Here is a 538021-nt window from a genome sequence, read left to right on the forward strand (position 1 = left end):
CCTCAAGGCTTTAAAACGCGTCGGCCTTCTCAGAGTCAGACACCGGACGATGTGCCAGCCTTCTCACTGTTCCCCGAAGGGGGGTAGACACGAGGCGGTGTGCCAGTAAGGACGTTGGGCCCCAAAGGGAGGTGGATTTGGGGGTGGTCTCACATCGATTGGAGGAAGGAAAGAGTGTCAGCGAGAACACTAGGCCCTAAAAGGGGGTGGATTGTGATGTTCCACATTGGTTGAGGAAGAGAACAAAACACCCTTTATAAGGGAGTGAAAACCTTCCCTTAGCAAACGCGTTTTAAAACCTTGAGAGAAAACCCAAATAGGATAGTATCTGGTAGCAGTGGATCTGGGCCGTTACACAATCCAACCTAACGTGTACGGATTGAGTTGGATTATCAATTTATTTGGGTTTGGTCAAGAGATTACAATATGTCTAAAAATATCTAAACTCGATCAACTCATCACATATAAATACCCTTTAACTCAAGAAATACCATGTATGACAAGTATAAATACGACAAATCACATTAAATAACGTATAGGAACAAAATGAAACTTAAAATTATAATAAAAATAGAAATGGGTTTGGAGTAAGGACAAGACAAGGAGCGATTAGAAGAGATGATATATGGAATGGGCGAAGGAATGTCCATGAACCAATGACGTCGCAACCAAATTGCCTGTCTTCTCAGGGCATTCACTATTACCTTACAAATCTCTCATACACTCCAAAGGACACTCCTCGTCACCTTTTCTTTTGATTTGGGTGGAATTTTAGGTGTCACTTTGGCATCCAAACATATTAACTTAAAACCAATAACCCATTTTTCCTTTCTAACCCAATGCCTTTCAAAGCCTTTTTTTTTCTTCATTTGCATTCAACGTTGTTTGCTCTTTAACTTTTTTCAATGCCACCATCATTACTCGTACAATCATAATAGGATTTAGTTCAATTATTTTGAATTATTCTCGACTTAAAATTTATCTACTTTCTTTTCTAGTTGGAATATTCTCCGACAATTGTATGTCATTATCTTACCTAATTTGTAATTTGTAATATGTTCATGTTATTTATTTTTTAGACTAAAAATTGTTCTTACATATTAAAACGGGTCCTATTAACATATTTTATCCTTGTTCACGGGTTTGTTAAAAAAGATTTAAAATTTTTATGATTAAGTCAATTTTAATATAAAAAGAATAATAAAATTGGGGTGGAGCTTGTCGTTGACGCTGAGTAGTGGAAATCAAACAATAATCGCACCAACCTTAACTGGAAATCTGCCAGCACAGCCTTAATAGTACCCAGGTCAACCTTTCATGAGAGGCGACACGTGGCTGATCGAGAACTGAAAACGACATGTCGTTGTGGAGCTTTCTTTTCATTTAGTATCGTCGTACGGTAGGAGACCTGTCGAATTCGCACTCGCAGCCTTGTGGTCACACGTATCCCACACGTGGCTTAATTTTTAAAATTATGTGACCAGAAGGACAGGACATCTTAAATCAATAAATCCATTCTCGTCCCCATTAAAATTAATGGATATTTGTTGGACGTATTAATGGGCCAAACAGGGTGCAGAGGTCTATGGGCCCAACATTCGGCCCATCATTTTTGGACCGACCTCTAAAATTAAATATTAAAGAAAGAATAAACGTGATATTTGGTTTATTAAAAATCAAAATTTTAATTATAAAAGGGGATTCCATGGATAATAATAAGAATAATAAAAAAAAAGGCCATTAAACTTATATTCGTTTATACAAAATAAATTCAATAAAATAAGTGAAAAATATTCCACTTGCAGATTATAAAATCTCCTTGTCCCCTCTCGATTTTCCTATTTAATAAAAAAATATAATCCGGCCGGATTCAGAACCCTGATTCTGATCAGCCGTCGGTTTCTGCCGCACGTTTCCCAATACCACCGCCTCAACTACCGCCTACTGTCCCCACCTATAAGACACCCACTTCTCCCAATTCGTCTTCTTTCTCACTCTCACTCTGATTGACCGTTACCCACAAAAACCATGGCGGCTATGTCACCTCACCCTTGTTCTGTCGAGAACAACATCGCTGGAGCTCAAGAGGAGGCGGAGATGGAGATGGAGACGGAGGCAGCGGCGGTGGGCCCAGATGTGACGAGGCATATTATGGTGAAGTCTTCCCGCTCCACCCAAGTCAGTTTGGAGAAAGCGGTGGTGCTGCGGCGGATCCGGCATCGGAAGCGTGTTAATAAGTTCCAGGCGGTGGTTGGAGCTCTGTTCAGCTCACCGTTCGCCGACAAAACCGACGAGACACGTCAGAGAAAATGGGTGGACGAACCCTTCACTTCACTCTAGACCAACTCCTTCTTCCCTTGCATTGTAATTGAGTCATCATTAAAATATATATATATATATATTGTTTAGATTAGAGTGTTTCTCGTGTGAAAGAATAATTATAAATTTATCTATTTTGTTCATAAATTTTTTAAATGATACATTTCGACACAAAATTAAAATTTTAGATATTTAATGGAATTTTTTTTAAAATTAAATTTAGTTTAATCCAATTATTTTTTAAAACTATAGGCCCAAAGTTGGAAATTAAGGAAGGTAGGTGGAGTGGCCCAGAACCACATAATTACATAACTGCCCATGACATGACAAAGAAATAAAAATAACACAGACAGCCCCTGAATTTACGCGAAATTATTAACAATGTGAAAAGGACAATAAAAAAAATTAAAAAAGGGCTTTACTTTTTACTTTTTACTTTTCTTTGATTTTTCTCTTAAGAAAAAAAAAAACAAGACAGATTTTCAAGTTCAATTCGGTAGTCAATGTCAAACACGATGGGCCCCACTACCAGACATTTATTGATTGATTAATTGATTAATTAATTAATTAATTAAAATCACGGGCGACCAGTGGGACCCATCAAGTACACGTGTAAAATACAAATTGACTTTTTGACTTCTTGTTGTTTCTGTTGTGGATAGCGTGCACCGGAATATTTGTTTTTATCTCATTCTTTTTATAAAAAAGGATTAAATTATATATTTCATACCAACCCTATCTAATAATTGGTTGCTACATTTCAATTTTAAAGATAAATAGAAAAAATAGGACGTTATTGTTTGTTAAATTAATATGTTGTTGCAATAGGTTATATCATGATTAATCTAAATTATTATTAAAAAACTAATGTTTAGCATAAAATATATGGATTCTTTTTTACTATTTATCAAATCATTTTGATGAAGAATTGAAAATGATGTATCGACCATCGAGGGATAAAATAGACATTTCAGATCAAACAAGAAATCAATGGGGAGCCCACCGAGCATTTTGATCATTTTTATCAATAATGCATTATTGATGTGAGTGTTTGAGTGTCCATTCAAGCTAGGTTATCGAATTTTTAGATTGGAATTTATGACTTGTCTATATTTCATAGTTTTCTCAATTATTGATAGAACTATGGATGATTCAAGATTATGCATCGAGATCTCTTACCAATTTTAGCTTGGATATTAGAAATAATTTACTAAGTAGAAAGAAAAAAAAAAAAAAAAAAAACTATAAGTGTGGATGTTGTGCTTTTAAATTCTTCGTTTTTAAACGTCTTCTCATGTGAACACTCTTGTCAATATTTTAATAAAGAATATAGTAGGTGAATGGCTAAGTCTAAGGGACCTTCATTTTATTTATTTATTATAATACATGTTAGTGAAGATTTACTAAAAGACTCGGTGTCAATAGTTGTGAGATCCCACCTCGATTAAAGAGTGGAACCAAACATTTCTTAGAAAGGTTGTCCTCACCCCCAAGGAGGGGCATGAACGTCCTCAAGAGGAGGTGTGAATTGTTAGATCACATATCGATTAGAGAGATAACAGTGATTAAATCCCTCCCAAATAGTTAGAACCAAACATTTCTAAAAGAAAAAAAAAACAGCTTATTTATTAGTTAATCAAATATTGAAGCTTGATTGACAAATCTGTTGTCCAAATTTCAGTCATTGAATTAAAAAAAATATATAGGATTAGGATGAACAGCCAATGGTTGATACCCTTTCCCTCTTCCACCTTCCTCTTGCTTTAGCTCCACACTTAGCATCCATTTTCCATCAAGCACATTCTCAAATGCCAAGAAAATTCATCAATTTCCCAGAAAATTCAATCCAAACACCAATATTTTTACTTCTTCTAGCGTTAATACTCAAAGCAGCGGCTGAATGTTCAAAATCATGCAGTCCCAACCACACCCCATACGATTTTCCCTACCCATTCGGCTTCTCCGCCGGCTGCGCAATCCGCTTGGACTGCAATCACGACGGCGCCGCCACGATCGGGGAATTCCCTGTCCAATTAATCAACTCCGACCACATCAAAGTCGTCATCAAAGCCAAATGCAACCGCCGTTTGCAAACAATCCGCCAATTCTTCAGCCCCCACTACGCCCCAACGGCCAACAACGCCATTCTTTTACAAAACTGTTCGTCTCCGATTTCGACTTGCCTTTTACCCACCACGATGGTTCAGACCAAATTCGAATCCCCCGATTGCTCTGTTAATCGCACTAGCATAAGCTGCTACACCCAAAACAACACCGCTTCCGTCGCTTTCTTGGACTTCAAAAACCTCACCGGAACCAACTGCGATTACCTTCTCTCCTCCATTTCCGCGGAGGCGCTCAACAGCAACACCTCTGCTGGAATTTCTCTGGAGATTCAAACGGTGGATCTGGGTTGGTGGCTGCAGGGGCCCTGCCGCCGGTCCTGCCATAAAGATGCTAACTGTACGGAGCTTATATCGCCGAGTGACGGGAAGCTGTCTCATCGGTGCCGCTGCCGGGAAGGGTTGGTCGGCGATGGGTATTTGACCGGCACTGGCTGCCGGAAAGGTTGGTTTTTTTTCCCCCACTTGCGATTATTATTATTATTATTATTTGTTTGTTTTATTGCGCGTGATGATTTTAAAGTCAAAAAATCATGATGAATTTCGGGGTATGGTTTCTTCATATGGTGGGATTAATTTGGTTGACTATTAATTAGTTGTTTAATTTTATAATTTAAAGTAATTAATCCAACTAATTTGTTGGAATTTAATATTATAAATTATCCAAATTTCATTAATCTGTTCATCTTCTTCCCCAAACAGCTTCAAATTGCCATGCCACTAAGTACACTCTCGCCCAATGCGGAACATCAACAACTGCCACAAGAACCGCCGTCCTCGTCGGAACTATAGTCTCCGGAGCCTTCCTCCTCGTTACTCTCCTTCTATTCTGCTGCTTCATTCGCCGTCGTTCCAATCTCAAATCTATTCACCTCAACAAAATCACCAAACGCCGCCTCGCAGAAGCCACAACCGGCGCCGGCGTATCCACCATCCACCTCTACACCTACAAAGAGATTCTAAAAGCCACCCATAACTTCTCTGAGGACTACCGCCTCGGTACCGGCGCATACGCCTCCGTCTACGTCGGGAAATTACGCGGCGAATGGGTCGCAATTAAACGCCTAAAAAATCGAGACCCCGACACAATCCAACAAGTTTTAAACGAAATCAACCTCATCTCCTCTGTCAGCCACCCTAACCTCGTCCGCCTCCTTGGCTGCTCCATGGAATCAGGCGACCAAATCCTCGTTTACGAATTCATGCCCAACGGCACTCTGTTCCAACATTTACAAAAACAGAGGGGCACCGGCCTCCCCTGGCTTGTCCGCCTCAATATCGCCGTCGAAACCGCTAATGCAATCGCTCATCTCCATTCTGCAATTAACCATCCGATCTTCCACAGAGACATTAAATCCAGTAACATATTACTTGATCATAATCTCAAATCGAAAGTGGCGGATTTCGGGCTTTCGAGATTGGGGATGGCCGAAATTTCCCACATTTCCACGGCGCCTCAGGGGACACCGGGATATCTCGATCCACAGTACCATCAGGATTTTCATCTCTCCGACAAGAGCGACGTGTACAGCTTTGGCGTAGTCCTTGTCGAATTGATCACCGCCATGAAAGTGGTGGATTTCTGCCGGCCGAAAGACGAGGTCAATTTGGCCGGTCTGGCAGTCGATCGGATCGGAAATGGGCGGCTGAGAGAAATTGTTGACCCGTTAATGGAGATGGAGTTAGACGAATGGGGAAGTTCGTCGGTGGAGAAGGTGGGGGAGGTGGCGTTCAGATGCCTGGCGTTTAATCGGGATGTAAGACCGTCGATGGTAGAGGTGGCGGCGGAGCTGGAGGAGATACGGCGGAGCCGGTGGGATGAAGGGGGAGTGAAATGTAAGGAGATAGTTGAAAGTGGAAGCTGGAAGTCTAGCCATGGAGGTGGGGATTACTTTTCAAGAGGCTCGGTCGAAGATTCATGGCTCAGTGAACAGAGCTCACCGTGTTCGAGTAGTTTGTTAAATAATATCCCTCTATGATCCCAGTTTTTCCCTTTTTATTTGCAATTTCATATAGTTTAGGTTCATATCCAAAATTATTAAAGATTGATTCGAATCTCAAACGAGTATTTTTGGCATAGATATTTGATTAACAAAATAATATGAATCTTATTTTCTCTCGTATAGATTCCTTATCACTAAAACTTGTCATTTTGATTTATTGCGAAAATTGAATGATTTAGAACACAAAACGAAAGATTGCAAGTCCATGACTATGATTCAGTGAGCTTGAATTTATTAGCTCGTAGTTGAAATCAACGTCCTTATCATACCACAACTCTACAAAGCTAATAAAATGATGTTTCATCCACAATTAACATGTTAAAGACACACCAAACACAATAATGGTACGTTTTCATCACTTCCAACCTATCATCTTTTTGCCTAAATTTGACATTTTCTAGTGTCAATGTACAGTTGAATTTGTTTTGATTTATAAAAGATAAAAAAAAAAAAAAACAGTTTGGTAAGTTATTAAAATTAATTATTACCTTGAATTTTCCAACCATTCCTAACATTTTAAATTGAAAATTAAATAAATATTATTGTCAATATTTGACCATTGAGTGGGTCAATTTTTAGGATTAAATTGAACCGCCCTAATGGAACAAAACGACGCGACCCTCAGGCTTTGGACCGGCTTGTTTGGCGAACCGAAATAAATTCTCCGCCAACCTGTCTTCATCTCTCAATTATCTTTATTATAAATAATTATTGACATTTCTATTAAAAAAGCATTTAATTTTTTTTTTTTTTTTTGTCGACAGTATTCATAATTTAAATGAAAAAGTATGGCTATCATTCAAACCATGTTTATTTTGCATGCCAGTATTATATGTCTCAATTTGCTAATATTCAATAGATTTATAACAAAAATTTAAAAAGTTATTATTTATTTCTTTGAGGAGGACCCCACTTTTGAAAAAAGTAAACTTTGGACAAAAAGAACAAGCATTCAATTCACCACCAAACTCAACCTCATTTTGGGTCTAGATTAAAAATATCATTTGAATTTCTCTCGTTTTTTTTTTTTTGTTTTTTTTTATTTATTAAAAATATGCCTAAAGTAAAAACTCTACTATTATTTCTTTTTGAAAAAAATATTTTTGTAATTATTAAACGAAAGGACTCTAAAATTCTCATTTAAAAAATTATGATATTTTTCATCTCTTTTTGGCAACGAATATCTTACTCCCACCATCGCCTCTTTTTAAATTATATATTTCATTTACTTATGTATTTACTTTTCTTTAAATTCGAGAGCTATAAATATAAGGATACATTAAAATTCAATTTTTATAAAAATATTAATCCAAGTTTAATATTTATCGACATGCATACGTTTGATTTTTTTTTAAAAAAAATACCGAAATAAAACTAAATTATATATTTTAATTGGAATTTTATAAATAATAAAAATGTTAAATGACGAAGTAAATAATAATAATAAAATAAATGATCGCATGGAAAGAAATATAAAAAGAAAAGATTTAATCACATTGGAACAGATTTATTGGTAGATATTGATAACTTGACAATCTACATCTTGAAAATGACACCCACTTTTGGGGCCCACGTGGATCTCCTTTCATTGGGTCTTATAAAGTGGTGGGGCCCACACTCCTCTTATCTTTCTAATCCCATTACTTTCTATACTAACTATACAGTTCTTTCTCTCTCCTCTAAAAAGAATTAACCCGCGTAATTTTTTTTAACCCGACGGTTATTTTTTTTCTTTCCTCCTAGAAACTTGCTTTTTTCAGGGAAGTTACAGTGATGGCGGCGCCCAACGGAGAGTTTGCGACTTCGATGTCGAAGGAGTCGTATCGGAGGAAGAATTCGACGACGAGGAGGCGAGAGATGAACACGATGAAGTCTTTACCCGCGCACTGCTTGTTCTGAACCGTCGGCGATTGAGTCTCCGGTCCGTTTGACCATAGCACGTGTTTCAGCAACCTCTCACCGTCGCCGGTGAACCGATCAGGCACGAACTCGTCGGCTCTGTCGAAGATTTTCGGGTCTCTGGTTGCGAATGGTTGGAACCCACAAATCATTTCCCCTTCTTTGATCTCGAAAGCCGCGTCGTGGCTTTCGACCACTAGGTCCTTCTTCGCCCGACCGTATTGAACCGGAACCGGCGGCTCGATTCTGAATGCTTCGTACACTACGGATTTCATTAGCGGCATCTGTTCCATGGCCCCCATCGTGATTCTCCCGCCGTTGGCTTGCACGGCGGTACGAATCTCCCTTGCTAATTGGGTGTGGAGATTCGCTCCGGCACGTCCGATCCATTTAATCATATTGGGGAAGAAAATCTTCATCCCTCCGAATGAATTGAAACACGTGGTGAAGAGCAAGTTGTGGCAAGCTTCTTCCCTCGAAATCCCCAATCTATCCGCCTCCTCAAACACCGCCTCCGACGATTGGTAAAAGAAGTCGTACAGCCGCCGGTAATCGGCTTTAATCAGCGACGGTGGAAGCCGGACCGTGCGGAGGAGGAGCTCCTCGACAACCTTAGGGAGGCCGAGTCTGAGAACAGGGCCGAGCTGGAACAGAACCCATTTCGCAATCAATTTCGGAGCGTCTCGACCCAATTTGGTATCGACTGGATTAGCGCCGAAGAGGGACCGAGCCAAGAAATTAAACGCCGCTTGTTCACCGGGAGCATTGTACTCTGCTCTGCCGACGGCAGCCAAATCCTTCTCCAGAGTCTGGAATAGCTCGGAAAAAGTAGAGTGAAATTCAGGGAGAATTTTATCACGGCGGTGCTTGAGGAGGAAGAAGATGAGCTGTTTAAGCTTCTCGTGATCGGGCTCAGATGGGTCAATATAAGAGAGAACTCTGTAGCCGCCGGTGAGTTCTGTGTAAGGCATGTAAGTTCCGGTGAAGAGATCCTTCTTCTCAACTTTAGCATTGTCGAAGAGAACAGGGAAGCTCTTGCCGTCAAGTAAAACCACAACTCGAGAATCGTTGGTGATAAATGGACCCGGCGGCATATTGGTTCTGTAAACAGTGGATTCGTAGCGAAGCATCCGAGATTTGAGATACTCTTCTCTCCCCTGATTGTAGAAATAGTCATGTCGGTCCTTCAACGCTCCGAACACCGGCGGGCCATAGTCGCCTGGAATCTTCCTCAAGGGAAGCTTCGTCGGTTCCGGAGTCGGAGCAATCCGCTGCGGCAATTGAACAGAGGATGGGGGCGAGGAAGAAGAGGAGGAGGAGACTCCGTCGGCGGCGTAGATCAGGCGTCGGGAAGGAAACCCAAGGTTAGAACGAGATCTGAGAGGCTTTTTCTGCGACGGGAATCGGGAGTGGGGTTGAGGACAAGGGAGGGTTATGGATGTTACCGACATTGTCTCTCAATTTCTCGGAAACTGTTGGAGAAATGGCGCTGTGTTTTGTTTGTGAGCAATGAAGGAAAGGGGGTTTGCCTCTATTTATATGTAATTCGTCAAGGGAAAAGGTCAGCTACACATGGAGTCGTGAAATGTATGTTGAATTGAATTTTTTGTTCACACGCATTTCGTTCTTTGACTAACCCGCCAGCTCAAATTAAAAATTAAGCTTAACATTTACCCACCACCACCTTCCTCATTCTAAACAAAACATACTTATTCACCACCACCACCACCGTCCAATGTTTTGTTCTCCTCTCCTGTCAAATTTCACAATCTAACTTCTTCAAATCTTAAAGTACTTGCTGACACATTGTTCGATGTCTAGCTTTGATATCATTTTGATTTAATTTAAAAAGAATGCACTTTTGGTCCTCGTTAGATTTTGTCCCCGGAATGGTAGAAAATCCAAAAACGGGTAATAATGAAATTACTTAGGATTCAAGAAAGGTTGTGGTTAGGTGACATGGTAGACCAAAGAACGGCAAGGACGAAATTGAGTGGCATTTTCGTGGTACAAGAATATATTCTCCTCAAAGGATGGACTATGGACCTTTTTAAAATTCTAATTAATTTTAAGTTAAAATATGTTTTTAAAATCATAGGTTAGTTTAATTTCAAACATTCCTGCTCGGTCTTCCTATAATACCTTTCTCATTCTTCCATTTTCACCTTATTTTTCAATATCATTGATTTTTATTATTCCCTAAACAACAAAAATACCCCAAACAAATTAATTCCCAATTAAACTAATTATGTTTTTTTTTATTTTTCTTTTAGAATCTAAATATATTACTGAATTTAATTTATATCCAATATTTTTTTAATAGACAAAAAAAAAAAAATGAATAGGAACACGACGTGGAACTAAAATTGGGCGGCAAAATACCACGAAAAATTTAAGGGAAAAAAAGGGGCAGACGTGGCAAGTTAGGCTGGTTCGTTCTGGGGGTGTATGGGTGGGACCCAGCCGTGTTTTGACCAACATTTATTTTTCACGTGTTTTAATTTATTATTAATAAACAAATCCTCCAAAAAATCCCTCTCTAATTCCATTCTATTCCAAATTTATTTAAGAACATTTTGTCACAATTAAATAATTTAATTTACTTAATTATTTTATTTATTTCACGAGATTTCGTAATTTTCATTTGATTAAGATTCCCCGTGTAAAATTAGTGAAAAATTAACCATTGAAGTAAAAATAACCTTTAAATATAATTGGTTTATATATATATAATATAAAAATAAAAATATGATTCATATGAAATGTAACTATTTTTTTTTTTTTTTTTTTTTTTTTTTTTTTTTTGAAGAATGAAGAATAAAATGAATTAAATCTAAAAGATAAAGACGAAATCAATAATTTGTTTAACAAAAAAAGGGAAAAAAAAAATCTAAAAACTTTGGATATGGATCACGTGGAAGATTTTCGAAAATGGTAATATTCTTATTTAAAAATATATATTATGTGTATGGTTGGATTCGCATATGAGATTTGTAACAGGCTGTTTATATTATTATATTATTTTGCTTAGAATATGATAATTGTAAATTAAATACTTGTAGCATGGATAATTTAAAACTAAATATTTTCCATTTTACTAATTTTGTTTGAGTGAGTTTGCAATCAAATATTCCACTAAATTTAAAATGAAGTGAAAAAAATTAAATACTATTTTATTTTAATATTGTTAAATTCCAAATAAACTTCTTTTTTTTTTTTTTTTTAAATTTTAAAATTGATTTAAAAATTTTAGTGATTTAAATTGTGATAAATGATTTTCCTGAAAAAGTTATATTTACAATTTATTTTTTTGGAAAAACAAAATACCATATTTTTAAATACCTTTTTTTTTTAAATGTATTATTTTAAGGCAATAAAGCGCACGTCCAAATTTCCGACGGATCTATTTGGGCCCTTATGAAAGCAACTGGATTGGGCTCCGTCCATAAAATGGGCCCTATCACCGTTTTCTTTTCTGTCAAAATTTAGTCCGCCGTTTGGATGGATAATTCACCGTCCATTCTGCCACGTGCGTATTCGTTATCCCGGCGCCGACCATCATACTCCCGAACTTCCCGGTAGTCCCCAAATCGATTCTGACCTCCACAGAAGGTTGAATTCCACTGTGCCACCTCATCATCACGGCCGGCCAAATTCCGACCAAAATATGGTTTGAATCTTCCGGCTTGTTTGGTTGGTATTAAAAAAGCACACCAAATGACGGCCTCTTCTTCATCTCCATGAGTTCTTGGGAGGGTTAAACATATTGGAGGGAGGGGCAATTAGAGGTGCAGGTGCTGACCAACTCTCCTTTCTGGTTACCAAAATGGTAGAAACCAAAGTTGGTGAGAATATGCTTAGGCTATTCCAATTAGATCATGAGTCGTTGAAAGTTCGTAATAGCCTAAGCCCATCGCTAGTAGATATTGTTTGTTTTGGCTTATTACGTATAGCTGTTAGATTCACAGTTGTAAAATGCATCTATGGGTGAGAAGTGACGCAATATCTACCACTCAAAAGTGTGCATAGATATGAAAATATTATTACTCAACGAAAGAATACAGATTTAAGAATAAGAAAAAGAATTGGGATCAAAATAGTTCAATCTTCATTGATATTCACGATCTTTAAATAGGATACAAGATACTAAATAATATCTACCAAGAAAATATAAACTAACTAAATCCTGTAATAAAATAAAATATACTACTATTCAAATTCAACTGATTACGATATCTAACATATATTTCCTAACTCATATATATTCTGGAAGATTACGAATATCATATATTCCATAACTAATTCAAACTAAAATAAGTTGCACTAAATTATGACAGCCTCCCTTAGTGCAAGCTTATTTCTCAATAACTCCGAGAGCCTTTACGAAAAACTTCAAATTTCACTTTGGTAAGTGTCTTAGTTAATATGTCTGCAACTTGCTCATTAGTATGTATTTCCTGCAATTCAACATCCTGCGTTAACACTTTCTCTCGAACAAAATAATCTACGAAGAATTTCTTCCAGCTAGGCTTGCTTATGGACTTCTTAGGCATGCCACCACCTGAATAAGACATTGACAGATCATGTTGAATGATTTCCTTCTTAATAAGTTCCACATCACAGCGATTCAATCGGGTAATCTTCTGAAAAGATCTCATTTTGAGAGCATTTGACAGTTCCGGTCTCAAAACAGTCTTCTCTCCAATGGTCTTAAACTTTGAGGCTTCAACAACTATAAAAGCTCCTTCACCATTTGAGTCCACGTAAAGTTCACCCAAAATATTTGCAGGAGCTTTATATCCTTGGTCAAGGTCCAAGGCATCCTTACTATGATCACCAAGGGCATGCTTTAGCTTCTGAGCAAGGGACTCATCTTCTTCAACTACCCAACCATCATGCTCATCATAAGCACTGTCACCGTTGTCACTATATGCATAGTCCTGACTTAAGAGGGTATCAAATCGATCATCTAAAAGCTGTCGAGTTCGTGGCTTATCAACATCATCCTCCACATGGTCAACATCTGCATCCTCAAAAATGTCGTCGCCAAAAGATTTGTTATTAACAATATTCTGGCTTCCTGTCGCCTTCTCAAAATCCTTAGCCACACTGAACTTATTATCCATTGAACCATCCTCCCCTTCTTCACATAAATTTACCTGAACTACGAAATCCTCCTCCAAGTCCTCAACATCAGACCCAAATCGTGATAAATCATCATCATCATCAAGCAGTGCAGCTATTTCTGGGTCAGACTGGGGCGGAGCATCAGTAGCCGAATCCTGCGAATTGGTAGTTTGATCCAAATGCTCCAAGATGAGAAAATCGTCAGCCTCAGAGGGGAGGTAATGACCGTCAAGATCGTCAAACGTTAGCTCGACAACTTCATTTTCGTCGAATCTCAAATCCAAGGCCGTTGAGTAAACAGAAGGGTCATCAGGGGCAATAGTATTGAAATCGGAGAAAAAGAGAGAGTCCAGATGCGAAATTTGGAGAGAATCAAACTCAGAAGCGTAAGTAGTGGAATTAGAATTTTGATCACCTGTAGAGACGTCATCTTGGTATACGGCTGAAGTCACGTTTGTTGGCTGGTCAAGAACCTCAGTGGTTAAGCAATATTCCCAAATTGGATCTGGAGAACTTTTATTTTCATGTACCGTATTTGCTTCTGATTCCTGCATCTTGACTCGGCAATTTGGTTTAATATGGCCTGGCTTTCCGCAATGATCACACACCACTTTCGCCTGACAATCTTGTTTAAAGTGGCCTGGTTTTCCACACCTGTAACAAGCTTTAAATGGCTTCTTTGACCACTCCTCACTTCTTAATTGATTCCGATTGCTAGATGAAGGCTTTGAATGAAAATTCTGTCTCCTTTGATCTTTGACATACAACACATCTTCTGACTTTTGGGAAAATTCGTTGCTGCTAGTCATTTGCTTAATCAATGCTTCCTGATTGGAAAGAAGATTCTCCAGTTCAATAACTGTAGGCTGATTTGCCCACCCTTGTATTGAGGAAACAAATGGCATAAACTCTTTTCGTAATCCACGAATAAGATAACGCCGTAATCGAGCCTCACTCACTGGCTCCTCAGCATCTAATTCTGAAATTTCAGAACACAGATTTTCCACTTTCAAAAAATATTCTTCAACAGAAAAATTACCTTGAGTTACCATAGCTAGTTCATTCTCTAGAAATTGCAGTCGAGCGGTATTTTTCTTAGTGAACAACTTTTGAAGTGTATCCCATACTTGCTTTGGTGACTTTAAACCACGAACATGATCAATATACTCCTTGCTAATCAAAGTCCGCAAAGTAAACAAGGCTTTTCCGCATTTGATCTTCCATTGTTGGCGTAATTTTGCATTCTGTGGAGTATCGGCTGGAATTTCTGTGTCATCACCTTCAATTAAATCCCACAGATCTTGCCCTTGTAGATAAGCTTCCATGCATAACTTCCAATAACTATAGTTATTGCCAACGAGCTTCTCCATAGCTACACCCATAGAAGCACTCCCACTATTCATCTCGTTGAGTAATAATATCAAACCGTACCAACTTGGCTCTGATACCAACTGACGCAATATCTACCACTCAAAAGTGTGCATAGATATGAAAATATTATTACTCAACGAAAGAATACAGATTTAAGAATAAGAAAAAGAATTGGGATCAAAATGGTTCAATCTTCATTGATATTCACGATCTTTAAATAGGATACAAGATACTAAATAATATCTACCAAGAAAATATAAACTAACTAAATCCTGTAATAAAATAAAATATACTACTATTCAAATTCAACTGATTACGATATCTAACATATATTTCCTAACTCATATATATTCTGGAAATATCATATATTCCATAACTAATTCAAACTAAAATAAGTTGCACTAAATTATGACAAGAAGTTTCAACAAAATACTTCGTTATTCTCTTCAACCGATGTAGGATCTTACAGGGTTGGTTTTGTTTTCTGCTTCCATCATGTATGCGCCCATGGTTTTGCTTTCCGCTTTCATCATGTAAGTACCTAAGTTTATTAGGCTTCCCCTCAGGATTTTTAAAACGTATCTATTAGTGAGATGGTTTCACACCCTTATAAGGAATGATTCGTTCCTCTATCAAACTGAGGTGGGATTTCACAGTTCACCCCCGAGTATCTAGCTCTGATACTATTTGTAATTGTCCAAGTCCACCGTTTGCAGATATTGTCATTTTTTGGCTTTCCATAAAAATATTAAAACGTGTCGAGTTAGAGAAATTCTCTATATCTTTATAAGAAATGCTTTGTTCCCTCTACAACCGATATGAGACCTCGCACATCGGGATGCCCACGTAACAACCGTAACCGTCTGATCACGAGATAACAAGAGCTACATTCAACTGATGTGGCTGTCCCTCTAACACCTTGTATTCAGCTTGTCGCAAAAACATGAAACAATTTTGAAATTTGGCTAATAATTCTAATGCAAAAAATAAATAAAAGAAAATAAGCATGAAAAACAAATTATTTAAGGTGTGAAAACAAGTCCGGAAAGCCATGAAGTCAGGATTTTAAAATAATTTTTACTTCAGCCGTCACTATTGACAATTAAAAATCAATTGCCACGCGTCAAATAACATGGTTTAAAAATTAGTAAAAATAATATTTTAAATTGACCGTTTAATTTATGGTCAACTCAATCCTCAAATATAGTAAATTAAAGGAATCTTTAAGGTATATATTTTTCATGCGTTTTATAAATTTTGTCCATTCTTTTTCAAATCTCTCCTAAATCTTTCAAACCAAATTTTTTTATTTAAATTATTCCCATAACATCCTTTCATTAAATTGCTCGAGCCTCGCAACGATTTAATACAAATGACGAAAATCATAAATTTTTATACGTGTATGATAATCATCATTAACTCTACTTTTTCTCAATAAAAACTATTTTGAGAATTCACTCGTATCCTCGTGAAAAGATTTCTCTCATTTGAGACTTGATTTGATAGTCTGTCTATACTGCAAGACATAAGTAAAAGGTAGTCAATATAAAAAATATTTATCGAGCTCAAGTACAAGTGGCTCGCTCACACATGTACAATTGAATATACAGCCGTGGAACTTCAAAATCCCTCACGAGACTCGGTAGGCATTATCAATAATATGTAGAAAAAATTTATCTTTTTCTTTATCTTTGGAAATTGTGGTTACTCTTCCCCTCCACAAAGGAGTAAAAAGAAAAAGTTACAGAGAGCTTGAAATAGTCAAACAGTTGGCAACACAAAAGTCAAAGAACCCGACAGCGCCATGATTTTGCCTAATTTCCAAGTTTCTTAATCATTAATTAATATCCTTCGACTTGGAATCGAACTCTGTTGTTCGTAGTAGCCACTGGGCTTCGAATCCTTCATGAATTCCACCGTTTTTTTTGAAGAATCTCTCAACTTTTTCCACTTTTTTACTTCAATCTTTCTGGAAATTGTTATGATCTCTCCTAATTGTTGAAGAAATGAATCCATCTTTTGGGATCATCCGCCGACTTTCCCACCTTTTCTTCCCCCTTTTTTTTCTCGTAATTGTAAGCGTAGGCGACATTATAGGAAGAAATTATCCATTATTTCCTTTGTTTTCCCCTTTCTTTACGCTTTCTTCTCTTAGAACCCTTTTGGGGTTTATTGTGGTTGGGGCCCCCACGTTGTATATATGTCTTCTAAGCATTAAACTCTTTGATTTTTCCCAACTGGGTTTGATGTTCCTTCGTCATTCCCTATTGGGTTTAGGTTAATACGCCTAAATCCCATTCTTTGACTTTGAATTTCTCAACCCATCTTTGCGTGTCTGCTTCGCCGTATTCCTTTTGCTGATGTATGAATGTTAGAATAGCCTTCAACTCTTCTTTCTCTCTGTTTTATTTACAAAATTACCTGATTTCAACAATTATATCGCTCTCCTTTTTCCTACCTCAATACTTTCTTCGCTTACCAGACGGATTGGATTCTCTGATTACTGCGTAATTCTGGGTTTCTTTTAGCGATTTGGGATCGTTTTCTTATCTGGGTCTCTCCTGCTTCCGCCATTCTTGCAGCTTCTTCGTTGATTTCTGGAGGTGAGTTACATTCATCTCAAACAACCAATTCAATTTCAACCATATTTTAGGGATGTTGATGGATTTGGTATTTTCTTTTGTGGAGATTTGTTCTTGTTTGAATTTCGTATTGGTTTAAATGGTTGTATTGATTTGATGATTGTTGTATAGCTGAAACTTACGATTAGAGGGATATACTGAAGGATCCATGCCTATATTTATGTGCTTTTCTTTCATCGTTTTATTGGCTGCGGTTTTCCCAGGTAAAGTTTTTGATTGATCATGGGCAGATAAGAGGCAGATAAGAGTAAACGCCATGGGTTGGCTAAGCAAAATTTTGAAAGTTGGATCTGGAGATAAAATAACTGGAAGGAATTACCAAACCGAGCTCGAGGAGGATCCAAATTCTCGTCTGCCCTCGACTTCGGAGGTGATGGGAACACTACTTACAATCATCTCTTTTTGAACCAACAACATCGGTTGGAGAGGGGAACGAAGCATTCCTCGTAAGGGTGTGGAAACCTCTTCCTATAGTCCAAAGAGGACAATATCTATTAGCAGTGGACTTATTTTTAATGTTGGAACTCCTGAGTTTCGTTGAATCTTCTATCTCATTACCTCGCCATTCTAACGTACTGTGGTGGGAATTTGATAACAGGGATTATGGTCCGAAAACGAGAACGAAGACATCGATCGTGCAATAGCACTTTCTCTTGTAGAAGAGAGTCAGAAGGCAAATAATGTGATTGGTGAGTGCAGTGTGTTCATGTTCCTATGTCTAATTTACACAAGAATATAGGATTTGGCACATGGGAGTCCGATACTTTAGCGGTACACATACACATCTTAGGTTGTTTCGAAGACGATTTGTATATTGTGATACACTATAATGTGTTAGTTCTTGAAACTCTTGATAGATCGTGATTATCAATTGGAAGAAGATGAACTGCTAGCCAAAGCAGTACAAGAAAGCCTCAACTTTGAGCCTCCTCCACAATATACAAGCGGAAATGCATATCAACCTTATCTACCTCAATATCAATTTGGTTCCAGGTACCTCAATATCAACTTCTTCTGCTTTTGAATCTATTTAATTGCTAAGAACACAAAATTTCGAGACCTTCGTGCTTGTGAACCTTTTCGTTTCTTTATTGAAGTCTTGATTCTTGTTAGGATATGTGCTGGCTGCTATAATGAGATTCGCTATGGACGTTACTTGAGCTGCCTGAATTCATTTTGGCATCCAGAATGTTTCCGTTGTCGTGCTTGCAACGTCCCGATATCAGACTATGAGGTGAACAATGTTATCTGCATCATTCCAGAGTTAAACGTATTTTTCGTGGCTCTAGCTGACAAGACGTTACCGTTCCTTCTTATAGTTTTCTACTTCTGGGAATTTTCCTTATCATAAATCTTGCTACAAGGAGAGTTATCACCCAAAATGTGATGTTTGCAAGCACTTTGTAAGTACTTTCTAACTTTTAACTCAGCTGCTTTCATGAGCTTGTCTGGTAAAAGAGTGAGCATTCTATGTTTTTCATCAAATATGTACTCATAGTCAATTGGTGTTGGGATTTGGGATATGTGTCTCATGAACAGATTCCAACAAATCCTACTGGTCTTATTGAATATAGGGCGCACCCTTTCTGGATACAGAAATACTGCCCGTCTCACGAATATGATGCCACTCCTCGATGTTGCAGTTGTGAACGAATGGAGGTCAGTGGTCGAAATACTGTCTGTCTCTAAGTTCTTCAAGAAAATCTTGATTTCCATAAATTCTTGACCGAAGTGTTGGATGTTTTGTATTTACCAGCCACGAGACGTTAAGTATATTTCACTTCATGATGGTCGAAAGCTTTGCCTCGAGTGTCTCGACTCTACGATCATGGACACAAACGAATGTCAACCTCTGTATTGCGAGATACAAGCATTTTATGATAGTTTGAATATGAAAGTAGAGCAGGATGTTCCGTTGCTTTTGGTCGAAAGGCAAGCACTAAACGAAGCGAGAGAAGGCGAAAAACATGTAACTAAACAACCCCTTTAGCTGTAATGTTTGGTTCTTAAGTAAGTATTGGGAATCTGTGTTGATTTTTGTTGTCCTTGTTAGGGTCATTATCATATCCCCGAGACAAGAGGACTGTGTCTTTCAGAGGAACAAACCATCAGCACTGTAAGAATTTGTCCTCCTTTTTTTGGGTTATGAACCAAGTTGTTCATTGATCAAAGCACAAAAAACTAGAGACTTAACTCAACTCATCTAAAAACTCGCAGGTTCTTAGGCGGCCTAGATATGAAAGGGGAAATCGAGCAACGAGCACGATGTCAGAGCCCTACAAATTAACACGCCATTGTGAGGTCACTGCAATTCTGATCCTGTTTGGTCTTCCTAGGTATGTAATAATCTGCATTTTGAGATCCCACGCTGGTTGGAGAGGAGAACGAAGCATTCCTTATAAGGGTGTGGAAACTTCTCTCCAGCACACATGTTTTATAAACCTTGAGGGGAAGTCCGAAAAGGGAAAGCCTAATAAGAAAAATATCTACTAGCGGTGGGCTCGAGCTGTTACAAATAGTATCAGAACCATCGATTGCTTATTTATTGTATGGAGCATTTAGCAGCTACGTTATGTGCAATTTTTAAGCAACAAATTTAGAGCAGGATCCAAAATACTGACATAATGGTAATATTAGTTCTTGTGTGTCTTACCCATCTGGGATTCTTGACGTTCACAGGTTGCTTACCGGGTCGATTTTAGCTCACGAGATGATGCACGCATGGCTACGTCTTAAAGGTGCGTTTTATTTCATTTGGATTAGACAAAAAAATAATCCTCAACACTCTATATCCATGTTCTGTTGTTTGATATTCTGATACAATGGTTTTCAAAGGTTTTCGAACTCTAAGTCAAGACGTGGAAGAAGGTATCTGTCAAGTTCTAGCACACATGTGGCTGAGTGCCGAGCTCACGTCTAGCCAAGCTTACAACAATGTCGCGTCGACCTCGTACTCGGGTGCTGGAAAAAGAATGTCTAAATTTGAGAGAAAACTTGGGGAGTTGTTTAAACATCAGATAGAGTCAGACATGTCCCCAGTGTATGGAGATGGATTCAGGGCTGGGCAGATGGCTGTGAACAAATACGGTCTTCGGAGTACTCTGGATCATATTCAAATGACTGGAACCTTTCCTCATTGAAACTGGACATCTGTTCCCTTCCTTAAACCATTTCGATTCTTTTCATTTCTTCATTTCTTTTCTTGGCCTTCCATATTTACAGCTAAGGCCAAATGAGTAAGTTAATTAGATTCATTTATTTTAATGCTTATAGTTTCACATTTGTCTCTCCCTCTCTTCTACCATTGTATTGATCACGCTCGCCATACGACAATAGTCACCGTTGTTGCTTCTGAACGACACGAGCAATGTCATACCAGGGTGGAGATCCAATTCTTCAAACCCATTTGCAAATTTTAGATCCTCGCATGTTACGGAACCTGGGTACTCGTCGGCGTGGCTTTAAAGGATCCTAAATTTTCCTTTTTTGCATAGCTACGATGAACATAATACCAAAAGTAAAATTAGAAAAATATAAAGAGAGAAAAAAAAAAGAAAAAAAGAAAAAAAGAAAAAGAAAATTGTTTGTAAGAACCAGAAGCCCAGCCCAATATACTAAAATATCAAGCTGAGCATAATATGTAGAAGCCCAGCCCAATATAATGGTAAAGAGAAGCCCATGGATCTTAAAACTGAGACAGAAAAGCCCATGAAATCGCCACCCAAGCCCAAAAGGAGCCCAAAAGAAGCCCAAAAGGTTCTTTCTTTCATAGCTTAGACGAAAAGTATTGTTTGGATGCGGTAGTTAAGAGTGCGTAATCCGGGATAATAGATATGATTTAGCCTGCAGCCAAACAGTGTCTCTCACCACCCAACTCTGAGAGTTACCACTTACCACATTCTTATTTATTTACTGACTAATCCCATTCCTATGGTTCTAAATATATATATTTTAATTATTTGATGACTAAAAATAAAAAATAAAAAAAATGTGGGAGGCAATTAATTAGAATTAATGGTGGAAAAGTATTTATTATTGGGAAATTAGAGGGGGCAATACAGTGGCATTATGACCAATTTTCTTTTTTATTTAAAAATGTTTATAAGAAAATGAAAAACGTGAACTATACAAGCTTTTGAATACAATTATACAGATAATTCATACGGATTCTGTGTATCTTCTCAAATATTAAGTCTCCTGTTATCCTTTATTATTATTATTATTATTTTTATTTTTTATTTTTACCTCAAAATTAAGCTCAACATTTCCGGACAGCCGGACAATCGTACCTTCTCCGGACAGCCGTCGCCTTCCTCTGTAATCCTAAAAACGAGGCCGTTTCGAGGAGCTTCAACTAATCAAGACTCCAATGAAAATGGAGTTTGCAACAGATCATAAGGGACCCACAAAGCATCCAATGGACACGGCCGGTTCGCATCGAGCCGGGCCCATGGCTTCCCCTTTCCGCTCCAATGCAGTAGGCTCACTGGACCGGGGTGTAGATCTCGACAGAGTCCCCGGAAATTGTCACCGCCGAGACCGTGTTGGTTCCAGCGGTGGTCCACGGGGGCAATGTTTCCGGCGAAAACGAGCATGAATGGCGGCAGAGATCCCAGCTCGTAGATCCTTATCCGCTTCTGAAGCTCCATCCATTCCTCGATTTTGGCGGTGAAATCGCCGAGGCGCCACCGGGCGAGGTCGATGACCATGACGCCGGTGTTGAAATAACAGGGGTTGCGATTGGCGAAGGTGAGAGACAGAGAGGGATTGGACCAGAATGTGGGAGTGAAATAGTAGGTGAAATTGGCGTTGCAGTACTCCGGGGCGGCTAAAACGGCATCGTTTAGAGGGGTATTAGCGAGATTCGCGATGTCGTCGACGAGGATTAGATCGGAATCGAGATAGACGACACGACGGACACAGAGAGGAAGGAGGTCGGCCAAGTAACTACGCGCGTAATTCAAAGGGCAATCCAGAGCCGATCGGATGGAGGTGGAGATCAGACGAGACACGGCGTCGTCGTCGAACGGGTAGATTTGGAATTTCAGGTATGGAAAGGAGGAGGAAATGGTGGCGCGTAGATCCGACGCGTTTGCAGAGGCAGAGGAAACGAAATGGAATATTACATTTTGGGGGCAAGTGGAATGTTGCAGAACGGAGAGGACGGCCGCCATGGACCCTCGGATGTATGCGGTGTCCAATGTCATCGCCACGTGGATGCCGTCGTATGAGCAAAGTCGGTTACCGTTTTCCTCGCCAGTGACGACCAAGGGGCAGTCCGGGGAGTTATAGAATTGGGGGGCCTCCTTGAATACAGCAATGGCATCGGCGGCGGTTATGGACGAAATGAAGAAGAAGAAGAAGAAAAGGAAGAGAAGGGAGGGCGGCGGCGGAGGTGGTGGTGGTTCGAACATCGCGGCGGGCGGCGAGAATGATTGAGGAAAGTAGGAAATGTAAAAGATGGGTTTTATGAGTAAGGTGAGAATGAGAGAGATAGGGACGGGCCGGTGGTGAGTTGCTTTAGCTTTCAAATATGGTTTCACAAAATATTCCACAAAAATTAAAAATTAAAAATTAAAAATTAAAAATTAAAACAATTCTCGTTGAGTTTTGTATATAAATAAATAACTTCTAAAATTATTTATATTATATTTAAATTTAAATTGAAAATAAATAACAATTTAACTTGCGTTTTAATGTCAAATATTTCATCTCTCTCCTTCCTAATTTGGGACTTTAATAAATTTGAAATAGTCAATATTTACTAATCTATTTGTGATAAGAAAAATGTTAAAAATATTAATATCAATTTAAAGGCTTCTATAAAATTATTAAATATCATAACATTTAGTTAATTATAATTTAGAGTGGAAAAAAAAAAAGAGAGAATATTTTGAAGGCTTAAAAAAACAAACACAGAAGGGAAAAGGGTAAGTAAAAGTAGGTGGGGGTAAAAGGCGGAGGTAATATTTGTGCTTTTTTTACATGCACGTAACATTCGTCCAGAAAGGTGACAATCGACATGTCGTATTCACATGGTGTTGAGTAGTGGGTACCTTTTTTTAAAAAATTATTTAATATTCTAAATTTATAAGCATGTGATGACGTTGTTTGTGATGTAATTTTACCACTAAATCAAAATCACAAAATAATAAAATTGGTTAGTCAAGGAAGGATAAATATAAAATTATTCCTAATACTTTAATCAATTTAGATGTCCTATGTTTTAGAACATATTATACTTTGCTCCTCAAATAAAAATAATTTTATTCAGGGTCTAAGTTGATACTGGTTTCTTTAATCTATTGTTAGAAATCATATTGTTCACTAATTTTCTTTGTTTCCAATATAAATTGAAGAAAGTTTCGAAAATAATAGTCAATCATTCAACTAAAGAAGAAGATTTTTAAAAGTGGTTCTAAAAGCGTAGTGAACAGAAAATGAAAAGAATAAAATGATATTAAAAGAGACCTGAGAATTTAGGTAATTACAGCTTAGCCACCCTAGTTTTCAAGCCTATAATAATATACTTTTTGCCACAAACTATAAATTAATGGCCAACCTATATACTTTTTTAGTTTTACTTTTAATAAATGTTAAATTTAGTCAATTTAATAATAATAATCACATAAGAAAAGATACAATGAATATATATTCCCAATGTATCAAGTGAACGTTATCAGAGACTAAACAAATAAGACAAATAATTATGAGATTTAAAAAAAAAAAAAAAAAAGAAAAAGAAAACTCTTTACATCTATGGCAGGGATGTCAACCAGTGACGGCCCAAGAATCTCCATTTTGGGCAGGGGGAAGGCAAGCTTTCATGTTCTAATCCCCACAAAATTTGGTAACCGGATTGACTAGGGAGCACGGCCGGAGGCCTTCCTTTGTCCCCAACTTACCCCGTTGACTCCTCTAGAAAAAATCTAAGAAACAGACATCCTGAATAATTTCCATATGCTCTGGCCAACAAAAGATGAGCAATAACAAAAGTAACAGCATAAACCATGAGTAAGAAAATCCACCATAGATCTAAATGCTAACCTTGAGTAAAAAAAAAAAAAAAAACTTCAGACAATTGAGCGTATCATACAAGTCTAACAATGGCAAGTACTTTGTAACAACTCAAGTCTACCGTGGGTAGATATTATCAACTTTGGTCTGTTACGTATTGTCATCAATCTCACAGTTGTAAAACCTTCTACTAGGGAGATGTTTCCACACTCTTACAAATGCTTTGTTCTCCTCTCCAACTAATGTAAGATCTCACAATCTACCCCCTCTAGAAGTCCAGCGTTCTCGCTGGCACACCGTCCGGAGCCTGGCTCTGATTTGTAACAGTCCAAGCCCACCGCTAGTAGATATTGTCCATTTTGGCCCGTTACATATCGCAATCAGCCTCACAATTTTAAAATGCGTCTACTAGAGAGAGATTTCCATACCCTTATAAGGAATGCTTTATTCTCCTCTCCAACTAAAATGGGTTCTCTCTCCAACCAATATGGAATCTCTACTCTCCACTATTCAGATAAACATGGTCAAGCATCATCCAGCTCAAAGATCTCTCTTCCCGGTAGTTAGTTCCCTATAAATTAAACCAAAAGGATCTTGAACTACTGGTTCCCAGCACGGTAACAGGGAATGATCCTGATCCTGCTTCTTGCTTTAGTATGCTGTCAATGTTGCATGAAGCTAGTGCAAGACTAAAATTCAAACATTAACAGCTGGAATTGAAGAATTGGAGAATTATAAGAACAATAGACATGGATACAACAACAACTAAATAACCAAGTTTCAGGTAATATTTATACCATGTGCAGCTGCAACCCCATTTGCCCCTTAACTTCATCAAAACTCAGGATATGCTATATTGACCAAAAATAAAAAAGGAAACACATAAAACGAACACCTGAGAAACCACTTACAAACAAGTCATCTTAGGGAGATTGAGCAACCAGAGCATGTCTTGTTCATCTGCATGTAACTGCATTTGTTGGTCAGCAAGTAAATGTGTATATATGTGCGTAAATGAAAACCTTCAAATACAATTGCATAAGCATGTCAGCTGATGTTCATCATGCCGAACTCAAAAAGCCGATGTCCATTTCAACAAACAGTATGACTAATCAGGACGAATAATGAGATATCAAGGCAATGTAATAGCAGATCTTTTTGAATTATTACATTAGAGACTGAATTCACTAAACACCACGAAGTAATATAAGCCCTTAAGGACCCTCCTTTCATCTATTGCCAGATTAGGGCAAGAAGAACACAGAAACCAATAAACAAAAGCAGCCGCTTCAGGTAATAATCTTGCTGACCTTGACGGAGATGGTGATAGTAGCCATGGGCGTGACCATGGCTACCATGAAACATGTTAGGAAAACCATATGGAACGTTAGCACCTGCACCATACATGCTTGGATCTGCATATCCATGCATCTGAAAGTTGAATAAAGATGGGACAAGACCACCAAAAGCCGCAGACAAAGTGAAATTGCCAAACCTCGTCGATGCCATTGGGGCAAACCCGCCAAGACCTCCCATGAATCCAAACCCATTGTGGGGAAAAGGATTCGGTTCTGGGGGAGGGCCTGCTGCTTCAGGTCTCTGTCCAGCAGGACGATTAGGAATATTGATTCCAGGAATACTTTTCGATCTCGGGTCGGTCGATGTCTTTCCCCTACCATATAAGGGAACCAATTTTTGTTCTTCTATGAGAGCCTTGCAAACTGGACATTCCTGGGGATGGGAATGAATGTGCAGCCACTTGTAAAGGCATGGCCAACAGAAAAGATGACCGCATAGGGTTACAATAGGATCCTGAGCTAAATCCAGGCAAATATTGCATTCAAAATTACTAGCATCACCATTGTTATCGGAATAAGAAGGGCCTTGGGGTTGCCTACTTGTCGATTCCCCAAACCCGCTCGCCATATCTGCACACCCTACCTATTTAATCACATTACACCACGAAATTGAGATGAACAAAATCCACAAACTCAATCGGAACAAATCCTTCTACCAACAGAAACCAATTGGAAAATCTAAAGAGAATCAACCATCATAACAATGATCCACCAGCACAACAATACAAGTAGGACAAATATACAAGATAATCTCGAATCCTAGGAAGAAGTCCCCAAACGGAGACCAAGCGAATCAAATTCAACGGAAGGAATCCAACTTAAAAATAAACTCAGAAATTAAGATACAATTACAAAAAGAATCGGAAAAATGAAACGAACCTACTGATTAACAAGAACAAACCACTCGATACCTGCGTTCCGATATCGATCAAAGAACAAATCTGAACCCGAAGACGAACGCATTTGACGGAAACCAAAAAATATACGTTCGAAATTGGAAGCTTCTCGCGGCCGTACCATAAACAATATTCACTGCGTGACTTACACTTTCACCCTGCTCGTCCACTTGTTCCCACGTGTCATAAGATTACTGATTATATCTTCAAACTATTAACGGCTGCAAAAGAGAGTATAGTTGTCCTATACTCGCAGTGGGATAAATATGCGGATAAAACCAATTTTATCCTATAAAACTAGATAAATTACCTATTCTCAACATTTTGTAATTAATATATTCCGTCACGTTACCAAATAAAAATTATAAAATTAATATATTTAATTTATTTGAAAATAGTTTAAAAAAATGTGTCCAATTAACCAAAGGTTAAAATAAATATTAGTAATACAGACAAAAAAAAAAAAAAAAAAAAAAAAAAACTCTTATTTAAATTGTTGTTTAATATTATATTTGTAAGGTGTATAAAGATACGAAAATTTGAACTCCTGACCTTAAAAAATAGCATAGGTCGGTGATGAATAAATTGAGTATCGTCACCAAAATAATGACAAAAATGCCCTTGTGGGTTGGTATTAGTTGACGTGAAAAAGATAAAACAAAATTATTTTATTTTTTTATTTTCAAAAGACAATAATATGGTGATAAATTTGATCCCACCAAACCAACCGTCTTTGCCTCCTCAAATCACCCAATTTAGAAGTCGGTGTCGTTTATTTAAAATTAATTTTAATATTCATATTTGTCCATTTTGGAAATAAATGATTTTTTCTTTTTTTTTTTAATTTTCCTTTTCAGTTGTTATTAATATAACTACGTACTCAAATTGGGTTTATTGCGAAACGCCCAAAATTCCAATGCCGACGGTTCCCATGCTGCGATATTGGCTATCCGAGCACCCTTCCATTGTCAACTTCCGTTGGAGCCACTCCCAATCATGGGGCTCCACGTGGCCCTTCCTCGTCGCCGCCGTCACCTTCTACGTCGTTGCCGCTGTCATCCTCCATCTTCTAATGATCCTCCTACGCCGCGTTCGCCAGGTCCCACTCGGCCCCATTCCGGCCATCCATAGTCTCTCCATGGCCGTAATCTCGGCAGTCGTCTTCACCGGAATCCTCCTCTCCGCCGCGGCGGAAATTCGTGACACCCGCTGGCTCTGGCGGCGGAGCAGAACCAAAACCACTCCGTTTCAGTGGCTGCTCTGTTTCCCGATCGGCACACGCTCCTCTGGGCGCGTGTTCTTCTGGTCGTACATTTTTTACCTCTCCCGATTCCTCCACCTAATCCGCACCTTTTTGACCGTTCTCCGCCGCCGCCGTCTCCCATTCTTTCACCTCTTCAACCAGTCGATCCTCATCCTCACTTCCTTCCTTTGGCTGGAATTTTCACAGTCTTTTCAAATCCTCGCGATTCTCTCTACCACCCTCCTCCATTTCCTCGTCTACGGCTACCGGTTCTTGACGTCCGTCGGGCTCCTGGCCACGTGCTTCCGGTTCGTACTCAATTGCCAGGCGGCTCTGCTTTCCTGCAACTTGCTCTGCCATTTTGGGGTGTTTTTGTTTCACGTTCTGAAAGGCGGGTGCAATGGCATTGGCGCTTGGATCTGCAACTCTGTGCTTAATTCCGCCATTCTTTTGCTGTTCGTGAAGTTCTACAAGGAAAATCGTTGCGATGGGATTCATAAGAACCCACCCAGATTCTGAAATGGGTTTGTTCTGTTAAATCAAAGACAACTTATTGGGGTATGATTGTGAAGTTTTTTTATTTATAATCTTGTAGTGTGAGTGTCTAGAAAATAACTTCGTCATCATGGCACTAACAGTTCCAAAGTTTAGTCGAGCTTAGTTCAGGACTCTACTGCTCGTCTTAGAAACGTTAACACAATCTTTATCAATGTATAGACGAAAACTTTGGAACCCAATTCAATAGCGGCATAAAAAATGCTTATACGAACCCAATTAATTACTTCGGGAAAGAAATGTAGAATCAAAGGAAAGCCGTCTTTGTTTGAGATGAAAAAAAAAACAATGGAAGATTTTTTTTTTTTTACTTTGACCTTTGCCGTGAATGAAAAGATTCCAAAATAATATGATTCAACCTCAAACCCTTTTGAGTGTAGCAGATAACAACGGAGCCCGAGAATTGATGTGTATTCGAATCATAGGGGCTAGTAATCGACGATATGCTCATGTTGGTGACGTTATTGTTGCTGTAATCAACAAAGCCGTTCCAAATACACCTATCTACAATTTATGAATATTCTCGTTATTGAAAATATTTTGAAATAAAAAAAAATTAAAGGTGTTTTTGGAGTTTTATTAATAAAAAATTTGAAAACTCAAAGTATTTTTGGAACCATTTTGAAAGTCAAAAAGAATTTTTTAAAATTGAAAGTCTAAATATATATATATTTTTTTAACAAAAGGTTGACTATTCCATCGTTTATTTCTTAAATCGTTAAAACTTTTAAAATTAAAAATTTTAAGGATGTTTTTATTAATTTAGTCTTATCCACAATTTTCTATATCTCACATTTTAATTACCAATGAACATTATTTAAACAAAAAAAAAATAATAAATAAATAAATAGAATGCTATTATGGAAATAAATTTAAAATTTAAAATTTAGGGATGTATTTAAAATCTAATTTGTGGCCTAAAATTAGAGATGTTACCTAACCAGAGTTAAAGCTGGGTTAAAAATCTGGTTAATAGTTTGGGGGTAAAATTTGTTCGAGAAGCAGCCTTTCCACTTCCCCATACCCCCGCCTTTCGTTAAACCCAAAGCCGCCTGAGACCAATACCGTTAAATCTGATATTTTCTACCCTCTCTCTCCTCCGCTAATCCTCTTTCTGGTCTCTTCTCAATCTTCCATTTTTCCCGGTTCCCTGTTCCATTACTTTGGATAAGAACTCGTCCAGTTTCAGTTTCGCAAGCAATTTGAGAGCCGACCGACTTTCGTTCTCACCGATAAATCTCGATTTCCATCTCCTGAGGTAATTCGGCTCTTTTTCTCAGTTTTAGATCTGTATTTGTTGAATTCAACAACACTCTGAAATTTGTTCTTGTTTCTAAAATTAATATCTTCTTTTCGTGATTGCTTTTTTGTGTTTTCTTTACAATAGAATCCTTTATGTCTACTAGAGTCTTGAATTTCTTTAGATTTGATGAAGAAACTGCGAATCTATCAACGGATATAAACGTGTGTTTGTTTGCAGCCGTTCTAGGAGGGAAATTCTTGGAAGAATGGATGCTTCTACGTCTCTGCAATCTGATAAGACACAAAAATTTAAATCTCTTAGTCCTTTTAGGCTGATGAGAGGGGTGATTTGTTTAGCGGTGTTTTTGTCCACTGCCTTCATGTTCTTAGTGTATTTTGCGCCTATAGTCACTCTCTCTTTAAGACTTATCAGTCTGCATTACTGTAGGAAGGCAACTTCCATTGTTTTTGGTTTCTGGTTGGCTCTGTGGCCCTTTCTGTTTGAAGTGATAAATGGGACTAAAGTTTTCTTCTATGGGGATGATGTTCCTGCAAATGAACGTGTTTTGTTAATTGCTAACCACAGAACTGAAGTTGATTGGATGTATTTGTGGGATTTTGCATTGCGAAAGGGGTCCTTAGGCTGCATCAAATACATCCTTAAAAGCAGCTTAATGAAGCTGCCTCTCTTTGGTTGGGGATTCCACAGTTTGGAGTTCATTCCTGTTGAGAGGAAATGGGAAGTCGATGAACCGGTTATATACCGACGACTTTCGACGTTTAAAAATCCTCGAGATCCCTTGTGGCTTGCTGTTTTTCCTGAGGGAACCGATTTTACGTATACCTTCCATTCCTTTTCTACCGTATTCAATTTTTTTCGGGTTTAAATGCATGCTTCTACTAACGAAGAAAGGATAGTATTGGTCAAAATCATCCATTACCACTTCAATCTTGATGGTATGGTTGCCAATTACACCTTATCTAGAAGCTAGATTTGAACTTTGAAATCTTGTCTTTTGTTCTTTATGATCTGTCTGCACATAACGAATTGACGACACATACGAAAGTTACTTGCAGGGAGGCAAAATGCAAGAAGAGTCAAGCATATGCTGCTGAAGTAGGACTTCCGGTGCTGAAAAACGTTCTACTTCCAAAAGCAAGAGGTTTTTGTGCTTGCTTACGAACCCTACGAGGTTCCCTCGATGCAGGTTCATTTCTTCTATGCATTGTGGAAGCGATATTCTTGTTTGTGTTGGTTGAGAGTATGGTAGCTCTTCAATGGTTACTATGACTCATGATTATGGTCCTGGCTTTGCATCTTTTTCCCTAATTAAGTCTATTTATGCAGTTTATGATGTGACTATTGCCTACAAGCCTCAGTGTCCTACCTTTACGGATAATGTCTTTGGCCTCGGTCCTTCAGAAGTTCACATTCATGTTCAATGGATCCCCGTTGGCGAGGTCCCTGCATCAGATGAAGGTGCTTCTGCTTGGTTAATGGATAAATTCAAGCTCAAGGATCACTTGCTCTCATATTTCACGGCCAATGGCTGTTTCCCTGAGTCAAGAATTGAAGAAGAACTTTCTGCCTTCAAGTGCTCAATGAACTTCATACTGGTCGTTTCCTTGACTGCCATATTTTCTTACCTTACTTTCTATTCATTTTGGTTCAAAGTTTATGTAGCTTTATCTTGTATATATCTTGCTTCCGTTACATATCTCAGAGTACAACCAGAGCAAGGTTTAAGCTTTTTGGTGTCAATGCTCATTAGCAAGAAACAAAGCACTGAATAACATTCATTTTACAGGATGCGACATGATTCTTTTGGTGCAGGGCTTTTGCAAATGTCTCTACTATTTTGCTTAGATTGGAATGGAGTTTTCGTGTAGAATAAGTTGATGAAATCTTTGCTTCTCTAGATTCTACTGTCTCTTGGCCTATAAATGGACAGGCAGAAACTGAGCACAAAAGGGTACCTGTAGCTTTATTACCTTCTAATATCTTTCTCATTTGCTTAGCCTTTTTCTTCCATATTTCATCACTTGATGATCTATGGCTATAGCCTTTTACTTTCAAAAATCACTTGCGTGTAGGATTCGAAATCCTAACTCTGAAAGGAGACCCTAAGTGAGATCTATTTCTTATAAGGGTGTGGAAACCTGTTTTTAGTATAGGCGTTTTAAGACCGTGAGGCTGATGGTGATACGTAACGGGCCAAAACGAACAACATTTGCTAGCGGTGGGCTTGGGCGGTTATAAATGGTATCATAGCCAGACATCGGGCGATGTGCCAGATACTGGTCCCCAAGGGGGTGGATTGTGAGATCCTACCGTCGGAGAGGGGAACAAAACATTGCTCATTAGGGTGTGGAAACCTCCTCTTAGCAGAAGCGTTCTAAAACCATGAAGCCGTTTGCTAGTGGTAAGCTTGAGATGTTGCACCCTAGTTGAGAATTTCTACCTGCTCTACTCTCATCTTACGATGATGATTTTTCAAGTTCATTACTTGAATGGGAATGGGAGCAAAAAGAACCCAAAAGAAGGAGATTACTGTATTTTGCAAATGGGTGGCCCCCCAGAGGGAATGATCAATCTCAGAAGGTGAAACTAAAACGCGCATTATGCATCAGAACAGAGACAAAGATATGGGAACAGAAAGTGTGATGATAAGTTACGATATTTACCACACATGCACACGCACACCAACTGTTTGTTAAAAGTTCCAAACCAGCAATGGATATTAGGTTAGGTGACCGAACAAACATCCAGCTGCGGTAGACCCAATGCCATGGCCTACCTTGATTGCTTGTCTATGCCTGCAACACGGCCATGGAAGAATATTCAGATGGAAGCCCATTTCTGAAAAACCCCACCAACTTTCTTCTCTTGGGGGGTGGGTGAAAGTTGGAAAGAGGCACAGCACATGCCTTTGTTAACCGCTTCTGTGCTCGTGGGCTGATTGTTCGGATAAACTGGGGATGTCGGCATTCACGATTACCTCAGTTCTTCTTTATTTCTGCCTCGCAATGTCGTCTCTCGACAGCACCATTTTCAACCTCCCTCTGCCCTCACCCCTATTTTTTTGCCATTTCGGTTAATTGGGCTGAAACTGACGCTAAAACTGATACCCCATTCTTTTATTTTCAGTATGTACTGTCCACGTGGCTTCTTCTTTGTTCCTATTATCTCTACTCTTCACGAAAAGATTGGTTGAAATATCTTTTTCCATCACTAACCAATATAAATACAGAGCTCTCTTCTGCGTTTCTCTTGCACCCAATTCCCTGACATTCTTGTTTTTCTCTCTGCGGCTTCCTTGGATTGTTGTAAAATGGCTTCCCCATTATGTGTTTTTCTTCTATTGGTCGTGTTTTCACTTGGTAATGCTGGTGGTTAATCGTAATCCGTCTGGGTTGTTGTTCTCTGTTCTTGTTTTCAGCTTTGATCAAATGGGTGTAGTTTAAAATCGGTTCTTTTTTTTGTGTTCATGATGGATTTTGGTTAATTCGATGATGATTTGGATTCTTTTTTGCAATTGGGTTGTGTAATGCTGCAGGAAATGTCGCTTTTGCGACTGTTTTTACGCTTCAGAATCATTGCAGCTACACGCTATGGCCGGGAACGCTCTCCGGCAATGGTGCGGCGGTTCTTGGCGACGGCGGTTTCCCTCTGGCCCCCGGTGCTTCTGTACAACTGACGGCTCCGCAGGGATGGTCCGGTCGGTTCTGGGCACGAACTGGCTGCGACTTCGACAGCTCCGGCAATGGGAAATGCCAGACGGGTAACTGCGGCGGCGCACTTAAATGCATCGGCGGTGGCGAGCCGCCAGTCACACTGGCGGAATTCACCATTGGCTCAACCAGCGGCGAAATGGATTTTTACGACATTAGCCTCGTCGACGGCTACAATGTGGGCATCGGCGTCCGGGCAAGCGGCGGTACCGGCAACTGCCAGTACGCCGGCTGCGTCACGGACTTGAACAGAATCTGCCCATCGGAATTGCAAGTGACTGATTTGGGCTCCGTCGTAGCCTGCAGGAGCGCCTGCGCCGCCTTCATGAAGCCAGAATTCTGCTGCACCGATGACCACTCGACACCGCAGACATGCCCACCAACACCTTACTCACAAATGTTCAAGAACGCATGTCCGGCAGCGTACAGCTACGCATACGACGACGCTTCGAGCACTTGCACATGTAAGGGATCGGACTACGTCATTAGCTTTTGCCCGTCCGGTTGATCCCATATGTTCTTAATTATATGAATCTCTTTCAAGTCATTGTAGTATTAAACAGTAACACTACCTTGGTTTGATTTCTTGAAGAAATATTATTCAAATTCGTATCTGAAAAACGCTCGGAGTTACCCTGCCACTTATCACGGTCCATAGCCATTTAGTAGATGTCCACGAATTGGGTCAGGGACGAGGAAGCTTTCTCATAGTGAATTTTTCTCCGTCTATTATTCTTTAGTCATTTCGGGTATTTCGAGTATGTAGAAATTCAAATGCTTAAAAGAAAGAGATTTTTTTTTCTCTTCTTTGTACTCTTTGAAGGGCCTTCGGCCAATTTATGTTATACATGAACAAAGCTTTTTCCACCTTCACTCTTTGTTTTTTTTTTTTGTCTCATTTTTTGTCTCTCATGGGTTTCATACACTTTGGAAATTCTCTCTACAAAAAGCTTTCATCTTTGAAAGCCCTACAACTTAGCCACTTACTTCTCAACCCAATTCTTTTCTCAAATCATTTTGGGCTGATCACAACTGAAAATCTAAATCTAAGGGGCATTTGCTTCCCCAACTCTACCCTAAGTTAAGACATCACCCTACTACAAGTAACTATTTTACTTTACAGACCTTCCTTTCGACGAGCTGTTACTTACGAATAAGTTACTGCGTAGTCGATTAAACCACGACAGTTTGATTTCACCGGACCCTGTGCACTGCCCTTCGCCTTCCTCCTCACTGTTGAAAAGGGTCTGGTCGGAGCAGTCGAGTGATGCCCCACATGCTAGATTGTATGACTGACAAGCCGAATGGCATACTCGGAGTCTGTTGTCGCCGTCTTCGTCACACTTTTGTATCGAAATCTGCATACAAAAAGAATAGATGAACTCCAAATATCAGGTGAAGGAAGAAATGTAGAGATAGCGCGTGGTTTGAAGACGGAGACCACGTACCCAGCAAGCCAACTGTTTTGCAGCTGCGTCGCAGTAGCTACCACCGAAGATGTTAAAAAGTTTCCGGGCACCACCGGGAAACAAACGGTGGTAATTCGGCATGACAACAACTTCCTCGAGCTGCTGTAGTATACTCAGTTCACTGGGTGCACAATGTTGGCCAGTCATATCCCTTTGCAATACACTTTTACAAACAGAGAGACTCGAAAGAAGCCTGGAGCTGTTCTGGCACGAATAGCCAGCATAATCCGAACAACGAAACTCGCAAACGCCATTATCACAGACACCTCCATGGAGGCTACATTGCTCATCGCAAATAGCTGAGAACATGCCAAAGTTGACTTAGTGAACCAAGTAAAGAATATTACATCCTTGATCTCATTATTAAGTAAAATTAATGTTGAAGACGTTCAAGAAACGCCCGAAGAGAATTACCGGTGGAGCAGTCGATGCCGGTGTAACCATTTCCACATTCACAAAGTCCATTAGAAAGACACCTCCCATGACCACTACAGTTGTTAGGACAAGATCCTGCAAATCAATTTACAAGTATAACTAAGCAAGCATATCAAAAGACAAGATGAAGTTATACAAGAAATAGATACTCACGTTTGCTACAATCATGTCCATGATAGCCAAGAAAACAAAAACACTTCCCATCCACACAATCTCCATTGAAACTGCAAGTATTCGGGCACTTTCCCGGCACCGAAACCGAGTCTTTGCTACAAAGTTCATGATATGCAGGGCAGAGTAATTCACCTAGAGTAACGAAGTAAAATAGATCGTTATATTCATTAGACCGAAAACAGATGAGTAATAAGGGTAGGGCACTTACCATTAAAGCCAGGGAACTGAACCAGTCCACCAGCTTCAGGACATACTTTCCACATACCATCAACAGCCACCTACAAGAACGTGGTCGAATCAGATTGTTTAAACCAAGTTAACTAGGAACTGATCGCGTTTGCCTGTGACATTTTAAATAACATCATGTGTCCTATACGACGCCAAAACTCCCGAAGTACCTCTAATGAATTGTTAATGCACCGATGCTGATAACAGCCGTTTCCTTGGGTCATAGACCCTCTTACAAACCCAGTCCTGACTAGGGATGAGGCCATACACCTGCATATCCATTAGAAGAGCCATTGTTAACAACAGATTATATACACTTACATACCCGAAGTGCGCATTAACCATAAGCAATCTTACCTTGAATTACTTCCTCGTACTTCACCTAACATTCTGTCTGGTGCCCGTGCACTGTTGGTGTCCGTGCACGACCCATCCGAGTAAGCCACAAAGTAAGTACAATAATCGGCCAATGACGATTGTCCACCTACATTAGAGAAATTACCATGTTGATGGAATTTCAGTTTCACAAAATCTTCATTCAGCAGATGTGATATAGTTGATTAACACTAAAACTCACCCTTGTTCGGTTGGGGAAAATATCGAGCCCAGTGAGGGAGGTCGCCATTATAGCTAACAATCGGGCAGTAACCCTCTGCCTCCCTATTATATGTACATCCTGACATCTGTGTCGTGTTGCAATGGTATGCCCCCTTCCATAGATTGCAGGGGGACATGACAAAATCATTTCCCTGGTTGCGGCCCCAATCGAGACGATCAGCCATACTATAGTTGGCCTGGTACCATCCACTGTCTTCCAATAAAGCCAGAGTCATTTTTGAGACTACAGATCTTGTATCAACTGAACCCGTCATAATTTCATTCATCAGAAGCCTTTTCTCCCAGTGAGATCCTGAAATAGAACATTAATTATATGTTTGTTTCGAGAAAAAGGCTACAACGGGTTGACGAGAATGAGCAGGGTCATAAAGAACTCAGTGGGGGAAGGTAGAAGAAAAGTAGCAGAAAAAATCGAGTAAAACCTGAGGTGCCACGCCCTCCTCCGTCTTCAAGCTCTAAACCCGTGAAATTCTTTGAAAAAGCCTGCCAAGGTTATTAAGCGTTCTTGGTTATTTAGTTTTCGAGAATTATAAATTCTCAACGACATTCCAAATAGTTTCAGAACTCGTCACGCACGCACACCAGAAAGAACAGAAGAAGCACTCACTCCATAATGATATCTTGAATGCATAACTACACGTGGAAGCACCACACGAGTCACGGTGCGCCCAAGTCTTTCGTCCAAGACCTGTTCTGTTACCTGATGTATTACATCAATTCAGAGGTCAATTCCATGTCGTACGTAACCGTTTAAACGTTCTCAGAGAGGGGAAAGCGTTAGATAACACTAGCTATATTTTACCTTACTACGCCTTCTTTTCCTCTCGTCTCTAAAATGGGCAAAGGCATGTGGATCAAAACCAAGGACGTGCATAACCTGTGATGGATGAAACATGGCGATGAATAAAATATAATAACACTTTTTAAACCAAACTATGCATGAAACCAAACCTCGTGTATAAGAGTAGCTGAAAGTAAGGTTTCCGCTTTGGCAGTCAAATGCCGAGGTGCAACGTTCACATGTCCTGCAATTGCACGGCCCCATTGATCGCGTTCGCATGCAACAGCCCAAGCAAGTGTGTTCCCAGTGGTAGGCCTTGTGGTCACTAACAGAACCAAGTCTGCATTGGGAATACCCTCTGGAGGAGACATACAAAATGGTTACAGCCTAAATGTAGAGAGATATTCCCTTCAAGGGGCATCTTAAAAAACTGATTAAAATACCTTCGACGTATTCACGTGGAAGTTGCACGCCTCCATCCTGTCCACAAGCCGAGTATCCACTTAGACGCAAGCTCCCTTTCACAGGCTCAACGGCTAATGCTCTTCTAAACCAATCTGCTGTCTGACCTAGAGCCTGCATTGGCAAGCCTTCTAAATCATTTTCCTCATCAGAGCTTATGCTCCAAGAAAAATTAATGAACAATGTACACATAAACAATGCCAATGAATTGTAGATAAATAGATATGAAGTGCATAATACCTTGTACAGGCGATGCCTTTTGTCCTCCCCAGAGATATCGTCTAAAGTGCAATTATACCAGCAGTCGCCCGTAATCGGAGGGTTGCTGTCAGGATTGCAAGAAGGCGAGCCCAGAAAGGAACTAGTGGCAGGAGGTTCTCCAAGCTAAATACAACACAGACACAGAAAACCGATGGTTAATATCGAAACTCGGTGTTGGGCGGAGAAATTAGTCGAGAAGTTTCAAGGTTCTGTTTCACCTTCACAATGTCACCAACTTTTTGACAATCTCTATCAGGAGAGTGACCAACAGCATCATAATTCAGATATATTCTGATAGGTTGTTTTACATTTTTTTGCTGATCTGATAATTCTGAAGCTCCAAGCAATGCTCTACCTCTTCTATGAAGGGGTTTTGCCGTGCCAGAGACATCGTAAACTTGAGGGGAAACCGAGTACACTTTAAGCCCGGGTCGCCTTTTTTGCTCGAGTATCTGATCATGGATGCAGGAGTGTGAAACAATGCTTTCAGCTCCCCTTTCCAGCTGATGATCTTCAGATTTAGCATATGTAACATCCAAAGCCAGAAGAAGCAAAATCTGAAAGAGAACAACAAATGAACTGAAAATTATGAATCCCAGAAAAATCTAAACAAAAACACTAAGCTTAAACTCCAGATTTCTCTGAAGATTGATGAACACAGCTCTGTTTATGTCCTGTCTCGAAAATGAGATCTTACAGAAATCAGATCAAACAAGAAAAATCCTTCAAACCCAATTGAACTTAGAGGAAACCATCGATTCTTTCTCCTAACTTGTGGGAGAAAGATCCTTCAACCTCAAACAGCAGTTTCAAGCATTAATTTTCAATCCCCTCGACTTAAAAAGTAAAATAAATGAACTCCTGGAAGAGAGAGAGAAGAGAGAGAAGAAGATAAGAGATGGGCAAATTACGAATCATTACTAAAATCCAAACTTCCCAGAAAACAAGCAAAGGAACAACAAATTAACAGCTGTTCGGTTTTCTTGAATTGCCAAGAACAAAACGTACGGTGAAGACAGCTTTAAAGGTGCGCTGGCAATGGTTTTCAAACCAAGAACAGCTCGAGGAATTTTTGCCATTTACAGAAGATGAACTCCACAGAAACCCTAAACCTAAAAATCCCCAACATACCCAAAACAACTCCCCACCAAACATAACTAAAAAAAACAAACATCAGTCACCACAAGAGCTCACCTCAAAAAGAACAACGGCGAAGCGGATCTTAGCATCAAATTTACGAGCAGTACATAGACAACAACACCGTATCGTCTCCTCCATTAAGGGTCGAAGAAGACTCAAACACTAACAGAATCAATCCCATCAAATCGCCGGCGATTCTCCGATCTGCTCCAAAACCCAGTAAACCCAGAAGCTATTCTGCATTTCAAGTAGCCAGAAATGTACCGAACCACGAAGAAATGGGCAGGAAAGAGCAAGCCTCTTGGAGTAAAAGATGAAATGATTCAAAACTCAAGTGGTGAAGAAATGGGAAGGTGGGTGTCCTCGATTTCTCCGACCCAGTTGAATTTGTTAGACTTAATCAAATTTGGAGCTCGTCAAGGTACGAATAAACGACCCAGAACACGAATTTGGTCCGAAGAACAAGCACCTTAAAGCTCTCTGAGAAAAAAAAAAAATGAAGAAAGAGAAGAAGGACAACAGTGACTGGGAAAGCGCATGAGAATACAAAAAAATATCGAAGGGATTAAGTGGAGGTGGGTGGGGAAGATCAATTTTTTACACTTAAAAAAACAATTTTTTCGACTTAAAAAAATTTAAAGCCATAAGAAATTATAAAAATATCTGGCAATTTTACCTTACCGTCACGTCTCTCTCTCTCTTCATTTCATCTCTCACTTTCTCTCTCTTACCGTACAATATTATAAATCATTATTTATGTTATTTAATAATTTATTACATATAAAGTATAGGTTCTTTTTATTTAAATAAATAAAGGTTTGGCCTTTCTGAACCAAACATAATTGAATGTTTAAGAAAAACCATGAAAATAAAACATCTTATCCATTTTAATTTTATATTCTCATGTTATAGCTCGGAGTAAATAAATTTAGATAAAATTAATAATATTTATAATTCAAAATATTATATTTTAATTATGAATAAATTTAACTTAATGTTATATTAACTTTTTAGGTATAAAAAAAAATTCATGAACTTTTCTACCAATTTAATTAATGTCTCTAATAAGTAATAATTTATAATTTGTAACAATTTAATATTTATAGGGAAAATTATCATCGAAATTAAATTAATTACTTCGTCTTTATAATTATAAATAATTAAATGATATGACTAAATCGTTTTATAAATTATTTAAAAAATGATTAGGATTATATCCTATTTAATAATCAAGTAACTAATTGACAATATATTGTCTTTAGCCACATGCAACGATCTTTAAAACAAATTTATCAGTCAATTAAAGAAAATAAACAAAAAAAAAAAATTAATGAATTTTTTATTTTATTTCAACGGTAAAATGGGCAATATATATATTTATGTATAATAAACTAAGGATTAAGATAGAAGAGGTTTGATGAATTACTTGGTTGACTTGACACGGTCGCCGAGGAGGAGGAGGAGAAGAAGGGGGGAGGGAAGGAATCGAAGCGAGCTTTTTCATTTTGTTGGATGAATCGAAGTTTTTTTCCAAGAAAAAGAAGGCCGCCGTAAAAGGTAACCTTTTCTTTTCGTTAGGTTGAAGCATTGAATTAGCATAAATCGAATTCTAAGCTTAGGGATAGGCATTACGTGAATTAGCTTTCTTGGTTTCGAACAATTCTCAAAAGCCATTAAACAATTGCTTAATTTGGGTTTGGTAGTTTCTTCAAACCCACATTCACAAGCTTTCCATTTCTCAGTAATTTCTTACCATTTCATTCAAATTTGATTCTATTTGATATCTATTTCTCTCTGATTCTTTCCTCAGAAGATCCAAATAGTCGATTGTTTATGGTAAACCATAGGAATTGTTGGGACTTAGAGGAGGATGGTTTAAGGGAAAGGAAACTTTTGGCAGAAAATTCTACGCACGGAAGGTGTTTGTGAAAATGTCTGAGAGAGGAAAAACAAGTTTTCTAGGATGTGGACAGTGGCTCTGTTTTATACAATTTGATTTCTGGGCATAGTTTAATAGTGGAACTGGAAAGGGACTTTCGAGATCCAACCCACTTTGCTTTAATCGCACAATTTGGTGAGTGGAGGGATTTGACTGCAACTCATGCACACTAATAATGGTTTATTATTATTAGCCTGCCTGTCTATTCTAATGTCAATTATTAGAAACTTCCTTCCCCCCCCCCAGTTTGGTATTTACCCACAGGGCTGAATCTTTCAGATCTGAATCCGCCTGGATTCATTGATACCCTCCATATTCGTATTCAAATCATCCCAACAGTTCATCCCCATTAAGAACAAACTGTTCTTTCTTCTTTGGGTTTCATTTAGTTGTCAGTCAACACCTCTTCAACCTCAGTTGTTCTTGAAATTGTTGAACCACTTCTGTGAAACTGAATCCTCAAGCTCATTACTGACTCTCACGTTCTATATGCTTTCCAGCTCCCACTTCCCCACCATTTTTTTCCTGAGAAAGTGAAATGGCCAAGAAAAGTTAGGTCGGAGTGATGATAAAGTTTTTGAATGTAAAAATTGGTGGGTGGAAAATCTGGTTTGATGTGGGAAAAGCAAAGAGATCAGAATCAGAATCATTCACCATTGGAGCAGACCAAACAACTTCTAACTAATCTACTTTCCCAATGGTCTAAACAATAATGCTTTCATTCAGTTTCCCAGCTTAATTTGGTGAGAGTAGTTGTGTAACCAGTAAGAAAGACTAAAAATGACAATATAGGTTTTGAGCTGTTACAAATGATATCAAAATCAAACATGGGGTGATGTGCGAGCGAGGACACTCGCCAAGGAGGTGGATCGTGAGATCTCACGTCGGTTAGAGAACAAAACATTCCTTACAAGAGTGCAAAAATCTCTTTTAGACACATTTTAAAAACTTTGAGAAAAATTCTAAAAGAGAATGTCTAGAAATGACAATATCTAATAGGGATGGATTTGGGTCTTTACAAGTCGGGTGCTTAGTGACATCATTCTACCAAACGAGCCATTAGCTTTAGCTAGCTCCCATTAGGTTGCCTCCTTTGTTTATTGTAGTTCCTTTTCAGCTTCAACCAAAACATTGATATTTGGATATACAGAATCATCACATCTTTCTTTTTCTTTTTTCTTTTTCTTTTTCCTTTACTTTAATAAGACCAGATTCTTCCCATAAGTAGGGTTTGTTCTTTTTTTTTTTCTTCTCATGGTTTGTTTTTATTACATGACATAATTGTTGTTTTTATTTAATAAAAGTATTGTAATATAAATAAATTATAGAGTATGATTATTGGGGGTAGGCTAAGATTTTTAAATAGGATAAAAAAAAAAATCTCAATTATCTCACCTTTTAATATACTATTAAGTAAATTATAGAGTATGATTATTGTTGTTTAGATTATGGGTTTGTTATTAATTAATATATATACTTTTAAAAAATATATTTTATTTTATTTATATAAATAAATAAATAAATATAAAAAATAAAAAAAAAATCCATGAATTATTATCAGAATAAGAGTGAAGCAAAAATAATAATGGTGTGTTGGGGGTATGGTGGCATAGAATTCTCCTCGGTTGCTTTCAATTTCTTCCTCCATTGACAAAAGAGAACATAGTGGGCCTCAGCCATTGGGCCCAATTTCCTCTCTCACGACATGACCCTTCAACCAACCCAATGGCCCATCCCTATTTCTCAATTTTATTATTATTATTATTATTTGTCTTCCATACCTAATAGCCAACCATACTATATACAGAAATTTATAGACTTATTATTTATTGATTTTGTAGCTATGACTTTCAAATATTGGTCCTTTTTTATTATTATATTATATAATGTAATGTGATTATCCAAATTAGATTAATATAATCTAAGCCTCTTTCATGTTAATTCTTATTATATTACTTGAATTCATTTAATTTAATAAATATAAAAACATAAAACAAAATTCAAATCCCATACTAAAATTCATTTATTTTTATTTTATTTGTTTCTTTAGTTTTTCATCTCCTTAGGGATCTACCTGTGTAAATTTTAGATTATGAAGTTTTTTTTTTTTTTTTTTGTATATTCACATATATATCCAACCACTAAATTCTGGATAATATTTGAATTATACTTTGAGACTTTCACACTTTAAATGGAAATTTTTATGATATTTTAAAAATAAAGGAAAAATAATAAAAAATAATAAAAAGATGTTGACTTTACGAAAATGAAGAAGACATATATTACCAGAATGATGTGATTGATTGCAATAAAAAAAATTTCGATGATTTATATTTATATTCATTTGGAGTGCATTTAGGGCAACCGAGACCTATTTTTATTTTACCACAATTTTATTTTCATTAAAAAAAAAACTTTTTATTTTTTTGGCTCAAATAATTGAAGATACCATGATGACTAACTTTGTATACATCATATCTCTAATTTTGAAAATAAAAATAAATAAAAACGGGTCTGGATAAGACCAAATCTTAAGAAATTAAAAATGGAAAAAAAAAAAAAAAAATGGAATAAGGACAACAAAATTTGTGGGAAAACAGTCATATTAATTAATGACTATAAATAATGATCTAGAAAAAAAAAAAAAAAAAACTAATTTATATTATGTTAATCGTTCTTCCCCAACCAGGGAAGATCATGCACTTAAAAAAAATTAATTTAATTCAAACTTTGTTAATAATTAACTTACAAGTCAATAATAAGAACATGGTCCTGGATTGAAGGCTAGGAAATATTCAAACATATATATATATAATATATATATATGTATATATATGTATATATATATTTTTATTGAAGGCTGAAAAAAAGGGAGTTTTTGTTACAAAATATAAAATCCCAAGTTTTGTGGGTTAATAATAATAGAAAAGAAGTTGGTGGAAAGTGGGGTCCAAAGCCATAATGATTTCTTTTATCTGAATTCATTTGGAATGCGAATGACATGGCCAAGGTCAAGCTGGAAATACCTTTTTTATTTTTTATTTTTTTTTATAATTTTCATGTATATAATAAAATAATATATTGCAATCTAAAAATATTCCTTTTGAAACAAGCACATGACTAGGCTTATCCATTTGCAATTAATGCATTTTATCAAAATAATATATTTTTTTTATTAAACAAAATACATTTTTAATAAATAGAAAGTGGGTGTCCATCTGAAATGCCTTTATTTATACCCCTTCCCCTTTCAAATATTTCTCTTTACAATTACCATTTTTGGTGATATATTTTCCATTTCACGTGTAAATTTATGTATTTTTTAATATTTATATCTTTTTTATTCAATTCATTTTCTAAATAAATCATATTCGTATTTCATATTTTTATCCATTTATTCACTCTAAATGGGACCATTCTACAATTTGCACCATTTGAAAGCACCCATAGGGACAATATTATTTTAATAAATAAATAATAATAATAATAATAATAATTTTATTATTATTGATATTTATGAGTTTTGAAATATATTTTCTCTGGTATTATGTTTTCGGATTCATTGATATGCATTTTTAGGAGAGGTCACGGAGAATCAAATGGGCCCTATAGCAGCCCAATGAATCTTTAAAAACGTGGGCCTAATGAGCCCAAGCGTCTAGCCCATTCGAAGGCCCAGCCCACAGTAGAGTTCCCACTTGTATTTTGGGCCGGGCCTTCTGGTCAATGACTCGAGGAACTTCTCAATGCCTCCACACCCTAATTTGTTAGGAATAGTAATAACAACAAATATAATAAAATAATAAAATAAAATAAAAGTCAATTTTGAACCTCCTAATATTTTTTTCATCCAAAAGTTCTAATAAATTATAAATATTAATACTATTTTTGAAATTTATAAATATTTTTTAAATGTGAAATAAAGTTTATATTTATATATAATGATAAACGGATTTTTAAAACAAAAGTAGTCATCATAAGACTTATGTATTACATTATTAAATGGCTTGAATTAAAAAGTTCATTATGTGTTACATTATTAAAGGGCTTGAATTAAAAAAGTTCCTCTTATTGAGAGCATCTCTCTCTCCAATTAGCTTATCTTCTCTGACGTGGTTTATCTTCCGTTCCGTACAGTCTTCATATTACGCCGTTGGCTGCGATGGAGGTGGCGGAGAGGGGAAGAGAAACGCCGCCGGGGGTGGAGATTTAAAGAAGCTCCGCGCAGGAGGTGGCGGAGAGGGGAAGAGAAACGCTGCCGGGGGTGGCGGAGAGGGGAAGAGAAATGCCGCTGGAGGTGGAGATTTTAAGAAGCTTCGCGCAGGAGGTGGTGGAGAGGGAAAGAGAAACGCCGCTGGAGGGGGAGATTTTAAGAAGCTTCGCGCAGGAGGTGGCGGAGAGGGAAAGAGAAACGCCGCCGGCGGAAGAGATTTAAAGAAGCTTCGCGCAGGAGGTGGCGGGGAGGGGAAGAGGAACGCCGCTGGAGGCGGTGGAGAAGTGAAGAGGAAGGCAAATAGAGATCTAGGGGAATAACTGAGGTTTGGCGATGAGTCAAGCAATGGCAAGAAATGGATGAGAGAAAAGTGGGAAAATGAATAGCAGAAAGAACCCTAAAACATTCATTTTTTGTTCTTTCTTTACGACGTTTGAAGATTATGAAGATGTTGTGAAGATCCAGACCAAATTAAAAAAATTTATAGGAATAATACACTTTTGAAATAGTAAATACTAAATTTGTCTTTTAAAAAATAGTAAAAAAAACAAAGAAATTTATATATTCTTACCAAAATTTATAAAATATTATAAATTATTGTTATTTGAGTAATAAAAATTAAGTTTAGACAATTTTGAATTATAAAAACCATTCCATTAATAAAAATACTCTCAAGTTTAAATAATATAATTAATTTTTTAATAGAGCTAAAAATAACTTTAAATTTTTTAAAAATTTAAAAAAATATTCTTATAATCAGTAAGGAATAGAAAATGTTAATATTTTGTTTAAAAATTACCTTTAAATTTAAGTATGGTATTTTAAATAATAATAATAATAAAACTTTATTATTTCATTAATATAAATTTGATGAATTAAATTTAAAATAATTTCAGAAACTTAGAAATAAGATATGGAAACCCCAAAACTCAGCCAGCATATTACATTAAACAAAAGCTTAGAAAGTAAGTCTTATGGGGCATTTTTGTCATAAGGTCTCTAATATTTGCACTTTACATATATATACATTACATTACATTACAAGTAACATCCTCACTAAAACAAGATATTACTCTATTAACTACTACCACAGAATCGTACCAACCCCGACCCGTAACACAAAAACCATTAGCACCCGATCGATACATACAATGTTACAGAGACAATCGAAACGCTTTCGAGTCAGCTGAATTATCTGTTAGCATGACATGACGATCAACTCAATGGATTCCCCAGCTTCTCTCCTCCTCTTATTTGCACTGTCTTCAGCCTCTTTGCAGCCTTCACAAAACCCCTTATCACCTGCAACTCATCCAGTTGCTTCGACAAAGGAACGACATAACTCACATAAGGTTTTGTCATACAATATAAACCGAACGGAGAACGGTATGGTTGTGAGTTAAGTACCTGTGACATGAAATGCCTCTGAACAAGGTCTATCAGTTGCTCTTTCGACGGGTTCGGAATAGCGTCTACCTGCACAAATCCATCAATCTCTATGTAAGGAAAGAAACTTACTAAGGTCAACCTTCTTCAAGTCCACCATTAGCTCTCAAAGTTTTTAAAACGCGTCTGCTAGAGAGAGGTTTCCACACCCTTATAAAGAATGCTTCATTCTCCTCCCCAACCGATGTGGGATCTCACAATCCACCCTTTCGAAGACCAGCATCCTCACTGACACTCGCTCCCCTCTCCAATCGTGAGAAACTTACCAGATTGAAGTGTTGCCAGTATCTCCACAGTGCAGCCATCTCCAACTTACTAAGGTCAACCTTCTACATAGGAGGCGGCAATGCAACAGGAAATTAGTTCAAATTGGCAAGTATGAACTCATTTTGCAATACAGAACATTAAAAAAGAGCATACCGTGGATCCTTGAGGTGCAGAAACAGAACTCTTCGACTGTGAGTCACAGGAAAGGGATCTGCTCATAGTCTTGTGAGATGATGACCCAGATGATTTGTGTAATCTATGCCTTGATTTGTGGGGTTTTTGGGCGTCATCGGATGCTGGGAATCAAGAATAATTGAAAGCATTATCATGAATGAGTGACAAAGGCCAGAAAAAGAATAAAGAAAACCAACAAAAGTGAGTTCACAAAGGATCCTATGCTGCCATCAACCCTATCTAGAACCAACAAACAGTCGGTCAAGAGCATCAAGTTGCTCCTACCGCTGCTGCTAGCTACACCACACCATCCTCTTCCCACCACCACTGCTCGTTGTTTCTAGAAGTACAGCGAAGATGCTAGTAAAAGTTATAGTTATAGAGCACTTGAAATCACTGTAGACTCGAGACTAAAATATGGTTCAAAGACGCATAAATCTTTGCCTTTTGATTTGGCTGTGATTTGGGTGGGTGGGGGTGAAAAGTGATCATCACTTCAAATGATCAAATCAATAACAGACAGGGACATCAATCCAAAAACAGAGGCACAGACAGCGAACAATTATGGGATGAACTCAATTCTATTCTAAGACAGCTAATAAAAATAGAAAAAGAAGAATGATTGAACAGAGACATTGAATCGCCAGCTGCAAAACTCACCCATATCAATTCCATTCCACTGCAAATTCTCAAATTCGAGATCGTCATCTTCCTCGTTACTGGTAGGAGCCTCGATCACACTAAGCGCATTCCGCTGTAGTTTCACCTCTATGCCATTCGTTAGAACCTGCAAGTTTTCCCCATTCCAAGAAAATTGAAGCAAAGCAAAGATTATTTTACAGTTAATCAACCAAAAGGGAAATATCCACTTCAAATGATAAAAAACCCATCATAATTTAATCCTACATGTTGAAATCAGGACAAGAAAAAGTGAATAAATAAAGCAATCCTAGCCAGAAAACGACCGAAGTATTAAAAAATGGATACCAAATTCATTTTAGATTATGAAAAAAAAAACTAATAAATTATGAAATCCACGGAATAAATGAACATGCAATAAAAGAGGGCAAGGATAGAAATGAAGAAACCCCAGAATTCTCAGTTAATAACAACGAGAAAAGCAAAAAAATCGAATTCAGAATTTAACAAGACACGATCTAAAAACAAAGAAAAATTAACAAATGAAGAGTGTTATACAAAAAATTGAAGGGAAAAAAATGGGGAAATTGGCCGGACATTGATCAGAAAACATGAAATTAATCCTCACATTATCACCAAGAATAAGAATCCAAAGGAATTGAAAGTGTGCACAAAACCCGATTTGTAAAAGAAGCGAAATGGAGTGAAAAAGAGTTAAATACCAGCCAATGCCAGCCGCCAAGGCCCACGGCTTTCTTGACAACGCCTTGCAGTCCAACGAGTACGGATTTGGTTCGATTATTTCCAGTAACGACGACTTTGGTATGGCGAGGAAGGACGGAGAGCTCCTCCTCGCTACTATCCCCGCAGCTCTGCAAGTGCGAGAAACCGCCGCCATTGATAGAACTCTCCACAGCGTCAATCATTTCGGAGTGTATCAAATGAAATGAAGAGGAAAGGCCATGCAATGGTGTGGGAAGTTTGAAGGAAGAAGAAGAAAAAAACACAGAGAAAGCAAGGAGAGAAGGAGGAGAGGAAGAGGAAAAGGAGGGATATTATTATTTGAGTGGGTGGTGGTGTTGCTATGAATCCCGACGACCCGTCAACGACAAATAATAAATTGACACGTAAGAGAGAGAAAGAAGTTTCCATAATCACGCATTTGCCACTTGGTGGGGGAGCGGGTTTGCGGCATGATGCTCCCAATACCACTGGTGGTTTCAGTTTCTACTTCCGGAACAACGCCTTCCTTTTCCGGAGTTGACTTGTTGACCTTCGCTGTAACCCACTACATTCTCCTCAATTGCCAAATTACCAAACTACCCCTACTCCCCCTATTTTTTTTTTTTAATTTAAAAAAGAATTACTCGAAAGGACAGTTTCTTTCAAATTTGGTTGAATTGGGTGTGAGTTTGAATTATTGTGTGTATATGGAACAGTTATTCACATCATTGTTGTTCAATATTCAATACGAACAAAAAGTAAACTTCTGTTTGGAAATTAAATTTAATTTTAATTTAAAATTGTGAGACTAACGATGATATTAGAAAGATAGCTAATATAAAATTTTAATAAATAATAAATAATAGGGTTAGCTATTATTATTATTATTATTTTTTAAATAACATGTTTTTAAAGGAATAATAAAGGTAAAGCGTGGAGCTTTGAAAGATGGGGTGTTTTGTAATTTCAATGTAAATAAACATGGAAATAAAAATCCAGCGAAAGAAAATTAATTATTTTTAAAAAAACTAAGAAGAAGAAAAAGGAGGGAAAAAAGAAAACACTGCCAACGTAGACTGAAACGTAACGGCAAAATCCGATTTTTCTTTTTTCTTTTTTACTTTTTTTTTTTTTTTTTTAAATTCAAACGCGGGCCCCACATCTCTACCTGCCGTCGGTTTGTCGTATATCTCCGTCCCACTCACACGTCTATCTCCGCCATACCCGAAAATCATTCCTCTTTTCTTTTTTTAAGTGTAAATTAATAAAAATATTTCTAAAAATTTCAATAATTTTTTTAAACATTTAAAAAAAAAAATTAATGTCTTTTATTATTGATTTTTATTAGTTAAAAAAATATCCATTAAGTTAATACTTCTACGTTTATAAAACATTAATATATGAATAAAAATTATTTATCAATATTCTATAAAATATATATATTATTTATTTATTTATTATTGGTATTTTTTAAGTTTTAAAAAAAAGTTAAAGGTAGAGATCCAAACTTTAAAAAATTTAAGGATATTTCTAGAATTTTTTTTTAAAGTTAAAACGTATTTTTGAAATCTTTTAAAAAGTAAAAAATAAATAGATAATTTTGATTTTTTTTTTTAATTAAAAGATATTATTGAGTTGTAAAAAATTAGAATTTTTTTAAATAAATCATAAAATTAAAAGTTTTTTTTTTATTATTAATTATGTGTGTAAATAGCTTTGACAACTTAAAATGTAAAACTGAAAATTTTAATTTATGCAAACTTTTAAAATTAACAAAAAAAAAAATCAAATAGATTAACTAATAAATACAATAGTGAGGTCTTTTAAAGAGTGAAAACGTTTAATTGATCTTAATTGGTTTAAAATATATAAAAATACAAAATAAATAAATAAATAAATAAATAAATATATTAAATTCCCGCCATTACAGAGAAAGGTGAGGCGTAGGATGGAATTTTCCCGCGCAAAAGATCCAATGGTGAGAAGCGGATAAAGGCAAGCATGTCTCACAAAGCATGTGTAATGATGATAAAGTGTAAAAGAAGGGAATAAGGTTTTCAAAAACGTCGTCGTAACAGCGACCTAAAGGAAAGTAACGTTACTTACTCTCACTCCAAAATATAAAATACTAAATAACGAAGATATATTAGTTTCTTAATTCATTAAATATTTATATCCCCTTTTTCCGTACATCGAAGTTTCCATGCTTGTGATGTGAACCCAAAATAATACCAAAAAAGATATATATATATATTTTATTTTGTCTCAAACTTCATATTTAAATTAAGATTTAAAAATTTGATTCAACCCTAGTACACTTCTGTTATCTACTTAATTATTTTATAGTGCTTTTTAATATTTTTAATTTTTTTAACAAATTATTTGTAGGTAGGTACTTCAATAAATATGAATGTCAATGTGTTAATATGCATTTAAAGTGGCTTTCTCCATCTTTAATGAATTGAGACCAAAATAATTACTTACCCAGAAAGGGAGAGATTGACAGCGCAACTATTTTTGTAATTTAGCCTTATTTTTGTGGGCTTCTAGGGTACAATCCGATTTCGAGGTGGGCATAAAAACAGAAATAAAAAGTTTTTTTTTTAAATTTTTTATTTTTCTTTTCCTCTAAAACTTCAATTTAAATTTTAATTTTAGATAAGAAGATCAACGAATATTATTGTATGATTTTAATGAATTATATAACATAATTGATCAAATTTTAAAATTTAATAAGCTTAATAGGGATGTAAACTAATTTGAAAATAGAAAATAAATAAATAATTTGTGAAGAAGGAGCTGTAAGTGGACCCAGCCCCAACGGTCACACACACTTCACGAGACAAAATTGACCCTATAAATTTAAATTATATAATTTTAAAGAAAAATAAAAATAAATAAAGTTAGAGAGAGAAATAAAATGATTGGCTGGGCTCTCCAATTGCCCACCTGTCACTGTACGCTGTAGGGCAGTAGCGATATATAATTGCCCTGACCCTGACCCTGCCCCTGACCATGCCCCTGCCCCTAACAAATAACAACGCCCATTTCCTTAATTATCTAAGCATTTCCCTTTCCCCACCCCCAAAAAACCATACCCTTTTGCCCAAACAACAACCAATTGTCTGTTTTATTTTAATTTTTTATTTCCCAAAAAAGATAAATACTGTGACAATTTTGAGATTATTTTAAATTTTATACTATAGTTTTGGACTTTCATTTAATCACTGTTGAATTATAATCAATTTTAGTGATTAAAGTTTTATATTATATGCTTTTGGACAAAAAATTGAGCCATCACTGTAATGGGCCTCCGCATGTTTGGGTCGGCCCAAATGAGCCATCACTGTGATGGGCCTCCGCATATTTGGGTCGGCCCAACCCACTGCATGTTATGAACTATTAAATATGATTTAAAAAATACATTAAAAAAAAAAAAAAAAAAAAAAAAAAAAAAAAAAAAAGGAAACTACCCGACAAGAAAACAACAATTAAATGAAAACATTTACTGAAACTCAAGAAACATGAACTAGTTACAATGGTGGGGCTGGTTACTCCTCAAAAGACGAGTGGGGCCCTCTACAATTACATTGACTTCAGCAAGCTATGAATGAAGTCAAGTCAACTCATTTGAATTACAATTACAATTACAGAACATCATCTCTAGAAACGCAGTTCGAACTGAACTGAACTGAACTTAATCAAACAGGATAATTTTTAAGGTATGATGTTGCAGACTTGAAAGGAAAGGTTTCAGTAGTCTGCTCAAAACCATTGTTAATCTTGTCTAATCTCATCACTAACTTACTTACTAACTTACTCTAACTGGATGCTGAGGAAGATCTAAAGAGGAAAGAAGCAAAAGTACTTCTTCTTTGGACTCTTCTCCCTTCTGCCAACCCTCTTCTTTCCTCCATCCACACCTGTTTCTTCACCATTTGAGACCACCTTGTTGTGACAACTTGATGATGCACCTTTCATTCTGTACCCTTCTTTCTTACTTTGGCTTGGGAGTTTCATGTTCGCCGACGAATCGGTCTTGGGAGTCTCTTTGGCCGGTGGGTGGCTTCTTATGATGGTGACAAGAGAATCTGTGTACAAGAAGAATAGTTATTATGAGTAAGCGATGTAGTTTTCCTGCTGCATTTTCGAGAGGGAAAACGAGAAGTCGTGTGTTTAGATCTAAAGTGAATATGCATTTTGTAACTGTGAATCTATGGTTGAAACCACGATGACAATTTTACATTTTTGTCTAAATAACTCTACTCGAGCATGCAGATGAGAGACTGTAACAACCAAAACCTACAGTTAGCGAATATGGTTCTTTTTGTGCAAACATTACCTCAAGGTTTTTAGAACGCGTCTACAAGGGAGAGATTTTCACACCCTTATAAGGAATGTTTCATTCTTTTATCCAACTGATGTGGGATCTTACAATCCACCCCCTTGGAGGCCCAACGTCCTCGCTAGTACGCTGCCCGATGTATGGCTCTGATACCATTTGTAACTTCTCAAGTCCACTGCTAACAAATATTGTCTCTGTAGGCTTCCCCTTAGAGTTTTTAAAATCCGTCTACTAGACAGAGGTTTCCACACCATTATAAAGGAGGTTTCATTCTCCTCTCCAATTCTCCTCTCCAACCAACCAATGAGAGACTATTATTGACAAACAAAAGGCAGGGATACATATAAAAGAGAAATATTAGCAGCTTGGGCATAAAATCAGAATAGTTCTCTCTATGGTGATTGGTTTCTTTGGAGAACATACGAAAGAATAGCACAACCCATATGGTTCCATTCAATAACCACGTAGCAGAATGTTCTGTTCTGCATAAAATGAAAGTTAAACAACAGGAGGATGCAAAAAATAGGTGGACAAACCTGAAGCCACTTGATGCACCACCTCCTTCTTGAGTTTGAAGGGTGCAGAGGAATGGATGCAGGCAGCATCTCTTCGTCCCCTGTCATGGTTAATTTCACGTTCTATATCACATAGAACATCCATTGTATCAAAATCTTCATTCGACGACATGGACAAGCAACTAGAATTTTCAGAACTCGATGACGAAGATGTTGGGTTATCTAAATCCAGCAATTCCAAGTAGTCGTCACCTAAATAATAATCCATCTCAGGATGGATATCTTCTAAATGATTATCCAAACGTTTTCCTGCATCTGCCAATTCTATCATCTTGTCATCTTCATTCATCTACAAAACATCATTTGTCATTAACTGAAAACAAAGACACCATTTGCGACTCTGAACCCAGCAGAGAAGGAAATGGAGAGAAGATGGGAGCAATCAGTTTCCGATGACAGTAAGAACAGTTAAAAGAGAGAACACCAAATGGATATACAAAACCGGTCTCATATCAACTTTAAGAAAGAAATGCATGGACATCGGGGGGGGGGGGGGGGGGGGGATAATGATTACAACCTTAGACTTGCTTGTCGATCCACTCGCCATGTTATTCGAAGTCGAACCATCAGTAACAACCAACTGATGATTTAGGATTGGTTCTGAATTGAGAATACTAGAAAATTCGGTTTTCTGAATCATTTCATTGTTTTGAAATTGTTCATCTCCAAGAAAGACTTTGCAAAGTGAGCTGGTCTCCTGCATATTGCCCAACCAAACAAGCAATTGACTACTAATAGGTTGGGTAGGAAAAGAAAAAAGGGCAATGTCAGCCAATGAACCTTTTGGCAATTAGATTTTGCAGGACATACCTTTTGCTCGATGGTGGCACGCAGGTCCATCTGATTCATCCAGTACTTTTGCATAACCCAGGCTGTTTTACTCTCATAAGGTGCTTGACCTTCATAATATTCATAACTTGCTCTCCCTCCAGTGAAGGAAGAGTTTGAATACAGTTTACAATCTCCATCTTTCAGCTTCCAGCGACCGAAACTTGAGCCAGCATCCACATTGCCCTCAACGTAATACCAAACTCCATCTGGACATAAAAAGTACCTTAAGCTTCATTGAAACTAAACAAGCATGTCTCAGCTGTAAATTTGTAATTCGTAACTTTGACACTGTTTTGAAAATTGAAGCAAGGAATCAACATTGAAATTGTTTTATGATATAAACTGAAAATACAGTGTTCGACATGCAGCAATTCAAGAGGCCTGAGCCTTGAAGAACATCATCATATCATGAACATTTGCTGGAAAACTTGGGAAATTAACAACATGAATTCTTGTGAAAAAAGTACCTGGTAAATTTTCAGGTTTACACTGGTAAGGATTTATATCATGAACATTTGCAGGAAAAGATCCTCCACTCCTTATTCTCCTTAATGCTAAAAAAGTCTCATTGTCAGTAGAAAATAAATCAAGTATAGTTGAAGAGGTGACCGTTGAAGGAGTCATGGTAACAAGGAGAAGACAGAACTCTTGTCTAATTTTGTCTAGAGCTGTTCCAAAAGAAATCACAAAACGAAACTCAATTAAGCTTCAAATCAAATCAATCCAATCTCGACTACGAATTGATCACCTAAAAGCAATGGAATCTCTCTTACATGAACAAATAATTCAAATGATGAGGCAAAAATGATCAAGCCACACAGCGCGTACATATCGATTCATCAGTAAAGAAAGAAATAAGAGAATAAAAAAAAGGTCCAAAAATCACTCTGTTAATTGAAAAAATAGCTGCAACGAGCTGTAATATAAGCGACACAGAAGATCAGATATAAATGTTCCCACCCAACAATTGCAGGCCACATCTCCAAATAGCTGGTTTGGGGTTCATAAAACCCAAATCACGTATCGTTCAAAATCAACAACAAGTTAGCCGATCATTACATTACATTACATAATTTCAATCATAAAGACAGAGAGGAAACAAACACACCGATCAACTACAAGAAATAAACCCTAAACCCTAAACCCACCACTCGATCCTTCAATCATCACCATCCAAACATGATTTTCAGCGAAGAATCAAACAGAACGGAAAAATAAAGTAAAGATTGAGAGAATAGTAGATACGAGTACAAATATTCACAAAATGGGGGCGGATCAGAGAATCCCAACCTGGAAGATCGTCGATCAGAGAGCTGGAAAGACGATTCGCTGAAGTCTCCTCGTTTGTCATGAGAGAGAGCGGGTGGATACATATATAGGGTTTGGGAACGGCGGAATGGCCGTCAAAACCCAACCATGGTTACCGTTAACTCCCGCACACAGTTAACAGTTCTAAATAAACCGAACGTGGTGGTCAAAATGACATTGCCCTCAGCTCAGTCGTTGCGGAGTTGCGAGTGGATGTGTCCCGGTGGGTGGACCCTCTTCCCCTGCTGCCCGTTCTTGCCGGGCATTGCCCGTTTCTGCCCACTATTGTAATTTCCACGTCATTAATCTGACGTGGATGGCTCTGACACGACACTGAATCTATGATCCTGTTCTGACCTCTTCCTTAATGGATAGAATGGTCACTTCATTCGTTGATTTTCTGACACTTCCCCTGAAGAAACGTAAACGAATCTAAAATAAATAATATAATTATTAAAACACAATACATAAATAGCTCCTAATCTTTATAGTTTTCCTCAAACTGTCCCTAATCTCTTAAAATTATCCATTTTCATGCACATATATAAATATTGATATTTAAATTAATTTGATTTTGATTTGATCAGTATATTAAAATTTTATTTTATTTTTATTTTTATACGGTTGAACTAAAAAAAATATTTGAATTTATATAGTTTTTAATTTTTTTAATACATTATTCCTTATACCGTTAATATTCTAGTAATACCTCCAAATTTATCAATAAATTGAATTAAAGAAAATAAAAAGGCAAAAAGATAAATAAAAATTCCGTCGTGGACTTTTGCGTCACGCAGAAACCACGCGGATTCCGAGACAACGCAAAGCCAAACCGAAGTTCCCAAAATAACCATTGAGTGGACCCAACAATTTACTGACCGGAAACCGACTGTATCCGCTCTTTATAAAAAAAAATTAAAAAGATAATTAAAAGATAAAACGACGACGTGTCATCCAGAAGTCGGGAATGTCCTGGAATCATTCTAGGTCATTCCAGGACCTTCTTCGTTTCCGTTCCGAAGCTGCGACGGGGTGTGGTCTGGACCGTGAAGCGGTCGGCTTACTGTTCGGCCGGTTCACATTTTCCAGTTCGGTCCGTCGTCGGGCGTTGATAGGAAGGATCTGTGAAACAGTGAGAGTTCTGAAAATGGAGGATCGCTTAGCGAGGTATGAACTCTGTTATGTATTTTTGGTTTCGGGAATTGATCTGTTCGTGGATTCGATTTTCATATTCGTAGACGCAGTTCGTGTTTTGAATCGTTCGTACTCACGGTTTAAGGTTTCTCCTGCTGGTTTCTCCCCACGATTCTTAGGGATTAGAGAACAAGGATTGTTGGATTGTACTTTTTGGTAGAACATAATTTCATTTCGTAAAGCTTGAATGAAAATATAAAATTCCCTGTGAGTTAGAATTGATAAGTTCATCTTAATGTTCTTCATTTGTATTTGGTTCTTGATTTGTGATTTTTATGTGTTGGAAAGCCTGGAGCTCCAATAGTGATCTGGTAATCTTCGTTTCACACACACACTCATACGATTTGGTTAAGTTCCTGCGTTGTGTGAATGTGATATTTTTTGAAGTATGTGCTAACGTTATGCTTGTTGGGTGGGTGTGGAGCCAAAAGTTTCCATAAGGGGACAAATAGCTTTTGACAAACTAATCTTCCATTGTTTTTGGCTTCATCTACTTCCTTCTTTACTGGTGTTTGTAAATTCCTGGCAATTTATGTACTCCTCTTCTGCTTCAGGATCCTCTCAATGAGACATCCGTGGATGTGGAAGCTGAATTTCTTGATCATTAATATATAAGGTGCTTCTACATGGTATGGTAGCGACCTGGTCAACATTTTACTATCCCACATCGGTTGGATAGGGAAACAAAACATTTCTTACAAGGGTGTGTGAACCTCTCCCTAGTAGACGCCTTTTAAAATCTTGAGGGGAAGTCTGAAAGGGAAAGTCCAAAGAGGACAATATCTACTAGTGGTGGGTTTGAGCTCTTGCAAATGATATCGGAGCTAGATATCGGGCGGTGTGCCAGCGAGGACGCTGGGAGATTATGATGGAGAGGGGAACGAAACATTTCTTATAAGGGTGTGGAAATCTCTCTCTAGTAGACGTGTTTTAAAACTTTGAGGGGAACCCCGTAATGAGAAGTCATACCCATTTATTAATCAACCTAAGGATTTTCATTTGCCTTTTGGTGTTCTTGAGAAGTGTTATTTGTCATTCAAACAAGATTAGTAATTGCTGTTGATCTGACGACCCTACTCTTCCAACCAAACTAATGGTTGTTTTTCATAAAGAACCTCCGGATGTTTTCAGATGTCAAAAAACCAATGTTTTGTGTTGTTTTGTGTTGGATGATGGAAGTCCCACCTCGGCTAATTTAGAGAATGATCATGGGTTTATAAGTGAGGAATACTAACTCCATTGGTATGAGGCCTTTTGGGGAAGCCCAAAGCAAAGCCATGAGAGCTTATGCTCAAAGTGGACAATATCATACCATTTGGTGAGTCGTGTTCCTCTGACATTTTGTACTTCTATCATTTGGGATATTTTCAGATGCCTTCATTTCTAAAATTTGTTAGGTTTACTTCTAAGTTTATCTTACTCAGAAACTGTTTTCATTGTTTCCATGTCCAAGTCTGATTTGAGGCAGGTTCACAACCTTGGTCCAGGTTATAAGGTCCGCATGTCTTCATATTTTAGACTAACCTCTTTCTTCTCGTCGGACAGGCGGTCCTCTCCCGCTTCTCTTCCTATCGGTCGAGTAGCTTCGTTCCTTTCCAATCCCATTTTTTGATCGACAGGTAGGGTTTATTCTAAAGTTCCTTACCCCTGACCTGTCTTATCTTATAAAAGAGATGATAAAAGAAAAGACACACAAAAGAAATTGAAAAGGAAAGAAGAATCCGTATTCGCAAGATACAGAGTTTTAAAAATGTAAAGATGCTCGTAGTGTTCTAATCGTAGTTGGTTCCGTAGAAGGATGTTATCTATATGGTATTTGGAGTTTCGGTGGTTGTTTGTTTAATGTGGAGCATCTGCAGGAGTAGTTCTATGCTTGCTCGAGAGATGAATCCCGGATGCCATTTTTAGGAGTAGTTCGATGCTTGCTCGAGAGATGAATCCTGGATGCCATTTTTAGGAGTAGTTCGATGCTTGCTCGAGAGATGAATCCCGGATGCCAATTTTAGGAATCACGACGCATCACAATCACACCAGCCATGGTATGCCGTCCCTGTAAGCTGTAACTCTCCCTCCTAAGGCCGAGATTCATGCATCTATCTTCATGCAGAGGGTGGGGCTATGGCCTTGAATTCGAGTAATGGGTCCTTTTCCAAAGCCATATGGGGGGCGGCCACGTGCTTTGATCTTATGCCTAGCATGGGCATCTACGTGTGCCCCCAATCCCTCGAAGGAAAGCTGTCGTGTCAGCCACGTCCCCACCCTGCTGCTAATTATTTGCATCATAACGAACTCATTTATGCTTCTTCTAATTATTAGAAAACATCTGTATACAATAATAAAATAAACAATGTAATATCCTTAAATTAAATTTATTTACTTTCTACCCTTATTTAAATAAAAAGAAATATAATAATTTTATATAATAAATCGGACTAAAAAATGAGTCCCAAATTTTAGTCGAATTTCAATTGGTTTGGGAAAAAGAAACATATTTTTAATCATTAACTAATTTTATGGTATATATGTATATATATTATTATTTTGGTTGAAAATAGCTCATCACGCGTGTCAGTGGTGGTCTGACGTGGACTCTTAGTCACCGTCAGATGAGGAGGCCCCGCCGTTTCAACCATGTGGGGCCCAAAGTCAAAGGACAAGGAAATCAAACCGCAGTCGTCGTGGTCGTCGTCTTCTTCTACTTCTTTGTCTTCTTTTCCTACTGTAAAATTCTCCATTTCTTCCGTGTACTTTAATACCCCACCCTCCCTCACCACTTCTTCTTCCAATAATCCAAATCCCACAGCCGTTTTCCATTTCCTGCGGGATTATCGCTGCGGCAAACCGGAAGATGACCTCCGACGGCGCCACTTCTGCCACCACTAGCCGGCGGAAGCCGTCCTGGAGGGAGCGGGAGAATAATCGGACCAGAGAACGACGAAGGAGAGCCATCGCGGCTAAGATCTACGCTGGCCTTAGGGCTCAAGGCAACTTCAATTTGCCTAAACATTGTGACAATAACGAGGTTCTTAAAGCCCTCTGTGCTGATGCTGGTTGGACCGTCGAAGACGACGGAACCACTTATCGGAAGGTCGGTTGATTTTCCTCTTCTTTTCTTGCTCTCGATCGGTAATCGGAAGTAGCGATTTGTATACTTGTTCTTGTCTCTGTTGGATTTGAATTTTGATCTGTTCGAATCGCCACCGCGATCGATCTGGAAAGTCGATCGGGGGTTTCGTTCTTGTAATTGATTTGAATTTGGTTGAAAATTTGTGAATTAAGTTCCGTTGTGCCCTAGAAATGAAATGATAGATGGTTTTGTGTTTGTTCTTGGTACAGGGATGCAGGCCGCCCCCAATCGATATCGTCGGCAGTTCCACCAGAGCCACCCCCTACACATCCCAAAATCCAAGCCCATTGTCTTCTTCATTTCCTAGTCCAATGGCATCCTATCAAGTCAGTCCCTCCTCCTCCTCCTTCCCGAGCCCGTCCCGTTTGGACGCCAACCATCCATCAAACCTCATTCCATATCTTCGCCAAGCGATTCCCAAATCACTTCCTGGTCTTAGAATCTCAAACAGTGCTCCCGTGACGCCTCCTCTTTCATCCCCTGCCTCAAATTGGGAGGTCACAGCTAAAGAATCCTTGTCCTTGTTGAATTACCCTTTCTTTGCAGTATCCGCCCCAGCTAGCCCGACACGCCCTCAGCTGCTGCATACTCCCGCCACGATCCACGAATGCGATGAGTCTGAATCATCCACCAATGACTCCAATCAATGGGCACTTCTCCGTGCCTGTGCGCCAACTTCTCCCACCTTCAACCTTATGAAACCTGCTGATCAGCATGCTCTGCACGGTGGTTTCATCAAAGAAAATGGAAGAGGAAACGAATTTGAGTTCTTGGGCTGTAAGGTTAAGCCCTGGGAAGGGGAGAAGATCCATGAAGTTGGATTGGAGGATTTAGAGCTCACACTCGGTAGCGGTAAGGCTCAAAACGATAACAATAGTAAGAAACCTTGTTTTGATTGATTCATAATCTATCTGGGAATTTTGATATATGCCATATTAAAAACACTGAAATGAAGAACACATATTGCTCTGTTTTTCCTCATTCAAACTCTGTTTCAATTCAATTCAACCATTTGCTTGAATTTTGCATTGGATGGAACTGAAAATGGATCGGGATTGGGATTGGGATTGTAGTGGGGTGGGGGCCATGAGAGCTGGTTGGATGTGCTTATGGCAGAGCCCGACAAGCTCCATGTTCGACCACACACTTTTAATGAATACATTTGACAACGTAATAAAAGACAAGAAAGTTCTGTCCTCGCATATCTTAGACTACAGATTCAAGCTGACTGCCATGGGTTGTCTTCTTCGACAGTTTCAACATGATTATGTTTAGATTAAATCGTTCAAATGTTGGGTTATATTTGTGAGATGAACACGACTCTCTACAATGGTATGATATTGTCTACTTTGAGCATAATTTCTCATGTTTTACACTTCCTAAAAAGTCTCATCACAACGAAGAGAGTATTCTTTGATTATAAACTTATGATAAGGAAATTAGTGATCTGATACTTTTATCATCAAACAATATTCACCCGATAAATATTAGTTGATTTAACATAAAAATGAAAAGTATTTTTTTAAAATGTATTTTGAGAGAGTTAAAAAAACAAAAATTAAAATAAATAAATAAACAAAAAAAAAAAAAAACACAAAAGTCCAAGCACTCTCCTCCAAGCTTATGGTCTCCGTCTCCTGCAAATTCTCTCGTTTTTTTTCTTTTTTCTTTTATTATTTTCTCTGACTTAGCGAATGTCATGGCACGGATAAATAGACGAAAATCAGAATCCCCAAAACGACGTCGTTGGATTCTCCTCTCTCAAATTAATCTCCAGTCTCCGGTCAATTTGGGGGAAACAGAAACTTCCCGCCGCTAGCACCGCCATGGCTTCCAAAGCTCCCCCCTCCTCTACCGAGAAACAAAGAGACTTCTTCAATCACCTCGAAGCTTACCTCGCAAAGAGAGACGGCGTCGACAAGCTCTTGAAAATCTCCAGGTACGCCACCAAGATCATCCTCTCCTCCTCCGCTCTTCCCGAATCCCTTCCTCTTACGCACCGTCTCAAGAGCTTCGAATCCAGCGTCGGCGTCAGTCGCAAAGCCTTCCGTCTCGGCAAGTTCATCCAAGACCTAAACGCCTTGAGAAATTCGCATTTCGAATCTCGCCAACAACTTCTGCTCGCTCTCGTTGCCTATGGCGGAGAGGGATTTTATTACTTTATCGAACAGTTCATTTGGTTGGCTAAATCTGGTTTAATTGACAAACGGTACTCGAATCACTTGCAGAAGATCAGCGCGTGGGCGGAATTAATCGGCTATATCGGCAGTATTTCGTTGAAAATTAGGGATTTGAAACGGATTCTTGAAGACGAGGCGTGTTTGAAAGCGAGTATTGAGATTGCAGTTACCAGAGGAGATAAACATCGGGAAGAGGAAGAGAGGATGAAGAAATTGCAAACGAAAAAGCTGATGAAGAAGCTTTCGATTGTTCAAGATTTTGCCGATGGATTCATGGCGGCGGCGGACATTCGCGATGGGAATGGCCGGCTTTCAGGTCCTCTTCCAATTTCTTGGGCTGGGCTTATCTCGGCATTGATTAGCACTCATAAGAACTGGATATCATGCTGAAATTCCTCTCCGTCTCGATCTTACTGGGCTCAATTTTCTGTCCATTTTAGATTTATTCACAGTTCATTTCAAAACATTCATAGCACACAGCCACACATTATACGCTTTAATAGTATTTTTTAAACATTTCTATTCAAAATCATGATTATTATATTTTTTAACATTTTCAAAATTTGAGGGTAATATTTAAACTTTTAAAAATTTATAAATATATTTTTTTATATTAGAGATTAATTTAGCCAACTGAAAAATTTTATTATACCAATTAAATCTCTTACAGTTATTTTATGTACCTAAACTTTAAATTTACATTATTGTCTAATTACACATTTTGATCGTAACTATTTATTTTATAATAATTTAGTTATATACTTTTAATAATAGTTGTTATAAAATTCATTCATTTTTACTAGATAATAACAAAATACATGTAATAAAGTCTTTACGGAAATAAAAAAATAAATATGATTTTAATGTTACGAGAATTAAATTATCAAACAATTATGAGCGCATAATTTTAATGTTATGAGAATTAAATTATCAAATAATTATGAGCGCATAATTGAAAATCTAAAGAATTTTAGAATTATATAATTATAAGAGGTACACTCGTCTATTATTTATCAAAAAAATTATTGGATCTATTTAGAAATAAAATGAAATTTTATATCCAATTTTAAACTTCGGTATATACTAATTTTTAAAATTTTTAAAAATAAAAGAGAAAATGAAAACTAAATTTATAATTTAAAAAATTAAGAAAGCTAAATTAGAAATGAAAGAGATAGGAGCAAAAAGAAAACGGTCGTGACAACGCGATCTTAGTCTGGAAGCTCCTGAGGAGCTTGGCGAAGCATAGAAATCTTGATCGGATCGGAATCGCGTCTGTATAGGGAAATGGCGTCTGAGCTCCACCAATTGAGATTCGACCCGCCCCAATCCAACGCGTCCGATGAGTCTTCTGCCCAGGACGACCGTCCACTGTTGAATCCAGACTCTGACGCCGTTGCCGACGACGATTCCGACGATCTCCACCAGAAATATGCTCCGTTTGTCCGACGAGATGTTTTCGGCACCATGGGCCGAGGGGAGCTGCCATGGATGGAGAAGGTGCTGCTCGCAATAGCGCTCGTTACAATCGTTCCTATACGGGTGGTTATTGGGACGAGTTTGCTGTTCCTCTATTACATGATTTGCAGAGTTTGTACGTTATTTCACGATCCGAATAGGGAGACGGATGAGCAGGAGGACTACGCGCATATGGTGGGATGGAGGAGGTCCGTAATTGTTTGCACCGGAAGATTTCTGTCCAGAGCCATGTTATTCGTTTTAGGGTTTTATTGGATTTCGGAAGTTTATCGAATCCTGCCAAATGAGGACAAGTCAACTAACGAGGTGCGCTTTAATTTCTGCTATCTTTTCCAAGTTGAGATTCGGTCATTGTTCTGTTCTGCTTTCTTGTACATTTCAGTTCATAGTTATCTTAAACTCTGCATCTTTGAGATTGTTCTCGTGTTGACTGTTATTTGCTCTTTCCTCTTGTTTGATGTCTAGAACGAGGGGCAAGAGAAGTCTCAAGAATCTGAAAGACCAGGGGCCATTATCAGCAACCATGTATCATATTTGGATATCTTGTATCATATGTCTTCTTCCTTTCCAAGTTTTGTTGCTAAGGTTTTGTTCAAACATAATTTTTCTAATTTTACTACAATGAGTGACAAATTCTGGTTTTCTGATCATCGATTTTTCTTCTTTTCCTTTGTTTGGCTGAAGAGATCAGTGGCTAACATTCCTCTAGTTGGTATTATCAGGTTAGCCTTGTTCTTTCTGGTACATCTTGACTCCTCTACTGTATTGCATCATATGCATTCGGTTCCCAAACATTGGTTTCAATGAATTATTTTACAAAAACCCAATTTTCTATCGAAAGGTTAATCTTCAAAATTTAGGGGAAAATCCAAAAATTACCCCTGAACCTGTTTGACGTTTTATGTTGCTCAAGTTTAGCTGTTGTTGTTTGTGACAGCAAGTGCCTTGGCTGTGTTTATGTTCAACGGGAGTCAAAGACATCTGACTCCAAGGGTGTTTCAGGTAGATTGTTGTTGCTTTTTGAAACTTTTTTAGAGATACTCATTCCATTGGCTTTATAGTCATAGATTTGAGTTCGTTAGTTTTTTTAAGACAACATAGGAAAGAAACCATCATTGTTTGCACATTATTATTGTAAATCCCCATTACCGCACGATTCTTGCATTAGAGTTCATTCGAGGACATTAGTCCCACGAAATAGCTCTTAACTGATGTTCATCTGTAATTCCGCATCTGGTCTTCAGATATTAATCATCCTGTTGCTTGTAGGTGTTGTGAGTGAAAGAATTCGAGAAGCTGTGAAGAATAGCTCTGCTCCCATGATGATGCTTTTTCCAGGTTTCTTAATGTGGTCTTAACCACATTCTCTTTTATTTTGTTTCTTCCTGATTTATGCGTGCCCCTTTAACTTAAGAGAATCACAATGCTTCAACTTATCTCATTTTGATAGTTGGGGACTTTTGGCTTTGTTATTTAAGCAAGGTATACATTTACCTAACTCACGGTGCTTGAAATTATCTGACTCCTTTCTCCATAGTTCCTAAAACAGCTTTTGGCTTTGTTTCTTCCAGAACTTTTTTTTTTTTTTTTTTTTTTTTAAATTCTTAACATGATCATCAGTAAGCTCATTAGCCACCAAACAAGAGTCATTAGTTTCTCTGTCTTCCATGAAAGAAAATTGGGAAGAAGAAACGGAGGGAGAGCTTTCTTGAGCGTTTCAGCTAAAACTTCGGCTGTAATTGTTAAAAATGTTGGGGGCAAAAAGCCTCATTCTTTTGGCTTCTGATTCTTAGATAGCAATAAAAATAGTATGAATATCGGCAAATTTATTTGTGAGAATGGCTATTGTGATAATCTAAGGACTAGTTAAGAATTTGTGCTTGTGGTTTTTTCATCGTCCAAGTTGTTTAATGTGTTATTATTACTTCTACAGAAGGAACAACTACGAATGGGGAGTTTCTCCTGCCATTCAAAACGGGTGCATTTTTGTCAAGAGCTCCTGTTCTTCCATTGATTTTAAGATATCCGTATCAGAGATTTAGTTTGGCCTGGGAATCAATAACAGGAGTGAGGCATTCTATTTTATTCTACTTTGCCCTTTCAACATGTCTTCTTAAACTTTTCTTAAACTTTTGAAGGAGAATTAGCTGCAGACATGGTTTGAACCCACAGCGCCTTATATGAGTTTGTTGCTTTTACCTCAAATTGTTGAACCCCAACTCGTTTGTGGCAACCCTTTTGATATTGTAAAGGTTTCAGGACCCAGTTTAAGAGAGATTTGAATTCTTATTGGCAGGGCCGTCATTTTTTACTTCTTCTCTGTCAATTTGTAAATCACATGGAGGTAATAAGACTGCCGGTCTACGTCCCATCACCAGAAGAAAAGAATGATCCGAAGCTTTATGCTAATAATGTTAGAAGGTTGATGGCCAAAGAGGTATGCTCTCTCCTTCGTTGCACTATTCTATATTCATTTAGGAGACAACGAGAACAACTTTGAGACCTTTCTGATTAATTTTCTTTAGAGCTCGAGCTAAAGTTATGGCGACTGTTTTTATCTGCAGGGAAATATGATGCTTTCGGATATTGGACTCGCGGAGAAGCGTGTTTATCTTGCTGCTCTGAATGGTAATAATAACACCCGTATTGTTTTGCATCAGAAAGACGACTGAATTCACTAGTTCGTGTGTAGTTTTAGTTTGTCCAGGAATGAACTGTTATGACGGGGGGAAGTTACGCACCCATCCATCTATGTAGGTACTACTAGAGTGCGTTTCTTGGCCTGTATAATATATATATCTAACAAACATAATATTTGAGTAGAGTTTAGTTTTTACCTAGTATGGCGTGAGTTTGTACGTGACATCCCACATTTGTTGGAGAAGGGAATAAAACATTCCTTATAAGGGTGTGGAAACCTCTCCCTAGAAGACACGTTTTAAAACTATAAGGATGAGGGTCAAAGCAGATAATATCTACTAACGGTGGGTTTGAACTGTTACAAATGGTATTAGAGCCAGTCATCAGGCAGCGTGCCAACGAGGACATTGGCTCCCAATGGGGGTAGATTGTAAGATCCCACATCGGTTGACGAAGCATTCATTATAAGGGTGTGAAAACCTCACACCTCTCCTCTAAAAGACGCGTTTTAAAACCATGAGGTGAAAACGCGTTTTAAAACCGTGAGGTTGAGGGTCAGTATGATGTAATAGGTTGATTCCTGAACTAAAATTTTTTGTTTTGGGAATGGAATTGAAAGGGTTGACAATATTTGAACGTGTCAGAAATTGCCTTTGAGAAAGCAAGCTTAAGCAGCCTATTAATCTGAATTCTGAGGTGTTGTCTCTTTGGTGTTCCTGCAGGTACACCACGGCAATGCTAATTTGGGATGTCATCATCTGTAAATTCTTGTAGATGATAAATATATGGAAAACAAAATACCCTCACCATCATGTGCAAGTATTCATTAATCAATATCATCCCGAATAAACTTGTTCGTATGATTCTTCTTGAGATTTTTCTATTGTGCTGTGTAGCTTGTGTACGTTCTTGTGAGTCTCATCAAATTTAGGATTTTCAATTCGGCTGAGGATTCAGTTCACATGTGAATCTCACGATAATTTGTTTGAGAATCATGAAGTCCTGCAGGCTGAGCTTGACATAGATTCGTTTTCGAATCTCATTGCTCGTCCGCTGCCGGAGCTTCCAAGGCAACTTGTGGCCGCGTCGATGAAGCTGAAGGTTCTGTCTCGTTTGAATCCTTTGTTGCAGATCTCGCACAGGAATCGGTTTGTTGCTAGAAGCGATTTCGGCGACAGAACGATCACCAACGCCGCCGGATCTGGTATCCCCGGGAGATTCCGCTTCTTCTTCGCTACAGCTACGGCGTCGATTATCTCGATTTCAACTCCCGGCGAGCAAGATGCCGCAACCGCCGCCGTCGGAGGATTATTCTCTACCGATACCATTGGAAAATCGGACTACTTAGAGAATTTCAGAGGATTATCTTCTTTGAGTTTTACGTAAATGTCAAAATTAAACCGGTCGTCGGATTTTTCGCCGGGAATGCGTGATCCTTCGAGGCGGCGGTCACTTCGCAGTTCACACTTGAGAGGAACAAGAGAGGCAGAAGTTGAAGAAAGAGCCAGAAATTTAAAATTTCGGTTATCTTCTCATTAAAGCGGCGCGCCAACCATGGTTAAGTTTCCAACTACGTTTTGGTGGATTACCCTGGGCCCCACGGACGCCACGTGTCCGGATCTGCGAGTTTATTAACTTTTGTAGGCCAAGTCGGACTACTTCAGCCGGTGCATGACGTATAGTCGAATTATTTATTCCATTTTTTTAAAACCAGAGCCACGAAAAGACGATTATACCCCTAAACAAATTATCAGATTAAAAGAACTCGTGACAGAATAATTTCTCCGACCAACAGTGTACAGGGAGAATCTCGCCACGTGTAAGACGATGACGAGGGATTTGATTTTTAAAAAAGAAAATGTTGTAGATCCGAGATTGTAGGTTTGGTTGCATATTATAAAATCTCCTAACCCTTAATCTGGATATGGGAGTTTAGGACAGCTATGGAAAACAAGCCTCGTCTTAACCCAAACTTTTGAAGCTGAAGGAAAAGCAAAGAAACTCCACAACCATTCAACCAAGGTGTAGAACAATGCATGATCTGGGGAATTTGCAGTAATGCTATTCATATAGGCTGTTGATCGACCAAACCGAATCGGTTTGGTCCGTGTCGCTGTCTGAAATGGTACAAACTTTACACCAAGCAAGAAGAACATTATACAGATCGCAGTTGGTAAGCAAGGCGATTCAAACGTAAGAACTAAGCTTACCCAGACAAGCATGAACCCCAGAGGACTCGTGTTTCAGGACGAGTTGTTTATAATATTCGTGAACTCGTGATTCTTCGTATTTCTACTTGATAGTATAATTTTACATGATACATCTCATGAAGAACTTGAATTTAAGTTAAGACTGTTAAAACATTGTGCAGGCATGATGGAATCAGCAGAAGTATGCAAAAGGGGAACAACAATTTCAAGAAGAAAATTGCATTATTTCACTATTCTTTTTTTTTTTTTTTTCTTTTCCTTCTCCTTTGCATGCAACTAGAAACACAGAGATATAGAAATATAGCGAGATCAAACACGTTCGTACCGACCAGCAAACGCAAACGAGCAATTGGGAAAAAGAGAACGTAATCAGGATTCAAGAACTTGAAACTCTTTGAAGCAAAGATTTCTAGCTGATACCTACTTTTCCTTTAACTGCTTTCATCCACCACCTGATTCACCACCTGGTTGTTTGCAAATAGAGGCTCCCTTCGTTTTGGAAATCCTGGAGGTTCTAATGGCGATCCCCTAAATTTGAGCTCAGAAGCTGCTCTATAATTTGGATCAACTGCAGCCTGTCTCGAGCTATGGTCACTTGTCGTAGCTGGCCTAAAAGAACTCGTTACCCCGCCAGGATACCCTGTAGGAGAACCATAACGCCGTGGTGGTCCTCTTAGGCCGCTGCCTCCTCTGAGATCCATCATATCAGTACTTCTCGAAGGAGTGTCTATGAAAGACGTTCGCATATCAGTACTTCTCGAAGGAGTGTCTATGAAAGACGTTCGCTCGGTCGATCCAGTTCCCAGTGGAGCTCCGGTAGTTGGTGAAGTGGCAGTAAAAGGGTCATCAGGTCCCCATGAAGTGAGTGCCTCCTTTTTCTTGGCAAAGAATTGCCAAGCTCCAAAGAGAAATAGTATGAAAAACAGAACAGGGCTTGTCCAGAGCATTGTGTTGAACTCTCCTTTATAAATTGGAAGATTAGAGCGATACATTCCTATATATCCACCTCCTAGTCCAAGAACCACAAGCTTTTCACGATCACTAGATATTAAGGGTATAAATTTTCCTTGAGACTCTAAATCCGAATTCTGGTTGTTCAGGAAAGATGACCTGATCTCGTCTAAACGAGCCGAAAATAGAAGCCTCGGTGCACCAACTCTAACATAATGCTGCGACGACACATTGAAAACATGAACCTTCTCGCTGCCAATCACAAGCAAATAACCCTTAACTGCCTGAAAGAGAAGTGGTTCGTCAAGCTCAAACTTCTTCTTTGATCTAACCCTGCATTTAAAGTTCATTATATCTCCCAACAACATAACATGAATTAAATCGCCATCTGATGTAAAACCATAGGCTTTAGATCGCTCTGTGGCATCAAACACGTAGTTTCGAGCTAGAGAATAATTCAATCCCTCGCATTCGGACTCCCTAAGTTTCATGCTCCTCAAATCCAATGAGCCAGCACCAGTTTCTGTCAAGAACAAAAGCCTCTGCTTCAAGAATGCTATCGGCCTACTCGTCGGCATGACAGAACCATAAACTGTACCATCTTCTCTGAAAACCTTGATCTTTCCCTTGACATCTGAAGACAGAATGTACCTGGTCCTCCCAACATGATGAACTTCCAATATGGAAATTGGCGACTTCTCCTCTCGACCATCAGTGACCACAAATTCCAAAACATGTTCCATGAAAATCGAATTCGACTCCTCCCCATTTGATCCCTCCCAAATCCGATGCATCGAGATCGCCCCGCTCTCGTGCCCCGTAACCAGAAGGGTCTCGTTCTTATAAATAGACATATACGAAAGCATTGCAGTAATGGGCGATCCAGACATCGTACGAAGCTCAACTGCAACATCTCCATTTCTCACAAAGACATAAATTCTCCCTGTCTCATCTCCAACAGCTACATACTTGCTATGCCCCTCAAAATCCCTGAGCGGCAAGACATTGATAGAAGTAGCATCAGACTCCAATTTTACAGCCGACATAAAGTGGAACCTCTCAGACCAAAATGGACTGTATTTGGTCACTGAAACAGCTCTCCCTCTACCCCCATCTTGAATTCTAGTGTCCAAATCGCCATCTCCACCATCATTCAAACCATCTTGTTTACCCCCGCCTAAACTAACCACCTCAGGCACTACCCGCCTCGAAGCATCAGTATTCAACTTCACATCTCTATGCACCGCCGTGGGAATATTAGATAACCTCAGCTCCAACTTACTAACTACATCGCTAAGGTTTCTCACTAACTCTTCGAGATTTTTCAGTACATCATACTGTCTAGTTTCAAAAGGGACTTCAGTTTCAGATTGGTTCAGCTCCAAGGAGCTGGAACAACATACAAAATCCCTAGAAACATAGGGAATACCAAAAACGAATAGAAAATATATGAAAAGAAGCTTGCCTTTCCGCGGATTCGCCATTCAATAAGCTAGGAGAAGCTATTCAATACCTCGCCATACAGAGTGAACTTAAATTTCGGATCTCTGATTCTGTTCGGATCTGGGAACAGGAGCGTTTCGTCGAAAACTTACCTGGATTTCTTTTGTTTGTTTCGCTTTTTTTACGAATCCGTGAGAAGTTATTACAGATCAAGAAAAAAAAAAAAAAAAAAAAAAAAAAAGGAGCTGACGGTATTAAAAAAATCAGAGACGGAGACTGTACCAGGATCTAGGGCTTTCGAAAAGGTCGCGATCTCAGGCGAAATAGTGTCAACATGCTTCGATCAATTTCTTCCTTCCGACCATTTCGTTGGGGGAAATGCGAAGGGGAAGCGGTTTTAATTTGGTCAAGTTGCTGTCTCCTCTCCTCTCTCCCAACGTTTTTCTTCCCAAAATCTTCCGTCTTTTGTCATTTTGCGTTATGTTTGAAGCTCCTTCTCCCATTGGATAAAACACCAATATTTTCATCCTTTAACTATTCTTTTATTTTATTTTCTTTTAATCTTTTTAAATTATCTTTATATTTTTAACCTTCATTTAAAAAAAAAAAAAAAAAAAATCTCGTACTTTATATAAATATCATTTACATCTCGAGGAGAGATAACTGTTTGAATGATTACATCCATGTACAGTTATGTGAGAAGAGCCGTGGATAGAAATGGTCTTATTGTACCTCACTCTCTTATCTTAATGAGATGCGAGTTTTGCATACGAGATTCGTGGGGGGTCTACGTCCTTACGTTTTTGTGCAATAAACTCCTCCAACCGAAGACTATTGATAAATGGTTTGAGCTGTTGTAGAAGAGTAGCCTAGTATATTAATTACAGTAATGAACAACAATTAAGACAGTATCTCTTATTTATATATCCATATTATTCGTTTAATTAATTAAGGTGAGAATTCAATATATATATATATTAAGATTTTGAGTGTTTTAATATTAACGTTTAAAACATTTATGTTATTATAATTTATAACAAATAGTATGGAATCGATTCGTAAAACAGCGTACGATTACCTTTTTTCTTTTTTTTTTTTTTCTTTTTCCTCCATGTTAGCTGTCTTAATGTTCCAGGACATGTGTGGCATTGTCTTGTGGTGCCACGTGGCATGTGCATGCAGGCACAACCTAATGTCTGAGCCACTTTCGTGTCGAATTATTAATGAGGATGAGGATTGCCAAATAGTTTCCAATTTTGCTGTTCCATCAGACATTGTAGCTTGTAACTTGTCCGTCGGAGATCGTTACACCAACATCACATTAATTAGTTAATTAATGCCTAAATCATATAACTTTATATCTTTTTATATCAACGTATATATTGATGTACCCTAATATCGTAGTTAAAATGTTCTGATATTAATTATTATAATGTACATGGAAACAAGATCGATCGTGTTCATACGCCCGCAAACATAAATTAAATAAAGAAACACAAAGATTTATGTACTTTGGAAATAAAAAATTCTCGTACATCTATGGATGACAGTAAATCACTGCAACTAAAGTGTTTACAAGTGTGTCTCGCGCACTTTCACATCACAAAATCTCTCTTACTAAGTTTCTTCTAATTGTCTATGAGTAAATACAAGATAACAACGACTTCACATCTCAAAACAATGCTAGACAAATTTTTAGATAAACATAACAATATTAATATTATACATGAATCAAGATAATTCGTGTATCAATATGGGATGAACCAAATAAATTCCAGTAAAAGGATGCATCGAAGAGGGGAATATAACAAAGGTTTTTCACGACAATTCACAACGTATATATTAAAAAAAAACATTATGTTTAAATACTTTTATTTTTTTAAATCAATTTATAATTTAACAATATTTCTAAAAGCTGAAATTTCAATTGTACATATATGGGGTAGGATTGGGTGTGACACGACCCAAAAGTTAATTGGAGAAATCTTCTCCAACACTCAGCAAAGACCTGAAGTCAACGAGTCAACAAAATCAACGGCCGGATTTGAAGTAACTGATTTAAGAGAAGCGGCCACATCTACCGCACGCTATATAATGGTTTATAAAATCATTTTCGCTCTAATTTAGTCTCTCGATTTCCCGCCAGACGAATTGGCGCGAATCTGAATCTCGTCTCTTCTAATATTTCTTCTGTTGGGAGAACTAGCCCTAGATCTCTCTCCCGCCTTTTTCTGTCACTGGATTGCCCTGTTTCGCCTTCTGCTCGTTGATCTCCTTCCTCCTCCGTCGTCTGCCAGCCTCGACGCCAGCGATTGAAAGAGTCCTATCACTGGTTAGTCAGTACTTGCTTTTGCTTTTCTGGTACTATTGTTCGAATCGGAGGCGGTCGATTCATTGATCGGATTTGCAAATATTCCCTTTTATTTCGTCAGCCGAATTAGTTTGATGCATTTTTTATTTTGATAATGAGATCTAGACATTTGGACGAAACATTGGACATTAGCTCCGGAAGTTTAATTAGCTGAGTTGTTTAGCATGTTCATTAATTCTTATATTTCAGGCTTTTTGGTTGATCGGAATAGCTTTCTCTAACGTCCACGGATTAATAGGTACAACGTCCTACGGATTGATAGAATGTTCATTCATAACGTCCACTAGATTTAGTTCTCTAATGTCCATGGTTAAGTCGACGTGTTTATTTTAGTGAAAATGAGCTGTCTCCTTTCCGAAAGGAGAACCGTTCAATTGGCCGAGTAGTGTTAATGTCGAGATCTGGATTTAACAATTTAATATATGAGTATAAAGTAAATTATGAATGTGTATTGTGGAGGATTTACTTGGCGATGACTGGTATTTTTCACGCCTTGCTAGTTTCCTGGCTACTGACCTTTGTTTCTGCATAAACGTGTCAATCCTTTTGTTCACCCATAATTTGGGCGACGAGTCACGAGGTCACAAGGTTTTCAACTATATCGGACTTCATTGTACCAATGTTCCTCAATTTCCCATTTTGGAGCAGTCTTATTGAAATTTTCCTTGAAATTGAAGATGAATAAGTTTTTTTGGGCGGTGGACCTACACTATTTTGATCCTCAATTTTCACTTTGTTGTTTAGGGTCATGCTGTCCTGATGAATTTATTGCCACCATTACTTAATAACTATTTTTCACGGCAGGAGAAGCATTATCTCTGTTCAGCGAGGGGAAGAATTATACTTATCGAATGGAATTAAGAAGTTTCAGTCATTTGCATTATATCAATGTCACTAAAGGTGGTGCGATGTCAAAAGTTCTAAACGTCAACTCCCATGGAAAGCCTGCAGTCGTATTTAAGAAGCTTACTGACATATATGAATCTATAGATGACAAGACTCAAGAATCACTTCCAAGACGATGGTCGAGAGAAGGTTTGGAAGAAAATATTCCTGATGAATGTGAGTTTAAGGTGGAAACCCAAGTTCTTTACGCAGAAAGAAAACTATTCAATGATCAGCCCGAAGTTTCTGATTCTGACAATAAAAGTGATACCGATGGGGAACAGAGTGATGTAGAAGTTGATAACATGACTTTAAAGCAGATAATGGAAGGCTGCAAGAAAAGAAAGTTGAGGCAGTCGAGATCCGTTGACTCAAGTAAGGAAAAACTGGGGACATGTTCCAGACGAGAACCAGATCATGCATGCTTGTTATCTGATGAGGATGATAGTGATCTTAATGTAGCTCTTAGCATCTGGAAATCCAAACTTTCTAAATGTAGAAAATTGAAAACCAAATGTGACGAAGGTAGAATATCTACTAGTTCACATTGCGGCCAAACAATTGGAAATTCTGACCCGATCAACAGTGATCAAGATCTCCATCCATCTGGTTCAGATCTACCCGTTCCAGTAGACATTAAAGTTGAAACTCCCGAACCCGATGTGACAGAAATCCAAAGCACAAACTACAAAATTGATGAGTGGTCTCTATTTTGTGATGAAAATATAAACTCGTGTCTGAAACACGGGCCTAATGGAGCTGATGAATCAAGTTTGTATCCCAAGTTGACAACATCTGAGAAAGAAGCTGAATATTGTGTTCTAAACAGTGCATGTCATGAATATTTGGAAGATGATGAACCCAAAACTCTTCAGATGGTAGGGGAATCTAGCAACGAGTGGATGTATGAAGATAACCTGGAGGTACATAAACCCCATTATTCAGATTTTCCTGCATCAGAGAGCCTGGAGGGGCAATGTACCCCAGGTTATATATCCAATTACAGCATGTCAGAAGCTATTTCCTCGACTAAGGAACAGCTCTCTGGCACTTATATTACAAACGAGGTCATATTTCAGAATAATAGTGAAGATATGTCTGAAGCAATTGCCCCGACCGAGGAACAGTGCTGTGACACTTATATTTCACAATGTATACCCTTTACACACGAGGTCATAAGTCTCAATAATCTGAATAGCCTCAAAGTCCAAGAGACGAGTCCTGAAGGTGAAGTATGTTTAACTGAGATCAGTTATAAAGACAAGTTGGCATTTGTTCATGAAAAAGGTATTCCAACAGAATCTAACAGTAATTGTAACTTGCGCCCTGATCATGGAAAAAGTATTTCAACAAATTCTATCAGTGATGGTAACTTTAATCCTGATCAGCATTTGATATCTACTGGCGAATGTCCAGCTACGGAGAGACAACCACAAATGTCTAATTATTATGATTCAGAAAGAAATACTCCACCAGATTTTCATCTTGATGGTTCTTTGGACACGTTTAATCAAACTGAAGAACCCAAACGTCATCCAATAAGGCTGCTGTTAAAGAGAACAGTAAGTTGAATCTAATTTATGTAATATTTGGTTTTAAATTATGCGGAGGTTGTTTATATTATTGTGCTTTCACTTTCAGTCCATTTCTCCAACATCTCAGAAAAGATTGTCGAAGGGTATGAGGTCTATGCAGTTACATGACAAAGAATACAAAAGTAAGTTCCTGAAGTTAAACATCGGTTTAGTAAGTTCCTTAGCACTAATACGTGGGAGGTGGGTTCATTTAATAATATATATATATATATATATATATATATTTTACTTAATTATTTTATTTTAGAATTTATTTTTATAAGCATATGTGAAATCCTAGCGAAATCCTAAAAGTATATTTATGACTTGTCCTATAGTTTGGGAGTAGTTTGTTCACTTTTCGTTTTCATTTTCCTAATTTTTCTCTTTTCATTTTAGCATGTAGTGGCAAACCATATTCCAACCAAATCAAGTACAGGGATGTCTCAGCTGAAGAGCGTGACCAGATGAAGAGAGTGTATTCGGATACGTATCATAAGCAAAAGATAAGGAAATCAAAGAAGAGAAGTCTTCACTCAGCGAGCACCACTGTAGTTCCTCAAGCTAGCATTAGAAGCACTGCTGTCCAAAATTGTTCAGACAGTGCAATTGCATTCACACAAAGGCAGATGCAGGACATAGAATGTCTTGCTCTGAAACTTACCAATCAGTTAACGTCAATGAAAGCAATTGTTGACGACAGACTTCATGTTGAAGGAAACCAAGCTACAAGTTTCAAGTTTAACACGGATGAGGTAACTAAACATATATGGGAACACAACTTAATTGACAGCATGAGTTCTATTACTTTATTGAGAAATTGAATTTTCCATGTTCCCTTACAATATTCATGTTTAACATGCCGATTTCAGATAATTATTGGACGTGATCTTCGGAGAGCTTTCATTATTAATATCCTTTGGCATTAATTAGCATATAGGAACGTGTTTGTAAAGCCTTTAATCATTTACCCCACTTTCCCTTAGTATTTATTACCTAGGATGTACTAAGCTGTAAGTTTCAATCCTGCACGCCAAGTGTTTAACCAAGTCATGCAAGGGCTTTGGCAATTATTTCGGGGAGATTTATTTTTTCACTTCTCGAGGTTTTTGCTGGTGGGGAATCATGTCCAATAAAATTCTTCCTTTAACCTATTGCCAGCTTCTTTTGGGGGATAACTAGGCGAAAGATAAATGGATTAAAGGGTTAATTGGGTGCTGCTTATGTCAATTGAGGACATTGCTCCTTCCTGTAACTTCTTGTTGAACTTTAGACATTTAGCACAGATTGTTGCTTAGATTTTGGTATACCGGCAATTAGCACCTGAACTTCCATGCAACTATTATGTTGTCCCCTCATGTATTATTCTGCACTTTGGCAGGTGCGAACGGCCATTGCAGACGCCACGAAAGCGCAAGCGCAAGCAAGAAAATGGCTTTCCATAATGTCGAGGGATTGCAACCGCTTTTGTAAAATAATGGTTAGTACCTCAGCGTTATCCGATTTTTCTTACAGAAGGAAAGTACTGAATTTTCTTCCCTTAACTGCAGAAAACAACCGAGCATGGTTCAAATGTTTCTTCTCTAACTGCAATTCAGAAGGTGAAGAGGAAGATTACATTTGCTGATGAAGCTGGTGGAAAGCTTTGTGAAGTTAGGTTGATCGAGGACGGCATCAAGTAACTTCGTAAAGCCTATCTACTTGGTTATTTACTTATACTGGATCATTGTTCTCTTGAGATTTTATTTTTTTTTGTAAATTCCCATGTCTCATATAAAATAAAGTGCAGCCAATGGATTCTATTGAGGAAATTAAATCATTTTCATCGTTCCTTTTTCCACATTAAACCAAAATGAGTTTGACCATATTAAAGATAAAAGATCCCAGGTTGAGTTGGAGGGTAAACTTCTTTATTCTTTATAATGGTGTAGAAATATTTTTCTAACAGACTCGTATAATATCTGTTAGTGGTAGGTTTGGACGGTTAAAAATGGTATTGGAGTCAAACATCGAGCTGGTGCGAACGAGGATGATGGACCAAAAGGAGGTAAATTGTGAGATGCTTATTGAAGTGGTAGACAGGTTTTAAAACTTATAGGATTATTATAAAATGGTAGGTAGATTGATAGGCCATCACTTGTTTGAGTGGGAATCGTAGAACAGAAACTCCCAAACCTCGGAAAAAGCTCCAACTATAATCCCATGATACTCCGGCGAGTTCAACGCCAAATAACACTGCAAAAGGTCCTCCAATCCCTTCGCCTCAAAAATCTCCTTCTCCAATATCATCTGTACCATTGACCTCTTGAAATCTTCTTGGGGTTCCTTCGATTTCTTGACCTGCACTAAGCTCTCCCCCATTTTCCATTCCACTTGACTTGGACATGACCCGATTTCGCTTCTCTTCGCCGGCGATCCATCGGAGGAGAAACTAATGGAAGAGTTCAACAATGCCTCTGTTCCTTCGCCTTCCCCTCCCTCGTACCCATACGACTTGTGCTTTGCCAGGAATGCCTTGCTTTGAAGCCCCGTTTTCTTTGATTTCTTCTTCTTCTTCCACTTCTTTCTGGTTATCCAAGAAAAGGGGGAACGCCGATTCTCCTCGCCTGAAATTTCATGCTCTGTTTCGGCTCTGTTTTCTTTCACTTGCATTAGTCCGTTTGCCCGAGCGTATGATTTCAATTTGCAGCTGATGCAGACTGATGTGGACTCTTCTGTTGAAAAATCGGCGAAGAAACCCACTGGCGTTGATGGCGGTGGCGATGGTGGATTGTGGTAACAGCTGTAGCAGGATTTGGGGTTGGCCGGCAATTGCTTCTCGTAGTGGAAATTTTCCGGCGAAGGGGTTATGGGGAAAGTTAAAGGGTGTGGGTGTTTAGGGCGGCAGAATCGGAAAGAGGAGATGAAGAGACGGACTTTGAGCTTGAAGCTTCTGGCCATGGAGAGAAGGGAGGAGGATGGCCGGCGAATTGCTCTGTTTCTCTGTGTATAAATAATTGTGACAAGAGACAGTGGCCGGCCGGCAGCTAAGTTGAGCCAATAGGGTTGTGGTTTGGACCAAATCCCAACTGATGACGAGAGGTTTATTGGTACTTAATTGTGTAGAACTTTTCATATGAAGTGCAGTATAATCGGTCGTAATGGAAACCTCTCTTAGATGAATTTAAAAAACTCTCAGGGGGAATCTAAAAAAGAAAAGCTCAAAGAGAACAATATCGATGAATTTGCGTTGTTATAAATGATATCAAAGTCAACACCGAGTAGTGTGTCAGTGAGGACACTTGGTCACATTACAAATGGTATTAGAACCCGACATCAATGTGTGAGTAAGGACACTAGACTTTTGTTATAAATAGTATCAGAGCAAGATATGATATGCCTGTTATGACTTGGACTCTGATTACTACTGGTAGCAGAGCTAAACTCCAAACTATGACACAGAAGATGTGACACGGAAGAGGGTGACGTGAACAAAATAACCCTAAAGTTTGAATTCTCCCGAGTGTTGCTCTCTTTTAGCAAGTTATATTCCAATAGGTTATAATATTCCAACCAAGTGGGTCCCCTCCTCTAGTCTCCACTCCCTTTTGTGCGCAGGCAAATTGCAGAAGAAGCTCTGTCCATGGCCTTGGCCCCATTCGCACACAGTCACCATTCATGATCCCAATAAAAGCTTGCATTTACATTACGACAAAACCCTCCATTAATTTCTCATCACTCTCCTCTCTTTCTCACTCTCTACTGTTGAAGAAACACGCCCAAAACAACCCCACTTTCTCCCCCAAAAATGAAACCCGACCTTTCACCTACAATGGCCGCACTGAAGAAGGACTCTCCATCAGAAACTGGGGTCTCCTTTTTCCTCTCAAGAAAAGCTCGCTACAAGTTCTGGGTATTGGCCGCCATTCTACTCCTCGCTTTCTGGTCCATGTTCACCGGCTCCGTCTCCCTCAAATGGTCCGCCGGAACTTTCGCCAGATTCTACGACGGCCCCCGCAAGCCGATCTTCGACGATCTTGACATTCTGGTGATCCTTTTAGCTATTTCCACGGTGGGTTCTTGTTTTTACTGTTGTTTTTTTTTTTACTGTTTTAGTGTATTGTTTTGCTGAAAATTAGGAAGTTGAAGAGCGGGAGAGGGATGTCCGGCACATGTGGAATCTGTACTCCCATGGAGGCGGCGGCCGGTTGCCGCGATTCTGGTTGGAGGCTTTTGAAGCGGCGTACGAGGATTTGATCGGCGATGTTCCCGCCGTTCGAGATGCTGCCCTTTTGGAGATCGCTAGGATGTCTCTGCAATCTGTTCATGTCGACCCAATCCCGATCAAATCCAAGGTTAGCCGTCGAGATCAAACATTTTCTTGAACCCTGTCTTGTTTGTGCGACTGTTTCTGATTGAAATTGGTTTCTGAAACCAATGGGTTGGATTCTCTTGGCGATGAAAAGGTTCCTTTCTCTATTTTATTTTATTTTATTTGATTTCAAATGTCATATCAACATTAAAAATACTTTTAAATAATTACTCTATTAATTAGGAAATGGAAAAAGAAATGTAGGACTTCTCGGCAAAACTCGGGATCTTTAAGACTATTCCTATAAACAAGGATAATTAAGTATATTTTAAAATTTTAGGGATAAATTAATCTATTTCTCAAACTTATTTTAAAATTTTTAGGGATCAAATGAATCCATTTCTGAAATTTTATGGATCAAAGATTCTTTTTCTTTTTCTTCCTATGTAATGTGCATTTAATTGTTATAAAAGTGGCACCAACTTTTTTCTCTTTTTTTTTTTTGGCCACATGCAGCCGTAACAACTATACTTATCAAAAGTGGATGTCTCGATCATGCTTGTTCCAAACTCGTTCTTACTTGTTTTTAAGTTAGGTATGCACTTACTAATATTATTGTGTTAATCATGCTTGTTCCAAACTCTTTCTTACTTGTTTTTAAGTTAGGTATGCACTTACTAATATTGTTGTGTTAAAGGTGTATGATTGGGACGGTGTATGATTGGAAAGGTGTATGATCAATAACCAAAATCATATCTAACGGTGCTTCAATCCGAGTTATATGCTATCAAAACAGTTGTTCAACATATTTCATCGCTCTTACTCTCAAACGTGCCTGAGGCTCAAACCTATTGTTCGTGAAGACCAAATTTTACACGGCCAACTCTAAAGTAGAACAAGTATTGTACAATCGTTATTACTGATAGAATGAAATGTAAAACAGTGGTTGTATCCAACACCCAACTCTCAAACCACGGCCTCCGAACACCTCCCTAGTAAGCATGGCACTTTACACAACCCATCACAAGCAGCAGCATTATGCATCGAGTTCCAGGCTCCTACACATCATACATTATCAAATACAGCCTTTTGCTAACACTCAATAGACTAGGCCAGGCTATGAAAATGGAGCAGAACCAGCCCAGCTCACAAATTAAACTATACACTAAAAGAAGTCAAAGAATTGAAGTTGCATGCCTAAGCATCGGAACATTCCATGACCACAGCTGCGCTATGCATAAAAAGAAGACCAACAAAGGAAGCGAAACACAAAGAAGAATAAATTACCTCGGTTAGGTTAAATCCAATCCAGCTCAAAAATGTTTGTGACAGACAGACCCAATAAAACAACAAACCTAAGAAGACAAGACAGACAGTTAATTGTCAAAATCGACGAGCAACAGACAAAAATAGTCACTGCTGCTGCATCTCTATGATGTTTTGGTGGTGGTAATTGAGGTACAAAAAAAAATCCATTTACACAAAGTTGGATGCATTTATTTACATTTGCCTCCAAAGCTGCTCTCTTTCTTTCCTACTAATCTTCAACCGTCTGAATCTCACCCATCATGATTCGGTTACTAACTACATTAAACCCCAAAACTGATGGATTGATCTTCTTTCCTTTCTTTCCTTTCTTCTTTCCTCCTCCACTTTTCGCCGACCCATCTCGGCCAGCAGACACGTCCGGGTCCAGATCCCCCCCACCAGCATTGCCGGAATTCACATCTCGGGAAGCCATTGCAGATACCTTCCTCTCGTTCCGACTTTGGAATGCAATTTCAATAACATCTGCTGGGAGCAACTCCTTGTAATTGAGGAATTGATCGATGAACTCGTGGTCGGGATCATATGATCCAAGATTCTCTATCAAAAGCAGCTCTGCCTCAGATCTTGACTGCTTCAAGCAGAATTCCAGGAAACTCGTGTCTAGAACAGGCAAATAGAGTTCATACTCCATTAATAATAAAAGATAGACATAAAGCATGACAAATAATTTTCAGAAAGAATGACACGTTCAAGTATTTATATGCTTAAAAGGTTGCATTTTTAATCGTGATAGATGCGTTTAATATATAATAAAAGAAAACTGTAACGGATGTTTCTAGTGAAACTCTGGAAAAGCAAGTTAGATGTTTCTAGTGATGCAAACATTAACTACAAAGTTGAAAAGAAAACTGTAAATTAGTTTCGCAATGATCTAGAAGTCTCACAAAATGATACGTAACGGATGTTTATCATCTAAAATAAAAAGGCCTTAGTTCTCTCAAATATTTTGTCATGTCCATGTGCCACTCTGTGAGTGATCTAATACTCCAGTGTGACGAAATCTCATAAATGTCAAATATCAAAAATATCGTGCAAACCATAAGCATCCAATCCTCGTAGGACATTTTTTTTCAAGATAAGAAACGATAATGCATTCACATCCATGCCTCATCGGACATGAATTCATAAGCAAAATGTCTATGTCTATCTTCAACCAGGCAAGAAAAGATACCTTTTGTCCCAATGAGCCTTACACATTCATTCTCACACCAATCACGGAAGCCCATAGCTTCTACAAGGTGAGGAAAAAACTTTATCATTATACATGCCAAAGAAGATTTTGGCAAGAAAAAGGGTAAGAAAAAAGAAAAAAAAAAACCCAAACCCTTCCTAGATACCTTTAGGGGAAAAAAAACCATAAAACACTAACCTGAATGTTTGGTAATTGGATCTTGCTTGCCTTTCTGAGATGATTGTGCAGGCGAGGACGAAAGATGGTCAGCTTTGCCACCAGATGATTTTTGTCGGCTTAACAACCCAGTTGAAGCTACTGCTTTTACAGGGGTGTTCCTATTTCCCCAGTTTCCGTGGCTCCCAGGACGTACATCAACCCTGAAAACAAAAACATTGCTTTATTTCCCTTGAAAACCAGAATCATATAGCAGCAATGGTGGCTACAATGGAAAAAAAAAAAGCTACATTGTTACAAAGTATACACAGATCCCAGAATAGGGGGGTAAAACCATACCGCTGATTCTCTTGCTTTGACTCAATGGGGCCCCAAAATAGGTCATCATCACCTCCATGTTTTGACTGAGTAGGAATATTCTGAAGGGGGGATGATGCAGCCTTCGATGGGGAAGATGCAGAGAGAGACCAGGAAGGAGTAGTAGTGCGGCTGCTACGACCAACCTGAGTAGGCTGAGCCTTTTGGGGAGTAGAGATTTGTTGAGAATGCTGAGCAGCAGAGATTTTTCTTTCCTGCTCCATCTGAATATCCCTCAAAGATGTGGGTTTGGCGACCTTCCCAGAGTCACTGGACCATGCTGGAGCAGGGGCCACATTAGCAACTTCTCCCTTCCACAGAACAAAATCACCAAAAGAAGGCCCAGAAGGAATGGCGGGCATTGCTTCCTTCTCTTGCTGCGTCTGGCGGGAGATTTTCCCCTTCTCAACGGGACTTAAACCAACAGGCACATCAGCAGAAGGGACTGCAGAGGAGGCCTTGGTACCAATACCCTTAGCCTTAGCAGACTTCTTGCGGCTCTTTTTTGTGTCTTTTGCCTCAATAAAATTTTCATCCATAGGTTCTGCTCGCACGGCCATGACCTGAGGAGAAGAAGCAATCTGAACAGTGTCAGAAACACGAACATCACCTGCACCAGACTTTTCCATATCATCTTCAGCCAGCAGATCATGCAATTGGCTCTTTCTACTTCTTGAAGTCAATAAATTTTCATGTTTCTCACTTGATTCTGAATTCACAGAATCTTTATGAATTTCTCTGGAAGCTTTTGGGTCTGAACTGCTGACGATTCCAGCCCAAGGAGTTGATAAACTCATTGTGTTGATAGAAGTTGAAATGTCTGATACAACAGTTTCGGTATGTGCCATTTTCTGCTCTTCCTCCTGAATCTCCAATAAAGACTTTGGCTTGAAATTCGAAGCAATTTTCCAAGCTCTTTGACTAGATTGAGTTTGTGAATTAAGCACAGAATCAAACCCACTTAGTCTGGACTCATCCCTCACTTGAACAGTTTCACCATCGTTCCAGGAATTTACAGCAGAGGCAGAGCTTTGATCTAGCTGACTATCCACAATGGCAATTTTGCCATCCCCATCTCTGATCTTCCGAGGAGAGCAAGCCGTGTCACTTGATTTTCCCACAATATTATCTGACTTCAATTTCAAATCATTTTCTGATTTCCCACTTTTTGATTGCTTTGACTGCTGAATACCAGAATTCTTAGAGTCCTTGGCCTGGTCAGAGGACAGCAACTTTGAAGATTTTTGCTTCTTGGTCTTTTTATCAGAAGATTTTCTAGGTTCTTGTACCTCAACATTTTTCACTTCTGCCTCCAAGGAGGTTTCATCTCTGCTTGCATCCCTTGCCAGCTTTTCCATAGGCATACTAGCTTCTTGAACCTTCACAGCAGGTACACTGTCGGGAACGGAAATTTCAATATTATGAACTGCTGCTGGTGGTATAGCAACTGAGATTTCAGCGTTCTTGAGAGGAAGAGGTTCCACAGTAGCATCAACAGATGCAAAAGATGTGACAGTTGCATCCAGCCTTGGTACATCCTCCGATATTTTTTCCGAAGTTTTAATAATAGTGTGGCTATCAGATGACTTCGGTACAAGATTCACATCCTCGTTTGATTTGCTAGACATCCCAGGCAAAAGTGAGCCCTCGACAACATTAGATCCAGGTATAACATCTTTCGGACGAGTATCATTAAGCTGCTCGGGGATAGCAGCAGTCCAACTCTTCTGCTGCTGAACAACATTTCCAAACATTTGAGGTGGAAGAACAAGGGACGGATCTTCTGAATTAACATTGTAACTGGCTCCTTGGGTAGCTTGCAGAGCCATATTTCCGTAGGTAGTCGCATGATCAGTTAGTACATTTAAGGGCTTTTGTGAACCAATCTGAAACTTCTCTCGTGATAGCTGGACTTGTGATGGATCATTAGATGCATTTCCAATAGGTATAGGAGCGCCGTGCAACTGTCCAAAAGATGGATCGACAAAATGCTGACGTGACTGATGGTCTGATAGAACCTGGGAGAGCAACTGCTGCTGCTGCTGTAATAACTGTTGTTGCTCCTCTTGTTTTTGCTGCTGCTTAAGTAATAAAATTTTGTCCAACAATGACATCTGTTGTGCAGAGAAAGGCACTTGCGAATGCAACTGCAACAGGTGCTGTTGTTGCAATTTACTTATCAGTTGTGGATCTTGAGATAAGCTGGAAGGAAGAAACTTATCTGGAGTTAAGGTAGAATTATCAGTAGCTTGAGCAAGCAAATTTGTCAACGGCGGCTGTGGTTGTAATCTCTGTTGTTGGAAACCAAAAGGTGCCTGCGAAGACAAGTTAAGATCATGGTGCAAGTCAAGTTTACTTTGGAGAGGATCGGGAGCACACTGTGAAGCAAATTTTGACCAGCCAGCAACGTCATTAATGCCAGGAGGTGCTTTGTCAGACAAGCCTTGCAGAATGGCCGACATATCAGCACTTTGAGGATGAGAAGTTTGGCGAGAATGGTCTATTATTGAAGATAAAAGTTTGGCTTGCTGAATTGGATCATCTAGGCCAATATCTGGCTTAGATACCTTGGATGAAGCATCTATACCAGGCCAAAATGCATAAGGATTGGACAAAGACCTTTGCCGCTCAAGTTCCATTCTTTTGGCCAACAGGAAAAGGTTGTTTCCATTGTCTATTCCCAACGAAGGCAAATTATTAGAATTATTTCCAAAATATCCCGGCAAGCCTACACAATAAGCATCACTATCAATTTATATCTCACTACAATATTATAACAAGAATTATAACAACGATGCAAAAGAACTTCAAAGGAAAGCGATATAACAATCTTCTTTATTCACATACAAAAACAGACCTTCAGAAAAGGCACTCTTCTCGAGAGGTGAAGAACCTATATTACCAGACATAAGTGACTCCAGAAATCTGTTTTCAGCTTCAACCGTTGAGCCATGTTTATGCCTTGTCTCATTCCTCAAAGGATCAATCTCATTCAAACCAGTATGAAGCTTTCCCAAGCTACCAATACTAGCGTTACCTAATGTATCTGCGAATTCATTCTGCTTTGGTCCACAAAATCCTGGTGGTGGCTTGGCTTTAGATCGTAAATGAGGCATGGCATCACCAAGTGCTGAAAATGGCAAGTCATTTGGTGCATTTGCCAGACGGACAGGTAAATCTAAGCCAAAATACCCACCCTCAAACCATTGAATAATGTCAGCCCCACTAAATGGGCCCTGAATTGCACCAGAAGGATCAATGTAATGGAATTGCAAATCCTCTGGAGCAGATTGAACAGTTTTCCTTGCTAGTTGTTCCTTGTCCAAAATCCCTGAAAGCTGCCTTCTAAGGATGGATTCATCCCCGGTATGCCATTTGGGATTCTCCTTCGGATAAGATGGAGTGGCTGAGTTACTTCCCCACCCATCATTAAGATTCTTTGAAGACTGTAGACCCTTGTCAGGAGTTCCTGAGTTGATATTATTAGGATTGTCTCTCCAATCAGGTAAGGATGTATTCAGGAGTTGCTCAAGTGATGAGGCATCCCATGTACGGCCGTGTTGAACATTGGTACCCCCCTTAACACTAGATTCCCTACAGACAGGCCCCTCATCTGCTTTTCTCATAGCATTGTCATCTTCTCTGAAAGCTGCACAATACGACCATTGTACAAACATCTTCAGAGATAAATGAGAAAACAGTCCATGCAGAAAATTGAATTTTGACAAACAAGGGTAGCTTTCCATAACTGGAAAAGATATACCCGCAAAAACCAACAAAATTTAAAAACCAGAAGCAACACAGCTTTTCATTAATTTCTAAGAAAGAACAAAAAAGGTAGGTCCCAAAAAGAGTTAAGAAAATCCTCTCCAACTAAGATCTTTGTGGTAAAATAGAGCCTTAACTAAGATAAATTAAAATAACACTAAAAACATTTCTACCCACATCAATCAGACAACAGGTAGCAACAGTAACATTCCAAACCTTTTATACCCTCCAGGTAAGGTGTTACTTACCTTCAGATTTGAAGGTGCTACTAGCATGTGCCAGGGGCCTATGATATGGCAACTGCCTCTCGGTAGTGACCTCTGAATAGTTTGTGTGACCAGGTTTAGTGGTGCTATCATCCTTATCATCATTGCAATCATCAAAGCCATGAGGTAAATCCTCTCTACTGCCTGCTCAAACAAACAGGGTCCAAGGTAGTGAATTCCCCACTACTTATTCAAATTCGATCAAAAAACCAAGCACCAAAATAAATAAAAAATAAGGGGAAGCATTTTGAACCTAGGGAAGGTGAAACACCAAGTTTTGTTCGTCTAGTCTGCATAAATTCTGATGAGTTTCGACCATCCTTTGACACCTGAGGTGCACCACTACTGACAATTTCCCCTTTATCAATCCCCTTCAAGAAAGTCTAAAAAAGAAAGAAAAAAAAGTTGTCATTCGAACAGCTAGAATGAATACTTAACATGACAGTAGATAGCAGTATTTTACCATTTCTTCAGTAGTTGGCACACAAAGAGCAAGAGGCTCCAACGGTTCATCCAGTGTAAGAGTAGGCACGGGCACAAATCCATCTTTTAAAGTTTGCTGTGATGTCAGACTGGTAGTCCTGAAAACATCAAGCAACTTTGTCCTGCTATATTTGTAGTAGTAAGGCTCTCTTCCAGATTTCTCAGAGGAAGCTCCGAGAGAATGTGGAGATGAATAAATACTATTGGGAGGATTTACACCAGAACTGATGATTCCACGACCTAAAGAGAAGGTAGGAGGTGTGTTGTCTGCACGTCCACGATGGGAAAATGCAGGAACTTGTTTGATTGGAGTTTGGGTTTGGTGATGAGGGGGTTCTCCCTTACCTCGACCCTGAGAGGAACTAGACCTCCATGGGCGATAATGATCTCCATCCCTGTCATTTTTCCCATAATTGGACACATGAGAGAAATTTTTGTCAAGGTGCAAATCACCATCTCTTCCAGAGTCCACCCGCTTCTCACGAAAGCCTTCAGTTTCCTTATCATCAGGGCCCCAACGTGTGTTCCATTTGCTCTCACGTCGTTGATCATAATGAACATTATCCCGATTGCTTGAATCAGACCAGCGTTCCGATGGGCCTCGGCGAGATTCTCTAAAGACTCTTGTGGATGAGTCTTCATTCCAACGATCCATCTTACGACCATCACCTATCTCTTTCTCACCATCCCTCCAACGATCCTTACGCACTGAAGAACTATTTTCTCTTTCCTCGTCATGCCAACGGTCACGCCTACCAATTTCAGAATCAGTCAAGGATGGCCTAAAAATTTCTTTTTTCTTTTGTATTTCATTCATATCCTCAGAATTCTCTGATCCCTTCATCGTGTCCATGCGGTTTCCATAAACAGGTTGATGACTGAAATGGTTTTCCTGCACATAAAAATTTAATGAGAACCAGAAAAACCATCAGGAATTATAGGGAATGGATCTACAGTTAACATATTATGACTGACTAAAAGTGGATTCACTATATAACTTAAAACTCAAATGTCCCTCTGCAGTTAAATATCACAAACATATGGTGGTAAAGATAAACTGTAAGGTCTGAGTTCAGATTACACACCCCAGTTCCCATTCCATGCTTACTCTCCCCTGGTTTAGGCAGAAGCCACTGTGGTGAAAGAGGAATTGGATTTTCAGACCCCTGAACATCTGCATAAAAATATTAAAAATAAGTAACCCTGCAACATTATGTCCGTAAATAGAAATAGTCGAGACATTTAATGTTTAAAAATTATAAATATTTGAACTTCAAATTAACCCAAGGACCACGCCATGCTGCTACAATGCAATAGAAATAACTGTATATATAAATCACTTCCTCAAATTCCATTACTGCAGGCACATGTATCAACAGTTCATATTTAAGTTACTACTCACCCTTTGTCGTACTCCGGCTGTGAAACTATAATTGAAAACCATTCAAATAGAATGATATGTAACACCATCCAAATAGATACATTTTAAAAATAAGTTCACCGCACCAAAAAAGAACCACAGTCGAAAAACTTTAGAGAAGAGAAAAAGAAAATCATCAAAAATTCACGAGAGAAGCTTTTACTGACTGCAAAACATCATTTGTAAACCTCGGTTAAGACACTTATTAAACCTGAACTGACAATCATTAGAGCTTCAATATGAAATCCTTACAGATGATTAAGTTTCAGAATTCTACAGACCATCAGAAAAAAAAATTAAAATTAAATTCATGTCGAAGAACGCCAATATTAACATTCAGTCGAGCGTTTAACTGTTCCAACAGGTATTGGTAGCACAGGACACATAAATTCTCAGATCCTTCAGAAAACGTGCACCAACAGGAGTGTCGATTCGCAAAAAGAAAGCAAGTTCTCGTGTGAAAACCAAGTGGTTAATATTAACTCAAATTCTGTGCTTGTCGTGAATTGTCAAATAGCTTTAAAAAGGTAGAACCTTCCAACATCAATGAACAAATAAAAATGACTCGAGCAAAGCTCCGAGACCAGCATTTCATTTACATCAAAAGGAAAAAAAAAGGAATAAAAAGTATAGAGAGGAAATGGCCAAGAGCCACATTAGCCAATCCTCGAAATTAACAACGACCAATAACACTCAAACTCGTTTGTTTATTCGCCAACAAAGCAATAAGAAAACCCACGAGCCAAATTAAGAATAGAACCGAAAAAATCGAAACCCCATTTTCGAAATACCCGAAAAAACCCTAACTCCAAGAGCGATAACCATCAGCGCTGCCAGACGAGTACCACACCCACAAAACACGATTAAACCGAAAACATCCAGACATATAAAAACCCTCAGCTAGGTTAAGCTAAACAGTACAAAACCCCAAGAATGACGATCAAAAAAGGGATGGAAAAAAATAGTGTCTAAGCTTAGAGTAAAGTAGAGAGGGAGAGAGAGAAATACCATTGGCAGCATGGAGCGGACTGGAGACAGAGAGATTGGGGCGAGAGCCAAAGTCGAAGCGGCCGGCCATGGATGATCTCGGAGAGAGTTGCAGATAGATAAAGAGAGAGCGCGGGATAGATAGAACAAAGAAAACCCTTTTTCTTATGCTTCGGTGATGATTGCGCTTAGGACGATGTGAGAGTCGAAAAATGAGGTTACGGTGAGAATATATAAAACGCGATAGAAAACAGATAAACAGAGACATTTCATAACGGCGTTAGGTTAAGACGAAACGACACGTCGTCTCATTACTGTTTAATTTTTCTTCTTACGATCGTGTCCTTCTCATTGTCCGTGGAGGAGCCTGACTGCACTAAGTCCATATAGATAGTATGAGTTTGTGAGTCCAAATAAGACCAAGATGACGCGTACGTTACGATGGTCGAATAACATTACGACAAATGAAATAAACACGTCTAAGAAAATCGAGCGAACAACCTTAAGTTTCATTCAATTATTCAACATATTATCGTGATGTGGGGACGAGCATGGCCTATATGCATTGATGTGAGCGATAGAGTATGAGTTTGTAAGTCTAAACAAGGTTGGTGCACAAAGGTCGCGCCCATTCATAGAGACGACTGCGGGGACTTGGACAGCTAACACCGTGGTACCCCGTATATTTTGAGTCATTTTCAATATTCTAGGCATAGACATGATTTTTGTGAATGGTCATACGGTGCCCGATTGACACTAAACTTGGTGAGCATTCATATTTCATATGGACGGACTTGACTCCCGAACCGCAGGCCCAAATTCCTTCCATAATCCCGACTTTCAAGGTTAAGGCTCGGGACCGTATCCGACCCTTCAACAAGTCTATATTTGTCTCTCTTGTCTATTCGATGTCTCTATCTTGCTTATGTCTCAACTTGTCTTCAATGGGCACTCTGTGTGGTATGTTAGATGATGCACCATTCACCTCGGTCGCATCATGGCACTCGTCTAGGCCATCGCGTGGTTGAATGAGCGCCACTCGAGGGTCGTCGCTTCTCTTGTGCCAACATGAGAGTCACAGCCAACTCTCTTCTTAATTTAGACATGCTCATTCCACTCATCTTATGGTTTGCTCTCTCACAATAAAATATTAGTTTTTTTTCTCTCTCAAGCATCTTTTACTTAACATATTACTGTGACGTGTTAATTAGATAAGTATCAAATAAGTATGGGATGCGAACTTTTAAAATTCGTAATTCAAAATGGATTTGATTTTATTTTTATTTTTTATTATTTTTCTTTTTGTAAAGAAATAAGATAAAGCTAAAAACGTCCTCTAGGCAAAAGAAGATCGTTCGGCCCAATGTGAATCAAGTAGCGGCCCAAATCATTAGACCATTAATCCAGGCCCATTTAAAGGCCCAAACCACCCATTTCCCTATCCAGTACCAGCCCCAGGGGTCCACAAGAAAACCAGAAAATCAAACCAATCGCCGAATAAATGGTCGGTTCGGTTTAGGGAAAATCGAACCGAACTGTGACAATCCTTAAGAAGGCAAGAGCCCTTTTATTCTTAGCTCCGCCGCTGTATTCGCCATTTTTTTCTTTCCGCTCCTCGTCGGTCTCAGCACTCGTTCTTCGCCATTCACCATCGGACTCCTCGACAGGCAGTCGCACTCCTCGCCGTGCCGCCCCTTCGTCGTCGAAGCACCTGCAAGCAGCTTCTCCTCGCTGCAGCAGCTAAGACCATCGTTCGTTACTTCTCCTCGCCGCGCCGGTAGTTCGTCGTTCGCCACTAGTCCGTTGCAGAGCCACTCCTCGCCGTCGCCCGTAGCTTATCCTCATTCGCCAAGTCTCCTCTGCAAAAGGAAAGTTAAAAATTCTTTAAATCTAAAATCGAACCGGTCGGGTCGGTTCACTCGGGGTTGGGTCCAAACGAGCGAACCGAATTGAAGTTCTCCCTTGGGCCTTGCTAGAACGTCACCGTACGATGTCAATAGGTTATCGTGCAGTGAAATGGAGGGAAAATTTGGCGCCATTACCGACGATGCACTCTAGTCTTCCTCTATTTAAAGCCGTTTCGCCTTCTTCTAACCCCACACAGACCTGCGTCAATTTCAGGTTCAATTCTCATTTCTCCCGAACCCTAACAATGGCGCAGAACTGCCCCTCAGAAGACAATGTAACGTTGCGGTCGCCCAAGGTACCAAAGCTTGCTCATGAGAGCGGTGAGTCTGAAAGATTTAGCTATTCATCGACGCTTCTCAGAGTAAAGAAACTGTCCGATAATGCCGTGTTGCCATCGCGAGCCTCCGCTCTCTCCGCTGGTTACGATCTCTCCAGGTGACTTATCTGTGATTCTGTTTATGTCCATGAACTAGTGCAGGAAGTTTCGGTTCTTGACGTTTACCGTTATCATGTATGATAATATAGTGCAAAAGATACGATTATCCCTTCTCGAGGAAGAGGCTTGGTTCCGACTGATTTGAGCATCGCGATTCCGGACGGAACTTACGCTCGAATTGGTACTTCTAAATCTAATCTAAGTACGCACCATCTTACATCTTTCTTGCAATCTTGGACTGATACTGAAGTCTTTTCGCTATTTTGCAGCACCGCGTTCGGGTTTGGCTTTGAAGCATGCGATCGATGTTGGTGCGGGTGTGATAGATGCTGATTACAGAGGCCCCCTGGCAGTAATATTGTTCAATCACTCTGATGCGGATTTCGAGGTGAAAATGGGCGACAGAATCGCTCAACTGATTCTTGAGAAAATTGTGACGCCGGAGGTGCTGGAGGTCGAGGATTTGGATTCCACTCTCCGAGGTGAATCTGGCTTCGGCTCTACAGGTGTTTGAGAAATCTCTAACTGCTTAGAAATGGCGGATTTGCAGTTCTTTTTCCCATTTTGCATCGTTTATCGTTGAATACATGATCATCAGACAACGAAAAAGAACTTTCTTCTGTATCTTGCTACTGAAATAAACGAATTACCAAATTTACATCTATTTGCAACTACTAGATGAGATGCCTGCTTAGAAATGGCGGATTTGCAATCAAGAAGTCCTATAGCAACTAAAGTGAAACCAATCAACCGCTTTCAACAATGTATTTCATTTTCAAGGCATGACAAATGCAACTGTTCCCCATCGTGGTGGGCTCTGCAATACTACATATTGCATAATGTAGAAAAAATTCGCTTATTTAAAGCTGTGACATGACATAAAGATGAGCCACTCATCAAAAACTTACCAATACATTAAAGTAGTTTGAATAAGAGCAAGAGGGGAGGAAATTATATGATCTGGTTTATGTTATTTGATATCAAAATTCTAGGCCACCAGCAGCAGTCAAATTCTGGGTAGAAGAGTGGGAAGATCAGATGGGACATCCGAACTTGCCTGCATAATAAGACATCAACAAAATCATAGAGCTTTAATGATGAACATTCTAGAGATTCATACACAATCAAGATGTCAAATCGACCGCGACTTCATTGGATAATCATACCTCTAGGTATCTTTTCATCAATGTTGTTGTACTGTGGTTAAAGCCTTCAATTGATTCTCCCTTAGTTCTAGACGCATTAAGTTGCTTTCTGACCTGGGTAGCAAGTGACTGCATCCACACATTACATAACATATATGAGTATCAATGAAACCGAAGCCATTGCAATGCCTATGATATGATGAACTCCTGGAAAAGCATACCTTGCCCAATTCAACTCCCCACTGGTCAAAAGAATTGATGCCCCAAACAAAACCTTCTACAGCAACTCTATGCTCATAGATTGCTAGCAACTGTGGATCAAGTGTAATTAGTCATGGCATCAAGAAAAGGGTATTTTGAAAGAAAATAAATGCGTATCAGATGACATACCTGACCAATGTTGTAAGCATTTAGTGATGGAAGAAGAATGCTGAGAGAAGGCCGATTGCCAGAAAATGTCTGAAGAGAAGGAATATAGTTAGGTTGTCGAATCCATTCAAAAGAAGAACAGGTAGTAGTAATGATCAAAGTGTCACCTTGTGGGAAATAAGATGCTCTGGAACATTATCCTTGTGCAATTGCTCAGGCGTCTATAAACAAAGAAAATGGATGTTTAAGGCATAGTTTGGGATGAACATGATAATTTATCACCCAGATTTCCACAAATGGGGGAGGGAGAAATACAAAATACGATCATAATATGTGTAACAGTCAAAGTCCAAGCCCACCGCTAGTAGATATTGTCCTCTTTGGACTTTCCTTTTCGGGCTTCCCCTAAAGGTTTTTAAAACGCGTCTGCTAGGCATAGGTTTCCACACTTTTGTAAAAAATGTTCCGTTCTCCTCCCTAACCGATGTGGGATCTCACAATATTTTTAATGCATATGTTATTGTCATGATAGAAGATGGCTCTTTTTCAGAGTATTCATAGAAGAGTGTGAAAACTGACCTTTCCATATGCTAGGGCATCTGGCTGTGCAAAGAAGTTAGACATGAGTTCATCATGATTACTCACGACCTCACCTGTGTGACAAATGGAAAATTAGATATAGCAAGAAGAAAGCCTTATTCAAGCTTTCTTTTGATCACACTTCCACGAATTTTTACTAAACAAAAACAGGGCTCTAATACCTTTCAAGTAAACAGGTTGCTGGCTCTTTACAACACCAATAAAATCACAAGGAATAACACGTCCCTGAAATTTTTAAAAAATAAGTAGTTCAGATAAACTAAATGTAAATGTAACCGTCCAAGTCCAAGTCTACCGCCAGTAGATATTGTCCTCTTTAGCTTTCCCTTTCAGGCTTCCCCTCGACACTAGAAATCAATTTATAGCAATAACTGACAACAAGATCCATACATACTTGATGAATTAATTGGTAAAAACTGTGTTGGCCATTAGTTCCAGGTTCCCCAAAGTCGATTTCTCCAGCCTCGAAAGGAAGTGGAACCCCATCAATCGAAACGCCCTTGCCATTACTCTCCATGCTAACCTAGAGTACAGTGTTATGAGCATTTAGAATTTACCGCTGGGGAGAAAAGTATTCATAGAGTTTAGCTGCATGCCTGCTGAATGTGTGGAGCAAACTTCTCTAAAGCCTGGGAATAAGGTAAGATGGCCTGGGAAGTAATAGATGCTATTAGAATCGATTAAAAAAACAAGATATAACTAAAACTTCAAAAGAAACTATATTCTCGCAGACCCTACAAACAAGATCATAAGAACTTACTCTCGCAGCATGCCCAAGAAAAGAAACATTCCATACGCTCAACAATCCCAAAAGCACCTGAAGAAATTAGGATATTATTAAAATTTTCAGACAAGAAAATCTACAGCTTCTGACCAAATGCATGCACAAAGAACTACAACCAAAACCAAAAGAAAGAGACCACAAAAACGTACAAAACCACAGCAAAGAAAGAAGGAAGAATGGCAGAAAGTTAATTACTACTTTGTTTAGCTTCACCCTGACTTACTGGAATGTTTTTCTCAAAAGGTGAGGAGTAGAAATGCTGGTCAATGCTTGAAGCTCCCTTCAAGAATCTGTTGGCAAGAAATACATCATCTTTAGACATCTCAAACTTGAAAAAATATTAATAGAATATATTTTCTTACACTAAATTTCAGTACAAGTTAAAAAAAAAAATCGTTCTTTCTTTTGTTGTCGTCTTTCGTTATAGATCAAAGTGTCGTGAGCTTAATTTGAAGTGTTTGATCATAATAAAGGGTACCAGATAGCAGATTGATTGACGAAAAAAATCCAGATCAAAGTAATTCTGAAAACTTGAACATGGGCCACAATCAGTGGAAATAGCAACGAAATTCTTGATTATGAACATAGGTATAAACTATTTTCTGTCCTTCAGTTTTTCTTTAAGTACGAATACCTTTATCCATCCAATTCTAACTATGTACGCTTGCTAAACAAACACAAATAACTTGAATGATGAATGGTTGGTTTCCACCTTACGCATAAAAATTGTTCATGTCGAGAAAACAAGGGGCAAAACTATATTTTAGAAAAGGAACTATACCTTTCAACAACTGGGAAGCCATATTGAAGAGACAAAGGCAACACTCCTACGGCACTGCAAACTGCAATTGAACTTCAGCATTTTAACTGTTTCGTTGTGAGATAGCCAACAGAAGCATAAAAGCCACGGAAGAATTTCAAATGAGCGTGAAATGTTTACCACTATATCGTCCACCAACCCAGTCCCAGAAGGCAAAGGCATTATTAGGATCAATTCCAAACTTCTCTACAAGCTGCATTAGCAAATCTACTGTTAAGTATACAGGGAGTGGGAAAGCCACAAAATTTATCCAAAGAACAAAACCTAAATACATTATTTAACTCAAAGCAGGAGCAAATGGACCAGCAAAATCATGAATCAAGAATACTGCTGAAAATCTATGAGAGAAGGCAGAAAAAAGCACAAGGAAAAGGAAACTTATACATGTGAATATGAGGATGGTATGAGACAATAACTGAATACTTTTTAGTTCAAAAGCTGCTAGAGTGAGGATAGAACCATTTACTTTTGGAATGATAATTGACGCAAGACATTGACTGCTGCGGAGAATATTCTAAACAGGTTCCTAAATAACGCTCCCATCCTTAGCTATGTTGTCTAACTCGAGCTCTGAACTATTAATTCTTTTTACATATATTTTAGATATTATGTCTCACCTCACTGACGGCCATACTTTATTTTCACACCAAGCTTAAGTTCCAAAAGGCTATTGGCCATAGTCCACTTCTCACTTAACAAAACACTAACTCAAACAAAAACATGTGCTCCCAAAATGCTAACCAAGTGGCTGGGAAATGGATAACAAATTTCCAAACGTATAAGTTAGCTAAACTGTGAACTCAAAAAGATTTTTAATGTTACGACTGCAGGGCTTCAACTAAGAGAATGTCTGAGAAAAATAAACACGCAAATTATCGAGCATGGAGTTGCCACATCAAACAGCACCAAAGGATCAGAAAAATAATTATACCGGGAGATTTGTGCTAACTGCTACCATATGCTTTGCAACAGCTGAAGGCCTGGGATTGAAGAAAAAGTGTCATAATCCAGCTTTCATCCATGAGAAAGACAAATGATACTTCTATCTCCATGAAGTCAGGGAAAAGAAATTCTATCGTTTGTCAAATGTACAAAACCATTTAAAAATACATCAAAGGTTTATATATTTAATTTACATATATGATATTTAATTTATTACATAAGTGTTTTAGAAAATTAAATGATGCAACAAATAAAATAGGCTCAAACTCAAGCACCAACGTTAAGACCATTCAAGCACACTTTGAAGAGGCTCAAACCAAATCCATCCTTGATAATAAGAAAAGAGATCAATTAAATAAGTTAACTTATCCAGCAGCATCCAGAGTGAGACATTCCACCTAAATGCAGAAATACAATGCTAAATGCTATGTTAACCTCTCAAATTTATCTGCAAAGCTAATACCATGCGATGTCTGTATGAAGTAGAGATGCCAAAACAACCTTAACAATGATATTGTAGATAATGTTACTAACCCAAGAGCAGCAGAAATCCACTCCCTTAGTGTCCGGGCATTTAACATAGTTTCAGCAGTGGTAAAAGTCTTTGAAACCACCACAACTGCAAGCATATTTAATAAGTAAAAACAAATAAAGAAGGTACCGATAAAGAGTAGAAGTTTGAATGACAATGTTCTTGGGAAAAATACTGTTCAATGAATAAAGAACCTACCCAAAGTAGTTTCAGGGTTTAAACCAGTGATATTTCTCGCCACATCAATGGGATCCACATTCGCAAGACTGCAAGCCAAGCATAGAAATGATGAACTCTTTCAGCCCAAGTTCCAGTAGCACAAAGTGGTGAAATAGCTGAACCATAAATCTTAAATCTAGTAATTCATCTATCGACTAGTTGAAGTTTTGTGATTCTGAATATTCCTACTCCTTTTACAACTTTTCTGATAAGATGAAATCCCAGGCTCTCTGAAGTAGATTGCTTCAATTTTTTCATTGACAGAGGAAGTGTCACAGAGTACTTACAAACGTAATTGACGTCCTTCTGCAGACTTAATAGCCTCTGGATCTGAAAAATACCGCGGAAAATAAGCTATAGACTCATGTTGAAAACAAGTAAAAGGAACCAATTGAATGAGTCAAGACTTAGGAGATGATCGTACTCGAAGGAGCTAATTGAATGAGAGACTTTGGAGACAACTCTACTCAATGGACTATAACAATAAATATGTATATATAAGAGGAAGAAATAATTTTTCAACCTGTTTGAAGTGCAGTGTGCACAAACAGAGGCCCCAAGAAGCTGCCACCAATACCAATAGCAACAACATCCTTCAGCGGTTTTCCTGTGGCTCCAACCTACCAATACATGTAAAGTATTAGAAATGCAATGAGTATTAGAGCCAACAAATAATAAAAAAACACATATTTACCCAAGAACCATTGCGAACTTTCTCAGAGAAATCCTGGATTTTATCAAGAACTTTCCAAACATCAGGCACAACATTCTTTCCATTACTCTGTATTGTTGCATCTCTTGACGCACGAAGAGCAACATGCAGCACTGCCCTATTTTCTGTGCTGTTTATCTACAGGCCACAAAAATCAAGGATAGAAAGAACAGTTATCTTCTATTTTTTGCAATGTTAAATGCTTGATGATACAGATTTTCGACACGTTTGGACAAGACAGAGACAACTTAAATAATTTTTCATTCACATACAATGCCAACATTTGCTTCCTAAAGAAAAGAAGACTACAAGATCATTACTATTGATTCCACAAAATTGATAGCACAATTTGGAATTTAAACGAAAACCTGCACTTACATGTTCCCCATTGAACATCCGATTAATTTTATCCTTAAGATTTGCCGCCTGAAATGGACAAAAGGGAAAAGAGATTAGAGAACAACAATTTCCACTACACAGTGATAACAGTGAACAAAACCCACCTCTGCTAACTTGAAGAGCTTCCCAATGGTGTCAGAAGTGGCCCGTTGTCGTGAATAATCCAACAATACACCGTCATACTCACTAACAATAGCATCGTCAATGAAACGATTTAATCAAATTAAAACATGTCAAGTACAAATCATAAAGGTTGAACCAAGCGACGGCATGAATATCAACTAAGAACTCCAAGGAAACCAAAAGAGCTAAGACCATCATACACCATCAAGGATTTGCATCTGGCAGCATCGCTCATCAAATCACGCAGATGGGTCTTGTTAATGTCCTCAACATGAGCCTGCAGCCAAGATAACCTTCAGTATTATGATGCCACAAAAGAAGCTTAAATTCAACTTGACTCCAACCAATCCAAGTACCTTCAGGCTCTTCCATGCCTCGGAGTCAGAGATTAGAGTGGAAGAAGCCATTTCAAACAATAAAAAGTCACCTGCAACAAACGTTAATTTCGTAATCTCAGTAGCAAATCCAACTACAGAAAATAGAAAATCAAGATTTCTTTTCCTTCTGTTGATAGTTCTCACAAAATTTGATAACTACAGAGCATCAAATCCCAAGACGACCAAAAATGGAACATAACATTCAGAAGACCAAACTTCTTCGTACGAATTCCGAGATGAAATAGCACCAGAGGAATCAAAACATTGATGTAGTACAGATATAGAAAGATTCTTATTCGGAAAAGAAAAAGAAGAAAAGAGAATCGGAATATGTAAAGATATACGACGATTACAAAAAAAAGGAAATGTTAGGTTCAATTCCGAGCTGGCAATCCGATTATGAAGAAGATGAAGAAATTTGAAATCACCTGAGAGGAAGAGAGGAAGAGAATGTCGTCTTCAACGAGCACGGTGATGGGAACTGGAAAGCAGAACTTTTTTTATTTAGAACAGCGAAACCATGGGAAGTGATGGCGGCAGGTCTGTGGGCTCTGGGTTGGAAGCGCCACGTGAGATGGGCGTTGTGGGGTCACGTGGCGAGAGAAGCGTGGTCCGTGCCATTTTTCGCTTTGGGCCAGGGCACGAATTTCATGCGGATCCGAATCTGATGCCATTCCGACATCTCGCGCCTTTTCCTTTATGACTTTCTCTAATAAAAGGAAATTAATTATTTCAATTAAAATAAAAATATAATTTATAAAAAGCCTATGTTTAATAATCTATAAGTAAATAAAAAATAGAAAAAAAAAAAAAAAAAAAACTTCCGTTGCCGGGAATCGAACCCGGGTCTCCTGGGTGAAAGCCAGATATCCTAACCGCTGGACGACAACGGATTTTGTTGAAATCAAGAAAGTCAGATGTCCTAACCACTAGACAACAAATTTAGTTGGAACTGACGCAAGACTATGTTTGAGCTTTAAAATTAAAGAAAAAACGGCAAATAAATTCCCAACACTAACGACCTTAAAAATTAATTTTTATAATAATTTTTAATTTTGTGTATAAAATACCGTTTAAAAATCTTTCATAAAATTTCACGAATCTATCAAACATAAGATTGAAAGTTCAAGATTCTCTACTAAGTCTCAAAAGTTACGTCAATTACTACAGAACTATGATTATTTTAACTATTATCTTTCGCCTTTTAAAGGCGGGAGGTTCAAATTGTTCGGGATTGTGAGGTAAACAACAAGGCTAAAAAGAAAGAAAGTTGCCATTTTCGTGCTTCCACACAATAGAATCACACTGCTATACATGCACAGACAAGGGATTACAAAGCTTAAAATGATCTATACCATCTCAACAAGTAATACTCCATCACTCTCTTTAAGCATCCAAGTTTTTCCACAATCAAAATTTCAGCTACACAACTTTCTCTGCAAAAAAACATACTTCAAATGACTGTGGGCTTTGTTAAATGAACCGCCTTGTGAAGTTCCGAGTCGTCGCTCGGTAGGTACGGACGAGCAAACCGACTCCCACGCCGATTCCTAAACAAACACCAAGCCCTATGCCAACACCAACTCTCACACCTGCATTAAACCAGGAGAGTTCGCCATCTTCATTCTCTAAATATTCTCTCCTCTTCCAGTACATGTTGTTGTAGTAGTCGTCGTCGTGGTTGTCGTCGATGTCCTGTTTGTATCTTGCATATTCTGTGGCCTACAAGAAGTAAATGAGTATTTGAGGATGTGAAGGCCAAGACTACATTAAACCAGCCAACCCCATGATCCAATAATCTTAGTTCATCACAATAGGTTGGGACTCGGTTCATTATAGTAGACAGAAAATGTAACAGCCCAAGCCCAAGCCCAAGCCCGCCGCTAGCAGATATTGTCCTCTTTAGGTTTAAAACGTGTCTGCTAAGGAGAGGTTTCCACACCCTTATAAGGAATGCTTTGTTCCCCTCTCCAACCGATGTGGGATCTCACAGAAAATGACGATTAATCCACAAAGCTACTAACTCGGTCATTGCACGAGAATCAGGGTTAAATTTGCTTTCTCAGAAAGTAAGCGCATACCCCCGAAATCGATTCAGATATTATCATCAAGCATTTGATCTAATGTAACTTGGCTATAAACAAATCAGACCAAAGATGAACAAATCAATCTAATCAAGAGAAGGCAATCTCATAGTATCATTGATGTACCTGTAAATCATATTCTGGAAAATGATCTTCATTAGATTCAGGTGTCTCAGACTCAGGAATGGCGTCCAACATGGATTTCCAACTCGGCTTCTTTCGGGAGCTTAGCTGCAAAGTTCTGGTCAAGATTATAGGATTTCCCGAGAAGCTACCAGCTACGTAAACCTCGATTATCGGGGAAGCGGTTTCAGCTCCAATCATATGCTTTCCCTTCAAGAAACCAGCACACAACTTCGACTCACAACTCATGTTCCACCTCTTGGCATTGCCTTTCGATTCGCCTAACAAACCGTTACAATTCGATATCTCGAGAATCCCAGAAAGAATCAAATCTTCCTTATCATATACCTCAAACTTTACACTTCCACTCAACCTTATATTATCAGTAGTCACAAAAGTAGCTTCTTCTGATTTCTTATCAGCCCTGTCTCTTCTCAGAGAGGAAGACACCCCCTCTGAGTGACTACTACATCTAACACCATTCACCTCAAAAAGGGTGTCTGGACTTAGAGGTATATGGTTGAGTGTGAGAAACTCGGGCGTCAAGCTGTCGACTTGGAAGTTACTAATCCTAACATAGAAGACTCTCAAATCGAGCCAGGTTGACGAGTATGCTTTAACACGAGACTGGTGACGCGAGAATCTTGCAAGTTGAAGTTCGTTATCAATCGTTTCGACTTTCGGTAGCGTCTCGACAGCATCCTCCATGGTTAAAGATCAAAGTGGCAACAACATGGGAGGAATCGTCCAAGACAAGATCAAAAGACAAATCTAGGTTGTCTCACAACTCAACCCTGAAACATACATATTGCTAAGATCATCCATATAAGAAACAAAATGATCTTATCTTTTAAGTGAAGGAAAAATTCAGTCCCAAATGATCAGAACCATATGCATGCATCCAAAACAGAGTCAAAACCAGAGGTATATGGTCATGTTCATAAATAGAAAACTAATTTCCAGGTATACAAACCCTTAAATTAAGGGGAGAACTAGAGTCAAAATCAAACTAAAAGGAGTTCCAATTCAGGCAAACTCAAATTAAAGGGAAAAACACACCTATCCAATAACTCCATCAGTAGCATACTTATAATCTGGAGATGTTAATGGAAGAACAAACACACCTAATTGAAAGAGAGAATATCTAAGAAACACAAATGAAAATCCTCGGATTAGAACACAGAAGCTGTTAGCAGAAGCGAATCCACCTAATCCGCCTAATCCGCCTAATCATGAATTTATAACTTGTAATGAAAAAGAAAAGACCCAGATCTATTTTTGGCTAAATTTGATCGAATTCAACTCCTTACTCACCAGATAAAACGTCTGGGATCAATATTTCTGTACTGATCGTCTCCTTCAAGAACGTGCCAATCTCCAGCAAATGGAACAAACCCACATCACACAAACAGGGCCAGACAAAAAACCCTTGGTCTGTATTGCTTCAGAATAACATAGAGCCACAAATAAAATAAAGAAATCAAAATCCCTTCTCACAGTTGGATAAACACGTAGAAAATTACTCACATCCCACAGAAAATCCAGCATTCAAAATCTCGATAAAGACTGATATTGATCGGTATCCCTCTCCTTGAGCGACGAGTGTCCTCAAATCGCTTTCAAGCAACACATCTAAAGCTTTTGATTCCGGGCCAACAGCGAGTGTCCAGTACCCTCCACACAACCAAATATCGGGTCCCCCGTCGCCCAATTGGAAATCTGCCGCTGAGAAACGATTATTAAGCCAATTTGCGCTGAGGCATTGAAGTGGGTCTACACGAAAAGGTCTGAAATGGATGAAAATTGGATCACTATCCACAAACTTGTGGGATGCGTCGAGAGTTAGGAGGAAAACCACCCGTTTTTTCCCAACAAAGTGATGGAAATGACCCGAGAAGTAAATCTGAAGAAAAAAGAAGATTAGGACAACATGGGAGAGATCGATCTTATCCATTTGCAAGGAGTACGGATTGGCGCAAGGCCAGAGCGTTGACCATTACCAAAACCATCGCCCGGTTAGTGCTTAGTGGCATTGCGTCCGGACCGTTGTCCATTCTTATGGGCCACGTGTTACCATAGGCTTGTATTCTAAGAAAGCCCATGGGCCGTCTTTCCCTATTTAATTAATACTTTTCAATTTTTTTATAAAAAAAATTGGCCAAATTTATTATTTTTTCTAACGGAAGGGGAAAAGTCAAAACTACCCTCCTACGTTAACTAATAAATATAATTTAAAGTAATTTGTGTAACATCAACATGAGCATAGTTTAATTGATTTAAACTTTAGTAATTTTTGTTAAAAGGCGTCTAATTAAATCATTTTTAAATTATAATTAATTTGTCGGTAAAGAGTAATTTCAAATGGTTTAAAATAAACTTTTTTAAAAGAATATTTTTGTTAATAAAAGAAAGCGGTAATATATTAGTCAATTATTTAGTCAATAAAATGTTGATGGGCGATTTTAAAATTTTTGGATTGGTTAATATTTGACTATAAGACCAAATATTTTGTGATTAATTTAATGGACCTTTATATTAGGTCGGCTGAAAACCTTCCAAAATCAAATCACTTTATAAAAAGATATTCCACTCTCCCTCGCACATGGAATAGCCAATAAAATAAATCAATATATAACCTATATATTAATAATAAATTCTTTTTTTTTTTTTTTTAAATTCCATAACAATATTAACACCCGTCTCGAGTGGATTTAAACCTCATACCTATGGGTCGATGAGCATAGCTCAACTAGTTTAAATCCGAATTGAAAATCTCAGACCCTATTAAGAAAACACTCGAATTTAGGCACTAACTGATATACCTCTTAATCGATGATGCACATTTTATAATAGCTGAGTTATAAATAGTTCAAACTCGAAAATTGAAAACCTTAGACCCAGTTAAGAAAATGCTCGAATTTAGACATTGACCAATTAAATTAATTTAATTAAAATAGTCAATTTGAACATCGCTCAACTAGTTTAATCATACTTAATTCTACCTGCTACACTAAGAAAAATGATAAATACTCATTCATTTATATATATATATATTTATTTATTTATTTATTAAGCTTAATTTTATATTTTTAGAGAGGTGAGTTAAATAAATATAATAACAATAAGTTTTATTCAATAATATACATTATGTGAATGTAAGAAAATATAAATTGTTTTTTTTTATTTAAAAACAACAATAAATTTAAATTTTCACGCATGATTTTAAATTTAAAGATGAATTATTTTTTTTTTAAAAGAAAAGTTATAAATAAATTGCATAAAAAGAATTCTCAAACAACTACGTCCACGACATGCATTATTATTAGTACCTTCGGGCATTTCTCTTAACGCGCCAGGAAACAACGTGAAGTTCACGCGCCATTTTATCTGCTAACAAACAAACCATCACCATCAACTGCACCAAAACCGCGGCCAATGCAACAGTGGAACTAAAGCAATAGTTCTTAGCAGATAATATTGGCACGTGAGCCTCACGTGCCGTAAAATCATGAGCTGGCTCCACATATCTTCTCTTCCCTTCTGACAATTCCTAGCTGGCAACTATTTCAAAAGTTTGAATTATAATAATTTATTTATTTATTTATTTTCAAACCTTAATTACTAAAAATAAGAGAATAAATGATTAAAAACATAAAATAAATATATATTATGAAAATTATATACTAATTCATAAATAAAATTTTTATTTATTTGAATTTAACGTATTCTAAATAAGTTTATAACTCCAAATTTTGTTGGATCATCAAATTTTTGGAACATTTTTTAGGGTATGAAGATTCAAAGAACAGGAAAGATTTGGAAGAACAACCAAACATATTTTAAATTTGAATTTTCCAATACAGATTTGAAATTTGAATGATGAACAGATGAAGAACAAAACCCAGAACGAATACACAAACCCCATTTCTTCAAATACAATAATACAATAATACAATACAATTTCCCCTTTCTGAATTTCCAAGCAATCAGCAAACGAAAACCAGAGATTGTTCTTCAGGCTTTCAGATTTCCAAATCCAAAAAAAAAAAAAAAAAACCATGAAAGCGTTTTTTTACCAATTATTGTCAGCTACTTTTTCTGGGTTTGTTCTTTCGCCTTCCTCTGCTTCTCGGACCATCTCCTGATTGGGATTCTTCTTGATCGCGTTCTTGTTTCGAAGCCGGTGGTGGCTCATCCACGGTGGTTTTGGCTTTCTTCTCCGGTGGTGTATCTGAAACAACCTCAGGCGGTGGCAGTTCCTTGTTATCCTGTTCGTTCTGTGGTTCATCGAGGACCTTACGAGGTCGGCCCCTCTTTCTGGGCTGTATCGATTGGGCAGCGGCGTCATCGGGTGATTGGGAGGCGGAGGTTTGAGGTATGGCGGCTGTAATCTCCTTGGTCTTCTGGGGTTTCTTCTTTCCCATCAGAGAAGACCCAGAGAAGGGAAGCGTGGTTCAGTACAGAATCAAAGGGGAGGCATGAGGGCACATGGAAGTTGGGTTGAAGAGCGTGAAGAAGAAGGAGATAATAGATTAGAGGGGGGAAAGTAGGAGCCGCCAAAAACGTCAAATCTTTGTATCCAATCCACTACAAGTTTTTTGATTATGGCTTCTCCAATCAGCCCTACAAAACCACAACAGACAATGAGTTCAAATGGGAAGTTTTTGTAAACCCACACCCATTATGGACTCGCCGGAATTTCAATCCATTTCATTCCTTACTTTTTAGGGAAAATACCCTTTTTTTTTTCTTTTTTTTTTCCTCTCTATAATTCAAAACCTTAACATTTTTTTTATTTTTATTACTTGAGTTTATAAATTTTACTTAAATTTTGTATTTTTGGAGTTAATTAATTTAAACTCTCCTAACCCAAACCCAAAAACGAGAACAAAATTCAAAATTTAACGGTAAAAATGTAACATTTTGAAATGTATGGACCAAATAGAAATCCAATCAAAGTTGATGAGTAAAAATGTAATATTTTAAAATTTAGAAAAAATGTGTATTTCATAAATGTTTGGTTTATAAGAACTCTAGGCAATTATAAATTTAACCCACGATCTTATCAAGTTTTGTTTTTATTTGATCTCTACTTCAATTGAAGCTTTTTGATCCGGACTCACCTTGAAAAGTCAGAACCTCTTCGATTCTGATTTAGTCATTAATTAGTTGATGAGCCAGACCGGTGAAGCAACAACCGATGAACCGACTCACTCAAAGAATGGATGAGAAGCATAAAATTCCTATAGATCGTTTCATTTTTCAGCTGGAATCGAACGAGTTTTATGTCTAATTAGTTTTCGAGCTTTCAAAACTACAATTATCAAGTTCCCAAATCTAGCCACAACCAAATGATCAAATAATAGAACAAACTATGTTCTATTTTATAGCTTCAACCCACCAGCAGTAAAACTCTGGTCAGTTTCACAGATGACCAAAGAAATTTACCTGGCGACAAATGACCAGCAGATGAGGATCTTGTGTATCCACCATTTACCCCCACGCTTGTTTACCAAAAGCTCCAGAAGAATCTGTACTACACATCATTCTTTAATGCAAGAAGATACACTTCAGATTTCAACATTCATCAACAATTCAAACCTAAACATCCTGGAACTAAATTTGAAGTTCTGAAAGTAACCAATATGGGTACTTTTTCAGCGAGTTGCACTCAAACTCACAAGCTTGGCTTTGGAACAATCCTATGAAAGGTATCTATCTGTTTCAACTTTTACAGCAGGGAAAATATCCACAAGCCCAGATGTATATCATGAAAAGCTTTTAAAGCTACTACTACTACTACTAACACAGATCTTGATTATCCACAAGCACAACCCCAGATGTATATCATGAAAAGCTTTTAAAGCTACTACTACTACTAACACAGATCTTGATTATCCACAAGCACAACCCCAGATGTATATCATGAAAAGCTTTTAAAGCTACTACTACTACTAACACAGATCTTGATTATCCACAAGCACAACCCCAGATGTATATCATGAAAAAGCTTTTAAAGCTACTACTACTACTACTAACACAGATCTTGATTATCCACAAGCACAACCCCAGATGTGTATCAAGTAAATAATGAAGGTAAGACAGATTGATTTTTCAGGATTTGATCTATGAATCTGAAGGTTGGATCCAGTAAATATTGAAGGTTCAATTATTGTTGAGTGTGCAAGTAGGTAAATGGGCAACATGGCAGGATCCATTGCTATCCTAACGTACCATATCTACCGATGGGTCCTGGCCATGGTGCCCGACTGGTTGAAATAATGTTACTCCTCTGCTGCTAAATCCAAAAAAGGTAGGCAGGCTTTAACTGGATGGTGACATGACTCTGGAGAGATGCTTAATGTTAACAGTTAGTGTTAGACATATTCACGTACCTCTATGGTGTATCTAATTCTCCAAGGACAATGGTTAGGACGGATCCCCTATAAGTGTTTCCATTTATGAACAAATCACAAGTACGCATAAATACATCAAAAACTGCAATTGTATCTAATAATCATCTTTGTTCAAGAAAACCAGAAAAAATGTAAAAGAAGACATTGCCTTACTTCTCAGCTAACTTTACATTCTTTCTTAACCTAGAACACTTCTCAAAAACACTTTTAGTCCATGAAAGTAACAATTTAGTGGTTGAGCTTTACTTGTCAATGATTTAATCATATATTTTAAAGTTTGTAAGAATTTAACCCATCAACTATAGTATACAACAATTTAGTCCTTGTATTTTAAATTTTGTTATAAGTTGGTCTCCATCATGAAAACATTGTTAAGATTCAATAAGATTCTAACATTAGTAAATTTAAGTTGTTATGTAATAAAATTGACACTTAATTTTGACGAAAATTTCCATGATATGGATTAAACTGTTACAATTTTTAAGATAAAATGTAACTAAATTGTTACATACTAAAGTTTATCTTTTAACCTAGAAATTTCGTTACCAAGCGAGCTCTATATCTTCTATAATTAGAAAAGTAGAGCGAGTTTAAACATGTATAAGGGCATAAATGCCACGCAAGGCGCTTTCTAAAAATAAGTAATGCCAACCTAGGCTGTTTCACAGAAGAGAATAATATAAACTACAAAAGTCCTCAAAGAAAATCGATAAGACCATTAAACAAAACTGACCCGGACATTCAAAACTATCAGGATGTGGGTTTTGGTCTATGATGTCTCTCCTTCCGGTATCGAGATTGAACAGGATCAAATCCACCTTCGTCAGCACCATATACAGCCCACGATGGTGTTGGAGCCATGTAGTCTTTGCTATCAAAAGGTTTTCCAGAGGCCACCTGAAATTTTAGAGAAGGATAAAAGTTAAAGGAACGGGGTTGAACATCACAGGTTTCATTGCAAATTAGTTGTCATCAATACAAACCAGGTCATGGAATTTCTCATAATCTATCCAAGTGAACCACTGCCCATCGACTCTAAATTTGTCAGTTTTGGCCAAGAGAACGCAACATGAGTGCACATGCTCACAAGCAACTTCATACTCCCCTTGACTTTTTGCAGCTAAAGCCTCAGAAAAAGACTTCACATCAGAATGCCAAGGAACGTTCTCCATTGTCAACTTTGATGTATTAGATCTACAGAAGAACATTAGACTCGTTATGCTCCCACAATTTTCAAATCAATATCCTCCCCACCTAATGCAAAAAAAGAAATAGAACAGAAACTCACGATCCACAATATGTGACGCCTTTGATTTCTACAAAATCAGGTTTACCAAGACTAAAAAGATTTGAATAGGCATCAATATCTTCTGTGTTCCACCCTTTTACCAATGTCAATCGATAAACTGTTCGTTGTTGCTTGTCATTTAGAGCTTTCAAGGAATCCTGCAATATTATGGAAAGTCATAAATCAGTAATTCAAAGAATATTTCGTTTCATCCACAAATTTTTTTGCACCATGATTAAGTATACATACTAATCAAAGAACTAAAGTTCTGATGGGATAACAAGTTGAAATCAATCAAAGTCTCATTTCCCCAAAGTAAAAAACATGCAAGTCTTATCTAGCCTTCTTTTTTTTTTTTTTTTTTTTTTTTGACAATGTACACTAGATAGCAGAATGTCTGTCGGGATTGTTATAATAGATAAGAACGAAACTGAAAGTATTTTACAAAGAAGAATAGCAAACTACTTAGTAGATAACGACAACAAAGCGGAACAACATTTTCATCAACAAAAAAGATTCAACAATGACGTGATGCAGTCATGTGCATTGCATCCTTTGTAGCTTTTCTAAATATTTATTAATGTTCAACATTATGACTTAAGAGAAATTTTTATTGATAAAATAATTCTTAATAAGTTGCATCACAACACTTAGCCGCCTCTGATGTGCCTTTTAAAATAATACTACGTACAAATACTAACAATGTAATCAACTTGTAACAAGGTCGGGTTCTTTGGCAGAACGGCTGGCTCTTTTTGTTGTTTTGCAGTTTATCTAGTTGGAAAGGAATAAAAGAGTATTCCCAGAAAGAGAGAGCTGTTGGACAGGTGTGGAATCTAGTGGTTCTCTTTAGGCTCTTAATTCAAATTTATTTTGTAATTATTTGTTTTTTTAGGTTTAGGCTTCTCTTTAGGCTCTTAATTCAAATTACTTCATAATTCTTTATTTTTTAGGTTACTGGAAGGTTGGTATTCTTTCTTATACGTGTTTCTGAGTATTGTTTCCCCTCCCCCCTCTTTTGATCGAGCCTTTTTTTCTTTTCATGTGTCTTTCCTTATTTGTTGTTCTTTCACCCGAGTTGATTTTCTATCAATGATTTATATATATATATATATAAATAAGCAATCAAATTCACCAAACACCTCACAAGTTGCAAATCATCCAAAGTAATTGAGTAAATATCAAATGAAATGAAATTCTCTCACAATCCATCATTTATTTAATTGCTGATAAAATAACCATAGGAAGAAAGTTAATAGGAGAATATGGTTTTTAAATACACAAGATAAGTCATTGGGGATGGATACTAGATGGCAGAGTGTTTCTATGGAAAATTTAGGCACAAGCATATATGAAAGCGAGCACCAATTAATGAAAATTACTAAAATATCGGCTCTGTTCATCATGAAATGCTTCCTTCAAGGTAGGAATACATTTTAGAAGGGTTTTTCTCCCTTTTAGGTGAGTGAGGCACATTTGTTGTTTAATTTTACTTTAGCAGGCAAATTGAGATTGTAGAAAAATGTATTTGACTATTAAGCACCCAGTGTGGGCAAGAAGAGATTGGCTAAGTGAGGTTTTGAGGTGGGAACAGTTTAAGTTAACATTGTTTATTTTAACATCCCCATAAAATTTAATTTTCTCATAGATTACAATGCAGCCTAGCTCAGGAGACAGGCCTGGAAAGAGGTGAGAATAGGAGGAAACTTACAATGAATCGCTCCCAAAAGTCCCCAAAAAGTGGTCTATCAATTGCCTTCAAGCTCTCCTTAGTCGCAGCATCTACACTTACATACAACTGCATGCATCATTGAAATCAGCTAGGTAATCTAGTTATCAAGAGAATAAGCCTGACATTTGATGTTATTTAGAAAAGAAAATTTGTAAAGCATGCAAACCTGGGTGACCGGCTTCAATGATTTTATTTTATCGGGAAACTGAGCATTTGTGACTAAGAAAGTTGAAATCCGTCTTTGGTGCAATTCATCAACAAGTGTATTAATCTCTGGGTACATAATAGGTTCACCAACAAGAGATAAGGCACAATGTCTCGGAGACAAGCCTTCTTCCAATTTCTCCTGCGTAACTCCTGCAGGAAGACATCACTCATCAACAAGATTGATATGCATTGATGACTGTGTAACCACATCATCACTAAAATCCCAACTACCAACGAAAGAAAATAAGCTTTTACTTTTTAGCATTGTACATGAACTTTTATTTTACGTTATGAGTGTATCTGATTACTAAAAGTAGCTTTATACTTGTTTGTGTAAAGGAGTAAGCGTTGGTCATTGACTTTCAAATTCGTTGACATGACCTTCTTTCCAACAATTAAAAAAAAAAAAAAAAAAGGTTACGTGAACATAAACTCATCGATAAAATTTCATGGATTACTGCAAAAAAAACCAAATAATAACAATAATAATAAAAGGAAATTTAAAAAATAACTTTCATTTCAAGCTTCCTCACAAGATTCTCAATGATAGGTACTATAAAATAAAATACTGCAACTTTACATTCTCAAGCAGCCAAATCTTCAGGAATCTTAGATTATATATTACTTAAACTTCCTTAAAAGATCTCTGTAACTCCCAAAGGGGAATTCAACTGTATAAAATGCCGTTACTTTGCGGTCTACTACTCTTGATCTCTATTTAGCCATAAAACTCCTGCAATGCCAGCGCATTTCTATGACAGTTTTAAAAGAAATAACAAACATTAACAATATTGATGATTTACCAAAAATTCAGATTCTACAACCATCAAATCACGGGAACAATTAAGTCTATCCAACAAAGGTCAATCTTCATGAAAATATTACTCACGCCAGTGCAGTACAATAGGAGCACTAACCTGGAACACCTTTCATTTGCTTGATCATTTTTTTGTGTAAATCGATTGCTGAATTCACAATATCCAATGGATCATCCATCTCCCACTGCCAACTCTTTCCTACTGGATTTGTGTGATGCCTCCAGCAGAAAACACATTTGTTGGCACAAGCCAAACTCGGAGTTGCCTCCATGCATCTGTTCTCAAAATTGAATAGTTAATCCAAGCAACTGCACTAATCAATAGATAGTTTCTACCAGTCTATCAAAAAAATTAAGAGCTTAGGAAAAGCCTTGTTGTGTGGAAGGAAAGTGAGGAGTCAACTTTAAATTCAAGTTCCCAGATGAAGAAGGATTCATAATGCAAGTTGATAAATCAAAGAAAATGATCTCTCAATATACATTTTGCATCAGTATAACAACATAAAAAGGATGTAATGGGAAAATATGAGAAAGCATGAAACTTTCTGCTTATGTTATGGAAATTGAAGATATCAGTCACGTAGGCAGAACAGTAAGGATTTCAAAAATAAAATCAGTAGCAGCTGGATGTAAAATTTGGCCGAGCAAAGAATATCAAACAAAAGTTTCTCTGATGCCACCAAAAACACTCTAGTAACTTTCAGTGATTTGAAGGCCACTGCCACCAAATTCTTATTTTTCCCTTCACCTAGCAGTCTTCAATCATATTCTATCATCCAACCTCCTAAGAACAGAAATCATTCATTTACCAAAGTAAAGAGGCATACATCTTAATTCTAATCTATGAAACGGAGAGTTCTATTGCCATTGCCACTAAATGTATCAAAACATCAAATATTATAATGACCGTGAAAAATAAAGAAGACTCGCTGTGGTCAAGCAAAATAGAATGTATGAGACATTACCGATGACTTTCTATGCCATAAAACGAATGCTTATAGCAACCTCCTCGTCCTCGAAGCTGAGACTTTGTCCATCTACATATTTTCACACCGCTGTGTGAGCCAATAATTTTATACCCCTGCATAAGAAAAACCATTTCAAGAGCCAATCAGACAACAAATGGAAAAGAAGTAAGGCTTCAACTAAGACCGTTGCAAAAGATAAACTATCAAGTCATTCCAGATTTGTATTGATTCACAAGGCACCCAGAAATTGCCTAGAAAACAAGCAGTAATTCCGACAATTTGGGGGTGGACCGGAAAACACAAATTTGGAATCTATGATTAAAGGTAATGTCTGCCGAAAGCTTTCTTCATCATCTCATCATGAGAAATAAAATGCAGATAAACAGCCGAAGAAATTACCTGCTTTTCTAAGCTCGCTCTAATCACCGGGGTAACCATAACTTTTTTCCCATTCAATTTCCCATTAGTTTCGACTACATTGGTAGACTTTCTCGAAGGACCCTTGCCAGCAATATCCTCAAGATCAACGATGTCCTCCTCCCCAGAGTCGGCATCTTCGTCATCCTCCTCAACACTTTCAGCATCAAAGTCCTCATCAATCCCAGAATATAAATCCGCACCAGTGCCCACCGCATCAACCTTCAAAACCTTCAGCAATTGCCGACTCCAATCATCAAAACACTTATCTATATCACCTCCATCAACGTCTCCCTCACCAACCGCTAATATCTCCTTCGCACCCAATGCCTTCATCCGCTTGGAAAAATCCCTTGCAACCGCATTGAATGTCTCTCCATAAGCTCGACTACCAACGCCAAATACAGCAAATTTACACTGAGAAAGCAACAACGAACCAACTCTGAAATCCTCCGCGCTCTCAGAAAGCCAACTGGCGAGGAATTTAGCATGAGGAGGCGGTCCTCCATCTTCCCAAGTGGAAGCAACGAACAAAACTAAAGTCTCCTTAAAAAGATCTTCAGGCTCAAAATCCTTGGGATCGACAATATCAAACGCCAGCTCATTTGAATTCAAAACGTTAAGCAGACGATGCGCTAGGGCCTTTGAGGTACCAGTTTGGGAAATGAAGAAAAGTTTGGGTCTGCGAGAACAACCCGTAGGGTTTAAGGAGAGTTTAAGCTTTCTGAGACGGCGGGACTTGTAGAAGCAATACAAAGTGGAGGCAGAGAGAAGAGCCAGAAGGGCGAGCTTTGCGGAGCGCGAAGAAAAGGACATGGCGAGAAGAGAAGTTGGTCGATTGGTCCTAATCGGCCGTTAGGTTAATCGAGCGTAAACTGAATGCGAAGATCCTTTGCATCATTTTTGTTGCAACTCTCAAAGAATATTGGAATCTGGAGAAGAAGAAGAAGAAGCCGAGAGACTTTTTGGGGCCATAACTTTGCAGGTTGCCTTGCCGGAGCCTCCAGGTCCGATCGGCCTCTCCAATTGTGGACCGAATTGCCCAGAGCCCAATCCCAAATGTAATCCCTAGGCCCATTTCGTAAACCCTAGGCCCATTTTGAATTCTCTTTTACTTTTCGGGTTTTTATAATTTTTATTTTAAAAATATGGTTCAAATTATTATTATTAGTTATTGGATTAAATTATCTTCTAGAGTTATCTTATCATCTTTCAATTATAATTAATCGATTAATTAGATATAAATATAAACTTTATATTTAATAAAATAAAAATAAAAAAATTAAATTTGTAATTTAACCAAATAATTTTAGTAAAAATAAACATATATTAATATAGAAATCGTAAGATTAATTAGATACATATAACATATAAATTAATAAAAATATACCGCATGAAACACATACATATATTTATACATATACATAATATATATATATACACATACATATATGTACATATATACTTCAATGCAATCATTTTAGCTTTAGACCCTTCAATCTGCATACGCCAAAGAGAGAGCATCCACAATTAGCATTAATCAATAAATAAAAACTTCATAATAAAACCATAAAATTACTAAAATTATAATATTAAAAGTTTAAGTATATTATATTCAAATTTCAAATTTTAAATATAAATTGTGTAAGACTTCTTCCATAGAATACAAACCAAAATTTAGAATCTAGACTGGACACCTACTTATTTTTAAGTTTTTTTTAGAGTGAAGACCAACACTTAACTATATAGTTATTATGATCGAGTCACCGAAAAAGAATGTACACTCTATTGTTATAGATAGTAACTATTAGATATAATATTTTAATTATAATCTTAAGATCTAATCCAATCTAAAAACAACGTCCTGGGTGTCACTACTTTTGATCGACAGCGACATGTATTTTTAATCGCTTAATATTAACTGTATAATGATATTATATACTTCTTCCCTAATCACCAATTAAATAGGATATTTTACTAAATAATTTATTTGGTAACGAAAATAATAATAAAAATGATTAATTTAAAGAGAGACGGAGAATTACGTTTGTTCTTTGTCAAGAAAGGTGTTGGAGGAATAGTGTTTAGGAGGTTTAGAATAATTGGGCAAAGGAACTCTGCCGGTCTCGATATTGTGGACGTCCTCCACCAGCATCTCGTAGTGTCTCTTCACTTCCTCCGCCGTCTTCCCGCCGACGGAACTTGCCAAGTTCTGCCACCGGTTCGGCGAGTCCCTGTCGTACACCGTCAGAGCATTTTCGAACACCTTGTTTTGCTTTGAACTCCAGCTTGAAGAAGACGACGAAGAAGAAGAAGATGTCATTTTAATAAATAATTAATTTTCTTACCTGCAAATACATCTCCCCGTCGCTTCTCTATTTATAGACCAATATATATATATATATATATATATATATATATATATATATAAAGTTATTCTTAAAAAATCTATTATTTTCTTCCATTCTTTTTCATTGCCAACTTGTTTCTTAGTCAAAATTTATGGTCACCCACCAACTTTCTTTTGTTAATTATTAAATGAATTCTTGTATTTTAGATTTAAATAATTAATAATTAGAGCCTAGGTTTTTTTTTTTTTTTTTTTTTACATTTAAATAAAGATAAGGAAATAGTTTTTAAGATATGGTTAAATAATTATTTTTAATATAGAAAAAAATGAAATTCTAATATTTGGATTTTTTTCGAAGGCAATTTTGAAAAATATTGAAAACAACGCTATAGATTAGGAGTGTAATAATTAAATTTATATTTTAGTATTAAATATAAATAGATATTTTGGGGGGATTCTCTAATTTTCAAAAGTTGGAGGAGTAAAAGTCAAGAAAGAACAAAAAGGATGGTGTATATTTCGGAATCCTTATCATCCACGTTCGTCGGGATGAGAATCAATTAAAACATTTTTTTATGGAAAAAAAAAACAAAAATTTTAAAAATTAACTTTTCTAATAATATTTTCAAAATGTTTTTTTTTTTTAAACTTCATAGTTAATTTTAATCTTTAATTTTTAATTTTTTTTTAAATTGAATCATAAAATTTTTAATTAAAAGAATCACGACGAGTATTTATTTCTTTTAATCACAATTTTATTTTCAATTTTATGAGAATTAAAGTCTTGAGTAAAAGTGACTTACTAAATTAAAAATTTTGTAAAAGAATAAGAATAGTAACGTATTTAGAATAACTTTAAAAAAAAATGTATTTTAAACAAAATAAAAATTTCTATGAAAACCTTTTTAAAAAAATAATAATTTTAATCGGCAATGAATTGATTATAGATAGAAAATCATCAAAATCTTTAATACGAAAGAAAATATATTTATAATTAATAGGTTTAGTACAACTAAATTATTTTATGTTATTTAAAGTATTTTTAGTTTTTTATTATTTTTATTTTTTTTTTATGATTGAAATGTGCATTTAAAATATTTATTTATTTATTTTGTATTTAAATGGCAAGTTGTAAATGTGGGTCATCTCATCTCTTCCTTTTGGCTATGGGGTTGAAGATGCAATACTTTTTCAATTGGTTCCTTCCTTTTTGTGGAAGCAAAACTCAAATCCATGCTAATATTCTCTATTTTAATTCATTTAAATGCTTTTATTTATAAAAAAAATAAAATAAAAAATTATTTTTATCCGGAATCTCTATCATCTTTTCTCGAGAAAGATATCTCTCACTTATAATATATTATACTATGTTTGACGACAAATTTTCACGACACTCTCAATTTTTTAAAATTAACGACGAACTTGATAAATTTATTAAAAAAATATCAAAACTATATCTTACCGTTTGAATGACATTTTAAAATATAATTTATAAATCAATAGCACTGGCCAAAGATAGTCCTTCAAGTTGGCTTGATTCCATACCAAAAAGATATATATAGATGAATAGATATACGAAAATCATTATCCCCACCCTTGTAAAATAAAAATATTTTATCTAAAATCATAATAGGTATTATTTAAATAAATTTAATTTTTGAAAAAAAAAAAATCCAGTCTATACATCATTAAATATTGTTTAATTTTTTTTTATCTTAGCCTCATTGTTATAAATGAAATATTTCCACTAAATATTGAATTTTTTATTGTCAGTCTTCTCTGTTTTAAATTTAAATTTAAAGGTTTCCACTTTCCAAGCTATTACAAAAAAATGTTTCGTTCCTTTAACTGATATATAATCTCACAAAGTTGGATTCATACATAAATTAAGTGTTAAATAATTTTACTAAAATTTATAAATTTCAATAAAACTCGAGCTAAGGTTGTTTTTCTTTCAAATTTTCTCAATTATAAATATATTTATTTATTTATTACTAAATTATATTAAAAAGGAAACTAGAATGGCAATAAATTTTTATTTATAAAATTTGTAAGAGAAAAATTTGAAGAAAAATGAAGAACAATTACCAAATAATTATTTTTGTGAATGTAAAGGAAATTACAAATACAGATTTTTTCTGAAATGTTGAATGGTGCAAGTGCGACTATGTACTAACACTGCTAACAAATCAGTGGGGGAAGGAAGCCCAATTCCCACTCTTCTCTTTAGAGGAATTTATGAACACACACACACAGTTTTTATTTTTTTTGAACTATTTTCACAAACAGATGATCCCAAATTCATGGGGCATAAAATCTTCACTCGGCCTGTAGTATTTATCTGGGGAGTATAAGCTCAAGTTCGTGACTTGGCTGCTGTAAAGGCATGCAAATCTCTCTACTTGATGAGCAAATCTCGAGTTTTGATATCCAGTTTTCATCAGCTGTCCCCAAACTCCATGAAACTGCCATTTAATTCAAGGGAATGAACCTTTTTCTTTAAGTTTCTTCCAAATTTTGAACCATAATACCTGTAATACCTGTCGGTGACATTCCCGTAGCGCGTCTTGATGACTCAGCCGCACTCGTTCGCGTTCACCCTGTAAAACGAAACCAGTGAAGCTTCATTTTCATGTAGAATGTGTTGAGAATTATTGGGAGTGAGTCCCGCGTTGACTAATTTAGGGAATGATCATGAGTTTATAAGTGAGGAATACTATCTCTATTGGCATGAGGCATTTCCATACTCAAAGTGGACAATATCATACCAGTGTGGAGGGTCGTGATTCCTAACAGAATGATGATAATAATAGTTCGTATTCATTTTAATATCACTCGTTCATGTTCGAGTTCGTGTTATGGTTGAATTATGATGATTATGAGAATCACCTCTAGCTGATGTAGTTCACCAGATAATCTGTCCTTCTCATCAGCCTCGACGTCTTCAAACCTATACCAAGAATTATTACTTTCGTCTCAGTGAAACCGACATCGCTATCGCTGTTCTTAACTTGTTGACGAAGACGGAGAGAGACAGGGAAATAGAACAAAATGAGGAAGAAGTCCAGAAAGAGTACGTACTTGAGAGACCACTTCAAATGATGTATTTTGTCTTCAATAACGTTCCGCTCGTTTCTTAGTTCCTGAAGTTCCTGCACAATGTTGACTTAAGCATTACATCAAGGGATTCATGAGTCGATCAGATATAATCTTGCATAGTTTTTGACAAAGAACGAAGTCGAAAACCTTGCGGGTCTTCCTCAACTCCCATAAGAGCTCGACCTCCCTTTCGAGCTCTGGAACGACAAGCATAGTCCTCCATCCTGCCAAATCGCCGAGCAATGAATGATAGATGATTATAATAGAATACACACAAGGGAATGACAAACGAGGGAGAAACGTGGCGTATACCGAGAGCCTTTTTGCTTCGTAATATATCTCCATAGATGTGATCTCCAACATAGAGAACCTTAAAAGAATAGAAAAGGGGGCAAAAATTAGAGGTGAAGTACCAAGATTAAGCATAAAAATGCGATAAAAACGAAATAGTGATGTTCGAAAACCGACGAAAATCGACTTATTATGCAAACTATCACTATTTTTATTCTTTGTTCCTATTTTTATTCCAAGCCCTCTACTAGATAAAGTAAGAGTTCACCTGTGAGCTTGATTCAATGGACAGAAGTTTATGCAGATGCCTGACATTGCCTCCCTGACAGAATGAATGTTAAAGGCAATCTAAGTATCATATTGGAAGGATAAGGATTCAACTTGACAGAAGATTTTATCCCAAACCTGAAAAACTCGACAGGATTTAGCTAACTTCGTCGGTGACAATGCTAGGGATGCACCTCCCACCTTCAACGATGAATTAAGGTCAACTTAAAGCCATAAACAAAATGCATTTGATGGTACCGTAGCATGCTTTACACAGCTAACCTGAGGCATGGGCGAGCCATTATCAGTATTAAGTAGCATTCCTGACTTTGCATCGACCTCAAATAGATTAGCACGGTTATCATCATGGAAAAAGCCTGGTTTAGCACTGTTTTCCCAGATAATGTTATAACAAAAACAATGAAACAGAAAACAACAATGAAAAAGCTTCAAGGAAAAACATGTCAAGATTCGAAATCAGATGAGTTTGAATCGAACTAGTCAACCTGCCAGTGATAACAACATCGAAATACTGAAGCCAATCAAAATTCAACTTCTGATCACCATCTGGTACAGAAGAATTACAAAGGAAGTTCATCACAACGTTTGTATAGTCCCATAAGCTGCAATCAGTATTGATCATAATATAAGCCCATAGGAACCATATATGCCCTGACAAAAGTAATATTACGTAGCTAATATACCTGTTTGTCACCAAGAAAGTAGAGCGGCCCGAATCTCTGAGCATTTTAAGCATGGGCAAAATCGAAGTATCCACGTTGATATACCTAAGAAGGCATTGCCCAAAAGTGGGGGAAGAAAAGAAGTCAGTTCAAGATTTACAAGAAGCAAATCAGCATAATAGATACCAAGTCAATCTGCAAAACCAATTATTTGATCACTAAAGAACATCTCGCTACAAGATTTAACCTTTCCATCCTCACCTTTCGGGATCTTTTGCAACCATTTGCTTTAAGGTTCCGTCGCGGTGACACAAATCTACTGCAGCTCTTACATCTTTATACATTCGAGCATAGCTGGAAGAACAAAATGAGAAACAATATAGAGCAACTAAACAGATCAAAATCAAGATAATACCACAAGACACATTTCTCTTCAAATCCGATGATAATTTAATTGGTTGTAACAAAATACATAACAGGTCTCTCATATAGTAAAGAGTTCATTGAATTCACCAAATACAATCTACCTACTCGATATCTTCTGGAACTTTGTCTGGATTGTTATCCTTGAAGTCGACAAGTTGAGCAAACAAGTAGGCTTCAGCTAGTGAAAAAAGGGTATCGATGAGAGCATAGTCAGGTTCGTCGAAAGAATCCCGTACTAGAGTGTTTCCATAGGTCTCGACCTTATCATCCTTGGACAACTCTTTGAAACCATGGTAGGCCACTTTGACATACTTGTGCCTATCCATCTGTACACAGACATTACGTCAATCATTCGAGTCGTTACAAGTCAATTGAAATTATGTGCATAAGAAAATAAAATTAAGTTGGAGGAGAAATTAATGGGAAAAAGTAAAAGAGTAGAGTTACCTTCAATATATTGCCTCTCTTTTTATCAAGAACCAAACCTCTGACCATGTATTTCCAATCAAACGACCAACTCAGCAACTGTACACGGTCAAACATTCTTAATCAACGAACAAATAACGCTACATCTCTTCTTCGTTTTTTCTTTTTTTTCATTGTATTAAAGAAGTAAAGATGTAAACTTAGCATTAAAAATTTATTATCCTTTTAAGTGGAAAATGAGAACAAACCTCTTCAGAATATCCCAAATCATAAACCAGTTTTCTTATTGTGCCTGCATATGCGAGGGACTCAAAAGTTTCTGCCTTGTATTGAGCCAACGTGTAATCCATGTCAAACCCAACGGCAACAATGTTCTTCATATTCAAAGATCTATTGCAAAAAATCTGCTTTCCAATGTCAATTTTGCACTCTACTGATGATGACCATATGCGCGGGTCATCCTCGACATGGTTAACATCAAAAGAATGTGTTCTCTTGTCCTTCATGACAGTCCCAAGGTTCTCACCCATGGCATCAATAGAACGCAACCAATTTAATCCTGCCATGGTACCGAGACAAACCCATCAATGAACTCAAAGACGAACATTCAATACCACTCTCTCGTTCCATATAAATTTATAACACTTGCCCTTGAAATAACAATAATACCACTTCCTAAGCACAAATATTATCTGGTTATTGGAGGAAAGAGCAAATTCTACTGTTAGTGGAAACGTTTCCTATCTACTTAGTTGCTTATCTATGAACACAAATGTGAGCTCCCAATTTCCTCCCTCTACAATTGATCGCCATCTCTAATGCATGAAGAAGGAATTGTTGCACAGAAAGTAAAAAAAAAACAGAGAAGCAGAAGGTTCAACAACACAAGAATTAAGTGTGCTTCAGCAATTCACGCCTAAAGGAAGCAAGATGATCGTGTTCTCGATACCATTTCTAAGGGAGAGGTAAACACATTCTAAAAAAAAATTCAGAAGTTGAAATAACAAACCTTCTGATAAACCAAGCCAAACCCAAATCCAATCCACACCAAAAATCCAACTCGTTCAAACAAAAAGGAAATAACCCTTTTAGGGTCTTTAAATATCTCACTCAAGGACACAATTCTTCAATGACAAAATCTTCAAATTTTGCCCCAATAAACAGGAAAACACATGCAAATAAGCATACAATCTTGATACATACATAAACAAAAACAAATAGACAGGAACACCGGGACATACATGTGAGAGGAAAAGGCAAATTGAGCAACGAACCTGAATCAGAATCGAGCTAAATCCTCAAAAGGTACACTAAAACGTTAATTACGACCGAGCAACGTATGGAAATGAAGGTTGAGAAGATAGAACAGGGAACGCAGAAATTATTAAGGGGGGAGTTAATAACACGTTTGAATTGACCCTATTTTGGTAGAGTTGTAAATGCACCACAGACGTCAAACCCAACATTAAATATAGGTAAGAAAAGAAGAAGAAAAAGAAGACGAACCTAAGGTATGAATCCCTTTGGGTTTGCGGATAAAGCAATTGGGATTTCCGAGAAAATTTGAGGAGGAAAAAGGGTATGCGAAGTCGAGCGAGAACAAGGAGAGGCAAAGAGAAACCTGTTTCCTGGGAATTCGCATAGTGGGAATTTAAATAGGCATTTAAGGGAAGGGAGAGTTAAAAATGAAGGGAGAAAAATATAGAAAAAGGAGAAGAGAGAATCAGATTCCGAAATGGACGCGACAGATGTTGGATTAGGAGCTGTCGCATTGGGAAATTGAAGCAGAGGGGAGAGAAGGAGAAAGAGAAAGAACAAATCTAAATTCCCAAAACAAATGAAGAGTAGAGGAGATTGAATTCGAACCCAGAATCATAGTTATCACACATAATTTGGGAAAATGGAATCGTAACCCTAATTTTCGATTCCCTATCCACCGGAAATTGGGCGGAGGCCTCGTGGTTTGATCTCTCGTTCCGGTTGCTGAATCTGAATCATCTTCGAACACAGATTGTTTGCACCACGTGGAAAACGCTTATAAGAGAGAGATTGTGGTTCACGATTACTGCTGGATGGGACGGCGGCGATCAGTTTCGCCGATGAACAATAGAAGGCGAAGATTCAACCTCCATTTATTTTTATTTTTTTACAATTTATTTATTTTCCCCTCTTTTCCTCGCCTTAGCAACGGGAAACTGTCCATTGCAGAAATCTGGCGGGTAAATTTCTTTCCCTTTCTTTTATTTTCTTTTATTTTCTTTTATTTTCTTTTATTTTCTTTCTCTCCAACCGTCTTCTTTTTTTCTTTAACAATTTTAAGTCAAATTTAAAGCCTTAATTTAATTTATATGTAATTTTTCACACTCTATTTAAATTTAGTTTTAATTTATTCTCTCATTTTATATTTTCTTAATTTCAATATTCAATTATTCTCGAATATTTTTTATATATTACAAGATAATAATAGATTCGAAGTATATTAAAATGATCTAGACTTTTATTTTAAATTATTTTAATTAAAAATATTTTATGCTCATTTATACCAACTCAAATTCCTATTCTTTTAATTTTATTCTTCGGTATAAAAAATTTACACGAGTATTCTTGTAATTATGACATCATTTTATATTTTTGTAATAAAATTTTCGCACCGTGGAAATATATGAACCAGAAAAAACATAGTGATCCTTTCCTAGTTTGGTACTTAATTTTTTTTTAGAATACTTCTTTAAAATAATTAGACCCACCCTAACACGGTGGGATGGCGAGCAGAGGAAAGATTCCCACCTTCCAAATTAAAATAACCAAAATAAATAAATAAATAAACAAATAAATGCTGCACTTTCAAGAACCTAAGTTATATTAATAAACTAGACACGTTTTTCGTTTATACTTTAAAATAATAAAAATATTATATCATAATATTCCAAATTAAGATATATTTATTCTAAAAGGAAAGGAATATTATTAAATTAATTCTACGATCATTACATTTACAATTAAACGACTATGTATTTTATAATTCTATACAATTTATATTTTTTAAGCTAAATATTTTTATTTTTAATTTTATCATATAAAAAAAATACAATCTAAAAAAAAACAAATTCGGATCATTATATTATTTAGTTTTTGATAAATTTAGTAGATAACAAAGTTATAATCTCTACGAATATGAATATTTTGAAAATGAAAAGGTACGTTAGACTAATTATTTCAATAGTCAATTTTATTTTAAAAAATTATTAGTTCGTATTTAATGGTAATTGGTATCAATATTGAAAGTAAAGAATTTCGAATTTTCTTCTATTATTTTTTCTAAAATGACTTTATATTCTTTTTTTGGTTTATTTTTCTTCATTTATAGGTTCTTTATTCCGAAAGTTATATAAAAACACGCTATTTATTATTAGTTTTATTTTTAAAGTTTATGCATATCTTCAACATATTTTTATTTTTTATTTAAAATTAATTTTTTTATTAAACTAAAATGCTGTTTTTTATTTTTTAAGTCCTGTCTTTTCATCTTTTATAATTTTAAATATCAATTTTCAGAATTAAATGCAGAAAATTAAACTAAAAAAACTTCAACATATTTAGAAACGTGTTATTTAAATTTGATAAAAAAAAAAAAGTTAATTTTAAATATTTTGACTTTAAAAATGTTATTTAAATAAGTTCATTTTCAATATAACAAGAATAAAATAAAAATTAATCGTTTTGTTAATAAACTTTTATTATATATCATGGTGATCACTGTAAAACAATTACGTAAAAAAACTAAAGCTAATTTGTATTATTTTATCATTTTTATTAATAATAATCTACCTTTAATTTTATATTTTAAAAACACACGTGGTAATAATATATTTTAAAATAAAAAAATAAGTACATTAACTAATAAACTATTCGAAAAATCTACATTCATTTAAACTTATTTTAAATTATTTAGATATATATTAAATATGTTCGATTGAGAACGAGATGTGTCAATTTAGAGCATGTAATGCACATGTGCAATCTAGAATAATAAAAGAAAAATTAAACCAGATCTACTGCTTTAGGTCTATATTTCAATTTTAAAATTATAATAATTGACTGTGGAATTTAAATAAAAAATATGAACACGTGACTCAATCTTATGTATTTTATTTATCTTATTTTAACAAATAATATGTTTTGATTATAAGAGTGAGTGACAATTTTAATAATCTACCAAATTTAAGTTAATGTTTTATAATTGCAGGAAATAATGACATCCATAGAAATATAATTTATTTATATGTAAATTTGATAATATTCTCCTACAATACTAGCCACAAGTATCGCCCTTTTCAATAAAAATATATTAATATTTTAATGGCTGTATTTGATTTTTGTGCCGTTTATTCTCGACCTCGATATTCTTATATATCATAGTTTACCATATATATCATATTTAATATTTTATTATAAGGTAAATATCTAGATATTTGTCTCTTACCATTTATGATTGTTTCAATTTATTACTATCTTTATATTCTTGTAATTTATTTGATTATAACTACAGAATGTTCACACATCTAGTTATCTAGTGGTGGATTAAGCAAACATTCATAAATTAGACTTATCATAATGTATAAATTTTATATTATTGTTATTATTAATTTGAAATAAAATTGATTAGTAGTAGTGTTAAAAATTTATTTAAAAGGAAAAAAAGGGAAAAAAAAAAAAGGCAGAAATTGGGTGAAAAAAAAAATCTCTTTTTACGATACGTTATCTACTCTATAATAGTTTTTAAAATAGATTCTCTTAGAATTAGATTCTTCTTCCAGTTTATCTATTTAGTATATTTCTTTGAATTCAATTCCCTCAATTAATTAATAAGTTTTTTTAAAGTACATTAATAAAATTTATGCTCAATAATTTATAAACGAATAAAGGGTAATAAGTAAAATAATTATTTATTTATTAACCTGAGTTTAATGAAAGATGTCTATTTACTCGGCCCAGCATAATTTTGTAGGGACCTAATTTGGATGAGCGGATCATCTCTTAAATGGGGTGGGAGTGAGGAGAATTTTTCCCCATCGAGCCCAATATCGGGGACTATATTCCTCATCCCTATCTCCATCGAGCCCAAGATTAATAAATTAGTTTTTTAAAAAATATTTTACATGTTGTTACGTTTATATTTTCATAATTTTCTACAAATACCCATCATTATCTTAATCTATTATATTTTATTTTGGCCGATAAGTTCAGTTTATGAAACATCATGAGCTCTCGGACTTGTTTATAAATATTTTTATTTATATATTATAATATCTACCATTTTAAAACAACGATTATAATATTTAAATATTTTGTTCAGAGTGAAAGTCATTATTTCAAACATAATATTATCACAAAAAAAAAGTTGTGAGACTGGAAGCTATAGTTATGGCAATTCAAGTATTTAATAAATAATATTTTATTGGAACGTTCCAAAGAAAAAGTAAAGACTCATTTATACTGATTAAGAATATAAAAATGAATAACACTATCTGTATTGATATGAAATAAAATGGTGATTTTACGTGTAATTAAATTACACAAAATAAAATAATAAAATCAAATAAAATTAAAGATCCCCTCAGAGATGTCGAGCTTAACGAGGGCGAAACAGAGAGTGTGATCGTTAACTATAAAAGCATTATTGTTTGATCGGAAACTCCAGAGTTGGATGTAATCGCCACTTTCCAATGAGTTTTGTTCGGCGAAAGAATTCCATCGAGACGCCAAGCAGTAGTTATGGCCGCTCCCAATCTTCCACAATTTCAAGCCAATTACGGTCTCTCTCAACGCCGCATCGATTATCGCCACCTGCATTCCGATCCTCCTCCGATCAACCTCTTCTTGCATCATCAACTCCGCCTCCTCCTCCGTTGCGAAATCGTTCATAAGCTTCTTCGTCGGAATCAACAACCGGCCATGGTTCTTATTCCGATCACTTTCTTGCAATTGCTTCTGCGTCACTAATTGTACGTCGGTGCCTCCCATTGCTTCAATCCTCTGTCGCAGCGCCGCCGGCATCTCCACCGTACTCGAAAACACCATCTCTCTTCGCCTCTTCCTCTTCGACTCATCATCACAATCTCTGTTCTTCCTCTTGTTCGTATCAAGACCGAACGATGAGATCAGATCCAAAGTCTTGGAAACGACGCCGCTTTGAGCCATCTCTCCTGTTCTTGAGAGAAGAAGGCAGAGATGAAATCCAAATCCAAGTCTGGGATCCATTAAATACACAACTCCTTGGTTGTTCTTTCATCTTCATAATCCTAAACACTTCTTGAAAATATCTTATCTATTTCCAAATTCCGCTTCTTAATCGGAAATGGAATCCAAAGATTGCGTTTTAAATCCTCTGTTTCCTTCAAATGGCGGGAAATACAGGTAAATTTTATAAACCTCCTTATTACAAGAATATTTTATAATTTATTTTTTTTAAAAATATTTATTATTGCGATATTTGATTTTTTTTTTGTTTTTTTTTTGTTGTTGTAATATTTTAAAGTTTATACATAATTATATTTAATTATCTTATTATCTTATGTAAATCCCTATTTATTATGAACAAAGCTTTATCCAAAAGCGGTTAGAATTTTAAATTTCATTAAATTATATTAAAAAAAATAAATATTGTAATTTTATGGAAGATCAATTTTCACTAATTCTTTCTGGTGTATAATTTTTTAAAATTCATTAATTTCAATAAAATAAAATTTAGTAGAAAAAACAAATTCCATCGAAAGCAAAAAATAATTTTGCTAAAAATAATGATATTTTCTTTACATTTTATAAATTATATATATATATTTAAAAAAAAAATAATATTTGGAGTGATAATTTGTTAAGTGTTAAAATTGCAATATTTTGAAATACAATTTAATAGAAGATAAAAAAAATTAATTATAAAAAGTAATTAAACTTCATAAATTTAAGGTTAAGATTTAAATTTTTCTTCAATTTTTAATCTAACTATTAGGAAATTAAAATAAAATAATAAAAATATAAAATTTTAAAAATTATGATGAAATAAAAATTAATTAAAGAAATGACTTTATAGGAAACTTTTAAAAATATAAAAACTAAAAACAAAATTATCAGTTCATCGCATAATGAGGACAAAAAGGATATTTTACAAGAAAAAAAAAATTGGTTCAGTTCATAATCATAATTCATTACTCGGAAGCTTCACCGTTCTCCGACCATGACAACTATCGGATTCCGCCTTATCTCGGTTCCATCCGCCGTCTCACCACTCTCTCTACTTTCTCATAAACCGAGCGATGAGCAAAGCCAAGCGCTCCGCCATAACCTTCCGATTACAACATCTCGCCGAGGCCTCACTATGCTCTCATTTCTCTCTGCGATGCCGTCTCTGTTTCTTCCTGCTCCCGCCACTGCTTTCGATATCGGCATTTGTAAGCACACAACGCAACGTTGTTTCATTAATTGCTTTGTTTTTCCTTGTGTTTATTTTTTCTTCCTGGAGCCCTAGTTTTATCGGTTTGCTTGCAGCAGGACCAATGGATTGGCTGAGGGAGCAGAAGAAGAAGGCCTCCAGGTTCCTCTTGGCTCCAATTGAGGCCTCCAGAGACAGCCTTCACGCAGTTTACCTTATGCTTTGTAAGTCTTTTTCACCGTCTCTTGTTTATCCTTTATCTCTTTGTTTCGGTATTTGCTTACATCGTCTCCGCTTGCAGCCAATGATTCCGACTACTCAAACAAGGATATGGAGGACGTTCAAAGAATGCTGAAGTCTGCTGCAAGGGATTGCGTTTTGAAGGACAGGAATTCGTTCGTTCAATTCCAAGCGAGCACTGGAGTCGAGGTTCGATCTCCTAACATTGCTTATGTTTCTCTCTGTATTCGTTTTGAATTCATTGCGTTTGTGAACCAGGATTTATCCAAATATAAAGTACAATTCAAATTATTATTTTAGCATCCTATGTCGCTACTCATAGAATTTGTTGAAGTATAAACTTAATTCACATCGAACAAGGTTAGAAATGTTGAAATGTTCTTCGTATATCTTAGCTTGAACGATCTTTGGTCTCGATTTTTGAATTCTGAAGGTCTGTACATTTCAATTGATTGTGAAAAATGCCGCCTCCTTGCTTGGAAACGAAGATCCTATAAAACTAGAAGCTGAAAGTCGATTAAAAGATCTAGTAAGGTAATCTCCATTTCATTTGCTGGTGCCTGTTATATTATTTCTTCAACTGGATAATGCTTTGATTTTGATAAGTAATGCTTACCTCTTTGGTCGTTTAGTTTTATTTGTATGGACGATGGTATGAATAAAGATTAAATTCGTAAGGGCTCAGATAAAAAAGTTCCAACAAAGTTGCAGAGCTGTATTATATATTCTCTTTCAATAATCCAACAGTTATTAGTTTTGTTTCTACTGGTTGTCAATTGTAATCTTTTCTCGCACTTCTGATGCAGCTCGTTCACTTCTCTTAATAGTCTTGCATATGAAACTGATATTCAAGTCAATTCCAACAGGTACGTCCTCATTTGAAGGCTCAAATAAAGTTTATCTTGACAATTACTTGTCTCATCTCAAATCAGGATTTTAATAGAGAAATACAATTACTTAATAATTAGATTATCCAAAATGTCAGATTTCCTTCCCCATACTTGACGTGATAAGGCTGCTTGCTGGCCGCATGATCCTTTTTTCCAGTCTAGGCAGTTGAGTTAGTAGGTGTTCCATTTGCTTTATTACATGACTTGCATAAATCTCAAGACTAATGTGGAATGGTAGAGACGTGAAACTAGATATAGATTCTGTGGGAATTTGTACTTTGGGAGTGCATAATTGACACTCAACACAAGATCTTCCTAGAGGGTAGCAATGCTGTAAGATTGAAGAATCCATGGAACTGATGGAAATGTAGTTTGGTTTCAAGGCCATTACAGCCGTGGAACTCAGATACAATATTCTCTTGACTTTAACTAAGTGAAGCTCATTCACACTGCTCTATATATTTCATATTGTCGGGCTCTTTTCCTGTGAATTTAGGCACAAAAAGTTTTGGTAACCTAAACCTCTTTCCTTGTATACTTATTTTCTTTCTTTCTTCCCTTCTTTTTTCTTTTTATTGCAGACAAAAAGTACTGGATGCAGTAAATGATACCATAGATTCCCTCGACAAATTCGAGAAGGGTATTAAGGATTGTCTTGAAATTTAAGTCCCGTGATTTTGTTTTGTAATTAGATTTTTCTTATGTTAAGTCCAAACAAACAACAATTAAATGAAGCCAAAAGCAAAGTTTTTAAGCTCATTCTCTAGCCTCTTTAGTGCTAAATCTAGTGCTTGAAAGTTGAATGCATATGTACCCACCCTATCATATATGTGCTTATGTGTGCGTCTTTGTGCATGTTCATATTTAGTTTGGTGGAATTATTATATATCTTGAAAATATGGGAGTGTAATACGCTATCAAGATATTTATAAGTAAATCCATTCGTTTTGACAGTCATATGTTATCATTATTATACTAACAAAGACAGACATTTCATGTGCTCTCAGAACACCATTTCCCTCTGTTAGCAAGTGATAGTAGCTAACTTTCATCTATTAGGCAGTCCTTCCGATTCTTTTGATGCTTTCAACGTTATCATTGCTTCCTACAGGACCATGGTATATAAAAAATGAATATCCAACTCTTAGAGTTTATAACCATTGAAAATCAGGGATAAAATAACTATTTGCAGATGATTTTGCCATTTTGTGATGTAAAATTTTTTACTTGTTGCAAATGATTGAGTTGTTACAAGAGATTCCAGTTAATTATTATAAGTTCAGTTTCCTAGGCTCCTGTCATTGGCATAGTAGACTATTTTGGGAAAGATGTTTGCATTGGTGATTTCTTTTCACATGCATAAGTGTGAACGTTATAGTGGAATGCTTGTAATCTACTTCTTTCAGAATGCACAATTTAGGTTCTAAGTTTGTTCTAATTGCATAGTTTACACACGACATACTCAAATTCCACATGTATGATTACACCTCTGATATGGTATGGTGTAGAAACCTTGGGCAGTATAATACGACATGCTCTCCTTGGAATAGTTGTAATAGGTAGCAGGTAGATATGACGTCTGACATTCATCCAACCTACTCACTCAGAGATTTTCTTACTTGTGGGTTGTCTTTATGGGACGGTTGTAGCTGAGGTGAGCCAGAAGCCTGTACCAAGTACAAGCGGCAGCAAGGTTTTCCATCATCAGGGTGAGTCTGCAATGACCTAGGTAGACTGCGGATTTTATTGAAGAGATTTAATGGATCGTGCATAAGCCCAAAGTGTGCATCCATATCTCCAATCTGTGATAGTGTAGTGTTGGAAAATCCAAGGGACGGAAGTAGATGATCAGGCCAATCGCAGTAGAAATGGAAGACAGACTTTGAAAGAGTGGTTGATGGCTTGTTCATAAAATCTGCTAAAAGGACTGTGTGGGTTATGGTGCATTGGTCAGCTATTGTCTCCAACACTTGCAGCGCCTGGGAATGGGTAAGATAGTAGAGTAATCCTTCTAGAACCCACACTGTATTCTTCTCTGATGCAAAACCAGCTGTTTTAAGCTTTTCAAGCCAGTCATTACTTCTGATATCGGCTGCTACTCTGTTTAACGATTTTGCTTTTTGTTGATGATGATGCCCGTTTGGAGGTTCTATTGCAGCCTTTAGGAGAGTGGCTTTCGCTTGCAACAACTCAGAGAAATCAACTTCAAAAACGTCGCTTTCCTTCAAGCAACTTAATCTGTAAGCCCTCGTATCCATTCCTACATTATAAATGATCTCTATTATTTGAACTTCAAACAAAACTTCAATTGTAGTCTACTATATACTTCCTCCCTTAAAACTCAAATATTTCAGATGCAGCTGCAAATAATTCTCTTTGACTAAGCATACAGTTCCCATTTTGGTAGTTTTGATGGCCTCATTTTTAGTCACTAAATAGGTTGCCGTGGTTATCTATCATTAACTAGCGTTTTAGCCCTCTCCCCCACTGCAACCCCACCAAAGACGAAAGAGGAAAAAAGAGAGAGAGAACGACCAGAAAAATAAAAAGGACTACGCACTTTTCTTGGATATCAATGTGTGAGATTCTAATTTCACTACTTCCCTTATTTTTCAGTTCTAACATGCCTAGTGCCAACCCTGATTAGGACTCGTTTTGCTTGAAAAGAAAAACAGGGTCGTTATTTGTGCTATGTTGGCTATGGCTATCTTCTACTGCTATGGTTGGGACCCTCTTAATGCAGTATGAAGTTTAACTAATTGCAGCTTCTGGGAGTTGAACCAACCTGCACCAAGGAGAACGACCTGTGAATCTCTGCCATCGATGGATGTCAGAGCACCTTCAATTTTTGAATCAAACCAGAGAGTGCGAACAGCAAGAATCACTCCAGAAATCTCTCTTGCATTGTTGCTTCGATCTTTCTTTATTTTCTCATGAAGGTTTCTTAGGCATGCTTCTCCAGCCAGTAACTCTGCCAGTGGATCATGGATCATGTGCTTCCAAAGCGCTCTTCCTGCTGCCATTTGACATGCCGAGCGTTGGAGGTAATCCCATTCAGCCTCAATTCTGGCATGGATTTCACGTACACTGTCTACAAATAACAAATCTGGAAGCTTTAGCTCAGACCATCCTGGGTTGTCTGGCCAACCATTCTCTTTATCAGTCATGCTTCGATTATAAAACGGGCTGTTAGAATTGATAAGAAATAGGGAAGCAGATAATGCGTTCTGTTTTTGTAGGAACAAGGTGTGCGCAAGGAAAAAGAGCAGGATTTTATGGAATGGGATAAGGAAAGAGAGCCACAACAACCAATGCTTTAAAAAAAAAAAAGCTCAATTTAATGATAAGGGAGAGTGAGTATATAAGTTCCACGAGTGCGTTAAATCTCGTATTTTTGCTCTCTCTCTCTCTCTCTCTCTCTATTGTGGATTCTATTGTGCTGTCTTTCATCAGAAGAGAAGAGGAAGAGGGCTCCACCGAAAAAGACGCGCGATCACATTTGAGTGGCTCATAGCTCGGATATTGAAATTGCCATACTACTTCAGTAATACCAGGTACCTTTGTTTTTATTCATTTACATGGCAAATGTTTTTCTGATTCTGATTCTTCTGCACGTGGCCGTTGATTCTCCATTCCTTCAAGGCCTGTTTGGCTCTCAGAGATAGATATTTTTCCGTAGTTCTGGCTGAAGGCAAGGTATTGATTGGTTAGTTATTGGGCCATCCTATTTGGGGCGAAGGGATAATGGATATCGCTTAAGATCTTACCTCTCTAGTTTGTATTCGAAGTTGGATAATTAAAAAATTTCAAGTGGAGTATAGAAATTTGAATCTCCAGATGGAGGAGGAAGCCAGGTGTTTTTTTCTTAGTTGGATTAGTTTAGGTTAAATATTGATTTAGATATTTAAACGGTTTTGTTTGTTTTGAACCAACCGATTATTTACCTACATGTGATTTAGTTATTTATTTATTTAGATTGATTGACAACTTTATTTCACTTGTTAATGTTTATAAGCATTCTTTAATTTGTAGTAAAATTTGTAGGAGAGAATGATATATTGTTTTTAGCTCAAGGGCATGGGGCCAAATCAGCAGTTTCCGTAGGATTTTTGAGTCCTTCTTCACTCTCGAAGTGTAAGTCCCACTCAACTGCTATAGAAATGCCCTCCTTTTAAGGCTGGAGTTTCAACAACTCAACAGATACCCTTAAAAATTTGGAAGTTTTCAGCTGTGAGAAAGGTGTTTCTGACCGAATCTCGGGCTATGGCAATCATCCTATTCAATCGCCAAGCACTTCAGTGCCTGTGTTCAGCTTAAAAGAATGCAGAGGGGAAGAGGATGCGAGGGCATCAGTTTGCTAAGTTGCACCCTCTAAGCCATGACGAATATTTAGGCGTTTATTCTCTCTCACATATAAAGTTACCCTTTCTGCTTAGGTCAACCATAATTAACATACACTCGTATACACTCTTTTATTTAAGGTCGGAGGTCCTAAACTTCAACCCCACACATTTGTTGTACTAAAAAAATATATCATTTTGTATACAATGCAGAAACTAGAAACTAAAAACTAGAACTAGAAGCATACATTAAATCAATTTAAATGTAAATCAAATATTACATAAACAAAATTATTGGCTAAGATGAGAAAAAACCAAGGAGAAGACTTTATGGTTTGGGAGAGAGAGAAAGAGTCTGATGAGGATGGCAGCAGATATGTCCTCTTTCTAACCAAAAAATCAAAGAGGAAAAGAGAGAGAGAGAGAGAGAGAGAGGGTTTATCTGAAGGAAAACTGAATTTCTTCAAGAGTTCTGCCTTTGGTCTCAGGGACCCAAAGAGTAACAAATAGCACCATGAAACCAGTCACCACCATGTAGATTGTGAATGTTCCTGTCAAACCCAAACCCAAACCCATGAGTTGCCTCAGATGATATTCATTAGAGCTTAAACCGATAAGATTTATGCTTACTATTTCTATTTTGTGAGGGTTCGAGTAACCTCATGAGCACTCAACTATTTACACGAGACAACCACCTGATCTTACAAATCTTAGGAGTAGAGTTGTCTTAACCACTATGCTCATTTTGAGCGTTATTATTACTTTTCACATACGAGTTCGGACGTTAATTCAGTGGAGGATCAATTGCCATTGCATAATTCTAAGATAGAGAAACATACCTCCACTGCTCCATCCTAAGAGAAGGTTCGCAGACATGGTGACTCCCCATGCGCTAAACCAGTTGGCTAGTGTTGCTATACTACCAGCAAGACCCTTGATATTCACAGGAAGAATCTGCACCCGAGTACTACAGATTATTAGCCTCAAACTCATCAGAAATTTGTAACCAACTTCTAAATCAGCATAGCTTTACAGACCCCTCTACTTCACCAATTCAAGGTTATTTTATTTTATTTTACAGCAGAAAGAGGAAAAAAACGATGAAACGTCGTAAAGGCTTAATCGAGAGACTGCGTGGAAATAGTTCTGTTTTTCAGATTTCGTAACAAGATGCTTGGATGAACACTTCGTTCCAATTTAGAATCTAGACGAACTAGGACCGAAAACGTTTACAACTCCCAAAACCTTTTCATAGTCCGACTTCGATCAGCAATTCAACCATAAAAAGGAAACAAGAAGAAAGTTTTTTAGGCAAAAGTAGCACAAGGGGCATACCTCAGACATTATGATCCATGGAATTGCTCCAACACCCAGAGAGAAAGCAACAACCATGGCCTGCACCAAGATATCTCCTATTGACTCACAGGATCAAACTTTTGCAACTAATTTAAACGATGTGTAAACTTGGACATACCACAACCCCGACTACTGATACGATCCCCGCTATACTATACAAACTGGAATCCTCAGAGACAGCATCCTGACGTCAATTTTGCAACACAACAAAGCTTAGATACATGCACTAAGATCTTGAGGCTATGAAATAAACAAAACAAGAACTAGTTTACCTTCACAAAAAATGCCACAGCAACAATCAGAAGGCTAAGAGTCATTCCGCCAGAGGAGATCTGAAATAAAATTATAAGATAATCAACAAAGATGTAGACTAGTAGAAAGAATTAAGAGTAATAACATGAAACTCACAATAAGTAGAAGACGACGTCCTGCGCGGTCAATCACCCATGTTGTAAATGCAGTGGCAACAACCTAAAAAAACATGCAAGTCATTGCTGAAAAGCATAGCTCAGATGGTGAAAATCAGTCACTAAGGACATCAATTATAGACTCTACCTGAATAGCGCCAAGCCCAACTGTAGCTGCATTACTGGAGGTAATACCTGTTTAAAAATGTTTAAAAATGAGACAATGAAGAGTCATTTGATGCAACAATAGCATGGAGATTTAAGAGTTAAACTATAGCAGCCTAAGTCTACCGTTAGCAGATATTGTCCACTTTGGCTCGTAACGTATCACCATCAACCGCACGATTTGAAAACGCGTCTACTAGGGAGAAGTTTCCACACCCTTATAAGAAATGCTTCGTTCCCCTCTTCACTGATGTGGGATCTCACAATCCACCCCTTGGGGGCCAGCGAATTCGCTGGTACACCGCCCAGTGTTTGACTATGATACCATTTGCAACAGCTCAAGCCCACCACTAGTAGATATTGTCCGCTTTGGCTCGTTACATATCGCTGTCAGCCTCATGGTTTTAAAATACGTCTACTAGGGAGAGATTTCCACACCCTTATAAGAAATGCTTCGTTCCCCTCTCCAATCGATATGTGATCTCACGTAAACCAAGGATTTAATACACACAAGATATATTTACTCACCGGCAGATGCAAAGATGGTACTTGAATAGAACAAAACACCATTAATTCCACTTAGTTGCTGCAGAATAAGTAATCCTATACCAATCTGCAAAATGCGAGAGAGCAGTAAAAGTAAGTTCCTGAATTCTACGCATAACATGAAATAAATATACAGAATCTTCAAAATCTCGAGCCAGTACCGACAACGGCAACCAGTATCTTTTCTGTTTCAGATCAGCAAATCTAATAGTTCTTCTTCTGTTGGCTGAAGCTACAGACCTCTGCATCATGTAAGTTGGAATCAGTTAGTTGGATTCATGGTGTGACATAGTTACAGATAGATATACTATCCATGGTTCTTCATGAACTAGCAGGACTCGTAGCTGACAGTAGAGAAAAACCGATTCATTGAATTTATTGTGCATTCACCTTGATTTCATTTACTTCAATAGTAATATCGGTATCAAATCCGCGAAGAACTTGCAAAGATGTTTCAAATTCTTCTGTCATCCCCATCTTTGCCTAAAGGTTGACCAAAAACTATATAAAGAACTGAAAGAATTAAAATTTAGCTTCATCAAGTTGGAGACATTGATGTCATGATTTTTACCAGCCATCTTGGAGATTCTGGGATGAAAAACAATCCAGGTATCAATATTGTACAAGGCAAAGTTCCTGCAAACGAAGTGTGTCGTGATGTTTCACCAATTAATATCTGTAATTTCTGATGTTAAAAAGGAGAGGGGGAAGAAGAACAAGACATATATGGTCACAGCATTGCATTAGAAAACGGTTCAACACAACATCACACCCTCTGTGAAGAACTTTCTAACATCACGCAAAGCACAATCTGTAACAGCTCAAGCCTACCACTAGCAGATATTGTTCTCTTTAGACTTTTCCTCGAGGTTTTTTAAAATGCGTCTGCTAGGGAGAGGTTTCCACACCCTTATAAAGAATGTTCCGTTCTCCTTTCTAACCAATGTGGGATCTCACAATCCTCCCCCTTTGGGGCCAGCGTCTTTACTGACACTCGTTTCTCTCTCCAATCAATGTGTGATTAGCAAACGATAACAAGCACTAACATAGATCCCTCAATCCTTCAAGATAACTACTTACCCAAAACTGCAAGTATTCTCCATGGAACGAATAGTCCCAGCAGATAAGACAGCAGTATTCCCAAGGTAACAGACAGCTACACCACAAAAAGTTCAAGTAGCTGAGTTGATATATGGTTAGATTTAGACCAATTTGCGGTACAAATACAAAATGTATCCAACCTGATTGACCGATCCAAGACTTCCTCTCAAGTTTTGGGGTGCTATCTCGGCTATATAAACCGGGACCTAGAATGGAACGTAAAGTCCCTTCAGTAAAAAGATAATCCAAGATAACCAAGCTGAAATTAAAGTCACACCGTGTAAGAGATTATCCCCACGCCAAATCCTTCCAACAACCTCCCCATGTAGAGGAAAGAAGAATCCTACACAAACAATGAAAATTGGTTACAGATAGAGTATGCTTCCAATCTGCATATGAAACAGTGTTCATTCAAACTTACTTTTGCAAATGATATAGCAAGCCACCCTATGATATTGGGAATTGCAGCAATCATTAAGGCCTGAAATTAAGCACATCAAAGCTAGATTTGATACTCCAAACAGAAGAAAAGCTTCAGCAAGAGGAATTAATGAACCAAATGTTACCCCTTTCCGCCCAATATACTCAGCCAACTGACCGCTGGTTATAGCCCCAACCATAGCACCAACATTGCTTAAAGAACCAAATAAAGAGAACTGTTTGGTGAATCAAGTCAGACACGATTGTAGCTCACAAATGTAGAATGAAGAAAGAACAGAGCAGACAACAGACACACCTCCGAGACAGTAAGGTCAAGATCCCTAGTAATTGCAAACTGGGTCGGTGAGGAATACCCTCCCTGCAAAGTTAATACTCACTCTGAATGCTTGTTCATCAGAATCAACAATTTGCAATGAATATCTAAGCTAAAAGAATCAACAGAACCGGTAGAAATCGAAGTGTTCTTCCCTATCTGATCCTTAAGTTCCATGAAAAAATTCTCACAAAGATTTGGAAAATTAGACAGGACAGGGAGTTACCGTGAAGCCAAACTGGATAGGGCCCAAAGCAACGATAAGAACACAGGCAACAACAGAGATGGAGTTATCACGAATCGCCTGAGACGAACCCATCAGACTGGATTGCCTCGAACCCATTCGATACCAGCTCCCCGTGTGCAGAAAGGGCTTCTTGAGGTCCCTCCCATCTTCACTATCATCCCTGAAACTCATCCCTCTCTCAAACCCCAACTCCAAAAGCCTCTTTGACGAAGATCAACAGCTCCCCAATCTTGCGCGCGAGGTGTTTGTAAAAATGCCACAACGAATTCCAATTATATAGATACTAAAAAAAAACAGTGGATATTTCAATCTGATCACCTCCTTCAATCCTTCTCTCATAAATTAGGCCACAACCAGACAAATTCACCTAAAGCATACAGAATTAGATTATATATAATTTGTGGGCTCGTTCTACTGGGCCATACCTTCTGAGCAGCATCGTGGCGACTGGTTGGCAATTTGGCGACTTCGGTCGAATCTGAGACTAATATTGTTGTGGAACAGGTTGCGCTGTTAATTATTCGACCGCTTAGCTTTGTAGACTTTAGATTTGAATATACCGACACGTTTCTAAGATGCATCCTTACAAAATTCCAGATAATGTCAGTCAGCTCAAAATCATCGTCTCTCGAGCGATCTTATATACTTAAATTCTTTTTTTTTTTTTTTTTTTTTTTTTTTTTGAAAAAACATAAATTAAATTTGCAATTTTGAAAGTTTTAAAACCAAATCTAAAAATTTAATGACTTTTTACCTAATTTTGGGATATTACAAAGAAAGAGTGATATGAAGGCCGTAGAGTTGTCAAATGAAAACATGGCCCAATTTGGGAACTTTTGGCACAATCATTTAATTAGTTTGGGTTTGTTCATGCTTAAATTGGGATCATCACAAAGGAAAGAAAGAGACTTATTATTAACTACCCATGTTCTTTTAGGGTTTTTTAAGATCGATTTTGTTTGGATGGCTAAGTTTCTCCACCAGCATGTTATAGAGCTCTTGATTCCACTCGTAAACTTGCTGCACGGCTGTCATGGTGAAACATCGAAAGCCTTTCTGAGCTTGCATTGTCTTATCCCGTCTATTACGTGTGTCTACGGTTCCGTTTTAGGTAGATTAGTTCCAGTCCCTAGATAAGAGGTATAGAGTTCTAAGTGAGGACAGAGCTACTACTGATCAGTGTAAAGTTGCTGCATAGCTGTCATGATGAAACATCGAAAGCCTTTAAGAGCATGCATTGTCTTATCCCGTCCATTAGGTGCGTCCATGGTTCCATTTTGGACAGACTAATTCCAGTCCCAGGTAGGAGACGTAAAGTTTCTAAGTGAAGGAAGACAAATGGGCTGACCACACAAGTTAAGTGAGAAAGAGTTGTTGCCTTGCACAAGTCAAAATAACAAGTCAAAATAACAGCTGAAGGCTATCGTTAGTAAATATTATCCGCTTTGACCCGTTACGTATCGTCATCAACTTTGTGATTTTAAAACGCGTTTGCTAAGAAGAGGTTTCCACACCCTTGTAAAAAATATTTGTTCCCCTCTCCAACCGATATTGAATCTCACTAATTAAGTCGTGATAAATTTTAAAGTACATAAACTAAATTGTTATGATATTGAAAGTACAATTACCAAATTCTCAACCGTCTACCCCTTCGTACTAACGACGGGTCGTATAGTTTAGGGTTGGGTTGGACAAGTTTGTGACGATATCGAACTTGTTGGACATGTATGATATACAAATTTGATGAACATAAGATGATACTGTTAGACGAACACGACTCTCCACAATGGTATGATATTGTCCACTTTGAGCATAAGCTCTCATGGCTTTGCTTTGGGTTTCCCCAAAAGGCCTCATGCCAATGAAGTTAGTATTCCTCACTTATAAACCCATGATACGTCACCCAATAAGAGGATAATATGGCTGTTTTCATTTGTCAGATTGGGGGGAGATCGGTAGGGTTTGCTTGTTCTTCATCTTAGTTATTATCACAAACCAGATTCTGAAAACACACAATTTTATAATGTTCTCTTCTATTTCCTATGGCGTCTGTTTGTAGTTGGCACCTTTTATTTCAATATCACATATTCTTATGGTATATCCCTTTATACTCCTTCCCCATCTTAGACCCCTTCTCTTCCTTATCCTCAATAATTCATTTAATAAAAACTTCGTTACAATCACAATCGACTTAGAATTTGAGCATAAGCTCTCATGGCTTTGCTTTGGGCTTCCCCGAAAGGCCTTATACCAATAGATAGTGTATTCTTTGATTATAAACCCATGACCATTCCCTAAATTAACTTCAGGGATACCAATGGAGAGTGTATTATTTGACTATAAACCCATGACAATTCTCTAAATTAACTTCTGTGGGACACTTTCATCCAATAGGGCTGAGACCCTGTCCTGCGATTAAATGAACATTTCTAGTTAGAATGTGTCATAAATGAAACGTTTCTAGCGGGTTTGCCCTTTCAATTTATTTAATGAAATATTTATGAATAATTTAAAAATATTTATGAAAATAATATTGGTGCCCTTTTAGACAACCCAAAAGTTGAAAAGTATTTATTGTAATTTAGACAAAGTAAAGGGACTAACCAGCAATTTACCTACGCTTTTTTAAGTATAAGTAGGCCAATATGCGGCAAATCAGTTGCAAAGAAGAGAGACAAGAGATAATGTCGTACGAGAATTTTGATCCCATATTCCCGGACCAGCCGGTGGTTGACTTGTATCTTCCGGTTTGGGCGAGCCTTCCGGCGTTCCGGTCGAAGCCGGCGTTCATCTGGTCGGAAGACGGAACCGCCGACGTCCTGAATGAAGGCTCATTTCTAACTTACGGCCAACTTCACGACTCCGTTCAGTTCATCTCCGAGCAGTTGATCCGCCAGGTAAGGCGGCGCGACACGGTAGTTTTATTGTGCTCGCCAGGGCTCGACCTTGTCCAGCTCATCTATGGCTGTCAAAGAGCTGGCCTTGTGAGTGTCCCAATCAGCCCGCCCGACCCTTGTTTTGAGAATGAAAATTGTCACCATCTTGCAAGAGCCCTCTCCCAGACTAAGCCCCGCGCCGCCATAGCTCACCAAGCTTACATCGCTAGCGTGTTCCGGTATGTTTTGAACTATTAATAAAACTTAGTTCGGGTGTCTGCAGAATATTTGTTGAAACCACACATAATTATGTGAAATTCTCTATTTATAATCTATAAATTATTTTAAAAAAATAGAAATTATATAATCAAATAAATTACAAAAATAATAATTAAATAAATTACAAAAAAGAAATGGAAGGTAGTAAATATATATAACATTTATGATAAATAGTAATAAAATACTAAATATCATATCATATATTTAATTACAGTAATTAGTAGAATATCCTTCATCATAATATTTATTTATAATAAAAAAATTAAATTATATATATATATATATATATATATAATTTTTTTAATAGATATTTGCATATAATAAAAGTCAAATATGATATATGTATATTCAAAATTAAATATCTTTTTATATTTTATTTATTATTGTATAGATACCTCTCCTTGTCCCCGACAGACGGGAAGTTAGCATTGTTGTTGAGGGGCGTGCAATGGATATCAATGGAGACTTTAAGAACTTGCACGGCGGCGGAGGCCGATCAAGTGGTTTCAGTAATTTCCAGTAAAGATCAGCCCTTCTTTTATCACTCCAATTCCTCATACTATGGCTGTAAGCCAGAGGAGCCTTATCTAATCCAATACACCTCAGGAGCCACCGGAATTCCGAAGCCGGTGGTGGTTACCGCCGGCGCCGCTGCCCACAACGTTCGAGTGGCGAGAAAGGCCTACGACTTAAACCCAAACGACGTTATCGTCTCATGGCTCCCACAGTACCACGACTGTGGCCTCATGTTCCTTCTCTTAACCGTCGTCAGTGGCGCTACGTGCGTGCTAACCTCACCTATCTCCTTCGTCACCCGCCCAATCACATGGCTCCACCTCATCACTTCCTTCAAAGCCACGTGTACTCCCGTGCCGTCTTTCACTCTCCCACTCGTCCTCAAGCGGGTGAAGGAAGAAACTCCTCCGTGTGGGGGTTTGGATTTGTGCAGTTTGAGGAATTTGATTTTGATTAATGAACCGGTTTACCGGTCGGGAGTCGAGGAGTTTGTGGATGTGTTTAAGACGGTCGGGTTGAACCCGGGTTGCGTTTCGCCTTCGTACGGTTTGGCGGAGAATTGCACTTTTGTTTCGACGGCGTGGAGCGGCGGAGAAGGAGGCCGGCGGCGGTGGTTCCCGGCGATGCCGAGTTACCGGCAGTTGTTGCCGTGTGCAAAGCTGACGGATGAATCGTCGGCGGAGATTGAGGTGGTGGTTGTTAACGGCGAGACAGGGGAGATAGTCGACGACGGCGTTGAAGGAGAGATTTGGATCTCGTCGCCGAGTAATGCCTCAGGTTACCTCGGCCATCCATCGCTAACCAGATACACATTCCACTGCAAACTCAGCAACAAATCAAGCCATAAATTCGTCCGTACCGGCGACAGAGGAGTAATCAAAGGCACAGATCGGTTCCTCTTCGTGATCGGACGGTGCTCAGACGTCATTACACTCACCAACAACCAAGAAATCCACCCTCATTACATCGAATCCATAGCTTACAACAATTTCTCCGCCTATCTCCGAGGCGGCTGCCTCGCCGCCATCAAGATATCCGATACGATGGCCGTCGTGGCCGAAATGCAGAGAGATGACAAAAACGACGCGGAATCGCTGAGGAAAATCTGCGAAGGGATTAGGAAAGCGGCGTTGATTGAAGAGGGAATTGAGTTAGGGCTTGTGGTTCTAGTAAAAAGGGGAAACGTCCCTAAAACGACGTCGGGGAAGGTAAAGAGATGGGCGGCGAAGGAGAAGCTGGCCGGCGGCGGAATGAGCGTGTTAATGGCCGTCAAATTTGGAACAACTTGCGGCGTTACGAAGGATTTAGAGGGAAATCGTCCCCTTCTGCTCTCGCTTCTTTAATTTTCCTAATCACTCCTCGTGTGATTAATATAAATAAATAAATAAATAAGGCTCTTTGTTTTTCTTAGGCCCATTAGAAATAGCCCGACGTCGTTTATGGGCCCATCATAACAATTGGGCCTAATTTTCCGAAGTCGAATAAAGCCCAATAATACAAGTGTGGAGTTAAAATATTAGAAATTAAAAAAATTTAAAAGTGATTAATGATATAGCACGAGCAATATTACAAGCATCAATGAGTGATTATGAAGATTAAGATCGATCAATATTAAGCTAATCATTGGTTGTTGTGATTATAATTTAAATTAATAATCAATTATTTGAATCATGATTGTATTATAAAAAGTGAAAGTTAAAGCTAAATTAATAATAAATAAATAAAAATTCTCCCCCACCCAATCATATAAACTTCAAATCAAGCATGTCTGACTTAAAAAAATTTATATAGACGAATAAAAGGCATCGATTGCATCATACAAAGGTGAAAGACATTGGTTGAGCTAAGTGTGCTGCTCCAATCCCGGTTCCTCCTAATTTTAAATTTTATTAGTTATATATATATTATTTTATTGTTAAATGATTAATGAAAAAGATAGAACGTCACGTAATAATCATGATAAGTTAAGGTATTTAAGCGTTATTTTATAATTTCATGCATTGTTTGGATTGAATATTATGGGACCACTATAATATACCAACAAATGGAACGAGGTCACCTATACAACAACAAAACAAATAAATTAAATAACATCATATAATAATTATTCCAACCAAAATAATTTGTAAATAATAATAATAATAAAGTAAAAAAAAAAATTTACAATATTGTTAATTCTGGTGGTGGAGACTTGAGAGGATAATATAGAGTTTTATTTTTTTTATTTTTTTATTTTTTGTAAATAATAATAAAAGTCATAAATGAACTTTCCTACCTATTTCACTCACTTTGGTCCTTAATACTTTAAAATATTATAATTTATTCATTTGAAATTTAAATGTTCGATATTTTCCCACCACAAGTTTACGTTTTTTTTTTCTACCATAATTCATTCTTCATTAATCAATTTCAACACCTAACTTACTACATTAATGTCCAAAATACTTCCTCTATGCAAAGACCTACTTCTTAGGTACAACAAATAAATTAAATCATAATATAACAGTCGGGCATTGTATATAAATTTAACACTATCCCGTACGTTTATTCAAACTTTGAATTTTGTATCTAAAACTTATTGTTTGAGTCAGAATTTAAAGTTTAAAGATTTATCTATTTGAGATCCCACATCGGTTGGAGAGAGGAACAAAACATTCTTTATCCTAGCATATGTGTTTTAAAACCGTGAGGCGGATGACAATACGTAACGGCCAAAGTGGACACTATCTGCTAGTTGTGGGCTTGGTTGTTACAAATGGTATAAAAGATAAGCACCGCGGTGTGCCAGCAAGAACCCTAAGCCCCCAAGAGGGGTGGATTATGAGATCTCACACCGGTTGGAGAGGAGAACGAAGTATTCTTTATAAGGGTGTGGAAACCTCTCATCTTTCTGGTAGATGCGTTTTAGGGTACGAAACATTTCTTATAAATGTGTGGAAACCTCTCATCTCTCTAGTAGACGCGTTTTGACGGCGATACGTACAAGCCAAAATGAATGATATATGCTAGGGATGACCTTGAGCTGTTACAAGTGGTATTAGAGGCAGACACCGGACGTTGTGCCAGTAAGGACGCTAGCATCTAAGGAGGGGTAGATTGTGAGATCCCACATTAGTTGGAGAGAGGAACGAAACATAAGGGTGTAGAAACCTCTCTTTCTAGTAGAAGCGTTTTAAAACCGTGAGGTTGACGACAATATGTAACGGGACAAAACAGACAATATCTACTAGCGGTAGGTTTAGGCTAATACAAATGGTATTAGAGCCAGACATCGTAGAAATAAAGACGTTAGCCACACGTTGGTTGAAGAGAAAAACGAAACATTGCTTATAAGAGCGTAGAAACATCTCTTTTAAAAGCGTAAGAGAGATGTGTGGGAATAACCAAATAAATAGTGGTTAAGGAAGAAAAGATTAGGGTTTAGGGGGTAAGAGGGGAGGGAAGGGAATATGAAAGCAAAGTAACGTCGCATCAAAGGGGGAGGGGGGGGGGGGGTATGAGTATAGGAGTACAGGCATTGTGATGGACCATGGTAAAGTGCGTAGAGAGAGAGAGAGAGAGCAATAATGAAGGGGGTGGGTTCTGGGTCCCATTATGGCAGGGCGTGGGAGAGGGATGAACATGACGTTGTCGGTTGTTTTTGTGTAATGCCCTTCCCTTTGGGTGCCATTTTAGCTTTTTCAAAATTACCCAATTACCCTTTCCCCCCTTCCCCCCCCCCTCTTCTCCTTCGCTTCTCCTTAAGCAACCAAACTGTCCCTTGTTGGAACCCCTTCAAGCATCTCCCTATTCCCCCCCCTCTCTCTCTCTCTCTCTCTCATGCTCCTCTAAACTGGCTTCCGATTCTCACTTACAAGCCACAACCCTCCCCCTTTGGTCCCACTAATTCCTTGTAATTTTCTAATTTCATGGAGTTTTTTTTGATAAATCAGCATGCAGGGAGTTCGATTCCTTTGATTTAGCTTCCTCGATCTTCGTTTTTGAAGCTCTAATCTGGGAGATCTGTGGTTTTGTTCGTTAATCTCTGTGTGTGTGTGCGCTTAGGGTTTCCGAAATTTACTTCCATGGATATCAGAGAACAGGAGAAGGAAGTAATAATACCTGCGGCTTCCGCCGGTGGTGGTTACGCTCATATTTTTGGGGAAACCTCGTCCGGAGGAGTCGTCGACCGGAGACTAGAGTCGATTCATAATGGCTCTCATCACCATATCCAAACCGACCTCCACGATGCCGACTGTGTTGCGGCTACTACAGAGAACATTGGCAACGGCGGCGGCGGAGGCGGCGGAGGTAGCGGCGGAGGCGGAGGCGGAGGTGGAGGTGGAGGTAGTTTTTCATCTGGCGGTAGATCCAAGGCGCGGGGGGCGGGTTCTGGAGTTAGGTATAGAGAATGTTTGAAGAATCACGCGGCGAGCGTTGGGGGGAATATATACGATGGATGCGGAGAGTTTATGCCAAGCGGAGAAGACGGAACCCTAGAGGCTCTAAAATGCGCCGCTTGTGAATGTCACCGGAATTTCCACCGGAAAGAAATCCACGGCGAGAGTCAATTAAACATCAGTCCTAATTACAGAAGAGGCTTAATGCTCAACCATCTCCAACTTCCTGCGCCATTGCCGTCCCCTTCCGCTCTCCACGGCCACCATAAATTCTCCATGGCATTGAACCTCCATTCCAGTCCTAATGCTCCAATCATCGCTCCAATGAACGTCGCCTACGGCGGCGGCGGCGGAACCGAGTCCTCCAGTGAGGATTTGAACGTTTTCCATTCGAATGCCGAGGTGATGCCGCCGTCTTCGTTCTCCCTCAAAAAGCGGTACCGTACAAAGTTCACACAAGAACAAAAGGATCGGATGCTAGAGTTCGCCGAGAGAGTCGGATGGAGGATTCAAAAGCAAGACGAAGAAGACGTCGAACGATTCTGTAGCGATGTGGGAGTGAAACGGCAAGTCCTCAAAGTCTGGATGCACAACAACAAAAACACAGTGAAGAAGCCGAACGAAAATCACGAACCGGAACCCGCCGCCGTCGCCGTCGCCGTCGACGTCGGCACCTGCACCGTCGTCACAAGTGAATCGTAAGCCAATGCCAGAAGAAGAAGAAGAAGAAGAAGGTAAGAATCACGTAAAATTAATTAGGGGAATATAAAAGTTTTATATTAATTCAAAGAATATTAAGACAATTTCATGTCCGACAGACCTTTTGTGATTCTTCCTCTTAATTAATTTTAATCCCTCAATTATTTATGGTTTTAATTTTTAATTATTTATTTTATTTTTTCTGACCAATGGGGCCTTTTCTTAACCCCTTCAATTTCCATTTAAAATTAATTCCCTCTCCTAAATCAAATGGTCCAAATCCTGACACACTCGCATTATTGTATTTTTCATAATAAATAATATTTTTTTAAATTCTAAAAAAAATATTTTTAATGTATTATGATCTCTCTTATATTTATTTAATTTATAAAGTAATAATAAATGTAAGTTACTTATTTGTGGACAAGTAAAAGTTTCTCAAAATAAAACTTTCCAAATTAGTTTATGCATCTAATAATCATTTCTTTTCTTATCCATTATGTCTCCATTAATTACTCTAATAATTACTTTATATTAATTAATTTTTAAAATGGGTTCTAAATTATATCTGATATAATGACATGGAAAGCGACCGGGTGTTGATAATTGAAATTTTGAGATGCATGTACCTATTTTTTTTTCAAAAATATTGAACAAAATTTTGTCTTTTACGAACAAAAATTCATAATTTTTTTTTTTTTTGAAAATAAAAACATTGGGGTCGTGGAGAGTTGTACTTAGATTAAGTTAGATGATGTTGAATTATAAGATAAATGAATATTTTAAATATTGTATAGATAATAGATATTTTAAATGGGTTAGAAAATGAATTTTAAATAAAAAAAAGAATTAAAAAATTAATGGTGAGGGCCCCAAAAGAGTCCTTTGGATTTGGAGGGATGTGTGAGATTGAGTGTGATGTATAAAGCTGATTTGACTTGAAGCTTTATTTATTTATGGTTGAAAAATAGGGAATGGGTACATCAAAAATAGGGCTACACATAGCCTACACAAATTCTTTTTTTATTTTTTAATTTATAGTTTTATTTTAACCCTTAATTTAAAATATTTTTTTAAAGTTAATTTATTTTTAATGAAAATTAAATTCAAGATAAAATTATAATTTTTTTCTATAGTTAGAGTGATATCTCAATTCACTGATAGCACGAGCCAGAAAATGAAGTGAAATTAGCAAGGCGTATGATAGGTGGTAACTATCTCGTATGGTTTGAAAATAAGTTAATTAAAAATTATTTTTGGTCGTAAAGTTGGAAGTTAATTAGTTTCTATTTAGTGTTTAAAATTCTTAAAATTAATATTTTGATCCTCAAACTTTAAAAAATTATTTTAAATTGTCCACGAGCTGAGGTGGCAATTTTTAAAAAATAATTTTTTTTTTGGTCGAGGTGGCATTACCCCCTTTCTCCCCTCCGTTGTACAGTTCCGTCGGTCATTCCTTCCTTGGAGGAATGGAATCAGGTGGGAGTAAATTTTATATGAGGGAGGCAAAACGGAGTTGATTGGACGGAGGAAGTTGCAGACGGTGGTTTTATGATCCATCTGTTGAAGAGCAAGTGAGAAGGGCTCGTAGAGTATTGGTCTCACACGTTGAAGGCGGCGGCAGCGGCGGCGGAAGTGGTCTCTGCGACGACCATCACAGTGTGGCGGCGGCGTTGCAAAGATGAGAAGGTGAAAGATTATTCTGTTTATTTAATTTGATAATCGTTGCAGAAATGCTGAACTCACCCTACTTTCTTCTAGATTTGTTCCCCAAATCCATCATTTTTGGCACTAATTTCCATGTTTTTTTTTTAAATTTATTTTCCCGAGATTTCACCTCGTTTGAATGTATATATATATATATATATTTATTATATTACTAAATTAATAAAAATATTATCAACCTAAAAGATACTTTTAAACTTAAAAAATACATTTTCTATTAATTTTAGTTAATATTTTGTTTAAAATATATTCATAATTTTTTTTAAGATTTTAAAAAATGTATAAAAATGGTATCATGCTTAAAAAAATATTTATAAACTTTCAAATATATCATTAAAAAGTTCATACAGATGGTTTGGTTCTTATGGTTACGATAAGATTTTTTAATGCTGTTTTTAAAATTAATATTTAATAAGTAGGTAGAAGAAAATAATAATAATAATCATTGTAATTATTAAAATAATCTATGCATGGCAATATTATTATTAAACGATAAGATACATTAGATTTATGTGTCGGAAAATATCGAACCCATCTTATAAATGATGGGTAGTTATGACGTGGACCATTATAATATTTTTTAAACAAACCTCTACCTGTTATTTTCAGCCTTTTTGGTTTATTTAATTATTGATAATTTGGGAGTTGTTTTATACAGATTAAAATTGTGAAAGCTTCAATTTTTTATTTTCAAAAAACATTTAAAATCTTTACTTTTTTGTTTAGCTTAATTATTGATAATTGTAAAATTCTTTTTTTTTTCTCTTTCAGAAAAATACTTTTAAATGGTTTTAATAAAATGTTATCCCTTTTATTTGAGTGTTTTCAAATTCAAAATTCAATTAAAAAAATTATCTTGTCTATGAAATTTTGCTATACATTTAAATGTATACTTCATGCCAATAAATTTTAATAAAACGGGCATATTTTAAAAATTAAAAATAAAATATTTATTAAATGAAGCAAAATAATAAATTACTTACAATGGTATTTTTTAAGGAATCACTTTAGAACAATTTTATGGGTAGATTGTTTTTAAATAAGTACAATCAAATAATTTAGGATCAAAATAATTTTTTAAAAACATTTATTCAATTTAAATTATTGAATTTTATAATTATGCAAATGATATATTTTAATAATAAATTGGGAATGTAGCTCATACGGTAGAGCGCTTGCTTAACATGCAAGAGGTATGCGAATTGATAACCCTACATCTCCATGAGCCGTGTTTATAACATGAATAGAAAATTTATATAAATTGTATCATAATTGAAATGATGTGTTTTCCCATTTTATATAATATTTTGTATAATTCAAAAGAGTAATATCTGAAGGATGGGCTTGGATCAAATTCAAAGGCCCAAATCCATGGCCGAATATTGATACAAAAAATGAGTAACTTATAAACTAACCTGAATATGGCGAGTGTTCCCTAGCTGCTGAAGATGTCGTTTGCCTTCTGTTTCACATATATTTGAATAATGAATTGGGGAAGTAGTCAATTGGGTAGAGTGATTGCTTAGCATGCAAGAGATACGTATCTCCATGTTGTTTGCTTAGCATGCAAGAGATACGTCTCTCCATGTTGTTTGCTTAGCATGCAAGGTACGAGATCGATACCAAAGAGCCGAATAAACTAAGTAACTTGTAAACGGACCTGAGTATGACGCCCTTAGAGCATGTCGTTTGCCTTGTGTTTCACATATATTTGAATAATGAATTGGAAATGTAACTCATATGATAAAGCGCTTGCTTAGCATGCAAGAGGTACAGGATCGATACCCTACATCTCCATTTCTTTATAAGAGCTGTGTTCATTACATGAATAGAGATTTTTTATAATAACACGAACAGAGATTTTATATGACGAGTAATCCCTAAATCCATGGCCAAATATTGATGCAAAAAACTGAGTAACTTGTGAACAGACCTGAATACGATGAGTGTTCCTTAGCCGCTGGAGTTTGCCTTGCGTTTCTTGACAGCAACTGAGCGAAGATCCAAATCAAGCTGAAATGCTTGAAAAAAGGACAGATACAGGGGAAATTATCAGCCACCGAATACACAGAAAACAGATCCAAACCCAAAAATGAAGAGAATGGACACAGAACACATAATCAAAGAGATTTCACAGCTGAAGAACACATTGAACAGAGCTCCAATCAAAACATAATCAAAGAGAATTTACAGATAAAGAATACATTGAACAGAGCCAAAATTAGCCATTCAATACACAGGTAACAGACGCAAACCTAAAATCAAACGCAAAATTGAAGAGAATTTACACAACATATACTGAACGAGAATATCAGCTAAATAATAATACAACGAGCAGCGCCTAAATCAATCACCGAATATAAAAATCCCAAACTCAAACCCAAAAGCGAAGAAAATTTACAGCAGGAGAATCAAAATACTAGAAGAAATTTTGGAAAACTCATTCCAAGAATCAAATGCACAAGAAGAAGAGCGCAAAATCTATTAAGAACGGAAGAGAGAATACCACTTTGCCCTAGCTTGAGAGAAGGAGAAAGTTGAAGAGAGCCGTAGGAAAAGAAGCGAAATAGAAGAAACTAGTTTTTGTAAGCTTCCATTTCTCTGTATTTATGTGCCGTAATCAACGGCCGAGATCTAATCGTCAGATATATTTCCAATTGTATACATGACCAACGGTCAGGATTTTAAGCTGGCTTCCCAAGCTATCAACAAAAGGGAGACCTGAACGTCTTGGCGCGCCACACTTCACTTTCCCGCCAATTCGTCTTCTTCTAACCGAGAGAAGAATCAATACAAATCCATCGTCTCTTCTTCCATCTCCACCTTCTGCTTCGAGCTTGTTGTGCCTTTCAATGGCTTCTTCCTCCAATCCCTCATTGTTGCTTCATCTGCTACTCGTTTAACGTTGTTTATTCCATTGGATTCCTGGCGTTCATGCTGCACTCTCGTCCTGTTTTCACCGTCTACAGGTCCGTATCATAAATAGCAGTTCCGTGTCGATTCTGGTTCTTGATGTCTGTTCACATCGAAATTTATGTTTATTCACATTTTTCTCAAACTTTTGTTCGTTTTTCAACTCAGGATGAAATGTTCGATCAGTCATTTGAATCCATTTTTATCAGAAAAGTTACTCATCTCTGCTATCAGGATCTACATGCGGCAACCTCGTCTACAGGTCGGCTGAATAGATCTCAGTGCGATGACTGATTTGGTAATTGTTCGGCTTGAAGTTAGTATTGAATCATTGATCCATAACCTTCCTCAAAATTTATTGTTTCTTTTTTACCTCAGAATTTTGAAGTGGTTTGACGGTCATCTTCTTGCACAGATTTTAGTAAAGAAGCTATTTCATTCTGTCTCAAATTTACATAACACTTATCAAGAAGTTACGGTATGACTCTTCAATCACTATTTATTTTTCATTTGTTCACTTATTATTCTTGCTCTAAATGTTCTGTTGATCACTTGGCTGATGAAACGCTGGTGAGTAAATAATTGAATTGATCTCTCCACTCTATACTGATTAGACGTAACAATAACATTTGCTAGCCTGTAGAATAGGAGTATCATTTGTAGGTATAAACAAAAAAAGCAAACATATATATGGCATGATATTCTTTTCTTTTGAAATAATTGGTGCACTCTGTGATACATCATCTTTTTACAGTTCGAATTGTCAGGTGACAAACCTTTTTATAAATATTTGTGAATTTTTTAAGCTCTGTAGTTCGATTGTGATGCAAAAATATGGGTGCAAGATGCTCCTTTATAATGATTGGAAAGCGAATGAAACAGTACTCACACTAGTACACAAAAGCAGCATTATTGGGTACTTGAAGAAACAGGTTAAGGCTTACAATAGTTTAGTTGGCTTCACAGGTTAGCATTATATGCTTGAAAGGACAAACAGAGCGGGAAAGTAGAGAAACACTGACACGAAGCATATTCTCGTAATTATCGAGAACAACGCTTCTGCAGCTCTTATTATATCATCGGTATAATACCTCTTCTTTATTGGAGCTTTAGATTCTTCATGAGCCTGCAATAGTTCAAAGAGAACAATAGAAAGATTAGTTAAATGTTTCTAAATGTGAATATATGGGCAACTAATTCTACTAGGAGGCAGTGGTATACTTCACGGCGAGTTCTTGGGCCTACTTGATGTTTAATTAACGCAACCCACGTTAGCTTAAAAGTTCTTTAATTAGTACTGAAGTAGATCCAAATGTTAAAGAAGGGATTTATAAATACGTAGATGTCTGAACTCAGAAATACAGGACCATGTGCATGTAATTTAAAGCATGGGAGATTCGGTTTCACGTTGTCTTTTTCTTAGAAAGGGGAAGTGAGAATGCATGAATAGGAATAGCATGAAGCCTTATAAAAACAATATTTTTATGAGAGTTGTCGGTGTTGGGTTTAAGTTGTAGCTACTTGAGTAGGAAAAGAGAGCGTGGTACGTTAGGATACGCGGACAAGCTACTTCGTAAGAAGATGAAATAGCATCTTCTTTCTCTCCTCCGCCCACGTACTGTTCGTAGAAATTCATTTGGGAATGATTATTTCCTTTTAAATAACCTTGCAGTCATTCTTGGAACTATGGAACTATTAGATGTTAGATGAACACGACTTTTCCCACTGATATGATATTGTACACTTTGAGCATAAGCTCTCGTGATTTTGCTTTGGGCTTATCCAAAAGGATTCATTCCAATAGAAATAGTATTATTTGATTATAAATCCATGATCACTTTTTAAGTTAGTTAGTTGATGTGAGACTTTCATCCAATATTAGAAACCTGACTACAGCTTAGCTTCTGACTTTCAATGCATAAATGATTCAAACAGGTCTAACATCTACTCAGAAAGGAAAGTTTTATGGTATATAGATAAATAAAGTTAGTTCTACTCTTACGAGTTCTTTTGGGAGGTTGGTTCTCCTAGCAAAGATGAATCACGTTATTTTGAAGGTCTTTTCCCCTATGAGCTAACTACTCAGAGATCTTGATGACTTAACGAGAATGAAAGTAGGATAGAGACTTGACATGTGACATAAAAAAGACGCCTAAGAGTAGAAAGCTCGTTACCTCTGCTCATCACCATACACTGTACCGTTGGATACAATGGGCTTGTAGTTGGGGAGAGGTATCTTTCCAGATTCTATATGCATGAGATCTTGCACCAGGATGTCATAATGCCTTTTTACTTCCTCAGCTGTTTTTCCACCCACTGTCCTGGCCACCTTTTGCCACCGGTCTGGTGTGTCCTCGGGATATAAAGCCAGAGCGTCCTCAAATTTTTTGTTTTGCTTAGGCGTCCACGAGGAGCTAGAACTGCCTGAAGATTTAAAAGGGCTTGTTGCCATTGTATAAATGAAGTTAGGATGGAAAGCTTTGAACTGCTAAGATGATCTAAGTAGGTGAAAATGCTGCAAAGAAAGCCGCACGGAACAAAAAATATGGTAAGAAGGAGACCTGGGCTCCCTTTTAAGAGATGGCTAAGTCAAGCTATGGTGTGAAAATGTGGGTTCTGAGTGCTTCTTATACACTCAAGGTGATGGTAGTGGGATTAAACAAGTTGAAGAATGCGTTTTAGGGTGATTCCCTTTGCCTGAGGTAGTGCAAGTGACCGACCAAACGGGTCGTAAAATCTTTTCAAACACTGTTTTTTGTCTCTTATAATATCATCACGTCATCAGCAATGGGAAATTCTTGAGAATTTATAGGCTGGTGGAGGGATTAGATCCAATTCTTAGCCTAAGAAATAACACACAGATGCTGCTTTCAATATAAAACTTCCACCTTCCCTCTCTGTAGCTGGTCTTTGGATTGTTGGTTCGCCCTCCTTGCATATTTTCTTCCGCCACTTGCAATAAATTTAAGCCAAGAACGCAGGACCATCTTTCACACTACTTTTTTATACCGGAAAAAACGGCCACCATTGGTACTAGCTCTTTTTGCAACATTAGCTTTGATGTTCAAATAAACTTTTAAAAGAGCCTATAGAATGCCCCCATTCGATAGGCTCTTTAGCAATGGAAACTTTTTAGTGATGCGAAGTAGAAAGGAGGAAGAAAAATTGACACAAGAATCTAAAAAGTACTGTGCGTTTAGCCTTTCACTTTTATTTCCTAAATTTTATATAACAAATTGTGCGGCCTTGATTATTATTGTTGTTGTTGAAGAATAGTTTGGTTCTTGTTGGTTGATTAATTATTTGAAAAAAAAAAAAAAATCTGTTTCCAAAGTCCTATTTCGGACTTGGGAAATCTTGTTAGCATACATATCTATTTATCGATTAAAAAGAAATAATATGTAAGGACTGACTTTCTTTATTTTTTATTTTTATACATTTATTCGTACTTTATAAACATATAATCTTTCGCTTTTAAATATTTTATTTTATTTCTTAAATTTTATATAAAAAGAAATGGTTCTTGTTCATTCATTTATTACTGAAAAATGTTTGCGTGCTATCTTTTCTTTTTTTTATTAATCTTTTTATTCGGTCATAAGCGTTTGGTTTTTCCCTAGGAATAATTTTTGTTGGAATTTATTATTATTGTTTATTTTTTTCAGTCTAATTGCTCTCTTGATGTTGCATTTCCCTCTCCCCATTATGTACAATAACTAATGGGTTAAATAATACATAAAAAAAATTAATTACATAAAGTATTAAAACTTTGGTGGAAAATGTATTAGAGTTCATGGACATTAAGGGTAGGATTTTATAACTACACGGCCTAGATATTCAGAAAAATATTGGCTAAAAGATTGTTTTATTAGGAAAGGGGTTCCAAAGTCCGTGCTAAAGTGCTAAAGAAGTTGTAGTAGCCCACTAAATTAAGATTCAGGTTCCAATCTTAAACGGCCAAACAGTCCACTTAAAGTAAGATGTAATTAAAAATATGCAACTTTTTGGCCAAATATGCTAGTCAACTACATCTCTAGATTGCCTCTCGAAGTATGCAACACCTTTTCTTAAAAAGAAAATCCGTCTATATGTTATATAATCTATTTATCTGATTTCATTGGATTTAGTTTTATTGCTCCACTTGGAGTAAATTTATATTTAACAGCACTATTATTTAGACCAAAGTATTTCCTGGAAATTTTAAAAATATATTGCTTGCAGTAGCAAATGTTATTCTACGGCCCTGGCTTTGAATGGGCCAACTTTATATATTTTTTCAAAAATACTTTTAAATTTTAAAAAAAAGTTTAAAAAATAATTTTGAATTAAAAAAATTTCATTAATACTCTTAATTTTTTTAACCATTCTTTAACCAAAATATATATTTAGTCACGAATTTAAAAGCTTAATCCCTGGTATTTTTTAACTGTTCTGTAGAAACTTGCATTGGCTTTGATAAATCTCCCTCTTTGAGAAGAATCTTCAACTATTGGAATCCTTCTAGGCACAATTATAATTTTGAATCTATATTGATAGAAGAAATCCTTCATGCTTGATTATTCCAGAGGATAGAAAGAAAAGGCCAATATGATTTTCTTATAACTATCAATGTAAATGGTGAAATGTTTGGACAGGAATAAAAAGTTCTTAGCATGTTGGGCAATGATTTAATCGATATTTCTCTTATAATAATTAATTAACACAACTTGGCTGCATTTCTTTGATTTTATTCTGGAAGTATATATGCTTTATTGTTTTTAACTGCCAATAGTAAGAATAATTGTATAGGTCCCCTTTTGGTTGATTTATACAAAATTCCTACCTTTTTTTCCGGAGTGCACTCCGACTCTGCTTTTACGTTCCCTGGACACTCTTACCCATGAAAATTTGAAAAGTTAATTTTATATTGGTAACTTCATTCTAAATGAGATGACTTTGAAGTAAATGCATTTAATTGAACATTTTACTGTGAGAACTTGAAATCTAACCTGTTAAATATTCTTAGCATTTAATATTCTACAAGTTTTTAGTCAATTAAATATGGTAATTAAGGTAGTTTTCTAGTGAAATAGTCCACGCAAACTAGTCTAAAGACCCACAAATATACTAAAAAAATACTAAGCGTTGGATGATGAGAGTCCCATATCGGCTAATTTAGAGAATGATCATGGTTTTATAAATAAAGAATACTCTCTCCATTGGGATGAGACTTTTTGGGGAAGCTCAAAGCAAAGCCATGAGAGCTTATGCTCAAAGTGGACAATATCATACAATTGTAGAGAGTCGTGTTCATCTAAATATCATGCCCTAAGATTTTGTTGATTTTGAATCACTGTTCTTAAAAATAAATGGTAATATTTAGAAAGATTTTATTTGATAGGGTTGTTGTAAAGAGTGTTTAAGACGAAGTAGCGCCTTCTGTTTTGTGTTTTGTTTTTTGTGTATTTGCTTTTCTACATTTGATACCAATTACGTTCTTTTGAAGTATAACTTTGACAAAGTGAAAGAAAGAGAGAATAGAGAAATATTGAACACATCAAGGAGAATTGTTATCATAGGTAAAAGTGTTCAAGAGCAATGGTATTTATCGAGTACCTACTGCCGAGTAGGGTGATAAGCAATCACTGCTGGCATTGATAACAACATATAGCAGTGACGTAACTACTAAACTAAGTAATACTTACATGAGGAGGTAATAGTAACTATTGCCTCAGACACCCCTGCAAGCCATACAACGGCCCATAGAGGAACAAACATAAAGCTCTACTTAAATGAGATAAAGATTGTGCAAACAAGAATCTCTTCGGGTTAATCTTGTTATGATGTGATACTATTGTCTTGGGAAATCTGAACTTTATCTTCTTTGGGTTTTCCCTTTTGAGCTTCCCCTCATGGTTTTAATATGCGTCTACTAAAGAAGGTTTCTATACCCTTATAAGAAGTTATTCGTTCTCCTCTCCAATTAATGTCAACACAGTTCTTGAAGTAATATGTTCACTGATGTTCACATCTCATGTTTTGATAACTTTTTGGGTTGGAGCTATTCTTGCAGATACACAAGCTTAACAAAGTCAAGATCGAAACCAAAATCCTCAAGTCCTTGGAATGATGCAAGAGATGACAGAAGTAGTGTAAGATAACCACACTTAGATTGAACACAAACTCCCAACACAGTTCAAGAAGCTTTAGGAAGACATCTCAATGGAAAGCATCCACTCTGGAGGAGTCACAAGCTCTTAAAAAAGGCATTGTTGGATGTGGATGGTTAAATACTCCTCAGGTACTCCTCTCTATCGCAACAAATATAAATGGACCAATTATTTCAACTTTATGAGAAAAATATTCTTCTCAATAGTGAAGGTGGAAGAAGTGTATATGGGTATTTGAAGACAAACCTAGTAAAAAATAAAGAATGTTGAATGAAAGTTCCATTGGTATGAGTTTATAATCAAAGAATATACTTTCCATTGGTATGAGGCATTTTAAGGAAGCCTAAAACAAGGCCACGAGAGTTTATATTCAAAATGGATAATATCATACCATTGTGGAGAGCGTCTTCATCTAACAAAGAGAAGATATCTCTATGGTTTGATAACAAGTCTTTCAAAATTAAATAGTTCTTTACTCAAATGGAGAGGAGCTTCCCTGTTTCTTTACCACACAAGACATAATATGGTGAAATATACCATAGTTCTTTACTCAAATGGAGCTTCTCTGTTTCTTTACTATATCAGACATAATACAATTAAATATACTAAATTATAAGATACATCAGTGAGATCAAAATCGAAAAAACAAAAAACAAAAAAGTAAAATAGATAGCTAAAAAGATTGTGATAAAAAATAAATTAATAAGGACTTGTTTTATAGGTATTCTCGTAAGATGAATGGAGTATTACAAATGGATGATAATGGACTACAAATCCCGGTTTAAATTCATTTTGTTAACTTAATTAAATCATTTTCTGGAGATGAAAAAAAAAAAAAAAAAAAAAAAAAAAAAAAAAAAAAAAACTCGTTCCGTCAGAAAATGAGAGGCGAGGTGAGAGATAAATGATAATAGGAAAATAATATTAAAAATAAGAAAAGAATTCCTGTTGAAAAATAGGGGGAATATTTTATCGCAGAGGAAGCTCGGAAAGAAAATCGAAGCGATTGAGAAACGAGGCAACGGAATCGACTTCATTAATCATTGCTACTTCCCTAATACGGATTCAATTCTTCTATTCTCTTCTCATCCATTTACTGTTCTTCCCCTTGCTTTTCGGGTTTTCAAGGTTAGGTTTCGGTTTCTGCTTCTTTCTCAATTTGTTTTCTGAACCCTAATTCTCCGATTTACTGAACTATTGCCATTTCCGATTCCATTTCTGTTGTTATAAGCCAACTGCTTTCGGGCTTCGATTGATAATAGTTCGGATACTGCCATTTCGTTTCTGGTTATGAAAAATGAAAGGAAGCTGTAGATTCACAATTCATTTGACTTTTGCTGTTCTGGGCAATTGATGAGATTGATGCTCTTATTCTGCTGTTGATCGTGTTTTATTATCCTAATGCCGTTCCTTTTATGATTTGAAGGATTTATTAGCGGATATATTTTTATGGAAGGAGTTGGGGACGACGCGGCCTCTGCAGTAGCTCCTCTGGCCAAGTGGAGAAACGATTTTGCCAGAGCGTTTCAGTATTACTTGGATCGATCCACTCCTCACCCTGTCCAGAGGTGGTTGGGAACCCTTCTTGTTGCAGCAATTTATGTGTTGCGTGTTTTCTATGTTCAAGGGTTTTATGTTGTTTCATATGGCTTGGGAATCTATATCTTGAATCTCTTGATTGGCTTTCTATCGCCCAAGGTTGATCCTGAACTCGACGTCTTAGAAGGAGCTTCCTTGCCTACTAAAGGTTCTGATGAGTTTAGGCCGTTCATACGCCGACTTCCGGAGTTCAAGTTTTGGTATTCCTCTTTCCTTTAGCTACTTTGGTAACTTCGACTGAAATTTCATTGCGTTTAACATTGGAAATGGCTTTGGCTAACTATCAAGTAACTTGTTCTGGTTTTTTCTAGCAATAATTGAAAAGATTTCATTGCTGGAAACTATCTTATGATGAAGCACTTGGTATTCTTTTCTCGCTCTTTATTTCGAAATGTTGTAATTGGAATGCATTTAATTGTATTAGATAAAGTTCCAAGGACATCACCCAGTTTGTAAAAAAGTTATATCGAAACAATTCGCGTATATCTATACCTATCTATATATAACTTGCACTTGGAAAAGAATTATATTTATTTTATAGGCTCGTATGTATTTCAGGCTTTGTATTTGGAAGATATATCCGTATTAACGTTTTTTTTTTGTAAGTTGCTCCTTTCCAAGTGTAAACATATTGCAAAATACTTGTTATTGCATGGAAATGCGGTGATTTTGATGATTTTGGTGGTGGACACGTTTTTTCTTGTCAATTGTCATCCTTATTTCATACACTTGACATTTCTTGAGGATGGACATTAATTGAATTGTGAAGTATAGCTGCATTAGATACTATTAGTGAGTTGTGCAGCATTACATACTGGCTTGCTTTGATGATTACAGTGGACTCTTAAGACTATTCAAGTGTCAAATTATAGCAAATTCTTATCATTGCATGATCTTGGAGTGAAATGTGCAGTATCAGATACTGATATCATTTAGTTGTGTTGATTACTAAATGAACACTCTTAAACCTTTTTCCCTTTCTATTTTCAGGTACGCCATCACCAAAGCCTTTTGTGTTGCATTCTTCATGACTTTCTTCTCACTCTTTGATGTTCCGGTTTTTTGGCCCATTCTTCTTTGCTATTGGATTGTTCTATTTGTCCTGACAATGAAGCGCCAAATCATGCACATGATCAAATACAAATATATTCCATTCAGCATTGGAAAACGGGTGAGGCAACATGAACTTAGCTAGTAAATAGTCATTTAACAGCGCATAGATACAGAGAACACACCCCTCCAGATGGAGAACTTGGCCAAAAATCAGTAGCACCCCTCCTGTCCCCCAGAGAAGAAGAAAAAAGAAAAAAAGAAGAAGAGAGAGTGTGTGAGATCCCACATTGCAATGTTAGGGAGGAAAACGAAACATTCTTTATAAAGGTGTGGAAACCTCTCCCTAGTAGACGCATTTTAAAAACCTTGATGGGAAGTCCGAAAGGGAAAGCCCAAAGAGGATAATATCTGCTAGCGGTGGGCTTAGGGCTGTTACAAATGGTAATAGAGCCAGACACTAGGTGATGTGTCAGCGAGGAGGCTGAGCCCCAAAGGGGGTGGACACGAGGTGGTGTGCTAGCAAGGATGTTGGGCCTAGAAGAGGGATGGATTGGGGCTCCCACATTGATTGGAGAAGGGAATGAGTGCCACCGAGGACGCTAGGTCCGGAAGGGAGGTGGATTGTGAGATCCCAAAAGAGTTGGAGAGGAGAACGAAACATTTTTTATAAGGGTGTGGAAACCTCTTCTTAGTAGACGCATTTTAAAAACCTTGATGGGAAGTCCGAAAGAAAAAGCCTGTAACTTTTCTCCTTTGCTTTGTGGCAGAGATATTCGGGAAAGAGGTCTTCTGCAAGTAGCAGTGGCGTTTCAAGAGACTAAGTTTCATCTTGCCCCTCTGGTTAATAGTAGACAAAGTGTGCAGCACTCGAATTCTTCTTTCGGGTTTCCTAAACAAGCACATGCTTCTTGACAAGTACGAATTCAGGCTTCTGGTGGTAATGTGGATGTTGTAATAGGTTTTTCTCATTTCCCTGTAGACCACAACACATCCTATACTTAGTTTTTCTTCCTGTTTATCTTGTTTAGGACTATAGGCTCTATTACTATAGAATATGGCATATAATTTTTGGTTTGTATCATGGGGAAAAATGAAATGTCCAATTAATATTTTTATTGGGTTCTCGTTTTCCTGTCAGTCTTTTGCTCTAAAATGGCAAAGTGATAATGTTTGTTGTTTTGTTTGAGACGATGACAAGAAGACAAGAAGACATGGAACTGGCCTTCTGGGCTCTCCCAGGTTCGAGAATTGCTGCTTCTTGTCTGTTTTTATAAACAATCTAGGCGTGCTTCTGGACTGCTTTATTTTATTTCAAACAAGTTTCCATTATATTTTATTTTTCTTTAATTTTGGTTAATATGTTAGAAATTTGAATATTTCTCACTCCTTTTCATTTAAGCCCATAAATAGAAAACTTCTAAGAAGAAGAGAATAGCATGAAAATTAGCAAACCAAAGGAATCAAAACCATTTCCTCTGACCAACAAAATGACCTAATTGCTAGAAACAATAACTCTCTTTGAGAAGGAAACACCCAAAAGAAAAACCTTCAACTTATTTAATTCTTGAAAAAGAAAAAAGAAAAAAGAAAAAGATTATCCATCCACTTGTGTTATTAAGTAGTGATGGAAACCTTCCCAACAGGTAGTTCTCAACTAACTAACTTGACTTCTCTTATTAGATTAATTGAAAATAAAAAATTGTTACATGCGCAATAAGCATAACCCCATGGCCAGCTAATTCATTACCTTTGCCTTTCGCTTTTAAAGCATAAAAGAAAATATATTCCTTTTGAAGCTAAACCCACCCGCCGCCGTCCGCCGTCGCCGTCCGCCGTCTGCTGTCCTTTCCCTTCTCCCAACAACCAATGAACCCTCGAGCTTATGTGTTAATCTTCTTCTTCTGGTCTCTTCTCACCATCCTCACTCCCGCCCTCCTCCTCCTCTCCGACACTTCGAATCCCTCATCGGTCACCGGTCAACTCCCCTTTAGTAACATACATTCTCCTTTCTTCTTCTTCTTCTTCTTCTTCTTCTTCTTCTTCTTCTTCCATTCTTCTATATAGCTCTGTGTTCATTTTTTACCTTTTTTTTTCTCTGTTTTGCAGATGGCGAAAATGGAGGGTTTCAAATGAGTAGAAAAGTTGTGGGGTTGACCAGAAAATTTCAGATGTTGAAAGTTTTGGCTGAACAACAGACCGCACCGCCGACGATTCCCACTCCCATTACAGCCCCGTCGCCGTCGCCGTCTCCGACTACGGCTCCGGGTGCCGCCGTTCCGGTTCGGAGGTTCATGGCTGGTGCTGGGAAAGTCATATTGACAATGTTGAAGGGATTGGAAGAGGCACAGTAATTAAGGCTGGTAGGATATATTTCAGTCTCTGAATATTTTATTTATTTTAAAATTAAAAAAAAAAAAAAAAAAAAATCGCCATATTGTTTGTTGGAAAATAAAAATTATTTTGACCCTTTTGGTAAATTAAAAAAAAATGAAAGAGGAAATTGTTTGTAAATATTTTACCTGTTCTTTGTTGCTATAAAGCAATTAAAGAAAAATTAAATAAATGTATTGGGTTTTTTTTTACCGTTCTTTTTTATCTTTTAAGCCATTTATTCTAATGTTACGTACATAGGAAATTAATTAGTTGACTTATTTATTAAATATAATTTAATTAGTTTACTTCTTTTTTTTTTTTTTTTTTTTTTTTTTTTTTTTTTTTTTGTGATGCTAATAATTCTCCTGCAATGATTTAATTATTCATTTTCCTTATAATTTCTCAACAAATTTTATTTTAATTATTATATTAATAGAATTTATAAAGATTCAAATTATTAAAACAAAAACTTACCGAGTTATAATCCAAACTAATTCAACTACTCGTTCGAGTTTTAATCCAACTTAATTCAACCACCTGTTTGAGAGGGATCAAAATCAATAATAATCGAGCAAAATCAAAGCTTTTTAAATCAATTTTCTTAAAAATTATCATAACAAAATTAAAAATTTCAATACTAACGTCCAATATATATTTTCTAAAAAATTATCAAATAATTTATATTAAACAAAATTAGTTGCAAGTTTGAATTAAAATCAGACAAATTTTAAATAATTATTAGATATTAAATATCAATATAAGAATAATTAAATTGATATGCTTTATCAACATTAAAATCAAAATTTATTGACTAATTGTGGAATCATGATGTGTTTTTTATTGCCTCAAAATTTACCTATAATGAAGAAAATTGATATTAAAGTAAAGCTTATGAATCAAATAAATAAATAGAGCATAGTATAAAAAGAAAATGTGGGGCATGAAGAGTAATTAATTTATAAAGAAATGAATAAATAATTAATAATAAAATGGACAAACCATTTAGAATTGAAAAAGAAGCAATTTGTATTATTTTAAAACAACAAACGCCAGTTGTAATGTTATTCGTTGAAGTGATTTGACGAAAAGCCAACGCCTTTTGTTTTTTTTTTTTTCACTTAAAAATATTTTTTTCTCAAAATAAACCCGACCTTACCAGAATAAATTCATCCATAGAATTATAGTTCAACACCGCGCTACCATCACAACCTTCACAAAAAAAAAAAAAAAATCGTTACAAGAACACTACGAGAACACGAAAAACAACTTCAAGTAGACTTTTTTTTTTTATTAACGATGTTGATTTTGAAGTTTCAACTACTATATGACATTCTAATTAAAAAGAAGTAGAAAAAAAGAATGACAAACTTTTCAATGGACTAATTTGAACTTTAAACTAATAAATTAATTGATACCAACGTTGAATTTTATAGATTTATTCGATTAAAATTCTAAATTTATATTTAAAGTGTAAATTTTATATTTAAGATTGTAGAAGAAGGAACAAGAAATGTTCTTTCTATTACTTATTTTTCCATCATTCACATCACCATATTTCTAAATTTCTATGGTAGTTAAGCTGTTCTTGTTGGTGGTGTGTATGTATGGGAGAGTTTTCATTAATACAACTATTTCAAATTCTAGCTTCAAAATAAAGGCGATGGCTATTGTATTATCATGTTTTTTTTTTTTTTTTTTTTTTTTTTTGGAATATAAAATATGAAGGAAAATATGTTTTAGTTCCGAAGATTTGAGTATAATTTTCATGGCAGAATCCATGTGCAAGATGAGAACAATCTTGTATTTAACTTCAATCTTTCAAGAACAGAGTACAATCCAAATGGGAAGAAGAAGAACTCCATAAAAGCTCAAAACTCTCACAAAACCCAGAAATTTCAACCACTTAAGATGCTGAAAAACAGAAACTAAAATCCCAGAAGCAATGGAGATTACAGAGTTTCGACCTTTTTTCCTTTGCAGCCTCGAGAGTAGCGGCAGCCATGGCGTCGGGGCTTTTCTGGGTTGTCGACCTCAGAATCGCTCGACTCCATTAACAGCCCTCTCAGGCATCTTCGTCTTACGGCGGGTTCATGGGTAACCCTCTCGGCAGGTTTTGCTAAGTGTTTAGCCTGTAATTCATCTTTGGATTTTGTTGGTTCTCGAGGGAATTTCAAATTGATTCCAGGATCATTCTCAGTAAATGAGCTATCTAACATGATTGAGTTGTTCATACCTTGAACATTGATGTTGATATATAATTTTTGGGCTGGATTCTCTTCTGTTCTTGAATCTTGGGGTGTTTTATGATTGAAATTTCCTTCCATTTCTGTGAAACTTTTAGCGATTTGAACTGGATTGTTCTTATACTGACGGTGGATGTGGATTGAACTATCGGCTTTGGGTTGGCCGGAGTGTAAGTGCATTGATGCCCCTTTGTTGTTGCCTATGAGTGTTGTGAAACTCTTTGGGTTTTCTTTGTCTGAATATTTGATGTTTAGTTTCTGAAAAGCTTTGGCTAAGTCTTCCATGGATTCTTCCTGTTTTGAGTCCTTTTCCAGATTTTCCTTAGTTTCTTTTGACTGTTCCTGTGATTCTGGAGAGGTTTCTAAGCCATTTTCTATGGTTTGATCCGATTGGATTGGGGTTTTAGAAGAGTTCTTGTTCGAATGGGGATTGGAATTGTTCTTAGATGTCAGGTCTTCCTTGGTTTCAGGCTGGTTTTCTAATGAAGTTTGAAGTGAAAATGCTGATCTTGAAGATGATGGAGGCTGAGAATCAGCTTTGAATCTTGATTGTGATGCTTGCGATGACGGAGACGGTGACTTTGAAGCAATTCGGCGTCGAGGAGCTGTAGCTGCAGGTGATGGAGGCTTTGAAGAAGCTTCCTGAGATGGAGAGGCTTTGCCTGATACTAATGGGGACTTATTGGAATCAACTGAAGATTGAGGGGCTGTTTTCGATGGCGATGGAGGCTTGGAAACCGGTCGGGTTTGGTTTTTCACTCGAGAATGTGACGGTGACTTAGAACGAACATTGGCAGGAGGCGGCATAGGCATAGGCATAGTTTCAGTTCTTTCAGGTGGCTGAGCTGGTGCTAAAGGAGGCTGTTCTGGTTTTATCTCAGGAGACTGGACTGATTGATGCCGAATGTTCGGCACGGTATCGGCCGGTGAAGACGAAGTTTCTGCTTCATCTATGGCCTCATTTACAGAAGGAGGAGAATGCAGAGAGTAAAGGAATGATGGGTTTATGATTGAAGGCATCCTGTCCAAAGCTATATATATAATTTGGCATTGGATACTTGAGAAACATTGCTCAACTTTTGGATTAGCTTTCTTTTACCTTTCTGTTGGACAAAGAATATGGCAGGCTCTTGCCTTCTCTATGAACAACAGCATCGTCCAATCCTAAAGTTTATGGTTTTCAATGTTAAGGATTGTTGCGAGGGAGTTTCACATTAGCTAACTAAGGAAATGATCACGGGTTTATAAGAAATATATCTTCATTTTCAGATTATTGAAGCAAGGAATGTTCACTAATCGCAATATTAATTGAAAAGTTAGTTTCGTGATGAGATCGATCATGATCGATGATTGCAAGACATTCATGTAAAGCAAAAGCAAAGAATGATGTGCCCTAATCAAATTAGTTTCTTAATGTGATGAATGATAATTGCAAGTTATTCCTGTTTATTCTACTTCAAATCGCCATGGAATATAGAGCATACCTTATGTTCATCATCAACGGAGCTTCCTATCACAGTCCAATCCAGATTCTAGGTCAATTTCCGCGCTAATCTTCACGAGTTTCTTCAATCGCTTGAACAGAGACGATCAAATATCGTTTAACAATACTCATAAATAAATCAAACGAGACAATATTTGAATTAACTAACGATTTTCATTCGAACCTTTGGTGAACAGATCCAAAATGCAGGCGATCGTGAGAGCATTACGATCGTGGCAAGAGACGTTGAAGATCGCGAACTCGCAGCACTCGTGTAGGAGAGAAACGAATCAAGTGGAAAAGATTTTGGAAGGATCAGAATCAAGAGGGTCGTCTTCTCCACTGAAAGGTTTGGAGAATATTACCGTGGCGGAGATCGTTTCGAGAAATGGAGATGGAAGTATTGGCTCCTCGTGGTTATCCTGCAGTGCGGATGATGCGGCCATTGATACCGTGCAAAATGTAGCGAGTTTGATTCGGTTTCGCCATTTCCAAAAAGCTCGAAAGCTTTTCTTGTTGAGAAGATTGAGGAAATTTTCTTTGCTGCAGATGGCTAGAAACAACGTTGGATCGTTGGTGGTGTTGAAGCCTGAAGGACAACACATCGCCGGAATTGTAACGGAAGGAGGTAACTGAAATGCTGATAGCATAGGAAAATATTACAAATGCTGATAGTATTAGGAAAATATCATAACACAGTAGAGATTCGTGATAACTTCTCCCCGATGGTTATATGTAGTAAGTCGTTGTTGTATCTCTTTACCCTATTTTTTAAAACTTTCTTTTTGAACCGGCTCGACCCTGTTTTCTAGAACTTTCTTCGGTTCATCTCTCTACACTCTCTTTTGAAATCTCTCTACCCTATTTTCTAAAACTTTCTTTTTGAACTGGCTCGACCCTGTTTTCTAGAACTTTCTTCTTGAACCGGGGCCAGAGGCTTGACCCGTTTTCTAAAACATTCTTCTTGAACCGAGGCCAGAGGCTCAAGCATACGTCGCTTCTACCCTCTCTTTCGAAATCTCTGTACCCCATTTTCTAAAACTTTTTCATTGAATCGGGACCAGAGGCTCGACCCCGTTTTCTAAAACATTCTTCTTGAATTGGGGCCAGAGCTCGAGCATACGTCGATTGGCCGTAAGCGACGCAAGAACAAATAGACTTAACTCACTTGTTGCTGAGAAGTGAGTGTCGCACAATCAAAAGTTCACTACCATGAAAGTGTGATTGTGACATTTTTGCATTTTTTCACCACATCGAACATACCATTGACCCGTAGGCATTATCCAATATGTTTGAGTCATAGAACGAGCATACTAATGATAAAGTTTGAAGATACAAAAAAATTACACGTAAAGCATTATAGATTAAAATTTAAAATTATGATGGGTTCCTCAAAAAAAGAAAATTTATAACAATTTTGCCTTCCATCTAAAACACATTTGCATTCTAAGCAAATTCCAAAAATTAAATCAAGATTTTAAAAAAAATTGTTCTCTGTTCCATGAATATTAACTTGGTAATTGCCGTATTTTTATGGTCCTCCTAACCAGACTATCTGAAGAAGATAATAGCAGATGGGAGATGTCCCATATACACAAAAGTGTGGGAAATAATGACTTGTGAGGTTATTTTCTGTCTTCCCTCAGCTACAAAACCAGATTACAAACAACAGTTCTCACTAACACATTTTTATTTTTCACGAACAGGACAAACTAGTAACCGTTACGTCCGACACGAACATCCTTAAAGCAATGCAGCTTATGACAGGTAAAAATACTAAGAACAGTGTCCTCTAGATTCTGAATTTACCATATAAAATGTAAGTCAGCTCCTTCTCCAGCTGCATCAACGACCATCTAAGAAGAGAATAATCTAGATGAAGTTCTTGGCATTTGCAGAGAATCGCATAAGACATGTTCCTGTGATAGATGGCAAACTAGTTGGCATGATTTCTGTAGTAGATGTTGTCAAAGCAGTGGTAAAGCAGCAAAATGGGGAACTCGAGCGACTAAACGAGTATATAAAAGGAGAATCGTACTAAAAATCGAGTTCTAAACATTTAAGAACACATGATTCAGTACTACTGTAACAGCAAGCATGCTTTATTGAGAGACAACAGCCTGATAGTGAATACCATGTAAAGCAAACAAGCAAAAAATTTAAAAGAATCAGTTATTAAAGCATGTCGTCTCTTTTTTTACGTATTTGTGAATGTTCCGACAAGCTTGCATACACCTCGACTAATTCCATGGGATAATACTCTACAATATTTGGGTGTCAAAACCTCGTTCGAGACCATCATGGATTAAACTCATTCTCTCTATGTACCTTTTGTTATACCCACGACCCTTATTGATCACTAAGCCAACCCATGAGGTACGACATGAAGCAAATAGGAACCGAAAAATGATTAATAAGAAAACGTCGACATACCTGACATCGAACCAAGAGATGATGAATGTAGCCATAGAATACATGACATCGAAGGTGCAAGCATTTAGGAGAAGAAAAACAAAGGTAAATAACACTACCTGACAAAGAAATGCTGAGATGCCAATTCTTTCCAGCCACTAGCTTTGCCATAGAATGCTAGTTGATGGTAAATATTCACATTTCCGCCAGTAGAAACGAATTTTCAATAAATTTATAAATGGTCGAGAAAGCATCTCAAGGCAGTCTCCTGCCACGAAGAGCTTGAGATGTCCTCAGAGCCATTTGAAGTGATTGGGAAGCAGTGAAACCCTGGGCCTCCATAACACCCTGCAATCTTTTAGCATCCTGCACAAACCCGCCTGCTATGAGTCCGTTTATGATCCTCTCAAAATCACCATGTCCCAACTCCTCCTTTTTAGCTTCCAAGACCCCGAGAGCTTGCAGCGCCTTTTTTTCAATCCCAGCTCTCGAGTACATATCACATAGGCTAATATGAACCTTAAAAGGGAGGGTGTCACCCTGCGCGCCGATCTTGCCTAAGATCTGCTCAGCTTCATCAACCAGCTGCAACTTGCCCAACCAATCTATAAGAACAGCATAAGTTGCAACCCCGGGCTCAAATCCATCCTTTTCGAGCTGTAGTAAAAGATTCAAAGCCTTGTCCAACAGATTCTTCTTTTCATAGGCTGCAACCATACTTGCAGTGCACCTGTCATCAGGCCTGTGCCCAATTTTTATCATGTAGTCAAAATTGTTCCTTGCCTGATCGGGATCACCAGCTTGCCCGTATGCCTCAACGAGCAATGTACAGGACTCCAAACTTGGCGAGAAGCCAGCAAACTGCATAGTAGCGGAAATTCTTCCAGCGCCACTAATATCGCCACGTTGGGAAAATGACCTTAGTAATGCCATGTAAATGTCCTGGCTGGGTTTAATGTCCCTTGCTTCCATCTCTCTCATCAGCGACTCGCCCAACTTGGGTTGTCCAGCATTTACAAATGCCATTATCATGGAATTATAAACCTTCTCATCTGGCTGGAACCCATGACTCCTTAAGGTATCAAAAGCTTCCTTTGCACGATCAAGATTGCCCACCTTGCTATACATATGAACTAAAACTGAGGCTGTCAAAATGTCTGGTGTAATGCCCTTCTCGTTCATCTTCTTAAGAATCCTTTCGGCATCCTCGAGGCGGTTCTCTTTAGCATGGACATCGACAAGCTTAGAGTAGTCACGGATGTCGGTCTGAAAAGACTCTTCACTCAAAAGAAGTTCTGCAACCTTCATTCATAATAAGCAACGAATTAAACTTAGGGTCTTACTAATTTCAAACGTTATGTCGTTCGTTTTGACATGGAGTAGAAAAGATTCACTAATAAAGATCCTAATGCATTACACCAGCAATCAAAAGTGTTCCACCGAGCAACGTGTAGATAAATAGGGTAACTGAGTGAAATTTGAAATGGACAATAAAATTGACAATAACACATGGCAAGAAGGGAAAATAAGAGAAATGTTTTTTACCTTCAAGTATAAGAATCTATTACTCTCATTCAATTTGTCGAGTAAGGCGATCCAGTCAACCCTAGTGGGTTGAAGAAGATCTTTCCATTCAGCCAATAATGGCGATGGGTCTTCGTTATCATTTAATGAAAGAATTCTCTCCGTGACCAGTTTGCATTTGCCAGAAATTGGTTTCGGTTCCTGGGGCCATAACACCTCCTCTGCCTCGTGGACTTTGTCTGCTACTTCACTCCACTTGGGATCAGATAAATCAAGACCATAAATCTTGTACTTTATCTTCCCTCGCCTTTTGGGAAGTGAAACAGCCTCGGATTTCACCTCGGATGCAGCCTCTACACTGCTCGGAGAATCATTGTTTTCTTCCTGGGTACAAGCCTCTTTTTTTAGCTGCTCCAAACTTTCATAGAACTCGCTTTCCTCCATTTTTTCACGGGCCCATTTGAACCTAAATTCCCTCAGCATATCGCCTCGAATGCCAACTTCCCCAGCAAACCTACACATTTCTTGAACTTCCTCAGACAGCAGAAAACCCTTCATTTTCTCCTTTTTTGTAGCCTTCTTCATATCATCCAAAACCATGTTGCTAACTTCACTTACTGTCTTCCACAAATCCTCGCTTAGGTCCCAATCTCGATTCTCAGCTGAAGCCTTTAATGACTGCTCAAAGCTACCCTTTTCCATTTCAGATACTACTTTTTCCACGATTATCAAAAGCATTGCATCGACTGTCTTCTTATCATAGTCCGGAAATGTTTCAGAAATCTTCCCACGCATTATCCAGACAAATCTGGATAAGAACTCATTCATTGATCCGTCATCTTCCTCAACATCTGCAGACTCAAGTTTTGGCTCCATTGCTGCATCACTCAACTTAGTTACAGTGGAGTGAATGCACCTACTGAAAATTAAATTCGATTTTCCAAGCTCAAAATTCCTGACAGGAACTGAAGAATAACAACCGTAGTGTCGATCGAGAAAAGCAAATGAAGGTGATGTGATGAAAGTGCGAGTGACATTGATGTTGACAGCCGATTGACAACGGTGTATGTTGCCATTGATTCTCCAAAAATCCTTCAGTGTTCGACGATGGAGTAAATGCTTTAGGCTCATCTTCGGTCCCTTAGCCCTGTATGAAAAAACAAAAAACAAAAAAACAAGGAATTTGAAATGAACTGTGATTCCAAATCTTGAATTTTTGAAAATCTGCTTCCAATTCTACCCCATAAGATACTTTTTTTAGAAAACAAAAAATAAGGCTAGCTAGTTCATATGCAAACAACTCCCTGTGTCTCAATTCAACTCAATTACTCAATCCAATTCAAATAAACTCAAAACTCAAGGTAAGTTTTCTATATTTTTTTTTTTCAATTGATATGAATCATTTCAACCTTTTCAAATCAGCTGTTCCTTCAACAAAGCAAACTAAACGTCAGGTGGATTTCTTTCTTCTTCTTCTTCTTCTTTCCCCTTTTTTATGAACTGATTCAATCCCTTTTTCTTTTTTTTTGCCTTCTAATTTGTGAGGTATAAATTCTTAGTTTTTATTTTTCATTCAGACTAGTAGAGCATTGGTTGAAGAACAAATCAACAACAAAAGTTATATATATATATATATATTCTTCGTTTTCTCCTCCGTGGGTGAAGAGAATAAACCAACATAACCCAACGAAAAAAAGATTACAAAAATAATAATAACAATAAAACCTTGCAGATCAGAGAAATGAGCGGCGGAAGGCTGAGACGGCGGCAGCTGAGAATGCAGCGTGTGGTGGCAGCCGTTGAGACGGCGTCGAGCAGGGACGGCGTGCAGTGTGCAGTGACGATAAATGGGTGGGAGGGGGTGACTGAACCTGAAATAGGGTTTAGAAAATAATAATAATAATAATAATAATCTGATGGAATGTTAGGTTTTCTTTTACACATTGAAATTTTCATTTTTATTTTAAATTTTGAAATTTCTTCTAAAAAATACATTTTACGTTAAAAAAATGTTTTTTAATATGTGGAAAAACTAAAAAGAAAAAAAAGTTAATTTCTTTTCATAATTTAGTTTGATTTATGACGTTAATTTGCAAGTTTTTCTTTTTTTTTTACCATCGAAAATTTCTTAATTTATTAAGTCAATATTTTCTTTAATATCGTTGTTCAATTAGCATTGGTTAAAATCAACGCCATATATTGTTTATTGGCGATATATGACATGTCAGATATCCACGAACTTCAGGTCTTCCCGACAAATTAAAGTAGTTGCAACGATGCATGTATGAGACAGTTCTTTTCAGATTCAGTTAATTGGTCAATTGTAATCTTTTTTGGATTGTCGACTAATTGTTGTAATCTAATAAAAAAAATTAGATAAAGTACAGCGGTTAATTGTTCTATACGTAATAAAATTAATTATTTTTATTTACCGTTCAAATTAGCCACAATATATTTTTTGAGTTATAATTACGGTTTTGAATGACGAGCCAATCGTATACCTACAATATTGTAAATTATCTGTATATTAAGATTTTCGACCGTGAATAGAGGTAGTTGTGTTATTTTATTTATTTTTTTGCTAGTTGGTCATTGAGATATCAAAGTTCGATGGGTCGGGGTTCCATTTTAACTTGAATACGTCATTTTTAGGGTTTTAGAAGGGTTTCTTTATGAAAATTCATATTTTTTAATTAAAAAAATCAACAAAATAAATGAAATAATTCAAGGTATTTTTGGTGGATATTGACATTTAAAAAAAAAATCATAATTTGGACAAAATATATAGGTTTGAATTTAGTTATTGGAGGTACGATAGAATTACCTAAAATTTATAACGGTGAGTTGCATTAATTTGCGCTTGTATAGCATGTAAGACCCAGGCGACTAAAACGCAGCGTTTCGGTAGATCGATTTCCAAATTACCCTATTGCTGCGATCCCATTTCTTTCTCGTTCCATTTCTGAGTACAAGAAGCCCAAAAGCTCCCAGTGATTTGGTTGGCTCTGAATAGCGCGAGGTCAGAGAGGAGGAGGAAGAAGAAGACGATGGGAACTCTGGGGAAAGCCATTTACACCGTTGGATTTTGGATCCGTGAGACGGGTCAGGCAATCGATCGTCTTGGCTGCCGCCTCCAAGGAAGATATTTCTTCCAAGAACAGCGTAAGCAATTTATTGTTATTGTTTTTTGATATAGCACGTTCCTATAGTCTCGGATCTTTCTCCTTTAATTTTGACTTTCATCCAGGTATGTTTTAGGAGTTTTGTTATCCTGATTGGATCAGCTTGTCGGAATGCTAATTGATGTTGTCTGAATTTGATTGATGAAAAGTGTTTGTCGTGGTAAATACAGCTTATGCGTCGTGTAGTTTGTGTGGTTACGCCAGAGTTCCCATTGATTCTCAAATTTTGAGTGGCTGAGGTTTCGAGTATTAGGGTTACGGATGTACACGATTTTTTTTTTTTTTTTTGGATTTTTATTAGAATTGTTGATGGCGGTATACGAAGCAACGTATGACGAATGCTTCTATGATTTTATAAGAGAGGGTGTCAAATGCGGGCAAACCATACTTACTGGGATATAATGGAATTCTTAATTACAAATGCAGGTGTACTTTGGGAGTAATAATTTTAGTGAAATGACTCACTTGGGGATTTCAAAGTGTGATTGTTGATGGCACTGTCACTGAAATACACCTCTTGTTAGATTTGCTTCATTTTCTGTTTGTTGTGATATTTTAATTTGGTTATGAGCTTCCTTTTCGTGTTCTATCTCATTGATGATACCTGATGGACTAATATGTCTGAGGATTCCTGCAGTGTCGAGGCATCGTACTCTGATGAACATATTTGATAAGGCACCTGTTGTTGACAAGGACGTATTTGTAGCTCCGGGTGCATCCATTATTGGGGACGTTCAAGTTGGAAGAGGATCTTCTATTTGGTATGGGTGCGTTTTGAGAGGTAAAACCCATGTGAAGGACTCCTTTGTTGTTACAGTATTTCATAGTCCGGTTTGTGCACATTTAACCTTGTCGGTACATGCTTTGAAAGTTTGGACTCTAAAATTTTCGTCCATTTTAAACCTCTTCAAGCTATTGTAACAACACTACTTACCTAACAATTTCACTAATGAAACACATGCCCTTTCAATATCCCAATAACAACTCGGATATTACCCATACTAATATTCCTTCCTTAACGTGAAGGTTTTTGTAAAAACTAATGTAATGAGAGTTTGTGTTATTTGATGTCTTTGGTATTTTTATGGCATGTTAAAAAAATAATTTTCTGTTTGTTTTCTTTATTAATAATTTGCAATGTCATCCAGAGTGCCTCTCCGTATCTGTTGACATTTCAACTATCATTAGCTCACTTCGGTTGTGCACTCTACGTGCTTTAAATATCTGTGGCTTTGTCTTTTCCTGTCAAAAAAAAATAATTACTTGCTGGTGCTTCATGGCTAGCTCTTGCATTCCTTTTTCACCTTAACCTTGACACTTGATGTTTGGTCAACTTAGGATCCGTTGGGGAGTATAGTTTAGAATTTATTATATTTTATTGTTCACATATATAACTCCTTTGGTAGGATCATTTTTAAAAGTAGTTTTTAGTTTAAAAAACTTCAAAAACAATAATAGTATTTTGTTATTTTCGTGTGTTTTCTTTTTTGTATTCTTCGTTAAATTTTATGTTTATATATGGTCATTAAGAATATAGAAGACTCTCTCCTTCTTGGAGTGCCCCATCGCTTATGCTACAAACATATAGAAGACTCGTACCATTCCTCCATTTGGAGAGGGTCTTGGGTTTAAGCTGGTGTGTTCAGGAAGATTTTCACTATTCCTTATCATCTATTGACTTTGGAATGTATAGTGAAAGTGGCTCCTTGGAGGAGGCTTTGGCTAGAGGGGAATGCTCAATTGTTTAAGGAAAACTACTAATTTTTCTGAGCTTAGGAGATGATGAGATTTAATTGTGCTCTTGATGCTGTAAATCAAAAAAAATTTGTTCTTCTTTTCCTCTTTTAAGATTCGGAAAAGTTTTTTGTCATCTCCTTCAGTTTTTGTAGGTTGGGAGAATGTCTTAGTTTCCCTTGTAGTTCTGTTTACTCTTATTTATTATTTTTACAAAAGTTACTTTAAATAGAAAAAATTGTCAACTGTTTTATATTTTGGTTTTTTTAATTTATTTGAAAAAAATAAACTTTGCAAACTGGTTATCCTAGGAGAGATCCATTTTTTAAGAACAGAAAATCATTTTAAACATAATCTTTACAGAGGACCTCGCGGTCTCGTGTCCATGTTGTTTGTTATTATTTCTCATTAGAATATATGCTGAAGTATGTTTTAGATAGGAGTTGTCAATTTTTAAAAAAACGGAAAATCATAAAATACAATCTTCATTCTTCAAACAACTTCTCAGTCTTTTAGACATATTGTTTATTTTTATCTCATTAAAATGTCTGAAATTGACAATCTGTAAAACAGTATCGAACTTAAACTAAAATAGACATTTAATTCATATCATGTTAGGCTTGTTAGCCAATGACATTACTTATACATTGAACTCTTTGCAAGTTTTGTTTCATAACTTAGTTATCTATTTGACTAGGTGATGTGAACAGCATCAGTGTGGGATCTGGAACCAACATACAGGACAACTCCCTTGTGCATGTGGCAAAATCTAATCTAAGTGGAAAGGTTTTGCCGACTATCATTGGCAACAATGTCACCGTAGGTGTGTGTGCTATGTTATCTTAGCTGTAGCCATATAATATATTTATGTCTGATCTTTTGTCCAGTATACTGTGAGCAACTGAGCATGCTGAGGTTGTACATGTTAATTATTTTTAAAGTTTTCTTACTTAAAAAAAAGTTCAAACCTGACAGGTCACAGTGCTGTATTACATGGCTGCACCGTTGAGGATGAGGCTTTTGTTGGCATGGGTGCAACATTGCTTGATGGTGTTGTTGTTGAGAAAAATGCCATGGTAGCTGCTGGAGCTCTGGTGAGGCAGAATACTAAGATCCCCTCTGGAGAGGTACTTCTCAAGACTTTTTTTTTTTTAAAAAAAAAAAAGACGAAAATTTTTCATTAAAAAAAAGAAAAAGAAAAAGTGAGACGCCTGTTCTTAGGCCAAGGTAGGGGAGGTCTCCTGCAAAGTGGTTACAAAAAAGCAACCCTAAATAAGGTTGATCAAGAAACTACGAAATTACAAAGACTTTTGAAGGACACTCCAACTTGAAGCTTTAGGCTGTAAGCTGAACTCAGCCTAAAGATTTTTGTTCGTCATCGTACAGACTAGCATTCTTTTATATCCAATCGAACCACAAAAGAAGCTCTAATTGTACTATTCCAAAGTACTTCAGCTTTGTTGCTTACCCACCTATCGTTGATAGTTTTCATTAGCCACTCTGATGTCTACACATAAAGCCACTCCAAATGTAGAAAGAAGGTGCCACTCATTCATCGTTTCCTCATCTCTTTTATATAGAGCAAAAACTTTAGGCAAGATGCAAGTATATAAGGATTCTGTCTTTGAGTCCTATCATGCATATTTAAACTCTTGTAAGTCACAGACCAAAGGTAGAGTTGACACATTGGGATCCTTGCTATTCACAATAAATTTAGTGTGAGAAGAGTTTGAATTTAGGCGTTGCAAATCAAATCAAGATGAGATGAATTACACCCAAAAAAAAGAAAAATCTTGATCTGTTGAGCAGGCAAAAAGTTCATATTTTTCAGGGCCAAATCTTACTGTTTCTATCTTCTCTATTGGGAAAATCCAATTCCTACTCTCTATCAAAAGATCCGGCCTTAAATCCCAAACTGGAATATGGGAATTCCATTCCTCTTTGATCAATACCTTTTAGTGCATATCTTGAAATAATTTGGTTACCCTGGATACTAATTCTGAATGATAATCTGTTCCGAACTTGCATTGGAGCATGGACTTGGGCTTCTATGTTAGCTTTATGGGGTCATGGGTAGTGAGCTTTACCACAATGTTTATTTGCAGGTATGGGGAGGGAATCCAGCGAAATTCCTCCGAAAGCTCACTGATGAAGAGATAGCTTTCATATCTCAGTCGGCCACCAATTACTTGAACCTTGCACAGGTTCACGCAGCTGAAAATGCAAAGTCTTTCGAGGAAATTGAGTTTGAGAAGGTGCTCCGCAAGAAGTTTGCTCGCAAGGACGAAGAATATGACTCAATGCTTGGTGTTGTTCGTGAAATACCCCCTGAACTCGTCCTTCCCGACAACATCTTACCCAATAAAGATCCCAAGCCTTTGCAGAAATAAAACCACCCATCCTTTGTTCAATCTTGATTTGTTTAGCTGAGGAGTATTTTGGCATCATGTGCAAAAATACATCAAAAAAGAGTTTGTGTACTTGCAGAATAATATCGATCATCTTCTACCGCAGAATTATGGCATCCATTTTGGCTGTTGGGACTATTCTTCTGGCAGCATTTTAGAAATGGTTTTACTGCTCAGGATGAAACTGACTTCATAAAAGTAGATTGTAAGTTTGTTCATCTTCTGTATTGAAGCTCCAATTTTCGTTCCTTTTCCCACTCATTTTGCTGATATTTGAAGCATTTGATGTCAAAAGACTGTCTGAAAGTGACTCCTAAAGTGGTGTGAAAGCCGCTGAGGGCTAATCTCCCTCTGTATGTTTTAAGTCCTTTGGATTCTTCGGACATTTACATTATAATTGGGAGTCTGAATATTTGATACAGGTTGAGGCTTTAATGATCTTGGACAAGCAGATACTGATTGCCTGATAAATAAAAAAAAAAAAAAAAAAAAAAGTGGTAAAATCAATGATTTACAAGTTCATTTTTAAAGTTCATCTCTAATTTTAAAAAAACAAGTATCTATAATGTGTTCAATAAGATCTTGAATGAACGTTGTTGCATTACAGGTGATATTCTCTTCTTTGGTCTTCTCTTTGAGGCTTCTGTTAGCCGATATTGTTTTATTTTGATTTTTCTTTTGAGACTTGCCTTTTTAAGATTTTCACGTCTTTATAAAGAGGCTGTTTTTACGTCTTTTTAAAGTTTTCACGTCTTTATAGTCCTTTTTTAGCTTTTTCTTCAATACTTTCTTCAGCTACCGAAGAGAGGTTTCTATACTCTTTTGTAAGAAATGTTTCGTTCTCCCGACGTGTCTTATTTTATAGAACTTAGATGATTATAGTTCTCCCGACGTGTCTTATTTTATAGAACTTAGATGATTATAGCATAATAATGAGCAGGATAAATCCCATAACATGCGATGAAATGAACCCACTTGAACTTTAGTTTGTCTGGGAATCTGAAGATTATAATAAAAGTGGATCAGATTCTTGTTGAAATCATTAAAGATTTTTTAAGTAAAAAAGACGAAGAAGAAGAAGACCTTGGAGTCTCTGAAAAGCCAAATGTTTTGTATGTTATGGGCGTGATTTGAGGAGCCCAAATGTGTGAGAAATAAACAAAGAAAAAGGAACATTTAGGGGAATCCATTTCTTTGATCCGCCATTGTTGCACACATTAGCCGAAGGTTTCACACAATTATTGAAAGTGGAAGCACAATCATTTCCATGTGGAACTGATGGAGAAGAAGATGCACCCATGCCTTTTGCGGAAAGCACCACCAAAGCGTTTCAAAATTATCTTTTAAAATATTGAACCGACGAAAATTGAGATATTATAAAATGACGTGATAATAATCTTAAACGCAAATTAAGATACCAACATTGTCACATCATTTGAGATCATCGCCGTATTTGTTTTAGATAATAATTTTAGAATATATATAAACGAAAATTTTGTTGGAGGTTAATATTGTAATTTTGAAAGAATATTATAAATAAAATTTGGTTTTTTTTTTTTATAAAATTCATAAATTACATAATTGTTAAAATTTTAAAAATATTTTACAAATCTTGAACTTTTGGATTTTTGAGGAATAGATTCTTCTGTATTAAAAAACTTTTAATTACATTTTAGATATAAAATTTAAAAGTTAAGAATTTATTAAATTAAGAATCTTCAAACAAATTGAATAAATATAATATTTATTTCTTGAAAATTTGAATGGGCCCACAAAGCGTTATGATTTATCCGCCGGATAAATAATAATATAAAAATCCAGTGGCTAAGTGGCGTTATACGGCCGGCCCAGATTCTTTCAAATAATAATAATATAAATATAATATTTTGGGTTTATATATTTATTTGGTTTCTTATAATAATAATAATAATAATAAATAATAAATCACATGGTCTTTAAAATTCTTTTTATTTAAATTTATCCCTAATATCTCGGATGTTTTAATTTCACTATTTTAAAAAAATGGATATATTATACAAATTTTAAAATAATAAATTTTAAAATTTTTTTTACTAAATAAGTAATTTAAAAATTAATTCTAAAGTATTTTTAAAAAAATATACAGATTTTATCCTTGAAAAATAAGTTATGTTAAATATACTCTAAATTATTTATCTTTTATTTATTTATTTTAATTTTCCACAAATTACTCTAAATTCAAAAAAATTCCCAAAATGGGCATAAGAGAGTCGTAATTAAGTTGGGTTCACTTTTTGGCTCACAGATTCCGTAGCCCTCGGAGTCCCTCCGGAGTCCTATATAAAGGAGGGCAGAGAAAGCAGGTCCTTAAGCCACCAAGATGGGAGCCGAGCCTTTGCTTCACACTGCCAATGACTCTGAAGCTGCCCCTCTTATTCTTGGTCTTCAACCTGCTGCCCTTATCGACCATGTTGCTCGTGTCGATTCCTCTCTTCTTGATCGAATTCCCGGCGACCGCGGTGGCTCAATGCCGGTAAACATCCTTCTTTCTTTCGCCTTTTTACTCTACTCGCTCAATTTTGTTTGTTGTGTTCTGTTTTGGATTTCGTTGTGTTTTTAAGATCAGAATTGTATTGACTAATTTCTGTGTTGTTGATTCATCTTTGATTAAGCGGGTGGTTCTGCTTCTGGCGACGTTTTTGTTTCTTCCAATGTTTGAATCTCTCTTTGATTATGTGCTCTGTTCTGTGTGGTTTTAGAACTGTCTTTTTACTGTCCAATACAGTCGGATTTCTTAGCGGTGCTGTTGATTTTGTTTTTTTTTTTTTCTACTTTTAGGAGCTGAATTCTTGTTGTTTTTGTGTAATGCTCTGTTTTTGTTTGCTTTAATCGAGCATGTGGGGAGGAGAATTTAGTTTATGTTTCTTTTTTCACCATTTTATTCGTATCCAAGTGCTGAATTTCGTCTGTTTTGAGTTTATTTTCAGGTTGGTATGGAAGAGCTTGAGAATATTCTGAGGGAGGTGAAATCCTATATACTTTCCTCGCCTGATGATCTGACGCCGGTCAAGACAATAGCTGGGGGAAGTGTTGCTAACACAATTCGAGGGTTGAGTGCGGGGTTTGGAGTCAGCTGTGGAATCATTGGCGCCTATGGGGATGACGAGCAAGGAAAATTGTTTGTCAGTAACATGGGCTCCAATGGGGTCAATCTCTCAAGATTGAGGATGATCAAAGGACCCACAGCTCAGGTCTGCTTCACTCCCTTCATAGTGGGGTGTCCAAATTTGCATTCTGTGTTTATGTGTTTTAAAGTTCTGAGAATGTATTGTAAATTGTCCGGCAGTGTGTCTGCCTGGTTGATTCATTGGGCAACCGCACAATGCGACCCTGTCTCTCAAGCGCAGTCAAAGTTCAGGTATATTACCTTCTCAGTTGGGAGTTTGTAACAGTCCAACCACGCTGCTAGCAAATATCGTCCTCTTTGGATTTTCCTTTCAAGGGCCGTCTACTCGGAAGAGGTTTCTACACCCTTATAAGAAATGCTTCGTTCCCCTCTCCAACCAATGTGGGATCTCACAATCCACCCTCCTTGGAGGCCACCGTCTTTGCTGGCACACTGCTCGGTGTCTGGCTCTAATACCATTTTTAACCAAGAACAATATTTGCTAGCGGTGTATTTGGGCTGTTACTGAGTTTTTGTTGGTTTGTTGAATAAATTGATCAGTTTTAGTACTTTTGAATGTTAAACAGATGAGCTTTGGTTACTAAATATGCTGATTATCTATTTGTTTTGTGATCTTTCAGGGCAATGAACTGAGTAGAGATGACTTTAAGGGCTCTAAGGTCAGGATACTCACATCTTTATTTTCTTTTAACATAAGAGGTAGAGGCTTTTGGTAGACTTAATTATTTCCATGTCTTTATTGCAGTGGCTTGTAATGAGATATAGTATATTTAGCTTAGAAGTTATTCAAGCAGCTGTAAAGATGGCCAAACAAGAGAGAGTTTTAGTATCCTTGGATTTGGCCAGTTTTGAGGTATAGGAATAGACAACTTTGTTATGTCGTTTTAAAAGAAATGTTAAACAAAAGTAGCTCACATCTCTATATTTGGCCAGATGGTTCGGAATTTTCGATTGCCTCTTCTCAAGCTATTGGAGTCCGGGGATATCGACCTTTGCTTTGCCAATGAGGACGAAGCAAAGGAGTTGATAGGGTGATTGTCATTCCTTTTAAGCTCGTTATTCTTCGAACTCGACTGATTGTTAATTTGATATCTGCACTACTTCAGCTGTAGGATATTTTAGTTCTGTTGCAGAACATTTTCTAGTAGATAGTATTAACATCTGTAATCTTTACAGGGGTGAGAAAGACGCTGATCCTGAAGTTGCACTAGAATTTCTTGCAAAGCACTGTCAATGGGCAGTGGTGACATTAGGTGCCAATGGTTGTATCGCTAAGCATGGAAAAGAGGTTAGTGATTGATTTTTCCTCTTGTTGGCAACATGTGACGATTCAAACATTAGAATATCTTCTAGTTTCTTTCTCATGAACACCATGTTTCAAGCTTACGCATGGATCGTTGGTAAAATGAGTATTTTTTTTGTGGATAACTAGCACTCGTGCTTTGCTTTTGGAGTCTTTAGGGAGAGGAATAATAAAGTGTTTAAAGGTGTGGAGCGGTCTAGGTAGAGACTTTCTGTAACAGCCCAAGCCCACCGCTAGCATATATTGTCCGCTTTTGCCTGTTATGTATCACACCGTCAACCTCACGGTTATAAAACGCCTTTATTAGAGAGAGGTTTTAATTTCTCCTCTCCAACCGATGTGGGATTTCACAATCCACCCCTTGGGGGGCACAATGTCCTCGCTGGCACACCACTGGATATCTGGCTCTAAAACTATTTGTAACAACTCAAGCCTACCGCTAGTAGTTATAGTATCTGGATGAGTAACAGTTCGCTGTGTAACTTTGAAAGACACGTTTTAAAACCTTGAGGGTAATATCTTCCTCTCCCTTTGACTTTTGGTGTGCAAGGATTTTTGTCGGTTAAGGTTGAACTTACTTGATTGGACCCCTTGTCTTTAGCTTGGCTTCTTTTGGGGGTTTGTCTTTTTTATGTCCTTTGTATTCTTTCATTCATTTCAATAGGACAGGGAAGTTTCTCGTTGCATCTAGGAAATGTTTAGTTTGGCCAAAGCAATACACAAATTCAAGAGATCATAGAGTGGAACTGAGTGTTTCTGAATTCTGATACAATATTTCCATGTGGGTCATTAGTAATGAAGTTACATAACTCCCCTCAACATATCAGGTTGTTCGAGTTCCAGCGATAGGGGAGTCAAAGGCGACCGATGCGACCGGAGCAGGCGACTTGTTTGCGAGCGGGTTTCTATACGGATTAGTGAAGGGATTATCTCTTGTGAAATGCTGTCAATTGGGATCGTGCAGCGGCGGTTCTGTCATCCGTGCCCTTGGGGGTGAGGTTACCCCAGAAAACAGGCAATGGATGCACAAGCATTTGCAGATCAAAGGGCTTCCTCTCCCTGAGATCCCTCAATGATCAATCATTTCTCTCATACCATTGTTGCCTCCATCAATTTTCTCTCTTTAACAGGCATCTCTTTCAAGTTATTTGAAGTTAGCTGGAGGACCTGTTTGATAATCTTAGGCTTTATTCTCTCCATAAACAAGATGTAAAAAGTTGTTCTTCATTAATGTGATTTCATCTACTTTCAAGCTACTCTGTGGTCTCTAGTGTGTATATGCATGCATGTTTAAAAAGAGACCTTTAATATAAGAAGTCCTAACGTCGAAGCGTCTTTGGCTCGGATCCATAAAACTTCGAGCGAACTTTGCAATGCATCAAGATCTGTCATCTATCCTCTTCACATATGGAAAGAATCCATTCATCTTCTTTCTGAAGATTTTCCCCTTCATACAATTCAATATTAACTAACTTGATTCCAGGTGTCTAAGGACCATTGTGGATCAGCTTAATGTTCTTCTCACAATAATATAATAGAAAAACATAATCAGTTGTGATACCGCATTTTCAACGGTCTGATACAACTTTCATAAATGTAAAACCGAAATCTGAGGCCACAATAGAGAAGTGTCGAAATGTCTGCACTAAAGATCCAAACCTAACAGCAATACCCAGGAAGTGGGGAAGGGAGAGGCAACGTCTGCACGGTGTGTGCCCTTAGATATCCATTGGCGCCACGCCTTGATCTGGGGCACTACCTTGGTCTGTCCCTGCAGCTGGTTCGGGGGCAGCAGAATCACCCTGCTCCGGGGCGACATCCTGATCCGCAGCAGGGACATCATCCTCCTTAACAATCTCAAATTCATCAATCAACTTCTGAACAGTTTCCCTATCCAGTATATGGAAAGGTTCACCAACTCCCAAAATGGAAATCGTGCATATGGAGGAAGTCAGTTTTTCTCCTTGCAAGGTTTCTCTGGTAGCCATCAGTGCATCTTTGATTAAGTCGTCTCTAGAAGAGTCCTTGAAGTTCTCAAACCTCCTTTCCAAGTATGTCTTTGCAGCCTGTGAACGGGATCCTATGGCAAAAGCTTGATATTCAAAGTAATTCCCGCTCGGGCAGTTGTAGTAGAGATGAGCGCCAGACTCATCCAGACCACCTACCAGCAGACCAACACCGTATGGACGTTTCCATGAGCGTTGGGTGCAGACCTGCAACAAATGTGCAAGATAATTAGAGAAACCTAAGTTTCTGGACATGAGAACTGGTGTTCCCTGTAAAAATAGCCATGCTTGGAGCCCTGGACATACATATAACAGAACAGTTCAGAGAGAATACACCCTCAATAAAGTATCCAGTGCTATTCCTGTTTTGGCATATTTCCTGCCTCTAGAGCTTTTTCCCATCTTACGGAAGATGATAACTTTCTAATAAAGGAAACCATACAAAACCACTATACTGGCATGATTTTTGAGCTTGGGCTGGATCCTACCAACGGCCTGGGGACAGACATCTAAATGATTCGAGGAGGCAGGAAGAACCAGCAAAAGATTGATAACAATTAACAACTACATCTGGTGCAAAGCCATAAGGGACGTCCTACACACTTGAATATATTCTCGTGGGAAGGAATTTACCATGATTTATGGAGAAACAAAAGGGTACACGTACAACAAAATAGCAGTCCACTCCCCTTTTACCCATATCGGTTGACGTAAACCTATTTTACAGCGGAAAAAAAAGTAGAGGTTAAAGAGGGGATAAAATGCATGAAGATAAGCTCCTCAAAGCTCGTTCAAGCTGGTGGCTGAAATGAAAAGATAGAGACGTTTGGAAGTTTGCCATTAGAGCTTTTCTATGGCTCATTTGGTTAGAAAGAAACCAGATCATCTTTCACGACGCGTTTGGTTAGAAATGCTTACATAACTATATCGATTTTGTTCTTCATGCAGTCTCTCATTAGAGTGCCCTTCCCAGAAAATTTTGTTCTATAACATAACCACATAGTATTTCAGATCACCCTAGTTTGTAAGGTCTTGTATTAGCTAGTTGGCGGTGGATGCCATTTTCTCTAACTCTGGACTCCAGGTTTTTTTGTCTTTATTTTGTTGTGAATACAAGATCTCTAACAAAAAAAATCAAAAAGTGGGATAAATGCAATAAGCCAGGTTACCAAGATTGTTTCTTCATCTACACTACTACATGCATTCCGAGTACCAACATTTTATTCCCCAAATTTCAAGCAAAGCTAGGAGAAGGGCAGTAAAAAGGAATTGAGATATCAAAATGATTAGGCAAACCAAAGAACTTGAAAGCAAAATCTAACCCAACAAAGGATCTATTTAAATCAACACCAACACTAACACCAACACCAACACAACAACCACATTGAAACGGAATTAAAGAACTTAGTAGAGAATGGCACGTCCTCATGCTATCTCTCAGTGCCCTGTTACATACTAATAAATTAAACCCAATTCCAGGAATTCAACACTCCACTTTTTTTCTTTTTTTCTTTTTTTATGGTAAGAACCCAAGCTTTTATTCAGAAACATGAAAGAAAACGTTCCTAGAAAACCATTCCAGAATAAATTTTTGGGAGCTATGCCATCCCCCATGACCACCAGATAGCTACATAGTTAAACGAATCTAATTTTTCATACATCTAATGGTCATAAAAAGTGGTAGATACATTGTGACCCTAAATTACTCACCTTCCTGGCTTCTACTAAAGTCTAAACTATTGAACAACAAACTACAAAAAATAGAAAGAACAAATTACCAGCAAGGCTATGTGGGTTCAAACTAATTCAACAATTAGAAAAATCAAACAAATTGGAGAGCTCGAAGTCCTTGTTTGTTTCTTCTACTGCAGGGTTAAGAATCAGTGGAACGAATACTAACAGCATAAGATAAGCAAGCAGAAAGCCCATAATCTTTAGCTGCCTTTAAACACTCAAAGTGCTGAAAATTAGAGGATACATAGGCAACCTTCTGCCATTTCCAAAATGTTCATTAACTTCAGTTTCTGGCTAATAAAAGATTCACATTCTATTCCCTCAGCTTAGAGAACTTAATAATCTGAAAAGTTTCACCTTTAAATATCCAGCTATGGTAATGCGTAATTTCAGAACCAAGCCCGCCACTAGCCAAATAAATTCAAACCCACAGCATAGATAGCTAAAATTCAAGAAATACATAAGAAACTAAAAGCACCAACAAATTGTGAACAGAACGAGGGCTTCGTTTACAAACCTGAGCCTTATCGGCAAGTTGAACTACGAGACGACCAACGGGAAGCGGAGATTCATAAGTGTAGCTGTAATTGATACACTCAGATCTCATATAACGGGAAAGAACGCGTCCATCAGCAGTAAGGCCGGAAATGGCGACGCCGATGTGATCGTCGACTTTGAAGATCTTCTTCTGGTGCGAGGATAGTTCAGAGTTAGCCTTATTGACGCAGGCAAGAACCACATGGGTCTTGGATCGGAGGCCAATGGCAGCGGAGCCTTGCTTCACGGCCTCCATCGCGTACTCCACCTGAAACAACCTCCCCGCCGGACTCCATGTCGTCACGTCCGTATCGTACTGATTCCTAAACATTGTTGCTGAAACAAAAATAAAAACAATTCAAGAGTTTCGCAGAGCCACAATCACGATCCCTGGTGTGCACAAAGGGAGAGGATTGAGGTCGTATTAATGGAGGATTTAGGGGTTTTCGTCTTCTCCAAGGCAATATTTGGCGATGGGTTTCCTCACTTTGTACTGTGGTGACTTTACTCGTTTTTTATTTTTTTTATTTTTAATTACTTTTTCCCATTTAAAACTTAAAATAACATTTTTTTTTTCTTTTTAGTTTCTCATTTCCTATTAAAGTATTTAATTTGGTTTTTTTTTTTTTAAATAAAAATTTTCATTATTTTATATAAATCAAAATAGATTTAACACGGTGACCATATGAGTGATATGACATTACTAGTTCGAGCATAACTTAGTGAATACAAACATTACTTAATGTCTCAAATATTGCTGACTGGATAACTTACCTCGTCAATATATAAAAAATAAATTTATTTATGTAACCGTCTAAGCCCATTGCTAATAGATATTATTTTTCCTATGCTTTTCCTCCTGAACTTTCCATAAATGTTTCACAACACATCTACTGGTGAGAGGATTTTCATGTCCTTGTAAGAAAAGTTTCCTTATTTTCTCCAACTAACGTGCGGTATCACAGTCCACCCCTTGGGCGCTGACACGTTGTCCAATATCTAACTATGATATCTAACTATGATATCATTTGTATCAATCTAAGCCCGAGTAGATATTGTCATTTTTTAGCTTTCTCTTAAGGTTTTAAAACATATCTACTATGTGGATAGAGTCTAGCCTTACTTCGATTAGAGCTCGTCTCTTGTCAATATCTTGTAGTGGTGGACTTGGACTGTTTATTGTTACAGTTTAATGACGATGATAAAAATAAAATTATTTTTAAAAATCATTATTGTTTAATAATTATAAAATATAATGCATAATAATTAGAGTAATTTATTTTTGAAAATAATATTTATCATATATATATAAAATAATTGGCTTAAATGAAAATATATAGGAAATTATAAATTCAAAATGGATAATTAAATATAGAGATAAAATTAAATGACGACGAAATGGAACTATTGGGTATGGAGCCCATGGGCTTCCATTTGATGGGCCTGAAATTCATTATCCGGCCCATATTGTCCAATTCGCCCAGTTGCCGAAAGCTCACAGATATTCAACGACGAAAAAGGAGGGAAAACAAGCCCTAGAGCAAGAGCGCCATTTTCTTCGACTCCTTGTTCTTTTGAGCTCCACAGATTTCAAACAAGCCCTTGCTCGCCATTTCGGAACCATGGTAAGTAAGAATTTTGTTTTTTTCCTTGCTTTTCGGTTCTGTATAATGTTTTTGTTGTTCTTTTTACCCTTTTCCCCCTTCGATTCGATGTGGAATGAGTGTTAATGTAGCCGTATGTTGTATCAGATAGTTGGCTGAAGTTTTCGATTTATTTTACTGATTCTTCTGTTATGTAGATTCTTGGCTGTTTATTTTTTTTTTCCTCCATTTTGCTTTGATTCGTAAACGACGCTTAATTCTATGATATGATTGTTTGGACGGTGTAGAGCATCCCAGTTAACCCGAAGCCGTTTTTGAACAATTTGACTGGAAAGACTGTGGTCGTGAAACTCAAGTGGGGGATGGAGTACAAAGGTTTGGTTCTATCTGCTGCTTGTTTTTCTCGTTTCTCTTGCCTGCTGATGTTTGTACTCACTTTTGTTTACATATCAGGCTTTCTTGTCTCGGTGGACTCGTACATGAACTTACAGGTGTGTTTCTACTTGCATTGACGTTAATTTAGTTAGTTCTTTTCGATTGCGATCATATTCTTGTTGTTTTTATGTCTCCCTCTGCTGCTGGGCTTAGTTTACCAAGAGTCCGTATACTATTTTGACTGTCATGAATTTACTCGATATGAGAAGGGAACTTAGTCTAATCGTCTTTTTACTTGAAACATTGTTCAAACGTTGCACTAACTGATTCAATGCCGTTCATCTCTGAATCTAACTTGATGTGTTCTGCTCATATTGAAAGTCCCCCCTTACAACTATTTATCATTGGTTTTTTTCTGGAAAACTAGTTTGAAAACAAGGTTGGCCATTTTTGTTTTCATAATTTTTTGTAAGAAATGCTTTGGAATAATTTGTAAATTTTATTATTTATTGTGCATGTCGAAACTGGTATACATAGTCAAGTGGTTTAGGCATCTCTACTTTGTTTAAGAGGTCGTGGGTTTCATTCCTCACTTCCACATTTGATTTAATATTCTTGAAAGGGAAATTAAGTTACAACTTTTTAAATGCAGCTTGCCAATACTGAGGAATATATCGACGGACAATGTACTGGGAGTTTGGGAGAAATATTGATCAGGTAACCTTTTTTTTTGTGATTGAAAATCACAATATCTAGTGCATCAATTCTTATTTGGTTATTGTAATGTGATTGGAGTGTTGTTTGAAATATCATTAGACTAATAAGCGTATATTAGTGATCGAATAGAGAAGTTGTGGTGATTCGATATAAATAATATGGGAAGGAAAGGAGAGTAGAGAATTTTTTAGTGGTTTAGGCTTCAGTGAGTATAGTCAAGGAGGGAAGGTTCCAAGTACCTCAAATATTTGGTTATCTTGGTGTTCTGTTATGTTTTATGTTTCAGTGTATTTGGTTCTATCAAATCTATTCCAGAGAAATTTGATTATGGCCATGGGGTTAGATGAAAATTTATGTGAACAGATGTTGATGTTTTTATGTGAAGAATTGAATTGTTCCCTGAAGTAATTGGCAGAGGAAATGGATTCAATGTTCCAATCTTTTCGAGATAGTGGCACAGAATTTTAGTGAAATGAAAGCGGAGATTATAGAAATAAGAAAAGAGATCAGATGGGCAAAAACAAAGAGGTAGACATTCATATTGGAATCAGATTTCTTATCTCGCAAGGATACAAAAAAGGTTGATGATGAAGAGAGTGAGACGACCACAAAAAACATGGAACAAACCTCAGAATCCTCACATGAGGAACAAGAGTGAGAATGAGAAGTCAGTGAAGAAAAAAGTAAGAATGGATTAAGGATTAATGGAGCTTGTATGGAAGCAAAGGTGAGTGTGCAATAAACACTTAATGTATGGTTAAGATCGAGGGGAGGTTAACCAATAAACAATTGCTATTTCTATGGCTGGAGATTAGTTTGATGTTTGAAAACCTTTGAGTGGGTTGAGAAGGCATTCAAGTCAAGAAAGGAAGGATTTCTGGAGAGATTGTCAGCAATTGCTACTTCTATGGCCAGAGATAAACGCTTGGGGAGGCGCTAACGCAATCATCATGAAGAAAGGTGTTTGAGGGATCAGAGGGGAACTGCTGTGCGAAAAATAGAAATAACAAAAGTCGTGCAAGAGTTGTTGATGGAGATGGGGTCGTGGGGAAGGCATCAACACAAATTTCGTGAAGATGTATTCATGGATATGAAGTTGGCTAGTCACGCGAATTGTTAGAAGAAAAAAAAAGGTCCATTTCTTCGTAACTACAAAATAAAGCTCATGCTATACAAGTTGAATTCTGGGGTGTGTTAACTTCTATATTTGAACTCCAGAACCGACCCACTACTAAAAGGAAAACCCTAGGAGCCATAGGTCCACATGCTTTCTTTTCACCTGCGTTGTCGCACATCCTTATTTCTATTCCCAACACTGCCGATTGTTGCCTGTGATCTCCTCTACATGCCACTGCTTTCCGCACAAGGTCATCAAAGCACCAACCAGTTGGGTGTTTGAAAGGGGAACGGATTTAGCCTTGAGAATGAGTATGCTGAGGAGAGGAGATGTTCCAAATGCCTCTAAACTTGGTTATCTTTTACAATTTAGTATACTTGTTTTTATCATAATATGAATGGCTGTTTATGATATAAATGACACGAGCGAGAAACTGTAACAGACAACATGTAGAATAAGGTCGTATGCATGCATTTTTCTTTCTACGAGGACTATAAGGATATGTTAGTAAGTTATTCGTGCTTATCGATGAATTCTTCCACAGATTCTCATATCGAACATGGCAATGTTCCTACTTTTTTGTGACAGGTGTAACAACGTTCTTTACCTTCGCGGAGTACCAGAGGATGAAGAGATAGAAGATGCCGAGCGTGACTAGCATGTAAATTTTTAGCAGCTTTTCGATGGCGTAGCAGTAGTGAAGTTTTATGATGTTATTGATACTATTTATGGCATCTCAAGGGACAGGAACACTCCAATTTGGTGGATTTCAGAACCTGCAATAATCGGTTTGCTATCATACAAGGATCTTTATATTTTTAAAATTGACCATTATTCTTGATCCATAAAATTTTTAAAAAATATCTCAAAATTTCATAACCCTCAATTCACATATTCAATACTATCACTTATTTTAAAATTTCATGTTTATTAAATGTTTTACTCATTTTAAAAAAAATCAAACTTTAAAATTTAAATCTATATAGTATGACAATTAATTCTTTAAATTCCTAATATCTGGGTGATATCGAATATTATGAAATTTAAAAAGTAATTATAGATTAATCTTTTTGGATTTAATTGGGAAAAAATAAATTTCAGAGAAAGCTGTCAAATCGGTAATAGTTAATTATTTATTCACATTTGTGAGTAAACTATTATTTTTTGTCCCAAATTTTCTTATTGATATTATTATTTTAGGGTAAAAATATTAAATTGAAAAATGAAGAATGAAATAAATATTTTAATATATATTATTTAATATAAAAATACAAAATCATATATATATATATATATTTTTTTTTTTTAAATGATAAAACTCCCCAAAACCCCCGACGATATTGCATAGAACAAAACATTCCATCCATAATACCAAAAATTGCCTTTCCCTCTTTCAGATCTGAACCGCTGCATTTGCTCGACACGTCCTGTTGAGCTGATTGTCGTCCCCAAATCCCTAATTCCACTATCAACTCCCTTTCCTCTGCTTCTATTCCTTCTCATATTACTGAGTTCTCACCTTCTTCTCGCGGGGTTTTTTTTTTTCTTTTTCTGTTTCATTCTTCGATTCGATCGTTGCTGCATTGTGGAATGTGGGTTTCCTCAGAAGATCTAGGGTTTATATCACCGGATAGCTACGGCCTATATGCGATTTTCAGATCAGGTACTTGAATCTCTGATGATTAATTGTTATGATGTTTGCTGCCTTCTTCTATATATTTTGCCATTTCTGTGGTTGAACGATTGATACGAATCTCAGAGGACGAACGCTTGGGATGGAGATTGTACTAAAAGAGAAGGATGCTGCGGATTGGGTTTATAGAGGCGAAGGAGCCGCTAATCTTGTCCTTGCATATACTGGCTCCTCTCCAGCTTTTGTATGTTGAACCCCTGTCGCTCCTTTCTCTTATTACATATAGATAAAAAAACACGATTGTCATGAGGATGAATTTGGCAGTTTCTACGTTGTTACAGATACTTGTCTGTAGTTGCAAGTTTGTGACTGGGAAATGGGGCATTGGATAGCCAGGAAATTCTTGACAATTTCCTTTTCTTTACGTATATAGCAGATGATAATCTAAATGAAGGGATGGTTTGGATTCAACCTACAAAAGAGAGAGCATTACTTTGGGGATTTAAACTTTTTTGGGGACTAACTATTCTTCTTGATATAGATTGGAAAAGTTATGCGTATACAAAAGGCTTCTATCAATGGATCACAGCATGCGAGGACTCCGACCGCATTTTCCAAATACGAATACTTGTTGTGGGGTGACATAGGGAACCTTGTCTCATCCGCTGATAGGGACACTGCTGCCCAAACCTTTGTGCAGCGTGTAATGAGCCCTTTATTGGGTTCCAAACACGTTGATTCTGGTGTATGTTTTTCCTTTGCTCTTTAAGTGGATTGATATATTTCAGAAATACAGCTGATTGTATACTTTTTCTTTTCATAGAATTCTACCATTAAAAGTGTTGCAAAACTGAATACAAATTTCTGAGCGTGGTATATCTTTACACTCGCAGAAACTTGTCTTAGTAACCAGAGAATTTCTAGAGTTGGCAGAGAAGAATGTAAATAGTGAACGCCCATCTTGGAGGGTAGATGCTGGAAAGATTGATACCCATCGTGATTATGTTCTTATAATATCTGATCATTCCATTTTCCCTCACGGTAATATTACATTTTCTACAATGTTCTATTAAATACCAATGTACCGTTGCATTTTCTTATAACGAAGAGGACAACCTGCCTGTATACTCTGTCTGATTAGTCATTGGTCCAGTTAAGGTGAAAAAGTTGTCTACATCATCCTATAGAACATATCTTGTTTAAGTAAGGGATTGCTTATTTGTTTTCTGTTATTTTATTTCCAATGGTTCCTTTTCCCCAAGGAATGAACCAAGGGGCAGATAGTAGCTTTTGCACATTATTCATACATGGTTTCCTAGTAGGTTACACATCATAGTAACTTCTTGGAGCTTTTTATGTGCATTGATTTAAATCTGTCTAAGTACTCATGATGTAGGAGTGCCCATTTTGGAGTGACAAAGCTTTCCTAATTCTCTGTTTTCTCAGTGTTGATGCATTGTGGTGTTCCGATTTCTCTCTTTTCTTCATAAGAAAATAAAAAACATGCACCTTCTGAGTTATTTTATAGTTTATTGTGGATGTTTAGGTATTCGTGAAAACTTTTCCATATATGATCTTGATGAATGGTCAATTGCTGTGCTGCATATGAGTTTGCTGATTAGATTGTCTCCATCTTCTGTATGCTCTTGAAAAATATAAGCCAATGGTTTTAGAAAAGGAATAACACTCAAATATACTATGTTTTCCGCTCTTGATTTCCGTTCGAAATGGAATGCTACTTTACCAATTGACTGGCCTTACTTGCAGCCATGATATCAGGCAGATAATGACGTCCTTGTTAATTTTCCCCTTTTGTTTTCCACTTTTTTTTCATTATTTCATTTTGGTGATGGAATTGCTTACGTTTTCTATTTCAGGTGCTTTAGAAGGTGAGCCTTGCATATCTGTCGAGATAAAGGTACTTCTCACTTCTATTGTATTTATTTTTATTTTTTCTTTTTAGCATTGATTAATTTAATTCTGCAAGCATTACTCCAAATGAATGATGAAGTGGCTCTTTTTTAAATTTTTTGTTCTGTTTTCTTCTTACCCCAATAGCCAAAATGTGGGTTTCTCCCATTCTCAAGGTTCATAACCCATGGCAATGCGGTTAAGAGGTGTATGACTCGTTTCAGAATGCACCAAGCCCTTAAGTTGCATCAAGAAGAGGTAATCTTTCTTCATTGTTTCAATGAATTTAACTGTCTTAATTTATTATTTCCTAATTTAGTTTGCATCACCGTTGCAATTTATTTATTTTGTAGATATCAGAGTTCAGTGATTATGATCCACTTGATCTCTTCTCTGGATCCAAGGACCGTATACTTAAAGCAATTAAGGATCTTTTTTCCACGCCTCAAAACAACTTTCGAGTGTTCTATAATGGCTCTCTTATATTTGGGGCATTGGGTGGTTCTGCAGAGAATACTGACGTTATTGTTGGAGAAGCATTTGAAGATGCACTCAAGTCTGTCATCCTGGCAGATGATGGTCTATGCACTACTAGCTTGCTACAGCTTGTCACTGAAACTTTATATAAATCTGGAGTTCTGGATCGACTTCTTGAAGTCCAGAAGCTTGACAGTTTGGACATAGAAGGTGCTATTCATGCATATTATGATGTAATTTCAGAGCCTTGTGTGGTTTGTGGACAGTTGAATGAAGATGAAGAATTGCATAGATATGCCTCTTTGCATTCCCTTCCTCTTGATCAAAGCTTAAAGATTGTCAAAAACTTTTTGATAGCTGCTACTGCCAAAGACTGTAGCTTGATGATTAGTTTTAGGCCAAGAGAAGGGAAAGAATGGGGTTCTTCGAATAACACAATACGCCTTGAATCAACAGGGCAATTTTTTGATTATAAGGTACATATAATTCATCTTTTCATTCTTTTTATTTCAAAAAGATTATTTGAAAGCATTTTATGTTATAATTCTTCCAATTGATATCCTTGCCACTCGAGAGTAAATATTTATGAATGAGGAAAGAGAGAGTCTGCTTTTAGAAATAGTTATGAACATTGAAATCAAGCAAGCGTTACATAACTATTTGGCATTTTTATGATAAAATTTATCAGGAGTCACCAATATGGATCTTTTCATTTCAATGATATTTTTGCTACTGCTTCTCTTTGGGTTTGTGTAAAATATTTGCCATTTGCTTCAGTTATGAGCTTTATTCAATTCACCGTGTGCTTGAAAACCAAATCAGTCCAAATCTAAGCATACAAAAAGAAGTATTTATCAGTATCCTGAGTTGATTTTTCTCCACTTCAAGGTGTCCAATTTGTGAGGTGAAAAATTACCTGCTTACAATATTTCAGGTACACTTCATTGACTTGGATCTAAAACCAATGAAGAAGATGGAAGAATATTATGAACTGGATAAGAAGATAGTGGGTCTCTACAGGAAAATAGAGAAAGGGAAAGTAGGTGATATTCAAATGCAAAATTATATGAGACTAAGGTTGGAAAGTAGATCCAATATTAAGAAACAATTTCCTCATTGAGGATTTACTTATGTATGTGGTAAGTTCAATACTTTGCTTTCCTTACCATAATTATTACAGTGCCTGTTCTGGAATTTTAGTTACAGGCTAATCTATATGTACTACTTTACTTTATTTGTTTATTGCTCTCACATGATTCGCCCTACTAATCCTCAGATAGACTTTTGCCCATCCCAAAGCTAGTTCTAAGTGACAATGAGAATTTTGATTTATTAAATTATTAAGTTTTATACTTTGAGGCTTGAACTCAGGGAAGGTTACTTTAAATATTCTATGCTTTTACTACTAGAGCCACCCAATGCAGATTATGATTAACATGTATATTTTCCATACATTTACTTGTTTACCTGGCATCTTGCCTTGATTTATTCATACATGCATCCTTTAGGAAATTTTCTTAGCATTCAGGATACAGAAGTTTGAAATTATTACCACAAAATTGCAAGTATATACATTTTTTCGGATTGATTGTACTTGCTTGATATCTGTAATATAATTGAATATCATTAATGTTTACAGAATACTGGAGATACGGGGTTTGTGTTGCCCATGTCTATATCTGGACCTTCAGATAAAGGATTTATGGGGCATGCTTAAGTGGTGTGTATCATGGTCCAATACAATGGCTGCTCTTGGCTGCACCCATCCCTAAAAAATGAGCGATTGAAAAGGTTACTCTCTAGCATCCTTTGACATTATTTGTATTTATTTGCGTGCATGAAAATAAAAAATCTGTCAAGAATTTCCTTCAAGGGGAAGAAATATCTCATAAAAGTGGATCAGTTAGTGTGGCAAAATATAAGAATGGGAGAATTTCATTGGATGTTATTTTTAGTGACATCATTTTCAAGTTAATTATATTCAAGTTTTTAAAAAAAAAAAAAAAAAAAAAAAATTCGCATCCACTTGCATTTGCTTTTATTCTCTGCTCCCTTCTGATCATTAACAATTTCCTCCACTGCTTCCTCCCCTCCTTGCTTTCTGGCACATGGAGGATCCGTCGTGAGGACGCCCTCAAACATTAAGTCTTACAATATTGTTGGCCTGTTGACCTGATTTCTATGGATGAAGAGATATTATTGGATTTGTTGAACCTTTATTTATGTTCTAAAAACCAGTCCCCTTGTTTAGTAGGGAAGAAGCTTTGGGATTTTCTTAATCCTCCCTCTCAAAAGCGAAACAAATAAGGGGGATTAAACCTCCTCTCTCTGCCACAGCTCGGCAACCATAGCTACATTTCATAATGCATAACGCTATTGTACCTGTGAACTCGTTCCAATCCCATCCGATTTCGGTCATTATTCAAGCTCGTAATTTGCTAGTTGCCTTCTGATTTTGATCGTCTTCTGTTGGCAGGTGTGAAAAAGAAGAAGGGAAATCAACCAAGAAACTAGAAGCTTTTTAAAAAGAGATGTAACTGGCATAGTAGCGGGCACACTGCAGGCTGCAGTGTGATGCCTCAGCGCGTCAAGATGATCAGAGCCCTGATTTGATGAAGGGCTAAACTGTAGGGGGGAGCCATGTGTAGTATAATGTTACGTTCTGAAGGGGAGTTGGGCATTCAAGGAAAGGACAAGAAGACAAAAGACAACAAGGGACATAGTAGGGGGAAAATAAAATCGAGGGATTGAGGACGATATCATGCTTCTGATATAAACCTCATTTTCCCTTCCATCTTCATGTTTATATGGATATCATCAATTTATTAGACAATTGAAGTGAAATTTGACTTCTAGGATCCCTACTCTGTTCTTTGTTTCTTTTTTGTTTCTTCAATTCAACCAATCTATTGATATACATTTAAAATTGAAGTATTTAAGTATTTTTTTTTTTTCAGGTACTAAGATTAAGTACAAGGACAAACATCAAAATCTTGATTATTATCTCATAAAGGTAAATTACTTAACAAAACTAAGGGCATTTCCAAGCACAATTGATGACACCTTTGGGCCATTTTAAACATTTTGATATCACATTGTTCAATGGACCTTAAAGCTCATGGAGTAAAAGATCGTCAACAAGGGCGTTCTAGTGCATCATAGATTTTTATCCAAGACTAGCATCATTTAATGATGCCACCTGAATCACTAGAAATGCCACCTGAATCACTAGAAAGATGTAAAGTATATAGCTAGGCCAGAGCAGGCTACCATGAGAAGAGTATTTACCCTTGTTTCAGTAGCGTTTTGACTCTGTATAATATGACAGGTCATTACAGTGTGAGAGATGAATACATATAGTCAATCGCTAAAAAGAAAACCCTCCGTCGGTACTGAAACAATATTATATAACTTCCTAACATTTAGGATCTGATCCTGTAGCAAGAAAACAGAAGTGAGGACAACAGCTAGCTCAGAAGGCAAATTGTACAAATGGTCTCACATAACAAAGGTCCTATGATAAGGTTGCATAACATTCCTGAAGAACAACTAGAAAGTTGTGATATAAATATACTTGGACGTAAAAATGTACACTTACTATTAATGAAAGAGTGACACAAATGTATCGGTACGTTATTAGACTACATAAGAGAATGGGGGAAAAAAAACTATCAAAAGAATGAATAATCAGCTGAAAATGCCCTCTTAATACTTACAGTTTGAAGAATTTCTGGATTCAATCAAAAGCTCCGACAAAAAAACGATGCTGTATCAGTAAGTAGAATTGCATTCCCAACTTCATGATGTCTTTTGTCTCTTCTTCAATGAGGATTCATATTCTAGCTCTATTCCCTGTTCCAGCTCCTTTTCTATCCATGCTTCGCCGTCAACGTCCGAGCTCATCGGCTGTACCTCCGTTGTGCTTGTAGTTCTACAGAGTCGTCTTCTCTTTATTGCCTCTCTGATTTGACATAAGTTTATCTTTTTGTAGTCCTTAGACATAGAAATAGGAGCAGTTTTTGACTGTTTGATCTGATCAGGATAATTTTCTTCAGTATTCTGACAAATCCCAGTATCACCATTGTCAATGGCACTACTTGAACTCCCAGTATCGCTTGTTTGGCAGGGTAAAACTTCCACAGGACTAATGCGGTAATTCACATTTTGCTGATTGTGGCAACGACTAGGCGTTACAGACTTGTTGCAGTGACTGGCCTCCCTAATGGCTTCGTGACTATCGAGATGATCAGAAATCGTCACGCTTGATATACATGATTGGGAACTATCAACTCTTGTCTGTCCATCTAAAGCTTCTGGCTTATGATTCTTCTCTTTTGAAGGTGGTAGGCTTTGTTTTCTATCTTTTTCAAATAACTTCAACATTTGGTGTATAACCTCTGAAAGGAATTCCAAAGAACATTTGGTAAATGCTCTCAAGTAGCAACAGTAAAATAGAGGGGTAAGAGGCATATGTATATAATGGGGAAAATGGTACAGATAACTTCCATTCCCTTTCCTTATTTAGTGAAAAATATATAATTACCAACTCTTTTACATTGATTTACTACTGAGATATCATATATATCATGCTCATTTGAAGCCAAAAACTAGCAAGACAGAACAAATACGAGTACAAAGATCAAGTTTAGCAACCTTGTAACTGTTTTGGCGAAACATCGAACTCCATCCACCAAGCCTTTCCCTCGTTCGAAGGCAATTTTACTTGTTGAAATTTGGAAGCAAGGAATATCGAACCTGCAGCGATATAATGGGGTTTGTACTCCAAGCACAGTGTTGTATAAAGCCTACAAGTTCCATGATGATGACATTAATCTCTAAAAGATGATCCTAGTTTGATGTAAACAGAAACTTGATGAGTATGATGAAGTCCTTTACCAATCATTTACAAAATTCCAAGCCACCTTCCCAAGATCCGCAGCCATTCCCAATTTTTTTAAAGTAGCAACAAGTGGCTTGTAGGGAAGCTGAATGTCAACATCAAATGCAAGTGTTGACAATATAAGCCTCTCACTAATCAAGACTAATTCCTTTTGTTTGTTGAAAACTTCCTACAGGCATAATGTTGTATTCAGCCATCCGATTATTTCCTTTATAATATGCAGAGTGATCAATCACTTAAACATAATTGTTAAAGAAGATAACAGGCAGAGTACGTACTTTTTGTCTAATTCTTTTAGAGGCAGAAGGATCCCGTTTGAATATCAACTCAAAAGCCACAACGACGACATCATTCAGAAACCGTGGTGTCTCTTCAATCTTACAGGCAAGAAAGATACCTGCTGTTCCGATTGTCTGCGACAAATTATACATGTTTGAGTTACAAGACAAAATCCCATCCAATTGTCATAAATCCTTTCCAGATGATGTGGGTTGTGATATTAAAAAAGAAAAAAAGAAGAAAAGGAAGATTTTGAATGACCTTTTCCTTATTTAATCTTTTGCTTCAAAGTTACGTTTTTCTTTTCAAGGAAAAAAATCAGGGTGCAGCCCTGGAACTTAAAGATTTTTCGATGTCTATGGAAACCTAATAAAGGAAAAGGAAATAGTTCTTCGGATCAATGGCTATTCTGGAATCACTGAGCCAAAGCCCTTCCATTCTTAAATGAGATTGAAAATCAATCTCTCAGATGGAAGCGATGGAGTAAGCTTCAAATTTCTGGCGTTTTTCATTATCAAAGTTTGCGGCAGATGATGGAAGCCCTAGACTTTCAACCCCCCCAAGTCGTAATAAATTAGAATCAAAGAATGGAGGAGCCTAAACTACTAGTTGTATGGAACTGAGGTGGGAGAGGTTCTGGGGATACCAGAAGATGTCTTAAGAACTTACCAGCAATGGGAGAAAAAGAGAAGAAAATGAAGAGGAGGAATGTAGAACATGAGAGAAAAGAAGCAAGACAGGAAAAATTAAATAGTCACCTAGACCAAAAATTGATATAAAATTTATCAAAATTGTCAAATCACATAAAAGCTGCCACATCATCTTTCCATTAGTCAACTAATGGTTAAACAAGCTCAAAGACCATTTAAAACAATTTTGATACTTCAGAGACTAAATAGACACCTCACACAAACCTCATGGAGCAAAAGTATATTTTGACCAATCCAAAATAAACCCAAAGAGTTAGATGCGAAGTCATAGTATTCACAACTTTACAGCTTTACAGCGTAATGATGAAATTTTAGGAATGCATAACTAGATTCCATCACATGTGTTGTTTTTTCCTAAGAATGAATAAAGGGTAAAATTTGTGATTTTTTAAGCTGGCTGAGGGAAATTCAATTACTGAAAAGGAGGGTGTTGGATACAGCTGGTTTTGGGAGAGTTCTCAGTTCAAGGTGATAGGCGCTATAGCTACTTTTTAAGGTGATAAACGCTATAGCTACTGGATTACTAGAGGTTATTCTAGGATCCTAGCAAATATTCAGAAATTGGGGTTCAAAATTCATTCTTTCCTTGTGCCTAGATTTTGAAGATACAATGTAAAAGTCTCTTGAATTTTCTTTGCCTTGCTCCTTGTATTAGCTCATTTGAGTACAAGGAATGGATCAAAGGTTGCACATCCAAAGGCCATTCATAACTGGTCCCCAATAATTTCATGTATGCTGTATGGAAAGTTAACTTTCCAACAAAAGTCAATATAATGGTACGGTTAATACATTTTGAAGGTTTAAACTCAACTATAAAACTCCAAAAAAGATGGCCATATCAGTTATGAACCCAAGTTGTTGCAGTTTATGTTTAAAAGTAGAAAAGAAGCACAATCATCCGTTCTCCCATTATTCTTATGGGAGAAAATTTTGGGTCAGTGTTTCAAGGATTCAATTTCACAAGGGTCTTCAACTTGGCAGCAAAAATAATGTTTTTTTTTGAGATTGGTGCATTTAGTAGAAAAAGATGGCTAAATTATCATGGTCAAAGCTACAATCTTTGAGTGGTTTTTGAACAAAAGAGAAATGGTATTAAAGAAAACGAACACTCTAGGAGGAAAGATTCAAGATCATCATACACTATATGGCTTTTTATGAAACTACTAACAAGTTGTTCTAGGTATGATGCTGTTTTTTTTTTTTTTTTTTTCCTTTTAACAAAACTTAAGACAGTTGCATTGTAACTTTTCAAACATCAATGGGCTTACTATAGGATAGGACGATAGAAAACAATTCTTAAACCATTAACTTACCTGCCAGTCATTTTTAGCATGGGACTGACACATATAGAACCGGTGGCATACCATCATGGCACTTGCAATTGTTACTTGAGGCCTGAAAGGTATATAAATCACAAATCAGCACATCCACGTGAAAAATTGGAACTAGTCCTGATTTGCTATAAGATAAAATATTATATAAAACTAAAATCATCAATATTTAAACAACACAAACTGGTCGTCAAAAAACAAAACACCAGATCCATTCCTCTAGAGGCTGGCAAGTGAAGAGAACGGAAATGGCTAGAAAGTTATATGAAGAATCACATTATAAGAAATATTCCTCAGCTAAAAGAATACAGCAGAAGAAATAGTCGAATCTACTTAAATATGAACAGAGTACATTTGAATAAATTTTCTTGTAATAATTGTGAATACTTGAGAGTCAGATGGTGGTGGTGGTGGAGAAAATGGAGAATGATGGGAGGAAGGAGAGACTTTGTTATGCAGATAAGCAAGAAGCACGATGTATACAACAGAAATATAAAATGATGTTCTAGAAATCAGAAACGTGTTAACAGAACATATTTCAGCATTCAACATCAGAAAAGGCATGGTGCTCCTGTTCCAGCCTACTCACCAAGCATGTGTACCCCTATGATCTAGATCCTTGCTCACATATGAGTTTGTGATTCATTCCTTATATGCTCAATTTTCCAATAAAATCAACAACAATGAAATGGTGCTTACTACGGAATCTTTTTGTTCAATGGACCACACCATTCCTGTCATCAACAGTATGTAGTATTCATCTAAAACTATTTTATTATTTGTTCATTATCATTAATTTTTGTGACAAAAAATTAAACACAACGGGGAGAGATGGAAAACTTGGAAAAATTGCAATGTGTTTGGGTGTCGTCTTACGCTAAATAAATAAAAATTCAAATAATATTTTAGAAATAAAAACCCTCCTAAGCTTATTAGACCAACTCCAGTGCAAATTCAAACACAAGCATATCCACATTTCCAGCTGTTCTCTTCCTAGGCTTCCTACTCTGTAAGAAAACTTAATCAAAATGCCCCATGACACTATGAAAGCATTAACTAGCAACAATAATGGACCGAGAAATAGAACTTGTGTGTATGAAAACAGGTGGTGACTAAAGAATGAAGATAACTACAATTAAAGATAGTTTTTAGGAAGTGCCTTGCAAAAATGGGTTAACGAATTTTTTTCTTTGAGCAAGTAAAAAAAAAACGTATTAAATAAATGCAGAAACTGTCACATTTGTAGAAATTATTGAAGCCTTACACTTTCAGCTTCATGCCAAGCTCCTGAAGAAACGAGCAATATGACTTCCGCAGTTGAGACTCTTTCTTGAAATCAACTCCATCCTTCCTGGATGGAGAATGATTTTCAATTTCCTGTTTGGAGAAATACCATTTGCGTGCAGAGATCAGATGCTCTTCCTGCACACAATGACTAGGTGTAGTTCCTGGAATGCCATTCTCAAGATGATTCTGGGGCAGCTGTCTTGCCATGGTCTAACTCTCTCAGCTCATTGAATAGCTTCAAAAAACCGAGCAGTGACCGATGAACAAATGATCATTCTCTTTCCTCAAACATTGAAAAAAAATACCTGTAGAAAAGTAGAGTGGTGAAACTGATAAATCGACTAAAGCATTTAGCTATCACTGCATCACTTGCTATTAAAGCACGGAACTTTCCACTCCATCCCTCTCTTCTCTCTTTCTTATAACCAAAATTAGTTTGCTAAAAAGTGTTCTCAACATCCACCGAAAAATGAAGGCACAAGACTTCTCATTCAGTAGGGCTTAACACTTCGAACATTCTTGTGGAATTCTATGCCAACAAAAATTATACATTAATACTATTCCTACTCATGGAAAGGCACAAGACTTCTCGTTCAGTAGCCAAAAACAAGATCAAAACTAAAATGGAAAGCATTGCCTATACAAAATATGATTGAAAAACCAACTTAGACAAATATACCAAACAAGTTTTTGTTAAAAAGCATAAAACCAAAACTAAAGACGTCAGCTAATCCACCAAAACAGAAATATAAAACCCTACATTGTAACCGTTGAAGTCGTCTTAAGAATCACAAATACGAACAAATTTAAAAAGAAAAAAAAAAAAAAAAAAAAGTCGTCTAAATACTCCAATTACAAGCTAATAACTTTTAGTGAAAACCCCCAAAATTTCAGATTCGAACCATTCTCACTATAAAGACAACCCATTCCACGAATCCTAAAACAACCCATAAATCGTTGCCGCCGCAACCAATCAAGGAACAAAAAAGGGGTAACAATTAGGTAAGGAAGATGAATTACCTGATGAATATCCAGAAGAGAAGCGAATATTCGGGTTGGGAGCGGAGCAGCTTCAAGCTACACCGGAAACCCTAACTTCCGGCCACCGTAGGGAGAAAACAGCTGCAGAAACACTAGATTGGACTGGACTTGAATTGACTCGTTGCTTCGGAACCACGCAAACACGCAAAAGCTTTTAGTCGATGGATCAATGAAATTCTTGGCGGCGAACACAGAGGATGTTCGAGGGTAGAATGTAACACACAACCCGCCGCGCCAAAATCGTAGCTATCGATAATGCAAGGTTTTGTAAATTCCTTTTTTATTTACTTCTAAATACATAAGGTTTTGTAAGTGATAATTTTAATAATTTTAATATTTTATCTATTTTCAAATTATTTATGAACCCAATATTTACAATTTTTAAACAACCTTAATTCAAAAAACATGATTAATAGTGTCATTATCGCTTTTTAAAATATGAAACAAAACATTCAAATATTTATAATTAAACACGAATAATAAACATAATAATTTTTTAATCAAAAAATGCTTATTCTAAAACCACTCCCAAATATACTATATAAAATTATCTTAAAAGTAATATAAACATCCCGAGCATAGGAAATATCTTCTCTGAGAAAAATGGGGTGGGGACCACCTAATTCTCCCCCACACTGTTTAATATAAATATATTTTCAATCCATGTCTATATTAAATAATAATAATAATAATTAATTTTGAAACGTAATATTATATTTTTTAAATTTTAAAAACTACGTTGTAATTACGGGTAGGTAATTCGATCCCAAAGAATTTTGAGCAACTTCTGCCTTGATATCATAAAAAATAAATGATAAATTTTGTAACATCGAAGAATGAAATAAGTGGTAGGGATGGAGAAGTCTTATCCCGACCCGTGGACATTTCTAGTTGGGTTGGATACATGCATATTCCGGATGAATCCAAATTGGATCTAAGCCCAATTGATATGGGCCGACGGCCCACCGTTTTATTGGGCTTTGGCCCGTGAAATGGCTACTGATGGGGTAAGAGGGAAAGAAATTTGGGCTTTTTGTAACTGGACGGGCCCGTTAAAATATTCGGCCCAGTGGCCCAGAAATCAAATTGGTTTTAATTATTTACACAATTATAATCCGACAAGTATATTACATTTCATTTATTTATTTATTAATTTTTACCCAGGTTAAATGGTAAAATTTTTGAAAATTACACGTCACATATTAAAATTGAAAATTTTCATTAATCGATAAGGTAAAACGTGGCAATTCCAAGACAACAAATTCTTAAATTAAATTAATTAGATGACAAAATATTTTTAATAATAATATTATAACTACCAGTGAGGAATAATTGTATTCATTAAATTGAGTAATATTTCGGATTTAATTGCAACTTTAATAGAGAGTGTAATTATTATTACAATTAATCCTAATGCTCTTATATAGTTTTTTTTTTTTATAATAACATTAATTTGACATTTTTTTAATATTAAAATTTTAATTTTTTTAGAAAACCAAACCAAAAAATTAAACAAAAATGACCAGATTCTACCGTCTTTTTTGTCAACCAATCAAAATAAGCAACATCAGACCCATGTCCGCCGTCAAATGTTGGAGGAAAGTGTCCCACATTGGTTAATTTAGGGAATGGTCATGAGTTTATAATTAAGAATACACTCTCGGTTTAAGGCCTTTTGGGAAGCCCAAAGTAAAGTCATAAGAGCTTCTTCTCAAAGGGGACAATATCATACTAATTGTGGAGCACAGTATCACACTATTGTTTGTAGAGCACATATTCATACTATTGTGAAGAGTCAAAGTGGACAACATCATACTATTGTGGAGAGTCAAAGTGGACAACATCATACTATTGTGGAGAGTCAAAGTGGACAACATCATACTATTGTGGAGAGTCAAAGTGGACAATGTCTAACAACTAAAACACAGCCCACCTCAAGCTTCGGATCAATCAAAGTCAAAGTGGACAGTATCATACTATTGTGGAGAATCAAAGTGGACAATATCATACTATTGTGGAGAGTCGTGTTCGTCTAACAACTAAAACACAGCCCACCTCAAGCTTCGGATCAATCAAAGTGGACAATATCATACTATTGTGGAGAGTCAAAGTGGACAGTATCATACCACTCAAAGTGGACAATATCATACTATTGTGGAGAGTCAAAGTGGACAGTATCATACCACTGTGGAGAGTCGTGTTCGCCTAACAACTAAAACACAGCCCACCTCAAGCTTCGGATCAAACTCCGACGACGACCCTCCGGCTGCCTTCCCTCAGGCGTCCGGTGGAGGGGTAGTAACCTTCAAGAACAATGGCGAGAGCGCGTGAGCCGACGCCCTTCTAAAAAATTAAGGGCTATATTTTATAATCTAGTAAAAGAAAAGGAAAAAAGAAGCGTATAAATTACAATTATTCCCAAAAAAGTTGAACAAGAAATTGGTGGAGGGAATCGGGAAGGTAAAAATCTAGCTTTATCCATATCGATGTCAGTGTAAAGAAAATGGGTCCCATGAAGAAGAGGGTAATAATCCAAATCAAGAGCATTGATTATGTTAGATACCAAATTACATGAGTTAATGAAGGCGGAATCAAAACCCGCGCGCGTGATAGCTATCCATCAAGCCACACGCATGTCCTTATCGCAGCTGCCTCGGTCGAGAGCGAATCTCCTTCCCAGCGCATGGGGCTCAATTTGAACCCATGAGATATCATTTGCAGTCCTAGATGACGGCGACCCATTTGAAAACCCGATCGAATTAGCAAGAATTTATACTCCCACGCTCTCAAATCACTCGATTCCACGCTCTTTGAGCTGGGGTTCTGTTAATTTAGGGGTTTTTTCCCGCTTTCCCCGACTTGGGGTTCTTCTGTTCCTTCCACTTTCTTCGAGGTTTTGGGGCCTAATTTTTAGCGATGTAGCAGGGAACTAAGAACGAGGACTTGGCTGCCGTTTCTTCTCTGGAAAGAACTTTGCTCGTTTAAGAACAAGTGGTGATTGGTAAGAACTTAGCTCGTTTCTGTAGTTTTCACTTAGACATGAGTGTTCCTTGTCTGTTCTAACGTTGTACCTTACATCTGTCTTGTTTTGTTGAGCTTCGTTCTAGCTGTTCATAGTTGCATAATCATGTTCTTGCTGGTTTTGTTTAGTATTCATAGAGATTTGTTTATTTAGGAAGTAAATTCTGTTAGTTTTCCTTTGATTTCCAGTGTATGGCGACCCCAGTTGAGCCTCCAAATGGGGTTAGATCTCAAGGAAAGCATTACTATTCAATGTGGCAGACATTGTTTGAGATTGATACTAAATATGTACCCATTAAGCCTATTGGTCGAGGGGCATATGGCATAGTGTGTTCTTCTGTGAATAGGGAAACCAATGAGAAAGTTGCTATAAAGAGGATACATAATGCGTTCGAGAATCGTATCGATGCCCTCCGAACGTTGCGTGAATTGAAGCTCCTTAGACATCTTCGGCACGAAAACGTCATATGTTTGAAAGATGTGATGATGCCTATCCATAGGAGAAGCTTCAAAGATGTTTATTTGGTTTATGAGCTGATGGATACTGATTTACATCAGATTATTAAGTCTTCTCAAATGCTTACCAATGATCACTGCCAGTATTTTCTCTTTCAGGTTTGCTGTTCTTTGCTTCCTTGTCCAGTTAGTGTATAGCAAAATGTTCCCATTTATTTGTTAATTAGCCACAAATTGTTCTGCTTGTTGCCTTGGTGGTGTGTTTTAACTGAAACGAACGGTTCATCTTGCTCTAATTTGTTCCCGGCCCCGATTCGTGTTATTTATCGCCGTTCATTCTGAATGTGGAATGGTATAGTAACTTTCTTACTATTTTGAACAAAATTGAAAGAAACCTTTTATTTTGATGTTACATTCCCTTTACCTCGAGCGTTTGGTTGTTCTTGTATCAAGCTAAATGTGAGATCCGACATCGGTTGGAGAGGGGAACTAAGCATTCTTTATAAGAGTGGAAATCTCTCTCTAGCAGATGCAACTGTGAGGTTGACGGCGATGCGTAATGGACTAAAGCGGACAATATTTGCTAGTGGTGGGCTTGGGCTGTTACAAATGGTATCAGAGCTAGGCAGTGAGCGGTGTGACAGCGAGGACGCTGGGCCTTGAAAGGGGGGTGGATTGTGAGATCCTACATTAGTTGGACGGGAACAAAGCATTCTTTATAATGGTGTGGAAAACTCGTTGTTTCAAATGGAATCAGAGCTAGGCACTGGGCAGTGTGCCAACGAGAACGCTGGACACCGAATGGGGGTGGATTGTGAGATCCCATATCGATTGGATAGGAGAACGAAACAGTCTTTATAAGGGTGTGGAAACCTCGTTGTTATAAATGGTATCGTAGCTAGGCACTAAATGGTGTGCCAGCGAGAACATTGGGCACTGAAGGGGGGTGGATTGTAAGATTCCACATCGGTTGGAGAGGGGAACAAAGCATTCTTTATAAGGGTGTGGAAACCTCATTGTTACAAATGGAATCAGAGCTAGGCACTGGGCGGTGTGCCAACGAGAACGCTGGTCCCGAAGGGGGGTGGATGGAAAGATCCCACATCGGTTGGAGAGAGGAACGCAGTGGACAATATCTACTAGCGCTCCTAGTATGGAAACTATGGAAACCGCTCCCTAGTAGATGTGTTTTAAAACTGTGAAGCTGACGGCGATATGTAATGGCCGAAGTGGACAATATCTACTAGCGGTGGGCTTAGGTTGTTACACTAAAGCGCCTTCTTGAGATTAGATTTATTAAGATTTGTTCGTATCATCGTGATATCCCAACCCATCCTAGTAAATAGAGATTTTTATTGCATGTGTGACATGTTTATTAGATTAATTTTGGTTAAGTTGCATGATGTTACTATCAATTCAATTGAATAATACACATGCTACACCAACATTCTATTGATTGTATCAACGACAGGAACTAAATAAAAGTATAATTCGAAGTTCGAATTATTTGATTATAGTTTTCGTGTTCTTGCTGCGTATTTCCTGGACCGTGCTTCAATAGGCGTGATGCCGAATTTGTGTAACGTTTGAACTTATTCAAATTTCTTGATGCAGTTGCTCCGAGGACTAAAGTATCTGCATTCTGCGAACATCCTACACCGGGACTTGAAGCCGGGGAACCTCCTTGTCAACGCAAATTGTGACCTTAAGATATGCGATTTCGGGTTAGCACGAACGAGCAATGGAAAGAACCAGTTTATGACAGAGTATGTCGTAACTCGCTGGTATCGAGCCCCAGAACTTCTGCTCTGCTGTGAGAACTACGGGACATCGATCGATGTGTGGTCTGTAGGATGCATCTTTGCCGAGCTTCTCGGTAGGAAACCTATCTTCCCCGGTACAGAATGTTTGAATCAACTCAAATTGATAATTAACATATTGGGTAGCCAAAGAGAGGAAGATCTTGAGTTCATAGACAATCAAAAGGCAAGGAGGTATATAAAATCCCTCCCATACTCTCCAGGGGCTCCTTTGTACCATCTTTATCCGAACGCTCATCCTCTTGCAATCGATCTGCTACAAAAGATGCTCGTTTTCGACCCATCGAAGAGGATTAGTGTAACCGAAGCATTGCAACATCCTTTCATGTCGCCACTGTATGATCCGAACATCAATCCTCCAGCTCAGGTCCCGATCGATCTTGACATAGACGAGGAGCTAGGTGAAGAAATGATACGAGAGATGATGTGGAAAGAAATGCTTCATTACCATCCCGAAGATCTGGAAAAACATGCTGAAATGACATGTTTTCATCCCGAACCTACTTCGAGTAGTACTGCGGTGTATTCTTGACCAAATCTCGTTTTGATCCAGTTTCGAGGCCTTGGAACGTGGTGATGGCTGTCCCATTTCGTTCATGTATCGAATAGCTCGGTAAGTATCTAGTAACTTTCTTCTGCTGACCTGCCCGCGTCGCCTAGGGAGAATGATGGTCCTGTAATAATTAATAATCTAGAAACAAGCATGCACCTGAGGTTTTTCTGTTACAGCATGTCTGTCTGTCTGGTATACAAGAACCTTGTTTGGTTGGTCTTAGGTATGCTGGTTTGGATTATGGAACATGTTTCTGTCTGTGAATTAGAATGTTTCTTAGATGCTGTTTTGCTTGCAAGGTAACGTTTTGATTGTTGATCTATGCTCGTATATTGATCGTTATCATGATTTTGATTTCTACATATAGATACGATGACTTTAAGTTTATGAATTAACGTGCTAAGTGATCGTGTATTTAAGCCACAAAAGTTGTCTGAGGCAAGTGTTAAGTGAACGGATGCTAGGTGAAACAGTAGCCGTGACTAAAACGATTATTTTTTGAAAGTTCAAGGATCAACGTAGTTATTTTACTAAATTAAAAATTTTAAGAGTTCATGGACTAAAATAAAATAAACTTGAAAATTCAAAGACCGAGAGAGTAAAGCTATACCCTAGTTCGGTTCGAACAATCGAGCTCCTTTGTAGCTGATGATGGGCATTGTTTTGGTCTGAAATTGTGGATGGCTGTACTAATGTTGGGCTTTCCTCGATCATGCTGAACTCTTCACGCAACCTCTCAACTATCTCTGAAGTTTCAGACACTTCTCAAGAGGTTTCTATACCATTATAAATAATATTTCGTTTCCATCTCCAATCGATGTGGGATCTCTCAATCTACCCCTCTTGGAGGCTAGTAAGACTCTAACCCATATGGGGTCTCTCAATCCACCCCCTTTGGGGCCTAGCGTCCTTGCTGGCACACCGTCCAGTGTCTAGCTCTGATATCACCTATAACAGTCCGAGGTCACCACTAGCAGATATTGTCCACTTTAGCTAGTTACGTATCACTATCAGTCTCATGGTTTTAAAACACGTCTATTAGGGAAGAGATTTCTACACCCTTGTAAGAAATGTTTCGTTCCCTTCTTCAATCGATGTAAGATCTCTCACATGCATATAGTAACGATCTTATTCTCAAAGGTAAAAGTAGGGCCGATAAACTATGTTGAACGTTACGATTTGTCATAGATAGTGGACTCCAAGGGGTTTGGCACTAAAATGCTATCCACGTTGCAATCCTTCATTAGAAGGGGACAAGGAAGTTTGTGGTTCTTCTCCATGAAGCTTAAAAGGACAATGGAATAGAGGTTCACAAATGCCGTTGACTTCCATACAGTTTTACCAGACATGGCATGAGCACAATGAATCTCAGCTTTTAAAATTCTTTATTCCCAAAGGAATCAGAATATTCCTATTTATTACATAATTAAATTTAAATCCAAAATCCAACCTATATTAGATTAAAATGATGCAATTACTTCATTAATTGCGTATTTTAGTAAGTAATTATGAAAAATTAGTTCAAAATTAAGACTAAAAATAGAGAGTTAAGAGACATTTAAGCCTTGAAATTGAGAGTTTCTCAAAAGTCAAAAGTAAAAGTAAAAAGACTATTTTGCCCCACAAACCGACCACCATGTCTTTTCAAGTATTTATGGATTATTAAAAGTATATAAAAAAAAAACATTGTCAAATGTTTTTTAATGTTTTAATTGACGAAATTAGCTATATTTGCATTAACAATTATGATTTTATGGTCAAAGAAAAAAAATTCTGTCTTTTTTAAATTAATAATTTGTGAGAATTGCGCAAAAATATTCTCGTTCTTACGTTAAAAAAATGTATTTTTGATTGAAATTGATAAAAACACAGTTCGAGCATAATTCAAATATATGTTCTCAATCTGAAAAATAATAATTTTTACTCGATAAAATTAAAGAATCAACCATCCGAGCTAAATCATTAAATTCACGTACCAAATACCTAATTTCGGTGTAAAAAAATCAAACCGACCGATCGCTAAAAAATGACATCAACAACTAGGTAAGAGTGCTTTTATGTGTACTAGGTTAGTTAAGAGCTTAAAATGTTTAATTAACATCGTATTCGATTTTTGTAGAATAAATATTACCGACACTAAATTATAAAAAAATATATTTAAATTTAATTTATCGTAAAAAATATTTTTATTATTTTAAAAGTTATAATATTACTATTAATGTTTTATAAAAGTTTTAAAACTACCAATAAAATATATATCAATTAGAACGTTAGACGAACATTGGAAAATAGAACAGCTGTGATAAAGGTTCGGTTACAATAATGTGTCGAACCTAAATTACTTCGACAAGTAAGAGACAAAGACAACTAAAATCTCGCATAGAACAAAGAACAAAACACTATCAAATATGAACGATTCTTGCTCTTATCCTTAACGTGATGAATACAAATAAGAAGAAGAAGAAAAAACGTTTTCGAATGTCTCTATTTGTTAAGAGAAACAAAAACCGAAAGAAACCCTAATTGTCGTTGGAGCAAAGTTAAACGGTTCGGTTCGAGAGATAGCTCGGTATCTATACATTTCTTAGTGGTCTCCAAAGGGTTCATTTGAGCATTGGGTGTGTGAGCCTATAAATCTTTAACTTGTTTAATGACAGCTGACTTTTTTGTCTGGTTTTCCTTTTCATCTTACAAGGCCAGCTTTTGATAAGCTCCAAGTGGCTCCATTATTAACAGTGGAAGGAAGCAAGGGACCATATGGTACAATTATCTTTCAATACTTTTAACCTACCTCTTCAATAATTGAGAACCTGCTCGGTCTGTCTTCGGAAAACTAAATGAAATTTGTAATCGTTCAACTCCACCGCTAACATATATTGTCCGTTTTAGTCTGTTACGTATCGTCATCAGCCTCACGATTTTAAAACTTATATATTAAGGAGATGTTTCCACATCCTTATAAGAAATGCTTTGTTCCTCTCTCCAACATGTGGGATCTCACAATCCACCCCCTTAGAGACACAGAGTCGGACTCTTAGTTCAACGTCTAACTCTGATACCATTTGTAACAACTCAAGCCCACTACTAATAAATATTATCCGTTTTGGCCTGTTACATATCATTATCAGCTTCACGATCTTAAAACACTTTTACTAGGGAGAGGTTTCCACATTCTTAAAAAAAATAGTCGGGTCTAGTTTAAATATCGAACATTATGAGATTATCGAGTCCTTCTAAATCGTAAAGCTTTTTATTATAAACTTACGACGGGAGAAGTTCGATAAAACCAAACTCAAAATATGCAACTTGCAAAAGGTGAAACATATGAATCAAACAAGCAAGTGGAGAGGAAAAAAAGACATAACTTGTGGCCATTAACAGTTTTTTTCAACCTACGAAATTTGCTACATTAATTGCCCCAAAGTAAATGATAAAAATAATGTAAACTAATGTTTTTTTACATGTCTTTTCAACTTTTTATTTAAGATATAAATTAAAATATAGAGACTAAATATTAAAATAATTTCAAGTATATTTACTCGTGAAAATAGAATTAAAACATTAATATATACATATCCACGAAATGTAAATATATTTTTAGTTAACACAAAAGCACGAAAGACACGAGAAATCTTTGTCAAGCTCAAATTTTGATATCTATGGTTCTTAAGGGACCATATCATTAGTATCTTTCGAACTTCCCTTTTGGCTAAAATATGTGAGGTTTCAATACTTTTATATGTCCCCACTTAGTTGCCCTTTACGCTTTTTAGCTATTTTTAGGTTCACCTTCTTCCTTCTCAAAAGTTCTTCATTATTATTATTTCTCTGTGTTTTTCCCAATATTATAATTATTATCATTAATTTTTCGTCAAGCGATTTAACAAACAATATGGTTACGTATTCACAGATGTTTTCATGAAGAAAGACTTTCTTGATATCGAGCTAATAGACTGACCAAAATATGTTCTAATGATAGCTGATAGAAAGGCTTTTTTGTATTATTAGTAAAAAAATTACACTTATATTGACGATATATAAAACAAATATAAATTAACTTAGGTATTTATGATTTAAATTAAAAAGAAAATTGTGTAACAAAAAAATTAACACACAAATAAAAAAAATAAATATTTGGGTAATATGTTTGAATTAGTTAATTATTAATTAAATTAAATTAAATTAAATCTTAGGTTGTTCCTAATCTAATTTTTTATATGGTTCATTTATCACGATGGTATTATTTTAATAATTAAAATATGGAGTTTTCTATTTTTTTTAATTAATTTATTATCCAAGTTGGTAAAAAATGGGCGTGAGGAGGTAGTTTTGTTTGAATCCATGAGTCCAAACGCGTAATTATAAATTTGTGGCGGTAAATAGTAAGATTCTCCGCCCCCACAAAATCATTTTTATTTTCCAATATTATTATTATTATTCACTAAATAATATAACAATAATTAATAAAAATTATATATATATAATTTATCGTATTAAAAAAAATTGTTGTATTTGTAGAAACATTAAAATAAATAAATATATATTTAATTTATAAGCATTATTCGGGTTTAAAAAAAATTAATCATTCGTAATAATCTATAAATATTTTCAAGGCGTATACGTCTCGTCTCTTGTCAAATATTTTAGTTAACGTGTCCCTCTCATTTAAATGTTTGTTTTTATTTCTTTATTTCTACTGATCAATTAAAAATTTTAAATAGTTGAAAATGAAAGATGGACGGGTGGTTCTTATGAAGGACACGTGTTTTTTTTTTCATGTTTGTAACTAATCATTTAGTTGAGGTTAGAATAATTCTTAAAAATGCTAAAATGATAAACATTTATAATCGTGTATATGGACTCCAAAATGGATAAGATTGTACGGTCTATAGTCTCAATCACGGGTCTATTAATTAAAATGTGACCATTACTAATTACATATAGGTGTGACACGTGCACATTTTCGATGTACATTGAAAAAATCATTTTGGACATTTTAAAGAGTGATGTGACGTTTTTTGAGGTGGTCTGTGAGATCTTACATCGGTTGGAGAGGAGAACGAAACATTTCTTATAAGAGTGTGGAAACTTGTTGCTAGTAAATGATTTCTAATAACTGGGAAATCACAAGACAATATTTAAGGACGAACGTCTAATTTTTAAAAATTTGTCTTAACTAATTAAACTACTGGTCGAGATTAATAAATTATTATATATAAAAATAGATATATATACATTTAGAAAATAAAATTTGTGGCTCATATGCGAATTAGATAAAAATTGGAGGGTTATTAAATTTAGGATTTTTAATTTTTAAAAAAAGAAAATAAATTAAAATATATTTGGTGTGTCCCGCCGAACACAATTGAGTTGGAGGAGATTCCTACGCCCTTTTTCTTCCTCACTTTTTTTTTTTTTTTTTTTTTTTTTTAATTTTTATTTTCATTTACCAATTTTTATTATTTTCCCCCTAAATTTTCTGGCATTTTCCATCATTTTCTCTTCTATAAATTCATCGTTTCCCTACCTTCCCCAACCTCCTTCTTTGCTCTTCGTCGCTCATTCTCTCGCCGCCACTGCCGCCGGATCTCCGCCGTTTGTCGGAATTTCATCCGCATCCTTTATAGATGCTCAATCTCTTGTTGTTCTTGATGTTTCAGATTCATGTCTGCGATTCTCAGTGAAATTCTCCGTTCTGGTTTTATGATAAATTCTTCTCTCCGCCGTCGTACGCATCTTGTTCAATCTTTCTCTGTCGTCTTCTTGTACTGGTTCTACGTATTCTCATGAACTTCCTTCATTCCTCACGCTAAGATTAGCGCGATTACACCAGATCGATTGCCGATTTGAGATTCTTAATTTCTTTGTGTTGTTAACATCGTCGTTCCGGTTTAGGTTTTCGCTTTCTGTGGTAGATTAGATCATCTGTAATCGATAATCATTGTGTTGTGCTCTGCTGTAAATTTAGTTGTTATTATCTCCATCTCTATGGCTTCTGCAAGTGGAAATTCCTCTGGTTCCACTAGGCTTCAAAACTCAGGCTCTGAAGAGGATTTGCAGGTTCTTTTGGATCTGAGGAAACGGAAAAGAATGCAATCGAATCGCGAATCGGCGAGACGATCTCGGATGAGGAAGCAACAGCATCTGGACGAATTGATGGCGCAAGTGACTCAATTAAGGAAGGATAACGCTCAGATTCTTTCCAATATCAACGTTACTTCGCAGCTTTGTACGAACGTGGATGCCGAGAACTCGGTTCTGAAAGCTCAAATGGCCGAACTGACGCAGAGATTGCAATCACTCGAGGAGATCGCTAATTTCATCAACACCGGCGGCAGCAATGGCGGATTTGGAGAAACAGAGGAGGAAGCATTTCAGATTCAGACAAATGTGGCCGCCGATAGCTTCATGAGCCCAATGAATTTCCAGTATGTCAACCAGCCGATCATGGCCGCTGCTGATATCTTCCATTATTGAATTCTAAAGCTTAAATTTCTTGATCTGATCTGTGTGTTGGAAAAATGTGGATCGATCTTCTGGTGATTTCCTTGGGGTAATTGGAACAATCTTAATCAAATTCAGATGTGCTTAGGGAAGCAGAAATGTGGTCTTAGTTGAAATTATTTTTGTAAAAGGGGGCCTTTCTGCAAACCTCATCAAATCATTCCTCTTCTAAGTATAAACTCTTAATTTACTCCTTGATTCTTTTTTTATTATTACCTTTTAAACATGATTGGAGATTGGAACCTTTCTGTCGTTTTTTTATATGAACTTGCTAATTACCTTTTAAAAAAATCACTCGTGAATGGTGAAGATATTTCCATATAAAAATGTGAATTGGAGGGTGATCTAATATTTGTAACTTCATTCAATATTTCTTAATAAATGGCATGCGTATGATTTCAACAAAGTTGGTGGCATAGCAATTTAATTATCATTGTGATTTTTACTTGACGATGAACTTTATCTCCTATTGGTCGATCTTGATCTTTTTTATTTTGAGATTTTATCTAGTATTTACAAATGTCTCCGTCTATTACAACTTGACCTTTGATATTTTAAAAATTTGTCTCAATCTAATATTACTCATGTGGCCGGTATCAAAACACTGGATTTAGATTATTATTGTAATTAAATTAAAAGTTATAGTTCGAATAACTTATATGAATTATGAGGTTTATAAATCAAAATAGAAAAGAAAGAGAATTCAATATAGGTTCGTGGGACTTTTTAGCAATTTACAAGGAATATGAGGGGTTTTTGATAAAGGATTGGCCAACAATATGAGTTGTAATTTGGATAATTGGCCCAAAATTTTAAAAGAGAGTGACATTTTGCTTCCCACTCAAACCATATGCATATGTTTGGTTGGGGTTTCAAATTTGCCCTTTTCCATTCCCAACCACTTCTCAATCTTCACCTTCATTATTATTATTATTATTATTATTATGTTTTTTTTTAAATAATATTAAAAAAAATAGATTTATTGCATCAATTTGTCGGTGTTAGCAAATTGACCCATCACGTTTGAAAAAGGGTTATATAAGTGAACGAAAAAAATTAGTGATATCGATATAAATATTGGGTTCTCAATTTCTTAAAAGCTTTAATAAAAATTTAAGGAAAAATAATCTTAAAAATAAAAAAAATTATTTATTTTGTATTTGGTTAATATTTTTTACAATATGTATAATAAAAACGTTCGATTCATTTTTTAAGTCAACTTTCAATCGAGCTCATAAAAATGGATTAAATTTTATGTTCCTTCAAATGTATTGGATCACCCGTCAACATCTTTTTAAAATGACGTGGATTCTACAAAGGAATGTTAAAAAAAAAATTATATATAAAAATAAAACCATAATAAAAACAATATAAAACAATCAATCTAGAAGAGAACATAATTTGTCAGAAAATGGAGAGAGGGGCATTTTTGTCTTTAGCACTCGTTTGAGCTCCGTGGAGGTCGGTGGCTTTTTGGTGCAATTAAGGGTCGTGTTTTTTTTTTTTTCAGACAAAAAGGATTCAAAACAAAAAAACAGCTGCTCTTTTCCATCTCCCCATGAGCCAATTTCCTTTTTAATTTTTTAATTTTATTTAATTAACCTTTAATTGCACTTCTAATTTGGTATTTTATTTATTTATATAAATACTGTGTTTGTTAGTATTAGACTTGGACATTCTTCATAACATTAAATTATAATTTTATTTATTCTTCAACGACGTTTTTTTTTAATAATTCAATTAAATTAGAAGTATTAATTATCATAATTCAACATTAAAAAAAAAGAAGGTTAATTTGAACTTCAATTATGCTTTTTTTTTTTTTCCATTAACACTAATAATAAAAATGATGACATAATGTTGTAATATACTCATTTAATAAATTTAGCACACCAATATTATTAATAATTATAAACAAAAATAAAGTAGCCTTGTAAACAAATCTAAATTATGTTGTAACCCATATAAGCCCATTTTTTGGGCTGGTTAACAAATGGGCCAAGCCCAATGGCAAAACAAAGCGATTAAATTAAAATGAAAAAAGTGTCAGAAGTGGGATTTGAACCCACGCCCTCTCTCGAAGACCAGAACTTGAGTCTGGCGCCTTAGACCACTCGGCCATCCTGACGTTGTTGTCACATGGCTTGCATTTATTATATTTAATTACTTAAATAAACACCAAACTTTTTCTAGAATTTATGTTGAATCATCCAATTCTGAAACAAAAATTTTGCAAGTAGAAAGGTCACACAAAATTAAGAAACCAATCCGAGCATAGATCAATGAATTACGACTCTAATTACTATCCCAAAGATTAATGGTCCGATCGCTCGCTCTCAAGACTCACTCCGAGCTCCATTTTCATATGTACATTACACACTTTTATCGCCCATTCCACCCCTATTGATAATAACACTTACCTCTACTTGCATCAGCAGTGGTTCGACTTTATCGGGCCACTTTTTCTTGACCAGATCCCGAGCATATGAGAAAACTTCTTCCCTTGGACCTGGACGATCTGGATCGTCGTCGACTATGTTGTAAACTCTCTTGCAAAAGAAACATAAAGTGGAGGGGAGCCAAACGTCTTCAACCATGCCAAAACAACAACATTCTATTCTCGTTCTCTTCCTCTTTTTCTTAGTGATAATCTAAGAGTGACTCCAGAAAGAAGCGCACAATTAATGTCGTTGCACGAAAATGTCATTCGCCAAGTTGGGGCAAACAAAGCCGTCCGCCCCTCCCCCCAAGACAAGTAAATGCTTGAACTTAAGTGAGAAGGGCCTCCTACACAGGGATCGGCCCTACGCACCAGGAACAAAGCCTGCCTTGAATAGCTTACTAATAGATACTAGTAGGAACTACAAACAGCTATCAAGACTAGATCAACTAGATGTTCTATGCTTTCAAATCGATACTAGTAGGAACTACAAACAGCTATCAAGACCGGATCATCTAGATCAAATCATCCAAATACATAATTCATGGGTAAGAAACAATATAATCCAGATATTGGCCATGAGCTTGCAGCCGAGCTCATAAGGTATGGAGTGAACTTTTTCAGTATCATAATCTGAACAAGCTTTCCGAACGTCGATATCGATTTTGTTTACATTTAGTACTCTCATCTCAAGAACTAGAAATACTTTCATTTCAATGCAACGTAACATAAGCATAGCACATATTAAATTTTCGTTATCTCTAAAAAAAACACATATAGGAGCTTACTCTGGATCATTTGCATCAAAACCCTAATAATCAAGCTCCATTTCATTAACTCAAATTCACAATAGCCAACGATCTTTACACAATATGAATCAATACAACAAACAATCAGAATCGTAAGATATTAAACGATAATTCTCTAATTTCTACCGGTCGTTCTATGAGGCGTTATTGAAATTAAGCACAAAACACTAAGAAATGCAGAGATTTTACCATCCTGAGTTCTTCAGTTCTTGCGCGAAGAACTCTCCAACGAAACCCAACCCTAGAATAAACGAGCGATTCTGAATTTGAACTCTTCGTCACCGCTAGGCATTAAAATCGACGAAATTCTCAGAATTTCTGCCGCCTTTAAGATGATTCCAACATAATGCATAAAATTCATCCCATCTTTTAAATTTAAATTTTGTATTTAAAATTTTTCATTCTAGCATAATTAAATTAAAAAAAAAATACTAAATTCATTACTTAACTTAAATTTTATTATTTTGATTCATGTATTTATTCATTTTATTTTTGTTAATCAAATTAGATCAATACTAATAATAATTTTTGTTTAACGTGGTACGAACTCGAAGTTTAAAAATTTATAATTTAATTCCGACAATAATATTTTCATTAAAAAAATTTGATATTATTATTTTTATTTAATCCAACCGTCCATAATTGAAAGTAAAAGAAAACCATTAAATAATCATAAATATGATGGAACATAATTGAGGTAGTTGTTTGTTACAACTAATATCCACTCTCTTCATTCATATATTTATATATATTAAAAAAAATTAATTTCCAACAAAATTAGTTTAAACCAATCACATAATTTTTTTTGAATAAATTTAAATTTAGAAAATAAGTATAATTCAACAGGTTAAAATATATATTCTTGTTAAAACATCGTCACGAATTCAAATTTATCACCTAATTTTTTACTGTATTTAACGCTTATCGAGATACTCATAAAGATTCGAACCATTACCTAGATATATATATATATATATATATATATATATATATATATATATATATATAACAGATGGGCTTTCTAGCACATGTGGTCTAGTTGCACCAAAAAACTAACTTTTGAATTAAATGAGAATATAAAGAAAAAAATAATAATAAATGTTTTCATAAATGAAAAAAAAAAAAAAAAAAAAAAAAAAAACCCAACCTGTTGACTCTTCTCTCTCATTGTTAAGCTTTCTGCATCTCTGATCTTTCCTCAAGCTCTGCTACCTTGGAGCTGCCATGGCGGTCTCCATGGGTCGAGATCTCGACGTAATAAACGTCGTCGTTTTGGGTGTAATAGCATGGACATTGGCTTTCATTTCCTTGAGAAAACTCCTTCCAAAGAGATCTTTTGAGTTCTGCAACCGCCTTGTCTCCACGCTCCATGCTTGTTTGGCTGTCACTTTGGCTTCCATCTCTGTGCAGAATTGGCGATGCCCCATTTGTCCTCTCGCTTCTCAAGCTTCACCCTTTCAGGTACTTTCTTCTTCAAAGCTTTGTACGACGTCGTTTTGTTGTTCTTGATGAATTAGATATGAAATGGGGTTTTTTTTTTAAGCTGTTAAAAATGGTGGATTTGTTCTCCAGATGCAAACATTGGCTGTGACCTGTTCTTATTTGATCTATGATATGGTGTGTTGCCACTTTGACCAGAAAGTGAATGTGGACAATGCCATCCATCACTTGGTTTGCATTGTTGGAATTGCAGCTGGCTTTGCTTATCAAAAGGTACTCTTTTTTCTCGATCACTAAATTAGGCTCGGTTTCAACTATTTATGCTTCGAAGAAGAAGAGAAATCTTCTTTTCTTAGCACGGGTGAGTTAACTATCACGGGTTTGGCTCAAGTTGGTTGAATCACCTATTTAAGATACGGTATCTTACGAGTTACATTGATGATTTCTTCGTTGTGAACATGTAGTGTGGGTCAGAGATGGTAGCAGCGTTATGCATAACCGAGATCTCAAGCCCCTTTCTCCATTTAAGGGAAATTCTCAAAGAAATTGGTTACAGAGGCACGGACCTTAATTTGGCCGCTGATGTAAGTCATCGCCCCGATTGAGCGAGATTATATGCTTGAATCTATTCAAATGAATATCAAACGAAACTTAAGCTAATATGATATTGATTCAATGACAGATCGGATTTGCTGTGATATTTTCATTTGGAAGAATGGTAGGAGGGCCTTATCTCACCTACATGACTCTATCCGCCACCGGCGTCCCTCTTCTTATTAAGGTAGCAAACATCTAAATGCATATTCTCCATAAAATTTAGTCGTGAATGGATAAAATGTCGATGTCAATAGATATTTTAATAAAAATATAACGAGCTCGTAAATAACGAGTTCTTTATGATCATGACCTCGTAAACACCTTTATCAACTACTTTGTTCAACTTTCACTAACCAAATAGTTCATATAATTCACAGGCCATGGCTCTAGGATTGCAGCTTGTCAGTGCCTACTGGTTTTACAAGATCGTGAGAATGGTCAGATTCAAACTCAACAACAGATCTACATCGAAGAACAGTTAATCTCAGCTAAGGAATCAACAAAAAGATAGAACTCTTACAATTTTATGTTCATCAAATCCCATCAGTATCTTGGGAACAGTGACACTGCAAACAAAAACAGTGCAAGAACTTTGCAATGAACTGTGTATTCTGTAAACTGAGCTGCAGATTATCATGTTTAGATTAATGAAAATCACAATGAACCATTTCATCTCAGCTTTATATTTTTTCAATGGTACATTAACAAGAAAGATTAAGGCAGGGTGAATAACAATCTGTTTAGCCCACAAGAACAGGGAATAAAATAAGAAAGAAGAATGGCTAGATTTTCATGAATGTTCATATCATCGTCTGTGATCAGATACAACAGGTTCCTAAAGTTCGTAGAAAAACATAATTGATACCAGGAATAGCTCATTTTTTGCATGCATCCCAAGAGTGCATTGTTCCCTGCAAAGATTTTGGCTACAAAGACTCCTTACATTGCTTTAATCCTTCCCAAAATCGGCGTTATAGTGCGAACTGGACTCGAGTTTCTTTGCTTCGTTCAGTTTTCGTACTGCCTGAACATCACAAGACGATGAAAGTGAGTATGAGAAGAAAATGCCATCTCTCTGTAGGGATCTGTTTGAATACGATGACTACTAAAGACGAGAAAGAAAAAGTAACCTTCATGAAATCTTCGTGGATGACATAGTCACGTTCGGCTCGAATAGCCGACATTCCAGCTTCGGTGCAGACATTCCGCATATCAGCTCCATTAAATCCCTACACAGAGGATAGTTTTATGCATAACAGATTATGGACAAAGCTACTAAAAGAAATCAATTAAACAAGAAAACTAGCAGGGTTACCTCTGCAAGCTTTACAACAGCTTCATAGTCGATTTCACCATGCTTCGCAATTCCAGCAGCATGAATCTTAAGGATCTCCGTTCTGGATTGCTCATTCGGCAAAGGTATCTCAATTTTACGGTCCAATCGTCCTGGCCGAAGAAGTGCAGGGTCCAGAACATCCGGTCTGTTTGTAGCCATTATCATTTTGACCTATGGTATCCTCAAAGTAATCATCTTGTGTTAGGAAAACACAAATTTGGAAAAAGATAATCGCAGTAAAAGAAATCAGAATAAGGAGACAAACAGTTAAGCCATGGCATGATCGGGAACATGATCAAGATCAAACGCCTCATACTTATATCTTCACAAGGCAACATGTTCGTTTGTTTTTGTGTAGATATATATGGTTTTCTCAGTTTCTTATAAAAAAAATATCTTCACAAGGCATACGACCTTATACCACACAGGCAAGACAACCAAAATCAGAAAAAGAACACATTCTTTGTATATGCCGAAGACCAGAAATTCAGTATGCAGCCTTGGTTACTACTAGGAGGATAGTTGTGAGATTCCACATCGGTTGGGGAACAGAACGAAGCATTATTTATAAGGGTGTGGAAACCTTTTCCTAGCAGACTCGTTTTAAAAACCTTGAGGGGAAGCTCGAAAGGAAAAACCCACCGAAGACAATATCTGCTAGCGGTGGGCTTGAGTTGTTACAATCCTCTATACTAGACCTCGGAAATTCAGTATATAAACAAAAATACTATAAAAACTTTCATTCAGTCGTTTTAAAAACTTTCAATACAAAAACGGTTATAACAATTAAAGAATCACAGAAGTAATTCAACGAACATCGTCTAGGTTAACACATTTAAGATATAGTATTCTATCAACTTTAAAGACCCCTCATCTCATAGGATTTTCGGGTACCGATGTTCGTAAGATACTTGAATATCTAAATATCAAAGATACCTTCATAACAAATGTTGGAATCTAAATATGTAAGAGAAAAGTCTGGAATTCCCAAAAGAACAAACAAGGGATCAGAAGATTTGGACATACCTTACCAAGTTGATCAAAACCATCAAGCTGATTAAGTAACTCCATCAATGTTCGCTGAATTTCACGATCTGCACTTGTTCCTTCACTGAATCTCCGCCCACCAATGGCATCAATCTCGTCCATAAAAATTATGCAGGGCTAAGCACAGAAAAGATTGGTGTATGACATATGAGTCACAATTTTCGTACAAAATCATAACAAAACAAGTTCATACCACATCAGAACTTACCTGGTGATCACGTGCATATCCAAACATTTCTCGGATTAACCTTGCACTTTCTCCAATGTACTTATCAATTATGGCACTCGATACAACCTAAAGCGAAGATAGAAGCTAATAGTTATACCTTAACTAGGAAGGAGGGGAAGATTAAAGTTGGCATCCATTTCAGTATTTGGAGAAAATTCAACCTTTAAGAAGTTGGCATCTATGTTGCTTGCAATTGCTCTTGCTAACAATGTCTTGCCAGTACCAGGAGGGCCATACAGAAGAACACCCTTTGAATAAAAATGCAGAAACTATTAGCTAGAAAACCAGAATTTTGTAAACCCGTCAACCGTGCGCGCGAGAGAGGGAATACCTTGGGAGGCTTGATGCCAACTCTAAGGAAAAGCTCAGGATTCATGAGAGGTAGCTCAATGGACTCCCTAAGTTCCCTAATTTGATCAGATAAGCCACCCACAGCAGAATAGCTAACATTGCCAGGATCTTCGCGCAACATATTATACACGACGGGATCTACCTATCAGATCAAATTAGATCAAAACATTTAGGACAATCGTGCATTAGAGGTTACTACCTTCGTTCCTTATCCTATATAATCATGGAGTACACACAATAAATCTAACTTACTTCACGTGGAAGAGCCCTCATAATGGTGAGTGTTGTCATATCAAGAACAACTCTAGTACCAGATGTTAATTTTTCTTTATCCACCTTACTGCGGCATCCAACCACATACCTCGGTCCACTGCTTGCTTTGACAATCACTGAAATCACAAAGGCAGAGACATCCACCAAATTATCAACCAATTTGAGGTAACTTTCCATATGAACAAATACAAGGAATAACAAGAAAATATACAGCGTTCGTTGTCAAGTGGCCTGAGAACTTCTCCAATGATCTGGCCAACACTTTGCAGAGACTTCAAATCATCTTCCGTCTTGTTAAATTCTTTCTTTGCAGCTCGCAAATTCTCCCTCACTGAAAATCATAAATCAAAGATAATATCTCAAGAAAACGTAAGACAATCAAGAATTTCAGCTTATATTATCACATATCACAAGAAAAATAGAAATGTAGCAAAATACGCAAACTCATTTCCCATAACTTCCTAGAAATGTATCATCTCCACAAACGTTTTTCAATTCCCAAATCATCCCCATCTTTCCAATACCCACACGAATCTACACGAACTTTCTCAGGGGCCAAAAGTTAAATCGGGGGCTGAATTACAACACTCTAAAACCAAGATGCATAAATCTCGTAGTCCATAAGACTTCCATTTCCGAAGAGCCAAAACCTTTAGGAACGACTAGAACCAGAATTGACAGAGTACAATAAAAACAGGAGCGGATTAGAAAGTTGGGTATTGAGGGACAGACGAGATCCGACTCTGGCGTCTAACTCTTTGTGCTGGAGGAGCTTCTTGCGGTAATCATTGACCGCCGTGAGACGCCGTGCGGCTTCTTCTCCATCAGCCATTTTTGGTGATCGCACTGGTAGTCGATGCTCGAAGTTCCCGTGGATTTATCAGAGAAAGCTTGGGAAGCAAGAAGCTTTAGATGCTCTCTCTTTCTGCAAATTGTTTTCCTTCTGCCCCCAATCTATAGCCTACGCTTTATAAGAATCCTGATACGACGCCGTTTCTTCCATATTGATTTTCTTTTTCTTTTTCTAGATATATTAGGGGTGGTTTAGTTCAAGGTTTTACTTATAAATGCCTCGAAAAATATTTCCCCTAAAAGAATGTCTCGGAATAGAACCTTTTCAACCCTATACCGAAAGAAACTATATGACCCATCTTAAAAAGCAGTATAAGTCGAATTTTGTATTCATAAGTTATTAAAAAACATGAAAATTTTAGAATATACATCCAACCGTTGTTACGAATTAGCAACAATATGATTTAGCTATACTTTTTAGATAAATGTACCATCCGAACCCTGAACGTAATTCTTTTTTTTTTTTTTTTTCAATTCAACAACGTTGTTCCTTCGACTAAGATGTCAAACAAGATTCTTGCAGTACGAAGATTGAGAGCAGTAATATTACAAATAAAACAGTTCATAATCTTTCCAATCAGCCGTATATTGTGTAAACTGAGTCACAGTTGCCATGTTTTGGTAAATGACAATCACAGTGGACAATTCCTCTCTCAGCTTGGGAAAATAAAGTAACAAGACAACAAAACAGCCATATTTTCATGAATATTCATCATCTCCCATTGGTAATCAGATTCGAGCAAGTTCCTATATGTCTAACTTCTAATATAAGCACCAGTGATACCAGGAAAAAGCTCAGTTTTGCCTGCTTGCATCTGAAAACTGCATCGTCTTGGCGGGACGGGAAGTTTTGTGCTTGAAAGGGTTTTTGGCCACCAAGAGTAAAATACCCGACTTCAGTCTTTTCCGAAATCAGCACTGTAGTGTGCACTGGACTCGAGTTTCTTTGCTTCGTTCAGTTTTCGTACTGCCTGAACATCAAAAGATGATAAAGGTGATAATGGGAAGAAAGAACCTTCTGCCTGTAGGTAACCAATTAATCTCAACAAGGTAAAGAGTATGCTATACAATGCTGGAGAAATTAATGTTAAATTACCTTCATGAAATCTTCGTGGATGACATAGTCACGTTCAGCACGGATAGCTGACATTCCAGCTTCGGTGCACACATTTCGCAAATCAGCTCCATTAAAGCCCTGGACGAATGAGAGTTTCAAACATGCATAGATTGTGAATAGAAGAAAGAAATCGGATAAATAAGAACTAGCAGGATACCTCCGCAAGCTTTACGACAGCTTCGTAATCAATCTCGCCATGCTTGGCAATTCCAGCTGCATGAATCTTAAGGATCTCCGTTCTGGACTGCTCATTTGGCAGAGGAATCTCTATTTTGCGGTCCAATCGCCCTGGTCGAAGAAGTGCAGGGTCAAGAACATCTGGCCTGTTTGTGGCCATTATCATTTTGACCTGCAGTGCCAGTTTCAAGTTAATAATCTTTTGCTATGAAAGCAAAATATTTGTAAAAAATTCCAAACCAGATCTAAGACAAACAATTAAGTGTCCACATGATCAGCAACAAGATCAACGACCTTACGTTTTCGGTTTAGCTAGTTACATGATATTATATCATCACACAGGCAAATAAGACAATTAGAATAAGAATGAACACGTTCTTCGTATTTGGCCACCGACTTCATTATCTGTCTATCCTTACTAGTTACTGTCATATATAAACATGTAAACAATATACAAATTATAAATATGTTTAAGTAAAAGCAGTTGGATTCTTCATGAGATGATTTTTTCTTTTTTTCTTTTTTTATGAAAATTTATAGCACCCGTCATTTTGATGGGCACCTGGATACTGATGTTCATAGGTATCTTTGCATATACGAATATCCAAAGCTGCCTTCAAACAAGTTCGAAAGGAAGGCCAAAGATGTAACATCAGATTCTAAACAATAATATTCAAAACACCCACTATTCCGTTGGGCATCTGGATCAGGTTCATGGGATATTGGAAATCTAGATATCCATGAGAAGTTCATTGTTCCCATAAAACTAAGAGTCAGCAAATCCAGACATACCTTGCCAAGCTGATCAAAACCATCAAGCTGATTAAGCAACTCCATCAATGTTCGTTGAATTTCCCGGTCCGCACTTGTTCCCTCACTGAATCTCCGCCCACCAATGGCATCAATCTCATCCATAAAAATTATGCAGGGCTAAGCACAGAAAGGAACAGGGCATGCATTATGAAACACCTTTCCTAATAGAATCACACAAAGAGAAGTTCATACCACATAAGAACTTACCTGATGATCACGTGCATATCCAAACATCTCCCGTATTAACCTTGCACTTTCTCCAATGTACTTATCAATTATGGCACTCGATACAACCTATACTTCAATAAAGAGAAGAGAGAAGCTAGTAGTTATAATTTAGTTGGGGAAGAGGGGAGTATTAACGTCGTTTTTGTACATGGAGAAAATTCAACCTTTAAGAAGTTGGCATCTATGTTACTCGCAATTGCTCTTGCCAACAATGTCTTGCCAGTACCGGGAGGGCCGTAGAGAAGCACGCCCTTCGAGCGAAAAGTGAACAAATAATGTGAGTAAGAAAGGGAGGATTTGGTAATCCCATCAAAGGGATAGATAGATAGATAGTACCTTGGGGGGTTTGATACCAACCCTAAGGAAAAGCTCAGGATTCATGAGAGGTAGCTCAATCGACTCCCTCAATTCTCTAATTTGATCAGACAAACCACCCACAGCAGAATAGCTAACATTGCCAGGATCTTCATGCAACATATTATACACGACCGGATCTACCTATCAGATCAAATTATATAAAAACATTTAGGACAATCCCCCTTATAACCATTCGAGTATACACAAAAATCTAACTTACTTCGCGAGGAAGAGCCCTCATAATGGTGAGCGTTGTCATATCAAGTACCACTCTAGTACCAGACGTCAATTTTTCCTTATCGACCTTAGTACGGCATCCAACCACGTATCTTGGTCCACTGCTTGCTTTGACAATCACTGAAATCACAATGGCAGAAATAATCCTACATTATCAACGGATTCGAGAGAATTTCATCTCACAGAGCAATTCAAGGAATAAGAAGAGAATTACAGCGTTCATTGTCAAGTGGCCTGAGAACTTCTCCAATAATCTGGCCAACGCTTTGCAGAGACTTCAAATCATCTTCCGTCTTGTTAAATTCTTTCTTCGCACCTCGTAAATTCTCCCTCACTAGAAACATAAATTAAACATAACCTTAAAGGCCTCCATAAAATAAACAAGAATCTCAGCTTCCATTACCACTTCACGAAATACCAACTAATGAAGTCACATATAAGCCCTAAAGATGTGTAGCAAAGGGAAATGATAACAAACCATCAAGAACATAACCCATTTCCCATAAAGTTTTCTAATTTCCACAATGATCATATTGTCCTTACAGATACAACTAAATCAAACTATATACAAGGCGGCATGGAAATACAAGAGCTATGAGCCTTAAACTTAGATGCTGCAATTTCACAATACAAAGAACGGCCGCTGCAGAAGATCAAAACCTAAAACTACTCCAATCGGCAAAATTCATCGAGACGACTAATTACGGACTTCACAAAGTAAAAAAAAAAAAAAAAACAGTAGTAGATTATGAACTTGGTTAGGGAGGAACATACGAGATCGGACTCTAGCATCGAGCTCTTTGTGCTGAAGGAGTTTCTTCCGGTAGTCATTGACCGCCGTAAGACGCCGTGCGGCTTCTTCTCCATCAGCCATTTTTGCTGTCGCAGTTGGGAATCGAATTTTTCTGAGTAAGCTTGAGGAGCAAGAAGCCCTAAGTTACCAAATTCTCACTCCTGTTTCTTCCTTCCCCTGCTTTAAGCCTCAACCTTTCTTTTTGGTTAAGTCATCAAAAAGTTGGGTTGTTTTGGAAAAAACTTCAAATAATTAAGAGATAAAATGAGTGTTTATTATTTATTTATTTATTTATTTATTTATAATTTAATCATTTTTATGTTAGATTTCACTTTAAATAGAGATCGGACGAGCATTCTACATTGTTGTATGACCTCTCGTGTATTAGAGATGTATATTGAATATGTTTTAGAATGTACTATAGGAAGAGACGTGATGTTAACTCTCCTCCCACGAGCCAAAGGGTGTAATATAAGACTAGGCTGTAGAAATAAGTTGACATGAGCCCTCGAGTTGTCATATCTTGATAGTGTTTAGAGGGATAGATGTTTGGAAGGTCCATAACGAAAAGTTACCGCATAGACATTCTCAATAAGCATACTCGAGAGAATAATGAAGTTTGATGACATCTCAAACCCACCGCTAGCAGACACTGTCTTTTTTAGACTTTCCCTTTTGAGCTTCCCCTCAAGGTTTTTAAAACGCGTCTACTGTGAAGAGGGTCTAACCCTACTCCAATAGTGTCTAGCAACATTTGATGACTAACCCTACTCCGACGTGGCTTGCACCGTCTGGTGACTAGACTTGATACCATTTGTAATTGTCAGTAGACAATATCATACCATTGTGGAAAGTCGTAGTTTATAATATAGTATTAGAGCCAGACACCAGCAGTGTGCCAGCGAGGACGCTAGGCTCTCAAGGGGGTGGATTGTGAGATCCTATATAAGTTGGAGAGGGGAACTACAGACACATTTTAAAACTATGAAGTTGACAGCAATACGTAACGAGCTAAAGCAGACAATATCTACTAGCGGTGAACTTGAGTTGTAACACCGTGCTCGACAATGACATTCTAAAGTGCTGTAATGGAACCCCAAGAGCTTACAGTCACGTTTTAACTTTTAGATTTCATCTGAGCTTTTTGATTGCTCTAAAAGTCGGAATAAGAAGATTTGAATTTCTAACCTTTTAATCACAGACATGCCTCTAACTAGTTGAACTATATTCAAATTGGAATTATGAAAGCACCATTCATCAACTGATGAGAACTTCTTATAGTAACAAGCTAAAAGCACGTACACTTCAATTTGGTCAACGTATGTCCATGTCAGTCACGTGCCAAAAACTTGGACACACCGATACTTGTGGGGGCACATATTGGTCACTTATTAGCACAGTAAGTCACTCATACTTGTAGTCGTCTCGTTACTTTCAGGTCTATTAGTAAGGTGTGTCCATGTCCATCACGTGCCAAAAACTTGGACACACAGATACTTGTGGGCGCACGTAGTGCTCACTTATTAGCACGGTAGGTCACTCATACTCGTCGTTGTCTCGTTACTTTCACGTCTATTCTTTCTCAACCATAACTATTTTAACCATGCATTCTGACAAAACATTATTTTCATGAAGGCTGTCAAATTGGTTGCCAGCAATGAGTAGCTGTAGCAGGCTTGCCAGAGGTGCAACTAGTCAATTGCTTATACTCATCTCTTTGTTCTCGCAAAATGGCTACTGTTCTGCTTATCTTCTCAAGAACAACTTGCCTTCCCATATACTTTCCAACAGCTGTTGCCTCTTGTTCTAATCTTTCATGAGATATTATTGGGGTCAGCGCGAAAACGACGTATGATTTAGATACCGACACGGTACCCAAATCGTAAACACTTTCAATATGCAAATCCCTAGTTCACAAATGCTAAAACCCTCGAATTAAGTCGAGAAATTCGATCTAACAACTTTATTGAATAATAAGACCTCTAGATTTAACATTTTTTTCCACGGAGGTTTTGAAGTTCATATTGCATGATTGAGATGTCTTGGTTCATATCTAAACTCAAACATCATTAAAGTTAAACTCAACAACTAATGTCACGTTAAGAAGAATCGAGTATCGACAAAAATTCTAAGATATTTCAAGTGGGGTTTGATTTTATTCTTAGATAATTATAAACTCTCGTGTAAATCTAGATTTATGGTGTTTCATTAATGCATTTTTCAAAGTTGGCGGTGAATCGATGAACATGATGTTGAGGACTGAAGATTGTTGGGAGTGAGTCTAACGTTGGTTAATTTAGTGGAAGATCATGAGTTTATAAGTGAGAAATACTATCTCCATTGTTAACAATATCATACCATTGTGGAGAGTCGTGATTCCTAACACATGAACCGAGTAGGAGTGTCGGAGAAGTACATTCGTGCAGCATTTTGAATGTTTTGATCCACCGTCCATTTGTTCTTCTCCGCAACCAATTATGACCTCCTGAAAAACGAGCCCTCTTCACTATATACAACAAACATATTCCTTTCCTCATCCATTACACTATCTGTCTACCGGGAAACCGCCGTGTTCACCGTCGTAAAGGGCGGAAATATCCTCTGGCCGGTGGCGAGAATATGACGTGGATCAAACTTCATCTTCCTCTGCTGAAACTCCGGCCACTTATCGCCGAAATGCTCCGCCCATTCCCGCTCCGTCGTGTAGTGAGGCAGGTACTGTTTCACTTTGATCCCTTCCTTAGCGCAGAATGCCAAAATCTGATGATTCTGGTCGCTTAAATACTCCAACGACTGCGTTGGCTCACCGTTGTCCAACGCCGACCGGAGCAAGGCCACTAGGTAGAACACGTCATCCTCCGGGACCACCGCGGAGCTCCTGGGGTCCCACCTACACAGGGAAAAGGGAAACAACTGTAAGAGAAGGGATGGGGTATAGAATTGATAGTTTTTGAGCCAATCAATGGGACCCCAAGTGTGGGGGTCGTTAGATGTGCAGCCAAAATGTCCATTAAAACACTGCAAACGGAATACGTCAACTGGACAGAGACATGATCCCCGTCCGTAGGTCCAACGGAGAAGATCTCCTGACACCAGAATCTTCTCCCTTGGACAATCTCCACCGTCCGATTTGTCCATTCAAAACTAGACCCTCCCATGTATTTATCAATCCAAGCTGGCTAGGCCTTCCTCTCATGTCTTATCCGGAATTTTTTTCAAATCTTAATATTTTTTAAAATTAATAATAAATTAATAAATTTAAATCGATTCGATTCAACCGAATTTAATTTTAGACTAATCTATCAACTAAACATATCCATAACGTTTATTTGAACTTAACCCAACTCAAACCATACGGGTTACATTAGACGGGTCGGTATGGACCTTTCCTTATATTAAATAATAATTAATAATTTTTTTGCATGTTGCATGCAGAAAGTGATTGCTATTTTATTTTAATTTATTTTAAATATATATAAAAAAAAAAAGTTAATAAGAACTAACTTGTGCTTGTTCATGGGGTAGATGAGGATGGGCCCACTGGTGTTATTTCCCAAAATGCCCTTGAAAATTCCTCGGTCAAAATCGGCGATTCTTGACTTGGGGACGAAGAGGTTGAGCCATGGATGTGGAACATCCCATAAGCCTTTTGACCGGAGTTTCAACTCGGCCTTATGAACCCGGTCAAGAAAGTCCACGTAAGCCAAGTCCGTTGTGAAAACCGACTCGGGTATGTAATCCAGCTCCTTCAATAACGCCTCAACTTCCTGCTTAAACGCCGTCGTTTTGAGTCAGTTTTGAATTTCAAAATTATAAATTATAAATAAATAAATAAACAGGTTTTGCTTGCAAAGCAGGTGCCACTTTTTTGTCAGAGGATAAGTTTGATTCCAATCAATCTTAAAATTAAAAGAATTTAATTTTTTTTTTTAAAAAAAGAGAGAATAATTTGGTAGTTGAAGACCGTAGATTTTGTATTATTATTTAATGTTGGATTAAGGAAAAATAAATTCCTTAAAAACAATAATTTGATTCACACAAGCCTTAATAATTTTAATTATATCCAAAACTAATTATATTTATTGAATAAATAAAAGAAAACCAGACACACACAAGCAACAAACAACAACGTTGGCCCACTTCCTTAAAACTCTCTGAATCATTTGAGAAAAAATCCAATTTTAAGGAGTGGAAAAAAAACAACCCCATTTGAAAATCAGGACAAAACCCAAATACAGCTTGCAAAATGGCATAAAAATTATTACTTTGATGCCCTGGAATGTTCATAAATTCAGCTATCCGACAAACAAACAAACAAAAATTGGGTTCCAAAACATCCCGATAAAAAATTATTCGATCAAATCACTACAATATGGCAAACAGTTCTTAACCGTTGGATGAGAATTTAAAAATCCGTTCTTTACAAAAATGTTCGCTATTATCTTGTCTGTATAGTATGTGTTTTCGGGTAAAGAAGACGAAGGCAATGATTGAAGACGATGATTAATGATCAATGATAATTATTAGTGTATGGGTTTACCTGATCAACGGTGGGAGATGCGGTTTCATGGTAGTTTTTTGTGATCTCCAAGCAGTATAAAACTCCTCCATCTGGCTTGTTGTTAAAGGAGGAGATTTTAACCGGATTAGCCGGTGAGAAGAAGGATGATCTCCAGTTGTTGATTAGAGCTTCATCAACGATCACAAAGCCTTCCACGTAGTCAAATTTCTCATTCTCTGGCTTTGCATGTAACGATATTAGCCATTCTTGATCCTTAGTAAATGCTTCAAAATTTGAATATAGAACTCGAATCCACCGGACCTGTATTTTTTATTTAATTTAATTTAATATTTATTTGCATGGAAAGGACAGGAAAATAGCTTAATTGCTTTTTAGTACCCTTTGGGGCGCGGGTTCGAGCAGGATTCTTGCTCGTGTTATGATCCCAAATTGTCCTAATCCACCAAGAACTGCGTGGAAAAGATCTGGATTTTCTTCGTTTGAACATTTGATTATCTCCCCGTTTCCTGTTACAAATTTAATTTAATTTAATTTTTTTTGTAATTAATTGAATAATTTATCGTGAAATTCATGCATTTTTGTGGTTTTAATTGGAGGAGAAAAAAATGGACCTGTCACGACGTCGAGTTCATGGACATTGCTGATCTGAGGGCCGTGGTTGAAGGCTTGGCCGCTGATTCCGCCGTTGGAGAGTGTCCCGCCGACGGATAAATACAAATAATCCGTCCACGATCTCGGCGCCAACCCATACCCCAAAGTCGATTTCAGCACGTCAATCCACAGCTCACCGCCCCATACATCCACAAATTTCTCTTTCTCCGCCACCACAGGTTGCGGCGGAGCACTCCTATCGCCGCCGCGTCGGTGCCGTCTTCCACCGCCGTTCATTTCAATCACCACCCCATTCCCTGTCTGCGTTTGCCCATTTATCGAATGTCCATGCCCTCTCGCTGACACCGTAAACCCACCATACTCCCCTTCCTCCTCCGCCGCCGCTGCCCGGATTAATCTGGCCACGTCATCAGCGGAGGCTGGGTGTAAGACAGCGAGAGGAGGATTCCGCGTCATGAGGCCGAAATCGACAGAAGCGATTTGGACGTCGGAGGGGTCGACGGAAAGTAGGCCGTCGATTCCGAGGCGGGGAAGCTCCGCCGTCGGACCCATGTGGAGTCCTACGGTGGCTATCAAACGACAGAAAGCAAAGGCTAAGAGAAGCTTAGTAGTCATCATTGTTGAATCATTAATGAATAATTTGAAGTTGGCGGCGGCGGCGGTGATCGGACGGCGGTGGTGGCAGTGTTGCATGGGATGGGAACAGATAAAAAATTAAAAAAAAAAAAAAAAAATCTTTTATTGCAGAGAAAAAATAGAAGTCTGTTTGTGTTGAAGTGTAACGTAAGACTAAGGATATATATTGGCTCTTTTAAGATTTTCTGTACGCAAAATCATGCACCTAAGCATTTTTTTTTTTATTATTTTTATTTTTTTTACTTATGTAATTATTATTAATTATTATTATTTTCCTTCTTTTTCTTGGGGAACGCAAAGATTTTCCCAGAAGACAAACAGAAAAGAAAAACTTTAACTAAAATATAAATAAATATATATATGTATATGTGTGTGTGTGTATATATACATACACACACATACCTCAGTTTCTCTCTCTACTAATTTCGACTTTTTAGTAAAACTTGGGTAGCTTTGCACGTGTCGGACTTTTTTTTAATTATTATATATATATATATATATATATATATATATATATATATATATGCAGCTTTTTTTTTTCTTTGCTTTTTCATTTATATTTTTGTAATACTTTTTTCTTATTTAAGAAATAAAATTTTATTTTTGTTAATTTTTTCGTCCACAAATATCATTTATTTTTCAACTATAAAGAATTGAAAATTGAGAGTGAAAAGGAGTGAGTTAAGTAAAATGGTTCATAAAATTAAGTTTTTTATTTAATTTTTCTCTCATCTAAATAATATAATTTATTTTCAAATGATAATTTAAATAATTAGGTGAAAAAGACATTTAATTTAAACTTTATAATGTCAGAAATTTTTGTGGAAAATAAATGTTATTCTTTAAATAAAAATATTTAATATAAATAAACAACAAGAAAAGGTACAAATCCATATATATATAGTTATTAAAATTTAACCATTAATTTATTTAATATTAGATGAAATATAAATAAACAACAAGCTAAGTTTTATTTCGAGTCCAATAAATACAAAAAATATTAAGATATCTCCATTTTTTTTTTTCTCTAAAATTTGGTAAATTCAATTAGGCCAAACTCTCAAGAATTGGCACGTGGCATTTCACGTGCAAGGATGAGGTAGGCACGTGTGAAGTCGAGGAGACTGTGTAAAGGGCTAGATGAAAGGGGGGGCCCGCGCCGGGCCCCATTCGTGGATACGGAGGATCTGCCTCGGGTCACGAGCATGGGCTATAATCAAATGTGTTCACAACTCTCTGCAACCATCTCCCACACCCAATCACATCTCCACACGTGCTTCCAGTTTTCCATCCCGCCCATTTTTGTAAATTCCAAATAACCAGGGGCATAAAAGTCCATAAACAATATTCTCCTCGACCCCTACTCTACACCCTCCCCTAATCCACTTGGAAAAAACAAATATATATATATATATATAGTATCTAAGCCTTAGATTACAGATAATTTGTTATTATTAATTTAATTAAAAAAATAACAGTTAAATCCCATTCTCAAGTGGGTATATTTGAAAAATCAACCAAAATATTTTTAGCATGAAATTATTATTTTATTTCACTAATTCAATATAATAATTAAATTTAGAAAAATTAAAATTAAGTCGGAGTGATACATAAAAATTTAAATAATATTTTAACGCGAATTATTTATATGATTAATAATAGGGTTAGGCGAATACATATAATAATATTGAAATAATAATAAGAATAAAGTTTTTTATTAAATAATAATAAATAAAGTACTGGTCTGTATTCGAGGGGGCCTATAATGTCCGTAAAGAAAATGATTGGCCAATAAATGAGTGCAATGTTTCCAATTATTAAAAATTTATTTAACATTTAAAACCTATTAAATATTTATTTTATAGATTTTACATTGAATTAGTCCTATAAAATGATTTAATATTTATTTTGCTTATTTAATTAAACCAATTTAAATTTTGTAATTATTTATAATTATTTTTAAATTTACTAACATTTGACCAGTCAACCTCGTTAGTTAACCAACTATACATTAGTATTATAATATTATGGTGTTGAAATATTAGGAAAAATATCATATTTTTTTTGTAGCTATCATATAGTATGAAAAGGACTAGGAATTAGAAGGATATTTGGTCACATTATATGAATTAAATAAATGACCATGAAATATATTTTAATTTCATATGACAAATATGTTAAATATTAAATAGTTCGCAAAGAAATATATTCTATTTTAAAATTGTATAATTAATTATTAAATAAATATGTCCTCGAGTATTCAAATGAAAAGACAGAATTACCCTTTTCTCTCTCTTCCAATCTTTAGAGAAGGAAAGGAAAAAGGGGGGTTTTATTTTCTCAAAGATCAAATCTTTTTTCTATTTTAGTTAAAGGTTAAAAGGAAAAAAAACACATTAAAAAAAACAGTTTTTTTAACCTAAAAGTTAATTTCTCTCTCTAAACTTTAAAAATAAAAATAAAAATAAAAATAAAAAAAAGCTTAAGGCTTATAACTGAAAAGGGACACAGAATCCATGGGCTCTCTTTGTTTTGATTATACACGTCAGATTCTTCACTTTTTTTTTTCTCTCTCTAAACAGATTAAAAAAAGAAAATTAATAATAATTAATATTTGGAATTTAATTTTTGGTTTTTACAGCTCACTCCTCATTTGTTTTCATTATCCTTTAATTTCTTTTTCTGACCAATGATTCAGCTTTTTTTTTTTTTTTTAATTAATCAGAATTTTAATGTTTGGAAGAGTAATTAGGTTAATTAGATTCTGTGCTCAGCTTTTTCTTTTCTTTTTATTTTTCCATATATTCTTTCATTTAATAACAAAATAATAATAATAATAATAATAATATTGATATATATTAATATTTTAAATATTGATGTCTGAAGTCAGAATAAATAAAATATTACTATAGTAGAATTTAATAATTTATTTGATTTTTAAAAAAATTAATGTAGTAGTATTTTAGTTGTTTTTGAAATTTAACCTTGTTTCTTTCTAATTTTTTTAATTTAAATATTGCACTTGTCCGAGAAATATTTGAATTCTTAACTAAATTTTAAAAATAAAAAACTATTTTTTTTAACCTTTAATACGTGAGTATGAAAGAGATCACTTGAGTGTTTATAAATTGACGTTTTAATGGTTATCAAATAGAACTTAAATAATTATCAAACAGAACTAATCATTAAAATTAATGATATAAATACAACTACTGACCCTTTGAATGTACACGAATGACCAATTACAAGAACAAAAATCTTTATAACATTAACATATTAAATCAAGAAAATAATGGAGTGACCGACATGGAGTGACTGACTTTGGAAAGTGATTAGAAGACACCTTAATTTTTTCGATTTGTATTTACTCATTTTTATTGGGAGTTGTAGTTGGTAGATTTACTTAATTATGTTTTCTTGATACTTTTTTGTATTATTTTTTTTTTTCAAACCTTCTTTAGGTTTGATGTTTAAACCGATTCATTGAACTAGTTTTGATGAAGTTAATTCTGGAGTGACAAGAATTCTAGAAGAACCTCTAGCTTTACAAAATTCAGCATTGTTGGCGCTTATCAATCAAATAATCCGTTAAATATAATTTTAAACAAAAAGAACTGAAATATGAAATATCATGATATGATAAACGTTATGAAATATGCAGGGAATAATATGATAAACGTTATTGATTAGATTAGGTCAAACATTATTTTCCCTCCCAACTTTATTACTTCTCTCACATTTTCATATCAGAACAGTTTGAACATAGACGATTTGGATACCCTTTGGCCTCCTAGCCAGTGTTGCATATGAACTCCAATGGCATCTAAATACAAGCTGCTTCTTCCATGGAACCCAACCACTTTGCCCTCCGTCGTCGTCGACGTGAAAAAGTTCCCTATCTCCTCCCCGAACGGACCGAACTTCCCCCTACTTGTGTAAAAAGTAAGCGACTTTATAACTTGTTGTCGCTCGCCTTTACCGACGTAACCGTAATATCCCGATATACAAGTCAGTACTTCGTGTGGATAATCCAATTTTACCTGCAAATACAGCCAGAAAACATGTTTGGTTCATTGTGGATGTAAAAGAAGCTGTTGAAAAGTACTTGGTAGTACCCGATGTATGCTTGTTCCACTGTTTCCTCCATGCTTGACTGACCAAACTGATTGTTTGTTTCGATCATATTCGATTTGAATCGAACAAAACGCTTCGAGAGACCTTGTTAAGTATATCTGTTTAATGCCAGAGAATACCCCATCATCCCATGGTTTACCCCCGTCCCCGCCCCACGGTCCCGGTCCACAGGGTGCCGGTTCTTTTACGACACCACGAGTAATCTATGAAACAAATAACTCGTCTATAAGCTCTTTCATGACTAAGAAACATCTAAATGGTTAGCAGAGAGTTAGAGAGTACCTCTTCAAGTGCTCCTCCTTTTGAAGGTGCCACTTTCTTAGTCCAAGGGACAAGCTCATTTCCAAGAACTGGTGGTCGTGCAGCAGGAACGATTTCACTGGAGGGAGGACGAGACGCCGGGGTCACCTTTCCTTCGACTAAGTGCACGCCAAGAGCATCTAGGAACAAGCCTTTCCTACCATGAAATCCAACAATCTTTCCCTCCTTGACGTTGGTACTAAACGGGGTTCCTAGCGCCTCCCCGAACGGCCCGTACTTGGCTTTTGTAGTATAGAATGTGAGTGACTTGATAACATTAGGACCCATGTACATTACAGGCCCATAATGTCCCGTTACATGAGTCAAGATTTCATAGGGATAATCAAAAACAACCTGCAAAATGGTCGTTGTCACGACTACGAGAAAAACACGACAGAGAACGTAAATAACTTAAAACGAAATTATACAGGAAATACATTCATTCACCTTGTCATGTTTGAATCCTCCTTTTCCACCTGCTCGGGTTCCCCATATAGATTCCTCGTCCCAAGCATACAGAACTTTTATATAAACAATACCGACATTTCGCGACACATTAATTTCCCTAATACCAGAGTAATGTCCATCATCAAATGTAGTTCCACCCGAGCCACCCCACGGTCCACACGGTACCGCATTTTCAACTTTCGATGGTCCCTTCTTCACCAGCCTCTGAGATGACCATCACCAACTGTTATTTGAGTTCACTTGAAACAAGACAAATAAAAGCGTAACAGAAAAAAGGTTTCGTCTCACCTTGTCTGTGGATTCGTCGTCACTCGATTCCGAGCTCGAGGAACTAGATACTTGTTTCGAGATAGTATTTGGAAGAGGCTTTTTGAATTCATCCTTCTGTCGTAGAGCAAGAACAATATCATAATTTTGGCCAACACTTCCTTGTATAATTGAATAGCCTTCACTTTCAGCCTTACAAGCAACGTAATTCGGTGACTGAATCATTCCTTTAGATGGCGTTTGTATTGGCATAGGCTTTAGGTAAACTCCAATGGCATCCAGGTACAATCCACTCCTGCCATGGAACCCAACAATCTTGCCCTCGGTCGCTGGGAACGAGAAAATCGTTCCTAGTTCGACCCCATACGGCCCGAACTTCCTTTTGTTGCTCATAAAAGTCAGGGATCGAACGTAAACTTTGTCGAACGACACAAAGCTACCATAGTGTCCACGGATCATAGTCAAGTACTCGTCCGGGAAATCGAGCTTCACCTGTAAAACCAATAATGAAAAGATAACACACAGAGGTACTCCTGTATTCTTCATCAACGATCAAACTAAATTTCATCACAAAGATGTTTCGAAATTATCGAGCGATGATCCAACAAAGTATGGGGTTACCGTGTCTGTTTTAGTGCCACCGTTTCCTCCATGTTTATCTGACCAAATCGAACTTCCCTTCACATCATATTGAATCTTGATCGAGTCGATACCAGCTCCATGGCAAATTACCAGCTGCCTGATGGTCGAAAAAACTCCATCGTCCCAATAATTTCCACCTGTTCCTCCAAAAGGACCAGCTGAGATCGGCTTGATTTTTCGAGAACCATCAGAATTCTGCACGGGAAAAAACGAACTTTTAACTGGTTGTGGAAAACAAAGTGTATGCAATCAAATAATAGAAAGCAAATGAATAGCAGCTACCATTGTTGTTACAGAAACAAAAGACAAGACAAGTAAAGAGAGCAATGATTTTCTTGAACTCCGATGTCTGTGTAGCACAATTGCAGTGTGCCACGGCCTGTGAGGAATTTATTTGAGCCAAAAAGGGATAGAGAAGAGAATCAAGGTTTCAAAAGCTTTTTCAAATGATATGGGGAAGATAGATTCCAAATTTCACTAAGGAGGGGAAATATTTACTAGAAAAGAATCTGATCCTTCCATACAATAGAAAATGAAATCTTAAAAAACAATTGTACGTTTCGCAATAGATTCTAATATGTTTGGTATTCTTATTATTCTTTCATCTCCGTGAGTCACTTCGGTATGAAATTAAACATTTTGTACTGAAAAGTGACTTACGTAGGTATGAATTCCCAAGAGATCCCACGTCGGAACGAAGCATTCTTTAGAAGAGTGTGGAAACCTCTTTCTGGCAGACGTGCTTTAAAAACCTTGAGGGGAAGCTCGGAAGGGAAAATCCAAAGAGGACAATATCTGCTAGCGGTGGGCTTGAGCTGTTACATAATTCCTCCTCGGGAGCCCGAAGGTGCCCATATTACCCTACATCCTTTAAGCCAGTTTAGATGTACAGGCTTTCTTGATATGCAGGTAACCATCATGGCCTTTGCAGAAAATGATAATCGGTTAGTATGAAGCAGCTTGACAATCAATAATGGCACGTTCACTCATAGAGGGACATAGCTGAATTATCAGTAAACAGCCATCCGTACGAAGGTTTCTTATAACCAAAGACGAATAAAAATCGAGATGGACGAAAAATCAGTCTCGGTGAAGAACAGCTAAGCTAAGGAGGTAAAACCATACCAATTGGACATGAAGTTAGAAAGTGACTATGTAACGGCCCAGGCCCACCACTAGCAAATATTGTCCGCTTTGACCCGTTATGTATCACCGTCACCCGTTGGCGCACCGCCCAGTGACTGGCTCTATACCATTTGTAACAGCTCAAGCCCACTGACAACAAATATTGTCTTCTTTGGCCCGTTAGGTATCACTGTCAGCCTCACGGTTTCAAAACACGTCTACTAGGGAGAGGTTTCCTCATCCTTATAAAGAATGTTTCGTTCCCCTCTCCAACCAACGTGGATTCTCACAATCCACCCCCTTGAGGACCCAACATCCTCGTTGGCACACCGCTCGAGGACTGACTTTGATACCATTTGTAACAGCCCAAGCCCATTGATAGCAAATATTGTCCGCTTTGGGCCATTACGTACCGCCGTCAGCCTCACGATTTTAAAACGCATCTACTAGGGAGAGGCTTCCACACCCTTATAAGGAATGTTTCGTTCCCCTTTCCAACCAATGTGGAATCTCACAGACTACCCCTCACAACATGGGAATAACGCAACTCATGAAAGACTAGTTCGACCAAGAAGCTTTTTCCATAACTTCATCAAAAACCAAGGATCATTTCAACCTAAATGTGTCATGTCATTATACAGTAAACTATGCACCCAAACAAGCATGTAATGTCGAAATGCTATAAGAATTATACTAATAAACAGATAAAACAGTGAGTACCATAAAACAAATATTTGAAACGTCGTACGTTCCGATCAAATTTATTTCGTTACCTATAAATAGATCGCAAACCTGTCAAAATGCGTTATGAACAATTGATTCTCAGCATAATCCAAATTCTACACGAATATGTCTAACCAATCTTCACAACTGCACATTCCCTGAGATCATCTTTTCAAGCAACTACCCTCTTCTAAGAACAGCTTACACATCATGTTCAGGCTACCAATAATCCCCACAAGAACAACAGCCATTTTTGAAATGGTGCAGGCATTTTGAGTCACTTAAATATATTTCACATCCATGAGCCTCTGAGACATACTTGGCCATCTGATGACAGTCTCCACATATTCTCAAGTTTTTCACGATTTTTATTCTTTTCGGTTCGTGAGACGACCCAATAAGGCCAAAAGCAAATGCAAACTTTTCACAGTGGAACCCGCCAATTTTTTCCTCCTTCGGTTCGTCGTCGATAGAAAGCTGATGGTGATTATTAAATTTCTTTACTTTCCCTACAATGCCTTTTATCCAAGTATTTAGAACGTCGACTTTGGAATGATCGCCATTGACGAAAAAATAGACTTTGTTCCCGACTTCAACCCAGCACTGTGCTGTACATTTCTTCATTGCACTCTCTCTTCCAAGCTTTCTCACTTTTAAAGCTTGTTCAGATTTCCCATATAAAGCATATGCCTGTATTAATAAACGGTAAATCACATGATTATCAGGCTCCAATTCAAGTAGGTGCTCGGCTGCTCGTACTGCCAAGTGTAAGTTCCCATGAAACCTCGAGGCAGTCAGTAGGCTGGTCCAGATGGAGACATCTGGTTCTGTAGGCATGTTTTCGATGAACTCGATTGCATCGGTAAGCCTCCCAGAACGTCCATAAAGATCAACCATAGCTGAATAATGATCTAAAGTTGGCAGAATTTGATGTTCTTCAGTGATGCTAGAAAAAACATGTCGTCCCCTGTCGACCATCCCAGCAATGCCACAGGCATAAATAATACTAGCCAGTGTACCTCGGTTCGGCCTAATTCCAAACCTTTTCATCTGATCGAACAAATGAAATGCAGCATCTGAGCAACCATGTAAAATATATCCTGCAATAATTGAATTCCAGGTGATAATATCTTTCGACGACATGCCATCAAAGATGTTTCTTGAATATTGAATGTTCCCCGACTTGGCATACGTGTCTATAAGCGAGTTCGCAACAGGAAGCTCCGATTCCAGGTTTCTACGCAACACACAGCCATGGATTTCCTTTATTTTCTTCTCTGCCATTACATTTGCACAAACTGGTAAGATACTCAAGATAGTTACTGAATTAGGATTAAAATTAAGAGACTGCATTTGTCGAAATATTGCTAGAGCTTTGTTCTTTTCACCGAGCCGGTGGTACCCCGCAATCAGAGAATTCCAGGACGCCGTGTTCGGATTAACCTCCTCATCATTTTCCATCATTTGAAAGAGGTTCATAGCTTGATCCTCATCTCCATTGTGTATACACCCTGATATCATCACATTCCATGTCACAACATTAGGCATTACATTTGATTCCCTTAATCTCATAAAAAGTTCATATGCTTTACCACAGTATCCACCCTGACAATATCCTCCAATCATCGAGTTCCACGTATAAATATCTTTTTCTAAAATTGTATCAAAGACATGATGAGCAGCTTCCAATTTTCCACATTTAGAATACATATCAATAAGTGAATTCCCAACCAATACCTGATGAGCAATCCCCATTTTAATTGCTAAACAATGTATTTCCAGTCCTTTTTGCAGCGATTTTAAGGAAGCACACGCCGACGTCACGCTCGTAATAGTTACAGCATTTGGTTCAACCCCTGCTAGAATCATCTCCTTGAAGAAATCCAATGCCAGATTAATCCTGCTGCTTTGAGCAAAACCCGAAATCATCGAAGTCCAAGTATAGACATCAGGAGTGATCCCCATACTTTCCATCTTCTTCTTCAATTCTATAACAAGATTACATTTCCCCAACTGGCTATAACTAGCAATCAGTATGTTACAAGTAACCAAACCCGGGTTGAATCCTTGATCGTTCATCGTGTCGAGCAACGTCCTAGCTTCATCGCCATGTCCCTTCCGACAATAGCCAGCTATTATAGCATTCCAAGAGACCTCATCTCTTTCGTCCATGTTCTCAAAGAACTTCCTAGCCAAACTCAAATTCCCACATTTAACCAATGCCGTCAAAATAGAATTGCTTACACGCATAGAACAACTCAACCCACATCGAATAACCACAGAATGCATCAACTTCAAAGTTTCAAGATCCTCGCAATTCCCACAAGCTTGCAGTATTCTTGGGAAAAGAAAAGCATCAGGCAGTACTCCATCACCCATCATCAAAAAGAAAAGGTCAACTACTTCTTTCCATCTCTGCTCTCTTGAATATGCGCCTATCATTGCCGACCAAGTGTACAAATTTCTCTCCGGCATTTCATCAAACACCTTACGTGCATCTTTTAGAAACCCACATTTCGCATACATGCTAACTAGCTTCGTCTCAACAAATGGGTTCACCTGATCGACTAAACAGAGACGAACATGAAGCTCACGACCCACTTCAATAGAATCCGCATCTATGCAAGTTTGAAGCAAATTGATATACATGTTGGTGCTTAACTTAGACCCATGTCTGGACATTGAATCAATGGCGGATATGGCTTCTCGGAGGAGGCCATGGCGGCAAAGGTAACTCAAATGGTCGTCATTGGACTTCGAACTGGATTTCTGGGTGAAAAATATAGTAGTTTGAGTTGGTTTTGAGGAGAATTTAAGGGGTTTGGTTTTGATAATTGAAGCGGGGACGGAAATTGGAGGCTTTGTTTGGCAAGGAATCGCCAGTTTCTCCATTGTTAATCAGAGAGTAGAGTTCTTCACACCCTTCCAAAGTTCATAGGCTCACTCACAACTTGTTAATTAAAATAACCAAATGAAGATCAGAAGATGCCGCAGGTGTGGACGTGGCGCCTCCTCCACAGGCTCTAGTGGATGGGGTTACTGGATACTGTTTCCACTTTTTTTTTTTTTTTTTTTTTAATTTTATTTTATTAAAATATCATTTTCGTCGTGGCCTTTAAATTTTAATCAATTACTTATGATTTTTTCAATTTCATAAAGAAAATTTGGAAAAATCTATAAGAAGCTAACTAAGAGAGTAAATATAAGATTTTTTTTTTTTTTTTTTTTTTAAATTACATCCATTAAAATTTGACGATTTAGATATTATTTTGTTGTAATTATCGATTTTTAAATCATGGTTGGTTAATGCTTGAAGATTAGATGAATACAGACGGTGCTCATAGCTTTGTTTTTACTATGCCTTAGAGGAAGGAGGCTTGACTCCTTTTCTTTTGGGATCCTTTGTTCGACATTTGAAGATTTACCAATTTAGTGACACAACTAAGTTTTAGGGCATGACTCTAATACTATTTTAGATGAATACTACTCTCCACAATGGTATGATATTGTCTACTCTCTAGGTATGATATTGTACATTTTGAGCATAAACTCTCCTAACTTTACTTTGGACTTTTACAAAGTCTTCATACCAATGAAGAAAGTATCTTTTGATTATAAACCCATGATCATTCCGTTATCCAACGACAGTCAGTCAAGTTCTTACAGTAGGCTGGGGATTAAATTTGAAAATCATGCAACTCCAGAGTTCAACAAATTCCTAACCCATTTATTCCACATTGAATCCAGCAGCTTCTATACAATTAGCACCATAATCATATTTGAGAGTTGCGCACATAATCCAATTTCTGTAAGGAGAAACAAAAACAGTGAACATCTTAGACAAAATGTTATGAAATCCAAAAGTAGATCAAAATCGAAGCCGGAATCATCCTTGTTACACCATACCGAGGATAAGAAGAACACACATCCTCCAAGCTGACTGTCTAAGCAGTAGAAGCAGCAGCTGCTGGAGTTTTAAGCTCTTCTATTTTCCTCAATAGCGCCGCTCTATCAGTACCAACAATCCTGTGAGATTTTTGCCCTCTTTTCAGGAAAATAAACGTCGGTAATGCCTCAATATCCCACTTGAAAGCAACACGCTGCAGAGAGAAACAGAAGCAACTGTTGGGATCAAGTAAAAAAGAAAAGAGCTCTAGCGCATGCTACAGTATACAACAATATCTTCAAGAAACAGAACTGTTGAAATATGATGTGATGGATAGGAAAGAGCAAAGAGAGATCAAGTATGTTTACTTTCAATTCATCGACGTCTACTTCCAGGAAAATGACACTAGGATGATTCTTAGCCAATTGTGAGAAATATGGAGCAATTAAACGGCGTGGCCCGCACCAGGGAGCAGTAAAATGCACCACAATCTATGAAAGCAAAACTTAAGAAACATTAGGAACATAAAAAATTGACACAAACTGTAACAATAGCCTGTAATACAGAATCAGTCAAATGTGGTCAAGCAAATTAGCACAATCAAGTTCAAGGTCTTACTAAAGAAAAAGGAAAAGTGTAACAGTGAAGGATTGAAGTCCTGAAGAATACAAATCAAACGATTCCACTAAGACGTTAAAAAGAAAACCTAGATATCGTAAATTTCAACACGATCATTCAATATTGATAAATCGAATATATAATTAGCCTAAGAGATCAGAAATTCCGGCGAATCCATCGCGACTTTTACCAAAACATTGAACAATCTCCAAACAGGAAAAGAATAGAAAAAGAAAAGGCAAAAGGAATCAAGAAACGTGAAAGTGCTTTTCACATACCTATCCACTAAATCGAAAAATCCATCGGAATCCATTAAATTGTAGAAATGAAGAATCTGAAAAATCAAAAGACTATACCAGTTTTCCAGATTCTTTCAACAATACAGCATTCCATTCAGAAGTACTACGACAGGCAATCACATTTCCTTCTTGAGCCATTGGCTTACACAGAAATCGGAGACCAGCAAAAATTGTTCTCTGTATCAAAAACAGCAACGATGCAGAGATGGCGATGGGCCGGTATTTATAGAACCAGGGGTGGGACTGTCTCCGGTTCCTCTTTTATTTTATTTTATTATTATTTTTTTTTTTTACTAAATGGCCATCTGAAATTTTACATGAAAATAAAATTTTAAAATATTTACGATGCATTGTATAAATAAAAATATTACTCTTATTTATGTTTTTTAGAAACAAATGAAAAACAAGAAACATAAACATCTTCTAAAAAAAAATTACTTCTAAAAAATTAAAAATAATTAATAAAAAAACATTATCAAATCGACTTAATATTGCTTCTTTTCATTGATTTATATTTAAATCATAATTTTTTATTTTTCTATAATGGGAATAAAATCGTTAATTTTATCTTGTTTTAGACTTTCTCAATCATTTATTTATTAGGTGAGGGTGATGACAGGTCATGCAAAATTAAAATAAATATTTTTTAAAAATCGAATTAAAAGAGGTTTAAACCATACATTATACATTATTTATATGTCACATGCTACACATGGAAAAATATAATAAAGAGAAATTGAAAATAATAACTACGTGAGTTAACTAAACGTTTTTCTCTCATGATTACGAATTATTATGTATTTTATACAAATAAAATAAAATTTTAAATTAGTGAGACTAAATTAATAAAAATTCACTTCAACCGTTCAGGTTAACTTAAAAAAAATCCATAAATTAAATATCTTGTTATCGAAGGAAAATCATAAATATTTTGTCTCATAATTTAAAAAAGTTTTAAAAATATCTTTTATACTTTTTATTAAACCTGAACTTAAAAAAAAAGTAAATATGAGTAATATTAAAAAGTTTAATACAACTATTTTAAAAAAAAGTAAATGGGTTAATATTATTTTTAAAATTGTAAGTATTTTTTAAATAAAATACAGTAAAGATATTTTAAAATTTTTTAAAAAATTTGAAGGGTATTAATGAATTTTTAAAAAAATTGAAAGATATTTTCAAATCTATATTTTTGAAGTAATTTATTAATGGTTTACCTCCAAAAACTAAGATATTTTTAAAAAAAATTTAAAAAAATTTAGAGGTATTTATGAGACAAAATAGTAAATTTCTCGTCATACACCATTAAAAAACTAGTAATAATAAAGGTTTTAAAAGGTTAAGGAATTTGATTCTCCGCTATGGGCTTATGGCCCATCGTTTTCTCAGTCTATAGGGCTTCCCTCCGGTGCAAATTTGGGCCCATTAACGTGTAATAAAATACAACTAATGGGAACAAAGAATCTCGTCCACTAAATTATGAAGTTTGACCCAAGTTTTTTTTTTTTTTTTTTTTTTTTTTTTTTTGCATAATTATATTACATGTGAATATGAGATTTCAATATATATATATATATTAAGAATACTTTATAAATCATAATAAATTTGAAGAACCTCTGACTTTATAATAAATAAATAAAAAATGAAAAAGTCTATGAATAGTGATGTAGCACTAAAAGGAATAAAATGTTCGCATTTTTTTTAAAGATTTTTAAGTAAAGAAAAAAAAGTAGGGTAAAAAACCTAAATATTTCTTATTTTATTACGTCACGAAAATTCTTTGGCATTCTATAAGGAAATTGGTTTCTTGAGAAAAAGAAGAGAAAAAAAGTATTTAATAAATTGGACCTACGAGAATTATTATGTTTTGGAGTTTATAATTTGGGTTTAGTTTATAGTGGTTGCGTAAAAATGACTCAAATATAAACGTTGATTATGGATTAATCGTCGTCCACAAATATTGATAAAAATAAAATTATTGGTCAATGTGAACATCAACCTATTTTGATAACTAAAAAATGGCTCAAAATGTCAACAAATGGAAGTAAATGTTTTTCTACTACGGTTAAGTTTATGAAGTTAGATAGTGGACCGACCCCGACATAATTGATCTTTTGTAGTTAATAACCAATGACTAAAATTGCAAGAGTGAATATTTGTGACACTTATAGGTTAAGAAGTCCTAATTCTTAACTGGGTGTTTGTTTCACGATTTTGAGGAGAGAATTGGGAGGGGCTTTTATAAGCTCGTGTTCGGCCATGGGGAATTAATTCATAGCCTTTGGAAAACTTTTTTTACATGCATTCAAAAGACAGTTTATGTTATCCAAAGTCCTCTAATTCCCCATGTGTGAAAACCTCTCCGTCGTAGACACATTTTAAAATCATGAAACTGACGACGACACACCGGCCAAAACAGACAATATTTGTTAGCAACGAGATTGAATTGTTTGCATGGTTATAGATTCCTAGACTAGCTTAGTAATTTGGGGCATTTTGATCATAGATATAAAAGGGAAGAAAAAAAAGAGAGAATACTCAATAATGTATAGTCATAGATATAAAAGATACCTACGAATAAATTATTCCATTGTCCCACTTTAAAAACTACTTTCTTCCAAACAAGAGGAGGCAGATCCATACCCCAGTTTATTCTTTTCCTCCTTCAACCCATTTCCTCACCCAAATGACCCCTAAATCCTCCAAAGTTTCAGTTCTTATTCAACCTGATTAAAGCATAGCACATCATGGAGAACCAAGCACAAATATGAGAGATTCAACAACACGAACACTTTCCAAAGCTGAGAGAAAAAGGAGGATAGAAGTAAAAGCTTCGGCAGATACATCATCATAGATATACTGAATCTTATTGTACATATGTTTTTTTACGGACATGCAAAGAACACAAGTAAACATCTCCGACACAATGCCATCAAATCCACAAGCAGAACAAACTCGAAACCAGAATCATCATCACACCATAATAATAAGAAGCAGAACGATCCATCAAGCTCACCATCTAAGCAGAGGAAGTGGCAGCTGGTGTTCCTAATTCCAATACTTTCTTCCCCAGCTCCACTTTGTCAGCACCCACAATCCTGTGAACTTCCGCCCCTCCTTTCAGGAAAACAAAGGTCGGCATTGCCGTAACGTCGAACTTTTGAGCAATTTCCTGCAAAGAAATAGGAACCATTGCTTGATAAGAAAAGATAAACTAAACGAAACAGTTCCATTCCACTGCATTAACTGTCCCAAACAACAGAGTGGGTATGATATGATAGTTTGGGAAGAGTTGAAGGGGCTTAGATTACTGTACTTTTAACTCATCGACGTCCACTTTCAGGAAAACGATATTGACGTGCGCCTTAGCCATCTCTGCGAATACTGGAGCAATGAAACGGCATGGCGGGCACCAGGAAGCAGTAAAATCCACCACAATCTAATAAAAAGAATTTTAGAAACATCAGGAACAAAAAATTAACCACAAAACTACTGTCAAACCAGAATGAAATCATCAAGTTCAAAGACTTCTAATAAAAAGGACACGAAGCGAGAAACAGAGAATAATTGAAGGGTAAAATTGTGAAATCTGATATAAACTCAAAACATTCCATAATCGATCAAAAGTCCTATTAGCAATTTCAACACTACAATCGAAATAAACAGTCAAAATTGAAGAAATTAGACTGATAACAAGGCACAATCATACGTAAATATCAGAAACCCTAACGAATCAATCACGGATCTTCCCAGATCATCGAACAATCTAGAACAATAACAATAATAATGCAGCAGCAATTGCGAAGACATGAAAAATGCTTCGATATACCTACGCGCCAAATCCAAAATTCAATCGAAATCACATACGAAAGTCAATCAATTCGAGAGTAGAAATGGAGAGAACGAAAAAACAAAAATCATACCAGTTTACCAGCCTCGATTCCTTGCTTAACAAGCGCATCGAATTCTTCAACCTTACGAACCACAATCACTTGTCCTTCTGCAGCCATTGGTTCAAACAAAAAAATCGGTGTCTTGCAGAAGTCGTCCCTGAATTTGAAAATGAAGCGATGAATAGAGACGCATTGGAACAGGAGGGTTTATATAGAGAGTGGAAAATGGCCCCAGTTTTCATTTGTTCCATTTTACCGAAATACCCTTAAGAGTTGACTTCTACCAAAGTGAGCGCAAATGGCAATAATGTGAATGCATTTATATCTAATATTGTCGTTATCCCCAATTGAAACGCATTTAAAATAATAATAAAAAAAAAACATAAAAATAATAAATAATTTAATTTAATTTTGATTTTAAAATGGCAGAGCTTCCAACGTTTTTCGTCATTTTCTCTCTTTTAATTTCTTTTCATAATTACGGTGGGACCCATCGTTATAAACGATTTTTTTAATTATTAAAAAATTTTAAAACTTTAAATTAATTGAATAAATAAATAAACTTGCCTATGGGCTACGGCCCATGAAAGACGAATGAACGGTGAAAAATGGGTACAACGTTGTCTGGGCTTTGATGTGGGCTTATGGCACGTGTGAATTCGGCCCATTAACGAGTAAATATTAATTACATTTTTTAAAAGGGAAATAGGAAAAAGATCGTCCACAAAAGAAGGAAGGTTGTTGAAAAATATATTTTATTCTTGAAATTCCTCGCTCCCGAGGAATCGAAGATAATATTATTTAATAGGGACTTTGGGCCATGGATCCAACAAAACTTTGGGCCATGGATCCAACAAGACTTGGGCCTCCGTCCATCACCGAACCCACTTTATTTGGCCCATGTCTACAAAATTTAGTCCGAATAATAACCTTAAATTTTCAAAAAACTAATATATATATATATATATATATATATAATCTTTCAAAAATTTTATTAATATCTTTGTTTAAATTTAATTTTTTTTATTGTTAGTAATGGAATAATAATAAATAAAAAAATTTTATTTGTATATTAACGATAATAATTTAATTTTCTATAAGAATATAAACACTAATTTTAAAAATTCGTATATTTTTTTTTAAAAAAAAAAAATTCAATAAAATATTAATTATTTTTATCCGGGTAGTTTTAATTTTTTTTAATATTAAAAGTTAAAAAGTTATTTTTGAAAATTTATTATGAATTTAGCTCAAAACTAAATTTAAATAACAGCCGAAAAGTCGATGGAGATAATACATTGTACACCTTATCCATTTCGTGAAAACCGAGGAAGATGGCCCCACCAGATTCATGTGGGGCCCACCAAACAGAACAAGTTTTAATTCCACTTTCCTTCTTCCTTCCATTCCCCAGGTTTTATCCTCCCAAAGCCCCCTTGAAATCAAAACCCCATTTTTCAAATTCCCATTTGTTTATTTTATTTTTTAAATAAATAAATAATTAATTAATGTTGCTTTGAATTTATGAAACATCAAGATGTCTCTGTCTCTGTCTCTGTCTCCTCACCCCTTCGTCATGGGTCATATCCTGCGAATGTGCTCCTATGGTTCGCTGTCTCTGGATACAGTCTAAATACAGTGACAGAGAAAACCCTAGAGAGAGAGAGAGAGAAGAGAGGGAAACTGGAGGTTTTGTTGTAGAGACCAAAATGAGGCCATGTGTATGTAAGACAGAAACCCAGAAGAGCAGCTCATCGCATGGACACGATTTATTCAATTCTTCTTGCCAAGTATCATCCACATCCCTCCGCCGGCCACGTTTCATCCTCCTCCCACTTTCTCGCTCTAACTCCAATTCTTTTATACTCGCCTTCCATTCACATCCCCCCTGCAATCTCCTCCTCATCCATGTTGAAATCAAGCAAGCAAGTTAAAAGGACTCCTTCAGCTTCCCATGCCACTTCTAGAAAGGGCTGTATGAGAGGCAAAGGAGGCCCTGAAAACGCTTCCTGCACTTATAAAGGCGTGCGCCAGAGGACATGGGGTAAATGGGTTGCTGAAATTCGAGAGCCCAATCGCGGGGCTCGTCTTTGGCTTGGCACGTTCGACACATCCCATGATGCCGCTATGGCTTATGACAATGCCGCTCGGCGTCTTTATGGCTCTGAAGCTAAACTCAATCTCCCTCATCTTTCCCCCAATTTGCAGCACCATAATCACCCTCTGCTTCTTCCTGTCTCTGTTTCCTCTTCCTCCGACAGTGCGGCTGCCACGGTGGAAGATGTCGGGTCCATCAGCTCAGCTCCCCATGACAACAGTAGCAGCAGGATGAGATTTGGGGAGGAGGAGGAGGAGGAGATTGGGGGGCTTTGGAGATCGATGAGTATTAGCTTGGATGATTCAATTTGGGCTGAAGCAGCCATGTCTTTGGATTTTCCTGTCGTGGAAGATCGAGATCGTCAAGGCGTTTTTGCTGCTGATTTTGTGGATTCTAATGGATGGGATACTCTCCAATGGTGTTCTTGATATCCATGGAAGAATCTTAAATTTGTAATAACTGGGATTGTATTATACACTTGCTTTTTTTTTTTTTTCCCCTCTGGATCTGTCTTTTATTTTCGTTGGTTTGTGGTCGTTTGGATTGAAATCTATTATAGCCTGCAAGTAAATACATAAAATTATTGTGTTTTGATCTCTGCAACATACTTGGAAATGGTGTATAATTGTGTATATATATATATATTATAAGTTCTCTTACTATAAACCCTAAATGGAAGCTCAGTTTTGTGGCGTTTTTTAAAGCAAATTGCAAGTGGGGAATGTTTTGAGCTTCCCTACAGAAGCTTTGATGCTTTTTCTGGAACTGGGTTTCTGCCATCTGATTCTGTTTTCAGTTCAGAACTTTTGGTCGGATTCTACCAATATTGTTGATATCCATTGTCCCATTGTCGAGTGAATCGTTTAACGTAACACCTGATGGTGCGCATTAATCGTTTAACGTAACACCTGATGGTGCGCATTAATCGTTTAACGTAACACCTGATGGTGCGCGTTAATCGTTTAACGTAACGCCTGATGGTGCGCATTAATCGTTTAAGTCCATCGCTACGATTACAAGTCTATCGCTAGTAGATATTGTCTTTTTAAAAATTTTCTAGTTTCTATCCTCGGAGAGAATTGCTCCGGTAGATATTTGTCTTTTTTAATTTTTATTTTTTTTTTAAATTATTCACTTTCTATCCCCGTAAGAATTGCTTTGTTTTCTATGAGATTTCACAATCCAAACTTTTTGGGGCCAGCACGATCCACTTTTTGGGGCCAGCACGACATATGTGGGATTTTACAATCTGTGTGTCTGGCTCTGATACTATCCGTGCGAATTTTAAATAAATCCTTGAAAGAAATATTTCGTACTTTAAAACACGGTTGCTAGCAAACTCTTATAAATAATGTTTTGTTCCCGAACTTAATGGATGGACCCCTTAAGTGGCTCAATTTCATGAAATATGATCATCAAACAAGGCAGTTCAAAAGGTTTAAACCAGTCCAGTCAAAAACGGTAGACGATGCATCATATACTATTTTAGTTCATGATTCCCTGCAGCAGTCCAAATCCAAGCTGATAAGCTGCACTTCTATCCAAGAACCTCCCCCATGTGTCCCACCTGGTGTTGTCATGGAACGGATAACGGTCTGCATAAAGACAGGTCCCCCAAAGAACAACATAGTCTGTCCTTATGTTGGGTTTAATTCGTAGTGTGTGAGTGTCCTGTTGGAATCATGGTCTAATCTCTCTGTTTTCAGCCCAATGAACCACTCGGTTCGAACCTGGTTTATGTGGTGCAACGAAAGAGATATTAAAAAGAAAGACTCGGTTATCGTAATAGCTAAGCTATTAGTAGAGATGTCTACTCGACAGGGTAGGGACAAAAAAGTCTTTTCCGTTCTCATTCTCACACCCTATTTTAATTTTTATGTTCACAAAAATCTCCATTTATTTTTACGGGTTTTAGACGAAAATTTCACATGAGGAATTGGTGGGTATCAATGGGATGGGGTGAGCGTGCATACGTTAATGTGTCCCATTGAATTATAGAGAGAAAATTTTATCCGCTCCCTACTCCATTCCACTTTTGAACTAGAATTTTCTACGTATAAGATATATTTATATATAGTAATAATTATTTAAGAGTGTTCGAGTTTAAATAGACATTTCTATTACAAAACATATTTTGTTAAATGGCAGTTTCGGGCTCTGCCGTCCCCACAACAGTCGATAATGACATTCATACCCTTGGCCCCTCCATTTCCTCGGCTCTTTTTTTTTTTTTTTCATTCATTAATTTTTAAACACAAAAAAGAAAAAAAGAAAAAAAAAACTCTCCTAATTAGATAAAGTAAGCGTGCGAATATTCAACCAAAAAGTAAAATTTTTAAAAAGAACACACACTGAAGTGAACTGAACTGAAGCTTGTTCTGACATATGTAGGAAGGACACGTGTCTTTAGGTAGTCAAAAGTTCGAGTGTTTTTCAGAGGCAGGTCAAACACTGTCAGCCGTAGGATGAAGAAGTGGCTGGTTAAGAGACGGTTTGATGTGTCCACTTGGCCTGCGAGTACCATGGTCCGGGACAGACTGGATCACTGCCCTTTCCAATAAGAACTTCTTTTCTTCGCTCTTGCCCCACAGTACAAGGTACAGTCCTGATATAATCAGCACAGCTCCTATGATCCTGTACATCCAATCCCATGCTTAATCAATGTGTCTTCCCACCACTTAAAAAAAACATATATTTATATTATTTTTTAAAACTTAATAATTTTATTAAACTTTTAAAAAATATATAATAGGTTCTTAAATGTTTATTTTATTTTAAATAAGTCATTAAAATTTTAATTTCGTTGGTAACGTGTTGATTGGATGAGATATGATGAACGGTTGAGATTAAATGGAGGGAGGGAGAAAAGGAGGGCTAACCCTCCCAAGTAGAACTCCTCGCCCAAAGCGAAGGAAGCCATGAGAGCGACAACGAAGGTCTGAACCGGTTGGTAGACGGCAACGAAGACCGGGCCACCTCTGTCAATGCACCATATTTGTACGGCAAACGCTATCCCCGAAGCCACCACCCCCTACAAATAACGCACCAACCAAAAAAATTTAATTTAAAAATATTTTACGTGAATTACGTAATTTAATTTAATCGAATTTAGAACTACTAAAAATACGAACCGCATAAACGATGCTAAAGGCTTCGGCGCCGGAGTGGAAGAGCCAAGCCTGAGCGTCGCGCTCGAACACGGCGGCGATGATGAAGAATTGGATGAGGCCAAAGAAGCAAGTATAGGACGTGACGGAGAGGCGAGCTGGGTATTTTTTCAGCACCGGTGCTTGCAAGACTAGCCACGCGGACCACGACAAGCAGTGCCCGATCAAGTACACGCACCCTAAGGTCCAGCTTTTGCCCTTTGCGTCGCCTAGTGACGGGAACATTCCTGGCCCCATCAGCATCCCCGCCGTCTCCGCCGTCCCCTGCACCGTCACATTCGTCGCCGGGCTGTAGATGGTTGGCCCTTTGTATAATGTGATCACCGTTGCTCCGGCCACACAACATATAGTCCCCATCACCTTTGCTATCCCATCTTTCCGGTTCAGTCGCACTTGTTCAATCCTGATGGGAAATTAATAATTTGTTTATAGTAGTTCGGTGGTGGAAGAGGAGAACAAAACATGTAAAAACTTCTCCCTGATAGATCAACGGACCTTCCACAATGTTATAATTGTACACTTTGAGCAAAACCCCTCGTGCTTAGCTTTGGGCTTTCCCAAAAGATCTCATGCTAATGAAAAGAGTATTATTTGATTATAAACTCATGATCATTCTCTAAATTAACCGATGTGGGACTTTCATTCAACACCTTCCCTCGAACAAAGTACACCTCCCCTTAATCGAGGTTCGACTCCTTTTTATTTTGGAGTCTTAGTCATTTTTTACTATGCCTTCGAGGTCGGAGGCTCGACTCCTTTTTCTTTTGGAGTCATTTGTTTGTCATTTGATGATTGTATTGACATGCCTAAGTTTATGGCTTGAAGCCTATGAAAGTACTCTTTCCATTGGCATAAGACCTTTTGGGTAAGCCCAAAGCAAAGCTATGAGAGCTTATGCTCAGAGTGGACAATATCATGTTATTCTAGAGGGTCGTGTTCATCTAACACTCCCTAACAACCTAGTTTTAAAATCCTCGAGAGAAAGTTCAAATAGGACAATATCTTTAAAGCTGTTGGCTTGAGCTTATTATTAATGACATCAAAGCGAGACATCGGGTGATGTACTAGCGAGGAGGCTGAGTCTCAAAAGGGTTGGACACATCGAAAACGTTAGATCTCAAAGGGGATGGATTGAGGAATCTCATATCAATGGGAGAAGAGAACAAGTACCCGTTAGACCCAAAAGGGGTGGATTGCGAGATCCCATATAAGTTTGGAAGAACGAAACATTCTTTATAATAACGTAGAAACCAGTAAAAACCTCTCTCTAACAGACGTGTTTTAAAAATTTTGAAGTGAAGCACGAATAAAAAGTTCAAAGAGAACAATATTTACTAGCACGGGTAGCGTCGGAGCCATTAGGGTTATTACCTGAGAAGCGCAGCCATGAGGAAAGTGATGGCAGGGACAGAATTCTGAATAGCAGAAGCAAAGGTTGGGGAAGTGTTATCCAAACCCAGCAAGTAAAACCCTTGATTGGCTGTAATTCTGCCCACATTCAAACCCAATCATTATTCTATTTTTTTAAGGAAAAAAAAAACAAAAAATGAGTTCTTGATTTTAGTACCCAACGAGAGCGAGCAGGAAGAACTGAAGGACAAAGTTAAGAGTGAGTGCAGGCCTATCCTTCCTGTTCCAAACCAAACAAAAATCCACGTCATATATATTATATTATATTATATATATATATATTAAAAATGAGCTTACTTTTCAAGGAAATAAGCAAAGGGAAGGAGGAGGAGCAAAGCGATGACGTTTCGGTAGACAGGGAAGACGAGTTTACTAATGCCCATATTGAGGGCAGCTCTAGAGACGACATGAAAGCCGGCATAGCCGAATTGCAAGGCTAACATGGCAGCATGGAGCTGGAACCTCTCGGGGATAGAACACGACATTCTTCTGTCGGAGACGGAGCCTGTGTCCGCCATGGATGGTGAGCTTAAGGAAGAAGAAGGAGGAGGAGGTGGTGATGAAGATGGATGAGGGAGGAAGAAGGGGGCGATTGAAGAGGTATAAATATGGAGGGGAAAGAATTGTGGGGGTCCCATTGTGGGACAAAATGGATGATGGGGTCTCTTGATACTATTTATAAGGTTGAATTTTGTTTTGGGGTTGTCTCCCACATTCTAATCAACTCTACACCTTGATAAGACAACCGCCCATGGCAATCTACAGGACCCGTGATCCAACCATCGATATCTGAGATCCTACCTTAGTTGAAGAGAGCAACAAAACATTTTTTTTTTTGTAAAGGTATAGAAACTTCTCTTTAATATAGACGCGTTTTAAAAATTTTGAGAAAAAATCTAAAGAGAACAATATCTAGTAGGGGTGGCTTGAAACGGTTACAAATGATATCAAAGCCATACATCGAACCGTGTGTCAGCGAGAACCGGTGTCGAAAAGATAAATACAAAACAAAAGAAAGAGGAAACATTAATATAAATATATATATATCGCTGTGCGCACGAGCGGGGTGGTGGCACTCTCATGCATGCCCCATAATATTTTAAAAAATGTCTTAATTATTTTAAAATTTTAAAATTTTAAAATTTATATATTTTATGTATCTTTTTAACCCTTCTAACTTTTAGTACGTATATATTAATATTTTAATTAATAGAATTATGTTCAATGATATATTCATAATCCAAAACATACTTTAATGTAAACTTTGGAGGTAAAAAATGTATATTTATAATAATTTTAATTCTAAAACCATATTATATATATATATATATATAAAGATATATATATATATAGATATAGATATATATATTGACCACTTGGGTATGTTGGGGCACTAGCTATAGAAAATGGGCAATTCACCAAATAATCCTTATTTTCAGGGAATTTTTTTTTTTTTCTTATTATAACTAATATTCAGTTTAGCTGACCGCCATATGAACCGTTTAGACACCGGTCCGACCAAGCCAGTAGTGGATGAATCGGGTCTCACACGCACGCCCGACAGCTATAATAATTTTCTTTTAAAAAGAAAAACTCAATTTTAGAATATAATTTTATATACTATTTTAGTTTTATTATTTGTTTGGCTTTTTCTGAACTTGTACTTTCTTAATATTTAATTTAATAATTTTTTTTAACATAAGATAAAAATTTAATTTGATGAGATTTAAAGTAAAAAAGATGAATAATTTGCAATAATTATGTTTTTAATAAGAGAATTATAGACATTGATTAATTAAATTTGCATGCTGATTTCTACATTTTAGGGAACAAAATCAATAACCAAATTGAATGCAAATATATTTTTTTCTTCATTTTTTCAAACCCTTTAGTTTACATGTTTCACATTTGGGTGACATATATATTATTTTAAATTTTGGAATATGCTATTTAACAATGAAAATCAATTTAATATATATATTTTTTATTTTATATACGCTAAAATTTAAGGGCATAATAGAAAATTGTACTCACGTGTATTACTAATTTTTCAATTTATTGTCATAACGGGTTGTGTTCGAACAATACTATAGCTTAAGAAACTTTACGAAATTTAAATATGTAATTAAAACTTTATTATAATATTTAGGAGCAATTGGTATAATGTAGCCAACATGTAACATCGACATGATCATATCTCTACCCACTTATTCTAGTGTGGTGGGCCTTGTATAATACAAGGGAGAGAGGATATTCCACACCACAAATTAAATGATTCCATAAATAATATCATAGAATAATTGTTTTTTTTTTATTGATTAAAAATATAAATAATCCACCACTTTATTTAGGTGTGATTAAGTACTTATTTATTAATTTAAATAATTTTTTAATTTATTTTTTAAAGAATACTCAAAATTTTATAAATTTCTCGAAACTTTTGTGAAAATAGGAATATTATTATTAGATGAAAGTCCCACGTCTGTTAATTTAGGAAATGGTCATGAATTTATAATAAAAAAATATTATCTCCCTTCGTATGTCGCCTTTTGGGAAGTGTAAAGTAAGCTATGAGAGTTTATGCTCAAAGTAAACAATATCATATAATTGTGGAGAGTCGTGTTGATCTAACTTGGGTTAGAATTTTGAAAATAGACGTCACACAATTGGGCCTTCCTGCCAAGTTAATGCAAAAATATTGGTTAAGTGGTCCAATAAGCAATCGAGTCAGCAAGCATTGGCTAGGTTCATTGGCCGACAAGTTAAGGGCAGTTGGTCCTAAAAGAGGTAAGTTGTTGTGGAACATGTCCGAAGTGCTAGAATTAGATAGTTATTTACGCACCAACAAGACAGTTATGAATTTAACCCGCCCCAACAAGCATGATGTATGTTATATGTGATGTCTTGTAGTTAGTTCATGATTTCTATGTCTTATAGCTCGGTCTTAGTGTAAGATACCATATCGGTTGGAGAGGGAAACGAAATATTTTTTATAAGGGTATAGAAACATTTCTTTAACAGAAATGTTTTAAAATCGTGAGGATGACGACGATACGTAACGGGTTAAAGCGGACAATATTTACTAGCAGTAGACTTGGGCCATTACAAATGATACAAGAGCTAGGCACAAAACGGTGTGCTAGAGAGGACGCTGGACCCTGAAGGAGGGTGGATTGTGAGATCCCACATCAGTTAGAGATGAGAATGAAACATTTTTTATAAGGGTGTGAAAACCTCTCCCTAACATACACGTTTTGAAATTGTGAGACTGACGACGATATATAACGAATCAAGACGGATACTAATGGTGGTCTTGATTTATTACACTTAGACAAGAATATAGTATGTTTGATTATGTTTAAGCTATTGTTTATTAAAGACTGGGAAGGATAACTACTTTTCCTTGAATTAGTTGAAAACGTTCACGACATACATATAATAACGATCCGATCCTATAATAAAAATAGGATCGTTACACGACAAGTAAATCTAGTATAGTGCATTAGCCATCATTACATATGATTTTTTTTTTTCTTCTCATCTTTTTGACTGCAAAAATGTGTGTTGAAAGGTTATAGCATTAAGATGTCGGAGTGTATATAAACCTAAACCAACAAAGTATACACTGTTCTTTGAGTCTGACCCTTTTGATCTTTAAACTACTGAATTAAAACATATTTAATTAGCTCACAATTCACTAAAGCTTAGTTCTTCCAATTATCCTATTAATTATATTCATTATAAAGACGTGTGGGAACTCTAGGGGCATTTTGGTAATCTTACATCGTACATAACATCTCTTTCTAGGGGCATTTTGGTAATCTTACATCGTACATAACATCTCTTTCTAAGGGCATTTTGGTAATTTTTATCACACGTAAGTCTCCTTTAGGGGTATTTTGGTAATTTTACATGTACATAACATCTCCTTCTAAGGGCATTTTGGTAATTTTCATCATGCATAGCATCTCCTTCTAGGGGCATTTTGGTCATTTTAATCATACATAACATCTCCTTCTAGGAACATTTTGGTAATTTTTCTCATCATACATAATATCTCGTTCTAGGGACATTTTTGGTAATTTTTTCATCATACATAGCGTCTCGTTCTAGGGGATGCGTGTCTTTTGAGCTCATTTTTTCACTTGTTAGAAACTCTAACTTTTATAAAATTTATACGATAGATTCTAATTTACAACCCAAGATTCAAAGTCTCGAAAATCGAATCATAAGACCGTATCTATCTCTTTTGTTATTATTATCACACAAACCTACGTTTAAACATCCCATAACATAATTAAACTATAGTCTAAATTTATAATTTTAAGTTTATCCTTGGATATAGATAGAATCCACGTGACTTTCTCCAAGTTGAGAAGAAAGAAAAGGTGGGAAAAGCAGATGCGTGTAAACCATTCGACGAAATGCCAATGAGCTGAGAATTGAGTCCAAGTTGCATGGTTGAGAAGATGGCAATGGAATATATTAACACAAATCTGCATTATTACCCAGTTGGTCCCTTTCAACAGTGGCCTTAATTAGACAATTGAGGGAAGTGGATGAATTGGAATATTCTTAATTGAAATAGGCAAGTGGGGAGTGGCACATCAATGCCCATTCATGCCCCCATAATCTGAAACAAAACCCCCTCTCTCGTCTGGCCATTATATTGCTGTATTCAAACGCCCACTCGATGACACCCTCCAACGTTTCAACGTCTTTTTATTTTTTAGAAATGATGATATGTTTGAAGGGGTTTTCATCATGGGATAATCCATGCAAATTAAATACTAATATATATTGTTTGATCTCATGTTAGTTGAGGAGGAGAACGAAACATTTTTTGTAAAGGGTATTAGACACGTTTTAAAAACTTTGAGGATAAGTCTGAACTAAAAAATCTAAAGAGGACAATATCTGCTAGTGGTGGGTTTGGATTGTTACAAGTGGTATCAAAGCTAGACACTAGGTAGTGTGCCAACGAGGAGGCTGAGCCCTGAAGGGGGTGGACACGAGGCTGTGTGTCAATTAGGATGCTGGGCCTAGAAGGTGAGTGGATTGGGGGATCCCACATCGATTGGGGAAGGGAACGAGTGCTAGTGAAGATGTTGGGCCTCGAAAGGGGGTGGATTGTGAGATCGGGAGGATAACAAAACATTATTTATAAAGGTATGGAAATCTCTCCAGACATGTTTTAAAAACCTTGAGGAGAAGCCTGAATGAAAAAGTTCAAAGATAACAATATTTGCTAGTGATGGGCTTGAACCGTTACAAATGGTATCAAAGCCAGACACTGGGTAGTGTGCCAGCGAAAAGGCTGAACCTTGAATGGGAATGGACACGAGGCGGTGTGTCAACAAGGATGTTGGGCTCAGAAGGTGAGTGTATTGGGGGATCCCAGATCGATTGGAAAAGGGAACGAGTGTCAGTGAAGACGTTGGGCCTCAAAGGGAGGTGGATTGTGAGATCTCACATCGGTTGAGAGGAGAACAAAACATTATTTATAAGGGTGTGGAAACCTCTCCCTAGCATATGCGTTTTAAAAACCTTGAGGGAAACCCCAACGTGGACGGTAAACTTGATCTGTTATACCACATCGGTTAGAGGAGGGGATACTGTAATTTTTTAACTTTCCCTTCCAGACTTCTACACAAGGTTTTTAAATGCGTCCTCACTAAACTTTTCCTTTCGGGTTTTCCCAGATTTTAAAACGCGTTTTCTCTGGACTTTCACTTCCGGGCTACCAATAATTTCCTTTCCCACGAATATAATATAGTTGGCCAAAACTAATTAGTAGAAAGAATTTGATGATTACGAGTTTGAATCTCTTCGCTCTCAATATTCTTCATCAGTCACGTTCAGCTGTCCCTACCGATCGACAAATCAATTAGCCACCCGTTCTCCAACCCGAACCTGAATTATTTTTCCACCAATATCATATTATATCGATATACATTAAAAAGAGTCTCCGTCCTAAAGGGGAAAAAAATCTTATCATGACGATGTATGAGAGAGATAGCATGGTTTTTAAGAGTGAAATGCGCAAAATGATGAGAAACGGCGACTAACGGCACAATATATTTGAATTTTAGCGCGATTCCCTTGTTACTTAAGTGGCCGGCCGCCTGCTTTAACACCTTCCATTCTCTAAGCAACAACTATATATATTTTCCTGCCTTGGTCTTTTTTAATTTAAATTCCTTTCGATTTGAAGTTAATAAGAAAAAAAAAAAAATCAATTTATAGAATTTTAGAGTTTGTATCATTTAAAACTAGAAGACTAATAATTATTTAGTCTCTTTTGTTAACATTTCGTTTTTAAAATTGTTAAAACATCATCGTCACGTATATATAATTTTTTTTAATGTATAGATTAACATAATATTAAAGATAAAGTATTAAAATTAAATCGACAATAATAAATTTTTTTTGTCACTTGTAACTGATATTGTCCATTTTAGACATAAACTTTCATGATTTTGCTTTTGTGTAATCTCCGTTAGAGAGGGAATAGAATATTCCTTACAAATGTGTGGAAATCTCTCCTTATGACACATATTTTTAACTCCTGGGGCTGAGGACGATATGTAATAAATGAGAGGAAACAATATCTACGAATGATATCAAGGCTAAATATGGGTGTCCCCACTAGAGTGTACTAGTGATCCCACGTCAATTAGAGGGGTTAAGTGTGGAAACCTCTCTTTACATTTTTATTATTATTATTATTATTATTATTTTCTATTTTGTTTACGTTTACATAAAAACTTGATGAAAATTTTGTTCACTCTCTCGCCATAGATATGTCCCAACCATAAGAAAGGATGAAGAGGCTAATGGCCACATTTTCACTAATTGTGAGTTCGTGGTTTACTGGTTGCATCGGTTACAGGTCATAAATCAAAGGTACCTGGAGAGCAGAGGACTCGTCGGATTGAATCGGATCGGATCGAGAGATAGAATGACCTTAGCGAGAGGAAGAGGATCAGATGGAGGATGAGACTGCCACGACTTAGCGACCAGCAACCGGCACTTCATCAGTCACTGCTACTGCCGCCGCCGCCGCTGCCGCCGTTCTCATCTTCCATATCTACGAAATTACAAAATCACTCTCTCTATCTGTCGGCGGATTTCAGTAACTCTGTTATTTTTTTTTTCAGACGACGGTGACGTAAAAGTCCGGAAGGTGGTGGTCGAAAGGAGCTTTGGTATTATGCAATCGGTACCAGAAGATTATCGTACAACTGATGTAATTTTGACTTTTTTGTGATCTGATACGTGATTTATTGGGCTGACCGGCTCTTGGCCGGGTTTGGAGAAACCCTTGAATCAAATGAGGGTTTGCTTCTATTGTTATTTAGTTGGACCGGATGCTCGAGATGTTCGAGGTTCCCTTCCTCCCCCTAAGCTCGAAACCTTTATGGAGGACAAATACAGTTTTTCTTCAAAATTTTACTAAATGGGTCGATCCTCCCCTCCTATTTGTCCCGAGAGAAAATCTTGCAGATGTCAAATTAGAAGAAGCAACTACCGCTAATTTTTTTCATTCCAAGTATCCACCATTTTCTTGTTGTTCGTAGCAATGCGCTAGCGTCGAGCAAAAGCAGTTATATAGTTTTTAAATTTCAAATTCATTCATCATTGTAATTTGATACATTTGAACTACATAGTTTAATGTTTGATCTTTAGCATAATTTTTTGTTAGGACGTGTAATAAAATGGGAGACGATAATGCCCCCATGAACATTTCAATTACCAAGTCTTCACTCTCGAAAAACCAAAATTTGCTACGTTTTCTTTTCTATTCCTTACTTAAGTATCGAAGCACGCATGTGAAACACCAAACAAATATGCAATTTTTTTCTTATGTTTTTCCGGTCTATCTCGTCCTAAATTTATAAAATTATTGTAAAAGTTCGTGCAAAATTAGTAATTATTCTTTGTTCAGATTTGTTCGTAAAATAATCTAATATCAATATTCATCCGAACATATCTGAATAAATAAGACACCAATAACAATCTTAAAAATCAACGGAGATGAACTAAAAAATTTGAACTCCTACTTCATTATAAGTTGAGGAAAAATTATTGATGTCAAAACATCGAAGAAGATTCGTAGTTTTTGTTTTGTTTTTGTGTCGCTTGTTAATTTCTTTTAATTAACATTTATTATTGACTTGACTTTAATATTAAAGTCTTGTTTGCCTTGACTTCCAGTTTAAGTTATGGCTCCGAAATATCATTGACTTGATACACAAAACATGTATATAAGAAACACGGAGTTGAATTAGTAACAACTTTAGAAGCGAATGAAATTAAACGAATGATTTTCCACCAGTAGTACACTGCCACGTGTCGAATAGATTTTTCAACCATTTTTTTGATAATATCAATTTCAAACGTCTTTCTCAATTTATTATTTTAAAATTTGAATTGACTTATTGAAAGAAAAGGAAAGTATAAAATAAAAAATAAAAAATTCAAAATGAAATTGACACGTCAACGAGTTTCTAAAAATAAATGGGCTTGACCCGTAATTTTTTTTATTTGGAGAGTGAGCCATTTTTTGAATAAATATCATATTTCCGAGAAATTATGGAGCGAGGGAGACGGAGGTTATTTAATCATTTGTGTTTGGTTGAAAGTTGAGAGCTAGAAATGAAGTCGCCAAAAGGCAGTTTTTGGAGGGACTTGTTTGTAGGGTTTGTGGTGGTGGTTGTCCTGTGGCGGACGGCGTACGGCGCAGAGAAGAAAACGACGGCGGTGGTGAATGTGGGGGTGGTTCTTGATTTAAGCAGTTGGGCTGGGAAGATGAGTTTGAGTTGTATCAATATGGCGCTCTCCGACTTCAATGCTTCTCCTCCGCAACTCAACGCCACGATCGTTCTTCACGTCGTGGACTCTGAGGATGATCTTGTTCTCGCCGCCAATCGAGGTATAGATATATATATATATATATATGTGTGTGTGTATGCAGGCGGTGTATAAGTGTATATATTTTTAATTTTGTGTCGAACAAAAATATAATTTCAATTTTCGGCCTTATTTAGGTAACGGTATAAATTATCTCTCTCGTCTATTTTCATATTGGGTGAATTCCTTCCATTAACTATTTAAATATTATTTTGGTTATTGAGGTTTGAATTTTATTTCATTATTTTGCTATTATTGATTTTTTTTAAATGTTGTATTATTTTTATAAATTTTAGAACTACAACTATACAATATTTTTTTCTGTATTAAAAAAATTTAATTATTTTGAATGGAAAGTATAAAGATTGGAATAGAACGTAACACCTAAAACAATATTTTAACTTTTATTTGATTTTCATTTTTATATTTTTCTCTTTTTTACTCAAATAAAGACTAAAATATACTTTAACCTTTATTTCACATTTAATTTTATATTTTTGTCTCTCCTCTTGGTTTGTATTTTTTTTTTTCTTTCACCTAAATATTAGATATTCTGTATGTCTATAAGATTTATGTTTTTTTTTTATAAAAAAAAAACAATAAAAGTTTCTGAGACTTTGAATAATACTTTAACTCAAAAATAAATTAAAAATATTCTTACCTTATTATTTATTTCAAAAATATATTTTTAACTTATTCAAAAGTTTCATTTAACACTTTAATTAATTATATATAGAGAGTGAAGAAATACATTTGAATATTGAATAGTTGGGTTTGTTAGACGAATACGACTCTTCATAATGCATGATATTGTCCACTTTGAGCATAAGCTCGGATGGCTTTGCTTTGGGCTTCCTCAAAAGGTCTCCTACCAATGGAGAAAGTATTTTGTGTTTATAAACCCATGATCATTCCCTAAATTAGTAGCCGAAAACAAAGTCATAAGAGCTTATGCTCAAAGTCGATAATATCATATCATTGTGGAGAGTAGTGTTTATCTGGTATCAGAGCCATGCCCTAAACTTAGACATGCCAATAAATTGGTAAATCCTCAAATATCAAACAAAAGACTTCAAGAGTCAAAGCTCCTCGAAGGCAGTAAAAAATGACTAAGACTCCAAAGGGGAGGTGCACTTTGTTCGAGAGGAGGTGTTAGATGATGAAAGTTCTACCTCGGCTAATTTAGGGAATGATCATAGGTTTATAAACAAAGAATACTTTCTTGATTGGTACGAAGCCTTTTAAAAAAGTCCAAAACAAAAGCTATAAGCTCCTTTGTTTGTGTTTGGCAAAATAACAGGGTCGGAGCTAATACAGAAGAGTGAAGTAGAAGCCATAATAGGGCCAGAAAGTTCATTCCAGGCTCGCCACATCATCCAACTGGCTGAGAAATACGAGGTCCCAATAATCTCGTTCGCACCATCAGCAGCCCCCGGTTTTTCCTACCTAAAATCTCCGTACTTCTTCCGCGTACCCTACAACCACTCCTCCCAATTTCACGCCATTTCCGACATCGTTAACTCTTTTGGATGGAAGCAAGTGGTTACCGTTTACCAAGACGACCAATTTGGAAAGTCCACTGTCACTGATCTCATCCAGGCTTTGCAGATACACAATGTCCACACCGACATTCACGGAATCGACCCCGCAGCTTCTGAGCGTCAAATTAGAGAAAAGATTGAGATATTGAGTTTGAATCAGGCCACAGTTTTCGTTGTCCACATGGTTCCTAGCTTGGCATCTCGAGTCTTCGCCATGGCCGATGAACTTGGGCTGATGAGCAAAGGCTATGCTTGGATTATTACTGAAGCCACGGCAAATGGCTTAAATTCGTTGCCCATTTCAAGTCTCAGCTCGATGCAGGGGGTTTTGGGAGTAAAGAATTATGTGCCGAGGACAAAGAAGCTCGAGGAGTTCATTCTTCGATGGAGAAGGAAATTTCTACAGGACAATCCAGACATTGATGACCCGAGACTTGATGTTTATGGGCTGTGGGCTTACGATGCTACTTGGGCGCTAGCCATGGCGGTGGGGGGTTCTGAGAGTGCTGTTGGGACGGATCCCAATTTCGGTTCTGGGGTATCTCATAATGGAAGGAAAATCATGGAGGCGCTCTCAAAGATACGCTTCAGAGGTGTGAGCAGGGGGGAGTTTGGTCTGGTTGAAGGCCAACCAGAGTCCCCAAATTTGCAAATTTTGAATGTAATTGGAGAGGGAGAAATCAGTACGGTGGGATATTGGGATCCTGGATTTAAGGAGAATGGTACATTAAAGCCTATTATTTGGCCTGGATATTCCGTTCAACCTCCCAAGGGATGGGTTCCGTTTAATCCAAGGAAGATACTGAAGATCGCAGTTCCATTGAATAATGATTTTAAGCCTTCCGTCCTCAAGGTCCCCAACATCCTCGGATACTGTTTAGATATATTCACGGCGGCTGTTAATGAGCTTCCTTATCTTCTTCCACATGAATTTGTTTGGTACGGACCTTCATCCTACGACAACTTGATTATGGAAGTGTCCAAAGGGGTGGGTACAGACTGTCGAGTTTTATTGAAAGAAATAATGGCATATTAACTACTTAAGAATTATTGTTGGATGATAAAAGTTCTACTCGCCTAATTTAGAGAATGATCATGGGTTTAGAAGTGAGGAATAATAACTCCATTGGTATGTGACATTTTGGGAAAGCCCAAAGCAAACCCATGAGAGCTTATGCTCAAAGTGAATATTATACTATTGTGGAGAGTCGTGTTCGTCTAACATGGTATCAGAGTCATGTCCTAAACTTAATCGTGCCAATAGATTGGTAAATTCTCAAATATCGAACAAAGGACTCCAGAAGAAAAGGAGTCAAACCTCCTCGAAGGCAGTCTAAAAAATGACTAAGATTTCAAAGGAATCGAGCCTCGATTAAGGGGAGGTGTCCGATGATGAAAGTCTCACATGACTAATTTAGGAAATGATCGTGAGAAACTCTAGGAATTCCATTAGTATGAGGTCTTTTCGGGAAGCTTTGCTCAAAGTGGATAATATCATACCAAAAAAAAAATATATGAATATTTTTTTTATTTTTTATTTTTGCTGTCTAAGTTTGTAAATTAATATGGTGATGTTTTTGGACAGACATATGATGGTGCGGTTGGAGACATAACAATATTAGCGAGCAGAACTGCGTTTGTGGACTTTACTTCGCCATTTACGGAACCTGGAATCGCAGTGGTGGTTCGTGCAAGACATGACTCGCTGAACCATGCATGGCTGTTCTTGAAGCCCTTGACTTGGGATCTTTGGGTCACAAGCTTCTGCTTCTTCGTCTTCATGGGCTTTGTCGTTTGGATTCTCGAACATAAAAACAGTGAAGATTTTCGTTCCGGTTCGCTGTGTCAACAAATCGGCACGAGTCTTTGGTTCTCCTTCAGCATCATGGTCTTCGCACAAAGTAATAACTAAACCTCTCTCTAGTCGAAGTGTCTGTTTTCAATTAATATAATTTGTTTTTGACGCAGGGGAGAAATTGACCAGCAATCTAGCAAGGTTCGTGATAGCGATATGGTTCTTCGTGGTGTTCGTCCTAACTCAAAGCTACACAGCGAGCTTAACGTCGTGGCTAACGGTGCAGCAACTCCAACAACCGGTCACCGACATGAGTCAGATACTAAGAAACAACTTGAGTATTGGATATCAAGAGGGGTCATATGTTTACGATACGTTGAAGTTCTTAGGGATAAAAAATTTGGTGCCTTATGCGTCAACTGCTGAACTTCATGATCTCTTCTTTAAAGGAGGCCGCAATGGCGGCATTGATGCTGTCATTGACGAGATCCCTTACATGAAGCTCCTTGTTGCAAGATATCCGAGTATCTATTTCATTGGCAGTTCCCAATACAATAGCGCTGGTTTTGGATTTGTAAGTACTTTTCTCTCAATTTCTCTTACAATTTTTTTAAGGCTTTTAAGTAAGTGATCGAGGAAGGTTGTTCGACAATAGGCTGCAACTAATGTTGTGAGCCTTATAGGTATAGTCAAAAGTGATTCAAGTGTCGAACAAATTACGTACTTTGTTCGAAATCTCCATAGGCTTTAGGGGAGGCTCTATAGAGTCCTACATCGACTAATTAAGAGGAGGTTGATCATGGATTTATAAGGTGTACTTTGTTTGAGGACTCCCTCACCTATTTAGGGAGGTTGATCATGAATTTATAAGGTATACTTTGTTCGAGGGTTTCATAGGCCTTGGGGGAGGCTCTATGAAGTTCCATATCGACTAATTAAGGGGGGTTGATCATGGGTTTATAAGGTGAACGTTGTTTGAGGGCTCCATAAGCCTTAAACGAGGCTCTATGGAGTCCCATGTTAACTAATTTAAATGGGTTGATCATGGATTTGCGAGTAAGAATATATCTCTATTGTTACAAGGTTTTTTTTTGGGAAATCAAAAGTAAAATCACCGAAACTTATGTTCAAAATAGACAACATCATAGGGGTTCGTAGGTGAAGTTTACAATTACACTAAAAATTATCCTGGAATTTGGTAAAACATAAGGTTTGACTGCAGGCGTTCACAAAAGGTTCATCTTTGGTTGATGATATGTCGGAGGCAGTGTTGAAAGTGGTTCAGGGTAAGAAAATAAACGAAATAAACGAGAAGTGGTTTGGGAAGAGCCTCAGCTTCCAATTTGGCAGCGGCGGCAACGGCGACGGCGACGGCTCGGAGGCGTCTTCTTCCAGCCTTGACCTCAGTTATTTTAGCAGCTTATTTCTCATCACTGCTTCTGTATCCATCTTCGCTCTCACCTTTTATTTCTTCCGTTATTTCATTCGCAACCAAACATTCAAACTCTATCTCAATAACTCTTACTCAGCCACCCTATGGAGAAGAATTAGAGCCTCCGCCACTTCCCTTATTTTCATAATGAAAGACGACGACGGTCGGGAGGCTCGGGTCGGTGTAGAACCACCGGTGGCAGCAGAACCAGTGGCGGAGGCATCTTTGAGAACCGACATCCAGCTGCCGAGTCGACCAAGGGTTTGACCATTCGAGATATGGAAATCAAGCATGTCTGAACTATGTGTTTAAATTGTAGTGAAGATTTGTTTCGTGAATACTTTTGGTATATTCCCACCTCTATTCATAAATCTATTGGATTCATTTTGGTTCATCTCACATATTAGTATATTATATCATATTGGTACATGAATCATGTGGGCGAAGAACATTGAGATTGAGTGTCATTTTGATTTATCTGGTGACATTTGAGACTATCTTTACTTAATGAGACTTTGTAGTGTGAGAGTGTGAGATATACACTTTGTAAATAGTTTGATTCTTGAGATTAGTCGTCACTTGTGGATGTAGAATAATTTATTATCTTCGAACCGCTCAAATGTTTGTGTCTCTTTGTTTATTTATGTTTGTGGGTGTGTGAGTAAGATCGATTTTGCTTCGACCCTACGACAATTGGTATCAAAATATTTTAGGGATGACATTAAATGAGAGACTATTTATTATTATTATTTATTATTTTAGTTCAACGGTTTGTAAATCGGGAGCCGTACCATCTTAAAAGATTTATTAAAATGTGAGACTTAAATTTAAATACCGAAGAATATATATTAATTATGAATTAGAAATTACAAACTAAAATAACTAAAATAAATTTCGAATAAGAATGCTATTTTAACCTAGTGATCATTGCCGTCGCAGTTTTTTCGCGCTCACGGAAATGAGCCAATAAGAAACCGAAACGTGGCAGTACAGTTGTCGTTCGCTTCATCGCGATATTTCTCCTTTTATTTGTTATCGATACGTACAGCCCATAATATCTCAGATCCCCGTTCCCTCTGTCACTGTCTCTGTGGAGCGGCTCGCTGCAATCGCTTTCTTCTTTACCATTCTACTTTCGGCGACGGTAGCCTACGACGTATCTTCCGATCTAATGTACGGCGGCGACAGCGAGGACGAAGATCTTGTGATCCTTGAAGTCGTCTCCTTACCGCTTAGCAAAAAACTTCCAGAACTCCGAACTCAAGTTCGGAAAGGCCTACGCCATTGATGAGGAGCACGATTACAGGTTCCGCGTATTCAAGGCTTACCTCCGTAGAGCCAAGCACCAGCAGGAGCTCGATCCTGGCGCCGTCCATGGCGTCACGTGGTTATCCGATCTCACCGAGTCCTAGTTCCGTACACATTTCGTCGGAGTGAATCGGCTCCGTCTTTCTGCCGATTCTCAGAAGGTTCCGATCCTTCCTATTGGCGACCTAGCCTCCTACTTCGATTGACGTTACCACGCTTCCGTCACGCTGGTCAAAGAGCAGGTATGAGTTATTTCGGAACGTTTTCTCAAGTCTGTCGAGTATTTGAACTTCCGATTTTGCTTTCTTATTTTTTGAGAGAATTGTCTGTGTTCTGTATCGTTTAGGATTCACGTGGCTTGCGCTGGTCTTTGAGTGAGTAACAGCTTGTTGATTCATGAGGTTCGTTCCATTCCTTTCCTGCCTTGGATTTATTGCCTTTTGTTTCTATTTGCAATTGTTACTACGATCCTCTTTCTATCTCCTTAGCCTGCTGCTGCAAAAGTCGAACCAAATAAAATAAATTGAGGTTCGGTTTATAACCTGTTGTTTTTAGAAACTGTGCTGGTTTACTCCTACTTTTTGTCTTAAAATCTACTGTATGTTTTTTCTTTCTTTCCTTTATTGTGATAGGAAACAGAATAGTTCTTATGTGAAAGTTTAAAATCATTTTAAAATATGACTTTATTAATTCAAAATCAATTTTATGTTTGATTATTTTTCATACATGATCATAATTGATGTTCAATAGCATGATTGGAAATAAGTTTATATATAAAAATAGTTTTAACTAGTTAAAATTTACTTTAGAGTAGGTTTCTAGTCTCTTTTTTAAAATTTGATTAGATTTCGAAACTTCAAAAAAAATTAAGAAAAACAGTTGTAAGTTTGATGTGTTTTTTTAATGGTCAGAACAGTATAATGATCTGTATATATCTTTTTCAAAGTCAATGAAATGATATATCCATGAACAAATCTGTTTTTTCTCTCTAAGGACGGCATGAACCTATATCTATTCAGGTCTTTTCTTTTCTTTTTTCAACGAGAATCTATTCAGGTCATGTTGAAAAACTGTTGTTGCTTTGCGAAACTAAGGAATGATTTCGTACTCTCTGTTTCCGTTTATTTCAAGCGGAAATGTTAGTAGAATTCATTTATTTATTAAAGTTAAAAATAATTCTTAGAGGAAAATTTTTATTCACTACTTTATGAACTATATATCATTTTATGTAACAAATGGGAAACACATCGACGTTTTTGGTAATTTGGAGTCGGCGACAAATGAATAATTTAGTATTGTTCTTATCTTTTCCAAAAGAGAAGAATAATTATTTTTGAAGTTAGGAAATTCTGAAGAAATATATAAAGACATCACAAGATTTTGTTTTATGTTAGTTGTTGAAGAGATTACAAGGAAGTTATCTTTGAGATGTTATTTGAAAATTAATATATTATTTTTGTTTATGATAAAATTATAGAGAATTTATTGGGTGATTTTTGACCCTGACGCTTTTTGGTTGTTTCCTATTTTCTAAATATAATCTTGAAATTTTGACTAAAATTTAAACGTTAAATCTGTTCTACAAAGTTATTACTTTCAACATTTGAAATTCAATTAAAATTTTAAAAATACTCTTATAGTTTAATTAGTTGAACTAAAAATAGGAATAGAATTAAATTATTTATTTTGTTGTCCATGCTGAAACCACAAATCCTATTAAAGCTACCCAAACTTTATTGAATTGCAAGAAAAAGATGAAGTTACTTCGAAATATAGTGATACTGTTGTTGAAATGAATTAAACTGACAAATATTTGAACAGATGTTTTAGTTCAAATTAGTTGGTCTTAACGAATTCAACATGAATCAATCAATAGTATTATAGTTTTTTTTTTTTACTGGGTAGTCATTTAGATGGGTTATATCAAAACACTCCATTATTTATGTAGTTGAGTTCTAACTCCCACGTTGATCGAGTAGTTAGAAATTTCTACCACTAGCACTCACCACTATATTTTTTACAAATTGTTATATTTCTTTATTTATATATTTTTGGGAGAAGTCTCCTCTCCCCCTCCACTAATCTTCTTACAATATTATTATTATTATTATTGTTTTGGAAAATACTCTTTCTGCCCTCTCTCCACTAAAATTTTGACAATTTTTTTTTGTTGGGAAACAAATTTTTGTATGTAGTTGTTTGGATAGTATGGTTCTTGGACCTTGAGATGGGAACACGAATATCAAAACGTTAAGTTCATCACATGCATTTCTGACCACCAAATTTTAGCATACGATCCCTTAAAAGATAACGAAAACCATTGAAATAAGATTTTATGATATTTTTTTATGTTGTAGAAATTAAGCTGATTTATAACATAGTACGGTAGATATGGTATCGAATACCTTTTCAAAGTTGGAAGTTTAATTCCTACGTTATTGTACAAAAGAAAAGAAAAGGGAAAGGGTCATTTCCATTTTGATTAAAAAATAAGTTTTTAACAACACATTTTGATGATGGCTATTATATTGCTTGAACTTAGAACTCATCAATTAATAATCGACCTCCAGATATTCATGACATTATCAGTAACCTCTCTGAGTAATTTCTCGTTAACCATAGTTAAGATGACAGTATCAGTGTCATCAGTGAAAATTTGAAAGTAAAAAAGTAGATTTTTGCAGTGTGATCCCGAGGAAGCTGGTGCATGCGACGCGATGGGGGACTGATGAACTCATCTTTTGAGTACTTTTTTCAAAGCTGGTGGATTGGAGCGACAGGAGGACTATCCTTCCACTGGGAGGTATCGTGGCCCTTGCAAATTCCAAAGCGGCATAAAGATGCCGACCAAAGTGCAGCAAACTTGATCAAGAATGGCCCTTCAGCTTAGTAATGAAATTCTTCTCCATTATTATCATCAATTTTTAAATGCGTTATTTGATTTCTCAACCTGCTTTAAACCTCATTGGTGATGTGAAAAACTGAAGCTAATGATTTGGGCCTTTTCTTTAACGTAGACATTGTTTGTTAACCATTTCCTTTTTAGTTTTCTACTTTATCTTAGACCGCTGCTGTTGGAGTCGATGCAATTTTCCTGCAGACCTACGTAAGAGGAATTTCATGCGTGGGTGAAAACGGGGGAGAAAATGGCTACTACTTAATCTGCAAGGACAACAATACCTGTGGATCTGAGTCGATGGTCTCGTCTGTGGCTGCTACCCCAAACTAAGCCATTGTTAGTGCCATTATATCAAGGTAACTTGCTCGGACTCTGTAAGTATGTTTATATTATGGGAAATGGGTTGTTACATCAAATGTTTATAAATGGGTTATTGCTAGTTATTGTTGTATAATATGTATGTTGCAATAATGTTGCACTCTGTGGTCAATTATCAATTGATCATGAGCCTCTGGAAGCAAGTATGTTGATTGAGTTGGGTCTTTTAGATTTGGGTTTTTCGTCTTTATTTTTTATTTCCTTTCCAGTTTTTGAGTGGACCTTACCCTATGCTCCTGCCAATTCTCTTGGCGAAAGTTGTCCTAATGCCATGGGTATAGGGGCAGGGGGAGACCTTTTGACTAATGTACTGTTAGTTGAAAGTCTTATTCCTTTTCTAATCCCCTCGAGATTCCGAATACTCTAGAAAAAAGAAAAAAGAAAGTTGGGGTGGGACACAATGAGGTAGAATGAGAGCTAAAAAAGCTTGAATGCTCAGTCAATTATGGGAGGAAAAAAAAAAAGCTTCAAGAGAAGCTGAGAACTATGTGGTCCAATGTTGAAAATCGTCTCTTTGATCGTGAGAGTGTTGAGGAGAGGGAGGAGACTTAAAAGGAGATTGGTTATAAGGAAGTTGTTCCTCAAGAGAACTCGAATATTGTTATTTGGATGGAGACTAAACATAGCCTGTTTTGTTGTCAATTGCTTTGAAAGTACATGGGAGAAAAGGTAAGTGGAGTTGGAGAGAATTGACTTCGAAGGGAATCATGGGGGTATTTATTTCGTAGAATAGCGTTTCTTTGTTTGCTAGTGAAGTGGAAAAAGAATTTTTTTAGTTATGATTTCTTTTGTCTTTTTTTCTTTATTTGGAAAAGAAGGGTTTTGGGCACAAACGGAGGATGTGGATGTGAAATTGTATGAGAAACGTGAGTTATTCTTTCCTCGTTAATGGTAGTTCTAGAGGTAAAGTTTTGGTGTGGAGAGGCTTAGACATGGAGATCCTGTAACCCCTTTTCTTGCTTGTTCTTGCTTGTTGTGAGTGTTCTAAGCACGCTTGTTACTATAAGTATTGTTGGAAAAATCATTGAGCACTTTGAGTTTGAAAAGGAGAACACGCCTATTTGCCACCTTCAATTTGTAGGTAATACTATTTTATTTTATTTTATTTTATTTTATTTTATTTTTTGCTCTGAAAATTTAGTTATGTTCTTAGATCTTGAATCATATCTTAACGTTCTTTATGGGACTTAATTGCAATGATGAGAAACTTAGGAGTTGGGCATAAGTGAGTTGTTAAGTTGGATCATTTTCCTTCTCGTAGTTGGGTCTCCCTCTTGGAAGTAATTTCAAATTCACCACATTGAAATTCGGTGGTAGACAAAGTTAGAAAAAGAGTAGGCTCTTAAAAGAAATATTTTCTAACTTCGATTCATTTTGTTTTGATTTGTATCCCTATTATTAGTTCTCCCTTTTTAGATATCTGTGCACAGTTTGCACGAATATTGAGAAGTTTATCCACAATTTCTTTGAAAATGGTAGAAAGTGAGAAAAGGGTCAACCTTGGTTAGGTGGGAGGTTAGTTAACTGGGGAGAGGGTTAGAAATTATTTTCTTATTTTGTACAGCTGGAGCCGTTTTCTCTAATTAGCCTTGTTGATTTTTGCCTCTAAAAAAACCATTGCCTTGTACATAGAATCATGATAGCTTGATGGGAATACTATATAATTGAAATTTGAAAGTTTGCTGCTCAGTTAGGTTTGGATTTTAATCATTTGAATTTAGTCAATTTGTATTGCTTGATTCTCATTTTATATTAAATTGATTTTAATCATTTTTAGTACATTAATTGTTGATATTTAGTTGTTTGATTCTCATTTTATAATAAATTGATTTTAATCATTTTTTAGTACATTAACTGTGTAAGTAGAATATAGAGATTTTGAATCTCAGAAATACATATCAATTAACATTTTATTTTGACCATTAATTTCAAGCTATGTCTTACCGGGGGCTTGGCAAGAAGCTAGCAAACCAAGGTAATAAGGTTTGTTTAGGCTACTTGATATGCTTTGTTTTCATGACATGATAACCATTTCATTTTTAAAAATATTTTAATATCCATACTCAAAATTTAAAATTAAGGAATGTTTTTTAAAACTATTTTTTTCAGCCGTAACCTTTTTTTAAATAAAAAATTACATCTAATTTTAAAACTTTTATTTAATAGAAAACTACTTCTAATTTTAGTATTTTTTTTTTCCTTATAGTTTATAAAAATATTTTAGTAAACCATACTCAAAATTTTAAAATTAATTTCAAGCTTTGATAACCATTTCATTTTTTAAAAGAAAATTATAAATAAAAAATTATACTTTTTTTAATAGATAGCTATTTTTAAAAAATATTAAATAATCCTACTCATAATTTTAAAATTAAAGTGTTTTAAAACTATTTTAATTTATTTTAATCCTGCTTTCATACCCATTTCATTTTTAAAATAATCCTGTTTTAAAACTATTTTAAACTATAATTTTTTTTTAATAATAAAAAGCTACTTTTAGTTTTTTCTAGTTTTTAAAAATATTTAATAATCATACTCAAAATTTTAAAATTAAAGAGTTCGAAAACTATATTTTAATTTTTTTAAAGCGTGTTTTTGATAAATATATCATTTTTTAAATTTAAACTTATAAATATAAAACTATAAACTTGTTTTAATTAAAAATTACATCTAATTTTAGTTTTTTCTAGTTTTTAAAAATATGTTAATAACCATACTCAAAATTTAAAAATTGAAGAGCGTTTTTTTAAAACTAGTTATTTTATATTTTTTAAACCATATTAAACTTAAAAATAAAAACTCTTTTTTAAATAAAAAAAAAACTACATCTAGTTTTAGTTTTTTCTTAGTTTTTAAAAATATTTTGATAAGCATACTCAAAATTTTAAAATTAAAGAGTGTTTTTGAAAACTATTTATTTTAATTTTTTTAAAGCCTGATAACCCTTTCATTTTTGAAACTTTACCTAATAAATAAAAAAGCTATACTTTTCTTTAATAAAAAACTACATCTAATTTTAGTTTTTTTTTTTCCTTTTCTAATTTTTTAAAATATTTTAATAATCATATAAACTTTTTCTAATTAAAAAATAACATTTAATTTTAGTTTTTTCTAGTTTCTAAAACTATTTTAATACCCATATTCTAAAATTTAAAATTAAAGAGATTTTTAAAAATTATTTATTTTAATTGTTTTTTAAGCCTATTTTCATAATCAATTCAAAGATAGGGTTTTGTTATATGGAATTTATGTACAAATCCAATGTATTTTTAAGAAATGTACGAAATAAAAGGAAAATTATTTTTAAGAAATGTACGAAATAAAAGCTAAATATTCTAAAATAGAAAGAATTTTTTTTAAACGAATCAAATGGTTAAAAAAAAGTCTTCTAACATATGCCTCCTAGAGTCAAGGCAAACTCAAGTAGTCCCTTGTGGGGCTCACTTATTATGGTATTAATATCATTAAATGATTAAATTTAGGTTTAAATATCATTTAAATCCTTTTCCTTTACTCTATTTTAGCAAATGTAATTTAAGTGTCCAGATTTGATCATCTACTTAATAAATCTTAAAAATTTCGAATTACTTAATTTAAAATTTATAAAAAGTACATGACTAAATTTAAACATTTAAAAATATAAATACTAAAATAAAATGAAAATTTTAAATTACATAAACTAAAAAAGTATTTTGACCTTATATTTATTCCAATTAAAAACCCTTGTTTTTTTAATCTAAACTTAAACCGTGGAGATTTAAATTAAAGGAGAAAAAAAAACCTTTTCAAATAACTGTCATTTAGTGTATTGCTTAAAACAGTTCTAAAAGGGTGGAAGAATTGAATAAGTTTTTGGAACTAACCTCTCGATTTTCCTTGGGAGTTGAGTTGATGGCCAAGCTTCAGAAATATGTCGTCACTCATCCTTCTCCCGGTGCAACGAAAACGAGAAGATTTCTTCTGAAACTCCACCCAGTGGAGCCCCACGGCGGGCAGGAAAGCGCTTAGAACTAGTAAAACTCCGACAGTTGCACAAATGAAAAATAGCTATTCCTACACCATTCGGATGATCGAACTATTGAACCTGCAAATGTCAAGAAGTAAATGATTATCATCTTATTGATTCCTCCAATGCATTTTTGTTGAAAAGGGGAAGAAAAAGAAAAGGTGTGGCAGAACCAACCCCCAAGCTAGGAGTAGAACCTTGTCGTAAAATACACTCGAGAACTCCGAATGCGCTTGGCTGAGTGAAAGAAAAAAACGTAAAATAGGTAGATAACTAATGAAAGAAATATCAGTAGTTTAACTATAAATGATACCACAATCAAAGGTTACGTATATCTCGACTAAAAAGCATAATGATAGCGCTATCTAAATACAGAAATTTGGACCAATACAGAAATTTGGACCTGAAGAACTCATTTGAGTATATTTATACATCATAGGTATTACTATGATAGGCTTGGTAGTCGGATTTATTTTTCACTTCCCGTGAATACCAGTTTCGTTAAAGCTAAATAACAGGAGGGTATGATCCTTACACTCGCAAGCTACATGAATGTTCAAATCCATTTTAAAAATGGCGGGTATAATTTGTCAAAAAGGTAAAAAACTATGACTCTTTTTTAGTAACGTAAATTGATATTTCAGATACTAATACTCTCTCTGCATTACTAATTTAGTAGCTCTCCTATAAACGTTAATGCATCTACGTGTAGCAGCATTTAGGTTAGAATAATGGTAAAATGTATTTATTTTTTACCTGAGGGCCCACAGGCGTAAGATAGGATGCTGTTTTAGAAACTGCACCAAGTACGAACTCTACGGAATGTATAAGCTGGTGTACAAAAACCTCACTAACTCGAACTCCTCGTGGCCGTGGGAGCCGTGGCATCGTTCCATTTCAAGATTGTCGTCTGTGCTGTGAAGTAGGGAGTAGGATTGACCTTGGTGCCTCTGGCAAAGATGAGATCTAACATCACCTACTTCTTCATGTTGTTTCTTCAACAGAGAAGGTAGTGAGGGCAGACAGAATTAACAGATGCTGGAAGTGTAAAAAATAGTTATTAAGAGTTGATTCTAATCAAGTATTATGAAAAGAAACTTGAACCACATCAAAACATGAAGAACCTGAAGGAACTTCTGTCCTGGAAAAAGCTGGTTTTTGCCTATATAGATCATTAGGTGATACAGAGCTTGAGATCAAAAGCACCACTTTACAATTATGAGAAGTGAGAGAGGTAACCGCATAAGCTGTTCATGAAAATCATCTGTGGAACAAATTGGTACCTGAAACAATGAATCAAAATTTACACTTGTTAGAATAAAGAAAACAGAATCTTCACTGGAATTTTAGCATGTGGTTGTTTTGAGGAGATGATTCTTCCACAACTAACTCGCAAGATAAACTCTTTTATACTACATTTTTTGAAGAGACCTAATTGAATAATTTATAAAAACAATATTTTTTTAAAAGTTTATTCATCAACTGCATATAATTTACTACATTACATCTCATTCAAGAATCCGCCATCCGGAAGAAAATTTTCGACCAATTAATTCTACAGAAAGACTGCCAATTAATTAATAATTCAATAAAGAAATGATTTTAATGATGATACGATGGATCCATCTTAAAGCAACTAACCAGATGTTAATGTTTTCTCCAAAGAATTTTGCTTTGAAGTAGCTCAATATAATTCCTCTGTTCATTTGAGCTACTCCAGTAGGATAGACATCGTCATCTTCAAAGATTTGAGAAAAGGTAACTCACTTCGAGTGCCTTGCCACTTCGGATCCACACCAAATGGATACGCGTCACGAACCTTTATTAAACCAAGGTATTAGTATCTCTGAAAACGGAGGATATACGTCACTCGCACGGAGGAATATAGCCCACAATGAGTTGATTTACACTGTTTGATACCTGCATGAAGTATCGCGACAACAGTATGCAGATGGCACAAACAATTCAAATGGGACAGCAAGAATTCATTATAAATCAGTCATGTGTAGATCGAAAAAAGTGCCATCATCTTGATAACATAACGGGTCCCAAAAGTAATTCCATTGATATCTCGATGTTTCTGTCGTTAACAAGGTCAAATAAACTTATATTGGCAGACAAAGGACAAGAATTCACACTACAAGACATTGGCAATTACCTGGCTGGAAAAATTCTTCTCCCTTATTATAAGATATAATGTTGCCAGCAATAAGCATATTCCATGGCAATCACCAAACATTACAGCAAATAGGAAAGGGAAAGTGACAATAGAGTAGACTCTACCCTGCAATTCACTATTTGCCTTAGGCATCTGCACATTAAATACGCTTGGAGATATAAGACAAATGAAAGAAATAAATCGACCAAAAAATTTAGGTAAATCTCCAGGACAAAAAGATGTCCTCTTTTTACCAATTCACATGGAGAACTTTGCAATTTCATATAGTACAACTAAAATGGTAATAGCCACCGATATCAAATCACCCCACTTTGAATTAGTGGTACTTTTTCCATAGGCACAGTATAGGCAACGATTAAAATTTGTCCCTTGCACTTCACTGGGTACCCAAAAGTCAAAACTTATATACAGAGATGTGCTCACGATCTTATACATTCCTACCATTCCAATCTATCAAACTAAATAAAAGAAGGTCATTTCTTATTTTCTGGACCAAGGAAATGATTCGAAATATTGCCAACATCCTTTAGTGGTCTTTGTTACCCTAACTCTTATATAATTCCTTCGCTTTCCTAAAAATAAAGTATGCAATCAGACTCCTGAAAGAATAAAAAGACAACAGAACTTGATTGAAAGAACTCACCCATAGTGGAAGGTATTCAACCTACGTCTTGGAATTTTATGCTATTTTGCAAGATTTGAAACAATGGCAAGACTAACTACTTTGCAACCATCTAGCCCTATTTTCTGATGAAGCTGCATAAGAGATTAGCATCCACTGCATAAGAGATTAGCATCAACAGAACTTGATTTCTTGCATGGTTTGAGGGAAATATTTAAGCAACCTATCCCTCGTATAATTCCGAAAGGCTACCAACTAATTAAGAGGAAAGAAGACAAATGTAGATATCATGACGTGACAACCCCAGGTTGATATTCTGATTTCACTACTTCAAATCCGACCAAGTTGAGCAACTTGTAACTCTTTTCATGCCGAGAAACCTGCTAGAAACTCTCTCAACAACTGCCAAAGCGAGGCAAAGGAAACTGGTATAGAAACTAATTGTAAACAACAACGCTGGACCGAATGTAGAATTGCTGGAAAATCATTGGTGATGCAGGATGCAGTCTATAAGCAATCTGAATCGAGATAGCGTAGCCAACTCATTTCCGACGCCAATTTTACAGAGGATGACAATTTGTCCCTCTTAAAAAAAAAAATACTCTTCCTGAGGTTACGTAGAAATATGGAACTGAACATAATGTTGACCGAGCCTCAACATTAATTAGTTCATGGATTTGTGAATGATGACCGCAGTGCAGACCTTCAAGGTTGATCAGAACCTCTCCATACTGGTCTCTAAAAATGCCTAAACAATTTAGGATCTCAATCACTAGTGATAACTTTGATGTTGTTTAGTCTTACTCATTCCAAATTCTGTGGAGTCATTCGGCAAGTTCATGCTACATCCTTTATGACTAAAGTGTAAAGTAGGAAGAGAGTAAGAGGAGGGTGTGTTGTAATGGATGCAATCTTCTCTTCTGACCACATCCATCCAAACAAGAAAATAGTTGACTAATAGCTGCTCATCTTTAGGTTTCTCTTACCATAAAGTATATAGTAGGAAGAGAGTAGGAGCAGGATTTTATGCTTATAGTCAAACAAGAAGATGATTGACTTATATCTTTAATGAAGGACTACAAAAAGCAACAGTTTCAGAATATTCTGCTCATGCTTGGAGTGGTTGCAACTACCATGGAGTATAACGTACAGTTTTAATTAGTACGTATTTATAAGCTGCTCAGATGCAGTTAATGATATTTGGACATTTAAATACGGAATAGATTACCAGAGACAAAGAGAGCAAGAGAATAGACTGTAAAAAGTCCTCAAAAGCAAGAAGAATTAACAAAGTGCGACATTGTACAATAACAATCGTGATTACCTCTGTAATAATCTGAAATTGTTTGACCAAGTCATCAGTGAATGGGTAACAATGCAAAAGCTTCGCCTATTTTCAGAATTTTATCCTTTGCTCTCTCTCCAGAATAAAATATGACAAACACATTTTTCTCGACCTGGAATTCAGATGTGAGTTTTACAATGGCAAGACCTTAAAGAACAATATGGGGTAACAAATCGTTTCAGGAAAAATGAAAAAAACTTTCAGGGAAAAAAAAAAAGATTTTGGTCCAACTCCATATTTGTTGACTGTAACCCAATTATAGAAAGAGAAAACAAATAGAATTCATCATTTTGTAATGCTGACTACTGTAAATAAGGGATTCCCGTTGCTAACCTTCACCCCAGATACAGGATCAGTGATGGAACCATCAACCACAGCTTGCCTCAGATACACATTGCCCCTAGTTGAACGATAAAAAAATCATTTCAAAAGCCATAGACTTTTATCTCGGAAGTAGACCACTGAAATATCCTAGTTTAACTTGTTTTGTTGGATCCATTGTCATTTCCTACAAGCCATAACAAAGTCCTAGCTACTACTCAAAAGAGGACAATAAATGTCCAGCCAACACTAAGACAACAAAAACATACTTGTTCCAGTAATAAGGGACTGTCAATGGATCCTTCCCTGTTTTGCTGCACTTCCTGTTCTCTTTGCTCAGCTGCAGCTATGCTTTGAGCTAGATGGAAAAACTCACCAACCTGAAACCATATAAAAAGTAATAAGTCATCTTCTGCAGGCTGCAAATCACAGGAATTCAAAGTAATTGCCATCGAATTGGCAACATGCTAGCTTTATTAATCATAGATGATAAAATAACCTCGATGTATAAGTATGCAACATTACAAAAGAGTAAAGACTAACAGAATTATAGTAACTCCTTATCAATAAAAACATCCCATGCCTTCTGAAGTACAAGCTTATCTTCCAATTGCTCACTATAATTGCGTTGTAACTTCTCGTTGTTGTCATTTATCTCTAACGACTCTGCCTCAAATTCTCCAAGTTTAACCTGTCAAAGTCAAGGTCAAGCTACTGGATTTAAATCGTTATTTTTCCTCAACAGTAGAATGGAATGGTACTACACTAAACCCCCTTCAGCTTTATGCCACAAATACTGCTGCAACTATAATACACCAGTAGAACCTATTATCGACAAGGGACTGAAGTATTATATAGTTATTAATCTGTAAAGAAACTTATAAGTTATGACACTAACAGCACAAGTATAGGCATCATCTAGAGGAAAGAGAAGACAGATTCAAGCAGAGTTCAGAACCACACTTGTATGCCCAAAAAAGAGAGGAAAGGCACAAAGAATAAAAAAATACTCAAATGTTGTGTTCACACACTACTTATAAGCATGTTGTCGTAGAGTCTATAGTACTTATTTATTACTCGTAATCACTAGACCAAGCATACTATAACTGAAGTACACTCATCACAATAACGTTACATTCTCATGTCATTCAATCTTACTAGCTAGAAATTTATCTAGGTTCAAGAATGGAAATATAATTTCTCAAAAGTTTCTATCAATGTTATACACCTCACTTCGCTTGAATACAAATCTGAAAATTTATCATGTAAGTAAATGAACCAACGATGACAGGAACATTGGCATCAAAGTAAGTTAAGAGTCGAAGAAAACTCAAGTCTCCAGGCAATTCATTCTGCCATATTACCAAAGACCTAATAGGCTAATACTGTCCATTTACGGCAATTATGTGCTGCTACTTATTAGAATCAGAAATTTCAATTTAGAAATGCAATCCTCGTCTCAAGTTCGCGAAAAGCTAGATTCAGACCTGGAACGAAGCTTTAAGCAAAAATCAGAGAAATAGTAAACACACCTGGGCAGCATACGTCCTCTGGAATGGGCTTCTAGATGCATTGAGCTAAAGAGGAAAAGTAGACGATCAGATGCTATTGACAAGAATAGAAAGTGCGGAATGCAAACAAGAAGCAAGAATTTCGACATAGTGCGATGATGTCAGTGAGACAAATTCTCAATGATGTCTGCCAATATAGAACACAAAATAAATCAGAATCCATTCAAGTAAACGTTTACTTTAAGTACAGTTCATAAATTATCATCAAAATAAAAATTGAAAGTAAAGTTCACTTAGGAACCTACATTAGTGTTTACAAAACTAAATTCAAGTAGTAAGCTCAGAATTGTAATGACATTGCGATTACAAAAAAAGAAACTGAACGTAACTCGATAACAAAGAAGATCCGCTTGTGAATAATGTAAATATATGTTTTGTATGCAAAAAGAAATCCACTTATGAATACTTAATTGCTAAAGTAATCCAGGAGTTATCATCAAAAGAAAATTTTAAGATTAAAGATTGTGTACAGAACATGGCAAACCTACATTAGCCTTTACGAAAACTGAATTCAAGTAGTAAACTCAGAATCACAGTGACATTGACAATTACGAACAAAGAAATGGAACCTAACATGACAACCAAGGTGATTCACGATATGTAAATATAAATCTTGTGCACAAAATGAAATCAACTTGTGAATGCTTAATTGCTCAAGTATAGTCCAGGAATTATCATCGACAGAAAAAGAAGATCATGTAGAAAGCTTCAGAAATCTACATTAGCGCATACGAAAATGAAACATCAAATAGCAAACTCAGAATTACAATGAAAATAACAATTAAGAACAGAAAACGGAGCCTAAATCAACTTGTGCGAAAAATGAAATCAACTTGTGAATGCTTAATTGCTTAAGGATGGTCCAGGAATTATCATCGATAGAAAAATATCAGATCATGTAGAAAGCTTCAGAAATCTACATTAGCGCATACGAAAATGAAAAATCAAATAGCAAATTCAGAATTACAGTGAAAGTGACGATGAAGAACAGAGAACGGAGCCTAAATCAACTTGTGAATGCTTAATTGCTTAAGGATAGTCCAGGAATTATCATCGACAGAAAAATATCAGACCATGTGGAAAACTTCAGAAATCTACATTAGCGAATACGAAAATGAAAAATCAAATAGCAACTCAGAGTTACAATGAAAATGACGATTAAGAATAGAGAAACGGAGCCTAAATCAACTTGTGAATGCTTAATTGCTTAAGGATAGTCCAGGAATTATCATCGACAGAAAAATATCAGATCATGTAGAAATCTTCAGAAATCAACATTAGCGCATATTAAAATGAAAAATCAAATAGCAACTAAGAATTAGAATGAAAATGACGATTAAGAACAGAGAAACGGAGCCTAACATGATAGACAAGAAGATCCAACACCAGAAGATCATACATAATATTTGAATTGGAAGAGACCGAGATATGAAATCATCCGGTGCACCGATTCATAAGAAATAATCAGATGCACCAATTGCATCGCCTCCGATCGCAGCAGATCCACGGAAAAACAATCACTCACTATCTCCGGTTAGCGTAAAAACACAACGCAGAAAAATGCCAGTCTCTGGATAAATGTCGAGCGATGAAGGTAGATCGTGAGGAAACTTCCGCGGGAAATCACGAACGGAAATTGCAACAAGAATCATATAATTTGTCGTTCGGCTAGACCGTTGGCTCATTTCGCTCCCTTTCAACGGCGTTTCGACGTTCCTTCTTTTTCTCGCGCCTGTAATTTGAAATTTCTAAGCCTGGCTCACATTTCGACCTTGCCTTAAATGCGCGGTTTAAAGTAGGGTTTCCATTTCTATTATATATTTTGGATTTTATTTTACATTTTCCTCGACGTTTTTTTTCGAACCTCATTTTCTTACTTTTTGTATATATATATATATTTTTTTTTTCTTCTTGCAACTTAGATACTTTTTATTATTATTATAGGTTTTCTAACCATTTTAATTTTGAGATTGTTTTTTCAACGTTTTCTCTTACATTTATATTTATATTTGCTAAATTTAAAGAGAGAAACAAAGTTCTCGTCAAATAAAAATAAATAAATAATTCACAATCTGTTTAACAATAGTAACAAAACGAAAATTTATTGTATTTATTTGGTACCTGTAGTTGACAATAAACGAGTCATTTAGTGGTTAGAGATTTTTTATATGGAAATTAACGGCATGAAGACAACATTTTTATATGGGTCTCAACTCCTAACGAATTAGAGCTTTTTTAAAGGGGTAAAATAGTCATTTCACACCTCAACGGTAAAAATAAAAATCATCCTAAAACAACCCTAAAATAATAGAAATGACCCACAGATTAAAAAATTCATTGTTATATATATATATATATATAAAAGGAAAAAAAATCACCAACTTCAACGTCCCTCCATACATAATATTTGAAATTATTTAAGGAGCGAAAAGAATATAATTATTCCAAAAAAAAATGCCTATAACTAATTTAAATAAAAAAAATTATTTACAAAATTATTTGTTAATATTTATTTATATACTTGAAAAATTACAAATTTAACCACTCTTAGATATTTCTAAACAAATTGGAGTTTTTTTATTTTTTATTTTTCTGAATTTTTCTGAATTTTTCTGAATTTATTATTAATTAATAATCTTCAACCCGTAGTATTCTAATTACTCCTACAAGGACCAATCATTAATGGAAGGTAGCAATCCAAGAAAGCAATTTACAAATTAAGAAATTGCATTGATATATATAAAATAAATAAATAAAATTCTTTGAATACTTATAGTAATTTCAGCATTTAATTTACACAATCCCTTATGGGCTATGTATAGCCTTTTGTCACACAATTAACAATCTCAAGATCCATGCCTATCCTTTCACTTTAAAAGAAAATCACGTATTAATTAACCTAACTTTTTTATTATAAAGTTTTTTCGAAAAAACCCTAATAATTATCATATTTATTATAAAGAAGAAGTGACAAATTCCGTACCAACAACTACTCTTTATACTTAATTTTAAAGCAAACTATATACTAAAAGTTGCGTATAAAATTGGAATAATGTTTTAAAAACAATCGATTGTTAAAATCTCCTAATAATTCTTCTTCAATCTACTTTTATTTCATTGCTAATCAACACTCCTTGATAGTAAGAGGTGACCAAATTCCACATTAAAAATTGCTATCATTCCGAGAAAATAACTTGTACCAAAAACTACATAGAAAATTACGTATTTAGCCCCTAAATAATAAATATTGTTCACTCTGGCCCGTTACATATCGTAATATAAGCGTCTGCTAGAGAGAGGTGTTCACAGCCTTATAAGGAAGATTTTGTTTCCCTCTCCAATCGATATGGGATCTCATTGGCCTGTTACCTATGGTTGTCAGTCTTATAGTTTTAACAAAGCGTCTGTTGGGAGAGGTTTCCACACACTATAAAGAATACTTTGTTTCCCTCTCCAACTGATGTGGGATCTCACAATCTACTTCCTTTATGAGCCCTGGGATCTCACAATCTACTTCCTTTATGAGCCCAGAGTCTTCACTGGCACACTGTCATCTCACAATCTACTTCCTTTGTAGGCCCAGTGTCTTCACTGGCACACTGGACATTGCTAATAAATATTATCTATTTTGACCTATTATGTATCGTGGTCAGCATTACGGTTTTAATAAAGCATATCTTGGGAAAGGTTTCCACACCCATATAAGGAAGGCTCTGTTTCTCTCTCCAACTAATGTGGGATCTTGTTGGCCCCTCACAATCTACTTCCTTTGTAGGCCCAGTGTCTTCACTGGCACACTGGACATTGCTAATAAATATTATCTATTTTGACATATTATGTATCGTGGTCAGCATTACGGTTTTAATAAAGCATATCTTGGGAAAGGTTTCCACACCCATATAAGGAAGGCTCTGTTTCTCTCTCCAACTAATGTGGGATCTTGTTGGCCCGTTACATATCGTCGTCAACATTACAGTTTTAACAAAGCATATGTTGGGAGAGGTTTCCAAACTCTTATAAGGAATACTTTGTTTCCCTCTCCAACTGATGTGGGATCTCACAATCTACTTCCTTTGGGAGCCCAGCGTCCTCATTGGCACACTAGACATCGCTAACAGATATTATCCGTTTTGATCTGTTATCGTGGTTAGCATTACAGTTTTAACAAAGCATATGTTGGGAAAGGTTTCCACACTCTTATAACGAATAGTTTGTTTCCCTCTCCAACCAATGTGGGATCTCACACTCCACTTCCCTTGGGAGCCCAGCGGACATCACTAACATATATTATCCGATTTGACCTATTATGTATCGTGGTCAGCCTTACGATTTTAAAACACATTTGTTAGGAAGAGATTTCCACACCGTTACAAGGAATGTTATGCTCCTCTAATATTCTCGATTTCTAATACGTGCAAACTTCTTGCTCTATAGTTTAGATGCTTCATTTGAAAGCTAAGCAAAAAAAAAAAAAAAAAAAACAACTTAGGAAAGCTACATAAAACCATGAAACATTAAAAAGACATCAATGTCATATGGTTGCAATGTCACAATCCCACACAAACTGGCAGTTTCTTGTAGCATATGCTACCATTTAATACGGACGTAACTAACTTTAGAGTTAAAAGTTTGGTGTATATTTTTAATTGCAACATTACAAATATGAGCGACATTGCTTGCTCCTAGCTGCTACCAATCGAGATCACTAGAAACAAAAAATAATACATAATACATACGGCGTCGTTTCGTGAGCAAAACTTAATAATGAGTTTATTTTTTAATTATCTTTATTTATATCACAAATTACCCAAGAAAAATTGTTTAATTTTCAATCTAAATCATAAAAAGCATATATATTATTATTAATTTTTATTACTTATCCATTATATATACGTAAATAAATTAATCTATATTAAAACAAATCACATATAAATTTCTTTAAATTTAACTTTAAACTTTAAAATGTTTAAAAGGGTCTAAATAACCTATTTTATTTTGAAACTTATAAAAAAATTAAAATTGTGGACAATATTCAAAATTATATGTTGAGATTGAGTGAAGAAACGTAATAGTTAGATCTCGAAGTCCCTTCAATGCTGCAATGAGCTTAATCGGTGAAAAGCATTATATGCACGAGTACGATTGAACTGAGCTAAGATTCGAACCGACCTTTGGTCGATCCGAGCAAAAGTTGGAAAATTAGGAGGCTTTAATGAGAGTGGGCATTTTCCTAAATCTAAAGGCGTAGACATTAGGAGACAAGGAGTAGCATTTATGGGGCGAGTATAGGTTAGATTGACAGACACACAAAAACACAAGAGAGAGGAATGAATGGCAGATGGGTGAGCGGGCATGTTATAATGCACAACAAGGAAGAAGAGTCTCCAAATCAAGCAGGCCATTGGCCGCCCCATGCCATGCAGCTTGCAGCTAGCCCGCCAGCATCGGCAGAAAAAGAAAGGGAAAAAAATAAATAAATAAAGCATGCGGCTGGACCACCCTCCATTTTGTACTCTCCGGCGGTGGAGAGAGCCAAAGATAGCAATAAGATATAATTAAGCTCAGCGGCCGGCTGGCTTTTGCATGCGCATGGGACATCCCATGCCCCTACGCTACACATAATGCTAAACCCAACTATAACCCCACATTCATTGCTCGATCTCGATCCGATCTATTTCACCTTTCAAATTATTCAATGCCATCGTTCCTATTGTCATATATGAAAAGTTTAGAGGTTGAATAATATTGTCGATGATAATAATAGAATTTTCATGTATATTTATAATAATATGATATTATCAACTTTAAATGTAATTTATTAAATTATATTTGACGACAATGCGATCTGTAATAAGAATAGTGAGTATACTATGCGGAGATCGCTTCTATCGACTTATGAACCAATCAAAGGAAATTTTCTAAGGTTGAATGTTAGCTAGGTTATTTTCACTATACATATCCCAAAAATCAATGAGAATTTAAGCATATTATGTGATTGCTGGCAATAATTTCTCATTATAAAATAAAGATGTCCCTACCGTCGACTGATTGGAGGTATTTTTTTTTGAGGTTCGAGGCTAATGATAGATATACACACCCTTATTATTTCAAATTTAGCAATGTTATCTCCCGACCTTTCATAAATATTTCAAAACTACTCTTAAAATAGAAATCAATTAAATTATTTGACGAAATTTGAGACTTGAAACAGTGTGACAGTGATCTATAATTATGAGATCCCACATCAGTTGGAGAAGAGAACAAAACATTTCTTATAAGGTTGTGGAAAGCTCTCCTCAACAGACGCGTTTTTAAAACCGTAAGACTGACGACGATATGTAATAGGCCGAAACATATAATATTTATTAACAATGAGCTTGAACTGTCACAAATGGTATTAGAGCCAGACACTGAGCAGAGTACCAGAGAACGCTTGGCTTCCAATGGGGTGGATTATGGGAACGAATCATTCCTTATAAGTATGTAGAAATCTCTTCCTAAGAGACGTGTTTTAACATTCGTGAGGCTAACGACGATACGTAACGAGCCAAAACCGACAATATTTGTTAGTAGTGGGCTTAAGCTATTATAAATGGTATCATAGCCAGGTATCAGTAGAGTGTCAGCAAGGACGCTGACCCCCAAGGGAATAAATCATTTCTTATAAGAGTGTGAAAACTTCTTGGAGACGTAGGCAGACGGTATTTTTACTTCATTTGAAAGAAAAAAAATATATTGTTTTAATTATTTAAGAAATTTGGTATTCAAAGTTTTGACTTGGAGATTGAATTAATGGGACGATAGTGATGATGCAGAGACAATAATTCATCCTAATTGATTTTTGGAGTGAAGAGTAGCAATTTTGGGATCCTCCTGAATTATTATATATATATATATATATATATGTTTCAGAAAACAGCTAGAAATAAGTTATTGGCCATTTCCCACCTATATATGGATCATAACTCATGCCATGTCGCAATGTTTAATAATTCTGCATATAAATTAATACCTTCAATATTTTAAAATATTAAATGCTTGAAATAATTATTTTATTTTTCTGTTTTTCAAAATAATTCTTTCACAAATAAATGACTTATTAAATATTGAGAACCTCTCCTTATTTTCAAATTTTCAGAAAATAAATAATAAAATAAAATAAATATTATTATTTTAGTAATACATTTATGAAGTAGCCCAATTAATAGAACAAAAATTAACCTACTCTAACTCATTAGGTCATTCATGATAAAATTCTTCCATAATTCACTAATTAGTTATGTGTCTTTTTTAGAATAAAATTTGTGGCCACCTTCGAGTGTTCTTGTATACTTGTTTGATGGCTTAAATTTAAGTATTTTGTTAATTGAATTTCGTATGATTTATTACATGATTAAGGGCTAATTTCTAATTTAGTAGTTTGGAACAACCATTAATTTCATCGTTTATTCAATTTAAGGATGAATATGATAAAATAATTGAAAGTTTAAGTGTTTTTTTTCCATGATTTATATATATATATATATATATATATATATATATATATATACTTTTAAATTTGTATTCTGTAATTACTGAAAAAATTAAAATTTTACTTAGATGACGTAAATCTAAAAGTTTAATGAACTAAATTTGTAATTTCACTTAATACAAGTTATTATCCGTAACTATCATTTTGAAAAATAACACAAATGACTTTCTATTTGTATAAATGGTCAAACGCAATAGCTTAATGGACCAAAATACCCCGCCTAACATAATTTTAAAAATAAATTTAAATTTTTTAAAAAATAAAATCACAACCACCAAAAATCTGATTATAGCATAACTAAAAAGAATTAAACAATAAAATGAAAACCCAAATCTTAAAAATCTATATCTATATATATACACGAAATTATCAAAAATAAAATATTTAAATTTTATATATACTAATTAAAATTCGAAATTATCAAAAATAAAATATTTAAATTTTGAGAGTCTATATTGACTATAAATATCGTAATATTTGATTTGATGACTATATGTTAAAAATATATTATAATTTAATCATTTAATTCAAAATTATCGACAAGATTAAGGATTAAGGTTTTAGATGTCTAGACGTATATATATATATATATTATATATATATATATATTATATATATATATATATATATATGTTGGAAATTAATAAAGGAAAAAAATGGAAATAAAAAAAATATATTGGGGCTAAAGACAAATCCAAGTGGGATTGTAAATGAATTTAGACGTCCCCCACCACATGCTCATTTCCACTAGAAGTAGGAAAAGAATCCAATTTCAAATCTTGATAATAGGAAGAGAGAATCTAGCCCTAGAGAGAGGGGGAGAGATTTATTAATAATAATAATAATAATAATAATAACAATAATAATAATAATAATAATATTATTATTATTATTATATTGTGGGTCTAAAGATTACAAATGTTACATCAAATGGGGGGAAGTGATGGATTAGGTATATTCAAGGGGGGATTTATTAATGCATTTAATTTGGGGTAGTGAGAGTCAATTTCATGTGAAAGGGACAACACATTCACACCAAATAATTCCTGACTCCTCTTTTCTTAACTCCCCTTCGTATAAAACAATTATCTTTTTTTTTTTTTTTTTTTTCTTTTAAATTACTCCTTCCCCACATTTTTAAATTAATTTCTGAAAAAATATATTTAATTTCTCGAATTTTAATGAATATTTTAAAATAAAAGATTATATGTAGTGGGTTAGATGTCTAATTTCAAATTAGTTGATGGTTTATGTTGAGTGATCGAAACTAAAGGTAATGACGTAATAATATATATTTTTTTCAAATTGGGAAAAAATAAATTTATATATATATGGATGGCGGATGAATATTGGCTGAGTTTTTTTTTTTTTTTTTTTAATTATTATTCGGCATTATTGCTACTCACATGCAAAGTTATAAATATGAACCACAGCTAACACTCATGAATGACGTGGTAATGTATACTTTTTTATGGCAAAAAAATAAAAAAAGAAAAAGAAAAAGAAACTCTTTTAATAATTGAAAAACCATTTTTTTAAAAAGAAAATAAGTTTAAATCAATTGTTAATAAAATAAAATAAATGAAAACATTTATTAAAAAAAAAATAAACTCAATAAGAATTGAACCTAAGATCATGGCATAAAATCTTATTGTATAAAATTAATTATTTTCTTTTTATAAATCCAGACAACCAAAAAAATTATTAGCCAAAGAGTAGTTGTAAAGTTATATATATATTGATCAAATAATGAATATGTCACATTTATAAATTATTTTCCTTTATAGATATGATTTCTTTTTACAATTATATAAAATAATAATTGAGCTAAAAAAAATTCCGTACAAATGTACCTAATGTTTAATTATATTTAATTTTATGGTAAATATCCGATGTATTTTTAATTTTTAATTGAAAAAAAAAATACAAAATAAATAAAATGTTCTATCAAGATTTAGATGGAAACAGTTAAATAAAACTGAAACTGACCAATCTAACAGTATATATTTTGAATATTTTTTAATTTAAAAAACTAATAATATTTTTAAATTCAATTTTAATTTTAAAAGATTATTCAAAATAGTAATGAGTATTTAAAATTTATTTGATCAAGCATTGCATGCAATTTTTGATTTATTTATTTTTATTTTGGGAAGGAAAGAAAATTATTAAAATGAAATTTGAATTAATAATATGATCTATCCTTTCTTTGTTGACCCCAATGAGTTAATGAATAACATTTAATTGTAATAAGTGAGTTGAATTATATGCAAAATTTAACCTAATTATATAGCGATAAAAGAATCCTTAATGTCAGCTTCACTAATGCAACCAACTCTACATGATGGCTGTAATAATTAACACCCCTACATCAATGCTTCCTTTCCCGTCTCTTCTCAATCCTCTAAACCGAAACAACGAGGGAGCCGACTGAGACACCGTTAGGGTGGCCACCGTGATCGAGAGGAACACGTAAACACATAAGAGCTCAAACACTAATCAATCAAGACAAGATTGTCTTACTTCTTGTCTTGTTTTTCAACATGTCTTATTTTAGGTATGTACGAGAACATAACTGACAAGAAGCGAGTCAATCTATGATGTCAAAGATCATCAGACATGCAAGAACGTATAACACAAACTATAAAAAGACAAGAAACGTAAGTTTCGAGTCGATCGAGATAACAACAATCTGAACCGTGAAGATCTTGGCATCGAGAAATTGAATCAAAGAACATAAATATATGCATTATTACAAGGTTAAACATAGCAAAATCCCTTGAGTCAAAAATTTGCATTAAATCCATTAATCTCAAGCTTTACTCTAAGGTTGAAACCTTTTACAACAAAATTTCCCTTTTCTTCTTTGCTTCGTTTCTAGTCAAAATTTGCCAAAAACCTTCATTTGCCGATTGAATATGCACTTATTACAAGTTTAATTAGCTCCATAATTTTAGAGAGAGAAACATGGAAGATTTTAAGTTCATTGAATCCCAAAAAAATCACAACTTTCATAGAATCGAAACCTAAATTTTTCTGGGTTTTAATTTTTAAGATCAATCTTGAAGAAATGAACTATAAAAATGGGATTTTGGGTTGAAATTTTATGAACAAAATTGAAATGCTATAGAGAATAAACAGTCATGAACAAGGTTTGAATAGAATCCGGAGATTAATAGAGAAGAAGAAGAAGGGAATCTCAAAAATCTGAATGAAAGCTGAAATATCCATCGATCGATTTCTGTCTTCCTCATAAGAACATCCACTCATCTCCAAGAACAAACTAGCTAAAAAAACACAGATAATTTAGGGCAAATTTTGTCTTTTTTTCGGGGACATTTTTGTTTTGATTTGTTTTTTTTGTTTTTTTTTTTTTTATGTTTTTCTCTCATGACCTTGAGGGTGGGAAGAACTGCGTACCAGCCATGAATGCATTGAGAGGAGCTGGATATATCGTAGGGTCGAGCAACGGGGCGGCGGCGGCGGAGGGGTTGGTACTAGTTGCGGCGGAGGTAGATGCGGAAGTGGGTCCGGCGTTGGAGGATCCGGCAATTAGGTTAAGTGGGTGTGTTGATCCATCTCCGCCGTGGCCGGAGGAGCTTTCACCGGCTGCGGTGTAACGGACTTCAGGACCTTGATCGTAGAGAATTCCTTTGAACACATGACCACCGATGTTCACAGCCGTCTGATATGCAAACTCTTCATCTGCATCGTCCATTGCGCTTACTTTTACGCACCGAAATACCGCCGGTGAGTTCACTTCTGATGGAAATTGCGCCAGTTCTAACCCTAATATCATCATCATACCAAACCCCACAAAGAAATTATTAAAATAAAAAATAAAAAAATTCCAACCAATAGTGTAATTAATCTGTCAGAAAATAAAGTTTTCGAAACTCTAACTAATTTCTTACAACTTTTTCGTCAGTTTTACTTATCAACAGTGGATGAATTTGAAATTTATAAATTAAAAAAATTAAAAAAAAAAAAAAAAAAAAGTGATTGATGATCAAGATTTTCTTACACGCAAATGATATTAATAAAAACGAAATCCATGAATTTCTGGGGAAATTTGCAAAAGAGGTAAAAAATCCACTCGAAATTCGTGATTACCTGACGTGATGGAGGGCAAACGAGGGCAAGCGGTGGCGGAGGCGGTGGCGGCAGAGACAGCGGTGGTAATCTGAGTTTCTCTCTGTCGTTTAGAATTCTCTCCGCCACTAAACTGCTCTTGTTGCTGTTGTTGTTGTAAAGCAGCAATTTGCTGCTGCCGTTCACGGCGTTTAGCAGCCGGAACCCAAGTGCTTTTGACATGGGTCTGACACTGAAAGCCGCGGCTCTTACAGCAAGTCCTGCATCGCAAATAAGCGCAGTCCTTTTTCGCTTGGTTGCCACAGTCTTGACAATTCATGCCTCCACCAGCGGCAGCGGCAGCCGCAGATGCGGCAAAGGCAGCGGCTGGGCGCATGACGGTGAAGGCTGATCTGGATGGCTCATCGGAGTCGTTGATCATGAAGCTGCGGCGGCTGGGACCAACGCCGAAGGATAAATGGTCTGTAAGAGAAGGATTCTGGTGATGATTGGTGTATTGTTGAGGCCATATCTCGAAACCCTTGTTGTAGATCTCTTCATTTCTATACATAAACAAGTTTTGTTCTCTTTCTTCTTCTTCTTCTTGTTTGTTTGGTGGGCCTTCTCTCCCTCCTCCTAGATAGAAGAACCCAGCCATTTCTTTGACCTAATACCTGAGACTAACGCCAATTTTGAGCATAAATCTATATCACCAAGTTCCCCCTATCCCCCCCAATCAAAAAAACCATTCTTGTACGGACTCTCTCCCTTTTTCTTTTTCTTTTTTCCTTTATATAAAAATTAATTTAAAAAATATATATATTCATGGCCCAATAATTATTAATGTATGATATTTTTTCAAAAAAAAAGGAGTGACAATCTCACTGAATAATTTAGGATAGTCTGGGTTAACCCTCTGGAGTCGTGTCAAAAGAGAGATATTGATCCAGAAGGTCGAATTGGATTCTGGGTTTTGTCTATAGTGATCCTTTGCCTCAATAGAGACATTCAATCTCGTTTATTATCATCTAGAGCTTTCCGATCTAAGGGTTCTCGTGAATTTTTCGATCTAAGTCTCATTAAATAATTTATGATAGTCCGGGCTAACCCTCTCAAGTCATGTCTAAAAGGTCGAATTGGATTCTGGGTTTTGTCTACTGTGATCCTTCGCCTCAATAGAGACATTCATTCTCGTTTAATATCATCTAGAGCTTTCCGATCTAAGGTTTCTCGTGAATTTTCCGATCTAAGTCTCATTAAATAATTTATGATAGTCAGAGCTAACCCTCTCAAGTCGTGTCCAAAAGGTCGAATTGGATTCTGGGTTTTATCTACAGTGATCCTTCGCCTCAATGGAGACATTCAATCTCGTTTATTATCATATAGAGCTTTCCGATCTAAGGTTTCTCGTGAATGGTATGATCTTGCCTTCAAAGGGGTTTTTTTTTTTTTGTCAAAAAAAAAAAAGCTTTTTTTTTTTTTTTTTAATATTCCATGTATTTTCTCTATTTTGTTTTGTTTTTTAACTTGAAAAAATAAGAATACTTTAGTTTGGGATTTAAATTCTGTTTCTTTCTCTTTCTTTGTTTGTATGGATGCAATTATGGCACGGAATTAGAGCCCTGCAACGCCGCCATGGCAACTGCACTGTTTTCTCTCTCCTCGCCTAAAAAAAAACCCTCATTTAAGATAACCAGACAAACAATTCTCTCTCTAAAAAACCCTCCATTTTTCCTCCCTCCCTTCTCTCTCACACCATAATTACGATACGAACGCCACAGAGTAACACGAAGAGAGAGAAGGAACATGAAGATCTATGAGTGGGCACTTCCTCTACTGTTGTCTGTCTTTCAGTTTCAATGAATATCGAGTAAAAATCTCAGTAGTTTGCATGACAGATCCAATGGTTGCCAGCTGCCCACGTGTCAGAACTCTACCTTTTCTTATTCGTCCTTCCACCGTAAAACCCGCAGGCACCTTTTCCCCCCTCCCTTCTATTATTATTAAAATTATTTTAATTAATTAATTTTATTTATTTATTTTTAGTTTCATAATCCTCGCAGCAATCAATCTACTCTACAGAAGAAGGAATGTTAGTGTCACATGCAAATCCCGGAAATCTCCATGACAGGACCCTCTGAACCTGACATGTGTTATTATTACTATTGTAAATATTAAACTCTTATTTAATATTAATATATTAATAATTTTTGTATCATTTATATATTATTATTATTATTTTTAAAAAAATGACACAATCCAATCCATAGCCAGAGCTGTGAGAATTTGTTGTCGTCATCCAGATTTCAGACATACGCTTTTGTCATTAAATACATCAAATTGTGTCGTAATCAACTTATCATTTGACCTTAACTTTCGTGTTATGTCTTTCATTTTTATTATTATTTAATCCAAATCTCTCTATTTTCCCAAGGTCAACAACATTTCTTTAATATGCTTTTTATCAACATTTTCCAATTCCCAATTAAACTTTAATTACTAAGAAAATAGAATTTTTTTATATAATTTATTGAAATAAATTGTAAATTAAAAAAATGTAATTAAAAGAGTAACGAAGCTAAGGCCTTTATTATTATTATTATAATAATTAGATAAAGATATATGTGGACGAAAAAGAACGAGTGCGTCTATGACTATATAACACTATTTACTACTCTTCTATGTCAAGAAACATCTCGAGTGGCTATCCATCAAGTTTTTATATAATATTTTTTTGTAATTATTACTAATTATTCTGAGACAAATAAACCTTTTACCGTTTATGATATTTTTTGTTTTTTTCTTACCTATTTACTAGATTATTACATTAGTTTTCTCTAGATTGCAGCTAATTTTATAATTTAAATTATGGAATCAAAATTTTCATATTTGTATACATTTTTATTTTTGAGGACGCTTTTTTGTTTATTTATTTGTTTGAATTTTTTTAAAATGATAAATTGAAAATTAAATAACAAAAGTAAAATTATAGTGTAATTCATGGTGTTGAATTATTGAAGAAAAGAATTAAAAAAAACAAAGAAATAGAAATAATGATTTTAATTACGTAGAAATAGGGGGGGAAAAGAAAGGCTAGAGAAGCTTAATTAAGAGACTTAAAAACCCTTTTAAGCAAACAATCACGTGACCCGCTCTAAAACTTAGTGGACACTGTCCACTAATAATTGGGTTTTTATTATAATAATATAAATATGGAAATTAATGATCACTAAAGATGGCCACCCGCCGGCCGCCGTAGTCCGCCGTACAATCGCCGTCCTTGACCTTTGACGTGGCATTTGTTTAAGCTTAATAAAGAGAGAGGAAAAAGAAAATAAGTGGAAGAATAATTAGGGGCCCGAGGCAAATTTCACATTGACTTTTCCACCATCTGATTTGATCTAATCTCACAAAATAAATTCCCCTTTTTCTTTTTTTTTTTTTTATTTTATTTTTTTATTATTTAAAAAAAAAAAAAAAAAACTCTGTCGTGAATTGTGATTGATTTTAAGTTTTTTCTTTTAATTATTATTTTCTTTTTCTTTTTTGTCTTTTTGTCTTTTAGTTTTTTATTTTATATTTTTATTATTTGTTTTTTGGTTTGGTCTCAACTTTTAAGCAGCTAACTGGTAGCTGACCATGTGCTCAGTCTCCCCAAACTAAACACATCCCATTTTTGTGTTTTGTTAAATCATTCCACACTTTTTTTGATGACGTCTATGTTTTCTTCTTTTATTTTCTTTTAATATATTCATATTATCTATAACTGTATAACAAAATTTCGAACCCCATGTTCATATTGTCCGCTTTTGTCCATTACGTGTCGCTGTCAGACTCATAGTTTTTAAAACACGTCTATTAGAGATAGATTTTCTTACCTTTTTAAATATATATTAAAATTGAGGATATGAGAAATGGGTATCACATAAATTAATATTAAATATGCTTCACTCTTTAAAAAACAGTATATTTTGATTTATGGGACGAAAATCTATTGATATGACGTCTTAGAAAACTAATGTCATATCAACTAAAAATTTAAAACGATTCTTCGACCGAAGAAAACTCCTTCATTTAACGAAAAGGAATCTCGGAATTGGAATGAGAGGTTATTCGCTAAAAGGTTTTGGTTCTCGGTTCAAATGTTTTCTACTTCTTAATTGTCCCATCACAAAAAAAAAATAAAAATTTAAATAGAGAAAAAAAAAAGCTACAAAAGGGGAAAAAAATAAAACAACAAAGGTTTTTAAAAATAATAATAGGACAAAAGACAACCTTAATTTTGCCGCGCCAGAGATGGTTGACCCATGAAGATGGAGACAAACCCACAATGGACCTGTCTGCTACAAAGAGTTCAACGCTTGAAAGGTGTTTTGTTCTGGGCCACATCCAAGGCCCATCATTCGGCCCACTTGTTTCTTTGGGCCCCCATATCCAAAAAAGGGTTTTAATACGACGTAAGCATGACTTAAGTAATAATTATCAGAATTAATTTCTGGATAATAATAAAAAATATGAAATCCTGGAGAGAGAGAGAGAGAGACAGAGAGAGAGACAGAGAGACCTCAAATTTAACGAAAGTTATCTGTTTTGCCATATTTGAGACAGGATAATGTTTCCCAAAAATTTCGATTTATTTAATGTAAAGAGATAATTAGTAATTATGCCGACAAAAAAGGAAAATTAAATTATGTAAAGACGAGAGAGAGAAATTGGGGAATTCCAATAATTGCATCTTTTTCTTACATATCTCGAGCCTTGTGCTTTCTTTTGTCTCAGTTGACTGTGCCTCTTTCCCCCAAGGTTTAAGGCAGTACATTTTTAGGGATGAAAAAGGGAATTTTTTAAATAATAATAATAATAAATAATTAAATAAAAAAGGATTTTAAGGATGGGAAGGGGTGTGCTGTGTTGGCAATGAACAGACAGAAAGAAAAGGGACCTCTGACTTTAGGTCAAACCTACTTGAAAACTCTCGTAGGTAAAAGTGGTAAAAAAAAAAAAAAAAAAAAAAAAAAAAAAAGCCAACCATTTTTGGATTGTCTGGTGGTCTCTCTGAATTTTTTATTATTTATTTGAAAAAATTAAGGAAAAAGTTTTTCCTTTATTTATGTATTTATTCTTTACTCTTTTGTTTGGTTCTAGATTTTTCTTGTTTTTTTTTTTTTTTTTACTATTGGGCTTGCTAAGCCCATATGTTCTTTTCGGCCCAGTAAGCCCACGAAGCCCATTGGGCTGAGTGAGTTGGAATAAAAAGAAATATCCAAGTTTAAATCCATTGTAGCATTACATCAGGGCCGGATGAATTTGAAAGCCCATTTATAGACTCTTGAGTCGGCCCAATTCAAAGTTTCAATCGGGGCTTAAGTTGTAATTATATAGCTAAACAATTTTATAAAAAAAAATAACCAAACCATATATTTTTTGGATTTTGTTTTTAAAATATTTATTTATTTATTTTTAAACATTTAATTAATATATATAACTGATTATTTCAAAAAGTAGTTACAGAATAAATAATAGAAAAAGAATTATAAAATTGAATACAAATATGTATATATAATTATATCCGAAATAAAAATACATTTTTTTTCTTTACATTGCTACTTAGTCTTAAATTTAGTTAACGTAGGTAACCGTGCCTAATTATGACTTTTATCTTTTAGTTCAAACTTAACTCTCTATTTATTAGGAATAGCTAATCTAATAATAAAATGAAATTTCTTTTTTCTATTATTTCATTTGATATAAATATAATGGATTAATAAATAATATTGAAATGAATAAATGTGGGGTTGGGAAAAAGGCAATTAATTAATGAGTGAGATGCTTATTAAGGGCATTAATCAAAATTAATTTCCTAATCTCTGGACAGCTGGCCCCCAAGCTCTAAGTATGGTCTTATTTCAAGCATTTTGATGTCCCTTTTTTACTCTCTTTTTTTCTTTTTAATTATTGAAATAATGAGGTCCCATCATCCTTAAAATATGGTTTTAAATTAACAATCCCGCTATATATCATTTCAAAAGAGGCGCGTTTTTCTGTAACTGATATCGTAGAGGCCGTTCTTTATTGTTTATGACATATCAATGACGTGTACAAAGAGAGATTCAAACCTTTGACTTTTTGATCAAAATATATGTCTTAATTAATTGAGCTATTATCTATTATTAAAATTAACATAAATGGGAATATATATATATTTTTTGGTCGGAATATAATTTTGTTAAATTAGCTTCGTTAAGGAGGGCATAATGGATATGAATTTTGACGTAAGCCAAGGTGGGTATAGTTTTTGTTTCAAAAGTCATACCCTGAAATTACAAGTTTACCCTCCACATAAGTACATACAAAACTAGAAAATTGAACAGTGGCTTCCATTATAACTTTTGGTGACGCTTCGGAGTTCGAAGGATGAACATCTGAAAATGATTCTTTTGCTTTTACTGTAAGAAAGTGGGTTTGCTGTTCTAATCATTTCTTAAATCTCTCTTATTTTTTTAATGCCAAAAATCTAATTTCTTCACTGTGGAGGATCCTCAGGGATGTACCGCCATTCTTATTATATTGTGTAATTATTGCTTCTCCATTTTTCTCATGAGTTCTTCCCTGATTGCTCCGCCCGAGCGTCTTCTTCTTCTTCTTCTTTTGTTGTTCTTAATCAGAAATACATGAAGATTCTGTGTGATGTCTGTGAAAATGGGGAAGCGGTGGTGTTCTGCACGGCGGACGAGGCGGCGCTCTGTAATTTATGCGATCACCGTGTCCACAATGCTAATAAGCTCGCTTCGAAGCACCGTCGCTTTTCTCTGCTCCGCTCTGATGCGGCGGAGGCCCCAGTCTGCGATGTGTGCCGGGTATTTTGTTGAGATCTGATTCTTGTTCATTTTTGTCGGGATTTGGGTTTTGCTCTGTTTTTGTTTGTTTTTTTTTTTAATTTGATTTTGTAGGAGCGGCGAGGATTCTTGTTCTGTCAGCAGGATAGAGCGATTCTGTGTAGAGAATGCGATGATCCAATTCATTCGGCCAACGAACTTACTATGAAGCACGATAGGTTTCTTCAGATTGGGATTAAGCTTTCCGCCACCGCTACTCTGTACGAACCGCCTCCCTCCGGGGAGAAACTGATCGGGAGTGGTGGTCGTGTTGTTTCTAAATCTAAATTAAAGGGCTCTGTCAAGAAGGCGGATGCTATTTCTAGTGCTCCAACGGTATGCACAACAAGTGTTTGTGTAAATGCCCCAACGAACTTAACTCCAACGACAGCCGTGAATGAGGGCGGCGGAGGTCAGATTGCGACTGAGGACGGTGGATCAGCTAGTAGCATATCGGAATATTTGATGGAGACGCTTCCTGGGTGGCCATTTGAAGAGTTTCTGGAGGTATGTTTAACAACTCTGTCACTGTTTCTGTGTGAAGCTGATGAGAAAGTTGAGGAATGTTAGATGGATGATGAAAGTCCCACTTTGGCTCTAGTTGGGAGAAACCCAAAGCAAAGCTGAGAGCTTATACTTAAAATGGACAATATCATACTTAAAGTGGACAATATCATACGAGTTGTGTTCGTCTAACCGTTCTTGTGTCTTCCCTTTTGGCAGTTTGAAGGGGTGGGGTTTCCATTTTCATCATCGGAAGGCTTGGAGCCTTGGGTCCCTCAGGGGCCACCAGCGGCGCTGTTTGGGTTGAAGGACACGAAGGCATTGGCAGTGAATTCATCAAAAGTGAATAGAGTGTGGACAGACGATGGTTTCACTGTGCCACAGATTATTAGTACAGCCCCATCTGCAGGCTTTAAGAGGTCCAGACCTTTTTCATAACTAACCAACAACACTTCCATTCCTTATTGCCATTTTCTTCTCTCCTCTTCGCTCTCTGATCTGGTTTCTTCTTCTTCTTCTGGGTTCTTTTACTCTTTGTTTCAAGTTTCTTCTGTAATTTAATGGGTTTCTTTTACATTTTGTTTAGGTTTCACCTGTTCTTTAATGGGTACATTCTTCTTCTTCTTGTTTCTGTTAGTTTTTTTTTTTTTTTTTTAACCAAAGATGGTTCAGCTGTAATATAATGGGTTCTTCTTCTTCCTCTTTTTCGTTCCTTCTATAATCGATGTTAACATCTCACAATTCACCACAATTCACCACAATTCACCTTATTTTCGATCAGTGTGTACCGTCTCGTATACAACTCTGATACTATTTATAACAGCAAAAAAACCATAGCTAACGAATATTGTCAGCTTTAACTCTTATTACCGGTAATCTAGAGGTTTGCCATTGATTTCGAAATTGTTAAGAATAATGATTCTCAACAATAGTATGATATTGTCCATTTGACCCTAAGCTCTTATAATTTTGGTTTGAGCTTAGATATATTCTTTACTTATAAATTAGCCCACGTCAGATTCCCTCTCAACAATGCTTAACAATTCTTCCCTCGAACAAATTACAATAATAGATCCTTCCTTGACGTCCCTCCCCTTGACCGAGAAACGACTCTTTCTCAGGAGCCCTCGAACTATGGCTCACAACTTCTTTATTCTATACTTGATACTGTGCCTGGTAACAATGGTATAGAAATTAGCGTTCAAGTTGTTATTTTTAAAACCAAAGAGAAGTTACTGCAAAATCTATGAAGCGCATCTGATGTTTCGGAGTTGTCGCTGCGAAATGGCATACGGCAATTACAGAAAACCCGGCTTGTTTGGAACGTCTCATATTTCCAGCTTCTTCATGATTCATCGCCATTCGATCAATACTTTCAACTTCCCTGTTTAATTCGAAACGATGCCACTAATTCTCATCAATCTTCATGAGAAATGCATTGGACATCCGCATGGTGGCAAACCGGTATGCCGCAAAATTGCAACTCTGTTCCCCACAGGATCCGGCTTCATTTTCACTTGCTCGGGCAGTTCATGGCCATATGATTGCTTCCGGGTTCAAGCCTCGTGGCCATTTCCTTAACCGGCTGCTTGAAGTGTATTGCAAATCGTCGAATCTTGTGTATGCACGCCAACTGTTCGACGAAATTCCCAGCCCAGATGCGATAGCAAGGACTACTTTGATTACGGCGTATTCTGCTTCGGGGGATCTGAAACTGGGTCGAGAGATATTTAATGGAACTCCATTGCATTTGAGGGATACTGTTTTCTACAATGCAATGATCATTGGTTATTCGCACAACGATGATGGTCTTTCAGCTCTTGAACTGTTCCGGGCTATGAGACGGGATGACTTCCGGCCTGATGACTTTACATTTACAAGCGTTCTCAGTGCTTTGGTGCTTGTTGTTGACAATGAGCAGCAGTGTGGTCAGATGCATTGTGCAGTGGTGAAATCTGGAATGGGGTGTGTTTCTTCTTCAGTGTTGAACGCTCTTCTGTCTGTTTATGTCAAGTGTGCATCACCATTGGCGATATCATCTTCAGGAATGGTTTCTGCTAGGAAACTGTTCGACGAAATGCCTAAGAGGGATGAGCTAACATGGACGACGATGATTACTGGGTACGTACGGAACGATGATCTAAATGGCGCTCGGGAAGTTTTCGATTCAATGGCTGAAAAGCTTGGGGCAGCATGGAATGCCATGATATCGGGATATGTACACCATGGTTGTTTTCAGGAAGCATTGATAATGTTTAGGAAAATGCGTTCTCTCGGAATTCAGCACGACGAGGTCACCTACACGACCATAATCAGTGCTTGTGCCAATGGTGGGTTCTTTCAACAGGGAAAACAGGTGCATGCTTACATTCTAAAAAATGAGCCGAACCCAAATCATAACTTTTTGTTGTCTGTGAGTAATGCACTGATTACTTTGTATTGTAAAAATGATAAAGTCGATGAGGCACGAAAGGTTTTTGATCAGATGTCACTTAGAAATACTGTTACATGGAATGCAATCTTATCAGGGTATGTGAATGCAGGGCGTATTGAGGAAGCGAAGTCTTTCTTCGAAGAAATGCCAGAGAAAAACCTTCTTACACTGACTGTGATGATTTCAGGATTGGCACAAAATGGATTTGGAGATGAGGGTTTGAAGCTGTTCAAGCAAATGAGATTGGATGGCTTTGAACCTTGTGATTATGCATTTACAGGCGCAATTACAGCATGTTCTGTGCTTGGAGCATTGGAGAATGGTCGCCAGCTCCATGCTCAACTTGTTCATCTGGGCTACAATTCAAACCTTTCTGTTGGCAATGCATTGATATCAATGTATGCAAGATGTGGAGTTCTTGAGGCTGCGGAATCTGTGTTTCTCTCTATGCCTTTTGTAGACTTGGTGTCATGGAATACCATGATTGCAGCTCTGGGACAGCACGGGTATGGTGCAAAAGCCATTGAACTTTTTGATCAAATGTTGAAAAATGGCGTATTCCCTGATAGAATAACCTTTCTTACTGTTCTTACTGCGTGTTGTCATGCTGGTTTGGTTGAGGAGGGACGCCATTATTTTAGTTTGATGTTTGAAAATTACGGTATCAGTCCTGATGAAGATCATTATGCTCGAATGGTCGATTTGTTTTGTCGAGCTGGGATGTTCTCATATGCCAAGAATATCATCAACACTATGCCTTCTAAACCTGGTGCACCAGTTTGGGAGGCTATTCTTGCTGGTTGCCGGATTCACAGCAACCTGGATTTAGGAATAGAAGCGGCTGAGCAACTTTTTGAATTAACGCCGCAACACGACGGAACCTATGTACTTTTGTCGAACATGTACGCCGACGTCGGCCGGTGGAACGACGTTGCTAAGGTGCGGAAGTTGATGAGGGACAAAGGGGTCCAGAAAGAGCCTGCTTGTAGTTGGATCGAGGTCGAGAACGAGGTTCATGTGTTCTTGGTCGATGATGATGTGCACCCTGAGGTGGTATCTGTGTACCGTTACCTGGAGGAGCTGGGGCTTGAAATGAAGAAATTGGGATATGTCCCAGACACTAAATATGTGTTGCATGATATGGAATGTGAGCAAAAGGAACATGCCTTGTCTACGCACAGTGAGAAGGTCGCTGTAGCGTTTGGGCTAATGAAGCTCCCTCCAGGAGCCACAGTCAGGGTTTTCAAGAACCTCAGGATCTGTGGGGATTGCCATAATGCATTCAAGTTCATGTCTAAAGTGGTGAAGAGAGAGATAATAGTGAGGGACAGGAAGAGGTTTCACCATTTTAACAACGGTGAATGTTCGTGCGGTAATTACTGGTAATTATCTGGGATGTTTATGGGTTATAGGGTTAAGTCGGGTTAGAATAATTTTTTAGAATAATCGATAAACCAAATCTAAATAAATTCAAAATGGGTCGGTTAGGTTGGGTTGATCGTATTTTTCTAATACAATTCGCGTGTGCTCCATGAATGGAATGTCAGGCAACTATGTATGTAAAAAAGTTTTAACCGTTCTAAAATGAAAATCTAACGAATGGTTTAAATTGATTCGTTTACGAAAGTTTAGAGTTTAACTTAATACAATCATTAAATTACATCGGAGAGTAGATAAGAGATACATGAAAAAATTGAGACTACATCCGAAGGATAATATTATCTAAAATGTTGTCAATGCCCGTCGCGGAACGACGAGTCATTTTTCTTGTTGCAGTATAATGGCACCACGGGAGACAGACAATCGTATGGTTTCCTCGTACCTCTAAAGTCAAATACGACCTTGTAATTACATTATAGGAAAGAAAAGACGACCGAGCAACAGACATTCTTCCTAGAACAAGGTTTGATTTCATCACGTGCCATTGAGAAATAGAGATGGAGGGTAAAAACGTAAATATAGCATTGATATAGTTTGGGGATGGTAGTTATTTTCAACGGTCAGTTGCAATCCCAAGTTAGGAGAGAGAGAGAGAGAGAGAGAGAGGGCGGGGAATGGAATGGAGGGAAAAGCTTAGTTGTTGTTTTGCCATTTTTGTTTTCTCCTTCCCCTCTTTTTCCTCTGTTTTTTTTTTCCTTTGCAGATCATCTTCTGGAAAAGGACGAGAAGGCGGAAAGCCACTTTTTCCTTAACGATTTTCCCGCTCGAAATCGAACTGTCTCGTGAATCTCATCTTCAATTTTTGATTCCTTTTTGTTTTCTCCAGGAGTTCGTTTGAACAGGAGACGGCTCTCGAGGCTTTGAGAATCCCTAGAAGGAGAGCCGATCGATTCTGGAATTAAGAAAAGCGCGGAGCAACAATATGGGAGGCGAGGAGCCAATGCGGGGGATTGTTCACGACTCAAATACCCTAGAAGAAACGATCCGCGTTTCCATTAGGTTAAGGCCATTGAACGACAAGGAATCGGCCAAAAACGACTCCTCCGATTGGGAATGCATCAACAATAACTCCGTCGTATTCCGAAGTACTTTACCGGACCGCTCTATGTTTCCCCAAACTTACACATTCGGTAAGAAACACAAATGTTTCGATTAGCTTGTTTATTTCATCGATCTAGATTATTTTGGAGTGATTTTGAAATGGTTAAATTTGTTGGATGAAAGTCCCATGTCGGCTAATTTAGGGAATGATCATGCATTTTTAATCAAGGAATACTATCTCTATTGGTATGAGACCTTTTAGGAAGTCCAAAGCAAAGTCACGAGAGCTTATGTTCATCTCAAAGTGGACAATATCATACCATTGTGGAGAGTCGGGTTCATCTAACAAAACCCATGTTCATCGTATTCAAAATCAATCCAAAACATATATTTAATCAAGCCATAACCATTTCTAAATTTTTTAGATCTGATTTTCCTCTTTTTGTTTGTTTGTTTGTTCTTCTTTGTCATCTACCTGGTGGATTAGATAGAGTATTTGGGTGTGACAGTACAACAAAGCAAGTTTATGAAGAAGGAGCCAAAGAAGTAGCTCTTTCTGTGGTGAACGGCATTAACTGTAAATAATACTATCTCTGTTTCTATTTCTGAATATGCCTACCATATTATCACAATGCCTCTACTTTCAGCAACAATTTTTGCATATGGGCAAACAAGCAGTGGAAAGACTTACACCATGAATGGAGTCACCGAGTATTCTGTGACAGACATTTATGATTACATTGAGAAGGTAAGCTTTATCATCGAATCTATAGAAATTTAATACGCTATACGACACGTCTAACTCGACAATAACTTATGGATCGTAGCATCAAGATAGAGAATTCGTGCTGAAGTTTTCAGCCATTGAGATATACAATGAAGCTGTTAGAGATCTACTTAGCTTTGAAAGTGTCCCACTTAGACTGCTTGATGATCCTGAGGTGCATAAACTTTTCATTTTTCTGTTTTGTTCATTTATAACAATGGGTAGAGATTTTAATGGCATAATGTTGCAGAAAGGAACTGTTGTTGAGAAACTTATAGAGGAGACATTGAAAGACAGGGGCCATCTCCAGGAGCTTCTTTCCTTCTGTCAAGGTGAAAATATTTAACTCTTCCTTTGACAAATTTACCTCTGAGCATTTATCTCTGAGATGCATTTTAAGCAGTTCAAAGAAAGATAGGGGAGACGTCTCTGAATGAAACTAGCTCCAGATCACATCAAATCCTAAGGCTAGTAAGTATGCCATGAAATTTACTAATTTACTAATTTGGGTTAAATTCTTTCCCAGAAGTTTGAGGATCAAAACAATGTTTAAACCTTGTGGTTAAATTTCCCATTAAGGGTCGTTTAAATGATATCATTCCTGCAGACAATTGAAAGCACTGCTCGCAAATTCCAGAAGGCTGGAAGTTCAAGCAGTCTCACGGCTACAGTGGTAAAAAAAAAAGGGACCTGTTCTTGGAAGTTCAATTAATTGAGAAATCCTCTTCTAAACAAAAAAAGACTTTTTTTCTTTGTTCTTTATACAGAATTTTGTTGATCTTGCTGGAAGTGAACGGGCTTCTCAAACAATGTCTGCTGGTACAAGACTAAAAGAAGGTTGCCATATAAACCGTAGTTTGCTGGCTTTGGGAACTGTTATTCGCAAACTAAGGTTTGGTTTTCTTTCATCCACATATTTGATGGAAGAAATGGAATGATTTCGTTTCTTGTTTTTCATTTCTGCTTCATAAGAAAGAAAAACCAAACATATGATCCTGTATTCTCTGTTCATGATGGAATGCAGCAAAGGAAGGAACGGGCACGTACCTTATAGAGATTCGAAGCTAACACGTATTCTGCAGAATTCTCTAGGGGGGAATGGTCGAACAGCTATCATTTGTACGATGAGTCCTGCACGTATCCATGTTGAACAATCAAGAAATACATTGCTATTTGCTACTTGTGCAAAAGCGGTGAGTACAAATGCACATGTCAATGTGGTGGTCTCAGATAAGGCTTTGGTGAAGCAGTTGCAAAAGGAATTGGCTAGACTTGAGATTGAGATGAAGAACTTCAAACCACTTCCTGGCAAAGGAGATTCTACTGCCTTGTTGAAAGAGAAAGAACTTGTAATTGAGCAGGTGAGGATTTAGCTCCTACATTCATTCAATCTAATCAAACAGGTTTCCTATTTATATATGAAATCTATTTGAAACACTTTTCTCAACAAAAGGAGAATAACCCGAATCAGGCAGCGGTAAGTTATTTATCGGTACAGCGTTCTACTCTACTTTTTCTGCACCTGAACATGGTTAAACAGCCTCTGTAAATTCTAACTTGGACAGAAAGAAGGTAAATTCATCTCCTTTTATTTCTAATTGTTGACCCTTAAGGAAAGTGATGAGGTAAAATCTTTAATGAAAATTGATTAGTTGTTTGACAAATGGGAATTAGAGTTAGATAGAAGTTGTTTCTAGATTATCTGGTTTATGTCGATTATGTGGTCACTCTTCTAATTGTGCCTTATTTTGTTTTTGTATATAAATACTCAGATGGACAAAGAGATCAGGGAATTGACTCGACAGCGTGATCTTGCTCAATATCGAATCGAGAATTTATTGTATTCTGTCGGAGAAGATATGATATTTAAGCAAAGTGAAAACATAGTACAAACAGTACCAGATCTAGTTGATCTCGATGCCGATGTCGATCTCGATCTCGATCTCGATCTACATTCTGAAGACTCAAGCCTCAAAACTTTTGGCACATTTTATGGACAAGAAGAGAATAGCCCTCACAAGGTTGATCCTATATTCTGTTTTAGTGACGAGGACAATTTTCTACTAGATAGCAGTACTCCTGAACTGGCTGGACCTGATCCTTATAACGACTGGGAAGAGATTGCTAAACGTGTTCATGCAAATTATGTAGATAGTTGTAAGGACGTTCAATGCATTGAACTGGAAGAACCAAAAGAAACACTAAACGAAGATGGTGATTTAACTTTAGCTAGATTGGAGGACAGTGAAGGAAAGATGGTTAGTATTTCCGGTACTAATCAAGTGGTATTCCCACAAAGGAAGAACACGGAGATAATTACATTTGACAAAGATTTTACTTACAGCGGTTTTGTGCCCAAAACAGCTGAGACGCAGAAAACATTGAATTGTATTGTAAATATTTATCCTTCTGAGCGATCTCTCAGCGCAAAGGAAACAACAAAATCTGGTTTTCAGAACTTAAAGTTGGCCAGAAGCAAAAGTTGTTTGACTGTTTTACTGACCATACCACCACCTTCTTCTTGGATTGAAAAGACAGACATGGATCAGAGACCTCAAATTGTTGGATCTGTCGTGAACTTCTCTGGACCAGAAGAAGGCAGTTGGAGAAAGCGCGGTTTAAGCTGTGGAAATATGGACTCCATGGACTCACAATCTGTATGTAGTCACAGTTCAGAAGCTAAGACTTTGCAAATAATAGATGAAGATGATGATGATGATAATGATAATACTAGTGTTGTCAACTTTTCTCCCGAAAAAAAAGGAAAGGGCAAAGCTCGGATAAGGAAGCGATCCGGTTCGGTGAGTTTGTTTTTCTTTTGTATTTTACATTTTGTATCATTCTCTGCTGTGACCATTGACAAACCATAATACACTTTCATCACAATCGTGAGAAATGTAGAGTTTGAACTCTTCTTGGGATGTTTCTCTTGATCCCAATGAATGTATATATGACAGAGGCTGGGAATGATCTGGAAGAAGGATGAACCAGAAGAAAGCACACAAGAATTTTACATGGAAGAGGCACAAGATTTTGAGTTGGATTCTGAGTGGATTTTAGAGTTCCAAGATCAACAAAGAGAGATAATTGAGCTTTGGGATGCTTGCAACGTACCATTGGCTCACAGATCATATTTCTTCATCCTTTTTAAAGGAGACCCTTCGGATGCTGTATACATGGAAGTAGAGCTTAGAAGGTTGTTCTTTATAAGGGAAGCCATTTCCCGATCAACTGATGCGTCGGGAAGAAACGCCATCACGCAAGCTTCGAGGTACGTGCTTATTTTTTTTCATTTTTGCACAGTTCCATCCAGGACAATACAATGATGAAGACAAAATGCTGAGTTCATCCAGTGTGATTATTGAGAACTAAAATAGTTTTGTAAAACTGGAGTAGCTTGAAGGCTCTCAACCGTGAGAGAGAAATGTTGGCCAGGCGAATAAAAAAGAAGTTCACAGTGAAAGAAAGAGACGAGCTTTACGAGAAGTGGGGTATCGACTTGAAGACGAAGCAACGAAGCATACAGTTGACACGAATGCTATGGTCAAGAACAAAGGACATGGAGCATATACAAGAAAGTGCTGCCCTTGTGGCAAAGCTAATTGGATTTGTGGACTCTGATCAGGTGTCAAGGGAGATGTTTGGGCTATCCTTCTCACTCCAATCCTTACATCAAAGTTCTTTTTCCCGGAGAAGGAACCTGTCTCTTCCTTTTTGAACTTTGCACCTTCTTATCTTAGTACGTATTTTTTATGTCTCTACTCATCCAGACTAGTAGAAAAATCCAATTATGTAATGAAAATTCCCTAGAAGATGGATAAGATTCTCTTTTAACTTTTCACCTTTCATGTTGTAATTGAATTGACCTCTTGTTGTTCACGTGTATATACACACTTGCGAGGAATACTAACAAAGAACACCATTTTTTTTCCCCTCCTGTACGACTGAAAGATCCCTCAAGTACTTATTGAAAAAGCTTCCCTCTAAGGTTCTACTATAATGAATGATCTCTCTCTACCCAAACTTACTGTATTTAATGAATATCTTTGACTTCCACTAATGTCCTCCCAACAGACTATTAATAAGAGTGGGAGAATTCGAACCTCACCTCACCTCTTGATCGAGGGTTAAGTCTTAACCGATCAAGCTGTTTCGGTTGACTCTTTTTAGTACCTCAAGCATGTTCTTGCATTGAATGGGCTAGCCAAGACCCACAAACCCCACCTTGTGTTAAACAGAAACAACATTATAAATAGATTCCATAATTCACACGAGGATCAAACCTGCCATTAAGACTTACACGTCTCTAATCGTGGGAGCTCGAAGACCAAATCTAAATCGAATATCTAAGCCAAGCTTTTACCTGTAGACTCGATGCAGTTGAGTCGTTGCATTTAGTGGACAACAAAATGAAGAGATAAAGAATGTAAGAGTAGCATAAATAGAGAGCAATAGACAATGAGGGAGAGTGATGAGAGGAAGAGTTAAAAGAGATAAACAAAGACAGATAAAGAAAGAGAATGAGCGTCACATAAAGAGAGGGACCAAAAGCTCAGTCTTCCAAAGATTTATTCAGATTATCATAAATAGTAATAATGTGTATGAAACAACATTATGACAAACTTGAATTGAACTGTTATAAGAAAAGATTAAATAAATGAATTATTAACACAAAAAATACCATAAGTCTCGACAAAGAGTCTTCCCAGCTCTCTACCTCTTCACAGACACTAAAAAGCTGTGATTATAACAATCCAGAAGAGATGCATTTACAGGTTAATGATATATTATAACCATCCAATTATGATTCAAGAACGGCACCTTTGGTAATTTTCCATCCAGAACTGGAATATGACATCTCATATCTTGTTGTATAGGTTTTTCTGTGTGAGTCATTGTGTTCTGGATGGCCTACATCAATGAGATGAGCTGATTCTTCAAGAGTTGCTTCCACCATGGCACGTCGGCCATCTAAAGATACCGTTACACTGTCAATGGTTAGATTTGAGAGTGTGTAGTCATAGAACCAACCGATTTCTGAAATTTCGATTGCGCGATCCGTCCAGATCTTCAACATCTCACCATCTAATATCTGGAAAAGATATTATAATGTCATTATGTTTGCTACAAATCAAAACATAAGTGAAAGAGACAATGCATTCAGTCAAAAACAACTTGCATCAATGCAGTCAGGACTAAAACAAGACAAGTTGAGAACGTCATTGGATGACAAGACGCCATTACTCCGAAATTTAATAAACTCAAAGATGAAAGGATGTAGTGAATTACCTTTACCCTAAACTGAGCAATAACAATGATTATATGTAATAGTCCAACCCCACCGCTAGCAAATATTGTCCTCTTTGAGATTTCCCTTCAATGACTTCCCCTATCCAGGTTTTTAAAATGCATCTGTTAGGGAGAGGTTTTCACACCCTTATAAGGAATGCTTCGTTCTCCTCTCCAACCGATATGGGATCTCGCAATCCACCCCTTTGTTGTTCCATTCTCGCTAGCACACTGCCCGGTGTCTAACTCTAATACCATTTGTAACAGCCACCGCTAGCAGACATTGTCCTCTTTATTTATTTCTTACCTACCCGGATTATTACATTATCTTTCTAACATATAGTTTCAACATCCATTGTAATCACCACCAAAAAGGATAAATAAGTGTTTTATCCTTGATAAATCATAATGAACCTTTTGGTGACAAAATTGTCAAGAAACTTCATGACATATAAGAGAATGAAGTTAAGCACTACTAAAGCAAATTAATGGTAATGGAATCACGTTTGGAAAGATAAAACACCCCAGAAAAATTGAGATGTTTGCTTATGAGGATCATTCTCTTAGAATTGCAACGATGTCAACATGAAAATCTTGTACATTAATGATCAAACTAAATGGGTCTTTATCCGTTATATTTTATTTTATTTCTGTGTGAAGGGAGGGGGGAAGGCCATAGTGTCAATTGCAGCTCAGAATGAAACAACAAAACAGGATAATTTTGTATGTACGATTGTTGGAACGTCCTTACCTCTTGTAGTTTTTCTAGGCAATGATCAGGTCCAAAAGCCAGAGACTTAATGCTCTGCCATTTGCGAACTAGACCTTCTGCAATCCGTGCATCCATTCTAGACAACTCCTCGCTGGACTTTTCAACTTCAGATGCTGCGCAAATAAAAATCATGTTATGAAACTCAAAGACCAGGTTTCCTCCCATGAAGTTGACACGGTAGAGAAGTTCGTAAATCATCGAGAGTCGAGAGATGTTGGCTATTGGAAACTGAAATCAGTCGAGACAATATATGACGAAGAAAAGAAAAAAACTGGCATTTGGACTTCTGATAATTCATAGTTTCTAGCTGAAAAACTAACCATAACCTAATTTGCAGACCATAATGCTAAAAGGGAGAGGAAGAACTTAACTAGGTCTGCATACGGAAAGGAAAGACATATGCAATTTTTTAAAGCCACAAGGAGTAGCCATGCAAATCACGCACCAGAAAAATAAATGAAACCTTAACAGCTAAAAAAGTTTAACATAAACCACTTTCAACTATAACACATTCCAGATTCAACGGAAGTTCATAAAATAAAAAAATGAAATGCCTTGTGCTTGTGACTTGAACAATTGAAGACAATTCCCACCGGAAGAATATAAAGCAAACGATGGATTCAAACAAAAAGGATTATGCTTAAATATAGTTCAAACAACCCTACCACGAATTCTCCCGAGCATAAAACCATCTTCAACACATAAATACACTATATTATAAGATGTATCTAGAAATTCTGGACGTAGGAATCTGAAATTAGAATTTTCTTTTTGATATTTTTTAATATTTAGACCATACCTACACTGGTAGTTGATGCGCTAGAAGAACCAGCTTCTTTAAGTAGAGAAGTTGTGCTAATTCTGGCAGGTAAGAACCTCAAACAAGCCAAAGTCACCAACCCAACTGCCAAACCAGCACACATGATCTTCACACTTGCATCTTTAATTTGATCAGTAATTGGTTTTTCATCGTTTATTTCGCCAGCTTTAGCTCTCTCAGAAACCTCAGATAAGTTGGTACGTTCATTTTCATTCTCATCAAAGCTCACTAAAGGCACCTGACTATTTACAACAGGAAAAATATATTCCGTTTCCGCATCTGCCTCACGCCTAGAACTGTTCTGACCGAGGGGAAACACCTTCTGCAGTGCTTGAATAGCACTGGATTTCACATGATCAAGAACTGCAGTAGCCTCAGCACCAATCTTCACTATAGCTGCTGCTGCAGCTAGTGGTGAACCATTAACTCCTTCCAGTTTCTCTAAGTACCTTAAAACAGTGGGATCATCATAGTAATCTCCAAGCTTAAAATAAATGTCTTTCGTGTCTCTAAATCTGGAGAATACCACTTCCGCTAACCACATCTCCAACAGCTTACATAGCCCCGGAAGATCATTTTCAGAATTATTTAGAATATGATCTACAATAGCTGGATTTCTGTAAGGTGAAGTCTCACTATCTAGGCCCAGCCATGATCGACACTCATCAAGTTCTCCACAAAGTAAGGAACATAGCCCCCTTTCAAGGGCAAAATGAACCTTGCGAGGTGCATATCCTGTGACAGCAGTCCCAACAACAGCTTCCTTAGTTTGCTGAAGTTGTTGGAAGAGGTCGTCAGCATCTTGGATAAGGTGCGGTTTTCTGCCAACGAAGGCCTGTGCCACGAGTGCAAGTGCTACTCCATACACTTCAAAACGTTCTGCAGGAATATTTGTTGGTGTAGCTACAAAGAGATCAACCTTTGAACAGAAAAGGAGAGGCTTAATGTAACAAGCACCAAAAGAGAGGACTATTTAGGAAGATTTTAATGCCGCACAAACCTGCTCAGATGCTGTCATTCGTTCAAATGCCTCATTCATAAAGTCTTCACGGGTGAATCCACCAGCAATAGCTGTTGCTCCCCCATCTCCAACAGCCCACAAAATATTGCGCACGCCATGAAGACCCTCTTCCCTTCTTTTTCGCCACTCATTATCGAGAGGCAAAGCCAACAGTTCCAGAACACATCGAGGTGTGATCTCTTCCAATGTCTCATCAATTTGTGAAAGCAAATCAGGTGCAAGGCTACTAGCACTTTCCTCCTACATTGCCGAAGGTAAGTGTTCTTCAATCAGCATAATATAACTATATTTCGTGCATGACTTTATGAAAGCCGACTGATGTAGTCTTTATTTATGCCTTTTTCTCATCACTACTCAGTGCTTAACATTGAGATCAATGATCATCATTCTTTACGCAAACCATTTCTTGCTAATTTGTGCAAGAAAAAGAAAAGATAGCTTAAAAGGCCCTCTTGAAAATGGCAATGGGTGGGATTGAAGAGTTGCAATCATATTTACCTGCAACAACTTCAAGGCCCTCTCGAGCACTTCGCAGCCCTGAATAAAATCAGGAGGAGATAATGCCATAGCATCCCTTGATATGTCGACATAAGCAAGAGCCACGGCCAGGACAATATCTTGCTTGAATGACTTTGGCAGCCTCTCTCTGAGCAAGCTCTCTCCAATTTCAAGAACCAATGCTGTCTCTCCAGCTTCTTGCAACAGACACAAAGCACCAGGAACCTGCAAATTAACAATTCCAATTCACAAAATCTGCTCAGTTAAGGTTATACAGTAAACAGCCTGATCAGGTACTGGAACAAGTGACATTCGCTACAATATGAAAAGCATAATATAACTCAATCAACCAAGACTGTCTTTTATATTGACTATAACATAGCAAATGTAAAATCAAACGTTACCTTATCGAAAGGAACTTGCGTGAGAACGGTACCATCTTCATCTTCCGAAAGGCCTTTATTGTACTCTCTTCGCAAAATATGATCCGCCAAGGTTTCGCAAGCTGCCTGAAGAATCTGCCGGCGACTTATCAGAGTGTCCTGGCTAAACCCATACTGCGGCGGCTTCGAAACTCTAGCTTCGTAAGCTCTACAAACCCCATCCCCAATAATATGCGTCTCAGCTCCAAGAACTCGATAGAAATCGATGGGGATTGTAACATGGCGCTCGGGGGAGGCAATATAAGGAGGGAAAGAAGGAGAGAGAGTGACGGTGGAGGAGGAACCGGAGAGGAATTGAAAATCTCCAAGTAGTCGCTCAGCCCATTTGCTAGCAACGCAGTTTACGGAGACGCTACTCCCGCCGGAGTGGTTGAGACGTCGTGGTTTAAGGCGTGGAAATGTGAAAGGTGAGCGGCTGTAAAGACCAGTGGTTATGTAGCTCGACATTGTTTCCATCGGAATGCGTATTCTCCGGCGGAGCGAAGACAAGGTTTCTTCTTCTTCAGTGATCTCTGGTGAATTGTGGAGTTCGTCTCTGAAAATGGCTTCAGTTCAATTCGTGGATTCGCTGGCGAGAGTAACCGTAAATCACCCGCTAAAAATATATAAATACATAAATTTATATTTTATTAAAAAAAATATTGTCAGCTAAATAACAAATCCGTTGTAGTCTAGTTGGTTAGGATATTCGGCTCTCACCCGAAAGACCCGGGTTCGATTCCCGGCAACGGAATTTTTTTTCGTTTTTCTTTTTCGTTTTTCTTTTCGGCTTTTCTAATAATAAAATAAGGTTTTAGTAATTGATTTATGTTTATATTATGTATTTTTGGAACATTCAAGTCTTGTACTGCAAAGTGCTATATTAAACTATAAAAAGCACAAAAGCTACACGACTTTCATAAATATAATACATAAAAAAATTGATGTAAGAAACAATTTGTTCCATGAACTGGTTTGGTTTTCTCCTTTTGAATTTGTATCCAAAATGTTTGGTGAAGACTTCAGGCAGATATTATACCTTCTGGCAAGGATTCTTTATCGGGTTCGGGAGAGAGGAATCTTCGGCACGCGTAGAACACCGACGAGTGGAAACTGCTAGGGCTGTCTATGAACACAAAGTGACCAGCCTGCAGTCATAATAAGAATAGTCTTATAAGATGGATGCTAAAATACAGATATTCTTATCTAAAGAGAACAAGAAGGACGGTAAAACCTGAGGAACGCGTAGTATTTCGCACGGTGTGTTCATACTTTTGCGAGCTTCTTGAGCGCCTTGATAGTTCATCCAATCTTCATAACCGTATATAAATGTTGTAGGAACTTTCCATTCGGATGCCCTGAGCAAAAATGAAGGTAATCAGATATGCAGATATTCTTATCATGGAATTCACAATTAATTACTTTCAGACTAAGCGATCTAGTATTAGTGAATTTTATGTACTTTTCTTTTTTAGACTGTTCTAGAGGTTGAGCTCCAGAAGCCCTTATTCCTCAGAGGTAATCCCTAATTCACGAAATTTTGTTTCTTGTTATTACAAAGGGTTTTTCAATTTAAACTATAAGAAACTTGCATTCACTTAGAGCTATTGTTCTTCTAAAATAATAAACCAGAGTTCTCAGCTTCTAAATATATGGAAAGAAACAGTGCTACATAGACAGAGATGCATAATAAAAGGAAACTGTTCAAAATGCAGCTACTTGCACAAGCTTACAGAGAGAACCAAAATTAAAAGGAAAAGACACGGATAAGAAAGTTATTGTGGTCACTGTAAAACCAGATAGACAGATAGCAAGACGAAATCTAACAAACAAAATGGAACAGGATGAGGAGAGGCGTTCCTTTGGTGTCTTTGGAAGGAAAGGGACGGTAGGACTGACAGGGACGTGTTTTCAGCCTTTTCGTATGATGATTTTGTCATGGCTTTAAGTTGGTGTAAATATTTTTTCTCCTCCTTTTCTAGTTACGGTTTTAGTCATTGAGGATTGTTGGAAGAGGATTCCTACCTCGGTTAATTAAGGGGTTGATCATGGGTTTTTAAGTAAGGAATACATCCTATTGGTATGAGGCCTGTTGGGGAAACCAAAAGCAATAAGAGCTTATGCTCAAAGTGGACAATATCATATCATTGTGGAGAGTGGTGGTTTCTAACATAAATGACCTTTTGATTAGCTAGAGGGGCCATTTTGTGACCCTCTCCTACTCGGGTTTCCCTTTTTCTTTGGTATATTTCAACACACCAATAATATATTTGTTTCTCATGAAAACAATAATATTTTTTTAAAAAAATGGAACAGAAAGTAAAATTGGACGGCACATAATTTCAACCAACAAAAAAGGTATAACACAATTTTAAATGGCAGAAAGTAAAGTAATCAAACCTCTGTAGAAGTGGCATCCGAGCAAACGCACCGAATGCAAATATGTATTTCAAGCACAATTCTCCACTAGCCTTAGCTGCTAACGTGTGATATACATAATCTTCATTTGGAAAAAGGGAAATGTCAAAACAAGTCATATTTTGGGGCCAAATATACAACTCTTTATCTTCCATTACCTGATAACAATCTGGATTCTTCATCATTCAATATGTCCCCAATTGAGTATGTCCCGAACCTCGAACTTGTATATTTGCGAACAAGATCTGGACCCCAAGGGCCCAAACCTCTAAGAAATGCAGAGACAGGAGATTAGGAGTCTTGCATTACTTAAATTTGCCAAAAAAAGATAATATAGTGGCACAAGCTAAAAATAATTGTCCAGTGTTATGGATGTACCAAAGCTAAAAACAAAAGCTAAGCAATGACACACAACGTGAGCCTAATTTTTCCCCTTTCTTTTAAACTTTTCAACCAAAATATACGATCCAACTACACGAAAAATGAAATGGTGGAAAGACAAACTTTTGTAGAGTCTACTGAATTATGGGTTAAAAAAACATTGTCTGAAGTCATGCTGTTGAGTTCATAAGATAAGATGATGTTATTAGAAACTATAATATGGCGTGCTCATATTTTGTTTGGGATGAACTAGCCAAGAATTGATCCCAAGTCCCAATTCTTAAAGAAAAGAGTAAAGAACCAGGTTCTTTTGTCGAATTAATCAATAAACCGAAAGCTTAAATAAAAGTAAAAATTACCTAACAAGCTTCTGTGGAGTAAAATTTGACTCCCACAAATGATTCAAAACCGCTCCTTTCCAAGTAGCTCTAAACTGTGTAAGCCGCTCAGACTTCGCCTCCGACTCCGAAGAAAATCCAGCAGGTCCAACTAAAATTAGGTGCTTGACGTGCTCAGGATGCTGAAAAAGAAAATGACTGTGACCTCAGAAATCACAAAGGCGATCATAAATGCTTAGTTCTTTAATTGAATTGCAAAAGCGATTACCTTGAGAGCATATTTAGCCGCAACATATCCACCAAATGAGTGTCCAAGTAAAACAAAATTGCTGATGCTTTTTGCTTTTCGCCACTCCTCAAAAGAATCTATAAACCATGCTTCAGTTTCTGCATCGTGAACATAAGAATCAGAACCTTAATAGAACATAAATTGTTTGAAGTTCAAGAGACAAAGCTTGTTTCACTTCCATATAATATTGTACATTACCGCAGTTTCCATAATAATTATTAAACCAAACAAAAGAAGAGGAAAACCCCTTGCTATAATAGAACTAATAAGAGATCGAATGGAAGTTTACTCAACCTTCTGTGCTTTTGCATGTAAAATCGGGCCTGCTAGACCCTCCCCACCTACAAACACGCAAGTAAAAAAACTTCAGTACAAATTTATGTTGCTCATTCATTATAGGAAAAAAAAAAAAGACAGCCGTACTGATGGTGGAGAACCTGATACTGGATGAGTCATTAAAAACAAATGATGACAATGAACTGAGCTTATGTAACCGCCCAAGCCTACCACTAGCAGGTATTATCCTCTTTGGGCTTTCTCTTATGGGCTTCCCCTCAAGGTTTTAAAACGCGTCTGGTAGGGAGAGGTTTCCACACCCTTATAAGGAATGTTTCGTTCTCCTCTCCAACCGATGTGGGGTCTCCGTTTATTTATCAACAAGGGTACAATGTCAATGGAAGAATACTAGAGCTCCCCCTCTCTCCCACAGGATAACCTCACAAAATGATTAGCAAAAAAGATACCCCTATGAGCTCACATCCTCCTCCTATCAACATGAACGTACTGCCCACACTAACTAATTTGTAATGACATCTTTTTCCCCACTCTTCTCCATCGCGCCTTCTCATATATACGTACTTAATAGAAGGCTTATCAAACGATGAGCACAAATTACAGCGAAGGAATAAAACATGGATTACACCAGATGACCTATTTAAATAAAGCTTAGACATCAAATTAAAAGATTTATCTTAGAAGATTGAGCTCACCCAAGTTGATCGACGGCAATGACCCGGAAGCGACTGGCAAGAGCATCAAAATTCCGGAAGAAGAACCCTTGAGAAGCAGCATAACCATGAATCATTACAAGAGTCGGAGACTCAGCTTTGCTTTCGAATGTCACGGTGTTGATATATCTAGGCTCATCACTCGAAGAACAAAACCACCTAGTTTTCGTTCCTGGCGGGCCAGAACCAATGTTAACCCGTTCTTGGACATAGGGAGTTCTGAAATTGCACAAATTCCAATATCATAAATAAAGAGACAACAAATTGTCACAAAACAAGACTTCGAATCATATTAATATCTATTCCTAATGAAGCTCTTAAATGATAACATGGATAAGCAATTTTGGATTCCAGTTTCCAAAGCGTGCCTTAAACGAAAGAAATGCGAATTCTCTAGTTTTCATGAAATCCAATGACCTTCAAATTAAAAAGAACTTCGAAATGTTGTCGCAATTCACTAAATAATTTTTTAAAAACGTCACGATAAATTACACCGCAAATATCTAAAACTCTAACCGGAGCGATTATTCCAGTAACCAACAAATTCCATCTCCAGAATCTGGCCCCAAACACCAAACACCAAACACATCGCCCAATTAACAATCAATCGAATTCTTCTTCAAAAGGACCTCTATGGTTTTAGAAGAGGAGAAGAGAGAGAAATTACTTGACAAGAGAGAGAAGTCGCTTCTCGGCGGCGATAATATGATCGGTCGACGTGGGAATCCAACGGAGAACAGAGGGCCAAAGAGATCTCGATTGCGCCTTCTCTGCAGCAGAAGTGGCAGTTCTGAGTTCTGCCTTACTGATCTCCTCAGCCATCTTCGCAAATGAGCTCGAAATCCGCAGACGATTTATGGTCATCAAGAAATGAAAATTCAACCATTCTTCTGCGATTCAAGTTTCCGTCCTATAAATAGTGAACCATGTTCGTCCACCAGCCCGCCATATGACTCCGTCGACTTGGCGAGGAAGCAAATTAATTAAAAATTTTGAAAAATAAAAATTAAAAAAATAGATATTTGGTGATTTTGTGTTTCTTTTTTTATTTAATAATAATAAAAAAAAAAATGTTATTTCCACTCCTACATTTATTTTGTAAAGAAATTGCGTGGAAGAATAAGAAATCCGGAAGTTTTGTTATATCCGCTCCTTGAGGATTGCTAGATCCCTTTACGCGCTTACATTAGCAGTGACGTAACGTGCAACTAATTTATTATTTTTATTTTTAATTAAAGACTCGACTTTATAAAAATAAATTATATGGAAATCATTTATTTCAATTTTTATTTTTAGTAAAAATAAAATTATTAAACATAAAACATCTTTCCATGCCTTTTCAAATTAAGATTATTTACCATTCAATTTTAATATATTATGAAAAATTATATTAAAAAACATAAAAACTTTTTATTTTTTAATACAATTTTATAAGTCTTCCACCTTTTATTTTGTGTCATCAGAGTTTATTGCGTAATAAATAGCTCTTTTAACCATTACATTTTAAAAGACAATTTTTGTATATAAAAATAATAATTTAATTCATGAAATTTTTACCTTTTTTAGCTGGGACTTGAAAAAATGTATTAAGAAACAATTCATGTTTCATTCCTTAAAAACATCAACTAAGACTCAACAAGACGTGAACTCCGGCTCCACCTTCAAGTGTTTCAAGGAATTGAAACACGAAAGATGAATGAGACTCAACCTTCTTTCTCTGATCTTTCTATTTAGTAGCCCTTTCATTTTCTTTAATAGAATTGGTAAGCCGGGTCAAGCAATTTCTCCTTCTAGAATACAATGAATATTCAATCCGAGCATAGTTCAAATTTATTAATGTAATTGAAACTTTGGTAAAATATAGTTCAACGATAATTAGCATGTACTCTTGAAACAATTCAAGCCTATCGCTAGCAGATATTGTCTACTTTGACCTATTACGTATCGCCGTCAGCCTCACCGTTTTAAAATGTATCTGCTAGAAAAAGGTTTCCACACTTATAAGGAACGATTCGTTCCCCTCTCCAACCGATATGGGATCTCACAACTCCTACGGAAATAATTCTAACATGTAATTCAATCTACAAACTCGTAATTTCCATTCAAGGAATTGTAATCCAAATACCGAAGATTTCTAGCCATTAATTACAGTGTATCACCAGAAATTTCAGAAGCACAAATTAGCAGTTTCTAGAGGAACAGATTCGAGAGCAACGCATTCAGCACAATAAACAGTGACAATGTTTTGTGTTTATTGAGAAGAATAATTGATTCCAAATCCTTGTTGAGTACAGAAATCACACAACAAAAACAAGAATATTTGAGAAAGAAAGACTTAGTCATGACCATTTCTAATCAGAGAACTACAAAAAGCAAGAAATAAGAACAAGAAGAGACATAATACACAATTTCCAAGCGCAAAACATTCACTTAATCAGCTCTTGACTGACCAGCTCGGGATGAGAGAATAATACCAACAATAAGTCCATAAAGGGCAAGTGCTTCCGCGAAAATTAGAATGAGAATCATCCCAACAAAGAGCTTTGGTTGTTGTGCATTGGCCCTGCAGAACACAAATGCAATTATTAGATGCCTACATATTCTACAGCTCTCTGCATCAAAACTGCTCCTACTTTTAACCAGAAGATTTGAAGCTGCATACCAATGGCATACATCATCAGCTAGCAAGTTGGAAACAACTATTCACAAGAAGGCACTAAGCAACTTCTGGAAACAAATTCGTTGTAAACTATGGAAGCAAGTAGGCAACCCAATTCAATCCCAAATGGCTGATTCAGAGAAACAGACCCAAGAATGCAAATGAATAATCTCTCTAATTACTGTAACAAGAAACAAAACGTTGCTTGTTTTGCAAAGAGCCTGTGAGATCCCACCTTGAAAGATTGTGAGATCTCACATCGATTGGAGAGAGAAACAGGTACTAGCAAGGACGCTGAGCCCTGAAGGGAGGATTGTGAGATTTCGTATCAATTGGACATCGAGCGGTGTGTCAGCGAGGTTGCTGGGTCCCAAATGTAGGTGGATTGTGAGATCCCACATCGATTGGAGAGAGGAACGAGTGCCAGCGAGGACGCTAAGCCTCAAAGGGGGGTGGATTGTGAGATCTCACATCGATTGGAGGGGGGAACGAAGCATTTTTATAAGGGTGTGGAAACCTTTCTCTAATAGACGCATTTTAAAAACCTTGAGGGGGACTTAAAAGGGAAAGTTCAAAGAGGACAATATCGACTAGCCATGGCTGTTATGGAGCTTGTACAAATATGAAAGGATTAAAAACAATAGTGATACCATTAATCTTTTTGGGATTTGAGGCATTCGACCATTCATATTGATCTGAGGCAGCAAATAATCAAGCGGGAACTTAGACTCCCAAGCCAAAAACGTAGAGATTTGAACTTCCAAGTCTTCAGTTCAATCAGATTTGGAAGCACAGTCCCTAACTTGTAAGCTCAAAATATGTTTAATTTTTCAACTCATTCTAAACACAGGCATCCCTTTCCAAAAGCAACCTTACTCCTCAACTTGAACATGGGGACACAGATTCTAATAACAAATCTTCAATCAGAATACTTTCACCCAAGTTGAAAAATTAGCAGAATCATATTGAAAACATAAACTAAAGAACAAAATCAAGCCAGACAGAAGTTTCCACAATACCTATAAATCTATGCTATAGAGTAACAGATTAAAATTCCTATCAGCTGAAATACGTAAAATGGAGTACCTAACGCCCGCATCGCCGACGATGCCGATAGCCATGCCAGCAGAGAGACCGGCGAGACCGCAAGCAAGACCAGAGGAGAGATGGGCGTAACCATCGAAGAGGTAATAAGATTTAGCCTTGGGGTTAATCCCCGTACTAATAATCACAGCAATAATCAAACCATAAATACCCAAAACTCCCGCCATAACGACCGGAACAATCGACTTCATCACCAATTCCGGCCTCATCACTCCCATTGACGCCACTCCAACCCCGCTCTTCGCCGTGCCGTAAGCGGCTCCCATACCTAATTAACAAGAATAGCAGCCAATCCAATGAAGATCCATAAAAAGAGACATGGAATCAATTGCGTAGAACGAAATTTTCTTACAGGAGAAAACCAGGGCCGCAGCAGCGCCGAGGAAGCCAAAGAAGGGTGCCGTTTCATCACCGCTAAACGTTGACGACATTTTTTTTCAGTTCGACTGAGAAGAAGATCTCCGATCAGATTAGATCTGAAGCTTTTTTTCTCTCCCTCCCTCTCTCTCTGATTTTGCTTTTTCTTCAGATACCCAAACTTTTTTGTTTTTTCGCTTTTTTTGTTTTGTTTTGTTTTTTTTTTTTTTTTTTTTTTTTTTTTTTTTTGCTTCCGATTCTATAATATCTCTCCACGTTATCTGGAATAATCGAAAAAGAAACCAAAGGCAAAACACTAAAATTTAGATATAAATAAATAAAATAAATAAATATATATATATATATATATATATATATATATATATATATAATTTTTAAAATGTTTATCTAGTGCAAATACAATTTTCAAAATGTTATATTATAATTTTAGTACATCAATATTCAGTATTTATTTAATAGGTCTGGAAATTTTCAATTTTTTTTATAAAATTGGGATATCTATTATTCACAAAAATGAATTATCTAAAATAATTGAATGATAATTTAAATTATTATTTACCTTTTTAACCAAGAAATTCAATATTGTGAGGATATATATTAAATATTGGACTTTAAATAAGTACACGTGTCTTAACCACTTATCATACTTTGAAATCAAAGGGGGTTTTAAAGTCTCGTGATTTAAAATTCAATAAAATTATATTCATGTTTTTTATCTTATTTAAAATGAGAGATTTGAACCAATATATTTACTTGAAACGAAAAAAAAAAAATATATATATATATAGACAGTTTCATTATACAGGCTTTTAATTTTAATTTATTAATAGAAAGTTAAAACAGGAAAAGGTTAAATAAATAATATTGTCCAACTATTTTAGTTAGTGTTTGTGTATGGTGAAAAATAAAATTGTTCATTTTTCGGAGTCTCAAAGGGGTGTGGAAACATTTACTATAATTGAAATTTCTGATTTAATTTTGTTTTTTGCTTTTTTATAATATTACCAAGTATACCATGAGTATATCCTAATATTTTAATGGTATGAATTAAATCTGATTGGGTTTGCATTTCTTTAATTTGTTAATTATATGTTAAATATGTTAATTATGGAAAATATAATTAAATTTCCTCATTTTCATCGTAGTTTCATCCCATTCTAAAGAAGAAAAAGTATAAATCTTCACGCAGTTTCATCCCATTCTAAAGAAGAAAAAGTATAAATCTTCACGCTTAGTATACCTCGTATCTTCAATCTCGACATCAACTCAATTGGAATGGTCGCACAAGCGATTTTGTAATTTATAACCCTAAGTCTCAATAACAAAAAGGTTATGTTAATCATGTCTCAACCATATATTTAAAGATATTTGGGTATGGTATAAGTAATCGAAAACTAAATCCCCATCCCACAAAATTCTCCAAATAATCTCTCGAGGGATCGAGTTAGAGAGTTAAAAGGAAGAAAGTTCTCCCCGCTCCGTCCCCATGACTACCTAGTCATGTTCAGGATAGGTCCCACATGTAAATTGGCATATACATTCCTAGCTAAACTATATATATTAAAAAAAAAAAAAAAACAATGTAATACTAAAAAAGAACAGAGTTTACCATCCGATCAGAATAGTGCAAGTCTCATCATCATTCAGAATAGTGCAAGTCGAAATACTGAAGATAACAAGTTAGAAGGAAGCTTCAGGCAAATTAGAGCAATGTTGATGCAACAGAGTTTAATCTTTTTATTGAGAAGAATAATTAATCCCCAAATCCATATTAGCTACGCTACTACAGGGTCCGTGAGGTATAGCAAGCAGCAATCACACCTCACAAGAACATTTGGGAGAGTAGGCTTCAAAATCATAACAACAACCCATTTACTCAGCAGTACAAAATCAATTCTGGATGGACAAAAAAAAAACGAGGACATACACTACACAAACTCCACTCCACAAAAACCATACCCCACCACTTAATCAGCTCTCGACTGACCAGCTCGGGAAGACAGAATAATGCCCACGATGAGTCCATACAGTGCCAGCGCTTCAGCAAAAATTAGAATAAGAATCATCCCAACGAAAAGCTTGGGCTGCTGGGCATTGGCTCTGTCCAACGAAGAAGATTAAATATAAGGAATAAGTAGCTTGATCAGAAGGGTTTGAGAAGCCTAAATTCAGGAATAACCTTATCTCAAAACCATGGAACATAATGGAATAAATCAAAGCAAAGTTATAGCTATTTACACATCACCATGACATGGATCCATCAGAATCACATCCAACATACAAACTCCAATCCAACAGAACATAATGGAATAACATCAACAAAATCATATACCAAGGCTTTGAGGAAGAAATCTAAGAAAAATGCAGAAACAAGCTTACAGAACAACCAAGACGTGCACGAACGAATTCTATCGATAACAAGTATACAAGCGCGAACAGACTAATAGGTCAAAATACACGCACGATGACAGCCAAAATCAACATTCCAAAACGTTAAGAAATAGTACCTAACACCAGCATCGCCGACGATCCCGATAGCCATGCCAGCGGACAGACCAGCAAGGCCACAAGCAAGCCCAGAGGAGAGATGCGCGTAGCCATCGAAAAGGTAATAAGATTTGGCCTTGGGGTTAATCCCTGTACTAATAATCACAGCAATAATAAGACCATAAATACCCAAAACTCCAGCCATGACCACCGGAACAATAGACTTCATCACCAGTTCAGGCCTCATTACTCCCATAGACGCAACTCCCACCCCGCTCTTCGCCGTTCCATAAGCAGCTCCCATACCTAATCAAATAAAAATAAATAAATAAAAACCAACATAAACCCCCCATCGGGATATGAATCAAAGATCCACACCCAGAAAACAATAAATTAAACCACATTGGATGAAAGATGAATTACAGGAGAAGACGAGGGCCGCAGCGGCGCCGAGGAAGCCGAAGAAAGGTGCCGTTTCATCGCCACTGAAAGTTGACGACATCTTTTCTGGATTCGATGGTGAAGATGAAGAAGGTCGCCGATTAGATCCGATCTCGAACTCTCTCTCTTTCTCTCTCTCTTCTTCCTGTTCTTCAAATAAGCCCACAACTTTGTCGCCTCGCTACAATTGCCTGAAATGCTCACGCTATCGCGAATAATTATTTGCTTTAGAATAATACGATCGGGTCCTACAGCTGTGCTTCCCCTGGCCCACAACAGGCCCAAATAGGAATATAAAGTGGGCCGCAATCAGAATAACATGCAAACGTGGCCCAATAACAGGCCCACATCTCGCTAGTGAAGCCTATAAAAACGTGCCTGCACATATTACAACTCAATCATTCCGTCACTTAGAAATATTAAATTAAAACAGACAGATGTGAGAATTTAAAACCTTATCAATACAAAAGATTCACGAATTATATATTCCATGAAACACAGGAATTACTCTTTTTTCTTTTTTACAATATTACATTTTAAAGATATGATATCAAATAAATTAAATTATGCTCAAAAATAATAGAAGCTATCAAACTTTTTCCAAGCTTTGGATTCCTTTTGAACTATCAGGGCAGGTAAGAATAGTTGGCAAAAACTGATGGGTATTAAACTCAATGGACAATAATGAAGCAATTTGTAATGGCACACGCCCACCGCTAGCAAAAGCTGTCTTCCTTGGGCTTTCCCTTTCGAGTTTTCCCTTTGAGCTTCCCTTCAAAGTTTTAAAAACGCATCGGCCAAAGAAAGGGACTGTGAGATCTCACAATGGTCGGAGAGGAGAACGAAACATTCTTTATAAAAGTGGAAACCTCTCCTTCACAGACGCGTTTTAAAAATCTTGAAGAAAAGCTCAAAGAAGACAATATCTACTAGCATTGGGTTTGAGCCGGTACACAACTTCCTAGCTACTCACAATTCAGACATCACCACCAAATACATGCCATATGTGAATACTATTAGGCATAACGACTAGTAAAACCATTGATGTAGATGTTCTTTGATCGAAAGGTCTGAAAATTTTCACACCCCACTTAATGAAGTCAATAAATAAACAAAACACTGAGCTAAAACACGACAACTTGATAAATCAGTTGCATAAAACACCAAATCTGAAGACCAGAAAGTAAAACAACTGCACATGTTTCTATACTCATCCCTTTCTTTTGCAGAGTTAAAGTTGAGGACTGAAGATGGGACTTCGAACCTTAAAACTTTTTACCATCAAGCTAGGTGCACCCGAAAAATGCATGATTTGCATAATTGAAATGGAATTATCAATAATCGACGATGGACTCGACCACAAATCAGATACCAAGGTCACATGCTTCACTTTGGATAATACTTCTATTCATGACATTATTCTAAGATGTTCTAGTGCTCATATACAAATATGCAACAGTTGCAATAAGTGAAGGGTCTAAAATAGGCTAAAAGAAAGTTACCTAATTGTGGGTATGAGTGAAGCAACAATCCATACACTGCAAACCTAGCAATAACCAAAAATTGTAGGCAGTAAACCAATTGGCAAGAAAAGTGCAAGAGACAGAAAGGGGAAGGAAATGTTGACTCACTTACAGATGCCTCGGTGCGTATATTGCATTTGTCGTGTTCCAAGTCGCATAAGCAGTCGATCTCCTTAGTCTATACATAAGGAACATTTTCGTTGATCAAAGTTATTAACAGAAGCACTGTCCATGACAGTCTACAGTTTGATTGTCTCAACCAAGACAACATTTTAGTCAATGTATGGAAAGAAAAGACAGGTAAATTACAGTATTCAGTCTCAAAGATTGAGAAATTTTTGCAAATAAATGAAAATTCCTGTGTGATTGTCGTCAATGAAATAATTCTAAGCTGTACAGGTGAAGAGGGAAAAGGAAGAAAAGAAAATGAACCATAACCTAAGGTCCATCGCTAAGAACTGAAGGGCTTGATCTTATACCCTTATAGTACAACTGAAGGGCTTGATCTTATACCCCTATAGTACAATGTGATGTTTTCTTTAACGGGCGCTCGTGACCCAAATGAGCAAGAAAATGACACCTGGAGTGGTCCTGAGGGGCGGCATAAATTTAAGCCATGCCAAAAGAATTATGCAGAATCGAGCTGAAGTTCATACCAATCATAATCACATTTAGCACCAGGACCAATTATAATCATATCTGACAGCACGAACCAAAATCTTGGTAGATCAATGAAACTCCACAACTGATTACACAAGCAGAAATGTCATATTTCTTAATTGCAGCTTCAGAAATTAAGGTACGCTGGAAATGTAATACAGGCGTCAAGTTATGAAGTCTTTCATGCCAACATATACCTTGGAGTCTTTCCAGGCTAAAATGAATAATCCAAGTGTGTCCTCGAGAGCTCGCCAATCAAGCCACTTGATCCTTGGGACCATCATGACTTCATTATTGACCAAGAAATGACAACAAATCCTTGGGACTGTCACGATTTCATCACTGGCTTCGTGGCCATATGCCTCTCTATTAATTTGTCTACAAAGGCACGAATCTGCAAGTGCATAATCCAAGTGCAACCAAGAGGAAACAGATAAGGACCTGTCTAATGAAAAGAGCAAAAAGAAACAACAAAAATACACTACGTCTCACCAGGAAGAAAAATGGTATGCATCAATGGCACAATGGGAACAGTATTAAAGTAGAATTACAATAAAATCCTAATGAAAAAGTGTTAAGTAATATTCTTTTAACAAAAGAAGTTTCATGTGGTAGCGGTACAAAAAAGCATTTGTAAACTGTAACAGATAAAGAAGTTATAGATGGAAGCAAACCTTGTTCCTACGTTTGAAATCAAGAAACTCAGAAACAGTCATGCCTTTCTCTGCATCAGTGGCTTGTTCCATGACCTGATTTCCAAGGAAACATGGTTAAACATGTAAAACATTTTACTCTCCCACCACCCCAAAAAAAATCCACGCACACCGAAAATAAAAGGAATCAAATTTGGGTGGAAGAATGTACTGGGGAAGATGAATTGCTAACCTTGGTTGCACTTTTCTTCATAATTGACTTATATCCATCCTTGTCAATTTTCCTTGCTTTGTAAAGGGGCATCAAGAGTGATGCAACATAATCAACTACAGCCTGCTTAATTCTGTCAGCCCCATGTTGATGGTTTCTTATTGGCTCCTTGCTGATTGTCACTTGTGATATTGAGCTCTCATTCGCTACTTGATCACTATTCCAAGTGGGGTTGTTCCAATTTGTGTTTGAATCCTCCTCATCATCTACATGAGCTGCAGCTGCTTGAGTCCGCCATCTCTCAATTGCATGATAATCTTTCATTCCAACACTACCAGCTGTATCGACCCATGCTTTCGTGTATATACTACTATCCATAGGAACACTTTCACCAGAGTGTTCCCTGAAGTTTAATTGGCTAACAATCTCATTTGAATGGCTTCTTTGCGAAAGGTTATCTGCAGACATTCGTGAACTTTCAAGATTAACACAAGCAGCAGAAAATTCCACAGACCAGTTCCTGACCCTGCAATTCCTTGAATCTATTTCTGAAGTACAATCTTGTCTTCCTAGCACACTGCCAGACAACTTCCTTTTATACTCGTACTCATCCATTTGAGCATAATGCTCCCTTCTGGCAAATTTGTGAAAGGAAGGGATTTTTGGGAGCTGCATCGCACTCTTGGCTTCAGAAGATGCATATGCCTGTGGTGTGAAAATCATCAAGTAAATTTAAAGTAGACAAAACATGCAATCGGGAATTCACAAATCTCCTATAAACTAGTCAACAAATTCACTGGAAGCCACTGATATGACAAAGCTATCTAAATACAGTTTCTAGATCCTATATAACATAAGCTTGTCACTTTTTGGGATCAATTAAAAGTTATATTCCATCCATAGAAAAAGTACAAAAGTTACACCATTCCCAGAAACTAACACAAAAATTTCTGCCACTGATGAAATAGAAACTAACATATGCTATGATCACAACCAAACGTTATCATAAAAGCTATGACCTAGTGCTGGTGCATTTAGTCCATATTCATACCAACGTATTATAAAATTTCACCCAAGTAAAGATTATATAACATGGCAATGATTAATGATGGCACATCCCCTTAATATTATGAGTTTAAGTAACCAAGCCCATAAAGACAAACTGTTGTCGTAAGTTCGCACCAAGGAAGACTCATTACTAACCCAGTCACTAAAGCATTAAATAAGCAGAGAATCAAAAGACAACCTTCGCAGCTGCAAGTGCTGCAGCACGTGCTGCCTCAGCAGCAGCAAAGGCAGTCTCCTCTTCTTCTGTCATCACAATGTTGTTGTCTTCCATCTCTGCATCCTGCTTTCCAAATGAACCCCTTGACCTTGATGAACTGATATCTGATTTTGATGAATTTTCCATTTCCAATTTCAATTTACTATTATCACTTTTCATATTGACATCAGACGTTGAGGGAATTGCAGCTGATGCCAAATTGCCTCTACTATCCAGCGCGCAGTTGTTTGAGTGCAAAGGAGGTTTTCCAGAAGAAGAATCTTTATTAGATTTCCTCTTCAATGATTCTACAGTAGAAACTGACTTTGAGAGTTTTAACCCCCCATTAGCAGCCTTTTCTTTACGGAAAACTTCAAGCCAAATGCTAACCAACTGACTTGCAATGGCACGAATGTCACGGCTTGTATGCACACATACCTTTTCTTTGACAGTTTTACCTATGCCTGCACCAATTGTTAGCAAAGGCAATATCTCATAAATTCCCTCCACCGACCATATTAATTTAAATTTCAAAGGAAAACACACACACACACACACACACTAACTTTTACTCAAAAGTAAGAGCTTAACTAGAAAACGTAAACACATGCATGCGCGAGCAAATAATAGAACATTAATACTGAAAATAAACAAAATCTGGTTTACATTTAAACATGAAAATTAGAGAATGACAAGTCAAAGAGCTATATCAGTTAGATACAAAATTCTTTAGTAGTAGGGTTTCTAACAAGCATAGTCAAGGAGGGTTTAAAAGAAAAGAAAGATATATCAAGTCACTCAAAAAGGCAAGTAGATATACCTGATAAGCGAACTGCAAGTAGATCAGTTGAAACTAGCACAAGAATACGAACACACTGCCGAAGAAGTTGAGTCCCATCCTTCCCCATTGAGTCCTACAATCAATTATAAGCCAAAACTTTAAAGGTTATTGACATGAACAGATTACGCTGTTTAGAGGTAAATGAATGAGAGAAAAAAGAATTTTGTAGTAAAGCTTGTACTAATAAGTGTAGACATTACCAATATCCACGAGTTGAGAACTGTAAGGCCTTCTTTAGCCCCTGCAAAAGACTTTAACGTCTCAACAGGGATATTCAGCAACTCTTTTGCCACATGCAATCTCCCTGCTGTTGTTTTTGCACTAAAAAACAAGTCTTTTAGTAAAGCTTCTCTGGTCACAATCCTAGATCCATCCAAAGAATTTTTGAAAAGAGCATCAGAAAGCTTAACAGCATCAAGTCTTGTAATTATGTCTCCAACTTCATCATTCTCACAATCAGACTGCCTCTGAGCAGCTTCCATTGCCTCTACTTCTGCTGTAAAATCATAACCATAACTCAATATATCAATCATGCGTACAGCCTCTCTTAGCCCACTCATCATTGCACCCCCAACGGTGTCAGGATGCTCCTTGCAAGTAGCTTCACCAGCAAAAAACAAACAGTTTCCAACAGGCCTCGCTAAAATGTCATAATCCTCTCCCGACGCTCCAACAGCAACATAAGAGTAAGCACCATAGCTAAACGGATCTCGTCCCCAATCAGTCACTACAGTTGCAACTGGATCAGGCACCATAGCTTCTCCAAAAAGTTTTCGAAGGACCATTAATGCATGGCTTACGTTATCAGAAGAGCTCATATATTGCCTTTCCACAGCCGCCTGACCAACCACTAATGCCATGAGAACAGGAGCACCAACTGTTTTTCTTACATTCCAAAACATGAAACACTGCCCCCTCCACTTTGTTTCCTCTGCAGTTGCCCCAAAATAATCCACAGAGTCATCCCAGAAAACTTCTGGAAATTCAAGAACTATTTTGTTAAGAACTCCAAATCCAAGGCGCTGGATGGACAGACGCTTCCATTCAGGCAATGGGGGGGAAAACTTAATAGTTTCTTCTTTCAAGCACCCAAGAGGCACGGTAATAAGGACAGCATCTCCTAGGAACACAGAGCCATTGGTTGTGGAAACTTTTACCTTTGCACACTGATTCTCGTTTAACTCAATGTCATTGGTGCTGTAAGAAATATCAGCCACAGCATGATTTAGGTGAACATTGAGTCCTCCACCAAGAGACTCAACAACAGTGCTATAACCCCCTTTAATCATACAATGAGCTCCTCCAAAACCTCCATAAAGATCGTCCTGATTCCAATTAGGAAGAGATACTTTCTTGAGCATAGCAGCACAACCATACTCCAAGTTAGCAAAATGCCAATTCATAACTCGCCTCTCAAAGGGACTCAAAAGCTCTTTCTCAGAACAAGCATCTATTCCCAATCGAGCCATGCGCCGTCGCTTAAGGGCATATTCTAAACCCTCCTCAAGAGACATGGCCATTGCGTGCTCTCCTCTTTGTGCAACAAGCAACACCATGTCATCAAGAAGACTATTATATTCTGCTTCCAAAGCTTCATCCATGTCTACTGGAACTTTTTTGCATGTAATGATATCATAGAGTGGACAGTCACTATTTAATACAGTCAATTCAAGACCCAATTGAGTGCAAATCAATGAAGACGGATCGGGTCTTCTTTCAGTTGCGACATCAGCCTCTACTCCTGTAATAATACTTGCACCAAGATCTACAGGAACAGAAAGAGAGGAGCGATCTGTATAAACACGACCTCCTAACCTATTCCTAGCTTCAAGTACAATGACAGTAAAGCCCTGACGATGCAAGTGCTTGGCAGCAGTTAAGCCAGCAGGACCAGCTCCAATAACAATTACTTTCTTTCTGACTTCAGAATTACTCTGCTGTTGTTGATCACCTCCGACACACGCATCGGAGGACTGGATTTGGTGCCGACCATTTCTTGACTGGTTAGTTAAATGTGAGGCAGCTTTACCTGGAACATCAATACCTACAGATTTTACCGGTATAGGATCAAGAGTACCGTACTCCAAGTCCTGTACCAATTCTTGTTCAAGTTCCACTGGTTTTGCTAACTCAAAATTATTTTCAATCACAAGATCTCTTCCTTCAGTGTCTTCCAATAGTAGTTCACAGCCAGCTGCAACATTGTTCTCTGCATCCGAAGCATCAGAATTTTTAACAATGACACAAACCCCTTCCTCAGAATCAGCAGCTGAAGCAACAGTAACCTCTCCAACTTTCTTTTCTCCCAGCTCATATTCATACTTAATATCAGATTCTGATTTAACTTTCTCAGACGCAATCCCCGCATTTATATAACCCTGTCAATTTCATTACAAATTAATACTGACCTGAGGGGAAAACACAGCCTCCAAAGTAGAATGACATAAGAAATTTTTAATTGACGGAAATGAAAATCAAAGACAAATTAACTGGTCCATAAAAAACACGAGACAATACTCTGCAATCTGTTCTAACTTACACGTAGATTAAGAAATGCATAGATCTCCCTAATAAGGGGGAAACGTGGTGGTTCATCCATAGAGGGAGTATTAGTGACCCCACAGTCAACAAGATTCAAAATGCGTGTAACATCTTTACTCCAAAGGCCCAGGATCTGATTCCTGCAAGAAGACACATTTTAACTATCGTTGAACAATTGAATCATAGATTAAAGAGTATCAATTAAACTTAAATATGCGCTGTTTCAGCTCCATTCCAGCATCAATTCAATAAGCATGAAACATTATTGCTTGGGGAGTGACAATTCTTCCAATGACATTGATGCTTGGAGAACTCAGCACCCCTTGGTTTATAATAATTTGTCATTAGCTGGAAAGTAATATTACTTCTGTTTACTCCCCATAGTTTACAGTATAATTTAGCTGAGAGTATAGTATTTCTCCATGCAAGGCTCACATGTATAATATACAAATAATAACAATCTTCATGATACAGCAGAAAACAGTACAATTTTTTAAAATATTTCCTTTTTATAAAAATCGCCAAACCAAGACTGGCATCAACTTGAATATAAAAGAATCACAAAGAAGCTTCAAAGTTTTGATTAATCGTTTAAGTTAATAGGACTCAGAACATCATCCAGCAACTAACCAAAGATGTAGTACCAAAATAAAATAAAATAAAGATCTGTATATATATATATGTATGTATGTATGTATGCATGTATCATTAGACAACATGCATGGTATCTGATGCTGAATATAATTCCGTAGTTGCACACTCCACGATGGAGAAGGGCATAAAGAAAAGGCATAAAAACCAATAAAGTGACATAAATCAAGGCATGGAGAAAAGCAATCTATCCAAAATAAAGTGACATGCAAGACGGCATCTAATAAGATAAAGGATTAAGTAACAAATACCTGCATGCCAAGTACTCTTGAAGCCCACCTTTGCGCTTTAGCACATCCTTAAATTTAATCTTCTCAAGTAGATTAACTGCATGAGCCTTCAGCCCTGCAGATACTGCAGCTCTACCACCAGTTTCAGCTTCAGTAAAAGTTGTTGATGTAGAATCCCTTCTTGATCTAAAAGAATGGTCACCATCAACTACACGCTCACTAATCAAAATCTCCCAATCAATATCTCCTTCGTAAGCCATGTCATCATGTCTGGGCTTCTTTGTCTTGCGCGCTACACGTTGTAAAGCTGAAAGCTTTAACTCTTTTTCACTACCAGGAGCAGATACTACATCCTCAAGGTCATTATCGTCTGGAGTCAAAGACCCAGGAGAAGATACCTTAACGTCCTTACCAGGAAGTATATTATTTGGACCATCTATCACTACGGAAGCCTTGACCAGTTGATTATCTGATATCATGCTGAAATTTCCAATAGGACAAACTTCTGGATAATTTGGTACGGATGTAGCTGCCACAGATTTTTGGGATCTGGAACATTGAACAGCAGTTGAATCTGAAATCCTCCGAGAGATCAGAGCATTTTCCTTCTGCCTAGAACCACCTTTGGTATTTGGCACATCAGTTCCAGTATTTAAATTTTCGGAGTCACAGCAAGTCTTATCCACTTCCGTTGAATCGAAAGCTGCGGATATCTGAAGATTGGAGAGTGTTGTTCTGTCTAATGATTGATCAGAAATCTTCAAATTTTGAGTAGATCTACAGATTTCTTTGGAAGAACTTTCACAGAAGTTGGTAGAGGTAGGCAATTCATCATGATGTATAACAAGTAATCTATCTTTTCCTTCACAATCTACACCTAAAGTTTTTTTAGACAAACTAACTGTGGTCTCTTGGGCCACCACATCACAAAAATATCCGCTGGAAACACCCCCACAAAGGCCATGGTTTTCTTTTGACTGTTCTAGAGGGCGAAAAGAACTGCCCATATTTTCATTAAGATGATTTTCACCTCGCCCATCCTGAAGAGAAACCATTTCTGCCAAATGGCTACGCTCCATTGTTTCGCCACAAGAACAATGTTTTAATGCATTCTTGATTTCACACGATGCCTTTCTTTCCAGCCCCTGGAAATTGTCCCTACATTGACTATAGTTTTTGCTATCTTGATTATTGAGACGATGTTGATTCTCTTCTTGGTCACCTTCGACCCCTTGGTGGCATTGTCCTTGATTGGGATTAGGATTACAATTCTCTCCAGTGCACCGTGAACAGGAAATTAAACATGACATAGTAAGATCAGATTCTGTTTTTTCTACAACTTGTGCCAGCTTAGCAGAAGAATCAGAACTCACTATGGAGTATGTTTCATGATCCCCAGTTCTAGAAAAAGGACTCAATTTATCTTCTGAAGCCTCGTCCTTGCAATCCGGTTTAAATGTTGTAGATATGAATGTTTTCCTAGTTGAACCAGATTGAACCTTTTGGACAAATGCTGACAGTGAATCATCGAACTTAGCACTTCTCCGACTCGAGATACCCGTCTCCATGTCTTTTAATTCCAAAACAGGTGCTTCACACCTCGTTTCTACATCAATCATTGCAGATGAATCAAACTCTTCACGGTCCATTAATTCGCCCTTTTGTGGTCTAAATCTTGCGTCTAAATCCCCTTGTCCTCCGGATGCATTACCCAAAGATTCTGCCACACTTACAGAAGAACTCTGTTTCCTAGCAATTCTGGGTCCAACCTCTTTAGGACGCCTCAACTTTTTTCTGAAACTGGCTAAAGTGTCGTCCATTCCCCCAATATCCTCTTGCTCTGGATGTTTTGCTCCTTTCTTGTCAACCATCTTGTCCCTTTCACCACCATCATCTACACCCAACTTACTCTTCTTAGAGTTGCGTGATCTCTTCAACTTCAGCAAAGATCCAATGGGTTCATCATCGTCTGAATCAAACCCACCCTCCTTTGGCTTCGTTCTTTTCCTAAAACCAGACTTCTTGTTGTCTCCGCCCATCTTCTCAACCCCACATTCAATAAATAACCAGCAAATCTCGATGGTGTAACCCTAACCCAGCTTGACAAAACAAGCAATCAAGCAATAATCTGAAACACATCCCATTGCTTTCCACCTCCCAAACATCAAGTATCTAAAACTCAGAAATCCAGTAAAGAAATTCAACCGATTAGCTAATTATACCGCGAATATCGGAAAGAGTTCCTTCCTAACTCGACCAATACCAAAATAACAAAAGAACAATGCGATAAGAGATGTAAGAAAACACGCATCTAGGGTTTGTAACAGCATGCCTGAGAAGAAGCGAAAAGAAACACAAAATTGATGAAGGAAAAGCAGCAGACCTTGAAAAAGCTTGTATTTCGCGGCATTCAAGAATTGGTGAGAAGAAGAAGAAGAGAGTGAGTGCACGTTAGCCTGACCGGTGGTATGAGTGACGGTCGGCTCTGAGAAGTGCGCCGTCAGCGGGATGGGGGCAAAAAAGTCTGTTGCGGGGGAGAAAAAATAAGAAATAAATAATTAATTATAATATTAGAAATAAATAAACCCAAAACGACAATTTTGGGATCGAAACGACAGGTGCGGTGAAAGAAAGTAGTGGGACGAGGGGACCTTGTGAAACGCTACGGACCACTCGGCGAGTTTTTTCTTTTTTTTTTTCTTTTTTTTTTCCGGACCGAAATTCCTCTTTTTCTTCGCGGTGAAAATTTACTTTTTTACCGTAATTAGGTATTACTTTTATTAGGGGTGAATAGAGTCGAACCAACTAGTTCAGGTTTTAGTATTAATTAAATTTTATAAAGTTTTTTAAAATAATTTTAATATATACATATAAAAGTTTTATATTATTTTTTAGACAAAATGTTAAAAATTTTCCATAACAATAAGTTTCGTCACGTCGTTATATGATACTACCGCACTCATTTCGTATTCCAATTTATGTCTAAGTTCAAACGATGTGTAATGAATTATTCTATGTGAGATTTCACATCGATTGGAGAATTGAATGAAACATTCTTTATAGGGTGGAAAAATCTCTCCTTAACATACGCATTTTTTAAACTGCAAGGTTGGCGGTAATACGTAACAGGCTAAAGCAAACAATGTATACCAACTGTGTGCTTAAGTTGTTATAAATGGTATTAGAATTAACTACCAAATGATGTGCTAACAAGGATACTGCCCCAAAAATGATGAATTGTGAGATTCCACGTCGAAATTGAGAAAGGCGAAAGAAATATTCTTTATAGGGGTGGAAAAACCTCTTCCTAACATACACGTTTTAAAATCGTGAGACTGATGACGATACGTAATATGTAACGGGTTTTACAGGGGTGGAGATAGAGATACATAACGAGTAACAAGCGAAATATATAGCATAAAAATAATAATTTAAATTAAAGAAATAGATTTTATAGTATAAAAATAATATGTATTTTAAGAAATATTTAATATTGCGTAGTTTGAGTATGGCCTATTTAGTCATTAACCTTAAAAAAAGGTTTAATTAAATGGGAGAATTTGTATTATACTTATTTTTAGTATTCATCATTAAATTGGCGAAACATATATGGCATTTAATTTTTTTCTTAAATATAATTAAATAACATAATTGAGCAAGAAGTTTGATGGGGACGAGGATAGTAATCATTTTTAGAAACTAAATTTCACACATATTTCTTAATAAATACTATATTCTTTTTGTTCCCTTTAATTTAACCCACCTAACAAATCCACCAAATCCACCGACTAATTGCATAATTAATTTCACAAAATTGGTATAATAATAATAATATATATATATTAATTGAAGTTTATATATGTTTTAAATGAAAAATACATTGATTGAAAAATATATATAATTATTTAGATTAAATATTAATTTAACGTTTAAAAAGCGAATTTTAAAAATTTTAAAGTTTAGAAAAATTAATAATTTAAAATTTTCAAATCCCAAGTATACACGAACTCTTCAAAGTTTGAAGAATAATATTTATAATTTAACTCGTTATTTACAATATAAATATTAAAAAAAAAAAAAGAAAAAGAAAAAGAAAAGACACGCTTTATTTAATGGGTTTTATGTAAGAAACAATATTGGACAGAAATTCTATTTTTCAATCAAATGTCTATAATAACCTTCTTTGGTACGTTGAGAAGTCATAATTTTCGTTCTGAAATGGACCTAAAATCGTCATTTTGATCGGCCACTGAAAACCAGTGGCAGGGGGTTGGATTACTTATCTTTCTCGTTAATGGCGGATTTTGAAAAAACAGAGCAATTCGAGCTACCTACTTCTCTGCAACTATGCTTCTCCAAATTCTCGTCCTCACTTTGCTGTCATCGTCGACCGCCGACGACGGCGGCGGCCAGTGGCAGCTTCTGCAGAACGACATCGGAGTTCTGCCAATGCACATGCAGTTACTTCACAATGACAGAGTCGTCATCTACGACAGAACCGACTTCGGCACCTCCAATTTGAGCTTGCCGGATGGAAAATGCCGAATGGATCCGAACGATACGGCTCTGCAAGTCGATTGTACTGCTCATTCACTGGAATACGACGTCGCTTCCAACTCGTTCCGGCCACTCATGGTTCAGACCGATGTATGGTGCTCTGCCGGTGCCGCCATGAGCGATGGAACTCTCGTTCAGACCGGCGGATTTAACGACGGTGATCGGAGAGTTAGAATCTTCAAGCCGTATCCTGATGGCTCCGATTGGGAGGAAATTCCGTTTGCCCTAAGTGTTCGCCGATGGTATCCGACGAACCACATTCTGCCAGATGGACGGCAGATTGTAATCGGCGGACGGCGGCAGTTCAACTACGAATTTTTTCCGAAAACCGGCGGAGCTTCCAAGGCGTATAGCTTACCATTCTTGGTAGAGACGAACGATCGGTTGATCGAGAACAATTTGTATCCGTTTGTGTTTCTGAACATCGACGGAAGTTTGTTTATATTTGCGAACAATCGGTCGATTCTGTTCGATTACGCGAGGAATAAGGTGCTGAAGACTTTTCCAGCCATTCCTGGCGGAGATCCGCGGTGTTATCCGAGCACTGGCTCGGCGGTGCTGCTTCCGTTGAGGAATTTACAGGCGGCGACGATTGGAGCAGAGGTCTTGGTCTGCGGTGGAGCTCCGAAAGGGTCTTTTAATGAAGCTCAGAATCGGACCTTTGTCAAAGCTTTAAATACCTGCGCTAGAACCACAATAACCGACCCGAAACCCGAGTGGGTCATTGAAACAATGCCGGTGGGTAGAGTAATGGGGGACATGATTTTGCTTCCAAACGGCGACGTTTTGATCATTAATGGCGCGGGGTTGGGAACGGCCGGGTGGGATAACGCTCGGGACCCAGTTTTAAACCCGGTTGTATACCGACCCAGTGACCCACCCGGCTTGAGGTTCCGGTTGTTAAACCCGAGCACGATCCCCCGTCTTTATCACTCCACGGCGGTGCTACTCGGTGACGGTCGCATATTGGTCGGCGGGAGCAATCCGAATGTATATTACAACTTCACCGGCGTGCCGTTCCCGACGGAGCTGAGACTGGAAGCGTTTTCGCCGCCGTATTTGGATCCAAAATTTGAAAATCTGCGACCAATAATATTATCACCATCATCTCAAACCAAAGTTAGACACGCACAGCAGTTGGTGGTTCGGTTTAAACTCACCGGTGGCGGTGTAACTTCCGACACGGTGGAGGTGACGATGGTGGCACCACCGTTCAATACACATTCATTCTCCATGAGTCAGAGACTGCTAGTGATCGGCGGCGAGAATGTGACGAAAGTGGGAAATACCACGTGGGATATCCACGTCAGCATTCCCGGGTCGGGTAACGTTGCTCCATCTGGTTATTACCTTTTGTTTGTGGTTCACGGGAAGATTCCGAGCAAGGGCATTTGGATTCGAATTGCATGAGGGGTAAAAAGGGAAATTGAGAGGAATTTATTCTAATTATTCTTATTTTATTTTTCTTTCACGTGGAAACTCAATACCCTGACCTTTTTCGAATGTTTCGTTTAATATATATGATGTAATATATCAAAAAAACTAATAATAAAATTATGGATTAAATTTAATTATGATTTTAATGTGTTATTCGTTCAGGAAATAAAAATAAAAATAAATAAAAGGTTGGCACTTTATTATATTAATCTAGCTCCTGATATTATTATTATTATTATTATTTTCAACACTCCTGTTACATGCACGTGAAAAAAAAAAAAAAAGAAAAAAAAAAGAAAGAAAGATAATCTGTTTCTGTCTTCTTTTATGCTAAAATTGTTTTTTTTTTAATAAATAAATAAATAAGGAAAATCCGTGACCTTTAATATTTCTCGGATCATACATGTGGCTGTGAGCTAGAGGTGAGTTATTCTCCCCGAGTTGATCTGATCTCGGAGTTCTCACTCGTTAAATTCAAGTACTTTTATTTTCTTATTTTCTTATTATCGTATGAAATTAAATAAATGGTCTTTATTGATATATTTTAAACACTTGTTTAATAAAAATAATTTAAAATTTTGTATTTTTCTAAAAAAAAATACAAAAATAGCATTAACACTATATACTAAAAAAAATTAAAAAATATCTTACAGTTGATAATGGATGAAAATCATCTAATCCACATTTTAATTATGGATGGTTTAATGTTTATTGAAATCATATGCATTTCTCTGTCCTTCCACCACAAGTTAACATTTGGTGTCTTTAAATAGACTTTAGCCCGACATGTTTTTGTTGGTACAACAATTGTATAGGTGAATAATGGAGCACATAATTAATTAGCTATAAATAAACGGGCGAACACTTTTCTCTTGCTAACTTCTAGATTCATTAAATATGAATTTTGCTCGTATGCTAACACAACCTAAATCTCTTATGCTTGAGCTTAAACACTCGAGTTAACTTTTTATATATATATATATATAATATAAAAGATCCAAATATGACAAAAAAAAAAAAAAATTAACGATAGCAATAGGCATTTAAAGCTAAATTAGACAATTTATGGATGATATTTTTATAGAACATAAAAAAAGGTTATTTATTACACAAAAAAACAATGGAATATCACATGCACATCGTTGCACATATGCACGTGCCACGTACGACACTTTATCCAACCAAAGTCAAGACATTCACGGATCACCCCTTTACCCATTGCAATCTATTCTTAAAAAAAAAAAAAAAAAAAAAAAAAAAAAAAAGGTGAAGAGTTAAATTAAAATTTTAATTTTTAAAAAATTAATAGTTAATTAGACCTAAAAGTGAGAGGTCAGACTCGTAATTTAACTTTTATTATTTTAAAATTTATAATTTAAATGACTGCTTAATAATAATTTAATTTTTAAATATCGTGTTTATTTATTTTTTTTTTCATTTTTTAACGGTTTTATTTATCTGAAAAATTATATGGAGTATTAAATCAAATTTAAAGAAATAAAAAAAATATTCAAAAACTATTTTTTTGAGTTTTATTTTATAATTGTATGTATTTTAAAATTTGTGCATTTTATTTATTTTTAAATAAACTTTGCTTTATAGTTAAATTCCAAGAAAGGGTAGAATAGGCATATAAAGATTATCTTTTATATATAATAAAATTGTTGAGAAATTATATTTTAAAAAATTAAAGATTTAAATCGCCACGAAGCTGAATCTCAAAACTTAGGACTAAGCCGGTTGGCATCCCGACCGCGATCAGTCCAAGCCGGGTTCGCCACGTATGGAGGTTTTCGTCTTCTTGCCTACCGCACAACTCAGAGAGGAGAATTTTGAACCCTGCAATGGAAGGGAGAAAGGGGAAGAAGGGTTACATGTGGGCAATTTCAGCTGGTCTCAACGCTGCGTTCGCCGCCATTGCCGCCAAGCTTTTCTCCTCTACGGTAATCTTTCTCCATTTCTTTCCCGTACGAACCGTTTCACGATGATGCGATGATTTGCCCTAATTTGTATGAACCAACACAATCACGAGCTTCTTTTGTCAATTGTCTGAAGTTTTTCATCATTCTCGTTCTAATCATATTGCAATCGCCTCTGCTCATATAATATCGACGTTGCAAATTGGCAGTCTACTGGATTTTGGCTAGTATTCATAGCTTTTGTTAGTGTAAATTAGCAATCTGATTATATGTGAGATTTCAAGTCGGTTGGACAGAGGAACGAAACATTTCTTACAAGGGTGTGAAAATCTCTTTCCAACAAACACGTTTTAAAATCGTGAGATTGATGGCGATATGTAACGGATCAAAGTGGATAATATTTGCTAGTGATGAGCTTGGACTGTTACAATTTGTGCGGCTGGGTAGTGTGCCAGCGAGGATGCTGGGCCAACAAGGGGTGGATTGTGAGATCATATATTGGTTACAAAGGGGAACGAAACATTCCCGATAAGGGTGTGGAAACCTCTCCCTTGCAGACACGTTTTAGCAGACAATATATGCTAGCGGTGGACTTGGCTCTTACGGTATATCTCCCTAAACTTAGAATATGACTATAAGATCCATTGGAATTTGTTGGGTTTGGCGTATTGTGTTTAACCTCTTACAATGCGAAGAGAAGAGTATAGGTAGTTTAAGGAAGAAGGATTAAGTGGATGTGGGGTTGTGAGGTCCCACATCGGTTGGAGAGGGGAACGAAACATTTCTTACAAAGGTGTGGAAACCTCTCTGGCAGATGCGTTTTAAAACTTTGAGGGGAAGTCCTTGAAGGGAAAGCCAAAAAAAGACAATATCTGCTAGCGGTGGGTTAGATCTATTACTGGAGTGGAGACTCTGTCAAACGAGTTATGGCACACCTATGATGGTAAAGATGAGGAGAAAGCCTTCTTCTGGAAGGACAAATTCATAGGTAGTTTACTCTTTGCAGCTTGGTTCCTACTGTTCTTCTTGGTTCGAAGTCAGATAATTCATCAATCTTGGATCTTCTTGGGAGTGAGTTGTGTTGGATGATGATCCACCCTCCTTGGAGGGCTCAGCGAGCACACCGTCCGGTGTTTGACTTTAATACCATTTGTACTAGCTCAAGTCTACCGCTAGCAGATACTAACTGTTTTGGCTTGTTTCGTATCGCCGTCAGCCTCACGGTTTTAAAACGTGTCTGTTGGAGAAATGTTTCCACATCCTTATAAAGAATGCTTCATTCTTCTCTCCAACCGATATGGGATATCATAGATTTGTTCGAACTTTTCAATACGTTCTTTTGTTTCGAAAAAAGCATAAATTAATGAGGCATTGCCTATTTTTAGACTTCAAATTACATGCAAATATGTAGAGGAAGCTGCCATAAGTTGGAAACCGACATACCCAGTTTCCCTCTTACCTTGGTTTTGATGTTAGCATTTCTTTGTTGAACAGTTAATTAGGTATGGAATGGTAATTGCGTTCAACTTGGCAATGTGGGGATGTTATGTCAACAGCTTAAAAGCTCTCTCGTCATTACAAGCTACAGGGACCAACTTTTCAGCTAACTTTCTTTGTTCTGGTCTAGCCGGTTTCTTCTTGTTCGAAGAACCATTATCATTTCAGGTAAATCCTTCATCATATCCATAGCTTCTGCCCAAGTTCTTATGCACAATACACTTTTGACTTCTTTTAGTAAAAATATTGGTCGGATTTTGCATATCTAGTATAAATATTTTGTGCTCTGAGCTTCCCCTTGTAATTCTTGAAAGCGTCTACTTGGGAGAAGTTTCCAAACCCTATAAGGAATGTTTCGTTCTCCACTCCAACCAATATAGGATCTCACAATCCACCGTCTTGGGGCTCAGCGTCCTTGCTGGCACACCGCTCAGTGTTTGGTTCTAATACCATTTGTAACCGTCCAAGTCTAAAGAGGACAATATTTGTTAGCGGTGGGCTTGGGCTGTTACAAACAAGTCGTGGTTCCATGACCTTTAATATCCGTTTTCCTGGTGTCTCCTCTGTACACTCTGCAACTCGTTCTGTCCCTTTCCAGCAGATTAGAAACTTCTTCTGTTATCTTATTTAAGTTCACACTTATGATGTTGGCTGCAACACTTTTTTTTATTACTGCGCCGTTGATCGTTACCATTTTGTTATGCTTGACTCGGCAACAGTATCAGTCATTTGCCAATAAATGTAGAAGTCACCAATGACGGTGAAGAATACCTACTAACAAACAGTACTATCCAGCTCATGTAAAGTTGCCGTAGCTGTTTTAAGCGACTTTCTGAGGACTGGGAAACACTTATTTCCCGCTTAGAAACACATTTTTAAGCTCTTAGAAAGTCGTTACAAACATACCCTTAGCTATTAACACATTCAAACGTGCATCTCTTAACGCCAGTGTACTGTTTTCCAGTGGTTTGTAGGTGCCATATTGATCGTAATGGGCGTGCTGATATTGAATCAGTCGAGCATTGAGAAGAAGGAATCAAAGGACTGACCTCTACTCTTAATTTGTCATCAAATATTTGAAAACGTGAAATACAAACTCTATTTTCATTGAATCTCTTGTTTCCAAATTTTCGTTTACATATTTCTTACCCGTGTACAAACTTTGGTACATGTACGTGGGTTTTCTGCTTTGATCAGGGTCAAGATTGAAGCTACATGGGGCCTGCATTTTTGGCCGGGATCAGCTTCGAAAAGCGAGACCTACTTCCAAATTCGCATAGCGCGAGTGTCTCGACTAATAATCATTCTCCTAAAAGAAATTAAACTATTAAAATCTCTACTATTTATTTGATTTCAACATTTCTTTATAATATCAAGTTAATCATTGTAAGTAAATAAGTTTTATATACGTGTGAAACTAAAATCTCGATAATTTTTTTCGATACAATTATTAGTTTGAATATTTGACGGATAAAGCCACCAAATTTTAAAGGTACAAATTAATTTTTAAAAGGCAAAAAAAAAAAAAAAAAAAAAAAAAAAACTCTTTTTAAATTAACTAATTGATATTTTTTTTATAAAAAAAATTCAGTTCAATAAATTAAAAAAACAAATAAAAGTATTTTTAGGAAAAGAATTTATGCAACTTTCTTCCAATTGTACATAAAATAAAAGTGTTTTTCTACAATTGCCAAAAATGAATGAAACAAAAAAGACGACATGTCGTCGTGACATGTTTGATGACCCATGAAGAGGCGGGGGAAAGTTGAAAATTCCATTTGAAACGCCGCCCTTTTCCCGGTCCAATGGCGGCAAGATCCTGACACCTCCTTTCCCCATTTTCAACGGCTCGGATTAACCCGCAACCCTTAAATAAATATTATAAAAGAGGAAGAAAAATTGCCACATGGCAAATTATGATTGGCTATGGAAAAATATAGCTTATTTGTATGACTAAATTACAAATTAGGTGTTTAATAGATTATTAATTTTTAATTTTGTGTCTGTTATAAGTCTATAAAATTTCAAATTTATATTTAATATGGCATTTAAATACTAAACATTTTGAGTAATTGACTTAAGAAAATAAAATGAAATAATCAATCAATTGCTTATAAAATTAGGGAACGAATTAGAAGATTTGTTTATAAGTTCATGTGACATAATTTAAATAAAAATATTGAACCCAAAATAATGGAGAAAATTTGAAAAGGACATAAAGTTAAGAGAGAGAGAGAGAGAGAGAGAGAGAGAAGACGGAGAGAGAGATTCCTTTGCCCCGCTGCTCTGCACTCAACTGTTGTTTCCACAGGTTTTCAATCCTTTTTCGCCGTCGTCGTCTCTTTGCTTCGTCTATCTCCGGCTTTACTCTCACCGGCAAGCTTCCATTTCTCTCTGCTCTTTGATTTCTTATATGTTTTTCCGTTTTCAAACTCATTTTCTATTTTCGTTCCTTATTTCGTTTTGAATCGTATATAGATACTTCTTTTACTTCTTCATTGTTGTTTGGCCTCTCCGTTCTCTTTATTCATTCCATTTTCTGTGGAGTCTGCTTCGGTTTTGCTCTGTTTCGGTCATTTGCTGTTTGAGATGAAGCTTGCCGTATGAATTTGGGGATTTTTGTTTTTTAGGGTTTCGTCTGCTTCTGGTTGTTAGTATTCCTTCTAGCTGAGGTTCTTTTTCTTTTAGAGTTGCTTTAAGCTCAGTACTTGAAGTAAAACAGCTGACTCCCGCTTACTTTCCTGGTTATAGTAAAGAATCGGATCTTTATGGTTTTTGCTTTCTTCCAACTCTTTAGCCTTTTTTTGCCTTGTTTTCCAGCTGATTTGAGATCATTGAACCCGTTGAATTCGATGAAGATGCTTTTTGCAGCCACTTTGAATCGTTTTTGTAGTATCATTTGAGTTCTGAAACATTGGATTGCATTGTCCAGATGATCTGGAGGACGAGATGAGGAAGCTGACTGGGGATCAAAACTTCTAACGTTGATTTCATTTCCTAAGTGAATTCTTGTTTGGTCTTCTGATTACAGGTGAAGTATCATCTACTACTCTGAACTATCTTTAGTCTTCTATTCATCTTCTTTTTGCTTAAACTGTGAATGAACTGCTCATGCTGCTCATATCTATTGCTTCAATTTCACTTCAGAAGTTTAGGAAATATCTGCTGTTGTGTTCATATTTTTTCAAGTAAAATGGGAACGTAATAGGAATCTTAAAGCTGAATCGATGCACTTCTTTTGAGATTCAACAATATGGGAATTTGGCTAAGTGGAAGATCTTTGTTACTGTTTGTGTTGGTTACTAGTTTGGAGTCAGAAATGGACGATGGTGGACATCGAGAGAATGGAAGGCACAAAACAGATCACTATAAGTCAGCTCAGGGCCAGGTATCAAGATTTGGATGAATAAAAGGTTAATGGATGAATAAAAGTCTTTCAGGTTTGATGAATTTGGTTTGAATTTGTGTTGGCAGTGGATGATGCAGCATCAGCCATCAATGAAGCAGATAATGACGATTATGGCTGAAAGAGATGCAGCCATTCAAGAGAGGAATTTAGCCCTTTCAGAGAAAAAGGCTGCATTAGCAGAGCGAGACATGGCTTTTCTACAGCGAGATGCTGCAATTGCAGAGAGGAACAACGCCCTATTGGAAAGAGACAATGCCATTGCAACTCTTCAGTATCGTGATAACTCCCTACCAAATAACAGTTTATCATGTCCACCAGGATGCCAAATCGCTAGAGGAGTGAAGCATATACATCACCCACAGCAGCACACAGTTCATATGCCCCATATGAATGAAAGTAATTACAATTCGAGAGAAATGCATCCAAATGAAGCTTCCCCGGTATCCCCAGTTGCTTCTGAATTGACGAAGACACGACGAAAGAAGCGAACACAGGAGGGAAAGACCGTTACAACACCAAACAAGAAGGTTTCAAAAGCTCCAAGGAAGGTCAAAAGAGAGGGTGAAGACTTGAATAAGGTAATGGTTGGTAAGGCTCATGGAATTGGTAATGATCACAAACAGTCAGATTGGAAAGGCCAAGATCTGGGATTGAATCAGGTAGCCTTTGATGAATCTACCATGCCAGCACCAATATGCTCCTGCACAGGAGTTATAAGACAGTGCTACAAATGGGGAAATGGTGGATGGCAGTCTGCATGTTGTACTACCACCATCTCAATGTATCCATTACCAGCAGTTCCCAATAAACGACATGCACGACTTGGTGGTCGCAAGATGAGCGGAAGCGCCTTTAACAAGTTGCTTAACCGCCTCGCAGCTGAAGGCCACGATCTTTCAGCTCCAGTTGATCTCAAGAATAACTGGGCAAAGCATGGAACAAACCGTTACATCACCATAAAGTAGTGACAAGCTTAATTATGGAGTAGGCCACAAAGAGTAGAAAAATGGAGGTAATTGCCAAACTAGTTAGGGGTTTCGATCATACTTTTTCAAGCATGCAGAGTTGTGAACTTGACACGCCTACGACCAGCCATAAGGGCACCGCTGCTCTTGTCGCAACGTGAGGATCATAACCTACACTCTTTAATGTTAGGTTGTGACGCCTACGACCAGCCATAAGGGCACCGCTGCTCTTGTCGCAACGTGAGGATCATAACCTACACTCTTTAATGTTAGGTTGTGACAAAGTTTCTCCCACTTTCAGCATAAGAATAAAGGATAGAATAACATCAAAAAATGTAAGGAGTTAGTAGCTATCTCTGCCTTCAGCCTAAAGTTCTGAGCTTCTCTCGCATTCACCAAGTTTGTTCAAGAAAAAAGACAGTGGCAAGTGCTTCCAAGCCATGGCAACCTTTTTATTTTCCTCTTGTTTCTCGTGGCGTTCTTTTAGTAGTTATCTCTGTAAAGCTTAGCAAGATCCTACTTGCTTCAAATAACTGTAAAGATATTTAGTATTATGCTCAGGGCTGTCCTTAGATATTATATTATGGCCGTCATGATTTTGTAGTCCACCATCTGCATCAACATTTTAAATATGCAATTGTCGTTTATGCAGATTCAAATCCATCAGGATTCAATTAGCTTACAAACTCTTTAGGTTATTGCACAAACAGAAGTTTTTGAGGCCAATGATTTAATTGGCAAGGGTCATATGTGTATATATCAATATCACGGGTAATCTCAAGCAATCCATTTCTAATAGCCAAGCAGATTGTCATAAAAATCACTAGTTCTTCATTTCATATCTTAAATATTTAAACCAACATTCTAATGTATTATGGGTTCTAAGGCAATTTTGAAACACTCGAAAGATGTTGAACCATTGGGAATCAATCCAAGTGTGTGTCAGATCATTAATCATCAGCACCAAAGCATCAGACAGGGATAACTGATATATAATGGTTTCATCACCCACATAATTTCAACTAGAATTAAGAACCCAAATTTATTCAAAATTCTCCATAACCCATGAAAATCATCCATTCCCATATGCAATGAAAAAGACAATTCCCACACACACAAAAAAAAAAAAGAAGATTTGATGAAAAACAGATATTAAGCTTCATAGCATATAAACAATGGCAAAGCAGAAAGGTGGTAGCCTCAGACCGTCCTAGTTCAAAAAAGCTTCAACACCAATGCAACATTTTTGCATCTCAGTGAACCAAAAAAAACTCATCATCACTGGCCACACCTAAGAGCAAATAGAGAGATCAAGAAAGTAAGAAAAGAGAACGAAAAAGTCGATGAAAAAAGAAAGAAACCAATCAATCCAAAAATCAGTACTGTCAGAGTATAAGAAATATCAGCACTTCGAATCAGCCAGGGATAACTGTAATTTCATGTTTTCTCATCATCCAGAAGAAAATATCACACCAGAAACCCTCGAAAAAAAATACTGCGAGCTATAATCCATAAGATTGGAAAACAAAAAAGAATCATATAGATCGATAGGAAAGAAAACAAGACGAAATTGATAAGGAGAGGCATCAGATCTTCCTATACAAATTGGTTAATCATAATGCTACAAGTTCGTAGACAAAAGCATTCTACCATTCGAAAGTTCGTCATATGGCCTCTTCCAAATCCGAACTCAATGCCAATTGCAGAAATCGTAAGAAAAAAGTTTCGAACTCTGTTCGAGAACGCAGTAATTTGCCCTAAAAGATCTCAACATCGACATGAAAGAGTAAAGTACGAATTGAAAACCAGAGGAACTGAAAGAAAATTTAAGCGGCTTTGGAAGCTGGAAAGACAGCTATGTACTACGGAATTAGGGTTTTTGGATTATGAAGAAGTGGAACAGATCGCAGGCTTTATAACCGTTCGAGCCAGTAGTTTTAGGCAGAAAATTTGGAATTTGGCTCGAAATTTGGACGGCTGTGATTTGCAGATGAAAATCCTTCGGCATGATCGATCTAGGTGTAAAAACGTTGGCTCGGTGATGGAAGTTGTATCACAGACGAATTATGTTATAACACGTAATCACTCATGCATGACTCAACGTTAGAGCTTGCCTTTTTTTTCCCTGGGCCCAATGTCTTGGGCTTATCAATCTATGGGCCTAACTAAGTTCATTAATTTGGGCCTTTGCAAAGGAAACGGGTCATGAATAGCTACATCAAACTATGCTTAAATTGGTAATTAGTTAAATATAAAAAGTAAGAAAATAATTTTTAAGGCAAAATAAAAATGTTATATATAGATTTTACGGGTGTATTGTATTTAAGGAGGTTTTATTGTATTTTTTAAATTTAAGAGAATTATTTTTACGATTATAAATTACAATTAGCTGGTGGCCATTATCATATCGATGGTCCAGAAAGTTACGATCTTCCCATTAATCTTGGGTTAGATTTGCATGTCAGAGTCATTCAAGTAGTCTTGATCAGTTATTTTATAAATAGTTTGAATCACAAATTTATAGAATGAATTTTATTTACTCTGGATCTTGATCATCCAGATAATCTACATTTTTTTTTTATAGATAATTTAATTTAAAGGTTTTATTCTTGAACAAGTTTATTAGATTAAATTCCAAAAGTTTTTCCCGACACACTATGGAAGTGGGACCACGAGACATGATTTTGCTTAAAAAACGAAAGTTTGAAAAGTTTGGGAGTAAGCATCAGTAGCTCTCAAGCTGCAACAACTGACCTTACTTTCAACAGTGTTTCATTAAAAACATCAATCAAACCAAACATGTCACATTTTCAATTATCATTTCCACCAACTTTAGGATTATATTAATCAAAACCTTTCATTTCATTTTCTACCCACGATTTCTCCAACAATCTTCGTTTTGCTGATTAAAGTGGAGGGTCGGGATTGAATTTCTCGTTTAATCGAATACTGTAGAAATTAGCACTGAATTCTTATCTAGAAAACATAAACGACAAAATTATTTACATAACTTCATGTTTAAGTAATTTTACAATTCAATTTAGTCATGAATACAATCATAAATTAAGAAGAGACGGTTTATTAACCGACTATTCGAGCTCAATTAAATTCACGTGCAGGATTTGACTAATAGTCTTGCGCGTAAATACACTATTAAATATATATATATATAGATAGATATATTTGACTTTTTTATAAAATTTAAAAATATTTTTGAAACTTTTTTTTTTTTATAATAATTAAACTAAGAGTTATTAAAGATTTTAAATTATTTATCCTCCGATTAAAAGCTAAAAATAGAGTAGACTTTCATTATAGCAAAATATTATCCAAATGGTCTTAAAAAGATATTGCCATTATTAACTCAAAGCTACATATTTCATTTGCATAGATTTGATTGCATTGATTATTAGGGTTCGATTACTTTGCACTTAGCCTACATGAAAATCTTCGTCACTTTATTAACCATATCAAAAGTGGCCCTTCCAAAATCTATAAAATAAAAAAATTATAGTTTTTTAAACGACTCCGAACTTCAAATAATCATACAGCTCAAGTCTCTCGCTAGCAGATATTATCCTCATCTTCTAACAGCCCAAACCCATCATCAACGAATGTCTCAGTCCACCGCTAGTATATACTGTCCTCCTCTTCCTTTGAATGTTGTAACAGCTCAATTCTAGTGCTAGTAGATAGTGTCCTCCTCTTTGGACCAACAACCCAATTCCAGCGTTAGTAGATACTGTCCTCCTCTTTGGACTTTTCCTTACAGGCTTCTCCAAAAGGGTTTAAAACATTATTCGTTAAGAAAAAGTTTCTCTAAAGAATGTGGGGTAGTCCAAGTCCACTGCTAATAGATATTGTCTTCCGGATGGACGAATAAATAAATAAAATATAAAATAAGGTCCAAGTTTATCTATAAAAAAAAGGTAAGTGGTCACAATGTGGGAGCAGTTTTCAAATAATGGCCCTTTGAAAAGCACTTTTCTTTTTTTATTTATTACCATTATGAGAATCATTTTTTTTTCTCTCCCTTAAAGATATTTATGCTTTTTTTTCTTTCTTTTTTCATGTGAGGTTGCTTGTCATGTGCTTCTTGCACCTAAGATCCTCTCATTAATTTTAACTCTTAATTCTTACGGACGTACAAAATTTTACTTTTTAACCTTTTGTATCAATAATTCGCGTCGAGATTTACAGATTAATGTAAAATGGTCATATCTATTAAACTAGGTTCGTAGTAGTTAGTAGAAACAATGAAATTAGGTGAAAATTTTATCTGAATTCTTAAAATATCGTGAAGTCAAATCACGGTGTTAATAGCTCGACGAGTAAATAGGTATAACACTAATAAAGGGTAGGTGGGGATTTGGTGTTAGTTCATAACTTGAATACGAGGGGAAAGGAATTAATGATTGAGATTTGAAACCAAACAATTAAGTTGGATTAAATAGGAAGAAGAGTTGACATAAATAGGTACCAATAATTCTATGACTTATGATCCAACTTTGGCTTTAATATGTTGGTTTGGTGGGTGAGGTGAGTCATTGATTTATTGCTTTTCATGGTTTCTAATGAGAATATTGTTCATTATATCGTCAATTTTGAACGATAATTCTAGAAATAATTAGGGTTTGAGAATCGTTCAAATCGTGATCTAACTTTGGTGTCCGAGTAAAAAAAGAGCACATGAAAAATCGATACTACATCTGAATGAGAGCGATCTTAAGTATAGAATGGTGAGAAATACTTCAAAGAACTGAAAATTACTACCTATATCAGTAAGATGTACGTTCATCTATGAAACGTGTAAGTAAGAATAAAACATGCTAAAATGACCCGTGTTGGTTTATGAAGATAGTCTTCACTTTTAGTAGTTCGAGATAGGTATGTAATATAATCATGTCGCACGGGATGCAGAGAAATGCCAAAACCACGAAGTGTCTAATTTAGATTCTAAATCTTGGGCATCGAGCGTTATACTAACTAATTTAGACAGATCAAAAATATTTTATTGTACTGGAATTAACCAAAACTCCACTTAATAACTAATTTTAAATTCTGGGTATTGAGCGTTATACTTGGACAGGTTCGGTGTAATGAATTATTTTCATAAATCCGTTTTGGTGAGAATATTTCTTTTAAGATATGCTTTAGAGAATATGGAACTTAGGAAAAAAGCATATTATTATTAGTTTGACATAATATATTAGCTGTTATAACAAAATCATGTTATGAGACGACTTTATAGCATAAATTATGTACCTTAATTAAAAAAAAAAAAAAAAAAAAAAAAAATATATATATATATATATATATATATATATATATGGGATCCACGTGGCAGATTCTTAGTGTAACAACCCATTCCTAATCCCACTCGTATATGACTATTATAATTTTATAAAAAAGAAAATAATAATAATTATTACCATTATAATTATTTTTGTCTTTTTAACTTTTATAGAAAAATAGTATTATCTGGACGGACTAGCAAAAAGACAAAAGTAGCCCGCTTGTTTGGGTAGATGTGCCAACTCATGCCAGGTCCACGTGGCGGTTGGAGACAAAAGAGCTACCAGTGCAGGCCGCAGGGTGGTTACTATTATTTTTTTACCTCTCTCTCCTGAGACACGTGGGATGCTTTTTTTTTTTAATTATTTTTTTTTTTAACATTTACCATTTTTAAATAGATTAAAAATATCATTTTTACATGTATTATTTAATCAAATTTAATAAAAACATAAAATCTGAGATATGCTAAAATTACCCACTTAGTTTAAACAAATAAATGTAACAACCCATCTTAACGGATGCCCATTATAGGTAGCTGTCAGCCTTATGGTTAAGAGGTTCTATACTCTTGTAAAGAACGCTTTGTTTCTCTCTTCAACCAATGTGTGATCTCACAATCCATATACCTTCGAGAGTCCAATGTCCTCATTGACACGTTACCCGACGTCTAACTTTGATATCATTTGTAACATCTCAAGCCCACTGTTAGAATATTGTCCGCTTTCACTCGTTATGTATGATTGTCAGCCTAAATATTTTGAAACGGGTTTAACATAGAGAGATTTTCATATTCTTATGAAGAATGTTTCATTGTCTCACGTATAATTTTTAAAATTTTAAAATAAGCTTATAAATATTATTAATCGTGGTTTATTTATTTTTTTATGAACGTTATATAATTTTTACCGTAAGATTATGGTAAAAAAGTGCAAAAAAAACATTTGAATTTAATGAAATTTAAAAATTTCAATAAAAATGCATACACAATGCCGTTGGACTAAAGCTAAAAGTAGGAATACCAAATGACCAATGAAAATAAATGAAATTTATTTTAAAATTGAGCAACTAAAATAAACCAAACAAAAATAATATTTATTTATTTATCATCTTATTTGGGGAAAGGGGGAATTTCTCGCGATTTTCTCGACGTATATCTCGGGATATTGCTTTTCTTTTTATTTATTTATTTATTATTTATTATTTTAAAGCCACAATTTCTTTTTTCTTTCCCCCAAACGGTTTGAAAAGTTAAACAGCATCTGTTTGAGATGAGAGAATGCGAAGCGGAGAGATCTGACAGCTTCATCTCGTCTTCTCTGAATTTCTTCTGATCGTTGAGGTCGACGGAGCAGTTTCCATGGCGGAATTCAACTGAAGAACCGAGCTAGATTTAAGGAATGCTTTAAGATCCGTGTTTCTTGTTACAGCATCTCTACTTTTCTCTTTTCTTCTCTCTCTCTCTCGTTACAATTTCCAAGACCGCACCATTATAGGCTGTTTTGTCCTCTGCACAGAGAGAGTGAGTGAGAGAGAGAGAGAGAGAGAGAGAGATTCGGATAAGCTTAACATGGGGAGGCCTCGCTCATGCTTTCAAATAATCACATGTGGTAGCGATTCAAAGGACAAAGATGAGATCGATGTACTTGAGGTAAGTATTTGTTTCGGTTTGATTTCATCGACTTTCCCCCTTTTCCTATTCGATGCATGAGTGTTGTTTCGTTTGAGCTTGATTTGCATCTCTTGCCGACTTGATTTTCTGGTTGTGAAGAACATTGAATTGTTTCAGTTTTGGCAATGCAATCGATTAGCTAGAAGATTGAATGGCATTGAATGGATCGGTTCTGGTTGTGTTTAATTTTCGACATGAGAATGAGTTGAAGATATGCTTGTGCGTTGTTAATTCTTTGTAAAATGAGTTTTCTGATCTGGTTGAGATTGCTTTGGAAAATAAGAATATGACTCTGGATTCTACTGTTTAAAGAATTCTGGTGAATTTATTGGTATTGTTGCACTTGCATCTAGGAATCAATTTACTGCATCTATGTACTTCCATTTCGACGTGTATCTTCTGTCTGTTACAGTAGTTTGTTGTATTTAATTCTACTTACAGAGTAAGGATTCGAAAGACAAACGAGCCTGGAGTTTTCGTAAGAAATCTTCCCAGCATCGTGTGCTCAACAACACTGTAATCGCAGAAACTCCTGCTGCAGAGAAGGAGAATCTTGAAACTACTACCTTCGACTTCCAATCATCACCTAGCTCCACTGTTCCTGAGAAACCCACTGTAATTCACTTCACTAATGAGGAGACCCATGTGCCTAACGTTGAGAATCCTAAAGGATCTGATAAGGTGGATGATGCATCCGAAATTGAAAGTAAGGTTGATAGTGAGGTTGAGGAGGCTATTGTTGTTGTCATCCAGGCTGGTGTCAGGGGGCTCTTGGTACTCTCAATTTCAGAAGTTCTTTAGCCTGAGATTCTTATTGGTTGTTTAATGAAGTTCTAACATCTCCATCCATGACATGTTGGCAGGCACAGAGGGAGCTGCTTAAACTCAAGAATGTCATAAAGGTGCAAGCTGCTGTTCGTGGGTTCTTGGTAAGGAGACATGCTGTGGGAACACTCCGCTGTGCTCAAGCCATTGTCAAAATGCAAGCTATTGTACGTGCTCGTCGTGCTCGTCTCTCTCCTGGGGGATCAGCTCCAGATGAGCTGCATAAGAAGAATGAGAAGGAAAATCCTGGTTCAAAAATCACGGTAATTCTTCTGGTTTTCGAATCATGTCATCTTGAGAAACTGGACCCACCTTGGCAAGATTTGGATGTAATTTTGGTTGTTCATTGTTTTTATTTGGCGTTCTGTTTCTGCCATTTAACTTTTCACAAGATAGTATTTTGATTTACTTCATTATGCATTCCTAGATAATTTTTCTTGCCTTGTTTAAACAATATCGTTTATATTGCAGGTGAAGGGAGGGAAAACAAAATCCAATTTGAGATATATTTCAATTGAAAAGCTACTTAGCAATAATTTTGCCCGGCAGGTATTTTGATAATGTTAGATGTTTTGATTCCTTGTTTGGCCACTATGCGGTGTGCTAATCTTATCCGTCAATTTTGTACTTGAAGTTGTTGGAATCAACACCAAGGAACAACCCAATCAAAATCAAGTGTGATCCTTCCAAAAACGACTCTGCTTGGAAATGGTTGGAGCGCTGGATGGCTGTTTCATCATCGGATGTCTTGGAGCCGAAGGAAGAAGAACTAGTCCCTGATCAATTGGAAAAAGAAACCGAGGAGCTGAAGAAAGAAGAATCAGACACTGAGCTAACGAAAGGAGAAATCGAGGAGTCTCATGCTGAGGATCGAATTGACTCAAAAGCTTTGTCTGAAACAGAAGATTTGAACTCCAGCACCATTAAATCAGTTTCACCATCTGAAAGTGAAGATTTAATGACTTGTGACGCAGATAACTTACAATCTCAGACCAGCTGCTCTCAATCTTCATTAGTGAAAGATAATCTGGAGCAGCCTCTTCCAGAGACTGCTAGAACAGCTGAAGCTAAAGAGATATCAACTAAGGTTAGTTCTGTTCAAGATCAGAAAATACAGATGGATGATGTAGGTTTACAAACAGAGTCGAATCCTCTGAAAAGATTAGCCCCCGAACAACTGGAGAATGAGGGTAAGAAATTTGTGCTTGGATTAAGGAAGGTGAACAATCCATCATTTATCAATGCCCAGGAAAAATTTGAACAGCTGAGTTCACCATCATATTCAACTGGAACAATTAGATCAATGTATCAAGATGATGGAATTGAACCTCATTCTGAAACAGTATCATCCACAACAGACACTTTACCGAGGACGAAGGAGTCAAGTGCAGATGAAAATATTGTCCTTCCGGCATCTAGGATAGTTCAAGTTGGTGTCTCTGAATGTGGCACCGAGCTCTCTATTTCTTCCACCCTTGATTCACCTGATATATCCGAAGCAGGAGTGGCAGATCCACATGAAAATGATGTTTCAAAGAAAGGAGTCCAAGATCCTAGCAGTGATCTAATCACGGAAGTTGAAGTCCAGGGTTCTATTACCCCAATGCAAAAGGGTACCCAACTTCTTGTGGATCAACCAGAAGAAGTTAGTGAATCTAATGGCCATTCCATCACTTCAGTAGCTGTTGTAGACTCTGCACCAGAAGTTAGTGAATCAAAGCTAGAGAGAAGTTCATCAGATCAACAGAGAAAAAAGGAGGCTGATACGGGTCATGATCATCAAACATATAGATCATCTCCAGAAGCTTCTCCAAGAAGCCATTTAAATGTCCCAGAATCTCAAGGAACACCGTCTAGTCAGGTATCAATCAAGGCTAAACGGGATAAAACTGATAAGAGCCAAAAGCAAAAGTCTCCATCAGCAGGAAAGAAATCACCATCCAGTTTAAATTGCAATTCTGGCTCGAGGAGTAGTACAGATAATTCTTACAAAGATCAGAAGACTGGGAAGAGAAGAAACTCATTTGATTCAGCACGACCGGAAAATGTTGAAAAGGAATTAAAAGAGAGCATTAGTAGTAACTCTCTTCCTCACTTCATGCAAGCCACACAATCTGCTAGAGCCAAGGCCTCAATCAACTCCCCAAGATCAAGTCCGGATGTTCAAGATGGAGAATTATACATCAAGAAAAGGCATTCCTTACCTGCTGATGGCCGGCAAGGATCTCCACGCATTCAGCAGTCAACATCTCGAACCCAGCAGGGAGTGAAGGGAAATGGTACGCATTCCTCTCAATTTAACTTCTTCAAGTGATGGTACGCATACTTCTTAAAGTGGGGGTGAGGGGTGTGAGATCGTCAGGTTGAGAATTGTTGGGAGGGAGTCTTACATTGGCTCATTTAGAAAATGATCATGAGTTTATAAGTAAGGAATACATCTTCCTTGCTATGAGGCCTTTTGGGGAAGCCCAAAGCAAAGTCATGAAAGCTTATTCTCAAAGTGGACAATATCATACCATTGTCGATATCCGTGATTCCTACCATGGTATTAGAGGCATGCCCTAAATTTAGCCATGTCAATAGAATCCTCAAATATCGAACAAAGAATTGTGAACCTCGAAGGTGTAGTCAAAAGTGACTAAAGTGTACTTTGTTTGAGGACTCTAGAGAATGAGTCGAGCCTCAATTAAGGGGATGTTGTTCTAGGGCTCCATTGGCCTCAGTGGAGGCTCTATGTTGTAATTTGTTTGAGGGGAGGGAGTCTCACATTGGCTAATTTAGGGAATGATCATGGGTTTTTAAGTAAGGAATACATCTCCATTGGTATGAGGTCTTTTGAGGAAGCCCAAAGCAAAGTCATAAGAGCTTATGCTCAAAGTGGACAATATCATACCATTGTGGAGATTTGTGATTCCTAACACTTCATCGGTTGGGGAGGAGAATGAAACATTCTTTATAAGGGTGTGGAAACCTCTTCCTAGCATATGCATTTTAAAAACTTTGAGGGGAAGCCCGAAAGAGAAAGCTCAACGTGGACAATATATGCTAGCGGTGGGATTGAGCTGTTACAAGAAGTGTTAGTGATTTACAATGTCTCTTAAAATGTATTAATCTCTAAAGTTACCATCGTATATCATGATATGAATTCTTTCGAAACGTCACATCTTCTTTCCTGAATCCTACTTTCAGAGAAAATGTGGCGAAGGTAAGCAGGCAACCACATGGTGGTAACCAGCTTGAGGAGACAACTTGACCTGAATGCGTGCAGCAGCTAATTTCTGATCTACACTTTCATGAGCTTAGTTAATGAAGCCAGGAGGTGTGGATCTGCTCAGGAAAGATGTGTAAATTGCCATTTCTATCTACTAATTGTTTGTTTGTTTGTTATCTCTCCATTTCCCCCTGCCCCCTTCAAAAATTTTCCATCACCTGTTAGTAATTTACAAGTTTGTGGTCATTGTGTGCGTCATATTTACTAGATTTGTTACAAATGGTTTTGCTTGTGTTTGTGTTTGAGCTAGCTACAGTGTGATGAAGAGATTCAAAGGATATGTATTCTTTTTTCCCCAGCTTTTTTACCTTTATAAACAGAATATAATTGAGCCCTCTTTTATTTCTATTCCCTATGTACCTTTAATGTTCTTTAGAGATTCAGAAAGAAGTTGGGTCACAACACTATATGTTTATTTGTTAGATTGGAAACGAAGCATGCCTGGTAAAGGACAAACGCATTTTAAAATTTTTAAAGGAAAAGATCAAATAGAACAATATCTACCAGGGGTGAGGGTGGGTTCATGCACTTTCCTGAAATGGTGAATTATACGAGATCATGGGTTCTCACTTCTAAATGTTGAAATTATTTTGCTCGAAAATAACAATTAGTCTATTTACTTTCAATTTTCTATAAAAAAAAATAGTGTTAAATTTGTAATGATTTAGTTTTTATTGTAAAAATTAGTGTTAAACAATGTATTTGTGAGTGTATGCAAATCTCTCTCTAGTAAACGTGTTTTAAAATTGTGAGGCTGACAGCTATACGTAACGGGCTAAAGGGGACAATATCTACTAACAGTGGCCTTTAACTGTTACAAATGGAATCAGAGCCAGACACCAAGCGGTGTGCCAACGAGTATGTTGGCCCCCAAAGGGAGTGGATTGCGAGATCTCACATCGGTTACGGAAATAAAATTCCTTACTTTGGTGGATTTTTGCGATTACAAATGGTATCAGAGCCTACTCGCTGGCCTTCAAAGGGGTGGATTGTGAGATCCGACATCATTCCTTACAAATGTGACAAATGTGTGGAAATCTCTTCCTAATGTGTTTTAAAATTGAGGTTGACATAATTTCTTACGAAAGTAAATCAATAAATTAACGGGGGATTTCGAGTGTTTAAATAATAAAAATAATATTAAATTTTGATGAAAATTTTGAGGAGATGGATTAATTTGATCGGAATAAACGTGAACTAAAGTTGTTAAAAATTATGGATAAAAAAAATATTTTTTTAACCTAAAGTTAATGCGTCTTCCAAATCCAATGCATTGCATCTCAGGTAGAGTAAATTTTGGTAGAAGCCAAAATAAACACAAATGTACTTGAAATAAGGAAACGAAGCCAAAAGGAAATGATGAGGCGGTAGCCGGGAAGCCTGAACCAGAGGATCTAGGGTTTTCTTCGATCTCTCTGTCTTGTTTATGTTACATGCAAATCTAGATCAGCCTTCTGCAATTCCACCTTGCACAATTTGTTGACACGTTTCGATTTAGGAATGATAACAGAATCTTCTTTAAAAGTTTGAAAAACGGAGCCCGGATTCGACGAGATAGCAGTCGGGCTTTCATTCTCATCGGGATCAAATTCCGACTCTTAACCGTGAAACATTTGAAGAGATAGCAGTTTGAGTACCTTTAAATATGCGAGGATTGCACAAAGGAAAAAGGGTTTCATGGGCGTCAGATCTTAATCTCCGTCAGGTAATAACTACGTTTCCTCTGATTTAATTTGACGTATTTAGGGCTTAATTTCATTAAACGGAGAACAATTTTGGGAACTAGTCATCTGCCGCCTCGATTTTGGGATTTTTTCCCCCTCCTCATCGTTCTAATTAGTGTAGTTTTAGTCTAAATTTCATTTCTACCTAGAAACATTTGTGTTTTAAACCTTTGCTTCATTATCATGCTTTACTTACTGCTTATCTCCGTGAAGAACACAATTTGAGTCTCATGGCTCAATTCTGGTTTAGCCACTAATTTCAAGTATCCTGGGAATAGTGAAGTAAATGGAAAATTTTCTGTATCACAATTTTTTGTGTCTAAATTCAAATCAATCGCATAATGAAAATGAATGGATTGATAACATAGACCCAATTGTTTACAAGTTTTATTTCACGAAGGCATATGCCCACAAGATCACTTCGAGGCAGGGTATAGCATTTAAGTTCACCAGAGGTCTTGCCTCCGTTTGAACAAACCGTCTTTGCACCTCATACAATAGCTTGAAGATTCATATCAATCTGCTTGAAGAAATAAATCTCTACATTTTGTAACTGTGATGGTGATGTTGAGAATACCCATTAGAATCTTTAATTAAGAAAGTAACAATTTATGGAGTTAAGAATCTTTTTAGGTGAAATACACTTTTGACTTTTATTTGGTCCTAATCCTAAGTTTAAAATAGTGACATTTTAGTTCCTAACTTCTAGGATAGAGTTTTAAAAGGTTCTCGACTTTTAGTTGATTAACGGAAAAAACGATTTTAACTAAATTATTCCAATGTTTTTTTAGTTTAGGTGACATATCTATCTGTTCCTTCTCCCTCTGCCTACCATTCTTAGATACTAAGGGGATATTAGTTATTAGCCAGAGAATTTTCCAGTAGGATGTGGTTCTACCTGGACGAAGTGGGAGAGGAGTAAGGAAGGCAATGGTTTGAGTTCTTGGGGCTTGAGTTTACTTGGAGGAGGGTTCCAAGTTCCTCCAACTGTTTAGGTGTCTATTTGTATTTTCTAGTTCATTATCACTTTATTTCTCTAATATCTCAGTTCTTGTATTTATATCTATAATCAAATGTTGTGATACTGTTAAATTCCCAAAATTCTATAAGAACGATAAAATATTACGTTCATTTAGTACTTCCTTTTGCTTCACACTGAAATATTTTAAGTTTGTTTATATATAAAAAATAATGTAACCCTAACATATCATAGGATTATAGTGCAATGTTGTTTTAAGTTATATGTATATATATTTAGCTTAGAAATACACACATTATGATAACATCGTGTAGATTTTATATAAATTGTTGATATTAGAAACTAAAAGTTTTGTGACTATTATTTTTTTTTATACGCTTACAAGTAGTAAGCGAGTATGTTCATCCAAACATATGTTTTATAACATATTTTTTGAAGAGTAGCTTGTACCTCTATGATTCGAACCTCATATTTCTAGGAGTTTTTGTAATTATCATAGTGCAATGTTGTTTTAAGTTATATGTATGTATATTTAGCTTAGAAATACACACATTATGATAACATCGTGTAGATTTTATATAAATTGTTGATATTAGAAACTAAAAGTTTTATGATTATTTATATTTTTTTATATGCTTACAAGTAGTAAGCGAATATGTTCGTCCAAACATATGTTTTATAACATATTTTTTGAAGAGTAGCTTGTACCTCTATGACTCGAACCTCACGCTTCTAGGAGTTTTTGTAATTATCAATCTGTCCTTGTAATTTCGGATGAATTTTTTTTTTCTCTCTCATTTTTGGTAGTAGGTAGTTTAGGTTCTAATTTGGCTCCTTTTGTTTGAATGTCTTTTATATGCTAACAGGAAACAAATGCATCATTCGTTTGCAGGTTAGGCTGTTCTTGTCTGAGGATTGTCCTTCCCAAGTGGGATTGGGTGCCCAAGATCACCTTCAAGCAAAGGCATCGTGGCTCTTGCATTCTACTGGGTCAGGTTCTGATGACACTTTGCCTCCTGGATTTGAAGTAGCTCATTCAGAGAATCAGTCGCAGATTAAGCTCTCACAGATTCCTGTTAATCAATGGAGATGTCCGCCTAAGGTAAGTAGTGATTTCATTTTCAATTTATGTTGAACAACTAGAACTATAGCTCTGCAAGTTTAACATGAAATTCATGCTTTTTGTCCCATGGCAGTTTTTTTTCTTCTTTTCCTTTTAATGTTTATTCCCGTAGTTTGTGCTGAATTTGACGTGGCAAGTGGTTGTTGGTGAAGAAAGCCAAGAGGTAGTTGTTGAAAATCAGAGAGAGATGAGAGTACTTGAAGCGGTTTATCCTCGGCCATCTGCAATTCCTCCTAAGTTGATTACTTCCTTTGCACCTTATAGTTCTGTTTTGGCATTGGTTTGTTTGTTATTCTTTATACTGAAAATCCGTTTGGTTTGCATCCCTACAGCCCATCCGTAGTAGCTGATTCAGAACGTGCCAATGTAGATGACAGTCGAACACCTCTGATTCCCATTACTCCTGTTGAAGATGAAGATGCAACAACCGAAACCTCGTCTGATTACGCAAGCCCCGCCTCTGTCCTTAATACGAGTGCACAGCCCTCCCCATTTACTCCTGCTGGTAGATCCACATCTCAACATGTTTTACTAAATGCGATGTCTTCTACTTCTAGTGTGAGTTCTATGGCTGGAATGGATCTTGGCAACAAACATGATGTTCTAGCTGCTGCATCCGCGGCACTCGGTGCACTTGTGAAGAGCAATGAGATAGGTAACTCGATCGACCGCGAATTACTTGTTAATATTCTCAACAATCCAAAAATGATCGAACAGCTGGTTGTGGATTCTGGTGTTGTCACAAGCACTCAAAAGCCAATATCATCTCCTGACCCACAGCTTGTACATATGCCTATGTCCGAAACCAATGCCACCATTACGCCTCCTTTTTTCTCTCAACCAAATGGAGGGAGTGTAGCACCTGTCCCCAACGCACACCCTTCCTCAAGGAGTGTACCAGTTTCTTCTTCCCTGCCCTCCAATGGAGCCCCAATGAAGGACTTGAATTACTATAAAAGTTTGATTCAGCAACATGGAGGGGAGAGACAGGACGATCCCCCTCGGCAGCAGCAATTCCCGAACCGTCACAACCAACTCTTGGGTACAAACCAAGAGTTCTTACAGAACCAGCCATCAAGAGAAGCAAAGTTCAAGATAATGAAACCCTGCATATATTTTAACAGCCCGAGAGGATGTCGACATGGAGCTAATTGTGCGTATCAGCACGACCCCGTGTTCCAGCAGAGAAGTAGTAGCGTGCCAGAAATGCCTACTAGTGCCAAAAGAACAAAGGTCGATAGAGAAATCAGCAGTTAAAAAGTAGAGTACCCTTACGAATCTCGGTCAATGCGTCCTTTCCTAGTTGTGAATGCTATATGCCCAAGATTTCATCTCTTTAGTTGGAAAGTTACTTAATTGTTATGTTTCTATCTGTGTCTGCACGAGATAACATGGTGATGAGGCCAGGGATTCTCTTTGCCACAATTGATTTAGTAATTTTAGCATGAAAACAGACTGTCCGTTTGATGATGAATTTGTTGAGATGATAGGCTTTTTGAAGTTTATAGTTAGAAGGATTGTTAGATGATGTTACATTGCTCGAAAGGGCAACTATCATATACTCAATATCACTCTCGTTTTGTTGTAATCTTGATCTCTCGTTTTGTTGTAATCTTGATTTATTTATGCACGACTCATTTCTCACGTAACAGGTACGTTCTATCCATCGATCTCATATTCCCATTTTAATGTTTTCTTAATTTTAAGCTTAAAACTCGTTATTTTTATTTAACCCTCAAATTTTATTTTTCGAGTCAAAAGTACGAACATGTAAACAATCGTTTAACTTTAGGTTCGGTGGCCATAGCAGCAGATGAGGTACTACATCCTCCTGACCCTTGCAACCATGTGGTCCTGTATCACGAGCCCCCCCTCCTGCATCGTGGTTCGATGTAAGAGCTTCGATTAGCAGAAGAAGTAGTTAAGCTGGGTCCAGTGTTGTGCCCCAGAGTGGGTGCAAAGAGCAGGCCTAACTTGTCCAAAACGACATGTCGCCTTACCTTAATGCTCACATTGGGTCGTCGTGTCGTACCATTGGCTAAGGTACGTCCGTAAAGTCCTTCGAAATGGGTTGGGGGCCCTTTATTTACTTTCCTTTAAGTCCCATTTAATTTAATTTACTACTCCATTATTTTTCTTTTGGAGAAAATAAGGTTGAGACATCCAACGGTAAAATATTATTTCAAACATATCCTAAAATTAACTTATTATATAAAATAAAAAATTTAAAATAGCGAGAAATTATACAAACTGACGGCGAAGGAAATAGTACGTGCATGGGGATGGGAATAGCCTTGCTGGCAAAAGTCCACACTTCCAACTCGGATCCGACCTGTCGTTCAGCAATAAAATTTATATTTAATTATATAAGAAAGTCACCGCCCTTTGTATGAAGGGTGGGGGCATATATGACTTTCTGCCCTTCCCGCGTCTGGTTAACAATTCATCTCCTTCACAGGACATGCCTTTCTTTTTTACCCCTGTGACCAAATTGTCCTTCTTCCATTTCAATTATTCTATTTTCTTTTTTCTTTTTAATGGAGATTTTAAAAATTAATGTAGAAGCACATGCTACAGTAATTTCTGCAGGAAGCATATGCAGCGTGGAAGAGTATAGATATTCACACTGCCCTCGTTACCTCATGTCGTTTACCCCACACTTTGTAGAGGTGGGGTGTTCGTGGATCGAGTAGAGACACTTTCTAGACCAAATCTCATTGTTCGAGTTGTAAATTTTTCAGTTCAAATAATTTTTATTAAATAATGAATCCAACCTAACTTAACCCATCTATAAATTTCTTGGATTGAGTTGGTTCGAGTTGTTTTTTTTAATTAAGATTTATAATGGGAGAATTGGAGAATAAACAATGAAAAGAAATTGATTATAAAATTATATATATATATATATAATAAAAAATGTAATTTTTAAAATTAACAATTGTGTAGCTTCTATTCTTAATTGTGTAGCTTTAAAAAATTGAGTTTATGTATTGATATTATTATTATTATTATTTCTAATGGACCAATGTGTTTCAAATCATTATAATTATTATTGTTGAAAATTATGAGCTTGTTTATTATATTCAATATGAAATACAATTTAGTCAAATAAGCTTTTGAGGAAAAAAAGGAAAAGAATTAGTCAAATAAGAATGTGACACGTAGACAAATCCGAACGTACTTAGGTTTGAATGTGACTACGTGGTCAAATGCTGACAAGGCATTCATACTAAATATTAGCAACTTTAAAATATTATATTTAAAAATTGAAAAATAGAATTCTATATGTTATTTATTATTATTATTATTATTATTATTTTAAATTTTGCTCAAATACCAAAATTTAAAGATTATTTACATTTCAAGGTAATTTTATTAAAATCTGTTCCAGTTGGATAAGAAGTTAATTTAGAATTTCTAAAATGTCCACATCCGACTGAAGGGAGCAATCACCAAACTTGATCGATCACGTAGTAAGTAAAAATGATCTTTCTCGATGGAACGAAATCTCTAAAGTAAGCTTCAGACTTGTTCGTCCATGTATCAAATATATTAAAAAAAATTTAATTTTGATATTAAAAATTTATAATTAAAAATTAAAAATTGAGTTTAAATTTTTTTTAAATTTGGTGAAATTTATTATAAACTTAAAAATTCAAATATTCATTACAATTTTCAAAATTTAAATTTGATTAATATAATTAACACTTTTATGTAGGGAAGAGAGAGAAAGAGAACACGTTTACTTGTTTTTAATAAAATATAGAAAGTCAAATTATCCATGAGAGTGAGCACCGGTGGGACCATACTGCCGGCACGTGCTTCTTGGAACCTTCAATTTTCACTTTGTTTTTTCTTTTAATTCTAATTATTTATATTTCATGCCAGCTGGATATCAAAAACAAAAAAATTAAAATTTGAAATAATCATTAAAAAAAAACCTACTCCTTTATTATTATAACCTAAGATTATGCATTTTCATGTCAATGTCACACTATTAACAAATTTTCTTATATATCTATATTTATTACGACTATATTAATAATATGCGACATTATAAATATAATAAAAATTATATTTGTGTTCATATTGACGTAGATTGAAATGAATTTATTTGGATAAGTCTCATCCATCTACATGTTCATACGGTTATGAAACGACTATTATGAATGACATTATGTGTCAGCAATTAATACGTCTACTCGATAGAAACATTCCAATATCCCACTAAGTCAGCTCAATTCAACTTACGTATGATGACATTTACGTACCAAATCGACTCCTTTGATTCCAAATAAAACGCTCGACTTGGTTTTAGTTTATTTCAACTCAATATAATCTCGTACCCTAAACCCTAAAAAAACTACACAAAAACCATCTTTTGGCTCAATAATCTACTTTCGTTGCTCTTTTTACCATCGAGCATTTGACTTTAGCTTCAAAGTCAACATGAATGTAAACTTTTGTTCGGGTAGATAATTACTCAACGAAGGAAATTATTAGCAATTTTTTTAATTAAAAACAAAAACAGATCAATATTATGTTCATATTATCAGTTTGATGATATTAATGATATCAAAGAACATAGTCTATATACATTTATAAGTTAAATACGATCACACTTGTAACATAAAGTGGAAACAACTTCCAAAAGATTTAAAGAAAGGGTTGACTTCAAAAAAACATAAGCATTTGTCAACATCGTTTACATCAAAAGAATTAACATTTCCTATAATTTTCGAATTTACATTAATTAATTTGAATATTTGATTCATGAACGTAAAAAACACCCCCGAAGCATAGATAATGGAAGGATTCATTAAAGACATCGTTGAGGATAATGTTTCGTTTGTAGCCATGAGAAAGGAACAGTCATTTTCGTGTGTCTTTTATTTATATATATATATATATATATATATATATATTTTGCAAAACCCTAAAATAGTGAATTATATTAAAAAATATCATATTTTCACGAAATATTAGGATTATTTTTTTTTTCCTTTATATATATATAATTAAATATAATGAATGAATTTACATTTTAAAATTTCCATTAATGTCAGTATCCATTAACCAAAGCTTATTCAAAATCTCTATTATTATTTCTAGTTACAACATCCTCTCTATTTTTTTTAATGAAAAATAAAATAAAAACAAAATAGACCTATAAACTAATAATTAAATAAGAATAATAATTAATTCTCATAAAAAAAAAAAAAAGTTGGGACCCAAATAATTAAAGATTTTTTTTTTTTTTGGGAGTTATTTCACATTGGTCCTTTACTTTTATCTAATTTTTGTTTTTGAGCCTATTAATGTTTTGAATTTTGCATTTCAACCTCAAAATTTTATCGAATTTACAATTAGTCCTTATATGGATATGAGACACATGACACATGTATATCGATAAATATAATTACATCACATATTTTTTCAATAAATTAGGCCTAACATTTATTTTGTAGGGACCAAACGTAGAATTTAGTAAGGTTTTGGAGTATTTTATAAATTAAAATAAAAATATAAGATTGAAATTGAAACATTTTAGACGCATAATTATTCATTTATTAAAATAAAAAATATTGAAATAATAACAAATTTTCTTTAAAAAAAATCTAAATTTTAGATAACATATACTCATCCAATCATATATTATAATCACAAACCATTTTAATAATAAGTATGGAATAATTTATATAAAATTTTTACAAAATTGGAATCTATATGATTAAAATAATGAATATACGGTTGTAACATTAATAATAAAATAATAAAAGAATGAAAAGGAATACGTGTTGGAAGCCATGATAATATAAAATAAATAAATAATTTTTTTTTTAAAGGAAAAAGGTGGGTCCCACCATCGTACACATATGGCCTGTCCTTTGCTTCCTCCTCCACAACCCCACATGATTTTGTTACCTCCGAGTCTTCTCCCCCATAAATATCGAACCCCATTTCCCCAAACCCTTCACTCATTCCATTTCATTTATCCATGGCGGTGGTGAAGCAAATTATGAAGCGTTGCTCAGGTTTGAGGAGCAGTAAGAACAAGAACAATCAGCTGCAATGCGGCGGCGTTGGCGGCGGCGGTGCGGGGGAGATTCCGGTGGATGTGCCGAAGGGGCATTTTGTGGTGTATGTGAGTGAGAATAGGAGCCGCTACATCGTGCCGCTCACGGTCTTGACGTCGCCTGAGTTTCAAATTCTTCTCCAATTGGCTGAGGAGGAGTTCGGGTTTAGTCACCATATGGGTCTTACTATCCCTTGCGAGGAACAGGTCTTTCAGTCCCTTACTTCCATGCTCCGATAAACCCGAGCTGAATCGAACTAAATTGAATCGAATCTAACAGTCATCGAGGTATTTAGCGTTATGGATACCCAAATCTCTCTCTCTCTCTCTCTCTCTCGAGTAGCTGTTTTCGGTTACTAATATACACCAAAACTGTACTCGAGAAATTATTCAAAGAGATCGGAAGAATGTAGCTGACGATTTTAATTCCGAGAGATTTTTAGCTAGAATTCTCTCAAACATACCGTACAAAATTTGTCCTTTTTTTTTTTCTTGTTTCATAAATTATAATGAAGTTTTTTTGTTCTCTTAGTTTATATCAATTTCTAATTTGGAAATTGATTTGGTCTTGGTGGGTCGTTTTTTCGGAAAGGACCAAAAAGATTAGCTTTGTTTGGCAATAATATTATACTAAAATAATAAAATTTGAGCCTAATGGGACAGTTCACGTAATCATTTCTTTTTTATATCAGATATCTTGTTAAATATTTTTATTCGAACATCAAATATATATATTTATATATAATTAGAGTTGGAATATGGGATTAAATAAATAATAAGAACAAAAAATGCAAAGAAGATTATGATTAATGCATATAATTAAGGGGAAATAATTGGATTAGGTTTAAGTGAAGTGAAGAAGGAGAAGCTAGAATATAATAAAAATAAAAATTTTAAAAATATTTATTTAAAACATCCGTACGATCTACACAGAGTGGCTCACGCGCTTCACCAGTTGTCTATGTCCTCTCTCTCTCTCTCTCTTCATTTAGATTGGAGACAATAAAGCTGACAATGATAATACTTAGATTAATATATTTCTCTAACAAAAATAGTTTATTTTTTGAGCTAGTAAAAAACATAAATTAACTTTTAATTTTAGTATGTATAAATATTTTAAAATACGTGATTTTTAAACATATATTTCTATTTAAAATTATTTTTAAAACGCAAAAAATTAATATATAAATTAAAAATAGATCGTAGTGATATATGATTTTATAGGGGTAATGTACAAATATAGCTAGTTTGGCTGTATTATTTTTTTTTGTCACAAACGTGCATTGAACGAAATTTGAAAAAGTGTTCGATAGAAAGTACTTTAAGAAAGTGACTAAATATTTATTTTATTTAAATATCTCACGTCGTAAAAAGAGCTCAAATTTATTATTAGTCGATCTAAAAGATTGAAATATGACGTGAATTGAATTAAATAGGATACAAATTTGGTGTGCCCAAAATTAAAAGGTGGTTCCAATGTCAAATTAAGGTGTAATTAATCACTTGAAATTAATTAATTGTGTCTTGCGTGTGGGGCTGCCCAAACATCCCCTTCTTCTTAAATTAAACTGACCCATGTTCTTTAGGGCACTATATGAACCCTACCCTATCCCTAATCTTAGCTCTCTTTTTTTATTAGAAAGATTTCCACTTCTTAACGAGGGATGTTTTGTTTCTCTCTCTAATGAACGTGAGATATCACAATTTACCTTCTTTGGGGGCCAGCGTTCTCATTGGCAAACCGTTCGGTGTCTGACTCTGATACCATTTATAGCAACTCAAGCTCACGTACAGATAAGTTTTTCCTTATGGGCTTTCTCTCAAGCTTTTGATATCGGTAAGAAGTTTTCACATCCTTATAAAAAATGTTTTGTTCCTCTCTCTCCAACAAATGTAGAATCTCGTTATCATCGACGGTTGACGGTCGGTGCCGATTATAAAATTAATTAAAAAAATTATACACGATTATTCATCAAAATATAATCTCCCCCAATTAAAAAAATTCAAGTGAAATTAAATTTTATCTTATTTATTTTAGATTATTAATTGACTTTATTTGTCTTGAAAATATGGTCTTATTATTAATATAATATATGAGAAAATTGCACGTTTTCAAATTCCAAAAATAAAAGAAAAAATTAATTTAGAATACGAAAATTAAATTCTTCAAATGGGCCCATTAGTGCGGGATTGGTTCGGCCCAAAACAGACAATATTTCAATGGTCCAACCGCCCTTCCTCAGAAATAAACCGCCCAAATTTTCAACCTAATATTTAATTTTTAAAAAAAAAATTTATTGACAAAATTAAATGAATTGAATATTCAGGTTATCTGTTCCCTCACCGACTTCCATTATCCAAAACGTTTGAACTCATAATTTTGTCCACCCACCAAAATAAATAAATAAATAAAATGAAACTCTAATTAATTTATAATTAAATTTTAAGTCAAATTTTACAATTAATTTGTTTAATTATATAAAAATAAAAGAGAGATAGTAAATTAAATAAAAAAAAATCTAATTTGGAAAAATAGTTCGAGATTTGGGGTCATTAATCAGCTATATTTTAAAAAATAAATATGGTCGGGTACGTTAAAAAAATACAGTAATTTTACCAAACTCCTTTTTAAATCCATCATTTTGTTGGGCCGATGAATACCGTAACTAACGGGCCTAAGCATACGGCCCATTTACTCAATGGGCTTCTTGGCCCATTATGTTAGCCACTTTACGTGGGTATTCAGGATGGCCCAATATAGATACTTATATTATATTATAGTTTATGTGGATAATAAAAATTATAAAAATAAAGCGGTTCATATACGAATCAAAGCATATACTTTGGGTCTAGGATTTTAGGAAGATGCGTACCATATTTAATCGAACTAGATTCGGTTTGGTTCGGCTAGTGTAGGTGGGACCATTGAAATGGAGTTTCAAGCCTAATAAATTTCGAGCAAGCCTAGTCACTCAAAACTCATGGATCTCCTTTAAGCTGGTCTTACAACCTTAGTCTATTTTCGGTCCGATTTCACTCATATAAAGAGAATTCAAAAATTAGAAAATTCGAATTTTTTTTTTTTTTTTGTTAGTTTATCACGGAAGTAGATATTCAAACTTAACACGATAACTAGGTCGGTTAAAGTTATACACTTTTTTTAGACTAAATTATGAACAACCTGATGTATTCGAGAGTATGAATGACATACGCTTTTCTTATTTCGGGTAGGTTTAGGTGTGAAATAGATAAGGTTTAAAAGCTTCACGTCAGCCATGAAATTCTTGTGTACAACTAAGATGTGAATATTAAACTTTATATTTTGGATATGAAAATGTAGTTGAGATTGGCATTTCATGGGCCATGTACGACACACATCCATACAAAGATTGGTGTTGACTTCCCCATATTAATTTAATTATAATCTAATTTCAAGCACATCCCATCCCATTTTTTAGATTCCAAAATCTAAACAAAATATATATATATATGTTAGATCTTGGTTTTCATTAATAAAATCACAAAAATATGAATTATATATATATATATATATATATATATATATATATATATATATATATATATAAATAAAAGATTCTTTCAACTCGATTTTATATTTTTATAAATTTTATTGGATCCATATATCAGACACGAGAGGCTAAGGAAAAGAACACATAAAAAAGAAACTTTTCCTCCCTCCAATCGTTTATCATTTCGACTTAAGAAAATGTGTACACAAAGAATTTGCCTTCTAACTCGGGTTATTAATGCAGTGAATAGATCTGTCATTTCTTGAGACTCGAAAGTTTCACTATTTTTTTTTTTTGTCTCTATATATTTTTTAAGATGTTCGATCAAAAAGATTAGACAATAACCCAATGAAAAATAAAAGGGTTAATAATAATGTAATTGAATAATATAGTCACAAGAGGGATATGAACTAATCATTAATTTATGAAACTTAGATATTGAAATTAATAATTTGGATTACGTAGTATGTTTTGGCATTATTATTATTATTTTAAAAAATCAACTTGAATGTTCCCCAGTGCCAACCCATACCTCCAAAAATGCAAACATGTTCTACGTGGTCGTATTTAATATCATATATTATATAGTTTTGATATTAATTATTCCGATTCAAGAATCAAATCTTTTACAATTTGTTACTTTTTAATGTGATTTAATCAACCGTAATTTTTACATAGATATTTAGGTTACAGGTAAATTAATTAAGATAGTTTAAGTTGTTTGATATTAATTATTCCGATTCAAGAATCAAATCTTTTACAATTTGTTACTTTTTAATGTGATTTAATCAACAGTAATTTTTACATATATATTTAGGTTACAGGTAAACTAATTAAGATAGTTTAAGTTGTTAATCGCAATGATTATACCAAACATTAATTTCAAATAAAATAGTAATTTGGGCATAATTTGGATAAATAAGGTATTTATTATTGTTAATTAAGAAAAAAAATTAGAAAAAATAAATGATGGAATAAAACGACGACGAATAGAAACCAGAATATAATCTACGATAAAATAGGCTAAAATCCCGCAAGAATCTATTTGCCCACAACTTCTTGGAGTCTTTGCCCATTAAAAAATGTTTTTAAAAATAAATAATTAATTAGAGATTTGATCACGACAATATTTTATAAAAAATTTAAAAAATAATAAATAAAGTTTTTAGACTTTTAGTTGACTGTGGAATGTGACGATGTAATATATTCGATTTGCACGATTCACACCGTTGGATAAGTGGAATTTTGGCCGTTGATATGGATGACTTTGTAACAAATCACCATATACAAATATTATATGATATTAATTATTTTATATACAATAATTTCAAAAGCTATAAATAATTGTTTTTTTTTTCTAATCTTGTGAACCTTTTAAATTTTGTGCCTAAAGATATTCTCACACATTAAATTAAATCAAATCTAATTTTCTTTTATGGTTGCGTGTTAAAGATCTAATTAAAATATTATATCGTTTTTGGCAGTGAATTAATAATTGCAAGCTAGCCAGGTAAAAATCGAATTTTACGGACAATTTTAACGTATGGTCAAACCTCGAGTCACGTTTCGAGAGAAATTGTTTGCTCGCATGCTACGGGCAACACATTTTAGACAAATATGACCATGATACTTAGCTCCTAAAAAATAATATTTTATTAATTTTTCATTTTAAAAGTTGAAAAAAAATAAATTTATTAATCAAATTATAATTTTAGGCTTAAACTTTGGTTTTTAAAATTTTGATTTATATATTTTAGATTATTGAACTTCAATTCTATATCTAATAATTATTTAAAAATTAAAAATTAAATAGATGCAATAAATTTGGTATATAATAAATGTATGAATTTATAATGTTTTCCAATAAGTGGGCCAAATTGAGGAATTTTGAAGCATAAAGGAAGCTCTGGAGGAGAGGCCACGTGGGTGCTGTATGGAGCGTACGGCGTCGTTTTCTTCCTCAATTCTTCTTGAAAACTCTTCGAAAAGGATTGCCTTTGACCTGTTTATGAAGGTGCCTTTCTTGGAACCTTCCCTTCAAATTGTTTTTGCTATATAATTTATATATCCACTTTTCTTAGACTTACTAATATTTTATCATTTTTATATTTTATTAAAAATTAATTTCAGTTTCATTTATTTTAGATGTATATAACAATAAATTAATAATTAAACTAAAATAATATTTGGGTGGCTGGTTCAATTTTAATTTTTATAATTTTAATCATATTATTATTATTGAACTAATTTCAATAAAAATTAATTAAAATCGCACTAAATTTTAAAATTAATTAAAGGAATTTGAAGAAATTTTTAAAATTTTCAAAATCTTACTAAATAATCATTAGATAATAAATAACCAAGAATTGTAGCTCTTTCTCGAAATGCAATAATAAAGAGAATTAATTAAAATAAAAAGTTGATTTCACAAAAATTTGGAAATAGAGACCCGTGACCTAAAATTATAAATCGAGTTATTTTAATATTATTTAATTATCCAATTTCTCTTTACTATATACGGCTAAAGTACGACATGACAAGAACAAAAGCTAATTTGTTTGAATTAATAATGTGGGTGTCAATCGCAAATATTTGATGTAATTTAATGTATTAAACTCCCCCACGCATAACGCTCTTAATTATTTGTTTTATTATATAGTTTGCTTCACATATTATTTGCTAGGTTCATTCACGATAGGCAAGAAAATAATAATTATTATAAACTATAAATACGATATATCACGAAACGAGAAATAGAGGAGAATTTGAGTGGTGGGCCTTGAAACTCGTCACCTTTTTGGGATATAAAAATGGGCCTTTTCCACCCACCATTTCTCCCTGCACCCACATCGTCTCTTCTTTCTCTCTCTCTTTCTCTTAATAATTTTGCAAAAATAAGAAAAATGGAAGTGGAGCGGCGAGAGGCAGAGATACACCGTACGGCGGCGGTTGAGGCGGAGGTGGAATCGAGGTTCCGTCGTATCTGCGTGTTCTGCGGCAGCAGCTCCGGCAAGAATCCGAGCTATCAAATTGCCGCAATTCAACTCGGAAAGCAACTGGTATTTTAATTGTTCTTTTTTTTTTTTTAATTTCTTTCTTTAATTCTTCGAAATTTAGAAACAATCAGAGAAAAAAGATGAACAAATCGAAGAATCTGAAGTTTGAATTTCGAAATTCACACGTGTGAAATTGAAAACGCAGGTCGAAAGGAACATTGACCTTGTTTATGGCGGAGGAAGCATTGGGCTTATGGGCTTGGTTTCTCAAGCCGTCTACGACGGCGGACGCCACGTGTTAGGGTATCATTGGTTCTCTCATCTTCTCTCCCATCTCTCTCTCTCTCTTTCTCTCTTAGTTTTATTCAATTTGGGTTTGTTTTATTGCAGAGTGATCCCAAAATCTCTCATGCCAAGAGAGGTAATTAAAATTTCTTTTTTTTTTAATAAAAAAAAATAAAATTGTAATTAATTAATTATTTTATTTATTTATATATATTTTTTCAGATCACTGGAGAGACAATTGGAGAAGTGAGAGCTGTATCTGGAATGCACCAACGCAAAGCTGAGATGGCGCGTCAAGCGGATGCATTTATTGCCTTGCCTGGTACTTCTATTTCTTCCTATTTACATTTTCGCCCCTAATTTTTTTCTTTTTACAAAAATTGGACTTTATTAATACAATTTTTAATTTACAAGTAAATTATTTAACATTTTTTCACTGACAGGTGGCTACGGAACATTGGAGGAACTGTTGGAAGTCATCACTTGGGCTCAATTGGGCATCCACGAAAAGCCGGTACAAATAAATAAATTAATTAATTAATTTAAAGATAAGTAAATAAAAGCTTTAATTTAATTAAAATAAATAAATAAATATTACAGGTAGGGTTGCTGAACGTGGATGGGTATTACAACTCGCTCTTGTCGTTCATTGACAAAGCAGTTGACGAAGGCTTCGTGTCACCAGCTGCCCGTAGCATCATCGTTTCTGCCCAAACTGCCCATGAGCTCATCTCCAAGCTAGAGGTCAATCCACTAATCTATTATAATATTTTTGAGTTTGGAAGGATTTTAAAATATTCGTAAAAAGTCAATAGTAATATCGAATTTTTTTTTTAATAATCGAAATATTTCATAACGCTTCTTTTTTAGGGTCCAACTCAATCATGTAATTATATCTATCAATTTTCATTTGTGAACAGGAGTACGTCCCAAAGCATTCCAGCGTAGCGAAACTGAGCTGGGAAATGGATCAACAACTCGGTTATACAACAAAGTCAGACATTTCTCGTTGACCTTAGTGACAGTATATGTATAGATTAATCATTGTAGATCGAATTATGATTGTAGTATTGGTTTGTAATATCTGTAAAAAAAAATATTGCCGATTGATTTGTTTGATAGGAAGCTGATTAGGTCAATAGTGAGTTATGTAAGCGATTATATTGTAGCATTTTTCCACGTCGGTGATGATATTAAATTAATAACTATATTTATAAATTATAGTGTTGTATATTTCTCAATGGAATTGATGGGTCTTTGAATGTAGCTTTCAATATTTTTTTTTAATTAAATTTAAAAAAAGAGAGGAAAAGAGAAGAGTAAATAAAGCAAAAACTAGTGGGAATTTTTTATTAATTTAATTTGGATTAATTATGGCTGTTTCAAAATCGAGAGATTGAATATCAGATAAGATCGAACTGGTCAAACTTATTAAATCGAACTAGTCTTCTTCTTCCTCATTTCATGTGTGTTTTTGCTCCGTTAGGTCTTCTTCCTTCGACGGTTAATGAGAATAAGATTCATACAACGACAAATACTCTCTTTCAACAGAATCAACGACGTGTTTTATAAGCTTTAATAACGACTCACGACATGCATTCTTCTTCTAGTTAAGAGCGAAATTGATCGAGGTGGTGGGTTTGACAAAGAAGCTCAAAAGAAAACTTGGAACGAATCGCGACGAAAATTCATTGAATCTCGCTCTACTATTTATCGATCTGCAGTTATACCTTAAAGATTTTATTATATTTTTTCTTATAAAATATTATTTATTATTGAAACGAATATATTCGTAGTTTTAAAGCGTATTTGTTGGGAAGAGGTTTCCATACTCTTACAAGGAATGTTTCGTTCTCCTCTCTCCAATCGAGGTAGGATCTACATGGGGGCCAGTGTCCTTGCTGACATACCCCTTGCTGCCTGGTTCTAATACCATTTCTAACAGCCAGAGTCTACCGGTAGCAAATATTGTCCACTTTGACGGTATTTATTGGACTTTTAGCTTCTCACTTTATGTGAGAAAATATGAAAATGTCAAAGCTCTCCTCCATCACATCGAATTATTGAATCGAGATGCGAAAAATATCGAAATAGGTTAGAAATAAGATTTTAGTACTTATATTTTTTTTAAGAATCAAAAGACATATTTACCCTTTTTTTAGGCGAACACGTTTTGAAGAACGATGTGACAATCGACAGAGTTCCATCGTACATGAACAAGAACGGCAGGGCGTCGTGGCTCGAATTTAGTAGAACGAATTATTGAAACTCGAGACGATAGGTAGCGTGGAGGGTGGGAAAAAGGGTTGGAAAAGGACACGAGTGGGAGTGAGTATGGAAGAGGATATAATTTCAATTGGTTAGAATGGGTTAGAATGGATTGATGTTAGTTGTTTTATTGGGACAAAGACATTGTACTAAAAAGAGGTTCACGTGGGCATGGCTTTTGCTGAAAGAAAAAACTGATTGCATCACAAAAAGAAACAAACGCTAAATTAGAAGAGTCTTTTGGGACATCAAAACGTAAAACCTTCCAAATCCCGCAGTGTTGTTTGACCATCTCTGTCGTTTTAGCTCCACTTTTCCACACCCACTTCATAACCTCACGTGCTTCTCACATTCTTTTTTTATTTTGGCAAGATTTTTTTTTTCTGATTTACTCTCGTGCCGTAGACTCGATCTGATTTCGATTAAGACAGAATATAAAAGGGAGTGGAGAGAGATTTTCCTCAATTATATTTTTTTTCTTACGAGATATTATTTGATTTATTAAAATATTTTACATTTTATAATAGAAATCATATTGAAAAACGAAAATTATTCTATATTAAATTCTTTGAATGAAATATTTTTTTAAAAAGTCGAAAATCTAGCAGAGAACTTCATTTCTAAAAAAAAATAAATAGAGAATTTTACGAAGATAATGAATGAAAAAGGAAACAGGGAGATGGGTATGCTTGAAATGGACTAAATTTTTACTATGGGTTTTAAGTGTCTTGATTTATTGGTGATCGGTAAAATAAATGGTAGATGAACATGTCATCCTAACTCGAAAACGTCTTACAATCATACGGTCAACTCACAATTAACTTTGATAGACAAACACGACTCTCCACAATAGTATGATATTGTCTACTTTGACCCTAAGCTCTCGTTGTTTTGCTTCGAGTTTCCCCAAAAGGCCTCATATGAATGGAGGTAGTATTCCTCACTTATAAACTCAGAATCATTCAACATGTCGATTTGAGCAATTTAAATGTTTGACCGCTTAGTCAAGAGATTCTGTCCAATTATGTATCGTTTTTTTTTTTGTTGTATATGACATCTCCGACCACGAGCATTTAATCAACGACACTAACAAAAGGAAAAGGAAGTAAATAAAATTACAAATAACAGACAATAATTAAGAACAAGATTAACAATTACAAAAAAAAGAAAAATAATTTTAGGCAATTTGAAAAGCCAATGAATGAGAGCCACAAATGGAAATGAAGCTTTAATAGAGAGAATATTTCCCCTTTGAGGTGGGGGTTTTGTTCATGTGAAAGCAGAGTATATAATATCATCTTATGGAAAAGACTAAGCATTTGTAGACCAAGAAATTTGATTCCAATGGTCATCCATCCACAATGCTCCAAAATCCTTTGAAAGGGACCGCCTTCGATTTATAAAAAGTATAGAGGCTAAAGTTCAAATTTTGAAAATTACAATGACTAAAATAAAATTAACCTAAAGTACAGGGATCAAAATGATAATTTAACCGAAAATAAACCGATTTTGCAGCTTTTGAAAATGTAATGGTACAACTAGGCTCTGAAACCTTGAACCTGAAATTTGAAGGATCATATCCATTTTGGCCTTGAGATAAGAATTAAACAGCTACGTTGACGACGTCCTGTTCGAGATTCTCGGTTCCAGATTTATAAAAGTCCAACATTTCTTCTTCAACAGGATGGGTCTTTCCTACAATCACAAGGCAATGTAGAGGCGACCCAAAATCAATACTTCTCAACTGCTTCATCGTTCCCGCTACAATCATCTGACTTTCGCTTCCGAGACGAGCAAATCCGACACACAGCGTGTCGTCATTGTATACTGCAGCATGAAATCAATCAATCAATCAATCAATCAATCAATCAGTCACAAACATTTGTCACCTATGCATACGATGTGGATGAAACGATATACCGTCATTTCTGTTACCTACAAAACTGAAAAACGATCTTAGGCAAAGCTTGGAATACCGGTGTGGTGTTAACTCCGACGATCAAGTTAGCTCGTGATTCTTGGAGCCTAACCACACCAGTCACCAGTTTTCCGAGCTTTGCTTAAGAATGTTATTCTGTTCAGCGATTACAGAATGGAAGGTAGATTCAGTCATCGATACAATCTCGATCGAGCAAACAAAATCTTAAACAAAAAATTACAGGTCATTTATGTGTTTATACCAGATTGTCCTTCCATTTGCTCAACCTCTAAGAGCTGCTCAATTGCTGTGTTTATAGACATAAATCTAGGTGGTTCATACTCTTTCCTTCCCCTGAAAAGTTTAGGTAAATCAGAACATGGGAAGCATTGCAAGTAACGTTAATCGACCTAAGTCGTTGGGGATCGGTTACAAACCTGCATAAAGACTCCAACGATGGCTCCTTTACTCGTATATCTGGAGAAATATAATGTTAACCAGACGTGTCAATGAAATAGACATACGACGCGGGACTAATCGACAATAACAAGCAGCTACAGTAAAGGAATTCTAGCATTTCAAACATACAATTCAACACTAAACAAAATACTAACGAGTCCTCAGACATAGGACGGGACGAGACAAACGTTATGCCTTTAAAAGAACACGATATTTCACAATTCCATGGGATTACCTTAACTTCAACACTACTTTTTATGTCAAAGTCGTAATATCTTAGTCTGATGCATAAGTTAGATTAGCAGTTCTTGAGCAACTAATACAAGATTAAGAACAAAATCCCACCTAACAAGCAGAGTGTGTGCAAACCAAGTCCACGGTTTTTCTGAATCTTCTCATAGAAGCTACTCGGTTTCCACGTTTCGGTAAAAAACGGTATCGAAACGGTCTCCCCATACCGATATAGTTGCAAGCCACAAATTCCAATTGCATTCATCACAGATGCATTGTAAACCACTCTGACTTCAATCCCCAAACTCTTTGCTCGAACAACCAGATCGGAGTGTGTCGTAGCTCTGTATTCAATTAGATCATCAGCTAGATTTTTTTCTTTTTGTTATAGATAAATTCAATATCGCCAAAATAAAATTAATTTTCTCCCGAAGTTAGGATCAAGAATGATAATTTCTTAATTCTTCCTGATATAAGCATGAAAAACAGCCCGAATTTATGAAAATTCTCTCTAATATGTGATAATCTTGGCATTTGAATCATCCAGAATCGTGAATCCGTGAGAAAAATACAAGATTCAATAACAAAAACTAGAATGGAAATTTCGTACCCGAAAGCGTCGCCAACAACCAGAAAAGCAACATCAGAGGTACGAGCCTCGGAGAGTATCTGATCGGCCTTCTCCTCCACCATTTCCCGATCTGCAACTGTAATAGTCTTTCCGTAGAGCTTCTCCTGTTGGAAAATTGAAGCTCAAAAACAGAGAAAAACGAAGATAAACGAAGTTTGTGTGGGAGATTAGGGAAGGAAGAGGAGTACCAGAGAAGAAATACCGTCGGAAGCAAGACCGAAGGACAAGAGAGAAGTGTAGGCTTCCATGTAAACCTTTTCGCATTTCCTCACACATTCTAAGCCTCTGAGAGTGATGTCCTTTGCATCTCCCAATCCTAATCCTATAATGAACAACATCCTTCTTCTCTCTCGGCCTTAAACCCTAAAATTCTCTCGAAATCTAACCGCTTGCTAAAACCCTAGCCTCCGTACGCGGCGGCGCCACTGCTTTTGCCGGAGTCTTCGTATTACGTGTTTGCTCGACACAGTGGCGTCGTTTCAGCCGAAGAGCCCTTTTCTTTTTTTTTTTTCTTTTTTTAAGTTAGATTTTAATCCAACCCATTATGCTCTGGGCTTCGGTCCATTCATGCCACACCCAGCTGCCTAATATGGTTACAAAATAATAATAATAATAATTATTATTATTATTCACCTCAAGAATTAAATTATTATCATGTTTAAATGAAATTAATTATTTATCATTACTCGATCTTTTGAACAATAATTTAATTATTTATCATTTAAATTAATTATAAACAAAATTTACGAAGTTATTTTAAAATTTTAATTTATGAAAATATTTAAATATGCTTAACTTTGATGGTCCAAATCTCTCCCTCTCGATACTTTGCTCACAACTTAGCTCCCTTTGATACTTTACCCAATAATGGGCAATTGAATCGCTCCCCGTTTATCATTAGCATTTATTCTTATCCATGCTGTGACCTAAGGTACCTCACAAGCCAATCATCATTTGGGAAAATGCAAACTTTTCAATATGGATAGAATTAATTAGTTAAAATTGAAAATTATTAAATATAGAAACAAATTTCACTAAAAAAAAAAAACATTATTCAATTAGTTAAGTAGTGTATTGTAGGTAAATTTGAATTTTCAAACTCAAAAAAATATTATTTTAAGTCAAACACGCTTGATTAAACTACTGAAAAACATGTATCTTATTAATATACGTAATACCTATAAAGTTTTTAAACATTTTTCTTAATCATCATATTCTTACGATCACTCTCACTTGAATGTAGCATCGGTTCATTCATGTACCACTCTTTTACTTGGACATCATGATTATTTTTGTTAAATTACAAATTTAACCCTTTAATTTATACAAATTATGCTAGTCTCTTAACTTAAAAAAAAAAAAAAAAAAAAAATCTTAAACCTTCAATAGTTAACATGATATGGTATGCTAACTATACTGAGAAACCACCCTTTCCGGCCAAATTGATTGAATATGATTGATTGAGCTCCTAAAACTGTGGGCCCTTTGAACCAAACAACTTACACCATTAGCTCACTCCCTCGTATTTGATTCAAGTAGCTTTAATCTATCACATGGTTTCATGTCGTTTTAGATAGTCATAGTCATAGTTCGAAAATTTAGTGAGAATTAAAAGATTAAATTATTTATTAATATGTGAAGAAGAGTAAACTTGTAATTTATAATTTATTTTAATTTTAAATATTGTATTGCAAAGCAAGATCATATCCCAAAGATTGGAGGGAAGCGGCAAAAGGCGGGTTCAGACTCTGTTCACAAGTCCAGGCGGTTACGCACATGTCTCTCTCTCCAAAGGGCTGCCATATAAATAGCCCCACAACGCCCTCCATTTTTCGAAAACGCGCTTCAAAAAATCCTCCGCGGCAAAAATCAAAATTACACAGATTGGTGAACGGAGCGAAACCGAGAGGTCTCAGTGGTTTTCTAATTGGCCTCACCGCTCACCGGACCACTTCGCCGCCGCGGATCGTCTCGGAACTCCGGCATTCTGTACTTCGATTTTTAGCTTTTGTCCGGATTGAGTTTCGATCAAGTCTCACTCGTTTTCGGCTGCTTTTTCATCTTTTGATCTGTTAGTCTACTATATTCTCAACACGAAGAGAGGTATTTATCGGCTTCTCTCTCTCGCTAGTCTTGATTTTGTTTCTGTTTTTACTCGATCATTTACCTGTGTTGAATCGTACTCTGATCGTGTCGAAGTCGGATTTTGTTGCATTTCGCGTTACTTTATATATCTTCCTGTACAATTTTCTGATAGTTTCTTGAGAGGTACACTAATTACTCTGATGACGCTTGAGATTTTGTTTTCCGCTTGTTTTTCGACTAATTATCAATTCGTTCGATCGTCTGGCAATGTCTTCTTTCTCGATTATGAAATCTCTTGTGGTTTATCGTTATGCGCCGTTAAACTTAGAGGCATTTTGCTTCGACTACTATTATTTTGGTTTCCATCTTGCATCTGAATGCTCATGGAATCTGAAGGATAGGTTCCGATTACCAAACTCTAGCTTGTATTCGTGTGGATGCCTTCGTCCTTTGTGCATTCCATAGACACCAAAATCGACTATGTTTTATGTTCTTTCACAAGATTGTGTAGTTTAATCTGGCTTTATATATTCCCCTGCCTATTCACTTTCTCCTATCATATTAATTCTTCTTGATTAAAAAATCTAATTATACTTTAGGAATCGATTTATCTAACTCTTCCTTTTTTGTTACAAAACATAGATCTCTACAATATGATTGGAGCACTAGTCACTAGAGGACTCACGTATGTTTATAATTATAATCTCGAACTATATGTTTAAAATTCTTGCTCCACAAATTGTAATTGCCAAGTTGATCTTAGATCAAATTTCATTGTGGCGGTAGGATGCTTTTAGGCTATGCCTATCCTGCTTATGAGTGCTACAAAACTATGGAAGCTAGCCGGTCAGAGATTGAACAACTTCATTTTTGGTGCCAGTACTGGTAAGTGGCACTCCTATTCAAGTTTCTCATCATTTTTTCCAATACTGGCTTTGTACTAATATAATTTCTTGATTTTGAATGTTTCACACCTTGGTGGACGCAGGATTCTGGTGGCTGTATTGACAATCCTCGAGAGAATTGGTGATTCTTTTATTTCATGGTAGGCTTCTCGTGATTTTTTTTTTCTTTTTTCAATTTTAAATGTTGTACCGGTGATATTTGGAAATCCTATCGAAAAATTATCCTGAATTGTTTTAAACGACAATTTGTTTTTAATATAGAAATTCTATGTGGATTGCTAATTTTTGAAACTGCAACTATGAACTTGAATTTTGTCCTCTTCTAACTGTTGAAGTATTCACAAAGCTGCTTTAAAAAATAATTTTATTTTCTTGAAAATAAGAACTCTTAGAGCCTTGCTCTGACTTCTGAACCGTTTGTTTTTGTAAAATTATTTACACTCCGAAAAAACTGTTGATTCTTACCAACATTAGTTTTAAATTTTTTAAAAATTGACCGGATCTTGTCCCAATACAATTTCTAACCGTACAGTAATTCATGAATAGTTTATAGTATATAAAGTCTTTTCCAGTTATAAAATAAAGTATGGTTCCTTTTAATTTGAGAACCTTGGAAGCATTCAGAATAGTTTTCTTAGAAAAAGAAAAAAGAAAAAAGAGTATATATAAGCGTACATAAATCCTTTTTACACAGTTTTGCAGAATAACGGTCCGAAATTTTCTTCATTTTATTGAGCCATTTCTTAACGTGACATTTTGATGTCATATTAGCTACTTTCTTTCTTTGGCTTGAAGGTTTCCGTTCTATGGTGAAGCAAAGTTGGCGCTCTTCGTTTATCTATGGCATCCAAAAACGAAGGTAATATATATATATATATAGCTTTTACATGTCAATTTTACTTCAGGTTTCATTATCATTGATTGATTTAAAAAAATTTTCTTCCATGTTCAAGTGTATGATTTATAAAATTAAATAATAAATCTATATGAGTTAATATATATATATATATATATATATATATATATATATATATATATATATATAAATATTTGTCTGAATTTAATCTCAAATTAAATCTCCAGATGTGAAAGGAATGTTTAATTATGTGTTTAGATACTGGTAGAGGAGAAATATTTTTTTTAACACAAAATTAGGAACATGTCACCTTTTCATACTTGCTTATAATGAATCCAATTTATATTCAATACATTTACTTTTTTTTAGGAGGTACAATGGTTTAAATTCTAAAACTTTCCCATTTCTTGGACCAAAAAAAAAAAAAAAAAAAAAATTATATTACATATAAAAATATTATTTATGAAAACTTAGAGGAATGAAATTGCTCATTTAAATTTTCAATAATTTCCTCCTTTTTATGGGAACCACGTGTGTACTGTACTGTCAGGGAGCAAACGATGTGTATGATTCGTTCTTCAGACCATATGTTTCAAAGCATGAGCCTGTAATTGACCGCAGCTTGTCGGAGTTCAAGCTCAAGGCTACTGATGCTGCTTTTGCCTACTTTCGCAGAGCTGCATCCTACTATCAAACAACATTGTTTGATATACTTTCAAAGTTCAATACTCATCCATCAACGACTGCTGCTGCTCCAAAGGTAAATGCTATAACATCCTTCTTTTAAACATAATGGTTTTTCAGCGTCTAATAATTGCTTTATGTTATTTTCAATTTGAATATTAAGTCGATAGATTAGCTGATCAAATTCTCCAACCTAGCTGAACTAAAAAAAAAGTGTTTTTGAAAATTTTAGAAACTTTAGGGAAGTGGTTATTTTGTTTTGTTTTTTTTTTTAATTTTTTTTTATTTTACATCGTAGATACTAAAAACTGTGTTTATGGAAATATATTTTTTTTTTAAAAAAATGAGTGATTCAACTTTTTAAATTTTAAAGTTGTGAAAATTTAAATTTTTTTAAAAAAATGAGTTGAAAGTGATTATTGTTTAATCTTTCAACTTTTTAAAAATATAATGAGTTTTTTTAATCAAAATTTAAAATTAGATATAAATACAAAACAATTAGAATTTAAAAAATACAACTTTAATTTTAAAAAGTTGGAAACTAGAACACGTTTCCTAACAATTTCCTTTTCAGTTTTATATTTGATGCTTGGTTCTCACCATTTTTCCAAAGTTTTGAATTTAATTTTGAAAACATTTTTTTATAAAAAAACTAAATAACAAAACAAAATTTTAATAGATGATATAGTATTTATAAGTCTAATTTTAGAAAATTAGACATAACTATCATATCTAATTAAAACTGATTTTCCTATTTAGTTTTGCACCTTTTTTTAGTTCAATATATTAGGTTGAGAATTTAAATATTTAATACTTTGATTGAAAATATATATTTTTAATAAATCAAATGATTCTCGGTTCAAATGCATCTAGTTTCTACTAGGAACTATTTTACCGACAAAAAAAAATATATATATATAAACAAACATCTGCCAAAATACACAACTTTTAAAAATAAATTAATTGTGATATGCAATAAAATGAATTAAAAATAAGTTTCTATTTGTCCTTATTTTGTAATTTGCCGTTAACTTCACTCCATGGTCATTTAGAACAATTTTCTAAATTTTGAAAATTAAAATGTTATATTTTGAATTTAGAGATGGAATAGAAACTTGTTCTCGAAAGTAGTGACCATTTTACCCTTCTATAAAGGTTGTTATCAAATAGCATAAATTTAATACATACTTAATTTTTACTTCATAGAAGAATGTCTCTTTTTTGTTTTTGAGTCCTTTGACATGTGAATGGAGTTTCTAATGGTAAATCTCCAATTAAAAGAAATTACGTCTCTTACCTTAATTAGAAGAATCTTTATTAAGGTTTAAAAAAAGTTGACATGTTCTTAAATTAAACTTAGACCTATTTTTTCAAAAAAACAAAAAAACAAAAAGTTATCAATTTTATCTCTTTTTTTGTAGAATAAAATTTGTTAATTTTCAGTTTCATTTTCCGAAAACAAAATTATATTATGCCTCAAAAAATATTTCTGAACTTATTTACCCTTAGTCAATTGATTTTTAAAAAAACCTGTAGTAAATCTCATTGATCCTGTCAAACTAAGTTTCGCTTTCTTAAAATAAATAAATAAAATAAAAATATTATTTAAAAATGAAAGAAATAATGAAACCTGATGAATTCGTATTCCCTCACAGTTGAGCATTTGGACTTCAGTCAGAACTGTGTTTTTAATTCACGTGGCTTTCGGTAGCCAGTTGTCCTAACAATGTGATATAAATGAGATTACAGGCGCAAAAGGAACCATCAACTCATTCGGGAAATGAAGAGGAAAAGGAAGAGGAAGCAAAGGGCAAATGAGATTGGCAATGGCAGAACAAAAATATTAAGAAGTATAAATAATGATACCACAAACTCTTCCAATTTCCAAATGAAATGGCTGGTATGGAAGAAAACTCCATACTAAATCTAGTATTAACCCAATAACGAAAAATGCAACAATGAAAGATCAAAGATATATCAAAAAGTACTTTATCCTCTTATTTCTTTCTACCTCCACTCTTTATCTATTTCTTGTTAAAATTGTATTTTCGGTATAAGATTACCTATCAGCTTAATTTTTTAGGTTAATTAGTGATTTAGCATACAAGGGGGGTGGAGACTCAAAACATACGCCTAGGAATTAAACACACTTAATTTTGTTAGCAAGGGAATAGAGACATAAATTTATAAAGAAAAACAATACCTTTTATTGGTATAGCACCTTTGTTTTATAGTCTAAATAACAAGATCATGAATTACAATTTCATATAAATATAGATATGGAGATAAATAGCACAATCAATTACCCTAAGCATTTAAAAAAGAGTAAGGAAATAAGAAACTGTAAGTAAGGAGGTCTCGGCATACCTCTTTCGACAAAAATGCTGTGGAGAAGAGACAAAACACTTTATATCTTTGAGCTGAGCGATGATACACATTTCATTGTTGCTCTCTTTATTATCGGAGGTAATTTTTCTGTAGGAAATGGAAAAAGTGTCGAAATCTGACCTCTTTTATGGAAAAAAGTTGTGTCGTCCTCCATAAAGAAAACCAGAGGTCCTTGATTGGTTGGTCTTCCAGGACAAGTTAAAAGTTGTGTTCCTCACCCCATAAGTGCGTAATGCTCACTTGAGAATTCGATTGGAACCAATAATCATCGTCTATCTGCAAAAAGAGAGCACGGGAAAATTAATGATTGGTAAACATTGAATTCATGGCGGTTTTCAGCTTTAAACATGGACCTACATTATTATATAAAGGTAAGATTCTCTGCATTCCATGAAATTCGTGGAAAGGAGAACAAATATTGTTGGTATGTATGTTGGGATTCCTCTGCTGTACCGAAGAAGATAGTTTCGCTTGCTTGGAACTATTTTCTTCCGGCCCTTGTTTTGCAGTCCTACAAGCACAAAAACTACATCATGTTCGAGATCGATATTCGAAAAGCGAGGCAGAATCTCGAGATGAAGGTTGTGTAATAGTAAGTGAAATGAATTCCGAGCAAGAAGAGCTAAGTTTGCAGCAATGTAAGACGTCAGAGTGATATACCTCAAGAGGTACAAATCAATTGGCCCAGTGGTGCTTTTGATGATCAGTCTACACTGCCTTTCAGAAAAACAAGCTTCCTGGTTTATAAAGGAAACTGATTTATCAGATCCTAATGCTAATGGATTAGAAAAATTGCTAAATTCTATGAACTTATGATGATAACAACCTCATCCGGATCAGGCACTTCAATACAGCTAGCTTGAGGGGCTTGTACTGCTATGAGTGTTTTATTCTAATTCATTAGTAACAGAACAATAGTGAGTTGAAGAGAAGATTGTTTAATTTGCGAAATTTATGGAAATTACCATAGCTCAAGAAAAATGACCTTGAAACTAGGAACTCGCAAGATATCTTCTTCCGTTATAAAAAGGTTCCTGACAGTCCAAGAGGGACAAATATTAAAGAAAATAAGCAAAATCTAACTTGGATATGAGTAAAGAGTTTGACGGGACAATCTTACTTTCTGTGATTTGCATTTTCCTCGAGATTTCTCAGAAGTTCTTGTTTCATCCTGCATAAAAAGAATCAGTGAAGCTCTTTTTTTTTTTCCCTTTCTTTTCTTAAGGGTAAGGGAAGGAAGAAGGGTCTGATTTTCTAAAACCCAACCAACCTTATAAGTTCATCAAGTCTATGTTCATCTGCATATAAACTTTTAACTTCAGCCTGTAATAAGATCACAATATGATGAAAAATTTAGACTATGCAAACTGAGAGTTCGAATCATAGAGTTATATAAGGACCAAAGCCACTTTTATTAGTCTGTACCAGTTATAGTATTCTGCCGACTGATATTTTTCATCATATCGATTGGAACTATAAACCTTCAGCAATATGCTCGATGGTGAATTTAGAGTTCCCCCAAACAATCAACATGACATAATGTCAGCGTCAATTTCTAATAACCTGTTAGGCCCCAAGGGTAAATGTCTATGCTATAAAGGTAAAAAAGGGAATGTTACTCCACAAGTTAGTTAGAGAATGTTGTGAATATAATTTGTAGAGGGGCAGTGAGCTAGAGATCATTCTCGTTATTTGGAGAAAGGTTTGAACATGGCACTTTCCAATAGGCCGAGTAAGTGTCAATTAGGTGACTTGCCATTTTTTAAAACTTTCTACTACTAAATAAATATTAGATACTAAAATAACCTTCTTTGTATGGGATAAGCTTCTGACATTTATTACTTGTTTGTATTACCCAACTTAAGCAGCTCATCAACAGTGTATTAGCATTTTAAGGAGTTAGCTACAAGTATAATGCGACTTTTAGTTCACCTATGTCAACCAAGAAAGATTCAAGTTAACAGACAACAGAATGAAGTTTCAGCAATAACTACACAAACGAAACTGAAAGTAAAGCTCAAATTACCACCATTGATGTTCAATTCACGAATAAACATGAGAACTTAATTTAAGGCCAAACCCTCTCCAATTAAATGTACTTGACATTGGATGTAACGAACATATAATTAAAACAATAAACTCAGTTGATAAGTGTTCAAACATCATAAAGACGGTTCACAATTAAAAGGAACTAACTACGAGATGTTGATTGGAGAGCAAAGTATGACCAGTTGAAATGTGTATTAGTAAAATAATCATACCAAACATAACAAAAAAGAGATTGAAATCTTAAATCTTAAATATCAAAGACTATAATGCAAGGCACCTTTAGTTTACCAACTTGATCGTTGAGTTCTTGAGGCCCACGCCTCTCGCATCCCCTGTTCACAAGATTTAAAATCATTACTCAGTGCACTTTGCAGTTTTCAATGGAGAAATAAGGATAATAATAATATAATTACTTCCAACGTATATGATTTGTCGTCGTTTTCTCTATAAGCCCTATTCCCTCGAGAACATTTGTAATGTCATAAATCCTCCTCTTTTGAACCTGTATCAAACATTATTTCTAAAATTCTTATAACAAAGAAATAAATGATTGATAGAGTTAAGTATCAAACTTGTAGAGGACAATAATCTCAGCTAATTTGAAGAGCTTCTCTAAGACCTTCCAGGCAGAAAAATTAGATTCTATACCTTTAATACGTCTGCAGTTTTATTTAAATCAAGTGTTCCATCTTCAGCCTCCTGAACTAACCTGATAAATTTTTTTGTCAAGAACCCTGCCGATTAAAATAAACAATGTTTCAAATCTCAACCGCCGGATCCAAGTGTATTTCTGAAGATTTTATTACATATTTGTTCACCACAACTTTACCTAATGAACTGTCGTACCGACCGTTGGTAGAAAGATTAGGATCATCAATAGGCTCTACAACAAAAAGAAAATCCACGGAATTAATATAAAAACATATACGATGAACTATAACCATTTAGCTAGAAGGATATTGTAATTACCGTCTACGGATTTTTGAGTCCTCGACTTTGAATTTTTCTGCAACTTCAACTTTTTGTTTTGCTTTTCATTTGCACTGGATACTGGTTTACATAAAGAATCATTAGATCGCATCCTCTGTTCAGAGGCTACAACTCGTCCACAAGCCAAGGCCTCAGAGTCATTGATACCATATGTTCGTTTCAACTGTAAAAAGATAAATATATTGACCAATAAATATTTAAAGAAAGGAGACACAAATATATAAGTAAAATAGATCGATATATAGATCATCGGTTCTGATATTGAAGAGATTAAATACTTTCATAAAATAAGGAAAAAAAAGGCTTGCTGATGTTTTGCGACATTCATGAATAGGATCTTACAGAAAGGCACTCCATTACGCTAAAAGCGGAAGCAGATTACAATTGCTAAAATAGAAAAAAATCTATTACTAGAAGTTCAAGAGAGAGAAACTTAAAATGCATCCCAAATCTTGACAACTCAATTAAATTCGATAGAATTCTACTGGTTGAGTAACAATTTACACATTAATTATCAGGAAATCGAATCAAAGCAGAAAATCACGATCCAGATTCACAAATCCATCAATCTTTACCTAAAAACCCTCGCAAACTCAATAATTGAATATAAACACCGATCTTCGAATCTAAATGAAGACTCAAAGAAGATTGATCGCACATCGGGAATCATAAAACAAACAAACATCAAAACAAAGAAGATCACTAAGAAACTCACGTCGAGCGTAGCAACTGTAGAATGTGCGCCGGGAGCATGACGGCAGTTGCAAGCGTTGGACTGATCCGACGGCGGAAAAGGCCGATGACACTGAAGTAAACAAAGAGGCGGAAGAGCTGGAGCTGAAGAAGAAGAAGAAGAAGCAGACGACGAAGACATATCGCGATGGTGAGAGTGAGATTGAAGGAGATGAAATCGGAAATCGGAGTGGCGATGGCGGTGGCGAAGGATGAGATCTTCGACGGCGTTCGACATCGGGAAAGACGGAGGAAAAGGGAGGGAGTTGTGGAGGTTTTTGAAGATTGGAGGGAAAGAGAGAGAGAGAAGGGAAGAAAAGACCGATGGAAAGAAGAAAGAGAAAGAGTACGTAGAGCGGCGAGCGAATAGAAGGAGGAGAGAGAATGAGATGGAATATTGGAATAATAATAATAAATATTTGGAACGGAACTAAAAAAGAGATCAGAAAATAGGGATGGTGAAAATTACAGGAACGGACTCCCCAATGCTTCTCTTTGGGCGGGAACGGATATATACCAATCAATTCCAATCTCCATTTTTTTTCCTTCTAATTTTTTTAATAATATATCAATTATCATTAAAATTAAATTAAGCTCATTTATAAATAAATAAATAAATTTATTTATTTATTTATTTATTTTTATGACTATTGGTGATATTATAATTGGTCACTTTTTATAATTTGAAATAAAAAAAAAAACAATTTATATGTAATACTTGAAATCACAAATTAATAATTATATTAATTAAAACTTTATTAGATCAAATTTTTAACGGAATAAGTTCGATTATTAAATGATCTCACAATTTTGCTTATATTGAACCTCTCTAGAATCATGTGAATAATGACAAAATATATTAAAATGGCTCGGGTTGGTTTTGTGGGTATTCTTTTACTCTTAAAAGTACTTGAAGTTAAAGAAAAACGTGTTGAAAATTGAAGCTTTTTGTGACACATTTATATTCGTTACGGTTAACCCATTCATTTATAAAGTTAGATAAATACTTTTTTGAAGCTGGTTTTTGTAGACAATTTATTATTTAGGTTAAATATGGTTTTTATTTTATTTTATTTTTCATAAATTTACAAGTTAACCACATGAGTCAATCATTTAAGGCGGGAATGAATGTTGTAATGACCCAGACTTTCCCTTCACGCAAACAAATTATTCATAAGCTTTTTAATGTTTTTTTTTTATTTTAATTTTTAACCCTATAAGCTCCTTGTAATTATGGCACTTTTACTTTTAATTTTTATTTGTGTTCACTAAATTAAATAATTTTTACGTTAGATATTATATCTTAATATTATTTTTTTATTGAAAATATATTTTATTTTATTCCCAATATTTAATTAATTTATATTTTCGTTCGTAGGTATTAGTGATTGGCTTATATCCTATTTAAAGCTTATGAATATCAATGAGAATACATACTTTCAATCTCAATTATATTTCTCATTCTTAACAAATTGTAATGTCCTACAATTATTTGATTTCATAATCATATACTTCTAAACTTTTTATAAGAAATTAGTGGATAGCAGTCTTCATCGTTTTAAAAGTTACTAATTTTGTGAGATTCCATATCGGTTGGAGAGGGGACGAACCATTCCTTGTAAGAACGTGGAAACATCTCCATATGATAATACATTTTAAAACCTTAAGAAAAAGCATAGAAGGAAAAGTTCAATAGAAACAATAACTACTAGCGGTAAGTTTGGACTATTACAAAGTATATGCACATATTTTTAAGTGTTTTCAATTTTAAGCATTTTTTCTTATTTCCATGTCAGTGAATAACGATACGTGGCTCGAGTCCTTTGAAAAGCGGCCCATTTTTTTTAAGTGTTTTCAATTTTAAGCATTTTTACTTATTTCCATGTCAGTGAATAACGATACGTGGCTCGAGTCCTTTGAAAAGCGGCCCATTTTTTTTAAGTGTTTTCAATTTTAAGCATTTTTACTTATTTCCATGTCAGTGAATAACGATACGTGGCTCGAGTCCTTTGAAAAGTGACCCATTTTTACTCATTTTCATATCAGTGAGTAACGTGGCTCAGGTGCCTAAAAAAATTGCACATTTTTATTTATTTTCATGTTAGCGAGGAGCGGTCTCTAGCTCGAGTCCCTAAAAAAGCGGATAGCTAGAGATCTTTAAGGGAACATTAAGAAAAAGAAAAACTCTACTTACGACTTCTTGGTGTTGACCATTAGGCTTGAAAGGTTCAACTTGGGATGAGGCAATGTCAGCAAGGGTGAACGCATTATTGTACGAGGCGGGCGAGAGTCGAGCGAAAACCAGGCGGTCGCCATCATTGATGTCGAGCAAAACGCTGCAGCCCTCCCACGTGGGAATTTTAGGGCTTGTGAAGAGAGTGGCGGTTGGAGAAGGAGAACTGAACACAAAACCCGCGAACCAGAGGGTTAACCGTTGGTGTCGTTAGTGGGCTCGACTGAATCGAAGCCCAATTTAAGTTGGACGGGTTCGCGATAACCTTCAAGCCGTCGACACTTCTTGTGGGCCGACTAAATTAGGGCAAATTTGAAGCTTTGAATTCTTTTATAGTTTTAAATTTAAAAAACTAATACTAAATTAATAAAAATACCTTTATAATTCCAATTTTTAAAATAATATCCTTAAAAAAAATTTAAAAAATTTATAAAATATTATTATGGTTAGCAGTTAATAATTTATTCCATTTGGAGAATTCAATTTTTTTTTTTTTTTTTTTTTTTTTTTTAGTTTTATAAAGTTTTATTAATATCTTAAATTTTTTTAAAAACTTTAAAAATACGTCTAATTATTTTTCAGAAAAAAATTTAAAATATACTTACAGTTAGCACGACATTTAAAAAATATTCGTAACTTTTAAAATTAACATTAAAAAAAACATTTAATATTGGAAAAAAGGTATATATTTTTAATTTAATTTAAATTTAATTTTCTTCTATCCCGGTTAATAGTGAGCTGAGTTGGCATGATTAATATGAGGCAAAGAGGTGGCAGTGTTTGATTAGGAAGAATATATATAAGGGGGCAAAAATGAGTACGCGACACAATCACTTCAAAAGGTCCAAAACTCCATAAATTATTATTTCATAACAACGTCTTTACTTCAACTACTCAATAGCCCAACCTAACTTCACCATTTTTTTTTTTATTATTATTCCTTTTCAGAATATGTTTGGTTTGTGGTTTTAGAAAAATATATATATATATTCCGTTAAAATTATGAACGAAAATTAACACGTCAAACTCATCGCTAACCGTTATTGTATATTTTTGCCCGTTACGTATCGCCGTCACTCTCAAGGTCAGACTGAAACGAAGTTCCTCAACAGCATAGAGCTTGGAAAGCTCTGACCCGGTCAAGATCCGAACCACTACTAGACTAGACGTTGAGTGAGGTAGTGGTTTTTTCTATTAGTTGCGATGCAAATACGAGTTTACTTATGAGATTTGTTGAGTAGGCTTGCCTTAGTTGTCTGCTATAAGATAGCTAGTTTTTGAGCTTTCGACATAAAAAAGCAGATCCGGCTTGGTTTCGCTATCGCTCATGACTTGTATTGTAGTCTTAGTCTTGTAGTCGGGAGCTCTCTTTGTCTAATTCGTAGTCTCTACCCAGTGATCTTTCATATTTGTGACTCTATAATGCATTCTACTGCTGTTTGACTCTTCCGAAGCCATTTTTTTTTTCTTTTCATCTTCAGTATTCCTCGACTTTGTACACTTTTCTTGCCTGCAAAGAATGTCACCCTCTTCGGTGAAAAAAAACCACCATTAGTCCATGGCTTTAAAATGTGTCTGTTAGGGAGAGGTTTTCACACCCTTTTAAGTAATGTTTTGTTCCTCCTCTCCAACCGATGTGAGATCACACAATCCACCCGCTTTGGGGGCCAGCGTCCTTGTTAGTATAGCGCCCCGTGTTTGTCTTTGATACCATTTGAAACAACCCAAGTCTAACGCTAGTAGATATTGTCCGCTTTAGTTTGTATGTCGTCTCACGATTTTAAAACGTGTCTGTTAGGGAAAAGTTTAGACACTCTCGTAAAAAATGATTCGTTCCCCTCTTCACATGTGGGATCTTAGTACGTTCACTTTTTAATCCTTGGCTTCAAAAAGAAGAAAACTCCTTAAAATAAAATTAATAACGTTATCTTATATAAACAAATTAAAAATTGATTAGAGAAAAATCATTGCCTCACATGGATGCTTCGGCGGCTTCCAAAGTCCTCTATAAACTCTTCGTGCTCTCTCCAAACACCAGAACAAGCTATCCACGAAAAATAAGAACCAACTCATCCTTATCCCGCACACCATATCCTCATAACCAAACAACCCTCTAGCGCGAGTCACAATTCTCACATGGAGAAGAATCCAGCTGTTTCGATCAGGCAAAAATCAAACGGAGCAAACAGCTTCATCGTTAACGTGGAGGATGATCAAGAGGATTACAGAGGAGGAAGCCCCGGCGTAAGCATCTCTCCGGTGAGATTTCTCAGCCGGATCCGCCGGATTCTGATGCGATTCATGTTTTATTTTCCTTCTCGAGGTTCGTCGCCATCATCGTCGTCGTCAATAATGGCGTCGAAGCAGAGAAATCTAGAGAAATTCGAGCCGCCGAAGACTTCCTGCAGTTCGAATTACTCGTCTTACTCGCATTACAACGAAGCTATTGCCGATTGCATCGAGTTCTTCAACAAGTCGTCGCAGGATCAAATCGGAATCTCCGATGCAAATGCGATGGTATGAACATGATGATATAACAATTCGCGCACACACGCTAACTCGATGTTAATTTGTTTCGATTCTCTGATTTTGAGGCTTCAACGCACGAGATCAATCGCAAATTCGATTTTCTGCAAATTTCCGTCGCTGATTCTGTGGTTTGAGATTGCAACAGAGAATCGATTCGTTGTGTGTGTATATATGAGAGAGCGAGAGATACAGAGATATTATTGTGCTATTTCAATTTCTAGTTTCTTCTTCACGTTTGTCGGGTTGCGTAACCTTTCGATTTCCTTTCGATTGAAGGTTCTAAGGAAGAAAATAAGTTGCCTCTACAACAAGATTTTAAACAAGAACAATTGTTTTTAATCTCAATTTGTGTTCGAAGAGTTTCTACAAATTCAAAATCATTGAAACAGAATGTTGGAACTAAGAGCTATGATTAGTAAATTTTAATTTTTTTAAATAAATCAATTTAGTTGTTATGGAGTGTGAGACCTCAAATGGATAATGAAATATTTTTTTATGGATAGAAGTTTCTCTATGTTAGACACATTTTAAAATTACGAAGCTGACAATCCTATGTAAAGAGTAAAAGTAAAAAATATCTGCTATTAGTGGGCTTGAGCTGCTACAAATGATATCAGAGTCAGACATTGGAGGCTGTACTAGCAAGAAGGGCGAGCTACAAATGATATTAGAGTCAGACATTGGAGGCTGTGCTAGCAAGAACTAGCTCGGTGGATTGTGAGATCTCACATCAGTTGGAGAGAGTAACAAAGCAATGGCTCCAAAGGGGTGGAAACCTCTCCTCTAAGAATAAGGGCAATCTCACATCCCTTAGAGAGAGGAACAAAATATTGTTGGATCTCACATCAGTTGGAGAGAGGAACAAAGCAATGACTCCAATGGGTGAAAACCTCTCTTCTAAGAATAAGGGCAAACCCCTCCTCTAAAAAATATTGTTGTCACAACATCTAAAAATTATTATATGCATTTTTCAATTAAATGATACTTCTTTAAACGACAATTAAATCTTTAATAAACAAATATAACTCGGAAGGACATAATCATTACTAGTATAAGGTAAGAAAAAAAAAAATCCTAAAATCAAGCAGAAAGACATAGCTAATGACTTTCGACTGTGTGAAATTGTTGATCGTCTCGTCTAATTATTAAGAAAAAAAAACATGTTTTTTTTAATATTAGTTTCATTTCATTATATATATATATATATATATATATATATATATATATATATATATATATATATATATATATATATATATATTCAATTCTTTTTCTTGGAAAAAAATCCTTCTATAAATAATATAGCCTTCTTCTTCTTGCTTGCCATGTTCTTCTTCTTGTTCTTCAAAGATGGGCTATCCTTAAATCCTTCACCGTTCATTTTTGCATGTCTTTTTTCGTAGGCTTCAATTTCTTCTTGTTCTTCAAATCTCTGCGATTGTGTTTTGAAGTCAAACTTCAAAGAATCGCCATTAAATTCAATGGCGTAATCTGATTTTTCTTTCAGCATTTGGAGCTTTCGCTTTGTCTCTTCAAGCTCTTCTTGTAGGGAAGAGAAAGATCGTGCCATAGCTATACTCCTTTCTTTGGCTTTCTCCAAGTTTTGCTTTGCAATCTCCAGTTCATCTCTTACACTTTTGATCCTTAGAAGCTTCATCTCGTGTTCGTTCTCTTCGCTCTCTATCTATAAAATCAAAATGATAATAAATTATATAAAATCGATTGATAGGTCCGGAATTTTATGCACTCTACTCGTTACCACTAAATGACGAAGCCATGAGCGGAATGAGGGACTCTAACTCTTAACCAGCCTTAACTCTTAACTCTACACTGTTAAGCTACTTCCACCCGCTACAATAGTGACAAAACACTACTGAGTAATTCACATACATGTCGAGGCAGACAACTTATGTTTTTTCGTCGGACCACATTGGTTAACCTCTGATTGTGATACGAGCACAAATAGATAGACGACTATGGGCTAGGGGCGTCTAGTGTCACGGTCATGCTCGTCCAAGGCGTGTTGCCCATGGCCGCATGCCCATGACAAGCCCAACCTTTTATGTCTTTCCATATTCTAGTATTTTACTTTTGTATTTCTAGAAATTATGACGTTTCAGAAATATCATGTCTAGGCCTGTCAGACATGAAATGACTCAGAGTGTACTATAGGCGGATACGACTAGTTGTCAACTTCTCTCTACCCAAGGCTATCTACTGTCAGCCATTGTTATTTCTCTTTTGCTTGTTTATATAACGTCTCTTCCAAAAATCTCTCTTTCGAAAATCTCTCTCTGCTCTCGTTCTCTAAAACCTTCTCTTAAAATCGAGGCCAGAGGCTCGAGCATACGTCGCTTGGCCATAGGCGACAACGAATTGGCTTAGCTCACTTGTCATTGTAAAGTGAGTGCCGCACAATCGCAAGTCCGCTGCCATCAAAAGTGGGATTGTGACATCTAGCTTGCTTTTTACTAAAATGCCCCTGATTACTAGACCAAGTCATAAGTTACCAGCATTTTTTTATCTTTTTGCTGTGATTGAACTTGTGTCAAACAAATTCATGAACTTTCAATTATGTTTCATAATAAATTCCCGACATGTTCAGAACCTTAAAAAATTATACGTAAAATTTCTACAATTTTATGTTTCGTAGTTTTCTTAATTTAATACGTAAAAAAAATGCAACCAAATACGATTAGAATAAGAGGTTTACGGTAGAATTGAAATGATTTTTAAGTTATTTTGAAGTACTTAGAAAATCGTTCCAAACAAACTATTGTAATACCTCCTGAAGAACATTGGCGTAGAGCTCGGGAGCTAAAATCCTTTGACCGTAAAGCTCAACAGCTTCTTTCACGGATCGGTACGGTTGTTTCTCCATCTTCATCGACTCGAAAGAAGCCTTAAATGAACTGAATTTTTTCAGGTATATATGCACAAAAAACTGTCAAAGAAACTGAAACTAAGAACACATCCTTTTATAAGGTTATAAGAGAATAATAATAATAATATGGAGATCTGAAAATTAAAACCCAAAAATAAAAATAAAAATAAAAATAAAAATAAAAGGAATAAGCTTCGTTTCTTCGCTTCCACTTCACTACTGGAAATCTATGTCTTCAACTGAATCCTGCTTGCTTTTCATAGGATTCGACCCATTTTTAACTTATGGCCCACTGTCGTCCTCTCTCAGTTTGTTAATGCTACAGAATCCGCACATGGGAGTTGCGACATGTCGGCCGGCTGTGAAGCAAAGGCATATAATGGAGGCGTTGCTTCTTACACTTCACGAACAAGGGAAATTAAAGGGGGGAAAAAGGAGAACTACTTGTGGTTGTGAATATGATCATCATTCATGAATATATTGTTTTTACGCAATATTTTTTGTAACTTTCTTTTCAAGGTATTTATATTGGTTTGATTTTAAGTCGGAATGTGTGTTCTTTTAATTTAGAGTGAGTTTGGAATGAGTTTTAGCTCCCGGACAAGAACGAGAAATAGACGATGCACTGTAACACAATATCTACCAGTCAAAAGTGTGAATAAATCTGAAAATATTATTACAGACAATACAAAGTTAAAATGAAAAATAGAATTGAAAATATAGTTAAAATGAAAAATATAAACTAACTAAATCTTGAGAATAAAATAAAATATACTAATATAAATGAAAAAATAAATTGCGGAAAATATTAATATTAAGTCAAAATTTGAAAAATATTAATATTAAGTCAAAATTTGAAAAATTAGAAGTGGTAAAAAAAGAGAAAATTATAAAATAAAATAAAAAAATCTTGACTTTTCTTATATAATTTTTTTAATCAAATTAAATCCATTAATCAAATGCTCTCATTAAAGGAAAAAATAATTTAACTTTCAAGAAAATTCAAGAGAAATTATAATATATAATATTAACTATAATTATATTTTTCTAAAAACGTAGCAATAACTTTGATTTAAATCCTCATTTTTTTAATTCAATAATAGTAACATATTATTATTATGGAACCATTTTAGTAAATGAATTATTTTCAATTTCTACTATAAACCTCATTTAATAATACTTTTATAGTTGTTTTAAAATAAAAAAAACACTGTACGTCGTCGTATTGAATGGTTGGAATGATGGTGAATGATCCTACCTCAAGCAAGTGAAATGTCAATAGCATCCTTTATTATTTTTGTCACAAAATCTAGGATGCACAAGCACCAGTTTAGGGAGCATTTTTTTTTCCAGTTCAGTCACAGCGTTCACTATAAGATTAAAAACATGTACAGAAATCACCACCGAACGAACGCCGTTCACACTACGGCGACGACGGGCAGCCACCTCTGGCACCATTTAAATCTTAGACTACTCCAGCAGGGAGGCGTACGACGAGCTGACCACCAAGAACACTGCAACAACACAACAGCATTGAAAGAGCTCAAGAACTCGAACATAGCAAGAGGAAAAAACGAAGCTCAAAGATGAAATCACTATTTAGAATTGATGGATATCGATTCAAACATCTGCATATGTACTCATAATAACCACGGGATACGAATTCGATCAATGAATATGATAAAACTACAACTTTTTAGATTGCCCAGAATTTAGATTCTGAAAACTGACACCAAAACAGGGGAAAATATTGATAGAACTTTAGGAACCAATCCAATAACAATGGAGAATGAAGTCCTGAAAGGGCATAGGGCACCAACCTTTTGACATAGTAATAACAAAAATCTGCAAGAACAAAAGTTTGGACAATTTCTGCAAGGAGAACCATAGGTGGCCAAAATCCAGTTCCCAACGATACGAGCAGCCCCCCACGAGTTGCTACCATCTATGTATTAGGAAAAAAAAGGTGGAAAAAACGTTAACTATCGCTCGAGTCCACATATATTCAAATATAAGTTGATGAAAAATCATGCAATAAAGTCGACGAATCTCGTGATTTGAAAGATATAATGATGAAGAATCAAATCGATAGGCTTTGGTTAAAATATGGTTTTGGTACATGAACTTTAACAATGTTGATTTCAGTTCCCTTGAATTTACATCACTTCATATTTTGGCCCTTTCGACTTGAAAAACTCAATTTTAGTACTCGAGTTTTCATTGAGAACAAATTTAGTCCCTATCAAAACTCAATTTTAGTACTCGAGTTTTCATCGAAGAACAAATTTAGTCCCTATCAAAACTCAATTTTAGTACTCGAGTTTTCATCGAAGAACAAATTTAGTCCCTATCATTATGGTGGCAATCAGTTAAGGTAAGACATATACATACATTACAGATAACGTGTAATATTATGTAACAGCCCAAACTCACCGCTAGTAGATATTGTTCTCTTTGAGCTTTCCATTTCGAGCTTCCCCTCAAGGTTTTAAAACACGACTACTAGGGAGAGGTTTCCACACTCTTATAAAGAATGTTTCGCTCCCCTCTCCAACTGATGTGGGATCTCACAATCCACCCCGTTGGGGTCGCCCGTTATCTAGCTCTAATACCATTTGTAATAGCCCAAGCCCACCGCTAGCAGATATTGTCCTTTTTGGAATTTTCCTTTTGAGCTTCCTTTCAAGGTTTTAAAACACGTCCACTGGAGAGAGGTTTCCACACTCTTATAAGGAATGCTTCGTTCCCCTCTCTAACCGATGTGAGATCTCACAATCCACCCTCTTGGAGGCTGCTGTCGTCGTTGGTACACCGCCCGATATCTGGCTCTGATACTATTTATAACAGCCCAAGCCCACTGCTACCAGATATTGTCCTCTTTGGGCTTCCCTTTCGGGATTCCCTTCAAGATTTTAGAACGTGTCCACTAGGGAGAGGTTTCCACACCCTTATAAGGAATGCTTCATTCCCCTCTCCACTCTCCAAACCGACGTGGGATCTCACATGTATTAAAAAAATTTAGGATTATATATATATATATATATATAGCATGGGCTAAATCTGAAGTTTAAAGTTGTTGAAGGGGTTGAATGAAATTTTGAAAATCAAATGCAACATATGAAGTTTGAGATTCATGGAGAAACCTGAAGAACCCAATGTGCACAGCTCAAGAACCTGGCAACTCCCAACGCAAATACATAGTTTCCAGTGAATGGCTCAACGATCTGGACAAGAAGCAAGAAATGAAAGGATTACAAAATTTAAAAGAGCTGCAACTGATATGAACTTTGGATCTACCTCCAAGTTTATGTAATCTTTTACCTACTTAGACCTGTAACTAAGCTTAGGAATTGACGTATTCGGGTTTAGACCTGTCGTGCCTCCATTTTGAGTAAGGAACAGGTGAATATGTAAAATCCATGGTCACCTTTTAATGATAAACCAACCTTTCATTGAGAGAAAAACGAAAGAACGGAAACAAAGGGGAGGCGAACCTTGATGTTCTGCATGACTCGCAACTGAGGTAGAACAGAAACAGCTTCAAGGTAAACACAAAACGCCCAGAAAATTCTTTGTAAGAAAGAAACTCTTGCAGGTGTTGGATGAATCATAATGGAGAGTAAAATACATGGTACCACCTGCATCCATCAATAATAATACAATGAATAGAGTCATGAAGAGCTATAGGTTGGACATAACCATTGAAGAGTATGGTGAAAATGGATTTCGCAAGGATTATATTGATGTAACAGCCAAGCCCAAGCCCAAGCCCACCGCTAGCAGATATTGTCCGTATAGCCTGTTACGTATCGTCGTCAGCCTCACGGTTGTAAAACGCATTTTCTAGGGAGTGGTTTCCACACCCTTACAAGAAATGCTTTGTTCCCCTCTCCAACCGATGTGGGATCTCACAATTCACCCCCCTTGAGGGCCCAGCGTCATCGCTGGCACACTGCCTAGTGTCTGGCTCTGATACCATTTGTAACAGTCCAAGCCCACCGCTAGGAGATACTATTCCCTTTGGCCCGTTACATATCGCCATCAACCTCACGGTTTTAAAACGTGTCTGCTAGGGAAAGGTTTCCACACCCTTAAAAAGAATGTTTTGTTCTCCTATCCAACCGATATGGGATCTCACAATAAACACATCAAACAAATTTTTGAAGCATTCAAGTATTCTCCAAGCCAATTCAAAGTCTTCGTTTCTCTATACCCAGGGCACCTACACCCACCCCAAGACCCAGACCCGGTAGACGTTAAAGGTTTCGAGTATTAATCTCACTAGAAGGTTCAAACATGGGACCTCTAAGTCAGTATGACCGAGAGACCTCGAGCCCTTTCCAAGAGGGTCGCCCCTTGGGGGATGATTAAGCCACCAGCATTACAAAATACAAAATCTAAGAACAATGAAACTACATATTAGCAAATATCTGTGGAAGGGCAATTCAAAGGTGCGAACACACAACAAATTTTTCCAGAACTTGATGAAGAACCCAAGATCAAGAAGACTCACCAAGTATAGAACTTTGAAATTATCCTTTTCTCCCATGTAGCTAGCTTTGAGCTTAAAACGAATCATGTAAATAACCCAAAGCGTTGCTATTAAGGTAGCCAAGTCAAGAAATGTGTGCACATCATATTCAATCACAAAGCTGCAATACAGCCTAGCAGCTAGAAAACAAGCCGTTAATTCCTGTGACTTGAGCGAAAGACCTACATAAACAAAAAAAACAAAGGATATAGAACTCAATCCAGATCAAAAGGGCAAAATCCAACCATCAAAATCAGAAACAACAACCAATTCCATCATAAACTACTTAAGATCAAACTCGAAAGACACTCAATTAAGCAGCACTGATCAAATCAAAAGCAAAACAAATGGAATTATAGATCAAAAAGCTATCGAAATCACACCTGCACAACTCCTCTCCTTCATGAGCTTATAAATAAGAACAGCAATTCCGATGGCATGAACAGCCTCAGCGGCCACAAAGAGTTTGTTGTGATCGTGAACCATCACATAGAGAAGAACAAGAGAGATAATCGTCGATAAAACTCCCAAAAACGCTTTCATCTTCGGGGGTTGCCGCCGAACCCATAGCGTAATGGCATGAATCGGCCTTCTTGGTACCTTCATTTCTTCTCGCTTCTCTCTTCTCTCTTCAAACCCTAAAATCGCAGCTCAGAGAGTTGGTGAAGACTGAAGAGAGTGGATAAATTAGGTATTATTTAGTCGCCTGTTTGGCCCCTCTTTCAAGTTAAGGGTCTTGGAATAAATGGGAACTCGTTGACAACGCGTCGCAATTGTAATGGGGCGTTACTTTCGCCATTAATGAGAGCATTAGCGAGCTCCATTGCCACCGAACTGAATCCACTGAGCATTAAATTAATCGTATTATTGTAATGATCGCGTTGCGGCGGAACCATAAGCGTGGTGGAATTGTTAAGCTCTTCTCAAAGATTTGCGATATTTACTGGCTACAGAGTCACAGACACGACGAACTCGCACTGTGGAAAACTAGGGTTGGTGGCTAACCACAATTCCTTCATGCATTGACGTGTGGGAGAAGCGAAAAGCTCCAGCCGCCAAATGCTGGAGAGGGAACGGTGAAGAACAACGGCAATTTAATGTAGTATTCGATTATAATTACAGGGCTATAAATTTTTTATTTATAATTTGATTTCGAAACTATTTCTATTTCTATTTTTAATTTTATGTATAATAAACTAATAAATTTTTTAAGATAATTTGAATTTTATGTTTAATAAAATTTTAAAATTTGTGAAAATTTTGAGATTAAGTAATCACAATTGAATGTTTTATTGATTAAATTTGTATTTATTTTCTTTAACATTAAAATTGGAAATTTCCCTTTTTTTTTTTTATTTTTAAAATAAATGTAAAAAAAAGACCAAGAAAAGTCTTTTCTTATTATTATTATTATTTTTTTAAGAAAATAAAGATCCAATTAAAATCTAAAATTTAAGTATTCAAATTAAATTTTTTAATAACTAATGGCTTTTTTTTTTTTTTTTTTTTTTTTTCAGGTTTGAAAAAGATTCAATTAATTAATATTTATTTTCAATAATAATCTACCTTCAATTAATTATATTATGTAACGGTCCAAGTCCACCTCTAAATATTGTCATGTTTAGACTCTCTCTTTAAGCTTTTCGTTTCGGATTTCTCCTCAAAATTTTTAAAACACGTCAAGCTTTCTCTTTCAGATTTCTCTTCAAAGTTTTTAAAACACATCGAGCTTTCCCTTTCGGGTTTCTTCTCAAAGTTTTTAAAACACATCTGCCACGGAGAGGTTTCCACCCTTATAAGAATACTTCGTTCTCCTCCTGACATAGGATCTCACATTTAGTTCAACCATCTACCCTTAATTAAAGTTGTTAAAGAAAAAAATAATTGTAAAAAATGACGAGATATACACGATCTCTCACGAAAATATCAACTTACATCACCATTAACCTAATAAGTGTGAGTCGATCAGTAGAGTTATACTTACATTTAATCATTTCAACAGTACTGTATATACACTAAATATCTGCTTAAAAGTTTCAGCCTAAATAATTTGTCAATAATTTGACTATTCCAAGCTTATGGCTATACTACCATCACAACAACAATCTAAATCATTTGGTTAACTTATGCTGCTTGCCCTTGTATGATTCTTAGCTATTATCACCAACTATATACAACAAGCTTCAAGGCACTGACAAAACGGCATGCTTACTTAAACCAGGCATGCTGACAGTAAGAAGTCGGGCTGTCGACGTTGCAGCAGTATACCGCAAAAGGGGCATAACGGTTTCGAGGGTATGTCCGAATCAGGGAGTGTTAAAGAACTAAAGTCAGGAGTCTCAGACATCTGGAAAAGTATATCAGGAGCTAATCTGAAGGCACTTCTACTACAACACATGCAGAACCATAAGGGAGCAGTAACAGGGCAGACCTGCATTGATACCGAACACCTTACTAGTTTGTGACTCTGACCGACGCCCTGGCAAAACCCGAGTTCTGGAGACTCGAATGGAACCGATGCTGAACAGTAGGTGCACTGCTCCGTCCCTGAATGTTCACTGGATCAATGCAGAATAGAGTTCAGTTATAAAGTATATTGCTAGCAAATAGATGATCGACATTCACAGGTTTTGTTAAGAAGAAAGCTTAGTTCTAGATGGAATGAGGAACGCGAAATTTCGAGCAGCGTAGTCACGAGAAAATGGCAGTGATAGAAAAATGGGCAAATTAAATGCGTAAATGGAGATATATATCAAGGAAGCATGTAACAGCCTACCGCTATCAGATATTGTCCTCTTTGGGCTTTTTCTTTCGAGTTTTCCCTCAAAGGTTTTAAAACGTGTCTGCTAGGGAGAGGTTTCCACACCTTTATAAAGAATGTTTCGTTCCCCTCTCCAACCGACGTAGGATCTCACGATCCACCCCTCTTGGAGACCCAGCGTCATCGCTGGCACACCGCCCGGTGACTGACCCTGATACCATTTGTAACAGCCCAAGCCCACTGCTAGCAGATATTGTCCTCTTTGGGCTTTTTCTTTTGGGCTTCCCCTCAAGGTTTTAAAACGCATCTGTTAGGAAGAGGTTTCCATACCCTTATAAGGAATGGTTTGATCCCCTCTCCAACTGATATGGGATTCATGCTTACAACATATTATTTCATCTCGATCTATGGAATTCAAAGCAGCCTTACAGATCAGGACAACTCAACTAGATCTACCAAAAGGAAACTATGAAACTAATCAGGAAACTAGAACCCAAAAAAAAAAATGATACCTCGAATGGTCTTTTCCCTCTTTCGATGCAATGACTTTGAGCGATTCCTGTAAATGTTCTTGATTATATCTAATCCACTGCTGCATTTCCACTAATCCAATGGGATACCAGAACCCGGGTCGATATTCAGTACTCGACAGGGCACAAAGCTTTGCACAAGAAGAAAAACACAGACCGATTAGCCTCTGACGGAGTTCTCTTTCACTGCTTAAAAGCAACTCCTTCCACAAAATATGTTTATCATTTTCAGCATCGCTGAGTCTCTCCAAATCCTGCAGGTCATTGTTCACTTGATCCTGTACTAGCTCTGACAGAACTACACGTCTACAAATAACGTTAAGGAGGTGAAGTTGGCGAGTAGAAAATGTCGACACATTTCTCGAGACGTGTGACAAAATCTTTGTAGCAGAGAGCTCCTCGTTCCATTCGAGATATAACGTTGAAAGCCACTTAAGTAGAATGTGGTCAACGAATTCCGGTATGGACTGCCTGAAAGCCAGCAAAGCAGCTACAACATCCCAAAGAACCATAGGCTTGTTCAAATTTTTAAACTGATTTAAAGACCACAACATACTGGATTCCCATTGAACCAATTCCTTCTTAGAGATGTCTGTAATTGTTTCAGTATAAAAGTAAGAAGAACCGTCTGGCACGACTTGTATTTCTTCTCCAATCCAGAAGAATTGAATAGCAGCTTTCTGAGACCTGAAAAGATTAATCATACATATCATAGATGAAGATCAAGCAATACATATCAGATGCTCCAACCATTTACAAAACCTAAAACAAACCCTCTACCTTGCTTGGTACATTCGATCAAGTGATTCGAGATCAAAGTTGCGAACCTGTAAAAACAAATACTTGTATTTTGTAATATATTCATGATGTATATACAGTCATTGCAAAATATATCGAAAGAACTATGCTATTCGTGGAGTTAGTTCGTAGGAACATAGGAGGGGGGGCGTTTTTTCTTTTGGTTGGGGGTGGGGGGCTGTTAGAGCCCGTGGGTCAAACCCCACCAGGCAACCCCATAGCTGCCTGGTACCACGTCAAAAGGAGGACGATCTTTTTATTTACACGGCCGTACTCAGCTCAAGGATCGTAATGGTGCAAGAAACTTGTAGAGAAACTCAGAATAGAAACTGATAAACTTAATGTCGTATCACATACCACGGCAGCCACAAGATTTCCCGGGGACACTGCAAGGCCAAAGCACGACCGAAATGAATCTGGAAGCTGCAAATACATATCCCCTTCATAACACAGAACAGAAAATGTGTTTCTCAAAACGTAGACACATAAGGCAATCTCTTACATCAATGGAGTTTCCAAGATCAGGGATACGTGATGAAATGGGTACTTCACGGAGAGAACTCTCATCTGAACTCCAACCTCGGAGAATATTATCCTGTGATGAACAAAATATTTATCCCATTTTGTTATAGATGAGTAGAAAATTTACCGCAAAAGTGAAAAATAGGTTCACGATGTTCGAAACTGTGGCCAAACATTGACTAACAAGTTCATAATTATGAAACATACTCAGAATTTACTATTCTAGCTTTTTTCTTTCTATATCATTCCTTACTTCTTCACGTTTAATTGTTGTTTAATATATGAACATGCGAATATAATATATATCCTTTAGTAAATACTTTCCTTATTGGATTTGATGTACATAATCTTTCACAAATATACGACGGTATATCAATTTCATTAGAAGTCAAGTCAGTAAATAAAACTATAATAGCCCAAGCCCACCGATAGCAGATATTGACCTATTTAGGTTTTCCCTTTCGGGCTTTTCCTCAAGGTTTTTCTAACGCTTCTGCTAGAGAGAGGTTGCCACACCCTTAAAAAGAATGTTTCGTTCCCCTCTCCAACCGACATGGGATCACACAATTCACCCCCTTCGGGGCCCAGCGTCCTTGCTGGCACTCGTTCCAATTGATATGGGATCTCACAAAAACGCCCTTAAACTAGCCTCCATTTGCCAGACAACATCCATACTATGAATTTCAATACCTCACTGCAGGTGAACAAATAACGTCCATCAAATGCCCAAGCTGCACCGGTAACCTGGAAAAAACTCAGATGTGTTAAGTTGTGCACTAGTTATCAAGAATTTTCATCAATTGACAAAAGACTTACGACGTGATCATGTGCTTCATATGACCTAACGCTATCAAATTCACTGCTAGATAGGTTAAATATCCTTATTTCAAGTGATCCAGATCCTCTGCCAATGGCCAAAGACAGTTTATGCACGGATGAATTGGGCAAATTGAGTGAAAGTAGAGTTGGCACTCCTCCACCACTGATGACCTGCAAAGAAATAACCAAGTTTAATGAATGAAGTAAAATAAAATATTTAAAAAACGAAAAAAGAAGTGGTTGAATGAATTGACAAATACCTCTTTCATTAGAGAAAATGAAGCAAAATTAGTGTCTGAAGATGCTAATAACTCTTCACAGGAACATTGCCAGATCTTCACACTATAATAATACAAGAATCAGAAATAAATATATAACAATAATAATATTTAAAAAATAAAAAAAAGAGGTTGATATCTTATCATACTAGCTAGTCTACAACTGCACAGAAGATCCATAACAAATATTGTAATCACAATCAGAATCGACAGTAAAAATATTTTAAATTTTTAAGAAAATTTTATTAATATATTGTGAAAGAAAGTTACTAATGAAAGAAAGTTACTAATGAAAGAAAAGCTTCTATGATGCGAGTTCACGCACAAAAATACTCTATAAAAGGGACACGAGTCCACACACAAATATGCTCTAGAAAGGGTGCAAGTCGGAAAATTTTAACATTATGCAGACACTCACCTCCCATCTGTGCTCCCAGTTGCCAATAAAACCTTTGGATTGGATGAATCAGAATCAAACATCATCCAACTGATACAGTTGACCCATGAATTATGTGCCTGAAGAAGCCCAACAAGCATAGCTCTTGTTGGGACCGTGCACTCAGCAAGGGAGTAGCATTCTGGTACGTTAACTTTCCAAAATGAAACTTTACCAGATTTCCCTCCTACTGCAAGAACACTGACGGATGAATTCCAGTGCGAATGAACCTTATGAGACGGCTTCATTACTGGAGACCAGGCAACGACAACAGACAACAACATTGCACTGCGAGAAGCATATTGTTGGGCATTAATTAATGAAGGCACGGAGCTATCTTCAGTTCTTCTCGGACGCTTCTCTTTCGATTTCTCCAATGATTGATTTAAACTGCTTCCGTTGCTGGCCAGAATTGAACATCAAATTCCTAAAAGGATTATTGATAACGAAAAGAACAGGATTTCAAACTGAATTAAACAAAACCAAAATCTGGTTACAAAATAAAAACATCAGGTATGAATTATGATAACAACCCACAATCTATATAGGTTATTACAAAAATGCACAACTTATAACATTTGTACAAGTCAACCACTTTATCCAAATCCTTTTGCATTCCAGTTTCCACTTGTACAAGTCAACCACTTTATCCAAATCCTTTTGCATTCCAGTTTCCACTTGTACAAGTCAACCACTTTATCCAAATCCTTTTGGATTCCAGTTTCCACTAAAGATTCTAGAATTCCTTACAATCCAAATTTTATTTTATCCCAAAAGTACTTTGTCATTTTATTTCCACGGCCTGGCCTGTTCAGTACCTAGCCGGGCTTTTTTTGTTCCAATGAAATATTACATAGGTGTGAGATCCCACATCGGTTGGAGAGGGGAACGAAGCATTTCTTATAAGACTGTGGAAACTTCTCCCTAGCAGACGCATTTTAAAAACCTTGAGGGGAACCCGAAAGAAAAAGCCCAAAGAGGACAATATCTGCTAGCGGTGGGCTTAGGCTATTACAAATGGTATCAGAGCCAGACACCGGGTGGTGTGCCAACGAGAACATTGGGCCCCCAAGGGGGGTGGATTGTGAGATCCCACATCGGTCGGAGAGGCGAATGAAGCATTACTTATAAGGGTGTGGAAACCTCTCCCTAGCATACGAGTTTTAAAAACCTTGAGAGGAGGCCCGAAAGGAAAAACCCAAAGAGGACAATATCTACTAGTGGTGGGCTTGGACTCTTACAATAGAGATGATCTCACTTTCCTCCTTATTGTGTACTTTCCTCCTTATTGTGAGAACACAATGGTTGGGATCTCGAAAAGGATATCTCGAAAAGGATAAAGGAAAGGATAAAGGTTCGCACACAATGGTTGGGATCTCGAAAAGGATAAAGGTTCGCAAGGACAAAGTCTATAAGTGAACTATAACCATAAAGGTTCGCACACAATGGTTGGGATCTCGAAAAGGATAAAGGTTCGCAAGGACAAAGTCTATAAGTGAACTATAACCATGAGGAACCACAGAATAACTATGGGGAACCCAGGGAGCCTATGGACGAAATTGAAAATTTACTGTCTCAGGTAGCCTATGGACGAAATTGAAAATTTACTGTCTCAAGAACTTCCTCGTATAACATAAAGTCAACCAACTCATGTGCTACATTTGATATGATGTTATGGTTTCTTATATAACAATAATAATATATTGTGCTGATACTATTGATATGCATAACAATATAATAAGCAAATTACTTTAAATTGGGCGCAACTTTCCTTCTTCGCTTACGGTCCTCCCTTGTGAAATGGTCTTGGACATCAACAGCACTGCCACCTTCCTTCACTGGATTCTAATTTTAACAACGCAGACAAATTGTCAATAGGCTTTAAAGTTGTTAATGCAAACCAGGTGAATAAATGAATTAAGGAACTTACATCAGAACACTTTGATGAAGGAACATCTAGCTCCCCAAATTTAAGACTTTCAAAATAATCATAAAGCTTATTTGATATGTCCATAATCTATAGAAATCATAAGAGAGAAAGTTATTAAATAAATAAATAACATCAAAATGTCAATAGTGCAATTATATTTCAAAAATATTTATAGACCAATTAGAAAATGTCAAAAAGGACCCGAACCTATTGGACAAAAATTAAAATATCAAAAACTCGTTGCATGCTTTGAAAGTTTATAGACCAATTAGATATTAGGAATCACGAACCTCCACAATGGCATGATATTGTCCACTTTAAGCATATGCTCTCATGGTTTTGCTTTTGGTTTCCCTAAAAGGCCTCATACCAATGGAGATAGTATTCCTTACTTTTAAACCCATGATCTTCCCCTTAATTAGCTAATGTAGGACTCATTTCCCAACAATCCTCCCCTCGAATAAAGTACACCATAGAGCCTCCTCTGAGGTCTATGGAGCCCTCGAACAGCCTCCCCTTAATCGAGACTCGACTCCTTCTAAGAAGCCCTTGAACAAAGTACACCATAGAGCCTCCCCTGAGGCCTATGGAGTCCTCGAACAGCCTCCCCTTAATCAAGGCTTGACTCCTTCTAAGGAGTCCTCAAATAGCCTCCCCCTAATCAAGGTTTGACTCTTTCGAAGGAGCCCTCGAACAAAATACACCCTTTGTTCAATTTGAGTCACTTTTGACTATACCTTCGAGGCTCATACTTAAGGGCATGTCTCTAGTACCATGTTAGGAATCACGACCCTCTACAATGGTATGATATTGTCCACTTTGAGCATAAGCTCTCATGGTTTTGCTTTTGATTTTCCCAAAAGGTCTCATACCAATGGAGATAGTATTCTTTACTTATAAACTCATGAAGATCCTCTCAATTAGCCAATGCGGGACTCCTTTCCCAACAATCCTCAACATTAGACATTTCTTGTAATCTAGGGACCTATTAGACACAACCCTTAAAAGTTCAAAAACTAAGCTTGTAGTTTGACGTTATTTTTATTTTAGAATTTCTTTTTATCGTATAAAAGAAAGAAAAACGAGCTATGATTTAGATCAACCTCTCTCAATATCTAATAAAAAAAATATTGAATATCATTCTATCTCCATTGAAACCAACAAAGAGTCTTCTCATTAGAGGAAATACCTCAATCCATTCAGCAGTAAAGTCACAGAACGGTGGACGGTAAAGCTTCACACATCCTTCTGACGTGCAAACAGCCAACAAGCACCTGTCACAGTGTACCACCAATCAAAATTTAAGAAGCTTTTTCCATATTTTTCTCACATAAACAATCAAACCAACTCATAAGCAAAATATAAATAAGATTAAGAACCAAAAGACTGTACCCTGCATTAGGAGCCATTCCAAGAGGAGACCACGCTATGGACTGAGCACGAGGTCGGTCATCCCGAGATAAGCAAGTTGGCAACAAGCAGCCAGCAAATAAATCTGCATTTACCAACATGAAATTTATACAAGAACAAAGTTGCAATAACAGCCAGAAAATTTATATTGAATGCATGCTTTTTCCTATTTTTTGAAAAAGGAAAGAATATGTCATTACAATAAAGCTAATGAACATAGAGAAATTAAACATCTCAACCTTAAAAATCAATGAATTTAACAAAAAATCTCTTGAATTGGTTCATATCAAAAGAAATGTGAAACTGCTAAATCCATAGGGTACCTTTTCTCTCTATCACCCCTATTGGAAGTGGATCACTTGCAGGGATCGTAATAGTGCCTCGTGCTCCAAATGGCGATGCCGGATTCTGATATGAACAAAGGAACCAAATGTAAAAAACGGTATGATTTATACGAAGAGAAGTAAATCTAAAACTAGTTGACTAACCAGTATAGTGACAAGGGGGCCTGAGGCAACGGCGATTAAATTCTCATCAGACCAAGCGATAGCATTTGGGTAGTTTGGGGCAGCGACCAACGTGACGGCCTGGAAATATGATTCCACCATTGCTCGCTCTTCCAGAGTTCTGAGACGAGTTGACTATGACAATAGAAGTTCAGCACAATGTCGAATGGGTAAAAGGAGCTTGTTCAGAAATAAGAACCGCAGATTGACGGTTCGGTCTGCTCCGTTTGAAGGTTTGCGATTACGTGCCGGTGACGACCGGCGGAGGCCGAAGAGGCTGGCGAAAACAAAGCCGGAGGAGGCTGCGGAGTCGGCGCACTATGCCTATCGGCTGAACTGAGAAGGGTGGGACCGCACTGCAGTGTCGCCGGAGGGGAGGAAGACGCAAGCTGGTGCGGCGGTGCTAGGGATTGACAGGTCTTCAACGCTCGTGAGTGACGGCGGCTGTAATTAATAAAATAAAAATAAAATAAAGAAAATTGTAAAATTCACCGTTACGTATTAACTATGTGCTTCTTAACAAAAATTACCTTTTTATTCCCGGAATAATTACGAATACGTCCCTATTCCTAATTGCTAACGTGATTACATTTTTTTTTTTAATTTTTAGTATGCCATTTTAAAATTAAATAAAATGCCACGTGGCATTAAAAATACTTTTAAAAAATGGGAGCTATTAATTTTATTTTTAAAAATTTATGTACTAAGATAAAATTATTTTTTAGGTCTTAAATTTAGATTTCCTCCTAGTTTTAAAAAATAATCAAATTTGGCCATTTAATCCGCCAATTTAAAAAATAAATAATAAATAAATAAATAACTTCTGTGGGCCAATGGGCCGAAAATTTCAAATTTTAAGATATAATTTTAAAATTTTAAAATTTAAGGGTTAAAATAAAAAAATTTAAAAGTTTGAGATATAATTCAGGGGTATTTTTGACAATTTAACAAAAATTGAATTCTGTGGGCCAATGGGCCGAAAATTTATGCCTTTCAACATAAATTTCTCGTGGTTTTTCATGGGAGGCCCAATAGCTCTGGATTGGGCCTACGCTCCGACCAGTATAAGAGAAGAATCGGACGAATTTGAAAAACTACAACGGTCGAATTTGAGTATTTGTTCTCTCATTTCAGGATCGTACTTCCTTCTTGAATTCAATCGACAATGGGCAAGATTAAACGATCGAAATCATCTTCACAACGCCAAAATTGGGAGAAGATCTTCAGCGCTTTGATTCATATGCTACAGACTCAACAGAAACAGCTCGAAACCCTCATTGAAGAGCGAAAACTTCTTGAAGATCGCATCAGAATGCAACACGATCGGTGGAGCTCAGATACTCGTCTTTACGAAGATTTAGTCTGCCAGGTATCGATTCCTTCTCTGATTCGCTCTCTTTTTGGTCTGAATTAAAAAGAACGTCGTGAAATTTCTGGTTTGTTGTTTTTGAGGAATTTGGGCATTTCTGCGTAGTTGCAAGCGGATTTGGTTTTACGAGACAAGCAACGCTCACTTGAGGCATCAAAGTTAGATTTAAACATGAGTTTGAAGCAGAGAGAGAGTTTCCTTTGTCGAGTTATTTCAGGTTTGTAGGTTTCGACATAGTTGCAGTTCTTCGTCTAACGATGATCGAGATATGTAATTACTCGATTGATGTTGTTCATATGTTTCAGATCAGACGAACAACGAACTGCAAGATTTCAAAGAATTATTCATCCTGCTCTCGACTAAAATCTCCGATCCATCTGTATGTTCTTCAACATCTTTTAAATTCTTTAGCGCTCTCTTTTTTCAACATTATAGTTATAATTTTCAAATAGTTTCAGGATGTTTCTTCAAGAAACTCACTGCAAACTGGAAAATCTAACGAAAAAACACGAAATTCTAAAGCCTTGAAGATCGAGGTACAGAGATTACAAAAGGCATATGAAAAGCTTGCATCAGAGAGGAATTCCGAGGTAACTGCACTTCTAGCAGAGAAGACCTTTGTATGGAACCAGTACAGCATTATGGAGAATGACTACGAAAGTAAATTAAGGCATAATCTCACAGAAGTTGAACTAGCTTGTACGAAGATCGAAAATCTTCTTGCTAATATGGAACAGCTTCAATCTTTGAATATTGAAAAAGATTGCACAATCGCAGCCTTGGAAAGTCAGTTGGAAAAGACGGAGGTCGATTCCAGAAAATTAAATGATGAAATTTCTAGAATTTCACGTGAATTGGAAGTCTTAAGAAAGCATAATGGCGTATCAGTTACGCCTGTGTTAAACCGATGCACATCTGGATCTGGCTATAGAACCTGCAGCTTAGGGGTGAAGAAAAAAGGGAAGGGTAGTGGCAGTAACATCAATGTGAGGAAAAAAGCTTCTCCTGTGCAAGCATCTCGTGGCAATGGAGATTCTAGTAAGGTAGTTATCCTGCAAGAATTCATATTCCATTTGCTCGTCTTGTTGCTTTACCTGTTATTCATGGCATATATTCTCTTTATCTAACTAAGTTTGAAGTTCTATGTGCATGTTATTAGTTCATCAATTATAGCGACACATTTCCAGTGTCATTTTCTAGGAATTAAATGCTCATACAGCTCAGAATGTCTGAAGTACAATCGTAGTCCTAAAAATGAAATCTAGAACATAATTAAACTAAATTTCACAACGAGTACACAGGGATGTTAGAAAAAAATTGATAGAAAATGGAAGAACTGAGAGATTTTAGCCTAAAATATGCCTTCTTTACCTGCTGCCTCTGTTTCACAGCTAGTATCAAATTTGAGTTATCAGGTTCATTTTTCAAACTACGACCTTCTACAATAGTATAATATTGTCCATTTTGAGCATAAACTCTCTTCGATTAGTTTTTGGTTTCTCTAAAAGGCCTCTATGTTCACCTAACCTAACTCCCGTAATGTCTTATGGTTGATCTAGTCATGTCTCCTCTCATAGTGAAATCCCATCACTGACTCTCTTGAGCATATAGACCTCTCTTCTGAGCATATAAACCTCTTAGGTTCTTGTACTGGATCTTAGGAATATCATTATAAGCTCGTGTGGTGGCTAGTTTTCCTTTTAAGTTCTTGGGATGCTCTTCCCACATGTAGTGGTGGCTAGTTTTCCTTTTAAGTTCTTGGGATGCTCTTCCCACATGTAAGCGTAATGTCCTATGTCTAGATATTCCCTTATCACATAGGTATTACTATAAATAGAGATAGTATTTCTTACTTAAACGCATAATCTTCCCCTTAGTTAGCCAATGTGAGACTCCTCTCCCAACAATCCTCTCCTTAAACAAAGTACACCATAGAGCTTCCCTTGAGCCCTACGGAACCCTCGAATAGTCTCCTTTTAATCAAGACTCGACTCCTTCTTTGGAGCTCTCGAACAAAGTACACCCTTTGTTCGACACATGAGTCACTTTTTACTACACCTTTGAGTCTCACAACTTTTATGTTCGACACTTGAGGATTCTATTGACATGACTAAGTTAAAGGCACAACACTCATACCATGTTTGGAACCCGACCCTCCACAATGCCTCATACCAATGGAGATAGTATTTCTTATTTATAAATTTATGATCTTTCCCTTAGAGACTACTCTCCCAACAATCCTCAACAATTTTATGGAGCTGTCTCGAGGTTGTTGCTGGAGGTTAAGTGATTACCTAATGAGTACCACCGTTGCTATCACACGAAGCTATTTTTTTCCTTTTAATTGTGGGCAGTTTAGAATGGAAACTCCTAACCTGACGTAACAATGGAAGAATATATCAAGAATGGACAATCATTTTGGGCTGTTTTTTCTTCCTTCAATGTATCTATGACATGAAATAAGCTTATAAGTCATAACATGTTTTCTTCTTTTTCTTGGTTATCAGGAAGACGGGAGTTTTAAACGAAGAAGAGGCCTTATACGTGAATCAGAGACCCCCAGATTGTTTACATCGTCATTCAAACCTCCCAAATTGAGGAGCACTATGTGTGTGTAAGTTGGTACTCTCATTTGTGAAATTAACCATGCAAGTGTAAGTTGTTTCCTTGCAGATATCTCTGATTATCTGTCTGTATTTCCATGCTTCATTGTTTATCTCTGCCTATAAACAAGAATTGTCAATAACTTCTAACCTCTGCCTAACATAAACTCCTTTTCTTTTATGGATCTGTTATTTCTTCTCTGAAATTGCATCGTTTTTTTCTTTTCATTTTTGGCTTGGAGGAACATACTGTAGGAGCCTTACATTGTTCATAATCCAAAGCCAAAGCATGCTGGCCTAATAATAATATGGTCTCCATATTGCTGGAAACCATTTAGAGTGAAAGTATGGCTGATAAGATATCAAGACCAACAACACAACCAGCAAAACCGCCACGCCCAAAGGCGACGCAGTGTCGTCGGTGACGTAAACCGGCTCGAGCTTTGTTCTCGGAGTGATGATTACAAGACGACCATATCTAACAATGGAGTTTCCAACAAAGACAAATACTAGAGGTAAGAGCAAGAAGAAGAGCTTAAAGTTGATCCTTGTTGTCTTCACCTGTGACCTGTGGCTTGAAGATGATGACACAGATAGCAGAATGACCAAGATTCCAAGTATGGCAAGCAGAGGCCTTGGTGGTGGAGTTATGGCGGCCATGGCCTGCTCTGCCCATCCTTGTTTCCATGCTGGCCCTCTTCTCTCTCTTATCAACCAACCCATTTCTCTCTATATCTTTTACTCTGTTTGAGTTGGGAATTCATAAGAATGATAGTCATATATATATATATATATATAGAGAGAGAGAGAGAGAGAGAGAGAGAGAGAGAGGGAGAGAGAGAGAGATGAAGGCTGAAAATTTGCTTTGGCATAAATTCTTGGGGCCAGCTTATTTGTCCAGTCGACCTTTCTTTATGTGATTCGAGCTCACCGAATTGGCATCAGTCAGTCCCAACTTGTAGTTCAATCATTTAACCTCTCATTTCAGGCCTTTCTTCTTGGCTTCCGTGAGAATATGTGCTTTTGAGTCGTGTGAGAAGAATCGAACGTCACGTTGGCAACAACGCATTTAGCTGATGATGCAAAGTTGTGGTGGAGGTTCTAAGTACATAGATATTCAAGATGGTCGATGTACTGTGAACATTTGGGATAGTTTGAAACAATAATTATCTTTCACTAACGACTATTATTCAAACCATATATACTTGAATCACCAACAATAATTATAAAGAATTGAATTTGATGTGTAATAATAAAAAAAAGTAAAATATATTAACAACTTACCTAAAATAAATAATCACGTGTTATCAAAATCAACTTCCTCGATATAACCAAAGTCAGAAATAATTTATATTAACAGAATCTGTAGACAACATCATAAAATTGAATATTGAACACATTTTTTAGAAATGTCGAGTAAGGAGAGAGAATCTGTAGACGCCAAGAATTGGGCTGTCGATATAAGCCCACTTGATGAATTTGGGCCGAGTTAGGCCCGTCATCTATCAATTAGGCCCAATTTTACTTTCTATTAAGAAATATTGGGCCAATTTTTGATAGGCTGGAAAGAGCACCGTGGTGGGCTGATCAGTCATTCTGGGCCAGCCCGTTTAAGTTACATTAAATGGATGCCTAAAATTATTAATTATTTGTATAATTTTTTTTTTTCATTTAATTGATCTGTTTATTGATTCCCTCTATTAATGGGTGGATTAGTTGAGATCTCCTCCTAAATCTCAGTTAATCATAATATTATAAATTTGTTTAAATTCTATGTTTTTTTTGTTCCACTCATTGAGTGAATTGTATGTTTTTTGTTCCATTTGAACGAGTGGATTTTATGTTTTTTTTTTATGTTCTTTTTGTTTCACTTGAGCAACCCAAATTTAAATTCCACACCAATTGTTTTGTTTTTTTGTTTTTTTTGGTAGAAGCAAACTTTGCTAACGAAGAACTTTGCTTAAGGTTCACTGAAGTCACAAATACGACGAAGAATGTGTATGACGAAGAATGTGAATAAGGCTTGAAATTTCTTGCATCAAGATCATGAGACATTTTTCACTAATCGTTTTTTTTTTTGTTGACAAAGGCAAATTTTGACTAAGGTCAGCAACAAAAATAAGCTAATATGAATGCGGCATGTGTTACCTTACAAAGTCGAGGACAATACATGGTTGAATATGTACGACTTTACTTTTCATTAATTATATATTATGCATACGTGGTTGAATATGTACGACTTTACTTTTCATTTTTCATTAATTATATATTATGCAAAAGGTACGTTGAGATTGAAAGCTTGTCCTCGTAAATTGTGATTTATTATGATCGTTAGTATCATTAAACTGTTAAGTTTATCAATATTATTATTATTATTTACAAAATTGTGTAATTTGTGTGATAAAATATATTATTATTATTTACAAAATTATGTAATTTGTGTGATAAAATATATCTTGTATTTCATTCCCGTTTTTCGGAGGTTGATTTGAGGTTTAGTATATATATATATATATATATATATATATATCTTTCAAATTAACATTGAAAATAAAATAATCAACATCATTCCCATTAATTTGATTGGTTTAATTTGATGAATATTTATCTATAGTTTAAATTAACATTGAAATAAAATAATCAAAATCATTTCTTAATTTAATGTGTTTAATTTATTAAATATTTATCTGGTTTAATTTGATGAAGATTTATCTATATTTTAAATTAACATTGAAATAAAATAATCAAAATCATTCCTTAATTTAATGTGTTTAATTTATTAAATATTTATCTATTTTGTGGTTGAATGTTTATTTATCTTTCAAATTGAAATAAATAATCGATAAGACAAATCTAAATATTACCAAGTTAATTTCATATTAATAATCACTTTATTTACATTTAAAAAAAATTGAAATAACTAATTTTATCTTATCTTAAAATTTTAAAATATGTTAACAATATTTAACTTAATTAACTCTCTTTTTTCCTCAAAATTTCCATGAAACCTACCCATGTTAGCTTTTAGCCCATTTTTGCAATTAAAAAAATATTTTAAATCTATCAAAATGCCACATCTAATATATCAATACAATAAAAAAATAAAAAATATTAATATTTGCCATATCTTCAATTTTAAAATATTATATTAAATTTTTGGAATCATACTTCAATTATTCATTTTATAATAAAAATTAAAAGTTTTAAGATAAAATTGAGATTTTAAAATTAAAATATTAGATTTAAATTTTAATTATTCATTTTATAATAAAAATAAAAATAAAAATATTAGATTTAAATTTAAAAATAAAATATTAGATTTAAATTTAAAAATAAAAGATAAGATAAAACAAACATCAGTTATAAATATGATAGAGAAGGGCGGGATTAGAAGGCTTAAACCCTAGAGGAGGGTTCTGATTCCCCATCCAGAGGACACGTGTCACAAACCCACGCCCTTCTCCTAAATCTTTTCCTTTCACAGAGAGAGAAAGCCAGTCCCCAACCAACGCTCACTCCCCAGTCGAATTCCTCTCCTTCTTCCTTTCGTCTATAAAAATCCTCTCCGCCCTCCCATGAAATCTGGCTTGCCCTAAACCTCGGAGACCTGCCATGGCGTCCACCAATCCTGTTCATCAATGCGCCGCTCTCGATCTCGACGCCCTCACCCCTGACGAACTCCTCGGCTGTCAAATCCTCAGCGAATTTCCTCTTCTCGTTCAGCAATTCGAGTTTTCTCTTGGTTTACCTCCTGCCTGGCCTGTTCGTGCCAAGAGATCCGCCGTAGTTTCGCCGCCGGATTCCGTCCCCATCGTCCCCCCGCCGCGGCCACCGCCACCGCCACCGCCGTCCGGTAAGGACAAGGAGTCCAGCCCGACTACTCCTTTCTCGCTCAACTCCTTGCCGTTATCGCGGTGTGAATCTGATGAGATTACCAAAGCTAATCTCCCTAATAAGAAACCCTGTCTCGATAAGGTCATTAACGCATTCTTCTATAATTTTCCCCCAATTTTTTGCTCAATCGGATTTCTTGGATTTTTTTTTTGAACCTAATTTTAGCGATTTTTGTTCGTTGTTTGTGTTCTCTGATTCTGATTTTTTGCTCATTGTTGCGATGTTTTTTTGGATCTTGAAATCAGAAATCTCAGTATTTGGAAACTGTTCATCAATTGACGCAGCAGAATCAAGCTTTGGTTGGTGTGAGTTTTGTATTGTGTTCTTGTTCTTCGTCTCTGTTAAAATTTGTTTTTCTCTTAATCATTCTGTTTAAATTGATAATCGAAACAGAAAGTTAAGCTTATAAAGCGGCATTATAATGAACTGAAAACCACCAATTCGGAGTGGGAGGCGAAGAGGCAAAAGGTACTGATCGTTTCTCTCTACGTGGAGCTCTACACGCCACAAGTTCTTAATTCAATTTCACATGTTCTTTCTTGTTCAGATGATTCAGGATTCTAAGAAGGAATCGACAAATCCAGAAATAGGGGCCTCAAGTTCGGCCATCAAAGCCGTCAAGTTCACTGTTAAACCCCGAATTCCGGAGGAGAAACATCATTTTCAACAATGTCAACCGCCCATCACGAATCAGACGGCGGTTCCCGCGGCGGTTTCCACGGCGGAACAGAGCAACAGTCAGAACGTCCGAGTTCCAAATGGGGCAATTCCTATATATGATTATTCATTCGGCCCAACAGGGATTCCTGATTTGAACCTCTCTTTTGATGAAATTAGTCAGAGGAATTACACCAGATGCATGGCCGCTCAAGCAAGACAGAACAGGATTAAGATCTGGAAGTCCAAGAACAATAACAACAACAACAACAGTGGCGCCGCCAGATTGTTGGCGTAACCCCCTGTTTGTGACCACACCACTGTTCATCAGAATTCCACGGTCATTATTTTTTTGATCTTCGGATTCAGCTCCTCAAATTTGATGTGGGCGCCTGTTTTGATCGTGGAATTAGGGTACATTTTTTAATTGTAAAGTTAGATAGAATCCTAAGAGCTGCCCTGCCCTGCCCCCAAGTCTCTCTCTTATTATTATTATTATTATTTTTTTTTTTTTTTATTAACGTAATTATCATAGAGATTTTTTTGCTTGATTTTTTTAATTGTTATTTTGTTAGAAATAGAATTTCCTAAATCAGCAAAAATAAATACTATTATTCTTGAATTTTAAGGTTGTAACTAATTATGGTAATTTTAGCTATTTAATGGGTGCTACGAACACCTGATCAGTCAATCAACAATTAAAATAAATCGCCTAAATAAATACTTAATGTGAATAGTATTTATTATCTATTATTATTGGGCTTTTATTTTATTTATTTATTTATTTTTTAAATTACCATATCTGTAAAAATGAGTCGATGACAATAAATCCTTGAACTTCCATATTAGCAAGATTTTCTGAAAATTCATTCAATTTATTTGTTTATTCCATTATTGAAGATTTTCTGCCACTATTTTAATAAGAGCGTCCATTAATTACAAAACAAACATATTTTATTATTTATGTATGTGAAATTATAAAAAAAAAAAAAAAAAAAAAAAAAAAAAAACTAAAATATCGTTTTAAAAAATTTATAAAAAAATTAAAATATTTCCCTTTTCATCATCGTTGTTGGGCCGACTCGACCCTACGAAATGAAGGCCCATACTAGGTTAAAACTCAAGCCCAATGGATTTAGAGCACCGTTTGGGTCTGAACCAGGATGTGACCCAACCTTAAAATGTCCGTTAGCCCAATGGAATTAGGATGAAGGATCTGAGCTATAATATGGTAATTTTCCAATAAATATAGAAAATGTCCTTCCGGAAATTTAGGCGGCAGTAAATGGTATACTTCCCAAAACCTTTTTAGCACAACAAATTATTTAAAAATTAATATAATATATTAACGAAATAATGGTGAATTAAATCAGTTAATGATTTACTCGTTTGCGGACATTACAGGCCACTCACTGACAAGTCGCAAGCCTTCCAAAATTTGAAAATTTAATATATAACTTATTTATTGTATAATATCTAATAAAATTAAATTTAACAAATAATAATATAAAATACACGAACAAGTAAGCTGTTAGTCAAGTACTACTATTATTCCGTACATTGTTAAAGAGTAATTATACAAAAAAAAAAAAAAAAAAAAAAAAAGTTTTCAATTTCTTATTTATTTATTTTTGTTTTCAAATTTTGGAAAAAGAATAAAAGTAATTGAGAATCCTTGAATTTTGTAAAACCATGTGAATTATCTGTTGGATAATGGTCCCATCAGCTAATTTAGGAATAATCATAATTTATAAATAAAAAAAATACTCTTTTAATTAACATGAGACTTTTGGAGAAGTTCAAAACAAAACCATGGAGAGTCATGTGCCCTAAACAGCCAATAGAATGGTAAAACAAAAGACTCCAAAAGAAAAGGAGTCAAGCCTCCTCACAAAAGACTCCAAAAAAGACTCCAAAAAAGACTCCAAAAGAAAAGGAGTCAAGCCTCCTCACAAAAGACTCCAAAAGAAAAGGAGTCAAGCCTCCTCACAAAAGACTCCAAAAGAAAAGGAGTCAAGCCTCCTCACAAAAGACTCCAAAAGAAAGCCTCCTCACAAAAGACTCCAAAAGAAAAGGAGTCAAGCCTCCTCACAAAAGACTCCAAAAGAAAAGGAGTCAAGCCTCCTCAAGGGCAGTAAAAATGACTAAGACTTCAGAGGAGTCTAGCCTCGATTAAAGAAATATAATACTCTCCAGAAATAATACTCTCCATTGACACGAGGCATTTTGGAGAAGCTTCTTATCCGTGAACCATTCAAATTCTCAAATAATAATAATAATAAAAAAAATGCACATTGAAATTATTTTATTTAATAGAAAGAAGAAACAATTAACAATACGCAACAATGAAAGATGGAAGAATGAGCCAAAATGGGAGAAACAATCAAATCACGCGTTGCATATTTTTGTGGAGAATTGTGGCAAAGATAAGAGACAGAGAAAGGGAGAGCAATCAAACCAAGAATTCAGGGAAATTTACTGTTCCGGATATTCTTCTTCACGATCCTCAAAATCAGCATCATCATCAACGGTGGCGTCCTGATACTGCTGATACTCAGCAACCAAGTCATTCATATTACTCTCCGCCTCTGTAAACTCCATTTCATCCATTCCTTCACCTGTATACCAATGCAGAAAAGCCTTGCGCCTAAACATGGCTGTGAACTGCTCGCTCACCCTTCTGAACATCTCTTGAATGGAGGTCGAGTTTCCCACGAATGTGGACGCCATTTTCAGGCCCTTTGGAGGGATGTCACACACGCTTGATTTTACGTTGTTGGGGATCCATTCCACGAAGTAGGATGAGTTTTTGTTCTGCACGTTGATCATCTGTTCGTCTACTTCTTTGGTGCTCATTCTTCCTCTGAACATGGCCGAGGCTGTCAGGTACCGGCCATGGCGGGGGTCGGCGGCGCACATCATGTTCTTTGCGTCCCACATTTGCTGGGTCAGCTCTGGGACGGTCAGGGAGATGTACTGCTGGGAGCCACGGGAGGTCAGAGGGGCAAATCCCACCATGAAGAAGTGAAGACGAGGAAATGGGATCAGATTCACTGCCAATTTCCTCAGGTCTGAGTTCAGTTGACCTGGGAATCTCAAGCAACATGTTACTCCACTCATGGTTGCAGAGATCAAATGGTTCAGGTCACCGACTGTACACAAACCAACAGATAGTGAGTCAAATTTTTCATGAAACAAACAATTGGTCAATCCCAAGATAAATTAGTAAAGTAATGAGAGAGAGAGAGAGAGGGGTTACAGCTAGGAGTGCTGAGCTTCAAGGTCCTGAAGCAAATGTCATAAAGAGCTTCATTATCAAGAACCATGCATTCATCTGCATTCTCTACCAGCTGATGCACTGAAAGAGTGGCATTATACGGTTCCACAACCGTGTCTGAGACCTTGGGAGAAGGGAAAACCGAGAATGTGAGCATCATTCTGTCTGGATATTCCTCTCTAATCTTCGATATTAAAAGCGTTCCCATGCCAGAACCCGTGCCTCCTCCAAGGGAGTGACAAACCTGAAAACCTGGCCAACAAGCAAGGGACAATAGATTATATTAAAAACTGTGCTCAATCAATCATTTGAACAACAACTTTGGATAAGGTTTAGCTCATAATATCACTTCATAAATTCCATAAAACAAAAGAGAAACCTAAATGGGTTAACGATTTAATTCCATGACATCCCCAAATTGATATATGTTCATCAAGATTACGAAGTCTTGAGTGTGTTATCAAGAGCTATCTACAAAATTTATAACATGAACGAAGATCTCTTGTCCTCAACTATTGTTCGAGGTAAACTCCCATTAGAATTTACCTTTGAGTGGCCATTATTCATGAAAGCCTGTAGACATTTTGCTAAGAAAAGGTAGTGTCGGTACGGTAGCTAGAGAACACGACAATTGTCTGGTTGTACAATCTCAATCATGGAGGTGCAAGAAAATGATAACAATAAACAAAAGATTTTTTGACCATTAAAGTTGGCTTTCTTATACTTTAAGTTGAAATAGGTGGCATTAAATATTTCATATGGATTGGATGCATGAGAGACTACTGTGGGATCCACTCATCACTTAGCAATGTTCTCTTCACAAATCACACACCATAAATTCAGTAAAATAAATCAAAATCATAAAGAACAGTAAATCCAGAAAACTTCCATTATTTAAAAAAGAAGAAGCAATTATTAGTGTTGTTGGTTACATATATATATATATATGTAGTGTATGGACAAAATTTGACACTCTGTCTCACCAATTTGAGTGCAGAGGCAGGAAATGGCGAGAGGTTAAGCAGTTAGGATATCAAGATCAGGATTCTGCTGACAACCACTATACATAATTCGCTAGAATTAAAATTTAAATTGTAAAAATGAAGAAAAGCAAATCATCATGGTTTTCAAGGTAGAGAAAATAAAATTGTCGGAGATTTGAGTAACAGGCAATAGCTGTGACCTTGCCAGAGCAAGTTTAGTGGGCAACGGACGTGGATCTGAGAAAGTTATAGCAACTATCACTTTGTTCTTCATATTTACTAATAATAGAAAACAAGGAAAACAGAACAGTTGATTTCTCAAACTTTTTGGTGCTCACACTCAGTAGCCTTCCCCTGCTTTGAGGAAAACCAAATCCGATGATATTTGATCTCTTCTTGTTAACCGCGTCCACGGTAATGACTTCGAAACAAATTTTGATAAGAGCAACGAAAAGTTTAGATGCGTTGGATAAACCATATAATATTGGATAAAGAAATGTTCAGGAAATTTGACGAACGCTAAGCATTGTTTTCGATGTTTCGAGTAATTCATTAGAAATCTACAGATTCTTTCAATTCACGAAGCAGTAGAATGAGAAAGTAAGAAGAGGTTCAATTGAAACAAGCAGATCGAAAGAATTGATGAAGCAGTATAATGAGGATTTAAAAAAAAAAAAAGCAGAACAGACTCCTTGAATTCACAAAGCAGAATAGTGAGAATGTACGATCGAAGAACAGAGCAGAGAACGTAATACCTTGCAAGCAATCACAGTTCTCAGCCTCCTTACGAACAACATCAAGAACGGAGTCGATCAACTCAGCTCCTTCGGTGTAATGACCCTTGGCCCAGTTATTTCCGGCACCGGACTGTCCAAAAACGAAATTATCGGGGCGAAAGATCTGACCGTAGGGACCGGATCTGATACTATCCATGGTACCGGGCTCAAGATCCATGAGAACAGCCCTGGGAACGTATCTACCGCCAGAAGCCTCATTGTAATAGACATTGATCCTCTCCAGTTGAAGATCAGAGGAAGGATCTCCGTTGTATTTTCCGGTGGCGTCGATACCGTGCTCATCGCAGATGACTTCCCAGAACTTGGATCCGATTTGGTTGCCGCATTGGCCACCTTGAACGTGAAGAATCTCTCTCATGGTGTCTTGGTGTAAGGAGATGGAATACGGGAAGGCTTCTTCTTGTTGTGTTGATGAAAATGGATCGACGCGAAGATGATGAAGGGGAGAGTGGCCATTATAAAACAGAGAGAGCCCGAAATTTAGGGGGCTAAGATGGTAATAACGAATGGCGGGATGGTTTCAATAGACGTGGACCATGCTTTCTTTTACCCCCGTCTGATCTAAATTTCACCCTCCTCATTTCCCTCTTTCCCAAATATTTACCGGAGGGAACAAATATTTACCGGAGGGAACAAAATATTATTACGTGGCACCATAAAATTACAGCCTTTTTTTTTCTTGTTTTTTTATAACATTCGAAATTATACTTACCAATTTTAATTTAATATTTTAAAATAAATAAAGTTAACATTTTACTTTTTCTTCAAACAAATATTTAAATAAATAACTCCAAACACCTTATTTAAATATTTAGATTGAGCTGAATTCATATTTTAATAAAAAAATTTATTTAAATTAAAAAATATAAATTTAAAGAGTGTGATGAAACTCAATTTAGAAATAATTTTAATAATCACTCGTATTAATTACTTAAAATTATAAATTTTATTAAATTTAGTGAGATTAATATCTCATCATTAACCCCTTTTAACTCTAATAAGGATTAATTGAATATTTAATTTTTATGATAAAAAAAATAGTTATATCAGTTTAAAATGTTGAAACGAATTAAAAAATCCAAAATGAATTGAAATAATAAATACCAACACACTAAAATGTCTCTTACAGAATGTTAAAAAAAATATAAATTTAATCAATCAATAATATATATTTCAATATATATTTATTATTTTTTTACTTTTTTAAAATACAAATATAGTCGAACCAAACATAATTCAAGATATATGTTTTTTTATTGGGGATTAAAAATTATAATATTTATCTCTCATGTCATTGGTTGAGATATATGTTTTAATTAGAAAATAAAAAATTTTAATACCTACCTATATTATTGAAATAATATATATATATATATATATATATATCAGTCGGTGCATTAAGTTTTTAGAAATTATTGAATAAATGAGTAAAAATGTTTTTTTTTTAATATAAATATACAAATATCTTAATTAAAAAAAGAACAAATAAAGGAGAAGATGAAATCAGGACCGTCCAACCACCATGATTGAATCGGTCCGGGGCCAGTTAGAGGTGTGGTGACAGCGAGACTATGCAGCGGAAACAAGAGATTGAACGATTCGCACGTTAAGATGATATACTCGCACGTGCTGAGCCCATCAATTTGGGCCCACAACCTCACTTCTCTCACAACCACTTTTTGGAATTATTGTATTTAAAAATAATAATAATAATTTCCTAAATTCCCAATGGGATATTATTATGTAAAACAAAAATAAAAAGAGGGAAAAAATAGTATTATTATTCAAATTTTCAATTAAAAAAAAGAAAAAAAAAGGAAAGGTCAAAAAATGGTCATTTGTAATAAGAGAAAGCCCAAATTATCAACTAAAGAAGGAAGCCCATTAAGCCTTTAGGTGGACCAATTATACAATTAAAGACAAATAAAAATAAAAATAATTAATTTTCCAATTATACCCAACTCAACTCGATTCGACCAAACCTTTTTAATTAAACCGATTCGATCAATTGAGATAAACTTCCTCATATATCAATAGATTGCAAAGTACGGTTGTGCATAGGTTAGCTCAATGGTCGTTAAATAGGTCTTACTACTAGTTTAACTGGACGAGTAATTTTGAAATGTGGTAACTTCTAATTATTGAAATGAATAATCTTTTTCACGTTCTTTTATTTTTTATCGACGTTCTTTCTATAGAAAAACAACTGAAAATGAAATGCTCGATCTCGTAGGTTAGTTTGAATAATTGTTATTTCATATACATTATGTATATAAGTATTGTTCACAACAAATAATTTGAAAACTCCGTGCACGAAATGAACTTAATCAAAAGTCAAAAACAAAAAAAGTCAACTTCAAATACCCATAATACCTATGAATGTAGGTCGGATATACGTTTTCATTCACGAATACAAAACAAATGAATTAAATACAATAATCACACGTGTCAAGATCGCATGGATGAAATATCCACCGTCGGATGAGGTGAGTGGACTTTGCTTGTAGGATATTCCAAAAAAAATGCCGATAATGTCCTCGACCGTTATATAATATGAAACAATTCAAATTAAATAATTACGCGGAAAAAAAAGTCAAACTATTCTTTAATATTTTTTATTTGGCAATACAAATAAAAGGTCAAATAGAGTGAAATGGTTTAGGGCATGTTGCACGCATCTGTAAACTTTTATCTGAGTAATTGACACTTTCAATTTTATAATTTAAAGGGTTCTTTTCTATAATGTTTCAGAAATATATATATATATATATATTAAAAGTAATTAAATATACGTACATATCGATTTATTGGGGTTGATTTCATTTTAATTTATTTTAAGAACAATATGTTTTGTTAGAATAATTTAAAATTCTTCAATAATTATAAAATTAATGAAAAGTGACGTCACTTTAGAATAAAAAGCTTATTATAGAAATTTTGATTTATCATTAAATTATTTTACATTACATATTAGAATTGAAAACTATTTTAACTTAAATTTGAAAACTATTTTAAGTTAAATGATGATAAATTTTGACTTAAAAAATGTATACTTAAAATATATATGATTGAATAAAAACTTAATTAAAGTGAATATCATAGTTTAATAACAAATTCAATGCAAATATTTATAGGACCAAATCTACCAAATATAGTAATTTGTTGATTTTTATTTTATTTTATTTTATTGTAATTAAACAAAAGAAAAATAAAGTAAACGCAAATTTGCAATATTTTATATTCGATAAGCCTATAATAAGCTCTCTAATCATAATGTTTTGGGTAAATTGGTTGACTTATATTAAAATCATAAAATAAAACTCACGAAGATCGTATTCCTAGCAACCTTAGAGCACGTCATTCTTTTTTCTTGCAACCCAAACGAGGCGAACATTATCCTAATTACTAATTTTTTTATTTTCAAAATGAAAATATATATAATTAATATTTATATAATTTTACGTGTTCTAATAATTTAAACCAAAGATACGGTTATTTTTATTTTTAATCTTTTTATTTTAGTTGATGTTTTTTAAATAAATGATTAAATTTACATAAATATAGTTTTTACTAAAAAAGTTTATTAAATTAAATAGGATCAAAATAGATTATTTATTTTATTTTTTAAGAAATAAGTTTAAACGCCATGTAACTTATTTTCTAATATTTTTTTAGTATAAAATGATTAATTTTTTTTTTTTAAATAATAAAAAAATGATTTGAAGCGTAAAAATGATAGGAGGGAAGACTATATTTTGGCGGTTGAATTCATAAGAAGCCTCTTCTTTTACAATCCACGGCCGCGGAGGAGCCGAGTCACCGCCTCTGTTCTTCATCTCTGCTGCTCCTCCTCCTCCTTCTTCGGCTTCGACACTCAAATCTGAAAATGGAAAACGTTTCATTTCCGTTCTAATTTATCACTCTGGACGAACTTTCTCTTGTGTTAGCAGCAGCAGAAGCACGCTTAATCTGATAATTTCTTACAAGAACGCTTCTGGACTTCTTCACGATATTGCTTCAAAGTTCCCCGCTCCGATTGCGAATTTCTCTTTGAAATACGTTAGCTTCTTGTTTTTCTTTGTCCTGAGGTATTTTCTTGTGCTGGTTATTGAGTCTTCTGCTGATTACTGGCGCTACTTGCTACTTCTTGTTGTTTGATTTGATTAGAGTAATGGATTTTCCATTTGCGTATCGGTTGATAATTTTCGAATCTTAGTACAATCCGCCGGTTATATCTTGTAAGTTTCTCGATGATTGAGAAATTTAAGCGTTGTAATTATGTGATTGTGTTGTGCGTGCTCTTTGTTGTTCCCCGCCCCTCTTTTTCCTTGCTTCAAGCGTTAATGAAGTGGAAATTAAATCAATGATGATGACCGTCCAGATTGTACAGGGACTTCGGAGATTTGAAGAAGTTTGAGATGGGGAACACAATGGGAGGGGTATGTTCCAATGGAATAGACAAGGATTACTTCGAATCAGAGAAGATAACGCAAACATCTGAGGATCGGAAAGGGAATTCGTGTTTGAATTCTGAGGCAATTGACCCGAATGAAATGCAGCAAAGCTCTCGTTCTGGTGTGACACTATTGCTCTCACCTCCGTCTAAGACAGGAAGCAATAAGGTATGTTTATTCCATTTGCATTACCATTTAGATGTGATTAAAACCAAATTATGGCTATGGAAATCAAATTTGTTAGTCAATCCTGATCAGATTAAAGAGAAAGAAGGTGCAACTTATGGAATTGAATTTCACATTAATGCTGTGAAGAGTTGACCCGTCGAAAAGATTAGTTGTGGAATAGGTAGGAGAGAGATTCTTTGAATTTGCTGGCGATCAACGTGATGAAATTTATAAATAACTCGATATGATGATTATATTTGGATCCTTAAGAAGTCAATACAGGATTTATGAAGTATAGAAGTTAGAATATTTGAATACTGGAAGGGCGATTTAGTCTCTTGACATCATGTGTTAGATAGGGACTACTGAATGGTTAATCTGCCATCGTAAATCTGTAGCACCGTGAATCTTGCAAATGCAACCTATAAATGAACAAGCATGTGCTCCACTGTTTTATAGACTCCTTTCCCCTAGTGATGTCCTTGCGACCTTCTTGATGGTTATTTAATGAGAAAATGTAAGAAATAACGACCATATATATAGATATAGCATGTCATTACAAGTTCTTACTGATCCTTTAAGGTGATCTGCATGACTTTGCCTACATTATTTGTACTATTCTTATATTGTCAATAATATGAACACCATCATATGTTTGAAGGTTTATAAATTCTGTATGCCTTCTTACAAATGCAACCTATAAATGGACAAGCATGTGCTCCACTGTTTTATAGACTTCTTTCCCTTAGTGATGTCCTTGCGTCCTTCTTGATGGTTATTTAATGAGAAAATGTAAGAAATAACGACCTTACATATAGATATAGCATGTCATTAGAAGTTCTTACTGATCCTTTAAGGTGATCTGCATGACTTTGCCTACATTATTTGCACTATTCTTATATTATCAATAATATGAACACCATCATATGTTTGAAGGTTTATAAAGTCTGCATGCCTTCTTGATTGAATAAATAAATAAGGCCAAGATTATTCATGCTTGATTCTTTTTCTACAATTTGTGCCCATCTTTTGAAGGAGAAACACAATACTAGATGAATGGTTATATTGATTTAAAGGATATAGTGCTTCCAGTCAACTTTTTATCCATTTAGTCCTCAAGCTCTGTTATTGGTCTATCTTATTGTATAGGTTGCACCAGTGAACTCACAAGCAGGGTCACGCGGGAGGGCAATTGATTTATTGAAAACAATTGGGAATAGTGTGTCAAATTTGCATATGAACGGTGGGTTTTTTACAGGCATGGCTTCAAATGGTAGGGAGATCTCTATATTAGCTTTTGAAGTAGCTAATACAATAAGCAAAGTAGCAAATTTGTCACAATCTCTCTCAGAAGAAAACATCCAGCTTCTCAAAGAGGAACTTTTACAATCAGAAGGGATAAAACAATTAGTCTCAACAAGTTCAGAAGAATTGCTAAGCATTGCAGCTGCTGACAAAAGGTGTTGTAATCATGCAATGTCGTCATGAACTTTTATGCTTATCAGAAACAAACTTTGTAGTCTTAAGTTTCTGTTCCTGTAGGCAGGAATTTGACGTTCTCTTACGGGAGGTTATACGATTTGGAAAGCAGTGCAAGGATCCACAGTGGCATAATCTGGATCAGTACTTTTCAAGGTAGTCGATATTGTCACCTTTTTGCTCAATTGTTATTGATAGTTCCGAAAACATTGTCGAATAATTATAATTATGATATTCCAGACTAGATTTGAATGATTCAAGTAAAAAACAAGCTCGAGAGGCCAGAGCAGCCATCCAGGAACTAGCTGTTTTAGCTCAGTCTACATCTGTAAGTACAGTTTTCGACTCAGTTACTTCAAGTTTGTCATATTGTGCTGATAATTACTAGAAAAAAACATTTCCAAATTCCAGTCACTTTTGACTGCAGCTTGAAAAACGTCTCCCTGTCGCTTCATGGTTAATTCTAATTTATTTAACCGAGTATTGAACCTCTTGTAGGAATTATACCATGAATTACTAGCACTGGAAAGATTTGAGCAAGATTACAGACGGAAAGTTGACGAAGTGGAGTCAATGAACCAAGCAGGAATAGGTTGGTATTTAACCTGCAAATTTTGTTACACAAGCAATTTGGTGTTAAGTTCGTTACACAAGAAGAACACCAATGTGTTATTTAATGCGGTCGGTTTATTCCAAATATAGGAGAAAGTCTGTCAATTTTCCAAGGAGAACTAAACGTACAAAGAAAGCTTGTAAGGAGTTTCCAAAGCAAGTGCCTTTGGTCCAGAAGTTTAGATGAGGTATTTACTTCTGAACGACCCGAGATTTTGTGAGATGATAAAGAACAAACTTCAATCATAGGCAGAAGAGACAGTTAACTAACCAATTTGAAAATTTTCTTTGGTTTCTTTTGTTCACAGATTGTAGAAAAGCTCGTTATTGTTGTAACATGGATAAACCAAACAATAGCCAAAACATTTGATGATCACAACACAGGTGCCTGCAATGGACCAGTCATTACAGATAAAACATTGCCTATTGAGGACAGAAGTAATGGCCAGAAACTGGGCTCTGTTGGTCTTGCCTTGCATTATGCAAACATAATCAGCCAGATAAATCTCATTGTAAGCTTACTTCCTCCTTTCTTCAATTTTCCCACACCAACTCTCAAATTTGATATATGTTGCTTAAAATGCTATGCTATTTTTTGTAAGGCGTGTCGCCCGACCTCCATTCCTTCAAATATGAGGGATGCATTATACCGGGCATTGCCTATAAGCGTTAAAATCGGTCTGCGCTCTCGATTGCGGACTGTGCATGTCAGTGAGGAGGTATTACCTTTTCTTTGTGTTTCACTAGAGTGTTCAATCTTGAATTCAATTCCACTGTCAGTCATTACTAATTGTGAACAACAATGGTCTTTCTGCAGCCAACTTATATTGGTGTCAAAGCGGAAATGGATAAGATCCTTGAATGGCTTGTTCCAATAGCTGCAAACACGAGCAAGTAGGAGAAACTTCCCTTTATCTACTTAAATATTTAGAATGATGAAAAGTAATCTTCTCCAATTCTTTCTCAAAATCTTCTATGAGTACTTCATGTTCTTCCCAGAAGTGTCCAAATTCGCCTCAAACTTGCGCTTCTTCTAGTTTCAAGATTTTTTGCTTGGTATTGAAGTTTAAATATCTAGCATTCACCATTTCAAAAGTCATCCAACCTCTTCCTTTTCTCAATTCATTTTTGTTTTCCATTATGCGTTCCTAATATCACCATGATCCGTGACAGAGCGCATCAAGCTTGTGGCCGGATTGGAGAATGGGCAACCCAAAGGTTTGTTTCAGGATTCTTGTTTCCTAGAGAGAGGTACAAAATTTCAACAGGGCAACATTTAAAATAATTTCGCCATTGTTTTTTGTGTAGTAAGGAACACAGCAAAGGCAGAGCTACACAGAGCAACCCAATTCGCCTTCAAACGCTGTATCATGCAGACAGAGTCAAAACTGAGCAACAAATCCTCGAGTTGGTCACATTGCTCCACCATTTCATCCACTTAGCAAAACAACAACCACAACGCTTCACATCTCTCCGTTGCCAATCTCCTACTCCCAAGAACATGGCAGTTCCACAGCCATATAATCCCAAGAACATGGCAGTTCCACAGCCATATAATGCGCGTCGGATCCAATTCAAGAGCCAAATCATCAAAGCCAATAATGATGGAATTACTCCAACAATCAGAAAGAGGGATCCCAGCAACAACAAAGGTACGGAATCCTATAGAAATGATATTAAAGATAAAGGAATTTGGACTTTAAGCAAAGGGTTTTCCGTTTCAACGTTGAGTTCTCTTGCTAGAGCCTAGATTTAAGCTGAAGCAAACAAATGAGATATAATAACTATGCTCGGAATTGGGTTAGTGTAGATAAAAACATTTTTGAGTACCTGACGTCTATACCCACAATGCAATAAATACACGAATATGTCCTCACATTCTTGATTAAATTCCTTTGTGCATACTTTTGGGTGAGTTTTCGTTCCCCTTATTGTATATTTCAATTAAACTGCTCCAAAATAATGCTTTCTATCATGACATTAAACGTTGGCATTTATGAGATAAATGAGCATAAAATTGATAGGAATATACACGAAAAAATGACACCATAAACTCGAGTGTTGGTGGGTCAAGAAGGTAAGTATTATTAACATTTGTTTAATTAAAAATGTAGAAATAAGATTTTTGTATCTTCTTCCAAATAAAGTAAATTACTATATTGGATAAATTGATATTTCTGAAATTTCAAAATACAAATTTAAGTTTCTAATTTAACTTGATACAAAACTAATTTTTAAAATATATAAAAGTTAAAAAAAAAAAAAAAAAAAAAAACACTTTATATAAAAAAAAATGCGAATTAAAAATAAAATAAAAGCCAAAATTTAAAAGTATTTGTTAAAACAATATTAACAAAAAACGAAGAGACAGAAAATAATAATTAGAAAATACATATTTTTGGGAATCGAAGTTGGGATCAGATTGGTAAGAATGAGAGTGCCCAATTGTCGTAACCAGGCTTTGGGGCGGACACCCATCTCGCATTCATTTGCGAGAGCCAACCACTCATCATATCCCGTTGACTGCCTGAAGGATCATGCCTTCACATCACCTGCTTCCGCCTTTTTATAGTGACCTTTCAGCGCCCAATGGGTTAGTTTTTCCGATGTGGGAACTTTCACACATTCATAATTGCTTCATGTCTTCCCATCCTGCCCCTCTCTTCAACAAAATTTCTTTTTTCTTCTTATTTTTTAAGTCTTAAAAAAATATATTTCTTGAATGCCGCTAATATTATCGTTTATGTTTATTTGTTCAATAAAATTTTAATTATATTTATTAGGTCTATGATATTTTTAATTTATTTTAAATAATATTAATCATAAACGTGAATTATATGAATAATCAAAATTTTAATTTTTAATTATGTGTCTAATAGCTCTATAAATTTCTAAAAATATCAATATTACATAAATGATTAAACACATACTACAAAATTCAAGAATTATACTCATAATTTAATCAATAATTTATAAAATTCTTTCAACTTAAATATTTGGTTGAGAAATTATTTTCAAAAGCATTTTAAGAAAATATGTAGGAAAATTAATGAAAATTTTAAAGATATTTCAACTAATTCTCAAATAGAAAAAAAAAAAAAAAAAATTGGATAAGAAGTCGTGAGGACTTGGAAAAGAAAATGTCACATAAAATTGTGAAATTTTCCATCATCTTTCTTTTCAATTTCCAACAAAGGGGTTGGACCAATTTCCAAGAAAAGTCCCTAATTAATTAATAATCCAAACAATTTTTTAGAAATACATGTGACTTGCAACACACTTCTCTTTTTTTTCCTCCTTTTTTATTTTATTTTCATTTTTTTAAAATAATTCAACAAGTTTGATTGATTTAATCGTGTAAGCAAAAATTACATCAACTGGGTTCATTTGAATATCTAAATTTCTTTATCCAAAATATGAGTCTTATTCAATTAAACCATGTTTAAATTAGTCTGGCTAGAATTAATCTTTATTAATTTGAAAAGTAGAATAATAAATAATATTTTTTAATTAAATATATTAAAATTTTAACTTCAGACTTAACTAATTGCTCAATTTAGTCATGAATTTTTAAATTTGTCAAATTAAAAAGGTAATCACTCTAAATATTGTTGATAGAGAAAAACATTATAGGTAAATTTTTTGTTGAAATTTGTGAATTAAAATTATTAAAAAATGAAAATAAAATAAACATAAATATCAAAATATCAAAATAATAGAATGAAATAGAAAATAAATTTCGGCTTAGAGACGCTTCCAAGGGACTACGTCCTTCTATGAAGCATTCTCTATATTTCAGCCACGTCACCATCTTTTTTGGAAGGAGATCACAATTATCAATTTTATAAAATAATTTATTCACATATTTAGTATTAAATTATAGTTATATGATATTTGATATTTTATTATAGATAAATATCTAGATATTTTACTTCTGATTGTTCTTTCTATTTATTATTTTTTTTCATATTCTTGTAATTGATTGAATTATAAATAAGATAACTTTCACAGCTTCAGAGGCGGTGGATTAAGCAAACATTTTCATTTCAATTTGTTCCTGTCTTGAATAAATGGTAAAATATTTATTATAAATATTTTAAAATTATTACTTAAATATAAATTCTTTGAAGATGTAAACATGAATTAAAATTTAAAATTTTATATCGTTCGAGCTTACTATCACACGATCTCAAGTTTTAATTTTTACGAGTTTTTAAACTTATATCTCAATAATAATTTTGAAATTAATGATGAAAGGTAATATTATCAGTATTTTAAAATTTATTAAAAATTTAAATAGGATAAATAAAAAATTATGAAGAATATTTTTGAAACAAAATATTAATAATACAAATAAATGGATATTTTTATTAATTTAATTTAATTTTTATATTTTTGTTTTATGTTTGGAGTGTTTGTGGTGTGCAGCTACAAATAGCTACAAATATCTGTTGTTCTATTAATTATCAAGTACTTCTTGTGTTGAATTAATTTCTAAAAAATAAAAATAAAAAATTAAATTATTTCTAAATTGACTAACTTGACTTTACTAAATTAACAATTAGACTCCCAGAGTATAGAAAAAAAAAAAAGGTTTTGGTAGATATTATAATAGGTAATAAGTAATAATTGAACTATCTTTTCACTTTGGAGGGTAAAAAGTAGGAGAAAATATTCAACCACTTTATTTACTTGCGGTTAGTAAGTTTATCAAATTGTGACGTCTGAATAGATGAATGGTACATGAATGAACATAAACTACATTTAAATGAATGTGAAGATTAAATAACTAAAAAAAATTTAAAAGAACTAAAAGTCACTAATCATACGAACTCTAAAGTTGAGCGTATTTTACCTGGAGCAGTTATATGTTGGGTGATTTACTGATCGTTTTTCTATAATGCATGTGGGCATGTTGGAAGAACTTGAGTTGTTCTGTGTTGAGCGAAGACAAAATATGGTGCAGTTAGATATAGGGGATTGCCAAAGCCATATATGTACTGAATCTGGATTCCGAATCTTGGACATATGTCGTTATTAATGGTGTCAAAACATGCATAGAATTGTTCGTTACAAATGATATTAGAGGTACCTCTCGAGATGTGATTCGGGTACATAATTACATGGATTTTTAAAATTTTGTATAATTTAAACTTATTTCCTCAACTAGCATTTATTCGTCATCATATCTCAACATTGTTCTTAATTCAATGTGATCTTGATACATTCATTTACTCGGGTGCCATAAATATTGGTAATTTGTGCGCGTACGAGAGCAAATAAAGTGTTTGAACTGAGAAAGAGTCGGTTAAACTTTCCCCTACCAACTTGATGAACCACGACTTCTTTGCTAACACCCAAATTGACAATGGCGGTTCTCCAAATCTGTAACAGTATTCTATCTCTATTAATCTTCAACATGGCCATGCCGTTTCTTCTCCGGTTAAACAAACTCTGACAGAAACACAGACCCCCAACTCCGTCTTCACGCTTCCCAATACTTCCCTGCAACTCCAATTCCCCTGTCCCACTGCTTTCCCAACACTTCTAGCCGTTGCCCATTCCCTTTTTCCTCTTCCTTTTCTATAAATACACTGCCCTCTCCGTCCCCATTCTTCTGCTCTGAACTTGTCCCCCATCGCCGGAGCTTCTTCGTCTCCGGTGTCGCCCTCTGTGTCGCTTGAAGAATCTCCTCTGTTCGGCTCCAATGGCGGTCTCTGTTCATCATTTCCTATTGGCTTTCTTAAATCTGCTGCTGTTGGTACCAGGTTTGGGAATATGGAGCTGATTGGTCATTGATTCTGATTTTGGGTGTTTTTTTTGTTGTCTGGGTTGTTCATTTGTTGTGTGCTCTGTTTTCCTTTTTTGGATTTTCAGGTGGGTTTTCGAGGAGCTTTACGTTTGTGAACAAATGTGAGTTCACGGTCTGGCCGGGGATTCTGTCGAACGGCGGCGTTCCGCCTCTTCCCACCACTGGATTCTCTCTCCGGACTGGGGAATCCAAGACGCTGCCGGCTCCGGCGTCTTGGGGAGGGCGTTTCTGGGGGAGAACACTCTGCTCTGAAGATTCCACCGGGAAATTCTCCTGCGGCACCGGCGACTGTGGTTCTAACAAACTCGAGTGCGCCGGAAATGGAGCGACGCCGCCAGCGACTCTGGCGGAGTTTACTCTCGACGGCTCCGGGGGACTTGATTTCTTCGACGTTAGTCTTGTGGATGGTTATAATCTTCCGATGATAGTGGTACCACAGGGCGGCTCCGGCGATAACTGTACAAGCACAGGCTGCGTGGTGGATCTAAATGGCGCGTGCCCATCAGAGCTTCGTGTGACGAGTGCCGACGGAAGGGAGGGTGTCGCGTGTAAAAGCGCGTGTGATGCGTTCAACAAACCGCAGTATTGTTGCACGGGTGCGTACCAAACACCAGACACTTGCCAGCCGTCGATGTATTCTCAGATCTTCAAGAGTGCGTGCCCACGCGCTTACAGCTACGCGTATGACGACAAGACGAGCACCTTCACATGCGCCAGTGCTGATTACGTCATCACATTCTGTCCATCCCCAAACACAAGGTAAATTTACTGAAAACCCCCCTCGTTCCAAGTCTGTCGTTTTCTCCTCGTCCAAGGGCATTCTCGTCCACCAACAAAAAACTCCTGAATATGAACGTTGGTCTCTGGTCATTAGCTACCACAAGGCCATACTAGAGGGGTATAATTTGAAATTAGGTTGGTGGAGAAGGGCATTTTTGTCCATTTGTATTGATCAACCGCCATTGTTGGTGGCCGACATAGACCCGGAGGTGACCAGTATAGGCACGCACTTTCATATAGCCATAGTCAAAAGGTCATAAATGACATTTAACAATTATTTGTTGCTTGAATCTTTTCCAACTTTACCCCATAATATTATAAGGCAGATTTTCGTTCACCAATATAATTTAATAATTATTTATTTATTCTCTAATTTGGGATTTTTTTTTTTTTTTTTTTTTTTTTTAATTCAGCCAAAAGTCATCGGAGGCGCAGAACTCACCGGCGACGGCGAACCCATCCTCCGGCGGTGATGGTGCGATGGTATACGAAGGCGCATCTCTGATACAAATCAACTCCGCGCCGTCGCATGTAACCGGGATTTCAGCGGTCGGTGCGGTGGCGATTTGGTGGTTGTTGCAGCAGCTGTTCCTCTACTTCTGACCTTACCTACCCAAAATCATTGTACGGCCCAAGTCCACAACGCTCATATAACGGGGCCCACGAGTGGTGTTAAGTGGGCCATTTGGGCCCATACTAGGGCCCACGAGGAATTGATCCGTTGATGTTAAAAGCCCACCCGACTCCACCGAAGGGTGACGAGGATAAACGGGGAAAAAGAGAGGGGGAAGGGGCCAGCGGGCCGAATGGGGAAATATTAGATTTAGGTAAAGTTTAGGGCACGATTTGGAAATATTAATTTATTTTGGGGTGGATCGATAAAGAAAGAGAATGTGAGGAAAGGGGCGTTGGGGATTCACTTACACATAATTAAGATAAGGTTATAAAGTGTGGGGGTAATAAATAATTCACATAAAAATATTTCATACCATATGTTATAATTTATATTGCCTTTTATTATATGCTTTTTTCCGTTTTAATGTTTCACTTTTTGACTTTAAATTTAATTTCTTTTTCTTATTCCTCAATCTTTTTCCTTTTACTTTTCTATTTTTTTATTTTTTGTAATTAAAATGGATCGATGATTGGGCTTAAGGTTCGTGGACCAACTCAAACCAAACCAATCAAAGTAACCTCCTCGGGCCATCTAGCCATCTAGAGAATTATTTGCACCGAAGGTCCTTTCTATAGAGTGACCTTATCGGGCGATCTACCAACTAAAGAATTGTTTGAACCGGAAGTCCTTTTCGTTAGAGTAATCTTGTCGAGCCATCTAGTTACCTGGATCATTGTTCGAATTGATTTACTTTTTATGATATAAAAAAGACGTCTAAGAGCACTTCGTTAAATTTTCATAATATTTTCAATGGCGTGCAAACATTTACGAGCCTTTACACGACACTAGAAAGATTCACTTATATGGTCGTTTTATTAGGTCTAGATAGAAAAATTATGCTAGTCCCACCGAGTTTTATTCAATCTAATTCCAATATGACCAAAATACCCTTAAAGTAAATAAATTTGGAGCGATAAAAAGAAATTAGCAAATCCTCAAAGTAGAAGAAGCGTGATGGGTTTATAATCCACTAGTTCCAGTATCGAAACGTGGCTCTATTACCAAACTAATACAAAACGTGGCTCTATTACCAAACTAATACACCCTGACCTAGATTGTCGTTTCAACCTAGGATTTGCCATCTCGAAAGACAATAAATCTCGAGGATTCACCGAGCAATATTTGAAATTAAAAAAAAAAAAAAAAAAAAGTCACTAAATGCATTTTATTTATTTTTCCCATAATAAAAACAAAATTACTGAATCGTTAAATTTTTCGGTAAGAAAAGAAAGAACAAAATGGACGGCCACGATTCAAACACCGAAGAAAAGGATTTACAAAATCTTCCATAAAGAAAAAGAAAAAGGCAAAATAATATCCTACGAAGTTCTTTTTACGTCCATTTCCAACCATCTTTTCGGGATGCCGAAAATTTATTAATATATTTGATATTTAACGTTTCAAGTTTAGAAAGTTAGTGTATATGTGGTACTTAAAAAGGAATTTTAAGTCGTTCATATATCTAAATAAGGAACTACTTGCTGGAACGAGCAATCGAGGACAAAGAAAAACGTTCGTTTTCATCTAAATCTAGATGGTTCTTAACGAGAAACGTTCATTGCCTCGAATTAGCGTAAAGTTGCTCATCACCCCAAATCTAATCAAGGACGAAGAACCTAAAAATTTTAGCAAAATCCACGTGAATGTTTTGTTCATATCGATAGCCAAAAAGAATCCTAGTCACCAAAATAATAATAATAATAATAAATTTGATATGCACTGTCAGCAAATTAACTGCCAAGTCATCATTCTATCCACGGATAAAATATTTTAGGAATTATTTTCCAACTAAATAAATACTCATTCGGTATACTATTTTTTTTTTTTAAAGTGCTACTTTAAATTTTATATATAAATACAAAAAAATAAATATAAAAAGGAAAAAAAAAATGCCACGTGGAAATGCAATAGGAGATGTCGAGAGATAGGGAGAAAAAAAAAAAAGTAGTTTACGTAGGAATTCCATCTTTGCAAGTCATCCTCTCGTGTTTTGCTATCCAAAATTAAAGATTCGCGTCATAACATTTCCATTTTCCAACATATTTTTTTGAAGCTTCATTTTTTAAAAAATTAATTTTATAATATTTATAATATTATTTACTTTTAAGTCGGGTTTTATAAATCTCCGTAATGATACAATATTTTCTAAAAAATTTAAAATTAACATGACATGGCACAAAGACCCGTCTCGAATTGGGAGAAGATTTTCCATTCAGATGGAAAATGGGAAAGGAAGTGAGGAATATTTTTTCAATTTTTAGACAATAACTTCTAGCTAGTTCAGTGGATAAGATAGTTGTGCTCCAGCTTGTTTGACGAACACGACTCTCCACAATAGTATGATACTGCCCACTTTGAGGATAAGCTCTCATGGCTTTGCTATGGTTTCCCCAAAACGCCTCACACCAATGAAGAAAGTATTATTTGTTTATAAACCCATGATCATTCCCTAAATTAACCGATGTGGGACTTTCATCATCCAACACAGCTCACTCAAGAATGGGACAACAATGGTCCGTCGGTAAACTTGTTCTGATCTTCGATGCAATATATTAGAATCCTGAAGTACCACCGCGAATGCTACTGCGTGTTCACTCTTTGGTGGGGTAAGCCACCGCCCAGTAAAACATTATTATTATTTTTTTTTTTTACAATTTGTTACAATTTATTTTTAATAAATATTATATTAAAAAATGAAACCTTAAAATATAGGGAGAATCCCTGGAAAAAAATAATAATAATAATTTCACGGGAACCATAAATGAAATAGGTAACAGAGATGGGGACTAGAAAGACTTCTGGTTCGGTGGACGTTTCTCATCGGCATAATTTTATTTTTTATTTAAAAAAAAAGAATAAAAATAGAAAAAGTAGATTTTAGAAAGGCACGTCCTTATTTTCTCCTTTTTTTCCTTAATTGGCTAAATAAATAAATATTTATTTTTAGAAAGGGTCAAACCAAAATTCAAAGCACTTGGTTTTGATAAGTACTTGGGATGTCATTTTTTTGCCTTTACAAATCCTTATCTCTTACAACACATCCACCCTTTTTCTTTTTTTCTTTTCTTTTTTTTTTTTTTTACAATTTTTTCGATAAAATATATATTTTAAAATAATTCCCACGTCATTTGGCTACTAACTTTATATTAACCCAATGCTCCAATAAAATGCTAAATAAATGTTCACTAAAAACAAAGCCTTAATGTATATATTTATGTAATATCTACATGTTTGTGACATATTATTGTCATCGCTTTAATTTATCTCACTTTGTTTTTAATATAAAGTTTTTCTTTTCGTAAAATGCATTGTTTCAGACCGTCAAATATCATTTCTCTTAACTTTTACGAACAAAATATCTTCTGAAAAAAAAACAAAAATATCCGTGCGTATTCTGACATGATTCTAAGCTTTATAATTTTTGTAAAATCTCAATGTTCTGCGACACATAATAATGTTACAAAATAGGAATATATGAGATCCCATATCAGTTGAAGAGAGGAACGAAACACTCAGTACAACCTAAGCCCACTGCTGACCAGATATTGTCCTATTTGACTGAACTTCCCCTGAAGTTTTAAAACGCGTCCGGTAGGGAGAGATTTCTAGACCATTATAAAAATGTTTTGTTCCACTCTCCAATCTCTACCTAAAACTGTGAGGCTGATGACAATACAAAACGAACCAAAGTAGACGATATCTACTAGCGGTCGGGTTGAACTCGTACAGGATCCATAGGTGTGAAAGTACATGTAAACGACGGATGAGAACTCGTAGATGGGACGTGGAGAGATCATCCATCACAATATTTATATATTTATTTAATTAAAATTTTTAAAATAATTTTTTTGTGCCTCATTTCATAAAGCAAAGTCCACTCTCCTCTACCTTTACAACTTGAAACAAATCTTACTTATCTTCATTATCATAAATCTCCACCTCTCTTCTTTTTTTTCTTTGTGATATGTTTCTTTAAACGTGACACCGTGTCAAGTTTTTCGGTGGGGTCTCTATCACACTCAAGCGGAGTGCGACTTTTAGTAGGGAATATCGTCAGGGTACACCATCAAATTTGATTCATCGCCGTCTTTTGCAACGCAACGATAATTGATCATCTATCATCTTTAAGACAGTAGACTCTGTTAGACGAACACGACTCTCCACAATTCGACTTTCCCAAAATGTCTCGTACCAATGGAATTAGTATTCCTATCATTCCCTAATTAGCGGATATGGGACTTCCATCATCGAACAGACTCAATAAAAGGGTCCTGACAAAAATTCGAATTTAACCACTTTCAACCCTTTTCGTAGCTGAACGGAAAATGATAATTAGTGTCTTATCTATAAAAGTACGCTCGAATTGAACACGGTCGGAGGGTCGGAGTTCCTTGTTTTGACCTGTAAAGTCAATTGTAATCTCTTTCCCTTTGTCTACTTTCAATTCATTATATATATACACACACGAAGAGAGAGAAACTCCCGATTGAACAGAGGAGAGAGATGTAATTGTTGTTCTTCATCTTCTTCAATGGGATTTCTTCGAACCCATTTTCTCTCTCCTCCATTTTTGTTTCTCTCTCTGCTTTTGATCGTCTTCTTTAACGGCGTTTATGGAGCTGGAATTACATTAATAAATAGATGCGATTACACAGTTTGGCCGGGAATTCTCGGAAACACCCAATTGGAATCCACTGGCTTCGAGCTCTCCCCTGGGGCGGCGCGTGCATTCCAACCGCCGCCGGGTTGGTCCGGCAGATTCTGGGGCCGGACAGGCTGTTCGTTCGACTCCGCCACCGGTCAAGGCAGCTGCCAGACAGCCGACTGTGGGTCAAACCAAATGGAATGCAATGGCAACGGAGCCACCCCACCCGCGACTCTAGCTGAGTTCACGATTGGTTCCGGTGGTGGCGCGATGGACTTTTACGATGTCAGTTTGGTCGACGGCTACAACATTCCGATGATGGTCGACTCCACTGGCGGGAGCGGCACTTGTCAGTCGACGGGATGTGCGGCGGACCTGAACCGACGGTGCCCTGCGGAACTACGTGGTGGCGAGGGGAAAGCGTGTAGAAGCGCATGTGAGGCGTTTGGGAATCCGGAGTACTGTTGTAGTGGCGCGTATAACTCACCCGCCGCCTGTAAACCGTCGTTGTACTCGGAAATGTTTAAATCGGCTTGCCCCAAATCGTATAGCTACGCCTTTGATGACGCGTCAAGCACTTTTACTTGCAGTGGTGCAGATTACACCATCACATTCTGCCCTTCATCAGCAAGGTAAAAAAAATAGCTTTCAATTTTTAATTTAAATTATTCCAAACTAATTTAATATTTAATTTTATACTTTTTAAAGATTATCTTGCCACCCGCTCCACCCGTGTGTTCATGTTCATTATATTTCTTCTCTCCGACGTGTTCGGGTGACCCCATTAACTGTTCCGAGCATTTGTATGCATCGGATCATACCGCCCCACGTTTCTTCGTGTCATTCCATGTTAGGGGCGATCATATCAGCACTAACACGAGTTCGAAATTTTTTTAGTTTGAGAAATTTGAACTAATGTAATTAGACGCAGAGACAATCGAGACTAACGACATTTTGAATCTATATCCAACTATTTGTTATCCGGGCAAAAGTCGAGGGTGAGATTGGAAATGACAATTGTACCCCTCTCGATTTGTATGAGATAAAGAAAATCCTATAAAAAACATAAGATTTTCAGTAATTTACTTCTAATTTTTCATTCACATTGCTTTTTTTTTTTGGGACAAATAATCTAACAGCAAAAAGATGAATCATTACCTGTAAAGTGACACTTTGACAGTCATCTTCCTCATAATCCAACCTTTTTTTCCTCAAAAAACATGTTTTTTTTTTTTTTTTTTGCTTTTTCAGCCAAAAATCAGAAAAAGACCCGTCGAACCGAGGCGATGGGCCGTCGGTGACGTTCAACAGTTCATGGCTGCCGGACTTCATCACCGGAGACGGATCATCCAAAACAATGGCTTTGTCTTCAGCTTTGAATTGGTCACTGTTTCTTTTTATTTTTTTTATTTTCTTCTTCCATTAGATTTAATGTCCATATGTTCTTCTGGTTTTTAGGCAGAATGTTTCTACATTAACAATTTCTTGATTTTTGTAATATTTATTGTATTTATATTTTGAAGAAATTGTTGAGAAAAAAAAAAAAAAAAAAAAATCCTCTAATTCTTTGGAACAGCTGCCTTTCATGATCTGAAAGGTGGTTGGTGGATGGTGGAGGTTTGCGGCGGCGGTGGCCGCGAACCTGCCGTAAAGTACCAACTTTGCTCGACTTTCAAGCTTGGTAGTTTTAATTCCTTTTCTGATGGAAGATCTTACCCGTCGTCGTCGTTTCTTTACTTTACGATTAAGACTAAGATGGGGCCCACTGCTAGGATTGAGTTAATCTTCAAATTTTATTTATATTAACAGTTAAATTAATGGTATAAAATTACCCCAAAAAAAAAAAAAAGTTAATTTTTTTTTTCATCTAAAGATTATGGAAGTACTAGATTTTATCACGTGGGTCCCGCTCGAGTAAATTATTGTTGATTGAAAATATCGAGTTTAGTTTGTAATGTTGACGCAAATATATGAAGGTTAAATTTTTTTTGATCCATTTAAGAGCGGGTTGAGTTAGTCGATTAAGAGAATCAAGTAACTCATTTTGAACAAACCATTATTGAGAGAGATCTGACCATAAGAGCTCATGATGGACAAACGAGAGAGAGAGAGAGAGAGAAAGTGAGAGACAGACAATTGATCGAGTTGAGTGAATTTAAGTGTCAACGAAGGGTAAATGAGGGGGAGATGTGATCGAGTTGAGTGAACTTGAGTGTCAACGAATGGTAAATGAGGGGGAGATGAGATTCGTTGGTATCGACGAATAGAGACGGCTCATAGCCAATGAATGAGAGGACGACTGGTAAAGAGAGATGGGTTGCGCGTTGTCACAATCGCACTTTTGATGACAGCGGACTTGCTGCCAATTCGTTCTTGCGTCGCCTACGGCCAAGCGACGTATGCTCGAGCCTCTAGCCTCAGTTTTAAGAGAAGGTTTTAGAAAGCGAGGGCAGAGAGAGATTTTCGAAAGAGAGATTTTTGAAAGAGACGTTATATAAGTAAGCAAGAGAGAAATAATAATGGCTTACGGTATATAACCTTGGGTAGGGAGAAGTTGACAACTAGTAGTATCCCCTCTAATACATTTTAAGGCATTTCATGTCTACAGACCTAGACATGATATTTCTGAAAGTCATACTCCTAGAAATATAAAAATAAAACACTAGAATATGAAAAAACATAAAGCGTTGGGCTTGTCATGGACATGAGGCCATGGGCAACACGCCTTGGACGACATGTCACGTGTCATAATCACACTATTTCAGCATCGAGACATTGATCGTGCAACACTTGTTCTAACCCGACAAACAACAAACAAGTCAGCATGTGTGAAAATAAAATTTTACAGACAATTTTACCATATGATCGATTCTCGAGTCACGTTTGACAAAAAAATATTTTAGATAACGTGAGCCAAAAGACAAGTTGAAAATAATATGGGAAATATTTTATTAATGCACTTAATTTTATTTAGTATTTATTTTAAAAAAACGTTTTTAATGATTGTTTGCCACATCTCAATCAACGAATCGATTGAAAGTAAGACAATTTCCAAACGTATCCTTCGGGAAACAAACTGTGTTTCCACGTCTAAAACAAAATATCAACCCAATAACTTTTAGCCACGTGGAAACAAAGCAATAAATACCGTCGGATTCTCCACATCGGATGCCATAGCCCGTTAGGATCATCAAGTAGACTTCGACTCCCAAGTCTTAAGTAGGGGCAAGAAATGGAAATTTGGAATGGCTTTATCCACGTCGAGCAAAGTAATATTATCCAATAATATTTCGCCACGTTTACTAGCAGAAAGCGCTACCGTTGGATCCTCCACGCTGGCGGTATAGATCAATCCAATAGACCTATATAAATGTTGCGAGCCAGTTGAGAAACCAGATTAGTAGTCGAAGCTACTGGAAGTTTTGCAAGAACCATGAGGAAGTGGACGATCGCTTCTGCTCTTCTCCTTCTTTGCTTTCTCTCCCTCGTACCTGATGAAGGTGTGATTTCGGTTCTTCTTTCATCCATTTTGATTTCTTTGTTGAAATGTGGACTGAATGGATATTGCATTTTGTTAATCACGATGGTTCATGTTTTCTTTGGGGGGTTTGGGGAGAAATTTGGATGATATTTGAGCTCTCTTTGAACTGTGAAGATTTTATGGTGATATTGATGTATGTGTTTTTCTCTCGCGTTTAGGTTCTAGATTTCATGCCAAGGCCGACGGTGATGCCGACGAGGTTGTAGATCCACCAAAGGTCGAGGAAAAGATCGGCGCCGTTCCGCATGGACTCTCCACGGATTCTGATGTTGTCAAGAGGTTCGTGAATGTCTAATCTCGTAGATACACGCTTTCACCGACAGATTTATCCAGTTTAGGGAAATTTCTAACGTATGTTCTCTCGAAAATTGTGGTTTCAGGGAGTCGGAGTCCATCTCGAAGAGATCTCTTCGAGGCAGCGCGGAGAAATTTGAGTTCCAAGCTGAGGTGTCTCGTCTCATGGACATTATTATCAATTCCTTGTATAGTAACAAAGACATTTTCCTCAGAGAATTGATCTCCAACGCTTCTGATGTAAGTCCACTCCACCTCGTCTTACTTCATCAGATCTTGTAATCTCGTAATTAGAGATCGGTTATTACTGATGGTGTCTCTGCATTTCAGGCGTTGGATAAGATTAGGTTCCTTTCCCTGACCGATAAAGAGATCTTGGGTGAAGGCGACAACTCGAAGCTGGAGATTCAAGTGAGTTATCCATCATGCTAGATTTGGACACATTGTTTTCTTATTACCTCGCTGAGCAAGAAAATTGCTCGTTCTAGTCGATGACCCTTGCATACTTACGTAATTGCTCATATATCAAACATCGCAGATTAAGTTGGACAAAGCAAACAAAGTCCTTTCGATTCGCGACAGAGGTATTGGTATGACGAAAGAGGATTTGATTAAGAACTTGGGAACCATAGCGAAATCTGGAACTTCAGGTACTTCTATCATTGAAGTTAATTTTGTTTATTTTACGTCCGTAGGCGTAATGTGAGGTATTGAATTTGCTATCTTCCTGTGCAGCATTTGTGGAAAAAATGCAGACAAGCGGTGATCTCAATCTTATTGGACAATTTGGAGTAGGTTTCTACTCCGTGTATCTTGTGGCTGATTACGTTGAAGTGATCAGTAAACACAACGATGACAAACAGTGAGCAACTCTCATTATGATTTAGATGTGTTTGCCACTGTCTTGGTATTAGTTATTGTATGCTTAACTTTTCCTTGTTTCTAGACATGTGTGGGAGTCCAAGGCTGATGGAGCATTCGCCATCTCTGAAGATACTTGGAATGAACCCTTAGGCCGCGGAACTGAAATTAGATTGCATCTTAGAGATGAAGCTCAAGAATACCTGGAGGAGGGCAAACTGAAAGTAAGTTTAGTTTGCTTTTCTTGTTACCTGTTTTTAATGTTTGTTAATGATTTGATCCTCAAATTGGACACGAAGGGACTGTTATCACCAAGCAGTTATCTTGAGCCTAATTCCCGAACACTGAATTTATTGTGACTTTCCGGTTTTTCCTTTCCTTCTTGCAACCGGCCATTTCTTTTTCGTTCTGTTTCTCACAAAAGCTATACGGCGCCATATGACAGCAACCCTCTTGTCCATTGTTGAATTTTAATGAACTTGATTGATAATCTGTTCATTGGTTAAATAAAAATTTATCTAAAACGCATATTTTTATTTGTTAGTTTCTTCAACATTATTCTTTAAACTAAAATGGGTTGTGGTAATTCTTTCTATATAGGATTTGGTGAAGAGATATTCAGAATTTATCAACTTCCCCATTTATATCTGGGGAAGCAAAGAGATCGACGTGGACGTTCCTGCAGATGAGGATGAATCCAATGATGAAGAAGCACCGCGTATGTACTATTGTCTTGGATGTCGGATATGCATATATAACTACGGCAAGAAAACTGTCACTTTGTCATGGTGTAAGTCTGATTACGTTTTCTGTCTTGAAAAACAGCCGAAAGCTCAGAAGAGGAAGATGATGCAGAAAAGAGTGAAGATGATGATGCTGAGAAGTCAAAGACAAAGAAAGTCAAAGAAACAATTAATGAATGGGAGCTTTTGAATGATGTGAAAGCCATATGGCTGCGGAGTCCCAAAGAAGTGACAGAGGAAGAGTATACTAAATTCTACCACTCTCTTGCTAAGGTAGTTGTCCAAAATTCTAGCAGTGAAAAAATATTAAAGCACCTCAATCTGTAAAATTTGGATTCCAAGTCTAATGAAGTTAACGTTAAATGGCAGGATTTTAGTGATGACAAGCCTATGTCATGGAGTCACTTCAATGCAGAAGGTGATGTTGAGTTCAAAGCTGTTCTGTTTGTGCCTCCTAAGGCTCCTCATGATCTCTACGAGAGCTACTATAACAGCAAAAAATCCAACTTGAAGCTGTATGTTCGAAGGGTTTTCATCTCAGACGAGTTTGATGAGCTCCTGCCGAAGTATTTGAACTTTTTGCTGGTAAATGAGTGGTCGAGTTATTCAACAGAAAGACGTTCGACTTGAATCGTAGATTTTTTTCTCAAAATTTTCTTTCTCTGCAGGGTCTTGTTGATTCTGATACTTTACCCCTCAACGTTTCACGAGAAATGCTCCAACAACACAGCAGCCTGAAGACAATTAAGAAGAAACTCATTCGCAAGGCCCTTGATATGATCCGTAAAATTGCTGAAGAGGATCCTGATGAATTCAGTGACAAGGAGAAGAAAGGTTTACCTAAAGAACTTGCTTATTGTGATGCTGTTTAGACGTGATAATTTTCTTCCATGTTTCATTTGATTAACTTTAAACCTTCATTAACAAGCAGCTGCAGAGAAGAGTAGTGATGATGATGAGAAGAAAGGCCAGTACAGTCGATTCTGGAATGAGTTTGGCAAATCAATTAAACTTGGTATTATTGAGGACGCGACTAACAGAAACCGTCTAGCAAAACTGCTCCGATTCGAGAGGTATCTTGCATTTGTTTCCGCTTCAGTTTCGCTTCTGGGTTGCTTTATTCTGCCTCATTGATGCTTCTCTGTCTCCCTGAGATCATAACCTTAAACGAACTCTCTTGCAGCTCCAAGTCGGATGGCAAATTGATTTCACTGGATCAGTATATTTCAAGAATGAAATCAGGACAAAAGGATATCTTTTACATTACTGGCTCAAGCAAGGAACAGTTGGAGAAATCCCCATTCCTTGAGCGTCTTAAGAAGAAGAACTATGAGGTGAATTTTAATTGGGAGTTTTTTTTTCTTTTTTTCTTTTTGCCATCCATTCATACATTTCCTCTCATATCTAAAATATTTTCTTCTCCTAACAGGTTATCTTTTTCACGGATCCGGTTGATGAGTACTTGATGCAATATCTCATGGACTACGAAGACAAAAAATTCCAAAATGTATCTAAGGAGGGTCTCAAACTAGGCAAAGACTCGAAGGATAAAGAACTCAAGGAGTCCTTCAAGGATCTTACTAAATGGTGGAAGACCGCCCTTTCTTTCGACAACGTTGACGATGTCAAAGTTTCGAATCGTTTGGATAACACACCTTGTGTGGTTGTGACATCCAAGTATGGATGGAGCGCTAATATGGAAAGGATCATGCAGTCTCAGACCCTATCAGATGCTAGCAAACAAGCATATATGCGCGGTAAGAGGGTGCTCGAGATCAACCCAAGGCACCCGATCATCAAGGATCTTCGGGAGAGAATAGTCAAGGATTCGGAGGTATGTTATGTTATGACAATCTGTTCTAACATGTTTATTTATGCTTTTAACACTGTTCTTTTATCACATTCTCTAATGTGGTTGATTTGCTGCATCTAAAACAACAGGACGAGGGCGCAAAGCATGCTGCAAAACTGATGTACCAGACAGCTCTTCTGGAAAGCGGGTTTATTCTCAGTGATCCCAAGGATTTTGCCTCCCAAATCTATGACACGGTGAAGACTAGCTTAAACATAAGTTCCGACGCAACTGTTGAAGAGGAAGATGAAGCAGAAGTCGTCGAGACTGGATCGAAGGCTGCGGAAGCTGAAGATACTATCAAATCGGAAACAGCCGATGAGGACGTAAAGGATGAGCTGTAGTAGATTATTTAACAGGGAGAGGTGGTTTTTTATATCTGGATATCATCCATCACCAGTCACCACCAGCCACCACCAGCATAGAGCTCTGCTAATTCCTCCTCCTCCTACCATCATCGGGTTTTTGCGTCGAGAAGTCGATAAAAGCCTGATGGAACGAAAGAGAAGTTGGTTTATAAGGTGATTTTGGAAACAACTTTGGTTCTCTTCTTTCTCTCCTGTTGTTTGATATGAACAAATTTTGAAAGCATGTTTTTTTAGGCTTCAATCATCCGTAGGATTAGGTTTCTCTTCTGCTCTATCCAATAATAATAGCCCATTCAGTGAATGCCACTCCCACCTCTCTTGAATTTCGTATGAACAAACATCAATTGCTACAAGGGAATGATTTAAACCAAAATGAAAGCATGATATTATTCAATCTTTGTTTTTGGACCAAATGAAAATAAACCAAACCATATCAACATTTCATTCAAACAAAAATCACCTACTTCAATTTAGCCTACAAGGAGAAGAAAAGGTTTTCAAGCAAAAAAGAAATACAATGAGAAGAGTGGCTGCTACTAGCTCTGCCTGCCTATGACGAAGTTCTCCATTGTAGCTCGATTTGGATCCTTCCGTTCTTCGAGTCGATCAGATGATATTTCGCATTAATCCTCTTGTTTGAGACGACATCAGCTAAGTTTATGTCCACATACCCCAAAGTTTCCTGTTCACATTACGTTTCAAATTTCAGAATATGATCCCGAGCTTCATACGATCCGATCCCAAGCTTAAAATATTATACATACCTTGGGGTGAAGCAGGCCTATCCTTGAAGACGCACTCAGTACTTCCACATGAATCCGATCGTTCACCGGTGGCTCCTCGAGCGTAAACTGGAACTCCTCGTCCCATCTTGGATCCCGATTCTTCTTAACATGCTGCATTGCATACATGCCAAATGGAGTTCAAAGTTAATGAACCCGAAGCATATTAATCCGTGATCGCGAGAGTTCATTTTTGCACGTTATACTAAAACGTTACCTTAGTTCGTTTCTCCTCTCCTCTGAAAAGTAAACGAACGTAGGGGTTCGTATGATGCTTCCCTTCCACATCTTCAGCTTGATGGATTATGACAACAAGCAAGCCTCCGCCATCGGGCGTTCCATCGGGAGCCTTTTGTACTGCCGCTGCATCATCACCATCATCTTTCGGAGCTTCGTCGTCCTTGAAAGGTTTGTACAACAATTCCACGACAAGCTGCCCTCTCGACTTCTCGTTTTGTGTATCGTTAGGATCCATATTTTTCAACACTTCAAGAGTCAATTCCTTGGACTCCTCAGGTGTAAGTTCTTTCAGTGGAACAACATTCATTCCCATCTTATCATGCTTCCCAACCTAAGAACAAAACAAGACAACCAACCTCTGTAACGAAGATTCTAAACGTTCCTCGATGAGATTATTACGAAAATACCTTCTCCCAATCGTAAAGAATCAGTTCCAAAGCTTGAGACTCGGGATCTTTCACGACAAAAGTAAACTCCTCGTTCCAAACCGGGTTCAAATTCGTGTGTTTCACAGTCGTTTTCTTAGAAGGAAGCTTGTCTTCAGTGAGCTTCAGTTTCAGATATGGATCTGAAGCCCCAAATAGATCCTTCTTTTTCAGCTTCATTGCTTTCAAAACCTTCACATGAAGGATGCCAACAGGTTTCTTCATGGCTCTGACAAAAGATTACCCGAATCAAGAAACGAAACGCTTCAACATAATCATAATATAAAACGACACGAACAGAACTCACTTCGCAGGATCCATTATCGGTACTTCGAGGGTCTTCGGCCATAGATACATATTGGCAACTTGATCTTTTATGAGTTCCTGTGATGACGGGGAAGAAATTTCACGAGTTCGTTATCTACGTTGACAATATCTGTAAAGATAACATGATATACAATAATTCGTACCTGAACAAACCTATACAGCCCCGGGATGGCCATCGCATCTGCACCGAGCAATTTCAGCCCAAAATCGACATGGGGCTGCAGAATCGACAAAATTTAAAATATGACTCAAATTTTATTTAAGTATATACGAGTTAACCAGTTACAGCACCTTCTCCATTAGAGAGACAAATATTTTGGCGAAGCAAGGAAATGTCGGGACCAAAGGCTTCAGGGTTATACGCGGAATAGCAAACACTTGCAGATCGACCACCTGAAAGGCAAGAGAAAGTCAGATATTTCTACACTCGCTCGTTGTATTGATACATATTTATAGTATGCATATCGAAATCGATATTAGTGCATATAGTCGCGCACAACCTGAACAGTCGCTTTCAATCCGAATGCTTTAACTGAAACGGTAACATTCGGATTTCCCGCCCACTTCATGCACGGCTCCATGATCAACTCTTTATCATCGGTCGTATAAACTTTCATTCCTGGTTTGTAAATTCATCAAAGAGTGAGATTCTTCGTCTAGTTCCCAAAAACGGAGTAATGAAGGGATGTTCTAACAACAATACACTACTATCTCATGAGCAGCTAGGGGGGGTGTAACAACCTAAGTTCACCGCTCTTTGGGCTTTCTCTTTCGAGCTTCCCTTCAAGGTTTTTAAAACGTGTCTACTAGGGAGAGGTTTCCACACCCTTATAAAGAATGTTTCGTTCTCCTACCCAACCAAGGTGGGATCTCACAATCCACCCCCGTTCGTGATCCAGTGTCTTCGTTGGCACTCGTTCCCTTATAAGGGTATGGAAACCTCTCCCTAGCAAACGCGTTTTAAAAACATTGAGGGAAAACCCGAAAGGGAAAGCCCAAAGAGAACAATATCTACAAGCGGTGGTCAAGGGCCGTTACAGGGAGGAATGTACCTTGAAGAGTGGGTGGTAAGCAGCCCAATGTAAGCGTGTCGAATTCAACAGCCTCGATTTTGTATTTTGGAATTTGCTCAGCAATAATAGGCTTTGCTATGTTCTTCACTGTCTTACAAATGGCCTAAGAAAGACAGCAATAAAAGGTATCATCGCCCAAACACCTCAGCAAAAGAGTATCAATTTTCAATTGCAAAGCACAAACCTTGTCCAAGTAAGGCCACATAAGTTCAAGGAATTTGTTGAGCCAGTCAATCTACAAGAAACAAGAAAGGTACAATGAAAACTGTTACTAAACAATGAATCACAAGCAATCACATCCTAACAACACGAAATGAAACGGTGACATACACGATCGTAATCAGGATTTTTCACCCACAGAGGTATTTCCGGCATCATCCGCAACAACGAGCTCGTATCTTGCTCAACCAAAGGGCGAATAACAGGATCCTGAAACAATAAATTTCAACACACATCAACACGAGCCAATCGACAACAAAGAACGGGAAGAACTCGACTGGTTAATACTCAAAACGAATGTCCCAACAGTTAGTCCCTGAATGCATTCATAAACAAGGCCACATACTCATTCAGATCAGAGCAAATATTATAACTACTAAGCCTCCATTTGCCTAAGAAGAAGAAACAGAACCTAAAGGAAGCTTGATTGGTAGCAATTCAGAGGCAAATACTGTTAATGTCTTCCTCTAAGTTAAGGGGAAAATGGGGTGACATCTAAATGAAATCCTAGGAGACATCAAAAAGAACCCACGAAAATAGGGAACAACAGTACTTAGGTCTGTCGTGTCTTCATCAGTACAAGCAAGCAAAACCCCCAAAACTTATGAAATTGAGGGAACTAAAGTGACTAACAGGAAAAACCCCAAACGAGCTGGGAATTACCACTCAACATTTTCAGAAAACACTGTCGATTCAAGCAATTAGAACAATAATCCAACACAAAGCAGACAGTGACAGTGATGATCCGTAGAAGAAACAGAACATTTTCAAGAAACAGACAGACCAAACACCAAAAAAAAGTGGAACAAGAAACAAACCTTGACATCCGACGGCTGAAAATAGATGAACATGTAATATCCAATCACAATCCCAATCGAAGTTCCCAAGCCAAATCCGAAGAAACCCAGTATACTACTAAGCAAACCCATCTAAAATCCGTTCTCGAACAGACCCAAATCCCCAAAAGTCAAAAGAAATCGAAGAGGGAAAGATGAACAGAAGGAAAAAGAAAGAACCCTCTTAAGAATACGCCCTTTTCTTCATTAAATCGCAGAGAAAACGAAGAGAAAGAGGCGATTAATTCAGTTTCCCAAAAGAGGAATTGGCGATCTGTTTGAAGCAAAGGATAAGATTGAAGGGGAAATGAAGAATCGGGAGTAGTAAAGGAGCGTTTATTCGTTTGAGGGTAGCAGAATCAAAGCATTTTGCTCACCATTGGCATTGGATCGAAGGAAACGGGGTTGAATTGAGGCAGGGAAGAGGCGCGTAAGGGGAGTGTCGGTAATCAGGTCAAAAGGGGTTCGAAGAGGAGTGAGGATGAAAGGAAATATCTGCTTTTTGGGTTTTGTAACTGATGAAGATGAACCGAATCCCGTTTCTTTCTGTTACAGCTCGCTCCAGTGTTGATGATATTCATGTTTTTTTTTTTTTTTTTTTTTTTTTTTTTTTTTTTTTTTGGAGAGAAAGTAAATGTTCTTGGTTTGGTAGCTTCCCTTACACTCCCAAAGAAAGGGAAAAAAAAAAAAAAAAAAAAAAATCCTTTCTTTCTTGTTTAGTTGACTCTCGGTCTTTATAAGGGGTATTAAAGTCATATTCTATACTCGGATTTGAATTTCGAAGAAAAAGAGCCTATTGCAGTGTACGTACGTACTTAAAATTGAAACCCCAATTGAACGTTTGAAGCATGCATGTGAAAAAACTGATACTTTTCGACACTATTGTGCAACATGTTCAAATTCGATGGTTTTGACATGTATGATTGGCAACCAGCACCTAAAAATTGTTCCACTCCCGACCAATTTTCGTTCGACTGACATAAAGGTTCCATTGTCGGCTTTCTATTTGCATTTTATGACCGTTTCAAAAAGGAGTGTCAAACAAAAAAATGATGAAAGTTCCTAGATCTTGCAAAATAAGAGTCGTGCCCGATTACATGATATGTATATTTTTTTACCATACAGGGGCTAAATATTCAAAATCGTCCCTAATCATTTATGTATTTTTCAAATTCATCCTTAATATTTAAAAATTTTCAATTCTACCCTTAATTTAAAACAATAAATTGGTATTTGTATTAATAAAGCATTTAAATCTTTAAAAATATGAATTAATTTATTAATTTAAGGGTGGTTTTTACCCCAATTTAATACATAAATGTTAAATTTGAGAATTTTAAAACATTAATAATAAAGTCCCTATATGATCAAAATTAAAGAAGTATAGATATCATAAAAGAAAATTAAAAAAAAAAACTAAAGAATTAATAAATTAGTAATTAAATAATTAAACAAATGATATAATGTCTTTTTCCCTACCACAATCAAACCATGTTAGGACACGTGGACGATAGTTTATATATTTTGACATTTACTATGGATGATCTTATTTTAAATAATTAAAAATATCTTCATTATTTTTTAAATAAATTAATCTGATAAAAGTATGGGTAGTTTATGGTGCACATTGATCATAAACGTTGACGACACGTCGTGTGGTGGACGCTCAAATTACGATTTTGTCCGAATCTGCAATCTTCTTGCCGACAAGTAGAATGGACGAGATTAATAATTTGTGACTATAATATAAATAATGATATTTGTTGGGCCACACAGTTATTAACGAAAAATATGTCCTTTTCTTTTAACGTTTTTTTTTAATCTAAAAAAGGTTAAATATGTAATTTTATAACTTCTGGTGGTTGTTTTATTTTTCCATCCATTTTTTTTTTATTTTTAATTTATCCCCTTTCTAATTGACCTCTTATATTAATTAATGGATGGGTTTGAATATTAGTTTTTTTATTTTGTATTTTTTTTAATTTTATAATGAGTGAAATTACGTAAATGCCCTTGAGTTCACTTTTTGTACCTATTTTTCTTTATTTAATTCCCATTTTTCTTTTTAACTTTTTTTTCTCCAAACACATAATTTATGCTTTATTTATTTTTATAACTTTTTTTTTTTTATAATTATTATAGCTTAAAAAATGAACAAAAGTAATGGTTGTCACGTCATAATTACTATATTTCTCTTATTCTAGTCATGTAGATCCGATTTTAGTCCGTTAAAAAAAAATGTGTCAAGTCTATGTGGTCAGACTCCTTCATTTATAGTGTTGTCTGCCCCTTTTCCATTGTCTATTTATGCTCTGAATAATGTGGTTCTAGAAAACCTAGCTCGAAAAACCGTTACTTAACAATAAGGACTATATTAAAAAAAAATGCATTTCTTTCCCGTCCATCAATATAAATTATTGTTATTTAATTTATATATATTTTTTGAAAAAAATAAGTTGATAAAAATGATAATTAATAAAAATGGATTGAATTTAAAATTTAAGACAATAATAATAATAATAATAATAATAATAATAATAATAATAATAATAATAATAATAATAAAGACAATTAAGATTATCCCTTTTGGATAACAAGGAATTTAATTGTGGGACAGAGGGGGGAAAATAAAAATAAAAAAATAAAAAAAATAAAAAATAAAAAGCATTGGAAAATAAGAAAAAGAAAATAAAAAGCAGAAGTAATAGTGTATGCCACGTGTGAGTGATGGAGTGGTCACCATCTGCTACAACCACTTTGAGTTGGAATTTTGGAAGTATGCTCCCATTTTTAAAGGTTCCATTATTAGCAATTATTTGCTTTATGGGCTACATTACAAATGCATAGTGGGCCTGGGCCCACTCCACTTTCAGCCCAACAAAGTCACACTCCAAAGTTGGTGATCTTCTTTAGGGAGCGCGTGACTCTCACGTGTCCATAAACAAATATATGTGTAATAATAAAATAAAAAAGAGAAATAGAAACTAATAATTGAAACCATGGGCGGATGGAACCCACCGCCCTTGCATATGCTAATAAACTCTACATTCCTACATGGCAACCGTCCCGCTCCTCTCGAGTACTCGAGAAATTATTTAAAAGCTTACATTGTCAATGCTCGTGTAGTGAAATTGTACAACAAGGATCGTAGGTTCGTAGGTTTATCGATGCGTATTGAATCACATTCAACGACGTGACGGGCATTATTTATAGCATCCTTCATGCATAAGAAAGGTGATGAAAGTAGGTTCAATTGAATAATATATTACCTTTTCTTCTTTTTCTTACCTATTATAAAATATTGTAACTTTAACGCTAACGACTCTAATTAGTAAAGTTTCAAAACTTTTAAATTTACTAATTTATCGGTTTTTTTTTATTATATTAAAAAAAATATTTCCATTTTATTCATTAAAAGAAGATTATCGTAGAATTGTTTGCTAAATCGTTTTTAACTTTTTTTAGGTCAAAACTCAAAGTTCAATGGTTGATCTAAAAATTTATATTTTATGGCGTGTAAATCTGTAAATTTTAAAAATGGTAAAATTAAAAAGGGTAAATTTATAATTTTAAAATTACTGAGTTGGATAAAAAAATTGAAATTAGGTTTTACTTTTAGGTAAATTTTTTATGTAAAATAGGAAAAAGAACTTGTAAAATGACCAAAAAGGACATAGAAAAGGAGAAGGATAGTTTTTTTTAAAAGGTTAATTTGGAGAATGTAAATATTAAAATAAATATAAAAGAAAACATTTAAAGGAAATATATGGGTCCCACAATGTCGTAGAAAATACGTATGCAAAAAAAAAATTGAGAAACCGAGGATGATGAAGATGAGATCAACGGTCAGATTGGGTCCAACGGCTATAATCAACGGCCATAATCAAACGGACGGTAACCGACCTAGACGGTGGCTCTGCAAATCCTGTCGTTAATTCCCCATTTTCCAATGCTAAATAAAAATATCTCCAAATTAATATAATTAAAAAAAAAGTAGCCGTTGCCGTCCAAGAAACATCAAAGCTCTATAAAGAGATGAATCCGAAGCAAAAAACCCATTAAATCTTCTCTAACAAAGACTCCCTTAAATCCTCTGTAAATGGGTTGCTGAAAATCCCATAATATCCATTCAAATATATGTTTTTTTGACTTTTTCGATTCTGGGTTGTGTTTTTTTTATGTTTTACAAGAAATCCCAGTTTTTGTTTGTTCAAATCCATACGAAATTCTTCACAAAATTCAATCTTTTTGCGACTTTGTTGTAAATTTCAGAAGTTTTAATTTCAATTGGGACTCTGTTTTTTTGTTTTTTCTGTGTAACTGTAGCTTGTTGATCTTGTGTGTTTGATAGAGTTTTGAATTTTTCAGGTTCAGATCTTTGTGAAGTGTAGCAATGGAGGCAGTTTTGATTCCATTTTCTGCTGAGAGATCTCGCAGTTTAAAATCCTGTAATTTCTCTCCGGCCACCGTCCACGACGGTCTTCTCAACGTCCCTCCGCCGGCCGTCCCAAATTATAGTCACCGCCACCACCAGCAACCGCCTCTCCTCCCTCTGCCCCGCCGTCCGTTTCCCCCTACGGCAGTCGGGGCCCCGCCGTCGTGCCGCCCAAAGGGTACGAAATCCAGAGATCAGTGTCTTACCCCAAAGAAATCAAAACCAATTAAACGAAGTAGAGGGCCTCCGGCGTTGAAATCGACGGCGGAGTTTATGATCGTTGATTCCACGAATCGATTGGGGCCGGAGCCGAGCCACGTACCTAAAGATTTATGGAGAGTTTTAGGATTACGGTCGTCGGCGCCACCGAGAGAAGGTGGCCGGAGTTTTGAGACAGAATTTTCGGGGTCAGGGTTCGGCGTTTCGCCGCCACCGAGTAGCGTTCCGCTTCCGAAATTCAATCTCAGGCGGGAGGTGAGTTGTAATGTGGAGGCCGCCGGAGTGGATGCCGGAGCAACCGACAACCTCAGGCGATTATTGCGCCTCCGATGAAGAATTGTAGTATAATTAGTGGTTTAGTTTTAACTTTCCGGCTAATTTTTGTTCCTGTTTTTGTAAGGGTTTGATGACCTCCTTGGTTTTTATAAAAATGGAGGTTCACAAACCAAATCCTGAAATCTCCGCCTGCATTTTTTGGTCTAAGGAGATTGCTTTATGTTTATTATAGCAATTAGGGTGTCGAATTAGTTTGCTTTATGTTTATATATATATTTTATATTTTGTTAATTAGCTAATGCGAGACTCTAACAATTATTTTCTTAACTCGACTCTGAAACACTCGAATAAATAAGCTCCCTTTGATTGTGAGGCTCTTTAACTCCTTTTGGAGCCTTCAAACCAAATAACAACTCAATTAATTCGACACTCTCAAAAAGCCCAACTCCTTTAGAGCACTTGAATAACTCCCCTTGTATGACAACATCTCGTTGAAATCCATCCACAAAGATGCGGGAAGGAAGGGATTTGTGATCAAGAAGGTCCAAGCAACGAGGACTTTTATCGAAGGGTTGAAGGAAGTTGAGCAAACGCAAAGGATCACTTGCAGGGCATTCAGGTACCCTTTGAGCCCTCAAACAAGTATACCTTTGAGCCTTCGAAACAAGTATACCCTTTGAGCCTCCGAACAAGTATACCCTTTGAGCCCTCGAACAAGTATACCCTTTGAGCACTCGAACAAGTATACCTTCAAAGCTTTGAGTTTTCTCAACTTCCTCAAATACTTAATGTCGATTCATAAAAAACTTAAACTTATCAGGGTAAATTTAGCATCGACCGAACGCAAAAAAGAAAAAACACCAAAAAGAAAAAAACAAAAAATGATTAAGCATACTTGTTAAACAGAAAACTAAAAATAAAATTATACTTCATCTAGAGCGAGATCGTCGTAATGAACAAAATTCGCCACGTTTAAGCTTTTGGAATGCGTTAAGAGCTATCCTAACTCAAGGACTTTGCTGCCCCCTAAAGAATAAAAGACGAACTATGGTGAAGCATACATATTTTATAATGTTATGTGGAGGATCAATTCTCTCTGGTCTGATGATGGCACTTGGTGCACGTATAAAAGGTGGTCTGCCCTTCATCAGCCGATCTCATCTGCATTTTTATTGAAACCACACTCAAACTTGGGACTCTTTCTAATGGGAATAAAAGAGAAAGCCTCAAGGGCGTGGGCTTATGAGTTGGCATGAAAAGTACCTGTCTGCTCTCAAACCAAGCTTCATCATTCCCACATTTCTCACATCTCCTCCTTTCCTGTCAAACATGGCAGCTTCATATTAGTGCCTACTACTTACACGTTTCAAGCAGAATACTTACACCATACACTTCTTTTCTCCTACTACCTTTGATAGCTGCATTTTCTCTTCATCAATCAATGAAATTCCCAACTGCTTTCTAATTTCCTGCGATTTCAAAAGCTAAATCATTTCTTGGATGTCTGGCAATCAAATAGAAGGGGTCTTATCAAGATTAGATCATATGAACTTTTGCTTATACTAAAAATTTTCACCGCTAGAGGATATCGACCCAATATGAATTTTGGGGGTTAGGTAGGCTTATTGATTTGCCGAGCGTAGAGAATCATCATATGGGTAAATTCATCCAGAAACAATCTTAGCAAATTTTCGAGTATCCTAAAGTTCAAAAGCATAGGAATGACATGTTGCTGGGATGTCTTAGAGCTAGAAATAGAACAAGCATGGGGATGATAATGTTTATGCTTCAAAAGGCATACCTCAGCAGTAACTGTGTAACTTATTTCTCTGCCGACGATCTCTGAAATAAGCCCACAACACGCAGGTTAGAGATATTTACTAAAAGAGTGCATGAAATATTTAAGGAAAAGCTTCTCAACTGCATTTGCACAACTTCGATGCCTCAAATCATGAAAAGAAAGATTGGGACTCCAATACTTTCAATTTCAATATGCAAAGATGATAAGATGCATAGTTCTTTCAACAAAACGATTAAAAATAAAGCAAAGCCCACAAATTCTAAAATGATTTGATATATATATCCTTCAGAAAACCAATTTCAAGATGCATAGAATAATATTCAGGGAAATCATGATGGCACTTGGGCCTTTGCATAAGACTAACCAGCCTGAGAATTGTAATGAGTTCTATAATTTTCAGTCTCTGGTTAGCTGTTAATACTTAGTACTTGGTTCCACAGACATTGTTATAGCTATCTCACTTTCTTCATGTAATTGTGGTCAAGAAATCATTGATTTCATTTGAAAGAACTCTCAGATAACTCAGGTAATTGTAATTACAATTTCTTCATGTAATTGTAAGCTAGCTCAGGTATGAGAAGGCAGAGGTTCCATCTGCCAAATCTAAAGAAACATTTTTCACACGCAGCCTTCATTGTTATTAGTCTATTACTACATTTGGTTTGAAATCAAACCAAAATTTCGAAGGTCCATCTTGCTAGTTTGAAGAACAAGCTTTCAAAATCATGATCAATTCAGCCTATTCATTTACCTACACCAGTCAGCTTCCTTATGAATTTGAGGGATCCAATTGTCAGAACCCCAGCAGTCTACCACACTAAGTCTTTCTGAGAGGACCACACAATCTTCCACGGTCTGTGTTGGAATTCTATCACTACAGCCGAATAACATATGCCGCAGGCTTTTATTTAGCATAAAGTTCCAAGGGCTATTTCTAGTCTTAGTCAAGGCCAAGCTACGGGTCCAGATGGTTTTTCCATAGTTCTTCACGAAAACTTGGGATATTCTCTCTCTCGAGCATGATACCATGTCAACAATCTAGGCTTCTCGAAGAAAGGAATTCTTGGTGTGAATATAACCGAGACTTATAACCTTTATGGCAAAGGAGAACGAAGCCAAGGAGGTGTAAGACAATAGGACCCATAATCCTCCCTAACTATCGGCCTTATAAAATTCTTGATAAACGTTTGTGAGCAGAATAAAAATTATACTACCAAAATCATCTTAAATTTAAGTTGATAGATTAAAGAAAAACCAACCTGCACAATTCAGTTCTAGTAAAAAGATTAAAAAGAAACATAGAAACTTAAGATAGAAAATGAAAAAATAAATCATGTTTTTCACATTTTTAGCTACATAAACATGAAGAAAAAATGAACTAGACTACAAATTAAGCACTCATTCATATAAGTAATGTGTGTTCGAAGGTTTAAATTACCCAAAATGAAAAACTAAAAGTGAATAAGATTAACTCCGATGTGTATGTTCACCTTTTGCACTTCGCCTAGACTTGCACAAAGGACACTCGACATATTTCGTTGAGCTGAATGACAACATGGTTCCACACAAGTTGCAAAACAAGAAGTCATGTCCACGAGAATAAGCCATAAATGGCCTTGCTGCTTCCCCAAGCGCTTCTGACAAACAGTGTTCATAAAAAAAAAAATAGTTAGAACAATTATAAGAAGTTCAATTACAACAAATAAGAGACCAAAACAAGGCTAAAACTCCAAACGAAAAAGAATATAAAAAGAAAAATTGCAGCTGAAACCACAAGGGGGCTCCTCATAAGAATTAGTAAGCACAATTTAATCAAGCCCAAGAAAGAGCTTCCCCAGATTTATTGTCGAAAAGGGGCGAGCTACCAGTGGAAGAAAACGGTGGATAGCCAAAGATAGCTGAGCTGGGCGGACATATGGATAAACAATCGACCTTAAAGAAAACTTGCTAAAACAGAACGAAAACAATATGGTTTTGGAAGCTTAAACCCTCCGGAAACTGCACTGGAAATTGGTTCCGTTGGGTTCGCCCATTCATCTCTGGGACCTAACCGAATGTGTGGAGACCTACCGAACCGCGCGAAAATACGAACCAAACTCCCAGACTCCCAATCAAAATTTCGATTTCATTCAAAAATCATCGCAACTAATTTCAGTCGACATTGATAGAAGAGAAACAACGAAGATGGTTTACTATTTACCTAGAGACGACTTGTCGGGACGAGATTTAGAGAACAGCTACAGCGAACGGCGGCGGAGGCAGCGGCAGCGTCGGTGAGTGACGAGCCGGCAAGAAAAAACGATGGGTCTGAAAATCAGAGTCCCCGGGAAGAGAAGGCGCCAAGTAGGGTTTAGCATTCGTTTTTTTTTTTCCTTTTTCTTTTTTTATTTTATTTTATTTTTTCTTCATAAAACAGAGTTTTACGTTATTTTCGAAAATGCCATTATTGGGCCGGGCCTATTGGAACCACTTGCACTTGATTATTTCCTATTTTTTAATTAAACATAATTAATTATAATAATTACGTTTATTTGTGTTTGGCTGTACATGGAGAACAAAAATTCCCCAAACTACTTAAAGAGCGAATCTATATACTCAAAATAAAAACAAATAAATAAATAAATACAACAAAAAATGAAAATGAAAATAATAATAATAATATTTATTGGCACGTGGGGAGGATCCCGATTTCCGAAGCGCCGTTTGTGAGTCACGTGAGTGGTTCCGCGCAATCAGCGCGATTCAATTTGCTGACTCATTCCCTTTCCTTTTGTCCTTTTCTGTATTTTCACATGATACCTTATTTTCCTTATCCTTTACCATAAAATAATATTCAATTACAGTTTTAATTTCCATTAAAATTTTGTCTTTATTGGGAGAATATTTAAATATCTATTTTGCCTTTCGTTTATTAATATATACATATCTTACTTTCAACTTTAATAATTGATTATTAATACTACATTTTTAAATAAAAATTATTTTATGAATTATGATATCACAATCAGCCTCCGGTGGCCAACATCTCTGATACCATTTGTAACATACAAAGATCACAATTAGCAGATATTGTTCATTTTTCTTCGTTACGTTTCGTCATCAGTGTCACGATTTTAAAACATGTTTGTTAGGGAGATGTTTTTACATTCTTATAAAGAATAATTCGTTTCCTTCTCAAATCCACGTGCGATCTCACATTTTAATGATAGATGTATGAGTTTAGTAACATTTTGGTCCATGATGTCAATTTTCCGTTACTGATATCTCGTGAAAGCTGATGTGTCAAATATTAAAATATTGTGTAAAAACTCAAATTAATAAACCGAGAGAGGATAAAAACTTTATTTTTATGTTTTATTTTATATTCAACACTAATTAAAATACTTTGTTGTTTATTTTAATATACATTGTTTTTAGAACATATTATAATAAATAAATTGAAGACTACTATGCTTTGCATATATTTTTTTTATATATTTTTTTAAATTGATTAATAATTTAAGAAATAGAGAAAATTCAACCAAACAAATTATTTATAAGCGGGTTTAACTTTAAGATAATTTTAATTATTGAGGGGAAGAATTAATGTTTTTTTATTTTTATTTTTGGTATGAAAAATGTTAATAATTGGTTTTCGAATGGATTTAAAAAATAAAATATTTATTTATATCAAGAAACGCACGTCCATTCTACCACCTTATGCTGGCCACGTTCCATTCATTTTTCAATAATGATAATAATTAAATAAAAATAAGTAAACATAATTATAATAATAATTTTAAAATTTTAAAATAAAATTCATAAAATAACAAATAAGTGACTACGATGGAATTAACAATATTAAACCTTTCTTAATCATCGTATTTTTAAAATTGCTATATTTTATTTTATTAATATAAAATATTTATGTTAGTCACTAAAATCATAAATTTAATTTGTTAATTACTATTATCCGTATTTTTATTATATATAACAAATTAAATGAACTGTAATGTCCCAACTTAATTGGGGACGAGAACAACTCACCATTTGTAAGAGTGTTTTTATTTTATTAATATAAAATATTTATGTTAGTCACTAAAATCATAAATTTGTTAATTATTTTGATTCGTACTTTTATTATATATAACAAATTAAATGGGCTGTAATGTTCCACATTAATTGGAGAGGAAAACAACTCACCATTTATAAGGGTGTTCAAACCTTCCCATAGCAAACGCGTTTTAAAGTCTTGAAGGGAAGCTCGAAAGGGCTTTGAGCCTGGGTTGTTACAAATGGTATTAGAGCCAGACACCGGACGATGTGTCAGCCTTCTCACTGTTCCCCAAAGGTGGGTAGACATGAGACGGTGTGCTAGTAAGGACGCTGGCCCCAAAGGGAGTGGATTTGAGGGTGGCCCCACAACGATTGGAGGAAAGAAGAGTGCTAGCGAGGACGCTGGGCCCTGAATGAAGGTGGATTGTGATATCTCACATTGGTTGGTTGGAGAGAAGAACAAACCACCAAAGGTGTGGATACCTTCCCCATTCAAGTGGAATGGGAGAATTCCCACTAGCACTAGTAGGTTAGTCGGGCTACGAGCAATGTAGGATATAGACATTAGTACAATAGGGGGCTCGATGGAAAATCCATATCTGGGCCGGGGTAAGGAGTCGAGCTGCTATTTTCCTCCCCTAATTTTGTTTAAAATGAATTATTATAAGAATTTAAAAAGTAAAATAAAAAATTAATATTTAAAGATTTATTTTTAGGAATCATATTATTTTTGTGAGTGGAGTAAATAATAAAAAGAAAATTATATAATTAAGAGAGAGAGAGAGAGAGAGAGAGAGAGAGAGAGAGAGAGAGAGAGAGAGAGAGAGAGAGAAAGTGGGTTATTTGTGGTAGAGGGGAAGGGATTGGTGGCAGAAGGTGGGGAAGGCGGGCGAGCGCTTCAACCGCATTTCATTTCTTTCAAAATAACCCCATTTTCCTCCCATCTTTCTCTCTTTCTCTCTGGCTCCTGCAATTTGGGATCTCTCCACTCTGCATTCCCCATTTTCCTCCCTTTTCAAGAATTCAGATCCTCCACTCTCTTTGATTCCTCTCTATCTTCAATATCCTCGATGGATTACTGTTGATTTTCTGATTTTCTCTTTCTTTTTGCTGGCCCTGATGAACGATCGATTCTGAGGGAGGAGAGCAAGGGAACGCCCACTTCGAACGAGGCATTGTAGTTTTCGTGTTTCGGATCTGGTGCTTCGAGATGAGTGCGTCCAGGTTTATAAAGTGCGTAACGGTTGGTGATGGTGCCGTGGGTAAAACCTGTATGTTGATTTCGTATACGAGCAACACTTTCCCCACGGTGAGTTTCTTTGTTTCTTTCTTTTCGTTTGTTATGTTTTCCTGCAATTTTGAGGTCTGGAGTGTGTTTTGATTTTCGATAACATCATTCTTATTCCTCGCTTGCTTGTTGTTAGAAAGTTTTATTGGATCTTGTGGAAGAACCACGGGAAGAAGGAAATAATAATGGTTTTCTACTTTGTAGGATATTTAAGAAGGAAATGTTCTTGATTATTCCTTTAGCCAAGCCTATTTCGTTGCCTTTTTTAGCTTTTCATGGCATGATTTCAATGGGAGCAAAAAGAAGGATTAAATTTCCGGATTTCTTTTTTTCGAAGACTGTTGTTTCGTGTATATTATTGTTTTAAAGCATTTAAGCGAGCTTGGATGATGATGATACATTATATTACTCGAATAATTCGTATCTGAAAATTGTTTGGTGTGTTTTAAGCCTTGATTGGAGCTTGTGGGGTTGAATTTCTGTCCGAAATGCGTGTTTTTGGATAACAATGCACCCGTTAACGCTTAATTTGCAGGACTACGTGCCTACCGTTTTTGACAATTTCAGTGCCAATGTGGTGGTTGATGGGAACACGGTCAACCTAGGATTATGGGATACTGCTGGTAACCACATGATGAGAGTTCTAATTTCTCCGCCCAATAGCCTATTAGATCATTTTATTTAATGTTTAGAAGGGATTTGAAGTTACTCTTTTGAACAGGTCAAGAGGATTACAATAGATTAAGACCACTGAGCTATCGAGGTGCTGATGTTTTTATTCTTGCTTTCTCTCTCATAAGCAAGGCCAGCTATGAAAATGTTGCCAAGAAGGTAGCAAGCTGTAGATGAAATCGATTATTATGCTAGCTAGCTCGATATTAACTGTTTATATGCTAAAATTATACCTTTGCCGATGACCCTTTTTACATTTTCACACAGTGGATTCCTGAATTGAGACATTATGCACCTGGTGTTCCAATAGTTCTTGTTGGAACTAAACTTGGTAAGAATTATTTATTCGTTTTGAAGTCAGCTTTAGTAGAGTGATGCATCAGGTAGAGTAGTGGGTTAGTTCTGATTTTCAAGATAGTTAGTTGATCCTGATCCTCAACACCACCCTTTGTAAGTTAGCGAGAGCGTTTCCTTCACATTGCATGCCATTCCCTAGTTGAAGCAAGTTGAAAAGCCAGCCCGAGATGTGTGCATCCATCCATCCACAAGTTCTTCGTGTTGAAAGAATTTTTTTTCTCAAGAGTCGTATCCATCCATCCATCCATCCAATATGAGAATAACTGAGTTAAAACATCACTACTTTCTCTAAGAGATCATAGGTTCAAATTCTCCACCTTCCTTATGTGCGATGTAAGTATCATCATTGTCATCACATAAGTGTATAATCTTGCAATTCACCTCACTGCGTTTCGTTCTTAGATCTTCGGGATGACAAGCAGTTCTTTGTAGACCACCCTGGTGCGGTGCCCATTACCACTGTTCAGGTAAATAAATACCTTCATAGCTACATACGAAGGCGATTTTTGGTTGAATATGCTGTGTTATTTACTGACTGTAGGGAGAGGAGTTGACAAAAACTATCGGAGCCCCAGCATACATTGAGTGCAGTTCAAAAACCCAGCAGGCATGATGATAATAGATACCCATCTGTTTTTGGTTTGCGTATGAGTGCACACTTAATTGAAGGATTATGTTGGATGGTTTGTTGTTGCAGAATGTGAAAGCAGTGTTCGATGCAGCCATTAAAGTGGTGCTCCAGCCACCAAAGTCCAAGAAGAAGAAGAAGAAGTCGCAGAGTGTCTGTTCGGTGTTATGATCGCGGAAGGAATATGCTTTTGCTCGTGCCGAAGGAACGACAACTTCATATGTACTCGCCTTTTTCTCAGCATATCTTTAATCCCATGTCATCCCAAGGATACGGCCCCAAGCTGACATTCCAAGATGCAAATAGAACAGTGATGGATGATGTTTGTTTCTTATTTTGCAATCTGTTTGTTAGCGATGACCACCAACATTGCTAACCCCCCAATTTCTCTGTTTGAATTTGTTCATGTATTAATGAGATACCTAAAAGAACTGCTCCCTGGGCATGAACATGAACATGGTTTAGTACTCCTAACATTATATTGTCTATTTCCATTCCTTTGAAAGCTCGTGTCAAACATAAATTGAATCTTCAACTTTTCCCAATAAATTTACAACCAATGTTCTCAAAATGCGATCAAATTATAGTTTTGAACTTTCAAGAATTGATGGATCGGTATGTTCTTGGCATAAGCAAATGGATATGAACAAAATCTTTAAAGCAAAAGCTGCTATATATAGAATCAACACTAAGAATTTACACTTGCATCACATCCCCAAAGCATGCCTGTTCATTGTCTCACAGGAGAGAACAAAATTGAATGTCAATTATATTTGATTCTAAAACAATTATAACGCCAAGACTATTGTTCCTACTGGCTGTACACATCTCTGCGAGTAAAGAATTCAAAATCAATATGGGATCGTGTAAGGCAATGAATAAACATCGGCATCGGCAAGATATTGTCCTCTCGGCCACAGACTGGAACTTCTACAGCTGGGGACAGAACTGAAGGCTTCATTGGTCTTTGTACTTCGTCCATCTTGCTTTTCGGTTCGGAAGAGCCATTCTTCATCATCCATTTGTTGCTCCAACTGAAGTGGAGGTGGTACCCACTTCTCAAACAAGGCCTCATAAGCAGATTCGACGGGGCTTCCGGTGCGTGGTAATGACATAACATTACCTAGTGAGCTAATTTCCTTGACAGCATGCGGAGAAGGGTCTTTGATCTTAGGTTTAGAAGAAGTGCGATCCTTGACAGCATGCGGAGGAGGGTCTTTGATCTTAGGTTTAGAAGATGTGCAATCCTTGACAGCAAGGGCCGTTTCAGAATTAGCAAAGCAAGTTGATCGCCGAACAACTGAGCTGTTTTCATCACTCTTTTGATCACGAGAACAATCACAACCAGATACAGAACACGTCTGTTCACTGCCAGCTGATGAATTCTCTTGCTGGCTTAGTGAAGAAGCCAGTTTGATCCGAATTACTTTTCCTGTTTGAAATCAATAACATATTAGCGTTTGTTCATGTGGCCAAGAGAATTTATTTCATAAGTGAGACTATTATCTATAAAGAGAACACACCAGGTTTACAACCTTCATCAGGCTGTAATGAATCATCCCTTTTCCTCTTTTGGTTGATCTGAGTTCCATCCGACAAGTAGCCAGGACTGTGAGGCCATACTGGTTGTCCATGCTCTTCAGTGAGACCACTCTTTTCTAATTGTTCTGCTTCAACCTTGGTTCCCTCTAGACGATCCTTGACCTCTTTTACGCATGCCTTCTGTTTCTGATCATTCAAGTCGCGGCTACGAGAAGATTTTTCCTTACTTTCCTTACGTTCTTTGCTTTTGTGTTTCCTGTCCTTGCTCTTTTCTTTCTTGTGCTTACTTTTCTCTTTCTTGCTATCAGTCTTGCGCTGTCGTCTTTCAGATTGGAGCTATAACGCACCAGAATAACCATTTAAAACAGAGTAGACGACGCAAGCACCAAACATGTCAACCATGCCTTACTAATAAAATGCAACCCTTCAAAAGGGTAGATATTCCTATAGTAAAGGAGTATTTCATCTGGACACAGATAATCATAAATTCGAAGTAGCAAATACGTACATTCACATCGTGTATTAAAATGGCTAAGGACATCGGGTAAAAGAAGGTCTGTGCGAAAAATTCCCAAATAAGGGTTCATGTTAATTAGCTTACGGGAAACCCTAAATATCTTCCTTTTAAAATTGTAGAGAACAATCCATTTGAAAGCAAAAGGAACGGAGTTTAAGGGCACTTAGAAAACCATGACGAGATCCAAAGGCCGAACATCCATACAAGATCTAAGAACGAGTTGTACGACATGCAACTATCAGAACCCCAAACCACCATCTACACACTCTGAACTCCAAATAATCCAAAATCAGAATCCAATTATTAGGGTACAAAAAATCTCGCACATCGTAACAAGAGAACCCAAATCCATTCTTCCCCCATCGTCGCAAAAATTAGAGGAAAAAAAAAGCCGTTCCTGATTATAGATATACCCCTATCCAAATAGTTACAATTCCAAGAAGATTTCGCAATCAATTGGAATCAGAACACAATTGAATTCAGCATACATTATCAAAACCAACCAAATAGCTCAAACAAACCTTAATCGATTCGATCAAGGCCGCCTCGGTCCTAGCCACCTTCCTCACGTAACCAGGAGGTGGGTAAGGAAAACAACGAGACATCTGTGTCTATTATGGGGAGGGTTCGGCGAAGATTTGAAAGAAAAAGGAGAATCGAAGTTCAGATTTGAGAAAAACAGAAGAGACGGTATAGCGATGAAAACCCTAGAGGAGAACGAAGAAGACGTCTTTGGAGCGGCAAATTGGAAAACCTAAATGACTCTTACGCGGCTTCGAAAATGGGGGAGGCACTCTATTTATAGAGCCGATCTACCGCCTTTCGACTATAAATACCTATTTTACCCTTCCCGTTCTTCTTCCGGAAATTTGTAGCTTTTTTACGCCTTTTATCATGTTTTTAACTTTTAATTGATAATATTGGAATTTTATCAATTATAAGTTAGATTTGGAATTTTTTAAAAAATAAATTAATGCAATTTATGTCTTCAATTAATTAAAATTTTAATTTCGTTCATTTAAATTTATTTTTTAAATTTTCTAATAATTTGTTAAATATTGAAATTTATCAATTAAAACAATTTATGACAATTATCAGTAAAATTGTAAAAATGATTTTTCCTTTAAAGAAAAAAGAGAATTTGAGATTTTTAAAGGGCTTTTTGGGAAATTCAATTGTATGGAGCGGGCTGTTTGACGCGTTCCCATACGCAAGTAGGAAAGTTCCGACGAGATGTAATCTACTGCTTCGTGAATCATCGTAATACTGTGCACCATCCTTACATCAACGGCCGGAATCGTACCAATTCCTCCTTTCCAAACCCCTGCAAGGGAATCCGACTTCCAGTGTGATCTTGGTTGCCATGCGAAGGATTGAAGGAGTTCATGTACTCAACCGAATTGTAAGTGGTGATGCCGTACCGCCACCACTTATCGGTGGGTCCTCCGCCAATCGGCAGTGCACTGAACGTGTACTGGATCGAATATTCGGTGTTTCTCGCAAGGATCGAATCAATTTGGTTTGTATTATCCTTCTTCTGTTCGGAAAGTTGCTGGAAATGCTCGATGCATCTCTGTGGCCTCTTCATCTTTGGATCTAGATGAGGTTAATGACTCATCGCGTCCCTCGTTCGTACCCAAGGATGTGGTTCTCTATCAGTACGAGGCTTGCCCGTTCTGCAACGAAGTTAAAGGTATTTAACCTAACATCGTAGAGGAGTTTTCAGAATATGAAGTTCTAGGTGGATTGAAATGAACAACTATTATTTAGGTTTGATAATTATGTGGATGAGAAGCAATTTCTCACGTGTTTATGGGAATGGACATTAGATCATTCATTAACTTGAATGAATCAAACTTTGAGCTTAAGCTAGAATTCTTGTTGTGAAGTTTCAATTCTATTGCATCTCTTCCTTTCTTGGTTCTTAGAATTTCTGTTAAACTTCTTTTCCTCTCAGCCTTCTTGGACTATTACAACGTTCCTTATAAATTTGTGGAGGTGAATCCTATCTTCAAGAAGGAAATTAAGTGGTCTGAGTACAAGAAGGTGCCAATTCTGATGGTTGATGGTGTCCAGATGGTAGATTCTACAGGTTCGTTCTGATCCGAAATCACTAGGAAAAATGGAGATTATAATTTTTTCTTTGGTCATGTTGCAATGTTTTCAATTAGAGTAGTTCTAATAATTGGCCTGTTTTGATTGTACAGATATAATTGATAAGCTGTACCAAAGAATTCATCCTGAGAACTCTGCCTCGATCTCAGAAGAAGAGAGGAAATGGCTTGGGTATACCTTTATACATCTCAAGGCTCTGTACATTTTTCTTTTTCTAGCAGCTTTTCTATGGACCCATTAGATTTTCGAGGCAAACAAAGTCTTTCCTACCAAAGAATTTGTAAGATCCAACATTGGTTTGAGAGGGGAACGAGACATTCCTTATAAGGGTGTGAAAACCTCTCCCTAAAAGACGTGTTTTAAAACCTTGAGGGGAAGCCCTTGAAGGGAAAACTCAAAGAGGACAATATCTGCTAGTGGTGGGGTTAGACTGTTACAAATGATATCAGAACCAGATATTGGGTGGTGTGCTAGTGAGGACGCTGGCCCCCAATGGAGTGGATTATGAGATCCCACATTGGTTGAAGAGGGGAACGGTTGAAGAGAGGAACGAAGCATACCTTATAAGGGTGTGGAAATCTCTCTGTAGAAGACGTGTTTTAAAACCTTGAGGGAAGCTCGTGAAGAGGAAACCCTTAAAAAGAAAGTCTAAAGAGGAAAATATCTACTTATGGTAGGCTTGAGCTTGAGCTGTTACAGAATTTTAACTGACTAATTTGTTATTTCATCATTTCTGTGTAGCATATGTGACTGATGGATGAGCATGTCTTTCCGGGTAGGTGGGTGGATAATCACCTGGTGCATGTTTTATCGCCAAACATATACAGAAATTACAAAGAGGCTCTTGAGTCTTTCAATTATATAACCTCACATGGTATGATAGTAGACCATTTTATGAACTATTTTAGCTTGCTTTATCGCATAGTTTTATCATATTTTACCGTGTTTTTTATTGTTTATTTCCCAAATTAGTTGTTATCTTGTCTTATCACATTGAATTATATATTAGCTGGGGGTTGTTAGTTTCAAAATTATAAAATTTAATTTTCACTTTCTTATTATGTTGAAATAGGTAAATTTCAACTCATACGAACACTGTGTTCGTATGGGCCATGATAGTGGGGGAACTGATTTTTATGCTCATTTAGACATAGGCTTGATCCAACAAAATGTTTATATGTTTATATGTTTGTTTTTCTATTTTTGTGTTTATCGATTGCAGAGTTAAAGCAAAAGAACTAGAGAGCTAGATTTGAAATTAGAGAATATAGTGATGGATGAGCAATGGTCTCTAAAATGCTATGTTCAGCAGCAGGTTGATATGGCTTAGAAATGTATCTAGTGCATGCATAGAGTCCGAATTTTCTGTGATCATACATGTTGGCAGTCATCAAGACTCCACCATTTGTAAGATTGCAGTTATATATAGCTGTATGCTGAGAATGGTGTGTCGATGCTTTTGGGACAGAGTTGAAGTAGTCTCAAGGTGTTATGTAACAGTCCAAGCTCACCGCTAGCAGATATTGTCCTCTTTGGACTTTCCATTTCGGATTTCTATTCAAGGTTTTTTAAAACGCGTCTGCTAGGAGAGGTTTCCACACCCTTATAAGGAACCAATGCGAGATCTCACAATCTAAAGTCCAAAGAAGACAATATCTGTTAGCGGTAGGTTTGGATCGTTACATGTTAACTGCTAAGTTTATATATCTTCAGTCCTATCTCAATGTTGTAACTACATATTCACTTTGTAATCTTCCTTACTTTTATCCTATTATTACATGCAGAAGAAAGCTTCTTAAGCTGGAATCATTTTTCTTAAGTAATGAAATATTTTCATGAGTGCTTGACTTGTCTGCATAACTTCAATTTGGTGCAGGAAATTTTACTTTCGCACAAAGGATAATAGCAAAGTATGGCGGGGCTACAGCCATGTAGTTTGTTTCCAAGAAATTGAAAGAGAAACATAACATCACCGATGAACGCAAAGCCTTATACGGAGCTGCCGAAACATGGGTGGATGCCCTGAAAGACCGTCGGTTCCTCGATATGCTTAACTTCATTCACGATTCTGTTCAGTTGAAAATAAGTTAAAGGTAAGAGAACAGTTCCATTTTACTACATATTTGTCTCTGAATAGGTGGATCAAATCCTAATTTAGCTGATCTTGCTGTCTTTGGTGTCTTGAGACCGATCCGATACCTTGAATCTGGAAAAGATATGGTAGAACATACAAGAGTTGGTGAATGGTATACTAGAATGGAGAAAAAAAGCTGTGGGAGAATCTGCAAGGATTGATTCCGTAAGTTAGTACAATTTATAGTTTTTGTTTGTCAATATTATTCAATGTCTTGCTAGGTTATAGAAAAATATCAGACAATATAGGATTTCTCTTGTCATTTCAGATGATTGAAGGGTCTGAATTTGGTGTCTTGTCTCTTATAGGCTGAAAGGCATTACTCGGTGAACCAAATAGTAGATAAAACATACACACATCCTAAAAGAATTCACCTTAAAAATAGCCATAAGCTGTAGGTTAGAACAGCTTTAAGATCTCAAACTCCATGATATGCCTTTACCCTCCTCTTTAATACTTCCCATACTTCTTATTCTGCTACGCAACTCCAACTTTAGAAGGTGGAAAGTGATATCACCACCACCTTAGAAACTGTCCTTATTCACTTGTGTTGGTGGTCATAAATAGCTTGAAGGTTGGTCCTCTGTGTTCTGGCTGAGGAGGTATTCCCTCAATTATAACCTACTAAATTAGGTTGCCATTTAGGTCTTGGTTGGGGTGGCCTAAATTTAGCAACATTTTCCTTGCTGAGATCTGACTATTGTGGTTAGTGGATAGTTGTCATTTTCAGGCTTCAACAATGGCTCCCCTTAGTTATGTGCGAGAGGTTTATCTCATGATCTCGAAGTGAATGGAATGAAATATTGAGTCTAACAGCTCAAAAGAACCAATGAGGTAGGGAACGTTCCAGTGCTGGGAATATATAGGCTAGAAGAGCTCATGGAAGTAACTTGTTGTAACCGTCCAAACTCACCGCTAGTAGATATTGTCTGCTTTAGCTTGTTATGTATCGCCCTCAGTCCCACGATTTTCAAACGTGTATGCTGGAGAGGTTTACATACCCTTATACTGAAATTAAATATTTTAACAAACAATAATTAAATTATGTCATAACTCACTAATTTAATAAAAATAAAAAGCTTTGCACATAATTAAGTCTTAATTAACAAAATTGATTGTTGAATTTCTCTACCAAAACTAATAATCGTAGATATCCAAGCTTAAGGTGCAAGTTAATTAAATTAAAAGTGATACTAATCAAGTTCCTATTAAATGAAAGCCAACCAACAAAGCAAGTACAATATAATAATAATTAGATGTATGATTTAATGATAATAAAAATTAATTATATAAATAATTTATAATTAATAACTAGAAATTTAATATAAATTAATGAGTTATTTATTACCTTTAATTAAATATATCATTAACTAATATTTTGGCCCTTTTTTATTTTACAGAGAGATCGAATTTCTCATAAGAAATTTTAATTATTAATTTCAAAGAATTTTTAATGAACAATTTCAGCCTCAAAATTGATATATTACAAATAATAAAAATTAGGAATGATATAGAACTCTATTTTGACACGTGGAAAACTTATTGCACAAAAAGACACCATTGAACTGCTACTTTTGGTTGAGAAACGACACGTCGGATAACTTGGAAATGGCAGGGCATACCATCGTTTTGTATGGGTCCTACTTAGCACGTGGGTATTTCATCTAAGCACGTGGGCAAATATGCCACTCTGGAAATTCGACTTTTAATAGGAATATAGGTAGATACATGGGACCTAAACATTTATTTTTTTTATAAATAAACAGAAATATAGAAAAATATCAATATTTTTTTATTAGAAAATAAAAACATTATCCACATTTATCGAATCAAATTAAATGAATTACATTTGTAATTACCATATAAAAACTTATCAATAAAAGTAATATTTAAGGTTTGTCTAAAAATTTTAAAATATTAAAATATCGTTATATAATTTAGATAACTAGATTTAATCTATCTTAATAAATATTAAAATTCACTGTAATTATTAATTTGCAAAATTGTTAAAATAAAAAATGTTAGAAAAATAATAAACTAATAATATAAATTAAATTAAAATTCAACGTATTTTATAAATTATAGGAAATATTAAAAATACTTTTGCTTGAAAAAACAAAAATAAAATTGGCAGCGAAAGAGATTGTGTGGCTGGAAACACACCCACGTGGCAAAGAAACTAGAAGCGCGTATACCAAGTTCGATGTTTCGAATTCCTTCGAAACGTTGTCGTTTTAATCCACATAAAATTTAATAAATTACACTTTTTCATTTTTTAAATTTAATATTTATGTCAAATTGGCCTCTAGAAATTTAAGCATTTAGAAAAAATAAAATAGATTTTGAATTCGCGTTCCTAATTTACGAGTCGTTAATAGTTCTCTCTGTTGGGACCGGTGCACTTCTCCTTTTCACCACTCTTCGTGTTTTTTTTTTTGTATCTAGTAAATTTATAAATTATAAAAAATATTAAGATAAAAATACAAAATAAAAAATTTAAAAATTTATCATTTAAGACTAAATAGTATTGTAATTACAAATTGCAAAAATTAAACTTGTAATTTAATAAATATATTTATTGATAATTAAAAAGAGGGGTTATTCTATTAATATTCAGTTTTCCCCATAACTAAACTGACAATTTCTTCTGTTCTTTCAAATCACTTATTTCTATTTAGTCCTCAAAGAAATCATTATTTATGTAACCCTCCCACAGCCTCCTCTTTTCCCAGCATCATCCATCCCCTGTTTCTGGAAACGAGACCTTCCCCTGTTTCATGTCGTTTTAGCTCAGAAACATGGCTGCTCCATCTGGGTTTTGTTCGGAGAATTTCACGTTTCAACATAGAAGTTTTCCTCCATTTCCTAATTTCCTCGACCATCTCAATCCTCAACAAACCCAGTTCCATTTTCATTCTAGAGCTTTTCAGTCGCCGCCGCCACCGCCGCCATCTTCTTCTTCCTCTCTATCCTCTGTTTCTTCCTCATCCATGGCGGCTTTGAATTCCGAGCTCGAGCTGCAGAACCAAGAAATCAACCTCCTCCTGCACTTTCAGGCAAGCCCCCAAAACCCAGTTTCTAGTACCTTCTCTGTTTTATATTCCCTAATAAACTAGCTTGATTGAGTGTAAATGCAGAAGGAAAAGCTAAGAAAAGCAATAGAAGAACAGAGGAAGGAGGAAATGAAAGCATTATTAAGCAAAGTAGAAAGAGAAGGGTGGAGGGTCACGAGGGAAAAGGAAGAGAATTTAGCAGTCGCCATTAGAACAGGGAGGAAGCTCAAAGAAAGGCTAAAAAAAACAGAGACAGAGAAGGAGAAATGGCAAAGAATGGCTAATTCACAAGAAGCCATTCTTATGAGGCTTCGAAGCAAGCTGGAAGAAGCTAATGAGAGACAAATTATGGGAAAAAACAGTGATAATGGCGGCGAAGATGCAGAATCACATTACCCAGAAGCAGAGGAAAAAACAGAGGAAGGAGGCGAAAATGGCGGCAGTGGCAGTTCGAGCTGCTGCAAGAGCTGCAGAAACAGGAATCCATGTGTGCTTTTTCTGCCTTGTAGACATCTCTGTTCGTGCAAGTACTGTGAAGCTTTTCTGGAATGTTGTCCTGTCTGTCGTTCTGTAAAGAAGGCAACACTGGAAGTGCTTTTCAGCTGACCGACACCACAACAAAACATGTTTTTTTCCCCCTTTTAGGCTTAATAATCATAATCAAACTCTTTAAGTGAATAAACTGAGAAATAATTACAACTCATGCAGATTTTCGAATCAATTTTTTCGGGATGGATTCGGGCTTGGGGAGGTTGGCTTAGTAGGGATGCAACTTGTTCTTCACCGTAAGTCTTTTGGATACGATCCTCATCGACACATTTTATGACTTGATTTGACCTGATAGATCAAAATCGAGCTGACTTAAACTTTCTTTTAAAATCGAGCTGACTAAACTAATGGTTTAGTTAAATTATTCGTCTATGAAAGACTAAACCCATTTCCTAATGTGGGCTTCGGTTAGTTTTGTTAGATGTATTGCCTTTCTTTTCAACTTGGACTTTTTTGCCCTTTGCTCCGTGTCCACTAGCCCTCCCGTCTAGAGTGAAAATAGTTGTCTTGTCCTTTAAACAATCATAACAACAGCCAACGCATTGGAAATGTTTGTCATGGTCGGGTTCTTAGCTTACTATTATGCATACCCTAACGTGTCATAGATAGAATTCTGATTTTTGTTTTCATATCATAAATTCTGGTTCCGCCTTATCTGGGAGTGAATGGGTGGAATCAATGCACTTGGTATCTAAAATTTAAAAAAATTTAATTTCTTTATCAAGTTTTAGATGTGATCGGTACAAGTACAATACCCATGAAATGTAATATGTCACGGCTCATCACAGCATTAAGTGAACATTGTACGATGACTTTGTTCGTGTTTTCCAACAAGACGTGGAATTTCTTAGTAGTTATGGTGGTGTTCAATTCAACAAGTCTGAGTGATAGCCATTAAATATGTATCTAAAAGTTGATCGATATGAACTCGAGTGATGTTGAGCTATAAACGACACCTAAAAGAGTAGGTATTCATGAGTAAAAAAGTTCATGAATCAGTCAAATAACAAGCTCGTGTATGTATTACATATACTATCGACAAGTGGCGAGCGTTGAAGCATGTCGTTGCCTAAACGAGAAGCAAAATTTGATCTCGAGCATCTCGAATCGACTGAAGAACAGAAGAAGGCATGGCACATGCTTGGAAGGAAGTGAATAGTTTTGCAAACATGTGTGAATTCTGACATCCACAACCTTTTAAACTTCAGTGTCTCTGTGTAATTGCTAGGGTTCTTTGATCTTCCCAATGGTCTTATCCAAACAACCAACATTGGCACACATGTAAATGTACATGAGCAAGTAAGCATCCTCATCAAATTTAGGTTTTTCGTCTCGGTTCTTAGATTCATATTTCTCTTCCCGAGAGGAGCTAGCGAGCCTGTGCTGCTATGGGGGCAGACACGAACAGTCTAGTGTCTAAGCAAGATAGACAGCTAGCTAACTGGCTAGCTTTTTGTTTCAAATGTTCACAAGTGAGATTCAAGGGTGTTTCAGAGAGAACTCGTGACTTTGCTGATGGAGAGGTCCCGGTATTCCTATCAATACTCCAGTTATCAAGACTAACTCTTTTAACCGCTCAGATTCATCATCAACTTAATAAAAAATATTTGCTCGAAAAACTAAATATTTATTTTTAAATAAAGTAAAATAGACCGTTTTAATTGAATGAAGCTATCAGACTTAATTGTCCTAACATGTACGTATTTGACCAAATTATATTTAATTTTTCTAATATATATCATTCGTAAAGTCAAACGAGTTTTCCTATCAAATATCGAGTTCACATTTAATAGTAATTTATTTATTTATATATATACAATAAGTCAAACACAGACATTAATGGCTAATTTGAGGAGTTTAAGGAAGAGGCCATGTGCATGAAAGTGACTTAAAACCATATAATTTTCCTTAATAACTGTAATTAAAAGCAATGGATCTAATTAATTAGCAAATCATGTTAACTACCATAGACTTTCTCACCATAATGCAATAATAAATAAATAAATAAATACATTATATTATAATAAGTTCATTAATTTCAATTTTTTTTAATAATTAAAAAAGTACCAAAAACCCATATGATGTTCCTTAGCCATGTGCATCATACTGTTTCAATCATTTTTTTAAATTATTATTACAAAATTATTTATATAATTTGTTTTCGATTGTATTTTGGTCGTTGAATTTTCAATATTTAGTTTAATTTTATATTTAAATTTTAAAAAAGCGGTTTATGGTTTTGCTCGTTACGTATTATCATCAGCCTCACAATTTTAAAACGCGTATACTAGGAATAAGTTTCTACAATTTTCGTTCCCCTCACCATCCAAGGTAAGATCTCACAATCTACCCTTTCGAGGGCCAACGTTTTCGCCGGCACATCACCTAATGTTTGGCTTTGATACGATCTGTAACAGTTTAAGCTCACTGTTAGCAGATATTGTCTACTGTGACTCGTTATGTATCGCTGTCAGTCTCACAATTTTAAAAACACGTCTACTAAGAGAGAAGTTTTCACACTCTTATAAGTTCGAGTAAGAAGTTTATTAGTCGATTAGTCGATGGATTTGGTATGAAAGTACAAAAATGCCCTTTATGAACTTGAAGGAGACAGCATATGATCTGTACTTTGGCATATTTGTAAGTAATTTTTGTTTTGAATTTGTTTGGATCTTGGATTATGTTAAACTCACATGCTAAACATCATTAATTAATTACATAATTATTAACTTTTGAGACAAGATAAGTTTATAAAAGTACATTAAAAATATATATAAACAATTATTGAATATTGTATTAAATAATTTAAAGGCATCAGTGATATTGGTATATATGTCAAAAATTGGCATGTGAACATGATATATATATATATATATATGCAAATCAAAAACCTAAAAAAAAAAAACATGTTCTTAATTGCAAAGTTGTCCGCTTTAGCTGATTACGTATCGTTGTCAGCCTTACGGTTTTAAAGCGCGTCTACTAGGAAAAATGTAATGTCCCACATTGGTTGGGGAGGAGAATAAACCACCGGGTGTGGAAACCTTCTCCTAGCATACGCGTTTTAAACCCTTGAGGGGAAGCACGAAAGGGAAAGCCCATAGATAACATTATCTACTAGTGGTGGATCTGGGTCAGTATAGAAAATAGTGGATCTGGAATATATTCACACCCTGAAGATTTCGTTCCTCTCTCCAACTGAGGTAGGACCTCACAATTCACCCATCTTGGTCTCGTACACAGCTCGATGTCTGGTTATGATACCATTTGTAACAGTCCAATTCCACCGACAATAGATATTGTCCACTTTGGCCTATTAGCCATCAGCCTCACGATTTTCACATCCACGTCAAGAATGTTTTGTTCCATCCTCAATTAATATATATATATATATATATATATAAAATACAACTTTTTATTTAATAAATTTAAGGACTAAAATGAAAATTTATATAAATTTAACCAAAAAAAAAAAAATAATAATAATAAATTGTGAGTTGGAGTTTGATTTATTCACGTCTCCTCTCCGGTGAAGCCATGTGGGTTTGGCCATGAAGAGCTTACAGAACGTGGGATTGATTGAATTATTATTTTTTAATTTTTATAATAATAATAATTTAATAATTTTATTATTCTTTTAAAAGAAAACACATTGATCTAAAGTTCTTGAATCATTCAAAGATGATAATTGAAAATATTTATAAAAAAAAAATTTAAGGGATAATTTAAATTAAAAAAAAAAAAAACAACAATTTGCTTGCAGCTGCAGAGCTCACATGTGAGGTTGTTGGATTCCTTGTTATTTAAGACGGCGGTGCTTCTGATTTCCATAACACCTCTCTCTGCTTTTCATTTCACCGGAATTAATGGCGAAACTTCCTTTGATCTTCGCTTTCTCTCTTGCTCTCTCCGATTTCTTCTTCTTTTCCGGCAATGCTTTTGCGCCGTCGGGATGGAACCCCGCCCACGCCACCTTCTACGGCGACAGCGACGCCTCAGGGACAATGGGTAAGTCAAAAGATTTGGTTTTGGTTAGTGTCTCTGTTTCTTTTGTTTATGTGAATTTATATTGTTATTGGTGGTTGCAGGCGGAGCTTGTGGGTATGGGAACTTGTACCAGACGGGTTACGGGACGAGAACGGCGGCGCTGAGTACGGCGCTGTTTAACGACGGTGCATCGTGCGGTCAATGCTTCAAGATCATTTGTGATTACAAGACGGATCCACGGTGGTGCATTAAAGGGGCGTCGGTGACCGTGACGGCGACCAATTTCTGCCCGCCTAACTATGCTCTGCCCAACAACAATGGCGGTTGGTGTAATCCTCCGCTTAAGCACTTCGACATGGCTCAGCCTGCTTGGCAGAAGATTGGCATTTACAGAGGCGGAATCATCCCCGTCCTCTTCCAAAGGTATCTTTTGTAACGTTAAGTCCACCGCTGACCGACATTGTACTTTCGTATTTTCCCTTAATATTTTTAAAACCGGTCTGCTAGTAGAGGTTTACATACCCTTCTAAAGGGTGTTTCGTTCTACTCACCACTAATATGGATCTCACAATCCACCCCTTTGTGGCCAGTGTCCTCGTTGGCTCTCGTCCCTCTCTACAATTGATGTGCGACCCACCAAATTCACCCGACTTTAGGGCTAATGTCCTTGTTGGCACATCGCCTCATGTCCACCCATTTGAGTCGGTTCTTAACTTGAGGAGAAAATTTAGGAACGAAAGAATCTCTCCCCTTAAATTGTTTTTTTACTCCTTTATTTGTTTTGACATATTTGAATCGTGGGTCATATCTAACATTCTTAAACTTAAAATTTTAACCAATTTAGTTTCTTAATGGCAGAGTTCCGTGCATGAAGAAAGGAGGCGTGAGGTTCACCGTGAATGGACGAGACTATTTTGAGCTAGTTTTGATAAGCAACGTGGGAGGGGCTGGATCCATCCAATCGGTATCCATTAAAGGCTCCAAATCCGGCAATTGGACGCCAATGTCGAGGAATTGGGGCGCCAATTGGCAGTCCAATTCCTATCTAAATGGCCAATCTTTGTCCTTCAAGATCACCACTAGCGATGGCCAGACCAGAGTGTTCAATAATGTTGTTCCTTCAAGCTGGCGGTTCGGCCAGACATTTGGAAGCAAGGTCCAATTCAGCTGAGCACCACGCCGGCGATTGGAGAGGCAGAGGCGTGCCGAGTGGTTTTTTTCAATCTACGGCAGCAGCCCGCCACCTGAAGAGACGATCCATGGGCGTTTGAATTTGTGGCAGCAAAGTAATAAGAAGCCTAAGCAAATTACTTAATGGCTTCAACACTTAGTTTTTTTTTTTTTCCTTACATTTTTAAGGTCACTTTGTAATTTCAATGGCTTTGTTACTCTTCTATAAATTATATACTACTTGACTATGCATATATGTACCCAAAACTATCACTCCTTTCAATGCCTTGAGCTACTACTACTACGACCATTTGTCCCCTAATCTCGAGTCCATCATCTCCCGAGAAGTCCACCTAGCTATTGTCAATGACAACACCGTTCTTCTTGTGCTGCTTCGAATACACTTTCGTAATTGTTTCATTAGAGCTAACCAAATCATCGCAAAATAAGCCAGATTTATTAGAGTCTGTTTGGAATAACTTTTTCTTCTCGTTCTTTTTTAAAGGGTTGTGGCTCATCTACTGACAACATTATTTCTTGTGCTCAAGACGTCGTTGTTTTGATAATTACAGACCAAAAATGATATTTTGCATCGAGAAATAGGTTGAGAGTTTTAAATCAAAGGTTTTTTGTCCTAAACCCTTCCAAGAAATTGGCATTGAGTTCTTTTCGCGCCAATTTGTCGCAGATTTCCAATGATGGGAAGCTGGTGACGGCGGTGCGAGGTTGTCGGAGTGGACAACGCGACGAGAAAGAGGAAAGTTCAGAATCTGAAGCACCACGCGGCGGCTGAGACGTCTCTTCACTCCATTGTGATTCAGAAGCTATTGAGCACCAAAGCCCATGTCGATCGTCAGGTTGCCGCCACTCACCATTTCAAGCTATAGACCTATGGCTTCCGCAATCGAATGACCATCATCGACTCCGATAAAACCCTAATTTGTATGCACAATGCTTTGAATTTCATTGGCTCATTGGTCCGACAAAAGGGTCGATTACAGCATGAATGAATATGACGTCTAATGATTCTATGTTTATTATGTTGTAGACATTGCAGACGCTATAAATCTTTTGGATAAGCTCGTTGATTTGAAGTTTAATGGGGTTTTGAGCAGAGCTATGGGTTTTCATGGACCCAAGAGTAAGTGTCAATGCAAATTCCTCAACTAACAGACCAACAAAATATGAAGTAATTATGCACTTCAAGACAGAAATCATTCTTCCCTCGACCAACAAAGCCAGAATCCATATCTGACAGTGAATAATCATCCACCTAAAACCTGTGATTCCATACTAATTCAAACTGGAAAGTAATGTGTAATGAAACCTTTCATGAAGCAGCAATCACGGGTTCATGTTTATGTTAAAGAAAAGATGCTGAAGTCAGGTAAGTTGGATGAAAGATAAGATAACACAATTGTAGAATATAGTCTCAACACCCAACGAACATCACAGAGTTTAACATAACACACAGAACAAGCATCATACATTACCGTGCGACAAGAGAAAAGTACCATCATATCAGAGTTTCACTCCTTTATTTCTTTTCTATTCAAAGGCCCACTGGTTCTCCCTACGAACCTCCTCCTCTTCCTCGGGCGTAAAGTCGTTCTTGATGTTAAATGTCTTGCGGATCTCCTCAGGAGTCTTCCCCTTGATCATGTCAGCCACTGTCTGACATGTCAAATCTAGCAAGCTTTTGATGTTGAGATAGTTTGCAGCCTGCAAAGATGTGAAGGAAAAAGAAGAAGTCACGGTGATGGCTCTATTTGGGGGACCTTCAAATGATTCAAGCAAGAGTTCTAATAAATATAACATCCTTCCTTCACCCATGTCCGCTCACAACTAATTTATAAGACCTAACCAGTCCATACATGTAGAGCAGGTGGAGTGGTTCAATGGGAACTCATTAAACATCTAAAACATAAACAATTCTTACAACCCAAAAGGATTTAGGTGGATTCAAGATAATACTAGTTTCAAAAAATACCTTATTAGGAAGGATCAAAAGCAGAATTAATTCAAAGATTGGATTGAACATGATAAACAAGTAGAATGGTATTAGGAATACTCGTGTGGCTATTGCTGGTAGTTCTAGAATTTCATCATACGATAAACAAGAAACATCGCGCATGATTCGAAGGTATAATTCCTAACAAAGGTTGCAGCCAAACGTTTGATATATCAAGGCTTCCCAATGACAAATATGTATAAACCTTCCACACAATGCCCTTGTAAATCAACAAATGGGCTCCCCTATCGACTCCAGGAGGCATTCCCCCCTAACTAAATAGATCATATATTTCTGCAGAAGGCATTCACGTTTCAGTAATTTCATATCATCCCATTTAACAATTTGTGATATCTCATTCAGGCATCAGACCAAAACAGAAAACGCTCTATGCAAACGTAGAATAAGTATCGATGCCAGAACCGAAAGAACCTTACCCCAAATCTAAGAGGCACTGAAACCCTAGACCCCAAATTTAACCACAAAAAAGGAGCAAATAACCGGTTACAAACGCAATCGAAGGGCATAGATACAAAGAGCAAAAAAAAAAAAAAAAAAAAAAAATCAAGAAAACTTGAAGAAAGTAGAATGGACAAACCAGAATGAGATCGAACAAGGTGGCTTGGTCGACTTTGACGAATTCGCTGTCCCAAGTCTTAAGGTCATCGTCGACGGAGCCAGTACGATCCTCCGGCTTGGGGGACTCGACATGCTTCTTGCAGTACTCGATAACCTTAGACAAGATCTTGCTGTTGACGTTAGGGAGAGGGATTCCACTATCGGCGCAATCGTCTTCAATCATGTGCTTGATCGTCTGCGACTCCAAGGCCACAGCTTCGTCGACCTCAAAGATCTCGCCATCGGAACTCTTCAACGTGATCTTCCTGCCTGAAGACATGGTGCCGTATTTCGCTTTCTGGAAGATTCGATGAGGTCTCAAACCCAGACCGAGGCGCTGCGTTGCGAAACGAAGAGAGTAATCTGACCACAAACACGTCTCTTAAGATTAAAATCCACCGATGATAACCCACTCCCCTTTATAGAAAACTTTTATTTTTCACAAAAAAAAAAAATAATAATAATAATAATAATTTTATATACGATAAAATTTTAAAAATATTTAAAATTAAAAAATTATAAGTGCATGAACAAAATAAATAGCTTGACATATTTAGTTCTAAAACTTTTATTTGACAAAAAATTTAAAAATTTATAAGTTCACAAACAAAATTAAGAACAAAAATCAAAATTTTAGGACTAAAAATGTAATTTAACAATTACAAAAACGTTCTTCGATCTTCATTCTCAAGAAAGGAATGCTTTTTTTTCATCGATATCTGCCTCTGTTTGAAAGAAAAATTCGAATATTTTTAGTCAAATTTCAAAAGTAAAAAGAATACCATAATTGGGAACAACAAATGCAGCCAAATTCAATACTTTACCATATATTTTGTATGAAGAACATCTGCCGAATGGCCCTCAGATTCAGCCAATTTGTTATAACAATATACCAAATCACATAATTCAGAGAGACCAATTAGAGCTAACAAGGAGAGCCATCGCCTTGGCATTGCCGTCTGTCACATATGCAATCCCTGGCTTTAACTTGAATCGCTTGTTCATATTCAATGTCACATAAGATTCAGCCTTAAACTGATCACTTTCTTGTGGGCCGCCAACAATTCCACTTAAACTCATTCCCCACCCTAATGCATCTTCGTTGTTGTTGTTGTTGTTCTTATCAGACATTGATACAGCCCATTGTATTTGTTTTGGATTTGATTGGTTCAGCTCAACCCAACCTCCAATTCTGGTTGCTTCGTCGAGTTCCGACTCCAGAAGTAAAGCAATGGATCTCCTTGAAATAGCTTTCCCGGGGTCGGGTGCCTCGACTGTTTCGGGAGATTCATGTCGAGTCTTCAGACAGACTGGAATCGTAAGAGCTCCAAGGTTGAGATTAGATGGTTTCGGTACTTCGAGAAGACCTAGAAGCGAGAGTTTTGTTGCTCTTGGAAGTTGACATACCAGTTGCCCAAAAGTGCCAAGGTCATGTTGAATCCGATCTAAACTTGGCTGGTTTCTCTCTGTGGAAATGAATTGAGCTATGGAAGCTGTGACATTGGATTTTCTGACCGTTAAACCAATGGCACCACCGTTAGGCTGATCCAAAAGGGGTGGTCCATATGATGAAATATCAGTAAGACCCTTTTCCTACCACATAGAAGCACCATTCTCAGATTAACTTCATAAATTATAAACCAAATCGATAACATGATAACGCGTTCTTAGTAAAATATACCGGGGAGCATCCACAAACATATGATATTATATGCATACATGATAACAGGGCTCCGGGAAAGTATTACACAGACAAAAGTAGCACCAAATAATTAACATATTTGTAGCGAGGACGAAGATTACAAGAGAATCATATAATATATCTCACATAAACATAACCCATTTCACACACTCTGTGAGATCCCGCATTGGTTGGAGAGGAGAACGAAACATTTTTTTGTAAGGGCGTGGAAACCTCTTCCTAGCATAGGAGAAGTCCGAAAAAAAAAGCTCAAAGAGGACAATATCTGCTAGCAGTGGACTTGGGTCGTTATGCCCTCTCTCTTTATGTCCATGAAACAACTTTTACTTGAAAGCTCCTAACAATTGTATCGGGGAAAGTACACCTACCCGAATAACTCATCCCGTGTCAAGCTAAAAATAGAAGCCAATCCACTCGCTATATCTTATACTTGTGAGTGTTCAAACGAGTTTGTGCGAACTTCAACTAATCACACGAGACAATTGCTCGACTCTATAACATTTGGTTGTTAGAAAGCTTCTAACACTTCAATATCTTACATAGGAAATCATCATACTATTTGAACACATTCCCCTAAAATCTGGTTATAACGCATTTAATGGGATGGTTTACTTCATCTTAACTACTTCAGAATCACCGCAACCTAAGAACATCACACGAAATTACATACTAGTCCAATCAACTCATATAGAACTTCATAAGCATAAACTAAATATACCTGATGAGAAGGATTTGCAAGTACAGCAACATCCCGACATCGAGCTCCAACAGGGACAACAATTGCAGACATCCAATCTCTCACATTGGCCTTATAAAGAACTTTAGATAGAGTAAGTTCACGTCCAGAATCGACACCAGAATCCACCACGGCTTTCTGATTCGCTACAAACTCTGCGACAAGAGAATCACTCTCTCTTACAGTTGTTTCAAAAGTCAATCTCGAGTGAATTCCTGTTGAGATCCCTGCTCTACGAAGTGCATTGAAGCTATGATTATCAATAACACTCATCAATAGCAATGCACCCACCATATGAACCTCGCCCTTTACATGGGTGGCGTTTTCTTGGAATGGACTACTCCTCTGTGTATTGTAAAAGGATAAAATCTTCTCTACCTTGTCTTGTCTGTCCCTGATTCTCATTATATCAGAAAATGCTTCCCTTTGTAGCCGCTTCATGATTTCAATCTGAAATAATGAACCAGCAAGAACTTTTAATTACCATGCCATACAAATTTGTGGTACCAATGAAATCATCAAGTTGCAGAACTTTGTGATTGAAATGGATAACTTGAAAAGAAATCAAATCACTAGTAAGAGAAAACGAGAATTCATTTTAGATGATATTCATAAGCATGCCTTGATCATGTCCTCGTTAGGCTTTCCCTTCTGAACTTCTCCTCAAGGTTTTAAAACGCGTCTATTAGGGAGAGGTTTCCACAGCCTTATAAGAAATGGTTCGTTCTCCTCTCAAACCGATACGGGATCTCACAATCCACCCCCTTGGGGGCCAACGTCCTCACTGACACACCACTCGGTGCCTAGCTCTAATACCATTTGTAACAATCCAAGCCCACCGCTAGTAGATATTGTCCTCTAAGAGCCTTCCCTTCGGGGCTTCCCGGGAGAGGTTTCCACAATCTTATAAGAAATTTTTCGGTCTCCTCTCAAACTAACGTGGGATCTCACAATGTATATCCAAAATCAGCACACCCTTGATAACTACTCGATACAAATTCAAAGTATTCCTCTCTCGGGCATCCCACAAATAATTTCTCATTAACCACTCAGTCGTCATTTACACAATCGTATCAATTTCCAAAGCCAAATAGAGAACATTCATTAAAATTCAAGCCAAGAGGTTCATCAAGAAGGATAGCCATAGGGCAATATTCAACAATGTTAACACATAGCCATCAAGTTTTGGACATTATAACTTCCTACAGAAAACGAGCCACTAAAATCGAAGTCTCCATGTTCAAAACACAACAGGAAATGAACTGGAAACTAAAACCAGCATCATAGGAACAACCAGAACCGCCAATATTCAGACGTGAAGAAACACATTACGATATTACATACAAAAATAAAAACCATTACCGGACTGCGGCGCGATGATTTCTCGCGGCGATGAACTAAGCCATCAAAGAAACTCTGAGTTGCAGTCCCAAAACCTTTTAATTTGTCAACAACAAGCTCCATATTTGAGGAACCTGAAGAACAGTTGCTTGGACCGACCAGATTTCTAGTCTAGGGTTTCCTTTTCGATCTTCAAACAATGGAATTCGAGTTGAAGCTCTGAAATTGAAAGATCGGCGCCAATTTCTCAGTGAATTTGGTCGCCCGAGACAACTCGCATCTATTCAGTAATTAAGAATTTAGAACATCGTCAAATCATTTCAAAATTAGAGTAAAAATGGTAAAAGATGGTCAAATAGTATGACTTTTCCCTTTCCTCCTTTCAAAAAAAATATTAAAAAAAAAAAATTGCAACAAAAAATATTATCAAAATTATCCATTAAAAATATTTCTTTATAATTTAAATAAAAAATAATTCAAGTTTTTAGTTAAAATATCATTATATATGAAAATCTTAAAATTTATTTATTTTATCGAAAATTGAGCGGGATAAATTCAATTAATCTGAATTTATTCTTTTATATATATATATATATATATATATATATATATATATATATATATATATATATATATATATATATATATCTCTTCATTCTCCGTCTAAACCGGAATTTTCAACATTAAATATTTATCAGAATTTTCTAATATTTTTTAGGTTTTCCGTAAAGACTAGGCGAGACAAGGGGTAGAAAATAAATCGTTCCCGCCTCATTGTTCGACCTGTTTAAAGTGGGTCCCACCATGTCGAGACTCTGCAAATTAAAATTTGTGTTAGATTTATTTTTTAAATACAAGGTTTAATAATTGAAATTAAAAGAAAAAAAAATAGGCAAATAAATATTTATCTACCAACTAAATTTCATAATTGATACTGAATTAAATATAGATTTAAATAAATAAAGCATACATCAATTTGTCATACAGTTGGCCATTATAAATTACATCAACTACAAGTAGTTATAACTCATTAATTTCCTCTTTTTTATAAATAAAATTATCTAATTAATTCTTTATTTGGGGTAAAAACATTTATCATTAATTAATCACAATTATTCTACTTAATTTATCCTAATATTCTTATTACAATAATTAATTAAATTATTTTCGCGAAAAAGTATGTCATTTTTTTTAACCAAAATTACTAAATATGTAAATTAAAACGACTTATTCTATATTTTCAAATGTATTTAATCTCATTATTTTTATAAACTTTATATTAAAATATATATATTTATGAAAGTATCGTCGTTAGCCTCACGATTTTAAAATGTGACCTGAAGTCTTGCTCTGATACCATTTGTAACAACTTAAGCCCACCGCTAGTACATATTATCCATCTCGGCTCGTTAAGTATTGTCGTTACTCTCACAATACTATTAGGGAGATGTACGTGTAACTTAATGTTGAGTTTATTAAAATTTCGAGAAAATTATTGTGACATTGTTTACTGTTAAATCAATTAGAACTATAGAAAGCGAGAAATATATCTTTGGATGATAGGAGCAACAAGGAGGGTGTAAGTTGTTTGCGTGGGATGAAAGCTATCCCAAAACACGTACTTGGTGCTATCGGGGCAAGTCTTCACGAACTTATTGCACAAAAACGTCACCTCAATTAACCCGCTTCCACAACACCCTCTATCCGCAACTTCGAATCCTGAAAATCGTTAGCCAATTAGTTAGCCCCGAGTCGAAATACGGTAGGATATGACAGTGACCTAGAATTAAGTCAGTGTCAGTATACTGTATTTGAAGGTGAACATACCATATTTAACGTAGTTTAGGATGACATCAAGTAAAGGGTTGTAAATATCCACGTAAACCACTCTACTATCCGGGAGTATAGTTTGAAGGTGATCCAGAGTAGAATGCAACTTCCCGTTGAAAAGCTTTGCAGCATTATTATACTGATTCACACACGCCCTTTGAATCCCGCCCGCCAAAGTTCTCTGCGACGGTACGCATCCGAGCGGTGGAGTCGAGAAGAAGCCAATTCTTCGTGCACCAGCTGCATACAGTTCCTTTGCAGGAGAAAAACACGAAAGTTTAAGAACCCTGTTTACAGAATTGAAGCACTAAATAGACACAAACGTGAAAGTTTACGAAACTAAACTTGTAATGGAACAGTGGGTTAAGCTCGGAGTTCGGGTTTAGGGTTTACTACCTCGACGAAAGCGGAAGCGGATCGAGCCATGAAATCAGTATAGGAATCAATGGTGAAGTGAAGTTGTCTTATTCTTGCAAGATAAAAGGTGTTGGCTATGTCATTGCTGCCAGCCACCACAAGGTAAAGGCTATTGACTATTATGAACTTTGCTCTTTCTTCTCCTACAACCCCTTCTAGCTTCTTCTTGTATGCTCTGAAATTTGCTAATTGATCCTCAAGTGATATTGCTGGCTGAAATTTCAAAAAAATTTCATTTGAATTTACCTTAAATTAATTTTATCCTTGGTGGATCATTGACAAAAAGTTACCGCAATAGTGAAAGTAGTCGATTAAATAGATTAAAGCACGTTGAAATTTTCATAAACTTTCAAATTACGATAAGTAATTTAGTGATTTTTAATGGAAAAAAGTGAGATGAGTTTATATATATATATAGATATATACGGCTGTTTGAGAGGTCAGAGGGTCGAATCCAGCTCCACCAGAAGCAAAGTTGACGCCAGTAATTAGCTCTTCGGGTTGAAGATTTGGGTCGGCATACGGTGGCAAGAGTTCTTTGATACCCAGAGCATCAGCTAACAAAAACGAAAAAAGAAATTCAAACTCTTCGTTCCGTTTCTACAATTACGTTCTACGTATATTCAAAAGCAAATTGTGTATACCTACAAGGTCAGAGGGAACTCTGCCGTTAGAGAATCGGCCGGTCGGGCGTCCATCAGAGAAATCCCTACCGTAGGGCGGGTAGTTACACTTAGCTTGAGTAATGACATTATTGTTGTTGCCCGTATCGACGATCGAGTCGCCGAAGACGAAGACGGCGGGAACCGAGTACCCGGGAGGGATCGTTATAGCAGGAATTGCAGGACGGAGATGCAAAAGGAGCAGTAGAGACAGAAAAAACATGAAATTCAGTGAAGGAGGAGGCATTTTGTGAAGCTTAGGGCCTTTAATTTTGGGATGATATTTATATGTGTAGCTATGTTGAGGGCCTTTGTGGGTTTGGTTCTTCAAATTTAATGCTGACGGTGAAGAGCTGGTCAGTGCCACCATGGCCTCACTGTTTCTAGCCATAGAAGGTGAACCACAACGTGTACTAATCCAATTTTTTTATTTTTTAATTCTAAATATATATATATATATATATATATATATATATATATATATATATATATATATATATATATATATATATATAAATTTTTAAGAATTTTGATAAATAAAGATGAAATAATTGAAGATGGATAGCAATGGACCTTAAATTTTTTAATTATTATTATGATTATTATTATTATTATTATTATTATTATTATTATTTGCTGTTTCATTAAAAGAGTTGGTTGGCAGATTTGGGTTACAATCAAGTTATTATATTGTATTATACAATCAACATTTTATGTCATAATTTATTTTGCAGCTCAAAAGCCCAAACAATATTCTGCAATATCAACTACGTCATTCAATGACCATAAATATCAAGTTCAAAATTCTCAAACTAACCCACTTTATTTATTTATTTATTTATTTATTATTATTATTAGTTTGAATGAAAATTTAAAATTTTTAATCCGTTAAGTTTAGCTAACTGAGCTGCTCGGTTGATGCTCGTTTTAAGTTATAGTTGACTTCATTATATTTTGTTATTTTGGTTCATTTCCACGAGGGTTGTTCGGAAAATTTGGAGAACTATATTAATTAATATTAACCCGATGAAATAATGATACTTGAATGTATTTTGATTGCATTTATTTTTCATAGGGACGCTCCTCCATTCATAATTATGGTTGATAGAGAGTCGTCAACTAACCTCTAATACTGTATCAAGTTACAGGATCACACTTCATATGTTCATAATGATTTAAATAGCATGTCAAAGTAAGGAGACCCTGTTGTTTAAGTTAAGCTCAAGCTCGGACAAGTTAGTTGTGAGGGTCTTGAAAGAGAAGTAGTTTATAATTTATGAAAGTTCTATCGATGAACGATTTCAGTTGAATGGTTATAGTCATCCAAGTAAGGGTACTTCCTGAATATTCTTATACTCGTTCATACTATTCTTTCTCTTTAGATGGTGACTAAACTTGCGTACTAGAGGATCAAGTAATAGTTTGATGCAACTCAAATAGTTAAGACATTGTATCTGTGATGTGATGTCCCACATTGGTTGGGGAGGAGAATAAACCCCCATTTATAAGGGTGTGTAAAGGGTGAACAAACCACCATTTATAAGGATGTGGAAACCTTCCCCTAGCAGACGCGTTTTAAAGCCTTCCCCTAGCAGACGCGTTTTAAAGCCTTCCCCTAGCAGACGCGTTTTAAAGCCTTCCCCTAGCAGACGCGTTTTAAAGCCTTGAGGGGAAGCCCGCAAGGAAAAGCCTAAAGAGGACAATATCTGCTAGCGGTAGATTTGGGTCGTTACAAATGGTATCAAAGCCAGACACCAGACGATGTGTCAGCCTTCTCGTTGTTCCCTGAAAGGGGGTAGACACGAGGCGGTGTGCCAGTAAGGACACTGGGCCTAAAAGGGGGTGAATTTGGGGGCGGTCCCACATCAATTGGAGGAAGGAAAGAGTGCCAGCGAAGACGCTGGACCCCGAAGGGGGGTGGATTGTGATGTCTCACATTAGTTGGTTGGGGAGGAGAACAAACCTATAATATTCTAAGTGAACATGTAAGAAAATTTGCTTCCCTCTCTGGGCGTAGTGAACTTGTAAAGAAGAATTCTAATGTTTTCCAAATTAAAAAAAAGGGTGAGAAGTGCAGCAATCTTAATACATTCAACATATAAGATATCAGTGTCGATCTCGACCACTTTGTTTCTTGTCAATCTCCTGCCTCTGCTTCTCAGCAAGCTTGTCAAGAGCCGACTGCACTGCATCACGCCCACCAATGAGAAGTCTGGTCACAATTTCTGGATCAGTCTCAAAGCGGGCGTCCTCAAACTCCTTCCGTGCATTCTGCCTGAGAACATCTCGCCACAAGACACCTCGAGAATCTGGCCACATAAAGAATCGAGTTGCACGGAGAATGTCCCTGTAGAGACTTAGAGCCTCACGTCGAGTGCTGGTGAGGCGTCGCTGAGTTATCAATTCTTCTTCATCGTCGTCGTCAAAGGACTTTTCTTTCTTTACCACATGTCTGTCTAAGAGTTCATCAATGGTGTCTGGACCATTATGCAGAGATCTAGGGTGATAACCAATTTTATTGCAAGCCAGAAAGTTCTTGTGAGTTGACAGCTTAACACATTTTTCTACCAACCTCATGCTCATCTCTGCTCCACAGCAGAGGTCAACTGGATAATTTAAATATTTCCTTTCACGCTCGAAGGCGCAATGCCGAATGATTTTCTAAGGATCGGGTCTATGTGCAGCAATCTCAATCAACTCCCTATCATGATTGTGTACAACTTTGCTTATAGCTTTACCAATTCCTACAAAGTACCAATGAAAACATCATGGGAAATTAAGAAGAAGAGTGAGAAGGCAGGTATGATAAATTACTACCATCAAAGAAAACTGAATTGAAAAAGTGTATTAAAAATAGTTTATATAAACTCTATGAACGATAAATGGCACATGAAGTTAAAACAAAAGCCCCATGGATATCATAATACAGATGAAATTCCATTTTGTTGCATAGCACAAACCAAACCATTTTAGTCAAATAAATTGACACTTCACGTCAGTAGAAGATTTTTTATAAACCAAAAAGAAATCCATACCATAGTCTATAAGGCCAATGGGAGAGTCCAAGTCATTACAACAATACGATTTCAGTGTTATTCTCTGTCAATTTCTATTGCAAGATCAGAGTCCTATCAATTGGTATTAGAGCATCAATTTTGATCAGAATCTTGATCTAGAGCTGGTGCTAAAGTTACTGAGATTATCGTGCAAAATAAAAGATATCATGGAATCAATGCAACTGGCTTTAGAAGAAATGCAAAAATGGATTCAGGTTTGCTAAAGAAACAGGACTGTGATTAACATTTACAAACAAAATCATTCCTACATTAGTACAGATCCAAAGAAATTTGGCCAACAACCATGGATGTTATAGCCATAAGTCTTTTCCTTTTTCAAGATCATGAAAAGAATATTAAAATTCATTATATGTCATTAATCAAGCCTCTGGCAGTATGTGATAGCGCTAAAATACAATATAGGCAGTATGTGATAGCGCTAAAATACAATATACGGCTGTTAATCAATAACTACTACCAAGTGAAGAGTTGCAAAGAGTTTCCAGAAGGAATTGCAGATTCCATAGGTCAAATTCACCATACTCAGCCTAGAATAAAGTAATAAACACCAGCTTTTCACAAATGTGCATAAGTAATAAACAAAACAGCAATTATAATCATCAAATCTCAATCCATCCTCATTGAAAGAACGTCTACATTCAATGCTAATTAATCTATGATAGATGACTCTTGAACAGCATTTGGGAACAGTGAGAGAGATATAGCGAACAATAACACAAAAATAATCTAATCGTGATTTCAGCAACCCTAACACAACAGAATCTCAAAGGAAAATGAAAATTCACGAACAAACCTCGAAGCAGCCAGGCGAAGAAGATTGAGGGGAGGGACGATTGATAGAGATAAGCTGGAAGGAACAGGATCAAGCGTCTTTGAAGGCGCGTAAACTTGAGGATTCAGCTGACACACGAAGAAAGGGAGGAGTTCGCGAGAACAGGAAAAAGGGAGAAACGGAAGGGTAAACATGGTATTTACAACAATTTTTTAAATTATAAAATTTAGTCCAATTTTTTAATTTCGTATTTTTTTTGTTCCTAAATTTTTAATTAATTCAAAATTTTAAAAATTAACTTTCACTTTTTTTTAATTAATTCCATTAATTAAAAAATAATTTACAAATATACATATATTTAAATTTTAATGGAACATTTTTTAATAAAAAAAAAACGTTACTTGCACGGCTCCTCAATGAATCCAATGTGAAGCAGAAAGGGGCAGAGGGACTTAGAAGCCACTCATCCATCATTTCCCCCCCCCCCCCCCCTTTTTTTTTTAGTTAAATAATAATTAAAATAAAAAAGAAAAAGAAAAGAAAAGACAAAAAATATATATATATATATAATATGTATCAAATTTATCTATTAAATTAGACTATATGATTGGATAAATATTATAATCTTTATATATTTATATATCATGCCAATATTGTTAATACGCATTTACGTAAAATAATTAAAGTAAAACAATTAATTTAATTAAAATTACATATTAAAAATTTATAAATGGAAATAGAATAAATGGTATTTTTCACTTTCTCTTTACTCATTGTTTTATTGAACACATAGATTCAATTTCCCATCATTTCGTTTTAACTGAAAGTTTATTACTTTTATCGATTTCATGAATTAAATCATGAATGGTGACCATTCTTTGTATCATAAAAAGTTCATATATATATATATATATAATTTAATATTTATAATAAAAAATTTAATCCCTCTTTTAAAATAAAAATATAAACTTTATTTAAAATGCGTGCATGCATCACGGGATTGGCGACTTACCCATTCAGTGACTTTGACACTAAACGGGATACTATCGGATCGGATGAATTCAATAATTGACGTTTGTTGGTATTCCAGCCTTCCTTCTCATTTCAGGGCCTACTCGAAAGAGAATCCAGTGTTTCTTGGTCGTGAATATTTGAATAAGACGAACTGTCCCGTGGTTTGCTTCGAAACAAAACAATTAGAATTAGGCTCGTTGAACTGGAATGTGTTAACCGTCTAACTTTCCTTTTCATTGGAACCAAAATTCAAATATATATAACTTTTAAAATAATTGAATAATGTCTTAATTAATTGAAATTTTAAATTTTCTACCATGTTGATTCGTGCTTCTCAAATAATTTTCTTTATAATTTGGGTGAATTTTTCAATTTTGTGACTAATTAATTATTTAATATCAAAATGACTATTTTGACCCTATCTGATAGATTCTTAAACTTGTAAGACTTTTAATTTTTAATTTTGTGTTTAATAAATTATGGATTTACTCTAGATTAAACACAAAATTAAAAATTAAAAATTTTAATTTTTAATTTTATATAAATTATTTAATTATTTATTGGTCAAAATTGAAACTTGGAAGAAACTATTTGATATTGTTGTTAACTTTATGGTTAGCGCATTATATATGTGGGTGTTGTACGCAATAAACAATAATTAATTAGGCGTTACTTATAGTGGGGGAGTGGCCTTTATCTCCAAGCTTGCAACTTCCGGTTGGCTCACAGAGAAGAAGAAAAATGGAAGGGTTTTCGAAGCTAACCCATTTGTTGATGATGGGGTTTCTATACACTTTCGCAACCACGATGGTCATTCCGGCTATTACCGATGTCACCATGTCGGCTCTCTGTCCCGGTCGAGACGAGTGTTCCGTGGCCATTTACTTTACTGGGTTTCAACAAGTCGTAAGTTTCTTACCACATGACTTATAATTTTGTATTGTAGTATAAATTTGATTAGTTTTTGAGGTATTTAGGTGACGGGGCTTGGTGCGTTTATTATGATGCCATTGCTTGGTAACCTCTCGGATAGGCTTGGGAGGAAGACTCTCCTCACTATTCCCATGATTCTCACTGTCCTTCCACTCGGTTCGTGTTGCTCGACGACCACGCTTTTGGATCTCGATCTTTTGTTTTGGTTAAATCGGTTTAAGAGATTAGGGTAAATTTAATGTTATATGATTGCAGGGATTCTGGGGTATGGTAGGTCGAGGCATTTGTTCTACGTTTATTTTGTGTTGAAGTGTGTGACGAGTACGGTTTGTGAAGGGAGCGTTCAGTGCTTGGCCATTGCTTATGCGGTAAGATTTTCTCCCACATCGGCAGATTTAGTTTGCCTTTTCCTTTTTAATTTAAACTTTTTTAAAGATTGTTCGATAAACGTGTCTTCGAAATGTCTATAACGTGTTCAAGGCTAGTCAAAATTAATCATTTATAATCCTATTGGCACAAAGTAACTTTATTACTTTTTAGTGCTAAAATTAAAAATTTGAAAAAATCTTGAATTAAAGTTTTTATTCTGATTCTTAAAATTATTAATACATTTTTTTTAATACTAATAATTATTACGAGAATAAAATATGATTAAATTATAACAATTAAAATAGGATTTAAACAATATAATTGACATATACTATTTAAAATAAAATTTAATATTTAATAAATAGTTAGATTATCAATTTTTGAATATTCATAAATTAAAAAAAATCATGATTATTAAAAAACTTAAAAAACTTTTTAAAACAAAAATTAGGGAATGTATTTAATATAAACTTAAAATTAGGACGAATAAAAATCCCCCGCCATTCTCGTGATCGTTCCAGCAGTCATTTGGCAGCTTTAACGCTGGCACCCTGAACATTCGACGCCATGGCCGTTCACTCATCACTTTGGGTTTATCTCTGCAATTACAGGCCGACAATGTACCGGCACACCAGCGAGCTTCTGCGTTCGGATTGCTATCGGCCGTTGGATCTTCTGCTTTCGTTTGCGGGACTCTCTGTGCTCGTTTTCTCTCCATTTCATCCACTTTTCAGGTACTCTCGGTTTTCTTTCTCTGAAATTTCGTTTGTACTCTGTGTTGAACTGCTTGTCTACTCGATAGGTAGCGGCTTCCGTAGCGGCTGCCGCGGTAGTGTATATGAGGCTTTTCCTTGCTGATTCTATCGCCGATTGCAATCTTTCTGCTCCGCTAGTGTCCGGGGAGAATGTAGAATCTGTTTCTTCGGATCCAGTTTCGCCCAGAAAAGAAAAGGTTATTACCACATTTCCTTCAGTGAAGGACCTTTTTGCACTGTTGAAGACTAGGTATGTGTTAATTTGATCCGATTTTTGAATTTGATTTCCATTTGTGCCTTGAAGCTTGAAATTAGTTTCTAAGTAAAAATTAATACTAATATTAATGAACTTCAACTCATTTGGAAAACACATAGCAGCATGGAGTCAGCGTATGTTAATTATCACATTATTTGATTTCACGAGGTCAAGTTAATTAGTAATGTATCCATTGATGGATTAGAATATATAGGAGTTCAAGTTACACTCTCGTTTCTGAGTAATCTCATAGTCATGGAGTTTGGATCAAATTGTTTGCTCTACGGGAAGATGTTGAGTTTCTTCTTAAATTCTTAATCTTCTTTCTCTTATTCATTGTTTGCAGCACGACAAAACAAGCAGCCATCGTTGCATTTTTTGGCAATCTCGCCGATGTTGGTCTTCATGCTTCAATACTGGTTAGTCTTTTGGTCCAAATTTTCGACCGGTAGCTGAAATGCATCTCGTTGATCTCAATTTTGCTTGGGAAAACTGTTAGTTATAATTTCATTAGACTTGTTGGGTTTGCTTTTAAATAGAAAGTGTTAGTCGTTGGTGATCAACCTCATCTTCTCAGATTGTAAACTTCTGTTCGTGCCTAATGAATTTCAATTGAGCAGCTTGTCTTGGACAATTGATATGCTGACCTGTGTTTGATTCCCCACCTGCAGTACTATTTAAAAGCCAGATTTCACTTTAACAAGGATAAGTTTGCTGATTTGCTGATGATTTCCGGGGCTGCTTCGACTTTTTCACAGGCACGTCATACTATTTTATTTTAGTCTGTGTCTGCATTTCTTTCGATGTTAATCTTCCTCTGTTATCTGTTTAGAATATGTTAAAAAGAAGTAGTAGCCTAAATTATCTGCCTGAGCTTAAATTTTTCGACCTACCGGTGAATTATCCGTCTCGGTTCCACGTGTGTTCTTACCATTAAATGAATAATTTCAGCTACTTTTGATGCCCATCTTGGTTCCTGCTCTAGGAGAGGAAAGGCTGCTCTCAGTTGGGCTCTTTTTCAACTGCGTTCATGTAAGCTCTCTAACGTTCTTCTTGCTTCTAAACTTAATAGTTGTGAATGTTATTCTAATCGTTCAATCTCACGTTAAGAATTTGAAAATGACTCAATTCATGGATGCTTGAATTTGTTTTATTGGGTTTTGAATGCAGATGCTTCTTCATAGCATTGCTTGGGCTGACTGGGTACGTCTTTGCAAATAAATGGGCAATGCAGCTTAATTCTTTTTAATAATTTTGGTTCATTATTTTATAAGTTTCTGTACTGATTTGAAATTCCGTTCTTCTCCATAAATTGCATCATGTCATGAAATGACTAATTTTGCTGTCATCAATCAGGTTGCCTATGTTGCTACAATGTTTTCCGTTTTGTTCGTTTTCTGGCAGCCTTGCGTGAGTGTCAAATTTCTTTTGCATTTAGGGTTTATTCTCAATTGATAATTTGATTGAACTTAATTTATTTCACATTTCTAATCCACAGCTGCGAAGCATAGTGTCAAAACAATTTGGTGCAAGCGAGCAGGTTAGTTTTCAAGAGCACTATCACATTATCAATAATCTCTGAGCAGTTGACTGGCTATTTTATAATTTCATTTAGAGAGAAACTAGCTAATATTCTGATTCATTGATCTGTCAAAAATACCAAATATAACCTCACTATTTGTGGTCTTTACATGACAGTGGAATTGACCGCTAAATTCTAAGTTATTAGTTGAACAAACAAATTCTTAGTTATTAGTTGAACTAACAACTTAACCAATCGGATCTGCTGAATAAAAATAAATAACTATATCATTATACATCTACCCCAACTTCAAAAAAGAGCCTGCCTTTGTGTTTAGGTAGAGAGAAACAAAAGAAGAAACTCTAGCTGGTTTTGGTGGTTTAAAATGGATTGAACTAATAGCAACAGCTCTCTAAAACTCTAATTGATTGACATGTCACATGCTTTCAAATACAACTTAACTTTGGCTTTTTACAACCTTCTATGAAAACGGAAATAGCTAATAAGAAATCAATTGAAAAATCAAAATATGTAATCATATTTTAGCAAAATATGACTTTTGTTGTAACCAAAATCAACATTTGTAACCATTTTTTTTTTAGAATCACATTCTGACTTGACTTTTGTTCTTAGCATAACAATATTCCTGGATTTGACTGATTACCAGGGTATGGCTCAAGGATGCATTTCAGGCATATCTTCATTTGCCAATGTTGTTTCTCCATTGGTTTTCTCTCCTTTAACTGGTAAGTTGCTTAAATTTGCTTTACATTGTGCAATGCAATAGCCAGAGATGACAACACTAACAGAATTGTGGTGTTTTCAGCTTTGTTTCTCTCTGAAAACGCTCCATTTAATTTCCCTGGATTTAGCATCATGTGTGCTGGATCTTCTGCGGTAAGAATCTTTTTTCCACTCCATTAACTGATGCCTATGGCTGCCCTGCTAGATGGATTTTAGTTTAAATTTGTATTCAAGTTTCATGATCTGAGTTTGGTTTGACTAGTCTTAACAACAATTTTCTAAATGGTCCTTCCTTTTATCACAGGGCTAAATTGTCCAAAACGTCCTTACTCTTAGCATATGTTGACCTTCTTTGGATGTGACGAAAAAATGACGTGCTTACTCTTAGCAATTTTCTATATCGTTCTACTTTATCATTTCAAAAAGCCTAATCTTTGCAATCCACTCCTTCCTAGTTTTTGTTAGGTTGAATCGACGATATAGTGTTACCTTTTTCATGTTACATTTTGACGATAGAGCGTTAACCCATAACTAGTTTTTCTTGCTAATAAAGAAAACATGTTATGCAAGAAGTTGCTAACGTATAGAAGTGGTGATATCGATGATAATGCTTAGGAGATTCAACTAAACTAAAAGAATTATACTATACTTCTTGAATGATAAGGATTAAAAGGATGAATTAAACATGAACTTATTTCTATTATATGCAAAATGGATTATGTCTTGTCCCTTTTGCAAACATTGTTTGTTCCATTTGATGGACATATTTTGTTTTGTTGCAGATGATAGCATTTGTTCAGAGTAGCATGATAAGGGCTCCAACCAAAGCCAGTATTAGCATCATCCATGTGGAAGTCTAGTTCTTGTTCTTCCACTGCATATTATTTTGTTGTTAAAAGAGTGTAAATATTTCATTGTTTATTGTCAAAAAAAAAAATAGGAAATTAAGGGATAAGAATTGTTTTTCCCCAGAATTTTTGTTAGCAGCCATTTGTAAGTGACTTGTAAAATCAGTTATTATTATGGCTATTTATAATTCTGGAAGGAAAAACAATTTCTGATAAGAAATTTCAATAGATGACATAATTTATATCTGTATTTTTAAATGTCTTATAATTTTGTTGTATTTGTAATGCTATTTTTGTGCAATTATAAACCTCCTAATATATTTTTTCATTTAATCACAATTTTTATAGATAAATCTAAGAAAATGAAATAAAATATTACTCTCGTAATTGCTATTAAGTTAAACTATACAAAATATTCATATAATTTAATTACGATTGTACCCAAATAATTTAATTAGGTTAAACTATACAAAATACCCGGAAAAAAAAAAAAGAAATATTTATGTGACATCATTTACAAAATTGACTTATAATGGTTTGTAAAAATTAATTTTATCAACAATTTTAAGTTATAAAATGTTAGATAGAAATGGCTTTTAATATATAAAAATGGGTAATTTCTTTAAAATTTTTACAATAATCTAAAAATTAAATATTTAAAATGATTTATTTTATATTATTTTAAATATAAAAAAATTATATAGACCAATCTATAGGAAGATCTAAATGGATCCATCTTTTAATAGACGACTTACTTTATTGCGTATGTCAGAAACTTCCACCCCATATCACACGTGGCCCCCACCTTCCAATCCGTCTTTCATTCTTACTTAGCCGCCAATTCTTCCCTTTTCTTCTTCTTACCTAATATATCCCTAATTTCTTTTATAATAAATATTTAACTAATTTATTATTATTTTTCAATTAAAATTTTAATACTTAAATTTAAAATTAATTAAAGAAATTCAATTATTAAAAGAAAGGGAAAAATTAGCAATTAATAAAACATAATTATTTTTTAAATGAAAGAGATTTTAATTATTGGAAGCCACGAAGCTATGTTTGAAATTATGAAGCCATATTTCAAATAGGTCGGTTAAGGGTAGAAAATAAAAAGAAATAAATAAAATTCAGAAATAATAATTATTTAAAAAAAAAAAAAAGGCAGTTCAATTTTGAACGGTTTTGCGCCACGTGTCCGATCTTTAAATAGCATGTCAAAAAATCAAAGCCCATCGGAAGTTTTCACCTTCAAACCCCCAACCCGTTGCCTCTTTTTTCTTCTATCATTTTTTTTTTCCTTCTTGGTTTTCTCTGTTCCGCCCTTCGCCGTTGGCTGCGTTAGGGACCGCCGGAAAACCGACGTCTCTCCGCCTCTTAACCGTCGTCGCCTCCTTCATTCGGTCTTGTGCCGTCGTGTTCCTCCGGTGATAGCCAACGGCTCGTATTCTTATTATCCCCTTAACTCTCTCTATTTTTTTGATTTCCTCATTTGATTATATTGAGTCAAATTTTTTGTCTACGACTGCGGAATTTCTTCATTGCATTTTGCTTGGTTCATCTTCATTCTTCGTTTCTGGATTGGTGCTTGGTTTTTGTTCGCCGATAATGAATGGTAATGATGCGGAGCCGTTGGTGTACGTGCACGGCGATCTCGATTTGAAGATCATTGAGGCGCGGCGTTTGCCTAATATGGATTTGCTAACGGAGCGTATTCGGCGGTTTTTTACTGTTTTTACTTCTTGTCGGAAACCGTTTTCCAAGAACGATGAGGATGAACACAAGCCTCACCGGAAGATTATTACTAGTGATCCTTACGTCACCGTTTGTCTTGCGGGAGCGACGGTTGCTCGGACGCGAGTTATTTCGAACTCGCAGAACCCTATCTGGAACGAGCACTTCAAAATATCTCTTGCTCATCCGGTCTCGCAGGTGGAGTTTCATGTGAAGGATAATGATGTGTTTGGTGCGGATTTGATTGGCATTGCGACGGTCCCTGCGCGCAGAGTTCTTTCTGGCGAAGTCATTGATGATTGGTTTCCGATTATCGGTTCGTTTGGGAAACCGCCGAAGCCGGATTCGGCTGTACGCTTGGAAATGAAATTCACGAAGTGCGAGGACAATCCTCTGTACCGTCAAGGCATTGCAGCCGATCCCGAACATTTTGGCATTCGGAATTGCTATTTCCCGGTACGCCATGGGGGTTCGGTAACGCTTTATCAGGACGCGCACGTTCCCGATAACATGTTGGAGGAGATTGAATTGGAAAAGGGGAATTTGTATCAGCATGAGAATTGCTGGGAGGATATATGCCATGCCATTTTGGAGGCTCACCATTTAGTCTACATCGCTGGTTGGTCCATATATCATAAGGTTAAGCTTGTGAGAGAGCCTTCAAAGCCGTTGCCTAATGGTGGGGATTTGAACTTGGGAGAGTTGCTCAAGTACAAGTCTCAAGAAGGGGTGCGAGTCTTGTTATTGGTTTGGGATGACAAGACTTCCCACAGCAAGTTCTTCATTAACACGGTGCGAGTTTTTTTTCCCTTTCCTTTTCTTTTCTTTTGGTGGAGATGAATAACAGCCGTGTTCTTTACTGATCGATGAAGAATGCTCTTGGTGGTAAAGGACCAATATCAGTAATATGGGAAGAAGAGTGACTTCTAGTTTCTTGTATTTCCCTTTTGTTGATCAGTTAAATTCATCATATAATGGTTGTTCTGATGGTTTTTAGATTTTAAAATTGCAGACTGGAGTGATGCAGACGCATGATGAGGAGACCCGGAAGTTCTTCAAGCACTCTTCTGTGTCATGTGTGCTGTCACCCCGATATGCCAGCAGTAAGCTTAGCATTTTTAAGCAACAGGCACGCTTTATACCATGGTTCAGTTACATGTTGGCCTTCAACAATTTCCCCTGTTTTTAATCATATTAAATTGTTCTTCTATGGTAGTCTCACTACGTATAATGTAGAAATCATTAAATTTCTGGAGGAAAATGATTCATTAGTTGCAGTTTACTCTCCATCTTGCTATTTGCATCATTTAGACTTAAAATTTTAGTAATACGATCTTAATGGGTTTATTTGGAGTTTAGTAAAATTTTAGTGTTCAATTGAGTTTTTGATTATTTCAAGTTATACCCTCAAATTGAATTTCATCGCTATCATATTGTTCTTGTTGAGTTAATATATATTTTCGTTTGATGTTGACTCATGTGAGCTTTAAAATTATAGTTGTGCTTACAGTTTGTGATAATTGTTAGCATATTTTTTAAGAAAATCGATTTATCTGGGTTCATTTGGTAGTTCACTGTCACAACAGATTTAGTTTCTGTTTGTTTTGTCTGTCTATCACAGTCGTTAGGACTTCATGGTATGCTCGTACTTACCTTAGTTTCTCCTTTCCTGCAATGTCTGGCTGAGGAAGTAGGCTTTTCTATCACACTAAAGAAAAAGAATAGTCATAAGAGCTTGGTAATACAATTTGTAGATCTTTCAAGTCACAATATGTAATGACCGAAACACCATTTCCGAGTTATATATTTTCGCTTGCATTAGAATATTGTGCAGTAGTTTTAAATCAACCTATTGAGCACATGTTGGATAGAGAAAGATTGCCACACTATCATGTGAATGTAGATTGACTTGAGGGAGGGTGGATTGGATGATGGTGCATTTCAAGTAGTTTTAATCCTCACCTTGTGAATTCATTGATTTTTTTCTCCTTCCCCCATGCCGTATCCCTTCCTACCATTTAATGCTTTGAATTTGTTATGTTATCAACTTGAGGGGTGGGGTGGATTGGATGATGGGACACATTGATATTTTTCTCCTACCCCATGCCATATCCCTTCTCTATTCATTTCCAGCCTGCAATCTTTTGTGTTTTCAATTTAAACTTTAGTCATTAAAACTGGAGGAATTTTATCTGTCCACTTCATTTTTTTGTGAATCTCTTCTGCATTGATTTTGATCTTTCTTTAATTTTTTGTTTTTAATGGGGGAAAGGTTTTGTAGATGATGTATGTTATTATGAGCCACAATGAACTTTTAGTTTATCTCATGCTTCAGGTTGTTGGAACGCTTTTCACCCATCACCAGAAGTGCGTGATTGTGGATACACAAGCATCTGGAAATTACCGGAAGATAAGTTCTTTTATTGGAGGACTTGACCTTTGCGATGGTCGTTACGATACTCCCGAGCATCGGTTGTTAAAAGATCTTGACACTGTATTTGAGGATGATTATCATAATCCAACTTTTTCCGTGAGTGCCTGCTGTAATTAAAACTTTAGTTTGTCTCTAAGTAGTGTAACTTACAAAAAACTGTTCGCCCCTCTTGCAGAATTGTTATCTGATTTCTATTGTAAATCATCTGTCAGGGAGGTGCAAAGGGTCCTCGGCAGCCATGGCATGATTTACATTGCAAAATTGAAGGGCCTGCGGCCTATGACGTGCTTACTAACTTTGAACAACGATGGCGAAAAGCCACAAAATGGTCTGAATTAGGTCAACGGTTCAAAAGAGTATCACATTGGCATGAAGATGCTTTAATAAAGTTGGAACGTATATCTTGGATACTCAGTCCATCTCAGTCAGTCCCTAACGACGATCCATTGTTATGGGTTTCCGAGGAAAATGATCCCAACAATTGGCATGTTCAGGTTGATATTCTGAATTAGGATCATATGCAACTTCTGAATTTAATAATAATGACGTGGGCGAACAATTCTTCATTTTACAGGTTTTCCGGTCCATAGATTCAGGATCTTTGAGAGGATTTCCCAAAGATGTTTTTCAAGCCGAGTTGCAGGTCAGCTGTTCTCTTGATCGAGTAAATTAACTAAGATATGTTTCACAATTAGCCTTTACTTCTCAATCTGTCTAAATTGTTTGTTCCATATACTTTGCAGAATCTGGTTTGTGCAAAAAATTTGGTTATTGACAAAAGCATTCAAACAGCATATATTCAAGCCATAAGATCTGCCCAACACTTCATATACATTGAGAATCAGTATTTTCTAGGATCGTCGTTTGCGTGGCCTGCGTACAAAGAAGCAGGTTTTACTACTAACAATAACGCTTGTACTTTAGTTTCGGTAACATACCATAGTTCGACACAGACATTGTTACTTTTGACACTTAGTGGACATTAAAACTAGAGTATGCAATCTTCTATGATCGTTTAGAAAAACTTTTTGGCACATGGACGTGTTGAAGTATTTAAGAGAAGAGTAATATATTTTTATTGTTAATTAGCAAACTTGGTATTTAAATTATGTAATTGGTTGTTGAAACAGAGTTTGCAGTGATATCCAAGGAGTCTAAGCAACTTTTTTGCCTTCTCATTTTCATTTAATTCTTTGGGTTTCAGGTGCTGATAATCTTATTCCTATGGAGTTGGCATTGAAGATTGCTAGTAAGATAAGAGCCAATGAGAGGTTTGCTGTATACATTGTGATACCAATGTGGCCTGAAGGGGCTCCCAGTTCTGTTTCTGTTCAAGAAATATTGTTCTGGCAGGTAGTGAGGTTAACTGTTCTTGTTTTGTATTATTGTTTCTTTCAATAGTCGTACCCTTTTGTAAGTGAATAGATATGTGAATCTCGAGGACCGTTTCATGTTGTCGTTTTTCTGGTTGCCACGAGTTTCGAGCTTGTTTTTTTTAACCCTTAAGTAAACTTCAACAATAAGCTGGTTTGGCCTCCACAAGTTTGAAATTACTATCTTATGTTTACAGGGCCAGACAATCCAAATGATGTATGAAATCGTTGGACGAGAGTTGAAATATAAGAATCTCGAGAACGCTCATCCCTCAGACTACTTGAACTTTTACTGTCTCGGCAATAGGGAACCGCACAACGACTTATCATGCTCCTCTACTCATTCTCTCAAGAGTGAAGATTTGGTAATCACGCGTTCTGAAACTTTCTGTTTTTTCGTATTATATAGAGATTTAAACTTATGAACTCTTTCATTGTGATGCTGGCTAAGTTACCTAGACTTGTCTAGTTACGTTTCTCTGTGTCATAAATGGTCCATTGGTGTAGCTTTGGCCTAATTAGTGTGCTACACTGCAGGGAATATAAATTAGATATAGTAATCCTGAGGATATTTAATTTTCAATTTTCAGACTTCAGACTCGCAAAAGTTCCGAAGATTCATGATATACGTGCATGCGAAGGGAATGATTGTCGATGACGAGTATGTAATAGTAGGGTCTGCTAACATAAATCAAAGATCAATGGCTGGTTCAAGGGACACTGAGATTGCCATGGGTGCATATCAACCCAATAACACATGGGTTAAGAGGAAACGACATCCACGAGGCCAGGTTCGCTCGCAACTCTGTCTGCAAATTCAAGGGATAAAGACAGACCATCCGAAGTATTTTCGAACGTCATTTAACTGATTGATCTCCCTCGATGCGCAGGTTTATGGCTATAGAATGTCGCTGTGGGCCGAACATTTAGGAAACATCGACAGTTGCTTCAAGGAGCCAGAAAGTTTGGTTTGTGTGAAAGCAGTGAACAAGATAGCTGAAGATAACTGGAAGAAATACACAGCAGAGGAGTTTAAGCCATTGCAAGGACACCTCCTGAAGTACCCGATTGATGTGAGCCAAAGTGGGAGGGTTGGGCCGTTGAGTGGACACGAGACATTCCCTGACTTTGGTGGTAAGGTCCTTGGGGCTCGATCTAACCTCCCTGATGCTCTTACTACATAAGCTATAAGCTTGCTTACTTCACACTTCTATTTTGAGTCCAATTCTCTTCACTTCAAGCTTGAGAAGGAAACCAAAAGCCACACTAAATTCTTTAACCAATTCCACAACTTCTCTTTGTTATTAACATTCTTTCACCCGCACTTCCACTGATTTCTTTTATTGTATTCAAAGCTCATAACTATTGGGGGAAATGTATCTAATTTTATTCTGTTTTCTTTTCTACTTTTTAAGGTTAGTTTGTATATATATCACGGGCTTAAAATTTCAAACCTATCAGGAAAAATTTAGAACCAAATAGATATATATACACTTGAAAGTCTAGGTTTCGGTATTTGATAGTGTTCAATGAGTTTTTGAAATTTCAAGTTTGTATCTAATATGTAGATTGATGCATGTTCCACTCATTTAACTCTACCCCTTCATCACATAATATTTTATAATTTGTTAAAACACACGATAATACTTACCTTTCAAATATAATTCAAGTAGTAGTATTAGCTTTTTATTGTTTTCGATTCGTATTTGTGACTCACTCATTTGAAATAAGAAATTCTACAACGGTTGCGTCCCAACAAACAGAACACACGTCGTGATTCAATATGAGATATCATAGATTTGAGAAAGTTTAGCAACCAAGCAGCTACCATATCTCCTGATTTGGTACTCAGGCCAATGAATAGCCACAAAGACTGTACATCTGCCTACCCATGGGCACCAACAACCGCCATGGTTTTAGATCTGCTACCCACAACCACTAACAACTATCACCACTTCAAATTTGCTACCAACCATATTAACGGTCCATAAAAATGACATTTAGTGAGCAACCCATCGAGACCCAAATAGAATCGCTACTATAGGGTTGTATTGGCGAGATCCAACAGTGAACAGCTACCCAAAAGAAAAATGAAGGGGCGGTGGTCAACCATCCACTCTCGAGATTCACAAGTACCAACCTCCAAATAAATAGACCCAGAATGCCATAACGATCAAACCCACAACAAGAAAACAACAACGATGAAGAAACACAATGAAAGAGCATATAATATTTGTCACTGTTCGACATTAAAGATAAGAATCAATATCGATAAACATTTTAGATCTAGATTTTCTTTACCATCATTAAAGATTTTTTTTTATTGTAGGTTGTTCTTATTTCATTTTAATGCTTATTATTTCTTAATATAGTTTAGAATCAACCCATCCTCGATTTAGGGTTTAGGGTTAAAATTTAAAAAAATTCATGAAAATAAAGGCTTATTTTTCCAAAAAAGAAAAAAAAAAAAACCCGTAAACGAGAGGCATATTTTAAAACTTCAAGCATGCAAAGCATCGTCGAAGAAAACATGTCTTAAAAGTCTATGCATTTGAGATCTCGAAAACATGTGGCATGAAAAATATAAAAGTGAAAGGTACCTCAAAAGGGTTTCGATAATTTTCTACTTTACGAACATATATGAAATAGCACTGAGATATTGGCGCGGCTCAATCAGATTCAGCTAAGCTTTAAACCCACAACATGCACGAATTGCTAGTGCATGTCGTGCAGCTGGTAAACAGGTACTGATCTGAGTGAACCGGGTCAATATCAGAGCGGCTATTTCAAGCTAAACAAACACACAACTCCATCTCCTCCACAAAAGGGGTTACTCAAAGAAGAAGAAGAAAGAAAGAAAGAAAGAAAGAAGGAAGGGAGGTGTAAGATGGCATGAAGAAGAAAGAGAAGAGTGGCTTTGTTTGTGGGAGTGGGGAATGTCTGAGAAAGATTGAATTTAAGAAAGAGTGGTGGGAGGGCGAAGGTGGTGGCCGGCAGGCATTAAAGACTATGCGCTACCAATACCCTCCAACAGGACCAATGCATTCAATGACCTGCACAAGCTTCAACCTCATGGATATATATTCCCACTCCTTTTCTTCAAAAAACTTCAAACTTTTTTCAAAAAAATAAGTGATTGATCCAAAAGCCCTAACAAATTTAATGTCTTTTTGTGTTTTTGGATATGTGATACGTCGAAATCACTACAAGAGGAGTAAGATTCGGATTATCTTGTTGATCGAATATCCATTGTTTGAGATTCAAATCACTCCACAAGCAAGATCGATCATGTGCTAGCTTGAATGATTCTTGTTGATCAAATATCTCAACGCAAGAACACTTGTTTGAGATTCGAATCACTCCACAACTGATCATGTCGAGCTTGAATGATTCTACATGCAACCTAAACTACATGGAATTGCAAAAAATAAACTTAGTCATTGGTCAAAGAAAGCACAAATGCTCATTTTATATATTTTCCAAGTTTACTTACAAATACAACATACATGGCTTTGTATAGCCTCAAAATGAAACTATTAAAGACATTCCAACAGTTGTAACATTCATATTCAATAGTCATAATTAACCATGATGTAAATCTAACTTTAAAATATATTAATGAAATACAATAACTTTAAATTGTAATCCACCCAAAATTTATAAATTCTTTTTCAATGTGGCATGAATTGAATATCTTTTGATAATCTCAACAATATTTTTTTCACATCTTCGTTGAAGTATATTGTATGATTGATGTCTCTTGGTTCATATCAATATGTCTTGTGTTGGTTTATTTTTAGGCCTATTTTCAATCAAATGGGCAAACATTATTAACTTTTTTAATGCAGGTATTGTTTTCGCCGTCGCGTCAATAATGCTTACCTCCTCAACTGCCCGAATGTTTTTGTCAATCGGATAATAGAATAGGAAGGGTAGAGATGTCAATATAATCTGTTAAAGCTCAAAACAGGGCCTAGAAGTCCTGTTTAAACAATGAATGAGGAAGAGAGTGGAGAGAGATTTCTCTTTGTTAGCAAAATTGGGTCGATAACAAAAGTTATATTCTCCGCCCCTGTTCCCGCTCAAATCTCCTACTCGTCCCACCCCATGGAGAACATAAAATTTAGTTAAGTTCACGTATAAACTAGGTCAATTAATAGGACACGGTCGAGTAGGTTAAGTAGTTAGATAATAGTACTTGGAGGTTCAAATCGTATCCGTCCTCTTCCATTTTTATTAATTGCTACTCGTGGAATCTCTTCTGAGTTCACTGCTCGAAGCACCAAAGGGGAGTTGGTTTCTTACCCTTTTTCTTTTTCATCATTAATTCTTTATTTATTATTTTTCAGTCAAATTTGTTCCTATTGGTTGTTTCCTCATAAATATACACATTAATTTCGATTTTTATTTTATTTTATTTTCAAATTTTAAAAATGTAGAATTGTAAAATTAATATTTTATGATATAAATTCAATTTCTTTTTGTCAATTTAAAATATTGTATCGTGTTTGGAAGATCATGGTAGATGGTATTTTCGTGTGGATTTTGCTCGTTGTTTCTGCTTCCTACAAAAATCTCCATCCGCCTTCGCCAGGAATGTTCAATTCTGTACAATTTCTTCAACCGATCAAGAACACAGTACCCACTTCTTCTTTGGTCATTTCACCCGATTCGTCAATGCGTAGCTGCAGAAGGGCTTGTTTCAGCGTTAGTGATCGCTGTAAAATCGTGCACTTCCATCTCAAGTTGCCGGGGAATTCATGCCCGTGTAATCAAGTCTTTTCTTTATAGAGATGGATTCATTGGGGATCAGCTGGTTACTTGTTATAATAAACTGGGTTATGCTGAAGATGCACAGAAGGTGTTTGATGATATGCCTGATAGAGATTTGGTTTCTTGGAACTCACTGATTTGTGGGTTTTCCCGGTGCCTTCATGTAACTCTCAAAGCCTTTTGTACCATGAAGTTTGAAATGTCGGTTAAACCCAATGAGGTAACAATTCTATCGATGATATCGGCTTGCAACGGAGCTTTGGATGTAGGGAGGTATATTCATGGCTTTGCTATTAAAATTGGTGTTTCTTTGGAAGTTAAGGTCGTTAATTCTCTCATTAACATGTATGGAAAGTCTGGGGATTTAACGTCTGCTTGTAGATTATTTGAGGCTATTCCATACCCGAATATAGTATCGTGGAATTCAATCATTGCTGCTCGAGTTACTAATGGCTGTGCAGGAGAAGGAGTTCATTGTTTTAATAAGATGAGAATGTTTGGAATGGAGCCGGATGAAGGAACTATCCTGGCTCTGCTTCAAGCTTGCGTGCATTTGGGTGTAGGAAAGTTGGCTGAAAGCATTCATGGGTTAATCTTCTGCTCTGGTCTAGGTGCACAAATCACCATAGCCACTGCACTTTTAGATTTGTATGCGAAATTGGGAAGATTAAGTGCTTCATATGATGTCTTTGGGGAGGTGGGTTGTGCAGACAGAGTTGCTTGGACTGCCATGCTTGCAGGATATGCCGCACACGGGTTGGGTAGGGAGGCTATCAAGCTTTTCGAGAGCATGGCCGAGAGAGGCTTGGAGCCTGATCATGTCACTTTTACTCATTTGCTTAGCGCATGTAGTCATTCAGGGCTAGTCAGAGAGGGGAAACGTTACTTCAATTTGATGTCTAAGGTATATGGAATTGAGCCCAGGATAGATCATTATTCATGTATGGTTGATCTACTCGGTCGCTGTGGACTTTTGAATGATGCTTATGAGGTGATACGAAGCATGCCTATGGAGCCCAATGCTGGCGTGTGGGGTGCTCTTCTTGGTGCTTGTAGGGTCTATGGTAACATAGAACTTGGTAAGGAAGTTGCAGAGCATTTGATTCATTTGGAGCCTCTGGACCCCAGAAATTACATCATGTTATCAAATATGTATGCAGCAGCTCGTTCTTGGAAGGATGCTGCCAAAGTGAGGGCCTTGCTAAAGGAGAGAGGCCTGAAAAGAACCCCTGGATGGAGCTCCATTGAATATGGAAACAAGATCCACCAGTTCTTCGTGGGCGATCGATCTCACCCCGAGACGGAGAAGATCTATTCCAAGCTTGAAGAATTGCTTGGAAAGATGAGGAAAACTGGATATAGTTCCAAAACAGAATATGTTCTGCAAGACGTTGAAGAGGAAATCAAGGAGGATATGATAAACAAGCACAGCGAGAAGTTAGCCATTGCTTTTGGGCTTTTGGTGAGTAAAGAAGGAGACCCTTTAATCATTACAAAGAATCTTAGAATTTGTGGAGATTGTCATAGCACTGCAAAGCTCATATCATTGATTGAGAAGCGTACCATTATCATTCGAGATCCAAAACGCTTTCACCATTTCTCTGATGGGTTTTGTTCTTGTTCCGATTACTGGTAAGTCTTTACTGTTCTTCATAATAGATATCCATAGTTATCAATAACTTCATTATTTGTTGAGCTTGTGTTGAAGTAATCCGAGTTTTGGTCTGCTGTATAATAGCTTGATTTAGGCTTCTTTTATCCTGTTATTTGTATCGTAAAAAAATAAGTATGATCAATACGTTAAAGGAAAGGCATAACTTGTATCCATGCGCTTCATATTGGCCTTGAGTTCGCTCCTAGAAATATAGTCATCCCCACCTCCTCACGTCAATTCCCGACTTGATATAAGCACGTTGAGCTTTTTAGCGAGAAACGAGAAAATCAAGAGAAGTGTTAGAAGTGACAACAGAGAGAAGACTTTTTGAAAATGATGTGTCGCTTTGGATTACCAAACCCAAAAATAGCGAGTTTAAATATGAATATAGATCAAAAATAGCGAGTTTAAATATGAATATAGATCAAAAATAGCGAGTTTAAATATGAACAGAGAGAAGACTTTTTGAAAATGATGTGTCGCTTGTGGTAATTTTATATATATATAAAATTTGTCAAAATCATGTTTATTCTATCCTACATTATTTATCTTAAAATGTACTTCGGACAAAATAGTTATTAAACCTTTAAAATGTTTTCTTTTAAATTATTTTCAACTAATTTTCTCACGCGCATTTTATAAAACATTTTCTTCCAAAACATGATTCAAGTCTTGACCATACGTCAAAATTGTCCAAGAAATATGATTTTTACATGGTTGACTTGTTTGTTGGTTAGAACAAGTATTACAAAACCGTTGCTACTAAAAAAGTGTAATTGTGACACTTGACCAGTATTATATTAAACTAGTGTTTGAGTTGAGTGAGTAAAATTACTTAACTTTGAGAAGGAATGGCTTCCATCTTTTACAAGGAAGCACGTGTGTGAGACTCGATTCCTACCTAGTAGACCATAAATTACGTACCGACTTTATTCCTACAGTTAGGGCGGTCTTTTGGGTGAGCTCATCCCTTAGTGTTCACAAATGAAGGCCTGAACAGATGTTCTTCGGTGATTAGGCCACACGACAAGCCTTGATTTATCCTGTAATAACTTTATAATTAAAGCATTTATCTGAAAACAACTATGATATATTGGATATGACAAAGCTCTGTTTCTATCTAATACATAAATTCCATCTCACCTCTTAACAAAACAACCGGCAAGAAAGTTAAGACCAACAATTACCGACCGCCCCCACGGCCCTTAAGAATTATACACACGGCTGGGTGGATAAACATCCAAGGCTGGGCAGAGCCCCTGTATTGTCGGATAAACCCCCCCACCGAACCCACTCGAATCCAATCCGACCCATCAAAACGAACATGCTTTCGAATATTCCTCTGCCATTTCCCCATTTTAAACCCCGAAACCCATAACTCTTCTACCTTGTCTTTTTTCATCATGAACTACTCTGTTTCTTCTTCTCTCTCCGACCAACTTCACCTCCTTGGAAAAGCCGAGGTTTTTAAACTCCATGGTCGTGATAGAGCTGGCCGCAATGTGTTCCTCATTGTCGGAAAACACTTTCCAGGTACTGACTTTCAAAACAGAGTGTGAGTGTGAGTGTGAGTGTGCTCTGTTTTACTTATGGTGATTGCTGTTTTGGTTTCAGCTCGGTTCGTGAGCACGCAGGCTGTGAATCTCTATCTGAAGGATAAGATTTTCCCCTTCCTCAAAGATGGGCCCTTCACGTTGGTGTACATTCACACAGATGTTCATTGGACAGAGAATTTCCCTGGAATCTCCAATCTCAAGGCAATCTATGAGTTCATTCCAACCACCATTAAGAACAACCTTAAAGCTGCTTATTTTGTCCACCCCGGTTTGCAGGCTCGTCTGTTCTTCGCCACTGTCGGCCGCCTAATTCTGGGTGCCGAGTAAGCATTCTTCCTCCCCTGAATTTGAACTTCCCATTGCTCAAAAAGCCAAAAAGACCATATCTTTATGGTGGGATTCTTTATTTGTTGACTTGCAGGCTGTATAACAAAGTGAAATATGTGAAAAGAGTGGAGTTTCTATGGGAGTATGTTAGAAGGAAAGAGATAGAGTTACCGGAGTTTGTGTATGATCATGATGAGAAATTGGAGTTCTGTCCTATGATGGACTCTGGTTTGGAGAGTGATTATCTCAGGCTCTTCCCCGCCTCGCCGTCTGTGGATTCCGCGGTTTCTACGTACTCCTCCATGAGGTGTTTTGCTTGATGGTGAAGACTCAAAGATGGAGTTGGGATACATGGGTCTTTTTGGGTTTTGTTGTAGGAGTTCTTTTGGAAGTAGTGGTAGTAAATATTGTGAGTAGGGACTTTCTGTAGGCAAAGTTGAAAGGTTTATGAGCTTTCCTTATAAAGAAACAAATATAAAGGCAGATGATTCTTCTGAACTCATCTCCATTAGTTTCTCGCCTGCATATGCTCCCAATTCATAATTACGATAGCTTCAACAGGCTACTAACATGATACGCCATAAATCCATACAGTGGTCGATAGGAACTCTTTGGCTTCCCGTAGTTTCGAGCCCTTCATTCAAAGTCTCATGTTACGAGAGTGGATTTGGTTTCTTCGGTCATTCTGCGAATCTGATAGCTATCACTTATTAGTCAATGAAAGTAGAGTCAGTTTCAGTCTTCTTCGTCGTTTGAAAGTCGGTGTCATGTACTTGCTTATGGAATTATGTGTTAAGTATATCGATGTGGAAGTTTACTGATTTCCCTCTAGGCAGACCGTATACAAGTAGCGAAGAGGAAATGGAGAATGCAATCATCTCTACCTTTCATCTATTGAGTCCGTCTCGATAGTATAATTGGGAATGAACAAGACTCTGTTCCTTTGCTATCTTAGACCAACCTAAAAGGCCTTGGCCCATTTCTTGTTGGTCAATGGGGGAGTAATTCCTCTCTTCTTTCTCTTGGTTGAGGTGGTTGGTGGGTCTTCAATTTGGTGTTTTCAAGGACAGACCCAACTCATGGATGTTCCATTACTTACAGATGCATTAGGAGGAGAAGTCGACCAAACATTGACAGTACCCGAATGGGAGAATTGGATAGAAGAGATTTCTTCACTTTGTGAAATGTCGTTTGACAATCCTCCTTCCCTGTGTACCAGAAAGCATAATGCTCGACTCTTGGAACAATGCCAAACTTATCCAGCAATCCCATGTGGCTGCACGCCAAGAACATACACTTGAAAAACACTCGGGTTTTGTGGTGCCTTGCCGCATCTCTTCAAAGAGTTCAAGAGCTTTAAAACCTCCTTCATTTTGAGAAAGACCAGATATCATTGCATTCCATGACAATATCTCGGGGAGTTATCCTCCTAAATGCCAAGTTCCCGTCTTCCAAACTATCACTGCAACAGCCCAAGTTCATCGCAAACAAATATCATTTTCTTTGAGTTTTTCCATTCAAGCTTCCCCTCAAGATTTTTAAAACGGGTCTGTTAAGAAGTGGTTTCCACAATCTTAGAATGTATTGTTCTCCTTCCTAACCGACGTGGGTTCTCCCCGGAACCATGAATGCACTAAGCACAACTGTATATATAAACTCATTGTGGAACCCCTCCTCACCAAGCATCAATAAAATCAGCTCCCAAACCTCTAAATCCATCCTTTGCACCGCATACCCAAAAATCATAGTAGCCCAAGCAATAGGTCGAACACCTTACAAGCATCCAGCAGACACCCAATTTTGCAATACATATTAAGAAGCGAACTGCCAACAAAAACATCATAAAAGCCAGAAATCTTGATCGCAAGGGCATGGGCCTGTAGGCCACCTACCGTTTCGAGTGAACTTTGAAGAAGCTGTGAAAATCCTAGCAAAAGTGTGCGCATTCGGCAGTGTTCTCCGCGGCAAGTCCATGAGACGGCGTCTTTGCTGCTCATACTCTCGAAGAAGAGCTTGAGTTTCACAACGCCTCTGCATTCGAACCTGTAGAGAACGAACCTGACGAAGAAGAGTAGGAAGATTCAACAACTCCGATTCGATTCAAATGAGGCGCCATTTGATAATGGGCTGGGTCACTTTTGGTTCATTCTGTCATTCATTCTACTCTAAGCCCACATACCATTATTGGGCCGTTCATTCTACTCTTAGCCCACGTACAAATATTGGGCCGTTCCTTCTACTTTTAGCCCACATACCATAATTGGGCCCGTTCATTCTACTTTTAGCCCACATACATTAGTGGGCCATTCATTCTACTCTTAGCCCACACAATTATTGGGCCGTTCCTTCGACTCTTAGCCCACATACAATAATTAGGCCGTTCATTCTACTCTTAGCCCACATACCCTTATTGGGCCGTTCATTATACTTTTAGCCCACATACAATATTGGGCCGCTCATTCTACTTTTTCCCACATACAATAATTGGGCCGTTCATTTTACTTTTAGCCGACATTCAATATTGGGCCGTACATTCAACTCAGCCCACATAAAATAGTGGGCCGTTAATTCTACTCTTAGCCCACAACCACTATTGGGCCGTTCATTCTATTCTTAGCCCACATACAAACTATTAAAATTTTATAAAATTAACGGATTTACTAAATGCAAAATTAAAATTTTTAGAATCTATTAAACATAAAATTTAAATGAGATGATTTTTTTTTAGAAATTTTAAAAGTTGATTAACTAATTTAAAGAATGACTAAATTTTTTTATTAAATGTTTTATTTTCCTAATTATTATGACATGACACTCTCTTCTTTTCCTAATAATTCTACCCACGTTTTGATTAATAATTGCCAATAATTAGTTTTTCTTCTTTTTACTATTGATTTTTTGAAAAATAAAAATGATGAATAGTAAAAGAAAAAAACCATTTAATAATTGGCAATTCTCCGTGTCTTCACCCGGTCTTAATTAGTAAAGAATTCAATCAACTAAAAAAAAATTATCTTATTAATAAAATATCTGAAGACATGAAAAATTATTTGGATTGAATTATGAACTTATTTAGGTTGAGTAAGTTCAACTCAGAGTATTAAAAAAAATTAATATGATATAATTTGTTTGGGTATAAACTAATTATCATTGTTTTTAGCTCCCTAATTTTTGGAGATGTTGATTACTATATCTTTGACTTCGTGTCAAATTTGGAGTGTTCTTAGACCGTGCTAAGTTGAGTCCATGTCCCAACACACTTTGGCTATTAGTTTATTGATTGAGCTATGGATATATATATATTATTATAAGGAACACTCCACACTTTGTCCCTTTTCTCTCAAACCTTTTTCTCTAAAGACTCAAATCTGTTATAGGTCATACCCACATCTCTCTATCTATTCACTTTCAGCCATGTGGAATTCATCAAAGACTAACAAAACACTAACTTTTTAAAAACTTCAAGTGGCAGACAATGCATAATTCTCTTAGCTACTAGTGCCTAAGTTTACACATTTCCCCCCACAAAATTCAAGTCATTGTTCTACACCATATTGGGTTTTGAGGGTAGCTTTAAGAATTGGAAAACAAAATCGAAGAACTAATGAATTCGACCCGTTTAATTGGTTGAGCTATATATTATCGATCACTCAGAAGGGAAAGGTCAAAGAGAACAATATCTACTAGTGGTAGGTTTAGGCTGTTACAAATGATATTAGAGCCAGGCACTGAATGCCAACGAGAACGCTGGACTCACAAAGGGGGTGGATTGTGAAATCCCACATTGGTTGGAGAGGGGAACGAAGTAATCCTTATAACGGTGTGGAAACCTCTCCCCTAGTAGATGTGTTCAAAACCCGTGAGTCTGATGATGATACGTAACAGATCAAAGCGGACAATATCTCACATAGAGGTCCTAAACCCTAAATCTATGACACTCGAGTAAAAAAGAGGTACATGAATAAATCGAGACAACATCTTAATAAGAATGATTATGAGGATAAAATAGTTAAGAAAACCTTAGAAGAATCGAAAGTTACTACCCTACCTATACTAACAAGACGCATCTTCATTCCAGTGACTCAATCATAATTTTTTTTTCAAGAAAACAAGTGAATATGAACAAAATATGTTGAAAGAACTCGGGTTAGCCTGTAGGGATAGTCTTCATTCTTAGAAGCAACAAACAAGTCGAATATGGATTCCAAACCCTAATATGAATTCTGAACATGAAACGTTATAAAACCCTAATCTCTTCGTACACAAAATATTTTTATTTTGTAAAAGATTTGAAAAATGAGAGTGGGAGAGACAGCAAGTCACATGGCATTAGAAAGTGGCATCTATCACAATCATAAAACCCATCGCATACAAATCTCTAATCTTTAATTATAATATATGCTTTTAATGTGAACAAATAGCATATATTATGTATTGGTTTCCTCGCGTGACATCAATAATTTAGAGTTTGGTTAGTAATTCTAAAACTCCAATCATTATATATTCTCTTTATCTTGACCTAAAGTTGTTCCTCCAAACAAGTTAATATGTTGCTTTCTGTCTCTTTCTGAGATTAAAAAAAAAAAACATAAGTTGTTGTGTTTTTTTTATCCATGGCTGCAGCTGGTTGTTGTCTCCTCCAAAGTGAGCTACAACTTAGGCGCATGGCGATTCCCCCATTTGATGTTGAAGCTTTGAGAACCAAAAATGGGTTACCTTTATTGGCTATCAAAATGGCCTTTTAAAGACCCAACAAAGATAAAAGCTTTGTAGTTCATGATTCTGCCCATCTCACTTGCACCAACCACCATGATAATTCATGTCAATTATTATGTGTTCTTCTTTTTTCTCTCTTTAAATCTCTTGTGAAAGGGTCAGAATGAATCCATATATACATATGGACCACAACATTATGCACTTCACAATCATTATCAATGGTGGGTTCCCATGCATTGAGCTGCGCGATACCCGAAACGCTATTGCCTCACTCGATCCCACGTTGGTTGGGAGGAGAACGATGCATTCTTTATGAACGTGTGGAAACCTCTACCTAGTACATGCGTTTTAAAAAACTTTGAGAGAAAACCCGAAAGGAAGAGCCCAAAACCCTATTGCCTCACTCGATCCCACGTTGGTTGGGAGGAGAACGAAGCATTCTTTATGAAGGTGTGGAAATCTCTCCCTAGTAGATACGTTTTAAAAACTTTGAGGGAAAACCCGAAAGGAAGAGCCCAAAGAGAATGTCTAAAAGATACCATCCTCTATAATCTAGAGCTTTCGAGTCTTGTTATAACATAGTTTAGCTCGGTATTAGTATTAAAAATCTCGTGTTAGTTGGGATTTTGTGCTGATTGTTAAAATATCATCACTAGCCCAACAGGGTATCTTGTATTTTGTTATCGATTGATCTTAATAAAGTATGCTAGTGTTTCCCATAGAGAGTTGTGTTCAATCCTGATTTCCTAATTCATTATGGAATTTAAGCTTTTAGGTATGATTACGTAACCACTTAAGCTCACCACTAGCATATATTGTCCTTTTTGGGGCTTTCCCTTTCGTGTTTCCCTCCCTAGAAAGAAGTTTCCACAATCTTATAAGAAATGTTTCGTTCCCGTCTCCAATTGATATGAGATCTCACAGGTTCAAACCAAGAGATCTTGTGTTCAAACCCCTTGACTAACTAATATTGATAGTCGACATTAGGTTTGATATGCTCGAATTAATATCGATAATCACTCGGGCTTCGTGCAAGTAATGACAAACATGAAACTTTTGGGTAAGTAGATGTTCAAAGGTGTGGCATAGTGGTTGGTGTGGAAGTAGAAAAAAGAGTGTTCCCCACCATCGCACCATCAAAGCTCATGCCTTTTTCTAAAAGGAAAGAAAGAAGGTCGAAGGAGTAAAATAAAGGTGGCCAATTTGGAGTCTCTCACACAGCCAAAGAGGAACAAAAAGCATTAACCTTTTCTCCATTTCTCACAGTTTATGCCACAACTCTATGAACACACAAGCCAAAATAAAGTTGATTACTTTTTATTCTCTTTACCGTTGTTCGGCCGTTAAATTTGAATATCTCATCGGTAATTATTTCGAGTAAATGTTCAATGTAGGAGAGAAACTACCTAAGTATCTCGATTTTAAATTTTAGGGTTATTAGTAAAACTACGTTTGTCGCATGGTTATAAAGATAATCACATTGAATAAGCTTTTCTGGGTCGCGTAAACTTCAATAGCTTGAAATTTTAGTACCGGAAAAAGTTACCAAAATGGCTAGATATTTTTTAAATAAAAAAAAAAAGTAAAAAGTTTGAATCTTTAAATAATAATGATGATTAGAGTAACTAAACCCTATAGTGAATCATGGGTTTTAGTGGAATTAACACTAATGACTATGAGAATGGCTACACCTTTTTACCTTTTTTTACCTTTTTTTACCTTTTTTTACCTTTTTCTACCTTAGATGATTTGTTTGGTAAAAGGGTATTTGAATTTTGAAATCAAAACCAAAGCTTTCTTTTCAAATCTAAATGCTGAGAAGAAGAACCATAAGAACAAGAAGAGAAAAGGTTCAAAAAAAAGAAGTAAATTGAAAGGGTTGGCACATACGGAAATGATAATCGATGTCTTATCTGTTGAATATAATGATCGAATTCACGAACCCATAACATTTTTACTCGAATTATCGACAATCGATGTCGTAACCGTTGAATATAATGATCGAATTCACGATCCCGTAACATATTTACAAAGAATCGAGCTATCAATCCGTAATTTAGAATGATAATCAATGTCTTACCCGTTTTAATGATCGAATTCACGAACCCGTTTCGGTTTTCAGTTTCCAATGATTTTAATGATGGCGAAAGTGGGGGGAGTTATGGAGGTTGAGCAGTGCAGTGTGGTTGGTTGCTAGCTGGTATGTACCTTAAAAGAGAATAATGGTAATAAGTCCAAATCATGCTCTCTCCTCTCTCCCACATCGGATTTCATTTCATACCATATTGGTTCTTCTTTGTTCATTATTAAAATGGCAGAAACATTCATTGGGTTTGGTTATGGAGTGAGGAGGTAGGTTTAACACCATTAATATACTCATTCTCCACCACATCCCATGCTTTTTGTTTAATCTTTTTATGCCCTAAATTTTGCCTTCCTCTTCATGCATTTCAAAACCACACAAATCTATGCAAAAAGTGTAACGTTGTGGGAGTTAGTTCTTTTATTAGAGGCAATTATAGTGCAAGAGGGGCTTTATAAAGAAGCGTGGGCTTTTGTGGGTGTCATGAGTGCTACTCATCGAGAAGCCACCATCGTTCGTCTCTCACCCGAGAACGAAACATTGTTTATAAGAGTGTTGAAAATCTCTCTTTAGCATACGCGTTTTAAAAATCTTAAGACAATATCAGTTCGCGGTAGGCTTAAGTTGTTATAAATGGTATAAGAGCTAGACAGTAGGCGATGTGTCAGCGAGGAGACTGAGTCTCGAAGGGGTGGATATGAGGCGGTGTGCCAGCAAGGACACTGGGTCCCGAAGGGGGTGGAGTGAGGGGTCCCACATCGATTGGAGAAGGGAACGAGTGCTAGCAAAGACACTGGGCTTCAAAGGGAGTGGACTGTGAGATCCCATTTCAATTAGGGAGGAGAACGAAACATTGTTTATAAGGGTGTGAAAACCTCTCCCTAACGTATATGTTTTAAAAACCCTAAACCCGAAAACCCGAAAATAAAGGCGGTTTCAAAGGCGATATTATTAGGGTTTGACACCCCTTTTGATTAATGGCATTTGAATTGGGGTTTTGACAAAATGGGTAAGTTTGTAAGTCAAAAGGGTAAATGTGGGAACTTTTTTGTTCCTTCTCCACTAGAAAGTGCATAGGGGATTTCCTAGGATTCCATAGTTAATGGTGAAAACTGAGGTGGACCCATCAAAGAGGGGTGTGTTCCAAAAGTGAGTGTACGCCACTAAACCCCTTTGTATTGACCATTCGTAAAATATATAACAACTCATCAACTCAAATGTCAATATGCCTTTCCTTTTCCTTTTCTTTATATATTCTCGCTGTCTTTATCACAACTCTATGGTCAATACCTCAATCAGGGCTTCAACTAGCGTTCATATTTGTGATCACAAAGTTGGGGACACAGAATTTAGTAAAGTTTAAGGATTCGTGGATGTTAATGTAACATTGATTAACAAAGGTGTTAATTGAGTGTGTTGTGTTCCTAAGTAAACAACGTTGGACATCTCACTGCAAATATGTTACAAGAGCCGTGAGAATCATTGTCGTTAGTACTAGAGATTGTTTGACGTATTTGTTTCATCATTAATGGTTCAAGTTGTTTGGTTATGATTTGTAATCGTTGAGCGATAAATATGGAATTCCTGGCAACATGACACGTTACCTCCTTGTTGTCTTAGGAGATCATTCATCATAGAATTGTTCTAAGCTAAGCACGTTTAACTTTGATTCTTAGGATAACTTTTATTCAAATGTGGTCTCGATTCATTCATGCATCTCTCCTTTATTTGAGTCACATTAACTACCGATGTGAATCAACATCGACATCGTTTAACAAATTCTTTATCCTTTTGACCTTAACGTTTGATAAAATAAATATATAAAGGGTATTAGTTGAAAATGAAAAGTGGGTTAAATAAAGGCATGAGTGCTATATGGGTTGGTTCCTACTTTGTCCTATATTTTAATGTTTTATGCATATTTTTATGCACATTTTACGTTTTAAATTACTATTTTAATCACTATAATTTAACTTTGATACTAACCAAAGATTTGAGGCTTCTAGTCTCGGGTTCGATCGCTAGCAAAAGCACCTGCATTTTGTTTAGCACCGCTTGCCACATCATCACGAGACCTTTTATAGTTCGTTAAATTAGATCCGTAACAAAAATGGTTATATTTTGTTTTCGTAAAGATAAGAATAATAAAAAATAAAAAGTTATTAAAAAAAGGGACGAAATTGAGTGGTGAGTTAGAAGAGTGGAATCCTCCATGGTTTGCTGCCCAAATGGTTGACAAAGCCATTCCAAATGTCAAACAACAATATTTGTGCTCTTTGTCAATTCCCATTGTTGACTTCTTATAATATATTATAATATAATATTACTGCAACGGTTAAGTCCACTACTAGCATATATTGTATTTTTTTGAGCTTTTCTTCTCGGCTTCTCTGGTAGGAAAAGGTTTCCACACCCTTCTAAGAAATGCTTCCTTCCCCTCTTCAATCGATGCGAGATCTCACAATCCAACTTCTTAGGAGCTCAGCATCCTCACTAGCACACAGTCCGATGTATGGCTCTGATACGATTTGTGACCGTCCAAGGCCCACTACCAGATATTGTTGTCTTTTGGCTTTTACTTCAAAGTTTTACAAAGGGTATGCTAGGGAGAGGTTTACATACCTTTCTAAGAAATATTTCGTTCCTCTTTCTAATCAATCTCGGATCTCACATTTAGTTCCTCTATAAATTTAATTAACAATTCTCTTCATAAAATTTGAAAACGTGTTCACGTAGCATCTTTTAACAAGGCATGGCCACCACGAGGCAACATAGCTACATAGTTCGATACAAGATTTTAGTCATACTATCAATCCAACAAAAAAAACAAACGGGTCATAACATATTCAAAACTCAATACATAAATGATGAAATATTAGCATTGAAAAGGTAGGTAATTCGATCTCTCACCGAAGAAAGCCAGTCAATGAGAGGCAATGGCTTAACCATGAAGACAATGTCATACCTCAAAAGTGGTACACGCAAGCAAACACATAGGTACACACAAACAGCCCTAAACGCATACGTTTTAGGTTTGAAACCGATGTTTCTCAAAATCTGTCATCTTTTTGTTGATATATTATGATATGTATTGGCATCAAAACCGAGGGAAAGGCGAAGAAATGAGCCCACTCCATCCCTCCCTCACTCACTCACTGCACTCTCAGAAAAGACAGATTACAAAAAAGAAAGAAAAAAAGCATTAGTTGTTCATCAAGAACGAGGAAAGTAAGGGGAGGAATAACTATGATGATCCTTTCTGTGATGCTTCTAAATATCAACTCTTAACCAAACTTCTCTCTCCTCATTTACTCCTCTCTCTCTCTCTCCTCCTCCTTAAATTCTCTCCTTTTCTTTGCTCTCTTTTCATGGCTGCGTTTCAAGGAGGAAGAAGAAGAAGAAGATGAGGCTCTTTCATGGGGGTTTCTCAAAGGGTTTCCAACAGAATTTATTGGCATTCTGTCCACCTCAAATACCCAAAACAAGGTTTATCAACAAAAACCTTAAAAATCACGAAAGCCCTTTGCTTTTTGTGTGTTGTGTTGTGTTGTTTGGTTTGTTCTTTCAACTTGGAGGTGGGCATACTGCCAATTGAGCTCTGTTTGGCTCCTCTTTGTAACACCCTCTTGATCCCTACATCCCTCTTCATCGTGTTGTACGAGGTTGTTTTCAATTTTGAAAAAACATGTTTTGTTGGATGTTTTAGCTTCATGAATCTCAAATTTCATAGAAAGTTTCAATTTTTGTGATGAATTTTTTGTGGGTTTTGTTTGTTTCATCTAATCATGAGTTTTTATGAAATGGGTCATCTTCATTTTCAATCAAATGGATCTTTTTTCATGAATCTAGGGTTTTCTATGAATTTTGAAAAACATGTTTTAGCTTCATGAATCTGAAATTTCTCATAAAGTTTCAATTTTTGTGATGAATTTTTTGTGGGTTTTGTTTGTTTCATCAAATCATGCGTTTTTATGAAATGGGTCATCTTCATTTTCAATCAAATGGATGTTCATCATGAATCTAGGGTTTTCCAAATAGACATTTAGGGTTTATTTGTTTATTTTTCAATTTTTTTTTTTTTTTTTTTTTAATGTATTTTTACATCCGCAGTCATTGAGTTACCTACGTGGGCTCATGATTAAAGCCTGACAAAACCCATTAAATATTTTTCTTAAAAGACGATTGCTCATGTTCATGGCCTCCCAAAAGAGATCATAATGTAATCTTAGTAATATCTTATTAGCAGGTTTCTGATGTAGCCGGACGGCGGTGGCGAGTTTTTGTTTTTCCCGACGACCCAGTGTGGCGGCGGCGGTGGTGGCGGCCTCGGTGCAGCTATGCCACCCTTTTGCTACTGTTGCTATTAAAACCTCCACGTTAATTTAGTATTGAATTCCATGAAATCCAAGAGTTTAAGTGAATGAATGTATTAGTTTTGTTGTTTGTTACAGGTTGAACCGTGTGGATAATTGGGAGGTGGATGATGAACACGAAAATGGGTGAGTAAATTTGATGTTTTTTTTTAAGGAATTTGTTGTGGGTTTGTTTGTTCTTCTTGGTTCTTCTTTTATGTGATAAAAGTTAATTATGACGATCTCTTCAATATTTCATGAAATTATTTGGGGGGAAATAGTGAGATGGCGTGCGAATTCTTGTCCCCAAAGTGATGGCCCAGCTAGCTAAGGTGGTTTTTCTTGGGAGTGTTGGTGGGTAATGGAAAGCCTTTTATTTTCTAATTTTAATCTTTCAAGAAAAAAAAGAAAAGAAATTCATGTGTTTATGAGATTAATTTACTGTGAAACAAATGATAAAATGGTTATTAAACTTGAGTTTAGCGATTGTTTTTCTTCTCGCTTAGTTGCAATTTCTTTTCTAAAATCAAATTCACATCTGTTTGGATGAACACTGTTATGGAGATTCTTAACATGTTCATGTTAATTCCATGCAAAGATAGAGTAGATGACTTCTAATCTCCAAGATGGATATAATTTGGTCATAGGAACTGATAAACATTCTAATCAAAGGTTAATGTGGAGGGAATTTGTAAGATATCACATCAATTAGAGGGGGAATGAAAATTTTCTTTGTATGTGTATGGAAACCTCTCTAATAAACGCGTTTTAAAATCGTGAGGTTGACAATAATGTGTAATGGGTCAAAATGGACAATAATTGCTAATCGTGGGCTTGGGTTGTGATAAATAGTATCAGA

At 36.2% G+C, this 538021-nt stretch overlaps 97 protein-coding genes, 7 long non-coding RNA genes, 8 other non-coding genes and 5 pseudogenes across 182 annotated transcripts; 56 read left to right on the forward strand and 61 right to left on the reverse strand.

The window, feature by feature from the left end:
• Nucleotides 1-3965: 3965 nt before the first annotated feature.
• Nucleotides 3966-6521, forward strand: LOC111806098 (wall-associated receptor kinase-like 14). The gene is made up of 2 exons (XM_023691454.2): nucleotides 3966-4887; nucleotides 5145-6521. The coding sequence occupies exons 1-2, from the start codon at nucleotides 4044-4046 to the stop codon at nucleotides 6419-6421; spliced, it is 2121 nt and encodes a 706-aa protein (XP_023547222.2). The 5' UTR covers nucleotides 3966-4043; the 3' UTR covers nucleotides 6422-6521.
• A 1397-nt stretch (nucleotides 6522-7918) lies between these two features.
• On the reverse strand, nucleotides 7919-9864 carry LOC111806033 (allene oxide synthase 1, chloroplastic). Its single transcript, XM_023691365.2, has one exon. It carries the CDS (start codon nucleotides 9793-9795, stop codon nucleotides 8185-8187), a length of 1611 nt encoding a protein of 536 aa, XP_023547133.2. The 5' UTR covers nucleotides 9796-9864; the 3' UTR covers nucleotides 7919-8184.
• A 7133-nt stretch (nucleotides 9865-16997) lies between these two features.
• Nucleotides 16998-20771, forward strand: LOC111805992 (protein DA1). Its single transcript, XM_023691307.2, has 12 exons — nucleotides 16998-17445; nucleotides 17688-17854; nucleotides 18083-18173; nucleotides 18342-18477; nucleotides 18598-18718; nucleotides 18804-18887; nucleotides 19024-19143; nucleotides 19241-19453; nucleotides 19538-19600; nucleotides 19702-19820; nucleotides 20164-20222; nucleotides 20320-20771. Exons 2-12 carry the CDS (start codon nucleotides 17741-17743, stop codon nucleotides 20622-20624), a joined length of 1425 nt encoding a protein of 474 aa, XP_023547075.1. The 5' UTR covers nucleotides 16998-17445; nucleotides 17688-17740; the 3' UTR covers nucleotides 20625-20771.
• A 67-nt stretch (nucleotides 20772-20838) lies between these two features.
• Nucleotides 20839-22913, reverse strand: LOC111805993 (putative galacturonosyltransferase-like 1). 2 transcript variants are annotated; one of them, XR_015422916.1, is made up of 2 exons: nucleotides 21774-22823; nucleotides 20839-20978 (listed from the first exon to the last, which is right to left on the reverse strand). XR_015422916.1 is itself a non-coding variant. In XM_023691309.2 (1 exon), the coding sequence occupies exon 1, from the start codon at nucleotides 22896-22898 to the stop codon at nucleotides 21843-21845; it is 1056 nt and encodes a 351-aa protein (XP_023547077.1). In that variant the 5' UTR covers nucleotides 22899-22913; the 3' UTR covers nucleotides 21546-21842. The 2 variants fall into 2 exon arrangements, 1 of the variants encoding a protein (XP_023547077.1); XM_023691309.2 differs by lacking the exon at nucleotides 20839-20978 and having other exon boundaries at nucleotides 21546-22913.
• Nucleotides 22914-25512: 2599 nt separating this feature from the next.
• LOC111805934 (uncharacterized) lies at nucleotides 25513-26918 on the reverse strand. Of its 2 annotated transcripts, none has more exons than XM_023691235.2 (2): nucleotides 26771-26918; nucleotides 25513-26442 (listed from the first exon to the last, which is right to left on the reverse strand). In XM_023691235.2, exon 2 carries the CDS (start codon nucleotides 26425-26427, stop codon nucleotides 25735-25737), a length of 693 nt encoding a protein of 230 aa, XP_023547003.1. In that variant the 5' UTR covers nucleotides 26428-26442; nucleotides 26771-26918; the 3' UTR covers nucleotides 25513-25734. The 2 variants fall into 2 exon arrangements, with proteins under 2 accessions (XP_023547003.1, XP_023547002.1); XM_023691234.2 differs by having other exon boundaries at nucleotides 26739-26890.
• Nucleotides 26919-27650: 732 nt separating this feature from the next.
• Nucleotides 27651-28882, forward strand: LOC111806167 (fatty acid elongase 3-like pseudogene; annotated as a pseudogene).
• Nucleotides 28883-29545: 663 nt separating this feature from the next.
• Nucleotides 29546-31813, forward strand: LOC111805102 (putative 1-acyl-sn-glycerol-3-phosphate acyltransferase 4). Of its 2 annotated transcripts, XM_023689996.2 has the most exons (5): nucleotides 29546-29811; nucleotides 30034-30633; nucleotides 30873-31003; nucleotides 31144-31412; nucleotides 31604-31813. In XM_023689996.2, exons 2-5 carry the CDS (start codon nucleotides 30062-30064, stop codon nucleotides 31613-31615), a joined length of 984 nt encoding a protein of 327 aa, XP_023545764.2. In that variant the 5' UTR covers nucleotides 29546-29811; nucleotides 30034-30061; the 3' UTR covers nucleotides 31616-31813. The 2 variants fall into 2 exon arrangements, with proteins under 2 accessions (XP_023545764.2, XP_023545763.2); XM_023689995.2 differs by having other exon boundaries at nucleotides 29547-29811; nucleotides 31144-31605.
• Nucleotides 31775-34417, forward strand: TLP-3 (thaumatin-like protein 3). Of its 2 annotated transcripts, none has more exons than XM_087128161.1 (2): nucleotides 31775-32683; nucleotides 33348-34417. In XM_087128161.1, exons 1-2 carry the CDS (start codon nucleotides 32580-32582, stop codon nucleotides 34033-34035), a joined length of 792 nt encoding a protein of 263 aa, XP_086984287.1. In that variant the 5' UTR covers nucleotides 31775-32579; the 3' UTR covers nucleotides 34036-34417. The 2 variants fall into 2 exon arrangements, with proteins under 2 accessions (XP_086984287.1, XP_023545766.2); XM_023689998.2 differs by lacking the exon at nucleotides 31775-32683 and adding an exon at nucleotides 32730-33176 and having other exon boundaries at nucleotides 33353-34417.
• Nucleotides 34404-39691, reverse strand: LOC111805104 (uncharacterized). The gene is made up of 16 exons (XM_023689997.2): nucleotides 39150-39691; nucleotides 38174-38512; nucleotides 37935-38078; nucleotides 37676-37808; nucleotides 37403-37590; nucleotides 37254-37328; nucleotides 37059-37151; nucleotides 36874-36934; nucleotides 36411-36743; nucleotides 36191-36317; nucleotides 36004-36103; nucleotides 35814-35883; nucleotides 35585-35737; nucleotides 35411-35506; nucleotides 34976-35295; nucleotides 34404-34885 (listed from the first exon to the last, which is right to left on the reverse strand). The coding sequence occupies exons 1-16, from the start codon at nucleotides 39231-39233 to the stop codon at nucleotides 34640-34642; spliced, it is 2562 nt and encodes an 853-aa protein (XP_023545765.1). The 5' UTR covers nucleotides 39234-39691; the 3' UTR covers nucleotides 34404-34639.
• Nucleotides 39692-40181: 490 nt separating this feature from the next.
• Nucleotides 40182-42889, forward strand: LOC147790069 (uncharacterized). The gene is made up of 2 exons (XR_015422845.1): nucleotides 40182-40652; nucleotides 41535-42889. It is a non-coding gene; the product is annotated as an uncharacterized LOC147790069 (long non-coding RNA).
• Nucleotides 42890-46161: 3272 nt separating this feature from the next.
• Nucleotides 46162-48832, reverse strand: LOC111804848 (uncharacterized). 2 transcript variants are annotated; one of them, XM_023689645.2, is made up of 6 exons: nucleotides 48496-48832; nucleotides 47795-47921; nucleotides 47114-47256; nucleotides 46960-47019; nucleotides 46655-46723; nucleotides 46162-46567 (listed from the first exon to the last, which is right to left on the reverse strand). In XM_023689645.2, the coding sequence occupies exons 1-6, from the start codon at nucleotides 48697-48699 to the stop codon at nucleotides 46463-46465; spliced, it is 708 nt and encodes a 235-aa protein (XP_023545413.1). In that variant the 5' UTR covers nucleotides 48700-48832; the 3' UTR covers nucleotides 46162-46462. The 2 variants fall into 2 exon arrangements, with proteins under 2 accessions (XP_023545413.1, XP_023545412.1); XM_023689644.2 differs by having other exon boundaries at nucleotides 46960-47022; nucleotides 48496-48830.
• A 3155-nt stretch (nucleotides 48833-51987) lies between these two features.
• LOC111805521 (uncharacterized) lies at nucleotides 51988-55698 on the reverse strand. Of its 2 annotated transcripts, XR_015422885.1 has the most exons (7): nucleotides 55538-55698; nucleotides 54715-54915; nucleotides 54227-54453; nucleotides 53934-54113; nucleotides 53378-53705; nucleotides 52839-53152; nucleotides 52449-52587 (listed from the first exon to the last, which is right to left on the reverse strand). XR_015422885.1 is itself a non-coding variant. In XM_023690632.2 (6 exons), exons 1-6 carry the CDS (start codon nucleotides 55596-55598, stop codon nucleotides 52340-52342), a joined length of 1245 nt encoding a protein of 414 aa, XP_023546400.2. In that variant the 5' UTR covers nucleotides 55599-55698; the 3' UTR covers nucleotides 51988-52339. The 2 variants fall into 2 exon arrangements, 1 of the variants encoding a protein (XP_023546400.2); XM_023690632.2 differs by lacking the exon at nucleotides 52839-53152 and having other exon boundaries at nucleotides 51988-52587.
• An 806-nt stretch (nucleotides 55699-56504) lies between these two features.
• LOC111805859 (protein BRASSINAZOLE-RESISTANT 1) lies at nucleotides 56505-60904 on the forward strand. 11 transcript variants are annotated; one of them, XM_087128239.1, is made up of 6 exons: nucleotides 56505-56722; nucleotides 57304-58067; nucleotides 58295-58368; nucleotides 58609-58788; nucleotides 59553-59837; nucleotides 60086-60904. In XM_087128239.1, the coding sequence occupies exons 4-6, from the start codon at nucleotides 58786-58788 to the stop codon at nucleotides 60773-60775; spliced, it is 978 nt and encodes a 325-aa protein (XP_086984365.1). In that variant the 5' UTR covers nucleotides 56505-56722; nucleotides 57304-58067; nucleotides 58295-58368; nucleotides 58609-58785; the 3' UTR covers nucleotides 60776-60904. The 11 variants fall into 11 exon arrangements, with proteins under 11 accessions (XP_086984365.1, XP_086984366.1, XP_023546881.1 ...); XM_087128240.1 differs by having other exon boundaries at nucleotides 58615-58788; XM_023691113.2 differs by having other exon boundaries at nucleotides 57304-57452.
• Nucleotides 60905-61653: 749 nt separating this feature from the next.
• On the forward strand, nucleotides 61654-62488 carry LOC111805738 (peroxisomal membrane protein 11A). The gene has a single exon (XM_023690956.2). It carries the CDS (start codon nucleotides 61703-61705, stop codon nucleotides 62444-62446), a length of 744 nt encoding a protein of 247 aa, XP_023546724.2. The 5' UTR covers nucleotides 61654-61702; the 3' UTR covers nucleotides 62447-62488.
• A 725-nt stretch (nucleotides 62489-63213) lies between these two features.
• On the forward strand, nucleotides 63214-67035 carry LOC111805928 (lysophospholipid acyltransferase LPEAT1). Of its 3 annotated transcripts, XM_023691227.2 has the most exons (9): nucleotides 63215-63841; nucleotides 64001-64120; nucleotides 64220-64257; nucleotides 64473-64537; nucleotides 64805-64873; nucleotides 65469-65602; nucleotides 65832-65972; nucleotides 66100-66163; nucleotides 66898-67035. In XM_023691227.2, the coding sequence occupies exons 1-9, from the start codon at nucleotides 63344-63346 to the stop codon at nucleotides 66915-66917; spliced, it is 1149 nt and encodes a 382-aa protein (XP_023546995.2). In that variant the 5' UTR covers nucleotides 63215-63343; the 3' UTR covers nucleotides 66918-67035. The 3 variants fall into 3 exon arrangements, with proteins under 3 accessions (XP_086984501.1, XP_023546995.2, XP_086984500.1); XM_087128374.1 differs by lacking the exon at nucleotides 66898-67035 and having other exon boundaries at nucleotides 66100-66805; XM_087128375.1 differs by lacking the exons at nucleotides 66100-66163; nucleotides 66898-67035 and having other exon boundaries at nucleotides 63214-63841; nucleotides 65469-65719; nucleotides 65832-65956.
• Nucleotides 67036-68588: 1553 nt separating this feature from the next.
• On the reverse strand, nucleotides 68589-71274 carry LOC111805396 (putative membrane protein At1g75140). Its single transcript, XR_015422914.1, has 2 exons — nucleotides 71062-71274; nucleotides 68589-70954 (listed from the first exon to the last, which is right to left on the reverse strand). It is a non-coding gene; the product is annotated as a putative membrane protein At1g75140 (transcript).
• Nucleotides 71275-72906: 1632 nt separating this feature from the next.
• LOC111804698 (uncharacterized) lies at nucleotides 72907-77425 on the forward strand. Its single transcript, XM_023689452.2, has 6 exons — nucleotides 72907-73111; nucleotides 73955-75597; nucleotides 75677-75752; nucleotides 76009-76364; nucleotides 76991-77089; nucleotides 77160-77425. Exons 2-6 carry the CDS (start codon nucleotides 74002-74004, stop codon nucleotides 77289-77291), a joined length of 2259 nt encoding a protein of 752 aa, XP_023545220.2. The 5' UTR covers nucleotides 72907-73111; nucleotides 73955-74001; the 3' UTR covers nucleotides 77292-77425.
• A 267-nt stretch (nucleotides 77426-77692) lies between these two features.
• LOC111805471 (uncharacterized) lies at nucleotides 77693-78966 on the reverse strand. Its single transcript, XM_023690576.2, has one exon. It carries the CDS (start codon nucleotides 78547-78549, stop codon nucleotides 77743-77745), a length of 807 nt encoding a protein of 268 aa, XP_023546344.2. The 5' UTR covers nucleotides 78550-78966; the 3' UTR covers nucleotides 77693-77742.
• Nucleotides 78967-79156: 190 nt separating this feature from the next.
• Nucleotides 79157-80856, forward strand: LOC111805922 (uncharacterized). 7 transcript variants are annotated; one of them, XR_002816717.2, is made up of 4 exons: nucleotides 79157-79660; nucleotides 79728-79943; nucleotides 80417-80566; nucleotides 80598-80856. XR_002816717.2 is itself a non-coding variant. In XM_023691218.2 (3 exons), the coding sequence occupies exons 1-3, from the start codon at nucleotides 79397-79399 to the stop codon at nucleotides 80619-80621; spliced, it is 504 nt and encodes a 167-aa protein (XP_023546986.2). In that variant the 5' UTR covers nucleotides 79157-79396; the 3' UTR covers nucleotides 80622-80856. The 7 variants fall into 7 exon arrangements, 4 of the variants coding, with proteins under 4 accessions (XP_023546986.2, XP_023546988.2, XP_023546985.2 ...); XR_002816718.2 differs by having other exon boundaries at nucleotides 80417-80495; XM_023691218.2 differs by lacking the exon at nucleotides 80417-80566.
• A 302-nt stretch (nucleotides 80857-81158) lies between these two features.
• LOC111805921 (protein ESSENTIAL FOR POTEXVIRUS ACCUMULATION 1) lies at nucleotides 81159-90055 on the reverse strand. Its single transcript, XM_023691215.2, has 10 exons — nucleotides 89880-90055; nucleotides 88537-88625; nucleotides 87432-88343; nucleotides 87222-87351; nucleotides 86951-87112; nucleotides 85792-86583; nucleotides 82917-85662; nucleotides 82599-82780; nucleotides 82401-82460; nucleotides 81159-81829 (listed from the first exon to the last, which is right to left on the reverse strand). Exons 1-10 carry the CDS (start codon nucleotides 89947-89949, stop codon nucleotides 81438-81440), a joined length of 5535 nt encoding a protein of 1844 aa, XP_023546983.2. The 5' UTR covers nucleotides 89950-90055; the 3' UTR covers nucleotides 81159-81437.
• A 1654-nt stretch (nucleotides 90056-91709) lies between these two features.
• DUT1 (DUTP-PYROPHOSPHATASE-LIKE 1) lies at nucleotides 91710-92866 on the forward strand. Of its 2 annotated transcripts, none has more exons than XM_087128395.1 (3): nucleotides 91710-92201; nucleotides 92292-92404; nucleotides 92472-92866. In XM_087128395.1, exons 1-3 carry the CDS (start codon nucleotides 91849-91851, stop codon nucleotides 92714-92716), a joined length of 711 nt encoding a protein of 236 aa, XP_086984521.1. In that variant the 5' UTR covers nucleotides 91710-91848; the 3' UTR covers nucleotides 92717-92866. The 2 variants fall into 2 exon arrangements, with proteins under 2 accessions (XP_086984521.1, XP_023546399.2); XM_023690631.2 differs by having other exon boundaries at nucleotides 91942-92201; nucleotides 92292-92383.
• A 73-nt stretch (nucleotides 92867-92939) lies between these two features.
• Nucleotides 92940-99801, reverse strand: LOC111805518 (Sugar isomerase (SIS) family protein). Of its 2 annotated transcripts, none has more exons than XM_023690628.2 (24): nucleotides 99653-99801; nucleotides 99204-99274; nucleotides 99048-99124; nucleotides 98829-98910; nucleotides 98704-98751; nucleotides 98308-98463; nucleotides 98137-98233; nucleotides 97901-97943; nucleotides 97593-97660; nucleotides 97397-97481; nucleotides 96852-96900; nucleotides 96041-96113; nucleotides 95882-95942; nucleotides 95324-95390; nucleotides 95077-95133; nucleotides 94913-94966; nucleotides 94711-94839; nucleotides 94478-94541; nucleotides 94296-94369; nucleotides 93884-93937; nucleotides 93738-93806; nucleotides 93569-93658; nucleotides 93369-93476; nucleotides 92940-93259 (listed from the first exon to the last, which is right to left on the reverse strand). In XM_023690628.2, exons 2-24 carry the CDS (start codon nucleotides 99252-99254, stop codon nucleotides 93209-93211), a joined length of 1707 nt encoding a protein of 568 aa, XP_023546396.2. In that variant the 5' UTR covers nucleotides 99255-99274; nucleotides 99653-99801; the 3' UTR covers nucleotides 92940-93208. The 2 variants fall into 2 exon arrangements, with proteins under 2 accessions (XP_023546396.2, XP_023546397.2); XM_023690629.2 differs by lacking the exon at nucleotides 99653-99801 and adding an exon at nucleotides 99369-99478.
• A 244-nt stretch (nucleotides 99802-100045) lies between these two features.
• Nucleotides 100046-100117, reverse strand: TRNAE-UUC (transfer RNA glutamic acid (anticodon UUC)). Its single transcript has one exon. It is a non-coding gene; the product is annotated as a tRNA-Glu (tRNA).
• Nucleotides 100118-100479: 362 nt separating this feature from the next.
• Nucleotides 100480-103341, reverse strand: LOC111805633 (Erythronate-4-phosphate dehydrogenase family protein). Of its 3 annotated transcripts, none has more exons than XM_087128735.1 (4): nucleotides 102746-103341; nucleotides 102491-102575; nucleotides 101435-102225; nucleotides 100480-100946 (listed from the first exon to the last, which is right to left on the reverse strand). In XM_087128735.1, exons 3-4 carry the CDS (start codon nucleotides 102137-102139, stop codon nucleotides 100698-100700), a joined length of 954 nt encoding a protein of 317 aa, XP_086984861.1. In that variant the 5' UTR covers nucleotides 102140-102225; nucleotides 102491-102575; nucleotides 102746-103341; the 3' UTR covers nucleotides 100480-100697. The 3 variants fall into 3 exon arrangements, with proteins under 3 accessions (XP_086984861.1, XP_023546543.2, XP_023546542.2); XM_023690775.2 differs by lacking the exon at nucleotides 102491-102575 and having other exon boundaries at nucleotides 102746-102873; nucleotides 102959-103340; XM_023690774.2 differs by lacking the exon at nucleotides 102491-102575 and having other exon boundaries at nucleotides 102746-103340.
• A 1342-nt stretch (nucleotides 103342-104683) lies between these two features.
• Nucleotides 104684-106127, reverse strand: LOC147790070 (uncharacterized). Of its 2 annotated transcripts, none has more exons than XM_087128495.1 (2): nucleotides 105508-106127; nucleotides 104684-104818 (listed from the first exon to the last, which is right to left on the reverse strand). In XM_087128495.1, the coding sequence occupies exon 1, from the start codon at nucleotides 105853-105855 to the stop codon at nucleotides 105517-105519; it is 339 nt and encodes a 112-aa protein (XP_086984621.1). In that variant the 5' UTR covers nucleotides 105856-106127; the 3' UTR covers nucleotides 104684-104818; nucleotides 105508-105516. The 2 variants fall into 2 exon arrangements, with proteins under 2 accessions (XP_086984621.1, XP_086984620.1); XM_087128494.1 differs by lacking the exon at nucleotides 104684-104818 and adding an exon at nucleotides 104828-104992 and having other exon boundaries at nucleotides 105508-106126.
• A 2257-nt stretch (nucleotides 106128-108384) lies between these two features.
• LOC111805516 (flavodoxin family protein / radical SAM domain-containing protein) lies at nucleotides 108385-114230 on the reverse strand. Its single transcript, XM_023690624.2, has 8 exons — nucleotides 113259-114230; nucleotides 112857-112972; nucleotides 111992-112167; nucleotides 111034-111224; nucleotides 110847-110933; nucleotides 109136-109293; nucleotides 108831-109041; nucleotides 108385-108744 (listed from the first exon to the last, which is right to left on the reverse strand). Exons 1-8 carry the CDS (start codon nucleotides 114090-114092, stop codon nucleotides 108598-108600), a joined length of 1920 nt encoding a protein of 639 aa, XP_023546392.1. The 5' UTR covers nucleotides 114093-114230; the 3' UTR covers nucleotides 108385-108597.
• A 404-nt stretch (nucleotides 114231-114634) lies between these two features.
• LOC111805948 (protein RADIALIS-like 3) lies at nucleotides 114635-115636 on the reverse strand. The gene is made up of 2 exons (XM_023691254.2): nucleotides 115322-115636; nucleotides 114635-114776 (listed from the first exon to the last, which is right to left on the reverse strand). Exons 1-2 carry the CDS (start codon nucleotides 115597-115599, stop codon nucleotides 114752-114754), a joined length of 303 nt encoding a protein of 100 aa, XP_023547022.2. The 5' UTR covers nucleotides 115600-115636; the 3' UTR covers nucleotides 114635-114751.
• Nucleotides 115637-117700: 2064 nt separating this feature from the next.
• LOC111805838 (uncharacterized) lies at nucleotides 117701-122921 on the reverse strand. Of its 4 annotated transcripts, none has more exons than XM_023691081.2 (16): nucleotides 122325-122921; nucleotides 121067-121377; nucleotides 120840-120917; nucleotides 120498-120718; nucleotides 120228-120320; nucleotides 119988-120071; nucleotides 119790-119906; nucleotides 119566-119671; nucleotides 119422-119484; nucleotides 119285-119338; nucleotides 119038-119095; nucleotides 118873-118949; nucleotides 118708-118778; nucleotides 118516-118576; nucleotides 118158-118226; nucleotides 117701-118091 (listed from the first exon to the last, which is right to left on the reverse strand). In XM_023691081.2, exons 1-16 carry the CDS (start codon nucleotides 122458-122460, stop codon nucleotides 117906-117908), a joined length of 1785 nt encoding a protein of 594 aa, XP_023546849.2. In that variant the 5' UTR covers nucleotides 122461-122921; the 3' UTR covers nucleotides 117701-117905. The 4 variants fall into 4 exon arrangements, with proteins under 4 accessions (XP_023546849.2, XP_023546851.2, XP_023546852.2 ...); XM_023691083.2 differs by having other exon boundaries at nucleotides 122093-122921; XM_023691084.2 differs by having other exon boundaries at nucleotides 122060-122921.
• Nucleotides 122922-126413: 3492 nt separating this feature from the next.
• On the reverse strand, nucleotides 126414-127019 carry LOC111805473 (putative B3 domain-containing protein At3g49610). Its single transcript, XM_023690581.2, has one exon. It carries the CDS (start codon nucleotides 127017-127019, stop codon nucleotides 126414-126416), a length of 606 nt encoding a protein of 201 aa, XP_023546349.2.
• A 972-nt stretch (nucleotides 127020-127991) lies between these two features.
• Nucleotides 127992-131617, forward strand: LOC111805195 (plasma membrane fusion protein). 3 transcript variants are annotated; one of them, XM_023690135.2, is made up of 6 exons: nucleotides 127992-128266; nucleotides 128364-128471; nucleotides 128549-128676; nucleotides 128921-129021; nucleotides 129294-129353; nucleotides 131027-131617. In XM_023690135.2, the coding sequence occupies exons 1-6, from the start codon at nucleotides 128053-128055 to the stop codon at nucleotides 131028-131030; spliced, it is 615 nt and encodes a 204-aa protein (XP_023545903.2). In that variant the 5' UTR covers nucleotides 127992-128052; the 3' UTR covers nucleotides 131031-131617. The 3 variants fall into 3 exon arrangements, with proteins under 3 accessions (XP_023545903.2, XP_023545902.2, XP_086984355.1); XM_023690134.2 differs by lacking the exon at nucleotides 131027-131617 and adding an exon at nucleotides 129959-130136; XM_087128229.1 differs by lacking the exon at nucleotides 131027-131617 and adding an exon at nucleotides 129473-129948.
• LOC111805193 (uncharacterized) lies at nucleotides 130761-132544 on the reverse strand. Its single transcript, XM_023690131.2, has 2 exons — nucleotides 132163-132544; nucleotides 130761-131637 (listed from the first exon to the last, which is right to left on the reverse strand). The coding sequence occupies exons 1-2, from the start codon at nucleotides 132542-132544 to the stop codon at nucleotides 130973-130975; spliced, it is 1047 nt and encodes a 348-aa protein (XP_023545899.2). The 3' UTR covers nucleotides 130761-130972.
• A 1397-nt stretch (nucleotides 132545-133941) lies between these two features.
• LOC111805192 (sugar transporter ERD6-like 6) lies at nucleotides 133942-138867 on the reverse strand. 2 transcript variants are annotated; one of them, XM_023690130.2, is made up of 19 exons: nucleotides 138719-138867; nucleotides 138273-138522; nucleotides 138029-138091; nucleotides 137859-137948; nucleotides 137714-137773; nucleotides 137570-137635; nucleotides 137433-137498; nucleotides 137272-137347; nucleotides 136763-136827; nucleotides 136582-136674; nucleotides 136353-136433; nucleotides 136174-136258; nucleotides 135629-135675; nucleotides 135482-135544; nucleotides 135346-135405; nucleotides 135192-135257; nucleotides 135053-135112; nucleotides 134557-134671; nucleotides 133942-134268 (listed from the first exon to the last, which is right to left on the reverse strand). In XM_023690130.2, the coding sequence occupies exons 2-19, from the start codon at nucleotides 138462-138464 to the stop codon at nucleotides 134156-134158; spliced, it is 1461 nt and encodes a 486-aa protein (XP_023545898.1). In that variant the 5' UTR covers nucleotides 138465-138522; nucleotides 138719-138867; the 3' UTR covers nucleotides 133942-134155. The 2 variants fall into 2 exon arrangements, with proteins under 2 accessions (XP_023545898.1, XP_086984354.1); XM_087128228.1 differs by lacking the exon at nucleotides 138719-138867 and having other exon boundaries at nucleotides 138029-138111; nucleotides 138273-138410.
• A 1996-nt stretch (nucleotides 138868-140863) lies between these two features.
• On the forward strand, nucleotides 140864-143539 carry LOC111805474 (uncharacterized). The gene is made up of 2 exons (XM_023690582.2): nucleotides 140864-141408; nucleotides 141840-143539. Exons 1-2 carry the CDS (start codon nucleotides 140939-140941, stop codon nucleotides 143305-143307), a joined length of 1938 nt encoding a protein of 645 aa, XP_023546350.2. The 5' UTR covers nucleotides 140864-140938; the 3' UTR covers nucleotides 143308-143539.
• Nucleotides 143540-145539: 2000 nt separating this feature from the next.
• On the forward strand, nucleotides 145540-147219 carry HB33 (homeobox protein 33). Its single transcript, XM_023690132.2, has one exon. The coding sequence runs from the start codon at nucleotides 146029-146031 to the stop codon at nucleotides 147043-147045; it is 1017 nt and encodes a 338-aa protein (XP_023545900.2). The 5' UTR covers nucleotides 145540-146028; the 3' UTR covers nucleotides 147046-147219.
• A 2783-nt stretch (nucleotides 147220-150002) lies between these two features.
• On the reverse strand, nucleotides 150003-151411 carry LOC111805199 (uncharacterized). Its single transcript, XR_002816622.2, has 3 exons — nucleotides 151274-151411; nucleotides 150428-150788; nucleotides 150003-150229 (listed from the first exon to the last, which is right to left on the reverse strand). It is a non-coding gene; the product is annotated as an uncharacterized LOC111805199 (long non-coding RNA).
• Nucleotides 151412-151598: 187 nt separating this feature from the next.
• Nucleotides 151599-152196, forward strand: LOC111805196 (uncharacterized). The gene is made up of 3 exons (XR_002816620.2): nucleotides 151599-151736; nucleotides 151849-151978; nucleotides 152059-152196. It is a non-coding gene; the product is annotated as an uncharacterized LOC111805196 (long non-coding RNA).
• Nucleotides 152197-152666: 470 nt separating this feature from the next.
• Nucleotides 152667-155574, reverse strand: LOC111805197 (protein RADIALIS-like 4). The gene is made up of 2 exons (XM_023690137.2): nucleotides 153855-155574; nucleotides 152667-152806 (listed from the first exon to the last, which is right to left on the reverse strand). The coding sequence occupies exons 1-2, from the start codon at nucleotides 154130-154132 to the stop codon at nucleotides 152779-152781; spliced, it is 306 nt and encodes a 101-aa protein (XP_023545905.1). The 5' UTR covers nucleotides 154133-155574; the 3' UTR covers nucleotides 152667-152778.
• Nucleotides 155575-158759: 3185 nt separating this feature from the next.
• On the forward strand, nucleotides 158760-161605 carry LOC111806008 (protein RER1B). Its single transcript, XM_023691327.2, has 4 exons — nucleotides 158760-158957; nucleotides 159256-159628; nucleotides 160419-160599; nucleotides 161249-161605. Exons 2-4 carry the CDS (start codon nucleotides 159279-159281, stop codon nucleotides 161300-161302), a joined length of 585 nt encoding a protein of 194 aa, XP_023547095.2. The 5' UTR covers nucleotides 158760-158957; nucleotides 159256-159278; the 3' UTR covers nucleotides 161303-161605.
• LOC111806009 (uncharacterized) lies at nucleotides 161582-162900 on the forward strand. The gene is made up of 2 exons (XM_023691329.2): nucleotides 161582-161720; nucleotides 162588-162900. The coding sequence occupies exons 1-2, from the start codon at nucleotides 161648-161650 to the stop codon at nucleotides 162830-162832; spliced, it is 318 nt and encodes a 105-aa protein (XP_023547097.2). The 5' UTR covers nucleotides 161582-161647; the 3' UTR covers nucleotides 162833-162900.
• A 923-nt stretch (nucleotides 162901-163823) lies between these two features.
• On the reverse strand, nucleotides 163824-166902 carry LOC111805265 (uncharacterized). Its single transcript, XR_015422919.1, has 3 exons — nucleotides 166765-166902; nucleotides 166582-166672; nucleotides 163824-164063 (listed from the first exon to the last, which is right to left on the reverse strand). It is a non-coding gene; the product is annotated as an uncharacterized LOC111805265 (long non-coding RNA).
• LOC111805262 (oxidoreductases, acting on NADH or NADPH) lies at nucleotides 164633-166117 on the reverse strand. The gene has a single exon (XM_023690245.2). The coding sequence runs from the start codon at nucleotides 166115-166117 to the stop codon at nucleotides 164804-164806; it is 1314 nt and encodes a 437-aa protein (XP_023546013.2). The 3' UTR covers nucleotides 164633-164803.
• On the forward strand, nucleotides 166785-168763 carry LOC111805264 (CBS domain-containing protein CBSX3, mitochondrial-like). Its single transcript, XM_023690247.2, has 5 exons — nucleotides 166785-167042; nucleotides 167130-167208; nucleotides 168131-168204; nucleotides 168287-168347; nucleotides 168479-168763. The coding sequence occupies exons 1-5, from the start codon at nucleotides 166785-166787 to the stop codon at nucleotides 168619-168621; spliced, it is 615 nt and encodes a 204-aa protein (XP_023546015.2). The 3' UTR covers nucleotides 168622-168763.
• Nucleotides 168185-172403, reverse strand: LOC111805261 (uncharacterized). Its single transcript, XM_023690244.2, has 4 exons — nucleotides 172242-172403; nucleotides 170538-171663; nucleotides 169112-170294; nucleotides 168185-168499 (listed from the first exon to the last, which is right to left on the reverse strand). The coding sequence occupies exons 2-3, from the start codon at nucleotides 171645-171647 to the stop codon at nucleotides 169248-169250; spliced, it is 2157 nt and encodes a 718-aa protein (XP_023546012.2). The 5' UTR covers nucleotides 171648-171663; nucleotides 172242-172403; the 3' UTR covers nucleotides 168185-168499; nucleotides 169112-169247.
• A 1034-nt stretch (nucleotides 172404-173437) lies between these two features.
• On the forward strand, nucleotides 173438-178261 carry LOC111805658 (gamma carbonic anhydrase 1, mitochondrial). Its single transcript, XM_023690807.2, has 5 exons — nucleotides 173438-173678; nucleotides 174336-174479; nucleotides 176130-176255; nucleotides 176408-176559; nucleotides 177538-178261. The coding sequence occupies exons 1-5, from the start codon at nucleotides 173564-173566 to the stop codon at nucleotides 177820-177822; spliced, it is 822 nt and encodes a 273-aa protein (XP_023546575.1). The 5' UTR covers nucleotides 173438-173563; the 3' UTR covers nucleotides 177823-178261.
• Nucleotides 178262-180125: 1864 nt separating this feature from the next.
• On the forward strand, nucleotides 180126-183565 carry LOC111805830 (uncharacterized). Of its 2 annotated transcripts, XM_087128497.1 has the most exons (8): nucleotides 180129-180352; nucleotides 180807-181070; nucleotides 181166-181237; nucleotides 181627-181665; nucleotides 181752-181859; nucleotides 181940-182037; nucleotides 182183-182294; nucleotides 183137-183565. In XM_087128497.1, exons 1-8 carry the CDS (start codon nucleotides 180200-180202, stop codon nucleotides 183383-183385), a joined length of 1095 nt encoding a protein of 364 aa, XP_086984623.1. In that variant the 5' UTR covers nucleotides 180129-180199; the 3' UTR covers nucleotides 183386-183565. The 2 variants fall into 2 exon arrangements, with proteins under 2 accessions (XP_086984624.1, XP_086984623.1); XM_087128498.1 differs by lacking the exon at nucleotides 181166-181237 and having other exon boundaries at nucleotides 180126-180352.
• A 248-nt stretch (nucleotides 183566-183813) lies between these two features.
• LOC111805832 (proteasome subunit alpha type-1-B-like) lies at nucleotides 183814-187077 on the reverse strand. Its single transcript, XM_023691072.2, has 2 exons — nucleotides 186567-187077; nucleotides 183814-184522 (listed from the first exon to the last, which is right to left on the reverse strand). Exons 1-2 carry the CDS (start codon nucleotides 186915-186917, stop codon nucleotides 184028-184030), a joined length of 846 nt encoding a protein of 281 aa, XP_023546840.2. The 5' UTR covers nucleotides 186918-187077; the 3' UTR covers nucleotides 183814-184027.
• Nucleotides 187078-188074: 997 nt separating this feature from the next.
• Nucleotides 188075-191223, forward strand: LOC111805833 (putative small nuclear ribonucleoprotein F). The gene is made up of 5 exons (XM_023691073.2): nucleotides 188075-188211; nucleotides 188478-188565; nucleotides 188644-188681; nucleotides 189218-189282; nucleotides 190988-191223. Exons 1-5 carry the CDS (start codon nucleotides 188209-188211, stop codon nucleotides 191055-191057), a joined length of 264 nt encoding a protein of 87 aa, XP_023546841.1. The 5' UTR covers nucleotides 188075-188208; the 3' UTR covers nucleotides 191058-191223.
• A 504-nt stretch (nucleotides 191224-191727) lies between these two features.
• Nucleotides 191728-195660, forward strand: LOC111805829 (inositol-pentakisphosphate 2-kinase-like). The gene is given in 9 exon segments (XM_023691071.2): nucleotides 191728-192062; nucleotides 192159-192276; nucleotides 192574-192777; nucleotides 192926-193073; nucleotides 193910-193950; nucleotides 194091-194201; nucleotides 194297-194896; nucleotides 195355-195466; nucleotides 195469-195660. Coding segments are annotated over 8 exon segments (1359 nt in total). The 5' UTR covers nucleotides 191728-192062; nucleotides 192159-192174; the 3' UTR covers nucleotides 195510-195660.
• Nucleotides 195661-197959: 2299 nt separating this feature from the next.
• LOC111805828 (cyclin-T1-3) lies at nucleotides 197960-204246 on the reverse strand. Of its 2 annotated transcripts, none has more exons than XM_087128186.1 (7): nucleotides 203948-204246; nucleotides 202905-203162; nucleotides 201623-201704; nucleotides 199599-199733; nucleotides 199317-199489; nucleotides 199074-199225; nucleotides 197960-198817 (listed from the first exon to the last, which is right to left on the reverse strand). In XM_087128186.1, the coding sequence occupies exons 2-7, from the start codon at nucleotides 203132-203134 to the stop codon at nucleotides 198219-198221; spliced, it is 1371 nt and encodes a 456-aa protein (XP_086984312.1). In that variant the 5' UTR covers nucleotides 203135-203162; nucleotides 203948-204246; the 3' UTR covers nucleotides 197960-198218. The 2 variants fall into 2 exon arrangements, with proteins under 2 accessions (XP_086984312.1, XP_023546838.1); XM_023691070.2 differs by having other exon boundaries at nucleotides 202905-203232.
• Nucleotides 204247-206567: 2321 nt separating this feature from the next.
• Nucleotides 206568-210140, forward strand: LOC111805238 (mitogen-activated protein kinase homolog NTF3). The gene is made up of 3 exons (XM_023690211.2): nucleotides 206568-206969; nucleotides 207179-207604; nucleotides 209060-210140. The coding sequence occupies exons 2-3, from the start codon at nucleotides 207182-207184 to the stop codon at nucleotides 209795-209797; spliced, it is 1161 nt and encodes a 386-aa protein (XP_023545979.1). The 5' UTR covers nucleotides 206568-206969; nucleotides 207179-207181; the 3' UTR covers nucleotides 209798-210140.
• A 5175-nt stretch (nucleotides 210141-215315) lies between these two features.
• Nucleotides 215316-216520, forward strand: LOC111805240 (bZIP transcription factor 44). The gene has a single exon (XM_023690213.2). The coding sequence runs from the start codon at nucleotides 215807-215809 to the stop codon at nucleotides 216293-216295; it is 489 nt and encodes a 162-aa protein (XP_023545981.1). The 5' UTR covers nucleotides 215316-215806; the 3' UTR covers nucleotides 216296-216520.
• A 1846-nt stretch (nucleotides 216521-218366) lies between these two features.
• On the reverse strand, nucleotides 218367-218450 carry TRNAL-CAA (transfer RNA leucine (anticodon CAA)). The gene has a single exon. It is a non-coding gene; the product is annotated as a tRNA-Leu (tRNA).
• A 2297-nt stretch (nucleotides 218451-220747) lies between these two features.
• On the forward strand, nucleotides 220748-222285 carry LOC111805245 (uncharacterized). The gene is made up of 5 exons (XM_023690220.2): nucleotides 220748-221032; nucleotides 221144-221284; nucleotides 221476-221595; nucleotides 221694-221792; nucleotides 221986-222285. Exons 1-5 carry the CDS (start codon nucleotides 220796-220798, stop codon nucleotides 222088-222090), a joined length of 702 nt encoding a protein of 233 aa, XP_023545988.2. The 5' UTR covers nucleotides 220748-220795; the 3' UTR covers nucleotides 222091-222285.
• An 84-nt stretch (nucleotides 222286-222369) lies between these two features.
• On the reverse strand, nucleotides 222370-225795 carry LOC111805243 (26S proteasome regulatory subunit S10B homolog B). Its single transcript, XM_023690218.2, has 10 exons — nucleotides 225577-225795; nucleotides 225056-225175; nucleotides 224824-224960; nucleotides 224552-224713; nucleotides 224382-224468; nucleotides 224200-224286; nucleotides 223971-224108; nucleotides 222924-223115; nucleotides 222739-222837; nucleotides 222370-222632 (listed from the first exon to the last, which is right to left on the reverse strand). Exons 1-10 carry the CDS (start codon nucleotides 225674-225676, stop codon nucleotides 222558-222560), a joined length of 1197 nt encoding a protein of 398 aa, XP_023545986.1. The 5' UTR covers nucleotides 225677-225795; the 3' UTR covers nucleotides 222370-222557.
• Nucleotides 225796-226242: 447 nt separating this feature from the next.
• Nucleotides 226243-229616, reverse strand: LOC111805244 (26S proteasome regulatory subunit S10B homolog B). The gene is made up of 10 exons (XM_023690219.2): nucleotides 229400-229616; nucleotides 228840-228959; nucleotides 228609-228745; nucleotides 228368-228529; nucleotides 228196-228282; nucleotides 228011-228097; nucleotides 227783-227920; nucleotides 226971-227162; nucleotides 226793-226891; nucleotides 226243-226667 (listed from the first exon to the last, which is right to left on the reverse strand). Exons 1-10 carry the CDS (start codon nucleotides 229497-229499, stop codon nucleotides 226593-226595), a joined length of 1197 nt encoding a protein of 398 aa, XP_023545987.1. The 5' UTR covers nucleotides 229500-229616; the 3' UTR covers nucleotides 226243-226592.
• A 2138-nt stretch (nucleotides 229617-231754) lies between these two features.
• On the reverse strand, nucleotides 231755-235325 carry LOC111805242 (cytokinin dehydrogenase 5). Its single transcript, XM_023690217.2, has 5 exons — nucleotides 234552-235325; nucleotides 234319-234446; nucleotides 233959-234240; nucleotides 232923-233185; nucleotides 231755-232308 (listed from the first exon to the last, which is right to left on the reverse strand). The coding sequence occupies exons 1-5, from the start codon at nucleotides 235243-235245 to the stop codon at nucleotides 231972-231974; spliced, it is 1704 nt and encodes a 567-aa protein (XP_023545985.2). The 5' UTR covers nucleotides 235246-235325; the 3' UTR covers nucleotides 231755-231971.
• A 3519-nt stretch (nucleotides 235326-238844) lies between these two features.
• Nucleotides 238845-241420, reverse strand: LOC111805241 (jacalin-related lectin 3). The gene is made up of 7 exons (XM_023690215.2): nucleotides 241282-241420; nucleotides 240979-241194; nucleotides 240379-240849; nucleotides 240070-240294; nucleotides 239605-239976; nucleotides 239304-239525; nucleotides 238845-239228 (listed from the first exon to the last, which is right to left on the reverse strand). The coding sequence occupies exons 1-7, from the start codon at nucleotides 241282-241284 to the stop codon at nucleotides 238935-238937; spliced, it is 1803 nt and encodes a 600-aa protein (XP_023545983.2). The 5' UTR covers nucleotides 241285-241420; the 3' UTR covers nucleotides 238845-238934.
• LOC147790071 (Pentatricopeptide repeat (PPR-like) superfamily protein) lies at nucleotides 241053-245838 on the reverse strand. 2 transcript variants are annotated; one of them, XM_087128437.1, is made up of 3 exons: nucleotides 242917-245838; nucleotides 241660-241922; nucleotides 241053-241194 (listed from the first exon to the last, which is right to left on the reverse strand). In XM_087128437.1, exon 1 carries the CDS (start codon nucleotides 245737-245739, stop codon nucleotides 243067-243069), a length of 2673 nt encoding a protein of 890 aa, XP_086984563.1. In that variant the 5' UTR covers nucleotides 245740-245838; the 3' UTR covers nucleotides 241053-241194; nucleotides 241660-241922; nucleotides 242917-243066. The 2 variants fall into 2 exon arrangements, with proteins under 2 accessions (XP_086984563.1, XP_086984562.1); XM_087128436.1 differs by having other exon boundaries at nucleotides 242898-245838.
• Nucleotides 245839-246430: 592 nt separating this feature from the next.
• On the reverse strand, nucleotides 246431-247826 carry LOC111806056 (thioredoxin H-type). Its single transcript, XM_023691404.2, has 4 exons — nucleotides 247708-247826; nucleotides 247102-247224; nucleotides 246754-246947; nucleotides 246431-246653 (listed from the first exon to the last, which is right to left on the reverse strand). Exons 1-3 carry the CDS (start codon nucleotides 247786-247788, stop codon nucleotides 246792-246794), a joined length of 360 nt encoding a protein of 119 aa, XP_023547172.1. The 5' UTR covers nucleotides 247789-247826; the 3' UTR covers nucleotides 246431-246653; nucleotides 246754-246791.
• A 2643-nt stretch (nucleotides 247827-250469) lies between these two features.
• LOC111804945 (thioredoxin H5) lies at nucleotides 250470-251737 on the reverse strand. The gene is made up of 3 exons (XM_023689782.2): nucleotides 251574-251737; nucleotides 250967-251089; nucleotides 250470-250822 (listed from the first exon to the last, which is right to left on the reverse strand). Exons 1-3 carry the CDS (start codon nucleotides 251658-251660, stop codon nucleotides 250670-250672), a joined length of 363 nt encoding a protein of 120 aa, XP_023545550.2. The 5' UTR covers nucleotides 251661-251737; the 3' UTR covers nucleotides 250470-250669.
• Nucleotides 251738-253120: 1383 nt separating this feature from the next.
• Nucleotides 253121-254239, forward strand: LOC111805867 (dehydration-responsive element-binding protein 2D). Its single transcript, XM_023691134.2, has one exon. The coding sequence runs from the start codon at nucleotides 253302-253304 to the stop codon at nucleotides 254067-254069; it is 768 nt and encodes a 255-aa protein (XP_023546902.2). The 5' UTR covers nucleotides 253121-253301; the 3' UTR covers nucleotides 254070-254239.
• Nucleotides 254240-255737: 1498 nt separating this feature from the next.
• On the reverse strand, nucleotides 255738-258807 carry LOC111804961 (protein WALLS ARE THIN 1). Its single transcript, XM_023689807.2, has 6 exons — nucleotides 258516-258807; nucleotides 258376-258438; nucleotides 258180-258296; nucleotides 256773-257211; nucleotides 256521-256672; nucleotides 255738-256275 (listed from the first exon to the last, which is right to left on the reverse strand). Exons 1-6 carry the CDS (start codon nucleotides 258734-258736, stop codon nucleotides 256086-256088), a joined length of 1182 nt encoding a protein of 393 aa, XP_023545575.1. The 5' UTR covers nucleotides 258737-258807; the 3' UTR covers nucleotides 255738-256085.
• An 8069-nt stretch (nucleotides 258808-266876) lies between these two features.
• On the forward strand, nucleotides 266877-272166 carry LOC111805475 (glutamate receptor 2.8-like). The gene is made up of 5 exons (XM_087128309.1): nucleotides 266877-267153; nucleotides 268432-269660; nucleotides 270258-270573; nucleotides 270641-271041; nucleotides 271690-272166. Exons 1-5 carry the CDS (start codon nucleotides 266877-266879, stop codon nucleotides 272164-272166), a joined length of 2700 nt encoding a protein of 899 aa, XP_086984435.1.
• A 765-nt stretch (nucleotides 272167-272931) lies between these two features.
• Nucleotides 272932-276532, forward strand: LOC111804986 (uncharacterized). Of its 2 annotated transcripts, XR_002816592.2 has the most exons (4): nucleotides 272932-273449; nucleotides 273554-273608; nucleotides 275892-276096; nucleotides 276254-276532. It is a non-coding gene; the product is annotated as an uncharacterized LOC111804986 (long non-coding RNA). The 2 variants fall into 2 exon arrangements; XR_002816591.2 differs by having other exon boundaries at nucleotides 275892-276532.
• Nucleotides 276533-278682: 2150 nt separating this feature from the next.
• On the reverse strand, nucleotides 278683-282801 carry LOC111805642 (V-type proton ATPase subunit a2-like; annotated as a pseudogene). The gene is made up of 6 exons (XR_015422910.1): nucleotides 282649-282801; nucleotides 282132-282327; nucleotides 281471-281773; nucleotides 281247-281440; nucleotides 280668-280727; nucleotides 278683-280568 (listed from the first exon to the last, which is right to left on the reverse strand). The product of XR_015422910.1 is annotated as a V-type proton ATPase subunit a2-like (transcript).
• Nucleotides 282802-283125: 324 nt separating this feature from the next.
• LOC147790072 (V-type proton ATPase subunit a3-like) lies at nucleotides 283126-288363 on the reverse strand. Its single transcript, XM_087128273.1, has 6 exons — nucleotides 287928-288363; nucleotides 286490-286534; nucleotides 285541-285648; nucleotides 285227-285337; nucleotides 284970-285036; nucleotides 283126-284748 (listed from the first exon to the last, which is right to left on the reverse strand). The coding sequence occupies exons 1-5, from the start codon at nucleotides 288009-288011 to the stop codon at nucleotides 285004-285006; spliced, it is 381 nt and encodes a 126-aa protein (XP_086984399.1). The 5' UTR covers nucleotides 288012-288363; the 3' UTR covers nucleotides 283126-284748; nucleotides 284970-285003.
• Nucleotides 288364-297267: 8904 nt separating this feature from the next.
• LOC111805715 (protein SHI RELATED SEQUENCE 5) lies at nucleotides 297268-298891 on the reverse strand. Its single transcript, XM_023690911.2, has 2 exons — nucleotides 298173-298891; nucleotides 297268-297848 (listed from the first exon to the last, which is right to left on the reverse strand). The coding sequence occupies exons 1-2, from the start codon at nucleotides 298786-298788 to the stop codon at nucleotides 297448-297450; spliced, it is 1017 nt and encodes a 338-aa protein (XP_023546679.2). The 5' UTR covers nucleotides 298789-298891; the 3' UTR covers nucleotides 297268-297447.
• Nucleotides 298892-304444: 5553 nt separating this feature from the next.
• LOC111806091 (B-box zinc finger protein 20) lies at nucleotides 304445-306159 on the forward strand. 3 transcript variants are annotated; one of them, XM_023691446.2, is made up of 4 exons: nucleotides 304445-304578; nucleotides 304796-304987; nucleotides 305081-305512; nucleotides 305729-306159. In XM_023691446.2, the coding sequence occupies exons 2-4, from the start codon at nucleotides 304802-304804 to the stop codon at nucleotides 305945-305947; spliced, it is 837 nt and encodes a 278-aa protein (XP_023547214.2). In that variant the 5' UTR covers nucleotides 304445-304578; nucleotides 304796-304801; the 3' UTR covers nucleotides 305948-306159. The 3 variants fall into 3 exon arrangements, with proteins under 3 accessions (XP_023547214.2, XP_023547213.2, XP_086984837.1); XM_023691445.2 differs by having other exon boundaries at nucleotides 304481-304586; XM_087128711.1 differs by having other exon boundaries at nucleotides 304510-304987.
• A 213-nt stretch (nucleotides 306160-306372) lies between these two features.
• Nucleotides 306373-309556, forward strand: LOC111806090 (pentatricopeptide repeat-containing protein At1g25360 pseudogene; annotated as a pseudogene).
• Nucleotides 309557-309669: 113 nt separating this feature from the next.
• On the forward strand, nucleotides 309670-315121 carry LOC111805118 (kinesin-like protein KIN-7C). Of its 2 annotated transcripts, XM_023690018.2 has the most exons (13): nucleotides 309670-309846; nucleotides 310210-310513; nucleotides 310912-311001; nucleotides 311072-311172; nucleotides 311252-311365; nucleotides 311441-311522; nucleotides 311594-311661; nucleotides 311798-311863; nucleotides 311958-312082; nucleotides 312215-312551; nucleotides 312963-313991; nucleotides 314148-314461; nucleotides 314587-315121. In XM_023690018.2, exons 2-13 carry the CDS (start codon nucleotides 310306-310308, stop codon nucleotides 314906-314908), a joined length of 2856 nt encoding a protein of 951 aa, XP_023545786.2. In that variant the 5' UTR covers nucleotides 309670-309846; nucleotides 310210-310305; the 3' UTR covers nucleotides 314909-315121. The 2 variants fall into 2 exon arrangements, with proteins under 2 accessions (XP_023545786.2, XP_023545785.2); XM_023690017.2 differs by lacking the exon at nucleotides 309670-309846 and having other exon boundaries at nucleotides 309884-310513.
• Nucleotides 315122-315748: 627 nt separating this feature from the next.
• Nucleotides 315749-320721, reverse strand: LOC111805107 (protein ACCUMULATION AND REPLICATION OF CHLOROPLASTS 6, chloroplastic). 2 transcript variants are annotated; one of them, XM_023690002.2, is made up of 6 exons: nucleotides 319995-320630; nucleotides 319591-319815; nucleotides 319072-319332; nucleotides 318051-318990; nucleotides 317231-317364; nucleotides 315749-316282 (listed from the first exon to the last, which is right to left on the reverse strand). In XM_023690002.2, exons 1-6 carry the CDS (start codon nucleotides 320487-320489, stop codon nucleotides 315992-315994), a joined length of 2346 nt encoding a protein of 781 aa, XP_023545770.2. In that variant the 5' UTR covers nucleotides 320490-320630; the 3' UTR covers nucleotides 315749-315991. The 2 variants fall into 2 exon arrangements, 1 of the variants encoding a protein (XP_023545770.2); XR_002816614.2 differs by having other exon boundaries at nucleotides 316145-316282; nucleotides 318055-318990; nucleotides 319995-320721.
• TRNAE-CUC (transfer RNA glutamic acid (anticodon CUC)) lies at nucleotides 320694-320766 on the forward strand. The gene has a single exon. It is a non-coding gene; the product is annotated as a tRNA-Glu (tRNA).
• A 109-nt stretch (nucleotides 320767-320875) lies between these two features.
• On the reverse strand, nucleotides 320876-325426 carry LOC111804921 (putative 1-acylglycerol-3-phosphate O-acyltransferase). Its single transcript, XM_023689751.2, has 9 exons — nucleotides 325113-325426; nucleotides 324428-324664; nucleotides 323733-323779; nucleotides 323418-323536; nucleotides 323171-323331; nucleotides 322589-322698; nucleotides 322413-322512; nucleotides 321247-321370; nucleotides 320876-321160 (listed from the first exon to the last, which is right to left on the reverse strand). Exons 1-9 carry the CDS (start codon nucleotides 325307-325309, stop codon nucleotides 321035-321037), a joined length of 1221 nt encoding a protein of 406 aa, XP_023545519.1. The 5' UTR covers nucleotides 325310-325426; the 3' UTR covers nucleotides 320876-321034.
• Nucleotides 325427-326673: 1247 nt separating this feature from the next.
• On the reverse strand, nucleotides 326674-328770 carry LOC111805628 (V-type proton ATPase 16 kDa proteolipid subunit). Its single transcript, XM_023690766.2, has 3 exons — nucleotides 328561-328770; nucleotides 328191-328476; nucleotides 326674-327008 (listed from the first exon to the last, which is right to left on the reverse strand). The coding sequence occupies exons 1-3, from the start codon at nucleotides 328637-328639 to the stop codon at nucleotides 326876-326878; spliced, it is 498 nt and encodes a 165-aa protein (XP_023546534.1). The 5' UTR covers nucleotides 328640-328770; the 3' UTR covers nucleotides 326674-326875.
• A 1529-nt stretch (nucleotides 328771-330299) lies between these two features.
• On the reverse strand, nucleotides 330300-331632 carry LOC111805630 (V-type proton ATPase 16 kDa proteolipid subunit). The gene is made up of 3 exons (XM_023690770.2): nucleotides 331497-331632; nucleotides 331094-331379; nucleotides 330300-330686 (listed from the first exon to the last, which is right to left on the reverse strand). The coding sequence occupies exons 1-3, from the start codon at nucleotides 331573-331575 to the stop codon at nucleotides 330554-330556; spliced, it is 498 nt and encodes a 165-aa protein (XP_023546538.1). The 5' UTR covers nucleotides 331576-331632; the 3' UTR covers nucleotides 330300-330553.
• A 163-nt stretch (nucleotides 331633-331795) lies between these two features.
• On the reverse strand, nucleotides 331796-342636 carry LOC111805629 (lysine-specific histone demethylase 1 homolog 3). Of its 11 annotated transcripts, none has more exons than XR_015422854.1 (11): nucleotides 340110-342636; nucleotides 339206-339347; nucleotides 336867-339044; nucleotides 336646-336739; nucleotides 335808-336289; nucleotides 334583-335266; nucleotides 334372-334446; nucleotides 333895-334091; nucleotides 333146-333215; nucleotides 333017-333060; nucleotides 331796-331892 (listed from the first exon to the last, which is right to left on the reverse strand). XR_015422854.1 is itself a non-coding variant. In XM_023690767.2 (9 exons), the coding sequence occupies exons 2-9, from the start codon at nucleotides 342125-342127 to the stop codon at nucleotides 334026-334028; spliced, it is 5739 nt and encodes a 1912-aa protein (XP_023546535.2). In that variant the 5' UTR covers nucleotides 342128-342260; nucleotides 342472-342634; the 3' UTR covers nucleotides 333365-334025. The 11 variants fall into 11 exon arrangements, 2 of the variants coding, with proteins under 2 accessions (XP_023546535.2, XP_023546536.2); XR_015422849.1 differs by having other exon boundaries at nucleotides 333694-334091; XR_015422855.1 differs by lacking the exon at nucleotides 331796-331892 and adding an exon at nucleotides 332001-332286 and having other exon boundaries at nucleotides 333150-333215.
• A 1569-nt stretch (nucleotides 342637-344205) lies between these two features.
• LOC111805702 (aldehyde oxidase GLOX1) lies at nucleotides 344206-346216 on the forward strand. The gene has a single exon (XM_023690884.2). The coding sequence runs from the start codon at nucleotides 344436-344438 to the stop codon at nucleotides 346053-346055; it is 1620 nt and encodes a 539-aa protein (XP_023546652.2). The 5' UTR covers nucleotides 344206-344435; the 3' UTR covers nucleotides 346056-346216.
• A 1596-nt stretch (nucleotides 346217-347812) lies between these two features.
• LOC111805096 (cell growth defect protein) lies at nucleotides 347813-350610 on the forward strand. Its single transcript, XM_023689989.2, has 3 exons — nucleotides 347813-348025; nucleotides 349496-349666; nucleotides 350463-350610. The coding sequence occupies exons 1-3, from the start codon at nucleotides 347927-347929 to the stop codon at nucleotides 350544-350546; spliced, it is 354 nt and encodes a 117-aa protein (XP_023545757.2). The 5' UTR covers nucleotides 347813-347926; the 3' UTR covers nucleotides 350547-350610.
• Nucleotides 350611-351584: 974 nt separating this feature from the next.
• On the reverse strand, nucleotides 351585-355781 carry LOC147790073 (uncharacterized). Its single transcript, XR_015422938.1, has 2 exons — nucleotides 354127-355781; nucleotides 351585-354043 (listed from the first exon to the last, which is right to left on the reverse strand). It is a non-coding gene; the product is annotated as an uncharacterized LOC147790073 (long non-coding RNA).
• LOC111805604 (protein BASIC PENTACYSTEINE6-like) lies at nucleotides 352470-354051 on the forward strand. Its single transcript, XM_023690735.2, has 3 exons — nucleotides 352470-352529; nucleotides 352805-352886; nucleotides 352973-354051. Exons 2-3 carry the CDS (start codon nucleotides 352818-352820, stop codon nucleotides 353870-353872), a joined length of 969 nt encoding a protein of 322 aa, XP_023546503.1. The 5' UTR covers nucleotides 352470-352529; nucleotides 352805-352817; the 3' UTR covers nucleotides 353873-354051.
• On the reverse strand, nucleotides 354808-354888 carry LOC111806212 (small nucleolar RNA R38). The gene has a single exon (XR_002816763.1). It is a non-coding gene; the product is annotated as a small nucleolar RNA R38 (small nucleolar RNA).
• On the reverse strand, nucleotides 355070-355158 carry LOC111806222 (small nucleolar RNA snoR20a). Its single transcript, XR_002816773.1, has one exon. It is a non-coding gene; the product is annotated as a small nucleolar RNA snoR20a (small nucleolar RNA).
• Nucleotides 355251-355334, reverse strand: LOC111806213 (small nucleolar RNA R38). The gene has a single exon (XR_002816764.1). It is a non-coding gene; the product is annotated as a small nucleolar RNA R38 (small nucleolar RNA).
• Nucleotides 355782-360394: 4613 nt separating the features above from the next.
• On the forward strand, nucleotides 360395-365280 carry LOC111805214 (protein IQ-DOMAIN 32). Its single transcript, XM_023690158.2, has 6 exons — nucleotides 360395-360815; nucleotides 361278-361610; nucleotides 361700-361924; nucleotides 362133-362210; nucleotides 362296-363940; nucleotides 364851-365280. Exons 1-6 carry the CDS (start codon nucleotides 360735-360737, stop codon nucleotides 364868-364870), a joined length of 2382 nt encoding a protein of 793 aa, XP_023545926.2. The 5' UTR covers nucleotides 360395-360734; the 3' UTR covers nucleotides 364871-365280.
• A 944-nt stretch (nucleotides 365281-366224) lies between these two features.
• LOC111805395 (zinc finger CCCH domain-containing protein 6) lies at nucleotides 366225-370346 on the forward strand. Its single transcript, XM_023690470.2, has 4 exons — nucleotides 366225-366637; nucleotides 368528-368737; nucleotides 368871-368995; nucleotides 369091-370346. The coding sequence occupies exons 1-4, from the start codon at nucleotides 366578-366580 to the stop codon at nucleotides 370013-370015; spliced, it is 1320 nt and encodes a 439-aa protein (XP_023546238.2). The 5' UTR covers nucleotides 366225-366577; the 3' UTR covers nucleotides 370016-370346.
• A 4370-nt stretch (nucleotides 370347-374716) lies between these two features.
• LOC111806028 (protein SMALL AUXIN UP-REGULATED RNA 51 pseudogene) lies at nucleotides 374717-375349 on the forward strand (annotated as a pseudogene).
• A 5855-nt stretch (nucleotides 375350-381204) lies between these two features.
• LOC111806082 (cytokinin riboside 5'-monophosphate phosphoribohydrolase LOG1) lies at nucleotides 381205-382886 on the forward strand. 2 transcript variants are annotated; one of them, XM_023691432.2, is made up of 7 exons: nucleotides 381205-381423; nucleotides 381566-381663; nucleotides 381751-381781; nucleotides 381868-381967; nucleotides 382089-382159; nucleotides 382246-382389; nucleotides 382566-382886. In XM_023691432.2, the coding sequence occupies exons 1-7, from the start codon at nucleotides 381268-381270 to the stop codon at nucleotides 382656-382658; spliced, it is 693 nt and encodes a 230-aa protein (XP_023547200.1). In that variant the 5' UTR covers nucleotides 381205-381267; the 3' UTR covers nucleotides 382659-382886. The 2 variants fall into 2 exon arrangements, with proteins under 2 accessions (XP_023547200.1, XP_086984494.1); XM_087128368.1 differs by having other exon boundaries at nucleotides 381566-381781.
• Nucleotides 382887-385285: 2399 nt separating this feature from the next.
• LOC111806080 (Tetrapyrrole (Corrin/Porphyrin) Methylase) lies at nucleotides 385286-387679 on the reverse strand. Its single transcript, XM_023691430.2, has 6 exons — nucleotides 387341-387679; nucleotides 387132-387256; nucleotides 386636-386865; nucleotides 386269-386308; nucleotides 386094-386185; nucleotides 385286-385740 (listed from the first exon to the last, which is right to left on the reverse strand). Exons 1-6 carry the CDS (start codon nucleotides 387488-387490, stop codon nucleotides 385517-385519), a joined length of 861 nt encoding a protein of 286 aa, XP_023547198.2. The 5' UTR covers nucleotides 387491-387679; the 3' UTR covers nucleotides 385286-385516.
• Nucleotides 387680-388890: 1211 nt separating this feature from the next.
• LOC111806083 (putative HVA22-like protein g) lies at nucleotides 388891-393692 on the forward strand. 2 transcript variants are annotated; one of them, XM_023691433.2, is made up of 7 exons: nucleotides 388891-389255; nucleotides 389880-389922; nucleotides 390024-390122; nucleotides 390226-390282; nucleotides 390938-391001; nucleotides 391549-391758; nucleotides 393432-393692. In XM_023691433.2, exons 2-7 carry the CDS (start codon nucleotides 389891-389893, stop codon nucleotides 393498-393500), a joined length of 531 nt encoding a protein of 176 aa, XP_023547201.2. In that variant the 5' UTR covers nucleotides 388891-389255; nucleotides 389880-389890; the 3' UTR covers nucleotides 393501-393692. The 2 variants fall into 2 exon arrangements, with proteins under 2 accessions (XP_023547201.2, XP_023547202.2); XM_023691434.2 differs by lacking the exon at nucleotides 389880-389922.
• Nucleotides 392581-398231, reverse strand: LOC111806079 (transcription factor E2FC). Of its 2 annotated transcripts, XR_015422912.1 has the most exons (14): nucleotides 397825-398231; nucleotides 397089-397272; nucleotides 396949-397002; nucleotides 396768-396853; nucleotides 396533-396621; nucleotides 396397-396451; nucleotides 395341-395393; nucleotides 395191-395241; nucleotides 395056-395104; nucleotides 394897-394962; nucleotides 394731-394807; nucleotides 394428-394581; nucleotides 394050-394346; nucleotides 392581-393402 (listed from the first exon to the last, which is right to left on the reverse strand). XR_015422912.1 is itself a non-coding variant. In XM_023691429.2 (13 exons), the coding sequence occupies exons 1-13, from the start codon at nucleotides 398077-398079 to the stop codon at nucleotides 394269-394271; spliced, it is 1251 nt and encodes a 416-aa protein (XP_023547197.2). In that variant the 5' UTR covers nucleotides 398080-398231; the 3' UTR covers nucleotides 393866-394268. The 2 variants fall into 2 exon arrangements, 1 of the variants encoding a protein (XP_023547197.2); XM_023691429.2 differs by lacking the exon at nucleotides 392581-393402 and having other exon boundaries at nucleotides 393866-394346.
• A 5614-nt stretch (nucleotides 398232-403845) lies between these two features.
• LOC111805476 (WEB family protein At1g75720) lies at nucleotides 403846-405584 on the reverse strand. Its single transcript, XM_023690584.2, has 2 exons — nucleotides 405389-405584; nucleotides 403846-404287 (listed from the first exon to the last, which is right to left on the reverse strand). Exons 1-2 carry the CDS (start codon nucleotides 405488-405490, stop codon nucleotides 403865-403867), a joined length of 525 nt encoding a protein of 174 aa, XP_023546352.2. The 5' UTR covers nucleotides 405491-405584; the 3' UTR covers nucleotides 403846-403864.
• A 1171-nt stretch (nucleotides 405585-406755) lies between these two features.
• LOC111806081 (uncharacterized) lies at nucleotides 406756-411071 on the reverse strand. Its single transcript, XM_023691431.2, has 6 exons — nucleotides 410402-411071; nucleotides 410001-410200; nucleotides 408982-409125; nucleotides 408631-408711; nucleotides 407308-407432; nucleotides 406756-407001 (listed from the first exon to the last, which is right to left on the reverse strand). Exons 1-6 carry the CDS (start codon nucleotides 410622-410624, stop codon nucleotides 406953-406955), a joined length of 822 nt encoding a protein of 273 aa, XP_023547199.1. The 5' UTR covers nucleotides 410625-411071; the 3' UTR covers nucleotides 406756-406952.
• An 860-nt stretch (nucleotides 411072-411931) lies between these two features.
• LOC111806078 (Transducin/WD40 repeat-like superfamily protein) lies at nucleotides 411932-420481 on the reverse strand. The gene is given in 16 exon segments (XM_087128609.1): nucleotides 411932-412576; nucleotides 413292-413996; nucleotides 414090-414136; nucleotides 414465-414530; nucleotides 414610-414702; nucleotides 415320-415373; nucleotides 415446-415619; nucleotides 415709-415790; nucleotides 416145-416569; nucleotides 416571-416589; nucleotides 417913-418007; nucleotides 418093-418179; nucleotides 419282-419366; nucleotides 419485-419587; nucleotides 419826-419910; nucleotides 419991-420481. Coding segments are annotated over 16 exon segments (2586 nt in total). The 5' UTR covers nucleotides 420111-420481; the 3' UTR covers nucleotides 411932-412230.
• A 611-nt stretch (nucleotides 420482-421092) lies between these two features.
• Nucleotides 421093-424880, forward strand: LOC111805383 (uncharacterized). 3 transcript variants are annotated; one of them, XR_002816664.2, is made up of 6 exons: nucleotides 421094-421377; nucleotides 421483-421594; nucleotides 421683-421756; nucleotides 421830-422420; nucleotides 423885-424495; nucleotides 424574-424880. XR_002816664.2 is itself a non-coding variant. In XM_023690457.2 (5 exons), the coding sequence occupies exons 1-5, from the start codon at nucleotides 421174-421176 to the stop codon at nucleotides 423993-423995; spliced, it is 1086 nt and encodes a 361-aa protein (XP_023546225.2). In that variant the 5' UTR covers nucleotides 421093-421173; the 3' UTR covers nucleotides 423996-424880. The 3 variants fall into 3 exon arrangements, 2 of the variants coding, with proteins under 2 accessions (XP_023546225.2, XP_023546224.2); XM_023690457.2 differs by having other exon boundaries at nucleotides 421093-421377; nucleotides 421836-422420; nucleotides 423885-424880; XM_023690456.2 differs by having other exon boundaries at nucleotides 423885-424880.
• Nucleotides 424881-427535: 2655 nt separating this feature from the next.
• Nucleotides 427536-429222, forward strand: LOC111805386 (uncharacterized). 2 transcript variants are annotated; one of them, XM_023690459.2, is made up of 4 exons: nucleotides 427536-427955; nucleotides 428120-428179; nucleotides 428268-428342; nucleotides 428422-429222. In XM_023690459.2, exons 1-4 carry the CDS (start codon nucleotides 427593-427595, stop codon nucleotides 428827-428829), a joined length of 906 nt encoding a protein of 301 aa, XP_023546227.2. In that variant the 5' UTR covers nucleotides 427536-427592; the 3' UTR covers nucleotides 428830-429222. The 2 variants fall into 2 exon arrangements, with proteins under 2 accessions (XP_023546227.2, XP_023546228.2); XM_023690460.2 differs by having other exon boundaries at nucleotides 428120-428173.
• Nucleotides 429223-430807: 1585 nt separating this feature from the next.
• On the reverse strand, nucleotides 430808-434067 carry LOC111805384 (tubulin beta-1 chain). The gene is made up of 3 exons (XM_023690458.2): nucleotides 433547-434067; nucleotides 431791-432060; nucleotides 430808-431683 (listed from the first exon to the last, which is right to left on the reverse strand). The coding sequence occupies exons 1-3, from the start codon at nucleotides 433944-433946 to the stop codon at nucleotides 431007-431009; spliced, it is 1347 nt and encodes a 448-aa protein (XP_023546226.1). The 5' UTR covers nucleotides 433947-434067; the 3' UTR covers nucleotides 430808-431006.
• Nucleotides 434068-437334: 3267 nt separating this feature from the next.
• On the forward strand, nucleotides 437335-442191 carry LOC111805888 (protein PSK SIMULATOR 2). 6 transcript variants are annotated; one of them, XM_087128140.1, is made up of 13 exons: nucleotides 437335-437676; nucleotides 437970-438210; nucleotides 439360-439670; nucleotides 439753-439845; nucleotides 439930-440017; nucleotides 440188-440281; nucleotides 440392-440489; nucleotides 440610-441020; nucleotides 441119-441195; nucleotides 441282-441357; nucleotides 441475-441519; nucleotides 441614-441792; nucleotides 441826-442191. In XM_087128140.1, exons 2-13 carry the CDS (start codon nucleotides 438007-438009, stop codon nucleotides 442049-442051), a joined length of 1902 nt encoding a protein of 633 aa, XP_086984266.1. In that variant the 5' UTR covers nucleotides 437335-437676; nucleotides 437970-438006; the 3' UTR covers nucleotides 442052-442191. The 6 variants fall into 6 exon arrangements, 5 of the variants coding, with proteins under 5 accessions (XP_086984266.1, XP_086984267.1, XP_086984268.1 ...); XM_087128141.1 differs by having other exon boundaries at nucleotides 437979-438210; XM_087128142.1 differs by lacking the exon at nucleotides 441282-441357 and having other exon boundaries at nucleotides 441826-442037.
• Nucleotides 442192-442714: 523 nt separating this feature from the next.
• LOC111806215 (small nucleolar RNA Z279/snoR105/snoR108) lies at nucleotides 442715-442819 on the reverse strand. Its single transcript, XR_002816766.1, has one exon. It is a non-coding gene; the product is annotated as a small nucleolar RNA Z279/snoR105/snoR108 (small nucleolar RNA).
• Nucleotides 442820-445803: 2984 nt separating this feature from the next.
• On the forward strand, nucleotides 445804-447973 carry LOC111805735 (thaumatin-like protein 1b). The gene is made up of 3 exons (XM_023690953.2): nucleotides 445804-446069; nucleotides 446179-446872; nucleotides 447307-447973. The coding sequence occupies exons 1-3, from the start codon at nucleotides 446009-446011 to the stop codon at nucleotides 447494-447496; spliced, it is 945 nt and encodes a 314-aa protein (XP_023546721.2). The 5' UTR covers nucleotides 445804-446008; the 3' UTR covers nucleotides 447497-447973.
• Nucleotides 447974-452030: 4057 nt separating this feature from the next.
• Nucleotides 452031-453740, forward strand: LOC111805712 (thaumatin-like protein 1). Its single transcript, XM_023690906.2, has 2 exons — nucleotides 452031-452846; nucleotides 453466-453740. The coding sequence occupies exons 1-2, from the start codon at nucleotides 452101-452103 to the stop codon at nucleotides 453638-453640; spliced, it is 921 nt and encodes a 306-aa protein (XP_023546674.1). The 5' UTR covers nucleotides 452031-452100; the 3' UTR covers nucleotides 453641-453740.
• Nucleotides 453741-455590: 1850 nt separating this feature from the next.
• On the forward strand, nucleotides 455591-460174 carry LOC111805098 (endoplasmin homolog). The gene is made up of 15 exons (XM_023689991.2): nucleotides 455591-455714; nucleotides 455914-456034; nucleotides 456136-456289; nucleotides 456380-456460; nucleotides 456588-456699; nucleotides 456785-456911; nucleotides 456996-457134; nucleotides 457511-457628; nucleotides 457736-457926; nucleotides 458023-458238; nucleotides 458322-458487; nucleotides 458585-458726; nucleotides 458837-458987; nucleotides 459083-459487; nucleotides 459595-460174. The coding sequence occupies exons 1-15, from the start codon at nucleotides 455648-455650 to the stop codon at nucleotides 459847-459849; spliced, it is 2445 nt and encodes an 814-aa protein (XP_023545759.2). The 5' UTR covers nucleotides 455591-455647; the 3' UTR covers nucleotides 459850-460174.
• Nucleotides 460175-460234: 60 nt separating this feature from the next.
• On the reverse strand, nucleotides 460235-464321 carry LOC111805099 (synaptotagmin-2). Its single transcript, XM_023689992.2, has 12 exons — nucleotides 463758-464321; nucleotides 463051-463149; nucleotides 462905-462955; nucleotides 462700-462823; nucleotides 462148-462266; nucleotides 461939-462040; nucleotides 461791-461865; nucleotides 461628-461704; nucleotides 461303-461549; nucleotides 460873-461226; nucleotides 460638-460769; nucleotides 460235-460555 (listed from the first exon to the last, which is right to left on the reverse strand). The coding sequence occupies exons 1-12, from the start codon at nucleotides 463866-463868 to the stop codon at nucleotides 460424-460426; spliced, it is 1623 nt and encodes a 540-aa protein (XP_023545760.2). The 5' UTR covers nucleotides 463869-464321; the 3' UTR covers nucleotides 460235-460423.
• A 5276-nt stretch (nucleotides 464322-469597) lies between these two features.
• LOC111805811 (uncharacterized) lies at nucleotides 469598-472867 on the reverse strand. Of its 2 annotated transcripts, none has more exons than XM_023691046.2 (6): nucleotides 472707-472867; nucleotides 471997-472143; nucleotides 470507-470547; nucleotides 470115-470174; nucleotides 469969-470025; nucleotides 469598-469866 (listed from the first exon to the last, which is right to left on the reverse strand). In XM_023691046.2, exons 2-6 carry the CDS (start codon nucleotides 472112-472114, stop codon nucleotides 469792-469794), a joined length of 351 nt encoding a protein of 116 aa, XP_023546814.1. In that variant the 5' UTR covers nucleotides 472115-472143; nucleotides 472707-472867; the 3' UTR covers nucleotides 469598-469791. The 2 variants fall into 2 exon arrangements, with proteins under 2 accessions (XP_023546814.1, XP_086984257.1); XM_087128131.1 differs by having other exon boundaries at nucleotides 471997-472140; nucleotides 472707-472864.
• A 2511-nt stretch (nucleotides 472868-475378) lies between these two features.
• LOC111805213 (rac-like GTP-binding protein RHO1) lies at nucleotides 475379-477991 on the forward strand. The gene is made up of 7 exons (XM_023690157.2): nucleotides 475379-475850; nucleotides 476365-476452; nucleotides 476551-476660; nucleotides 476769-476832; nucleotides 477261-477325; nucleotides 477400-477465; nucleotides 477556-477991. The coding sequence occupies exons 1-7, from the start codon at nucleotides 475752-475754 to the stop codon at nucleotides 477655-477657; spliced, it is 594 nt and encodes a 197-aa protein (XP_023545925.1). The 5' UTR covers nucleotides 475379-475751; the 3' UTR covers nucleotides 477658-477991.
• Nucleotides 477992-478140: 149 nt separating this feature from the next.
• Nucleotides 478141-480328, reverse strand: LOC111805212 (uncharacterized). 2 transcript variants are annotated; one of them, XM_023690156.2, is made up of 3 exons: nucleotides 480067-480328; nucleotides 479022-479364; nucleotides 478141-478918 (listed from the first exon to the last, which is right to left on the reverse strand). In XM_023690156.2, the coding sequence occupies exons 1-3, from the start codon at nucleotides 480148-480150 to the stop codon at nucleotides 478338-478340; spliced, it is 1008 nt and encodes a 335-aa protein (XP_023545924.2). In that variant the 5' UTR covers nucleotides 480151-480328; the 3' UTR covers nucleotides 478141-478337. The 2 variants fall into 2 exon arrangements, with proteins under 2 accessions (XP_023545924.2, XP_023545923.2); XM_023690155.2 differs by having other exon boundaries at nucleotides 479010-479364.
• Nucleotides 480329-480771: 443 nt separating this feature from the next.
• Nucleotides 480772-484885, forward strand: LOC111806199 (uncharacterized; annotated as a pseudogene). Its single transcript, XR_015422948.1, has 6 exons — nucleotides 480772-481238; nucleotides 481503-481637; nucleotides 481753-481831; nucleotides 482440-482534; nucleotides 483537-483753; nucleotides 483847-484885. The product of XR_015422948.1 is annotated as an uncharacterized LOC111806199 (transcript).
• A 1536-nt stretch (nucleotides 484886-486421) lies between these two features.
• LOC111805933 (putative BOI-related E3 ubiquitin-protein ligase 3) lies at nucleotides 486422-487652 on the forward strand. The gene has a single exon (XM_087128593.1). It carries the CDS (start codon nucleotides 486926-486928, stop codon nucleotides 487451-487453), a length of 528 nt encoding a protein of 175 aa, XP_086984719.1. The 5' UTR covers nucleotides 486422-486925; the 3' UTR covers nucleotides 487454-487652.
• Nucleotides 487653-491206: 3554 nt separating this feature from the next.
• LOC111805773 (expansin-A11) lies at nucleotides 491207-493032 on the forward strand. Its single transcript, XM_023690995.2, has 3 exons — nucleotides 491207-491404; nucleotides 491485-491806; nucleotides 492242-493032. Exons 1-3 carry the CDS (start codon nucleotides 491263-491265, stop codon nucleotides 492552-492554), a joined length of 777 nt encoding a protein of 258 aa, XP_023546763.1. The 5' UTR covers nucleotides 491207-491262; the 3' UTR covers nucleotides 492555-493032.
• Nucleotides 493033-493945: 913 nt separating this feature from the next.
• On the reverse strand, nucleotides 493946-495464 carry LOC111805910 (SKP1-like protein 1B). The gene is made up of 2 exons (XM_023691200.2): nucleotides 495163-495464; nucleotides 493946-494275 (listed from the first exon to the last, which is right to left on the reverse strand). The coding sequence occupies exons 1-2, from the start codon at nucleotides 495460-495462 to the stop codon at nucleotides 494102-494104; spliced, it is 474 nt and encodes a 157-aa protein (XP_023546968.1). The 5' UTR covers nucleotides 495463-495464; the 3' UTR covers nucleotides 493946-494101.
• LOC111805008 (uncharacterized) lies at nucleotides 495358-499262 on the reverse strand. Of its 2 annotated transcripts, XR_015422947.1 has the most exons (4): nucleotides 498983-499262; nucleotides 497603-498070; nucleotides 496007-496775; nucleotides 495358-495907 (listed from the first exon to the last, which is right to left on the reverse strand). XR_015422947.1 is itself a non-coding variant. In XM_023689864.2 (3 exons), exons 1-3 carry the CDS (start codon nucleotides 499082-499084, stop codon nucleotides 496089-496091), a joined length of 1257 nt encoding a protein of 418 aa, XP_023545632.2. In that variant the 5' UTR covers nucleotides 499085-499262; the 3' UTR covers nucleotides 495984-496088. The 2 variants fall into 2 exon arrangements, 1 of the variants encoding a protein (XP_023545632.2); XM_023689864.2 differs by lacking the exon at nucleotides 495358-495907 and having other exon boundaries at nucleotides 495984-496775.
• A 1155-nt stretch (nucleotides 499263-500417) lies between these two features.
• Nucleotides 500418-502258, reverse strand: LOC111804690 (GDSL esterase/lipase EXL3). The gene is made up of 5 exons (XM_023689443.2): nucleotides 501853-502258; nucleotides 501635-501765; nucleotides 501188-501421; nucleotides 500789-501044; nucleotides 500418-500680 (listed from the first exon to the last, which is right to left on the reverse strand). Exons 1-5 carry the CDS (start codon nucleotides 502238-502240, stop codon nucleotides 500490-500492), a joined length of 1200 nt encoding a protein of 399 aa, XP_023545211.1. The 5' UTR covers nucleotides 502241-502258; the 3' UTR covers nucleotides 500418-500489.
• Nucleotides 502259-503887: 1629 nt separating this feature from the next.
• Nucleotides 503888-505898, reverse strand: EMB1793 (LYR family of Fe/S cluster biogenesis protein). Its single transcript, XM_023689444.2, has 2 exons — nucleotides 505741-505898; nucleotides 503888-504614 (listed from the first exon to the last, which is right to left on the reverse strand). The coding sequence occupies exon 2, from the start codon at nucleotides 504451-504453 to the stop codon at nucleotides 503977-503979; it is 477 nt and encodes a 158-aa protein (XP_023545212.2). The 5' UTR covers nucleotides 504454-504614; nucleotides 505741-505898; the 3' UTR covers nucleotides 503888-503976.
• A 1506-nt stretch (nucleotides 505899-507404) lies between these two features.
• LOC111805071 (Major facilitator superfamily protein) lies at nucleotides 507405-512450 on the forward strand. 2 transcript variants are annotated; one of them, XM_023689943.2, is made up of 14 exons: nucleotides 507405-507639; nucleotides 507711-507822; nucleotides 507922-508034; nucleotides 508560-508769; nucleotides 508838-509040; nucleotides 509393-509465; nucleotides 509718-509804; nucleotides 509998-510078; nucleotides 510217-510249; nucleotides 510403-510456; nucleotides 510545-510586; nucleotides 511236-511314; nucleotides 511395-511465; nucleotides 512095-512450. In XM_023689943.2, the coding sequence occupies exons 1-14, from the start codon at nucleotides 507475-507477 to the stop codon at nucleotides 512170-512172; spliced, it is 1401 nt and encodes a 466-aa protein (XP_023545711.2). In that variant the 5' UTR covers nucleotides 507405-507474; the 3' UTR covers nucleotides 512173-512450. The 2 variants fall into 2 exon arrangements, with proteins under 2 accessions (XP_023545711.2, XP_023545712.2); XM_023689944.2 differs by having other exon boundaries at nucleotides 508647-508769.
• A 962-nt stretch (nucleotides 512451-513412) lies between these two features.
• LOC111804862 (phospholipase D delta) lies at nucleotides 513413-519097 on the forward strand. The gene is made up of 10 exons (XM_023689664.2): nucleotides 513413-514686; nucleotides 514907-515023; nucleotides 516230-516424; nucleotides 516541-516822; nucleotides 516903-516971; nucleotides 517072-517219; nucleotides 517533-517681; nucleotides 517899-518066; nucleotides 518292-518492; nucleotides 518592-519097. The coding sequence occupies exons 1-10, from the start codon at nucleotides 513769-513771 to the stop codon at nucleotides 518883-518885; spliced, it is 2541 nt and encodes an 846-aa protein (XP_023545432.2). The 5' UTR covers nucleotides 513413-513768; the 3' UTR covers nucleotides 518886-519097.
• Nucleotides 519098-521914: 2817 nt separating this feature from the next.
• On the forward strand, nucleotides 521915-524297 carry LOC111805355 (pentatricopeptide repeat-containing protein At5g40410, mitochondrial). Its single transcript, XM_087128136.1, has 2 exons — nucleotides 521915-523553; nucleotides 523635-524297. The coding sequence occupies exons 1-2, from the start codon at nucleotides 522227-522229 to the stop codon at nucleotides 524108-524110; spliced, it is 1803 nt and encodes a 600-aa protein (XP_086984262.1). The 5' UTR covers nucleotides 521915-522226; the 3' UTR covers nucleotides 524111-524297.
• Nucleotides 524298-525503: 1206 nt separating this feature from the next.
• LOC111805858 (uncharacterized) lies at nucleotides 525504-526509 on the forward strand. The gene is made up of 3 exons (XM_023691112.2): nucleotides 525504-525661; nucleotides 525743-526007; nucleotides 526106-526509. Exons 1-3 carry the CDS (start codon nucleotides 525532-525534, stop codon nucleotides 526329-526331), a joined length of 621 nt encoding a protein of 206 aa, XP_023546880.2. The 5' UTR covers nucleotides 525504-525531; the 3' UTR covers nucleotides 526332-526509.
• Nucleotides 526510-535899: 9390 nt separating this feature from the next.
• Nucleotides 535900-537340, forward strand: LOC111805893 (uncharacterized). The gene is made up of 2 exons (XR_002816715.2): nucleotides 535900-536472; nucleotides 537057-537340. It is a non-coding gene; the product is annotated as an uncharacterized LOC111805893 (long non-coding RNA).
• Nucleotides 537341-538021: the final 681 nt, after the last annotated feature.

Source organism: Cucurbita pepo, chromosome 11 (assembly GCF_057944985.1).
Source record: "Cucurbita pepo subsp. pepo isolate OVF chromosome 11, ASM5794498v1, whole genome shotgun sequence".
NCBI classification, from domain to species: domain Eukaryota; kingdom Viridiplantae; phylum Streptophyta; class Magnoliopsida; order Cucurbitales; family Cucurbitaceae; genus Cucurbita; species Cucurbita pepo.

Excerpts from the sequence above, each read along its gene's own strand:
- LOC111806098 (XM_023691454.2), top strand. The coding sequence starts at position 4,044 with ATGGTTGATACCCTTTCCCTCTTCCACCTTCCTCTTGCTTTAGCTCCA. Across the intron at positions 4,888-5,144 it reads CGGCACTGGCTGCCGGAAAG|CTTCAAATTGCCATGCCACT; the intron begins GTTGGTTTTTTT and ends TTCCCCAAACAG.
- LOC111806033 (XM_023691365.2), bottom strand. The coding sequence starts at position 9,795 with ATGTCGGTAACATCCATAACCCTCCCTTGTCCTCAACCCCACTCCCGA.
- LOC111805992 (XM_023691307.2), top strand. The coding sequence starts at position 17,741 with ATGGGTTGGCTAAGCAAAATTTTGAAAGTTGGATCTGGAGATAAAATA. Across the intron at positions 17,855-18,082 it reads GTCTGCCCTCGACTTCGGAG|GGATTATGGTCCGAAAACGA; the intron begins GTGATGGGAACA and ends ATTTGATAACAG. Across the intron at positions 19,454-19,537 it reads CGAGAGAAGGCGAAAAACAT|GGTCATTATCATATCCCCGA; the intron begins GTAACTAAACAA and ends TGTCCTTGTTAG.
- LOC111805993 (XM_023691309.2), bottom strand. The coding sequence starts at position 22,898 with ATGTTCGAACCACCACCACCTCCGCCGCCGCCCTCCCTTCTCTTCCTT.
- LOC111805934 (XM_023691235.2), bottom strand. The coding sequence starts at position 26,427 with ATGGCGAGCGGGTTTGGGGAATCGACAAGTAGGCAACCCCAAGGCCCT.
- LOC111805102 (XM_023689995.2), top strand. The coding sequence starts at position 30,062 with ATGGATGCTTCTACGTCTCTGCAATCTGATAAGACACAAAAATTTAAA. Across the intron at positions 30,634-30,872 it reads CCTGAGGGAACCGATTTTAC|GGAGGCAAAATGCAAGAAGA; the intron begins GTATACCTTCCA and ends AGTTACTTGCAG. Across the intron at positions 31,004-31,143 it reads ACGAGGTTCCCTCGATGCAG|TTTATGATGTGACTATTGCC; the intron begins GTTCATTTCTTC and ends CTATTTATGCAG.
- TLP-3 (XM_087128161.1), top strand. The coding sequence starts at position 32,580 with ATGCCATGGCCTACCTTGATTGCTTGTCTATGCCTGCAACACGGCCAT. Across the intron at positions 32,684-33,347 it reads CCCCACCAACTTTCTTCTCT|TGCAGGAAATGTCGCTTTTG; the intron begins TGGGGGGTGGGT and ends GTTGTGTAATGC.
- LOC111805104 (XM_023689997.2), bottom strand. The coding sequence starts at position 39,233 with ATGGAGGAGACGATACGGTGTTGTTGTCTATGTACTGCTCGTAAATTT. Across the intron at positions 38,513-39,149 it reads TCGCCGTTGTTCTTTTTGAG|ATTTTGCTTCTTCTGGCTTT; the intron begins GTGAGCTCTTGT and ends GTTCTCTTTCAG. Across the intron at positions 38,079-38,173 it reads AAGTTGGTGACATTGTGAAG|CTTGGAGAACCTCCTGCCAC; the intron begins GTGAAACAGAAC and ends TGTTGTATTTAG.
- LOC111804848 (XM_023689644.2), bottom strand. The coding sequence starts at position 48,699 with ATGATTGACGCTGTGGAGAGTTCTATCAATGGCGGCGGTTTCTCGCAC. Across the intron at positions 47,922-48,495 it reads TTGGCGGCTGGCATTGGCTG|GTTCTAACGAATGGCATAGA; the intron begins GTATTTAACTCT and ends GAAAACTTGCAG. Across the intron at positions 46,724-46,959 it reads ACTGGCAACACTTCAATCTG|GTAGACGCTATTCCGAACCC; the intron begins GTAAGTTTCTCA and ends GGATTTGTGCAG.
- LOC111805521 (XM_023690632.2), bottom strand. The coding sequence starts at position 55,598 with ATGACAAACGAGGAGACTTCAGCGAATCGTCTTTCCAGCTCTCTGATC. Across the intron at positions 53,706-53,933 it reads GATCGACAAGCAAGTCTAAG|ATGAATGAAGATGACAAGAT; the intron begins GTTGTAATCATT and ends GATGTTTTGTAG. Across the intron at positions 52,588-53,377 it reads GGTGCATCAAGTGGCTTCAG|ATTCTCTTGTCACCATCATA; the intron begins GTTTGTCCACCT and ends TCTTGTACACAG.
- LOC111805859 (XM_087128239.1), top strand. Across the intron at positions 59,838-60,085 it reads ACGGAACCACTTATCGGAAG|GGATGCAGGCCGCCCCCAAT; the intron begins GTCGGTTGATTT and ends TTCTTGGTACAG.
- LOC111805738 (XM_023690956.2), top strand. The coding sequence starts at position 61,703 with ATGGCTTCCAAAGCTCCCCCCTCCTCTACCGAGAAACAAAGAGACTTC.
- LOC111805928 (XM_087128374.1), top strand. The coding sequence starts at position 63,344 with ATGGCGTCTGAGCTCCACCAATTGAGATTCGACCCGCCCCAATCCAAC. Across the intron at positions 63,842-64,000 it reads AGGACAAGTCAACTAACGAG|AACGAGGGGCAAGAGAAGTC; the intron begins GTGCGCTTTAAT and ends TTTGATGTCTAG. Across the intron at positions 64,121-64,219 it reads TTCCAAGTTTTGTTGCTAAG|AGATCAGTGGCTAACATTCC; the intron begins GTTTTGTTCAAA and ends GTTTGGCTGAAG.
- LOC111804698 (XM_023689452.2), top strand. The coding sequence starts at position 74,002 with ATGGAATTAAGAAGTTTCAGTCATTTGCATTATATCAATGTCACTAAA. Across the intron at positions 75,598-75,676 it reads GGCTGCTGTTAAAGAGAACA|TCCATTTCTCCAACATCTCA; the intron begins GTAAGTTGAATC and ends TTTCACTTTCAG. Across the intron at positions 75,753-76,008 it reads ACATGACAAAGAATACAAAA|CATGTAGTGGCAAACCATAT; the intron begins GTAAGTTCCTGA and ends TTTTCATTTTAG.
- LOC111805471 (XM_023690576.2), bottom strand. The coding sequence starts at position 78,549 with ATGGCCAGAAGCTTCAAGCTCAAAGTCCGTCTCTTCATCTCCTCTTTC.
- LOC111805922 (XM_023691217.2), top strand. The coding sequence starts at position 79,397 with ATGAAACCCGACCTTTCACCTACAATGGCCGCACTGAAGAAGGACTCT. Across the intron at positions 79,661-79,727 it reads TCCTTTTAGCTATTTCCACG|GAAGTTGAAGAGCGGGAGAG; the intron begins GTGGGTTCTTGT and ends GCTGAAAATTAG.
- LOC111805921 (XM_023691215.2), bottom strand. The coding sequence starts at position 89,949 with ATGGCCGGCCGCTTCGACTTTGGCTCTCGCCCCAATCTCTCTGTCTCC. Across the intron at positions 85,663-85,791 it reads GAAGAGTGCCTTTTCTGAAG|GCTTGCCGGGATATTTTGGA; the intron begins GTCTGTTTTTGT and ends CTTATTGTGTAG. Across the intron at positions 82,781-82,916 it reads TCAAAGCAAGAGAATCAGCG|GGTTGATGTACGTCCTGGGA; the intron begins GTATGGTTTTAC and ends TTTTGTTTTCAG.
- DUT1 (XM_087128395.1), top strand. The coding sequence starts at position 91,849 with ATGTCAATAGGTTATCGTGCAGTGAAATGGAGGGAAAATTTGGCGCCA. Across the intron at positions 92,202-92,291 it reads GCTGGTTACGATCTCTCCAG|TGCAAAAGATACGATTATCC; the intron begins GTGACTTATCTG and ends ATGATAATATAG. Across the intron at positions 92,405-92,471 it reads TACTTCTAAATCTAATCTAA|CACCGCGTTCGGGTTTGGCT; the intron begins GTACGCACCATC and ends GCTATTTTGCAG.
- LOC111805518 (XM_023690628.2), bottom strand. The coding sequence starts at position 99,254 with ATGGCTTCTTCCACTCTAATCTCTGACTCCGAGGCATGGAAGAGCCTG. Across the intron at positions 96,114-96,851 it reads CAGTTAGCACAAATCTCCCG|CTTGTAGAGAAGTTTGGAAT; the intron begins GTATAATTATTT and ends TTGCTAATGCAG. Across the intron at positions 93,659-93,737 it reads ATGCTTACAACATTGGTCAG|TTGCTAGCAATCTATGAGCA; the intron begins GTATGTCATCTG and ends CTTGATCCACAG.
- LOC111805633 (XM_087128735.1), bottom strand. The coding sequence starts at position 102,139 with ATGGAGGATGCTGTCGAGACGCTACCGAAAGTCGAAACGATTGATAAC. Across the intron at positions 100,947-101,434 it reads TTCCAGAATATGATTTACAG|GCCACAGAATATGCAAGATA; the intron begins GTACATCAATGA and ends TACTTCTTGTAG.
- LOC147790070 (XM_087128495.1), bottom strand. The coding sequence starts at position 105,855 with ATGGGAAAGAAGAAACCCCAGAAGACCAAGGAGATTACAGCCGCCATA.
- LOC111805516 (XM_023690624.2), bottom strand. The coding sequence starts at position 114,092 with ATGTCCTTTTCTTCGCGCTCCGCAAAGCTCGCCCTTCTGGCTCTTCTC. Across the intron at positions 112,973-113,258 it reads GAGCGAGCTTAGAAAAGCAG|GGGTATAAAATTATTGGCTC; the intron begins GTAATTTCTTCG and ends TTTCTTATGCAG. Across the intron at positions 109,294-110,846 it reads ACTTTTGGGAGCGATTCATT|GATTCCTTGAAAGCTCTAAA; the intron begins GTAAGTTTCCTC and ends ATAATATTGCAG.
- LOC111805948 (XM_023691254.2), bottom strand. The coding sequence starts at position 115,599 with ATGACATCTTCTTCTTCTTCGTCGTCTTCTTCAAGCTGGAGTTCAAAG. Across the intron at positions 114,777-115,321 it reads TTTCTTGACAAAGAACAAAC|ATTGAAGGGTCTAAAGCTAA; the intron begins GTAATTCTCCGT and ends TGGCGTATGCAG.
- LOC111805838 (XM_023691081.2), bottom strand. The coding sequence starts at position 122,460 with ATGCGAATTCCCAGGAAACAGGTTTCTCTTTGCCTCTCCTTGTTCTCG. Across the intron at positions 121,378-122,324 it reads CAAAGGGATTCATACCTTAG|GATTAAATTGGTTGCGTTCT; the intron begins GTTCGTCTTCTT and ends GTACCATGGCAG. Across the intron at positions 119,096-119,284 it reads CCATTGAATCAAGCTCACAG|GTTCTCTATGTTGGAGATCA; the intron begins GTGAACTCTTAC and ends TATTCTTTTAAG.
- LOC111805473 (XM_023690581.2), bottom strand. The coding sequence starts at position 127,019 with ATGGCTCAAAGCGGCGTCGTTTCCAAGACTTTGGATCTGATCTCATCG.
- LOC111805195 (XM_023690134.2), top strand. The coding sequence starts at position 128,053 with ATGACAACTATCGGATTCCGCCTTATCTCGGTTCCATCCGCCGTCTCA. Across the intron at positions 128,267-128,363 it reads TGCTTTCGATATCGGCATTT|CAGGACCAATGGATTGGCTG; the intron begins GTAAGCACACAA and ends GTTTGCTTGCAG. Across the intron at positions 128,677-128,920 it reads AAGCGAGCACTGGAGTCGAG|GTCTGTACATTTCAATTGAT; the intron begins GTTCGATCTCCT and ends TGAATTCTGAAG.
- LOC111805193 (XM_023690131.2), bottom strand. The coding sequence starts at position 132,544 with ATGACTGATAAAGAGAATGGTTGGCCAGACAACCCAGGATGGTCTGAG. Across the intron at positions 131,638-132,162 it reads GGTCGTTCTCCTTGGTGCAG|GAATGGATACGAGGGCTTAC; the intron begins GTTGGTTCAACT and ends TTTATAATGTAG.
- LOC111805192 (XM_023690130.2), bottom strand. The coding sequence starts at position 138,464 with ATGAGTTTCAGGGATGATAGTGAAGATGGGAGGGACCTCAAGAAGCCC. Across the intron at positions 137,774-137,858 it reads AGTATATTGGGCGGAAAGGG|GCCTTAATGATTGCTGCAAT; the intron begins GTAACATTTGGT and ends GCTTAATTTCAG. Across the intron at positions 135,258-135,345 it reads CTGTGGCATTTTTTGTGAAG|GATGCTGTCTCTGAGGATTC; the intron begins GTAAACTAGTTC and ends AATTGACGTCAG.
- LOC111805474 (XM_023690582.2), top strand. The coding sequence starts at position 140,939 with ATGCGGCAAATCAGTTGCAAAGAAGAGAGACAAGAGATAATGTCGTAC. Across the intron at positions 141,409-141,839 it reads TACATCGCTAGCGTGTTCCG|ATACCTCTCCTTGTCCCCGA; the intron begins GTATGTTTTGAA and ends ATTATTGTATAG.
- HB33 (XM_023690132.2), top strand. The coding sequence starts at position 146,029 with ATGGATATCAGAGAACAGGAGAAGGAAGTAATAATACCTGCGGCTTCC.
- LOC111805197 (XM_023690137.2), bottom strand. The coding sequence starts at position 154,132 with ATGGCAACAAGCCCTTTTAAATCTTCAGGCAGTTCTAGCTCCTCGTGG. Across the intron at positions 152,807-153,854 it reads GTGTATGGTGATGAGCAGAG|GCTCATGAAGAATCTAAAGC; the intron begins GTAACGAGCTTT and ends GAACTATTGCAG.
- LOC111806008 (XM_023691327.2), top strand. The coding sequence starts at position 159,279 with ATGGAAGGAGTTGGGGACGACGCGGCCTCTGCAGTAGCTCCTCTGGCC. Across the intron at positions 159,629-160,418 it reads CTTCCGGAGTTCAAGTTTTG|GTACGCCATCACCAAAGCCT; the intron begins GTATTCCTCTTT and ends TTCTATTTTCAG. Across the intron at positions 160,600-161,248 it reads CATTCAGCATTGGAAAACGG|AGATATTCGGGAAAGAGGTC; the intron begins GTGAGGCAACAT and ends GCTTTGTGGCAG.
- LOC111806009 (XM_023691329.2), top strand. The coding sequence starts at position 161,648 with ATGTTTGTTGTTTTGTTTGAGACGATGACAAGAAGACAAGAAGACATG. Across the intron at positions 161,721-162,587 it reads GGCCTTCTGGGCTCTCCCAG|ATGGCGAAAATGGAGGGTTT; the intron begins GTTCGAGAATTG and ends TCTGTTTTGCAG.
- LOC111805262 (XM_023690245.2), bottom strand. The coding sequence starts at position 166,117 with ATGCCTTCAATCATAAACCCATCATTCCTTTACTCTCTGCATTCTCCT.
- LOC111805264 (XM_023690247.2), top strand. The coding sequence starts at position 166,785 with ATGCAGGCGATCGTGAGAGCATTACGATCGTGGCAAGAGACGTTGAAG. Across the intron at positions 167,043-167,129 it reads CCATTGATACCGTGCAAAAT|ATGGCTAGAAACAACGTTGG; the intron begins GTAGCGAGTTTG and ends TCTTTGCTGCAG. Across the intron at positions 168,205-168,286 it reads GGGAAATAATGACTTGTGAG|GACAAACTAGTAACCGTTAC; the intron begins GTTATTTTCTGT and ends TTTCACGAACAG.
- LOC111805261 (XM_023690244.2), bottom strand. The coding sequence starts at position 171,647 with ATGAGCCTAAAGCATTTACTCCATCGTCGAACACTGAAGGATTTTTGG. Across the intron at positions 170,295-170,537 it reads ATAGATTCTTATACTTGAAG|GTTGCAGAACTTCTTTTGAG; the intron begins GTAAAAAACATT and ends TTATGAATGAAG.
- LOC111805658 (XM_023690807.2), top strand. The coding sequence starts at position 173,564 with ATGGGAACTCTGGGGAAAGCCATTTACACCGTTGGATTTTGGATCCGT. Across the intron at positions 173,679-174,335 it reads ATATTTCTTCCAAGAACAGC|TGTCGAGGCATCGTACTCTG; the intron begins GTAAGCAATTTA and ends GGATTCCTGCAG. Across the intron at positions 174,480-176,129 it reads GTATGGGTGCGTTTTGAGAG|GTGATGTGAACAGCATCAGT; the intron begins GTAAAACCCATG and ends CTATTTGACTAG.
- LOC111805830 (XM_087128497.1), top strand. The coding sequence starts at position 180,200 with ATGGGAGCCGAGCCTTTGCTTCACACTGCCAATGACTCTGAAGCTGCC. Across the intron at positions 180,353-180,806 it reads ACCGCGGTGGCTCAATGCCG|GTTGGTATGGAAGAGCTTGA; the intron begins GTAAACATCCTT and ends GTTTATTTTCAG. Across the intron at positions 181,666-181,751 it reads ATGACTTTAAGGGCTCTAAG|TGGCTTGTAATGAGATATAG; the intron begins GTCAGGATACTC and ends TCTTTATTGCAG.
- LOC111805832 (XM_023691072.2), bottom strand. The coding sequence starts at position 186,917 with ATGTTTAGGAATCAGTACGATACGGACGTGACGACATGGAGTCCGGCG. Across the intron at positions 184,523-186,566 it reads AACTTGCCGATAAGGCTCAG|GTCTGCACCCAACGCTCATG; the intron begins GTTTGTAAACGA and ends CATTTGTTGCAG.
- LOC111805833 (XM_023691073.2), top strand. Across the intron at positions 188,566-188,643 it reads GTGGGGGATGGAGTACAAAG|GCTTTCTTGTCTCGGTGGAC; the intron begins GTTTGGTTCTAT and ends TTTACATATCAG. Across the intron at positions 188,682-189,217 it reads ACTCGTACATGAACTTACAG|CTTGCCAATACTGAGGAATA; the intron begins GTGTGTTTCTAC and ends TTTTAAATGCAG.
- LOC111805828 (XM_087128186.1), bottom strand. The coding sequence starts at position 203,134 with ATGGCAAGACAGCTGCCCCAGAATCATCTTGAGAATGGCATTCCAGGA. Across the intron at positions 199,734-201,622 it reads ATGCTAAAAATGACTGGCAG|ACAATCGGAACAGCAGGTAT; the intron begins GTAAGTTAATGG and ends AATTTGTCGCAG. Across the intron at positions 199,490-199,598 it reads CTAAAAGAATTAGACAAAAA|GAAGTTTTCAACAAACAAAA; the intron begins GTACGTACTCTG and ends TTATGCCTGTAG.
- LOC111805238 (XM_023690211.2), top strand. The coding sequence starts at position 207,182 with ATGGCGACCCCAGTTGAGCCTCCAAATGGGGTTAGATCTCAAGGAAAG. Across the intron at positions 207,605-209,059 it reads GCCAGTATTTTCTCTTTCAG|TTGCTCCGAGGACTAAAGTA; the intron begins GTTTGCTGTTCT and ends TTCTTGATGCAG.
- LOC111805240 (XM_023690213.2), top strand. The coding sequence starts at position 215,807 with ATGGCTTCTGCAAGTGGAAATTCCTCTGGTTCCACTAGGCTTCAAAAC.
- LOC111805245 (XM_023690220.2), top strand. The coding sequence starts at position 220,796 with ATGGCGGTCTCCATGGGTCGAGATCTCGACGTAATAAACGTCGTCGTT. Across the intron at positions 221,033-221,143 it reads CTCAAGCTTCACCCTTTCAG|ATGCAAACATTGGCTGTGAC; the intron begins GTACTTTCTTCT and ends TTTGTTCTCCAG. Across the intron at positions 221,793-221,985 it reads GCGTCCCTCTTCTTATTAAG|GCCATGGCTCTAGGATTGCA; the intron begins GTAGCAAACATC and ends TATAATTCACAG.
- LOC111805243 (XM_023690218.2), bottom strand. The coding sequence starts at position 225,676 with ATGGCTGATGGAGAAGAAGCCGCACGGCGTCTCACGGCGGTCAATGAT. Across the intron at positions 224,961-225,055 it reads GCCACTTGACAACGAACGCT|TGATTGTCAAAGCAAGCAGT; the intron begins GTATATTTTCTT and ends TTGTGATTTCAG. Across the intron at positions 222,838-222,923 it reads CTGTTGTAAAGCTTGCAGAG|GGATTTAATGGAGCTGATAT; the intron begins GTAACCCTGCTA and ends TCCTCTGTGTAG.
- LOC111805244 (XM_023690219.2), bottom strand. The coding sequence starts at position 229,499 with ATGGCTGATGGAGAAGAAGCCGCACGGCGTCTTACGGCGGTCAATGAC. Across the intron at positions 228,746-228,839 it reads GCCACTTGACAATGAACGCT|TGATTGTCAAAGCAAGCAGT; the intron begins GTAATTCTCTTC and ends TTGTGATTTCAG. Across the intron at positions 228,098-228,195 it reads TAGATGCCAACTTCTTAAAG|GTTGTATCGAGTGCCATAAT; the intron begins GTTGAATTTTCT and ends ATTGAAGTATAG.
- LOC111805242 (XM_023690217.2), bottom strand. The coding sequence starts at position 235,245 with ATGCAACACTGCCACCACCGCCGTCCGATCACCGCCGCCGCCGCCAAC. Across the intron at positions 234,447-234,551 it reads TGAACTCGACGTCGTGACAG|GAAACGGGGAGATAATCAAA; the intron begins GTCCATTTTTTT and ends AATTTGTAACAG. Across the intron at positions 234,241-234,318 it reads TCGAACCCGCGCCCCAAAGG|GTCCGGTGGATTCGAGTTCT; the intron begins GTACTAAAAAGC and ends TAAAAAATACAG.
- LOC111805241 (XM_023690215.2), bottom strand. Across the intron at positions 240,850-240,978 it reads GTGGCACTAAAACAGACACG|GTGAAGCTCGATTTCCCGGA; the intron begins GTAACCCCATAC and ends TTGGTTTTACAG. Across the intron at positions 239,229-239,303 it reads GTGGAACAAGCATACATCGG|GTAAAATTGGATTATCCACA; the intron begins GTACTACCAAGT and ends CTGTATTTGCAG.
- LOC147790071 (XM_087128437.1), bottom strand. The coding sequence starts at position 245,739 with ATGGAGAAACTGGCGATTCCTTGCCAAACAAAGCCTCCAATTTCCGTC.
- LOC111806056 (XM_023691404.2), bottom strand. The coding sequence starts at position 247,788 with ATGGCTCAAGAAGGAAATGTGATTGCCTGTCGTAGTACTTCTGAATGG. Across the intron at positions 247,225-247,707 it reads TGAAAGAATCTGGAAAACTG|ATTGTGGTGCATTTTACTGC; the intron begins GTATAGTCTTTT and ends TTGCTTTCATAG. Across the intron at positions 246,948-247,101 it reads TAGACGTCGATGAATTGAAA|CGTGTTGCTTTCAAGTGGGA; the intron begins GTAAACATACTT and ends TTCTCTCTGCAG.
- LOC111804945 (XM_023689782.2), bottom strand. The coding sequence starts at position 251,660 with ATGGCTGCAGAAGGACAAGTGATTGTGGTTCGTAAGGTTGAAGAATTC. Across the intron at positions 251,090-251,573 it reads GAATCGAGGCTGGTAAACTG|ATTGTGGTGGATTTTACTGC; the intron begins GTATGATTTTTG and ends TCTTTTTATTAG. Across the intron at positions 250,823-250,966 it reads TGGACGTCGATGAGTTAAAA|GAAATTGCTCAAAAGTTCGA; the intron begins GTACAGTAATCT and ends ATTTCTTTGCAG.
- LOC111805867 (XM_023691134.2), top strand. The coding sequence starts at position 253,302 with ATGGACACGATTTATTCAATTCTTCTTGCCAAGTATCATCCACATCCC.
- LOC111804961 (XM_023689807.2), bottom strand. The coding sequence starts at position 258,736 with ATGGCGGACACAGGCTCCGTCTCCGACAGAAGAATGTCGTGTTCTATC. Across the intron at positions 257,212-258,179 it reads CTCATGGCTGCGCTTCTCAG|GATTGAACAAGTGCGACTGA; the intron begins GTAATAACCCTA and ends ATTTCCCATCAG. Across the intron at positions 256,673-256,772 it reads CCTTTAGCATCGTTTATGCG|GGGGTGGTGGCTTCGGGGAT; the intron begins GTTCGTATTTTT and ends CGTTATTTGTAG.
- LOC111805475 (XM_087128309.1), top strand. The coding sequence starts at position 266,877 with ATGAAGTCGCCAAAAGGCAGTTTTTGGAGGGACTTGTTTGTAGGGTTT. Across the intron at positions 267,154-268,431 it reads TGTTCTCGCCGCCAATCGAG|GGTCGGAGCTAATACAGAAG; the intron begins GTATAGATATAT and ends GCAAAATAACAG. Across the intron at positions 269,661-270,257 it reads TTATGGAAGTGTCCAAAGGG|ACATATGATGGTGCGGTTGG; the intron begins GTGGGTACAGAC and ends GTTTTTGGACAG.
- LOC147790072 (XM_087128273.1), bottom strand. The coding sequence starts at position 288,011 with ATGCAATTGGTGCATCTGATTATTTCTTATGAATCGGTGCACCGGATG. Across the intron at positions 286,535-287,927 it reads TCTTCCAATTCAAATATTAT|CTCAATGCATCTAGAAGCCC; the intron begins GTATGATCTTCT and ends TTTCCTCTTTAG. Across the intron at positions 285,649-286,489 it reads AGAGGACGTATGCTGCCCAG|GTTAAACTTGGAGAATTTGA; the intron begins GTGTGTTTACTA and ends TGACTTTGACAG.
- LOC111805715 (XM_023690911.2), bottom strand. The coding sequence starts at position 298,788 with ATGGCTGGGTTCTTCTATCTAGGAGGAGGGAGAGAAGGCCCACCAAAC. Across the intron at positions 297,849-298,172 it reads TTTGCCCTCCATCACGTCAG|GGTTAGAACTGGCGCAATTT; the intron begins GTAATCACGAAT and ends TGATGATATTAG.
- LOC111806091 (XM_023691446.2), top strand. The coding sequence starts at position 304,802 with ATGAAGATTCTGTGTGATGTCTGTGAAAATGGGGAAGCGGTGGTGTTC. Across the intron at positions 304,988-305,080 it reads CAGTCTGCGATGTGTGCCGG|GAGCGGCGAGGATTCTTGTT; the intron begins GTATTTTGTTGA and ends TTGATTTTGTAG. Across the intron at positions 305,513-305,728 it reads CATTTGAAGAGTTTCTGGAG|TTTGAAGGGGTGGGGTTTCC; the intron begins GTATGTTTAACA and ends CCCTTTTGGCAG.
- LOC111805118 (XM_023690018.2), top strand. The coding sequence starts at position 310,306 with ATGGGAGGCGAGGAGCCAATGCGGGGGATTGTTCACGACTCAAATACC. Across the intron at positions 311,173-311,251 it reads TTTATGATTACATTGAGAAG|CATCAAGATAGAGAATTCGT; the intron begins GTAAGCTTTATC and ends TATGGATCGTAG. Across the intron at positions 311,864-311,957 it reads GCAGTCTCACGGCTACAGTG|AATTTTGTTGATCTTGCTGG; the intron begins GTAAAAAAAAAA and ends TTCTTTATACAG.
- LOC111805107 (XM_023690002.2), bottom strand. The coding sequence starts at position 320,489 with ATGGAAACAATGTCGAGCTACATAACCACTGGTCTTTACAGCCGCTCA. Across the intron at positions 319,816-319,994 it reads CGCAAGTTCCTTTCGATAAG|GTTCCTGGTGCTTTGTGTCT; the intron begins GTAACGTTTGAT and ends GTTAATTTGCAG. Across the intron at positions 318,991-319,071 it reads GAATGACAGCATCTGAGCAG|GTTGATCTCTTTGTAGCTAC; the intron begins GTTTGTGCGGCA and ends TTCTGTTCAAAG.
- LOC111804921 (XM_023689751.2), bottom strand. The coding sequence starts at position 325,309 with ATGACCATAAATCGTCTGCGGATTTCGAGCTCATTTGCGAAGATGGCT. Across the intron at positions 323,332-323,417 it reads CGGCTAAATATGCTCTCAAG|CATCCTGAGCACGTCAAGCA; the intron begins GTAATCGCTTTT and ends TTTCTTTTTCAG. Across the intron at positions 321,161-321,246 it reads AAATACTACGCGTTCCTCAG|GCTGGTCACTTTGTGTTCAT; the intron begins GTTTTACCGTCC and ends TTATGACTGCAG.
- LOC111805628 (XM_023690766.2), bottom strand. The coding sequence starts at position 328,639 with ATGTCGTCAACGTTTAGCGGTGATGAAACGGCACCCTTCTTTGGCTTC. Across the intron at positions 328,477-328,560 it reads TGCGGCCCTGGTTTTCTCCT|GTATGGGAGCCGCTTACGGC; the intron begins GTAAGAAAATTT and ends CTTGTTAATTAG. Across the intron at positions 327,009-328,190 it reads GTCGGCGATGCGGGCGTTAG|GGCCAATGCACAACAACCAA; the intron begins GTACTCCATTTT and ends TGTGTTCTGCAG.
- LOC111805630 (XM_023690770.2), bottom strand. The coding sequence starts at position 331,575 with ATGTCGTCAACTTTCAGTGGCGATGAAACGGCACCTTTCTTCGGCTTC. Across the intron at positions 331,380-331,496 it reads TGCGGCCCTCGTCTTCTCCT|GTATGGGAGCTGCTTATGGA; the intron begins GTAATTCATCTT and ends TTATTTGATTAG. Across the intron at positions 330,687-331,093 it reads GTCGGCGATGCTGGTGTTAG|AGCCAATGCCCAGCAGCCCA; the intron begins GTACTATTTCTT and ends TTCGTTGGACAG.
- LOC111805629 (XM_023690768.2), bottom strand. The coding sequence starts at position 342,127 with ATGGGCGGAGACAACAAGAAGTCTGGTTTTAGGAAAAGAACGAAGCCA. Across the intron at positions 336,290-336,645 it reads ACTTGCAGTTCGCTTATCAG|GCATAGGTAAAACTGTCAAA; the intron begins GTATATCTACTT and ends CAATTGGTGCAG. Across the intron at positions 334,092-334,371 it reads ATTTCAAACGTAGGAACAAG|ATTCGTGCCTTTGTAGACAA; the intron begins GTTTGCTTCCAT and ends ATGCACTTGCAG.
- LOC111805702 (XM_023690884.2), top strand. The coding sequence starts at position 344,436 with ATGCTTCTCCAAATTCTCGTCCTCACTTTGCTGTCATCGTCGACCGCC.
- LOC111805096 (XM_023689989.2), top strand. The coding sequence starts at position 347,927 with ATGGAAGGGAGAAAGGGGAAGAAGGGTTACATGTGGGCAATTTCAGCT. Across the intron at positions 348,026-349,495 it reads CCAAGCTTTTCTCCTCTACG|TTAATTAGGTATGGAATGGT; the intron begins GTAATCTTTCTC and ends TTTGTTGAACAG. Across the intron at positions 349,667-350,462 it reads AAGAACCATTATCATTTCAG|TGGTTTGTAGGTGCCATATT; the intron begins GTAAATCCTTCA and ends ACTGTTTTCCAG.
- LOC111805604 (XM_023690735.2), top strand. The coding sequence starts at position 352,818 with ATGGACGATGGTGGACATCGAGAGAATGGAAGGCACAAAACAGATCAC. Across the intron at positions 352,887-352,972 it reads ATAAGTCAGCTCAGGGCCAG|TGGATGATGCAGCATCAGCC; the intron begins GTATCAAGATTT and ends TTGTGTTGGCAG.
- LOC111805214 (XM_023690158.2), top strand. The coding sequence starts at position 360,735 with ATGGGGAGGCCTCGCTCATGCTTTCAAATAATCACATGTGGTAGCGAT. Across the intron at positions 362,211-362,295 it reads GCAATAATTTTGCCCGGCAG|TTGTTGGAATCAACACCAAG; the intron begins GTATTTTGATAA and ends TTGTACTTGAAG. Across the intron at positions 363,941-364,850 it reads GCAGGGAGTGAAGGGAAATG|AGAAAATGTGGCGAAGGTAA; the intron begins GTACGCATTCCT and ends TCCTACTTTCAG.
- LOC111805395 (XM_023690470.2), top strand. The coding sequence starts at position 366,578 with ATGCGAGGATTGCACAAAGGAAAAAGGGTTTCATGGGCGTCAGATCTT. Across the intron at positions 366,638-368,527 it reads CAGATCTTAATCTCCGTCAG|GTTAGGCTGTTCTTGTCTGA; the intron begins GTAATAACTACG and ends ATTCGTTTGCAG. Across the intron at positions 368,996-369,090 it reads CCATCTGCAATTCCTCCTAA|CCCATCCGTAGTAGCTGATT; the intron begins GTTGATTACTTC and ends GCATCCCTACAG.
- LOC111806082 (XM_087128368.1), top strand. The coding sequence starts at position 381,268 with ATGGAAGTGGAGCGGCGAGAGGCAGAGATACACCGTACGGCGGCGGTT. Across the intron at positions 381,424-381,565 it reads TTCAACTCGGAAAGCAACTG|GTCGAAAGGAACATTGACCT; the intron begins GTATTTTAATTG and ends TTGAAAACGCAG. Across the intron at positions 382,160-382,245 it reads TGGGCATCCACGAAAAGCCG|GTAGGGTTGCTGAACGTGGA; the intron begins GTACAAATAAAT and ends TAAATATTACAG.
- LOC111806080 (XM_023691430.2), bottom strand. The coding sequence starts at position 387,490 with ATGTTGTTCATTATAGGATTAGGATTGGGAGATGCAAAGGACATCACT. Across the intron at positions 386,309-386,635 it reads GCACACACTCTGCTTGTTAG|ATATACGAGTAAAGGAGCCA; the intron begins GTGGGATTTTGT and ends ATATTTCTCCAG. Across the intron at positions 386,186-386,268 it reads TCGTTGGAGTCTTTATGCAG|GGGAAGGAAAGAGTATGAAC; the intron begins GTTTGTAACCGA and ends TAAACTTTTCAG.
- LOC111806083 (XM_023691433.2), top strand. The coding sequence starts at position 389,891 with ATGATTGGAGCACTAGTCACTAGAGGACTCAC. Across the intron at positions 390,283-390,937 it reads GGTGATTCTTTTATTTCATG|GTTTCCGTTCTATGGTGAAG; the intron begins GTAGGCTTCTCG and ends TTTGGCTTGAAG. Across the intron at positions 391,759-393,431 it reads CGACTGCTGCTGCTCCAAAG|GCGCAAAAGGAACCATCAAC; the intron begins GTAAATGCTATA and ends ATGAGATTACAG.
- LOC111806079 (XM_023691429.2), bottom strand. The coding sequence starts at position 398,079 with ATGTCGAACGCCGTCGAAGATCTCATCCTTCGCCACCGCCATCGCCAC. Across the intron at positions 396,854-396,948 it reads TCGGTACGACAGTTCATTAG|GGTTCTTGACAAAAAAATTT; the intron begins GTAAAGTTGTGG and ends TTTAATCGGCAG. Across the intron at positions 395,394-396,396 it reads ATCAAGTTGGTAAACTAAAG|GCTGAAGTTAAAAGTTTATA; the intron begins GTGCCTTGCATT and ends ATCTTATTACAG.
- LOC111805476 (XM_023690584.2), bottom strand. The coding sequence starts at position 405,490 with ATGAAGATGGAGAAACAACCGTACCGATCCGTGAAAGAAGCTGTTGAG. Across the intron at positions 404,288-405,388 it reads ACGCCAATGTTCTTCAGGAG|ATAGAGAGCGAAGAGAACGA; the intron begins GTATTACAATAG and ends TTGATTTTATAG.
- LOC111806081 (XM_023691431.2), bottom strand. The coding sequence starts at position 410,624 with ATGAAGGTACCAAGAAGGCCGATTCATGCCATTACGCTATGGGTTCGG. Across the intron at positions 409,126-410,000 it reads ATTTCAAAGTTCTATACTTG|GTGGTACCATGTATTTTACT; the intron begins GTGAGTCTTCTT and ends TGATGGATGCAG. Across the intron at positions 407,002-407,307 it reads TGTTATTACTATGTCAAAAG|TGTTCTTGGTGGTCAGCTCG; the intron begins GTTGGTGCCCTA and ends GTGTTGTTGCAG.
- LOC111805383 (XM_023690456.2), top strand. The coding sequence starts at position 421,174 with ATGGGCAAGATTAAACGATCGAAATCATCTTCACAACGCCAAAATTGG. Across the intron at positions 421,378-421,482 it reads ACGAAGATTTAGTCTGCCAG|TTGCAAGCGGATTTGGTTTT; the intron begins GTATCGATTCCT and ends ATTTCTGCGTAG. Across the intron at positions 421,757-421,829 it reads CTAAAATCTCCGATCCATCT|TTTCAGGATGTTTCTTCAAG; the intron begins GTATGTTCTTCA and ends ATTTTCAAATAG.
- LOC111805386 (XM_023690459.2), top strand. The coding sequence starts at position 427,593 with ATGGCGTCCACCAATCCTGTTCATCAATGCGCCGCTCTCGATCTCGAC. Across the intron at positions 428,180-428,267 it reads AGAATCAAGCTTTGGTTGGT|AAAGTTAAGCTTATAAAGCG; the intron begins GTGAGTTTTGTA and ends TAATCGAAACAG. Across the intron at positions 428,343-428,421 it reads GGGAGGCGAAGAGGCAAAAG|ATGATTCAGGATTCTAAGAA; the intron begins GTACTGATCGTT and ends TTTCTTGTTCAG.
- LOC111805384 (XM_023690458.2), bottom strand. The coding sequence starts at position 433,946 with ATGAGAGAGATTCTTCACGTTCAAGGTGGCCAATGCGGCAACCAAATC. Across the intron at positions 432,061-433,546 it reads GAACTGTGATTGCTTGCAAG|GTTTTCAGGTTTGTCACTCC; the intron begins GTATTACGTTCT and ends CTTGTTGGCCAG. Across the intron at positions 431,684-431,790 it reads GAAGCTCAGCACTCCTAGCT|TCGGTGACCTGAACCATTTG; the intron begins GTAACCCCTCTC and ends GTTTGTGTACAG.
- LOC111805888 (XM_087128140.1), top strand. The coding sequence starts at position 438,007 with ATGGGGAACACAATGGGAGGGGTATGTTCCAATGGAATAGACAAGGAT. Across the intron at positions 440,018-440,187 it reads TTTTAGCTCAGTCTACATCT|GAATTATACCATGAATTACT; the intron begins GTAAGTACAGTT and ends AACCTCTTGTAG. Across the intron at positions 440,490-440,609 it reads GGTCCAGAAGTTTAGATGAG|ATTGTAGAAAAGCTCGTTAT; the intron begins GTATTTACTTCT and ends TTTTGTTCACAG.
- LOC111805735 (XM_023690953.2), top strand. The coding sequence starts at position 446,009 with ATGGCGGTCTCTGTTCATCATTTCCTATTGGCTTTCTTAAATCTGCTG. Across the intron at positions 446,070-446,178 it reads TCTGCTGCTGTTGGTACCAG|GTGGGTTTTCGAGGAGCTTT; the intron begins GTTTGGGAATAT and ends TTGGATTTTCAG. Across the intron at positions 446,873-447,306 it reads TGTCCATCCCCAAACACAAG|CCAAAAGTCATCGGAGGCGC; the intron begins GTAAATTTACTG and ends TTTTTAATTCAG.
- LOC111805712 (XM_023690906.2), top strand. The coding sequence starts at position 452,101 with ATGGGATTTCTTCGAACCCATTTTCTCTCTCCTCCATTTTTGTTTCTC. Across the intron at positions 452,847-453,465 it reads TTCTGCCCTTCATCAGCAAG|CCAAAAATCAGAAAAAGACC; the intron begins GTAAAAAAAATA and ends TTGCTTTTTCAG.
- LOC111805098 (XM_023689991.2), top strand. The coding sequence starts at position 455,648 with ATGAGGAAGTGGACGATCGCTTCTGCTCTTCTCCTTCTTTGCTTTCTC. Across the intron at positions 458,488-458,584 it reads CAGTGACAAGGAGAAGAAAG|CTGCAGAGAAGAGTAGTGAT; the intron begins GTTTACCTAAAG and ends ATTAACAAGCAG. Across the intron at positions 458,988-459,082 it reads TTAAGAAGAAGAACTATGAG|GTTATCTTTTTCACGGATCC; the intron begins GTGAATTTTAAT and ends TTCTCCTAACAG.
- LOC111805099 (XM_023689992.2), bottom strand. The coding sequence starts at position 463,868 with ATGGGTTTGCTTAGTAGTATACTGGGTTTCTTCGGATTTGGCTTGGGA. Across the intron at positions 462,956-463,050 it reads AAAATCCTGATTACGATCGT|ATTGACTGGCTCAACAAATT; the intron begins GTATGTCACCGT and ends TGTTTCTTGTAG. Across the intron at positions 461,866-461,938 it reads TTGTCTCTCTAATGGAGAAG|CCCCATGTCGATTTTGGGCT; the intron begins GTGCTGTAACTG and ends TCGATTCTGCAG.
- LOC111805811 (XM_023691046.2), bottom strand. The coding sequence starts at position 472,114 with ATGGCTTATTCTCGTGGACATGACTTCTTGTTTTGCAACTTGTGTGGA. Across the intron at positions 470,175-470,506 it reads GTTACACAGTTACTGCTGAG|GAAATTAGAAAGCAGTTGGG; the intron begins GTATGCCTTTTG and ends TTGAAATCGCAG. Across the intron at positions 470,026-470,114 it reads AGAAAATGCAGCTATCAAAG|GAAAGGAGGAGATGTGAGAA; the intron begins GTAGTAGGAGAA and ends CATGTTTGACAG.
- LOC111805213 (XM_023690157.2), top strand. The coding sequence starts at position 475,752 with ATGAGTGCGTCCAGGTTTATAAAGTGCGTAACGGTTGGTGATGGTGCC. Across the intron at positions 476,661-476,768 it reads ATGAAAATGTTGCCAAGAAG|TGGATTCCTGAATTGAGACA; the intron begins GTAGCAAGCTGT and ends ATTTTCACACAG. Across the intron at positions 476,833-477,260 it reads TCTTGTTGGAACTAAACTTG|ATCTTCGGGATGACAAGCAG; the intron begins GTAAGAATTATT and ends TTTCGTTCTTAG.
- LOC111805212 (XM_023690155.2), bottom strand. The coding sequence starts at position 480,150 with ATGTCTCGTTGTTTTCCTTACCCACCTCCTGGTTACGTGAGGAAGGTG. Across the intron at positions 479,365-480,066 it reads CCTTGATCGAATCGATTAAG|CTCCAATCTGAAAGACGACA; the intron begins GTTTGTTTGAGC and ends GGTGCGTTATAG. Across the intron at positions 478,919-479,009 it reads TGATGAAGGTTGTAAACCTG|GAAAAGTAATTCGGATCAAA; the intron begins GTGTGTTCTCTT and ends GATTTCAAACAG.
- LOC111805933 (XM_087128593.1), top strand. The coding sequence starts at position 486,926 with ATGCAGAAGGAAAAGCTAAGAAAAGCAATAGAAGAACAGAGGAAGGAG.
- LOC111805773 (XM_023690995.2), top strand. The coding sequence starts at position 491,263 with ATGGCGAAACTTCCTTTGATCTTCGCTTTCTCTCTTGCTCTCTCCGAT. Across the intron at positions 491,405-491,484 it reads CGACGCCTCAGGGACAATGG|GCGGAGCTTGTGGGTATGGG; the intron begins GTAAGTCAAAAG and ends TGGTGGTTGCAG. Across the intron at positions 491,807-492,241 it reads ATCCCCGTCCTCTTCCAAAG|AGTTCCGTGCATGAAGAAAG; the intron begins GTATCTTTTGTA and ends TCTTAATGGCAG.
- LOC111805910 (XM_023691200.2), bottom strand. The coding sequence starts at position 495,462 with ATGTCTTCAGGCAGGAAGATCACGTTGAAGAGTTCCGATGGCGAGATC. Across the intron at positions 494,276-495,162 it reads CCTTGTTCGATCTCATTCTG|GCTGCAAACTATCTCAACAT; the intron begins GTTTGTCCATTC and ends ACATCTTTGCAG.
- LOC111805008 (XM_023689864.2), bottom strand. The coding sequence starts at position 499,084 with ATGGAGCTTGTTGTTGACAAATTAAAAGGTTTTGGGACTGCAACTCAG. Across the intron at positions 498,071-498,982 it reads AATCATCGCGCCGCAGTCCG|ATTGAAATCATGAAGCGGCT; the intron begins GTAATGGTTTTT and ends TCATTATTTCAG. Across the intron at positions 496,776-497,602 it reads TTGCAAATCCTTCTCATCAG|GAAAAGGGTCTTACTGATAT; the intron begins GTATATTTAGTT and ends TCTATGTGGTAG.
- LOC111804690 (XM_023689443.2), bottom strand. The coding sequence starts at position 502,240 with ATGGTGGCACTGACCAGCTCTTCACCGTCAGCATTAAATTTGAAGAAC. Across the intron at positions 501,766-501,852 it reads AGTTCCCTCTGACCTTGTAG|CTGATGCTCTGGGTATCAAA; the intron begins GTATACACAATT and ends CGTTTTTGTTAG. Across the intron at positions 501,422-501,634 it reads CTCTGACCTCTCAAACAGCC|CCAGCAATATCACTTGAGGA; the intron begins GTATATATCTAT and ends TTGAAATTTCAG.
- EMB1793 (XM_023689444.2), bottom strand. The coding sequence starts at position 504,453 with ATGAGCATGAGGTTGGTAGAAAAATGTGTTAAGCTGTCAACTCACAAG.
- LOC111805071 (XM_023689943.2), top strand. The coding sequence starts at position 507,475 with ATGGAAGGGTTTTCGAAGCTAACCCATTTGTTGATGATGGGGTTTCTA. Across the intron at positions 507,823-507,921 it reads TCTCACTGTCCTTCCACTCG|GGATTCTGGGGTATGGTAGG; the intron begins GTTCGTGTTGCT and ends ATATGATTGCAG. Across the intron at positions 508,770-508,837 it reads CCATTTCATCCACTTTTCAG|GTAGCGGCTTCCGTAGCGGC; the intron begins GTACTCTCGGTT and ends TCTACTCGATAG.
- LOC111804862 (XM_023689664.2), top strand. The coding sequence starts at position 513,769 with ATGAATGGTAATGATGCGGAGCCGTTGGTGTACGTGCACGGCGATCTC. Across the intron at positions 516,972-517,071 it reads TTTTTCAAGCCGAGTTGCAG|AATCTGGTTTGTGCAAAAAA; the intron begins GTCAGCTGTTCT and ends TATACTTTGCAG. Across the intron at positions 517,682-517,898 it reads AAGAAATATTGTTCTGGCAG|GGCCAGACAATCCAAATGAT; the intron begins GTAGTGAGGTTA and ends TTATGTTTACAG.
- LOC111805355 (XM_087128136.1), top strand. The coding sequence starts at position 522,227 with ATGGTATTTTCGTGTGGATTTTGCTCGTTGTTTCTGCTTCCTACAAAA. Across the intron at positions 523,554-523,634 it reads CTATGGTAACATAGAACTTG|CAGCTCGTTCTTGGAAGGAT; the intron begins GTAAGGAAGTTG and ends ATATGTATGCAG.
- LOC111805858 (XM_023691112.2), top strand. The coding sequence starts at position 525,532 with ATGAACTACTCTGTTTCTTCTTCTCTCTCCGACCAACTTCACCTCCTT. Across the intron at positions 525,662-525,742 it reads TGTCGGAAAACACTTTCCAG|CTCGGTTCGTGAGCACGCAG; the intron begins GTACTGACTTTC and ends TTTTGGTTTCAG. Across the intron at positions 526,008-526,105 it reads CGCCTAATTCTGGGTGCCGA|GCTGTATAACAAAGTGAAAT; the intron begins GTAAGCATTCTT and ends GTTGACTTGCAG.